This window comes from Lissotriton helveticus, chromosome 7, assembly GCF_964261635.1.
Source record: "Lissotriton helveticus chromosome 7, aLisHel1.1, whole genome shotgun sequence".
In the NCBI taxonomy this organism is placed as follows: domain Eukaryota; kingdom Metazoa; phylum Chordata; class Amphibia; order Caudata; family Salamandridae; genus Lissotriton; species Lissotriton helveticus.
In genome coordinates, this window is record NC_136068.1 from 1719271241 (window position 1) to 1719847956 (window position 576716).

At 46.7% G+C, this 576716-nt stretch overlaps 2 protein-coding genes across 6 annotated transcripts; one reads left to right on the plus strand and one right to left on the minus strand.

Annotated features, from left to right (window-relative positions):
* Positions 1-93601: 93601 nt before the first annotated feature.
* ETV2 (ETS variant transcription factor 2) lies at positions 93602-123451 on the plus strand. 5 transcript variants are annotated; one of them, XM_078655422.1, is made up of 8 exons: positions 93602-93741; positions 95563-95635; positions 99502-99612; positions 101164-101244; positions 101447-101635; positions 118753-118971; positions 120129-120247; positions 121916-123451. In XM_078655422.1, the coding sequence occupies exons 2-8, from the start codon at positions 95563-95565 to the stop codon at positions 122192-122194; spliced, it is 1071 nt and encodes a 356-aa protein (XP_078511548.1). In that variant the 5' UTR covers positions 93602-93741; the 3' UTR covers positions 122195-123451. The 5 variants fall into 5 exon arrangements, with proteins under 5 accessions (XP_078511548.1, XP_078511550.1, XP_078511552.1 ...); XM_078655424.1 differs by having other exon boundaries at positions 99505-99612; positions 121916-122332; XM_078655423.1 differs by having other exon boundaries at positions 93727-93864.
* Positions 123452-192375: 68924 nt separating this feature from the next.
* Positions 192376-457315, minus strand: HAUS5 (HAUS augmin like complex subunit 5). The gene is made up of 19 exons (XM_078655427.1): positions 457186-457315; positions 452862-452946; positions 440996-441058; positions 434241-434273; positions 410856-410989; positions 410020-410179; positions 373231-373321; positions 362752-362831; positions 362608-362668; positions 360928-361055; positions 360716-360794; positions 360067-360224; positions 349116-349278; positions 319930-320010; positions 313687-313832; positions 311814-311928; positions 250611-250746; positions 234880-235012; positions 192376-193492 (listed from the first exon to the last, which is right to left on the minus strand). Exons 2-19 carry the CDS (start codon positions 452906-452908, stop codon positions 193378-193380), a joined length of 1923 nt encoding a protein of 640 aa, XP_078511553.1. The 5' UTR covers positions 452909-452946; positions 457186-457315; the 3' UTR covers positions 192376-193377.
* Between the last annotated feature and the right edge of the window lie 119401 nt (positions 457316-576716).

Below are 576716 nucleotides of genomic sequence, written 5' to 3' on the forward strand. Positions count from 1 at the left end.
CCTTTCAGGAGAAGCAAAACTGAACTTCCCTAAAAAACAATAATCCCAAAAATGTGGTTATCTAAAATTGCAGAGCTTTGAAGTGTGGCCTGTCGCCACTGTGGTACAACGCAAACGCAAGTCCAATCCGCACCGCTAGCCACCAATGTTAGAAACGGGACCTCTGGCTGGCCAAGGCTTGCGCCAAGGTCAGTCAGGGATCACCATTTCCAAGTCAGGGCTAGGGAGTCACACAGCAAGATAACCCCCGCTCACCCTCTAGGTAACGTGGCACGAGCAGCAAGGCTAATCTCAGAGGCGATGTGTAAAGCGTTTGCGCGTGCACCCCAGCGACAACAACCAAAGGCCCACCACAAAGGAAACTCCACACAAGGTTATATCAAAAATAGCCTTTGTATTATAATAATAAAAACACATTAGATAACACACACACTTTACAATGTGCCAACAGGCACGGGCAAGATTTACAAGGGATTATGTACAGGACAGGGCCACCTGGACCACTGTCAGGGGTATGCACTTTTTGAAATAGCACTTGTAGGTATAACACTTTAGCACATAAACATACAATGACTGTAACACAGAAATAGAAAATGTAGCATACAACCAGTAACTACTGGTAAAGGGAAAATACCTCCTACGCCACCCTAAACACTGTAGGGAAATCACGCAGGGAACTAGGACCTTATCATCAGGACCTATGGAAGGAAAACCTATCACCTAAGCAAGTCACATTTAGCAAAGGGAAGGAAACCTAAAATAATCACCTAGGCAAGTAACATTTAGCAAAGGCAATAAAACATCAACATTCCTCTAAGCAGGTAACTTTTAGCAAAGGGAAATAAAAGCACAAGGCATTACCTAAGCAGGTCACTTTTAGCAAAGGTAATGACACAAACAATCCTCTAAGCAGGTCACTTTTAGCAAAGGGGAATAAAAGAACAAAGAATTACCTAAGCAGGTCACTTTTAGCAAAGGTAATAACAAACAAGAATTGCACCTGAAACATTAAAACACATTCAGAGGTGCAGGTAGAACATTTGCGCAGAAATCAAATAAGCAGGAATCATAAATTGCGCAGGGTGCACATGGCACAACATTAGAAATGTCCCTCAGGCCAACTGGCCTCGAAAGGGGCGGAATGCCCTGAGTCTCAAAGTCAGGGAAGGCTGCGCAGGCAGCACAGCACACAAAAGCCTAAACGTAGCAACTTGTCCACTAAGTGCTGGACAGTTGTAAATATGAACTGGCAACGTTGGAGCCAGGAGGGCTCAAGAACAAAGTGGGAAGACACAGTGTGGGAGCCTCGGGGCTACAACCAACTAGCTACCTGTGTCCCCCTAGAGCCTCTGTGGCTCGCAAAGTAAAATAGGCAATGTAGAGCTTCAGTGCTCTAAATTAATAAAATGCCCCCAGAACCTCCTGTGGGCTCTAACTAAATAGGGGCGAGAGCCTCGTGGGCTCAAAGACAATGTGGCCGGGAGCCTCACTGGGCTCGAAGAACAACTAGGGGCAATGAGCCTCGCCGGGCTCGCAATGAATAAATGGCCCCCGGAGCCTCTTGCTCCCACCAGGAAATGCACACACGTTGGAGCGGCCCTCTGCCAACCGGGGCCGCTCTGGAGAGACAAAGAACCCTGTCCCTCACTCACCGGCACATCGCGGGGGCAGGAACACTGCCGGCTCGCCTCGCGCTGCTCCTCTCTCTCGCCGGCGAGGCGGGACTTCCGGTCGGCCTCTGAGGGGCCGCGCTGTGATTGGCCGGTCGGCCAGATACTTCCGGGTCGTCGCGGGCAGCGCAGCGGCTCGTACTAGGCAGGCAGGCGGGCTCTAAGTACCCGAGGAGTGGGCGCCCTCGTGGTAATTTCCAAAATCCAAGTACGGGGCAATGCCGGGTGGCACCGGCCTTAAATAAAATATAAAGCGAGGTAGGCACTCGCGATGCGCCGCAAATCGGCGAAATCAGGCGGGCAGATGCCGGGTGGGCACCGGCTGTACAACGAGCGCTCCCCAGCGCTCGGGGACAAGGTGTTGAAAATTAGTACGGTTTGGTGAACATTATCTGCGCCATCTTGCCTCTTCCCCTGATGCCACACTTTTGTCGTGCGCACCCGCCATTTTAAGATGCCCTGATCAGAACGAACCCTTCCGCATGCCGCTGGCCCCTGACATAGCCCTTCGCCCTCACTAAGCCTGCACGCTGACCAACCCCCCTGCTTGCACCTGCCTTGAATCATAAACCCCTCTTCGGCGCTGCTCTGCCCCAGGCCCTCATCCTGTTCCCAGCGCGACACCTCCCTTCTTCCCTTTCATGATCCCCGGCCCTTAGATGCAAACCCCCTTTTCCCCGTGTGCCCGTTTGTCTTCCCCGTTCCCAGGCCGACACCCAGCTCTGCCGATACTATCCCTTGCCCCTCCCCGTGCAATAGAAAGCTTCCCTCATCAAAGGACCCCCGAGTTGATCAAAGCCCCCACCCCATGAGATCCGATCGAACCCCGCATTCCATGAATTGGCGGAATATCCAGCTGCGCGATAGTCATCACCTGCTGTGACCAGGGTGGGGACTTCTACTGTAGATATGTGTGGGAACGGGCCCGAAGGGGGATTCCGGGAATGTCTTTCCGTACATCAAAGCTTTATCATATGTATGTAAACTGTAATAAAAACCACAAACACTGTATATAAGGGGCCAGGCCTCAAACGTAAGTTAGAGCACCTCAGAACGATACCTGCTGTCCGTTTTGCTGTGTTCTCCTCCGGAGAGAATAAAAACCTTGTTTCCTGCTTTCCAGTCTCCAGCGCCTGCCTCTTCATTGATTAAATAACTAGAGGGTCACAGAGGCAATACCGCCGGGCAAATATCGATTGTCCCCGACCCGACTCAGGTTTTAACAATTGGCGTCCCAAGCGTGGGGCCCATCAGCGACTCGTGGATCCAGTGGGAGAGGTCCCGACGACAGAGTGAACGACTGCAACGATCGGGAGAGCTCTTGCCCAATAGACCCTCGTCTGGCAGCCGATCATCCGAACTTCACTAGCTCCGAACAGACCTCTCTCGAGTGATCTACGGTCCTGACTGGGAACCATTAGGAGTGCCGTGAGAAATACGAGAAAAAGAGGACGAACGGGCGCTGGATTCGGAAGACAAGAAACTGTCCGTACGGTCCGGGTAAGGTCGTGTAAACACGACAAGTGCGAAATAATTGCTTGATTGTTTAAATACTAGTATTGCTCGTTATTTGACTTATTTGGAGATTCACTGTCTGCACACGGAGAAACAGTAGGCTCTTTCCCTTTTGCAAACAGTGAAGGATAGGTAACGCAGCCGTCGTACCTATTTTTCTCCCCCACTGATTCTATTATTTATTAACGGTTTTCAGGAGATTCCCTCTCCCACACTGATTAACTGGGTTCCTTGACCCCGAACTGCGGTTCACAGATTGTCTTCTGGAGATTCTCTGTCTGCAAACAGGGAATAACAGATTCCTCTTTACGGATAGTGAAAGGGTAGAGGACGCAGACTTTTGCGCCCCTGCTTACTCTCCCCATTGATTCTATTCTAGTTCTTTATCATTGATTGTTCTTTATTATTGATTATTCTTTGATATTCGTTCATGAGGTATTCACTGCCTGCAAACAACGTAGAATAGAAATATTCTGTCTAGTCTTTGCACACAGTGATAAGATAGGCAGTGCTGACTTTTTGTCCCTCGTTGCGAGCCGTCATGTCTGTCTTCTCCCCATTGATTGATACTTGGTTCAACCCGGACCGTCTGTTAGAGGTGGATCATCTAGCCCCGCTGGAGGGTACCCCTAATAAGGACATGTTCATAAACTATGGATTAGTTACCATAGCCTATAATAAATTGTGGCACAGGTATACCAAAGAAAGTCAAGACAAACAGTGGCCACTGATAGGATCCTTCGACCTTGATAAAATAGAAACGTTAGAAATAGCCCTTCGTAATAATAAGACGACGCCTATTATGCTCGACAGTCTCGGTATGTGGCGAAGAGAGGCAATGCAACGACAGAAAAAAGACGAGGACAGAGCAGGTAGAGGAACATATCAACAGGACAACCCCTGGACACCACGACCCGAAGGTTATCCCCCGACACTACGCACAGGACGGCCAGACTTAGGGCCAGACCAATGTGCTTTTTGTAGATATGTCGGACACTGGAAAGCCCAATGCCCGACTCTACTGAGCGTGAGTAGGGGCAGAGGGCCGACAGGAGTAACAGGCCAACAGAAAGGGAAAGGGCGCGAGACAAAGAAGAATCAGACTCACATGGACAGACCAGATAGAACCACCACGTTCGATTATGCCCGATGGCACAGATTTCGCCAGAACAATTTCAGCGGCATGTTCGAGTTTTCCTAGGTCGGACAATATAAAAACGGGAACCCAGCCTAGTTCTAAGTTAACAGACGGAAAAAGATAATTTTGGCCAAATAATCACTGTTTTATGTTTGTCTTCGGATCTTGCGTGTCATACTTTTCTACTACCCCCCGTCTGAGTTTGTGTGTACGTAATATATGAATCTGCGTCATCCCCCTGCACGTGCTTCCATGTTACATAAACTATGTTAATAGAAATTTTAGCATGAAACAACCTGGAAAGAAAGAAATGGGAAACGAAATCAGTAAGCCACTGATAAACACAAACTTTTATTTTAACATAACAGGCAAGAGAAAACACAATAACGCTAGAAAAACAAGAACGGTAAACTGTAGAACATGAAAGTCAATAGAACATTCGCCCCCCCCACATTCTGGAACCTTCCAAAGTAGGGCAGGGTTACGGCTACGCCCAACCAGCGGCAACCCATATAAGGCGGGCCCTGCTGCCAACTCTTGGTCAGGAAATCTTAACGTATGGGGGAGCCGGAGGAGAGGCAGGAGCCAGCAGCCTGGGCAGTTGTAGGTAGTCCCGCCACATGTCCAGAGAAGAACGAGGCACCTCTTTCTTTTCCCTTCCGTAACAACCGCAGCAGCTCTGGGCGGCGGGATGCCCTGTCCATACCTCTGCAGGAATGCGTCCAGGTCGGGCTGGGAGGGAGAGGCGACGCGGACGAGCCTCTCCCACCTCCACCGATAGGAGGTCTCCCAGCCCCCGGCCCAACGCCGAACACCCCCAGTCAGGCGATGGTGCCCCAATACTTGCGCAGCACCGAACGTGCAATGGTGCCCATATTTTCGGAACACTGAACCTGCAATGACTGCACCGATACTTGCGGAGCACCGAGTGTGCGCCACAGATGGCCATACTCCCACGGCACGGAGCACACGACTTGAGAAGCACCGGATGGGGAGAGACCTTCGTGCGGGCCGATGAAAAAGAGCAGCATGGGGTGCCCCGGAAGAAGGAGACGGCGCGAACGAGTCTCCCTCGCCCCCAGGTGGGGGCATCACAGCTGCACCCCAGCCGAACGTCCCGCTCTCACAAAACAGAGCCCTCTTCCTTTCACTCCGAAGGGTCTCTTCCACTCTTGCAAACTCGACGAGAGTGGCCCCTGTAGGGCCTCAAAATGGCGTCTGGGTCCGCTGGAAGGCGGGCCCCGGCCGCTAGAGTAACTTTGACCAGCAATATAACTCGGACACTTGCCCACTGGGGCACGAGCCCCCATCTCCGACAGCATCTCCGCAGCCTCGAAGATTCTACAAAGGTCCTCGGCGGAGCCTTCGGCCTCTGCAGGCTTCCGGTAAGGGACGGCTGCCTTGATCGCCAACGAAATAAACGTGACATTGCCACTCCCTCTGTTAGCATGAATTCTAGAACTGCCGAAAAGGACTCTGGTCCAACTGCCAGTAATGGGAAACATTTCCCCCTGATGCTACTTCCGGACTGAGCCGGCCCCGCCCAAAATGGCTCCGGTATCAAGAGGGACTTGCGAACACCTCGTGGTGTTCCTTCGCACTAATACAAACTTGATGTTCTGAGACTTATATGATCCTTCGTACACTTGGCTAGAAAAGACAAGGAGAGTTCACTCGACGAACATTGTGAAGGGGTCCCGTTAAAAATGTCGATTACAAATGTGCGGTGTATTATATTTTCGTTGCTGGTGTATAACCCCATTTATGACGCACACATACGGTATGCATATAGGAAATCTGATTGCGACTATTATGATTATGCTTCTAAATTATGAAATAAATGCCCCGAACCCCCAGCCAATTAATAGACGTTTTAGTTTCTTACAAATGAATGAATAAAACTTTCCAATGTATTTATTGCTGCAAGACGACACCCCCACTGTACGCACTTTAGCCATTGCCACGTCCGGCCAAATACGACCGCACCCTCATAATCCACGTGCTGGAATGATTTTGCCAAATAAAGGTTTTCGAAACTATGGACGGGTATTGCATGCTTTATTTTAAAAATGTGGGATCGGTGGGAAAGTTCTTTTCTGTGCACCCTACTCTGCTCTCTCTTTAAGGTTAAAAAAAAAAAAGAAAGATGGTTGCCCAGCCCTGGAGGTCAGATCGGATCGACAACACGACACTCTGCCTTCAAAGTACGCGACTGAGTCATGAACTCTCGCATGGAGGAAGACCTCGGCTTCCAAGGATGGGTAAAACGAACGGTGTAAATGGGGAATGTAAAAGAAGGGTGAAATGAAATGATGTAAATATTATTAAGTACAACGCTCGAAGGTACTAGGGAACAGAGTTGACCAAAGAACTAATGAACCGCAGAATGTCACAACGTTGAAGGAGATTTAAGGACCCCGATAGCTAGATGCACCTACCAACTGGATACCTCACACTAGGTATCTTTGGTTTTCTTCTTAACGTTTTCCTACACCCGACCTATAAGGGCACACTGCCCCTCTCCCCTCCCGACCCCAGAAACCATACCCCCGGGACTCTGCCCCGAGGAGGAAAGACGAGTAAGAGGTAAGTAAAGGACTTATGAATCCATGTATTTGAATATGCGCGAATGCTGTCTCCCCCACCCCCTTTTTTCCTCCCTCTGCAGGTTACATCAGAGATTACAGCCGAGGTATGGCGAAGACCTGAAGCCTTGCCATGTCTAAATGTACGAAGCAGACTAGCGCTGCAAGGTGGTGCCTAAGCACGCCTACTAACTACTCACGTATCGAACAAACCCGTAAAATTAGTATGACCTGATAAAAAGTGATCACCCTTAAACCAGACCACACGAATGAACCCATGTCACGTATGATGCGAAACTATGAGAGAATGTGTGTGTGTGTGACTGAGGCGTTGACCCAACTGGTCGAAGGACCGAGAATGCGAGAAAGTGCGACAAAATGGTACCTCCTTTCTTCTTTCCTTTTTCTCAAGGCACGTCCCCTCTACCCTGCCTAATGCTCAAACTGCATGATTACAAGATTCTAACGCAGACCCGTGAATGTCCTTTACTGTGTAATGCACTAAATAGCCTTTCTTGAATACACTGCCACCCTCTCTGTTGCACGTGTACTATTTAGCCTGCCGTTGCGCTCTCTCTCTCTCTCTCTCTCTCTCTCTCTCTCTCTCTCTCTCTCTCTCTCTCTCTCTCTCTCTCTCTCTCTCTCCCTCTATTTTTGCACTCCCACTCTTCCGAGTGATTAGCCCCGAAATTGGCAGACTGCCACCCCTAGCACACCACCTAATTGGCTTCAAATACCGTCAGTATTTGCACAAAAACTTGTCTTTAATACAATCACCCTGAGACCGCGTCATTACCTCTCCTTTTCCGCTAGAAGTCAATGAACCGAGGTTGGGCCGTAAGGGAAAGGACAGGTAAGACGACAAAGGTTCCCTAATCTGACCCGTAATAAGGGAATTACATGTCAAACGGCTCCTATGGTATAAAAAAAAGGACCTCAGAATACGCGACCCTCCCCGCCCCGAATTGTCGCAATACCCAAACAGGAAAAATGATCACCCCTGTTACATCCCCTGTATCAGCCGCTCCAAACTGGAGTTATGAAACTACCCCTCACTCCCGGTTGTGAGAGATGGGTCGATTTACGCCCTTACCATAACTTTTCTATGTCCCTAGTTGTTTCCCATAAAACCCCTGTCTTTTCTGATTAAGTAATCAGGCCGTAGGAAGCTACGTAGGAACCAGAATGATGTTTTACAAGGTTAAAAGACTAGACCAAAGTGAAGAAATAGTTGAAATGAACCCTGCCGAAAGTGAAAAATGTTTAGTTGAAAAACAGGACGCATTGATAAAAAGAAATGTTTAGCCTATGTTCGTCCCTCAGCAAAATACCTGTTTAGTACCATGTCGATAGCACACAGTACCCTTGGTAAATATAAAGCCCTAGAGAACGGCATATCTTTGTCAAACCCGTCTTACGAAGGTGGGTCTCCATCAGATAAACTGTCGAAACTGTAATAAATAATTATGAAGGAAAGTCATAGTACATCCAACAGGCCCGTCATCGGTCATTTATATGTTAGTTGTGAACCCTAAAATAACGGACGTTTTCATTTCTGTCTGAAGCTGGGAGAGAAATAGACTTTTGTGATTACCTTCCTCTGCAAATTCTCTAAAGACTGTCTTTTCAAACTCGTTTAAGGGTACGGCTGTCAGGGGAGAGAAGGACCGGATGTGGGATCACGAGGCCTGACTGCAGACTATGGAACACCTGCGACATGGGCCAAGGCGAGACCGCGACAGAACAGAGCTACAGGACGAGGCACTACCTCCAGCAAAGTGAGAAGGAAGGGCTAACCTGATGCCCCCGCTCTATGTCCGAATGTGTGCCGAAAGGTCCCCGCTCTCTAGACTCGGTCACGAGCCCGCCCATCTGAAGTCTCTCGTTCCCCTAGTTTGTTCCTAATTTGGCCTTGCTCCATCCCCCTTTTCCTCCGACCTACCCTATGGACTGTTTTGTACGCTCTTCTTCCATCTGAACTTTCTGACAATCACCTCAAAGGACACAGGGCGAAAAGGACCTTTCCGACCAGGAATACGAGGGAAAGGTCGTGCCCTGCAACGCGAGACCTAGAATAGAGCTGGACCCGTAGCTCCATCGCCGGTGCTCCACAGCGCCAACGAAAAGACAACAAAGAATACTGAGAACTCGTTAACTATGAACACTTTGACGTCCTCAATCACCATTTCTGCTGCGCCTCATTTCTCTCCCAGCCGCCATTGTATTGATCATGCTCCAATCCGAATCTGATATATGTAACAACCTGCCAGTCCACGTTATGAAATGTACTTGCTGCTCTCGCTACAGAATCGTTTTTGTATTGCATTCCTATGACTTTCCTGCTGAACAAGTTTATCAAAGTTTATCAAATAGGTCCACCTCCTAAAAACTAGAAATCTCAAAATGTATTGTTTACAACTCTTTTCATCTAGGGTTCCTACCGTTTTCTTTCTCATGCCCACCACAATAGAACCGAGTAGAAAATGAACCAGCAAGATGTCTTGAATATGTTAAAGGGAGGACTGTTGAAAATTAGTACGGTTTGGTGAACATTATCTGCGCCATCTTGCCTCTTCCCCTGATGCCACACTTTTGTCGTGCGCACCCGCCATTTTAAGATGCCCTGATCAGAACGAACCCTTCCGCATGCCGCTGGCCCCTGACATAGCCCTTCGCCCTCACTAAGCCTGCACGCTGACCAACCCCCCTGCTTGCACCTGCCTTGAATCATAAACCCCTCTTCGGCGCTGCTCTGCCCCAGGCCCTCATCCTGTTCCCAGCGCGACACCTCCCTTCTTCCCTTTCATGATCCCCGGCCCTTAGATGCAAACCCCCTTTTCCCCGTGTGCCCGTTTGTCTTCCCCGTTCCCAGGCCGACACCCAGCTCTGCCGATACTATCCCTTGCCCCTCCCCGTGCAATAGAAAGCTTCCCTCATCAAAGGACCCCCGAGTTGATCAAAGCCCCCACCCCATGAGATCCGATCGAACCCCGCATTCCATGAATTGGCGGAATATCCAGCTGCGCGATAGTCATCACCTGCTGTGACCAGGGTGGGGACTTCTACTGTAGATATGTGTGGGAACGGGCCCGAAGGGGGATTCCGGGAATGTCTTTCCGTACATCAAAGCTTTATCATATGTATGTAAACTGTAATAAAAACCACAAACACTGTATATAAGGGGCCAGGCCTCAAACGTAAGTTAGAGCACCTCAGAACGATACCTGCTGTCCGTTTTGCTGTGTTCTCCTCCGGAGAGAATAAAAACCTTGTTTCCTGCTTTCCAGTCTCCAGTGCCTGCCTCTTCATTGATTAAATAACTAGAGGGTCACAGAGGCAATACCGCCGGGCAAATATCGATTGTCCCCGACCCGACTCATGTTTTAACAAAGGCACAGCGCTCTTAAGCGCTTAGGGGCTAAAGAAAAGCGCTCCTAGCGCTAGAGATATCAGCAAAGCGCTATTGAGCGCTGGGGCACCAGGAAAGCGCTATAAATCAAATAAGAGCGCCTCCAGGCACTCTAAGCAAAAGCAAAAGCTCCAGCAGGGACTGGAGGCAGGCAGAGGGGCAGGGCAGGGCCAGAGCCAGCACACTGGGTCTCCAGGCAGGGAGACAGTCCAAGTGGCGGTCCTCCTGGCCCCAGCAGCAGCAACAGCCCCCTCTGGCAAGGATCCACAAGTAGAACAATTTCTGTGGGGACACAGCCCCATTTTTATACCATGAATTCCTTTGTTAGGAGGTGCAGGGTGGGGGGGAAACCAGTTGCAGCTGGCTTGGGAGTACCCTTGATGGCCCAACCACCCCTGTCATTCACTGGGGAGGCTAGGGTCATTAGACAAACCACAGGGGGGCGGAGCCAGCATTGTGTGGGGAAAACCCAGCCCATCCAGGACACAGATCTACTCCTCCCACACATCACTCATGCTGATCTCACACTCACCACCGGGCAGACCCATCCAGACTTCCTGGAGCCTGGCATGCCAGCCAGCTCCAGCCAATCACGCTCCACCATCCTCACTGCACACATACATCAATGTCCAGAAGTAGCACTTCCCTTCTAGACACATACATGCCGCAGACACCATCTTGCAGCATTCACTCTCACGAGTTCATACATACTAAACTCGAGCCTGCACTCCCCACACATCAGGAACTACCAGGGCACACACATTCCCCATGCATTCCTATGGGAGGGCAGGCCAGCCATACTACACGCACGCACTTTCACTCTGGGACACAGGGAAAAAGTGCGCCAAGACCCAAAAATCACTACACAGGGTCACAAATAAAGGCAAAAAGATTAGGGGTGAACCTGCCCTAAGGCCCAAGTCTAACATACATAAATAAATAAATATATAGATCTAAAAAATTGTAGTTTTTTATTTAAAGATCTTTTTATACAATCGTCATAAATCAGACCCTAAATATATTGAGTTGTGCAATACTGGGTGTACCCTTAATTGAAGATTTGTAATCCATATAAAATTCATGTAAAATTGTATATATAGTTTTTTGACAGTTTTTTATGAACTTCCTTACTCCTGTTAATTGGAACCTTGGTCCCAAGAGTTCATTTGTCCTATATATAAGTTCAACCATTCCCCACATATTACTGCATACTGGGTATGGTTGTTTATGGACCCTGTACTAAGTGTTGTAAGTATTAGATATTCATGGCCCTCTATTCATGCAATAAAAAGATTCTTTACTGAACCACAGAAGCCTCTGTCCTCAGTGATGTGCATTAATGTGAATAGATAAATAATTTTAATGTGTAAAAAAAGTCCCTTAAAAATCTATATAAACAACACACGATAACAAGCCCATAGTATCAAATCAGTTACATAAGATCTTAGCCCATGCAAGAACTATTTTTAAATGTTTGCATCCAGTTTAATTTATATTTTTTGTAATCGCAAAGTCATCACTTGACATATCATTAGTGACCCTGTTATTTTAACCTTTAGTTGTTACAATTTTAGCAAAACTTGTCAATACTCCAATATGAAACTCCTCCTAAATGACTACCAATTCTATCTTGTTTAGATTCAATTAGTGTTTATAAACAAGTATTTAAGTCCTCTGTGATATTGAGGCCATTTGGATGTTTAGAATCCAGTTCTAAAATATATCTGGTTTCTAGATTGCGCAGAATTCCCTCTCTATTTCCACCTCTTTTATTGAAAGGGACACTGTTAATAATATAGGGCCAGATGTAGGTCGGTCGGTAACGGCCAAAAATCGGTATTTTCGGCCGTTACCGACCGGTAAATAAGATTTGGTATGTAGGGCCCAGAATTTTACAGATTCGGTAAATTTACCGATCGGTAAATTTACCGAATCTGTAAAATACCGAATCGGTATTCATACCTATTCGGTATTTTTGCTATGTAGGTGGGACTCTTCTGAGTCCCACAACCCTTACCGATTCGGTATTTTACCATCAAATATATTTGATGGTGAAATACCGATTCAGGTGTGCATGCACATGTGTGCATGCACACCTGTGCCATATGACAGGCAGACCTGCCCTTAGGGCAGGTATGCCTGCCACATGGCCCCCGAATCTTTTTTGGGGGTGCTAGAGGGTGTCAAAGTGACACCCCCTGCACCCTTGTCAAAATCGGTATTTACCGATTCGGTAAATACCGACCGGTAATGCCCCATTCATTCCTATGGGCTTCAAAGCCCATAGGAATGAATGGGGCATTACCGGTCGGTATTTACCGAATCGGTAAATACCGATTTTTACCGATTCGGTAAAAGGAACATCTGGATGTTCCTACATCTCCACCCCTAAGATTTACCGATTTTTAATTACCGAATCGGTATGATTCGGTAATTAAAAATTGGTAAATCTATTTTACCTACATCGGGGCCCTAGTATTTTAAAAACTTGGGATCTGCTTGGTGAGTTTCATTGAAATGGCGGGCAGCAGGGTACACAGAATCACGATTTTTAATTGCTCTAATATGTTGTAGAATCCTCTTGTGCCCCTGCAGTTTGGTACTTCCCACATACCTGAGCCTGCAGGGGCACTCGAGGACATACACAACATATTCTGATTTGCAAGACAGGAGGAAAGATTATAGTCTCTCATCTAAAACCCACTTCCTGGCATCACTGGCTAAATACAAATCAGCAATTCTGGCTGCAAAAACCGACTATTTTTCCACGAAAATAACGTCTGCTGACAACAAACCCAGGGTAATCTTCGGCATTGTGAATGACCTGGCATTCTCTGACCGAACTTCGACCCAAATCCCCCCCTCCCAGCTCCTCTGTGATCAACTCAATCACTACTTCTCGGATAAAATCACAACCATCAAGGCCAATATTCCATTACCCTCGTCTGCTTTTGTTGATCCCCTCCCCCCCACTGTTCAAAACTCCCTCACCCTCATCCCTCCCCTCACTCAGGAATCCTTTCTGGCAATACTCCCCAAAGTGAAGTCAGGGTCTCCGGCGGACGTCTGCCCCGCGCGCATCTTACAGCAAATCTATTCCAGCTGCCCTGACCCCCCTATCGCCTTCCTTAACAGCTCCCTGGCTCAGGGTGTTGTGACCCCTGCACTAAAGGCCGCCACCATAGTGCCTCTGTTGAAGAAACCAGGCGCGGACCCTTCCATCTTGGCTAACTTTCGCCCCATCTCCCTGCTGCCCTTCTTGGGCAAGGTGATGGAACGCCATGTCACCGCAGTTCTGAGCGCTCACATCGAGGCGAATGGGGGGCTGGCCTCTCGCCAGGCAGGATTCCGCCCCAGGCATTCGACCGAATCGGTCGTAGTTTCAGTCCTAGACAACCTCAGAAAGGGTATGGATGACAACAACCGCCAGGCACTGGTCCTCCTTGATCTTTCCGCCGCCTTTGACACGGTGGACCACACCATCTTACTTGCCCGTGTCAAGGCGGCCGGCATCGGGGGATCAGCTCTGGTCTGGCTCTCCTCCTTTCTGAGGGACCGCACTCAGGAGGTCCGACTGGGCGATTTCACCTCCACCCCTCTCCCTGTCACCTGCGGTGTTCCCCAGGGCTCCTCCCTCTCTCCTTTACTCTTTAATCTCTATATCTTTCCTCTTATCTTTGCACTCCAGCAGCTGGAGGTCACTGTTTACAACTACGCGGATGACCTCCAGCTCATCTTTGATCTGTCCCCCTCTCCTCTTTCGGTCTCTAATTTCCAGTCAACTATGACATTTATCAGGGACTGGATGAACCACAACCATCTTAAACTGAACCCCGACAAGACCGAGCTGGTTCTCACTGGTGGTTCATCCAGCCCCTGGAACTCTCTTTTCTGGCCCCCCTCTCTTGGCCCGGCACCATCCCCCTCCACCACGGTCAAAACACTGGGTGTCAAAATGAACAATCAGCTCACTCTTCATTCACAAGTCGGTTCCGTGGTCTCCTCCTGTTTCCTCACTCTCCGAACTATCCGCTCTGTTTCCTGCTTCTTCACTCCCCAGGCACTTAAGATCATCATAGCCGCCTTGGTAATCTCACGATTGGACTACGCCAACGCCCTCTATCATGGCATTCCAGCATACAGCCTGCGTAGACTCCAAACCATCCAGAACCAGGCGGCCAGGCTGATATACGGCCTTCCACGCTATCACCACTCCACTCCCCTTCTAAAAGAGCTTCACTGGCTCCCCGTGAAACAACGCTCCCTTTTTAAGATCGGATGCATGGTTTTTCAGGCCCGCCAGGGCACTGCCCCCGATTTCATCGCTTCACTAATTAAACCCTATGTCCCCGCTAGAAATCTTCGGTCTTCCTCCAAGTTCCTTCTCCAGATCCCCCGCTTCTCACGTAAAAAGTGGGGCGGTTCTAACTTCTCAACCCTGGCCCCTACTTTTTGGAACTCACTCCCAGACAATCTCCGTTCTGCAACTCAGTATCTCTCCTTCCGTAGAGACCTGAAAACTTTCCTTTTCAGCCAGGCTTTCCCCGCCTAATACTTATTCCACCTTTCCATGGTCTTTCCCCCTCAGTTCTGAACCTCCAGCGCCAAGAAACCGCAAGGTGTACGCCGCGCTCTACAAGTGTTTTAAATTAGAAATTAGAAGACAGAGATTTTGTAATCATATGGTCTCCTCCCTCAAATGCTCAAATGCTTTTGGAGTGCTAGTGGTTTTAACTCCACCTGTAAAAGCCCTTCCTTTGACTGAGCCAGTTTGATTTAGGTTGCTCTATCGGATTGTTAACTACCAATTTGTCTCTCATATTGGGGGCCCGTCTGTTCGTGACAGATGGTCTAGGAGGTAAGGTAGGTCCCAAAATTGAATCTGTTTTAACTAGTGGCCAGTTTCCTCACACAGACCCACCTACAAAAAAAGCAACCCACAAAGAGCCACACACAGAGCCCTACACACAGAGCCCAACACACACACAGAGCTCAACACACACACAGAGCCCAAAAGACAGAGCCACACACACACACAGATAGAGCCACACACACACAGACAGAGCCACACACACACACAGACAGAGCCACACACACACACATACAGACAGAGCCACACAGACGCACAGACAGAGCCACACAGACAGAGCCACACACACACAGAGCCACACGCACACCAAGAGCCACACACACACAGAGCCACACACACACAGACAGAGCCACTCACACACACAGACAGAGCCACACACACACAGACAGAGCCACACATATGCACAGACAGAGCCACACAGACAGAGCCACACACACACAGAGCCACACACACACCAAGAGCCACACACACACAGAGCCACACACACACAGACAGAGCCACTCACACACACAGACAGAGCCACACACACACAGACAGAGCCACACATACACACACACAGACAGAGCCACACATACACACACACAGAGCCACACAGACACACAGACAGAGCCACACAGACAGAGCCACACACACACAGAGCCACACACACCCAGAGCCAAACACACACAGAGCCACACACACACAGACAGAGCCACACACACACACACACAGACAGAGCCACACACACACACACACTGACAGAGCCACACACAGACAGAGCCAGACACACACAGAGCCACACACACACACAGAGCCAAACACACACACACAGAGCCACACATACACACAGAGCCGCACACACACACACACACACACAGAGCCACACACACACAGAGCCACACACACACGCACAGAGCCCAACACACACAGAGCCCAACACACACACACACACACACACAGAGCCCAACACACACACACACACACAGAGCCCAACACACACACACACAGAGCCACACACACACACAGACACACACACAGAGAGCCACACACACAATCGAGCACAAGCAGGGAACAGAGTCAAGAAAAACACAAGCAGGGAACAGAGTCAAGAAAAACACGAGCACAACAAGCAGGGAACAGAATCAAGAAAAACACGAGCACAACAAGCAGGGAACAGAGTCAAGAAAAACACGAGCACAGAAAGCAGGGAACAGAGTCAAGAAAAACACGAGCACAAAAAGCAGGGAACAGAGTCAAGCAAAACACGAGCACAACAAGCAGGGAACAGAGTCAAGAAAAACATGAGCACAGCAGGGAACAGAGTCAAGAAAAACACAAGCACAAGCAGGGAACCGAGGCAAGAAAACTTACCGGTTCAGGGGTGGTCTCTCTCTGTTGCGCGGCTGGTCTCCCTTCCTCGGTGGTCGTCTCCCTCTTCAGAAGCGGCGGAGGCAGGCACTGGCAGTGTGCCTCGGGCCCCCTCCACAGCAATAGGCGGCGGGGCTCTCTCTTCTTCCGGGGCTCCCTCCAGCGCATGGGAGCCCCCGGAACACTCATGCTCCTCAGAAGCGGGTACAGGTAAAATTGGACACCACAGGGCCTGCTCCCTGCAGGAGGCCCCTCCCGCCCGCGGGCCGCTGCTCCCAGCCTCAGAGTGCGGGAGTGTACCGGGGAAAAGGGGCCCAGAGCCCGGGATTTCAGGCATGGAGGCGTGTCGGCAGACATGAGCGAGGCGTGCAGGCAGGTGGCGGCCAGCACACGGGCTCAGCTGCAAGGGAACACGTAGGAGGAACCCAAAATGGCGGACGGAAAAAGAACAACTCTATTGGCGAATGCCAAGAGCAGCTGTCTCGTGTATGCAGCTTTTGGACCCGCCCTGATTCTACAAGTTAGACGGGTGCAGAACACACTAGACCCAAATAGATGAAAGATAAAACTAAATATAGTTTTGGTGCAGACGGAGGTGAGATATGAATGGGTCCGGGGTTGGAGCCAGCAGTCGCTGCACCGCCCTCTCCGCTTGCAGGCCAGAAATGGATCTCCAAAACGGCCCGTGATTTTCGGACTGGGGGGGGGCGTGTTTTTTTCTTCCCATTGGCTGGAATGTAAAATTTCAGCCAATGGGAAGAGGAGAGAAAGAAACGAAAAAACACACCCCTCAATCCCAAAAAGACGGGTCTTAAATGGATAGATGCCCCTCTAGTCCAAAGGCTGGCCTCCGTTTAGGAAGCCATCCAATGAAGAAGAGGGGCGGGTTCAAGCCCCACTCTGTAAAACATAAGATCTCGCCAGCGAGACTGCGCAAGCGCAGCCTACGCAGGCCGAGACCTAAACAGATCATCTATATAACGCCACCAGCATTTCACGTGTTGGTTAAGGGTGTTTGTAAAATCTCTATGGAGGACCAGTTCCTCCCACCAGCCCATTTGAAGACAGGCGTAACTGGGGGAGAAACTGGCCCCCATAGAAACACCCCGCAATTGCTGGTATAATACATGTTGAAATAGAAAGACATTGTTATTTAAACAAAAATCAATCAAATACATGATCATTTTGCTGTGGTGTTTATGCACAGTTGGCCTTTGTGCCAAATAATGTTCAATAGCCCTCATACCGTCTTTATGGCTTATACTAGTATACAAAGCGGCTATGCCCATAGTTATCAATAAATAGTCTTTATGCCACTCACAAGTATGCAATTTTGCCAAAAAGTCACTGGTATCTCTTAGGTACGAGGGTAATGTTTGTACAAAGTCCTGTAAATAATGATCGATGTATTGAGATGCATGTTCTGTTAAGCTGTTTTTTTTTAGAAGTAATGGGGCGTCCTGGGGGGTGAATCGGATCTTTGTGCAATTTTGGTATTGTGCAATTTTGGTCAAGTACCAGTGTTGTTGGTGTACTGGGGTGGCTTGATGAGCAAAATAACGATGGATTAAACCCAGATCTGTGACTGGGGGTGAATGATTTGCCATTGTGCAACATTCCTTCCATCATCTTGTGTGTTTTGCTGTTCACCCTATGTGGAAAGGGTATGCCCAGACGTGGGTCCCTTGCTCACTAGGCCACTGGAGTCAAGCTATCCTGGCTGAAGATGGCTGATAGCCAGAAACCAGTCCTAGGATGCTTGATTCCGGTCCAGGGAAGACATGGCTTGGCAGTTCGGGCTGGACTGTTCTCATGAGGCACAGGGTCAAGACTGATTTGCATATGGCCATGTCTGAACTGGGGTGGCTTGGTGAGCAAAATAACGATCTGTGACTGGGGGTGAATGATTTGCCATTGTGCAACATTCCGTCCATCATCTTGTGTGTTTTGCTGTTCACCCTATGTGGGAAGGGTATGCCCAGACGTGGGTCCCTTGCTCACTAGGCCACTGGAGTCAAGCTATCCTGGCTGAAGACGGCTGATAGCCAGAAACCGGTCCTAGGATGCTTGATTCCGATCCAGGGAAGACATGGCTTGGCAGTTCGGGCTGGACTGTTCCCATGAGGCACAGGGTCAAGACTGATTTGTATATGGCCATGTCTGAACTGGGGAGGCTTGGTGAGCAAAATAACGATGGATTAAACCCAGATCTGTATCTGGGGGTGAATGATTTGCCATTGTGCAACATTCCGACCATCATCTTGTGTGTTTTGCTGTTCACCCTATGTGGGAAGGGTATGCCCAGACGTGGGTCCCTTGCTCACTAGGCCACTGGAGTCACGCTATCCTGGCTGAAGATGGCTGATAGCCAGAAACCGGTCCTAGGATGCTTGATTCCGGTCCAGGGAAGACATGGCTTGGCAGTTCGGGCTGGACTGTTCCCATGAGGCACAGGGTCAAGACTGATTTGCATATGTCCATGTCTGAACTGGGGTGGCTTGGTGAGAAAAATAACGATGGATTAAACCCAGATCTGTAACTGGGGGTGAATGATTTGCCATTGTGCAACATTCCGTTCATCATCTTGTGTGTATTGTTTTTCAGAAACAGGTATTCATCTTTGCTCAACAATCCCGATGCTTTCCAAGCCATCAGATTGCTGTAAAAACTTTCATATGTTGCCTTTAACACCATCAATGCTGCAGCAATTTCCCCTGAGCGCTGGCACTCATTTATTCCCATTGTTCATGACGAGCACAGCTCGTCATGAGCACACGAGCAGTGTACTGCATGACGAGCAGAGCTCGTCATGAGCATGGAAGGGGTTAACCTGGACTGATCACATCGGCGATAGCAGTCTTTGACTGAAAGTTGTTTTTGGGCTTCATTGATGTAATCCGTTTTACTCCATATTACAAGGTTTCCCCCTTTGTCTGCATTGCGTATTATAATTTCTTTATTGTCTGAAAGCTTATTCATCAGTTGATGATACTTGATTTCTTGTTTGTTTTTTGATTTGCCCTTCCGTTTAATGGTTCTATAGTTGAGCTGTTTTAATTCTTTGATTATTTGTTCATGGTAGACATCAATGTTATCTCTTGGCATAATTGGGACAAAGGTGGAGCGAGGCTTACATTTCTTGCTTTGCTTAGAATTGTTATTATTCATATTTGTTTGTTCCTCTGCACTTTTATCTGGTGGCTCATTGCGTGCCAATGATTGTAAGTCAGTAAGCAATAGCATGTCTTGACTTGTGAGGTCTTGATGTGTTACTGAATCCTCTAATGACGGTGAGCTTACTGATGCCTGACTGTTAAATAGGTCCGCTGTATTTTTCAGGAGGTGATATTTTTTCTATTTCAGTTTTCTTATACCCCTATAAATATCCATCCTGGTGGCTGCATAGTCAAAGGTACTTTCGGGTGCATATGATAGGCCTAAGGACAATAACTGTAATTCAGCTTGATTTAGAATTACGTTGGACAGATTTGTTACTGTGATGGTTATGTCCTTCTGTTTCTGTGAGTTGTCTTCACTGCTTATTTCCTGTTCCACCTCCGTGTTTGATATCGTCTGGTGGTTTCGCCTTTGCCTTGCCCTTTGCCTTTCTCTACGTTTGCGGGTACTGGTTTTTGTAGTTGTTTCTTTGGTTCTGTTTGCGCTCCTCCACTAAAAAATCCAATTCTTCTACTAAGGAGATTGCTGTTGGTACTCTCCTGTCTCTTGTGTCTTCAGTTTCGCTTTCAACCGCCAAACTCCATTCTGAGGCAGATTATTCCCCTTGGGCTGCCCCTCGATTGCCTCTACCTGCATTTTTGGCTGCTCCGGTAAATTTTGATATTGTCATACTCTCATATATTTTCGCGAAAGTGAAGACTCGCCCACATTCGTAATCAGCCTTGCCTCTGTGATATTTATAGGTCTTGCGTTCTCTGATTCTATCCTCCTCCTTTTTCAAGCGTGAGGTAATTTCTTTCCTTAATTTGTTTTCCTCCTCACTCTGTCCCATTTGTTTGATGTCCTCGTTTAAATTTTCAATTTGCGCTTGTAATTTCAAACGGTCCGATTCCGCATACTTTACAAGTATTGTCATCAGCTTCCTAGATGACTCAAGGTTAGTGTCCGCCTACTCCTTCATCATTTGGGGGTATGGGTTTCATAACTTGGTGCAATGAGTATGCGCAACCCCCTTGGTACACGCCCCACATCTAAATAGCGTTAGAGAGAGCGACCCTCCCACCACTTGCTCTGTTTGCTTTTACTCAGTTTTTCCAGGGTGCGAAATTTATCGTGGAGCGTGTTGGTTGTTGCCCCGCTAGGTGCATTCTTGGCATTATAGTTCACTGGCGGTAAATTTTGATCATCAAACATTTCTGCCGTGGCGGCCTCGCGGTCTCTTAACGTGTCCGCCGATATAGCACAACCCTCTTTCTGGCAATCTTTTACTGAGCTTGACCCGATCAGTGTAATCTGTAAATGTCCTTACACTTGGTCCCGCAGCTCAGTTTTGGCACACCCTTCACCCAACGTAATCGCGCTGCGGTGTATTCCTACCTTCGGCTTCTGACAATTGCTTCTGGGCCCTCCGACACAGATTTGTTGTCCCGCTTACGGTTGTAGGAAATCCACAAATTTGGCGTCGATGGGGGGCTGTTCACAGACTGAATCCTCCTGGATAAAGATGCCGTTTACCGTCCGTTGCCAGACGATATCCTCCTTTGGTGACGTTAGCCCTTGAATGTAGAAGGGGGTCCTTGTGAAACCGGAGAAGACAGAAAAACGGTTTAAATATCTTGGAAAACTCCACTGCCAGCCGGCTGTTGCAATCATACAAAAATTGGAGCACAGACCACCTTTGAGTGCACAGAATCTCCTTTATTCGGGTTGTGCTTTGTCGGCCATAACGCGTTTCAGCACCGAAGTGCCTTGATCACATGACACGTATATATATATATTATTATTATTTATTTTTTTTTCTACTGAAGAGTACACAAAACACAGCACTCATGGGAAACTGCTAACCCAGATTTTATTCGGGTTTACAAAGTACAAAAAGATGTGTTTCGGCGACTGCCTTTGTCAATATCACACGGCAGCCCGAGACAGCTTTACTTAAATAAACATACAACCAGTTAATTGGTGGTTCAAATGAGACCAAAACAAACGAAGGACTATTATGAGGGACACAGAAAACATTTCGGCCATCTTTGAACATGCAAATTATAATCATTAATGCATGTCTGTACAGCTAAATACATATGATGAACTATACATATATACATAAATTCATTAATTCACATTTTGCCCTGGATGGGCTATAGCTGTAAACAAGTCCAAACCACATATTTTGGTCATTGTTAGCAATTGTAAAAATTGAACATAATTCCGCCCTGAATGGGCTTTTAGATCCACTGCCCCATTTATTCAATGCTAAATCCTTGTATTGTGATTGAATATATATTACCAACTTTGTATTAAACCACAGGAACTTGGAAAAGAAAAGAAAGATTGAAAAATTCAAAAATTCAGAACCCTTAATATCAAGGGGGACCCCTCTGTTGGGGGTTCAAGGGGGCCTGGTTCCTTCTGTCTAGTTCCCCGTTAGTGGTTTTTCTTAAAAGTACCAAGTGCATATGCGAATTTATGGACGCTCCCTGGAGCTCTCTTTAAAAGGGGGCTGCCAACAGGAAACAGGTGCTTGGTTTCTTTATTGATCCCTTGCCGTGTGTTTCCTGTTCCTGTGATCTACCTTGTTTCCCTTCCTTCGAGCTCCGTTCCAGCGGTCTTTACTAGTGCTGGGTTTTGATCCCCTTTTTTCCCCTGTCCCCTTGTTTTCCTATTCCCTTGGGCATTTTAGAACCCATTTATTGGGGACCTGTTTTTGATCTTCGTTGACGTTCTGGGATTCGCGGCTGCGTTTCCTTTGAGTTTTAACGTCCCGTTATTATCCCTTTTTTGTATCCAAACCATCTTGTTATACGCTGTGTTTGGGTGGTTTCACGAAGGAGCCGAATAACGGCCGTTTTTGTGCTACCTTCGTGTTCTTTTTTAGATACCAGGGGTTTTTTGGGTGTCTTTCGTATTCCCTTTGATACCATTTTTCCCCTGTCCTTTTTTTTGTCCTAAGAATTGTGAATTCCACCCCCTTTGTCATTCTCGGTGTTTCCCGAGGGGGCGTGGTTGGTCTGGGGTTACGCAATAAACAACCAATACGATTGCAGTGGAAGAATTCCTGTTTCGTATCAAGCCACTCCCGTTTGTTATCTGGGGTAAGCAGGGAGGTTGGTGGTTTGTGTGTGTACTTGGCACTGGTAATAGTAGTAGGGGTGTGTTTAATCTTGTCTCCTTCTTTCATTTTAGCGTTCTCGTCTGTGTCAAGCTGTCAGCTGCCTAGAAGCCAGAGGAGACGAGTTGTGTTCCCCAAGACCTTGGGTTCCCTTGTTTTGTTACCCACCTTCTCCCGGTGTCGTGTTCTCCACCATCCGTTTTTGATTGCGGGTGTTGGGGGTCACGGTGAGGGTAGAGGATTGGGACGTTCTTCACTCCTGCGGTGTTGGGCCGGTCGGCATCGGAACAGAAAACCAAGCCCACGAATTTAACACACCGCTGAGTGAAGAATGGTTGAGGAGGCAACAGGGGGGGTTTCTTCGATGCAGGAAATCATGCAGGCTTTAGCGCACATACAGGGTGAAGTCCAATCCCTGCGTCAGGAGAATCAGGAGTTACGGGTGACACTGAGTGAGGTGAAGGAAAGCACTAAAAGAAGAGGGAGGGATCCCTCCGTTAAGGCTAAGCCCCCATTGATTCAACCAGCCACATTTCAATATGAGAGGAGTGGGGGGCAGAGTGGGTCTCCTTCTCCTTTGTCCGTTACAGTGAAAACTCCTGTGCCGGTGCCTCTAGCAGCTCCAGAGAGGTTTTCCGGGGATAGTAGCAGATATGCTATATTTATGAACCAGTGCCATTTGCACTTCATGTGTCGACCAACCGCTTTTCCTGACGACACTACTAAAGTAGCGTTTGTGATCTCATATCTTTCGGGTACTGCAGCTAGTTGGGCGGTCCCCTTAGTGGAAAACAATGACGCTGTGTTGAATAGTTTCCCGGCCTTCAAGAACCAGATGCATAGTCTGTTTGCTAAGCATGCTTTTATGCAGGCAAGCGATGTTGAATTGTTAAAGCTCCGGCAGGGTAAGCAGGATCTTTTGGGTTATGTGGATACTTTCAATCGCCTAGTAGCAGAGACACAATGGCCCATGGCAAAAAGAACCTCTTTGTTTTATCAGGGCTTGTGCGAGGACTTAAAGGATATAGTCTCTCAGGTTGTAGACCCCCCTGAAGATTGTGTTGAGTTCATCGATTTGGTTGTCAAACTCAATCATCGTATGGTTTCAACCCCCAAGGACAACTGTAACCAAGAGAGAAACATCTGAGAATGCGGGCGTGAAAACAGATCCTGAACCTATGCCTTTGGGTGGGGTGCGGGGTCCCTTATCCAAGGAGGAAAAGGAGCGAAGGCGCTTGTTGCAGTTGTGTTTGTATTGTGGGAGGGGTGGACACTTTGCTCGAGAGTGTCCAGTGAAACCGTCCCGGATCCCGGAGAATAAGGCTGTGGCTTTCGTGGGAAGGGATTGCGAGAGTCCTTTAGTCCATGAAAGAGGTTTTTGTAACCCATATGACGTACAAGGGGCGGTTCAAAGAGTCCCGCATCATTTCACGGTATCGGCTTGTTTCGCTTACTCATCTTGTGGTAGAGCTTCCTTGTCGGTATTATTGGATTGTGGGGCCACAGGGAACTTTATGGACATTGGGTTGGCCGAGTCGTTGATGGTTCCCTGTGTGATGAAGAAACAACCTGAACCCGTGAGGGCTATTGACGGCATGGAGCTAACCTCTGGGTCGATTGTACGACAAACCGAACCTTTGTTGATGACATTTGATAATGGGCATTCTGAGACGGTCTGTTTCGATCTGATTGCCGCACCAGCATTTGGGGTGGTACTCGGGGTACCCTGGTTACAGGCCCATAATCCCAGAATCGATTGGGCGCGGAGGCTGGTTACACTTGATTCGGAGTATTGTCTTCTTCACTGTTATTGTGAGGCGACTGATAGGGTGTCTCCGTTGTCTTGTGCAGCGAGTGGTTGCGATCAGAACGGTTTGCCTCCTTCGTTTGTGGCATATAAGGAGGTGTTTGATAAGGATCAGGCGTGTGTATTGCCACCACACAGGGCTTTTGATTGCCGTATTGATTTGGTTCCGGGGGCTATTTTGCCCTGTAGTAGGGTTTATGCGTTGTCGGAGCCGGAGGAGAAACATCTACGGCAGTATTTGGATGAGATGTTAAAGAATGGGTTTATTCGGCCTTCTTCTTCGCCTGTGTCTTCCTCCATATTTTTATACCGAAGAAGGAGGGTGATCTTCGCGCTTGTGTGGATTACAGAGCGTTGAATAAGGTCACAATAAAGAACAAGTACCCATTACCTCTTATACCGGTGTTGTTAGACCAGCTACGACATGCCAAGGTGTTCACGAAGCTTGATTTAAGAGGCGCTTACCATCTCGTTCGCGTCCGCGAGGGCGACGAATGGAAAACGGCGTTCCGTACTAAGTTTGGTTTGTTTGAATATTGTGTTATGCCTTTTGGTTTGTGTAACGCCCCTGCCGCTTTTCAGTTTTTTATAAATGAGGTTTTGCGTGAGTTTTTGGATGTCAGTGTGATTGTTTACATTGATGATATTTTGGTTTTTTCCCCGTCCTTTGAGGAACACGATGCTCATGTTTCGCAGGTTTTGTCTAAGTTGTTGGAACACCGTTTATTTGTCAAGCTGGATAAATGCACTTTCGGTGCGACACATGTTGAGTTTTTGGGATTCCTGATATCTGCGGATGGTATAAAGATGGATCCCGGAAGATCGAAGCTATAGTTAACTGGCCCATACCCACATGTGTTAGGGATATACAGGTGCTACTTGGTTTCGCCAACTTCTACAGGCGTTTTATCAGTCATTTCTCTGACATTGTTTCGCCTATGACTTCATTGTTGAAGAAGGGAGTGGTGTTTGAGTGGACGCCTGTGGCACAGTTGGCTTTGGAAAGATTGATTGGGCTTTTTACATCTGCTCCTGTGTTGATGCATCCTGATCCTGCTCTTCCGTTTTATGTAGAGGCGGATGCGTCCCAGCTAGCCGTTGGGGGCGTGTTGTCTCAGCGTGACAGTGAATCTGGGTTGATGCATCCAATTGCGTACTTTTCAAAGAAACTACTACCTGCTGAGCAGAATTAAACGATTGCCGAAAGGGAACTATTGGCCATGAAGCTGTCTTTCGAGGAATGGCGCCATTACCTTTGGGGGGCTCGCCACCCCATTACCATCTATACGGATCACAAGAACTTGGAGTTTTTCCGGTCCGCTAGGGCTTTAACTCCCAGACAGATGAGATGGGTGCTATTCTTCAATGAATATGATTTTACAATCACGTATAGGCCAGCTGCTCAACGGGGGAAATCTGACGCATTATCTCGGATTTATGCGGATCCGTCACAAGGAAACAAGACGGAGGAGTCCTGTTTTATTATTCCTGGTGATAAGATAGTTGGTTGTGCTTCCATGGACGATTTCATGGTTAAAGTGCAGGATGAATTGAAGCAGTTAGATCTGGCTCCGTGGCTGTCGGAACCTGGAATTACGTTAAAGGATGGGTTATTGTATCAGGCAAAGAAGTTGTTTGTGCTCCCCGAATTGCGTACGCTGGTTCTTACATATTGTCATTCATCGTCCTTGGTTGGGCATCCGGGGGTTAATAAAACCAAAGAGCTGTGTATGCGTTGGTTTTGGTGGAAGTCTCTGGCCCATGATGTGCAGGTATTTGTGGCCTCATGCCCGGTGTGTGCTGTTAGTAAGTCCTCGCACATGTCTCCGTCTGGGTTGTTGCACCCATTGCCAGTATCTCCTTCCCCCTGCAATACGGTCAGTATGGACTTTGTGACCGATTTGCCGCTTGATTCAGGGTTTAGGGCCATTTTAGTTGTTGTGGATTTATTCACAAAAATGGCTCACTTCGTTCCCTTGCCAGGGTTACCTACATCTAGAGAATTGGCTGATGTGTTTATGGCCCAAGTGATCCGACTGCATGGGGTTCCTACTGCCATCGTTTCAGATAGAGGGGCACAGTTTGTTTCACATTTTTGGACTGCCCTGTGTCGATCATTAAAGATGGAAGTACGTTTGTCAACAGCTTACCATCCACAAAGCGACGGGCAAACAGAACGTACCAATCAAACCATGGAGCAGTATTTGCGCTGTTTGCTAACGTCACTGACGGGCAGTTGGGTACAAGCCCTTCCTGTGACTGAGTTTGCATATATTAACAGCATGCACTCAGCTTTAGGCATGTCACCGTTTTATTGTTCAATGGGGTTCCATCCCAAGACCATTCCTATTCAGCCATCTGAGAGGGTACCAGCAGTGGATTCCCTGAGTAGGGGTTTGATTGAAATCTGGAAGAAAGCCCAAGAGCATTTATTAGAGTCCAAGAAAGCCATGAAAGTACAGGCAGATAGGCATAGACGGCCAGCTCCTCTGTATGCAGTTGGGGATAGGGTTTGGCTATCAACGAAGAATCTGAAGTTGCCAGGACCAAGAAAATTACAGCCTCGGTTTGTAGGTCCTTTTCCTGTCCAGAAGGTGGTGAATCCAGTTGCGATCAGGTTGGCTTTACCGGCTGAGTATGGTATTCATCCTGTATTTCACACCTCTTTTTTGAAGCCATACGTCACCACTTCTCAAGAGTTGCCACCTCCTCCTCCCGTTTTAATAGATGATAACGTGGAGTATGAGGTTAAAACTGTTATGAATTCAAAGCGGATGAAGGGACGGCTGTATTACCTAATTGACTGGAAGGGTTATCCCCCAGAGGACCGTTCTTGGGTTCCGGCAAGTAGGGTTCATGCTGCCCGGTTAGTTCGTCTGTTTCATCGCCTGCACCCTGGGAAGCCAAGGCCTGTAGGGAGGCTTTCGGGAGGGGGTACTGTTGGGGTTCAAGGGGGCCTGGTTCCTTCTGTCTAGTTCCCCGTTAGCGGTTTTTCTTAAAAGTGCCAAGTGCATATGCGAATTTATGGAGCTCGCTTTAAAAGGGGGCTGCCAACAGGAAACAGGTGCTTGGTTTCTTTATTGGTCCCTTGCCGTGTGTTTCCTGTTCCTGTGGTTCTACCTTGTTTCCCTTCCTTCGAGCTCCGTTCCAGCGGTCTTTACTAGTGCTGGATTTTGAGCCCCTTTTTTCCCCTGTCCCCTTGTTTTCCTATTCCCTTGGGCATTTTAGAACCTTTTATTGAGGACCTGTTTTTGATCTTCGGTGACGTTCTGGGATTCACGGCTGAGTTTCCTTTGAGTTTTAACGTCCCGTTATTATCCCTTTTTTGTATCCAAACCATCTTGTTATACGCTGTGTTTGGGTGGTTTCACGAAGGAGCCGAATAACGGCCGTATTTGTGCTACCTTCGTGTTCTTTTTTAGATACCAGGGTTTTTTTGGGTGTCTTTCGTATTCCCTTTGATACCATTTTTCCCGTCCTTTTTTTTGTCCTAAGAATTGTGAATTCCACCCCCTTTGTCATTCTCGGTGTTTCCAGAGGGGGCGTGGTTGGTCTGGGGTTACGCAATAAACAACCAATACGATTGCAGTGGAAGAATTCCTGTTTCGTATCAAGCCACTCCCGTTTTTTATCTGGGGTAAGCAGGGAGGTCGGTGGTTCGTGTGTGTACTTGGCACTGGTAATAGTAGTAGGGGTGTGTTTAATCTTGTCTCCTTCTTTCATTTTAGCGTTCTCGTCTGTGTCAAGCTGTCAGCTGCCTAGAAGCCAGAGGAGACGAGTTGTGTTCCCCAAGACCTTGGGTTCCCTTGTTTTGTTACCCACCTTCTCCCGGTGTCGTGTTCTCCACCATCCGTTTTTGATTGCGGGTGTTGGGGGTCACGGTGAGGGTAGAGGATTGGGACGTTCTTCACTCCTGCGGTGTTGGGCCGGTCTGCATCGGAACACCCTCAAGGCGAAACCAAAGAAGATAACCACGGAGCTACAAGTGACAAAAAGCAAAAAGCCCATTAACTTCATTATAGTGCTATTTACACCATATATATATATATATATATATATATATATATATATATATATATATATATATATACACATGCATATTATCTAGAATCCACTGATAACATTATTTACATTTATTTACAAATGTACAGCCAGTTCCTCTCCACTATTGATTCCCTGGGGTATTTTAGTCCAAATGTCAATAATATACCTGGACTCAAGTCTTTGGAGTTTCAGTTGTTTGTCTCCTCTTATATTTCCTGGCACATGATCTAACCAGAAATAATGTAACAGGTCCCTGTTGCTGCTGTGGTGGCTTTTGAAATGGCGGGCTAGCGGATAGGTTACATCCTTGGTGGCGATGGCTCTCATGTGCTCTAAGATCCTGATTTTGGTAGGATGTATGATACTACCAATGTACCAGAGTCCACACGGGCATACTAAACAGTACACCGTGTGGCTGGTGTTACAATTCATACATTTTTCAATTTTTGGGGGAATCTTTATACCTGGTACATCATATGTCAAGACCTTGTTGCTATTTTTGCAATCCTTGCAAGTCTTGCGAGGATGAAATCCTTTAATCTGGCCAAAGCGTAAATCACTTCTTCCTTGGGAATGGTGACTCTGTACCATTTTATCTTTTAAGGATCTGGCCTTCCTAAATGACAGTTGGGGGGCTCTAGCCAGAACCTCCCAAATGACTGGATCAGATTTTAGGATATGCCAGTTCTGTCGTAGTATTTGTCTTAGATCATTGGCATTGCTAGAACAGTTGGTGATCATCCTACAATCTGTAGTTTGAGATAATCTAGCTTGCTCTTTCCTCTGTTTAGTTCTCAATACGCCACATATCAGTTCTGTTCTTTCCTTCGTGTCTAGCTTGTTTTTGGCACTGAGTAGAACTTCACTGGAAAATCCTCGTGTTTGGAATCTGGCTGTACTTCTGTACTTTCATTTGCTGCTGCTTGAAAATCACACTCTCTGGTGCAACTCCTTTTTATCCTCATCATATATATATATATATATATTCACTGAAAAAACCATAGGTTATAGACCATATATAGTTAGGAATTAGCATTTACAAAACCTTGAAAATTCACTGAAAAAAACATAGGTTATAGACCATATATAGTTAGGAATTAGCATTTACAAAACCTTGAAAATTCACTGAAAAAACCATAGGTTAGAGACCATATATAGTTAGCTGGACATTTTATTGACATAAAACCAATGAAATTCCATATATAGTTAGTTGCACTAACTATATATCGCGCACCCGCAATCCACTGCTGATGATGTCACATATTACATCATTCATGACATGGTCAGTGACATCACTGATGACATCACTGATGACATCTCAAATGACATCACTGATGACATCACTGATAACAACATCCAGTGATTTTTTGTTTCTGTAAAGTTTAAATATGTCTTACATATTGAAGAATGAGTGGATGTGTAAGTGTCTGGACGAAGGATTTAGTAGGTGCATGACTGACTGTATGAGTGAGTGATTAAATGTGTCTCACTGAGTGCATGGGTTAGTGACTAAACTGTCTTAATTTGTGCATCATTATGTCTGTTGTTCTGTAAACTGCAGCATGTGTTGATCAGTAGCTATATGAGTAACTATATGGGTTATTGATTGATTGTCCAAGTATTTGTATGGGAGACTGAGTGTGTGTGTGGCTAGCTGGGAGGTGTGTGACTCTGTGCAGATCAATGTGTACTTGTATCAATGATTGTATAAGAAGGTAAGTATGTGTTAGTATATGTTTGAAAATGTAAGGTGCTCTATGTTTAACTGTATAGACAAGAAAATGGAAGTGTCATTGATTCTTTACAGGACTGACTAGGTGTGTGAGTAACTCCATGGATGAGTGGCAGACTGTGAGTGTCTGTATAGGTGTATGAGTGCATATGATAGTGTTGTAAAGATGAGTGATTGTATGTATGAATGATTGTATGGGTGAATGAGTGAAGGTGTGTGTAGACGTAGCAATCAGTGAGTGCGTACGTAGTAACTAGTATTGGTGTGTCAATGGTTTCAAAAATTATACTCTGTATATAACACTGGGTGAAACAGAGGTTATATTAAAATGTGAGGAGATGCATTGTATTGTCACATGAATGATATCATCAGTGATGTGGTCATTGATGTCAAATGAGATGTCATCAGTGATGTCATCAGTGATGTCATTTGAGATGTCATCAGTGATGTCATCAGTGATGTCACTGACCATGTCATGAATGATGTAATATGTGACATCATCAGCAGTGGATTGCGGGTGCGCGATATATAGTTAGTGCAACTAACTATATATGGAATTTCATTGGTTTTATGTCAATAAAATGTCCAGCTAACTATATATGGTCTCTAACCTATGGTTTTTTCAGTGAATTTTCAAGGTTTTGTAAATGCTAATTCCTAACTATATATGGTCTATAACCTATGGTTTTTTCAGTGAATTTTCAAGGTTTTGTAAATGCTAATTCCTAACTATATATGGTCTATAACCTATGGTTTTTTCAGTGAATTTCAATGTTTTTTTAATAGCAAATATCATAAGCTGTCGAATGTCAAGTACGTGGTAAGTAAAAACATTTTCGTGTTTATGCACACTGATCTGCTTTGAATGCTGCCCCCCACCCCTCATTTCTATTAGGAGTACTCTCTCTTTGCAGATAGTGAAGGGTAGTTAACGCAGGCCTTTGCCCCCGTTGTAATCCGTCGTGCCTGCTTCTCTCTCCATTTGATTGATTGTTCTCTTTGGTTCATTCTCTATTTACAAACAAGCACAGAGTCGCAATACTCTGTTTAGTCTTTGCAGATAGCGAAAAATCGTGTAAAAAAACAAAAGGAATCGAGCAAAATCAGTAGGCCACTAATGGGATCTCTTTTTGACCTCGCTAAAATAGAAACATTAGGAACAACCTGTTGAAAATAGCAATGTGTATGTACATAAGCGGCGTTCATTTGTGTTCACAGTACCCCTTGTTGATTGTTTGAATCGAGCATTGAATTGTTCGAAGTTGGTTCTCTTAGGGATCTTCTCTGCCTGCAAACAAGGAAGAATAGGAATATTCTCTCTCCCTTTGCAGATAGTGAAGGGTAGGTAACGCAAACCTTTAACACGTCGTACCTATTTCATTCCTCATTGATTGATTGATTGTCCGAACATTGACTGTTTGGGAATTAGTTCTTTTTGGAGGTATTCCCTGTTTGCAAATAAACGTAGGAAAATCTTTGCAAGTAGTGAAAGGGTAGGTAATGCGGACCTTTCTCCCCCGTTGTAATCTGTCATGCCTATCTACTCCCCACTGATTGATGCACCTGTTTCACCCGGACCATTTACTAGAGATATCTGGCCCAACAAGAGAGCACCCCTAGTGAAAAGGACATATGCAATAATAACGAAGTGATCACTGTATCCTGTTAACAGAAACTTTAGCATGAAACAACCTGGAAAGAAAAGAATAGGAAAACGAAAATCAGTAGGCCACTGATGAACTTTTTATTAAATAACAAACAAAGAAACGATAACAATACGTAATGATAAAACCTATTATTGTCCTAGAAACAAGAAACGTTAGAAGTAAGCCCGTAATAAGAAACCTGAAAACATCGCCCCTCACTGCCCCAAAACGTGTCTGTCCCACCGCCTGCCACGGCCAAATAACGGCAAACTGGGAAAGATAGAAGTCAGCAGACATCCGCCCCATTCTAGAAACTTCCAAAGGGCAACAGGTTTTCGGCTACGCCCAGCCGGAAGCAACACATATAAGGCGGGTCCTGCTGCCACGCCTCGGAGATCATCACGTAGGGTGTAGCCGGAGGAGAGGCCGAGGCCGAGGCCAGCGGGACCCGGCCAGGGGGATTGACAACGCTGGAGAGTTGCAGGGGGGGGAATGTCCGTGTCCTCGACCCTCCCCTCTCTCTCCCAGTCCGGCCGCGGTGGCCCTTGACAGTTTCAGGTAGTCCCGCCACATTCTCTACCAGTCCGGCCACCAACGGCCGGGGCCGATGGGATCCGGCTGCAGCCGATAAACCAAGGAACCCGTTCATGGGGCCAGAGCAAGGGGCGTCCGGCCGACATCCACCGGAAGCCCGGCCCGAAGACGGACGGGACACTTCTTCTTTCTTGAATAATGGCTGCGACAACACTGGGGGGGGATGTCTTGCACATGCCTCCGACCCCCCCCCCCCCCTCTTGTCCTCATCGCCTGGTCCGGCCATAACAAATCTCAAGCGAGACGCCGTGGGGTGCACTGGGAGGGAGAGACGGTGCGAACAGGCCTCTCCCGCCTCCCCAGTGGAGGCTTCCCACCTGCACCCTCAGCGCTCCAGGCGCCCGGAAAAGGGTTCTTCCACTGTGGCGATGCTGCAACGTCTCGCCCGGCAGGGTGGAGCCCGTCCGCTCATTTGACCCCGCGATCGCCAGTAGCTACCGAACTCTCAAAATGGCGATCGACGTGGCAAGAGCGGGCCCAGCATAAAGAAATGGCCCGGTCACTGGTTGACTCCACCACAGTAGTCCGCCACGACCTTGAAGATTCTAGAGGAGCCACGGGAGTCTCCGACCCCCGCAGACACCCCCGATGGGGAATGACTGCCATGATTGCCCGTGGAGTGACGAAACTGTATCCGCGGGACGTCGGCGCTCCCATGCTGGCGCCAGCCTCACTTTGAATTACTAGAATCCTGCAAACCTCAGTTCCGGTGAAAGCACACTGTGACCCGGTAGGAAAAATTGTTGCACCCCCTCCCCTTTTTGACTGATAGTTCAAACCACCGATCCTTTCCTTTGCCCTTTTACCAGAACTTTGGACTGCCTCCCCCTCTTTTACATTTTCTAGAGAAAACAAAACATTAACCACTACATTAGCATAGCAGTTGACACCAGAACTGTTTTCAAATTGAAAACCAACAACATCTTCAACAGAATCCTTTTTGTTTCTGCTGTGACCCTGCTACAGCACAGGCATTGTCCCCAGCAGTAATTCTGCAATGCCGGTAAGAATACCTGTGGTGTCTACTGGACTCACTCACCCCCGCGGCGCCCCACGCCGTTATTTGCTGGGCGGCAACTTACTAGACATCACCTTTGTGCCATCTAGATTTCAGCGCGTTCTGCTGCCTTGGAACTATTCGCACAACAGACTGCTACTGACGACCCACCCCCAGGCAACATCTTCTGAATTTTCATAATTTGAAAGAACTAGTAACATGTCCTCATCAGGAATTTCCTCATGAAAAGTCTGCAATGATGATTCTTGTAACTCTATGGTCTCCAAACATTCGATAAATTCGCCATCAAGAGATTGATCAAAAAAATCATTCAAGTCATCTCCTCCTTGTGAGAAAATTTCATTATTGGTGCTGTCAATTTCAATAAATGTATTGGATAATTCAAAAGAAATTGCCACGGTCTCTTCGTTGTTTAAATGTTTTTACTGTTTTTGTTTTGTTGTATATATTTATAAGTTATTAAAGTTTTATAATCCTACTACTTTGTTGGAGTGCTATATATTTTTAATGTGACACATAAATGTAAAAACTTTGATGTACAAAGAGTCATCCCTGGAATCTTCCGCTTCAGGCTCGGTCCCCTCCCCAATCACAATACAGGATGGTTTTCAGATAGTAGGAACACGTGTGGTGTGACGGATCTCATCGGGTGTGGGCCTTGATCTACTATAACTCCTTTGAAGAGGGGTGATTCTTTACAGCTGGGGCCATAAACTACATCTGCAGGGCTAGCTGATAGCCTGGACAATCGGACACAGAGGAAGAGGAGTGTCAGAGGGTGCGGTAGTGAATAGGGCGAAAGGGAGGTGTCGGGCGGGCACAGAGTGTGATTCTCAGGGAAGAGCAGCGCAGATGGGGAGAGGTTTATTGCCCATGCATAACACAGAGAGCGGGGGTGACCAGTGCCTGGGGAAGATGCTTGCGAGGGTGGGGAGCCATGCTACGAATCGACAGCGTGCAGAGAGTGGGTCTGGTCAAGGCATCTAAAATGGCTGCCGTGCACGACAAAAGTGTGGCATTTCAAAAAAGGCAAGATGGCGTAAACAATGTTTTTCAACACTTCCTCATTTCCTTCGAATCGAACGTTAACAGACGTTGGTGCATATTACCAAAGTTAAGCGATATTTATCGCTAACGATGCTTACCAACGAATTTTTTACCGCTAAGCATCGTCAGAAATTATCGAAGATAAACCTTGCTATTATCAAGGTTTATCGCAAATGCGATAAAAAACGACCGCAATGCATTAATATCGCTGAAAACTCAGCGATATTCATGCATTACCGAGCTAATGCTCTTAGCCATGTTATCCACCTCCCATTGGATAACATGGCTAAGAACTGCTCAGGGCAGGTGTTAGTTTTTGGAGATGTTCGCGCTTAGCGCGAACATCTCCAAAAGTTGGTAATAGGAGATATATATCTTGCATGTTGTAATGCAAATTATTGTGGTATATGGAACTCATACCATAATCTCTCAGGAAAGCAGAAACTGATCCTTTTGGGACCGCCTGAGAAGGCCTAGGGGGTGAGGGGTACTCTACTTTGCCCCCTTTTCACGTTCCGAACTATTTTATTTTACTCTCTTCTGTAATTACACAAAATAGCAGCGATAAGATGCATCAGAGACACACAGTGAGAGAAAGGAGGCCGGAGATGAAGAAGAGATGTCAAATACACATTGGAGATAATATAGTGGGAGAAGGGAAGTAAATATGAGTAAACTTACCATGTAACATAAAAATGTTGCACTCTATACTATAAGTCTCATTTTATACTACAATCACTTCGCTACAACCTCATAAATTAAAAATAAAAATGAATAATGTCTCAAACAATTTTTGATTTCTAAATATAAATTTATTCTTCTGAATTTTCTAAATTTGAAAGAACTAGTAACATGTCCTCATCAGTAATTTCCTCTTCAATCATCTCATCTGGAATCTCCTCATTAAAAGTCTGCAATGATGATTCTTGTAACTCTATGGTCTCCAAACATTCGATAAATTCGCCATCAACAGATTGATCCAAAAAATCATTCAAGTCATCTCCTCCTTGTGACAATATTTCATTATTGGTGCTGTCAATTTCAATCAATGTAGTGGACAATTCAAAAGAAATTACCACGGTCTCTTCATTGTCAGCCATTTTATTTTGAAATTGCTTGCTGTAAATTGCAGAAAAAAATAATCACTTTCATTTATCGTTTTTAGTAATACATAATATAAAACTAACTTTATCAAGTATTTAGTATAACAGAAGGACTGCAAATAAATAACAGAAAACATTTTTCAAATTATCTTCAAGTGTACAACATAGTTCCCCTTACAAATTAACAACTCACCTTTTTAAAAGTAGGAGAAGTGTTAGTACTGTGTAAATCAAACACCAGAAATTCACCACCAAAAATTCCTCACAAATGTACCTCAGACAGTAGTATCACAAAATGGCTGTGGTTTCCTCTCATTTGAGATATATACATAACCAATTAACTTTCATCACACACAAATACAAAACCAAAGTAACATTTTAATTGGTTCTAAATTTCAACACTTTCAAATGTGTTTTCCCCATGCAATTTTCCATAGGACATTTACATACGTCTACAGCCTGAATGGCTGAACGGAATTACACCAAACTTGGCAAAATGGTACATCAAACCTAAGAGGTCAGGAAGGATCTACTATGCCCCCTTATGGTCATTTGCCCCTTCGCTTTGGCCTCCTCTTGTCTCTCGATCCTACCGAGAGACAAGATGGCGGCCGCTACGGACTGTTTGGAATGTTTACAGACGCCGGAGAACCAATCAGCTTCGCAAAGCTCCGTAACGCGAAAAGTACGCGAAGCGGAGCGCTGTTACAGATATATATCTTTTTTAGAACGTTAATTTCTCAAAATCCACTGGAGCACATATATTGAGACCTAGCAAAGGCACATCGGGCTACCAGTCCCTAATATTTTGCCAAGTTTCGTGCAAATCCATTCAGCCGTTCGATTATTATTATTATTTTTTTTTTTTGCCCCGCGGGGCCCTTTTAAAACCTCCACATCAAACCTAGGGGGTCAGCGAGGATCTACTATGCCCCCTTATGGTCATTTGCCCCTTCGCTTTGGCCTCCTCTTGTCTCTCGATCCTACCGAGAGACAAGATGGCGGCCGCTACGGACTGTTTGGAATGTTCACAGACGCCGGAGAACCAATCAGCTTCGCTTCACAAAGCTCCGTACCGCGAAAAGTCCGCGAACCGGAGCGCTGCCCGGTCCGCTGTTACAGATATATATCTTTTTTTGAACGTTAATTTCTCAAAATCCACTGAAGCACATATATTGAGACCTAGCAAAGGCACATCGGGCTACCAGTCCCTACAATTTTGCCAAGTTTCGTGCAAATCCATTCAGCCGTTCGGGCTAAAAGTGAGGCCAACCGCCCTATGGGAAACTCAATGTTAAAACCACGTTTTGGGACCCCCCTTGTTTCTCGGCCCCCCCTTGACGAAACCCCCCCAAATTTTCAGGGGCTGCTCAGAAACAAAATGTTCCATTTTCCTGAAGATTTCAGCCAATTCCGTCCACAAACGCCAAAGTTATTAGACATAGAATTTTCAAAAATCCCATAGAGAAAAAATCCTAACTATATATACCTACTGGCGACCGCCAGTAGGTAATATATATATATATATATATATATATATATATATATATATATATATGTTTGCTCCTAATACACTTACTCCACGCACTCTTACCTGGCGCAAAAGGCAACATCTCGCCACCAGTAACCCGCAGTCGCAGCAAGAAGTACAACAAACGTCGCTAATGGAGGGAGAATGCCCTGAAGACAATCTCACAATAATTAATCTCACGTCAAAAACCCTTTCGAAGGAAGAGGAGTATGTGCTCAAGTTGGGATTGTCCTTCTGCCCGGATAAAAGACTGGAATATGTGCAAACGAAAATAGATTTGTTCAAATTCTCACGAAAATTAAAATTGCACAAATTTTACAAATTGCGTCCAAAGAAAACAACAAGAAATACGATCACAAGAGCCTCAAACAGGATGGACATTGTACAGGTTAAAGACCTGAACGCTCTCAGAGATCTAAAAAGTCTGGAAATAGAGGGGGCAAGCCAAGACATTCCAGACAGTATAGGAATAGAACAAGAAGGAGGAAACAGTCCATTCAGACCAGCATCCACTTTTATGCCACAAATGCCTCCAGATAACATAGATGTTTTCATAGACGTGGTAAGCAAGGAGTTGCTAAAATGGAGGAAAAAAGATGGATTTGGTATTAACAGAAAGGCTAACAATCTATCATTAAAACATTGGAAAGCAATTGAAGCAATTGAAAAGGATGATAAAATAATTGTGAAACCTTCGGACAAAGGGGGTAACATCGTTTTACAAAGCTATGAGTCATACAACAAGGAAGCGTTGAGACAATTAATGGACAATACGAGCTACAAAAAGATTGGGAAAGACATTTATCTGAGAAGTATCACAGATTGTCATCAACTGCTACGTGAATGGTATGACAAAGGACAATTGGTAACGGAGGAATATTTATATCTGCGGTGCATGAATCCCGTGACACCGAGTTTCTACCACTTACCTAAAGTTCATAAAAACAGCGAGACACCCCCAGGACGTCCAATCGTGAGTGCACAAGGAAGTCTTTTAGAACATTTGTCAGTTTATATTGACTACTTTCTCACTGATTATGTAAAAAGTCTACGTAGCTATATAAAAGACACTAAAGACTTCCTGAGACATATGGAAAATGTAGTGTGGAAGGAGGGAGATTGTATGGTAGTTATGGACATAGCTAGTCTGTACACAAGTATTGCCCACACAGATGGCCTAGTGGCCATAGAAAGTTTCCTAGGAACGAGATCAGCGAAGTTCACAGAACACAATAGTATGCTACTAGAACTGCTATCATTCAGTCTAAAAAATAACATTTTTCTGTATGAAGAACAACATTACCAGCAGATAACCGGAGTAGCCATGGGCACATGTTACTCCCCGAGTTTTGCGAATCTCTTTGTGGGATGGTGGGAGGAGCATGTAGCCTGGGCACAAGGGAATGGAAAATGGACAGAGAAAATCGTAGCCTGGTATAGGTATATTGATGATCTCTTCCTTATTTGGAGGGGATCAATGGACACAGCAACCGACTATGTAGAGAGATTGAATGCAAATGAGTACAATTTAAAATTCACTGCAGAAATCAGTTGCACAAAAGTAAACTATTTGGATTTGGAAGTAATGGTGAGGGATGGTCAAATTGCCACGAGATTGTACCGTAAAAGTACGGCAGGGAACTCAGTTCTACATTTCACAAGTAGTCACCCCCCTAGGTTAATCCACAGTATTCCCTATGGGGAATTACTGAGGATTAAACGGAACTGCTCCAAAGAGGAAGATTTTCTAGTCAGTGCTGAAGTCAGCATAGCCAGATTCAGGGCCAGAGGCTATAGTAAAAAGATTCTTGAAGAAGCCTTAAATAAAGTACAAAAAATTGAGAGACAAGATCTACTAAAAGAGAAGGATGCAGGCACGAAGGAAAATGCTATGGGACTAAGAATGATAACAACTTACTCCAAGGGGGCAGATAGATTACGGGGGATTATGCGAAAGAACTGGAACCTTTTAAAAACGGATCCAGTCATAGGGACAGACCTACCATCTCGACCCATGATAACATACAGAAGGGCCAGGGCATTGAAAGACACACTAACCAGGAGTCATTTTGTAAAACCAGTGATTAAACCTTTTGGAGACCATCCGCCAGGTTTCTTCCCTTGTGGAAGGTGCAAGGCGTGCAGGAACAGCAAAAAGACATTAACATACAAAGTAGGGGATAGGGAAATGAAAATAAGCAAATTCCTTACGTGCACGACGCCATATGTAGTTTATTGTTTAACCTGTCCCTGCGGGCTGAGATACATAGGTAGCACCATTCACCAAGCGAAAATTCGCATCTTAGAGCACTTAAGAGCCATCAATAAGGGGGATGTGAATTATCCAGTAGCACGACACTATCAGAAACATCATGGTAGTAACAATGAATTGATTTCCTATTTTGCACTGGATCAAGTACCCATGAGCGTTAGAGGGGGAGACAGGCTACAGAAACTACGTAGGCTGGAATCCAGATATATAGTAGATCTCTGTACAAAGGCGCCTAACGGGTTGAACAGCCATGAGGAGCTAGCAGTACACCTGGGTTAAAGGGCTCTTTGACCTAGGAATAATATTTTTGCTTCATATGTAAATAGTTGGATGTAGTCAAAGATGTATAATTGCTAAGATCTTAGTTTGCTGTGTAAGATAAATACAATGGAAATTTTTGAAGGATAATGGGTGGAAAATTGTAAAAAAATTGTAATTTTGAATTTATTATTTGGGGAGCACGTTTAGTTGTTGAAACAACGGAGGACTCATGCAACAAAAGGCCCATTCAGGGCAAGATTGTAGTAGGTTTAAGCCCATACAGGGCTAGATCGGAATCAATAGCGAAAAATGCTATGGTGTGGTGTATATGAACTCACACCATTATAAGATGGCGCTGGCACAATATGTGGAAGATAAATGTTGTGTCCTTTGTTTATGTTTATTATTTATGATTGAGCACATGTGTATATAAAAAACTGTAATGGCCGCAATACCCCTGTACCACAGAGGAAGGCGATAGCCGAAACGCGTCTGGTGCGTTTGGAAGTCTGAAAAAAATCCATTGACTTCCCCCCCGTGAGTGCTGTGTCTTCTTGAAAGGGCAGGAGGGCGAGGAGCAGAATATATATATATATATATATATATATATGTGTGTGTGTATATATGTATATATGTATATATATATATATATTACCTACTGGCGGTCGCAAGTAGGTATATATAGTTAGGATTTTTTCTCTATGGGTTTTTTGAAAATTCTATGTCTAATAACTTTGGCGTTTGTGGACGGAATTGGCTGAAATTTTCAGGAAAATGGCACATTTTGTTTCTGAGCAGCCCCTGAAAATTTTGGGGGGGTTCGTCAAGGGGGGGCCGAGAAAAAAGGGGGGTCCCAAAACGCGTTTTTCCCATGTTAATTTCCATAGGGCGGTTGGCCTCACTTTTAGCCCGAACGGCTGAATGGATTTGCACGAAACTTGGCAAAATTGTAGGGACTGGTAGCCCGATGTGCCTTTTGTAGGTCTCAATATATGTGCTCCAGTGGATTTTGAGAAATTAACGTTTAAAAAAAGATATATATCTGTAACAGCGGACCGGTTAGCGCTCTGGTTCGCGGACTTTTCGCGCAACGGAGCTTTGTGAAGCGAAGCTGATTGGTTCTCCGGCGTCTGTCAACATTCCAAACAGTCCGTAGCGGCCGCCATCTTGTCTCTCGGTAGGATCGAGAGACAAGAGGAGGCCAAAGCGAAGGGGCAAATGACCATAAGGGGGCATAGTACATTGTCGCTCACCCCCTAGGTTTGATGTGGAGGTTTTAAAAGGGCCCCGCGGGGCAACAAAAAAATAAAAATAATAATAATCGAACAGCTGAATGGATTTGCACGAAACTTGGCAAAATTGTAGGGACTGGTAGCCCGATGTGCCTTTGCTAGATCTCAATATATGTGCTCCAGTGGATTTTGAGAAATTAACGTTCAAAAAAAGGTATATATCTGTAACAGCGCACCGCTTCGCGTACTTTTCGCGTTACGGAGCTTTGCGAAGCGAAGCTGATTGGCTCTCCGGTGTCTGTAAACATTCCAAACAGTCCGTAGCGGCCGCCATCTTGTCTCTCGGTAGGATCGAACAGCTGAATGGATTTGCACGAAACTTGGAAAAATTGTAGGGACTGGTAGCCCGATGTGCCTTTGCTAGGTCTCAATATATGTGCTTCGGTGCATTTTGAGAAATTAACGTTCAGAAACAAGATATATATCTGTAACAGCGCTCCGCTTCACGGAGATAAAATTATATGTGTATTACCTAGCTGTTGCTTTTGTTGATTATTTTTTATTTTTTTTTATTTTTTAAGGATTGTTTATTGTGTTTCATAATTTATTAAACTTTCTAACGCGGCGCGTCATATGACGCATTACGCGACAACGCAGGTCCAGAATATAGTCAAAATGTCTCCACCAACCAGCGGACGGCACACAACCCCTTTCAGCAGGCTAAATAGTTCTGTTAAATGACAACAGAAGGGACAGGCAACAAGAACCATCAGTCAAAGAGGGGAGGGCAAGTTCTTCTCTACCGGGTCACGTTGGAGCGCTACCGGAACTGATCGAATTGGTAGTCTACAGTGTTTCTGGATGTTTCAGACTGAAGCTGGCGTTAGCATGAGAGCACCACCATTTCGTAGCTCCGTCGTGGCCATTCCACGAGCAATCATGCTAGGCGCTCCCCACCAGAAGCCTGCGGGAGTCGGGGGCCCCCAAGACTTTTGTAGAATCTTCAAGGATGAGGGGACGCTTTCGAGAATGGAGCCCAAGCTCTAGCAGACAAGCGTCCGAGTTCCAAGGTGTCGCAGGCCCATTTAGTGGACCACGCCCAAATCTGAAGAGATGGCCGCCATTTTGAGAGTCCTGTGGCAGCCGCCTATCGCTGCACCGCAAGAGCGGGAGCAACTCAAGTACATGGTGAGCGAGACGCTGTAGTCGAAAGAGCGGGCGGTAAACAGCTGAATAGCGGAAGAGGCACAGTGTAGCAAAAGCGGGCTGAATGGCAAATGAAACGGAAAAGGGGTGCCCCACTACAGCGTGTCTTTAGGTGAAACGGATTGTGGGACAAGGTGAAGAATGGAAGAGTCACCAAAAGGAAAAAAGTTCCGCTTGACCCCGGGAGCCGGCCACCTATGTCGGGGGCGATCTCAGGCCACACCAGGGCAACACGACTTGGGGAGGGGGCCGGAGCCAAGCGCCCCCTCCGAGTCCGCGACATGACACCATCCCTCGGGGGCCTCCGTCAAGCGGTTCAGGGTGGCACCGCATCACAACAGCCCCCACTTACTTTAAGAATAGTGAAGATGAAGCAATTGCAAATAGGCTTCAGACAATGTTACAAGCACTCCTCAAAACTTTGAACTTTCAGAGTGCATGAGTTGGGACAGCGAGGGGTGATTTGGTTTCTCGGATTTGGTTTCTCGGACTGTTTTTCTGGTCTCTCACCACTGGCATACTTTAACGTTTTCTTGTTTCTAGGACATTAATAGGTTTTATCATTACGTTATGTTATCGTTTCTTTGTTTGTTGTTTAATAAAAGTTCATGTTCATCAGTGGCCTACTGATTTTCGTTTTCCTATTTTTTTCTTTCCAGGTTGTTTCATGGTAAAGTTTCTGTTAACAGGATACAGTGATCACTTCGTTATTATTGCATATGTCCTTTTCACTAGGGGTGCTCTCTGGTCGGGCCAGATGACGTATCTCTAGTAAATGGTCCGGGTGAAAAAGGTGCATCAATCAGTGGGGAGTAGATAGGCATGACAGATTACAACGGGGGAGAAAGGTCCGCATTACGTACCCTTTCACTACTTGCAAAGATTTTCCTACGTTTATTTGCAAACAGGGAATACCTCCAAAAAGAACTAATTCCCAAACAGTCAATGTTCGGACAATCAATCAATCAATGAGGAATGAAATAGGTACGACGTGTTAAAGGCTTGCGTTACCTACCCTTCACTATCTGCAAAGGGAGAGAGAATATTCCTATTCTTCCTCGTTTGCAGGTAGAGAAGATCCTTAAGAGAATTAACTTCGAACAATTCAATGCTCGATTGAAAAAATCAACAAGGGGTACTGTGAACACAAATGAACGCCGCTTATGTACATACGCATTGCTATTTTCAACAGGTTGTTCCTAATGTTTCTATTTTAGCGAGGTCAAAAAGAGATCCCATTAGTGGCCTACTGATTTTGCTCGATTCCTTTTGTTTTTTTACACGATTTTTCGCTATCTGCAAAGACTAAACAGAGTATTGCGACTCTGTGCTTGTTTGTAAATAGAGAATGAACCAAAGAGAACAATCAATCAAATGGAGAGAGAAGCAGGCACGACGTATTACAAAGGGGGCAAAGGGCTGCGTTAACTACCCTTCACTATCTGCAAAGAGAGAGTACTCCTAATAGAAATGAGGGGTGGGGGGCAGCATTCAAAGCAGATCAGTGTGCATAAACACAAAAATGTTTTTACTTACCACGTACTTGACATTCGACAGCTTATGATATTTGCTATTAAAAAACCATTGAAATTCACTGAAAAAACCATAGGTTATAGACCATATATAGTTAGGAATTAGCATTTACAAAACCTTGAAAATTCACTGAAAAAACCATAGGTTATAGACCATATATAGTTAGGAATTAGCATTTAAAAAACCTTATTTTACTCACACAAAACCATTGAAATTCCATATATAGTTAGTTGCACTAACTATATATCGCGCACCCGCAATCCACTGCTGATCATGTCACATATTACATCATTCATGACATGGTCAGTGACATCACTGATGACATCACTGATGACATCTCAAATGACATCACTGATGACATCTCATTTGACATCATTCTTGTGCTAATACGATAAACCTCTTCAGACTCTAATATAACCTTAGATACACTCAGTGTAAACAGACACTCACACACTGCCACTTATCCATGGAGTTACTCACACACCCAGTCAGTCATGCAAAGAAACAATCTCACCTCCATTTCTTCAACTATACAGTTAAACACACCTTACTTATTGAAACATATACTAACACATATTTACTCTCTTATACAATCCCTGATACAAGTTCACAATGATCGATACAACCACTCACTCATTCAGTGGCTCTCATGCACAGTTATTTATATATGCCAACTCTCACATGTACTGTGTTTTACATATGTACTTACTATGACATGTAGCATTGAGATATCCATTCACTCATCAATACACTCATGCACACAGTCAACTGCCCATGTAGCTGTTTCCACATGCACTCTTGAACTCATACACCTAGTGAATAAACTGCTCACACATCTATGCATAGAGTCACACACCTTCCAGCCACCCCCACACAAACTCAATCTCCCATAGAAATACTTGGGCAACCAATTAATAACACATATAGCCTCTCGTATAGCTAATGATCAACACATGCAGCAGTTTACAGAACAACAGACATAATGATGCACAAATTAAGACAGTTTAGTCACTAACCCATGCATTCAGTGAGACACATTTAATCACTCACTCATACAGTCAGTCATGCACCTACTAAATCCTTCATCCAGACACTTATACATCCACTCAAGACATATTTTAACTTTACAGAAAAGTACAGTCACTGGATGTTGTCATCAGTGATGTCATCAGTGATGTCATTTGAGATGTCATCAGTGATGTCATCAGTGATGTCACTGACCATGTCATGAATGATGTAATATGTGACATGATCAGCAGTGGATTGCGGGTGCGCGATATATAGTTAGTGCAACTAACTATATATGGAATTTCAATGGTTTTGTGTGAGTAAAATAAGGTTTTTTAAATGCTAATTCCTAACTATATATGGTCTATAACCTATGGTTTTTTCAGTGAATTTTCAAGGTTTTGTAAATGCTAATTCCTAACTATATATGGTCTATAACCTATGGTTTTTTCAGTGAATATATATATATATACATATATATATATATATACATATATACATATATATATATATATATATACACATATATACATATATATATATATATACACATATATACATATATACATATATATATATATATATATATATATTACCTACTGGCGGTCGCCAGTAGGTAGTTATAGTTAGGATTGGCTACCATAGGAAATCCGCAACATTCTATTGGGAATAACTCTGGCGCCGGTTGAGGAATTTGTGTGTAATTTTCCAAAATTTTGGCCTGCTCTGCTGTGCTCCTTTCCTGAAAGTTTCGGGGGGGGGGGGGGGGTTCGTGAAGTGGGGGCCGAGAAAAAAGGGGGGTCCCAAAATGTGTTTTCCCCATGTTAATTTCCATAGGACGGTCTGACAACTCTACAGCCCGAACCGCTGAACGGAATTACGCCAAATTTGGCAAAATTGTAGGGACTGGTACGCAGATGTGCCTTTGCTATGTTTGGTGAAAATTGCTCCAGTGGTTTTTACGAAAATTAACTTCAAAAACACATATATATCTATAGGCGCGCTCCGAGCGCTCACCGGTGCGCGTACCGGGGAGCGCACCCGGCGCGTTACGGGAGTGTGCGAGCGGAAAGCTGATTGGCTGTCGGGTGTCTGTCAACATTCTAAACAGTCCGGAGAGTCCGCCATCTTGTGTCCCGGTAGAATCGAGACACAAGAGGTGAAAAAGAAAGGGGGAAATAATTAAAAGGGGGCAGAGTAGACACCCCCTGACCCCCTAGGTTTTCTGAGGGGGGCCTAGAAGGACCTTGAAGGGCAAAAAAACTTTTTTTGTTGTTGAAATTTTCGCGGGGTAAGCGCTGGCTGCGCTCCCCAGTACGCTTCCCGGTACGCGCACCCTGAGCGCACCACGGGGGAAAAACAGTCTAAAAAAATATAGTAAAAAAATATTGTAGAGTGTTTAGAGGTAAGTTAGCTCTGAAAAGAGCTGTTGTGTTAAGTGGGTGTTTTTTGTACCTACAAGTAGGTACCAATGCAGAGTCTTATATTCAAGAGGAAAACTCTATTCCCCTCATCTGTAAAATGCACACCATCTCTCCTATAGATGTTTTGCATGTTGTAACGCAAGTTGTTGTGGTAAATGGAACCCATACCATAGTCTCTCATGTAAGCAGAAACAGATTTATTTACATGTTTCCTTGCTTTCTCAATCTGTGGACAAAATTGGTTGGACCAGTTCCATTTTTGCCTTTGGCATATATTAGAAAATACCAAGGCAGTTTTTGGAAAAAGTGACATCAATTGCCCAAAGATGTCCTTTAAAAGCATTTCCAGACCTAACCCAGTCAAAGTGCCCAAGTCATTGCCACCACAGTGCACAGTTATAAGGTCAGGGTGTCGGATGCATAAAGCATTTTACCAATGGTATCAATTGGTGACTCCTCAATCCTCTCTGTCCAATCCATAAAATGTCCACATTTGGTAAATCAAGATTGTAAATACCTCTGTTAGCTGCATAATTTTGACTCCAGTGGACATAGCTATGACCCACAAACCAGACTTTTGTCATTTTGAAGGTGGATGTGCTTCTAGTCAGATGAGTTGTGGAAATGAAATGGCAGTTTGATTATGAACAAAAGTGCTTGGGAATCAGTGCAATTGAATAACCAGAAATGATTCGTGCTTTGTTAAAAATCTCCACTTAAAATTAGGGTGCATGCTTTTTTTTTGTAAGAAGTCATTTCAATGGTTGAGAAAAAGTCATTTAAAGAAACATTGCATTTCATTAGCTAGTAGATTGAGAGGTCAAACAGCCTTGAAGGATTGTTTTGCAATTTAGTATGCTGAACTTGTGAACTGTGTGCTGGTTTAAGAGGGAGTTACCATGGTTACTTGGTGAATGAGCACTGGGGGGATGGGTGAATGTTATGTGAGTTTCATAGTCTTGAAATGTACAATCAATTAAAATGTGCAGTTTGGTTTTGAATTTGTGTGGGACCAATTTTTATTGGCTATGTACAAGAATATGGCTCTGAAATGAGAAAGAATCTGTGCCATTATTGAAAGGCTCCAGTGAAGGAAGCATTGTTCAGAGATTCTGGTTAAGAATATCTGTTGACTGTGACTGATACTGTTTGACATCTTCCAAAGCATTTTTAAAGGTGAGTAATGATTCTTTTAAAAAAGATAGAGAGCTTAAAGATTTTTGTCAAGTATCATAGTAAGTGTCTGTGTGAATTAAGGAATGTTAGCTGTGTGTTTATAAGGTAGACTTCTTTTTAAATTGTTTTTTATGCTTGGATTCAATGCTGGTTTAGAAATTGTGTAATGGTTTCATTGGACTTGTAAATATGCTCCTTTTTTTGAAGCGCCTTGTGCAACCTTTAGCATGGGTGGAAGTAGTAAATGTATGGAGAGGGATAGGAATAGCAGATAGAAAACCATATGAAATGGTGTGGGAGATGCATAAAGTATTTCAGTAATGGTATCAATTGAGATGGAATATAAGATAAAGAGGGGTATATTTACAAGACTTTTGCGCAATTTTTGACATGGGTACAAGCAGAAAATGCATGCAGAATAATAAAATATGCACCCAGACAAGAATATGAAATGCCGTGAAAGATGTTTAAAGCTTTTTTTATGGCATGAATTGAGATAGAAAGTACAAAAAAAGAGAAGCATATTTACAAGCTGTGTGTGCAATATTTGACATAGCTGTGTGTTTATAAGGTAGACTTCTTTATAAATTGTTTTTTACGCTTGGATTCAATGCTGGTTTAGAAGTTGTGTAATAGTTTCATTGGACTTGTAAATATGCTATACCTAGATGCGTCACTTTGTAAATATGCATTAACAAGGTGTAGGAAGGTAGATCCCTGACTAGGGTTGCCCCCAACTTTTTGCCTGGTGTTTTGCTGGTTTTCTGACTTAGTTGACCTGGGGCCCTGCTATTCAGGACCCCAGGCCTACTGCTCTCTCTGTAAAATGGATTCCATGTACCTTAGGTACATATCTAATTGGATACTGAGTCACCTTATCAGTCCCTGTACAGTGTACCTTAGGTACCCAGGGCATAGGTGTGCCCAGGGCCTACCAGGGGCTGCAGCATGTATTATGCCACCCCTGGCTGGCCATCCAAATCTGACACAACTGGCTGCACGACAGCTGGGGCAAGGTGGTGTAATCACCCTTTGCTTTAGATATAGTATTCCTATATCTAACCCTAAAATGGACACATATATTCCTATCAGTCACTCCTATGGCAGGCCTTAACAATCCTGAAGGCAGAGTGCTTGGAATAATGTGAAATGGTGCTCTGGCATGAGCTGAGCCCGTTTGCAGCTTGCGGAACCAAGTCCTAATAGCTGTTCCATGATAACGCATACCATATACTCTTAAATGCATTATAATCCTCGCGGTTATATGCCAACTCTGGTATCGCTTTATCAAAACATGTCGAGTAAGGTGTCATACGAATTGGAATACTAACCCCTCGCCAATTCTGGCGACGGGGTTAGCATTCCACCCTTCTAGAGGGACACGACATGTAAGTAACCTGTAACCCCGGTTAAAGTCAGACATAGCCTCAGCTCCACAAGATGGATGCTGCCACCGAGACACAAGTCTGCCCTCCTGCTGCTGGGAGTCCTCCCAGCACAGGAGGCAAGGACAAAGGGTTTCCTGCCAGGGGCGGTGCCAGCACCGTCCCAGACAGGATTTTGTGTATCCTAGGTAGGCAGGGCTTTAGAGGAAGGTGACTGCAAGTGGCACCCCGGTGCTCACTGTGCATAGGCCGGCTTTAACCAGTTCCAGGGGCACTCCAGCCCCTGATCTGGGGAAAGCCCGCCAAAGGAGAGGGGTGTAACCACCCCCCTCCTAGTCCCACCCATAGGGCAGGACTTAGTCGCGTGCCAGCCCCCTTTTGCAGGATAAAGGTAGGAACTGACCCCCTTCCAAATCAGATCAATCTTTGAATCCTGAACCGACTTTCTACGAGAGGAACTCAAGACTCTTCCTAAGATTTCTCCCTTGTGACTAAGGAGTAGTCACCCTGCAGCAGCAGGCACCAACCAAGCATCGCGGTCTGCTGTAAGTCTCTCCTCCGGATCAAGACTGCCCAGCACGACGAGAACCGGCTTCCCTGGCACCTCTGACCTCAACCTGCATCATCAGCCCAGCTGTGATCCGTGGGTGTGACGAGACCTCGAGGGACCGGCCATCTTTGAAGACTGCACGACGCTTGTCCAGCACGACCACCGAGTGACCCTCGACTGAGTGCTTTGGGGTAAGAGAAGCCCCGACCCTGAGCAGCTCCAGCACCGAAGTTCAGCCCCCTTGCATCCACGAGATCTGCGTGGGGCCCTTCTGCTTTTTGCTGCTCACCGCGTTGTCCAGGTCACTTGCCCGTTGGCTAGTGGCCCTCTTACGATGCTTCATGACGACAACCACCGCTGGTCTGGTTGCTCCAGACTAGCCCTTGCTCCCCTCCAAAAGAGGAGCACCCTGGACCCTCCTGGTCCACTCCAGACTCCATTTTAAGTCCACAGCGTGGGCTTGCATTTGCCAAGACTTGTTGCCCCAATCCTGGGTCCAGCGACGTCAGAAGCAGATACCTTCGTGGGACAGCTCGCACCTCCATCCTGGTCGCCGACAACGCCTCCTGGTCCGAGAGACTGCAGAGCCCAGCAGCGCCCACTCACCTGGTCGAGGTGACTTCGTCCGGTGCCACCCTGGTGCCCACCTAAATCACTGGCTAGTGATTCAGAACTTGGTCCCCTCTGCTTTCAGGTCCTCTTCTTCCCTGATCCAGGCTTGGATCACCACGAACTTCTTCACTGGCCGCCTGCCAGCAACTTCTTTCTTCAGGCTCCTGGTTCTTCAACTAGGGTTTCCGACGCAACTTGAACCCTATGCAGCCGCAGCCCCTGGGCTAGGTAAACTGAATACTCCGGTGCTCCAGCATAGTCCAACACCCTAAGTGTTCGGATCCACTCTTGTTTTCGACCCACCTAGTCGGGTTCGCCCGAGAACAGTAACTTTGTGATTGCTAGTATCCATAGACTTGTTCCCGCATTACGCGTGAGAGTTTCCACTCTGCACACTGCGTCCCTAGGCCTCCTGCTTCTAATCCAAGGGTTCAGCATTGTAGGCCTAGCGTTTCTACAGTCTAGAAAAGTATTACTTACCTGCTAGCAACTTCGCATTCCACTTCTTGTGTATATGGTTTTTCGTGCCCCTCGGGCATTTGTGTAAATTGTGCGACTTAAAGTATTTTCTTAAGAGTTTTGTTATGTGCTTAGCTCCCTGACTCATAAAGAGTTCAGGGTAGTCCTGTTATAAATAAATATCTGTTTATTTTCATAACAACTTGTGTGGTGTCCTTTCACTTGGTGTTCAAGGGGTAATGTGATGGTAAAACAGCTGGCTTAACACGCCCTCTAGAGTCTTAGCCTTAGACTGCTCGTATCCATGCTACTAGAATAGCTGGTCTATAAGGTTGACTTAAAACCAATCATCAATAAGGGTTGTTTGGACTGATACAAAGTGTTCACTAGAATAGTGAACATTATATATCAGGCCAACTTCTCACATTGGTGGCAGCGGTGGGATTTGAGCTTGCTGTTGTTTTACCACACATATCCTAAGAATATCATTTGAAAGATCACATAAGTACTAAGGTACATATAACTTAGCTTAGAATACTCTGAGTTCTACTGAACCAGCTGTTGTAGCTCATAGGGCCTAGCACACCCTAAACTACAACTCTAGCAAGGGATCAGTAGGTAAACATATAGTGTAGGTAAGTGCACCACTTACACCTCACTAGAAAAGCATGTCTACCAATGGAGAGTCTACTGAGACTCCCCTTGTGGCTAGTGACCCTCCACAGGTCAAATCAAGATATGCAGCTCTCAGTTTCCAGGAGATGAGACAAGTGTGTACCTCCAGGAAACTGAAACAGGGGTCTAACCCCACCATTCCCTTTCTGATAGGTCTCTTAGAGACATATGATGCGAGAAAAATTTCTCAGTTAGATGGGAATATGCCAGCCCTAGAGGGTACCATTGGAGATCCAGACCTCCTTGACACTGAAGACAGAGTTGAGGAGGAGGATCTAGAGGAACTCTCTGAGGGTGAGGCAAACAAGGGTCCTGAGTTAGTCAGCAGACTCACTAGGGCCAACTTAGACCTACTTGGGCAAGGATCTGGGGGACCCCCAGTACTGACCCTAATGAGGCCTAACCTTGGAGTTAGAAGAGGTAGATCTCCTTCTAGGGACTCCAGTATATCTCTGCACTCTAATGCCTCTTCTCAGAGGAGAAGGATTTCTCCCCAGAGGAGATTGACTTCCCCTCAGAGAAGAGAGCATGAAGCAAGGATGAAGCAGGCTAATCTGAGGATTGAAAGGGAAGAACTTGCCCTGGCCAAAGAAAAGCTTGCCTTTGCTAGAGAGCAGCAGATGAGTGGGACAGTTCCCACTGGTGGCAGCAATCTCCCAAGAGATAAAGAGAAGGGTTTAGATACTAAACACCTGACAAAGATAGTGCCCCCCTTTAAACAAGGGGATGACATCCAGAAATGGATGGCTGCTTTGGAGAGGGCCTGCACTGTCCAGTGCATCCCCCAAAGTCAGTGGGCAGCTATACTGTGGCTCTCCTTTGATGGCAAAGGTAGAGATAAGCTCCTCACTACTAGAGTTGAGGATGCTAATAATTACCAAGTCCTGAAAAATACACTGGTTGATGGGTTTGGCTTAACCACTGAGCAGTACAGGTTGCTGTTCAGGGATACCCAGAAAACTCAGTCTCAGGATTGGGCTGACTTTGTTGATTGTGCCACTAAGGCTTTGGAAGGCTGGCTACTGGGTAGCAAGGTTACTGACTTCACAGGATTGTATAATCTTATTATGAGAGAGCAAGTCTTAAATAATTGTCAGAACCAGTTATTACACCAGCACCTGGTAGACTCTGATCTGACCTCTCCACAAGAATTGGGTAAGAGGGCAGACAAATGGGTCAGAACCAGGATTAGGCCTAAGAACCAAGGTGGTGACCAGAAAAAAGGAATCAACCAAGCCTCAAGAGAAGGGTGGGGATAAATCTACAGAGAAAACTTCCCTAGGGCCCCAAAACTCCAAGAATGGGGGTGGGTCCCAAGACACTTCCTCTACCCAGAAGAAACCATATTGTTATCCCTGTAAACAGGTGGGTCATTTAAAAACTGACAGCAGTTGCCCAAAGAACAACAATAAGGAGAACATACCCCCAAGTAACATTCCCAAACCCCCTGTTACTACTAGTAGTAATCCCCCAGGTGGTGGGAGTGCCACCAAGAATTTGGGTGCATTTACTTTGGGAGTTCCTGGGGACTCTGGCCTAACCAGGTCCCCTGACTTAGATACTCTTGTCTGTGAAAATGGCATGGGGTTTGCCAACTTCACCACTTGTCCCAACACTTTGAGCAAGTACAGACAGGAGCCCCTCATCAATGGTATAAAAGTTGAGGCCTATAGAGATACAGGGGCTAGCATCACCATGGTGACTGAGAGTCTAGTCCCCTCAAGGCAACTTTTACCTGGTGCCACATACCAGGTGACCAATATTGATGGAGTACAGAGAAATCATCCCATGGCAGTGGTAAATCTCAGCTGGGGAGGTGTCACTGGCCACAAGAGAGTGGCAGTGTCACCAAACTTGCCTGTAGATTGCCTACTGGGGAATGATTTAGAGCTCTCAGCCTGGTCTGAGGTAGAGCAAGAAACCCATTTTAAAATGGTGAACCTCCATGGTAAGGTTAGTGGGGCAGTGATAGCCACAGCCCCAGTCCAAGATGTCCTCCCTGAACAGGTCAGGAGGGCTGTGCCAGTCACAGCCCAATCTCAGACAGCTTCCTTCCCAGAAAAGGTTGGCAAGGCTGTGATGGTCACAGCCCATACCCAAACTGAGTCCCTTCCTGAAAGGGTTGGTGGAGTTGTGATGGCTAACAGCTCAAACTCAGACAGATAATAGTGTTGTGAAGCCTGAAACTATGGATCACTCCACTCAGACAGAGAGCATTGAGGAGGAAGAGAAATCTCCCTCCCACCAGACTTTAGGAAAGGATCCGCCTCCTCAGGGAACTGATCTGACCCCTTGTGAAGAAACTGCCCCAGAGGTAGTCAGGCCTAGCCTGGCAGAACCCCTGATGGCAGTGGACCCTTCCAAGGTGGGACCCAGTCTGGAGCAGGTAACCTGCCCCTCTCGACCCTGCCTCAGCCAGCCCAGGGCTGTAGAGGTCAGTGAGGCCAGTGGTGGACCCCAAAGGGCCCCCTGTCCAAAAGAACTTCCCAATCAGCAGATTAAGGGCACTGAAGCTAGTAATCCTAGCCAAGTGAAAATTAAACAAACTCCTGAGGGATCCCCCTTAAACCTAGTTAGGGAACTCCCACGGATGGACACTGTTGGGCACAGCCAAACCTGGGACCTGAGGGCCCCAAACCTGACCTGTCCCCCCAGTAAGCCAAACAGAGGGACTCAGCCTCCAGCTTTAGGTAGCCAGAGGTTGACCCTGAGAGCTCAACACAACTCAGTCTTGGAAAGAAAGGTCTCTATGGTGGATAATGATTGGAGGAAGCTGAGCCCAAAATTAGTGGAGCCTCACTTCAGTACTCCATCTCAGCACCAGCCTTTTGCTTTGCCAAAACACACCACAGGTAGAGATTCCTTATGGTGGAGACCCTCAGACACCCTTAGGGTAAGGGATTGCTTAGTGGACCATGAGATAGGGGGTAACCATGCCAGTGCTGGTACTTCCTTATATGGCCACTTAGGCAATATAGGCTTACCTGTCAAGGATAGCCTTATCTCCTTTCGTTTGGGGGGGGGGGTTATGTAGGAAGGTAGATCCCTGACTATGGTTGCCCCCAACTTTTTGCCTGGTGTTTTGCTGGTTTTCTGACTTAGTTGACCTGGGGCCCTGCTATTCAGGACCCCAGGCCTACTGCTCTCTCTGTAAAATGGATTCCATGTACCTTAGGTACATATCTAATTGGATACTGAGTCACCTTATCAGTCCCTGTACAGTGTACCTTAGGTACCCAGGGCATAGGTGTGCCCAGGGCCTACCAGGGGCTGCAGCATGTATTATGCCACCCCTGGCTGGCCATCCAAATCTGACACAACTGGCTGCACGACAGCTGGGGCAAGGTGGTGTAATCACCCTTTGCTTTAGATATAGTATTCCTATATCTAACCCTAAAATGGACACATATATTCCTATCAGTCACTCCTATGGCAGGCCTTAACAATCCTGAAGGCAGAGTGCTTGGAATAATGTGAAATGGTGCTCTGGCATGAGCTGAGCCCGTTTGCAGCTTGCGGAACCAAGTCCTAATAGCTGTTCCATGATAACGCATACCATATACTCTTAAGTGCATTATAATCCTCGCGGTTATATGCCAACTCTGGTATCGCTTTATCAAAACATGTCGAGTAAGGTGTCATACGAATTGGAATACTAACCCCTCGCCAATTCTGGCGACGGGGTTAGCATTCCACCCTTCTAGAGGGACACGACATGTAAGTAACCTGTAACCCCGGTTAAAGTCAGACATAGCCTCAGCTCCACAAGATGGATGCTGCCACCGAGACACAAGTCTGCCCTCCTGCTGCTGGGAGTCCTCCCAGCACAGGAGGCAAGGACAAAGGGGTTCCTGCCAGGTCCCAGACAGGATTTTGTGTATCTTAGGTAGGCAGGGCTTTAGAGGAAGGTGACTGCAAGTGGCACCCCGGTGCTCACTGTGCATAGGCCGGCTTGAACCAGTTCCAGGGGCACTCTAGCCCCTGATCTGGGGAAAGCCCGCCAAAGGAGAGGGGTGTAACCACCCCCCTCCTAGTCCCACCCATAGGGCAGGACTTAGTCGCGTGCCAGCCCCCTTTTGCAGGATAAAGGTAGGAACTGGCCCCCTTCCAAATCAGATCAATCTTTGAATCCTGAACCGACTTTCTACGAGAGGAACTCAAGACTCTTCCTAAGATTTCTCCCTTGTGACTAAGGAGTAGTCACCCTGCAGCAGCAGGCACCAACCAAGCATCGCGGTCTGCTGTAAGTCTCTCCTCCGGATCAAGACTGCCCAGCACGACGAGAACCGGCTTCCCTGGCACCTCTGACCTCAACCTGCATCATCAGCCCAGCTGTGATCCGTGGGTGTGACGAGACCTCGAGGGACCGGCCATCTTTGAAGACTGCACGACGCTTGTCCAGCACGACCACCGAGTGACCCTCAACTGAGTGCTTTGGGGTAAGAGAAGCCCCGACCCTGAGCAGCTCCAGCACCGAAGTTCAGCCCCCTTGCATCCACGAGATCTGCGTGGGGCCCTTCTGCTTTTTGCTGCTCACTGCGTTGTCCAGGTCACTTGCCCGTTGGCTAGTGGCCCTCTTACGACGCTTCACGACGACAACCACCGCTGGTCTGGTTGTTCCAGACTAGCCCTTGCTCCCCTCCAAAAGAGGAGCACCCTGGACCCTCCTGGTCCACTCCAGACTCCATTTTAAGTCCACCGCGTGGGCTTGCATTTGCCAAGACTTGTTGCCCCAATCCTGGGTCCAGCGACGTCAGAAGCAGATACCTTCGTGGGACAGCTCGCACCTCCATCCTGGTCGCCGACAACGCCTCCTGGTCCGAGAGACTGCAGAGCCCAGCAGCGCCCACTCACCTGGTCAAGGTGACTTCGTCCGGTGCCACCCTGGTGCCCACCTAAATCACTGGCTAGTGTTTCAGAACTTGGTCCCCTCTGCTTTCAGGTCCTCTTCTTCCCTGAGCCAGGCTTGGATCACCACGAACTTCTCCACTGGCCGCCTGCCAGCAACTTCTTTCTTCAGGCTCCTGGTTCTTCAACGAGGGTTTCCGACGCAACTTGAACCCTATGCAGCCGCAGCCCCTGGGCTAGGTAAACTGAGTACTCCGGTGCTCCAGCATAGTCCAACACCCTAAGTGTTCGGATCCACTCTTGTTTTCGACCCACCTAGTCGGGTTCGCCCGAGAACAGTAACGTTGTGATTGCTAGTATCCATAGACTTGTTCCCGCATTACGCGTGAGAGTTTCCACTCTGCACACGGCGTCCCTAGGCCTCCTGCTTCTAATCCAAGGGTTCAGCATTGTAGGCCTAGCGTTTCTACAGTCTAGAAAAGTATTACTTACCTGCTAGCAACTTCGCATTCCACTTCTTGTGTATATGGTTTTTCGTGCCCCTCGGGCATTTGTGTAAATTGTGCGACTTAAAGTATTTTCTTAAGAGTTTTGTTATGTGCTTAGCTCCCTGACTCATAAAGAGTTCAGGGTAGTCCTGTTATAAATAAATATCTGTTTATTTTCATAACAACTTGTGTGGTGTCCTTTCACTTGGTGTTCAAGGGGTAATGTGATGGTAAAACAGCTGGCTTAACACGCCCTCTAGAGTCTTAGCCTTAGACTGCTCGTATCCATGCTACTAGGATAGCTGGTCTATAAGGTTGACTTACAACCAATCATCAATAAGGGTTGTTTGGACTGATACAAAGTGTTCACTAGAATAGTGAACATTATATATCAGGCCAACTTCTCACACAAGGTGCATTTTTTACACCACTGGTGCGTCACAAAAAGGGACGTACCGGCGGCATAAAAGTGACGCATGGCCTCATAAAAGAGGTCTTCTACTCATGCGTCATATTTAATGTATGACACATTATGTCGCAAGGAGTTACAGATACGACAGTATTTCTAACGTATCTGTAAGCGCAAAAGTGATGCATTGCTGGAGTGTGTCACAAAAGTGACGCAACTCTAGCAATGCATCCTTTCACATGGGGCTAGCCCCATGTGAAAGGGCCTGCGTCAGTCTTACGCCTGCTGTGAGGCAGGCGCAAGATTTTGACACAATGGTATCCTAAAATGACGCAGTGAAATCTCATAGATTTCACTGCGTCACTTTTACGACCCTTCCTTGCGTCAATACGCCCCCTTTGCATACATTACATCTGGCGCAGATAAAGATAAAGAGGGGCATATTTACAAGACTTTTGCGCAATGTGTGCCATTAAAGCTGATACAGAGATAGTGTATTGGTTGCATTGGCATATTTACAAGCCGCGTGCGCAATGTTTGACATTAAAGCTGATACAGAGATTGTGTATTGGTTTCATTGGCATATTTACAAGCCGCGTGCGCAATGTTTGACATTAAAGCTGATACAGAGATTGTGTATTGGTTTCATTGGCATATTTACAAGCCGCGTTCGCAATGTTTAACATTAAAGCTGATACAGAGATAGTGTTTTGGTTTGATTGGCATATTTACAAGCCACGTGCGCAATGTTTAATATTAAAGCTGATACAGAGATAGTGTATTGGTTTCATTGGCATATTAGAGTGCTAACATTCTGAATTTATGGCAAATGTGTGACACATCTGAATGCCTTCTTGATGGAACCAAAGTAAACAAGCATTGAAAATGCAATAGATATGGTGTGATGTTAGGCACATGTCCATGATATTACATGTAATCTACCATCTCGGTCTCTGCAAGCAGTGTGTGTGTCTCTGCACAAATTATTTCTGTGTATCTACAGGCCAAAAACAGGCCACCTATATATAAATAACATATAACATTAATTAGTAAATTATATCTAACATTGCGCAAGCGGCTTGTAAATATGCTAATGAAACCTTTACACTATCTCTGGACCAGCATTAATGTCAAACATTCAGAATTTATGGCAAATGTGTGACACATCTGAATGCTTTTTTGATGGAACCAAAGTAAACAAGCATTTAAAATGCAATAGATCTCACCCTTGGTGTCACACATACTGTTGGCAGTGACAGACATGGTCCATTATATTTAAAATCCAATTAATGTGTCAAAGTTTACACTGTGAGTGAAGCTTGAAATAATGAGCAACTAGAGTGCTAACATTCTAAATTTATGGCAAATGTGAGACACATCTGACTGCTTTCTTGATGGTAGCAAGGTAAACAAGCATTGAAAATGCAATAGATTTGGTGTGATCTTAGGCACATGTGCACGATGTTACATGTAATCTACCATCTCTGTCTCTGCAAGCAGTATGTGTGTCTCTGCACAAATTATTTCTCTGTGTTTACAGGCCAAAAACAGGCCACCTATATATAAACAAGATATAACATTAATTAGTAAATCGTTTTTGACACAAAGCAAAGCACATGTAATGTAAATGAGCCTTTTGTTGTATACTAGTGTTTATATTGTTTACTTATTGTAATTGCTATGTAATATGTTTGTAGTGGTCTATAATATGTTATTTTTTGTTTTCCACAGATTATAATCATCTATACAAACAAACAAAAAGATGCCTTCTAAAACAAGGAGAGCAAAAAATTATAAGAGAAAATTAAGGTCTAAGGAAAAAGAAAATCAAGAACCAACCAAAATAAAATCTTCAGAGAAAAAGAAAAATGCTCCTGGTAAGCAAAGTACAAATTTTCTCAGGAAGTTATTGAAATGTCAAGCAAAAAAAAGTTTTTTAACTAAGAAGAATGAAACACGTGTAATTTAAAAAAAGACAGGATGTCCTTCTACAAATGTTAGACGTGTACAAGGAGACAATATTTTGAAAAGCAATAGAAGAAGCAAACAATTTTCTGACATTCATAGACGAATGTTTTACAACAGGATTATATCCAATTTATTAAAAAATGTCGGTATAAAAAAAAGACAGCTTTTTACAAGAAAAAAAACATAGTTAAGATCGTGGATGAAGCATTTAAAGTGAAAAATAAATTGTTTTGTTTAGTAATGAATAGAATTCGTACACTTGATAAGATAATCAATGTGTTTAAATCAAAATGTAAGTGCAGGAGAGTAATTAATCGAACTAATTTCTGTGATGTTTTTTCTGGAGAATGGAAGCATAGTTCAAGTTCTGAGCCATTTTTTAATGAAGAAAGTTACTTTCAGGATAATGATTTGGTGCATGCAGTTGACACCAGTGGTCGAGCATATGAGGTGAAGGACGGTTGTCCGGTTGAAAAAGAAGAGATTGTGCCTAGAAATACAGAAGAGGTGTTAGCTGATGAAGTTTTAGGGAGATGTCCTAAGGCTCCAGTATATACATGGAATTGTAGTAGTATTTGTAGTGTCCGACAGGAATCAATTGATTTGTTTCGCACTTTCTTACGGACATATACTAAGAAAACTGTGAAACAAAAAATGAAAATTTTACAAGAGTTAGATCCTTGTAGAGTGAGAGAAAAAACAGGTTTGCAAGGGCATTCACTGGCTTGTCTTTCAAGAAAAGTATGTCAGAGTGTTTTTCACTATTTTAGGATGTTAGCAGTGCATCATAATAAAGTGAGGAAATTAGTGAGAAGGTTGTACTATGCAAAAAGTCCAGCACTTAAACTAAAACAGTTAAACAGTGCTCTTTTGCATGGAACTGAATTAGATGTCAAAAACATTTGTGATGAAATTGAGTTTTGTTACCTTGGTGAAAAAGAGGTTAGTGCAGAAATTGATACAGTAATGGAAGGTAATGTAGAAGAGAATGTAGAGATTTTAAGTACACAAAATGTGAAAATGACATTATACAGTTTAAGGTCAATTCAAGTGAAAGGCCTAATTTTTCTTGTGTTTGTTGTCGACTGACTCATTATAAGCATCAGACTAGATTAGTTGATTTATATGTAAAAAGCGAAAAGATAAATAATAATGAGTGGAAGGATTTTGCAACTTATTTGTTGGTTGAAAATTGTTTTGATTTGGGCTCTGATCAACGTATTTGTACATATTGCTATAATAAATTAAATGAAAACAAAATACCTGCTAGAGCTGTTCATAATAATCTGGAGTTGGTAGACATTCCTTCTGAATTGATGGATTTAAATACCTATGAGTCTATTCTGATTCAATGTGTGCATCCTTTCCAGGCTATTGTTCGCATGGAGCCTAAGACAGGGAAACTGCCTCCTTCAGATTTACAGAGAGGGTTAAAGGGAAGAGTTGTTTATTTGCCTCTAGATTTTAAGAAAATATTGATACCATTGGTGTTGAAAAAGTAGAAGAGGAACCTCTGGTTATTCTAGTTAATGGTGTTCCGACAAAAAGTAAGAAAATCTGGCAAGAATTAGTGGATGTTAGGAAAGTCAAGAAGGCAACGTTGTATCTGGTAAAAAATAATCAGTACTATAAAATGTGTATGTGGGAGATGAGGAAACAACTGTACAAGACGACACTGATGTCTCTGCTGGACAAATAGAAAAAGTTGATGTCTCTAGAAGTGAAGAAATTTACGAACATTATAGTGTTCATCCATTGCATTCCAAAGAAGTAATGGGGAATGCTATTGACTTGTTTCAGATGAAAAAAGCCGAAGAAAGTCCCATTAATGTATGGGAAGAAAGTTTAGAAGCTCGTTGTTTTCCACAGTTATTTCCAACAGGTGAAGGTGGACGATATGACGACCGACCTGTTCAAATTCCTGCATCTGAATACCGGACTTCAAGATTATATGCAGAAGATCCAAGGTTTCGTCAATGCATTCCATATTTGTTCCATCTACTGTTTGAGAGTGACTTGTCTGGACTTTCCTATGCAGTAAACCATATACTAAAAAGTGGAGCACATCTACAAAATGTTTCGGCAAGGGATTTTATGGATAAAGTGAAACTGCAAGACAGTGTTTTGGAATCTCAGCTAATTAATCTCATGGCATGTCAGCGTGGTACTAACGAGTATTGGTACCGTCGTCATGGGGAATTGAAATGTATGCTAAGAAACTTAGGAACTCCTACATGGTTCCTCACTCTTAGCTGTGCTGAGTATGCTTGGGAAGACTTACTTGAATTTCTACGAGAGGCAAATAAAAACATTGAAAATATTGAATTCAAGACACCTGGAGAACTGTGCTCTTTGGATCCAGTTAATGTATGCAGGTATTTCAATCATAGGTTTGAAGCTATGATGTCTTTCATTACAAACAAAAAAATCCTCCGCTTGGAGAGGTGTTGGATTTCTTTTGGAGAAAGGAGTATCAAGCAAGAGGTGCTCCTCATATACATATGCTGCTATGGATTAAAGATGCACCTAAATGTGGAACAGATTCAGATGAGAAAGTGATGAGTTTCATTGAGCAGTATTCTACATGTGCTGTTCCGAAAAGTACAGAAGAAAACAATTTAAGACATCAAGTTTTACGCTTTCAAACCCATCGATGTGGAAAATACTGTCGTCGAAAATACAAATCCAAGGACAAGTTCTACACGAAATGTCGTTTTGCATTTCCACGTCCAGTAATTTCGAAAGGAAGAGTCAACAATTTTATGTCTTCTCTGCGACATACTGTGACAAGGAAATCACCCAAAAATACATACAACCTAAGAAGAAATGAGGAATCCAAATTTATAAATGACTAGAACCCAGTCATTTTGTCCATGTGGAATGCTAACATGGATATTCAATATGTGGCTGACAACTCTATTGCTGTGGCTCGATATGTGACGTCTTACATCACAAAATCAGAAAAAACGGAACTGAAGGAAATGTGGGAGGAAATTTCACATGAAAAGAGTCTAAGCAAGAAATTATACAGTTACAGTCTAAAGATGTTGTCGCATCGAGAAATTGGAGCGTATGAATGTTCTGATCGGTTGTCATCAGCAAGTCTATATGCCAAATCTAGAACCATTATTTGGGTGAGTCTAGGTCTTGCTGCAACACGAAACCGAGTTTTGAAATCTGTACAAGAAATAGAGTATTTGACGGAGAAAGAACCAGACAGTACAGATATTTTGAAGACAAACATGTTGGATACATACTATCCAAATAGAAGTACTCACCTTGAGAACACTTGTCTCTATGAAGTTCTGCAAACCTACATTTTTAAAAAGAACGTCACAGAAGACATCAATAAAGGAGTATATGCTGTAATTGGATGTGAAGGCTGTCTAGTGAAACAAAGAAAAGGCCATTTGATTAATCATCGAAAATTGAGTTGTGAATCTCCAGACAAAAGGGAATTTTATTACTTAGCTCTTTTGCAACTCTTTAAGCCTTGGCGTAGAGAAGAGGAACTACTCGGAGATTTTCTTACTTATGAAGATTCGTTCAATGCAACCAAGGATACCATAGAATGTCCTGTTTTTTCAAATTATCTGCAAATGTTGAACGAGGAAATACAGCAAGAAGCTACAATTGCAGTAGAGATTGCTAGAGACAGTTCTCAAGACAGTCAGAGTTCTGCTTCATTGAGACAGGATCCACTAGGAGGACCAATTATACAAAATGAAGCTGCCACTGCCATGGATGAAGTTGAGAGAGCGATGGAACAAGCTCAGGAGGATGGAGTTGACTTAGAAGATTTGGAAAAAAGAACTAAATGTTGAGCAGAGACAAATATATGATCAAGTCACACAACAAACTGAGCATGGTTTATCTCATGAGAAAAAAGAGTGCTCATGTACATCATTTGTACCTATCCGACTGTATGTGAGTGGAGAAGCAGGAACTGGGAAAAGTTTCCTGATTAAAGTGATTGCAACATATTTGCAGAAAACAACGGAATCATCGCTCTCTTGTGTTGTTACTGCTCCACCTGAGTTGGCAGCACACAACATTAAAGGGATTACTTTACATCGCTTATTGATGCTGCCAGTGGAGCATGATAACAAATTACAATACCACAAGCTATCTGGAGAAGCTTGTTGTGAAGTTTCAAGACTCCTAAAGAAAATGAAACTTCTTATCATTGATGAAGTAAGCATGGTGTCAAATGTAATGCTTGCTTTTGTGCATTTAAGAAAGCAAAAAACTCTTAAAATAGACTATGATGTGTTATTTGGAGGCAAACACATCATTGTTTTTGGAGATCTACTGCAACTAACTCCAGTGAAAGGGCAGCCAGTGTTTAAAATGCTTACGCATGAAGATACCAGGAAGTGCTTAGGAAGCATTGGAAATGTTAACATATGGCAAAATTTTAAATATGCAGAACTACTTCAAAATATGCGACAGGCAAAGGATGAAGATTATAACAATATTCTACAAGATGTAAGAATTGGGAAACTAACTGAACATGGGAAAGCAGCTTTACATGCACGATTAATTTCAAATTTGGTTCCAAAAGAAAACATTCTCCCAGAGAATATTTTTAAGAACATTTCTGAAAACAAATCTGTCATATGCTTGATGCCAACTCTGCAAGAATGTTCAATCTTCAACACCAAAATGTTAAAGTTGGAAAATCAAGAAATTGTGAAACTGGAAGCTATTGATAAAATAGAACATGAAGGAGCAACTATTATTTTGTCAGAAAAGTTTAAATCAAAATTGGATTCTTTAGAGAAGACAATATCTAAAACTGCTGTTATGGAAAAGACTCTGTATGCATCTTTAAATTGTCGTATAATTAGATGTGGAAAGAGGTTTAGTAAATGGAGCAATGGGTCATGTTGTGGATTTTGTGAATTACCGAAATAGAGATGGAATTGAAATTATAAAAATTAAATTTTATGGTATTGAAGAAGTACAACAAATCTGTCGTTGTTCTGCTCATTTTTTGCTAGGGAAAGATTTATATGTACGCAGAAAACAGTTTCCTGTTTCTTTGGCATATGCAGTAACTATTCATAAATCTCAAGGTTTAAGTGTTGATAGTGCTTTGGTGAATATTGGAAATTCTGTGTTCAAAGAGGGCATGGCATATGTTGCTTTATCTCGAGTCAGAACTTTATCTGGATTGTACTTGATTGATTTTGATGAGACAAAGATTAATGCAGATCTAAATTGTGTAAAAGAATATAATAGGTTAAGAAGAGAGTATGCTCCAAATTTACCTCAATATCCTCTGTTTGAAAAGCGTGTGGTAGGCCGAAAAAGAAGAAATGAGAAAAATTGTTGTGAAGTTGTAGCAAAAAGAAAAAAAGTAGATGAAACAGTAATTGTAAGCAGAAAGGAAATGGATTCAGTTAAAGATGTTGTTGGATTTCAGTTTGAAAATAGTTCTGGTGTCAACTGCTATGCTAATGTAGTGGTTAATGTTGTTTTTTTTCTCCAAAGTGTAAAAGAACAGATTGCTGAAAATCGTGATCAAACACTTTGTGGTTTATTAAATTCTGTATTAGAAAAATGTAGCAGTGATAGAACAAAAATACAAAGTGTTTCTGAAATTCGAAAAGTTTTAGACATATGTTCTGGTCTAAATCAATTTACACTGAATATTCAGCAAGATTGTCAGGAATTTCTAAAGTATATGCTTGTTGTTTTGCAAGGTGAAGGTGTAGATCTAGAAAATCTTTTTGGCCTTTCTTATAAATGGCAACATGACTGTGACAATTGCTCCTTTTCAAGTAGTACTACAGTAGACACTGAAAGATTTATATATTTGACTTTACCAGACTGCAAATCAGTGTCTTTTAATAATGTAGTTAGAGCAGCAAATCAAAACATGGTCCGTAGTCAATGTAAATCTGCAATGCTATCAACTTTATTTTTAAGAAGATATGGACAGTATGTTATTTTAATGTTCTAACGATGTAGACCTGATAGAACTAAATTGACAACATTAATTAAACATTTTGTGGTTTCTCAATTATCAATTTCAGGAAGAACCTTTACAACTGCAGCAATTATTTACCATGATGGTCCTTCAACAACATCAGGACATTACACATGCTACTTAAAGTGTCAAAAAGGGTGGAAGCTGTGTAATGATACTCAATTGAGTTTCAAACAACGTTTGCCTTCTGACTTACTAAATTCTTACCTAGTGTTCTTACAACCGAAGTTTTAGGGAAGGTAATTGGCCTATGAAGATTGCAGCAGTTAATATAACTTAGTTTGCTCTTCAAAATTACTTTCTGAATGAGAGTGATGAAGATAATAAAAAACATGTAGTTTTCATAGAGATAGTATATTTTTATCATATAGTGTGTGCTGTGAGTATTCTTGTTTCATAATGTAAAAGGTGTTGGAGATTTTCTTTCAGAAAGTCGGGTAAATGAGACATTAAGGAAACAGTGGACTAATTTACATAGAAAAGGACTTTCCATATACTATTTGGCCTCGTTGAAAAGTGGATGGATCAAAAGTGAGTTTAGATATGGTTTTTAAAATTTTACATTATTTAAGAAATTATTCAATGGGTTTTTTAAACACAATCATTTTGATTGTGTTTTTTTTCCCGCTGTTATATGATGAGTACTATTGAAGTCACTGTTTTAAGTGAAGTTCAATATATTCTGAGAACAGCAAAAATAAACCATTTAACATGTTGTTGAAATTATTTTGTATTTTATATTATTAAATATATATTATTATCCCATTCTCTTATGCTCACTTATCTATTTCCACCCTCTATCACTCTTCTTAACTCACCCTCACTGGCCTTTTTTGATTCTCCCTCACCTCCCTTCCCTTATTCCATTTTCCTCACGTATTCTCATTAACCACTCCTTCATGGCCCTTTACCTCTCTCCCATCCACCACTTTCCAGCTGTCAGTCACTCTACTTCACTCCCCTTCCCATTGTTTCCTTTCTTTGTTCCCTCAAAAATTCCCCTTCTCTCACTCACCTTATTACACTTCACTCACTGCTTTTCTCACTTCCTCTGTCTTCTCACATCCTCACTCCCTTTCCCTCACAGCCTGTCTCTTAGCTTCAGTCTCTGGATCCTCTCACTGTCTCACTCCTCTTCCGTCATGCTTACTCCCTAAAACTGACCCACACTCCCTTCCTTACCTTTCTTTTCTCTCTTACTCAGTTCCTTTCTGTCACTCTTTCCTTCACTACCTCTATTTTCTCACTCCTTCACTTCCTTTGTCTCAAGCTCACTTGCTTTTATCCTCTCTTTATTTTCCCTTTTGCATCAACCTCCCTGCCCTTCACTGCCCCTCCCTTACCCTTGTTCATCTCCTACTTTGTCGCTTGTATTGTAAAATATATATTAAAAATATTGTAACTTATTTTGTTTTGTCTGTCACAGATATACATTTAAATGAATATATAAAACTAAGTTGACATACTTATAAGGTAAGTTTGATGTACAATATTTATTTTCTCTATACTGTTTTCCATAATCTTATTACTCTGCTTTGATATTCCCATACCTCTGTTCCCTTATTGCGCTTGCCTCACTTATTCTGAATCCCCACATTTACTCTCTTTTTTCATACTCTTCTCTTACTCTCACCTTCTTTCAGGCCTTCTCTTTTACTATCTTTCCTCTCTCTTCTCTTACTTCTTTGTTTTATTTGTTTCCCTTCCTTTACTCTCTTTACTGCACTTCATTAACTCCTTCTCTTACTTCCTCTGTCTTCTTACTTCTACACTCCCCTTCCCTCAATCTCTTTCTGTTAGCTTTATTCTCTCCATCCCCTTAGTCTCTCAATTCTGTTCTGTCACGCTCACTGCCTATAACTCAGCCATACTCCCAAACTCACCTTCTATCAGACCATCTTCTTTAGTTTACTTCCTCAATCTTTCCTTCCTTACCTCCTTCACTCTTTTGTCTTCCCTTATTTTCTTATTCCACTGTACTAACTGCTTCTCTTACTACTTCTGTCCTCTTAATTGTACACTTCCCTTACCTCATTCTCTCTCTGTTAGCATCATTCACTTTGTCTTTTTATCCTCTCACTCCTTTTCTATCATGCTCAGTCCCTATAACTCAGCCATACTCCTACACTCACCTTTTTTCAGATCTTTTCCTTTACTTTCGTTCCTCTGTCTTTCCATCATTCGCTGCTTCACTGTTTTCACTTCCCTTACTCTCCTTACTCCACTTCATTAATTACTTGTCTTACTCCCTCTATCCTCTTCCTTCTACACTCCTCTTACCTCATTCTCTCTCTGTTAGTCTCATTCTCTCCGTCTCTTTAGTCTCTCACTCCTCTTCTGTCAAGCTCACTCCCTATAACTTACTTATACTCACACACTCACCTTTTTTGATACCTTCTTTTTTACTTACCTTCCTCTCTCTTCCCATCCTTTGCTCTTTCATTCTTTTGCTTTCTCTTATTCTTCTTACTCCACTTCAATAACTCCTTCTCTCAAACCCTCTGTCTTCTAATTTATTCACTCCACTTTTCTCACTCTTTCTCTATTACCCTCAAATAATTTCCTGCGATATATCCTTTCACATGGGGCAAGTCCCATGTGAAAGTGTCTGCGTCAGTCTTACACCTGCTGTGAGACAGACGAAAGATTTAGACGCAACGGCGTCCTAAAAGTGACGCAGTGAAATCGCATAGATTTCACTGCGTCACCTCTACGACCCTTTCTTGCGTCAATACGCCCCTTTTGCATACATTACACCTGACGTAGGTATAATGTGGCACAGGGGTTTACAAAGTGACGCATCTACCTAGATGCGTCACTTTGTAAATATGACTCAACAAGGTGCATTTTTTACAGCACTGGTGCGTCACAAAAAGTGACGCACCGGTGGCGTAAAAGTGACGCATGGCCTCATAAATGAGGCCTTTAGTCTTGTACTCATGCGTCATATTTAATTGATCACGCATTATGTCGCAAGGAGTTACAGATACGTCAGTATTTCTGATGTATCTATAAGCGCAAAAGTGATGCATTGCTGGAGTGTGTTATAAAAGAAACGCAACTCCAGCAATGCATCTTTTCACATGGGGCCAGCCCCATGTGAAAGGGCCTGCGTCAGTCTTACGCCTGCTGTAAGGCAGGTGCAAAATTTTGATGCAACGGCGTCCTGAAAGTGACGCAGTGAAATCTCATAGAATACACTACGTCACCTCTACGACCCTTTCTTGCGTCAATATGCTCCCTTTGCATATATTACACCTGACGCAGGTATAATGTGGCGCAAAGGTTTACAAAGTGACGCATCTACGTAGATGTATCACTTTGTAAATATGACTCAACAAGGTGCAATTTTTACACCACTGGTGCGTCACAAAAAGTGTCGCACCGGTGGCGTAAAAGTGAAGCATGGCCTCATAAATGAGGCCTTCAGTCTTCTACTCATGCGTCATATTTAATGTATGACGCATTATGTCGCAAGGAGTTACAGATGCGTCAGTATTTCTGACGTATCTGTAAGCACAAAAGTGATGCATTGCTTGAGTGTGTTACAAAAGTGACGCAACCCCAGCAATGCATCCTTTCACATGGGGCCAGCCCATGTTAAAGGGCCTGCATCAGTGTTACGCCTGCTGTGAGGCAGGTACAAAAATGAGGCCTTCAGTCTTCTACTCTTATTTTTTCTTTCACTTTCTCTGTTTCTTCACTGCCTTACTTACCTGTTCTCACACTCACTTGTTTTTATCCAGTCTGTATCTCCACTCTTTCCAAAACATCACTGCTCTTTTCTTACCCTTCCACACCCCCGTTCCTTTACTACATTTGTTTCGCGTATCCACATTCCCCATGTTCACTCTCCTTCTACTCACTCTCCTTCCCCACACTCACCTTCTTTCAGTCCCCCTACTTCACTTCCCTTCCCCTCTCGTCCTTTTTTTTGCTCCCTCACTCATTTTCCTTTCCTCTCTCACTAAAATTAGGACTGGGGGTGGCAGCGGTGGTTCTCTAATGCTTGAACAATGATCATAATACTTTGTTCCCCGTAACAAAGTAGGGTATCACAATTTTTGCATTTGATGGAGGCCTCATTAAAAACAGGCTGAATATTAGAGATCAGCTGCTCTGGTCGCCCCCTCACCGATGCAGTTGTTCCTCCAGTTGAAGAAGAAGCACCATCTCTTGGAGCCTCTCGTGCCAGAGCCCTGACACTCTTCCGGGCATAGTTCTGGGGGTGCCTCTTCTGCACGTGCCGAATCATAGTTAGATTACCAAAATTGTACTTCATTCTGGGGTCTCCTCTGCAAAATATACTATGGCAGATATTGCACTCCACCTTTGGAACATTACATTTCACTGTCTTCTGAAAATACAAAAAATGGCAGCGATAGTGTACATTAGAGAGAGACAGTGAGAGAAAGAAGGTATGAGATGAAGAAGAGATATGAAGTGCACTTTGGAGAAAATATAGTGGGAGAAGGGAAGTAACTGTGAGTAAACTTACTATGTAACACAGAAATGTTGCACTCTATACTATAAGTTTCAATTTATACCACAATCATTTCACTACTATCTCATAAATTTCAAGTAGAATAATAGAAAAATGTCTCAAACAATTTATAATTTATAAATATAAATTTATTCTTCAAAATTTTCATAATTTAGAAGAACTTCTAACATTAACTGATCAGGAATCTCCTCATCAGAACTCTTCATACATGACTCCTGGAACTCAATATAGTCCAAACATTCCATTAATTCAGCATCCAAAGTCTCATCATTAAAATCCTCCATTCCATCTCCTCTCAAAAGAAGGTCTTCTTCATGGATAGAGTTATCAACAGGATCATTTAAGACCTCAATCAAACTCTCCTCAACAAAGGTCGCAGAAATTTCACAATTAATATTAACGGTGTCCTCATTGAGATCCATATTCTTTTCAAATTTCTTGCTGTAAATTGCAGGGAAAAAAATCACTTTAATTTTTCGTTTTTAGTAATAGATAATATTAAACTAGCTTTATCAAGTATTAAATTCCCCTTACAAATTAACAACTCACCTTTTAGAAAGGAGTAGAAGAGTTAATACTGTGTAAATTTCACACCAGAAATAGAACACCAAAAATTCCTCACAAATGTACCTCAAAGAGTACTATCACAAAATGGCTGTGTTTCCCTCTCATTAGAAAACCATTTCATTAGTAGAAAACCAATGAAACTTCATCACACACAAATTCAAAACCAAAGAAACATTTTAATTGGTTGTAAATTTCAAAAGCTATTTGGCTCTTGGGTGTCTGTAAACATTCTAAATGGTCTGCATAGTCCGCCATCTTGTGAATCTGAAGAACAGAGACACAAGAGGTGAAAAATAAATGGGGAAATAAATAAAAGGGGGCAGAGGAGACACCCCCTGACCCCCTAGGTTTTCTGAGGGGGGCCTAGAAGGACCCTGAAGGGCAAAAAAACTTTTTTATTTTTTTTTATTTTCGCGGGGTAAGCGCTGGGTGCGCTCCCGGGTGCGCTCTCCGGTACGCGCATCCTGAGCGCACCACGGGGAAAACAGTGTAAAAATTTAGAGTAAAAAAAATAATGTAGAGTGTTTAGAGGAAAGTGATGCATTGCTGGAATGTGTCACAAAAATGATGCAACTCCAGCAATGCATCCTTTCACGTGGGGCCAGTCCCATGTGAAAGGGCCTGCGTTAGTGTTACGCCTGCTGTAAGGCAGGCGCAAGATTTGGACACAACAGCGTCATAAAAGTGATGCAGTGATATCTCTTAGATGTCACTGCATCACTTCTACGAGCCTTCCTTATGTCAATACGCCCCCTTTGCATATATTACAGCTGGCGCAGGTATAATGTGGCGCAGGGGTTTACAAAGTGACGCATCTACCTAGATGCGTCACTTTATAAATATGAGTCAACAAGGTGTATTTTTTACAGCACTGGTGTGTCACAAAAAGTGACGCATCTGTGGCGTAAAAGTGTCCCATGGCCTCATACTCATGCGTCATATTTAATGTATGACGCATTATGTCGCAAGTAGTTATAGATACGTCAGTATTTCTGACGTATATGTAAGCGCAAAAGTGATGCATTGCTGGAGTGTGTCACAAAACTGACACAACTCCAGCAATGCATCCTTTCACATGGGGCCAGCCCCATGTGAAAGGGCCTGCATCAGTCTTATGCCTGCTGTGCGGCAGGCGCAAGATTTTGACACAATGGCGTCCTAAAAGTGACGCAGTGAAATCTCTACGACCCTTTCTTGCGTCAATACGCCCCTTTTGCATACATTACACCTGACGTAGGTATAATGTGGCACAGGGGTTTACAAAGTGACGCATCTATCTAGATGCGTCACTTTGTAAATATGACTCAACAAGGTGCATTTTTTACAGCACTGGTGCGTCACAAAAAGTGACGCACCGGTGGCGTAAAAGTGACGCATGGCTTCATAAATGAGGCCTTTATTCTTGTACTCATGCGTCATATTTAATTTATGACGCATTATGTCGCAAGGAGTTACAGATACGTCAGTATTTCTGACGTATCTATAAGCGCAAAAGTGGTGCATTGCTGGAGTGTGTTATAAAAGAAACGCAACTCCAGCAATGCATCTTTACACATGGGGCCAGCCCCATGTGAAAGGGCCTGCGTCAGTCTTACGTCTGCTGTAAGGCAGGTGCAAAATTTTGACGCAACAGCGTCCTGAAGGTGATGCAGTGAAATCTCATAGAATACACTGCGTCACCTCTACGACCCTTTCTTGTGTCAATACGCCCCCTTTGCATATATTACACCTGACGCAGGTATAATGTGGCGCAAAGGTTTACAAAGTGACACATCTACGTAGATGTATCACTTTGTAAATATGACTCAACAAGGTGCAATTTTTACACCACTGGTGCGTCACAAAAAGTGACGCACCGGTGGCGTAAAAGTGACGCATGGCCTCATAAATGAGGCCTTCAGTCTTCTACTGATGCGTCATATTTAATGTATGACGCATTATGTCGCAAGGAGTTACAGATACGTCAGTATTTCTGACGTATCTGTAAGCACAAAAGTGATGCATTGCTTGAGTGTGCATCCTTTCACATGGGGCCAGGCTCATGTTAAAGGGCCTGCGTCAGTATTACGCCTGCTGTGAGGCAGGTGCAAAAATGAGGCCTTCAGTCTTCTACTCTTATTTTTTCTTTCACTTTCTCTGTTTCTTCACTGCCTTACTTACCTGTTCTCACACTCACTTGTCTTTATCCAGTCTGTATCTCCACTCTTTCCAAAACATCACTGCTCTTTTCTTACCCTTCCACACCCCCGTTCCTTTACTACATTTTTTTCGCGTATCCACATTCCCCATGTTCACTCTCCTTCTCCTCACTCTCCTTCCCCACACTCACCTTCTTTCAGTCCCCCTACTTCACTTCCCTTCTACTCTCGTCCCTTTTTTTGCTTTCTCACTCATTTTCCTCTCCTCTCTCAATGCACTCCACTTCACTTACTCTTTTTCATTTTTTTAAGATTACAGCTCTTTGATGAGAATTGGAGGTAGTTCTGAAAATAACTTTTTTTTTCTTCTTTTTTCTTTGAACAAAAACAAAAACAGGGAATGGGAAACTGCTCAACAGGAGCAAAAAAACAAAACAAAATTAGGACTGGGAACGGCAGCGATGGTTATCCAATGCTCGAACCATGAGCAGAACACTTTGTTCCGCATAGTAAAGTAGCTGATCGCAATATCTGCATTTAATAACGCCTTTATTAAAAGCAGGCTGAATGTTAGGAATCAGCTCTTGTGATCGCCTCCTCCCTGATGTAGTTTCTCCTCCGGTTGAAGTAGAGGCCCCATCACTGGGAGCCTCTCGTGCCAGAGCCCTGACACTTTCCTGGGCAAAGTTCTGGGGGTGCCTCCTCTTGACATGTCGAATCATAGTGGAGTTTCCAAATGAATATTTCTTTGTGGGGTCACCCAGTGACAGGACAATGTGACAAATCCTGCACTCCACCTTTGGAGCATTTACTTTTTTCTGATCATTTGGAATGGAAAAAAACTTCCATATGAAGTGTTTTTTTATCTTCGGCTGAGGAACTTCTTCATCAAGAAATCCCTCTGTGTCATCTTCACTGCTGGATGCTCTGGCAGCCATGGTAATCCAAGATAGTAATCCAACAAAGATCCGAGAGCAAAAAGAGAGGTCTTGCAGTCGCAAAAGTGAAAGAAGAAGTGAAGGAAATGGGTTGGGATTTCATTCTTTGTAACAAAAAACTGTTAGCAACCAATGAAAAGTGTTATTTTAAGGTCACATGACTTGACGCGCATACGCTGCGCGCACCGGAGCGCTTCTGGGGGCGCTTACGCGGCGCGAACGTAGGCGCTTCCGGGGGCGCTTACGCGGCGCGCCTGAGTGACGTTTTGATAGCTTTATGCAAATGCAAAATCATTTTCATTTCGTAAATCGAAAATACTGCTTTTATAAGTATGGTACTAAATGTCTTCCATTATTATTTACTTTTCATGCATTTTTTTTTTTAATGAACGCAGAAATAGTGCTCTCGGTGCGCTCTCGGGAGAGCTTACCGGTGCGCACACCCTGAGCGCACCAGGAAAAAATGTTTAAAAAAATAACAAATGATTTTTTTATTAAAAAATATATAATTAATTGTTGTAAAAATCAGCTAACAAAAAAAAATAATCGTAGGTTACAAAATCGATATACAAATGAATTAGGTTTTAAAAAAACTGTGAAATTCACTGAAAAAACATAGGTTTCACAAACGTTATAGTTAGGAATTAGCTTTTAAAAAACCTTTGAAATTCACTAAAAAACCATAGGTTTCAAAATCGTTATAGTTAGGAATTAGCATTTAAAAAACCTTTGAAATTCACTGAAAAAACCATAAGTTCCACACTCGTTATAGTTAGGAATTAGCATTTAAAAAAACCTTTCAAATTCACTGAAAAAACCATAGGTTTCACACCAGTTATAGTTAGCTGAATATTTTACTCATACAAAACCTTTGAAATTCCCACGTTATAGTTAGTTGGACTCACTATAACTCGCGCGCCCGCAATCCACTGCTGATGATGTCACATATTACATCATTCATGACATGGTCAGTGACATCACTGATGACATCACTGATGACATCTCAAATGACATCACTGATGACATCACTGATGACATCTCAAACTCAAGGACCACATCTCCTGAGTGGTATGCCTTCATTGAGTGCTATGACATCTGCTTCTTTCAGGAAAACTGGTCAGTGCCCCCCTCCATTGTTCAGGCTATTTAAACTATTATATTCCAGCTATCAGAGGAGCAAAAGGGCACCCATCTGGGGGATTGAAATTTGGGTCCGACAAGAATTAGGCATTAAAGCTGCTCTCGACTCTCGACTCAGAGTAATGACAAACAGGCCTTAAGACTGAATATGGGTTCACAAGAAAACGTAAACATTTACAACGTTTACGTGAGAGGAACTAGGGGGAAGAAGTTGGAAGTTATAGAGGTTCTCGACGATCTTCTTAACCTAAATTCAGAAGAATCCAACGTCATAATTGGGGCGATTTTAACTCGTTATTTGAGCCCCTTGCCAATGAGGAGTGCTATCTCACAGAAGAGGTAGATGCCCAGCGAGGCATTCCAAAGCTGGAGCTTGCACCCATAAAAAAATGGACGGATGTGGCTATCCATATAAATTCTATCTGCTTTGAAAAAGGTTTGCAGGCGGCAAATAGAAGATCTCGACCAGACAGACTCGGGCGAATACATTTAATAACGGATTCAGTGCTAGTCGAATAGATTACTTATTACTTAGCTTGAAATTATGATACACTTTTAGAGATATGATTGTTAGTCTCACCAAGGACAATGACTGTGCTATAATGGAGCTTGAGGCTAGTTCAGCTAATACAGTGGTTCCTGAGCTTCCCATCTATACTCATAATAAATTATTTTCCCTTTTGCGCACGCACTTCATTAAGCAGGTCAAGCCCAAAAAGGCTACAAACCAGAAAGCCTGTCACTGGTTTAATAAGGAATGTAGAGTGGCACGTGAATCACTAGGTCTAGCTATTAAAGCAGGTGATCCAGTCGCAGTGCGAGCAGCTAGGCAAATATATAGGAATACCCAGAAAAAGGCCAAGAAAATCTGGGATGAAAAAAGATGGCAGGATCTTAAGGAGGCTTGTGCTATGAGTAACACCAAGCACTTCTGGAACATAATAGAATGGGACAGAGGAGGGCAACCGCAGCAGCCACAAAACCATGTAACACAGGAAAGTTGTGTAAATCATTTCAAACCCCAATACTCTTTCAGCCAATCTGGGAAAGATTCGGGTGAGACTACTTATTCGTTTTATCTAGACGAGGTCTTTTGCAGGGCTAACATCAATGCAGCACTTAGATCAGTAACGGGTGGTAGAGCAACTGGCCCAGACGGCATTCAAGCCGATATATTCCTTTATGATGAGGCCAGATGGTTCCGGTACATTCTGCTGCTGGCTAACATTATTGCTCATGGTGCGACAGTCCTCAACTCGTGGAAATTATCTCCATTTTTAAAAAAGGGGATAAATCTCACCCAGAAAAATACAGGCCCATTTGTTTAATAGACTCCTTGCAGAAGATAATGGGGCGGCTAGTTCTCATCAATGTCCAAGAGTGGATAGATGCATATAGTATCCTATCCCCTCTGCAGGTTGGTTTTTGGGCTTACACTAGTATTATCAACCAGGTGTTCTGTTTTATCTTATTATACCGGAAGACGGTGGTTCTGGGTAAGGGTAGCTTGTATGCTGCCTTCGTGGGTGGTTCTGCAAGAAATGGGATGCCTTCTGAACTGCTAACGCTCATTATCAGATTACATAAGGATAATTATGCCAAAACCCGATGGGGTTCGCAGGGTAATGTTACCAGTCCCTTTCCAATTGAGAGAGTCATGGCACCCACGCTATTCTCCTTGTTCATCAACGGAATAGTGAATTGTATGGAATTCACTGCTACTGATCCCCCAACATTAGCAGGTGTAATATTAATGTTCGCAGATGACACATTAATCCTCTCAAAGACCCTGAGTGGTCTTCAACGGGTTCTGTCAATTTTCGAGGAGTTTTGCTTCACGCGGGCCTGGAAGTTTATTTGTCGAAAACTAAATGTATGTCTTTTAATCGACACAGAGCATTCCAAGGTGGTTTAATGAATGACCGTCCTTTGGAGCAAGTCAATGCGTTTACCTACCTGAGGGATCAATATACAGGATGACTTGAAATGAAATCATCAAATTGATCTGGCAACACTGAAGCACTGGCAACTGTCGGGAGTGCTCCATTCTGAGTATAACACCTCACTCACAAAACCAATCAGTCCGGTGTTCCAGATATATAACAAGAAAGTGGTCAGCTCAGCCCTTTATTAGAGCAGAACTATGGGGTTGTGAGAACCTGTCTAAGCTCACCCTACCAAAAAATAGGTTCCTACGCAAGATTACCAACCTCCCACAAAGTACTCCAGTGTGTCCCCTACTCTATTATACTGGCGTAGAATCTGGACTACACCTGAATTGGCATCATACGCTGCAGGCTTCAAAGATATAATAAAGGCAGATCATTTTCATCAAATTAAATTGCTACGTGAGGTTAGAGCAACTTCAACTAGCATTGGCATGGCAGCATTGTGGGATGATCCAATAAGTTCCCTCTTCCCCTCGAAAAAGATTATAAAAGAAAAATACTGGGAAATGGTAACGCACAACACATTGAGAAATAGTGAATCATCTTCACTAACAGGAATCTTCCTGGAAATTAAACTAGCCCCTAGCCTAGAGCAGTATTGGGATATAATAACAAAACTGCACGATCGGAAGTTATACGTTAAATTCATGGTGGGCTCATTGCCATTAAGAGCTTTTACTGCTAAATGAGCGAAATCTGGTGATAACTTGTGTCCCGTATGCCAGGCTAATATAGTCACTGACACACTTATTGTTTGCTCGTCCAGGATATGTTGCCCCACGTTGTGTATGGCTGGTGCCAATTTGCAAACTACTAGGTACCAGAATGAGCAATGAAGCCTAAAGAATATTATGCACCTGTTCCTATTGTTATAGCACCGGGAAAATTATTGGGGTGGTCATGGTCATAAGGTGACATTCCCTTTGTGTAAAATAAGGTTGAATCTGATATTTTGCATCTCCATATGCACTAGGGGAGCTGTTAACTATATACTATACAAAGTAGACATTAGTTCTAACCAAGTGCCTGCATTAACTAATCGTGGCCAAATCTTTGTACCCCTCTGGCAATGAAACCCCAAAAATGCTGCTGTTTTTTATCAATCGAGTCTATAATGTAATTTTAAATGTTTTCATTGATATCAGTTTTTATTATGGCTTAATTTAATTTCCCCAATCAGGCCGTATTTTTGGACGGTGTTTTACGGAATAATTTTGTACCGTGCTTTTATGACTAATATGTTGAATGAAGCTTGTTTGGATTGGATTGGACTAATCTGTGTGAATGTCTGTATCAGTCTGCCAGTTGGTTTGTAGGTGGCTGTATGGTTTGGTGAGGAGTTACATGAGCATCTACATGGGTTCATGATTGGTTGTCTGAGTCCCTATATGGGTGCCTGAGTGTCTGTGTGGGTGGTTGGGGGGTTGTGACTTCCTGCATGGATGTGTGAGTGGGTGAATCACTGGGTGTATGGGTTTATGAGTGCGTCTGCGAGGTGCTCTATGGGTGAGTGAGTGTGCGTATGGCTGTGTTGGTGAGTGAATGGATGTCTCAGTGGTATATGTGTGAGTAACTACAAATGGGAAAGGCAGTAGAAGTGAGTGTTGGAGAATATAAGTGACTATATGTGAGAGTGAGTGATTGTGAGAATAGGCTGTATGGATGAGAGTGTGCTTGTGTCAGTGATTGTATAAGAGAGTAAGTATGTATGAATAAGTGAGGTGGTGTATGTATAACTGTATTGGTGAGTGAATGGCAGTATGATTGACTCTTTGGGTGACTGACTAGCCGTGTGAGTAACTCTATGGGTGAGTGGCGGTATGTGATTGTCTGTATAGGTGTATGAGTGCATCTATCAGTGGCTGTATTGATGAATGACTGCATGTATGAGTGACTGTATGGGTGAGTGAGTGGATGTGTGTAGACCCATGAATCAGTGAGTGGGTATGTACTACCTGGTATTGTGTGTCTATGGTTTCGAGAATGGTAGTCTGTATTTTAGAGTGGGTGTATGAAAGGTTATATTAGGGTGTGAGGAGGTGCATCAGATATTAAGTGGATGATGTCATCAGTGATTTCATTTGAAAAGTCATCAGTGATGTCACTGAACATGTCATGAGTGATGTAATATGTGATGTCATCAGCAGTGCATTGCGTGGGCGCAAGTTATAGAATGCCTACATTTTTCTGGTTTTGTACAACTGAAATATCAGCCTAACTATAACATCCCCTGAAACCTGTGGTTTTTTAAGTGGAAATCTAGGTTTTGTTAAATGTTAATTCCTAACTATAACTTCCCTGAAACCTATGTTTTTTTCAGTGAATTTTTAAGGTTTTTCAAATGCTAATACTAACAATAACGTCCCTAAAACCTATGGTTTTTTCATTGAATTTCAAGGAGTTTTAAATCCTAATTTCTAACTATGCCTACATAGGTAGGATATGTACAGAAAGAGGAAGAAAGGCGCAGAAAGAAGCAGGAGAAGTGCAGAAAGAAGCAAGAGAGGTACAGAAAGAAGCAAGAAAAGTGCAGAAAGAAGCAATGGAGGTGCAGAATGAGCCCTACTTCAACTGTACCTTTCCATAGACGCATAGAAAGTAGCCTAACCACTAATCCTTCTCCCAAGATGTCTTAAACCTCACTTTTCTCTTGAATGTTCACTATTCATTGACTGCTCAGAAAGTTAGGCCTAATAAATGCAAAAGAGCAATCCTAACCATATCACTGTTGTAAGTCTGACCAAGTTTGTGAAGGTAAGCATGTGTGTGTGTCTGCTTTCGCCTAGTGACATGTTACAAAAAATAAACATACAACTACTTGAATACCTGTGTTTCAAACAGCATACTCTGTAAATGTGTGTACAAAAAGATAGAAGCAAGAGAAGTACAGAAGGAAGCAACAGATGTGAAGAAAGAGGGAAGAGGGATGCAGAAATGGGCAAGAGAAGTACAGAAAGAAGCAACAGACCTGCAGAAAGAGGCAAGGGAAGTACAGAAAGAGGCAACAGAGGTGCAGAAACAGGCAGGAGAGGTGCAGAAAGAGGAAAGAGAGGTGCAGAAAGAAGCAAGAGAGGTAAACAAAGAGGCAAGGGAAGTGCACAAAGAGGGAAGAAGGTACAGAAAGAGGCAAGAGTGTGAAAAGCAGCGAGTCTCCTAAGACCCCCAATGCTGCCCGGCGCAGGGTCACCTTTAATTCACTTTGGATTTGCTATCAAAATAATGAGGCTGGAAACTGGAAGGCAAGAAAAAGGTTTATTACTCTGGAGAGGAGACCACGTCAACTGCAGACACCGGGATGTCTCAGAGAGGTGCTCTGCTGGCAACTCCTTGGGCTCTTCCTATTATACAGGTTTGACACAATGCATTTGTTTCATTATCATGGTTACACAAGTCCAACAGTGTTTCATCAACATGGTTACACAAGCCCAACATTGTTTCATCAACATGGTTACACAAGCCCAACATTAATTCTCCTCCCACCCAGGTCAAAACAGACAATCTAATCTTGCAGCTGGACCTTGCTTCAGGGTCTAAAACATGTGAGACCGGCCAGATCTAAGAGTCTGTTTTGTTGATAAAAACAGGTCCCATTGTTGGCAAGAGTCTGTTTGGTATTTGGAACCTGTTTGTGTAAGAGTGTTTGCCTGTAAACAGAGATGAGAGGAAAAGCGAGTTTGTGGCAGCAAGTGGTGTTGATGTTTGTCGTGGTAATAGTTTATAGCCCCCAACTCACATACCAGGTTGGTCAGAGGGATGCTAGTAAGTGCAGGGTAAAACAAAGGTGACCAACAGAGTACAAAATGGCTGTGATGTGTAGAATGGCTGCAGCTTACGTGCACATAGAAATACCCACTAAGCAAGATGGCGCAGGCAATGTTCACGACCATCATTTTACCTTTAACAATAGGCTGTGGTGAACATAAATGAACGCCGCTTATGTACACCTAACGTTTATCGATTCTAACAAGAGGGCTGCAGAAAGAAATGAGAGGTGCAGAAAGAAGCAAAAGAAGTACAGAAAGAAGCAACAGATTTGCAGAAAGAGTGGTGCAGAAAGAGGCAAGAGAAGTGCATAGAGAAGCAACAGAGGTGCAGAAAGAGTCAAGAGAAGTGCAGAAAGAGGCAACAGATGTATAAAAACATGCAGGAGAGGTACAGAAAGAGGGAACATGGGTACAGAAATAACAAGTGAGGTGCAGAAAGAAGCAACAGTGGTGCAGAAAGAGGGAAGAGAGGTGCAGAAAGAGGCAAGAGAAGTGCAGAAAGAAGCAACAGAGGTGCAGAAACAGGCAGGAAAGGTGGAGAAAAAGGGAACCGGGGTACAAAAAGAGGCAAAAGAGCTATTGAAAGAGGCAAGAGTGGTGCAGAAAGAAGCAAGTGAGGTGCAGAAAGAGGCAACAGTGGTGCAGAAACAGACAAGAAAGGGGTCGTAACAGGCAAAAGAAGTACAGAAAGAGACAAGAAAAGTGCAGAAAGAAGCAACAGAGATGCAGAAAGAGGCACGAGAACAGCAGAAAGAGGCAAGAAAGTTGCAGAAAGAGGCAACAGAGGTGCAGAAAGAGAGAACAGGGGTACCAACAGAGGCAAGAGAGGTGCAGAAAGAGGGGAAAAGGGTGCCGAAAGAGAAAAGAGGGGTGCAGAAATTTGCACGAGATGTGCAGTAAGAAGCAAGAGCAATGGAGAAAGAACCAACAGGTGCAGAAATAGGCAAGAGGGGTGCAGAAAGAGGCAACAAAAGTGCAGAAAGAAGCAAAAGCGGTGCTGAAAGAGGAAGAGAACTGCAGAAAGAGGAAAGAGAGGTACAGAAAGAGGCAAGAGGGGTGCACAATGAGGGAGGAAGGGCACAGTAAGAGGCAAGAGGGGTGCAGAAGGAAACAAGAGAGGTACACAAAGAAGCAAGAGAAGTGCTGAAAGAAGCATCAGAGTTGCAGAAAGAGGGATGCAGAAAGAGGCAGGAGAAGTGCAGAAAGAGGCAACAGAAGTGCAGAAACAGGCAAGAGAGGTGCAGAAAAAGGGAACAGGAGGCAACAGTGGTGCAGAAAGAGACAAAACAGGTGCTGAAACATGCTAGAGAATTGCAGAAAAAGAAGAGAGTTGCAGAAAGAAACAAGAGAGGTGCAGAAAAAGCAAGAGAAGTACAGAAAGAGGCAAGTGAGGTACAGAACAAGACAAGAGAAGGGCTGAAAGAGGCAAGATAAGTGCAGAAAGAAGCAACAGAGGTGCAGAAACAGGCAGGAGATGTGCAGAAAGAGACATGTGAGGTACAGAAACTGCCAAGAGGGGTGCAGAAAAAGGCTAGACAAGTGCAGAAAGAAGCAACAGAGGTGCAGAAAGAGGCAAGAGAACTGCAGAAAGAGGAAGAGAGTTGCAGAAAACGGCAAGAGAGGTACAGAAAGAGGAAAGATGGGTGCAGAAGGAGGCAAGAGGGGTACATAAAGAAGCAAGAGAAGTACAGAACGAAGCAACAGAGGTGCAGAAAAGGGCAGGAGAACCGCAGAAAGAGGAAAGAGAGGTACAGAAAGAGGCATAAGAGGTGCACAACGAGGGCAGAATGGTGCATAGAGAGGCAAGAGGGGTGCAGAAAGAAGCAAGAGAGGTACCGAAAGAAGGCAGAGAAGTGCAGAAAGAAGCAACACAGGTGCAGAAAGAGGGAAGAGAGGTGCAGAAAGAGGCAAGAGAAGTGCAGAAAGAAGCAACAGAGGTGCAGAAACAGGCAGGAAAGGTGGATAAAAAGGGAACCGGGGTACAAAAAGAGGCAAAAGAGCTATTGAAAGAGGCAAGAGTGGTGCAGAAAGAAGCAAGTGAGGTGCAGAAAGAGGCAAGACAGGTGCAGAAACAGGCAAGAAAAGTATAGAAAGAGGCAGGAGAAGTGCTGGAAGAAGCAACAGAGGAGCAGAAAGAAGCAAGAGAAGTGATAAAAGAGACAAACTTGTTACAGAAAGAAACAAGATAGGTGCAGAAAAAAGCAAGAGAAGTACAGAAAGAGGCAAGTGAGGTACAGAACGAGACAAGAGAAATGCAGAAAGAGGCAGGAGAAGTGCAGAAAGAGACATGTGAGGTGCAGAAAGAGACATGTGAGGTACAGAAACTGCCAAGAGGGGTGCAGAAAGAGGCTAGAGAAGTACAGAAAGAAGAAACAGAGGTGCAGAAAGAGGCAAGAGAACTGCAGAAAGAGGAAGAGTTGCAGAAAAAGGCAAGAGAGGTACCTAAAGAGGAAATATGGGTGCAGAAAGAGACAAGAGGGGTACAGAAAGAAGCAAGAGACGTACAGAAAGAAGCAACAGAGGTGCAGAAAAGGGCAAGAGAACCGCAAAAAGAGGAAAGAGAGGTGCAGAAAGAGGCATGAGAGGTGCACAACGAGGGGAGAATGGTGCATAAAGAGGCAAGAGGTGTGCAGAAAGAAGCAAGTGAGGTGCAGAAAGAGGCAACAGTGGTGCAGAAAGAGGCAAGACAGGTGCAGAAACGGGCAAGAAAAGAATAGAAAGAGGCAGGAGAAGTGCTGGAAGAAGCAACAAAGGTGCAGAAAGAAGCAAGAGAAGTGATAAAAGAGACAAACGTGTTACAGAAAGAAACAAGGGAGGTACAGAAAAAAGCAAAAGAAGTGCAGAAGGAGGCAAGTGAGATACAGAAAGAGGCAAGAGAAGTACAAAAAGAGACGGGAGGTGCAGAAAGAGGCAAGTGAGGTGCAGAAACAGGTAGTAGGGATGCAAAAAAAAAAAAGACTAGAGAAGTGCAGAAAGAAGCAACAGGGGTGCAGAAGGAGGCAAGAGAACTCCGGAAAGAGGCAAGATTGTTGCAGAAACAGGCAAGAGAGGCGCATAAAGAAGAAAGAGGGGTGAAGAAAGAGGCAAGAGGCCTGCAGAAAGAAGCAGGAGAGATGCAGTAAAAAGCAAAAGAAGTGCAGAAAGAACCAACTGAAGGTGGAGAAAGAGGCAAGAGGAGTACAGAAAGAGGCAAGAGAAGTGCCGAAAGAAGCAACAGTGGTGCAGAAGGGGCAAGAGAACTGCAAAAAGAGGCAAGAGAGTTGCAGAAACAGGTAAGAAAAGTGCAGAAATAAGAAAGAGGGATGCAGAAATAGGCAATAGGGGGCAGAAAGAAACAATAGAGGTGCAGAAAGTGGCAAGGGGAGTGTAGAAAGAGGCAAGAGAAGTGCAGAAAGAAGCAACAGAAATGCAGAAAGAGACAAGAGAAGTGCAGAAAGAGGCAAGAGAAGTGCAGAAAGAGGCATAAGAGGTGCAGAAACAGGTAACAGAGGTGCAAAAAGAGGGAAGAGGGGTGCAGAAAGAGGGAAGAAGGGTGCAGAAAGATACAAGAGAGGTGCAGAAAGAAGCAAGAGAAGTGCAGAAAGAAGCAAGGTACGTGCAGAAAGAAGCAAGTGAGGTGCAGAAAGAGGCAAGAGAGTTGCAGAAAGAGAAGTGCAGAAAGAAGCAACAGAGGTGCAGAAAGAGGCAAGAGAGTTGCAGAAAGAGGAAAGAGATGTGCAGAAAGAAACAAGAGAAATGCAGAAAGAGGCAAGAGAGGCACAGAATAAGCAAGAGTGGTTTGAGCACCATTAGTACCAATTTAACACCCACATTTAGCAGTGAATAATGTGTGACCATTCCAGGTTTGCAAAGAGCCTTCCACCATGCTGTCACACTTGTTGTTGCATTTTTTTAAATGTTTAAGCCGTTTGAGCTAGAAACAAGGTTTTTGGGGGTTCAAATGTGCAGATTATGCAGCAGATGATGATTATCTGGCAAATGCGGAAAATGTCTAACTATGCGGAAATTGGTGCAGCCGAACAGTCACATAAATCCAGTGGCCCTGCTCATACCTCCGACTAGGTCCAGAAGTGCTCCTCGGTAGTTTCTTCTTTTTTTTGTCTCATTGAGTTTATAGTTTAGCTTCTATGGAAATGAGGATGACTAAACCTGAGGTTACCACTCCACAATACAGACTACCATACCACATAATAACTCTCCATAACATATAATCCCACTCTACATAATTCCTATACCCTAAATACCACATACTTTCAATCCACATAATTTCACTGCACAACATACAACATAATTCCACTACACGCAACGTACATCCACTCCACTCCAAAAACATTAATGAAAAAAGTTTACATTTACAACACCAATGGCACTAACTTTGGCAAATGCGAGACCTATTACTTTGCAAATGCTTCTTTAACTAGTAGTCGCATTTGCAGAGTGGTGGAGAAAGGGGGCTGGGCCTCCGACCAGCGCTCAGGAATTCCACTGAATAGCACTTACCATGAGGGCTTCTTGGCCCCCAAAGTCTCTCAGCAGTGAAGGGGACTTCAATCCGCATCCAAGAGCGCCCCAGGGAGCGCGTTTGCAGAGTGGTAGGAAAAGGGGGCATGACCTCCAAAGACCTCTCAGCAATCCCACTGAGTTGAATTTACTGGAGGTAACAGGAGGGGTAGTTGGCCCCCAAGGACATCCTTGGGGATCAACTAACCCTCCTGTTACCTCCAGTAAGTCCCACACAGCAGCATTGCTAAGTTCTCGTAGCTGGCAACGCCCCCTTTTACCACCACACTGCAAACGAGCTCCCTGTCATGCTCTTGGATAGGGATTGAAGTTCCCTTTGCTGCTGGGGGTAATTAGAGGCCTACCTGTTACCTCCAGTAAGCCCCACACAGTGGGATTTCAGGGAGGTGGATACAGGCCGCGCCCCCTTTCTCCACCACTCTGCAAACACACTTCCTGGCATGCTCTTGGTTGGGGGAGGAAGTCCCCTTGCCTCCTGAGGGTCCCTGGGGGCCAACTAGCCCTCTTCGTACCTCTAGTAAGCCCTGCACAGCTGGATTTCTGAGAGTGGTCAGAAGCCATGCCCCCTTTTTACACCACTCTGCAAATGTGCATCTTGGTGCACTGCGTCTTAGGGGATGAAGTTCACTCTAGTCCTGAAGTCTTCAGGATACAAGGGGACCTCATTGCCCCACCAGCAGTGCACCAAGAGGCGCGTTTGCAGAGTGGTGTAAAAGTGGGCGTACCCTCACAACACCTCTCAGAAATCCCACTGTGTGGGCTTACTGGAGGTTCCTGGTGGGCTAGTTGGCCCCTAAGGACCCTCAGGATTCAAGGGGACTTAATCCCCAACCCAGAATGAGCCAGGAGGCGCATTTGCAGAGTGGTGCAGGGAGGGGATGGGGCCTCAGGCGAGATGCCGGCTTCTCTTTTTTGTCTTGTTTTTGGAAAGGGGGCCCCCGGGACATTGCTGGAGCCGGCCCTGGGGTGAGGCGATCTCCAGGGCCATAGAAGGCTCCTGGAGGGGGGCAGCTCGCCCCCCCCCCTCCCAACAGGTTTAAAGCCCTGGAGAGGTGGTGGTCCCTGAGGCCGGGGGCCGCAATGGACCCCATATTTGAATAAAGTGTGCCCCAGGACGGTGGTGGTACCTGTGGCAGTGTGGGGGATCTCGAGCCCTCCCACACTTAGTTTATAAAGGTAACACCGGGAGGTGGCGGTCCCCAGGGCTGCGGGGGTGCAGCGTGGCCCACCCACATTTACAGCATATAGCCCCGGGTAGGTGGTGGTACCCTGGGCAGTGTGGGGGGCAGGAGCCCCCCCCCCCCACACTCAATTTCTCATAAAAAGCCCCGGGGAGGTGGGCCCCCCGCCCAATATTAATTAAAGCCCCAGGGAGGTGGCGGTACCCAGGGCAGCGTGGGGGGGCAGGAGTCCCCCATGCATTTGTAAGAAAAAGCCCAGAGGATGTGGCAGTCCCCGGGGCTGCGGGGCCACATGCCCCCGCACAATATTAACAAAGCCCTGGGGCCCCACTACATAATTGCCCTTGGGACCTGGCTCACCCACAGGCTTAAAACAAACAAAGTGCGGGAGCCCACGCTATGTTTTTTTCTTTTTCTGCCGGATTCGCGGACCCTACGCGAATCCCGCCGAAATGTTTTCTAGGACTAGGGGGTCAGGGTGTTTCTACCCTTCCCCCTTTTCTTATTTGTTATCGTTTTTGTCACCTTTTTTTCTTGTGACTCCGTAAGATGGATGCCAACACTTCTTGGTTGGAAGTATTGGTAGCCAATCAGAATCAAGTTCCTGCTCGGCAGGGTTCGCTGTTCAACAGCGGTCACCAGATATAATATTTATATATATATGAATTTCTCAAGAACTACTGAATGGATCTACACCATTCAAAGCAAAGAGTGCACTCTGGACCAAGAGCTACCTCTCTGCCACATTTGGTGTAATTCCGTTCAGCAGTTCGGGCTGTAGCTGCGACAAAAGTTTCCTATAGAAATTAACATGGAGAAAATGCATTTTGGGACCCCCCTTTTTTCTCGGCCCCCGCTTGACGAATCACCCCGAAACTTTCAACATAGCATCTGACCTGAGCAGGGCATTGGTTTTGAAAAATTTGAGAAGATTCGTCTACCGGCGCCAAGGATATTGTCAAAAGAAAAAACACTTTTTAAATAGAAACAAGGTCCTAACTATAACTACCTACTAGCGACCGCCAGTAAAAGACCAGGGACTCTGTTTAAGACTTACCTGGGTGCTTTGCTACCGAACACGCCGACTTCCTGAGATTTAGCCTCCCTGTATCCCCGGAGGGATTGACCGCCCCTGCCGCTCGGTTACTTCTTGCAGCACCCGCTTCGCGGGTGCCGCTGCGCGGCTTGAGGCGTGGGGTCGAGGCTCTAGGAGGACTGCTCAGCGTGAGTAAGGAGGAGGGAGTTCCGTGAGGCTGAGGCTGAGGCTGAGGAGAGCGCGCGCCGCAGGGACTCAGAAGACCAGGAGTCCCTGCGCTGCACAGGTGTGCACGGCCGCGCCCCCAGCAGGACACACCCCCCGGCCGCAACGCCCCTCTATAACCAACAGCCTGACGCTCAGCGGGACGCCGAGCGAAGCCCGAGCAAAGGGCGGGCAGTCTGTGGCAGTCAGGGGCAGACAGAGGCTGGGCTGGGCCACGTCTCTTACATTCAGCTCTGGGCCCTGGTGGGTCGCGTTACATTGTCTAAAGGCATTCCTTTTATCATGTCAACCCGTTCTGGCAAATTACTTAGGTCTGAGGGCGAAAGGGGTGGTGCTGTTGGGAGCCCAGTGATTGGAACTATGGACCGTTTTATTACGAGAGTGGCGGCGGTCATTGAAAATGAGATCGCCATTTCTGAACGGCGACTCTCCGAGGTCTATCTTCCTGCCAGACGCTCCTCTCTGGGGGCTGTAGCCCAGGTCTTATCACCTGCTAGCGAGAACACTCATTCTGTTCCCCCTGATGTCCCGGATGCTTCTGTAGATCTTCCCCAAATGGTAGAAACTGGGAGCAATATAGATAGGCCGGAACACCCATCTGCGCTTCTATCTAGTGGTGTTGTGGAAGTCTGTGGCGCAGATACAGCACCTCCACCTGCTCCCCTAATCACAAGCTCTACTCAAATAATATTGCCAACCTCACCTGTTCAGAACATAGTAAACCTAGTTGGGGTGCAATCTGTGCTTGACTCGAGTGGGCAAAATAAAAGGGCCAAAAATAAAAGGGCAGCATGCTCTAGTAAGGGTAGGCCGGTGAAACAGGCCGCGCTATATAAGCAACCGAGAAAAACTCTTGAGCAGGGTGTGAGGGACGTAAGGGGGTCGGTCCCAGCAGATAAGGTAGTGGTGGAGGGGAGCTCTGTGGACGCACCCACGGGTAGAAATTACTGCTCGCCCACTATTAGTAGTGCTGCTAATGTTTCCTCAGTTTTTGAACAAAATATGATTGATAGGATTATGGAGAGGGTAAACACTCTCTTTGTGCCGTTGCTGACCCAGGTTAAGGGTTTGGGGACTAGAATAGACAAATTAGAGCAATCAACCCTTGACGGCTTCTTCTCACTTAAATCTATATTTAAACAGCATAAAAGAGTGAGTGAGAACCAGGCCATGGACCTAAATGAGAGTGCGCCCTCAGTAGTCCCCGCGCAAACTCAGGTGGATTCTAATCACCCAATTAGGGCAAAGAAGGCAAATACTGGCAACATACAAGCACCTGTACCTGTAATTCCTCCCCCAACAAAAGTAGGGCTCCAACACAAGGGAATGGAAACATCTTCTGAGGTCGCCAAAAGTATACCTAAATTAACATCCCATCCGCAGCCCTCGGTAAGTGGAGGGATGGTAAAGGTTAGCCAAGCCTCTGGCACACAAGACAAAGGCAAGGGAGTAGCGACAGAGAAGGTCACTAAAACTGCCCCTCATCCTGTAGCCCCGGTTACAACTACAACGGTTACCCGTAAATTTCCACGCCGGACTCCTCCAATAAATTTACCACCAGATTGTCACCCCTTTGTTGGTGTCCTAGTAAACGTTCCCCCACTGAAGGAAGACCAAGTGGAGAATCACCAGTCCCTCAAGAATAAGTGTATTCACTGGCTAAAATCAAATAAGCCAATCCCGAATGGTCTAGATGGGCTAATTTTAAGCGTCCGCAGAGTAGGGTGGATAGGCCAAGGAAAAAAAATACAGGAGGGGGATTGTGTAATTATAAACTTCCAAGATCCCAGAGTGGTGAGTTCCATCTGTGGCCCTATAAAAAATATGGATGAGGTAGGGGTTAAACTAGTGGACCTAACCTTTTTTTATCCCAGGACAATTGTAATGCCATCCCGGGTGGGCCCTAGCACAATTGACTCCGGCCAAAACTGGGACCCATGTGTGGTTGGGGGTCTGGGATACAACGGGTCGAATCCTCTGTGGGGGCCAAGGAGTTGTTGACTGGAGGAGGGTGATACGAGGGTGATTGTAGTGCCTGATCCCAGCATGGTAACTGCCATTAGAATGGGCTTAATGACAGTACTACCACCCCGAATATTCTCTCCTATAAGTACAGGCGACAGTGGATTGGTAGACTCTCTCCCCATTCCCTTGGACAGTAATTTGCCTGTTCCCCCTGCGAGGCCTAAGGACAGGAGTGTTCTCGCGGTCTGCGACGCACCCGCTGTGACGGACCGTAATTGTAAGGTTTTCAGTTGGAATGTCGCAGGGATCGCAAGAAAACTGGCTCTTCCAGACTGGAATGCTTTGGTTGATGACCACGCCATATGCATTTTCCAGGAGACCTGGAGTTAGGACCCATTACACAGGGTGGGATTTTCCTCCTACTATGTGCCCGCACAAATTTCAGAATCGGGGAGAGGACGCCCCTCGGGAGGTTTGCTTATATGGGTGGCAGCTTCCCTAGATTGTAGAATAGAGGACCTTCAGACAGGATGTCCAGATATTCAAAATATTATTTTAAGAGACTCTAGGGGTCGCATAATATTGAATATCTATAACGTATATGCCAGAGGGACTAAGGGTGGGAGGAAGTCGACTGTATTATCTCTCCTGGAAAGCTACCTTAGTACAACTTCACACAAGTCGTGTACCCTGGTAGCGGGCGACATGAACTGTACGTTCGAGCCCTTGGGCTCGGATGTTGCCTTAGAGCAAGATGAGGAGGACGCGAAGATAGGGATCCCAACCTTGGAGATTCCTCCCATTAGGAGATGGTCACAGGTGGCGTTACAGTTATACACCTTGAGCACTGAATTTAATTTAAGGGCAGTGAATGGGAGGACGATTTCAGATAGGGGGGGGGGGCACATACTTATAACAGACCAGGACATACTTCTAGAATTGATTATATTCTATTAGATATATGTCTGTGGAGCCAGGTGAGGGATATGGTTGTGGTACCCACGGTCGAAAGCGATCACAACCCGCTTTCCTTGACCATGGTTCAGTGGTGGTGTCATTCTATGAAGGGGTATAATAACCCCATATTAACTCCCCCAGATGAGTCGGTAGTCTCACTATGTGGAAGGCGCCTAAAATGGGCTAAATTGGTCATGTCGGAGGAAAAAGTTGGAGAAATATCAACCCTTTTAGATCATGCACTGACAAATTTGGGGACCATCCCGGAAGGGGTGGGTAGGGCTTGCGAGGTCTTTGCCTCACTAATAGAGGCGCTGACTAATGTGTTTTCTATCCCCCCGAGTAAGCTAGGGAGGAAAGGAGGTGTAAAGAAAGCTAGCGGGTGGTACACACAACTGTGCAGGCTAAACAAATCAAGACTTGTTGAGGCAGTGAAATCCAAATCCCAACCTGACATATTGGAAGCAAGGAAGGCATATAATAGATCCCTTAAATTTGCTAAAAAGGAGTGGGAAGAGAAATTTTGGGAGGACCTACTTGTCGCTAGTAAAAGCAAAGACCCTAGGAGTTTTTGGAACCTTGTAGGCTCCCGGAATAGGCCTGATGAAGCTATGAGACCCTGTAATATCCCCCCACAAAGCTGGGTCAAACACTTTGGGGCCCTATACCTTCCGGCGGATGGGGCACTAAATGTTAGGATGCTCCCCCCACTAGTATCTGAACCCCATGGCTACAATCTCTTTTCAGCTCTAGAGATTGAAAAGGTGATTGGGCGTGTAGCCCCCCGGAAGGCAGCAGGCCCAGATGGCTTACCGGGGGACCTCATGCGGGCATATCCAGTGGCCTGGGGAGGGGTTATAGCGGCACTCCTTAATGATATTATGAAGGGGGGGCCAGTGCCCGATTCCTGGAAAGGGGCGGTGGTGGTCCCAATCTATAAAAAAGGTTCTAGAGAAATCCCAGGGAACTACCGCCCCATAAGCCTCATTGACTCCACCCAAAAGATAGCAGGTAAAGCTATCCTGGGCAGGATTCTTCATTGGGTGGAGGAAAACAAAATACTAACAGACTTCCAGGCAGGGTTTCGGGCAGGTACAGGGACGATTGAGCAGGTGTTTAGGTTGGCACTCCTTGGTTGGAAGGTGGTGGAACTAGGCAAGGGCAGTCTATACTTGGCATTTATAGATCTAAGGACTGCTTTTGACCTAGTTCCCCGGGAGGAGTTATGGAGGGTGCTCTATGGGTTGGGGTTACCTCCCTACATTTTGTCCCTCCTTATTAGCCTACACGAACATACCTTTGCTCAGGTTCGTTGGGGGAGAAATGGAGAGATAACTGAGAAGATCCCAGTGTCTCGGGGTGTGAGACAGGGATGCGTCCTAGCGCCCACCCTCTTTTCATTATATGTCAATGGGGTGGTGGACTATCTCCAGCAAGAACCAGCCGATGCTCCTTGTCTAGGGGGAGTGCGGATCCCAACTTTACTTTTTGCGGACGATACGCTTTTGATTTCTAAGACTCCGCAAAGCCTCCAGAAGTTGCTCGCCCGCTTCCAGAACTTTTGTGCTTTAAGGGGCTTGGTAATCAATGTAGATAAAACCAAGTTCCTTATTCTAAACCCTCCAAAGAAACTGGGTCGCCCACCCACTCTTAACTCTGTTCCTTTGGAAAAAGTATCCGAATTCGACTATCTCGGAATACGGATTACGGACACCATGAATTGGTCACCCCATATTGCTAAGATGGTCTTGAATCATAAGAGAGTAGGAGGGGCCCTCCTGAGGGAATTTCGGGCTTCACCAAGGAGGTCGCTTGCCCCAGCAATTGACACCTACAAGGCTAAGGGAGTAACATCAGCCCTATATGGAGCAGAGCTGTGGGGGCATTGCTGCCTGGATTCCCTGGTAACATCAGAGAGCAAGCTCTTGAAATCTCCAATCACCCTGCCTCCAAGCACCCCTACAGTGCCTGTGCTGTTGGACACTGGGTGTAAGAATATCAAAGATCAAGCCCGGCTTCGGCCACTCCTTCTATGGGCACGTATTTGGAGGGGTGAAGTGTTAAAATCATATGCTGAAGGGCTGGCAGAGATAATGAGATTGGGTGGTTGGGCAAAGATCAAGTGGTTGAGAGACACGAAAAAACTTTTGGAGGGTATTGGGCTTGGGGACTGCTGGTCATCAAGAACGGCTCCACCAAAAGATGTTTTGAAAAGACTCTACTGGAAATGGGTAGCGGACCAGCTAGTGACAAATTCTAGACATTGTAAATCTACAGCTGCCTTTTTAATAATTAAAGATGTTGTAGTCTACGAACCATATCTGGACTTAATTACCCTGGCAACTGATCGAGCACTGTATTTTAAATTTAGAGTGGGCTCCCTTCCAGTTGGTGCCCTGGTGTCTAAGTGGAAATCGGGTGTCCACACGTCCCCCTTTTGCGCCTGTTGCACCACGAGGACAGAGTCCATACCGCACATATTGTTTGAATGCCCGGACTATGCTAAACCCAGGGGCTTTTGGCTCAAACCCCTTTGTCGCAATATGGGCACGCGTAGCCATCTGGTAGCTCTTCGCATCCTTATGACGGACACTTCACCTCCTATTGTTTGTGGTGTAGCCAAATTTTTTAAACATTTTTGGTTGATTCGCTGCAAGAGATTGTCAATAGCGGTTTAATTCGTTTTTTAGTTAATTTATTCTGACATTTCATGTCTTTTTATCTTTTTTAACTGTACATTCAATACTGCTCTTAAAATGTCTTTTTCCAGTTTTCTTAAAAATGCTGTATTTGTGTACGCTTTCAAGATATCTTGCATATCGAATAAAAGCTTCAACCATATATATGTACACACACACACTTACATATATTCACCAGCAATTTCTGGAGAAGTTATGTGTATATCACTATATTAATAAGCGACATATATAGCATTGGGCATGCACACGTATAGAAACTTGCATATGCTACACATATACAACCACATCGATTCTGACATGCCTTTAACATATGTGCATAATAACACGCATCCATATGGCACGCCTGCCTGCCTGCCTCACATTTCACTGCTCTGCGATCCTCCCCCCATAGTGCAATCCGACTCCCGGCCCTGATGGGCTGCAGATAAGGGCAGTGTCTCAAGGGAGGGGAGAGGGGTGACAGGGTCCGAGTCCAGAGTCGTGATTTACCCCCTGCAGCCCCGGCCTCTGACGTCACGGAAACCCTACCGCGGCAGAGTCACGAAGCAGCATCTCATCATCAGCGGGACAGCCAATCAGAGGGCAGTTCAGGGGTATGAAAGGGGCTCTGCGGGACCCGTGCCAAGAAACTGCTGGGCCCGGAAGAGAGAGAGGGTGGCACGAGAGCGCAGTGACAGAGGGGGAACTGGGGCAGAGACAGCCGTGCAAAGAGACTGCCAGTTGAGACAGTAGTGAAGGAAGCACTCGAAGATGCAACAGCGCTAACTTGGGAGAGTGCTGTATAGAGGAGAGACTCCCGGGGGACACATCAACCAGAGAGGGCGTGGGGTCGAGACAGCCCTGCAGAGGAGGAACGGGACTAAGAGGGAGGGAGAAACAGCAGTGACAGCGAGAGGGTTGGAACGACGTTAACCCAGAGAGCCTATAGTGAGGGCAGAGCGCGCTCAGAGAGGGTCCTCCGTCGGAGAGACGACAGTGATAGCTGCATCTGGTTCCGAGGCTACTGTAACCCCCAGAGACCGATCGCAGGGAGGAGCGATCTTAGAGCAGAGAAGTGAGAACTGCGACAGTGAAGAGACCTCTTGCAAGGAGGACGTCCGTTCGAAAGAGACTGCTCTAAAAGAGAGTATCGAGGCATCGGTTCTGAGACAAAGAGGCTGCCTGTGAGGAGTAAAGTTTCTTTGAAGTTCTGCGGAGCAGCGGAGGCGGAGAGTGGGTGCAGAGACCGGGGCTCCCCTCCCCCTGCAGGAAGGGAGCGCCAAGCGAGCCGGAGACAGAGGACCGGAGGCTGAACAGAGCGCCGGCTTCACTGAGGTGAGTGCGAGGCAAGAGCCGCGGGTGAGACCTCACGGGGGGCATCAAAGAGTCAACGAGACGCCAGGGAGGGGGTCAGATCTGGGAGAGGCGAGTGGAGTTCCAGAGTGAACCCTGAGAGAGGTGAGTGAACTCCGTGGAGTGAGACTGGAGGGGGTGAACTCACTGGGCAGAGTGAAGCCTCCGAGGCAGAGCCTGACCTCAGCGAGTGAGTGACCCGCTCTGAGAGGGCATTGAGACTGTATGGAGTCAGTGAGACGCACAGATGGGCGTTGGTCCAAGGGAGCGAGAGACTTCAGAGGCGAGTGAAACTGCAGGGAATGAGAAGCAGGGGTGTGAGACCTCCGCGAGCGAGTGAAACCCCGGGAGCGAGAATCAAGGCTGTGAGACATCGGAGAGAGGAGTTAGACCAGAGCGAGAGTGAGTCCTCTGCGGGGGTTAAGAGGTCAGGAAGATGGGTGAGATCTCAGACAGGAGGTCGCGATTTCAGTGCGTAAGTGAGACACCAAAAAGGGGTGAGACTTCAGCGCGAGAAGAAAGGGTCTCAGGAATGTTTGAGACCTAAAGTGGGGGGGGAGTGAAAATCCAGGGAATGAGACAACATAATGAGACTCCAGGGGGTGAGAGGCGTGACACCTCCAATAGGCTCGGGAGTGAGCAGTCAGACAAGCGGGAGTGAGTTCCAAGAGAGTGAGACGTCACAGAGGGTACAGAGAATCAGGGGAGTGAGTGAGACCTCTGAGGGAGAGAGGCCGCCGAGAGAGATTGAGGCCTTACTGAGGCAGGCTAAGGGGGAGAGATTCCAAGTGGCTCTGGGGTGAGTGTACCCTTGGATGGCGATGATAAAGGAGTGACTGTACTCTCAAATGTTAAGCTGATGGGGTAACTATCCTCACAGAAGCCTGGGTGAATGTGGGTGCACTGTACCCCCGGGCGCCCAGGTCAATGTGGTAAAGGCGGCAAGGACGTGTTGTGACCTCAGGTACTTGGGTTAATGGAGTGACTTTATTTTCAGATGCTTGGTAGAGGGTTGATGGGGTGAGTGTGCCCTCAGGCGCAGAGGTTGATGGGGTGAGTGTGCCCTCAGGCGCAGAGGTTGATGGGGTGAGTGTGCCCTCAGGCGCAGAGGTTGATGGGGTGAGTGTGCCCTCAGGCGCAGAGGCTGATGGGGTGAGTGTGCCCTCAGACGCAGAGGCTGATGGGGTGAGTGTGCCCTCAGACGCAGAGGCTCATGGGGTGAGTGTGCCCTCAGACGCAGAGGCTCATGGGGTGAGTGTGCCCTCAGACGCAGAGGCTGATGGGGGGAGTGTGCCCTCAGACGCAGAGGCTGATGGGGTGAGTGTGCCCTTAGACGCAGAGGCTCATGGGGTGAGTGTGCCCTCAGACGCAGAGGCTCATGGGGTGAGTGTGCCCTCAGACGCAGAGGCTCATGGGGTGAGTGTGCCCTCAGACGCAGAGGCTGATGGGGTGAGTGTGCCCTCAGGCGCAGAGGCTGATGGAGTGAGTGGAAGGGAAAATGGGACAGTAAGCAATGGGAAGTCCGGTGACGAGACACATAAACAAGTCCAGTTATGTTTCTAAAGCCCTTGCCTTGTTTATGGGCCATTTAGCCGGATGAGGGAACTGGTGCCCTGGCGCGGTGCGCGCCCCCTCTCTTACTATCTTGAACGAAAAAGCAACTTGACCTATTCTAAGCGCTTAGAGAACAGCCGGGTGGGAGGCGCTATAGAAACAGTCAGGCAGGATCACACAGGAGTGAGAGTGTGCTGAGGAGGAGCACGCGGCGTCTAATGCTAATGCTGTCTTCCTGTCCTGCCTCAGATGGAGTCCGGAGGTTACTACTGCGAGGACCTGTCTCTGCAGGAGGTGCCTGGCCCCAAGATGGAAGCCCCAGGTGAGAGAGCAACTCTGCACCGCAGCGTGGTGAAGTGTTCATGCCTCTGTGTGTGATGTGAGGAAGTGTAGGGGCAGCAGTGTGCTGCTGGCTACTGTTTTGGGCAGAGTGCTGTGGTTTGGTGCAGTGTGATGAAGGGGCCTGCAGTGCCCTGGGAAGAAGAGTTCTGCACTGCAAAGAAGTGAAGTGCTGTGTGCTCAGTAATGCAACGGAGTGAGCGGCAGTGGAGTGCAGCGTGGCCTAAGCACTGCCGGGGGTTGACTTCCTGGTCTGTCCATCACGTTGGAGGCTACTAGGCTTTGGTGGGGACATATCTGATATCGCGATAGGCCCACTTGACGTCAAGTGGGTCTATCCAGATATCCGCTATGTCACACCAGCGCCTAGCCTCCAATGTCAGGGGCCGTATCTTCGTTCCCGCCTGCAGAGATGAGAATGCGACCGCGTTTATTAACTGACCTACCGCAAAAATTGTATGTTTATCTTTGAAGTCGGGAACGAAGATACTTACATACCACAGTTTAGACTTAATATACACCAGCCAAGAATGTTCACAATTGCATATACTGAGCAGAAGGCATAGACGAACCGCGCCTCCCCCGACATTAATTCTAGAAAATAATGTGAAATGCATTAAAGATAACTGGGCACTTGGGCAGGCTAAGTTCACGCACACGCCTCCCAAATGCCCACATCTGACGTGACACCGTCAGGAAGTGCTTCCTTTCACTGAACTCGTACTCCATTCCGGGAGTTGTAGTTAGGCTTCTACCGCTAAGCTCAAGACTCAGGGCACGCTAAGCGCTCCTGAAGGTGTCACACATGATGGGGCCGTTGGTATCTTTGCTGCACCCACATACATGGCCCATTCACACACCAGAACACCCCAATCCTGCGACCCAAGAGATCGATAGAACATTCTAATTTCAAAGCCAGACCTAGGAGGGTTCTAGCTCGGAGCCCAGCAAGGCCTGGCACGCATCCTTCTGTGGAAGGTCAAACCTTTACACAGGAGAATCCCTTGCTCAGCTGAGGCGAAGCGCCGTGATTGGGCCCAACACAGGTCTGGCGCTATCCTGCGAGATCAAGCAATAACTAGAAGCAGGGAGCATGAAGGCGAGGATCACACTCGAAAGCAAATTAACACAGATTTACAATTTAAAGCCAAACAACCTGTCTGTCTTCCCTGTTATTTTGACATATGCACTAGTTAATACAATTTTCCAAAACAACTTAAGTGTTCAAACCAATTCGATTGGCAGACTCTCATGTGCGCATGGGAGGCGACCAGCTTCATAATGCGCTAAGCTTCCATCCCTATGGCTGTTGGCGCTATACACATGTGACTACCGGGCACAGCCGTCTCCCCTTTCCGTGCTGGACATCTATTGTCATTTAGTTAAAAAGTAAAGACCTAAAAGGAGCGAGCCCAGTGGCGTAGCTTCTATTGGTGCGGCAGGTGCAGTGGCACCGGGGCTGAGAGGCCCACTGATCGCTGATTATTGCTGCATTTAACAGAGGGCCCATCACACCCTGGCTAAGCCACTGAGCGACTCAACCTAACCACGCCTACCCCTGGATAGTGAATGAATGAGCTGTTTTCTGTACCGTAAATACTGACTTCAGTGGCTGGAATTCATGGCTCGTGCTGGTCTGCAGACATCACATTAGCACGTGCGTCACGGGGTGGGGAGGGCCCGCGACGGAGACAATCCTCGGATGCAGCCTCCTACCCTGGGGCAGGAAGCATGACCAGCCCCAAGCCCTGGGGCAGGAAATACCCAAACAAGCCATGGCCCCTCTGCCCCATGAAACGCTGATGCATCAGCCTTCCGTGGCCATCAACACACGCTCATTCAGCCTCACGAGCAGGGCCATAAGTGTCTGTGATTGTTTGATCTTTCACAGATGACGGTGTGTGTGAGGGGCAAAGACATTTTAAAGTGGCGCTACCTTTAGACAATGGCGGTATTCCCAAAAGGGGTGTGAACGTTGCACAAGTCGTTTCTTGCAACCCTGGTTAAGTTTGTGTTTTGCCACTTCACAAATTTGTACAGTTTGAGATTGTTGCCAAATTTGTTTACAAGTCGTGACACTTACGACAATCCATTCTTTTCAACAATGTATCTCGCAAGAGGTAAACTTGGAGAGAACACTTCCATATAAGGCCAACTTGCTATGAAAAGTATCACGCAATGCACATAAAAACTTGGCATGGAGGAAGGAAAGCTTGAACCCGTAATTTAACACATTTTGAAAAAAAGGTAACTTTGTAAAACTTTGCTAGCGTAAAATAAATGGAGATGCATTCTGACAATTCTCCGCCCCCCACTCCTGCGTTAATTCTGGAATTACTGTCACAGTACGGGGACACTCTGTGATTGGAAACGAACATCGTATCTTTCTTCTACTTACTTCTCACTCACTAAAAGAATAAACTTGTCTTCTGTTCATAACAAGCTTTGGTAAAACCAATAAGTCACAGTGAAAAACAATAACAGTAAAAATACGTTTATTGTTCAGTTAATTGAAACCACAACAATAGCAACATTAAAACAAATATCACTTTTTATGTTGTCTAAAGATAAAACTATTTCTCATAAGTCTTACCTATGTGACTGTTGGTTTTGCCAATGGCTGTTAGCCACGCTGCAATGCACCAGGCACACTAAAATACAAAAAAACAACCGAATACGTAGCCATTGGCGTCACTTTTAGGTGCGCACGTCTACAAAATGATGCGGCTACTTTTGTTTTTAGTTACCGATTAAGTCAGTTAGGTAACTAAAAAAAAACGCACAAAGGGTTTTTTATTTAATTTTTTTAAAGCAGATAGGGGGTGGGAATAAATGGCGGGGGTGAAGCAACAAAGGGGGTTGGGACTTGGGAGCAACGCGGGGAGGGCGGGAGAGACAGAAACATAACAGGGGAAGGGCAGGGGGCACCGAGGCCACACGGGGCAAGATTGGGGTCGACTGCAAAATGGAGAAACACAGACGAGCACAACAGGAAGGGGGCGGGGAGAAGCACGCAGGGACAGACAGCAGTACACGAGGATGACGGTTTAAAGACGCATGCACTCTGAGTGCTTACACAACAAGAAAACATGCAGTTCTGTGACATTGAGCACAGACAAAAACACACATGGTAAAGAGGCAATGCTCCATGGGCGGGCCAGACAAAAGATTAACATGCAAGGACACAAATAAGAATGAGACAAGTGAGTGACCAGGGAAGCCAACCACTGGTAAGGAATGGGTGTCCTTCAAGCCCCTCTGTTCATGGTAAACCACAGTATGCCTCGTAACAGACATTCAACAGATCGTTTGCGATGTCATAGACACAATTGACAAATCGCTGGCAGTTGTGATGTTACAGAATCTTTACAGTCCACCGACTATATCTGATATCGGAAACTTCACAAAAGAGATGATAACAAGAATGTTTACAACCCTTAGACTGTGTGTGATGTCATAGACAGCCTTCACAATTCTTTCACAGTTGTTTACAGTTCACATGTACTGAGGAACTGCCGATGTTGTCTAACTTTACTTCAAAGTCTGGTGCTCGTCAAATGAAGGAGCTTTGCTCTGGGGTTAGGGGCGTGAACGTACCCTCAAAGAACTTGGTTATTGGCTTAATCTAACCATAAGATTCTAAATTTAATGACGTTAGGGATGTGGGTTCCTCTCCCACCCTCAGGCTAGGATTATTTGAGTGATGAGATTGCATGGCTTCGGGGTGTCTTGGTGGGTACAATACCTGATCAGTGTGCTCGTGTCCAGTGGCAAAGAGACGTGACACCTATAAGCTGCCTTTGGGGTTGCGGTGACCTGTAGTCACCCTGCACCTTTTTTTCTGTACAGCAGACTTCGGACTGGACTCCCCCTTCCTCCTGGAGAACACGGGTCAGAGGAATGGGTACTATTCAGATGTGAGCTTTGGAAAGGAGATGGAGAACTTGCAGAGCGCCAAAGGTAACCGACTCGAGACCCTCACTCCTATAATCATCTGTAACCATGACTCGTGCAACCTTGGACCAGTCCATGCCTTCCATCGGTCCCCTGTCACCAACTGTAATGGACCAGTCCACAACTTCCATCTGTCCCCTCTCGCCATCTGTAATGGATCCGTCCACATCTTCCATCGGTCCCCTGTTGCCATCTGTAAAGGACAAGTCCACACCTTCCATCGGTCCCCTGTCACCAACTGTAATGGACCAGTCCACGCCTTCCATTGGTCCCCATCGCCAACTGTAATGGACCAGTCCACGCCTTCCATTGGTCCCCTGTCGCCATCTGTAATGGACCAGTCCACATCTTCCATCGGTCCCCTGTCACCATCTCTAATGGATCAGTCCACGCCTTCCTTTGGTCCCCGTCGCCAATTGTAATGAACCAGTCCACACCGGTATACAGCCTTTACAACAAACTACCATTACAACGCAACTTTTACAACGCAAACCATTACAACGCATAGCGCTGGGTGGCGCTCTAGGATAGGGAATAGGTGTAACCTGGTAGGGGGTAATGAGTTCCTGTTGTATTAAAGGGATAGCTTAAGGGATACGCCCATCCCATGATGCTGGAAAATGTGTGTCATATTTCTTTTTTAAAACTTCTCATAGTAATTGATGTTTTAACATTTTTAAAGCTGTATTTTACTGTGTTTCTTTTATGACATTCATATGTCGAAATAAAGATTTAATAAAAAAAAAAAAATAATAGGTTTAATGTACTATCCAACACCTTCCCTACTATCCACGGGGACTGGAGTTGGAATAGTAAATTAAACTATTCACTATCCAGCGCCCAAAAGCATTATGCGTTGTAATGGTATGCGTTGTAAAACTTGCGATGTAAAGGTAGGCGTTGTAAAAGTATGCGTTATAACATCATACATCCGTCCACACCTTCCATCGGTCCTCAGTCACCAACTGTAATAGACCAGGTCACAGCGGACATCTCACCTCTGTCACCTGTAATGAACCAGGCCAGATATAGTATAGGCTACACTGGATTTTAATTCTGGTTCTGCTGTCTAGCTCAAAATAACAGTGGAAAATGTACATTCGAGGTAACTTAGTCTTCTATAATAGTGGATCAGTCCAAATCCTAAATATCGCCCTTGTTTCCCAACAGAGTGGCCAAATCCATGACTTGCATCTGGCCCCTATCTGTGTTAATGAGCAGACCAAACCTTACATCTGGGCCCGTCACCTATGATAATGGACCTAGCCATACCATACATCTGTCCCCTACAGCCTACGACAATAGACCTGGCCACACCTTACATCTGGCCCCTGTCACCTATGATAATGGACCTATCCACACCTCGCATCTATCCACTGTAGCCAAATTCATGGACCTGGCCATTCCTTACATCTGACCCCATTCGTGTATGATAATGGAGCCGTCCAATGTGACAGATTGTGAAGTCAGTTCCGGGAAAGTAAAGTACTATTTTCATGCATCTCACGTGCTCTGTGTTCAGTGTAGTGACTGACGGCCGCTCTCTCTCTCTCGTAGGACCCCTTACATTCCCCGGATCTGGAGAGTACGGCGTGCCCCCCTACCTGGAGCCCTCCTACTGGACCCCCTGCGAGATGGGTAAGGCCCCGGATGTGGTCCTGGCGGGTTCCTGCTGTGTGTGCCTGTATGGCCGTGGCCCTGGGTTCCTGGTGTTGGCAGCGTGAGGGGGCAGCTGCCTCGCCCTGTGTGCTGCAGCGTGAATCTTGGGGTGCGACTGTGTGGCTCGGGAGGCCTCCCTGTGGTGTCCGTATGTTTGACCCAGGTTCCTTGTCCCCCTCAGGCAGTACCGGAAGTGTTTACATGCAGGCCAGCTCGCTGGTTCCGGATGGGGACGGCTTTGGGCAGTCCTACGAGACCTTGCTGCCGGTGCCGGAGCGGGAGCTCGATCTGATACCCCCACCCGCTGCCCCGCATGGGCCACAGGCCGAGGCCCACGCCGCTGCTGCACAGGGGCACCACGCGCTCAAAGGTAAGTCCTCCCCGCTTACTATGAGTTCATATAGGGGGAGCTCTGTGGGTCTCTCTTGCTAGCCACAGGCTGGCGGCTCTGTGTGGGCTTGCATCTGTCTCTGCACGGCTTTCCTTCTCTGCGATTGCTGTCTGTGTGTTTGCCTCTGCCTGTTTGTCTCGATTTAGATTTGTGTCTGTCAGATCTGTTTGGCTGTAGGCCCACGAACGTCTCTCAGCCACTATACATGTCTGTTCGTATATATCTAGCTGAATCAGTCTGTGTGTCTGTGTTTATCTAGTCTGTTTCACGCCATCTCCATGACCATGTCGGTCTGTGTGTCTGAACATTTCAGAGTCTCTGTACATGTCTGTTCGAATACTGTCCTATGTCTGCCTCTGTGGCTGTGCATGTCTCTGTCCATCATCGTGGCGGTCTGTGTGCCTGTCTGTGCTTCTGGGCATGCCTGCATCTTCCCATGAGGCTTTCTGTCTCTTCTGTGCAGTCATGTGTTTGCAATAGTCTCCGCCTGTCTCTCTTGTGCCTGAATTTTAAGTCTCAGCATAAGCTACGGACTTTACTCGGCACCTGCCTGGATCTATCTGTGCCTATGCGCCAGGATGCCCTTGGTGGTGACAGGCCGCGCTATACAAGAATACCACAATACTATGCGTTTCTATGTAGCCATCTATGGCACGTTTCCGCTTGTCATCCTATCTGACTGCCGTTCTTTGTGCTTGTTTGTATCTGGGTGCGTGCCCTGTTAATTTGCTGTGCTTGGCATTTTATTTAAGGAAGGGTGTGCGCATAATGTGTCATGCTGCATGGAATATCTTCTAGATTCACAAGCTTTGCACAATTCTGCCATCTAGTGGTTGGAGTCCAGAAGCTGCAGAGAAGGTGGGCAAATGAGTGTTAGCCGTTTCGTTGCACCTGGCAGTCTGTTTCGAATGTGTTAGTGCCCCACCCATTCCTGTGGTGACTGAGGTCCTCTCCTGCTCTGTGTACATCTGTGCCTGCGCCCCCACTACCGAGGTCGTCTCTTACCCATGTGTACATGTGTATGCGCCCCACTTCTGAAGTTGTCTCTTACCCATGTGCACATCTGTGCTAAGCTCCATACTCTTTAGGTGTGGCCCTTGTGCACATCTGTGCTAAGCTCCATACTCTTTAGGTGTGGCCCTTGTGCACATCTGTGCTATGCTCCATACTCTTTAGGTGTGGCCCTTGTGTATATCTGTGCTAAGCTCCAAACTCCTGAGGTCGTTTCTTACTCTTGTGTACGTACATATGTGCCTGCTCCCCACTCGTGAAGCCGTCTCTTATCCATGTGTATATCTGTCCCTGTGCCCCACTCCTAAGGTCGTCTCTTACCCTTGTATATCTGTCCCTGTGCCCCACTCCTGAGGTCGTCTCTTACCCTTGTGTATATCTGTGTTAAGCTCCAAACTCCTGAGACCGTCTTTTACCTTTGTGTATATCTATCCCTGTGCCCCACTCCTGAGGTCATCTCTTACCCTTGTGTAGACCAGTGCCTGCACCCTACTCCTAAGGCCGTCTCTTACCCTTGTGTATACCTGTGCCTGCACCCCACTCCTGAGGCCATCTCTACTCATGTGTATATCTGTGCCTGCGCCCCACTCCTGAGGTCGTCTCTTACCCTTGTGTATATCTGTGCCTGCACCCTACTCCTAAGGCCGTCTCTTACCCTTGTGTATATCTGTGCCTGCGCCCCACTCCTGAGGTCGTCTCTTACCCTTGTGTATATCTGTGCCTGCACCCTACTCCTAAGGCCGTCTCTTACCCTTGTGTATATCTGTCCCTGTGCCCCACTCCTGAGGTCGTCTCTTACCCATGTGTATATCTGTGCCTGCACCCTACTCATAAGGCCATCTCTTACCCTTGTGTATATCTGTGCCTGCGCCCCACTCCTGAGGTCGTCTCTTACCCTTGTGTAGACCTGTGCCTGCACCCTACTCCTAAGGCCGTCTCTTACCCTTGTGTATACCTGTGCCTGGACCCCACTCCTGAGGCCATCTCTACCCATGTGTATATCTGTGCCTGCGCCCCACTCGTGAAGCCGTCTCTTACCCTTGTATATCTGTCCCTGTGCCCCACTCCTGAGGTCATCTCTTACCCTTGTGTAGACCAGTGCCTGCACCCTACTCCTAAGGCCGTCTCTTACCCTTGTGTATACCTGTGCCTGCACCCCACTCCTGAGGCCATCTCTACTCATGTGTATATCTGTGCCTGCACCCTACTCCTGAGGTCGTCTCTTACCCTTGTGTATATCTGTGCCTGCACCCTACTCCTAAGGCCGTCTCTTACCCTTGTGTATATCTGTGCCTGCGCCCCACTCCTGAGGTCGTCTCTTACCCTTGTGTATATCTGTGCCTGCACCCTACTCCTAAGGCCGTTTCTTACCCTTGTGTATATCTGTCCCTGTGCCCCACTCCTGAGGTCGTCTCTTACCCATGTGTATATCTGTGCCTGCACCCTACTCATAAGGCCATCTCTTACCCTTGTGTATATCTGTGCCTGCGCCCCACTCCTGAGGTCGTCTCTTACCCTTGTGTAGACCTGTGCCTGCACCCTACTCCTAAGGCCGTCTCTTACCCTTGTGTATACCTGTGCCTGGACCCCACTCCTGAGGCCATCTCTACCCATGTGTATATCTGTGCCTGCGCCCCACTCGTGAAGCCGTCTCTTACCCTTGTATATCTGTCCCTGTGCCCCACTCCTGAGGTCGTCTTACCCTTGTGTATATCTGTGCCTGCACCCTACTCCTAAGGCCGTCTCTTACCCTTGTGTATATCTGTCCCTGTGCCCTACTCCTGAGGTCGTCTCTTACCCTTGTATATATCTGTGCCTGCGCCCCACTCCTGAGGTCGTCTCTTACCCGTGTGTATATCTGTCCCTGTGCCCCACTCCTGAGGTCGTCTCTTACCCATGTGTATATCTGTCCCTGTGCCCCACTCCTGAGGTCGTCTCTTATCCTTGTGTATATCTGTCCCTGTGCCCCACTCCTGAGGTCGTCTCTTACCCTTGTATATATCTGTGCCTGCGCCCCACTCCTGAGGTCGTCTCTTGCCCTTGTGTATATCTGTCCCTGTGCCCCACTCCTGAGGTCGTCTCTTATCCTTGTGTATATCTGTCCCTGCGCCCCACTCGTGAAGCCGTCTCTTACCCTTGTGTATACCTGTGCTAAGCTCCACCCTCCTGAGGCCGTCTCTTACCCTTGTATATATCTGTGCCTGCGCCCCACTCGTGAAGCCGTCTCTTACCCATGTGTATACCTGTGTTAAGCTCCACCCTCCTGAGGTTGTCTCTTACCCATGTGTATATCTGTGTTAAGCCCCAAACTCCTGAGGCCGTCTTTTACCATTGTGTATACCTGTGCTAAGCTCCACCCTCCTGAGGTTGTCTTGTAGAAAAATACAAACTGGGGGGGCACTACCAACCAGAATATAAGATCCTTAATTATTGCCCGGCGATGTCGCCTCTTGAACCCACAAAGAAGTTAAACTATTGAAGAGGCAGGCGCTGGAGACTGGAAGGCAGGAAACAAGGTTTTTTATTCTCTCCGGAGGAGAACACAACGAAACGGACAGAAGGTATCGTTCTGAGGTGCTCTAACTGCATCCCGGAGGCCTGGCCTCTTATACACAAGTTTATCTCTTTATTACATGTAACACATTCTCGTTGATACTTTGATGTACGGAAAGACATCCTCAGAATCCCCCCTTCCCAGCCCGTTCCCATGCAAGGCTACAGTGGAAGTCCCCGCCCCGTTCACAACAGGTGATGATCATTGCGCAGCTGGGTATTCCGCCGATTCACGGAGTGTGCGGGTTTCGATCGGATCTCGTGGGATGGGGGGGGGGCTTTGATCATCTCGGGGGTCCTTTGAGGAGGGAAGCTTCCTATTGTATGGGGAGGGGCAAGAGATTGGTATCGGCAGAGCTAGGTGTCGGCCTGGGAACGGGGAAGACAAACGGGCACACGGGGAAAAGGGGTTTGCATCAAAAGGGCCGGAGGTCATGACGGGGAAGCAGGGAGATGTCGCGCTGGGAACAGGATGAGGGCCTGGGGCAGAGCAGCGCCGAAGAGGGGTTTATGACTCAAGGCAGGTGCAAGCAGGGGGGGGGTTGCCAGCGAAGTTAGGAGAGAGAGAGAGAGACGCGCTGGCTCTCGGCGAGAGCAGGGAAGCCATGGTGTCCAAAATGGCGGCTGTTTTACGCGCACAAAAGGTTTAAGGAGAGCAAGAGGGCGCCGATAATGTTGACGGTTTTCAGCCTAACTTTTAACAGTCCTCCCTTTTCAACATATCTAGCCAACTTGCTTACTCAATGTCAATTTTCATCAAATTCCTAACTTCGGTATCATATAATGCCCTCATATGTTCGCTTCCAATGTCCACAGTTTTGGGAAAAATACAACTCGCACATAAAGAACACATAGGTGGCAAACATTGAATTCCTAAGCATAGGCCACATATTACAACTACGGGAATCAGGATAATGGTGAGCAGTCTCCAGCCCCAGCTTTTGACGGTGTCCCAGAACCAACCACCAAGCGACCATTCTTCTTGCTCTTGGTGAACTTCCGAAGAGAGTCTGTGAAGATGTTCGATGGCTTTGTACACTGAGGGTGAGTTGTCCGGTATGTATGTACAACAGCTGGCCCCAATAATGCGGCATGCTCCTCCACGGTCCGCCAGAACCACATCTAGAACGAGGCGGTTCTGAAGAGCCACCAAACGGACCGCTTGGAGCTCGGCAGTGTTGTTGGCAAAGATGCCCGCTGTGATGTTCATGGTTGTCTCGACTGCCTGAGTCAAATGTCGGATGGCACGGCTGTTTGCCATCGGGCCCCAGAGGGGGACGAGTCCTTTCATAGCATCGAGGAACTGTGCCCCTGTTGAGTCGGCTTGCTCAACGTCTTTGGCTCGTTTTTGTCTGTGGTGATTCGCTGGGGCCACATAAGTTGGAGGAAGGACGAAGGAGATGTAGCAAGTGCCCCCCCAGCCTTTGGGGAGCCAGGTGTAGGCCTTCGTGCCACAGATGAAATACATGTTTGGGGATGACACAAAGGAAGGTGGATCCGTGGAGTCCAAAGTTCTGGTAAAGCGGCAAGCGCTGTGACCCACCAGCTGTGTCCCAAGTCCTTCTACACACATGTGGCCTGTGACGTTGATGACCGTCAGGGCCACAGTCAGAGTGGCAGCCGTTCGTTTCCGCAGATAGGAGAAGGTGGGTCTGGTTGGATTGTTGAACACCTGCATTTCGATTCGTTCTTTGGCCGGAATGTCCATTTGGATTGAGTCGCTGGGGGTCAGCGGGCAGAAGTGTGTCTTTGTCTTGTTTCGCCCGGCCCCATGAGAAGAATGTGCTGCAGCTCTGCTGGAGGTGGCATTTCCCGTATAGCTCTCTTGCAGGAGGATCAGCCAGGCAAGGCAGGAGCCGTGGACGGAGAAGGGTGAAGGGATGAATGGTATTGAATGTCCAGTGGCATGGGGTAGCAACCCACAGATCCAGCAGTTGGTGGCGTTGGTGGCAAGATTGTGCTGGTGAAGTAGCTGCACGAAAGAGTTGTTCCAAAACTCCTTTCGCCTCTCTCTTAGTTGAGGAGAGAGCGAAATTAGATAATGTTCCTTCATGGTGGTAGGCTGAGCAGTGGTTAGGAATGTTTCGTGAGCAGGTGCGTGTTCTTCCATAATCCAGAGCGTAGTCATGAGGAGAAAACAGAGGAGGATTACGATGAAGAGTGCAATTGTCTTTGAGCTATGGAGTCTGTCTGTTCTCGGATTTCTGTAGTGGGTATTTCCTGTTGTCTCAGTCGGCTTCTTGTTTGGCGCTTCCATCATCTTCTTATCTGGCGCTTCCATCATCTTCGTCTTCAAGGTGCTCGGTAGTGGGCAGGACCACAGACTCAGTTTTAGCTTCTCTCCAGGTAACCCTTGGTAGTTTGGGTCACCGTTCTGAGATTCTTTAACCTAGTCCGTGGCCTACTTAGCCGAAGCTCCCTCCTTTCGACGCAGGAAATACCCTTCTCGAGATGGCACAGTGGGGTCAGGATGTTTTGAAAGTTCAAGTGTCTCTGTATCAGGGTAGCAGTTCAACGATGGTCGGTCCCGGTTCAGGAGCTCTTCTTGGGTGTTGACGGTGTCTGTCGTGGCCAGGGCTGGAGAGACCTTTTTGCAGTGATGAGCGTGCAGCCAGTGTTTCTTCCCCTCCACTCGAAGTGCGGTCCGAGTGGTGATCAGCACTTGCCAGGGGCCCGTCCACCGGGGTTCCAAACTCTTTGATCGCTGAAAGTTTCGGATCAGCACGAAGTCCCCCGGCTGGATGGCGTGACCCGGACCCCTGGAAGCATCGGGGATGGCCTGCCGCACCTGCTGATGAAGGACAGACAAAGTTTCAGTCAATTTGTACAGATAATCAGACATTAGGACATCCGGAACGTCATGAATGGACGTTGGTTTCGGGGCAGACCAGACGCTCATGGGTCGACCGAAGACAACTTCATAAGGGGTTAAGTGATGTCGGGTGGGGGTAGAGCGCATCGATAGCAATGCCAATGGGAGGGCGTCTGGCCATTTCAGGCCCGTCGTAGCCACTATTTTGGCCAGTTTAAGCTTTAGTGTGGCGTTGTGTCGTTCGACAAGCCCAGCAGATTGAGGGTGGAAGACTGCGTGGAATTTCTGTTTGATACCCAGCCCATTTAGGATGAGCTGGATAACGTTGGCTACGAAGTGGGGGCCATTATCACTCCATAAAACACGACAGAGGCCATAACGGGGGAAAAACTCTTTTAACAGGACCTTTGCAGTGGCCATAGCGGTGTTGTCACGGGTTGGATATGCTTCCACCCATTTGCTAAATGCGCACACCACGACAAGTACATATTTCAGGCCTTGGCATCTGTCTAGCTGGATGTAGTCCATCTGCAGGACTTCAAATGGGTGGTTTGGGACCCCAAATCCCCCCCGGGGTACTACAGTTCCCTTCCCGGGGTTGTGTTGCAGGCATATTAAGCATTGTTGGACCAGGCGTTTGGCGGAATCTGGGATCTTGTCATTGTGCCAAACCCTGGAGACAAGTTCGATCATGGGGGCTGATCCTATGTGGGCTGGGGAGTGTGCCATGGTTAATATGGGAATCAAGTATGAATCAGGTAGCAACCATCTGTTCGTGTCTTTTGTCCGCCAGCAGCCTTCATCGTCTTTCAATCCCACCCGTGCCCATTCAGTCAATTCGTGTTGTGTGCTAGCCGTTTGTATGTCTCTAATTGTGTCCTTGGCGTCAGTCCAGTTTTCTGCTTGTGACCTGGTCACGTACATCCGTGTTGTCGTTCTATTTTCAGCTGTCGTTCGGGCGGTGATGTCGGCTAGTGCATTTCCCTGTCCAATAATGTCTGTCACCTTCTTGTGTGCCTGGCATTTGATAACGGCAAGTTTGTTGGGGAGGAGGACAGCTTCGATTAAGGCGGAGACTAAATCCCCGTGCAGGATGGGCGTGCCGTGTGAGGTCAAGTATCCTCTCTCCCTCCAGAGGAGCCCAAAATGGTGAACCACCCCGAAGGCATACTGGCTGTCGGTGTAAATGTTCGCCGTGGTTCCTGTTGCCAGGATGCAGGCTCTCGTCAAAGCAATCAGTTCCGCTGCCTGGGCAGATCGCTGGGTGATGCGGGCTGTTTCTACTACAGTTCGAGCCGTGGTGACTGCATAGGCAGCGGAAGTGGTACCATCGGAGAGTTTGATGCAAGAACCGTCCACCCACAACTCCCCGTCGGGGTCAGGGAAAGCTGTGTCTCTGAGATCGACCCTACTCCTGGTCTGTTCGTCCGTAAGAGTCACGCAGTCATGTACGGGGTGCACATTGGGGTCGTTCTCTGGCAAGGGTAACAGAGTTGCTGGGTTCAGTGTGGTGCATCTTTTCAGGGTGATATGGGGGGCAAGCAAGGTTAGTTCGTATCCAGTCAGTCGTGCACTCGTCAGATGTTGCGTCTTGGTTTGGTTCAGGAGGGTGTCGACTGCATGGGGTACCAGTACCGTGAGGGAATTCGAGAGTACAATCCCCTCACTCTGTCGGATAGAGACTGCAGCAGCAGCTACAGCTCGAAGGCAGGCAGGCAAGGCTCTGGCGACAGGGTCAAGAGTGGCAGAGAAGTAAGCGCACGGTCGTTGCTTAGGACCGATGGCCTGGGTCAGGACAGATAAAGCGCACCCCTCCCTTTCGTGAGTGTAAAGGGAGAAGGGCTTTCTGTAATCAGGGGTACCCAGGACAGGGGCTGAGCAAAGGGCATCTCGTAGTTCTGTGAAGGAGGTTTGACACTCAGGAGTCCAAGGGAGTGGGAAAGGGACGTCTTTGTTTAGGAGAGAGAGCAGTGGTTTTACAACGAGGCTGAAGTTTGGCAACCATTGTCGGCAGAAGGAGGTGAGGCCTAATAGGGAGCGAACCTGCTTCTGGGTTTTAGGGACAGGGGTGTCTAGAATGGTCTGGATTCGATCAGGGGTGAGTTTCCTTCCATCTTTGGACAGAAGGTGGCCTAGGTAAGTGACCTGGGGTAGGCAGAATTGCAACTTCTTCTTGGAGACCTTGTGGCCATTTTCCGCAAGGAAGTGCAAGAGTTGAATGGTGGCGGTAACCGCTAGAGGGGTGGTGTCGGCTGCCAAAAGGATGTCATCGACATATTGTACCAACACCACCCCGTCGGGTAACCGGACTTGGTCTAGTTGCCTTTTGAGGGCCTGGCTGTAGATGCTAGGGCTCTCCGTGTAGCCTTGAGGGGCTCGGCAAAACCTATATGAGCGGGATTTTAGGGTAAAGCCGAAGAGATATCGGCTGTCTGGGTGGATGGGGATGGAGAAGAAAGCGTTCTTGAGGTCGATGACGGAAAAGGTGGTGGCAGTGGATGGAATCAAGGTCAGGATGGTGGTGATGTCTGAGACCACAGGGTACTGGGGTACCACCACTTTGTTGATCTCTCGGAGGTCGATGATGAAACGGTATGCTTTCTCATCTCCCTCTCCCTGCTTCTTGATAATGGGCAAGATAGGGCTGTTGCAAACGTTGCTAACCACTTCCTCTACCACTCCTGCGTCTATCAGTGACTGGATAATCATTACCAATGCCTTCTCGCCCTCTGGCGATATCCGATATTGTGGGAGTTTTGGGAGTGTTGCGTCTGGTCGGACAGTAATGTGCACTGGGTCAATTAACATACGCCCTACGTCCGAATCCGCTTTGGCCCACAGATACGGAGGTAGGGTGTCAAGCAGGGACGCGTCGACGTCGGTGATGGAAAACATGTGTCGGGGGGAACAATGTTTAAGCAGAACGGGGTTGTCGTAAAGAAACACTCGAACTCCATCTTGAGAACACCTAATCGTCGCTCGGAAGTGTTTCAGTAAGTCAAGTCCCATAATGGCGTCAGGGCTATTGGAGGAAAGCAGGAACGTGGTGTCGGTGGTGTTGTTTTCTACGTCAAAGAGAATCGGGGCAGACAAAGGGTTGGTGGAGGGCGTTCCATCGAAACCTGTCGATGTTATGAGTGAGCCAGACAAGGGTGCCCTTGGAATCAGTCGTTTAGATAACGCACTACGTGTTGCGCCAGTGTCTACCAGAAATGGAGACTTGGTACCCAGGACCTTAGCAGTGACATAAGGGCCCTGCTGGTCAACATAGAGCTCGACTGGATCCCTCCCTCGCCCTTGGCTGTCCTATGCAAAGGTGTGAGTGTCGTCATAGTCAGATTGTTGATATTGGTTCTGTCTGGGTCGATCGAACGTATTCGGTCTGCTGGATCTGTCATTAGTCGCGTCATTTGGGGGCCCTCGTTGTGGTCCCTTAGGTCTCGGTCCGTTTGCTACATCCCTGGGGTCTCTGTTCCTGATCATTTCCAGGAGAACTGGGCACTGGGATTTCCAATGGCCAGTCCCTTTGCAGAAAGCGCACTGGTCATCTCTAAGGTCTGTGCGTCCACTGTAGGGAGTCAGAGTGCGGTCCTGGGGAAATGCAGTCTTAGGGACGTTTGTCTGGTAGTTTCCCCGGTATTGGTCTCGTCCTATAGTCACCCCTTGCAGTTTGGCAATCATCACCCTCTCTTTTAAGTCTTTCTTCTTTTTCTCTGTCGCCCTATCGTTTTCATTTTTCTGATGCTCATAATATTGGGCCATTTGGAGAATCGCTGTAGGTTTGGAGGCTGCCCAACTACTCTCGCTGGCCTGTAGTTTCTGGGAGATGTCCAATGATAGGCCCTTAACATAATTCTGGACAAACAGATGGTGTCTGGTTGCAGTGGTCATGTCCTGGCCGCTGTAATCGGAGAACACCGTTTCAAACCGGGAGAAGTATTCCGATACATCCTCCTGGGGTTTTTGGCGACAGGCTGTTACTATCGACCAGTCCACTTTCTTTTCTGGGATTAGGGTTTTTAATTTCTCTACAATTTTATCTGGGAGGTCTAGAATGGATTTCAACGGCTTTTGTCCTGGTCCCCGTTGTTTGTCCAAGTCATCGAGTTGTGACCAGGTATGTCCGAACAGCTCAAGGTGGTCGACTTTCCGGATTTGCTTCCACACATCAGCTGGTAGACATAACCCGAAGAACAAGTCGATGTCAGCCAGGGTCATGATAGTTGAACCCAGGGCTGTACCCAATTCAGTATAGAAGGCAGTGGGGTTTTTACGTAGGTCGGGTAGAGATTTCCGGAATGTCAGTATCTCTTGCCGGTCCCATGGCTGGTAGACCCAGTTGTATACTACCCTTCCCTTCGCATCTTGGTTGTTTGCATCATCGTGAGTCCCTGTACCCCGAGGAGGAACCCAGTAAGGGGCAGCCTCACGTATCGGCATCATGGTGTTAGATTGCTCGGTTGGTGGTTCGGTCACTACGGGGGCCGCGGATTTAGCTCCCGGCTTTCGTTCAGTGATGTGGCGGAAAACCTCAAGCGTACGCGTAAGGAGGTCCGACACATCACACTCGCCCTCATCCCCGATATCGACCTTCCGGTACAGAGTCCTTAGGCTCTCGGGACCTTTGTCTCGATATCGGTCCTCGTATGTATTCAAGACATGATAACACAGTCGTACGGTAAAATGTCGTCTGTGACTCCCTGTATACGAGCTGAACATATCTGTGATGTACTCTTCATCATCCTTCCTTTCTACCAGTGTCCTTGCTATTTTGTCGATCCCCGCTCGCTCATCTTTGTCTAGCCTGTTTGTTCTTGCAAGGCCAGCCCCTCGAGTCTCATGCTCGTCTAACGTTGTCGTTGATGCGGGTTTTAATACAAGGGGTTCGGCTGGCACAGAGGCCATTGGGGCCGACGCTGCGGCGGTACCTTCGTTTGTACCTGGGTGTGGCGCGTGCTGCGCCAAGGGTCGAGAAGGGGCGTATGGAGGGGGCATGTAGATGATAGGAGGACCTAACAGCAGGTCCTCATTGGCTTGTCGTTTCGAGGGTAAATCAGGGTAGAGCATGGAGGGGGTTCTAACCGGACACTGGCTTGGCGTTTCCCTTTCTAGTTTCTGTTTAGCTTTCTCTCTTTCCTCTATCTCCTTTTTTAGTTTCTGAGCAGCTAGGTGGGCTGCTTTTTGCAGCTCTTTTTCCAACCTACTCTCAGTTTTCTTTTTACGCTGTTCAGTTTCTTTTCGCCACATGCCGAAGCTATCAAGCATAGTGGGTGTTGTCTTGTTTTTACCTAGGGCAGTTTCTAGCATTTTTATTTTATCATCATCGAAGGATCCTGTCAGGGGCCATTGACTTTCTTGACCCTGTTTTGTATATTTATGCCATAGTTTACTATAGGCAATAGCGGTCAATCCATGCTTCATGAACATGTCCTTATTAGGGGTGCCTTCCAGTGGGGCTGGATGGTCCATCTCTAATAAGCGGTCCGGGCTAAACAGGCTACTAATCAGTGGGGAGAAGACAGACATGACGGCTCGTAACGAGGGACTAAAAAGTCAGCACTGCCTATCTTATCACTAGGTGCAAAGACTAGACAGAATATTTCTATTCTACGTTGTTTGCAGGCAGTGAATACCTCATGGATCACAATAACCAAAGACCAATAAATAACAATGGGGAGAATGAGTAGGTCCGCAAGGATCTGCGTTACCTACCTTTTTCACTATCTGCAAAAAGGGTGGTCTCTTCCCTGTTTGCAGACAGGGAATCTCCAGGAAACAATAATTTTGCGAACAACAGTTCAGTTTCAAGCAATTATAGGGTGGGGGAGAAAAAAATAAGCACGGCTGCTACCCTACCTATCCTCCACTGCTTGCAAAGAGAGAGACCTTTGTTTCTCCGTTTGCAGACAGTGAATCCCTCATAGATCAAGATAACAAAAGACCGATAAATAACAATGGGGAGAATGAGTAGGTCCGCAAAGGTCTGCGTTACCTACCCTTTTCACTATCTGCAAAAAGGGTGGTCTCTTCCCTGTTTGCAGACAGGGAATCTCCAGGAAACAATAGTTTGTGAACAACAGCTCAGTTTCAGGTGATTATTGAGTGGGGGAGAAAAATAAGCACGGTTGTCTGCCCTACCTATCCTCCACTGCTTGCAAAGAGAGAGCCTGTTGTTTCTCCGTTTGCAGACAGTGAATCTCCAAATAAACAAAAAGAGCAATACTAGTATTTAACAAACAAGCAATCAAGCAATTTCTTCGCAATTTGTCGTGGTAACACGACCTTACCCGGACCGCATGGACAGTTTCCTGACTTCCGAATCCAGCGCCCGATCGTCCTCTCTTCTTCGTTATCCTCGCGGCACTCCTGATGGTTCCCAGTCAGGACCGTAGATCACTCGAGAGAGGTCTGTTCGGAACCAGTGAAGTTCGGATGATCGGCTGTCAGACGAGGGTCTATCGGACAGACGCGTTCCCGATCGTTGCAGTCGTTCACTTTGTCGTCAGGACCTCTCCCACTGGATCCATGGGTCGCTGATGGGCCCCACGCTTGGGACGCCAATTGTAGAAAAATACAAACTGGGGGGGCACTACCAACCAGAATATAAGATCCTTAATTATTGCCTGGCGATGTCGCCTCTTGAACCCACAAAGAAGTTAAACTATTGAAGAGGCAGGCGCTGGAGACTGGAAGGCAGGAAACAAGGTTTTTTATTCTCTCCGGAGGAGAACACAACGAAACGGACAGAAGGTATCGTTCTGAGGTGCTCTAACTGCATCCCGGAGGCCTGGCCTCTTATACACAAGTTTATCTCTTTATTACATGTAACACATTCTCGTTGATACTTTGATGTACGGAAAGACATCCTCAGAATCCCCCCTTCCCAGCCCGTTCCCATGCAAGGCTACAGTGGAAGTCCCCGCCCCGTTCACAACAGGTGATGATCATTGCGCAGCTGGGTATTCCGCCGATTCACGGAGTGTGCGGGTTTCGATCGGATCTCGTGGGATGGGGGGGGGGCTTTGATCATCTCGGGGGTCCTTTGAGGAGGGAAGCTTCCTATTGTATGGGGAGGGGCAAGAGATTGGTATCGGCAGAGCTAGGTGTCGGCCTGGGAACGGGGAAGACAAACGGGCACACGGGGAAAAGGGGTTTGCATCAAAAGGGCCGGAGGTCATGACGGGGAAGCAGGGAGATGTCGCGCTGGGAACAGGATGAGGGCCTGGGGCAGAGCAGCGCCGAAGAGGGGTTTATGACTCAAGGCAGGTGCAAGCAGGGGGGGGGGTTGCCAGCGAAGTTAGGAGAGAGAGAGAGAGACGCGCTGGCTCTCGGCGAGAGCAGGGAAGCCATGGTGTCCAAAATGGCGGCTGTTTTACGCGCACAAAAGGTTTAAGGAGAGCAAGAGGGCGCCGATAATGTTGACGGTTTTCAGCCTAACTTTTAACAGTCTCTTATCCTTGTGTATACCTGTGCTAAGCTCCACCCTCCTGAGGTTGTCTCTTACCCTTGTGTATACCTGTGCTTAGCTCCACCCTCCTGAGGTTGTCTCTTGTCCATGTGTATACCTGTGCTAAGCTCCACCCTCCTGAGGTTGTCTCTTGTCCATGTGTATACCTGTGCTTAGCTCCACCCTCCTGAGGTTGTCTCTTGTCCATGTGTATACCTGTGCTTAGCTCCACCCTCCTGAGGTTGTCTCTTACCCTTGTGTATACCTGTGCTTAGCTCCACCCTCCTGAGGTTGTCTCTTGTCCATGTGTATACCTGTTCTAAGCTCCACCCCCTGAGGCAGTCTCTTACCCTTGTGTATATCTGTGCCTGCACCCCACTCCTGAAGTTGTCTCTTATCCTTGTGTATACCTGTGCTAAGCTCCACCCTCCTGAGGTTGTCTCTTACCCTTGTGTATACCTGTGCTAAGCTCCACCCTCCTGAGGTTGTCTCTTATCCTTGTGTATACCTGTTCTAAGCTCCACCCCCTGAGGCAGTCTCTTACCCTTGTGTATATCTGTGCCTGCACCCCACTCCTGAAGTTGTCTCTTATCCTTGTGTATACCTGTGCTAAGCTCCACCCTCCTGAGGTTGTCTCTTACCCTTGTGTATACCTGTGCTAAGCTCCACCCTCCTGAGGTTGTCTCTTATCCTTGTGTATACCTGTTCTAAGCTCCACCCCCTGAGGCAGTCTCTTACCCTTGTGTATATCTGTGCCTGCACCCTACTCCTAAGGCCGTCTCTTACCCTTGTGTATATCTGTCCCTGTGCCCCACTCCTGAGGTCGTCTCTTACCCATGTGTATATCTGTGCCTGCACCCTACTCATAAGGCCATCTCTTACCCTTGTGTATATCTGTGCCTGCACCCTACTCCTAAGGCCGTCTCTTACCCTTGTGTAGACCTGTGCCTGCACCCTACTCCTAAGGCCGTCTCTTACCCTTGTGTATACCTGTGCCTGGACCCCACTCCTGAGGCCATCTCTACCCATGTGTATATCTGTGCCTGCGCCCCACTCGTGAAGCCGTCTCTTACCCTTGTATATCTGTCCCTGTGCCCCACTCCTGAGGTCGTCTTACCCTTGTGTATATCTGTGCCTGCACCCTACTCCTAAGGCCGTCTCTTACCCTTGTGTATATCTGTCCCTGTGCCCTACTCCTGAGGTCGTCTCTTACCCTTGTATATATCTGTGCCTGCGCCCCACTCCTGAGGTCGTCTCTTACCCTTGTGTATATCTGTCCCTGTGCCCCACTCCTGAGGTCGTCTCTTACCCATGTGTATATCTGTCCCTGCGCCCCACTCGTGAAGCCGTCTCTTACCCTTGTGTATACCTGTGCTAAGCTCCACCCTCCTGAGGCCGTCTCTTACCCTTGTATATATCTGTGCCTGCGCCCCACTCGTGAAGCCGTCTCTTACCCATGTGTATACCTGTGTTAAGCTCCACCCTCCTGAGGTTGTCTCTTACCCATGTGTATATCTGTGTTAAGCCCCAAACTCCTGAGGCCGTCTTTTACCATTGTGTATACCTGTGCTAAGCTCCACCCTCCTGAGGTTGTCTCTTATCCTTGTGTATACCTGTGCTAAGCTCCACCCTCCTGAGGTTGTCTCTTACCCTTGTGTATACCTGTGCTTAGCTCCACCCTCCTGAGGTTGTCTCTTGTCCATGTGTATACCTGTGCTAAGCTCCACCCTCCTGAGGTTGTCTCTTGTCCATGTGTATACCTGTGCTTAGCTCCACCCTCCTGAGGTTGTCTCTTGTCCATGTGTATACCTGTGCTTAGCTCCACCCTCCTGAGGTTGTCTCTTACCCTTGTGTATACCTGTGCTTAGCTCCACCCTCCTGAGGTTGTCTCTTACCCTTGTGTATACCTGTGCTTAGCTCCACCCTCCTGAGGTTGTCTCTTGTCCATGTGTATACCTGTGCTAAGCTCCACCCTCCTGAGGTTGTCTCTTGTCCATGTGTATACCTGTGCTTAGCTCCACCCTCCTGAGGTTGTCTCTTGTCCATGTGTATACCTGTGCTAAGCTCCACCCTCCTGAGGTTGTCTCTTGTCCATGTGTATACCTGTGCTTAGCTCCACCCTCCTGAGGTTGTCTCTTGTCCATGTGTATACCTGTGCTTAGCTCCACCCTCCTGAGGTTGTCTCTTGTCCATGTGTATACCTGTGCTTAGCTCCACCCTCCTGAGGTTGTCTCTTACCCTTGTGTATACCTGTGCTTAGCTCCACCCTCCTGAGGTTGTCTCTTACGCTTGTGTATACCTGTGCTTAGCTCCACCCTCCTGAGGTTGTCTCTTGTCCATGTGTATACCTGTGCTAAGCTCCACCCTCCTGAGGTTGTCTCTTGTCCATGTGTATACCTGTGCTTAGCTCCACCCTCCTGAGGTTGTCTCTTGTCCATGTGTATACCTGTGCTTAGCTCCACCCTTCTGAGGTTGTCTTTTACCATTGTGTATACCTGTGCTAAGCTCCACCCTCCTGAGGTTGTCTCTTATCCTTGTGTATACCTGTGCTAAGCTCCACTCTCCTGAGGTTGTCTCTTATCCTTGTGTATACCTGTGCTAAGCTCCACCCTCCTGAGGTTGTCTCTTATCCTTGTGTATACCTGTGCTAAGCTCCACCCTCCTGAGGTTGTCTCTTATCCTTTTGTATACCTGTGCTAAGCTCCACCCTCCTGAGGTTGTCTCTTATCCTTGTGTATACCTGTTCTAAGCTCCACCCCCTGAGGCAGTCTCTTACCCTTGTGTATATCTGTGCCTGCACCCCACTCCTGAAGTTGTCTCTTATCCTTGTGTATACCTGTGCTAAGCTCCACCCTCCTGAGGTTGTCTCTTACCCTTGTGTATACCTGTGCTAAGCTCCACCCTCCTGAGGTTGTCTCTTATCCTTGTGTATACCTGTTCTAAGCTCCACCCCCTGAGGCAGTCTCTTACCCTTGTGTATATCTGTGCCTGCACCCCCTCCTGAAGTTGTCTCTTATCCTTGTGTATACCTGTGCTAAGCTCCACCCTCCTGAGGTTGTCTCTTACCCTTGTGTATACCTGTGCTAAGCTCCACCCTCCTGAGGTTGTCTCTTATCCTTGTGTATACCTGTTCTAAGCTCCACCCCCTGAGGCAGTCTCTTACCCTTGTGTATATCTGTGCCTGCACCCCACTCCTGAGGCCGTCTCTTATCCTTGTGTATACCTGTGCTAAGCTCCACCCCCCTGAGGTTGTCTCTTACCCTCTCTCCTCAGAGGAAGCCTCGCTGGGCGAGCAGAGCTTCTCGTGGGCCTCGGTGGACTGGAGCGGCTGGAACGAATCTCCCTGGGACAGTACCTACTCTCAGAGGGGCACCTCAGACTGTGGATATTACCAGACCTACAGTGTACCCCACCCGAAGCCCCCCAAGCAGCACCCGGAGCCCAGCGCAAGGACCCCACCGCAGCCGGGGGCTGCCAGAGTCCTGCACAGCGGTACGTGGGGTGGTTTTTGTGGGACCTGAGGATGGATGGAGGAGACCAGGGAAGGGTGGAGTGAAGGTGACCCATGGAAGGGTGAGATCAAGGTGACTCAGGGGAGGGACAGACCAGGGAAGGGTGAGGTGAAGGTGACCCAGGGGAGGGACAGACCATGGAAGGGTGAGGTGAAGGCGACCCAAGGGAAGGTTGGAGTGAAGGTGACCCAGGGGAGGGACAGACCAGGGAAGGGTGAGGTCAAGGTGACCCAGGGGAGGGACAGACCAGGGAAGGGTGAGGTCAAGGTGACCCAGGGGAGGGACAGACCAGGGAAGGGTCAGGTCAAGGTGACCCAAGGGAGGGACAGACCATGGAAGGGTGAGGTCAAGGTGACCCAAGGGAGGGACAGACCATGGAAGGGTGAGGTCAAGGTGACCCAGGGGAGGGACAGACCAGGGAAGGGTCAGGTCAAGGTGACCCAAGGGAGGGACAGACCATGGAAGGGTGAGGTCAAGGTGACCCAAGGGAGGGACAGACCATGGAAGGGTGAGGTCAAGGTGACCCAAGGGAGGGACAGACCATGGAAGGGTGAGGTCAAGGTGACTCAGGGGAGGGACAGACCACGGAAGGGTGAGGTCAAGGTGACTCAGGGGAGGGACAGACCACGGAAGGGTGAGGTCAAGGTGACTCAGGGGAGGGACAGACCACGGAAGGGTGAGGTCAAGGCGACCCAAGGGAAGGTTGGAGTGAAGGAGACCCGGGGAGGGTCAGGTCCGGGAAAGGTGTTAACCGCATGCGCGCTACGGCAATTTTCGCGCTACGCGGCTTTTTTCAAAAAGCCGCGTTACATGACTAGCTCAGCTCGTCATCAGCGTGCGGACGGCGCAACTGATGACGAGCTGAGCTCGTCATCAGCGCCGAAGGTGTTAAAGAGACCTAAGGTAAGGACAGAGGAGGGTCAAGGGGTCCCAAAGGAGGTCTTTTTTTGCATGTCCTCAGTTCAAACTTACCTGCTCGCGTTATGGTTCCCAAACACCAGGTCCCGGCAAAGCCTCTGTACACTGGTACAAAGGTGGGATGCTGTGGACTCACTAGAGGGGATTCCAGAAAGGGTTTCTCAGCATGTCCTGGTCATCTTCTCGTACTAACGCATCCCATTCTGGTCTCTCTTGCAGGCTCAGGTCCCATCCAGCTGTGGCAGTTCCTGCTGGAGCTTCTTCAAGACCGGTCCTGCCAGACGTTCATCAGCTGGACAGGGAATGGCTGGGAGTTCAAACTCTCAGACCCTTCAGAGGTAAATACAGGAAGGGAGATGTGTGCTTCACCCCTAGAATCTTCTCTGCCACCCATAGTTTCTGGACTCAACACAGATCCAGGCTCTTGTAAACATTGGGGAGGGGTCACTTCTCAAGCTCCAGAGTCCTTTAACTTCCCCATGGGACCCCAAGGTCAGAATACTAGGGCAAACCATTCACTGCACATTACCCAATGGAACCCAGTCCAAGTGTACCTCCCATCTTCCTCTCAAGGTGACGTGTCCCCCACACTGATGGTTGCTAGAACTGTCTAATACCTCTCTGTTTATTTACTGCACCAAGCAGCATCCACCATCTTGGATCAGTAGGCACACACATAAGTGGTGATGCATGTGTGCTTGTACATCCTCACGCATATGCATGCCATCTGAATGACGTGGGCACAATATCATTCTCCCTGGATTCTATTTTACCCACTTTCCTACTTCACAAGGCGAACCTCCTCACTGCATACCAGCCTCACCGGGGCAGAGCCACAAAGTTCCCTGCAAGAACATATTTCTTCCTGTGCCTTGTCCTCCCACTACCTATGGTGTTCTCATCCCGACCCCTCACCAGGCAATGATCTACCATTTCTTCATCATTTTGGATCCTCGCCTCCTTACCAATTATTCCATCTCCAACACCAACTCACCAAGCTGCAGCCTCTACCTCCTCACCATGCTGTCATCTTCATTCTCTTCCTTGCCTTGCAGCCATCTCCACCCACCTTCTCGCCTTGCAGCCATCTCCACCCACCTTCTCGCCTTGTAGCCATCTCCACCCACCTTTTAGCCGTGCAGCCATCTCCACCCACCTTTTAGCCGTGCAGCCATCTCTCCCCCACCATCTCGCCATGCAGCCATCTCCCCCCACCTTCTCGCCGTGCAGCCATCTCCCCCCCACCTTCTCGCCGTGCAGCCATCTCCCCCCACCTTCTCGCCGTGCAGCCATCTCCCCCACCTTCTCGCCGTGCAGCCATCTCCCCCCACCTTCTCGCCATGCAGCCATCTCCCCCCCACCTTCTCGCCATGCAGCCATCTCCCCCCCACCTTCTCGCCATGCAGCCATCTCCCCCCCACCTTCTCGCCATGCAGCCATCTCCCCCCACCTTCTCGCCATGCAGCCATCTCCCCCCACCTTCTCGCCATGCAGCCATCTCCCCCCCACCTTCTCGCCATGCAGCCATCTCCCCCCACCTTCTCGCCATGCAGCCATCTCCACACCTTAATCCTCAGATTGCTACCCTCAAGCACCTTCTTCCCCATGCTGCCACCAAATTGCATTCGCCATCCTGCCACTCCTCCCTATTTCTCAAACTGCTACAATTTCCTCCCAACTTCACCCTCTTTCTACAGTGCCACCCCTCCCTCGCTTTTCTGAATCTTCGCCCTGTTCCTCACCAGGCTGCAGATCAAAACATCTCATTCACAATGCGGTTATTTCCACCATCTGCACCTTCACTCACCACTTTGCCATCTCTAGGGTCTCACTGATCATGTTGCCATCTCAATTCCTTCATCACAATGCTGCCCTTTCCACCATCTTGGTTCCTCACTAGTTTAATTGCCTGACTTATTTTGCCTGGTCCCTTCCCAATTCCTGTTCGCCTCATTAAGCTCACACCCTCCAAAGACATGGCTGCTTATGTGTGGTGTTTTCTCCAGGTGGCCAGGCGCTGGGGCAAGAGGAAGAACAAGCCTCGGATGACCTACGAGAAACTGAGCCGTGGCCTGCGCTACTACTACCACAAGGACATCATCCACAAGACCGGGGGCCAGCGATACGTCTACCGCTTTGTATGCAACGTACAACACCTCCTGGGGAAGACGTCACACGAGATACTGCAAGAGATGGACGTCCCGGCTCTGGATGGCCAAAGCAGGAGGCCAGAGCCAAATCTGAGAAGCCATAAAACCCAGTGCCAGGATCTCGAGAACCTCTGAACCTTTGTGACGGGCCATGCCCTGGACAAATACTGGCTTCTGAACCTGGTGCCCTCAGCAGAAACTGATTACTTGTGATCCCAGGAACCAGGGAACTTACCCATGGATTCTAAGACAATCACCAGATCTAGAGCACTAATGGACCATTGGTTCACCAGTAGGTCCTGACTGACGCTTTACGGTGGGGTGAGCAATGCATGCTGGGCCTTGGCGCTCTGGGGTCCCAAAACTCAATGCACTGGACCGTGTCTGAACAAAGCTCTATGTCTTACAAAGTCACTGTGGAGCTCCACTATAGCGGCTGAAACCAGGACAATCGGAGCAAAACTCTGTGGCTATGGTGTCTAACTAGTACAAGCAGCTAAGAATTTAGTGCCTTAAAAAATACTGACAAATAAACTATAAAAGCCGGATTAAGGACTATCGCAGCATAACCCTGTGCCCAATTACTAGATGCACTGAGCCATTGCTACAAGCCACTGGCAAGTTATTGCCTTAAAGAAGTCATGTCATGGAGTGGCACCTTAGGCATTGTGATTTGGACTGCAAGGCTGCGGTGCTCCTGGAGCCCCGAAACAAGTGCACTGAAACATGGCGAACCGTCTCAGGGAATAGCAGCCAGAAGACATTCCGTATAGAACCCCAAAAACCCTACTTGGGCCTTGAAAATCACTGTAAAGTAACGCTATGCAATATCACTCCTGGTGCTTGGTAATGGAGGCTGCAGATCAGCGCTAAGAATGGGAGTCCCTACAAGGTGCTATAGCTTCCTGCTTGCCCAGTACAGGGCACATGCTTTGACAATCTCTACTGTTGGCCCCAAAAGCCAGTCACTGCCTAGGGAAGCTGCCAATGGGGTATGTCCTGCTACAGTAGCTTTGACCAAATGAAGTTTAGCACCTGGTCCGAGTACCTGATAGTTATTGTTGCCCCCCCCTGAATAATGGCCATTAAGAGGCAGCCCTTCCCCTCTAAGGATGCTAGCTTTAGTGCCTGGTTATGGTAGGCAGATCCTGCCTCCTGCCTTGCATCAACCATGTGGGGCCTTTAAACCAGGGCCCTATGAGTATTGCGCTCACGCTTCTCGTAGTCCTGCCAAGTCGCAAGCGACTTCATTACTGAAAAGGGGACTGCTACCTCATTTACAATGTTATGTTATTAAAATTATTATATATGTTAACTATATTATTACATTTTGTTATTCTCATAACCTATGATGCTCAGAATGTTTGTACAATAAAGAGAACATATTTTAAATTGGGTTCTGTCTGTTTTAGGGGCCACTAATTGTATTCAGTCAATGGAAAAGCAGTCATTTTTCAGAACCTCCTCTTTTAAAGAACACAACCTCAAAACAATTATAACCTACAACGCAAATTGTCTACACAAACAGATAATGACAATGCTACTGTAATGATAAAGATTCTCCAGAAGTTTTCATATGTTTATTCGGGATACCACATCCCCAGCTGAGCAAAATGCTTCCCACTTTCCAGCTGTTCAAATTCCTAACCAAATTCTTTAATAGGTCAGCAATGACCTCACAACACTCCATGCTGCCAGTATTACACATCATTACATATCTTCCTCCTTATAATATTTAAACAGAACAGTAAACAACATACAAAAATTCAGGTTACAAAGCGTTTAAAAAACGATACATTACGATCAATAAACTGATAATGTGAAGTGTATAACACATAAGCATCTCTAAACTCTACATATGTCACCCATACTCCTTGTAGTTTTGGAGAATGGAGCTGTTTGACCTCTCCCACCCTGCATGGAACCGAATATTTACTTTCTCCTTTGCAAACAAACACTTTTTTTTTCACGACCACCCAATCTCCTAGTGTTACAATACAAGGTTTTACACCTCTCCTTTCATTATAATACATTACATTTTTTGTGTGAATTTAAAGCATTTCTTTTGATTTCCTCGCCATCCACCTCAATTTTCATCGCTCCTCCTCTCAACCACACAGGACACACTTTTACACCAGGCTATTTTTCTTTTAAGGGCACAAATGGAGAGACTCTTGTCCCAGAATGGGGAGTTGTCCTGTGCACCCACATCATCCTTCTCAATTCACTCTACCACAGAACATGATTAGCAAGTGATAGTTGTATATTGTCAAGTACCAATCAGTTTACTCTTTCGACCAAGCCATTAGCTTGTGGCCAAGAAGAGCTACCCTCTGATGCACAATTCCCATGCCAGAGAGATAATTCACCATTTCTCTGGATACAAATTGAGCACCATTATCTGACACAATACTTTAAGAAATCCCTTCTTCCATAAAAACTCCCTACAAAAATTCAATAACATTTTAAGTATGTACTTCTCCAATAGCCTTAAATAGAAATCAATTAGTATGGTACTCTACTAAGATTAAGATGAATTTGTTTCTTAACCCAAACCTAGATATAGGTCCCAAAATATCGATAGCTAACTTCTCCAAAGGTCTTTCCGGAAAATCCATGATTCCCAAAGGAGATTCTCTAGTCACTTTCGTTTGGCACTATTTGCACATGCTGCACAATTCTTCACTTTTTCCTCGACATCCCGATCCATTCCAGACCACCACAATGATTCCCTCACTTTTCTTTTTACAATTCCAAGGCCCAGGTATCCCTCATGAACAATATCAAGAATTCTCGTCGAAATCCCTGAGGAGGAACAAACTGACCTCTTCTCATTAGTTTGTCACCAACCACGCTCAACTCTTTAACTTTAAAATACTCATGCATATCACCACTCATTCTAACAGTCTCTTGCCAACCAAACACAACTTTAACCTCAACTTCCTTCATTACAACATCTCCTTCCCTCGCAGCCGCCCATTCTTCTGCAACTATAGCTAATACTCCATCACTGGGTTCTACCTCAGCAACGGTGTCTTCAGACTCCACCTCTACCGGTATCCTTGAAAGATAATCTGCTACAACATTCTTGCTGCCTTTCACAAATTCAATCTCATAATTATAATCCATCACTGATAAGGGCCACCTAGTAATGCGTGGTGTAACATTTCCTTCCAGACCTCTCCCACCCTTGAAAATGTATGTTAAAGGCTTGTGGTCAGTTCTGAGCCTAAAGGGGATTCCCCATACGTAAAAATTTAAAAAATGTATCCCCAGCAACAAGCCAAAGCTTCTCTTTTAATTACGGAATATGTAGTTTCCGCCCCCTACAACCTTCTTGACGCTAAGCCAATTATGCTTTCTATTCCACCTCTAACTTGCCTCAACACCGCACCAATTCCAACCATGCTAGCTTCCTTTGTAATATACGTCTTTGCCGTAACATCAAAGTGTCTTAGAGTAGGAGCGTGAATAATACTCGTTTTTTGTAAAATGCAGTCTCACTCCTCATTCCATTCAAACTCAACTCCTTTCTTCAATATTCTTCTCAAAGGTTAAACAAACTCTGTAAACTCTTTTACAAATTTGGCGCAATATTCCGCCAACCCTAAGAATGATTTCAATTCCTCCTTATGTGGGCTTTGCGCTTTCTTTATTGCAGACTCAATGCTCTTTTGGACTGATACATTTAGCGTTGATAGTATGTCTCAAATAGGTTACCGCATTCCTTCTAATTTGACATTTCTCTCTTTTTACAGTCAAACCATGTTTCTGTAATCTCATCATTACTTCCTCAAATAATTTGTCATGATCACAGATATTTTTTCCCACAATGAGTGTCATCTTGAAAACATAGTGAATGGTGATAATCACCAAATATACTTTTGATTATTCTCGGAAATACAGCAGAGGCTGAGGCGAACCCAAACTGCATTCTTTTGTAACGAAACGCACCCAAAGGAGTAACGAACAATGTAAAATGTCTAGATTGTGCATGTAAATTCACCTGGTGATATACTGATGACATATCTAAAACACCGAACACAACACCACCACCTTCCATCATTAACATTTCTGAGCTGTTAGGGAGTGGTTGTCTGTCCACCCAAATGCTTTTGTTTAAATCACGCAGGTCTACGCACATCTAATTTTCCCTTCTCGCTTGGGTTCCACCACAATCGGTGCCAACCATTCGAAAGCTTTGATGCGTTCAATAATTTGCTGTTCCAACAACTTATCAAGTTCTTCTTTCAGGAGCTCTCTCATGGCATTAGGAAAATTTCTTACTTTATGCATTACAGGTTTCACACCTTCTTGTAATATGATCTTGTGTGAGAATACTTTTAATAAACCCAACTTGTCAGAAAAGTCTTTTGGATATTTCTTCATTAGATCATCATTACTCATCACAGACCTCTTTCACTTCATCATGGTCAGCCAACATAGCTGGTGCAACGGCATTGGGATTATGATAATGCCCAAATCCCGCTGATGGCACCGACCTAACAAATCTGAACCATAGTCTGTAACATACACTCTTCCATGCACTTCACTTCCTTTAAAATTAATATTCAACCATATAATTCCCAAGAACTCTATTTTCCTTCCAGCATATCATACAGCTTTTATATCTGGTTTACTTAATTGATACTTATTAATACATTTCCAGTTGCTTTCAAATGTTTGCTTAGAGTTTAAGGTGAATAAACTACCCGAATCTACTAAAAATCGTACAGTCACCCTTTCCAAGAGCACATGACAAGGAGGTTTCTCCAATTTGTCAACAAGCTCCAACTTCACACAACACATATAAAAAATTCTTCTGTTATCCCCAACCTGTGCCTCACCATCCACGGCAGAAATGATTTCAACAGTTGAAATCAATTCTTTAACATTATTGCAATGGTTATCCAATTATTGATCAACTTTTTGAACTCTCTTTGCATGTCTAAACCCTGCTCTGGTCCTGCACATTTTTGCAAGGTGACCCCTTTTTCCACATTTTCTACAAGTCGCACTTCTGGCGGCACATCGTGCACTAGATGCAATGTGTCCAGGAGCACAACACTAAAAGCATTTTATCTCTCTCCTATCTCCTTTCTTTTGTTTCATTTCTATTTCTCCTTTGCAAACACACCCTTTTTTTTCACAACCACCCAATCTCCTGGTGTTAAAATACAAGTCTGTCTCCTGCACAGCACCAACTCGACGCCAGTGTAATGATAAAGATTCTCCAGTAGTTTTCTTATGCTTATTCAGGATACAGCATCCCCAGCTGAGCAAAATGCTTCCCAGCTTCCAACTGTTCACATTCCTAACCACAGTCTCTACTAGGTCAGCAATGACCTCACAACATTCTATGCTGCCAGCATTGCACATCATTACAGCTACACACCAATAGAAGCAAGCAATCCAACATCACAATCTATAGATACAAATTAGATACCTTGCACCACCATCCCACACCAGCACTAACCCGTGACAGTTAATTTTTTTCATTACTTATCATTGGTTGGCTTCTCTGTCATTTATTTCCTTGATCCTCATTGGTCAGTGCATGCAGACGTCACTTTGATGGAGTAGGGACCAAGTACTGATTGATGTCTTTATTGGTGTCTCTTTCTTTGCTCAGATGTAACTTTTTTTTTTGTTCTCCCAATCTACCCATCCCCATTGTCGATGCTCCATCTTTGATGTTTCACGTATCAGCTTACTCCTTTCTTACTTAACCGTGCCTCGTGGTTTGAATGGTTGAAGAAAGATTCTTGATAGAAGTCACACTTGCTAATGGAGTGTGCTTCCTCCTTCAGTTTATTAGTTTCAAGGCTTCAAACGGGGCAGCTTTTTAGGCAGGAGTGTCATTATAGTATCCTATGCTGCATTAAAAATTCACCAGAACAGCCCTTTTCCATGTCCTTTTTTTTTTTTTTTTTTTTTTGTCCAATGTACTGTGCAAAGCATTTTCTGACTGTTTCCAGAATATTTCCATGGAGTGGCAAATCCATGCAAAAGAAGATCATTACATTTGCCATATCCCAGTGTGTCTTTTCTTTCCCTTTATGGTTTATTTAGGCCCAAAACAATGTTGACAACTTTTAAATCTAGTGTCTTGTCCTGGTTTTTAATTGCACCCCTGCCTAAGAGAAGCACTGTATTTTTCTTTAAATATGATCCATAACTGAATAGTATGTTTAACTTCTATAACACAGCACTAACAAAATACATTATTCAACTGGGACCTATTATTAAATGGTTGCAGCCTTTGGAACTTGTGTCATTTGTGCACCTTCACACCTTAGTGAGGGAGTGCCCTGGGTGTTCTTAATGGTTTGATCTGTTTGTGTTTTGTCAGCACAAACAGCAGTTTACTGTGAGTTAGACTGACACCCCCAGTAGATATGTACAGACACTAGCTCTTAATTTGCCCTCACCAAGACCCAAGTTTAAAAGTTGGGTAATAGCTCCAGTATGGTTACCTCCACGTGTGCAGATTTCCAAAGGCCAGAACCGATTTCTAACCTTTAAGGTATATTTGAATAATCCCAGGAGTACTAGGTTGCGTAGATTTAGGTGCAGGATTTTTCCCTTTTGCTAAAACCGGATGTTCTCTGAAGTTGTAGCCAAATTAGAGGGCAAATGGTCAGACTCAGAAGCTCTGGCTACAACCATGCTCTCCTAGCTCAGACTAAGGCAATCAAGATGACTTGGTCCTGGTCCTTTCTGATCTTCAATAACCAACGCAGGAGAAGTCGCAGTGGGAATATGTACAAGAGCCCATCACTCCATCCCAGCCAGACTGTCTCTCCCACTGAGTGCCTTGGAGAAAACTCCATCCTGCAAAACTGTTGCACTGCGCATTCTTGCCAGTGGCGATTGGATCTAGCCAGGACTCTCCCACTGATGAAACATGCCCAGGATCACCTGCAGGTGGAGATGCCACTCCTGGTACAATACTCAGCGGCTCAGTTTGTCACTCTGACATTTAGGCACCTCACTGGGAGGTGAAACACCATAAAGATGGCCAAGGGACATACTCAACCCCTACTTGTTGCAGTACCACATCGCAGTAGTGTGGCTTGTGAGACCTGTACCAGCCAAGGAAGGATTGCAGGGCCACGCAAATCCATTTCTGCACGAGATCAGAAGCTTCTAGTCTCCCACTTTCCCTAAGTGGCCTCACAACCAAGCAGCAACAAATTTGTTATCACCATGAGCTCTTGGTGTAGAAGGGAGATGCCCTATTGCAGGTAAGGTTGTCATCGGTCAGCCACCACTGCAGGTTGTGAGTTGTTCCCTATTAGATCAATATGGTGTTGACAAGTTGGCCCTGATGTTGAGCCCACTGGTACCTGAGGTTCTACTGAAGGACTTCGCGTGTCATTTGGCGGACAGGATAAGAAGAATGCAGTAGGCTAGGGGAACAAGAAGCCTTAGCCATCCTCACTATGACACAGGGCTGACTCCAAAACATCTGGATCATACCCTGAATATCCCAGACTCGCTGTAGTAGGTGTTGGGGGTTGGGCAATGCCGCTGTGTGAAGCACTGCTCCATTTAGCAGAGTTCACTGGAAGTGATTCAGATGTGACTTTCGCATGTTGATGGAGAACCCAAACGATGTCATGAGGTGGGCAGTTGTCTGGATGTGGTCCACGACTGTCTGGTGAGCCCACCTTCAGCCAGTCATTGATACAGGACTACCCGTACCCCAAACATGAGCTGAGTCCACTGACATTCGATGAGGCATAGCTAGTCCAATGGGGAGCATGGCAAAGTGCTCTTGTACCCCTCTTGAAATACAGGTAACACCTGTGACTGCAGAAGAGGCATATGGAAATACACATGCTCCATGTCCAAAGATACTATCCAGTCTTCCGGGTCTGCATCAGATAGTCTGAGCCAGCGTGAGCATCTTAAATTTTTCCGTCCGTAGGAAAATCCTTTTTCAGGATGAGGAGGTAATGGGAGTAGCATAATCTGCCTTTCTTGACCCTGGTACCCTTGGAAAGTAACAGATCCACCTCCTGCATTACGTTTGTCGGGGGCTCCTCCGAAATTTGTTCTGGTATGGGAGAAAGATGGGGGGAATAAAGGGTAGGGCATAGTCCCTTTGAATGATCTGTAAGACCCATTTCTCTGATGTAATGAATCTCCAGCCTGGGAGCAAATGTTGAATCCTGCCTGGTATGACCTGCTACGGTTAAACTAAAGCAGCTTGGTATCTTTTGTAGCAGGGGCGAAAGGACTGCAGGATTGCATCCGTGTTGCGCTGTGCAGTATTTGCCACATCTACAAAAAATGGACTGTCTGCTGTGCCACCACTTGGGAAGCCAGGTGTTGCCAATAGGAAAATCTTCTTGAATAGATTTTTTAGAATGTTTTGAACTAATGAGGAAATTGTGACACCTTTTGTCAATGACCCCCCTACAGTAAATCTTTCCAGTGACAAGTCCCCTCACCCTCTTCCCCCTCTTACCCCCCAGGGCTACTCCCATCAAAGAACATGTTTATTAAGGATGCTTGACTATCTCTGGAAAATCCAACCAACCTCATCCATGCGTGCCTTTGCAGCAAGACATTCACTGCCAGTCCAATCTGTAGTATCTAGGCCTCTGTATGTTACGTACTTCGCTGCATCCTGCCCATCATGCTTGATGCTTGACAACGGAGAAACAGCAGCCCTCATCCTCCTAGACCTCTCCGCGGCCTTCGACACTGTCTGCCACCGTACACTAGTACAGCGACTCAGCAACGTCGGAATCCAGGAGAAGGCACTGGAGTGGATCATCTCCTTCCTCGCCGGAAGGACACAGAGAGTCCACCTCCCCCCGTTCAGATCTGAAGCCACCGAAGTCATCTGCGGCGTTCCTCAGGGCTCCTCGCTCAGTCCAACCCTCTTCAACATCTACATGAGCCCCCTCGCAGACATCGCACGCCAGCACAACCTCAACATCATCTCCTACGCCGACGACACCCAGCTGATCCTCTCCCTCACCAACGACCCCGCCACCGCCAGAGCCAACCTTCACGAAGGGATGAAAGAGGTAGCCGAATGGATGAAGAACAGCCGCCTGAAACTGAACTCGGACAAAACAGAAGACCTCATCCTGGGATCCTCACCCTCCGCCTGGGACGACTCCTGGTGGCCCCCCGCCCTAGGCAACGCACCCAAACCAACAGACCACGCATGCAACCTGGGCTTCATCCTGGACTCCTCCCTCTCCATGACCAGACAAGTCAACGCCGTCTCCTCGTCGTGCTTCAACATCCTGCGCATGCTACGTAAGATCTTCCGGTGGATCCCCACCGAGGCCAGGAAGACGGTCACCCAGGCCCTCGTCACCAGCCGTCTGGACTACGGCAACTCCCTCTACGCCAGAACCACCGCCAAACTCCAGAAGAGACTCCAGCGGATCCAGAACGCCTCAGCACGACTCATCCTGGACATCCCCCGTCGCAGCCACATCTCCGGACACCTGAGAGACCATCACTGGCTCCCGGTCAACAAGAGAATCACCTTCCGTCTCCTCACCCACGCACACAAAGCCCTACACAACCAAGGCCCAGGATACCTCAACAGCCGCCTCAACTTCTACGCCCCCAAACGCCAGCTTCGATCGACCGGCCACGCCCTCGCCGCCGTCCCCCGCATCCGAAGAGCCACCACAGGGGGACAGCCTTCTCCTACCTCGCCGCCAAAACATGGAACTCCCTCCCGACCAACCTCCGCCTGACCCAGGACCACCTCGCCTTCAGGAAGCAACTCAAGACTTGGCTGTTCGAGCAGTAGCAGACCCCCCTCCCCTAGCGCCTTGAGACCCTTTGGGTGAGTAGTGCGCTATATAAATGCCTTGATTGATTGATTGATCATGGATCGTCTGCGCAAGGGATAACTGAGGCCTTCCTGGACCACGGTGAGACCTTGCTGGTGAGATCCCACAGAGCTCGCATGCACCTGCTCAGAAAACAAACCATATGTATACACCCAAGGGCCAAGCTTGCAGATGGACATTGGGGCATATTATCAAGCATGGCGCTATAATTATCGCCTCTTTAGTGGCAGAAAACTGCAGCTAAAGCGGCGATAAAGGGCTTGATAATATGCGGTAGAGAATTCCCATAGAAGCCCATGTTCACACCAGAACATGGGCTTCTATGGGAATTCACAAGGGCATATTATCAAACCCAATGTTTTGCCAAATGTGTTAAGAATATTTGAATTCCTATCTGGAGGACTGTTTGGAAGGGAATTCGGAATGCCATATATATTGCTGCTAGAGGCTCTCAGGTGTAGGATGCTTGTTGTGGAAGTATGAGTCACTGGGTGCAAGTCTGTCGTAGGGCTACTGACCAGCAGGCAACTAACAAGGCTTGGACCATGTAGCCATCATGAAGAACATGTCTCCACCCACATACCTGAACTGAACTTTGTCCTCACTGACATCTCCTACTAGATGAACCGATAACTATGTGATAGCAGAAACTATATTACCTCTTCTTATTTATCTGTATAGATAGGGATATAAGCTATGTCTTATCCACCTTTTACTGTTAATTGCACATGCGTTTGGAATATATATATTTATGCACCCCCCCTTAGCCATAAGTTCTTCTACCTCTTATGGGTTTTGTTCTATAATTCTATAATTGTTATTGTACTGCCAATGTGTAACCATTCTTGATGTTAAGCGCTCTGATACCCACGGGTCTTGTTCGCGCTATAGAAAACACTATAATAAATAAAATAAATAAATAAACATCAATTTCACACGATTTGTTACTGCAAACAATACTTTGCGTTCTTCACAAAGCTTTGCAGGAGTTGAAAAAACTTCACTAGCAGCCTGATTCATCATTCTCCCGTTTTGCGAGCCCCTAGTAGCGATTCATAACGAATCGCTATTAAGGACTTGCAAAACGGTATTCATGTAGGAATTGCAATAAATATTGCGATTCCTACATGTTCCTTATTTGCGATTAGCTAATTGCTAAATCGCTAATAAGGAATAACTCCCCATGCATTCCTATGGGCCTACAGGCCCATAGGAATGCATGGGGAGTTATTCCTTATTTGCGATTAGCAATTAGCTAATCGCAAATAAGGATGCGATTTCAAGGGTGCAGGGGTGTCCAAAGGACTCACTGTAGCACCCCTGAAATGTAATCTACATTGGTGTTGCGCACACACATGTCCAAAGGACATGTGTGTGTGTAACATGCAGGTGGAGAAGCATGTGTAACATGCACGTGGAGAAGCGTGGCTCAGTGGTTAGAGGCGGCAGACCAGGAAGCTGAGATCAGCCGTGGACCATGGTTCGATTCCCCGCCTCGGCGGGTCTCGGGCTCAAAAATTCCACGGACTCGACAATTCTCGCTCCGGTGCCTACTCGACTCACGGGGTCACACTCTGCGACTCTGGGCAATAGCTTGCTTAATCTCCACTACGGCCCCTCGCGGCGGGATGCCTGGCTTTCACCTTGTGGATACCCTGCCGGGGTATCTCACAGGGGAATACCAGGACGGGTTCCCTAAGCAAGCGCCTTGAGACCCCTGGGTGATTTGTGCGCTATATAAGTCGAAATACATTTACATTTACATGCAACTTAGAAAAATGCATTTAAATGCATTTTTCTAAGTTTTTGCTATTTACCGAGAGGTCTGACCTCTCGGTAAATAGCGGCCCAAAATTGCAATTTCGCAATTTTAAAATGCTTCATGAATTGCATTTAAGGAATCTCAAATAGAGATTCCTTAAATTCAATTCTTCGCAAATGTGCGAATTCTTAAATAGCGAATTTTGCATTTGGGATGATGAATCCCAAATGCAAAAATTGCACTCGCAAAAGGCAAGATTCTGAGAATCTTGCCCTTTGCGAGTGCAATTTAGCTTGATGAATCAGGCGGTAGGTTCTAGGGAAAGAAATCTTCTCAAGATCAGCCGCCACTGGTCTCATAAGACTCAATGGGATATACGGAGGGCCACCTGTGATGCATCTTTTAAAGGCCTCACGTCATGAACCAGAACTTGTAGTAATGGTGGAGGCCACATTTCTGGATCTGGGTTGCACAAAAACCGTAAGTAGATCAGGGGAAAAAAACGTGAAGACATCTAAATGACTGTTAGGTCCACAATGAAACCGCTGTGGTCAGTGTCGTCTTACCAGCTCTAATAGTATTTTTTTCTTTCTTTCACTTGTTAAGTTTGTATACACAATTACTCGTGTGCAATTTTCGAATAAAGGCTAAACAACAACGCAGTGAAGCCAACTGTGGATAGAATCCACCTTGCATCCCCGGTAGTAGCCAAAAAAGTACATGTCTGAATTTCATATTGGTTTATGCGTTTTGTGTTGGTGTAATTCCCAAAAATTGTGTTGGGCTTCTTTTTGTAACTGAAATTGTAGTTTTTTTCGCTACTCGCTTTATCTGTGATCTCAATTAGCCTAGCAGCATATAATTATAAATGATGAATAACCAATCCCTTTGTAAGCAACGAAGCGTCACTCAGTCCTGAACTGGGGGTTATCTAGGAAGATTCTGGGCTTATTCATTTGTACGTTCTATTAAAGCTCAGTCGGTCACGGGCTGTCAGTGCACTGCAGAGGCGCAACTAGAGCCAAATTTCGGGGTGGTCTAAATAAAAATTTCGGGGAGGTGGGGGGTAATTCTTCCAGCAATAGGCAGAGTGGAGATGCAGGGGCTCTAAGAAGGGGTGAAAAAAACAACAAAGCCTCGTTAACAAGCAAATGGTCTTTTAAAGACCTGCAAAATATTCAGGTGTGGCTGTGTGTGTGCGCCCGGGAAGCTGTCTCACACAATAGGGGTGGGTGGGGAGTGGTGGAGCTGAAGCCCTTTGAGCCCAACGGGCATTGCGCGCCTCGTGACCTGTACATAGAACTAGTGGAAGTCAAAGCAGCAATGTAGATATATGGGGTGAGATAAAAAAAAAGGCCCAGGAGTCGAGCATCATCCCAACCTAAGAGAACAAGGGGCGATCAGCAAGAACGGTGGCCTCGGTCGCCACTGGAGCTGCAACCAAGGTTGAGAATGTTGTGTCTAGAAGAGGTTGAAGGAGAGAAAGAAGGGACAGGAAGCTGGAGGGGCTGGAAAAACAAGGGCAAAAAAGAGCAGAGCATACATGAGTAGGGAAATGACCAGATCAGATGGTAGAAGAAGCCCAAAAAAGGAAATTTGTCATCGTTTTTTTTTTTCTCGAAAGGACATTAAAGATACTGCCAGTTGGGTGCGCCCTGGAAACAGCTTTGAAGAAGGCTTCAATGACAGCTTTCCAGGTCTTAAATATTCTGGTTTCTAAGCCGAGGTGTGGTGAGCTTCGAAGACTGTGGATGACTCCAGAGCTCATAAAGGGAGATAGCTTGACAATGATTTGTCCTGCGTTATTCAAATTAGACAGGTGTCCTCCTCTTGCTTTGGAAAACTCCAAATGCTTCACAAATTCCTCCACTTTCTCCCTTTGGAATCCCGCCGCACCATAATCCACGCCTTAATCACCTTACACCTAGACTACGCGAATAGCCTCTATCTCTTGGCACCAGCATATTAGACCAGATGCCTACAGATTATTCAAAACGCAGCGGCCAGAGTGATATGCAATATTCCTTAACAACACTCGATCATCCGCCATCTGAGGAAGCTCCATTGGCTCCCAGTGATCAAGAGGATAAAATTCAAGGCTCTTGTTCTGGCATTTAGAGCGTACCAAGGCTGTGGCCCCGCTTATTTGAGAGCTCGACTCAAGCACTATCAACATAGCCGGACCCTCAGATCCAACCAGCTACGTCTTCTGGCTACCCCCTGCTTCCGCAGGTCTCGAATGGGTGGCAGAGCGTTTGCAGTAATCACAGCCAAGACTTGGAACGCCCTGCCACTCTCTCTGCGTTCTGTCTAGTCAGGAGCCATCTTTCGACGTGCTTTAAAGACCTGGATGTTTACCAACCTCTAGTCCCTTCTGTCGCCTTCCTTCTGTCGTGTGCTCTAGTGCCGTGACACCCCCGTTGGGAGTAGCTGTGCGCTCTATAAATGCCAAAATAATTAAATAATAAAATAGCTGGTAGCCTGGTTTTATTGAGATGTTACGCCCTAAGGAACTCCATCATTATGGCTGGATGAAAGGTCTTTTAGATACATTTGAAGGAACATAATTTAGATCACTTATCCTGATATATTTTCTTTTTTTTGTTGTCAAAGTCCCATTCGCCTGATGGCATGGAGAAGCAATAACAATCTGCCACCAAGTCATCCTCAAAAATATCTTGCACTTGTAAATCCTTTTATTCTTGCCCTACACTCCTGTCATGTTTTTGCAGAAGAGTAAATCGCAAGCAAGTGATGTTTCAAGGGCTGGACTCCATCCCTTTCCAAGGTGGGACGGGGAACAGAACACCCCAAACTTCAGGATGTGATGGGAGAATGTTTTCTCCAGAGGAGAACATTTTCATAAGGGAGAAAAAAACCTTTGATAAAATATACATTTGGACAGAGGCAAATGCAAAAAGAACAATTGATGGACAGAATGTTGCACAATGTCAAACATTCAACACAGTACAGAGATCTGGGCCTAACCCCATCGTTTTTTTTTGCTCCCCATGCCATTCAAGTTCAGACCCAGTCATATGCCAATCAGTCTTGACCCTACTACCCATGGGAACAGAGCAGCCCGAACTGCCAGGTCAGGTCCTCCCTGCATCCTAGGACTGGATTCGGGGTTTCACCCCTCATCAGCCAAGCTAGCTTGACTCCAGTAGCATGGAGAGCAGAGGCGCCAGATTCCCGAATTCTGGAATTATACCATGTGCACAATTCCACGCTGGAGAAATACGAATGTGAAAAAAAGCCACACGACGTTGCGTTTCTGTAAAGTGTTGTGAATAGGAAAAAGTCGCAAACCGTGCTTTGAATATGCCGGTACGGAGTAGTGGCACTTTTCATTTTTGAGAGGGGGATTATTCGTACTTCTTAAGAGTGGGGTAATAATTGGAGAGTACCGGTACTTCTCAGAAACAAGTAGGTACTTTGGTACACCGTACATCGTACCTGCACTTCTATTTTTCAATTTCAAGCACCGGTAGCAAATAGACACCCTCGCACAGAATCTCTGCCAGTGCTTAGTGAAGACTAGTTTTGTGAATCGGACCCATTACTGGAGTCGACTGACTTTTCCCCGTTGGCAGTTCCACATTACCGCCACACGAGTGCAGCATTGCATAGATTATGGTATAATTCCTCTCTGGGCGGTTTCTTGAGCTTTGTATAACCCTGGTAATTTGGGGCCCGATGTAGGTAATTCTTATTTACCACTTCTTAAATACCGAATTTTACCGATTCAGTATTTAAGAAGTGGTAAATATGAAGGGGGGAGATGTAGGTATTTCCAGATGTGTAAATACCGAATCTTTAAGATTCGGTATTTACCGAATCTGGAAATACCGAATCGGTATTTCCTATTGATTCCTATGGGCTGTGAAGCCCATAGGAATCAATGGGCAATACCGATTCTGTAATTACAGAATCGGTAATTACCGATTTTAGCAAGGGTGCGGGGGTGTCACTTTGACACCCTCTGGCACCCCAAAAATAGGCTCGGGTGCCATGTGGCAGGCATACATGCCCCAAGGGCAGGTCTGCCTGTCATATGGCAGAGGTGTGCATGCACACATGTGCATGCACACCGTAATCGGTATTTTACCATCAAATTGGATTTGATGGTAAAATACCGATTCTGTAAGGCTTGTGGGACTCAGAAGAGTCCCACCTACATCTCACATTTACAGAATCGGTAAAAATACCGATCGATTCTGTAAAGTTCAGAGCCCTACATACCATTTCTGAATTACCGGTCGGTAACGGCCGAAAATACCGAAATACCTGAACAGCTTAAAGAAGCACCGCGCTTTTCCTCTGTGGATTGCCTTGTTCACCGACCTGCCATTTGACTGAACTAGCTGACCGCGGACCACAGCACTTCAGCGGGGGTTTCCAGTGCCTGCTGCTGCCGCCGCTACATCTCGCCGGACCCGCTACGCGGGTCCCGCTTCGCGGTCAGCAGCGGCTAGTCAAGTCCTGCGTGGGGCGTTACTGTTGCCCTAAGAACTTTACCGGCAGGGCTGCGAGCTCGTGGCGGGGGACTCCAAGGACCAGGAGCCCCCGCGTGCCCGTCACCACCTGGGCTGCTCTCCCTGCCGGCCCCACCCCCACCTGAACAGCTTAAAGAAGCACCGCGCTTTTCCTCTGTGGATTGCCTTGTTCACCGACCTGCCATTTGACTGAACTAGCTGACCGCGGACCACAGCACTTCAGCGGGGGTTTCCAGTGCCTGCTGCTGCCGCCGCTACATCTCGCCGGACCCGCTACGCGGGTCCCGCTTCGCGGTCAGCAGCGGCTAGTCAAGTCCTGCGTGGGGCGTTACTGTTGCCCTAAGAACTTTACCGGCAGGGCTGCGAGCTCGTGGCGGGGGACTCCAAGGACCAGGAGCCCCCGCGTGCCCGTCACCACCTGGGCTGCTCTCCCTGCCGGCCCCACCCCCACCTGAACAGCTTAAAGAAGCACCGCGCTTTTCCTCTGTGGATTGCCTTGTTCACCGACCTGCCATTTGACTGAACTAGCTGACCGCGGACCACAGCACTTCAGCGGGGGTTTCCAGTGCCTGCTGCTGCCGCCGCTACATCTCGCCGGACCCGCTACGCGGGTCCCGCTTCGCGGTCAGCAGCGGCTAGTCAAGTCCTGCGTGGGGCGTTACTGTTGCCCTAAGAACTTTACCGGCAGGGCTGCGAGCTCGTGGCGGGGGACTCCAAGGACCAGGAGCCCCCGCGTGCCCGTCACCACCTGGGCTGCTCTCGCTGCCGGCCCCACCCCCACCTGAACAGCTTAAAGAAGCACCGCGCTTTTCCTCTGTGGATTGCCTTGTTCACCGACCTGCCATTTGACTGAACTAGCTGACCGCGGACCACAGCACTTCAGCGGGGGTTTCCAGTGCCTGCTGCTGCCGCCGCTACATCTCGCCGGACCCGCTACGCGGGTCCCGCTTCGCGGTCAGCAGCGGCTAGTCAAGTCCTGCGTGGGGCGTTACTGTTGCCCTAAGAACTTTACCGGCAGGGCTGCGAGCTCGTGGCGGGGGACTCCAAGGACCAGGAGCCCCCGCGTGCCCGTCACCACCTGGGCTGCTCTCCCTGCCGGCTCCACCCCCTCAGTCTCCAATCATATACCTATTAAGGGAAGCTTACATCCCCGCTGCGCGGGAGCGCGCGGGAGGGCGCCGGGAGAAGGGCGGGACCGTCTGTGGCCGTCCGGGGCCGTAGGAGGCCGGGCAGGGCCCACTCCCTAACATTCTATATCCTACATCCTACGCCACGGTACAGCCAAGGTTCTGTCATTTATGAAAAGACACAATTGTTAAGGCTTTTTTCTGTGCCCCTGAACACTGTTGCCTTTTAGAATACACGGTTTTTACTGATTTTAGAGCATTTACTTGTGCATCTTTGTGATCTTTGACCTGACAATAATGTCTAAAAAAACGGCCACAGTTACCCCTGCAGCACTTAAAACCCTTGACTCCTTTCTTGTACACGTGGTTAAAAAAATTAATAATGATAGAAGGGAATCCTTGGGCCTAAGTCAATCGCCAATTTTGCCCCCATTGAGCCCTGACCGAAGTACACATATCTCTGATACCCCATTGCCTGACCCTTCTACCGTTATTTCTGATGTTAATTTAATCAACCTGGAAGTAGATGATGGAAACTCTGATTTATTAGCCGATCAGTCAATAAATATCGTGTCAGAGCAGCAGCAAAACACTGTCGCGGAGATCCCCTCATCTTCTTCCCCTGTTACACGCCCTGTGAGAAATTGTAGAAAAGCTCAGGCCAAAAGGGGGGGAAAACAGTCAGGAAAGAAGAGGGTTAACTTACCCCCTGGACAGAAAGGGATAAATGTGGAGTGTGATGACGTTGATGAGCGTAGACAAATTATTGATGATGACCTATTTAATAGATTTGCAGATATGATAGATATAAAAATCAAAACCATCATCAAACCACTTGTTGGGAAGATCGATAAACTAACTTCTGAAATAAAAAAGATGGGAGGGTTGCAAAGTAAGTTGGCGGACGATTTAGAGAACTTTGTCAATGAAATTTGTAAACCCATAGTAGCCATAGAGGAAGATCTGGGTGCCGCCTCAGGCACTATGGATTTACAACAACAGCCCATCTTGGATGGCCAATCGTTACCACCTGTGCCTACCAATGATGTAATAAGTGAGGCTCCTATGTCTCAATCTACGGCACCTGTCCCTTTGCACTTAGGGGATGATTCACCACAATTCATTTTGGAAGCCTCCCCATTAGTCCTGGTTTTGGCGAATGTGCCCGTTTTATCACAGGAGCAAAGGGAATCCGCCCAAGGCCTTAAGGACAAAGCTTTATATTGGCTTTCTAGCAATATGCGTATGGCAGAACAGGGGGCTGATCAGCTAGCCGGTGATATTGTTATGGCAAGGAGGGTATCATGGATTGGGAGCAAGATTAAGAAATTTAATGGGGACTGCGTTATATTAAATTTTGCTAGCGCTGATGTACTCCCTAACATTCTTGCTAATATCCTCCCACCGCAACGCAGAACTGGATCCATAATTCCCCTTACCCTGAAATTCTTCTACACTGAGACTCAGATGGTGACCTCCTCTAATATTTCCAGGCCTAGAAGAAATGATAGAATTGCTCACTGGGACGGGGAAACTAGGCCCAGATTTAAGAACAACCACTCTCGCCCCCTGAGTAGCCGTGGGTTAGGGCAAAACAACTTTTTGCAAGGGCCAATGGCCAGAACACCAGGGCCACTTTGGCCCAATTTAAATAGGTGGGGCCCACATACCCCAGGTTATGTTAACAGACGCCAGGACATTGGGTTTATGTCTAGGCAAGCGAATGATCATCTGTCAATACGACCCAATACCCCCCAGCCTACGTGGAATCCGGCAGCAAATGGATGGGGTCAGGTGCCCACTCCTTTTGACTGGGGATTGGCAATGGGAAATAGATATGGGGTTTTGTCAGGTCTAAACGACTGCGATTGACATACAGAGGTTACAAATCAGGGTATAGATGACACAGCTCAACAATTGGTTGCGGCACCAGCTCCAGGCCTAGTATCTGAGATTCCTAGGGATTCCTGCAGGCTAGTGAGTTGGAATATTGCGGGGTTAAATGGCAAACGTGAGGATAAATCCTGGTCAAGTTTTGTCTTAGGCCATCATATTATAGGCCTCCAAGAAACGTGGGACACTTCAGATAATCTGTGGTGGGATGGGTTTACCAGTTTTACCAAAGCCGCTGTCCATAGTCGTATGGGGAGGGCCAAGGGAGGCCTCTTATTTTTGTTTTCATTAGACTTAAAGGGTAGTTGGAGGCAGATCGACACTGATTCTCCTAACATCCTGCTGGTCGAAAGAGTGATCAAAAGCACTAGTAGGACTATTTTTATAAATTTTTATAACTCAGGTAACAGTGAGCACAGAGGCCGTAATATTATGGATTTGGATATGATTTTAAACACGGTCAGTCAGAATAAAACGCTTGACACAGATTACATTTTATTAGGTGATTTTAACATCCATCCGTGCAACTTAAATTGCAGGAGAAGCAGCCCTGATGGGGACGATGGGCCCGAGGAACCCCATTTTGAACATTCTATCGAGGGAGAGGAATTAGAGGATTTTCTTGCCAATTTTGACCTGTATGAACCAGATGGTGGCATTAGACAGCCAACCTTCACTGGTATCCCGCATGGTACCATTATTGACTACATATTTGTATCCCTAAGCACTCTTACACGGGTCAACGCTTATTGTACCACACAATCACATTTCAGTGACCATAACCCTGTAGAGTTAGAAGTGGCTTGGGGTGGCAATTTTGGACCATCCCCACTGGAAATTACGTCTCATCCATTAAGGACAACCAGACAAGGTAGACGACTGAAATGGGCTAAGGTGGTTCCAGAAAAATTTTATGCTGAAAATTTCCCAAAGATTAAGGGAAAGGTTGAGGTCTGCAAAAATCCTTGCGCACAGGGCCAAGAAATTGTAGAGGCCTTTGAGGCCATATGTGTGCAGGTGTCACAGGATCTCTTGGTAAAGACCAAAAACGTAATTCCAGGCAATAAGCGCTGGTTCGACTCAGCCTGCTCAAAAGCACATAGATTATTAATGATAGCTTTAAAAAGTATCCCCAGGGCAAATGATGAGGTTACTAGACTCAGGAAAATCTATAAATTAGCATTAAAAAAACGAAAGGACATCATTAAACATGAAGCTTGGGAAGATCTCCTTTCGGCGGCAGTCCTGAAAAATAGTAAAAAGTTCTGGGAGATTATTAAACAGCCTTTTTTCTCGGATGACGATAATGATATCATGGATTGCGTTATTCCTGATGAAAAATGGTTATCCCATTTTAAAAATGTTTATGGGGACACTGCTGATGTAACTACAGACGCTCTGCCGATAAGATCAGCCACCTGCTCCATTATTTTTAATCAAGACGAGGTGGAGAAAGCCATCATGTCCACCACAAAGCATAAGGCACCTGGCCCTGATGGCGTGCCCGCTGATTTTTTCATGTATTCCCCAAAATTGTGGGCTGAAGTCTTGACAAATGTGTTTAATGCAGTGAATGTAAATCTTGTACCTGCATCATGGAACATTTCCACCATTGTTCCCATTTTTAAAAAAGGCCAACGAGATAACCCAGGCTGTTATAGGCCTATATCCCTCTTAGCTTCATCGGTAAAAATCTTAGGCAGAATCCTCCTATCTAGGTTAAGGGAGAATGTCGAGGGCTGTGGTGGATTGTCCGAAATCCAATATGGATTCAGGGAAAAAAAGGGTACCATCGAACAGTGCATTAATTTACACCTGCTCATTTCTAAATACACCATAGCCAAGGAGGGGTCATTGTATCTTGCATTCATGGACCTCTCCTCGGCTTTTGACTTGGTCAATAGGACTAAGTTGTGGTCCATCTTGTTGGAGATTGGCATAGATGAAGCATTGGTCACATTTATGTCCTCCCTGCACCAAGAACTTTTCTCGAGTGTACGAGTGACCAATGAGGGCAGGTGCACTGCTCTCTTCAGATCCTTAAGGGGTGTGAGGCAGGGCTGCATTTTGGCCCCCTTACTGTTTACCATCTACATTAATGGCTTGGGGGCACATCTGGAGGGGCAGGAAGCCGACGTCCCGCGTGTAGGAGCTGCCAAGATCCCGGCACTCCTATACGCGGATGACGCAGTGCTGATCGCGCGTACGGGAGTTGGTCTCCAGCGCCTATTAAATGCTTTTGGCACGTTTATGGACCAACTAGACCTTAAAACAAATGTAACCAAGTCACACACTATGGTGGTGGGTTCAGAGTGTCGCAGGAAGAGAACTAAAACATTCACTTGTAGGGGGGACCTGGTCACCAGGGTATCTACATTTCCCTATTTAGGCATTTTGTTTGACCAGAAAGGGACCTGGGGACCACAGGTTAGAGCTAAGAGGTTGGCCGTCACCCGATCATCTTCAGCAATTCTGAGCTTTGCTGCTAGGCTAGGAGCTAGGCCTATGGAAGCCATAATAAAAATCTACAATAGTAAATCCGTGGCTATTGCACTATATGGCTCCGCATTGTGGGGGTACGTAAACGTAGAGCCAATACAGAGAGCAGAGAATGGATTCATTAGAGCCCTGCTCTCTGTACCTCAGTCTACCCCGACGTACTCTATACATAAAGAAGTTGGCCTTCAGTTCCTCTCGGATAAATTGCGTATGGCCCCTCTGATTCTATGGTTAAAATTATGGATGAATGAAGAACTTCCATTAAATCATAAGATCCTGACCGATGTCCTGTCCCTTGATAGATCTAATAAAATTCCCTGGCTGGCCTATCTTGCAAAAGCTTTTGCCGACATAGGTCGCCCGGAGCTTTTCACCTCTCCGGAGTCCATTAGGATTCAAGATCTTGATTCGGTTAAAAAGTCTTTTTTAGGAAGGATGGAGATGTGCCGTGAAGAGAGTGAACTAGCAAAGCCAGCAGTGAGGGATCATTGTTTGTTGCTTACTACACCCTCACTTGAACCTTATCTTGGCTATGTCACACGTCCTTTTCACAGGTTTCTTTTAACAAAATTTAGATTTAATTTGTTGCATTATTATTTAGGTTCTTTTCAAAATTGGCAGAAACCAGAATCAGCCCCGCCCTGCAGCTGTGACCAACTCTCAGTGCAGGACACAATGCATTTTGTCATGTTTTGCGGTTTATATATAGAGTCTAGGAAGAAATTCCTGATACCAATCCTCAAGGAGGCCGGCTTCACACAGGTGAGGCCGGCTTTACTCTATCTACAGCTATTACCTAACCCTCACATTACTTATTGCGTTGCTAAATTTTTGGTAGCTGCCTCAGGGGCAAAAGCCGCCTGCCAAGATTAATTATAAAAGCTAAAGTATATTTTTCTTTTTAAAACTGTTTACTACAAATTTTAAATTGTCGTTAGATATCTGTATCATGTATTTTATGATAAATCTTTTATGAAATGTATCTTACCGTTTACCTCTTTGTATGGTTTTTAAAAAAAGCTGAATAAAGATAATTTGACTGACTGATTTTCGGCCGTTACCGATCGACCTACATCTGGCCCCTGGTGTATTTGCGCATTCTCTGACATGGTAGATATAGAGAAACACTTCAGACACAAACGCAGGGCCTGCATCCAATTAGTGGATGTCTCACTCAAGGGGGAGAGCGGCTGCTGTTTGACTCTGGGCCTGTGGTGGAACGAAGCAAGGTTGCAATGGTTCCTAAAGCAGGCACGGAATACGGCTACCAAGTCTTCTTTCTGCTCGGTAGGAGGCCTCGGGGTTGAGCCCCTCACATCCTGGACGCCAGTGACGCAGCACTAGTGATAGCTTCGCCCATTCTGTACTGTGAAGAGTGATTGCGGCTCCACGCAAAACTGCGAAAGTGGCGTAGCCCAGGGCTTTAAGTGGGGTGAAAATACGGGGGAGGAGAGGGGTTTTCTCAAAGGGGCGTGGCTAATGTAATTAAGGGCGGGGCTTAAACACAGGTAAGCTAAAAACATGCGCTTAGTATAGTGTGCCGCCCGACTTGTATTTTGCTGTTTCTGTCTTTGAATCAAAATTTATGATACAACAAGTAAGATCATACCTACAACAAGTCAGGGCTATTGGCTTTGTCAATGGTTGTTATTTGCATAAGATAAATAAGCAGCAACTATGGCTTGTATATAATATTGAAAAAGCTTCCACTTAAAGCCCACCAGGACAGTGTTGCTGCTCCTAAGTTTCAAAAAGAGAAGGGGGGCTTGGGGTAGTTGGGGGGGGGGGGGGGGGGGGCTGTGTAGGCGGACCACCATTTTAGGTTTGGACTTATTTTTGGTTGGAGCCCAAGCATAAATGCTTTGGGCTCCTGCTCCCAGCCACCATTTTAGGTTTGGTGACCTGGTGGCTGGGAGCTTAGGTAGAATTTTTTTGTAGGGATATTAGAGGAGTATATTTAGCGCTAGTTTAATTTAGTGTTAGGTGTATTTTACTAATTTCATTTTACGGTAGCTATGGAGGACCATCGTGTTCTGGAGGCGCTTCGTCTTTTGTCGGAAGCTGGCAGGATGGACTTAGTGATTGGAGGAGGGCTGGCGCGTCCCTCGCGCCAGGCCTCTGCGGGCGTTGTGGCGGCTGTGGCGGCTTGCTCTTCCCCTCGGAAGCGTCGCGCTCAGGGGGTAAGTGAACGGGGCTGTTCCCGTACTCGAAAATCGGCCCCGTCAGACAAGGCGCGTGTGGGGGCTGGTGACGCTGCTGTCGCGTTGCGCGACCCTCCGGGTGCATTGGCGGAGGTCACGGTTGTGTCCCCTTCAGCTGGGCGCGTGTCTGAAGGTGCTCGCTTGTTGGAGCTCTCAGGCGTTTTTGAGGCTTCCCCTGCGGCCGCTATGGATCGCGGAGGCCGGAAGAGGAGTAAGAAGCGCTCCACTTCTCTCATGGCACTCGAGCGTCGCGCAGGGCCGGGAGCAAGCGCTCCTTCGCGTGTGATGCGTAGAGGCTCGATTGCATTGGGAGAGGGGAGGGGCGGCTGGGAAGCGGGCGGGGAGGTTCAACCCTTTTTTCCTGATGCGCCGGGACAGTTCAATTCAAAGTGTCAGGCTGGGGGTGTGATATCTGAGAGTATGCTGGAACCAGGGCGAATGTGTGAAGCTGCATTTTCAGATGGTCAATATGTACAGGGTGGTGCTAATATTGATTTAGTGGAGGGTCCATATGTGGATGAAGGATTTTTGGGTAGTCCTTTATTGTTTTCTGCGCCAGCATCTGAACAAGGGGAGTGGGCTCAAGTGGGTGAGGGGGATGCCTGCAAAGGGGGATTTCTGGTGTGGGTGAGGAGCGGATAGGGGGTAGGGAGACCAGTTGTAGGTCCGTCAGCTGATGCATTGTCATTTTCAGCGGATGGTGGTGTGGGACATTTTGTTCCTTGTGCTTTTCCACAGTATAGTAGGGATTTGGAGCCTGCAAGTAGTCTTAAAGCGTGGGGGGGTTTGGATAATTTTCCTTCTTGGTCAGAGGGTGTGCGTGGTCGAGGTGTGGATGATCGGTGTCCTGGTTGGGGGCGCTTGGGGAGCTTGAATGTGGATAGGGGTAGGGTACAGAGGGAGGTTGAGGAGTGGGGTGTGGCAGAGAAGGTTTTGGGTAGGGGTACTTCCTCGGCAGTGGCGGCAGCCAGGTTGGATTGGAGTGATAATGAAGAGGTAGTGGGTGATTCACCTGTGAGGGGTGCACCTGTGAGGAGTACAGGCAGGGTTTTGTCGCTGGATAGGTTGCATAGGCAGTCAGCTGGTTCAGTTGTTTCTCAGTGGCCAATGACTGAGGCGGATGTTTGTATTAGGGATCCCAGCACACCAGTCCAAACTTTTTTTTCCCAGCCATCGGAGCGGCGCGGCGATCCGGACTCGGTAGGGCGTAGTTCAGCCCAGTTTCGCAGAGGTGAAGTGAGGGTAGAGCCTAACGCGGCACTTTCCGTACCACCGAGGGAGCCCGTCGCGGTCAGCACACGAAGGTCTGGCCCCAACGAAAAGCAGGTCTAGGTGGTCCACCTTACCGTCGGCTATGGAGCTACAGAGTCAGCGCTCGGGGGGGTACCGGCGGGTACAGTCGGCTCCCCCAACAGGAGGACATTCAAATCAGTTAAAGTGTAGTGTTGCTACTAAAGGGTTGGGTAAGACCCGAGGTGTTGATTTTGATACTGCTGGGCTTCAGGTGATGGAGCCGGTGCTGTTGGATTATGATGATGATAGCCCTGAAGAAGGGGAATTGCGAGATGTTGAGGGGGGGGCTCTCATTTGTCACATAGTGTTTTTCAGGTTCCCACAGTGGCACAGCCGTTAAGGGAGAGACGAGAGCGCGGCCCAACAGTAAGGGCTCCTCGAGGAAGGAATTTGTTGGATTCTTCAGCTCCACGGGCGGAATCGGCGAGAGCAGTTTCTCTAGAGCCAGGTGAGAATACAGTTACACAGGCCAAACCTAAAATGGTGTCTGTGGGGACGGCGGTGGAGGGGGTTGGAGGGGTGGGTGAGCGGAGATTGCTTAAAGGAAGGTACGTTAAAGACACAGGTGTAGGCACGGATGACAGTATTGGGTCAGCGGGAGTAAAGTGGGAAGTGCCATGAACACTAATGCTACGGGGGTGTTAAGGAGCCGCTGGACAGCAAAGAATTGAAAATCAAGAAGCTGCCTTATATGGGAGTAACTAAGACGCTGGGCGCTCATTTAATGCTGTCCACAAAGGAGCGCATTTGGAAGGGTGAGTATGTGGAAATATTGAAACTCCTTCACCGGGAGGTTAGGTCAAAAGAAGGTTCTAAGGAGGAAGAGTATGAATTGGCGAAGCGCCCTAAGGTACCCTTGACTATTGAAAACTGGACGGCAGCGTTTCTAATATATGCAAGTGTTTATTGTGAGAGGTTTCCGGAGCGCAGCGTATCTATTTTTAAATATATGGATGTGATTCGGAAAGCTCAGCTTACGGGGGGAGGTTATGCATGGGTCCAATATGATGAGGAGTTTTAGGGCCCGGATGGCGTGGGATCCCAAGGCAAAGTGGGGGGAGTTGGATACGGATCTTTGGCAGCATACGATGGGAGCAGCTGCAGGCGGCAAAACTATTTTTACGGCTAGTGGTTTGCCGTTAATTTATCGGCCCTTTCAGGGAAAGCCCACCCGGGGTGGGGTGGGAAGCGGATCAGCTACACAAGCAGGAACTGGAGTGTGCTGGGATTTTAACAAGGGGCTATGTACTAGGGAGTATTGCAAGTACAGACACGAATGCTCCAACTGCGGTAGGCGCCACCCCATTGTTAAATGTTGGGGGCCAAAGCCACCAGGTAGTCAGCAAGGGATTCATTCAGGGGCAGGTACATCTGGCACCATGCAGCAGTTCCAAGGGGGTAGGGGAGATAGAGGGGCGCAAGGACCTGGGCCAAAGGGCTCCTACGCCAGTTAGATGGGAGAAACTAGAACAGGCTCTTCAAGGTTATGTGGATGTGGGGCTAAAAAAAAAAAATTTGATGGTTTTCAGCAGGGTTTTCATTTGGATTATCAGGGACCTAGGCAAAGACGGTGGGCTGATAATTTGAAGTCAGCGTCTGAACACAGAGAGGTGGTGCGGGAAAAACTGAGCAAAGAGGTGCGTGAAGGAAGGATGGCAGGCCCTTTTGATGACTGGCCGATCCAAAATCTGATCATATCACCTATTAGAGTGGTGCCCAAAAAAGAGCAATGGCAATACAGACTAATTCGGCACTTGTCATGGCCTGAGGGGTCTTCAGTGAATGATTTTATTGATGAAGAGGCTGCCTCGGTATCATATTCCTCAGTTGACGTGGCCATGTCACTTGTAGTGACCGCGGGCGTAACTGCAGAGATGGCTAAGTGTGATATTAAGTCTGCATTCAGGCTGCTGCCAGTCCATCAGGATGATTGGGAGCTTTTGGGCATTCAATTTGAGGGTCATTGGTATGTGGACAAAGCCTTGCCAATGGGTTGTTCCATGTCATGTGCTTTATTCGAATGTTTCAGCACCTTTTTGCAGTGGCATTTCACGCAACACTCAGGACATATGTTAGTGACACATTATCTAGATGACTTCTTCTTTGTTGGTTCTCCGGGCTCCGTGGAGTGCCAGACAGCTCTGGACACTTTTCATGAGCTTATGGAAGATTTGGGGGTGCCTTTGGCTCCTGAGAAAACAATGGGCCCTGCTACAGTCTTATCCTTTTTGGGTGTGGAGATTGATTCAGTGGCAATGCGGGCTCGCTTGCCTGATGACAAGAAACTGAAAATGTTGGAATTGCTGGCCACAATGCTGTCAAAACAAAAGGTGAAGGTGAAGGAGATTCAGATCTTGCTGGGCCATCTTAATTTTGCCTGTAGGGTGGTTAGAGCAGGGAGGCCTTTTTGTAGGAGATTGGGAAGAGCTTTGGCTGGACAACATTTTCCTCACCATCGTGTGCGCTTGTCAGCCGGAGTTAAAGAGGATTTGCGTATGTGGACCTTTTTTCTGGAATCATTTAATGGTGTGCCACTGGTCAGGGAGGAGGATGTGCAGATGTTTTCCGATGCAGCAGGCAGTGATGGTTTTGGTCTCTACTGGAACGGCAGGTGGTGTGCGGAACGGTGGCCACAGGAATGGAGGGATGGGGGGAGAAGCATTGCCTTTCTTTAGCTATTTCCCTTGTTGGTGGCTTCGACCCTTTGGGGGGAGGAATTGGCACACAAGAAGGTACTTTTCAGAGTAGACAATATGGCTATGGTTGAAATCGTCAATAGGCAGTCAGCCAGGGATGAACAGGTGTTAAAGCTGATGAGGGTTTTTGTGCTAGGCTGCCTTAAGCATGCCATTGCATTTCGTGCGTTGCACATACCTGGTGTGGACAATGACATTGCTGACGCTTTTTCTCGTTCGCAGTGGGGGAGATTCCGTGGGCTGGCCAAGGAGGCGGACAGGACACCGACCCCAATGCCGGAACATCTTTGGTATGTAGGCAAAGCAGGGTATTACAACTGGTTAGGTTCCTTGTCTTCATCTACGCGTGCAGCATATTCTCTGGCATGGAAAGAATTTTTGGCATTTGGGGCTTGTAGACGAGATGAAGATTGGCGTCGCTCTGAAGATGTGGTACAGTTCATTTTGGACCTTATAGGGAGAGGCCTTTCTCGAGTGACAATTGCAGGGAAGTTAGCAGGTATTTCTTTCATGGGGAAACTGTTTTGGGGTTATTCCCCCTCGGCGGGCGAGATTGGGAGGAGAATGCTGGAAGGTTGGGCTAGAGAAAGGGGTGGTTTGCAGTTGTCCCGGGCTCCTTTATCATGGCAGACTTTGGCCCGTTTGTTGGAAGTTTTACCTTTAATTTGCAAGGATGATGTTGAAGCTTGTTTGTTCTCTGCTTTGATGGCGTTTATGTTTTTTGGAGCTTTTAGAGTCTCAGAGCTTTTGGGTTCCAAATCCAAAAAGGGCTTGGTTTGGCAGGACGTTTTTCTCTCTGATGAAGGTGTGAATGTTTGGCTGTCTAGTTCTAAGACGGATCAGAGGAAGAAGGGTAGGGGAGTCTGGTTGGTAGCGAGGATTCCTAAGGTGACTTGTCCTTTGCGTTTGGCTCGCCGCTGGAGGAACTTGTCTGGGGGGGGTTGGACAGTGAGCTCGTGTTTCAGCATATCAATGGGGCGCCTGTTACTGCATATCAACTGCGCATAGTGTTGCGTAAGGCGTTGCGGCAGATTGGGTTGGATGGGGAGCAATATGGAACGCACTCGTTCAGGATTGGTGCAGCGACTGAAGCGCATAATAGAGGGTGGTCATCTGGCCAAATCATGCAGTTGGGGGCGCTGGTCATCAGATTGCTTTCGGCGATATGTGAGGGTCAACGCGGGGGAGGCGCATGCGTCATCCTCTTTGCCTTAAGTTTCATCTTATTTTTCTCTTTTCAGGTTCTGTTGCTGGGCCCCTCCACAAAGAGTTGACGGTTTGGATAGTGGGGCATTCATTCATCAAATGGGGGGGGAGGGGGGCAAATATACTTTCCCGCCTTTCTGGGTGGCGGGGTCTATTTAGTTTTTGGGCAGTTTGGGCAGATTTTTGTTGATTGCCGTAGCGTCATCGCCGAGGCAGTGCGGTGGTTGGTTGCCAAGGACGCGTCATCGCAGGCCTGCCCCGGGAGCCGCACTGCCATTGGCTGAGTCCCGGGTGAGTGTGGAGGCTTGCCCAGAACGCCGCGACCTGATTGGCCCACGGCGTCATCCTCATCGAAGCGCCGTGACCAGCGAGGGATCCAGCATAGAGTCCTCTCCGGGACCCGACCTCGCCAAGGGAGCCGCGTGTGAGTTCCCAGCCCCTGGCCTGTTGTCCCGGCAATAGAGTGTTGCTGAATCTCCCCGCCGCTCATTGGATTGCCGAGAGCGGGCGGGAGAGCAACCGGGACCGGCCGGGGCTGACATCAGAGGTTTACTGACATCGAGGCTTCTGGGGTGAGCGCGTCATTACAAGGAGCGGGATATTAACCCGCTAGTGTCCGTGAAGGTACTGGTACAATTATCCGTGAGGCGTTCACCTTGTTGGGGCTCAGTAGTTTGAAGAGCCAGTGTATTAAGTGATTTACCTGCTGGCATTGCTTTTACTGCTCGTCATTTTTAAGAGCTGATTGGAGATAATTCAGTAGCGTTATTTTTACTACTGATTTTAAGAGACTTGAGACTGATTTTTATATAAGAACTTCCTGAACACAAGTGCAACCATTTAAGATTAAGTGCAACATTTTCCTGAAGAAGCAACTATTGTGTACTGTTGATTTTTACTGCTGCAACTAGATAAAGTTATATTTTTTATATATACTTACCTGTGTGGTCTCAGTTTGTGGTGGATTGGGGATCATTGTTGTGTTAAGTGCATTTATTATACACATTACCTTAGGGGTAAGCCTGTCTGCTCGTGCCAAGCTACCTAGAGGGTGAGCAGGGATTATCTACTGTGTGTAATTCTTCACCCTGACTAGAAGCAAGGGTCCCCACTTGGTACTTACCTCTGCCAATTAGAGACCCCCAGATCTAACAATGATGTAATTTTTGGTATTGTTGATAATGTTGTATTGTATGGGTGGGGTCGGGTCACAAAAAATTTAGGGGAGGGTGCGGGGCGGGGTTAGGGATTTTACGTATTTAGTGAGGCTTAGTTTTGGAAGGCTTTTACCAAGGCGTTTTAATATGTGATGCGCACCTGTTCCAATAAAGCGGCCTTTTCCACACATTTATGTCTCGGTCTGGTTTGCCCCCCCCACCCCGCCCTCCCAAGGAGGGCTAGGGGGGGGGGGGCAGCTGACCGAAGGGAGGTCCCCCACCCCCGGGCGATTTGGGAGGGGTAGTTGGGGGGGGGGCTGTGTGGGCGGGCCGCCATTTTAGGTTTGGGCTTATTTTTGGTTGTAGCCCAAAGGGAGCCCAAGCATAAATGCTTTGGGCTCCTGCTCCCAGCCACCATTTTAGGTTTGGTGACCTGGTGGCTGGGAGCTTAGGTAGAAATTTTTTCCCTCCCTCAAGTTTTTTCCTTTTTTGCGGGTCCCCCAATTTTTTCCGTTTATGCCTTTTTAGTGATTTTAGTTTTAGCCATATATTCTGGGTTTGCATTTTTTGGAACAGGGGAGCAGGGGTTTTGTTCTGGTCGTAATTGTCGCTTGGAGCAGGTGCCCTGCGGGGTTTATTTGGTTTTTGGGCAGTTTGGGCAGATTTTTGTTGATTGATGGGCAATTGGTGTTATCGACAGGAATAGGATAGGATGGTCATTTTTGGTTAGGTTATACGTTTTGGGGGACTGACAGATGTTACGGGGCAGGCATGGGAGTTGGTTAACGGAGGGCTTGCTTTGATAGGTTTTAATGGTTGATATGATGATGTAATGTTTTTGTAATGTTGATAATGTTGTATTGTATGGGTGGGGGCGGGGTCACAAAAAATGTGGGGGCGGGGTTAGGGATGTTACGTATTTAGTGAGGCTTAGTTTTGGAAGGCTTTTGCCAAGGCGTTTTAATATGTGATGCACACCTGTTACAATAAAGCGGCCTTTTCCACACATTCATGTCTCTGTCTGCTTTGCCCCCCCTCACCTCTCCCTCCCAAGGGAAATCCAGAGAGAAAATGACTCTCTTTAAAGGATTTTCCTATCCCTACAACGCTCACCTGGCATGACGTCATGCAGTAACTTCTCCACTAGTGAGAAGTGAGCAGTGTGACATAATGCGCCTGCTGTCACTGCAGTCCGGAAAAAAAACTGACCACCTGTGCCAGGGCACACAATAGAGCTCAACAGAGACCCGTTTCGAGCCCCACTTTAAAAAACTGCCAGTGCTCGGCACCGGTGAGACGCGGAACACTTAAAGCCCTGGCGTTACACTAGGGTCTGGCACTTGCCTGGAGGGATGGCCAGACTTTCTTACGTGAGCACCGTCGCATCACAAGGCTGCAGCCTGTGCCTGCCTTGTTTGGTAAGGTTGCTCGCCCTGGGCGGACATTTGGTGCCCTTGCTGATGCTAGCGAATTTCATGAGGCAGCAGGGGCCCCTTTCACGGGTAGGGCAGGCTGCCCCCTGAACACGAACAACTACGGACTGCGCCCCCGGCTCACCTAAATCACAGATAGCTGAGCTGCCAAAGGCCAATGGTGGTTTTGCTAGTGTATGTCAGCAGGGGTGAAGGAAGGGCAACGGAGGGGAGGGAGGGGGAGAAAAGGGTGTTTACAACAGTGCCCACCGTGTGAAAATGAAGGATGGCACTACTCATCCCAATGCAGGGTGTCAGAGCGCTTAACTCCACACTTACACAAATAACAATTTAAATATCACTATTGAGTTCTATTTCTTTTGTAGCACTTTATAATAATATAATAAAACCAAAAAGTGGTACTTAAATTATTTGTGTAAATACTGGGCCCACCAACACATCTGACATTCTTACAGTGTATGCATATCTCTTATAGTTAAGCAAAAAGGTGGTTCTGTTGGGTAAGAGGTTATTTGAACAATGCTTAATCACTAAAAAGTCACAATATTGCACTTTTTATGACGGTCGTATCATGCATTGTATGTTATCCTTGAATGAAGTAATTCGGATACAAATGGAATACATTTTGTTAGAATTTGCACAATATAACCCTTTGATCCTACGACTCTGTATTTTGAGCATTTATTTCTCTAATTTGATGTGTATCAGAGAGCCTTTGTGTTAGATTGCCTTAATAAGCATTGTTCAAATAACCTTTCTTACCCAACAGAACCACCTTTTTGCTTAACTATTAAATACCCAGGCTCTGAGGGACACAGGATCACCCCTTTTTCTTTAATCATGCATATCTCTTATATACAGGAACTGAATAAAGTCAAAAGCATTTCTCTCTTAATTACCTGTGAAGTCATAAGATGTGAGACTTAGTTTCCCCTCCATTGCTCCCGATAGCTCCCAGCCAGGATCTCCAACAAAAAGAGGCCTAATGGCCCCTTTACTTCAGCTTTTGTTATGGGCACAGATGGAATCTGAAGAGTCCCTTCCCTGCCTCCACCTTGCTGCTCGGACAAAAGCAGACAATGTGCAGGCACTGCTGAAAGTGTCCCGGTGTCAGAAAATTACACCAGAACGAGTTCAGCATATCAGGAGAAGTAGGAAAGGATAGTGGCTCTCGGCTGAAAGTGGCCAGCTTTGCAGAAGGGTCGACGGTGTCTCTTCTCTGAAAATAGTGGGTTGACTGCACCCTCGACTAGACCCCTGGTGTTGCTATTGGCATTACCTTAATGCACACAACTCTGTGTGCTCCTCAAAATATTGGCGGCCTTAGCCCAGCTCGCCTATGCTAAGTGACTACTGTGTGTGTTTTAAGATCTGTTTTAGTGTGTTTAATGAAGTGTACTTTTAGATGTATTTTCAACAATATATGTATTGTTTAGGGACCAATGGCTCAAATAAACGTGAATTAAATGTGTGTGTGACTACTGTGTCACTTAGGTTATGGGCTGTGCCGGTTAAAACAATATTCAACAAGTATTGGCAAAGCCAAGAGATCTCCCCTTTGGGCTATGCTGTATAGCATCGGAAAAAAGCATTGAAGTTTGTAACAGCATTTAAGATGTTATTTTTTACTGCGAGTTAATACAAGATTTTCTAAGCCCCCTGAAATATTCGGCTTACTTGCAAGCAGTGGTTTAAATTTCACATTTAGTTTACGTTTCTTTGGAAATAAACTTACAACAAACTAGAGCTTTTCACCGTTCTATACTGTGTGATTTGACATTATTTCTGTCTGTGGAGTGCAGCCATCCCCAAGGTCTCTGAAATAAATTCAAAAGGCAGGTGTTGCAGGAGTATAAATTTACCTTGAAAAAAAACAATAGATAAGAGGCGTTTGGCAAAACAGGAAAAGTTGGTTTAATTAAACACGTCGGTCTGAAAACAACCACAGAAACTGGTCTGAGGAGTGTCTCAACATACATTCGTTCTGAGTGCCATTATGTATAGTCTTTGAAGCATTGTAAAACAATTTAGATCTTATTTTAGAGAAAGGAAATCAGGCCGAGTCATGGGGCTGTAATTCAGGCCACCTGATGATGAATGCAGGTGGGTCTTGACCTTGCGTGGACACAATGAGCACCACTGGGTGAAATGTCCAGCTGTCTGGTCAGGGTGGCACGTGATTGCAGCATGTGCTGTGCATGCTGTGCTCGCTATGTGTACTGTACTCTACTAGGCTGAGTAATCCTAACTTCATGGGGCATCTAACTTTATGGGCTTTTGGGAACACGAGCACCCCTCCAGCCACGTGCATTGCCGGGGGCCAATTTCCTGGGAACATTGTGGCGTTGCTGCCTATCTGTGGGACTTATCTGGGTTTTTCCTGTTTGCGTGTTTATCCTGCTGGTTGCATGCTACCTGTGATCTGTCAATCAGTAGCCTCAGGCCTAGGTTGCAAGGCCTGCCTGACCACGTATTTCTTACTCGGGTTTGATGGAGAGGTCATCTCGGGAGATTTTGACAACAGTGACTTGATTTTGTTTTTGAATATACATGTATCATTGCATATGTTATCATCAATATTAACACAGGGGACAGCACATGAAGTTCTATATTAGTCGAGGGCATTAAGGGAGGGAGCAGCCAGCCAAGTGATGGAAAACAAAGATACTCCCTGACAAATGCTTCTAAATGGATCTTATAACACAGGGAGATCCACCCAGGTAAACAGTGGTCCTATATAATAGGATGTTATACCCTTTTTCTTAAATAAAATAAACACATTGGGGGGGGAGGTGGGAAGTGGGCATGAAGTCCGTACAAGGAAATATTCAAGGTTCATAATATGTACAATGTTTACAACTTCAACACTCAATTTAAATGAAGTATGCAATATTTTCTCTGTAAGGGGAAAAAAAGTAAACCAAACAGATGTACAGGTCAACCCTTCATCCTAACACAATCTCCCCCATCCACAGTGGTATTTAATGCACCCTGGCAGGGGTCCTTTTTATGGTAGCACTATCTACTATTGCCCACTTTTCTCATCATCTTCGATGTACCTGAACGAAACACTCTGGGTACTTGGCAATCTTCTTTTGGTTGAACTATTACTCAATATTAGCGCATACTTATCCATATTCACAACGTACATCTTTTTTTAAGGAGTATTTTATTGGTTTCAACAAATACAAACCGGCACCATGAGGTACCAAACTACTCACAACGGTCCATCATGTCACAATAAAGGTTAACGTCTCGCAGTTAAATCAATTTAACTTCACAGAGATAAGTCCAGCATACATCTACATAGGCCCACCAAAAGTATTATCCCACCCAAAACAAAAAATTGTAATCCATAATAGGATCATTTTATGCCTTAGTAGAGTTCAAGGACCCTTCAGAATCCGGACGTGGAGGAAGAACAGACGGTTTCTGGATGAATAAATCTACCCAATAGTCCCACCCAATCCTCAAGGTCCTCCTGAGCCCTCTCATCATGTCTACACCTCCTTAAACAAACCTCCTCAGATGCAGCCCATTCAACCACATTTGCCACCCACTGTTCTTCACTCTGTCCAACAAGAGCCATCCATGTAATCGCAACCGGTCTCTTTGCCAATAACAATATTAAATGCAAGAATTTAAAGGCTATTTTGTGGCTCTTCAGACAATGGACATCCCTAACAAGCAAACAAGAGGGTCCATAGCCATACACTTCACGATATGGCCATGCTAAGTGCAGGAAGGAAACCATCTGTGCACGACATCTGTGACACTACTCAATCCTACCAGGATCTATACTAGGCATGCACACTGGTGTGAAATATGTACAATGAAGGAAATGGAAATTCAGGAGTTTGAATTGTGCATTACTCAACACGGTCTTCACCAACGCACACATAAGGTGCCAAGAAACATTATCGATCGGAACCCCCAGCTCCCCCACCCAGGACGGGAATGTGTCCCTCCTATGGGCCACCGTCAATGCCTTTTAAAGGTGCGATATCAAGTGATGGCTCCTGCCCAATTCCAACAGGCATCTAAAAGTATGGGAGGTATTTTGAGCCCTGGGAAACATGGGCCATATATCCTGCAAAATAGCTGCAATGCTTGCGTGTTGCTAAAATTGACCTCGCCTTACAATGAAGCACTCCTGTGCTGCCTCAATCTATAAACTTATTAACACACAGGTCTCTCATCACTTCACAACCAACTGTCTTCCAGGCAGGAAAGTCCACAAAAGCCCCCAACAATTTAAGGGCAGGGAGATCCCTAGAGACTAAGGGCCTTATTTATGAAGGCCTTGCACGGCCGGTGCGTCACTTTTTCCCATTTTAAAAGTGGCGCACCGGCGGCCCAAGGACTTCATAAATAAGGCCCTAAGTCACCAGGAAAGGGGGCTCTACCCAGAACACTTAACAGCATGTTCCCAGTGAAGCAGTGTGTCTGACTAACTAAGAGATGTTATCTACATCCCTGCACCCGCCATCAAGAGCTGAGCGAGGGTCGACTGTCCTCCGACATCTCCCAACAGTGACTTCTCTCAGTTGCCCTCTTCGACCAACCAAAGTGGCGCGTGTTGTATTTGGGCAGCCAAGAAGTATCTAGATTAGGTATCGCCAGACCTCTCTCCTACAATGACATTGTCATATGGACCCTAGCCACTCTACTCCATCCTTATCGCCCAGATCAGAGACTTCAGAAACGAGCTCAGCCTATGAAAGACCGCCCCCAGGGCAGCACATCAAAGGAATGCTGGATAACGTTAAGGCACTGGGGCAGAAACACCATCTTTGCCACTGTCAGGTGACCCATGAGAGACAGCGGAAGGGAAGTCCAGAATAGTACCGATGAGTGCTGTCCCTCAATTACCCTCTCTATGTTGCATTGCTTGCGCCTTAGTGGGGTATGGACAATAACCATCTTTAGATAACAGAAAGAGTTGAGGTCCCATCAAAGGGGCACCGCCAGCAATTTCATCAAACCGCCAAATACGCCAATGGGTACACTAGGGACTTTCCATGATTACGGTGGTGGCCTGATATTTCCCCGAAGGCAGTTAAATATGACAACAAGATGGGCAGAGACCGCAGAGGAGATGAGGTTAAAAAAACAGTATAGTCCACATATAAGGACACCAATTGGGTGGCCCACCCAACTCAACACAAATCTCCCACTCTGCCAAATGTTGCCGGATCTGACCTGCAAGAGTCACTATTGCAGTAGCAAAGAGGAGGGGGGACAACAGACACCCTTGCCGCGTGCCCCTCTCCACCTCCCAGAGAACCTCTGCCCCACCCTTATCCAAGCAGTGGGCTTTGTATACAATAGACCATTCCTGCATGAGATATTGCCACCTAACCATATCAAAAGCTTTAGCTATGTCTATTGACACCACAGCTAGTTCTTCATCAGGACCCTCCACCTCATATAACAGATGCACCAGTCACCGCAGGTTCATAGAGAAACATGACGTGGTACTTCGACAAATATGGCGTCTCAGATACTGCAAGTCCAAAAAACTTTTCATCATGAATTATACATCAGCGACTCTTGCTCCTTAACAATTGTAGCACGAAGAATAAATAGTGCAATCAGAGAAGACAAAATACGCTGGAGCGTGTCTCATACAACCTGCTTTAAAAACAAGGAGCATAGTCAGATAATGAATGCAGAACTTATGTGCCTATATTTTTACCGCACAGCATGCCTCTATGGGTTATAGTTTATGTTAATCGATTTTACATAGAGCGTGTTTGTGTTCACCAGCGTTTCTTGGCGCTCTGGCGACGATCAGACAAGAAGAAGAGGACAGAGTCAATAATAGTTGTTTTTTTTAAGTGAACACATTCCGGTATTATTCACATACTTTAAATCCATGTAGATTACTCTGCATGATTCCTAATATAATTAAGGTTTCTGAATTGCTAGACTAAAACATATATTAAAGATGTGATGAGCGTGTGATTAGGACCCAAAGCCGCACAGTTGTTTTATTTGAAATGGCATGCATGCCTTACTCACCTAAATGAAGAGCCATAGTGTCCAATGCTACACTGCTTTGTGCGGTAATGTCACATTAAGCTTAATTGAAAGGCATAGTGGGGTGTGTCCCTGCTCTGCAGTTGAAGGGACTTCCGACTTACAATACGCATCCGAGTCTGATCAGCGCTTGAGATAGGACCCCCGTGGTACCTGGGCCAGGCCCTCGGGGTTACTTATGACAATATCAAACAAGTCCCATTATTCCAATTTACAACACACGCTGCTGATATCGGCGCCTCTGCCCCGGGTGCATCACAAAGAGAAACGCATGCACGTGTGATCCTCTGCACCCGAACCTGTGGCTCCGCGGCATGTCTTCCAGGAATCCAGGCTCCTGCTTTACTCAGTTGCAGCTCGCAATACGCGCAGGGGGACGCGCGAGGTTGGGTCCGAAAGGGTGGGGGGGTTAAAAATAAAGTAAAAAAAATTAACTGACCGCAGTGACCGGGTCCACGCCGCCTCTGCTGTCTTCAATGGCGCCTTCGCCTTCTGTTCTGCTAGTGGCTGGTGATTGGCCATACAGTGCGGCCCGACAGCAGAGCAGCCAACACCCACGCGCCGCATCATCCTGCTGCAGCAGCCAATCCTGGCGCAGCGTTAACAGCGCCACTGCGCCAGGATTGGCTACGAGCAGGTACTATTCTGCCCATATTGAGGCCGAGGCCCCGGGTCCCTGCCACAGTCTCTCTGAGTGCTATTAGGGGTGTGGGAGGGGGGAGGTCTACCAGTCTACGCATGCGCGGGCCAGTCGAATGATTTAGTACTCCTGGATTTCACATGTGCAGGCCGCTCGCTGCTTCTACGCTATTCTGCTTTGGTTGCCTGTCACTCTCTGCCGCAGCCCCGCCCCCAATGGCCCACTTCTGTGTGCGATGCCCGATTCTCTTGGGCTTGTCCCGGGGCGGTAGCGCGCAGTGCGGGAGCCTGAGTCATTGCATGCCGCTCAGATTTAATTATTTCAAATCCTTTTTAGGTCTCGCTCTCGAGACCTATTGTCGTCGAGATGCCTCTCAAGGGAGACACACACACACACACACCCCCCCCTCTCTCTCTCTCTCTTAGTCAGAATGGTGTAATAAAGCAATGAAGGCGTTCCTAATGTCTGCAAAGGATACTCTGCGGTCCATAAGCCCCACAGGAAAGTACAAGGTGAGGGCTATGATAAGCCTATATCATCTGTTTGTTCCACGGTTCAGGCATGTATAGCACCCTACACTTGAGCCTCATAACACGAGGATAAATGCTGAATCACCACCACCCCGCCCCCGTCGGAGGTGCATTGTGGGACTTGACACCCATGGTGTTCCGGGGCAGAGTCCTGGTCATCACTTACCTGCTTGTCCCTTTAGATCGCCCTCAGTACTCAGAGTGGCACCGAGAGGGGCTGGCGCCCTGTCGTGTTTACTGCAAGAAGCTGCTTCTTCTACGACACTTCCGTTCTGCCACGCCCACTTCCGGTTTGGGATAGCTGTGCTTCTCCTGAGAGTACAGGTAGCAGAACAGCCTCGAATAAATCGAAAACAACCCCCAATCCAACATGGCGGTGCGCTTACCTCGAGTCCTCGGCTCTGAATGTTGTTCATAGCGTCTAGCTCTGATGTACAGAATGCAGGTAGCTAACTGACAAATTTGAAGAAAAACTTCGAGCTGCAGAGGAAGAATTGAAGATCGATTTGAAGGATCGGATCCCAGTCTCATACAAACGCACAGGTTTCTTCGGAAAGTAAGTTATCTATTTATATATTTTGATAGACCCTTTTAACTGTAGATCCCTCACATTTCCTCAGGTGCCAGGCTTGATGTGGAACTATTCAATCAATTGCTGCAGCACACCGAAAAGTGGTGCCATTGGATCCTAAGCTACATCGCACCACCTCCAAATGGCATGTGAAGTTTATAGAGAGTGGGCTGGAGACGCACAAGCTCTTCTGCACGTGAACTACATGTGTGCCCGGGGGTTCTTTGCTTTAACACCGCGCAGTAGAAGCAGTGCATTGTGTAGTGCCAGCTGTGACACTGCACGATGTGCAGCGCCAATCGTGACACTGCGAAGCACCAGGAGTGGCAATGTGAACTGCTAGCTGTGACACTGCAAAGCGTTACAACTAGCAAGGTGACACTGTAGCGCTAGCCTGACCCAGCGCAGCTCTACCAGCAGTGAAACTGTGATCCTGCGCAGCGCTGGCAGTGACAGGTGAAGTACCAGCATCTGGCACATTGGGGTACAGTTGTGAGTTGGTGGCAATGTTCAGCCCCAGCAGGGGTACTCTCCGCTGCATAACGCCAACAGTGACAGGGCGCCACTGCATATCACCAGCACTAGCGCCGTGCAGGGTCAGCGGTGATATCGTGGTGTGTGCAGTGCTAGTCTCTCAAGATGAAGCGTTACCAATAGTACTGTGGCACTGCAGCGCTGGCAGTGACCCAGTCCAGTGCAGCTCCAGCAGTGATACTATGCAATGCAACACCGAGCCAGTAGTGCCATATGAAGCACCAGCATTAATCACATGCATGCCAGCTGTAGGTTTTGGAAGTGTGCAGCACCAGCAGCCAGAAAAGTGGATGTGCAGCGTCAACTATGAATCTGACCGTATGTAGCGCCAACAGTAACATTATGCCACTGCCTAGTGTCAGCAGTAGCACACTTGCAGCGCAACTACTGTGATTGAAGCGCTGTTAGGCCAGCGATAGGTGGACACTCCGTTCCTTTCCGCGGAAACCCCCTCCTCAGAGCTCTGCAGATGTGCAGCGCACTGCAGGGGCCACCGGGAGCCCGTCATCCCTGACGCCTTGACGCGAAGACTGGCGATGGGCGATGCTGCCATTTCTCAGGGAGGGATTTTTCGCTCCTTCGATTCTGCGCCTTCCTGTTTCCAGTCAATGCCCAACATATATCAGGGGAACAGGACGAGGCTCGGGAGGAACGTCGCATGGCACTGCCAGTGACATGGGGAAAACAAACCGGAATTTAGACGTTTACAAAAAATACACCAGCACAAACGGGCCATCATCCCTGCTATTATTATTGTCATCATTACCCTTATTATCGAACATCAACAAAAGAACGATATGGAAGAGTGTTAATAATGGCAAGATTATTATTATTAATACACTTACTATTAATAATAATATTATTATTTGCATAAAATACAAGTGTTATTAACAGTAAGGATGTGATTGTTGTTATTCCTATTATAATAATCAATATGATCACTTTCTCGTTAATAGTAATAACGAAAATATTAATAATAATTTCTGTATTATTACTATTACTCTTAATAATATTATTATAATTATGCGCCCAGTTGCAGTACTTAAAACAAAGGTGATTTTTTTAATCACATACTGTGCCACATTTCACAGCTGTCATTTCATTTACTAGTATTCGTTAATCATTGCTTCGTTACTATTGATATCATTATCGGTAGGGGTTTTATCATGCTCGTTGTTTTTGCTTGTATCCATGCGCCGTGTTGTCACTTCCATGCCAGGGCGATGCTCGTCTGAGTTGAGAAGGATGAAAGGCTGAATGAACCCACTACTGTTCAAAGATTTGACCTCCTGATTAGAGACCTCTACAATGAATGCATTAGTCCACTGAGCTGTCTTACCGGATAAGTAACCGAGGAGAGTTTCTTTTTTAGGTCTCGCCTGTCGATGCGCATGCGCATCGAGCAAGCGAGACTATAGGGGCTCATCGACTCTTTATCTAACTTGCAAGGAATCGTGGCGATTCCTTGCAGTGCCCGTGACTTTTAAGCTCAATGCGCATGTGCATTGAGCTTAAAAGCGCGTGCACAGCCGCCCGCATTCCTCCGACACCTTTGAAGTGAAGCTTAGCTTCACTTCAAAGGCCCGGCTTCTTCACACCCACATGCCGCTCTGCCCCGCTCCGCCCCCTCCCCTGAGTCATCCTGCCTGCCCAGACTTCTCCTCCCCCCTACTTACATCCCGCTTTCACTTGTTTTTTGTTCCGACTCGACGTTCCCCCCGCCACGCAATGCCGAGAGCTTGTTTGTTTTAACCAAGAGCACCGAGCAGTGTCCCTTTTTTGTTTGTAAATACCTGATCTACGGCCTAACGATTTTCATGCCTACTTTTCACAAATGCTATATTTCTTTGTAGTCTTCCCGAATATAAATATATGAAAAAAGAAAAAGAATCTCATCCCTCCAATGCATGTGAACGGTGGTAGGGATCGCAGCGATGTTTCTTTCAATGTTTCCCTCGTTGGTGTTTTCAAAAGCTCGTCAGCGGTGCCTTTGTCTGATAAGCAGCTGTTAATGATCACAGAGAAAACCCAGCGATCACGTGACTGTGGCAGATCATTAAGCGGCGTTGCCTTTAGCTCCGCAGTTTAGCCTCTCATCAGTGATGCTCCGAAAACATCTTCGTACTCCACAAAACACACAGTGGGGCTTGAAGTACCACCCGTACTGTAAATAACATAAAACGTGCAAGTGTCTTTCAAGCGACGAGAACCGAAGTTAGCATTGCCACAAAGACAGCCTTCCTTAAAATGATCCAAGCCAGTCCACTACAATGCTGCCGGGTCATAGGTCACCACTATTCAAAGCCCGGTATGTATGCTAGTTTAGTACGCAGATTAAAGCTTGCGATTTGCTCGGTTGGCTGGCCCTCGGCTCCCGTTTCCCACCAGTACCGCTAACCAAAAGGCTCCCCACTGAGTCGCTCTCCTTTTTCGAGGGTCATTGTTTCTGTTACACATACCGTGAATACGTTGAAACACACAAACATGGTAGATATGTTTACTGACCACGAGCAGTTAGAAATAATTTTGCAGAGACCAAGCCTAACGCATTGTGCATGAGAATCACGTAAACTGGGCTAAGAATCAGCTGTCACGCCGAGAAAGTCATTGCAACACACAAAGAACCCTTGAAATACAGTCGCAATGAAACTGAATACAGCATGTTGGCAGGCAGAAGGGCTCATTACTCAGTGTAAAGGCTAATATTACAACCAATCAGAGTGGGCTATGACTTTTGGTAAACGTGCTCTTTCGGGACGTTTCCAGGCTCGACGTCATGGGCAGCTGTCGCTCAGGACAAGGGGCTTGAGTTGTCGGAACTGATGCAGCTCGACCGAGGGTGGCGGGGAAGGGAGGACAGTATAACTTCTCTGCCGCGGCCCCTGCACACTGCAACCAGTCCGCTCCCGGTGAGAGAGACTCGGCCTAACACGTGGCTCCAGCAATGCCCTGGATCATATCTGTTACTTCTGAATGCTTTGTTTCACTTTAAGATAACACAATTTGCCTCTACATGGACATCTGAGAAAATGTTTTTAAACATGAACTTTGGCGACCTTCAATAACAACTGCCATAAGTGAATCATATGCAGTGACATGCACCAGAGTCCAGGCGGCACCTCGGCGGCAGTAGTGTGGCGAGGATGCCATGCCCCCTGATACAAGACAGGCAAACAACACCCCTTTGACTGCTGTTCGTGTTGTAAAACAGCAATTATCTGGGTTTGGGTTAGCTACTCAGGGCTCTGGACCCTGGTGCCACTGCCCCAGCTGTACCAATGGTAGTTACGTCCCTGATGAGCAGCACCCTTGCCCAGGCCAACATTTACTCAGGTTATGTTTCTCCACTATTTTTGTAAGCAGTAAGTTTACTTTTATTACATCTTTGACGGTATTTTAAACTTGCCTTGATTTAATCATTTCATTGATGCCCCTCCTTCTCTTGCCATTAATGTAAAATTTTGTGTGCCATCGCCCCCTGTGACATAATCATATTATGCTAATCAATTCTCGCTCCTACATATTCTCCAAGCTTGTTTTAAGAGCTTCCATTTGCTCCCAGAGACTTTGTGCGCGCGCGCCGCGCTCTCCCTCTGTTGCCACGGGCATTAAACTCACCAGGCATCCCACCCCCTCCCTCTCCATATGGCCGCTCGAGTTCACTTCGGAGTGCTCTCCCCGATAGGCTCTTCCCCACTGCCCCATTTGTCTGTGCCTCGCATCAGACTTCAAAGGCTGCCGCTCCTCCGCCTGACTTCCACTGTACCCTCCCTCTTGCTTCAGGCTCCCTGACCCCACCTTGCTTCCCCCACATGCGGTTCTTGTCTTGATTCTGCCCCACCCATTGACCCCCGATAAAAGCTCCTTAATAACTACCGCACGCCCAGATATCTTTATCTGAGACAGTCCTTCTCCTGGACGACCTCATCCCCCCAACCCAGTCCCCTCCCTCCTTTACCCTGTAATCAGACCCTTTGCTATCTCTACCTCAGCTACGTAAATTGCTGCCCCTGGCGCGCTTTTTCCACCTTCTAACCCTAGTCAGCGTGTAAGTGTTTGCTATTTTGATTTACCAGCCTATCCCAGAAGGCTCGTCCCCTCCACTGAGACCCTGCCCACTGTTACCTGCTTCTTCCACCCCTACGTGCTCCCCGACAACCCCCCCCCCCCCAGCCAGCATTCCTATACCGCCATTCAACCTCCCGCTGTCCGGGACACAATCACCTTACAGGTCCCCCCCCCTTGCTCCCGAGCATTGCGACACTCCCTCACTCATCCAAATTGGAGCCCCACACCCCTCCGCCCCGTGAAACCGCACACCCTCTGCCCGGTTAACCCAGGTCACTCCATCCATGCCACCTCTGAAGGTGACAATCTGCTCGGCAATACCTGCACCCATCACCCTCAGCCCTCCCCACATCCTCCCTTGCAATACCCCCTTCACCCCTCCCAGACAGCGCCTGCATGTCTCTCGAGTGCCCGGAGACACTGTACCCAACTGGCCTCTGAAGGATAAAGGCATTGGCATGATGACTACCCCCTCCCCCCCCTGCCGCAACGGTCCCCTCTGTCTACAGCATCGCCTCCCCATCCGTCCTGCCGCCAGACCCCTTGCTATCTCCTCCCCAGCTGTCCAACTTATTGCCCCTCCCCCACCGCACACCCAGGTGCGCCTCCGTCCCAACCCCCAATCCGTCTCCTCCATCCTAACCACGAACCTCCAGTGGCAAAACAGCAGAAATGCAGCGCTCCCCCTAACTCAGCAATGAAAACTCCTCGCTGCCTCCTCCCCAGGCTGCCTAAACATGGTGTCGTCCCCCCTTGCACCCTTCCACATGAGCCCCAGGACGATAAACCACACCTAGACCCAAACCCAACCCCACCCCCCCCAAAGACGGCAGCTCCGAACCTAAGCCTCACATCCCCCCAAACCCCACCATCCCCCCACTGTCCTGTTACACCACACCCTATGCTCCTGAACCCCATCTCAGCAGCTGCAACACCGTCCTCCTGTCCGTCTGTACTTTTTTCAAGCCCACAAAAAGATGTTAATATTTCACTTCTGTTCTTGGGTTTTCGTCTCAATAAAATACACTGAACATAATCTTCACAAAAGTTAATTACAAAAACTTACGCTAGTGCCATTATAAAATACAATAACTTTTTTTTAAGTATTAATTATAAAAAAAATAAAAGCCATTGTTATGTGTATTAACAATACATCTAAGTCATGTAAATACAACACATATTGCATTACAAATGCTATAGGTGTCACATTTGCGAAAGTTATAACTATTGGCATTGTAAATGACAAAGCTATTCATTTCGCTATTTTCAAAACCAACACATAAATAAAAAATGTGTCATTTACAATACCAATAGCTCAAACTTTCCTAATGCGAGACCTATTGCATTGCAAATGCTTGTCCTTTTGGGGAGCACTAGACCTGCCTATATTAATTCCCTCTGCTCCCTTCAGTCTTCAGGTCACGGGTTCATACTTTTCTTCTCAACCATTTGCCCTTTCCACAAAGACGTGGACACCATCGCGAGCCCTCAGTGGCGTTAACCTCCTGCTGAAAGACCACCCACACTCCGTACCAGTGGCTTACAAACCCCCACCCTCCTCCTTGGCTTCATGCTCTTCTAAGACACTGGCCCATTCCTCTCTCATCACCAGCTCATCCCTCTCACCCAGATAAAATACACCTGTCCACCCTTATCGCCCCATCCACACCCACCCAATGACTCCAATCGCTTGAAAGAAGCATGCACCAACCCTCACCCTTACTCCTGCTACTTACATGGACAGTCCGTGAATTAAACCTTACAACCGGGATTGGTTTCTTTAACAACAAGCATTTGCAATGCAATAGGTCTCGCATTTACGCGACTTTAAGCTATTGGCATTGTAAATGACTATGCCTTTTATTTAGGATTTAAAAACGAAAATAAAATTAAAAGGCTTTATCATTTGCAAAGTCAATAGCTCAAACTCGTTTTCATTTATTTTTCTTTAATCCTACCTTTTTCTACGCAACTTTTTAATAATTGAAATAAGAAAACTTCCTTTGATATCGTAACATTTTGACGGTTTACAAATCTGCAGCAGATCCGTGGAATATTAAACACATTTTTCAAAAAACGATGTGTGCATTGTGTCTTTTGTGTTCTTTTTACTCTGCTCCACACTTACTCAATTCACTAAAATGTGCGGTAGTGGACAGATCACTACATTTCCTTGTACCTCGTGTCCACTACCTGTGAAAAATAGATGCGGTTCGAAGCACTCCTACTCCACTGTTAAGCGCCATATCAATTATCTGTCGGACAGGACTTGTTTATTTTGGTGTTTCTTTTTTTGTTTAAAAGTTACATGGCAATTACTTTACCTAACAAGCACTTCATGTTTAAATGGTACTCTCCGAAGACCGAAGTTGGGGTAGAGTGTATTTATTAGGCGCAAGAGGTAAGTTTTTTCTGCTCTGGTTTGAGTCTCTTTGTAGCAGAGTTATGTGTACAGCGTTGACAAGCTCAGTGGTAGGTTACATGAAAAGCGCATTAATCTGCAGAGCTGCCAGTGTTATGATCCCAGGTGTTCATTCCCGCTGTGGCCTCAATTTAGAGACTGTGACCAGGTAATAATATATGACAGGATGGCTTCAATAACATAGTGTGGCATCACCTAACCTAAAGGGAGGTTATAGCATGAAATAAATAACACAACATCATACCACTACACGCAACATTATTCAACTGCACATAATTATACTCTACTCAATACCACATAAATACAGCCCACATAAACCACTGTCACGTAGCAACAATCACATAGATACTACAGACTATGCCACACAATTCAACTCCACACCTTTCCATTTAACACCACATAATTGGACACCACATCATTCAACTCAACAACACAATTACACAACACACCACATATCTCCAATCCATAGCACAAAATTCCACATCATGCCACAAAAATCAACACACCAAATAATTAAACTCCACGACATACCACACCACAAAATACCATTACACATATTCACACTTCATAACTCACAATCCCATTCCATATAATTCCAGTATGCTCAATACCACATAATTAATATCCACACAATCCCACTGCACACTATGCCACTGAATTCCACTACACAAATCCACTCCACACCACACAATTCCACAACTAACAATACCAATTCAACCCACATAATTTCCCTTCACACCACATGGATTCATCCACTCCAAACAAAACCATATGGCTAAAACACATTGTCATTTACAAGGCAAATAGCTCTAACTCTCACAAATGCGAGACCGTTGCATTGCAAATGCTTGTTAATTCTTGGCAGTGCATAGTGGGGCAACGCCCCCAATGGACGCACGCCACTGGCCACAATGCTCCAGCAGGCTGCTCCTCACCTGCAGCCCACTCAGTCATCGATCTCGTTGGGGGGCCCACAACACCACCAACAGCTCTGATGTAGGGCCCCTTCACCAGCCCCCAGACCTGCAGGATCACAGGCCGCCCCATGCCTGCGGCACTCTTTGGCTCCAATCCCCTTGGGTGGCCAGTCTCGCCCTCCCAGGCAGGAATATGGGCTCACCCCGGGCCAAGCTGTCCCACAGGATGCACTCTACCTGGGGCCCTTTCTGGCTTCATCTCTTTGCGGCAAGCAGCACCGCCCCACAGTCCATTAAATACTTAAGCAGAATAAAAAAAAGAAGATATTTGGACAGTTGGTGTTCAGATATGCTTTGATTGGCTGCGGTAAAGGGGAATACTGAACCCTTATTGGTTAGTCACAACCTGAATAATATCTTGTGGCAGCCATTACAGGAAATTGAGACATAGGTCCTGTGTCCTGCAAATGAGTTAGGAAAATATGTATAAGGGAGCAGGGTGCGCATACCTTATATCAAAGGGCATGAGGGAGAAGGGAGTTCCCAAAGAACCCCCCCCCCAGCTAATTGACCACCCACAATATTAACATGGCGAAGCAGCCATTTCAGGACTCTGGGACACTGAAATGCAATAAACACTTGTTTTTGAGGGTCACAAAAGAGCATGATTAAAAGGTGATAACAGATTTTAGTCATAATATAAACCATTTGTTGGTGGCACCATACTAATTTAAGGCTTTGTGGTGTACATAAAGGTGGTTCTACCCTGTGTAACATGCTGATCCACTGCTTGGTTTTGATGATCCATGTTTGAGAGAAAACTGGATTCTCTCATGATTTTCTCATTGAGGTTACGGAAGGTGCTCCAGAAACTAAAATGAGAGCGTATTTTTATGTAAATTCAGTGTCCTCCTCAGCCATGTGTGAATAAAGTCTGAGTAAAAGATGTACTTCCGACAGCTGCAGCCTGTTGGTTGATAACAAAAAAATCTCCCAAGATGGCATAAGGAGAAAAAAACCTCAAATGTAGCCTAAATATCACCCAAATGTAGCCCAGATATTTAAAAATATATATCAGTAATGTGTGCAAAATGCTTAAGTCGCTCATACAACTAATAATCAAGTGATCAATTAGATAAAAAGACAAAACAGTAACTAGTTTAAAATGTTGTCACCTCTTCTGAGTTGTCCAATAGTGACCTCATTTTAGTTTCCTAGACCACTAACCACTTTCTTTGGGAAAAAAACCCTCATTTTGTTAATTTCTAAAGGAAATGCTTTAGGTTGTACTGTTTGATTCCATCAAGATGGCTTCAGGTGTGTCGCACTTTTGTCATAAATCCGGAACATTACTACTCGAGTTCATTATAGCATGGTGGTGACAGAGGTGGCAGGGGCACGGGGGTAAGGAGTGATACAGGGACAGCAAGCTACCTTGTTGGACCCGGCATCGTGGCGTGGTCCTACCCCTCCCGCATGGCGGCCCCTGGACGACATCGGCCCTCCATCGACCCGCTGTCGCCCCTCCGGACACCACCCTCAACGAACTCTCGACGAGAGTCGCCCTTGGCAAACCACGGCTCTCCCACTCTGGAACCCGGCGAACCCGGCTCGCCCCAACTCTGCAGGTCCGGTCACCACCCCGGGCCACCCTCTCAGGCCCGACTCCATCTTGGGCCCATCACCTCCCGAGCACGTGTCCTCCGCCCGACCCCGGCCGCGGCCCCAGCGAAGCCCCGACATCGTGGCACCAAGATCAACCCAGGTGGTAAAGTGGCCACTTGACAGATCCCGGAGGAGAGGATTTTCGATGGCCCTCCAGCCGTCCCCGGGCGCCTGGTATCGATCGCCCTCCGGCCTCCCTGGGCGCTGGCTCCACCCCCCTGCTGGGTGTCTGGACACCTTCATCCCGGCCCCTCTGACCCCCAGGCTCGAGGGTCCGGACATCAAAGGACTCCAGTCCTATATCTGGGCCCGCCCTGGATCAGGAGTTCAGTTGTATCTGGGAGTCGAAGCCCTGCTGACCTCGTCGCGGCTGATCCTGATAAGAACTCTGGAACCTGGAAGCTCTGAGCCCTGCTGTCGCGGCTCTACCAAGCTGAACCATCCGCCGAGCCCTGCTGTCGCAGCTCTACCAAGCTGAACCATCCGCCGAGCCCTGCTGACGCTGTCGTGGCTCTACCAAGCTGAACCATCCGCCGAGCCCTGCTGACGCTGTCGCGGCTCTACCAAGCTGAACCTTCCGCCGAGCCCTGCTGACGCTGTCGCGGCTCTACCAAGCTGAACCATCCGCCGAGCCCTGCTGACGCTGTCGTGGCTCTACCAAGCTGAACCATCCGCCGAGCCCTGCTGACGCTGTCGCGGCTCTACCAAGCTGAACCTTCCGCCGAGCCCTGCTGACGCTGTCGCGGCTCTACCAAGCTGAATCCTCCGCCGAGCCCTGCTGACGCTGTCGCGACTCTATCAAGCTGAACCATCTTCGGAGCCCTGCTGATGCTGTCGCGGCTCTACCAAGCCTGAACCTTCCGCCGAGCCCTGCTGACGCTGTCGCGGCTCTACCAAGCTGAATCCTCCGCCGAGACCTGCTGACGCTGTCGCGGCTCTATCAAGCTGAACCATCTTCGGAGCCCTGCTGACGCTGTCGCGGCTCCCGGCACCCCCCAGCTCGAGGATTGAGAGCTGTGCGCAGGGTCTCCTAGTACCCCGCTAGTACCAAGACTGTCCCGCTACCCCCTTCCCTGGACTTTAAGACGTTGTTGGGATCCCACGATCCCCCTGTATATATATTACTGCAGAACCTTGCCTTTATTCCTTATATAAAGACTCCTAAATCTACTCTTGTGTGGTATCTCTCTGTGGTGGTGTGATTGCTCGGCTGTTACGATAGTAGGAGAGGAGCCTCGCCAAAGAGGCCTCTCGACCGCGCTCGGCCAATTCCATACGGAAAGGTGGGTTTCGGGGCGGCAGTCCGACATCTTCTGTCTCCCCTGGAATCGCCTTTCTAACATTGGTGGCAGGCGACGGGATCCGAGCCGACGCATATCGTACAGCGAGTAACTCGCCCACTACTAACAGAGACCACAGCAACCATGAGCGATAAAGAAGCCGGAACAACCGCAGAGTTCCAGAAGGAACTACTAGAGGAGTACACACATAAAGAACTCAAACAGTTCTGAGAAAACGTAGGTATCGCTACCACCGGACTAAGTACAAAGGAAGATTTTAAAGAAGCGCTGCAAACATGGGTGGAGGCCCGAGAGACACCACCCCCGACCGGAGGTGAACCGGTCCCAGACGTGCACTAGGGGACCTCAGCAGCCCCCGTAGAGGAAAGAAACACCAACAGAGATCCGGGCCTCTCCCACGAAGATGCCCGAGAACGAGAGAGAAGCCGGCTCCACGAGTTGGAGCTCACCCGACTCCTGGTTGGACGGAGAACTCCAGCTAGCGGAAAAGAAAATCGCCCTCGAGCAACTACGGCTGCAGGGGGGCCTGGAGGAAAGACGGAGACAGAGCGAACTAGAAAAAAAGAAACTCACGTTCGAACACGAGCGTGGCCTCAAAGAGCTGGAGATCAAGGCCAAGAGCGAAGAAGCTGGCGCCGCGGTGCTCCGCAACCCCCCGCCTCCTGCCGAGCCGAAGGTCCACATTCCCAAGGATGTCGTCAAAGAGTACTACAAAAACGACGACATCCAGCAGTGGTTTAAGGCCTACGAAGTCGCCATGGCCGCGCACCACATACCCCGAAAAGATTGGGGGAGCCGGCCTATGGGGGAGATTCGTCAGCGAAGGAAGAGAAACCCTGCTGGACCTGGCCGACGACGTGATGTCCTCCTATGATCACATGAAGGACGCCCTGCTCACCCGGTATGGACTCACCCCTGAAATGTACCGGCAAAGATTCAGAGACTGTAAAAAGATCCCCGGTACTACATGGGTGGAGTACGAGAAATTTTATAGCAGAGCGCTAGAAGGGTGGATAAAGGGCAGCAACGTGACCACCTACGAGCAGCTGTTCGACCTCATCGTATGGGAGCACCTCTCCAACAACTGCTTTGTCGAGCTCAGACAGCATCTACTCGACAGCAAGCTGACCGAGCCATGGAAACTCGCCGTCGAGGCCGATCGATGGGTGAGCACCCGGGTCCCCCGGACCCCGATAGGAGAATCCGGCTGGAACACGCAAGGGCACCCCCGCCAGCGAGGCGGCAGAGGAGGCCAGAACCGGAGCCGAGACTTCCCGCCTGCGCCGCGCCGGAGTCCCCCCGGGGGTCGCCCCAGAACAACACTTCACCGTCCCTGACCCGAAGAGGGCCCCCCCCCCCCAGGCACGACCGGGGCCCCGCCCGAACTTTACCTGCCACAGATGCCAGCGGCCAGGTCACTTCGCCAGTGACCCCCGTGCCCAATGAACCAGCGCACCGGCGTCGCCGGACCTCCAACCCGCCAGATCACTGCCGCAGCCCTGGGGGAAGGAGGCGAGGAAGAAGAAGAGGTCTACAACGAGGACCAGACCGAGTGGGAGCCAGCCGCCATGGCCCTAGTCTGTCTGGGCGAGAGAGACATGATTCCCCGGGCTCCACTCCCGAGCAACACCCAAAAGTACCGTCAGTGGGTCAACATTAATGGGCGCCGGACCGAAGCACTCCGGGACACCGGAGCCAGTGTGACAGCCGTCCGCTGCCACCTGGTGACCCCCGAACAGATCCTACCGAATGTGCTGTGCCCCGTGCTGGCCACCGACAATTCCGAGACCCTGTGCCAGATGGCCCGCATCCCCTTCGAGTGGGGTGGGGTGTCGGGCATGCTAAAGGTGACCGTCCGGGACGACGCCCCCGTGGACTGCCTCCTCGGAAACGATCTCGAGAGTTCTCCCTGGGCCCAAGTTGAGCGGAGAGAGCATCTGGGGATGCTGGGGCTGCCCGAGTGGGTTTGTGTGACAACCCGATCCATGGCAGCTCGGGCCCCGGCGCCGGCGGAGGCCGCCCCGACCGAGGAACAGGAATGGCCCGCGCCTCCGCCACCCGCCACCGTTGACGAAACTGGGCCACCAGGCCCCCCCGCGAAGACATCGCCGAACTCGGCGACATCCCTGAACTAGGCCAATGGCGCCAGGAAGGTGGTCCCACCCGAGAACAATTCCGGCAGGAACAGAAGACCTGTCCCTCCCTCGAGGGGACCCGGCAGCAAGCCGCAGCTCAAGCCGCCGGGGACACGTTGGGGTCCCACTGGGTCTACTGGGACCACGACCTCCTATACAGTGAACAGAAATTTGCTGAACTGGGGGCCAGCCGAGTGTTGGTGGTCCCCCTACGATTCAGAGACTTCCTCCTAAACCTGGCACACGACATGCCCCTCGCCGGGCACCTGGGGCAGGACAAAACTTACAGCCGCTTGGTGACCCACTTCTACTGGCCCAAGATGCGCAGCGATGTGAGCAAGGACTGCAGGACCTGTCCGACCTGTCAAGCCAGCGGGAAGAGCGGGGGAAAAGCCAAGGCCCCGCTCCAACCCTTTCCCGTGGTGACAACCCCCTTCGAGCGAGTGGGGATCGATATCGTGGGGCCCCTGGACCCCGCACCTCACAAGGACACCGCTTCATCCTCGTCCTGGTGGACCACGCCACCCGCTACCCAGAAGCCATCCCCCTCCGGACCATAACGGCCCGCGTGGTGGGCCGAGCACTAATGGGGATCTTCTCCCGAGTGGGATTCCCCCGAGAGGTCGTGAGTGATCGGGGCACAAACTTTATATCGAAATATATGCGGTCCCTGTGGCAACAATGCGGGGTCACATATAAGTTCACCACCCCGTATCACCCCCAAGGAAATGGACTTGTGGAGCGGTTTAACAGAACACTCAAGGGGATGATCAAGGGCCTAGAAGAACCCCTCCACCGCAAATGGGACGTCCTACTACCCTGCCTCCTGTTTACCTATCGGTAGGTACCGCAGAAGTCCCTGGGATTCAGCCCCTTTGAACTATTGTATGGACACCCTGTCCGAGGTCCCCTCAGCCTGGTCAAAGAAGGCTGGGAGAATACAGCCCGAGATGCACCACCGGATGTCTACCGGTACCTCCTGACCCTCCGAAACCAGACTCGGAAGTTCAGGGAACTTGCCGAGGCCAACCTGGAGGCCAGTCAGGAGGAGATGAAACGCTGGTATGACCAGAGCGCCTCGTCCATCGAGTTCGAGCCGGGCCAACAAGTCTGGGTCATGTCCCCGGTCGAACCTTGTGCCCTCCAGGACAAATGGATGGGGCCCTTCAAAGTGGTGGAGCGCAAGAGCCCCGTCACCTATCTGGTGGACATGGAGTCCCCCAGGAACCCCCTCCGGGTCCTGCACGCCAACCGGCTCAAGCCTCACTTTGCCCGCACAGAGCGGAGCCTGCTGCTAGCTACGGATGACGGGGCCGAAGACGACTCCGAGCCCCTGCCCGACCTCCTGAAGTACTCTGAAAAAGATGGCTCCGTCGAGGGAGTTCCCCTCTCCTCCGCCCTGACCCCCGAACAGCGACAGGACTGCCAAGAGCTGTTGGGGCAGTTTGCGGACCTGTTTTTGCTCACTCCCGGGGTCACACAGTGGTGTGTCCACGATGTCGACACCGGGGACAACCCGCCCGTGTGGCACCGGGCCTACCGAGTTCCTGGCCGAGTCCGGGCCTGCATCCAGTCCGAGGTTGCCAAGATGCTAGCCCTGGGAGTGGTCGAGCCCTCAGACAGTCCCTGGGCCAGTCCAGTTGTCCTGGTCCCTAAAGCCGCCGCCCCCGGCGCCCCTCCAGAGCTCCGGTTTTGTGTCGACTACCGGGGACTGAATGCCGTTACCAGGACCGACGCCCACCCCATCCCCCGGGCGGAAGAACTGATCGATCGCCTGGGGACCGCCAGATACCTCAGCACCTTCGACCTCACGGCCGGATATTGGCATTTCGGCCTCACCCACGGGGCCCAGGAACGATCCGCCTTCTCGACCCCCGATGGCCACTTCCAATTCAAGGTGATGCCCTTTGGCATGAAAAACGCCCCCGCTACCTTCCAGAGACTAGTGAACAGAGTGCTGGCGGGGCTAGAAAAGTTCAGTGCCGCATACCTGGACGATATTGCGGTGTACAGCCTCCACTGGAACGACCACTTGAGACACCTCTGGGAAGTCCTGGCGGGCCGGACTAACAGTGAAAGCAAGCAAGTGACAGATAGGCCAAGGGTCCGTGACCTATCTGGGGCACCAAGTGGGGAGCGGCCAGGTGGCTCCCCTCCAACCCAAAGTCGACGCCATCGTGGCCTGGGAGCCCCCGGTCACCCAGACAGCAGTCCGAGCCTTCCTGGGGCTCACTGGATATTATCGGCGCTTCATAAAGGACTACGGGAGCATTGTGGGGCCCCTCACTGAACTGACCTCCAAAAGGTTACCACCGAAGGTACACTGGACCCCCGAGTGCCAAGCAGCTTTCGAGACTCTAAAGACTGCCATGTGCACCGCCCCTGTGCTCCAGGTCCCCGACTACAGCCGAGAGTTTGTGGTCCAAACCGACGCCTCGGAGCACGGCATCGGGCGGTCCTGTCACAAGACAACCTCGAGGGGGTTGACCAACCTGTGGCCTTCATCAGCCGGCGGCTGCTGGCGCGAGAACAACGGTGGAGCACCATCGAAAGAGAAGCCTTCGCCGTGGTGTGGGCCTTAAAGAAACTCCGGCCCTACCTCTTCGGCACCCACTTCAGGGTACAGACTGACCACCGGCCCCTGCGGTGGCCAATGCAGATGCGTGGCGAGAACCCGAAGCTGCTGCGATGGTCCATCTCCCTGCAGGGGATGGACTTCTCTGTGGAACATTGCCCTGGCAACGACCACGCCAACGGCATGTCCCGCTTCTTCCGCATCGACGAGGAGAATCCCCAAGAAGATGGGTGACTCTCCCCGCCTTCAGCTGGAGGGAACGTGTGTTGGACCCGGCCTCGTGGCGTGGTCCTACCCCTCCCGCATGGCGGACCCTGGACAACATCGGCCCTCCATCGACCCGCTGTCGCCCCTCCGGACACCACCCTCAACGAACTCTCGACGAGAGCCGCCCTTGGCAAACCCCGGCTCTCCCACTCTGGAACCCGGCTCGCCCCAACTCTGCAGGTCCGGTCACCACCCCGGGCCACCCTCTCAGGCCCGACTCCATCTTGGGCCCATCACGTCCCGAGCACGTGGCCTCGGCCCGACCCCAGCCCCAGCGAAGCCCCGACATCGTGGCACGAAGATCAACCCAGGTGGTAAAGTGGCCACTTGACAGATCCCGGAGGAGAGGAGTTTCGATGGCCCTCCAGCCGTCCCCGGGCACCTGGTATCGATCGCCCTCCGGCCTCCCTGGGCGCTGGCTCCACCCCCCTGCTGGGTGTCTGGACACCTTCATCCCGGCCCCTCTGACACCCAGGCGCGAGGGTCCGGAAATCAAAGGACTCCAGTCCTATATCTGGGCCCGCCCTGGATCAGGAGTTCAGTTGTATCTGGGAGTCGAAGCCCTGCTGACCTCGTCGCGGCTGATCCTGATAAGAACTCTGGAACTCTGGAACCTCTGAGCCCTGCTGACGCTGTCGCCGCTCTACCAAGCTGAACCATCCGCCGAGCCCTGCTGACGCTGTCGCGGCTCTACCAAGCTGAACCTTCCGCCGAGCCCTGCTGACGCTGACGCGGCTCTACCAAGCTGAATCCTCCGCCGAGCCCTGCTGACGCTGTCGCGGCTCTATCAAGCTGAACCATCTTCGGAGCCCTGCTGACGCTGTCGCGGCTCTACCAAGCCTGAACCTTCCGCCGAGCCCTGCTGACGCTGTCGCGGCTCTACCAAGCTGAATCCTCCGCCGAGCCCTGCTGACGCTGTCGCGGCTCTATCAAGCTGAACCATCTTCGGAGCCCTGCTGACGCTGTCGCGGCTCCCGGCTCCCCCCAGCTCGAGGATTGAGAGCTGTGCGCAGGGTCTCTTAGTACCCGCTGGTACCAAGACTGTCCCGCTACCCCCTTCCCTGGACATTAAGACGTTGTTGGGATCCCACGATCCCCCTGTATATATATTACTGCATAACCTTGCCTTTATTCCTTATATAAAGACTCCTAAATCTACTCGTGTGGTATCTCTCTGTGGTGGTGTGATTGCTCGGCTGTTACGATAGTAGGAGAGGAGCCTCGCCAAAGAGGCCTCTCGACGGCGCTCGGCCAATTCCATACGGAAAGGTGGGTTTCAGGGGCGGCAGTCAGACATCTTCTGTCTCCCCTGGAATCGCCTTTCTAACATACCTACACTGGGCAGGTAGGAGGGGCAGTGACAGAACAGACCAATGGGTAGGAAGGGGATCTAGCGGGATGCACTATTACAGCTGGTTGTGTGGGGTCATACAACACGTTCCAGAAGCCCGTACTGTAGGAGGCAGGAGAATCATTCTACAACACCACTGTGTGCATAAAACCAGGCCCTTGAGTCCCGCAGCGCAGGACATGCCCAGGTGAAGACCGGGCCAAGAGTAGGCCATCATCTTTAGGATGAGGGTGGGCCACCCCTTTTGCACCATCAGAAGCACCGGGCAGGTGCGATACCCTAAGGTACTGATCCAGCAAAAGGGTCAGGGCGAATATTTCACAATCAACAAATCTTCAAAAATGGGCCCATGTATACACTCATATTTTCCCTGGCCGATTTTTCCGCTGGGTGGTCAAGTTTTATATTTACGTAGATCTTGATTAGTCACTGTCTAACTAATCTTCACAGATCAACACTCTTCCTTTGGTCAATGGACCATTAGTTGAGTAGTTGATGGTGATCTCAATAAAATAATCCCAGACTCCGGTAAGATTCAATGAATTTTATCTAATGACTCAGTCAAAATGAACGCTCCTTTGTACAGATTCACAGTGCAAACTCCATCAACTTTCATGGGAGGGAAAAACTAATTTATCAAGTACATTCAGTTCACAGACCCATTCAACAATTCAATGCATTTGGAGTGGATAGAGGGAGAGACAAAAGACATAATAAATCATACATTTGCAAAAGATATGCAAAATTAAGACAGATATATATTTACCCAATGGTGAAAGGGGAAACCCAACCCTCTAGCATAAGGACTGGAGGAGGAGGTCACCTGATTAAGAGTCAGGAGACAAAGAGTATAGGACAGAATCAGGACAGGGAAATACTTACTACACTTCTCTCGAACCCGGATGCACCGGAACACATCCCTCTCTTTCACTCTCTCCTTCCTCGATATTCTTCCACATTCTTCAATCTAATCGGGTTGTCTTTCAGAAATGAATCTTCCCAGTCTTATCTTCTTTCCAGCAGCAGCTCTCGCCTCTCTCTCAGCATTGATCGATCACTCTCATGATGAACACACCCTACTAAAACTTTTGTCCCTCTAGTTATACTCTTTATTGCTGCATTCCCACCCTCAAAAGTTGCAAATATCCGTGGATCATGGACTGTGATTGTGCAGGGGCAGGGGAGTTGTCATCACGTCATGCTGCGTTATTATATTTTTCAGCTTACCCATTGACTTGAATTGAGCACTCAGATGTGTTCCCACTCTGCACACTGCCTCCATGGGTTTTCTGGATCCTTACCTCAGGTGGTTCCTTGGGTCCCCAGCACTTCTGCGTATAGTCTCGACTTAGGTCGTGCTTTGCATTCCACTATTTTAGTATATGGTTTGGTCTCCCCTGGCTACCACTGTGTATTTGTGCTACTTACCTTTTTCTATTGCAAAGTATTTTGTGTTATATCTCCGGGTAGGAGATATTATGTGTTAGTGTATTTAGAAAAATAGGTATTTATTATAAGACACTCACTGTGTGGTTCTTTTTCAATTAACCTATACCAATAGGATCTGGTAAAACAAGCTGCTTTACAATCCTTCTGGACTGAGCCTGAAGGCTGCTCTCCACAGCAACCACTAAGAGGTCCAGGACCACTAAAATCACCATAAGGGTTGTCTGGATTAGTGCAGGGTGCTACACTTAAATAAGTGAACACCATATACTAAGCAAGCCACTTACACTGGTCTATGTTAAAAAAAAATCATTGTATGACCTGGATTGAGGCAATATTTGGCTAGTGTCTTCTTCCATCAAGTCTCCTGCAATTATTGCTGTCAAATCAAGATGTTGGGAGGGAGTTGCGGCCCAGAATGAGTTGTCTATTTCCACTGGCTGCTCTACTAAGTAATTTACACTGCATAAAAGGGCAGAGGAAATTTAAAATTCCTTACGCCCAGCACATGCAAGTCCTGTTTTCTGCAGTTGCTGTGTTTACATCAACATGGGTCTCCTCACAGGCAAGGCCTGCCTTGTGACAGTCATGCATGCTTTCTGATGAGACCTAGGAAAATGTGCTATTCTTTTGCCCAAAATATTTCAGACCAAGAGCTAGGTGGATTGTGCCTCTGTTTTGTCTCCTGAGATTGACACATTGCACAAATGCTCTTAGAAGTTGTAAAAGCGATTTTACAAGCATGATAAAGTCTGTGATATCTAAATTTCTCTACACTGCTTGGTCCATTAGACACAAAGATTGTCCGACCCACTAATGATTATCCCTATTTAAGGGCTCTGATTAGCCCTATTAAAGGGCTTGCGTTTTTTTTGGGGACAAAATAAACAAATTCAGCAGTCTACGCCAATTGTATGTCCACGAACAATATCAGTGCTGCTCTTTTCGTATTCATAACAATCTTTTTTTAATTTTATTTTAAAATTTCATTGAACATGATCATAAGAAAACATTACAGAAATGCAATAAAAATAGGTACGAGAAGTAAAAAGCACTGTGGTATGTCGTGTGATAAATGAGAAGCCAATAAAAGACAGTTGTAGATCAAATACAGAATGTGGCGGCACTGAACAGCAAATAACTGAAACTAATTGGTTAATCTAGCTGCCATGGTTAGCTTCCATGTTTTGGTGGTGATGTACTTACCATGAGAAAGAAGAATAGAATGGATTTTAAAGTGTAAGTTAGAAACAGGGATAGCAAAAGAGGATAGGAGTGAGGGGGCGTGTATCCCAAGATCCTTGTTATGGGGATTAGGTACTTAAATTGCATTCATCTTGTGTTTGATCATAGGAATTGTGTATCCACTTAAGCTTTCCAGTTTAACACCAGAAGGTAGTATTTGTTCACCTAACACCCTGAGAAAATTTTCTCCCCATGTCTCCTCATCAATATGGTGCAAGGACATTCTGAATCAGCTACAATCTGTATCTGCAACCCCGAACTTAACTTCAAAGCAGACCTAAGCAGTTGTTTAGCAACGCCTAATCCACCATAATCATATCCGCAAAAAAAACTGCTCACATCAACTGGAAGGAGCAGAACCACCATCTGTGCCATCTCGCTAAGAGCATTGGGGTAGTGGGCCAAAAGGTATATAGCATTACCAAACAAAGGGCCAGATTACATTGTGAGACAACTTCTCCCAATCTACATCCAGCGGATTGGATGAAGATAGAGGAGGGAGAGGGGGGCGCTGTGTACAATACTGAGATGGAGTGATATCTGCCTTACTGACTGTCAGACTCAGTATTAGAAGAACGACAACCCAGGTCACCATGATCCAAACAGTAACACTGTGCAACTCTACTCCAGAAAACTGGAGCAGATCGGTCTATCTAAAATATACTTAATGGGTCCCATCAGTGCCTGACCAGAGTAATTTACATCATCAAAGTAGTTTTTCCTGTGTGATGGGTAACTAAAAAATCAAGACCTCTTCAGCTTTGCTCAGTATCTGAAGAGGAAATGTTCTCCAAGTGATGATTTGGTAGCATCCAAGCTCAACGGGGGACTGTTGCCGTGTTTTAAGCCCTGCCTGCTGGAGTAACAAGGACTTACCTGTTGGGGGCACAGTCAGCTTACTCCCTTTCCCCCCCCCCGCCTGCCACGAGGACGGCGAGGACTACGTGTCCCATCAGCCCAGCGCCTGGACCACCCGAGGCTAATCAGACCCGCACGTACTTAACCTCTCGCAGCAAAGGATTGTCAGAGGGGGACTGTTGCTGTGTTTTAAGCCATGCCTGCTGGAGTACCAAGGACTTACCTGTTGGGGGCATAGCCGAGGGAGACCGTCAGCTTACTCCCTGCCCCTCCGCCTGACGCGAGGACTACGTGTCCCATCAGCCCAGCACCTGGACCACCCGAGGCTTATCAGCCCCGCACGTACTTAACCTCTCGCAGCAGAGGATTGTCAGAGGGGGACTGTTGCTGTGTTTTAAGCCATGCCTGCTAGAGTACCAAGGACTTACCTGTTGGGGGCATAGCCGAGGGAGACCGTCAGCTTACTCCCTGCCCCCCCGCCTGCCGCGAGGACGACGAGGACTATGTGTCCCATCAGCCCAGCGCCTGCACCACCTGAGGCTTATCAGGCTCCTCCTTCTGCCTGCACTTAACAGTTCCACATCACCCGCTATGCGGCCGCGTGCTGGGCGAAGCCTGGGCCAAGGGCGGGCCCGTCTGAGCCCGTCCAAGACTGTGTGAGGCTGGGCTGGGCCAACTCCCTTGGTTCTGCAATTAGAGACTGATAAGGAACTCGTGAGTAACCGGTTAAGCCTGTGTTTTGCTAACGTTTATGTAACCGGTCCTTTGGACATACTCCGCATCCCCCGTAGTTTTATTAAATGTTTTTTGTGGAATTTAGATGATCAATAAGCTTTTAATATTGTTACAACTTTAAGGGTGTTCAGGTGATTAGGATTTCCAATTGGCCACTCATCTTTCTGTACTACTTTTTTCGAGGTTTGGTTCTATTAGAGTACTAGGTTTGGCCTTTGGGACATCTAGTATATAGGGGTATTTGTGTACCCTTTGGTCCCTATTATTATCAAGTATAATATAAATTTAACAGTGGCCTTCTGCTTCCTGTAATCCTTGGTCCTTACTAAATACGACATCAACATGTTGAAACGTAAATTACAAAAAGGAATTAATAATGAAGCTGAGACCCCAGGCTCCACTATTGACTGCTATCTCGTGAAGGCGGTTAGTGCCATTAGCGTTGAGATAGACAAGGGAGAACGCCGGCTCTCGCTAGGATTTGGGAGTGCACCCGACCCTGTAAATGCGATCGATTCACAAGTGGAGTCTAATACTGAGTCTAACACATGTAAAGGTCTACATACTGCCCCTCATTTGAATTCTTTAAGTTCGGATCTTGCCCCAGACCCTTCTGAACATGGAGAAGTTAACAGTTTACCGGAATGTAATGGATCACCTACCCCTTAAAGGAAAAGGAGCTGTAGGAAAATCCAGCAAAAACAGGGGGCAGCAAATAAAGGCATAAAGGTTCCACCTCCTAATCCTATAGCAGAAGATCCATCTAATGTGGGGATCATGTGCGATGCGCAGGTTAATAAGATCATAGCAGCTCTAACCCTTACATTAGAAACATACCTTAAACCATTGGAAGATAGAATAGATAAACTCACTGGCGAGGTAGTTAGACTCAATGGGATATTTAACAATTTTTTAAAGTTGCATAGAGATAATATAAATAGGCAGCAGGAAGGTTTACAAGGTACAGGAATAACACCTGCCCCAGGGAATGTATTTGATACCTCAAGGAATGGAAGGGCTGGATCATCGGTAAGCTCTAATCATGGAGTACTAAATACAGTAGATGACTTGGCCCCTTTAGGACAGAGAAAGGTTTTTATTGAGGAATAGCTTTCCCTGTGAGACAGGAAGCCAAGGTACTAGGAATAAGGAGGCTTTGCAGGTACCCATAAATCGGACAGAGAAAGATCCAGAGGTGGAAAAAAGGCCTAGATCCATTAATTTGCCTTCGGATTGTTGTCCGTATGTGGTAGTATTAGTGAACATCCCTCCCCTTAGCCAGAACATAACAGAAACACATGCATCTCTTAAAAACAAAGTGGTGGATTGCTTAAATTGTAATTGTGGATACCCTGTTAGCCAAGCAGACCAGATCCTTAAGACAAGAAGAGTAAATTAGATCAGCCTTCTAGGAAATCAAAGAAGGGGGACTGTGTTATTGTTAATTTTAAGAACCCATATTATGCTAGGATCACTTTGGAAAGAGCTTCTGCCCGGACAGATAATGATGGAAGTATTTTACTGCTTCCACTTGGTTTTTTCTATAGTCATTTAAAACAATATACATTCATAAGGAGGCTGTGATGACTGTGACTTCAGTTCGCTCGACCTTCTGGCAGATGCCATTGCCATTAAAAAGGCTGTTTTGATGGTGAGCAGCCATAGAGGGCAATTGTGCAGAGGATCAAACAGTGCGCACATAATAAAATTGAGAACCAAATTAAGGTCCCACCATGGCATAATAAAGAGTGAAGGGGGAAACAAGTGCGTTAACCCCTTCAAGAATCTCTGTACCAGAGGTGATTTGAAAAGAGAAGGCTGATCAGGAAGAAAAGAGGAAAAGGCTGAAATATAGCTCTTCAAGGTGCCCAGAGCAGAGCCCTGCCAGGCCGAGAAAGTATAAAAAGGAGGATATCAGATAGAGATGCAGATAGATGGTCACTAAAGGATCAATAGAACGGTCTGTACAATATTTACAAAATCTGTTCAATTGGTAGGTGTGTACATATTTAATAGAGGGATGCCTGGTAGCCAAAATAACCGCACAGACTTTGGGAGGGAGGTCATAAGCTGTCAACTGTCGCTGCTCAATCTCCACGCAAGGAGTCGGAGAGTGGACAGGTTCAGGTGGAGGACCCTCCCCTGCTGCGACAGAAGAACCTCCTGAAGGGGCAACCACACCAGAGTATCGATTCTCATGTCTAGAAGATTGGGATACCAAACTCTCCATGCCCAGTCCGGAGCCACAAGAATAACTTGTGCCCAGTCGCTATTGATCTTCTTGAGCACTATGGGCAGGTGCGGTATGGGCGGAAAGGAGGCCTGAGCTCCATTCCTAGCGAAAAGCGTTGCATTGGAAACTCCAACGTGCAAAACTGCTGACATTCAACATTCTCTTCGGAGGCTAACAGACTTAATCAAGACTCTCCCCACCGCTGAAAGAGATCTTGTGCCACCTCCGAATGGAGACGCCCCTAGTGATCCGCTAGGCACCTTCAGCTGAGCCCATCCGCCACGGCATTCAGAGAACCTGCCAGGTGTTGAACCCCCAGGGAAATGCCCTATTGTTCAAGCATAGTCCAAAGATGCAGGGCCTCTTGACAAAGATTCCACAACCCCACTCTGCCCTGTTTGTTGCAGGACCACATGGCGGTAGTGTTGTATGTGAAACAACTGTATAAACCGTCCCTTTATCGACAGATTGATATGAAGCTTGGCTTCTGCCAGAGACTAGAGTCCTCTGATCTCCACCTCCCATAGATAGCCACCCCATCTCAGAAGGGACACATCCGTCACTACTGTGAGATCTGGGTGGGGAAGGGAGAGGGGTCTGCCCTTGAACCAATCGCTCTCTGTTAGCCACCACTGAAAGGTCTCTCGCAGTGCCCTCTGAAATCTGAACCAGGTCAGTGATTTTTCCTTAATGCTATGCCCATTGAAACTTCAGGTCCCACTGCAGAGCCTGCATGTGCCACTGTGCATGGGTCACTAGCAGGATGCAGGAGGCCATGAGGGTCAACAGCCTCAGAGTAATTCTCACCAAAATCCAGGATAGAGGCCGAAACATCGGTATCATAGCCTGAATATCTTGGACTCGCTGTTTGGGAGGATAGGCCTGAACCTTCAACCATGTCCAGAACTGCTCCAATGAAAGGGAGGGATCAGGTGTGATTTTGGCACATTGATAGCGAACCCCAGCCAGTGCAGGAGGTTCGCCGTAGTCGAACCCCTTATTTCCGCAGATGAGCTGCGACCACCACCATCACCCATGTGAACACCTGAGAGGCAACGGTGAGGCCTAAAAAGAAGCACCACAAATTTAAAGTTCTCATGGCCCATTGAGATCCGCAGGTAGCGCTGATGGGCAGGCAGGACAGGAATATGAAAGTAGGCATCCTGCAAGTCCGACGCTACCATCCAGTCTCTCGGGCAGACGGGCCTGAGCTAGAGTGAGCATCTTGAACTTCTCCTTTTAGAGGAAGTAGTTGAAGGCTCCGAGGTCTAGGATAGGACAAAGGCCTCTGTCCTTTGGGACCAGAAAATAGTGAGAACAACCACCACGGCCTATTTCTGGCCCGGGGACCCTCTCTATAGCTCCCTTGGCCAAGAGAGTCTTGACTTCCTCACAGAGCAGAGCAAGGCGATCCTCCGTCAGCCGATCGCACACTGGAGGCATAGATGGAGGGGTAGTCTTGAAGGGAAGGGAATAGCCCCTCTGGACTATGTGCAAAACCCACTTGTCCAATGTGATGTTCCGCCAGTGATGGAGATGATGGAGCACTCTGCCGCCGACTGGCAGAAAATGTTCCGGAGGGAAATCAGACTAGGAAGGTTTATCAAATGGAGGAGCGGATCATGGCTGTACTCAAATTCTGGCCTCCCGACTCATGGAGTTCAGGTTAACTGTGTCCACAGCCCTGCAGAGGCTACTGAACTTGGGGGCCCACTGGCCAGAATAGGGTTGGCACGGTTGATAGCCCCTTTTGTAGCCACGAAAGGAGCGAAAAGCAGATGCGACCTGGGGAGTTGTAGTGAAGCCCAAGGACTTAGCTGTGGCCCACCAGTCCTTGAAGAGCTCAAAGGCAGTGTCTGCTTTGTCTTCAAAGAGATGGGAGCCATCAAAGGGCATGTCCATGAGGTTAACTTGCACATCACCCGAAAAACCAGATGTCCTCAGCCAGGCGTGGCGACATGCGGCCACCGTTGTGGAAATCACTCTGCACAGTGAGTCTGTTGTGTCCAAGCCACATCTGATGGCAAACTATGCAGCATTTCTCCTGTTGAAATAGTTTGGGAGAGTAGAGCCTGGTCCTCCGCCTAGACTCTGGGCAGCACCTGCGCAACCATGTCCCATATCGAATGGGAATAACAACTCAAAAGGCATGCAATGTTTACCGACCGCAAAGCTAGACTGGTGAAAGAAAAACATTTCTTCTCAAAACTCTTCAGTCTCTTGGATTCCCTGTCCAGGGATGCTGAAGGGAACGCGCCACTGGAAGAGGAAGCCTGGACCATCAAGCTTTGTGGGGCGGGGTGAGCGGTGAGGAAAATTAGGTCACCCGGTGCAGGGCAGTGAGGCAGGCAATCATCCTAGTCATAGGAGCCCCTGTGTTGGGTTTGGGCCAGGTTCCCCGAAGGACGTCTGTTATGGCCTCATTAAAAGGCAGTAAGGGTTCCAAGCGGGAGACCCTAGGCTGCAGGACTTCTTTCAAGAAATTAGACTTGACCTACTGTAGGGAGCTGCAGGCCCAGAACCTCCGCAGCACTATGCACCAGCATAGAAAATGGTGCTCCCTTCTCCATAGCCTTGTTAGGAGGATATAGCATACCAGAATCTGGGGGGGTGTCCAAACCACTGGCATCACAAAGTTCCTCGTACCAGTCCATATCTTGTGGGTGCGCGATTTCTAAGGGATCCTGCCCCCCCTCCCAATCCTCTGCCTCCATCCCCAACCTTTCAAAATAAGGAAGGTTCAATGGCATGGAGCCGTATGGCTCAGTCGGCACTGGTCTCAAAGGACGCCCGAATGGCTCTGTGTCGTCAGGAATGAGGAACTGAGAGGTTCAGCTGGTGTGCGCTGTGGATCTGCGACCGCTGTCTGTCCGGACCCGGGAACGGGTCCAATTGGGGGCCGGACCTGCAGGCGTGGGAACCACTGGGGCCCCTCCATCCTCAGAGCCTGCGGGACCACAAATTCAGATGTTTCTCCGCCGTATCACAAGACTGTTGGGGTGAAGTGGAAGCACGCTTGTGTTTTTTTTTGTGTCTCTTAACTGACTTGGACGAAGAGTACTTCTACTCACCGGAGCCGTGCTTGGAATTTCCTCTCGACCGAGACCGGGATCGAGACCGACAAGGCGACCTTCGCGGTGCCGGATGCTGAAATTCGAGCAGGTTTAAGGACTGCTCCCTCAAAGACTTCGGCGCCATGGCCCAGCAGTCGGAGCATGACTTAGAGTCATGATTGAGCTCCAGAGACACATTACGTGGGGGTCAGTGACCGACATGGCCCGGTGACAGACACCACACGGCTTGACCCCCGAAGTTTTTTTTTACTTGACATGTCCTAAACACCAAAAGTAGTCTACAAAAGTTCGACAAAAGTCTGTAAAAAAATTGACAGGGTGTAGCTCTCTGGGTGGCGCAGAAAGAAAAGAACTGACGTCAGCGCACAAGAGTGGCAGTTAAATTGATGCCACAGACATCATGACGACGAACACAATGCTGTCACGTGGATTTGACCAATGCCACCTACCAGTGCACAGGTGTATTGCTAAGAAAAATCTTCTAGATCCGGCCCGACGCCTGGCAGTTCAAAGGTAAGGATTCTGCAGCTTTCTCTATCAGATACAATGAATCAGCATTTGTAGAGAGCAGCAATGTCACCCCTATGGGTATCTGGACACGCCGTCTCCATCAAAGAGCCAGGTCTTGAATCTCTTTCTGAAGTCTTACAGCAAGGGGGCTGTACGGAACGGGGGAAGAAAGGTCGCCTCAGGTCTTGGCAGCGATGTAGGAGGAGGAGCAGCAGCCACCACTAATGCCAGGGGGGTGCGAGTCAAGAGGAGCGCAGGTGTCTAGCGGGTTGGTGAAAGTTCAGTCAATGGTTGAGGTAGGCCGGTCCAAGGTCATGGAGGGCTTTGTAGGCACACATGAGGAACAATAGCAAGTGTATTGGTTTTGCCTGTTTGTTCTTATAATTGAAGGTGGGAAAAACAATGTAGTCTTCTGCATTCTATGCCTATGAAAGTTTTGAATGGTCAATGTATGTAAAGTTTAAAGGTGGAGAACAGCTGCAGATTGTGAAATATTCTAGTATTGGTTGGTTTATGGGTCAGTTTTCGGCATAAAAAATATTCCCTTATCCTAAACAGTTAACGAAGCCTTGGGTACTCATCCAAGTACTCCATCCTGAAAATTAGGCTGAAAATCCAAGAAGGAAATTGACCTTATCAAACAGGATAAGGAGTAATGTAGTCTGATACAATTTGGGTGATTGAAACCTCATCTTCTTCTATACAAAGTCACACAATGTTTTACTGTTATTTATTTTACGTTCTTATTTACGTCTATTGTTTGGTCCTGCCCTTTTCCCCTTGAGTCCAACCAATCACCACAGGTTATTCAACATTATGGAAGAGGTTCCATGGGTATGAGGGATTGCATGGTCCATGCTGCCTCTGCAATCCCAGCAGAAGAATGTGTAGTTTGAAGTTTGCATATAGTAAGGTCCTTCTCCTTTCACAGGACAAGACAAAAAAGTTACTTACCTTTGGTGATGCCTTATCTGGTGGAGACTATCTAGCCACAAGTTTCCTTAACCGTAGAATTATAGCCAGGCATCAGACTGGACCTGGAACTTTATTGTGAGCAGTACCCCGGGGCACTGGTAGGTGGTGGTGTTAGGTTCTGCATGGCGTCCGTGCCGGAAGTGACGTGTGCAGTGCCTATATAGGCACCACTCCAGTGCACTGACATCAGTTTCTTTTTGCGGCTTTCCATGCCAGGAATATGGAGCCACAAAAACAAGGGACAACTGGTGTGGAAGACTAGGACCCTGAAACGGGTACAGCACTGTCCCTAGAAATCCATTTGCAAAGCAGGGAGGATGGGTGGGCCAGAAGGGAATCTGCGGCTAGCTACAGTCTACCAGATAAGGCGCTACAGAAGGTAAGTAACTTGTTCATCTGATCGAGACTTCTGGTTGCAGATTCATTACCTTAGAATAGATACCCAAGCAATACCACCCCAGAGGTGGGTCTGCGGAACAAAGTCTCACTAGAAAGTCCCGCAGGACCAAACAGGCAAAGTGCCCATCCAGACAGACCTGACTTTCCAGGCAGTAGTGCTTGGTGAACATGTGCAGAAAAGTCCATGTTGTTGCCTGGCAGATGTCCAGGACAAGTAGCCTTGGCTCTGGTGGAATGAGCACGCAAACCCTCAGGGGATTGCCTTTTAGCCAGTGTGTTGCAGATTTTAATGCAGTGAATGTAGAGGTGAAACATTAGCCCTCATGGCGCAGGGCCCTCTCCCTCACCACCCCGAGCTCCAGGGTGCCCCCTCTGGAATTGTACATGGAGAGCGGGCCCCTGGTCTTAGAGGTCATGGGGCCGGTATTCCTCAGGGTCTAGTGGCCCCTCCCAATCCTCCCCAAGTCCCAGTACGTAGGAATGAGGTCCACTTGGCGCTGGAGATGGCGTCAGACGATGCTCCTCTGGCTCTGTGTTGGAGTTGAAGATGAGAACAGGGACGGCGCCGTAGGGAGCGTCGACGTCTGTGAAGGTCAACGTGGTATGACAGGCACCAGTCTGGATCCATCTGTGGATCCAAGGGCCCAGACTGGAGTCAGGGGTGGGCACGCTGGCGGGGAACCACTAGGGGTCCCTCTTGAATCAGCAGGGTGCAAAGGTGTGCCAGTGGGAATGGGCCGCCCAAATATGAGGTGCATGGCCTCATAAAATTTACGAAGTTGGGCAGGAGTCGCTCTGTAAACTCAGGGAGGAGCAGAGCCGGTTTAGGTTCATGCTCAACCGCAGGGCCAGGCCTTGAATGGGGAGGCTCAATTACCTTGTCAGAAGACTTTTTTGTCAAAGGTCTCATCAACTTCTTACTCTTTCTTCTTGTGGGACTTACCCAAATGCCTGAACAACTGCGACAATGACTTCGCAACCCATCCCAGTACCTTCCTCTCGATCAAGATCAAGACCGCTGTGGCGTGGAGCAGTAAGGAGTTTGAGGGACCAATCCCTCAAGGCTTTGGGGTGCATGGCGCTGCAGTCGACGCAGGTCTTCACTTCATGGTCTCACTCAAGGCATCAGAGGCAAACAAGGTGAGGGTCAGTCACAGACATCTTTCAGTAACAGGTGCCCCAGGGTTTGAAGCCAGCTTTCTTAGTGGACAGCCCTGCCACACCAGAAGAAAGATAAAAAATAAATTGACAAAAAGTCTAAAAAGGTTAGTCAAAATATGACTGGGGGTAGCTCTCGCTGGATCTGCGCTGACTGGCTTGAAAAGTTAAGAACTGGTATCAGCGTGATGGAGTGGCAATTATATAGGCACTGTGGTCATCTGATCATAACCTATGGCGCTAACGCCACCAGGCGGAGCCAAACGATACTACATACCGGCGCGCAGGAGTAATGTTCGTGAAAAATATCTGTATCCAGTCTGATGTCAGGGGATACTTTCAAGGTAAAGAATCAGCGTCTAGATGTCTCGGATGTAAAAGTGGACTGTCAATCCATGTCTTTACACTGTACAACCAGTGTGCGGTTTCTGCACACGCCAACTGAGGATTAACTACCTTGTTACCTGTAGTCAAGTATCAGCAGATGAGTTCAGTGAGCCAAGGCTTTTCTTAAAAGCTTGCGTTGAGATCACATGTTCCACAATCCCAGGTACATACTCTGGGACACTACACCAAAGACCTCACTTTCAAGCCAACTCTCCAGTCCTTATAGTGGCAAACCAGAAGCCATGCTTGCATGTTACTGCTCTGTTCCTGAAAGGCGAGCCTGTAACCTCAGCGCATGCTGTGCCATGCCACATTTCCACTCCACATATTAACAAGTCCCTGCACCCGGTCCACAAATGCAGAATCCCATACTGCTTTATCTGTGCGGTGAAGTCGGTGCACCCATACTTCTGATCTTGAACCAGTGCTCCAATCCTGGTCCGAGACCTTCATCTCCCAAACCTGCGGCAGAGACATGCGTAGCACCAGGCGGTCCATTTGACTCCGTTTCACCAGAGTTTTCATCTGTGAAAGTCAGAGAGGCTGCAGTCGGGTGAAATTTAAGCCTAAATCACAGAGATCCTAGAATGGTGTAAATAAAGGATTTTATTGAGTTGAAACTATGTAACTACCCACTGCTGCTGCTTGCACGTGTATCAAATGACTCATCCAATCACAATTTCCATTTCATGTTTCCATTTATTTACAAAAACAGAGATAGTTCTCCAGTTACTGTAATTTTCAGCTCGACGGTTTGAAAGCATCATGACTGACCCACTGCCCAGATAAAAACTTCTTAGACTCCGGACAACTGTGCACAAGGATTTGATGAGTAGGACATCAAAACCTGAAGTCTATCTACTTCCAGAACCCACAGGCTCTTAAAGAAGGAAGTGTCAAAATCATGAGTTCCACCCTTCAAACTGAAATTTATTTTTTAGTATGGGAAGGCTGTGACCAGGCCCCTGCGCCAAACCCCCCCCGCATACGAAGGCTGTGGAGAAGAGCGCAGAGAATGCGGTACACCCCTGGCCACGTGGTCACGCCCTGGTTTCCCTATCACCGTTAGAAGTGGTTTTCTTTCTCACTTTACCTACTATTATCTCTGCCCCCCTCCCCACCACAATGCACTGAGAACACAGGCTGCAAAGGCTGGAACAGAAGGCCCTGGAGCTGTTGGGAAGGCACACGATTGGGAGTCAAGCTAAAAGGCCCTAGCAGCTTGCCTAGTCCCTGAGAATAAATGGTTCAACTCCTTCTTCGAAGAAAAATGTAGAATATAAGAACTAATTATACTTAACATTTACCACAGAAACTGCAGTTCACATAGGGGCAGGCGTGGGGTTGTAATTTCTACTCATTCAAAGGGGAGTCGTTGTCCATACAACTCAGAAGGGACAATACAGTTGCTAACTTGGCCTGATAATATGGACTAAATACCTCCCCTATGATGGAGGTGCCCACCACAGCAGACTCTGCGGTCCTTCAAGGGTAGTGTATACACGCAAACCACATCAGCCCCAATCAATAGAATATTTCAATGTTAGTTTATGGAGTTTCGAGTCCACCCAGTAACCCTTTCCAAATGTCCGGCACACTAATACTGTTCCTCTGCAACCCAAGGGTCACACTACAAGCAGAACGATAAGGTGGAAGAGCAGATAGTAGTAATGCATCTGGACTAGCTCCTCAGGCCCGTGTTCTTCATCGCAACGAGCCATCGGTCATACCAGTCTCTCATGTTAAGGCCAAAGCGCTTCTCATCAGGAAGCGCAAACTGAGCCGGCTGCACCCACCTGGGGAGAAAAATAAAAACACAGTGACTGAATGGAAGCCAGATATAGAAGAGACAGGTGATAGTAGAAAACAGAAACACAGGAAGTCAAAGCGAGCCAGCAAGCAAGTACCAATGAGAGCCGTGATGAAACAAGCATTGGCAAAGGCAATAGTCTCGCCTTTGGGACCTATTAGCTTTACAAATGGTTTTAGGGAAACTGTGCATCAATGGTACTTGTAAACATTTCCCGGTGGCCAAAAAGGGTAGTTTATGGTGTGGTGGGGGGTCACATTGATAACAGCAGGGTGGGGTTTAGGTGAGAGTTAGATGTATAGTGCGCGTAGGTGGAGCAAACAACGTACATGGTGTGGACTGTGATTCATGGAGTTATCTTGATCGTTTCATTCCATACTGCCCTCTAAATTATGCCCGTAGTCTCCAAAAGAGACACAACTTTGACAATACTGTGGTATTGTGTAGGTTAGTCGCTGTTGATCTACCGTGCACCCTGGAGTAAGCCTTCTGAGCTTGCTATTGCTACCTTTAGTGAGTCAAGTGTGCAAAGGAAGTAACTTGTTTATTGAATTGGAATGAAATAGAATCTTATGCCTCAAAATATCCCTATTTCTTTAGTCCCTTATCTGTAAACTTTAAGAATGCAGAGAAAGAGGCTCAGGTAAGGTACCAGGTGCTCTAAATCCTTGTTGACAAAGAACCTTCACTTTGTCGAGACTTGCATTATGTGTGTGGCTGGTAAAGAGTATATTGGGTGGTTCTTCAAACTGTTGTTTGCAATGTCCGTAAACGCTCTTTCTTTACTGCTTCTGATAATATTACTGTGTATTTTTAGAATTTTGTGAAACATTCTCTGCACGGTTTTATACGGGTTCTATTAACATCCATTAAAATGTTTTGAAGAGATGTGAATTACAGATGGTTATACAGCAATGCTTCACTGATGACGACTAGTCTTTTTCGGCACGTGCGTGTTAACATTTAATTCAGAAGTATAAAAGCTGAGAAGTACACACCAGATAATTGAGCAAATGCTACTGAAATTACAGATACTGCTTCCTTCAAGACCTGAATGGAAACTGGATCATTGAAAAGTGTACCAACATGGACTCATGTACTAATAACATTTTACAGCTGGCATGCACTACTGGTGCTGGAACAATTTTCAGAGTGGGGGTGCTGCAACATCAAAGAACTCCTAGGGATTGTGAAAAATCCATGCTTCACACAAACAATAAGCGCCGCACAAGTATTCAGTAGGAGAGTGGCAAGGGTGTAGTATATAGCTGGGGTACATTTTAGAGCAAACCATATGTGGAAATTCGGTCTCAGCCAATATTTAATTTGGGCATCACCAAGTGTATTAATTAATTTTGTCCCTATTAAAATCCTTGATTCCACCACACTAAAGAATTACACTGTTTCATTTTTTACTTTCCTACTGCTAATATATTATGAAAAATGTGTACAGTTCATTTACTAGTATTTATATGTAATGTGTTTGACAAAAATTACATCCTGCAGCCTTTCCTTTCGCACTCCCTGTAACCTGCAAGTTTGTTGCGTAGTTCACTTTACAAAATCCACTCGCTTTGCATTCAGAGAACGAAAAGTAAACACCAACCTCCCTTTTAAAGAAATTACAGCAATTTGACAGAAAGCATAGACTGACATTTGACCTCAGTCTTCGAATGCACAGCAAATGTGCCAAAAAGTACACAATTTAAAGGACTTTATTCCTCATTTGCCTTCTGAACTTCACCATGGTCACAGGCATGAGCGATTGATTAACTCGTAGTGCCAGAAATAAGTAGAATCAGTCATGTGGAAAGATAATGCTCCTAGGAAAAGAGAACTGCTAGGCACATAGGATGTAGGAAGCATTTTCAAAGTGAGACAGTACAGTTATTGCTACCCACCAAGCTGTAGAAGCTGGTCCGTGAACTATCACAGAAAGAAGAAAGCCAGCAGAACACAAACAAGCACTCTCAAGGAGTAGCTCACGCAAAAGAAAACAAAAAAGAGTTCCCAGAAAATATGCATTGATTGAAGAATACAAGGAGCAAGTACGAGAGGTGGTAAAAAGGCTATGTTCCACAGGAGGAACAAAGACACATTGGATGGTTTACAACAAATAAAGGCAGCATACAGAACACAAGCAAACATGAGTTACAAAAGCCAATGCCAAGCGATGGACAGAAGGAATTCCTAGTTAAACTTTCAGCATGTTCCCATTATGTCTTATTATAGAAAATACGAGGGCAAAAACTAAAAAAGCACAAAGAAAGGAAACGGACTTTAAAAAAGGAGAAGGCAAAGAAAAAGTAAAAGAGCCATGTGAAAAAAGGATCCCAAAAAGATCTCAGAGAAAGCAGAAGGAAAGTAAAAAGATGAAAATTAAAGGAGAAAGTCTCAGACAAAGGGCAAGGGCAAAAACAAAGAGAAGGGCCTGAGAAAAGCAAAAGACTCAGAAAAGATAAAAGAACTTGAAAAATTAGAATTAAATAAGGTCTCAGAGAAAGAAAGGCAAAGACAAATAAAAACAAAATAAAGAAAACAAAGAAAGAAGGAAAGCAAAAAGAAAGGAGTAAGGTAAAGAGAAAGGAGACTGGCAACGAGATAAGGAGAAAGTCAGATAAGGAGACGGCCAAAGAGATAAGAGATGGGCAAATAGATGAGACATGCGAACAGAACAAAAGTAGACAAATTAGGAAAGGATAATGTCTAAGAGAAAAGACATGGATAAATTAAAAAAAAGGTCAGAAATGAGGAAAGCGAAAGAAGAGGGGAAAACAAAGATCGGAAAGAGAATGAGGGGATGTAAATAAGAAAAGAAGAAAAAAAAATAGAGAAAAGAAATGTGGCAGAGGTGGGCAACAAAAATAGAGCCAGCACAAAGTCGAAGGTGGAGCTATAATCTGAAGGAGGAGACCTTGGAAAGCTACAGTTGGAGAGTGGGGACCAAGGAGAGAATATTTGGGAAAGGAGAAGCAAATATGAGCAGCCATGAAGGAGTAGACAGATGGAATGGAAGAGGAGAAAGCCTTAGAGTGGCAATAATGATAAATAAGGCAAAAAGGGGAAGGGACAAGAAAGACGGGGATAAAGGATGACAGCTATGAGAGAGAAGATAAAGATTTGCCCAACACTAACTATGGAAGCCCACTATAATAATAAACCAGTCTTTGCATGCTACTTTGACTACTCAGCTGCCTTTGATGGGGTGCCCTGACATAAGCTCTAGGCTAAATTGAGTAACTGGTATATCCCAGTAGGTCTCCTCAATGCCATTATTTCATTATACAGTAACACCTGGATCAAAGTGAAGTTAGCAGATAACACCACAACGAAGAAGTGCTTGACAAATCGCGGACTAAAACAGGGATGTGTACTTGCCCCCACATTGTTTACCCTATACACCGCTGACCTGGGGAAGAAGCTTCATAATTCCAGTCTTGCAACCCCGAAAATTGGGACCAATAAACTGCAAATATTACAATATGCAGACGACTTAGTGGAAATTAACCACACAAAAATCGGGCTACAAAGGGGTCTACACACCCTCAATAAGTATAATGAAAGAAATTAGCTTATAATAAACGCTCAAAAAACGAAAGTAGTTATTTTCTGTCATTTTCCAAAACAAGCTTTACTCTAATGGTTTGTGGGCATAGAAATCATCACTACCGCAAGATCGTACAACTACCTCGGGTGCTGGCTAAGTAAAACGGGTAAAACAGCATTACATCTGCACAAAATGAAGGCCTGAGCACAGTCAACAACTTTTCCCCTATGCAAACAAAATGAGTTAATGCATACTCCAACAACAGCCCCAATCAGAAAAATAATACAAGCAAAAATTAGGGCAACTGCAGGTTATGTACAGTAGGTATTTCCAGTCAAAATGGAAGCAATGTTGGACTAAGCACAATGCCTGGCCTATAAACGCATTTTCAAACTCCCTCAATACACTCGCAACAGCCTAATTCGTTTGGAATTCGGACTGAAGCAACAAAGTAAAGAATGCCTGGGAATGCACGCAAAGTACTACTATCAAGTTTCAACAGCCCCATCCGGAAGCTTAAAGAGCATGCTGAAGCCAATCTATGGAGGGTCAATCAACCCGTCGCAAAGTTACATGGAAAAAGCAGTGGAAATATTGGGGTTGGCACTTGAAAACTGGCATGAAGGGTCGATAAATTATCTGGCCATTAAAAAATCAATTAATAAACAATGTTTCCAATTGTCGCATATAAATGACCTAGCGGAACATGTAACAGGAAGAGGTCCACCACGGCTGTTATCATATGCAGGGCATAAAATCCAACTCTATTTTAGTCCTAGGAAGGAAAGCACTCAAAAACATTATATGGCCCAGATTAGTGCCCCTCCCAATTAAAGAATTAAACCCTGGGTGGGAGTCCCTTGAACACAAAATCAGATGTAGAATCTGCAACTTTAAACATGAATCTCTGCTACACTTGATTTGTTGCGGTCCCGGTATGCTTCAGCCCCGTCAGAACCTTTTAAAACAAATATGGGTGCGTAACAGCATTCGGACAGTATAAGAAGTCGTCTCAGTACTCTTTTCCTGTACTCCACCTTCAGACTTGGCCAGGTTTGGGAGATACATGGCCGAGCTCCGACTCAGGCTTATAGAAGAATGAGGGGCCAGGCAATATGAAAGTCAATCTGGTTTAGTAAATAATTTGTCTCCAGTAACGAGCTTGTGAAGACGTCATTTTATCTATTAAGTTTTACAACTCTCATGAAATTTTGCAAAAATGTTGACCTGGCAATGTCTTGTCGTTTTACTAATGTACACATTTATCCTTTTATTATTTTTTGATAGTGCTGTATGCAAACGATTTTTTCCCCTCTTTTTTCTATGAATACTTTTTTAAAGAATGGTTGTTCTAATTTTCCTTTTAATTGTATGTAAGCTGTATTGCATGGTTTTAAGTAACTGTGCAATATAAATAAAAACAAATTCATGGAAGCCCACTCTTGGGGTTTTTCTAACTGTCAGTCCTGAAGGATTCTAGGCCGCAACAAGAAGCATCCTCAATTTCGTTAATGTCCTACAGATCATGTTGTGCTGCTGGGAGTTAGCCATACCAAGCTCCAGTCTAGGCCAAACCACCCTTAACAAGCCAGCAAACCCCACCCTGCTCTTCTCAGCTGCTACAAACAACTCCCAGGACAGCCTGCTGCCACATAACTACAATGCCCTTACTTTACTCACCTTCCAAATGACAGATACATGAAAAAGCATACAGCTAACTTGTCACCATTCACAATTCACACTCACTGCTTACTGGTGTGGTGATCTGCAAGCCATGAGTTCGAATGCCAGCAAGCCCAGCTCAGCCATCCATCCTTTTGAGGACAGTAAACCGAGTACCAAAAATTTGGTTGTAGTAACTCCTCTTCCTACAACCTTAGGAACCACAGATGTCTGCAATAAAATGCTACGTAAAAACAAACAAACATTATTTCTTATTAAAATCCATCTGTGCCCTGCGACTCCCAGGACCAGAGCGACGAGAGAGAGCCAACAGCCACCTCAAAAAGCACTAGCGCCAAACCCATACTTCTGACCACCTTATAAATTATGCAATGGGAATTTTGTAAAGAGCACTATCGTCCTAATGTCTCCTGGTCACATTTATAGAACAAACACAAAAATAGTAAAAGCTAATCTATTTAATGCAGTTTCCCCTATGCATCCACACCCTTTCACATTCCCTAATCCTACACTCAGGGCTTTAAGTGGGATGAAAAAACTAGAGGGGTGGGGGGGTCTCTCAAAGAGGCATCGCCAATGTAATTAAGGGCGGGGCTTAAAAACACGTAAGCTAAAAATCTGTGCATAGCATAGTGTGCCGTCCGACTTGTATTTTGCTGTTTCTGTCATTACTTCCAGATATATGATACAAGTAACAGCATACCTACAACAAATCAGGACTATTGGCTTTGTCAATGGTTGTTAGTTGCATAAGATAAATAAGCAGCAACTATGGCTCGTATAGAATATTGAAAAAGCTTCCACTTAAAGAACTGATGACACCAGGACAATGTTGCTGCTCCTGAATTTCAAAAAGAAAAGGGAAATCCAGACAGAAAATGACTCTCTTTAAAGGATTTCCCTTCCCCTACAACGCTCACCTGCCATGCAGTCATGGCGTAACTTCTCCACTAGTGAGAAGTGAGCAGTGAGAGCATGCCTGCTGTGGCTGCAGTTCGGAAAAAACTGACCGCCTGTGCCATGGCACAAAATAGAGACTTGTTTCGAGGACCCCTTTAAAAAACTGCTGGTGCTCAGCACCGGCCCACTTAAAGCCCTGCCTACACTACATCTAGACTTAAAATCAAAGTGAAATCACACCTATCGGTATCACTGCTGGTCTGTTGCCTACTGATCTCAGGTCATTTTACCGCAGGTGTCCAGGGCCTGCCTTTAGCATGAATGAGCTGGGCCCAGGGCGCCAATACTCAGAGGGGCACATAGATCAAGTAGGCAGCAGAGTCCCTGTAACCTTGCGCCAGCCTTGTCCCTGCCTGTTCATTTTTGTCTGATTTGCCAATTTAAAGCGGGTTTAGTCCTTCATTATCATATGGCGAGCGATATTTTTAACACCCCTTTAGCCATTTTTCCTGCTCTCCCTTCACCCTGTGACCCCTGCTGGAACACAGCAACAAAACCATCCTCTGCGCGAGGCATCTCAGCTATCGGGGGGGGATTAAGGTGAGCTGGGTGGTGGTCCGGGGATGTTTGTGTTCAGGGGCCTGTTCCTGCTCATCCAGGTACTGACCAATAAACACAAAAGGGACCCCCTGCTGCCTCATTTAATTTACTGCTATCAACAAGGGCGTCATATTTCTCTCCACCCAGGGAGCTATCTTAACAGAAGCCTATTGCTTCTTGCTAGCAACGGTAAAGATGAAGAACATGTTCTTAATGCTGCATGTGGCCCATCTTTTGTGATGTGTGATGTAAACTAAAACTGGCCCCTTAAAGCATTACTACAAATCCAAAGGTTGGAACCGTGATATAAGACTGCATTGGAATTTCGCTCCTGTGAATTATATTATTCTGACACTAGAGGTCACTGTAGTCTTACAAATAGGCTCGTCCATGTCAGAATGGATAGAGCGGCTTCGCTCTCCTAAAACAGGAAAGGGGTCCATGCTGGCCCTGCCCTATGCATCTAGTTAGGACTAGGGCTTTTTATGCTTTTAGTTATATATGAGGTCCACTGCTTTTTAGAAAATTAACCAGTGATCACTGTTTTGTGTGTGTGAAGTTGATTATTTTCTCTGTTTTTCTTTTTAAATTACGTCATCTATAGCGTTACTGTATAACTTGTATTTGTCTGAAAGGCAGCTGTGTTCGGCATGTGGGTAGAAAACTGCAAAAAAAATGAGAAATTCTCCTAAAACAGGTAAGTGGTGAGCGACTATATGCGTAAACAAAAGACCGTCAACAGAAAGCTATGGTCAGACACACACCATGTCCATGCAAGCTGCTGGGGAGTCAAGTTCAATAAGTCTTTATTTCGAAATAAAATTCATAAAAGACAGATAAACAATACATGAAATGTTAATAAAATCATCATATCAGAAGCACATTTAAAAAATTATTAAAGAATTGATAGAGACTTTACAATAGAAATACCTTCAGACATTATCATTTACATTTATATACCAGCATCAGTATATAAAACCATCATAAAATGTTCAGATTCCTGCTACGAATCAGCCACGCCCCTCCTAGGAACTTAGCCACACCAACCACAACAAACTCAGACCGGTTAGTACGAAAAATCCTCAGGGCTTCAAGATACCCCTTACTATCCAGTCTACAACATAAGGGTTTGAGCCATTTTAGGCGTGGGGCTCGATAGGCTGGGCAGGCAAAAAAAAAAAAGACCAATACTCTCTAAATGATCGGGACACCAAGGACATCTGTTATTTAAATTCACCGCCCACTTAACAGTAAAGGAATTAATGGGGAGCGTCCCGACACGGAATTGATGATATAATTTCCGGTCAAGGGTTTTACAAATCACATCCCAATATGGCTCAAGGGAAGGTGTCAGTTTGTAAGTCAGAAAAAGACCTGTTAAATTAGTAACTTCCCGATTGGGTAACTGCAGTTGACTTAACAGATGCCCAATACAGGTCTTTGAAATCTTGTTTAGAGGGGAAGATGGATCCCCCCGGATTGGTCCAGAGCTGGTGAAGACCCATTTCTAACAAAACCTGTTTGACTTCCCTAAGCCATGGGATTCTAGAGGCTCCCCACAATGATTTGACCTCCTCTAATTCTTTGGCAAAAAGGCTAAGTTCCGGAGTCGTCCAGAGCCGTCGCCATAATGCCACCAAACGAAACCGGGCCATCTCATTTAGGGGTTTACAACCTAGGTCTAGCAACAATGGTTTGGTAGGTGTGGACTGGGGAAGGCCTACCAAATTTCGCAAAAAATTATTCTGTGCTTTGACCAAGGAGGATAGGTCCTTATAACCCCAAATATCCGCACCGTACAAAGTGGCTGCATTTATCTTAGCTTCATAAATTTTCAGTACGGGGGCAATTCGTTTAGTCAGGGATTTCTTCTGTTCCTGAAGCAAGCAACCCGTGAGATGGACAAATTTGAGATATAATGCCTCAATCTGGGGTTTCCAGCTTAGATGGTAATCCAGGGTCACACCCAGATAAGTCATTACCTTCACCTGTTCGATCAAAATACCATTCAAACTGACAGAGCTTGTAATCAGATTTTTATTACTGAAGACCATAAATTTGGTTTTATCTATATTAATCTGTAGGTCGTTTACCCTGCAAAACTCTGCAAACCTATTCAGGGCTATTTGCAACCCACTACGAGTTTTAGAGAGAAGCAGGGTGTCGTCAGCAAAAATTAGCATCGGGTACTTGGACCCGCCCAAAGATGGTGCATCTGTCTGGGATTTGGAACATTTTTTTACTACCTGGTTGATGAACAGGAGAAAAAGAGTGGGGGCCAACACACATCCCTGGCGCACCCCACGTTTTACCGGGAAGCTGTCAGTCACCTGTCCTTGTTTGCCCCATCTCACTCGGGCAAAGTTATCCTCGTGTAATCTCATAACTATGTCCAGAAGTTCCACGGGTAGGCCCATTAGTCTCAGTGAGGTCCCATAGTTTTGCTCTTGGAACCAAGTCGAAAGCCGACTTAAGGTCCACAAAGGCGGCATAGATAACCCCTCCACCCAGTAGTACCACCTTCCAATATAACATAGTGAGTCTGAAGACCTGGTCTATGGTACTAGTGCCCAGTCTGAACCCAGCTTGCATGGGGACAGTATATTTTCCTGCTCTATCCACCCCTGAATTCTTGCAAGTACCATCCTAGTGACTATTTTTTGAAGTGAGTCTATCAGACTTATAGGGCGGTAATTTCCTGGGAGTGAGCGGTCCCCTTTTTTAAAAACAGGTAAAATCTCTGCCCCTTTCCAGGAATCAGGGATCCTAGACCCTGCTGCAATGGCATTGGCCAGCATAGTTATGTACGGAACCCATACATCAAGATTCGATTTGAAAAGATCTGCAGGGATTGCCTCCAATCCCGGTGCTTTCCCTGACTGTACAGCACCAAGGGCACGCTCTGTGTCAGTAGATGAGAAGGTAAGTACGGCCCCATCAGTAAAGGACAGGCCCGCTGCAGGCTCCTGCTGGGTAACATATGCTGCACTCATATCTTCGAATTGAACGGAGTAGAAAACCACCCAGTCCAATGCGGAGACATGGTTCACAGGTGTTTGAGAATCCGGGTTCCTACCCCACTTGACGGTCTCCCAAAACTTCGTTTGGTTTGATGATTGACACGCCAAGAGGAGTTCTGACCAATAATGGTCATCCCATTCCCTCTTTGCTGCCCACAATAATGTCCGGGCGATTTTAATGTCATTAATGTCCCTAGATTTGACTGCTGAGATTAATTTACTGTGTGCTGCCCTACAACTCTTATTATACCACCTTTTGAGAGCATTGTCTTTCTTAGGCCTCAGTGGCTTTGTCAGCAGAATTTTTAATTCCATAAAGCACTGCTCATGTAGATCGATTATTTGAGAATTAACCCCAGGGGAAGATGGAAAATCCGCCATGAGACCCATTGTTTTCATTACTACCTCCTCTATGTCTTTGATAAGCAAAGGGTTTGCTATGACCCTAGGCCATTTTACCCGTCTTCTGTCATTGCACAGAATGACATCAGACGTTGGGCATGCTGTTGCAGAAGGTCCATCCCCCACACCGGGTACCCTAAGGCCGAATGAAAGAGGATTATGATCACTCTCTGACCGTACCTCAACCTCCATGTCAACCACAAAAGACCAAAAATCTACTTTAACTAGTATATAGTCGATTCGACTCATACTGATCCCATTATTAAAGGTTGGTTGACCAGACTTATCAGAGAGTGTACGCCCGTTTACTGCCCGCAACCCCCACTCCAAACAAAATCCCATCCAAAGCAGGGCCTCCTCAGTTCCCCTAACACCCTTGCTTATGGACAATGGCGGGATGTTCCAAACAGTATCCTCATCAACTCCCACATCCTCATCTAAACTAAGAATAGGTTCAAATGAACAATTTAAATCCCCTGCCACTAGGATAAAATTGTCACTGCCTAATTTCCTCAAAAGCAGATCAAGGTCATTCAAAACTGGTTGCTTACGACCTCCTTGGCAGCCCCGGGCATAGATATTTATTAGTACAATGCTCTGATCATTACCCCTACTGAGTTTAATACATAAGACGTCTGGGTTGTCTACCAAAATTTCAGAGGGTCGGTACCCCAAAGAGTCTCTAATCCACACCACCAATCCTCCAGAGGCTCTTCCCTTTGGGCCCTGGATAGCAGGCTTATAGTAGTTTAAGTACCCTGCTCTGAATAACGGGACTGTTGCCCAGCTCTCCTGGAGCACAACAATGTCAAAGGTGTCGATGAATTCTGCCCAATCTACGTTATCCAAACGACCCCTTAACCCTGCTATGTTCCAGGAGACCACTTTGAGCAACCCCACTTGGCTACAGCTAGGATTAGCCTCTGGTAAACTAACATCCTCCACCCTAGTCTCAATAATCCTAAGTACAGGACTCAAACTCAGGCTGGGTCCTTCTGGCAAAAGAGCACTGTCTTCACATTGTTCAAGTGGGATAAGGTCGGTACTCACAGAAAGGGGAATGTGTTCAGGGTCATAAGCGGAAGCCTTTATCCTCGAGAGTCAATCTACCTCGTCTAAGCATCCGAACTGATTAAAAGTTGGGGCCCCCTCCCACCGACCATTGCGGCCTTGCCATCCATCCCTTCGCCCACCCCGCACAGAGTTTCGGGCTAATGACCAGTTCCCCTCTGGGTTTGGACTTGGCCGAGGGGGATAGAAGAAGGTAAGTGGCCTAACAACAATTGTTGAATTTTCGCCTCGTGCATCCCATAAGCATAGATGTTGTGCCGTAAGTGGATCTGCAAAGGAGACCACAATGCAGTCCCCTGGGATGGATTTAGATGTAGGGCCTACCCAAGGGACCCTTCGTACCATTAGGATGTTACTTCTTAAATGATTAGGTAATTGCCTGTTTGCATTAAGCCAGTAAGTAACCTTATGTTTTAATGACCAGAAGTTCTCTTGGGATTGTGTCTCCAATGCAGGCACTCCAGCTAGCACCACAACATAAGGTCTAGCATCTGGGGGTAGATCTATAAAGCCCCCACGAAAGTTATGTGCATTTCTAGGTCGTTGTGGATATGTACGTTGAGTCACGGTGTTGTTTTATCTCGGGGCAACGACCTGCTTTGTCAGTGGTATGCCTTGTGCAGGGCGGTGAGTTGGGGCATTAATTTGGGGAGTGGTAGCTATGGGGTTGTAAGCCTTTGTACGTGGTTTGGGTATAGGTTTAGGCGTGGACTGGACAGGTGGAGCTGCTACTAGTGCCTGTGCAGTGTTCTCTACTCCCTGTAAAATTTTTGGTTCCATTTGCTTTAGGCTAAGGCTAGCTAGTGTAACAATAGTCTTGTCCATCTCTAGCAGATGATTTTCTATACGTGAGAGTCTGAGTTCGAGGGGTGATAAAAGTTTTTTCAGGGTCTCCCATACTGTTTTTAGAAAATCTTCGTCACTCCCCTGTAATTCGCTCGCCGGGCCCCCATTAACCCCCGCGACGAGATGTGAGCGAGTTTCCCCCACTGATGTGTCTAATTCAACATTGTCTGCGCTTGTGCAAATCTCCTCGTCACTTAAACATGAATCGGCTTGGGGTACATCTACACCGACCCTGCTTAGTACAGGGAGTCTTCTATTATTAAAGAATTGTGCCCTAGCGATGTTGGCCTTCTTTCTGGCGTAGGCTGATCTTGCAAGGCGTTTTCTTTTTTGAACAGCATCCCTATGGTTAACACTCACAATCGGCTTATTCATCTCAGAGTTTTTGGAAATGTTTAAATCTAATACAGGGGAATTTGTCAAAAGGTTCTGATTAGACTTAGGAGAGGCCGACATTGGGATAATGGCTTGCACAAATGGTGGAGTGGTTGTAGAGTGATGAATGACCACCTTTGTTATTAGTGGCCGGGGACCAGACAGGCGCTCGGGAGTTTTGGCAGAGGCAATGTTGCCTAAGGATGACTTTTTTGACATAGCTAGGTCCTGGGATAGTCTTCTGGCCCCGTCTAACTCTATGGACACTCTATGTTGCATTTTGGTGATTTCAATATCAATAGCCGTATTGGTTTTAGTTATGAAATCGTCAAGGGTCCCGTTAAGCATTTTCCCTCCCTTTGCGGTTTTACTGCGACTTCCCCGTGAACACATGGTCTCTCTCTAGCCAAGGTGCAAGATAAGGTATAATGGGGCAACAGGGATAATAACAAGGGGGATGGCCCAGTCCAGTCCTTTCCGTCCTCGAACGGCCTCAAACGGCCCGCTCTTTGCCCGGTCTTCGTCCCGCGCTGCGGGACTCAAGTCCCAAGATACAGGGCTGGTTACGGGCTGTGGGCGGAGCAACAGGGAGAGCGGACCGGAAGATGGCTATCGGTCAGGCAGGGACTCCTGGGAAATGGAGTCCCTGCAACGCTCGCAGACCCGTTGCCTGCCTCTATCCGGGACCAACAGTTCACGGCTCCCTCGATGTATGTCCGGCAGCCCCTGTCTCCACAAGGCGATGCGGCACCCGCGGAGCGGGTGCGGCGAGGTCCGTTGCACAGGTGAGCAAATTCTCCTCCCTTCGGCGATAGCTCCCCACAGGCAGAGTCTTCAAAGGTGCGCCCGCAAGAAAAGAGCAGACTGGGAGTTTAAAACTCCTCAGGTGGGCAGCGGGCGGAGCAACAGGGAGAGCGGACTGGAAGATGGCTATCGGTCAGGCAGGGACTCCTGGGAAATGGAGTCCCTGCAACGCTCGCAGCCTCGTTGCCTGCCTCTACCCGGGACCAACAGTTCACGGCTCCCTCGATGTATGTCCGGCAGCCCCTGTCTCCACAAGGCGATACGGCACCCGCGGAGCGGGTGCGGCGAGGTCCGTTGCACAGGTGAGCAAATTCTCCTCCCTTCGGCGATAGCTCCCCACAGGCAGAGTCTTCAAAGGTGATACATCAAAAATTTTCAAGAAAGGTATTTATCGGCGTTCACAAATGAGTGGTGATCCATCATTGATGTTCATCAGATATTTTTATTGCAAGCTTCATAAAGTATCTTGAAATCAATACAGCCAACGCGTTTCGCCCAGATCGGGCTTCCTCAGGGCAGATAATTATAAGCGACGAAAGCACGAAGGTAGGGCACTTTATGGATGGCACAAGTGGATCTCTGTTTCAAGGTTTAAAACTGTCTACAAATTAGGGTATCCAAGAGCTTCTTGTTTTCACTAATAACAGCAGTGTACGCTGAGCAAATATGTAGGCCTTTCACGGAAGTGGAGCTTTCATCGGTACAGTCCTTTCAACTTGGTATAAATTTTCAGTGAACTACTGCTGGCAAACACTATGATATGTGTTCCTGGATATTAAGAGATAGAGTAGGTGTGCTTCTCCTACGTCAGTCTCGTCCATTTCTCACCGGCGTATGGGTCGGAAAAAAAACGTGCTGGGGAGTCCCTCCTTTACCAGGGGTCAGCCCTGCGCTTGATTCTCCGCCCCCTCCACTATCCGAGGCCAGTGTTCATCCACAGAGGACCCCCGCCTCTAAAACTTCCTACAAGTCTCTGGGCACGGAGGGGAAGGGGTGGTGGTTGTAATGTTGTCCCCGTTGGACTGGAATGGAATGGAATTGGATTTATAGAGCGCATGGCTGCCCTTGAGCGTCCCAGCGCTAAAGCAGTTAATAAGACTGGCCCATATCATCCCAGTGAGAGGGGTGCAGTCCCCTCTGACCAGGGCTCGAGTCGGGGTACCACGCGGGTGGACGGCGTCCCCCCAATTATTTTACCAGGGTGATGCCGTCCCCCCTGCCAAACAGCTGGACTTCACTTTTTGGCCTCTCTGGGAGGAGAAGCACGGCACCTTCCGGTGACAGCGTCCCCCCACTTCTTTTTTTACGACTTGTGCCCTGCCTCTGACCCGGCTACGTAATAGTAGTAGGCTGGCCCAGCGTACGCTCAGCGACCACATGTATAACTGAATAAATAGCCCAGTGTCCCTGGGCGTGGCCAGTTAGTTGCTGGCCACTACAGTAAGCAAGTTGTGTGCCTGACGCTCACACTGGCTGTGTGAAGCCGCCCCTGCCGCGCCTTCCGCACCGCCTGCCTGCCTCCTCGAGCGCCCGGTCGCGTTCCTGCCGCCACCTCCACAGAGCCCGACACCGGCGGCCAGAGGTCTCTCTCTCCAGGCTCCTGCATCCCTGCAGGCCGTGCACGCATCCTTGGCATCGCGGACCTCAGACGTCTCTCGAGCCCGGTGAGAGCATCAGCGCACGCTCCCTGTCCGCCTCTTCACAGCGCTATCCTGGCCACAGGCTTCTGGGGCACACCACGTGTTTGGTTCAGCCCACCCCACCGCCCTGAGGAAACCTGCCTGCCTGCTTTTGCCTGCAAAGCCCACCTGCCAGCCTTTGCCTGCAAACTTGCCACAATCAAGGAGCACATCAAGAGTGCATGAGGGACATCTGCCTGGCACAGCTAAACAGTTCCTGAACTAAGCCTGCCTGACCCACTCTACAGCGCCACCCAGTGTCGGTGTGTGCTCACCGGCCGCACCTCGCCCACGCTGCGGCTTTCAGAGGGACGACACAGCCACACGGCGCCACACTCCACTCCACCTCGGGCCACATGCTCTGCCCACCTAAGCCTCACAACAAGGACCCTGCCAACCCTATCACGCACACTGCTGTGTCCATATGGCGACTGTTCCTCGTATTGATCCGTTTACCATCACTGGCATGGCCCCCCCTCCCAGGCTGCTCGCTGGAAGGCATGGGTTGAGTGCTTGGAAAACTACTTCTAAGCTGCAGACATCCCGGCGCCACAGCAGAGGCCCATGCTCCTTCACATTGGAGGGGCGGAAATCCACAAAATCTTTAAACACTGCGAGAGGCGGGACCCCCAAGAAACTACGCCTCAATGCGCGACGCCATCACGGCCTACTTCGAGCGATTTGCCAACCCCGACTACGAGCGGTTTCTGCTCCGCCAGGCCTGCCAACTACTTGAAGAGTCCGTAGATGTCTTCTATGAAAGACTAAAGGAACTGGCAAGCACCCGCACCCTCCCCGACGAGATCCGGGTCCAGTTCATTTAAGGCTGCGCATTGTCCAAGTTGCGAGAACGGGTCTTGCAAGAACATAACATGTCAATGAGGGACATCTTGAAGCTGGGCTGCTCCAAAGAATTGTCTAAAGCCAGAGTTGCACATATGGACCCCAAGGCGGCCGCCACTGTCAAGGAAGAACCGGTGTGCGCCATCCACACAAAGCCCAAGAATACGCTGCCCCAGCAAAGCCCGCATAGTTGCCTGTGCGGGTGGTGTGGAGATCCATCACCTCACGACGGAGCATGCCCGGCGCAGGGCAAGACTTGCAGCGCCTGCGGAATGGTAAATCACTTCTCCAAAGTACGAGTTTGCGCAATTGAACCACCCCCCGATGGTCCAGCTAGCAGCGGCATGGATGATGATGAAGCTGATGCTGCCACCTTCCACGTGGTCAGAATGCTGAACATTCTATCGGTCACTCAACAGGCTACCTCATGTGCAATGTCAAAGTACAGGAACATGCAGTAGATGCCCTCACTGACACAGGAGCTACTATCAAACTCATGGCTGCCAGCGTCTACGAAGGTTTGCCGAACCCTCCAACACTGCGCTCCACCAGGGTACAGGTCTATGCCTACGGCACCAAGTCTCCACTCAAGCTATGCGGAGTATTCCAAGCCAACCTCTCTCACGAATCGACACACCAACGTGCCAAAGTCTGTGTGTCACAAGACTCAGGATTTCTGCTGGGCTGCCAGGCTGCACAAGATCTCAACCTGATCCACTTTGCATTTACCGTACATGCCAACGGCCTAGAACACCTGCTGCAAGACTTCGAATCTCGCTATTTGAAGCAATCGGATGCCTGAAAGTTCTAGCGGTCCGACTACACATTGACAAGTCTGTTGCCCCAGTTGCCCTCCGGCACAGGAGGATCGCCTTTCACCTCCGTCCCAAAGTGGAAGCAGAGCTGCGCCTGCTGGAAAAGGCGGGAATCATCAAACGGGTGTGTGGCCCCACCCCCTGGGTATCGCCCATTGTCATCGCAAAGAAACCAAAGCAGCCAGAAGCGGTCCGCATCTGTGTAGATATGAGGATTCCAATCCTCACCATCAAACTCGAGCACCACCTAACCCCGACTGTCGACGATATCATTGGAGAGCTAGCTGGCTCTAAATGGTTCTACCACCAGAGCCCACTCCACCCGGACTCCCGCCCCACCACTATGTTTTCCACCCATGCAGGCCGTTGGCGCTACACTCGCCTCAACTTCGGAATCTCCAGCGCTGCTGAAGTGTTCCAAAATATAATCAAGAGCGTTCTCCAGGGACTGGAAGGCATACTGAACATAAGCGGCAACATTCTGGTGCACACACCCACCCTGGAGAAACATGTCCAGCGCCTCCACGCAGTGTTCTCCCATATCCGAGACAGTGGACTCACCCTCCACCATGAGAAGTGCGAATTTTTGAGAAAATACATCAGCTTCTTTGGCTATCGCTTCTCCGACAAGGCCATTGGTACGGACCCAGACAAAGTAAAGGACGTGCAAAATGCCCCTGCACCGACGTCAGTGTCCGGCGTCCGCAGTTTCCTGGGCATGGTCACTTACTGTGGCCGTTTCATCAAAAATCTATCTGATCTGACCAGACCTCTCCGAGACCTCACCAAAGCCACCAGCCACTGGGTATGGGAAGCTGAGCAGGAAGAAGCGTTCTGCCTCACGAAAGTCGCCCTATCCGCAGACAACGCCGGTGTACTTTGACCCCCGAAGGGAGTCCCAGCTGGTGGTGGATGCCAGCCCCACAGGCCTAGGAGCTGTTCTGGCCCAACAACAGACTTGCGGAGAATGGGCCCCTGTCACATACGCTAGCAGGACCCTCACACCCAAGGCACTATTCTCAAATCGAGAAGGAGGCTATCGCGATTCTGTGTGGTTGCCGCCACTTCCATATTTACCTGTATGGACACCCGTTCACAAACCCCTCATTCCGCTCTTTCAAGGGTCTTCGTCGCATCCTCCCCCACGGATAGAGATGTGGGTGTTGCAGCTCCAAGAGTTCCAGTTCACCGTGGAATACAGGCCAGGCACCCGCAACCCAGCAGACTTCCTGTCCAGGCACGCCAGGCCAGTGACTGAGCCAAAAGCTACTGAAGCAGCAGCCACCGAAGAATATGTGCAGATGATCATTGAACGATCCAGACCGCTCCTATATTTCAGGTGGCAAAATAAGAAACGCTAAAAATAGCGAATGGAACCTACACTAATGGTGTGAGTACCTCATGTATTTTTTTTGTTTATTTATTATTTTTTTGTCCTGACGAAAGCTCTATAGACCCGGCTGGGCCCAAAGAGCTGAAACATGTTGACGCACCCATATATACATAGATATATGGTAATCTAGTTACTCGATTACTTTTATATCGACTTATTTTTAATTGACAGTGTTATCCCCTTTTTCATTAAATATTTTTTGGAGATACACTGCTTTTATAATTATTTCACCCTCCCTAGTATTTCTGGACACTTCTACCTGGACCAGAGGTAGCCTCGGGTGAGGCAGGCATACTACACCCTTTTGACTTCCCTATGAATATGCCATGACACCTGACGGGGCGGAAAAAAGATATACCGCATCGCACTAATCAGGCTGCCTATGAGGGTTGTCAATTTTGAACTAATGGTTCAGTAGATACTAGTGTCCATTCCCTTTTTTTGATTAACTCCCGATCCAGACCGCTCCCCATCTCGCTAGAGGAAGTAATACAAGCCACACGAGAGGACGATTGCCTTCATATCGCCATCCAGGCGGTCACCTCAGGAGACTGGAGACCGTTGCAAAACCCAACCCCATTTCGCACGACTGAAGCCCAAGCCACGCTGAGAGCTCTACACCAAGTGCGCCACAAGATGTCCATATCCATCAATGTCTGCCTCCTGAGAGGTCTCCGCCTCGTCCTGGCGGAGCGCCTGACTCATCAGACCGCCCTCTTTGCACATGGAGCACACCAGGGGATAGTGAAGTCGAAGAACCGCCTCAGGAGCAAGGTCTGGTTCCCTGGCCTAAAAGTCGAGTCAACAAGTCGAGTCAATTATCCAGCGCTGTCCAGTTTGTCTTGCAACCAGCCTGCCCTGCAGACCGGCGCCGGTCATCACAGAAGCGGGCCCCAATAGCCCATGGGAAAAAGCCAGTGCAGATTTTGGCAGCCTCCCGGGAGGGAAATATATGTTGGTGGTAGTGGACGACTTCTCCCGCTATCCGGAGATCGAAATTGTCTCCTCCACAGCAGCTGGAGAAGTCATCCCCAAACTAGAAAAAAACATGACAACCCATGGTTTAATTGGAGAACTTCGGACAGACAACCGCCCGCCATTCACCGCTGAACTACTTGAGTACCTATAGTCCCACCGGATCAAGCCCCGCCGGGTGACCCCCAGGTGGCCCCAGGTGAATGGGGAAGTGGAACGGCTGATGCGGGCTCTAAACAAGATGATCCAAATAGCCTGAGCTGATGGCCACATCCTAGAACAAGCGTTGTACCAGTTCCTCCGAGAGTATCGCCTTACGCCCCACTGCACCGTTGGTATCTCTCCGAGCCGCCTGTGTTTTGGTCGAGTGGTGACCGATGACCAACCCGCAAAATCCATCGTGGGCAGAAGCTCAGAATCCCCCGAACCAATCACTGACATGGAGGACAAATACCAACCAGGAAACGATCCAGGAGGAGGCATGCAACGGAAAGCCCAATCGTCATTGGTGATAGAGTGCTAGTGCGGGACCGCCACCCCGGCGGAAAGTTCAGGATGCCGTTCGAACTGGACCCTTGGACTGTAACCCACATCAAAGGCACTCTGATGACAGCATCCCTAGGGTCCGATAAGGCAACCCGCAATGTATCGTTCTTCAGAAAGATCCCTAATGATGATGCAGAGGAGTTTCCACTACCTGACGAACCAGCAACAGGAGAACCGAGCAACCATCACCGGCCCGGAGGGAGTGACAACGGCCCTGCAGCCATCAATGCGACGGCTGGTCGAAATGCTCCCGCTCCTCATCAAGCCCACGAGCAGGACCTGTAGAGTAATCAGCCAACACGAGAAAACGACCAGCAAGCCGAAGCAGGCCCGTCGCCCCCAGTCAGGAGCAGCCAGAGTCGATACAGCCTGCGGCCTCACCCGAAGCAGTCTCAGAAGTACCAAGACTTTGTTGCCTGATACGACCTCCCGACGGGAGACGCAGGGGTACCAGCAGATCAAGTAAGACTGTTCCACGAACATTGTTTTGTCATGAACTCATGGGGACAATTGATGTTTTGTTTTTCAATGTCATGTGTTGATTTTTTGTTCTTTGGGTATAGGAGGAATGTAATGTTGTCCCCGTTGGACTGGCCCATATCACCCAAGTGAGAGGGGTGCCGTCCACTCTGACCAGGTTACGTAATAGTAGTAGGCTGGCCCAGCATACGCTCGGCCAACACGTGTATAACTGAATAAATAGCCCGGGGTCCCTTGGCGTGGCCAGTTAGTTGCCGGCCACTACAGTAAGCGAGTTGTGTGCCTCCTTGTGTTTGCTGGGCTAGGCCTCACACCAGGATTCTACAGGGGTGTCAACATGACCTTACAACTGCTGCAGCAACTGGCATCGGAACTTCGATTGGAAAGGCATGTTTTTTAAATCTTTGGCAGTTTGATGAATCTGTACGAAACTTCCACTGATCAGACAGGGAGCAAGCAAAGAAGGGGGCCACAACTTGCGATTTTCCATGGGAAACTTTGTTCTCTGATACAGAGAAACGGCTCAATGGAATCATACTAAATTTGGCAAAAAATAAAAGTTTTTTTGCCGGGATTTGGTATGAATCTGTTCAGTGGTTTGAGAAAATAATGGACATGAAGGGGTTAACCCTCTGAAACAGTTAGAGATATATGGCTGTTTGCGCTTGCAGTTCTCCCGCAGTACCAAAAAAAAAAAATAAGTTCTCGCATTACTGAAAGTTTGACCTATAAGGCGTTGCAAATAATAATGCAACGCCAACAGCTTAAACTTTCAGTAATGTGAGACCTATTACATTGCAAATGCTTGTTGAATTAGGGGACGGCAAGATTTCTGCAGGCAGCAGACAAGAGCGCTCTTGAGAGGTAGAGAGAGGGAGGTAGAGAGAGGGAGGGGGAGAGAGAGGGGGAGATAGGGAGGGGGAGAGAGAGAGAGAGAGAGAGAGGGGGAGAGAGAGAGAGAGAGAGAGAGAGGGGGAGGGGGAGAGAGAGAGAGAGAGAGAGGGGAGAGAGAGAGAGAGAGAGAGAGAGAGAGAGGAGAGAGAGAGAGAGAGGGAGCACTCCTGTGTGGGAGAGGAGGGATACAAAGCAAGAAAGAGAGACAGAAGGAGAGGAAGTATCTTTGTGAGATATGTGGAGAGTAGGAAACAGCTGCAGAGAGAAAGTATGTATTTAACCGCATGCGTGCGGGCGGAATTCCGCCCGTACGCTGGGTTTTTCGTAATCGCACTTTACGTGACGAGCTGGGCTCATCATGAGCGTGCGAAGAGGCTACGCCATGACGAGCCCAGCTCGTCATGAGCGTCGAAGGGGTTAAGAGAGAGAAAACGGTATTGGGAAGTAGAGGGCAGCAGTGAGTGTGTGGTGAGTGCGTATGCGTGAGAGAACTTCACTGACAGACAGGCGCGTGCATTTCTACGTCATGAGCTGGAGCCGCGCGTGCATTTCTACGTCATGAGCTGGAGCCGCGCGTTCATGAGGAGGTGCAGAATCAAATCATGTTGCAGAGCTGGTTGATTTCAGCTGCCTTGGAAAGCTAATTATGTAACATGTTATGCAAGCACATGCTCTGTTGTGGAACATTCTGTGGATTATTTTGTAGCTACCAATCACATATTCACACACGTATATATTGATGTCTAACATATCTCAGACCTTAAAAATGCAGAATATTCTTCTTTTCAGTAAGACATCTACACCCTCATCAGAGAGCACACGAAATGCTTTTCAGCATAATGCAAAAAATCGGTTTTCCAAACAATATACAACTCTTATGATTAAGATGTCAACTATACTTCAAACCCCGCCCCCTCGTTTTGTGTTGACCTGGCAGAAGGATTTTGTAAAGACGCCTTGTGACTGCTAACGTAAGGGTGCGGCAGACAGCTGTCAGAAGACATTCTCTTTACAGAATAGAAGGGAGATGAAAGAGAAAAGAGAAAACATAAGAGCGTTTTTGTAAATGAAACAAAAGAATAAATACAAAATGGAAAGTCAGTTTGGGACACTGTGTAGTGCAGCTGGTGTGGCCTGGGACCCAGGGCCGGTTCTAGGATTTGCGAGGCCCTGGGCTAAAAGGGAATGTGTGAGGCCCCTCTAATGTAGATAAGTGGCCCCTTGCAAGGAGACCATTCACAGACACTGTGGGAGGCCTATTGTCCGGCATTTTGTCGCCCCCCACAGTTTTAACTTTGAGCCCACAAGCATTTCTCACACCTTCAGTCTGATAGGTGTGAGAATTGCTTGTGGGCTAAAAGTTAAAACTATGGGGGCGCCAAAATGCTGGACACTGGGCCTCCCAGAGTGTCTGTGAATGGTCTCCTTGCAATTGAAGGGAGCGTCTCCCTCCCTTATGTATCCAGACACCATCCCTGAGAGGCCCGGGGAGGGGGGCCCCTCCATTTCAAAGAAAGGTGACACCTTTCTTTTGAAATGGATTGCCAGGGAACCGACAGGACGCATCACCAGTGCGTGGCCCCATGCTGGTGAGCTGAGTGCGAGGCCCTGGGCAGCTGCCCACGCTGCCCATTCCTAGCGCCGGCCCTGCTGGAACCTGTCACAACGGGCTGTAGAAACCAAAGGGTACCACCGTTTCCAGGAGAGGCGCTGGACATCATCTCTTCTAATTTTTGAAGGCCATCCGGCGCCAGTCCCGGGAATGCAGATCCATTAAAGAAAATATAGCTTACAGACTAAAGAAGACGACCGTGCAACAACCGAAGTAAAAGGGCCAGTCCTCATGGAAGGTTACAAATCAAGACAAGGAGGTAATAAGGAGGGAATAACAAGCCTATATACGAATCAGAAGCAAACATTTACGAAGGGCAATTACACAAGCCAATTACAAATATGGGCGGAGAGTGGGTGGGGCTTCAAGTACATACTCGAACACAGCATGCCTCGCAGAGCCGCGCATGCGCTGCCCAGGCTGGACCTGAAGCACAGGGCAGGGTGAACACAGGCGGACCATCCAGCCCAAGGGAAATTTGGTGGGGAGGGAGGCTGAGGGGGATTGCGGGTGGGAATAGGGACACCCCACCATGTTTCAGTAATAAAAAAAAAAAAAAGCAAATGGTAGTCAGAAAAAACTCAACAAGTTCAAACGTCCTGTAGCAGGTGCTGCAGAGGCCTTGGTGAGACAAGGGAATTTAATGCATGTTTGGGAGGCAGATGCACCAATACAGATTGTAAAGCCATTGTGAAAACACGACCTGCCTCTCATTCCAAGGGCTAAGTGAGATCTGCAATCATTGCATCCCGTTCAATAAGGTTTGGCGTCAGTGTCTGCATAGAAGGCGGTCAGACAGAATGTGCAAGTATTTATCAGTCTTGGGGGATATATATATATGAAACCCAAGAGAATTTATCTTTAAGTGATATGTTACAAACATACCATTCAACATTTGAAACAAGAGGTGTATGCAGCCTCGGATTGGTAACGCGGGCACTCGGGCAATGCCCGAGAGGCCGGTGTCTGAGTTCCTGCTGTGGGCTGCTTTTTTGAGCAGTCTGGGGCCGATTTGGGCGGTGTCTCTTTTCCGAATCCAGCCAGCGGCCCAGTGGGTGGCTGAGTGGCCTTTCTGCAGGCAGATGGGCACTCATTACCACTCCCCGCCACCAACACCGCCGGTCCCCCACCCCCGGTTTAGCAACAGGCAGAGGTATCACTCCCTTTGTCTCGCTGGCCGACCCATTAATGTGTGCACATACTGAGCGGGGCAAGGGGCCTCAGTGGCATTATGCAAATGGGGGCCGATTTTTTTTTGTGTGCCCGGCCCGATTTTCAATTCTAATCCGACCCTGGGTGTATGTGTAAAATCATGGAATATCACATGTATTTTGATGCCTTACTGTTGTGCTGTGGCTGCATTGATGCGTCTACACGTTTCAGGTGTGTGTGCATGTTTGCGCACATATGAACACAACGATGAATGCATAACAATGGCGTCACACTTGTGCCTGTGCTCTCTGTGAGCTCTGGTATCACTCCACAGTTGCACAAAGATGTGTTTAGGATTGCTTTTTCAGCTGGTGCATCTGTGGACGTGTGTTGTATGAGTGTACGAATATGTGGACATATGAACAAGGATGGGGGACAGCAACGAAATTACAATCCTTATCCACGACTGCAATATCGTGATGTAGTACTTACCTTTCCACATTTGAAATCTCAAGTGCACAAGGACACAAGTGTGACCCCCTCATTTTGGGTGCCTGTAGTCCACTAATGACTCATTGGGTGTCCCTGTATTCCACTAATGACTCATTGGGTGTCCCTGTATTCCAACAATGATTCAGTGGGGGTCCCTGTACTCCAATATTGATTTAGTGGGGGCACCTGTATTTCAATCATGATTCAGTGGGGGTCCCTGTATTTCAATCATGTGTCAGTGAGAGTCCCCAGCTTACAGTAATGATTACGTGGGGGTCCTCAGAAGTCAAAAGGTTAAGAACCACTGCTATACTTCATCGTCAAAAGATTTTGGCAAAGCCAACAGGGCCCAAATGCAAGACCTATTGGCTGTGCGAATGCTGGTCTGTTTTTAATGTCAAGGTACTTTTTTTGTTTCACTTTGATGCGAGGTAGCACGTACCATGAACCAAACATGTTTGTTTAACTTTTCCCCTCTGCCCTTTTATGTAACGTTTGAACAGTCAGTCACTTGCACAGCATGGGAAAGACAATTTAGGGTGCTGGCTTAGGAAGACAGTAAGCGGACGTCCTACATAGTCCAATCTTTTCATAATGCAATTCTGGGTCTATCAGGCAAAAGGTTCATATTATGCTCGTTCAAATAAAGCCTCTCAGAAGCTACTGCCAGCTAGTGCTGGTACTGAGTTATTACAACTATAGCAGCCCTTTGGGATATGCGATATAGCATTTCAGCCAAGAAAAAAAAGCTGTTCTGGGAAATAAGGTGGCTGCCTCTACTGAAAAGTATAGGGAATGTTCCTTTGGAAGTGCAGCATTCGTGCTCAGAAGTCTGGGTTCTACCAAATTAAAGATATAACAGGACTACTGTGAAGTTCTAATCATGTGACTTTAGCATGTAAGGAACCCTGCTGAGGGGTGCTATTCGCTTCCCCCACGGCTCACCAGTGAGCTATCACTGTAAAGGATGTGGCGGGTAGGAGCATCGTCCCCATACAATTATAGGCCTCACTAGCTGAGATTGCAATCAGGGGATGGAAACGCTCCATTATGTATATGCCGCTTAATAACAGCCCTAGACAATGCCTTTCTGAACCCACGGTCTTCAGATATACGAGGGGGTGCGACATCACTTGCACATGCTTTCTGCACAGAATCATCCGGGTGATCAGCAGGTCTTGCTTTACTTTTTAGGTCTGTCCTAGAGAGAGCTTTAGTTGTCGTGCCAGACTATTGTATTACGAAGAAAAAAAATCATACATTCATTATATATGCAAAAATTGGTTTTGGGATCGTTGTCTTCATCCATTGGTTTGTTAACCTGATAGTCACATTTTGATGGCACCCACTACAACAGGCAGCAAAGACTAATGGATCAACCCGCTGCAGTCACTGGCTCTGACCCGTACCCATGGGTACACCCACAAACATACAGTGCTCTCCAGCGCCAGGAAGGGCAGCCTCGTGGCGCTCTGTTAAATGAGACTTTTTTTGTTAGGTTTCGCCCTGGGCGTTGCAACTGCGTAGCAGTTGTTCCGCCCACGGCGAAATCTCATGATCCTACATATGGGCTTTGGTTCCGCCTCTGTCTCCCATTGGCTAGCTCCATAAATGGAGGCTAGCCATTGGGAGACAGAGGCTGTCAATCACGCTTTCTCGTGAAAACGCGATTCGGGGGCGTTTCTCGGTCTTTTTTTAAGTCCCGCCCCTTTGTCCTGGGCCGCGCTTTCATTGGCTGCCGGCCCGGGACACCCCCGTGACGTCATTCCCCGGGCCGCGCTGTGATTGGCTGGCCGGCCCGGGACCCGACTTGTTTACTCTTTGCTTTCTCCTCAGTCTCTGTTCAGCATCTGTCTGTCTCGGCGCTCCTTCTCCTCTGCAGTTTCAGCTCTTTCCCAATTTTCCCTGTACGTCCTCTGTTTCTTAAAAGTGCATGTTATCTGCTTTGCTGTGTCCCTATTTTACTGCTTTATTTAAATCTCTCCCTCCATTTCCCTATCTAGCTTCCTTAAAGCCGGCATCCTTTGCTCTTCCTAATTCTTTAGGACACCCCTCACTTTTTCCCCTCAGCCGTTTTTTTGCGCTCCGAATTTTCACCCCACCGCCGCCCCGGTAGGCTCCGCTCTTCATCATTTCTACCTTCTGCCCCTGTCTCATCAGCAGTCTGATTTCCCTCGCTGCTCCCTTGTTTCTCGTACTATTCCGTTGTTTCCACGGTCGCCATTTTCCTCAGCCGTTCCTGCAACTCTTGCTTTTCCTCTGCCTTTCCTCTGTTTACACCAGTTTGACTCAGCCCTCCCGTGTGCGGGTCTCCTTTCTCCTCGACAGAGCCTTCTTTTTCCTTATCAGCTCCACCCTTCTCTTAGCTCTTCACGCTTTCCGTGTACTCTCTCCTCATCCGCCGCTGCCACCGCAGTGATTCTCATTCACCCCCTTCACTCTTGTGCAAAAAGAGAAGGATCGTCGTCGTTTTTCAAGCTAGATGTAATGCTGAAGTTCAGGGTACCAGAATTCCGCGAACAACCACGTTAGAAAATCAGGTGTTATGCCTTCGTTGTGGAAAAATACGACCATTGCCTCTTTGCTAAGCTCTGGCGCCATCTAGAGGCACTATAATTCACCGTCTGAAGTATGCTCCCTGCCCTTTCCTTCTTAGGGAATGTTGCATTAAGGAAAACCGGAGTGTCTAGTTAAGGCCTGGCTTAGCAACCTCGGGGCAATTGTGTACATCAGTGGTTCTTAACCTTTGACTTATGTGAACACCCATTTAATCATCACTGGAACCCGAGGAACCCCTCCCCCACTGAGTTATTCCGGGGACCCAGCCCTCGGCATTTTTGAAGATTTGTGCTGCAAAACAAAAAACACAGTAATAAGCATTAATTAATTAATTAATTAAAACAAGATTTGAATTGTAACGGGAAGGATGGAGCTTCTCTAAATTCATTTGAGGTCACTCATCTCCCATACAAATCAATCCGAGGATACTAACTTAATTTTTAGCCTGCAATTTCGAAATGCTTCAAATATACAGAACTTTTTAAAATTTTCAATTTTACATTATGCTTCTTCACTTATATATAATTTATTAAACTGTAAATGTTATTTCATTTTCTGAGCAGTCGCAGACCCCCTTAGTAGGCTTCGCGGAGGCCCAGGGGTCCCCAGACTACAGGTTAAAAAACACTGGTGCACATCATGCAAAAGCTGCTTTTTACACAAGTCTTAACACTAAAAACCATCTTGTTCTTTAGTGATCTCAAATTGTCAGCATCAATGGAAATAGAGGCACACAGCAGCAAGCGAAACCGTTGCATTGTAAATGCTTGTTTCTATATGAAAAAAGTGGCTGTGATCACCACGTTTACAGAAATTGTAGCTTAATCGTGTTGCGTCCACTACAATAATTTTTCTGACTTTATATGGCTTGCTGCTTGCCTGACGTTTGTGGAGTGTCTACAGGCGTTGTTTAACTGCTCTGTTAACCGCATGCGTGCGGGCGGAATTCCGCCCGTACGCTGGGTTTTGCGAAACCGCACTTTACGTGACGAGCTGGGCTCGTCATGAGCGTGCGAGGAGGCTACGCCATGACGAGCCCAGCTCGTCATGAGCGTCGAAGGGGTTAACAGATGATGATTTTGTTTTAATGTTGGGTTTGCTTTTTTGCATGACCATTGCCAATGCTTTGATTTCCGTTTAAGCAGCTTGTAATGTGCGAGCGGCGTGGCAATGACTTCCAACTCAACAGGGCAACTACAGCTTCCCTCAATGAGCCATACGTTTACAATGCATGGCGTCTCCGGGTTTTAGACTACAACTGCACGTTTATGTTTTACACACCAATCGAAAAGTACATATGTAATTCAATGTTGCGCTTTGCCGTGGCGCCTTTCATGAGTGATTGCTTGGCTTCATGATGCATTTTAAGGCTGGTTTTTTTATGTTAAAGTTGCGGTCTTTCAGAAATTCATTTTGATTTCTGCGATTAAGTCAAATTATTCCTTTGTATTTTCCATCCTCAGCGCTAGTGCCAGATGTTTACGTGCACAACTTTGGGTTTTGCCATCTTGAACAATATTTTATTGTGCACGTGGCCTCCGCAGGCTTTGGATTTAAATTGATGTCTTTGTTTTCTGTGCTGGCTACAAATGTTCTTATTTTGCAGGTTTCGGTGTACTCGCTTCCTTTGTCTTTTTGTTTAAGCAACTTTCATTGCACATGAGCGTCCCAACACTTTGGACTTCCATAATGGTTTTGTGTTAAATACATAAATAAATACATAGATAAAATTGCTAAACTGTGCATTCCTATTGGAGGTGTTTTAAGGGTGGCAAGCAAAAAGATGCATTATACGGTTTATCTGCAAGTGAGAGAGAAATATTTGTTAAGCGCTTTGATAATATTTGTTACTGGCCTTTTCACGAGGTCTTTTGCAAAGGGTTCTTGTGGGTATGAGCCTCCCCTTGATGGATGGTAGGAAGGCCTTTAATGCTTTACATATGTCACGCAACTCCATCAGACTGACACAGACCTGGGTTTCCAACAGAGACCAGAGCCCAGAGCCCTCTGATTTCCACATCTCCCTGGTGACCTTTCCAAAGCAGCAGCGACTTATCCGTCACCACTGTCAGCTCTGGGTGGAGAAGGGAGAGGGGTCTGCAGCTGGTCATGGCGAAATGGACAAGCAGGATGCATGAGGCTTGCAGGTAAAGAAGTCTCAGAACTGCTGTCACCAAGATCCAGGACAGAGGCTAAGACAGAGAGATCATAGCCCGAATGCCTGGAGTAAAGGCCTAAACCGCAGTGTCCAAGACAGCGCGTATAAAAGGAAGTCTCTGTGAAGGAGTCAGGTGTGACTGACTCGATCGAGAACCACAACAATGTTGGGTGGCTCGCAATCACCTGAAGGTCGTCTACAACGGACTGTGGCTGGCTCGCCTCCAGTGCCTAGTCACCAAGGTAAGGGAACACTGGTATCCTCAACCTCCGAAGATGGGGAACCAATGATACACTTTTGTGAGCACTCGAGGGGTGCTGTAAAGGCTGAAGGGGGTACAAAAAGGCAAAAAGGGGTGGTAATGGACGGAGCATCTGAACCAATCAAACACTCGCACCCAGTCAAAAGATCTGGGTTTAATCCATCACCGTTCTTTAGCCCACTCTGCCACCCCAGTTCAGACATGGCCATATGCAGATCAGTCTGACCCTGTGCCTCATGGGAACAGCCCAGCCCGAACTGCCAAGCCATGCCTTCCCTGGACCGGAAAAAAGCTTCAGAGGACCGGTTTCTGGCATTACAGCCATCTTCAGCCCGGCTTGCTTGAATCCAGTGGCAAAGTGAGCAAGGGACTCACGTCTGAGCATACCCTGCCACACTTATGGCGGCCAAAAGCGGTACAAAAGGGGGTGGTAATGGACGGAGCATCTGAACCAATCAAACACTCACACCCACTCAAAAGATCTGGGTTTAATCCATCACCGTTCTTTAGCCCACTCTGCCACCCCAGTTTATACATGGCTATATGCAAATCAGTCTGACCCTGTGCCTCATGGGAACAGTCCAGCCCGAACTGCCAAGCCATGCCTTCCCTGGACCGGAAACAAGCTTCCGAGGACCGGTTTCTGGCATTACAGCCGTCTTCAGCCCGGCTTGCTTGAATCCAGTGGCAAAGTGAGCAAGGGACTCACGTCTGAGCATACCCTGCCACACTTGGAACTGGGGTGGCAGAGTGGGCTAAAGAACGGTGATGGATTAAACCCAGATCTTTTGACTGGGTGTGAGTGTTTGATTGGTTCAGATGCTCCGTCCATTACCACCCCCTTTTGTACCGCTTTTGCTCACTTTGCCACTGGATTCAAGCAAGCCGGGCTGAAGACGGCTGTAATGCCAGAAACCGGTCCTCGGAAGCTTGTTTCCGGTCCAGGGAAGGCATGGCTTGGCATTTCGGGCTGGACTGTTCCCATGAGGCACAGGGTCAGACTGATTTGCATATAGCCAGGTCAGAACTGGGGTGGCAGAGTGGGCTAAAGAACGGTGATGGATTAAACCCAGATCTTTTGACTGGGTGTGAGTGTTTGATTGGTTCAGATGCTCCGTCCATGATCACCCCCTTTTGTACCGCTTTTGGCCGCCATAAGTGTGGCAGGGTATGCTCAGACGTGAGTCCCTTGCTCACTTTGCCACTGGATTCAAGCAAGCCGGGCTGAAGACGGCTGGAATGCCAGAAACCGGTCCTCGGAAGCTTGTTTCCGGTCCAGGGAAGGCATGGCTTGGCAGTTCGGGCTGGACTGTTCCCATGAGGCACAGGGTCAGACTTATTTGCATATAGCCATGTGTGAACTGGGGTGGCAGAGTGGGCTAAAGAACGGTGATGGATTAAACCCAGATCTTTTGACTGGGTGTGAGTGTTTGATTGGTTCAGATGCTCCGTCCATTACCACCTCCTTTTGTACCGTAAAGGCTGAAGGGGGCACAGTAAACTTAAAATGTTCTAGGCCAAACTTGAACATCAGGTGATGTCTGTAGGACTGCAAAACAGGACCAAGCAGGCCCTAAGCTACCATCCAGTCACCCAGATTCAGGGCAAACAAGACTTGGACCAGTGAGTATTTTTGATTTTATTGTTACGCTTGAAAGAATTTAATGGGAGAAGACGTAAAATAAGACAAAGGCCTCAATCCACTTTCAGCATGAGAAAACAGAAGGAGTAACAACCCGCCCCTACTCCCAAGTCCCGAAACCCTCCTGACTGCCCCTTTGGACAGTAAAGCTCATACCTCTTGCAGTATGATGGGCAGGTGCTCCTCAAAGCCACTCTCATGTGGAAGGGAGCTGTGGCAGGTCAGAAAGAATCAAAAGGGGGTTGCCAAGCTGAACGATTTGGACTGGTCTGTCCCATGTGATGGTCTGCCACCCTGGGAGAGTGTGTTGGATCCTGCCTTCCACAGGCTTCTTGTGCACTGCTAAGGGTGAACTAAAGTGGCTTGGAGGCTGGCCCTACAGGGGACTGGGGAGCTCAATGCCCCTGGTGACCTGCACAGTGCCTGCAAGATCGTCGCCCCAACCATGAAAGGACAGGGTGACAACACTGGGGGCAGAGGGACCAGGCGTGGTCTGTAGGCTAAGCCTTTGAGGTAGTCTCTATAGGGCTGCAAATTATAGGGGAAACTGCCTGGCAGAGATGGACAGGCCCAAAGAACACACCATGGCCAAGCTTTCCTGAAAGTGTTCTAAAGCAGAGACCGCTTTCTCGCCGAAGAGGCAGAATCCATCGTAGGACACATCCACAAGGGATGCCCATACACGCATGTCAACGAAGCACCACATTAGTGCATACTGCTCATCCTAAGCAATCAGTAGTGTCCAAGCCAGCACACTTATTTTGCCAGATCCTGACCATCTTGGATGGTTTGAGCCAGGGAGGCCCTAAATTCTTCTTGGACTGCAAGCAAGATTTAGCTGACCATATCCCAGAGGGTGTGCATACATCAGCCTCAAAGGCAAGCCCGTTGACTGATCTCAAGGTCAGGTTAGTCAAAGAGAACATTAGTTTTCTGAACACCTTAATCCTTTTCAAATCCCTGGGGGGGGGGGGGGGCGGGGGGGGGAGTAAGGTGCATATGTTCTACTGTTATGAGTAAGATGCCAGGTAAGAAAATCTGAGTTGTCAGACACTGGTCTGTGGGGTATGGACACCTGCCTGTTCACTGGTGGGCAAGAGCAAGTGTTTGACCAAATGCCCATCAGTGGTCAGTCAAGAAATTGTTGAATGGTGGTAATAGCTCAGAGAAAGCAGGCCCATGTTTTAGGACTTCGGTAAGAATGTTTGTCTTAGTTACAGCAGACTAAGTTGCAGTTCCAGGACCTCAGCACCACATCATATTACCACAGCAACGGAAGCACTCTTCCGTTTGCGGTCCAATGAAGACAATCAATCCTGCATCAGGGGGCAGAGTATGGCCGACTGGCCTCCTGTAAGTTAATGCATAAACTGTCATCACCATAATATGAGGTTAAATCATCCCCATAATCTTAATTGTCATCTCAAGGTAGAGGTAAACTGTGGTTAGAATTGTAATCAAAAAGATGATGGAGTCTCTGAGCAGTTTGTGGTATAGAATCAGGCTTTGCTAGAAAAGGCTGCCCTGAAGTGGAGTTGGAGAACAACCTTGGCTGGGGTTGAGACTAATTTCACTCGGAGGGTCGGACAATGAAGTAGACACCCCTCTTAGCGCAGTAAGGACCAGCACCGATAAAAGAGGCACCAGCACTTCTTGGCACTGGAAAGGGAGTTGGCACTGAGGCAGTTCAAAAGCAGAGGAGGGCTCTAGGAGTGCGGAAGGTGCAAGGGATAGATCTGCAGCTGACCGTAACCCAACTGGAGGCCCCTGGGCTGCAGGGGGCTGAAAGCGAGCCAGAGGGAGGCAGGAATGCACCAAAAATATGCAGCTTAGCCTCCTTAAAGGCCTTAACCTGCTGCAGCTTTGGTGATTGCCCAAGGAACTAGGGGTGCATCAGGATCAATTGTTGAATCCGCTCCTCAAATGAGGATCGGAGGCAGGATAGATTGGCCTCTAAGCACCCTTGGAACTTCTCTTTAGATAGCGAGTGGCAGGGTGGGGAGGAGTCCTGCTTCGGCTCCTCTTTGATTTGAACTTTTGAATTACCAGAGGACTGATTGCGAAGACGACCTGTCATGGGAAGGGCCTTGAGAGCGGGTTCTATCAACTTGGAGTGGGACTTGTGATGTCTGTTCGGCTATGCACAGCTTCAGTTTATGGTCCCGGATCGCCTTCGGGTGCATGAAGGCTCACTCATTGTCCGTCTTCGAGTTTTGTCTTGAGCTTAAACACCAAAGGTACATGTCTTGCTGGTCCATTACTGGCATCTATTTTCAACAGTCCCGGCATGGTGTTAACCCTGTGGTTTTAGGGTGGGGACATTGTTCCCTTGCACACTGGATTTAGATTTGAAAAAGGGAGCGGTGCTTCTTATTTATGGGTAAAGGCACAGAATGAACTAACATCGGCGCTCAGGGGTGTCACATATATGTCTCTTACATGTGCAGCCACCTTGTTTACGGGGCGGTAACAAGCCAAAGCAGTGCCACATGGAGCCACATGGTAGGGCACAGGAGTATTGCTTTGTATAATTTTCGGATTCAGTCTGCCAACTGGGCGTATTCTAAAGGTGAGGAATCTGCATTTAGAAGTATCCATCAGAGAATTGTGCATATTATATATTGTTCTGGGCAGGAGCAGAACCGCACCTACAAAGTCCATGGTGCATAATAAAGTAATACAACGATCCACACCAGGAAAGAAGTTCTAAGTAAGGGTGCTGTCATTTTACGTCAATCAAATGGCAATGATGGCACAGTGCGGCTTGCAGATGCAGGAGATGCTAAAATTCTTAAGAAGATCTAATAAGCCAATCAAAGAGCTTACCAAATGAGTTATATCACATGAACTGTGCTACTGACAGTAGGCGGTTACTACTAAAAGACAAACTCACACTCTCTCTCCTAAACAATGAGGAACAAGACACTTCTTCTGCATAGGCCACTTCAAATTCCTTCATATCGAGAAGTATCACCCAACGCCAGAGGGGATCCTCTACACCAATGACTCAAAGTATTTATGGACTAAGTTGAAAACTGTTTCATCCACTGCCACTAACCCTCACCAAATATTCTCAAATCCCTGTGCTTGTTCAGACCCTTTTGCCAGAGGCCCAGGGAGCCTACTAAGGTTTTTAGACACTTGGTCAGCTCTAGTGTCAATTAGCCGGGCAGATCTTCCTTCCACAGTTGGAAAGTTCCTTGAAAAGAGATGCACTGTCAGAAGACAGAAAGAGACAGAAGGAACACTTCAGAAAGAAACACACAAGGGCAACAGAGCAGTTTAATGTCAGAAAAATAAAGCCCAAAGATCAGCCAATGTTCAGGGATTCTAGTGAAAACGTCAAACTACAACTCAAAAAGTATTGTGCAGAGTCCTTTGGATACGGAGGGCTTTGACCGTAAACACGACCACCTACTACCCTGTGTACGAGTCCTGGGATCTCGCTGGTTCAGCAACAATAGCCTATCAATTATGAAGGTTTAATAAAAGGTATTTGGCCAAAATATCGAGCTGTACATTTTGGGAGACAGAATTATCAGAAAAAAAATATTGTGATACAAAAATATCATGATGCAGAAATATCGTTGTCAAGAATATCGTTTTGTCAGGTAAGTAATATCATTGTTAAGAATATCGTAAATATAGTTTTCCATAATATAGCTGTGAAGAACATAGTTTTCATATAAATTTGTGTTTTAGTGTCCACATCAATATTAGGTTAGCATTGTTCGCATAGTTGTTATTCATTTTTAAATATAGGTTTAAATTTTAGGTGATGTAGGCTTTTAAATGTAATTTGTAATAGTAATTTATAGTGTTGTGTCAGGTTGCTGGGTTTGTAGGAGGATTGGGTGGGAAGTTTATTAAGTAATAATTATTAATAAGTCTTAAGTATCTGATTAATATTAATTATTTATATTACGCAATATCGCTTTACTATACTTAAGGTTAAGGTGCAGGGTGCTACTGGGATTGTAGGGGTTAAGAGTGGGAAGTTACTTAAGTAAAAATTAACTATCAATGATAAATACTAATTATTAAGTTGATCAATTATGTACATTATGCAATGCACATTTTTATATTAAGCAATAATTTTTATATTTAGAGTTTTCTATTTTTCTAAATTACTAGGGCCATTCAAATATGTAATGTGTCTGAAGTGAAGTAGTTTACGTACTGTTGCTTAGACTAGAGTTGGGATAGTAAATTTAACCCTTCCGAACTCCAAAACGTCCCCTACTGTTGCACTGTTTGGAGTGGTAATATTTTTATCCCATTTGAAGTTCTAAAATGTCTCTACTGTTGCATAAACTGGAGTAGGAATAGTAGATCTATTATTCCTATACATTTCCTAATATTGGCTAAATACATCTTTTATTAATATTTGTATATAATTATAATTTTGAAGTATTTGTTTGTATTTACATTTTTTTAATATATTTTGTAAATATGTTTATTTTATTTGTTTGGTAATTTATGATTTGGAATTGAATGGTTAATACTATTTCTGATGAATATAGAGATATATATCTATCAGAAAAAGTGTGCTGCTAATTATAGTTGTGCATGAAAAGTTTCAGGGCAATCTGTCAAGTTGAGATCGCTAAAAAGGGAGAGTCCGAAAAAATGGATTTTGAACATGGCAACAGCCCAAACTGCTGGACCGATTTACAGCACATTTTGCAGAAAACTAGCTCTTGATCCTGAAAAAGTGCTTTTTGTTATTTGGTGTAAATGCGTTCAGTAGTTTTGGAGTTATTAAAAGAAATACAAATTAGTCTAAATAGGGAAGTGGATCCTCCGAGGATCCGACAGTCCCCATGCTGATATCCGATTTGCTGCCAACCCCCCATCAAGGCAAAGGGCATTAATAAAAAAAAACAATTCTGTGAAATCGTGACATCTGTGATGACATCAGTGATGTCACTGACCATGTCATGAGTGATGTAATGTGTGAGGTCATATGCAGTGCATCGCAGGGGAATACGTTATAGTTATCTCAGGTTAACTATAACTGCTGAATTTCAATGGTTTTGTACAAGTGAAATCTGAGCCTAACTATAACGTCCCTGTAACCTTTGTTTTTTTTCAGTAAAAAATATAAATAATGTGCCTTTTTTAGTAAACTTAAAGAATTAAACAAAAAACAAAATAATGTAAAATCATTATTTTTAATTATATATGTGTGTTTATATAAACATATGTAGTCGTGTGTTCGTACACACACACACATATATATATATATATATATATATATATATATATATATATATATATATATATAACTTGAAGTAGTGGTGCTATGTTTTATTGCCTTTTAAAGTGTTGATGCTGTCTTTAGGACTCGCATAGGCAGTGCTTGTGCTCTCTCTTTCAGACATGCTGTATTCAGGTATGGACTTGAAGCTCCTCCCATATTTCCAATTTGTGAATAGGCTTAGTAGTCCCTCCTTAGTACCGCCTTTTCGACTTTTGTAACCTCCCATGAGTACAGGCCCTAGTGTTGTAAGTCCGTAGGATTTATTACCAGTCTGAGGGCACTATTTTCTTATCCCCTAGCGTGCTTTGGATGCCCCACCCATCCGAACCACATAGGGGGGGCATGTGCTGACGACGGCCAGGGGCCGTCCGAATTCCATCCACTCAAGAAAACCCCCACACAGCGCAAAAATTCACTCAGCGCGGAACGGGTTAAAGGACTATTGCCTACTGACTGTTGCAGGCAGGATACTTTCTGGTGCAACCGCTTGTTTCTATTTTGCCATCTGTTCAGTAACTTTTTAGGTCGAGCCTAGCGGCAGCTTGCACGGGCTTCTCGCTCTGTGAGACTGCTGTAGTAGAGAAAGAGAGAGAAGCTGCACCCACTCTCCTCCCATATTTTTCATTGTCTTGTGTTATTGTCTTTCGTAAATGCTGCCTTCTGATTCGTTACTAGGCTTGTCAGTCTTTCCATAGTACGTCTTTGTCTTCATTTGTATCCTCCCATAGTGACTGGCCCCTTTACTTCGGTTGTTTCAGGGGACCTGTTATTTAGTCAGTAAGCACTATTTATTTATGGAGTTCTGTTACTGCAGGCCGGACATGCGCTGCTTCAGCTGAAACCGCTTGTGTTTTTTTAAGCAGTATGGCCGCCCCCATAACACGGGTACCTGCTTTCAATCACTTTAACAAGGCATTATCTCAAGTCTGTTTCAAATCCCCCACCCCAAGTAAAATGGATTTAGAAATGCTTAGCAAATGAAGTCATGTGAATTCCAGGTAGCACATAATCCTCTGCTAATGGGCTGAAGATAACAAAAGCACATCTGCTTTATATGTCATCTGTAATAAAACCACCTGACGAGTTGTTTTCAAAAGCCTGTTTTATTAACACCACCACCAATACTACCACCACCACCACCAATACCAATACTATCACTACCATCAATACCACCACCTCCACCAACACCACCACCACCAATGACACTACCAACACCACAAATACCACCACCAGCAATACCACCAACAAAATCAACACCACCACCAATACAACCACCACCACCAATATTACCACCACCACCAACAATACCCCACCACCAATATCACCACAAGCCGCACCATCATCACCAATACCACCACCAATACAACCAATACCAGCATCACCACCAATACCAGCATCACCACTAATACCACCCCCACCACATCCATTAATACCACCACCTCCACCAATACCACCACCTCCACCAATACCACCAACACTACCAATAACAATAACACAACCAATACCACCACCAATACCAGTACCACCACTAATACCCCCACTACCAATACCAATACCACCAATACCATTACCAGTACCACCACCAATACCAATACCACCACCAATACCAATACCAATACCAGTACCACCACCAATACCGCCACCACCAATACCCCTAATACCACCACAACAGCACCTCTCGCTCACTAGTAATAGCAGGGGCACTGTACGAGGCCGGAGCTGCAGCCGAGACCATCCCTGACAAAGCACAGCCCGCCCTACACCAGGAGGTGAAGCCAGGGCCCTACTACAGCTGGAGTGATTTTTAGGCCAAAGATAGTAACAACATTAGGCAATGCCACACTGCACACACAAAATACGGAGAGGGCGGGAAATATCTCCCCACTCCCACTCTTCCACCTGAGCCACGACAGTGCAATCACAGAGCGAAAGGTGTTGGAGCGCTTTGTTAGGTTTTATAGCTCGGATCATATGCAACTCTCACTTCACATTTTGTGTCTGTGTAATAAAGGCCACAGGCTTTTGAAAACAACCAGTCAGGTGGCTTTAGTACAGATGGCATGTAACACAGGTGTGCTGTTGTCAGCTTCAGCCCATTAGCACAGGTTTATGTGCTATCTGGAATTCACATGACTTAATTTGCTAATAATTTCAAAATCCATTTTACTAGGGAGGTTGTAACAGACAAGAGATAATGGCGGGTTAAAGTGATTGAAAGCAGGCGCCCGTGTTATGGGGCGGCTGTGCTGCTTAAAAAACCATAAGCGGTTTCAGCTGAAGCAGCGCATGCCCGGCCTGCAGTAAGGGAAACTCAATAAAGTATATAGTGCTTACAGACTAAAAAACAGGTACTGTGTAACAACGGAAATAAAAGGGCCAGTCGCCATGGGAGGGTACAAATGAAGGCAAGGCTGTACTAAGGAGGGACTAACAGGCCTATTAACGAATCCGAAGGCAGCATTTACGAAAGACAATGACATAAGCCAAAAGCAAAATATGGGAGGAGAGTGGGCGCAGCTTCTCTCCCATACTCTACTACAGCAGTCTCACACAGCGGTAAATGTCTTTAGCAGAGCCTATAAATAATGAAATTGTTAAGCCAGGTCGCTACACAACAAGGCTACTTCGGAGAATACTTAAATTAGGGATTCCGTGAAAGACAGACTATTTGTTCTGTTGGTTGCCAGCTGAGAAGCTGTTTGTGAGTGCTGCAAGATTTGTGTCGGGAGCAGTGTAGGCTTGAAGGTGCCATTTGTGGTTTCCTTTATTTTATTGCCATGTACACCACTCTAGGGAATATTGTTTCATAGCTGAAAAGCAAGTGGGATGCTTACATCAGAGAACACTTGCCCATGTCGACTCCTTTGCAAGTGCTCTCTAGTAGTTTCAGAAGACTTTCACAAAGGGGGAGGAAACCGCTCTACGCGTCTCTTAAGAAAACAACATCCTTTTACTGTTCATTTACAATTAAAAGGCCAAAAACATACAATGCACACGTTGTATCCAAAAGTTGTAGTGTGTACCTCATGCACGTTTCTCATAAAATGGGAACAAACTCTTGCGCTAACCACAAACATACAAAGAAACTGTTTCAGGTGAATCTTTCTGGGAACAATTATACGGTTTAGGCTTGCATTTTAGTTGTTCGAAACAAGTCCTCTTCCAACAAATGGACAACTTGATACCCCATGACATTAAAGCCATAGAGTGCAAGCCTTTTCCAAAAACACACCAAATAATTCTAGCACACACAGCACCTTTGAACATCTCATAATTTCATGCCACACAATTCAACAATAATTAATTCCACTCCACAACATTTCATACCACATAAGTACAAACCTAAAAATTAAAAACCACATTTCTATTTCACTCCATTCTACATAATTATGCTTCCATAATAGCACTCCACACAACATGATACCACTCAAAACCACATAGTTACAATCCACTCAACACAAATCCAAAAACTCAACTATACATTTCACTTCAATGCCCTTGGCTCGTACTACGCTCTGGGATATCATATTAGAGTTTCACATCTTCAGCAGCTCCTAAATTAGCCTTGACCGCTGGACCATTATATCAAATGAAGATTCAAAAATATAAAATGAATAGCTACCATCCAATGAGCAGTTCAACGGTACCCAAAGGCCTTGGGACTCTAGTGGTAATAACTTGCTTTTATATAGTGCGTCAGATTGCACGGCTGCTGTTTCTAAGATTTGTAAATAACAGATCTTACTATTACCCAATTATGGCACTCAAGTGCAGTTCACAACATTGATGTTTCATATAATCACATTGTTAATTGACCCCAGTCATGAAGCTAGGGAATGTCAAAGGAAAATGTTAAATCCGCAGTGTCCGAATACTTAATGCAGCCCTTTACAGCCGCATCTACACCTCTGTTTGATCTGTTAGGCAGCCACAGAGAAGGTAAGGTTCCTAACTTAACTCGCCCTAGAGGCCACCAGAGCTGAGCACTAGAGCTTGACTTTGGCCTGGTGGTATTAAATGTATTTCGGATTTATTCATCCCAGCAAATTCACTGCACGGTTTCAAGGCATGCGAGGAGCCCGGACACCAGAGAGACTTAGCGAGTATCCGTCACTGACATCTGTGTGTAGCTTAAAAGCTATAGCTTTAGGGGGAAATGTGTACCTTGGACACTGTGAACATTTAGGTAGAAAAGCTTCTATTAAACAACACGATCGAGGGAGCGTTGGTCAGTGCGTAAAGAAAAAAACTGAAGTCGACACACATGGGTTGAGATTATATGTGGCCCAATCATACCTCCAGGTTGGTATGGACCTGACGTGGAGCCGCACAAAGCCAACTGGCACACACGAGAAATGCTCCGGATGCAGTCTGATGCTTAGGGGTATGCACAGGGTGCGGAATCTAGGGTTAATAATAGCCATTTGAAACACTCAACTGTCAGCCCTCTTGTAAAAGTACAACTATGCCTTGGACAAACAGTCTACCGTGTATGTGGAATGGATTCTGAATCAGTCCGGTGCCACGGGCCTCTATTTCCTTTCCCTCCCATCCTATTCAGGACAGAGCATAGTAACATGAAGATAGAAGGGGAGAAAGAGCAAGGGCAGAGAACAGAGGAAATCATTGAGGCGGTGAGCTGTAGAAAGAATTGGGTAATGAACAAAAGAAGAGGAAAGAGAGAACAAGAACAGGAGAAAAGAAAGCAGTAGGGGAGATGAGAGAAAGGAATGAGAACAAGGACACCAGAGACACGTATGAGCAGCAACCTGAAAAGAAGAGACAAGTGGGGACCAGGCACGAAGCAAAGAAAGAAAAGGGAAAGACAGAGAAAAGCACTAACAGGGAAAACAAGAAGAAACTTATCAATAAGAGATGTGACAAACAATAAAGAGGAACAACTAGATAAAGAGAGAGTCAAAGCACAGCAGCAATGAGTAAAGAGGAGAACTGCAGTAAGAGAGAGGGAGGAGGACATCCATGCAAAACATCAAGGAGAGGGAAGAGGCAAAGAAGAACATGAAAACAGGAATGAAGAGAAAGGAGACAAACAAAATATAATGGAACAATAACATGTCGATGAAAGGTAAATGGGAAACTGCTAGCGAGAGTGAGACAAAGAAGAGGTTCAAAGACCGACGCGGGGGCAAATGACAGCAATGTCAGATGAGGAGACAAAAAAAGCGAGGGCAACAACTAGAACGTTGGGGAGATGCATGTGAGAGCATTAAGGAAAAAAGCAATTGACAAAAGCAAGGAGAGAGATAGTGAGAGAAGGAAGGAGTGTGGAAAAAGTAGTGATTTGAAACCGGTTTATAAATCCTTCAGCACTCTGAACCAGAGGGGCCAGCTGTACTCACCAGTCATAAATGGCTCTCTCTACCTCGCGTGCTTGCTCCAGGTTCCCTCTGTACTCTTCTGTTATGCGCTGCACCTGAGGCACCAGCTCGCGGATTTGCTCATCATTCTGTTCTTTAATCCTCTGGATCAGAACTACAATGGGAAAGGGAAAATGGTCAGGGAGGAGGCGACATCTACGAGAAACTCCCCTGACAGTGGCCCACTGCTAAGCAGAGAATGGACTCCGACTGTGCTTGTACCATGCGGTCCTAAAACCACGACATGACTCACCAAGCCAAGGGTCAATAGTCTCGGGCTTTTACCCCACATGCCATTACAACGCAGTTTTTACAACGCAAGTCGTTACAACGACTTGCGTTGGGGGGCGCTGGATAGTGGAATAGTTTAATTTTCTATTCCAACACCAGCCCACGTTGACAGTAGGGAAGGTGTTGGAGAGAAAATTAAACTATTCCCTATCCTACAGCGCCCTCCAGCGCAAGTCGTTGTAACGACTTGCGTTGTAATAGCAGCGTTGTAATAGCAGTACGGGGTAATGCCCGCGTTGTTATGGATGTTTCCCTCTGTCTGCTGGTCTGTAGGTTCGCTGCTTTCTGTCTCTATGGCGATGGGCAGCGGGAGAGACGCACTACTTCTTTTTAATGTCTCTAGTCTTGATGTTCTCCTACTTGCTTGCGAATCTATGGCCCAGGGCTAGTCATCCCTCAATGGATGTTGGCGCATTTCTCCCCCGACACTGTTGTGGTGCGAAGTTTTTGGTCACACATGGTAAATCCCACTTGGCCCCCAGGCAGTGAAGGTATATCTACCATCCTTGGACAGAGAAGGAAGCGGACAGGAGTCCCATGATCCCTTCCTCATACCTCACTTGAAGAAGGGCCCGTTTTGGGACAGACGGACATTCATTCCTGCCAGAGAATGGACATGTTTTTGAGAGTTCCCTATGCTTACTCACTATTTCATTACACATACAGAGACATGCAGACTGATACACACAACAAAGGCTTTTCTGTACCACATTCTGGAACAAACAAGCATTTGCAATGCAATCGGTCTCGCCTTTGGGATCTTATAAGTATTTAGCTATACACCATATTATCCATGGGACCACCTGCACTCACTTTTTAGTTAAAGCCCATTGCTATCAAACATCCCATCTTGTAGAGCATGAACTCTGGCCGTCAGGCCAACCTATCGCCCACTTTTGCTATTATTGTCCACCCCACCACTGCTGAAGTCACTTCCCTACCACCATCACCATTTACTAATCCTACACTAAATACTTTGTCAACAGTCTCCCCTGTTCAAATCACACTCCTGCCGCATCCCTGCACTAGGCCAACAGCCTCTCATGCGGACGCCACTCCCCTGTCATCAATATTCCTCAACACGCTAAACCCATAGCAATAGCAACTTTGCTCATGTTACTTCCTTGACATCACTAATGCCCAAGCTACTTCATGCCAACAATCTATTCTGCTGTCACTCCCTGCCATGGCCACTGCCACCCTCTGCATGCTACTACACCTTCTAGCCACTTCCCTTACTTCCCTCATTGCCCTCCGTACTGTGCGGGCTTGTATCATTAAACCCCATGAAGGCAGCATAAGGACCCCAGCCCTCCCATTTTATGCCCCAGTTCACGTTAATAAAGAACTGCTGTTCCTGGTATGGGCTGATACCCGATATCACAATATTACCCGATATCACAATGATGGAGAAAGCTTGCAATCCTGGGGGAATTTCACACTGCTAGGGGAGCTCAGGCTATGGGAGGAAGCGAACACTGCTGGAAAAAGCTTGCAATGCTAAGGGAATCTCACACTGCTCTACTGGAGCAAGTTCAGAATGCCTTGGAAAGCTCATATTTCCAAGAGAATTTTACACTCATGGGGGAATTTTACACTCATGGGGGAATCGTACAATAATGGAGAAAATCTCAAGCAACTGGAGGAAGTTTACACTGCCCAAGGAAGCGTGCACTGCTGGAGAAGCTTGCACTGCTGGGGGAAGGTCACAATGCTGGGAGAATCTCATACGTTGCTGGAGGAAGCTTGCAATGCTTATGGAATCTCACACTGCTCTGCTAGAGGACGTTCATTCTGCTGGGGAAGCTTATACTGCTAGGAGAAGCTTGCAGCGCTCACAGTTCCTCAGGAAAAGGACCATGCTGGAGAAACTCCCATTGTGGGAGTCCAAGAGTAATGACAGAGGGAACTCGTGCTGCTGGGGGAAGCTTGCGCTGCTGGATGAAGCTGGCGCTGCTGGATGATGCGCACGCTGCTGGTGGAAGCTCGCATTACTTGAGTCCAAGAGCAATGGCAGATCAAACTCGAACTGCTCAAGGAATCTCGCACTGATAGAGAAAGCTTGCAATGCTGGGGGAATCTCGCACATTCCTATGGACGCTCAGGCTACCGGAGGAAGCTGGCACTGCTGGAGAAAGCTTACAATGCGGGAGGAATCTACTATTGTGCAGAAGAAAGTTCAAACTGCCTTGGGAATATCGCACAGTGCCGAAGAAAGCTTGCAATGCTTGGGGGTGCTCACACTGCTCTGCTAGAGAGTTCAGATGGCTGTGGGAACCTTATGCTGCCGGGGTCTCACACTGTTCGGGGATTCACACACTATTGAGGGATTCACAACCTGTTGAATCTCTTTAGCACTAATTGTAAACTTTTAGATGAATCATACATAGCTACAGAAAGCTGCCATCTTTTAAGTCTTGTCCAGCCATATTATATTGGCATAAATATGTGGGTGACGCACTCCCCGTGGCACACACCACCCTTTTCGACAGCTCTGGAGTCCACAGGCCCACCTCGAACCCTTCTCTTGGCACCTGGTCTCTAGCGCTGCTGATAGCTTCTGTGCGCCTCAAAAGCCGGCCCCTTCACCGAACCCCCCCACCTGGTCCTGTAAGATGTATGATACCGCCACGCTTCAAAAGTGGATTCCTCTTGGGTTGGACAAACCGCGCCGAGGTCCAGAAATAAGAAGCCAGCACTGTTTAATAAAAATGTATTGAGTTACAAGTGATCATAAGACCATTAATAGTGGCAGCCGCTAACGAGGGGTGCGCGAGAGTGATCGGAAATCCATGGCGGCTGTTGGTCGCAGGCGTAAGATAGCAGTCTGTAGTGGGTATGTGTTCTGGACAGGTCAGGCAAAATAGAGTGCAAATTCACCCAGCCAATCCCAGGACAAACAAGCATTTAAAATGCAATAGGACTCATATTTACACAAGACCTATTGCATTCGAACAGAAGTGCGGGCATCGAGGTAGGCACGAACGGGAGGGGGGGATGTGGTGGTGGGCAGAGAAGTCATGGACTGCGGGAGGGAACGGGGAACAAAACAGTTTTTAAAGTAAAGGGGCCGATAGACATGAAAGGATAAAAATTACGACATGGCCCTCAGGAGGCGGGACTAACTTGCTGAAAACCAATCAGAATGCAGCATTTAGGATTTCGGCCAATCAAAAAGATAGGTGGAAAGTGGGTGGAGCTTTCCCCGCTATACTGTATACTGCATACCTCGCAAAGCGAGCAGCGCATGTGCTGCAATGCTAGGCGAGACCGTATAATATATAGAACAAGTGTAATGACCTTCACTCCCTGCTCGCGGTTGCTAGCTGGCGCCAAAATGCGGGTGGCACTCGGGAATGGCATCACCGCTAAGTGCCTACATAAAACCACTGACTCCTTTTAATCCAAAAGAGACCCAGCACTCCCTCATTGGACACAGTTCTTTAATAAAATATCACCACCATACAAACAATAGAGACGTGTTTCGGCACTTGCTGCTTCTTTCAATCTTTGTTCAGGTCTTGTTCAGGTTACGCCCTTTATGCAAATTTTGTAATCCACTCGCATGGAAGAAAAACTCTCCCTGATATCTCTTAGCCAAGCCGTCAAAATAAACGTAATGCTGTTTTGTATTTCCATCGTTGCAGTGAAGAGTTTCCAATAATATTGTGTAGCACAACCCAAACAGTTAATACTAAGTGGTAAGTGGCTTAGTTTCCAATTCTCACCGCTACATACGTGGTGCCCAGCTCCGATTACTTAAATTCCATCAGTCCAGATAGGCTTCGTGCAGGAGCAGATATGTCCTCACCGTAAGTGTACCTTAAGGTGTACGACCTCTGCTCCAACCTCATCCCTTCACCATCTCTGGTTCTTCCTAGGTCCCGGGGGCAAGCTGGCCTCTAATCTTCGATTCCTGCTGGCGCCAAAATGCAGGTGGTGCTTGGGAATGGCGCTACCGCTAAGCGCCTACACAAAACCATTGACTCCTTTTAATTCAAAAGAGACCCGGCACTAGGTCATCAGACACAGTTCTCTAATAACATATCGCCACCATACAAACAGACGCATTTCGGCACTTGCTGCCCTTTTAGGTCGAGACTAGCGGCAGCGCGCATGCATTGCTCGCTCTGCGAGTCATGCTTTATTAGGGTATGCACTAGCAGCCTCGCCCACTCTCCGCCCACATTTGTCATTGGCTTTGTGTCATTGTCCTTCTTAAATAGTGCCTTCTGACACGTAAATAGGCTGGTTAGTCCCACCTTGTCTGCATTTGTTACCGCCCATAACAGGACCTTTCACATGCCTTCTTACACAGTTGGCTTTATCTAGGGGGTGAGCACTATTTTGTTTTAGGACACTGATGGGGACACCGGCGGCTGCTATTTTTGTTGTTGTTTTAGTACTAATCTGCTGAGCGCAGCGCCCGCTTTAGAGACACTATGCTCTGTTTATTATTATTTTTTATTTAATACCGAAGGTTGGCTCCAGCTTCAGGGACATCACACTCTGTTTATTTATTTTTCTTTTGTAATTTAATACAGAGCGTGGAGCCCGCTTCAGGGACACCGCGCTCTCTTTTTGTTTTTACTTTAATGAGCGTGGCACCCGCTTCACGGACACCGCACTCTGCAATGCAATAGGTGTTGCTTTTGGTATTATAAATCACAATGCCTTTTCATTTTTTATAAAAGGCAATTTCATTTACAATGCCAATAGCTCGAAAACTCGCAATTGCCAGACCTATTGCATTGTAAACGCTTGTTCAATATTTGTTCAGTTCTTGTTCTGGTTATGCCCTTTAGGCAAATTTGTAATCCACTCGCACAGACTAAATACTCCCCCTGATCTCTCAGCCATGCCGAAATAATATAAGCAATGTTGTTTTCTATATCCATGGCTGCAGTGAAGAGTTTCTAGTGATCCAACAATATTGTGCTTTACAACTCACAGTTAATACCATGTGGTAAGTGGCTTATTTTCCAATTCTCACCGCTACATAGTGTTATTACCACCACAAATATATAGGAAAACAAGAAACCCAAAGAATGTATACAGAATGAAGAAAGAGTGTGTTCGATTTGTTGATATATAATTCTGTCTATATTTTTACATAAAGGCACACAGATGATGGATGGAATGCGGAACAAATCAAACATTCACATCAGTAAAGTGATCTGGATTAAATGCATTGTTCTTTTGCTCACCCTGCCACCCCAGTTTAGACCCAGTCATATGGAAATCAGTCTTGACCCTGCTCCTATTGGGAACAGTCTAGCCCGCACTGCCAAGGCGGGTCCTCTCTGGCCCGGAAACAAGCATCCTGGAACTGGTTTCGGGGTAACCTCCCTCATCAGCCAGGCTAGTTTGAATCCAGTGGCACAGCGAGCAAGGAACCCACATCTGGGCATACCCATCCCACTTAGGGCGAATAGTGCTATGCAAAAAAAAGATGGACGGAATGCTGAATGAATAAAACATTCACCCACAGTCAAGAGAAGGGATTTGGGTTAAATTCATTGTTCTTTTGCTCATCACACCACCCCAGTATAGAACCAGTCACATGGAAATCAGTCTTGACCCTGTTCCTCATGGGAACAGTCCAGCCCAAATTGCCAAGTCAGGTCATATCTGGACCAGAAAAAAAGCATCCTTCGTCCATCATTTTATTTTGTGATGTTGGCTTTTGTTAACAGTAACATACAGAACCAGCATACCCGAGAGCCAATGCTTCACGACCGAAGTTTTGCTTTTGCCCCAGACACAGTTTGCTACAATGTGCTATTTCCAAACACAGAGTGCAATTTTCTTACAGATCCCCTCACACTGGGGTCCGCGATAAAGATGCTCTTTGATTATGGCATGTGGAGTGAAATGTAGTGTATGAAAAATTAGAAATACATTTGTAGACGGTCACCTTTTTGTAACAGGCTGCACACCTTGGTCTTGTTTAACAATGGCCAACATTTGTATGCATAATGTGACTAAAAGATTTAACCGAAATATGACACAGCCTTGATGAAGCCCACGGACATTTGAAGAATGTTGGCTCTAAGTGGTTACCCACAGTACCTGTGCACTTATGTCATTTGAAAATGTAAAGAATAAAGTGAATAATAAAGGAAATCTTTATCTTAATTCCTCCTGCTCAAGTCTGACCTCTTGGGTTGACAAGAACGGCAAGGTTTGAAGGCACTATTGACTTGTTCCATTTTCTTACTTTTGATGCCTGTACTTGTAGCAGGTTCACCTGCTTATGACTCGAGAGTACTGCCACCTGGGAAATCACATTCCTTGCTGACATTCAAAAAACATGGTTTGCTGTATCTGATCTGCGATGGTTGCTCAGCAGGTTGGACAGTTGCTTTCAATCAATCAATCAATCAAAGCATTTATAAAGCGCGCTACTCACCCAGAGGGTCTCAAGGCGCTGGGGGGAGGGGGTCTGCTACTGCTCGAACAGCCAGGTCTTGAGCTGCTTCCTGAAGGCGAGGTGGTCCTGGGTCAGGCGGAGGTGGGTCGGAAGGGAGTTCCAAGTCTTCGCGGCCAGGTGGGAGAAGGACCTTCCTCCTGTGGTGGCTCTTCGGATGCGGGGGACGGCGGCGAGGGCGTGGTTGGTCGATCGAAGCTGGCGTTTGGGAACGTAGAAGTTGAGGCGGCTGTTGAGGTATCCTGGGCCTTGGTTGTGTAGGGCTTTGTGTGCGTGGGTGAGGAGCCGGAAGGTGATTCTCTTGTTGACCGGGAGCAAGTGCAGGTCTCTCAGGTGTCCGGAGATGTGGCTGCGTCGGGGGATGTCCAGGATGAGTCGTGCTGAGGTGTTCTGGATCCGCTGGAGTCTCTTCTGGAGTTTGGCGGTGGTTCCGGCGTAAAGGGAGTTGCCGTAGTCCAGACGGCTGGTGACGAGGGCCTGGGTGACCGTCTTCCTGGTCTCGGTGGGGATCCATCGGAAGATCTTACGTAGCATGCGCAGGATGTTGAAGCACGACGAGGAGACGGCGTTGACTTGTCTGGTCATGGAGAGGGAGGAGTCAAGGATGAAGCCCAGGTTGCGTGCGTGGTCTGTGGGTTTGGGTGCGCTGCCCAGGGCGGGGGGCCACCAGGAGTCTTCCCAGGCGGAGGGTGAAGATCCAAGGATGAGGACTTCCGTCTTGTCCGAGTTCAGTTTCAGGCGGCTGTTCATCATCCACTTGGCAACGTCCGTCATCCCTTAGTGAAGGTTGGCTCTGGCGGTGACGGGGTCGTTGGTGAGGGAGAGGATCAGCTGGGTGTCGTCGGCGTAGGAGATGATGTTGAGGTTGTGCTGGCGTGCGATGGCTGCGAGGGGGCTCATGTAGACGTTGAAGAGTGTTGGGCTGAGCGAGGAGCCTTGAGGGACGCCGCAGATGACTTCGGTGGCCTCCGATGTGAACGGGGGGAGGCGGACTCTCTGTGTCCTTCCGGCGAGGAAGGAGATGATCCACTCCAGTGCCTTCTCCTGGATTCCGACGTTGCTGAGGCGCTGTACTAGGGTACGGTGGCAGACCGTGTCGAAGGCCGCGGATAGGTCCAGGAGGATGAGGGCCGCTGTCTCTCCGTTGTCGAGCAGGGCTCGGATGTCATCGGTAGCTGCGATCAGGGCGGACTCGGTGCTGTGGTTGGCCCGGAAGCCAGACTGCGAGAGGTCGAGGGAGCCGTTCGTCTCGAGGAAGGCGGCCAGTTGCTTGCTGACGGTCTTCTCGATGACTTTTGCCGGAAACGGGAGCAGCGAGATGGGGCGGTAGTTCTTGAGGTCGGTGGGGTCGGCTGATGGCTTCTTAAGTAGGGCGCTGAGTTCGGCGTGCTTCCAGCTCTCCGGGAAGGTCGCGGTGTTGAAGGAGGTGTTGATGATGTCCCGCAGGTGGGGTGCGATGACAGCGTCGGCCTTGTTGAAGACGTGGTGAGGGCAGGGTCTGTCGGAGATCCGGAGTGGATGGAGTTCATCGTGTGGACGGTGTCTTCGGTGCTGATCGTGGTCCAGGCGCGGAGGGTGGTTGTGGGGGGCGGTGGTTCGGTCGTGGCGTGCGCCGGTTGAGTGCTGAAGCTGTTGTGTATGTCCGCGATCTTGTTGTGGAAGTAGGAGGCGAGGGAGTTGCAGAGGTCTTGCGAAGGGGTGATGTCGTTGTTTCCGGCGTTGGGGTTGGAGAGCTCTTTCACGATGTTGAAGAGTTCCTTGCTGTTGTGTGCGTTGTTGTCCAGTCGTTCCTTGAATGCGGTTTTCTTGGTGGTGTGGATCAGTTGGTGGTGTTTTCGGGTGGCGAACTTGAGGGCAGTCATGTTGTCCGGTGTTGGGTCTCTGCGCCAGGTTTTCTCGAGTGCTCTGCAGTTCTTCTTGGAGCTCTTGAGTTCATCGTTAAACCATGCTGCTTTCTTGCTGCCGGGTCGGCTCGGCGGGGTCTTCAGAGGGGCGAGGTCGTCTGCGCAATCGCTGATCCATTTCGTGAGGTTGGTGGCCGCTTGGCTGGGGTTCGTTGTGCTGGTGGGAGGGTTCTTGCTCAGGGAATCGGCGAGCTGGTCTGCAGTGATCTTGTTCCAGCTTCTGCGGGGAACCTGTTGCTGGTGATGGTGGAACGTGGTCCTTCTGAAGCTGAAGTGGACGCAGCTGTGGTCCGTCCAGTGGAGTCCCGTGGCATGGCTGAAGGCGATGTCCTTGCTGGAAGAGAAGACCGGGTCGAGTGTGTGTCCGGCGTAGTGGGTGGGGGTGGTAACCAGTTGCTTGAGTCCGAGGTTGGAGAGGTTGTCCAGCAGGGTGGTGGTGTTGCGGTCGTTGTTGTTCTCCAGGTGGAAGTTGAGGTCCCCGAGGAGGATGTAGTCAGCGGAGAGGAGGGCGTGTGGGCTGATTAAGTCGGCGATGTCCTCGCTGAATTGTGTGCGTGGTCCCGGGGGTCTGTAGATGAGGGTGCCTCTGAGGGTGGTCTTGGGGTTGATGTGGACCTGGAAGTGCAGGTGTTCGGCGGGTGCGAGGGAGTCGTCGGTGTTGGTCGTGATGCGGATCGTGTTCTTGTGGATGATGGCGATGCCTCCTCCTGTCTGGTTGACGCGGTCCCTCCGAATGATCTTGTAGTCCTCCGGGATGGCGATGGCGAGGTCGGGCGCTGAGGAGGCATTCATCCAGGTTTCCGTGAGGAAGGCGACGTCTCGGGCTGTGTTGTCGAGCAGGTTCCAGAGCTCAACGGCGTGTCTGTGGACGGAGCGGGTGTTGAGCAGGATGCACTTCAGGTGGGTGCTGCTGGAGTTCGGCTTGGTGGGTGCTGGTGTGGCGTGGGTCCGGTTGCAGGTGAACTTGCAGGAGTGGCAGCTGAAGGGTCCGTGGGTGCGTCTCGGTGTGGCACGGTAGCAGCCTGGGGTTCGGCCGGTGTTGAGTGCGATGAGTTCAGTGGCGTCGTAGGTCCGTCTGGTCGGCTTCCGTCGGTGGGGGCCAGGGGTCCTGGCACTGGGCGCGGTCCAGGCGCGGACGGGCGCAGACGGGCTTACCTTTGGCGCACCTTCGGCGCTCAATCGGTGCTCCCGCTGCGCGGTCGCTGAGGGGGCGTCATAAGAAGGGAGCCGGGAGGGAGGGTCCGCTGGGAGGCGGGAGCTGCTGACCAATCGGCAGGGGAGGGGGCGGGGCCGCAGGCAGGCAGCGGCGGGAAAGCGGGAGCAGGCAGGCTGGGCGGGCGGCCCTGTGGCGGCTGGGGCTCGGCTCGGCGGCAGAGGAGACAGGCAGCAGGATGCTCAGGAGGCAGCAGGAGAGGTAAGGAGCGTGGGGGCGACCAGGCCGAGGGCGCAGTGGTCGCTCCCGAGTGGCAGGCTAGGTCCCCTTTAAGAAGGGAGCTGGGAGGGAGGGTCCGCAGGGAGGCGGGAGCTGCTGACCAATCGGCAGGCGAGGGGGCGGGGCCGCAGGCAGGCAGCGGCGGGAAAGCGGGAGCAGGCAGGCTGGGCGGGCGTCCCTGTGGCGGCTGGCGCGCTGCTCGGCGTCGGCGGCAGAGGAGACAGGCAGCAGGATGCTCAGGAGGCAGCAGGAGAGGTAAGGAGCGTGGGGGCGACCAGGCCGAGGGCGCAGTGGTCGCTCCCGAGTGGCAGGCTAGGTCCCCTTTAAGAAGGGAGCCGGGAGGGAGGGTCCGCTGGGAGGCGGGAGCTGCTGACCAATCGGCAGGCGAGGGGGCGGGGCCGCAGGCAGACAGCGGCAGGAAAGCGGGAGCAGGCAGGCTGGGCGGGCGGCCCTGTGGCGGCTGGGGCGCGGCTCGGCGTCGGCGGCAGAGGAGACAGGCAGCAGGATTATGATTATTGTCCACTAAGTGAACATCCTGCCTTGAACCCAGGTCTCCACAACTGACATAACACTTTCCATGTAGCATGGGTGGAAGGAATATAATTATAATTTCATCACTGCCTATTGGGTCGCTTGACCGTCATGACGTGCAAGTGCGAAAGTTTAAGGAACCACAAGGAGGTAGATATACCAGATGGAGGTAACTGGCTCAGGCTTGGGGTTTTTGAAACCGAGGATTCTGGAGAATGACAAATTCCTGCTTCCCTCCTCTGGAAACTGGCGGTCTCCTTATTTAGGGCTTGTGGGATGTAAAAAGTAGGGGGTATCTCTAAAGGGGCGTGACCTATGTAATTCAGGGTGTGGTTTAAACAGAAACGTATTCTCTTTTGCGATTTCCCCACAGTATCACCCGACTTGCATTTGGATAGGTCTCCAAACGTTTTGTTATTGTAGCCAGATATACAACACAAAAGCTATAATATATTTAAGACCAATGAGGGCTATTTGCTCTGTCAATGGTTGTTAGCTCTTTAAGAAAAATGAGAAACAATAATGATTTTGGTTTGATTATTATTTGAAATGTTTTCTATTCTCAAATTGAGACTGTGAATTAAACATTAGTGGGGCCTGTGGAAGGGGTAGTGGTCTCTAGTGTCTTAATCACTCCTGTAGGACAGGGTTACACACATCCACAGACCACTATATAGTGAGAAAGGCCACACTTTAATAGGACAGGTCTGCAGTCAAGCCGACATTCCAATGCAATAAAGTGTACCAAAGCCTTACTATTAGATCCTGAACAACCAGGATATCACTCCTCCCTTACAGTCCCACTCTACCAAAATGCCAAACCTATCCCAAAGACATCAGTGAAGCCCCACGCACATTTTTCCTATCTAATCTCACAACCCTTCTATCCACAGCCACCTCACTCAAACAAGTCAGCCAAAGCTCCCCCCAGCTTAACCCGCTCCAACGGTACCCTACTTGTACACAGAGACCCGATCTGTGCTTTCCTCCTCCCTCCAGAGGGGTTAATACGTCTGCTCATGATTCACCGTCTCCCCCACCACCACATCTACTGCCACTAGAGCTCAGAAAAAATGGTGCTTGTCCTACAGCAATGCATTCTTTCTGAAATCTTCAACACTTGAGCTGGATCCTGTGGCAAAACAGCAAAAACATATCCCCCACCCACCTTCTCTACACAGTTTGTTAAACCGTACTGTTCGACTAGCTGGGTGGGCGGACCAATAGGAAATCACAACTCTAATCACCCACGGATCAGCCACAGAGGCTGCACCCTGGACTATATACACGCGCATATATATATATATACATATACACCCACACACATTTATATACATACACACACACACATATACACACACACACACACACATATACACACACACACACACACACATATATATATATATATATATATATATATATACACACATATATATATATATATATATATATATACACACACACATATATATATATATACATACATATATACACACATACACACACACACTGTCCAACAAATGCAAAGTTGTATTTCCCACCACTGACGTACCAATGTAGGAAGCTGGCTCTGTATATACAATACCAAAGTGAGGTATAATGTGCACAGAGTCCAGTGGAACCCCAAAGGTAGGCAGAGGTAAAAGTAGATAGCACCTTTCTCTCTATTTCTGGTAGTGTGGGCGGGCAGTAAGGCTTTATCAGAGGGTAGTGTTAAGCATTTGTATAAAACTTCTTCAATCAGCAAATGATGTCAAACTCTAAGACTGAACTCAGACCAATTTGTTTGTATAAAAATATTATTTAGTTGTATTTATTTCAATGCACAGGTAAGTTTATTTGATAATTTTCAAGGCAGGTTGAACAATACAAGCAAGCTGAATGAATGTTACAGGTTTGTAAATACTTTCAATGCAGTGGAAATTACGGCTAGATCACTCTGAAATACTTTTTAGATTAACTTCTGGATTACCTTTTTTACTGCGATACACCTAGATATCACACTGGGACATTTCCTAGGGAAAAGGTAAGTAAACAATTTTATGTTCTTTGCAGTTTTTCAAAGTTCAATACAAAACCAACTCCACAAGAATATTTTTGAAGGAAAAAAAGTCAATGTATTCCTAAGGAGAGAAATGAAGTTATTGGTTAACACTTAAGTACTTAGTTGTGGGAGTTGGTATTCTGAGGTTAGAACCAGGGTTCCCCCAGAGTCGAGGATGCACTCTCAAAACACCCTCAGTGGCTTAGGGCAGCCGGGTGCAGAGTGCTGAAGCCCAATGTTATCCAATGGCGGATAGGGGGCCTCTTGTTGGTGGCTGCTCACAAGCCGGCCACTAGGTTGTGGGAGCAAAGTCCTGGTGTTAAACTCAGGGCAAAGGTGGATCCGGTTTTTGCACACAAAGTGCACCCGCGGCTGGGTGCAGGGTGCAGTTTTGGCATCGGGTGCCCTGTTTCAAACGGTTTTAGATTTTGGCTGCAGGCTCGGTCCAGGAAGACTTCGGGAGCAATAAACAGCTAGGCAGGTAAGTTGGAGGGCTCGGGGACGTAGGTGCACCTCAGGTTCTTTTCTCTAGGGCTTAGGGTGGCTGGATGCAGGGGTGTCTTGAGGTCGGATTTCACCCTATCGGGCCAATCGTGGTTGGCGGGGTCCCCGCACAGAGGCTGCAGGCGACGCCAGGGAGCCCCGGAGGAGTCAACCCATGGCGGACTCGGACTCTGGAGTGCTGGGGGATCTCGCGGGGACCGGTGGGCCACTCGAACTCAGGCTATAGCAACAGGTGCAGTGGTGGTTCCAGGCGTCGGGTTTCTTTGTGCAGTCAGTCCTCCCAGGGGTTCTAGAGGTCGCTGGCTGCAGGACAAGGAGACTTTTGGCACAGGATCTCTGGAAAACTGCAGACCGGCCAGTAGGGCTGGGGCCAAGTACGTTCTTCTCTGCAGTCTCCTCTGCTGGGTGTCTTCTTTCGTCCTCGTTCTTCGTAGGTTGCCGGAATCTGCATCTTAGTTCAGGGCTGCCCCCTGAATACTTTGTTTAGGGGTCATTTTAGGGGTCTCGAGGTCAGTAGCCAATGGGCTACTGACCTTAGGGTGACTAGACCCTTTGTGTGCTCACCCCACGTGGTGGAGTGAGCACAATCCCTAATCCTGATTGGAGAGTGCCTGCCATCTGCAAGATGGAGGGCACTGACGAGTGGGCTACACTTCACCTCCCCCCATCTGAGGGGAATTTAAATACTTAGGCATATGGATCAAGAAGTCGACAGAAGACTTCCTAACATTAAATATCCACTGTCAGCTGACGAGACTGCAGAGAGATGTGGCACACTGGTGGCAGCTACCGATATTCCTTATGGGCAGGGTAGTCTTGTTTACAATGATGGCCCTACCGCGATTACTTTATATACTGCAGAACACCCCCCCACAAGATCTGGGATACCTTTTTCCGGGCAATCGAGGGGTAACAGCGCAGCCTCCTGTGGGAGGGAGGCAAGTCATGTGTGGCCTTACGTAAACTTCAACAGGGGGTCTATGAGGGTGGATTGGCGGTCCGAGACACTCGTAGCTACTACCTGGCGGGCCACTTAATTAACGTGAATGGTTGGGCTTTCGCACCTCATGCTGAAATGGCATACACAAACGGTCGTTGAAACATGGCATATAGCCACTAAGCTAGTGGGGTGGGACTCTAAATTGACACAACAAACGCCACTATGGTAAGTGATGCACTGGGCGAGGTGGGGTGCTTACAGGGATTCCGTGGATGGAGTCTTATTGGCATTGACACCCGGGGGGCTATATGGCGTAACGGGACCATGGTCATGTTTGCGGATCTCCAGACAGAATATCAAATGGCTAACGGAGAGCAATTAAGCCGTGCCCTACGATGCCACGTCCATGAGGGGGTGAGAGGGGGGGGGGTGTCAATGCATGACTAATCCCCACTGGAAGATCAGTTACTACTAGACCCCATGACTGACAGACGTTTTCCCTCACATACCGGAAGTTAATGAACAATCTCCCAGACCCCCTGGGCAAACTAAGAGAAGCCTTGGAATCAGACATGGGACTGCTGGAAGAGGATGATTGGCAGGAAGCAATCCAGAGTCCTATGGAGGTAGCCATATGGGCAAGATTCAGGATAATTTAACTCCCGAGTCCTTCACAGGTAATACACTCCCAGAACACTCCAACATAGGATAGGCAGATCTGACGCAGACCTTTGGGCCAGGGGGTGTGGGGAGACAGGCACCTTCTTTCACATAATCTGGGCATGTCCGAAGATTCAACGATATTTCACAGGAGTTGCTGGGGTGATGGCCAGGGTGGTGGGCATGCGGTTTACCTGGATGCGCGTTGGCACTTCGTGGGAGTCACAGGAGAGACCAGGTGGCACGCACGCACGAAGACCTGGCCTTGGGGTGGCAAAACAAAATATTGCAAGTTTTTTTTGGGATAAAATACAAGTTGAATATAGAGGAATGGGTTACTCAATTCTTTGCTGTAAATAAGAGTTTGTGGTCTCATACAAGCAGTTTAGTTTGCTTTTGAAAATAGAGTAATTCAACATTTTTGGTTGATTTTATGTTTTTCTTCCTTATTGTATAAGTGTGAAAGAGTCATACAAGTGTGTTTGCCTCGATCGTATCACTCATTATTTAACATGGAATTTACTTTCATAAAAGTCTTTTGAGCACTAGAGTGCGATTTAATCTGTTTTTGATTTCAGTTGTGCTAGTGTGTCTAAAGAGCTTATTTTCACACCAAAACAAATAATTTCGAGACTCTTTTCTTCTTAAGGTTAAGAATTCGGATCTAAAAGTGCTAGCAAGAGACTGCTAGTATCTTGCTCACTCGCCTTTATATCTGCTTGACTGTGTGTTAGGGGAAGGCAGTCTCATGTTGTAATTATATGGCAGTTTGTGTTAGTGGAAGGGCTTCTGTTGGTTTTAGACTGATGGAAATTGTAAGTTAAAGAGCATCCTTAGCTTGCAAACCCAATACAATGCATGCTGGGGAGAATGGGAACACATGCTCGTGAGTGCACTATACATAACGCACTTGACTCCATCACAGCTCCTGGAAAAACCTCTGTTTGCACAGTTGTTAGTCATAGGGTCCTTACCCTGTGCCTCTGGCTGCTGGGCCAATATCTGCTGCTTTAGATTGTCCACTTTCTCAGTACAGTACATAACTTGCTGCTGCAACCTCATCTGCTCTGCCTTCAGATCAGATAAATGCATAAACATCTTGTCTGCCGCCTGGAAAGAAAAAGAAAAAAAGATTAATCAAAGATTACTGAATGAGTAATAGTATAACTCTGACGATCAAGAAGACTATCTAGTATTTGAGCTACATCTAAGGATAGGTTTTGTTTTGTGGTATTAGTACAACATTTAGACTCCAGAAGCGCGAGGACGTGGACCTTTTTTTGGGGGGGGGGAAGGGGAGCTGGTTATATAGCGCAAACTCAACCTAAAGGTATCAGAGCACTTTAAATGAGCACCAGTTATGTTACAGACTGACACATTCATTTTTCTGGTAGGCAAGGGGAGATTAAGTGATTTGTTCAGAATCACAGGATGTTGCGCGTCCCTGCCGAGATTCGAACCCAGATCCCCAGCTTCGTGGGCGACCGCTCTAGCCGTTAGGACACATCCTCACTTTGCTTCCTCTTGGAATATTTTGAAGACTGGTGTACTGAAGAAGCTTTTCCCCATATGGCCCCTAGTGTATGCCCACTGTGGCTGGGAGGAGCACTTTATGGGAAGTGAAGACAAGTTATTATCTAGAAGGTAAGTGAGATACTGGGCAATAGTAGAATTCCTTGTCCTGCGGTCCATAAGTCGTTCCCAGTTACAGGAGTAGATAAACCTCTTCCACTTTGTGGTGTAGTATTTGCGTGTAGCTAGTCTTCTACCCTCTATAAGGAAAAGTTCCAGGTTTCTAAATTCTAAGTCTTTAGGAGCCACACTGCTAAGCTGAGACTCAGTGGCACACCGGTCCCTTCTGCATTGATGGCAAGTCCTGATAGGCTGGTAACCTCATCACTCCGCCTCATGCCATCTGCCATTATACCACCTTTTTTTCCAGACAAACATGGGTTACAAGCAGTGTTCCTAACAAGGGTGTTGATGCCTTTTCACATCAGGAAAGCCATCACTCTTCTGATCTTCTTTGCACCACCTCAACCATCCAAAGAGGATGAAAGACATCAAGGGTGAATTCAGATTTTACATCGATCTCACTAAGGAACATGGGGCAATCAGTTCTTTGTGGGGTTCTCTGGGGAAAAGAGCATCTAACCAGTGCAGAAGTGGACCATCTCACTTTGGACAGTCCTCTGTATGAAGATCTACTATGCAGTGGCTATGAAGCAGCCTCCAGAAAATCTGGGGGCTCATTCTCCTAGAGCTAAGGCTGCATTCCTTTCTTTCCATACATTCAGATGCGGATCTGGAGCTCTGCTCCTCTCTCTTGATTCTGTGAAGTAACATTTTCCTTTAATTTTTTTCCTAGCGTTCAGGGGGATATGTCGCCAGGAAGATTAAAATTCACAGAGTGAAGAAAAAGAGAAGTGATTCTCAGAATCCATGTTTGAAGGCATGGGAAGACAGAAACTGACATCAGTTCACATGGTTAGCGCTTATATGCAGTTCCGATCATCACTTCCAGGAACAGAGTGAGGTCGAAGCAAAGTTGCACTGTGGCATCTATTGCCATGCACAAGAATTGCTCTTATGTTTACTGGATCCAGGGCAGTGTAAGACGCTGGCTCTCTATATAGTGCACTAAAATGACGTACATTGTGCAGAGAGAGGCCCCAAGTAGATAATACTAACGCTCTAATTGTGGTAGTGTGGGAGAGCAGCTAGGCTTATCAGAGGGTAGTGCTAAGCATTTGTTGTACTCACAGAGACAATAAATGGTACACACGCACACGAGAATAAATCAGAGACCAATGTATAAAAATAACACTGATTTTTATATATATGCAGAGCAGATAGGTCAGCCGGGTGGCGCACACCAAGATGCCCTCGCGGTCAGGAGCAGGCAACTTGGAGAGGAGATTCCAGGACAGCTGGGCCACTCACTAAGTGGGTCTTCAGGTTCTAGACATCCTTCGACGGGTGCTTGCTTCTTGGGCAGTTGGAGTCCGGATTGGACTCTTCGTATCAGTGAATGCTGCCATTACCTGGGATACTGGTGTGGCATGGCTCTGGTAGATCCTGGAATCTTTTCACTTGGAGGGGAGACATTTGATCCTCTGGGGCTTATGTCCCAATTTTGGTTCGATGGCTGCATCAGTGAACTGGATTCTGCGGTTCGGTGCCTATGGTTGCAGGAGGAGCAGTACCTACACTCCAAGGGAGTTCCTTTGCGATTTATAGAAGGCTGGAGGAGCTAGGGGATTCTTGGAGGCCTCACACTAGTAATGACAAGTATCCATTACTCTCTATGGCTTCCCTGTGCACTTACAAAATCTAAGAATGGCTCCGATATTGCAGGGTCATATCTGCACATGCAGATATGTCCACACAAGGGCTATAGAGCACCCTGCCTTAGTAATGTAATGCCTGCAGTAGGGGTGACTCACCTATACCTCATGCAGTGTAGGGGGACATGGCAAATTGGGCAATGTATTAATAAATAAGCATACACTCGCACACACTGTTGTTTGTTATCTTGATTCTGTTGCGTGCTCCTGGGTGTGCACTCCGTAGTGCACGTGGAAATACTGAAGCAAAGCGTGCCCCTGCCTTAGGGAACGTCCCCAGGTCACCGCTGTGTTCCCCGTGGGGGTTGTAAGGTATCAATCCTTGGTTGTATTAAATAACTCGCTTCATCCGTTTATTTGTTAGTTTGTTTCTTTAATCATTTATTCATTCAATTGGTTTTGTGGAGTTGTAAATCACTCATAAGAGGACATCTGTGCACTCTCTGTCCAACAGTCCCAGGATGCAAGCTATAGGAAGGCCCCTTTAAGGAGATCCAGCATAAATGCTCTAATATCATTGCCTTCAACTCCCTCTTTTATCCAGGAGGAATTGTTCTGGACAATCCTCAAAGTCTTCGATCTTCCACAGAATATCAGATCTGTCTTTCCAGAGATTCAATCTGTCCCATAAGGAACACCACATCAGTTTCTACCATCATTGCTCTTTCCTCTATGGCGTAGAGTTTTCCCCAATCCCTGCACAAGATTTAGACACAAACTTTAGCGCACCTTGCAGTTGTTTAGTAGCAAGCTGGGCTCTCCGGCCCTCGGCAAGGGTTCCTCTTTTGCTGTTTCCAATGTTTCATTGTGGCTCCCCCGGTGCCATGGAGAAGCTGCTTTCACTAGAATCAAACAGGGAGGCACCATCTTCATCCTTGCTCGATCTTGGGCTGAGGCGGTAGACTCTGACTCAAAAGTGAAGGAGTAAAACGTATCCCCTCCCTCCAGAGAAAGGTCCAGGGTCTGGTTATTTCTGGAATTGTAAATTCCAACAATTGGGTAGTAAGGTATTCCTGCGCAATGTCTGATGGTTTAGGTGTTTCTATTGCAAATTATTTACACTCTGCTACTAAGGGAGTCCGGATAGCCACCACCCTGTACTGCCTGATTGCAATTTGTTACAATTCTGGAATTGTACCCTCTGGGGTCGTTATCCCCTTAACTCTGCAGTCCTGAAAGATTTGTGCCCTACTCCCTGCGGGCGAACAAGTCTCCCTTGTTAGTGGAAGGGCTCCATTGTCCAGCTTATCCTGAGTTAGCGCAATAGGCCCAGTACCATCACTAGTAAATGGAGCTTAATCCTCTTTCCTTTAAAGACTAAGGGCGCTATGAAACGCCTGAATGTGGACCACATTACTCGCACAGAGAGCAGCCCTATCAGTTAGATACACAGTCTGGATCTCCAGTACGAGTCATGCAGTGTGAATAATCTTGATGCCGGAGAGCAAGCCGGAGCTCCCTCGCATGACCCCAACAATACAGGAGAGCCACAGTCCCACCTCTCAGCCTACCATCCGTACGGAGCTCATGGAGGAGAAGGCCTGCAGCGTTACTTGTTCGCCATCTTGCCCGAAAGATAGGTTTGGGTTTAAACCGTGAGCACTGGGGGGAGGGTGGGCTGCAGAGGTGAAAAACGGGCTATCACCTAGGCTATGGCTTGCCAGATTGACCATTGTGGTAGTTGGCGGATGGGTTGGGTGAGTGACAAGGGATGGGTCACGGGGGTCTGGGTAGGTCATAGGAGGTGAAATGGCAGAGAAGGGGGGTAGGGGGATAGTAACGGTGAAAACAAAGGAGAGAACAAACAAGCATAACAGAGAAGATGAATTGACATACAGAAAATTCTTGAGAAAGGTAGCTCGATGGTATATGCTACTTACTAGGGCATATGAGGCAGGATCGAGATTACTATGGGGCAGTTTTCAGCGCTAGGCTGTTCTGGAACTAGCATGTTCATTTTAAGTATTGCTACTGTAAACACCTGTTGCCTTAACGATGGGGGTAAAAGAAGAAGGGTAATTGAGGAGTTGAAAGTCCTGAGGGCAGATATTTATTGTCTCCAGGAAACACACATTGATACAGCTAACAAGAGACAGCTAGAAAGGATAAGTTACTTACCTGCAATCCTAGTTCTCTTCGAGGGGTATCCTCAAAGTCATAAGCACTGAACATTCCCGGCCCATGCGCGGGGACCCCAGAATATATTTAAAATATATATATATATATATACACATATACATATACACTATATACACACACACTATATATATATATATACACACAATATAAAATAAAATATATTATAAACAATGCAGCGTAAAGATAAAAAAATCAAAAGCTAACCAATGCACTTGAATTCACTTTTGCACCAAAGATAGAAAGAAAAGAGGACAAGGATAAATCCGACAACTCTTTAATGAACAGTAGAGAGCTGTCCTGCAAAACAGAAAGCATTATTAGCTGATAGGCTGCATTGAAAATTTAGCAGCATAGAAAATAAAAGCAATTGCAAGCATACAGAAGGCACTGTGCCTTTAAGGCAGCCATGACCCCCATCTTCCCATCATGCCTCTGGGGTGAAAGTTAGGTCAGTTGTTCTTTGTGGCGACCCGAAGTTCAGGGCACAAAGAGATGACATAATAATAGTAATATTAGCTCATTTGCCGCGGAGGAGGGTGGGTTGCTTAGGACTTTGATGAGGATACCAGGTAAGTAAATTATCCTTCTCTTCCAGGGGATCTTCATCAATAGTCACAAGCACTGAATCGAATAGCAAGCCAATTCTATACTCCTGCGGGCAAATGTCAATCGCAAATGACATTAGCATTGAAAAGAACATCAAATGGCTTTAGCATTGAAATAAACTCAAGGAGGCCTGACCTACTTGAGTGTCTGCTCTAGTATCAGAGTTGAGACAATGTCTCGTGAACGTATGTACCGACTTCCAAGTGGCCGCTTTGCAGATCTCTACAATAGGTACATTCTGCAAGAAAGCAGACGTAGCTGCCTTTGCCGTAGTGGAATGAGCCTTGGGAGAAGACAAAGGGGATTTGCCAATTGGTTAGTCAGTTTGATACATGGCACTATCCATCTGGAGATGAAACGCTTTGAGGCTGGGAACCCTGTTCTGATGGAACCATAGTTTATAAACAAGTAATCAGACTGTCTAATAGCCTTGGACCTGTCTAAATAGAATCTTATAACTCTTTTTGGATCTAAGGAATGGAAGACCTCTCAACTGGTGTAGAGGGATTGGGAAAGAAAGTAGGCAGTGAGATGGTTTGATTAACATGAAAATACAACATCACATTCGGAAGGAAGGAGGGAGGGATGGAGTGAGGAAGAGGTGGGTTCTCAGGACCGCTCTGTTGTGAAAAAACAGTGTAAAGTTCCTTAGAACAGGGCGCCTGAATCTCGCTCATCCTACGAGCTGAAATGATTGCCACTAAAAATCGGCTTTCCATGTAAGGTGTGGAAGGGTCGCTTTGTGAATTGGTTCAAAGGCGGGGGACCCATGAGCTTGGAAAGGGCCCAGTTTAGCTCCCAGGGAGGCGAAGGAGGACAGACGGGGGGGGGGGGGTGGGGGGGGTGGGGGGCGTCAGGTAACTTTCTTTAACCCCTGTAGGAAATCCTGAACCATCTGAACCTGAAAGAAAGAAGTTTGAGCAGGAGACTTTCTGTAGGCCGTAATGGTGGCAAGGTGTACCTTTATGGAAGCTAATTTAAAATCCAACCTGTCCAAGTGTAGGAAGAAGGTAAAATTACCTCTTCTTGCTCTTAGGTAGGTTGGAAACCATTTTGTACACATCAAACATGGAACCTTTTACATTTAAAAGCATACGAGTGCCTTCTAGACTCTCTCAAGATGTTTATGCTGTCTTGAGAAAGACCTAGGTGTCCATACTGGAGGACCTCAGGAGCCATGCTGCTAAGCTCAGCAAGGGACGGTTGGGGTAGTGGATGTTCTCGTTTATCTTAGACAGCAGGTCTGGTCTGCACAGAAGCCTCCTGTATGGACACTCCGAGAGATGTACAAGGTCCGGGTACGACCACTATGGTGGCCTGTCTGGTGCTATCTGTATCATCCTCGCTCTGGAGTGGGAGAGCTTAGTTATGGCTTTCTGGATGAGAGGAAGAGGAGGAAAAGCGTACACAAAGTCTCCTGGCCAGTTGATCAAAAGGGCATTCCCTTTCAACCCTGGCCGGTTAAACCTTGATGCAAAGTTGTGGCATTTTTTGTTTGTGTTGCCTGCAAAGAGATCAATGCTTGGCTGACCCCATTGTTGGAAAATGTCTGCCACCATTTCGTTATGCAGAACCCAGTCTTGCTGATCTTCGAAGTGACAACTTAGATCACTTGAGTGTTTTGCTCTCCTGGCAGATGGACTGCCTGGCCAGGAGCCAAAGTCAGATCGCTTGAGACCTAATTGTCACTCCTGAGGCAAGATGGGAAGCTGGGGGTCATGGCTGCCTTAAAGGCACAGTGCCAGTTTATGCTTGCAATTGCTTTCATTTTCTATGATGTAAAGTTCTCAATGCAGCCTATGGGCTAACAATGCTTTCTGTTTTGCAGCACATCTCTCTACTGTTCATTAAAGAGTTGTCGGGTTTATCCTGGTCATCTTTTCTTTCTATCTTCGGTGCAAAAGTGGAAATCAAGTGTATTGATTAGGTTTTGATTTTTTATTATTAGGCTGCATTTCTTATAATATTATATATATTGAAGTACATATATATGTTTTCATATATATTTTTTAACATGTTCCGGGGTCCTTGGCTATTGACGAGGATTCCTGGTAGAAAACACTAGGTTTAATGTTGGTAGCAAGCACCGCACAGGACACGAAAACTAGGGAGTATTGCTATCCCCATACGAAGTATGTGATTTCAGACACAATTTAAACAGACACAGAAGATGGGTGATATCAGAATGCAAATATAATATGGGGTTTATCACCTTATGTTCATTGTATGACCCTACAGTTCCAGACAACCCAGGTATCCTGGATTTTTTAGAGGTGGAATTAGCATTATGGCCTGTTCCGCATATTTTATGTGGAGATATGAACTTTGGTGGATTTGAGGGCACCGCTGGAGATGAAAACCGGTACCTCTGCAGGTCGAAAACTGTGTGTCTTTAGAACCAACTGCTGTTTAGAATAAGATTTAGGCCTGGTAGATGTGTGACTGAAAGTCAGAACGCCAGATCCAGGTTTTACGTATTATCTGTCCCTCATGGCTCTTTAGCGTTAAATAGAAGTAATCCAACTGATCAAGACTAATTTAAGGGGCTCATGCAGAGATACATCCTGGCTAATGTCTGATCATAGCCCACTGGTAGTGGAACTCACCCTGGAAGATCTTATTAGAAGCACCCTGAACTGGTTCTTTGATAGAAGCCTTCGGTTGGATCCGACGTCTATCGATCAAATGAATGCATGGATTCGTGAGTTCATAAGTTTGAATAGAGGCAGTGTTCCACCTGGGGTAGTCTGGGATGCCTTTAGGGCAACGGTAGGGGAATAAAGCCTTAGATTTAGTCTGAATCGACAGAAGCCGGGTCAGCTGCTTATCAAAGAACTCTAGCAGAACCGTATCAATGTGGAGGCTCTGCATGTCACAGCAGTAACGGAGGGGACTGACCCTACTATGGCCCAACAGCAAATGGCAGTCTCAAGACTGTGATTATTGAAATCACTGTTAAACAGACTGCGTACAAGAGGGTGGCTGCAGGTTATATCAGGGAAATTAGAGATATAGGCAGCAGTCGATTATCGTATTATGATGGTATCTAGGAAATGTTTTTGGGATACTATGTAAAGTCTTCAGGTGGCCTGGAGAATATTGAACAATTTTTGGCTCCGACAACCTAGGCGTTTATTTTTCCACTGAGGATATTCAAACAGCTTTACAACAACTACTCTCGGAGAAGACCCTGGGGACTGATCAAATCCCATAAGAATTCTATAAGGTCTTATGTGCTGCTTTAATTCCAGATCTCTTTCTCCAAGTACAGAAGGGACAAAGGGCCTGTAGTCTTGGTCTCCCACTAACTAAAGAAAGGAAAGGCCCTCCTGTGATCTAGGATCATACCAACGAATACACCTAATAAATAGCAATGCAAAGGTATACTCTAAAATCTTAGCCGCTCGGCTTGGCCACATCATCACTAAAATGGTTTCTACCAACCAGCATGGCTTTATCCCCAGGAAGGATACCACTGACCATATCCATTGGGTGGTAATAATGACGCAGTTGGTTTTTCAAAAAAGCCCATGGCAGTGGCCCTGTTGGATGCTACAAAAGCAATCAACAGGGTCACTTGGGACTATCTATGGAAACTCAAGGGCTTGTTTGGATTAGGAATGCGCTATATTAAGGCAGTGCAGGCAATCTACTAGGCAAATCAATATTTGGAGAGGAACAAGGCTGGGGCGCTCCTGCTCTCCCCTGCTTTTTGAGCTATATATTGATCCCTTCATCTGCAGGCTAGGGGCCAATGCAGCCATATCGCCAGTAGGACGTTATGGCTGAGAGATGAAAATCTTAGCCTACGCTGATATTGCAGTTGTGACTGCAAATCCGGGTGCAGCCATGTTGGTAGTGGAGGAGGAAGTCGCCAAGTTCGGCTAGGTTTCTGGTTACTCGCTTAATACTTATAATATGCAATTGGTGGTGAGCGGCTAATTACCATTCACGATTCGCGGGTGGTTGAGCAGGCGGTATATCTAGGTATTAGTATCAATGCAAAATATGACCAGTTGGTTAAGACTAATATTGCTCCGATAACTGGGAAAGCAAAGCAGGACTTTGGGAGATGGAATAACCTAACACTACCCATAGTGGGTTGGTGCAATATTGTGAAAACGATATTACTGCCGAAGGTGTTATATTTACTCCATGCTATTCTGTCAAGAGTTTGAAAACTCGTGGTTTAAAGCAATAGATGTTTTGGTCTCAAAAAATGTATATGGTCATACTGTAAAACAAGGAGGTCAATCGGGTATCTGATTTTACCTAGTTTGGTGGCGCGGGGTGGGGAGGGTCCAGTATATGAGACCCCTCATAGGGAGGAATGATAGGGGGCAAGGCCCATAGAGGGTGTACCTTCAATCTAGAAGTTGCAAATCGGTTCGGATGCAAAGGGGTGCTTGCGAAGGTTGATGGAACCCAGTTACAATAGAAAAAATGTAAAAATTGGTTCAAGGTGCTAAGGGGTTGCTTTTAAGAATTGGGCTGCCTTCCGGAAGAAGGCAGGACTACGGAGATTGAATTGGTATAGTCCAGTACAGAGGAATCAGCTACTGACAGACTTATTTCAGGATCCCTACTTGCGGAGGAGGGAGGAGCATTTAAAATTGGGGGATTTCCTCCAAGGACCGAGCCTAGCATCATTCAAGGGGTTCTGGGTTAGTTTGACCAGAGTCGCAGGGATTTAAAAAAATATTTGCAAATTCATGATTTTATGCAAAAGAAAACCAGGAGTCTTGTTGGATTTTGTAAGGTATCGCTCCAGAATAGTTTGTTAGGGTCTAAGTAATGGATGATCAGTTTGATTTACATAATCTTGTGCACTCCTATATTGGATGACCTTGATAAACATAACAGCAAGAGGCAGCAGAGACTGGACTCCAATGACATCAGTTTTTACCAGTCCCTGGAGCTCATCCGCACAGTACTCTGCCTTTCAGAACTACAGGCTCAGCACTACAAAACAATTTTTGATCTATACTTTAGTCCTGTGAAGATTGTTAAATGGGATGACAGATTGGATACATGGCCACGCTGTCGAGCCCGTGAAGCGGATTTGATCTACATGTTTTGTATATGCCCACAGCTAGACTCACTTAGGTAGAGTTGTCCAAATTTTTGGAAGATCTTCTAAACATGAATTTGGTATTGACCCCTCAAATAATGCTTTTGGGGTTGCAAGGTTAAGCTGACTCTTTTGGAAGGGGGAGGGTAAGAGTCTTTACTATTCATTGCTATGGCAGTATATTGTCTCTGCATCCCCCTCTGCCTGGCTCAACCATCAACCCCCCTCTCAGAAAGGGCGTTTCCTTTCATTTTTTTATTTGGAGACAGCGCTCGGTGAGCGTAAAGAAGGAAGGTCAGGCGGAAGGGTAAGACAATCTGGGGGGCCCTTTCAGATTGGATAAATTACTGTACAGTCTGTCTAATAGCTGATGAAGTCCCCTTATGTTATGGCTGGAAGGCTTATGCAATCAGATAGCTGCATACTTAAAGCACTTTACATCTTAAGCTACCAAATGTTTTATAGTAGTTTGAGGCATTTTTTAGACCTGGATATTGGTTGTTGATAATATGGGTATTGCACGTTTTTGCACAGAATGTATTTGGTGCCGTAGTTATGTAAATAGTTCATAGCTTGGTAGACATATCTTCTTTATTTTATCTAATACGTTTGTCGTGGTTGCAGGCACAGGATTTGTTTTCTATGAACTGTTTAAGATTTATTACTTGCTGCATTTCCTCCTAAGCACTTTAGAAGTTAGTTAAATGCTAGCACTTTGCACTTTAAGGTTGGTGGGATTTGGATGCCAGGTAATGGTTCTGTGTGACATAATCCCTGCGTGCTACACTTGTGCATAAGCAGGTCAAATATCCTGCATACATTAATTATGTATACCTGTGCCTTTTTCTTGCATTACATGTAATGCAACCCTGAGTTTAGCTGTGTGGCCTGCATGGGAACTACATGTGCACTTCTTTTCTTAATGAAACTACCATCATTTTACTAGGATGTGTGGAACGGACACGGAAGCAACACATTATAGTGAAAGCATAGCCCTTTTCACATGTCACCTGGCAGGGAGATTTGCCTACTAGCTACTCCAGTTTTCAACTGGTCTGGCAGTCCACTGCAACCAAGTCCATTGGTCAATCCATGTAGCACATGGATGGCGTTGCTATAGTTACTGTTATGTGCAACAGGAAATGTGTGTAGGATATGACTGCGGGAGCCCAAGAATGCATTTTGAGTTTGAGCAAACCCGTGGAATCTAAGATGGATGATGGCGCATGCCTGCCAGAGAGTCATGAGAACAGAAAACTTCACCAAATCATTTCCGAGGTACTTTGTAGTGACTACACTTTAGGGTGTGGTGGATAAATGACAGAGGGTCCCTTTGAAATGCACAGACAGTCCTTACCCAGTTCTTCGTTCATTCTTCTGTAGAAGTGTTAGCTCCAAAAGATTGAGAGGATTTAAATGAGGAAGCTGCCTGAACTTGTGTGAGGAGGCCACAGTTCAAGCAGGGACTCACCCATGGTGGGTAGGGCAATTTGTCAATTGAATTCTGGGGTCTGTCCTATTATGGCACTGCAAACTGGATCAAGTATGCCCCTACTGCGTTCGACTCTCAAGGTAGCAAGGGCAAGTAGTCCAAGGTGTGTCTGGGAGGTAATGTGGGAAGTAGAGACTCAGAGCTCAACCTATCAAACAATAGGTGTAATAAACAGATTGTCTAGCACAGTGCTTTTCTTTTATGAGAAGCACTTTCATCACACTAAAATGTAATACGATACATAAAAATAGTAATCACACTACTGAGATGCAGACTATGGGGTTCACTACGCAGAGAAAGAAAGCCTTAAATTAAAGAATAGGTGGAGGCTATATGAAAGTGGAATTTTGTTACACTTGTCCCACCACATTTTATATGTTCCGGGTACATATTCGTCCCTCAGAGAGATCTTGTGAGATGGTAGCCAGCTCCAAAGCTCTTGGGCTTCTTGGGAGAGCATTAGTGATATTGATTGTTTGTTTACTTGTTTACATTGTGCATGCTGGTCGCATTGTTTGTATGCACCAGCACCGAAGATCCTGCTATCCTTGGTAGGAATGCTTGTAGGGTGAGAAAGATGGCTTTGAGCTCCAGGCGGTTGATATACATGGCCTTCAAAAGCACAGAACACTTCCCTTAAATTTTCAAGTCCTGCAGATGACTGCCGCAGCACCCTAGGGACTAGAGAGACGTCCATAGTTATGACGAAGTCGAGTATTAGCGGGGAAAAACGTGAGACCCTTTGAAAGATGGGAGATCCGAGACCACCACGCTGGTGTTTCCACCATCCTTGGGGTGATGCTCATCAGGTCCTTGAATGACCCTTGAATGAATGAATAAATTAGGGATTTATAAAGCGCGAACTAAGCCCATGGGCATCAAGGCGCTAAGACCCTTCTGTCTGACTCCACCATCTTTGTAGATCCTCTTGTAATGATCTCATTTTCAGGCGTGAGAGAGGGACTAGATTGATTGCAGAGGACATTATGCCCAGCATTGACTTGCACAGTTGAACTGAAAATAACTTTTTTCTGAAGAGTTTGATAGCTAGATTTTTAGCCTTTGTTGTCTGTCCTGGGAGAGAAAGGCTTTGATTTGGATTGTATCCAGGTTGGAAACTAGAAACATTATCCTCTGCGCTGGAATAGTTGATGACTTCTGATGAATCATGGTGAGACCCAGTTTGCGAAACAATGCGAGGAAAGCCTTTGTAGCTTTGGGTGCTTACAATGGTGTTGGGGTATTTAGCATCCAGTTATCCAGGTATGGGAATACCTAATGCCTTCCTTCCTGAAAGTGGCTGCTCCTGGGGCAAGACATTTGCTGAAGTACGAGTTACTTACCTTCGGTAACGATGTATCTGGTAGAGACGATTCTAGCCGCAGATTCCTTAACGTAGAATTATCCCCAGGGGTGAGACTGGATCCAGAAAACTTTGCCACAGCATTCCTGCACGCCGGGGGACGGCACCACATGACTCCACCCTGACATCATCCGCGTCTGATGTCAGCGAGGATACATAAGTCCCACCCTGGCACGCCTACGCCAGTTTTCTCCGGAGAACTTTTCCACGCCACAACGAGGAGCCATCACTAACAAAACTGTGAGAATACTGGAACAGTGTGCGAAAAACCCCACTAAACAGAAGGGAAGGAAACAAAATGGTGAGGAACAACACCATCCAGAATAGAGCCAGGTACTGAGGAACCAAGATCTGGAATGAAAGAACAGGGCACCGCTACTGGAAAGCAATCCTGCAAACAAATAAAACAGCCTCCACGGGGCAGAAGCATGTGAAAAATACACAGCAGACCAAGAAGTCTGCAGCCACCGCTCAGAACAGAAAGGGACACCAAGGTCAGAACGGAGAGCAACGACCATTCAACCTCAGACAATACCAGCAGGGAGAAAGTCTCCCGAAAGCCAAAGTCGAAACCAGCCAAGGCACCTCAACCCCAAGGACTGCCAAAGACAAAAGTGCAAGTAACAAAGGGAAGAAGAAGCACAAGCAATCCCCACGCTGGAGACCAGGGTGCAGAGGTGCAGAAGTGCCTATAAAAGTCCAGAATGGAGCAACCACATGGCGAGCATCCCCCAAAGGAGGGAGTAAGAAAAGGCACTCGCAAAAGACAACCTCCCGGAGGTAGGTGAGTGAAGACGACCAAGAAGGCCCTCGCAGAACGGGGAGGAAGGGTGGGTCGTAAAGGAATCTGCGGCTAGAATCGTCTCTACCAGATACATCGTTACCGAAGGTAAGTAACTCGTAAATCTGATAGAGACTACTAGCCGCAGTTTCATTAACGTAGAATAGATACCCTAGCCATACCCAAGCGGAAGGAGGGTCTGCGAGAGGACCTCCCCAGCTCAGGCATACCCAGGGAACAAATCGTCGGGACAGGGAAAAAAGCCAGTCCTCCCCAACAGGGTTGAGCCACAGGGACAGGGAAGGCCGACCCCCCCTCCCCCAAACAGACTAGAACCTCAGTGTCGCGGAGAACACTGCCCCACAGGGGATGTGTCACAGCGACAAGCGGCAGCCCCGCCCTCACCAAACAGGAGAAGGAAGGGCAATACGAAAGGAGGCCATCAGCCAATGTACCAGTGACCTCCATCGGAAGCCCCAGGTACAGGCAATAGAAAAGGAGGTCAGCAGCCAATGTACCAGGGACCTCCGACGGAAGCCCCAGGCACAGGCAATGCGAAAGGAGGCCAGCAGCCAATGTACCAGGGACCTCCACCGAAAGCCCCCGGTACAGGCAGGGGAGTACCGAGGAAGACTCCAAGGAGAAGAGCAGAAACGAGGGCAAGAGCCCTCCACCTGGAACACACCCAGTGAAGAGGGCGGCCAAACTCATCACAGCTGGACATGAAAAGGCCAGACAGAACAGCGCCTCAGTGATAAGGCGGGTGGAAGAGAAAAAACATAGTCCCATAAGGCTCCTGAAAAACCAGAAGCAGGGGCGCCATATGCCTCACTCCAAGGTCCCTGGTGTGGACCAGAAGAACCGGCGTGCGCAGCTGGACGCCGACAAGCGCCACTAAACTAAACGTCCAGACCACAACGTCCAGGCTGGCACAGCTGGGTGCCAACAAGCAAACAGCCGGAAAACAAGAGGAGAAACAAGTAGGACGGAACAAGTCATCAACACAAGAAATACCCCCTCTGGAGACCAGGCCAAACAGCAGACAAAGGGCAAAAACACCATAGCACCATAGCACAACGCCGCAGCTGCCCAAGAAAACGCACCAGCGGCATACAGCAACACCAGGAAGGGCAAAGAACCCGCAAAAGGGAGTCCACACCTTCCCAGTGTAAGACAGGGCTAGCCAATAGCTATAAATACCCCACATCGGGTAGGACACGGCCCAAGAAGTATGGGAACCACTCTTTGGGAAGAAAATACTGTATCAGAGAACACATTTGAAAATCTGCGGCAGAAACCACAGATGGCTTAGTAAGCAGCCAAAAAGAACACTCTTGCCAAAAGGGGGCTGAACCAGCAGCCAACTGAAGAGGTAGGCCAACCCAGGACCTCGAGGGCACAGTATCCCTCACAGAAAGTGTAACGTTAACCCCAACACCAGATTCCAGGAGCAGTGGAATAACACCTCCCACTAAGACCCGGAGGATCAACAAAACCACTACTGAGGAGGAAGATAGAGCCCCGCAAGAAGACGCTGAATGGCGAAGTCTGCATGAGTGTTAAACAAAAGGACTCCGTCAAAGGATAGATCAACCAAGCGTTCCCTGATATTTTCAGGAAAAACAGCATCACGTAGCCAGGCATGGCGACGGAGAAATTGCCATAGCACGGCCGAGAACATGGGCAACATCCAAGGGCGCATGAAGAATAAATGCGGCCAACTCCCTGCCATCCATCAAATGGCTCCGTAGGTCAGCATGGGCACCCTCAAAAGAGACATGAGAAAGAAGGGACTCCACAGAGTCCCACAGACTGGAAGTAGCCCTGGTCAATACACACAAAGTATTAAGCGCCCGCAAGGCAGCGCTAGAAGATGCAAAGGCAGTACGCCCCCATGCGTCCAACCACCGGGCCTCCAGAGACGGAGGAAACAAAACCACAGGCGAACACGGAAAGGCATTCCGCAGAAGAGCGCCTTGAGTACAGGGGTGGAAAGAATACAGACAGGGTCCTGGGGAGCAGGGCGGAGACAAAGCAGGAGTGCCTGAGGCACCAGATCAACCGTGGCAGGGCGCCCTCAAGCCCCCATAAGAGAATTGTGGAGTGACGCTTCAAAGGGAAGGAACAACTCCCGTCCACCAGAGCCCTTGTGGAGAACTTCCAAAAGGTTGTACGCAGGAAACTGAGTAACAGGTTCACCCATCCGTAGAATACCAGCGGCTGTGGAAATGGCCCGAACAAAGGCAACGGAGGAGAAAGTAGTCCCTCCGTGGTCGACGGCCGCAGGCTGAGCCGCCTGTCCCCAAGTTAGGGGGAAGCGGCCAGCCCTGGAATAGTGGGGGGTCCACAGGTGAATGGGTAACTTGAGGAGCCCCAGGAGGCGGAGAGGCCGGGAGAAAACCCATCCGCGAGCCACAGAAAGAAGGGTTCGAGGATTTAGGCCGTGGGGACAGCGAAGAACCCTCCCTGGAAGATGCCGGTGAAAAAGCAACAATATGGCGCCCTGTCTCCAGGGAGGAACACACCAACAGAGGGCCGACCTCTGGAGAAGAAGGGACCTCAGGGGATGGCTCCAGAACCTGACGCCGGCGCGGCTTCCTGGAGTCCGCCACCGGTGCCAAATCAACGTCAATCGGCGCTGGAGTGGGCACTCGTGGCACCGGGCCAACTCCTGCCACCACGTGCTGTCCACGAGGGTGAGACGGGGTCGGTGCCAGAACGGCGATGGAGGGGTGCCGAAAAGGCACCGGCTCGGCCTCAGGTGGGGCAGCCACCCGTCCTGAGGATCGAGGGGGACTTGGGAAAGCACCCCAGGTCCCTGCCTCCACTCATGACTCCACCGGAGCCGGGGAGGAAGGCTCCTGGACTGAAATGGCGCTGGCTCGGCCTCTGGTGAGGCAGTTGCCTGCTCAGAGGACCGGGTAGGACTCGGGGGCAATCCCAGAGTCATGACGGTCTCCTGCGAAGCCACAGGGAGACCCGTAGGGATTTGCGGCGAGGCAAGAACGCCAGGCGGCGAAGAGGGGAGCCCCGAAGGACCGCATCTCGACAGCACGACTCTCCTACGACCTGGAGCCGGAAAGTCCGGCACTGGAGCCACCGTTGACTCTGCGGAAGGCCCCACGCGAGGCAAGGGTTCCGCGGACGTCTCAGGAGGTGGAGGAAGGGCCAAAGAAGCCTGCAGCGCAGCCACATAGGCTGTCATTTGGGCCCTAGTTGCCTCTGCGCTGGGAAACTGCGGGTAGGAATGCGACAGGCGGGGGCGCATGTCCCGAAGGAAGCAGGCGGCCACCGCAAAAAGAGAACAAGGCCTCCGAGACAAACTAAAGGACCTACCAGCCGGCGAGCCACGCTGCGGCGAAAGACTTGCCGCAGACGAAACCAAAGGTTCCTTGCTTCCGAGGTAGGGGACAGACGCTGGGACGACACTGATCTGGACAAGCATGCCGACAGCAACTTCATCCGGCGCTCCCGCCGTGACTTAGGCTTAAGTTGCTGGCAGGCGTTGCAGCTCTCCGAGTCGTAGTACTCACCCAGGCACCACATGAAGTTGGGTGCGGGTCCGTCGCCGACATGGGACGTGCACAGGAGGTACACGTCGAGAAGCATGAAGGCATTCGCACACTGTTCCACTTAACGCCAAAGCGTGTAAAAGAATAGAAGGCCCGAATACAGGCCAGGACACAATCTGGATCTGCGTTGCACGCGGAAAAATGAAAAAACTGGAGTAGGAGTGCCGGGGTGGGACTTATGTATCCGCGCTGACGTCACAGCAGAGTCACGTGGTGCTGTCCCCCCAGCGCGCAGGGATGCTGTGGCAAAAAGTTCTCCGGATCCAGTCTCACACCTGGGGATAATTCTACGTTAAGGAATCTGAAGCTAGTAGTCTCTATCAGATGATGCAGGCAGCTGACTGGAGGCCGAATTAGAGGCCTGTGAACTAATCGGTGCCGGCTACAGTGAAGAGAAGATTTGTAGTGTTTGGGATGTGGATGTGGAAATGTGCATCCTGTAAGTCCAAACTTGTCATGTAGTCTCTATGGTGTTCGAATTGCCATATGTCGGCAAGAGTGACCATGTGTAAGAATAGCTTAGGCAAAAATGTGTTTAACTTCCTGAGGTCTAGGATTGTTCTCCATTCCCCTGGTTTCTTTTTGCTGAGGAAAAAACAGGAGTAGAAAGCCATGCCCTTCTGGGAAAAAAAGGAACTTTTTCGATTGCTCCCTTGGCAAGAATGAGGAGGCCTTCTTTTTTGAGTAAGTGAAAATGAGGGGGTGCGCGTCCCTTGGTAGATTGGCGGTCTCTTGATAAACTCCTGGGTATGGCCATAGGTGACTAGTTCCAATGCCCATCTTTCTGAAGTTATTTACCACCATTGATGGAGGTAGTTGGTAATGTTCGCACCCACAGGATGAGAAGAAGTGGAGATAGCCAGCACCTGAGTGAAGTCCCTGTTTGTGACTGGTGTCTCGTCTCTGGGTGGGTCCTTCTGTCGAGGGCCTTGCTTTGTAGAGGGTCCAGAACTACGCATTTTCTATCTTCATCTGATGACGATGGGTCTTCTCTTGGGGGCGCTGCTTTGTTGGAAGCACTAGATGATTTAAATAGAGGGATAAGCATTGGAGTTGTAGAACAGGTAGGCTGAGGTGAAAACACTGGCTGCTCCTGTGGAGGTTCCGGAAACCTTTTACAATAGTCTTGTAGCATGGCCTGCATATCTCGAAAATGTGACATAGGCACTTGAATGTCACCCTGTCTGGAAGGTGGGTCAGTATAGTACTGATAATGTTGATCAAAATGCGTCTGTTTTGCATGGTGATTATAGTAATGTCCATACTGATTTTCTTCCTCATTGTCCCGATATATACCTTGGAGCTCTGAAGAGCTGTGAGCTGCTCCAAAAGAGCCCTCACAGTCTGACTCCTCTAGGTCGGGCAGATGACATAGGGTAAGAGAAGAGACCTTGCAGGGGGGAAGTTAGTTCAGGCAGTAACAACATTTTTGCAATTTTAATTGTCGACTTTGTAGAGGTGATGGCCGTAGGCATGAAAGTCTGTGGTTGCCTTGAGGTTTTTAGTATTGTTACATCCCTCATCGGTGAGGTAGTCGTGGTCTTCAACAGAGTCTTCATTGACAATGACATTCTCGTCGAGGGAGTTATTGCAGTGAAGGTCGAAGATGTTATCGTCTAGATGATAATAACCATTGTTATTGTCGACGATAATTCTGTTGACCGCGACGGTGCTCTAAGATCAGTGTTGTGCCATCCCCAGCCCTGTTAGCTGCTGTGCTGGGCTCAGATGAAGCAGCATCTAAGGAGATTGGTCTTTTTTTTCTTCCTTTTACAAAGCTTCCTTGGCCAACCTATGGTGGGAAGTTTTAAGCGCCTTACTCGGAGGTCCCTTGGTCATGGAACCTTTCTCTTTTGTGAGACCTAGCAGAGTTATCACAGTCTTCCTCCAAAGATGGAGGTTTCTATGTCTTGGCTTTTTTTGAAGCCACAGAAGAAGCCTCCCCCTCCCTGTTTCAAGCTTTTTGATGAAAAAGTGAGGCAAACTTTACATTCCTTTAACTTGTGCTGAGAGTAGAGGCAGTAGAGACAGTCCTTATGTGGGTCATGCACATGAAGCCTTTTTTGCTAATCATTTCTACTGGCAAATATATCTTTTCACATTTAATTCGGAAGAATACCAAAGCAGTACTAGTTTGTCAGACAATTGTATTAGATGATGAACACGTGAGCCCAATTCCTGAAAGAAGTGTGTCCAATAACCTCTATATTCACAATTTACCGGCTTCTGGTTTAGATATTGAAAACACTTTGAATCAACTTGGACATTCCAAGAACGTAATCTTTGTGGCGTAAACAAACTATTATCTTACAATGTTGTGTGTTTTTTTTTATAATGAAACAATAGGTGCACAAACGTTTAATGAAATGGTCTTGATAATAATTTGATAATCTTTTCTAACCATCTTGCCAAATGAGGTAGATTATCCAGTAGAATATTCACAAATCATTTGAAGGTCTGACCAATACTTCCCATTTTGATTTGGGTGACTAAAAGTTCTATATATAAGACTGACTAAGCTCTATCAAAGATTTCAAACCCGTTCATTGTTTTATAATCGTATAAAACCAAAGAAAAACAAGCATTTACAATGCAATGGTCTCGGCATCATTAAAGGTAGAGCTATTGGCATTGCTCATGACATTTATTTTCTTTAAATCATAAATAAATGGCATTGTCATTTACATTGTCAATACACACCACTCTGCACTCAACTGCACTCACCTGCACTGCACTCAACTGCACTCACCAGCACTGCACTGCACTCACCTGCACTGCACTCAAATGCACTCACCTGCACTGCACTCAACTGCACTCACCTGCACTGCACTGCACTCACCTGCACTGCACTCACCTGCACTACACTCACCTGCACTGCACTGCACTGCACTCACCTGCACTGCACTGCACTCACCTGCACTGCACTGCACTGCACTCACCTGCACTGCACTGCACTCACCTGCACTCACCTGCACTGCACTCACCTGCACTGCACTCACCTGCACTGCACTCACCTGCACTGCACTCACCTGCACTGCACTCACCTGCACTGCACTGCACTCACCTGCACTGCACTGCACTCACCTGCACTGCACTCACCTGCACTGCACTCACCTGCACTGCACTGCACTCACCTGCACTGCACTCACCTGCACTGCACTCACCTGCACTGCACTGCACTGCACTCACCTGCACTGCACTCACCTGCACTGCACTGCACTCACCTGCACTGACCTGCACTGCACTGCACTCACCTGCACTGCACTGCACTGCACTCGCCTGCACTGCACGCACTGCACTCGCCTGCACTGCACTGCACTCACCTGCACTGCACTCACCTGCACTGTACTCACCTGCACTACACTCACCTGCACTGCACTACACTCACCTGCACTGCACTGCACACACCTGCACTGCACTCACCTGCACTGCACTGCACACACCTGCACTGCACACACCTGCACTGCACACACCTGCACTGCACTCCCCTGCACTGCACTCCCCTGCACTGCACTGCACTCACCTGCACTGCACTCACCTGCACTGCACTCACCTGCACTCACCTGCACTGCACTGCACTCACCTGCACTGCACTCACCTGCACTCCACTGCACTCACCTGCACTGCACTCGCCTGCACTGCACTCACCTGCACTGCACTGCACTCACCTACACTCACCTGCACTGCACTCACCTACACTGCACTCACCTGCACTGCACTCACCTGCACTCCAATGCACTGGCATGCACTCCACTGCACTGCACTCACCTGCACTGCACTCGCCTGCACTCACCTGCACTGCACTCACCTGCACTGCACTGCACTCACCTGCACTGCACTGTACTCACCTGCACTACACTCACCTGCACTGCACTGTACTCACCTGCACTACACTCACCTGCACTGCACTACACTCACCTGCACTGCACTGCACTGCACTCACCTGCACTGCACTCACCTGCACTGCACTGCACACACCTGCACTGCACACACCTGCACTGCACTCACCTGCACTGCACTCACCTGCACTGCACTCACCTGCACTGCAGTCACCTGCACTGCACTGCACTCACCTGCACTGCACTGCACTCACCTGCACTGCACTCACCTGCACTGCACTCACCTGCACTGCACTCACCTGCACTCACCTGCACTCCACTGCACTCGCCTGCACTGCACTCGCCCGCACTGCACTCACCTGCACTGCACTCACCTGCACTCCAATGCACTGGCATGCACTCAACTGCACTGGCATGCACTCCACTGCACTGCACTCGCCTGCACTGCACTGCACTCACCTGCACTGCACTGCACTCACCTGCACTGCACTGCACACACCTGCACTGCACTGCACACCTGCACTGCACTGCACACACCTGCACTGCACTGCACACACCTGCACTGCACACACCTGCACTGCACTGCACACACCTGCACTGCACTGCACACACCTGCACTGCACACACCTGCACTGCACTCGCCTGCACTGCACTCGCCTGCACTGCACTGCAGTCACCTGCACTGCACTGCACTCACCTGCACTGCACTCACCTGCACTGCACTCACCTGCACTGCACTCACCTGCACTGCACTGCACTCACCTGCACTGCACTCACCTGCACTGCACTCACCTGCACTGCACTGCACTGCACTCACCTGCACTGCACTCACCTGCACTGCACTCACCTGCACTGCACTCACCTGCACTGCACTCACCTGCACTGCACTCACCTGCACTGCACTCACCTGCACTGCACTGCACTGCACTCACCTGCACTGCACTGCACTCACCTGCACTGCACTCACCTGCACTGCACTCACCTGCACTGCACTCACCTGCACTCACCTGCACTCCACTGCACTGCACTCGCCCGCACTGCACTCACCTGCACTGCACTCACCTGCACTCCAATGCACTGGCATGCACTCAACTGCACTGGCATGCACTCCACTGCACTGCACTCACCTGCACTCGCCTGCACTGCACTCACCTGCACTGCACTCACCTGCACTGCACTGCACTCACCTGCACTGCACTCACCTGCACTGCACTCACCTGCATTGCACTCACCTGCACTGCACTCACCTGCACTGCACTGCACTCACCTGCACTGCACTCCCCTGCACTGCACTGCACTCACCTGCACTGCACTCACCTGCACTGCACTCACCTGCACTGCACTCGCCTGCACTGCACTGCACTCACCTGCACTGCACTGCACTCGCCTGCACTGCACGCACTGCACTCGCCTGCACTGCACTCGCCTGCACTGCACTGCAGTCACCTGCACTGCACTGCACTCACCTGCACTGCACTCACCTGCACTGCACTCACCTGCACTGCACTGCACTCACCTGCACTGCACTCACCTGCACTGCACTGCACTCACCTGCACTGCACTGCACTCACCTGCACTGCACTCACCTGCACTGCACTGCACTCACCTGCACTCCACTGCACTCACCTGCACTGCACTCACCTGCACTGCACTCACCTGCACTGCACTGCACTCACCTACACTCACCTGCACTGCACTCACCTACACTGCACTCACCTGCACTGCACTCACCTGCACTGCACTCACCTGCACTGCACTCACCTGCACTCCAATGCACTGGCATGCACTCCACTGCACTGCACTCACCTGCACTGCACTCGCCTGCACTCCACTGCACTGCACTGCACTCACCTGCACTGCACTCACCTGCACTGCACTGCACTCACCTGCACTGCACTCACCTGCACTGCACTGTACTCACCTGCACTACACTCACCTGCACTGCACTGTACTCACCTGCACTACACTCACCTGCACTGCACTACACTCACCTGCACTGCACTGCACTGCACTCACCTGCACTGCACTCACCTGCACTGCACTGCACACACCTGCACTGCACTGCACACACCTGCACTGCACACACCTGCACTGCACTCACCTGCACTGCACTCACCTGCACTGCACTCACCTGCACTGCACTCACCTGCACTGCACTGCACTGCACTCACCTGCACTGCACTGCACTCACCTGCACTGCACTGCACTCACCTGCACTGCACTCACCTGCACTGCACTCACCTGCACTCACCTGCACTCCACTGCACTCACCTGCACTGCACTCACCTGCACTGCACTCACCTGCACTGCACTGCACTCACCTGCACTGCACTCACCTGCACTGCACTGCACTCCCCTGCACTGCACTGCACTCCCCTGCACTGCACTCACCTGCACTGCACTCACCTGCACTGCACTGCACTCACCTGCACTGCACTCGCCTGCACTGCACTCGCCTGCACTGCAGTCACCTGCACTGCAGTCACCTGCACTGCACTGCACTCACCTGCACTGCACTGCACTCACCTGCACTGCACTGCACTCACCTGCACTCCACTGCACTCACCTGCACTGCACTCGCCTGCACTCCACTGCACTGCACTCACCTGCACTGCACTCACCTGCACTCACCTGGACTGCACTGCACATACCTGCACTGCACACACCTGCACTGCACTGCACACACCTGCACTGCACTGCACACACCTGCACTGCACTGCACACACCTGCACTGCACTGCACACACCTGCACTGCACACACCTGCACTGCACTCACCTGCACTGCACTCACCTGCACTGCACTCACCTGCACTGCACTGCACTCGCCTGCACTGCACTCACCTGCACTGCACTCACCTGCACTCCACTGCACTCGCCTGCACTGCACTTGCCCGCACTGCACTCACCTGCACTGCACTCACCTGCACTCCAATGCACTGGCATGCACTCAACTGCACTGGCATGCACTCCACTGCACTGCACTCACCTGCACTGCACTCACCTGCACTGCACTGCACTCACCTGCACTGCACTCACCTGCACTGCACTGCACTCACCTGCACTGCACTCACCTGCACTGCACTGCACTCACCTGCACTGCACTCCCCTGCACTGCACTGCACTCACCTGCACTGCACTCGCCTGCACTGCACTGCACTCGCCTGCACTGCACGCACTGCACTCGCCTGCACTGCACTCGCCTGCACTGCACTGCAGTCACCTGCACTGCACTGCACTGCACTCACCTGCACTGCACTGCACTCACCTGCACTGCACTGCACTCACCTGCACTGCACTCACCTGCACTCCACTGCACTCGCCTGCACTCCACTGCACTCGCCTGCACTGCACTCGCCTGCACTCACCTGGACTGCACTGCACATACCTGCACTGCACATACCTGCACTGCACTGCACATACCTGCACTGCACTGCACATACCTGCACTGCACTGCACATACCTGCACTGCACTGCACATACCTGCACTCACTACTCTGCACTCACTACTCTGCACTCACTACTCTGCACTCACTACTCTGCACTCACTACTCTGCACTCACTACTCTGCACTCACTACTCTGCACTCACTACTCTGCACTCACTACTCTGCACTCACTACTCTGCACTCTGCACTCTGCACTCACTACTCTGCACTCACTACTCTGCACTCACTACTCTGCACTCACTACTCTGCACTCTGCACTCACTACTCTGCACTCTGCACTCACTACTCTGCACTCTGCACTCACTACTCTGCACTCTGCACTCACTACTCTGCACTCACTACTCACTACTCTGCACTCACTACTCACTACTCTGCACTCACTACTCACTACTCTGCACTCACTACTCTGCGCACTCACTACTCTGCACTCACTACTCTGCACTCACTACTCACTACTCTGCACTCACTACTCACTACTCTGCACTCACTACTCTGCACTCACTACTCACTACTCTGCACTCACTACTCACTACTCTGCACTCACTACTCTGCACTTTGCACTCACTACTCTGCACTCACTACTCACTACTCTGCACTCACTACTCACTACTCACTACTCTGCACTCACTACTCTGCACTCACTACTCACTACTCTGCACTCACTACTCACTACTCTGCACTCACTACTCTGCACTCACTACTCTGCACTCACTACTCACTACTCACTACTCTGTACTCACTACTCTGTACTCACTACTCTGTACTCACTACTCTGTGCACTCACTACTCTGTGCACTCACTACTCTGTGCACTCACTACTCTGCACTCTGCACTCACTACTCTGCACTCTGCACTCACTACTCTGCACTCACTCTGCACTCACTACTCTGCACTCTGCACTCACTACTCTGCACTCACTACTCTGCACTCACTACTCTGCACTCACTACTCTGCACTCACTACTCTGCACTCACTACTCTGCACTCACTACTCTGCACTCACTACTCTGCACTCACTACTCTGCACTCACTACTCACTACTCTGCACTCACTACTCACTACTCTGCACTCACTACTCTGCACTCACTACTCTGCACTCACTACTCTGCACTCACTACTCTGCACTCACTACTCTGCACTCACTACTCTGCACTCACTACTCTGCACTCACTACTCTGCACTCACTACTCACTACTCTGCACTCACTTTTCACTACTCACTACTCTGCGCACTCACTACTCTGCGCACTCACTCCTCTGCACTCACTCCTCTGCACTCACTCCTCTGCACTCACTCCTCTGCACTCACTCCTCTGCACTCACTCCTCTGCACTCACTCCTCTGCACTCACTCCTCTGCACTCACTCCTCTGCACTCACTCCTCTTCACTCACTCCTCTGCACTCACTCACTACTCTGCACTCACTCACTACTCTGCACTCACTCACTACTCTGCACTCACTCACTACTCTGCACTCACTCACTACTCTGCACTCACTCACTACTCTGCACTCACTCACTACTCTGCACTCACTCACTACTCTGCACTCACTCACTACTCTGCACTCACTCACTACTCTGCACTCACTACTCTGCACTCTGCACACTCACTCTGCACTGTGCACAGCACTGATATCATGGAATCTTCCACCACACTTTCTAAAACTCTATAGTCCGAAGCATAATAGGCACAGAACCAAAAGAAGGGTAGACATTGCTTAAAATAATCTTATTGTATTTATGAGAAGCAAAAGCGAGACTGTGAAATGAGCTGAATATCAGTTTGTTACGAATCAACAGAGTGGAGTTAGAGAACCAAGAAATAGTAATTTAGAATCCGGGTTAGAAGGAGTAGTAATCACAAGCTGAGGATCAACGGGCGCGAAACAGCGTGGTGGGCGCGCAGGAGACGCAGCGTGAGCGTGCACATCAGCTGAAGATCGCCGGAGAAGACACCGAGTCTGCCTGCTGCCGTGACTGACCCGCTGCAGAGGGAAAGAGCCCGGTGAGTGGGGGTAGAGAGGGGGGGGCGGCAGAGAGGGAGTGGGCAGAGAGGGAGGGTGTGTGTGTGTGCGTGCGTGCGTGCGTGTGTCTGTCTGTGTGTGTCTGGTGTGTGCCTGCCTGCCTGCCTTTGTGTGTGCGCGTCCACAGACCCTGGTCGGCTCGTGCACCGCTCTGTACTCCCTTGCGCGCTTACTAGGTGACAATAGTTCTCGTTGCCGAGACCTAAAAAGCAGAATAGAAAAGAGCCAGTACAAACAGACTGATTATCAAGCAAATAACCCTGTAGTGCAGATACGGAATGTAATGATACAGCATTGAGTATAGTTTCAACTTTTTAATATCTTTATTGTAGAAAAGTGCCCTGTTTTGTGATGGTCACTCCTACATTTTGATCACCAATACTGATGTTTTCGACTGGAAGTGCACTGGAAGCCTGCTAACCAGGTACCAGTGGCAATTATCTTTCCTTGAAACAAGGTAAAATATATACTTGTGAATCAATTGGCATGCACTGTAGCACCCCCTAGGCCCCTAGTAAATGGTACCTTGGCCATGGGTCCCTAAGGGCTGCAGCATGTCTTATGCCACAGTAAGGGACCCCTGTACTAACTGCATGCAGACTGCCATTGTAGACTGCGTGACATGATGCAAACCATGGTGAAAACATGACACTGCGCACACCCCTGTGTGCCACGCCCAAGTCACCGCATAAGATATATGCAAGTCACCCTTACAGTATACCTTACAGCATTATATTTTTTGCCCTGTGATGTCTAGTCCAGATTACTAGATATTGTAAGTGAACAGAGAAGCCATGTTAAGTTATGTAATGTGCACTGGTCATTAGATGTTATAAAGCTACATGATGGCTTTACTGAAACCTATGATGTTTGGTATCAAACACCTTTTCTTAATAAATCCATACTGATTGCAGTATTGGATTTATTATGACATGCACCCAAGGGGCACCTTATAGCCTCTTGCGTGCTGGCTGACTGGTGTAGTCCAGCCTGCCACCACAGACTGGTTTCTGACCCCTGAAGGTGAGAGCCCACGCCCTGTGAAGGCCAGAAACAATGCTTACTCCGGAGAAAGGTGTTCACACCTCCTCCAGCATGATGGCTAGTGATTTAGCATATCAGGGCCAGGGACTTCAAAGTCCCTGCAGTCTTTGATATGCGATACCTGCTTCCCGAGACTTGGGAGATGCCACTTCCTGCCCTGAGGCACATTTGGCACCAGGACAAGGCGGGAAATTAGATATGAAGAAAGGCTTGGTGCACTACCAGGCCAGTAACACCCCTAAGGTGGTCTGCCTGATGTGACCCATGAAAGAAGGATTCCATCATCTTGATTTTGGTGGAATCATGAACTCTGGGATAGGGTTCTACCCACTCCTCACAGGAAGTGGTCATATAGGGGATTTAGTGACTCCCAAGGGTAATTAGCCCATTGGCTACTATCCTTTACTCCCATCAACGCTGCTAAATCTACTATTTAGGGGAGCCCCTGGCGCCAGGAAATTAGAATTGACTCACTCAAGGAGAAAAAGGACAGCGAAGAGCGGCAAGAAGCAAGTACTGAGGAGCAGCAATTGACTTGGCACAAACCCGGCCAGCTTGGCTGTTGGTTCTGACAATTGCGACAAAGATGACGCACACTACAGCTGTTTAACCTCCAAAAGCCTGGGAGGGCTGTCAGCACTTCGCAAAAAAGACAACATCTCTTGTGGAGTAGTAGAGGTACTTCACTGCATCCTGCAGGCACCGAAACACAAGCTCTGGTTTACAGAACTGCAGACCCCGGCCACTGAGGGGGGAGGTGTTCCGTTGTCTCCATCTCCCCAGCGAGTCCCAGTGGAAAAGTATCTCAAGTACACAAACAAAATCCGCTTTAAAACACAATATTAACAAATTACAAACAATTGATTCAACACACTGTTGTTTATTCACAATGTGCTTGTTTCACGTTTCTTATGACAAATTCCTAACAATATTGTTGCAGTGCCCCAGGGAAAAGGGAGGGTGAGGGACGGTGTTTGTGTGGGAAAAGGATGTGAAAGGTAGGTCATTGTGACATTGATATCAGTATATGATTATTCAACAATCAATAAAACTGGCTTCAAGCCTCTGAGCCAGCACAATAGATGAGTAATACTCAAAATCGAAAGGAAACCATGATAACGATGCTCCTATTTAATAAATGAAAATGGTGGTTGCATCGACTGGTGAATGATACTAGCTGTCGACGTTTCGACCCCAAGTTGATACTGCTAGGTATACGTCACACCTTAGAGTGGGGTCTTCATCAGGACCAAATAGCCCTGGGGAACACTGGCTTCATGAAAAGTTGGGCTGAATGCTCACAACTGGAACGGGAGAACGGGGAATGTAGTACTTAAAATTCTGGACCCGTGTTATAAACATAATCGTATCATGAAGATTTTTAGATCAGAAGACCGAGAATGACTAGTACACCATGTACAAGCGTTTTTCGTCATATTCAAGTGACGATTTCACCTTGAAATCGTAGTTTTTGTCCTGAACCCTTGGGTTCCATTTTGTGTACGGCAGCCATTTTGTGAGTTGCCCTCACATAGGCCAATGAACTAAGGCCAAACACTGTTCCTGAAGGACACGTACACCTTCTTTGACTTTTCTTTGACCTGGGCAAGCTGACTCCACTGCCCAAGGCCAAACCTGTTCAGTCAGTTCCTCTCCCAGTGGCCGAACGAGATAAGATGAGAAAGATAGAGCAGACAAGAAAACGAAAGAATTAAAAACGAAGGTTCTTCTACATCAAGCGTATCCGCCTCGTGGTGGTCAGAGTAACTATCAGCAGCCTCAGCAGTTTCAGAGAAACATGCAAAGGACCGAATACCCTCAACAACGCTTTCCTGTAGGCCCTAATCAGTGTGCATATTGTAAAGAAGAGGGCTATTTTAAAAGTAGCTTCCCTGCTCTGCTACAGCGTATGAATTGTGTTTCCAGCGCACCAGGTCGAGGTACTTCACAAGCGCCTAGAGGTAGAGGACGTGGAAATTTCCCCCAGAACGCGTGTTCATTTCTGCCTCAAAAATCAATGAATAGGTTTGATCAGCAGAATAACGCGTCTAGTAGGACAGCTCAGTACTATACTAATGACTACTATGCAGAAGATGAGAATATGGAAGGTAATGATTGCTAGGACAGCCATAGACAAAGAGAGGGAGTTGTTTCAGTTCCAGTAGATCAGAGTGGACCTTATGTTGAGGTGCTTACATCAGGTGTGTCAGAACCTTTTCTGTTGGATACTGGTGCTACAAACAGTTCTATTATGCACTCTAAACTCCCTGGCGCACCTTTGTCTGGCGAAATGAATGTCTCAGTAGGTTTTTCTGGCGCCCCGGTTAGGAACCCGATTTCTAGTCCTATGTCCCTTTCTGTTGGACCTTGTGAATTTGAAGCACCCCTTATTCTGACGACAGGTTGTGGTGAAAACTTGTTAGGATTGGACTTGTTGAAAAGATTATATGCGACGTTATATTGTTCTCCTTCAGGAGTACAACTTACACTGGGTAAGAAAGTGATTTCTTCAATGTATTTGTCAAAGGACAAACTTCCAACAGAATTGTCATCTCTCCCTAATGTTCTTTGGGCTACTGGTCCTAATGATGTAGGTCTTTTGGAAATACCGCCATATGTTGTAACATTGAAAGCCAATGTTAAAATGCCACGTATTCCACAATACAAGGTGAGAAAGCGTTGCTAGCGATCATTTACGATTTGATAGAAAAAGATGTAATTGAAGAGACAAGAGGCAACGTTTGCAATAGTCCTGTTCTGCCTGTCGAAGCGTACTGATCCTTCCCAGCCACCTGTTTACAGATTCGTGATTGATCTTAGAGAGGTCAATAAAATAGTTGTGCCACAATTTCCAGTTGTTCCTGATATCACTGCCCTATTGACTATGATTCCAGCTTCTGCGACATGGTTTTCGGTGATTGACTTGAAGAATGCTTTCTTCAGCATCCCGATTGCCGAGGAGAGTAGGGATATTTTCGGCTTCAGTTTAGGAGGTCGAAGCTTCCGCTTTAAACGCGCTCCCCAGGGCTACTGTGAAAGTCCATCGATATATAGTCAAGCCTTAAAAACACAGCTTGATACAATTGTTTTACCTGATGGTGCTACCCTTGTCCAGTACGTCGACGATTTACTTGTCGCTGCAGATACTGAGGAAATCTGTAAAGAAGCCACGTTGTCAGTTACGTCATTTGTGTGATTTGCAGCACAAAGTGTCTCTCTCAAATTGCAATATTGTCGACAAGAAGTGACCTACTTAGGTCATCTCTTATCGAAGGAGGGAAGGAAACTGACCCCAGAAAGAATTCAGGCAATAGCGAAGTTGAGTGTGCCAAGAACACAGAGAGAAGTGCGTGCTTTCCTAGGCATTAAATCACATTGCAGGCAATGGATACCAACATTTTCCTTGCTGGCCAAACCTTTGGTGGCATTAACTTGTAAAGATACACCGAATCCCGTCCCATGGTCTGAAGAGTGTCAGAAAAGTTTTTCCGAATTGCGTGATGCATTATGTTCGGCTCCTGTGTTGGGTACCCCCGACTACAGTAAGCCCTTTACATTGTATGTCCATGAGAAAGAAGGTTGTGCATTGTCAGTGTTGACACAGTTGTTCGGAGACAAGCAGCGTCCATGTGCGTATTTTTCGTCGACTTTGGACCCGGTAGCTAAAGCATTGCCAAGTTGTTTAAGAGCCGCAGCAGCAGCTGTTTCTATTCGACAGTCTGCTGGTTTAGTGATGAATAATACATTGATTGTGATGGTTCCACATGCAGTGGACACATTGTTAAACAGGACCAAGACACAGCACTTAACTAGTGCTCGATTGTCAGGTTACGAGTTGACACTGTTAGCGAGTCATGTACACATAAAAAGATGCAACACGCTTAATCCAGCTACGTTGTTGCCAATTGTAGCAGAGCTAGATGCTTCTGAAAAGCATGATTGTTTTTTCAGAACAGAAGAAGAAACGAAAGGGAGAATAGACCTCCAAGATACTCCTCTTGTAAAGTGTGATGGTACATTATGGGTGGATGGTTTGTGCTTCAAACGTCCGAATGGAGATACGACTGCGGCATATGCTGTCACGACTTTGCATACGATTGTTGAAGCTGCACGTATCCCACATAATTCAGCTCAAGCAGCAGAGTGGATTGCACTTACACGAGCGTGTGTGTTGTCGAAAGGAATGAAAGTGACCATATATACCGACAGCCAGTATGCATTTGGTGTGGCTCACAGTTTTGGACGATTATGGAAAGAACGTGGGTTCCTGACTTCGCATGGAGCTAAGATTCAGCATGGTCAGTTGGTGAATGAGCTTCTTGAATCACTTACTTTGCCCTAGCAAGTTGCGATTGTGAAATGTAGCGCACACAAAAAGGTGACTGATGATGTTGGTCGTGGAAATGCATTTGCTGACGAAATCGCAAAAGAAACTGCAAGGGATGTGATGAGTCGAATGTATGTTGTGGGCCCTGCAAGATGGATTGGTGACGTTGGAATCTGTGAAGACACAATAGAGAGTGTGAAGTCTATTCAAGCTGAAGCTACAGAGAAAGAGTTAAGTGTGTGGAGAGAAAGTACGGGTAAATGGGATGCAAATGGTTGTTGGGTTGAATTGTCAGAGCATCAGAGATGGTTGTTACCCGATGCGTATGTGCTTGCAGTGGTTACAATTGCCCATGGAATGGCTCACATCAGCGTGAAAGGGATTTGTAAGTTGTTGGCTCCAGTATGGAAAAAATGCTGGAATTCCTAAGTGTGCAGAGAATGTGGTCAAGAATTGCATGGTGTGTCTGAAATACAATCCTGGTAGGGGAACCCCAACTCCAGCTGGTCATTTTGTGCCTCCAACGTATCCGTTCGAGGTTTTGCAGCTAGATTTCATCCACATGGAGAGGTGCAACAATCTGAAATACGTACTCGTTGTTGTTTTTGCCTTTTCAAGATGGGTAGAAGCGTACCCCCTAAAAGACAACACTGCCCTATCTACAGCTAAAGCCCTCGTGAAAGAGTTCTTTTTTTTTTTTTAGTTTTTTTTAAACTTTATTTTTGAAAGTTTTTACATCAAAACTATTTCGGCAAGGTGCATTATTGTTACACATCAAGAGCCCATGCATAGTACAAGCGTTTGACGAGTCAGCGGTACACATTTTACAACATGGTAACCATGCATCAACAGGTGACAATAAAATATGACATTCCAGTGTAGAAGGTGACATAGTAAGGCAGTGAGTTGTCCAAATGACCTTGAGGAGTGGTGTGACCGTTCTTGAAGTAGACACTGGAGGATAGGGGTCGGCTGCATTGAGGGTCAGAGCAGACGTGTTTTGTCATGAGAGGTCGGCCATACTGGCAATTCCGCTCTGTTGTCTAGTATATTAAGCAAATTAAGGGCCATGACACGTTAAAACATAAGTTAGTAAGCATAGATACATCGAAGGAGTTGGGTATCAAGAGGGGCCAGTGAGGGGCGGGCCAGGGGCTGGCGTGGTCTCGCCAGGGCTAGCAGTATTTCGGGAAAGGTAACCTCTCAGGGGGTCCCATATATCGCGTGGGCGTGAAGCAGTTGGTAATAGTTCAGAATATGTAGTTAGCTGTTTCTGACAATAAGTGAGATCGTGCAACCAGTCCTTGAATTTAGGGGCCCTGCCCCAGCCCCATCGACACGCCACCCTCCGTTTTGCAACTAGTAGAGCCAGTGCAATAAATTTACGATGCGTAGCCTGTATGGGTTCCACGTAGCCCAACAGCGCCAGTACTGGGGAAGGAGGTATATCAGTGTGGATCATGACGGAGAGTGCAGTTATTACCTGGATCCAGTAAAGCCTAACCGTGTCACATGTCCAGGCTAAATGTAAGAAGTCAGCCCCGGGGGTATGGCATCTATCACAATTGTCTGTGGTGCGGAGTTTAAGTCTATACATTCGGGCAGGAGTAAAATACAGACGATGTAAGAATTTATAGTGGATGATTCTATGTCTGCTGCTGGCAGATATGCGGTCTGTCAGTTGGAGGCAAAATGCCCACTGTTTGTCAGTGAGGGGTCTGTCCAGCTCCTGGTCCCACTTTAGTTTGGCTGCCAAGGATGGGTAATTGATTTGTGTGTGCACTGTCTTATAAATTAACGATACCAATTTGCGAGGGACATCAGTGTCGAGTACAAGCTGTAAAGGGGTGAGGGTGTCAGGTTCATGTGGAAAGTCAGGTGTAAGTGCTCGTATTCCCTGGCGAAGCCTAATGTAGAGGAATACGTCGCGTGGTGTGGGCTGTATCCCTTCATATAGGTGTGCCATAGAGCGAAAAGTGCCATCCTGGTAGAGGTCCCCCCAGGTTGTCACATGTAACCTGTGTAGCAATTTACGGAATCCCGGTTCTTGCAGTAAGGGCATAGCAGGATGATATACTAGCGGCAATGCCGGGGCATACAGCATCGACACTTCAAGCTTGGCAGCTAGTCGGGCCCACGCGGTGATTGTGCTGAACACTGTCGTGGATGTTTTGTCTCTGCCGTCCACCACCGCATAGAGAGCACCATCTATAGGGAGAGGGTGAGCCAGCCAGTGCTCAGCAGCCAGCTGGGGCATGTATCTAGGTTGGTGGAACCAGAAATAAGCATAGTGGTCCTGAGCCGCTTGGTAATATAATTCGAAATTCGGTATCCCGAAACCACCTTGGGAGCTGGGTCTAATCAGGACATCCCATTTTAAACGAGGAGATTTACCGCCCCAGACAAGTTTAATGAGTTCAGATCGGAGCTGATGGAAAAAGGACGTGCCTGGATAGAACGGAATGTTCAAAAAGAGGTATAGTAGTTGCGGGAGGATCACCATTTTGATCAGAGATGCTCTGCCCGCCATAGAAAGGGGTAGTGTAATCCAACGGGCAACATTATCAATGATGCGATTCATAGTAGTGCCCTAGTTGGCGCGCATAAGCTCATCTCTATCTCTCTCTATGTGTATACCCAGGTATTTAAAATCACCGTCGCTCCAGGCAATGGGGTAGTCCAATTCAAAACGCCATGTGGAGGGGGTAAGTGGAAAGATGCAGGATTTACTCCAGTTAATTTGGACACCCGAAAGCCTTCCAAATTGTATGAATTCCCGTAGAATAGGGTTCAAATTGTCACAAGGGTTGCGTATATACAAAGTTATATCATCGGCATACAGTGATATCAATATCTGCCTTTGAAAGCAGCGAAGTGCGCTGTCGTTATGACGTTTGCTAGAAGAGGACAACCCAATACTCCCCAAGGAACTGGGTAATTAACATTCATAGAAAAATTGCGCCTTGAGGTATTATTTTATCTCATTGAGTCTTTTTATCACATGTCATATATATGTACACTTACTCCAAAGAACATCAGAAAACGTGGTATTTCAATTCAGAACTTTTATATCATATCTGAAATCAATATATTTATTTAAGTTTTTTATAAATAAGGCAACACAAAAACACTACTACATTCAGTAAATTCCTAGTAGTGTGTTACACCATTGGTATAATATGTACAAACCATATATACACATAGAATGCTACTGAAAATACAGTCAGCTCAGTCCATCACTCTCTTTTTTACAAATCCTGTTGTTGGTGATTCCTAACCCAAAACGGTGCCTGGGCGTCGACGTTTCGGTCTCTACTGTATAAATCACACCAAGACCATCATCAGGACTACTGTTGCACAAAATATCTACAAAGAAATATATACAATATGTACAATCAGTCTCTTTATATCCACATTCCAATGTCCAATATATTTAATCGTCTGCTGACATTAAACCATCACCTCACCCGGTGTGACAGAATATATAAAAACCACTACCTGGCTTAATACTCACTGAAAAAATATATCCTCTCAAAAATATTCCCTCTGCAGTATCCAGATCCCGCTGTGGTTTTTCCACTATTGTAAATTTAGTACAACTATCGCCCTAAAACCGGTGCAGAAAAACATGAAACAACCAATCAATAGAACCACAGGCCACATCTATTCCACTTATAAGGCATCCACCTCGGCTCCCTGCTTACCTTGATTTAAATCTAAGAGCGTACTTGAAAACGCGAGTCCACAATTCGACTCCGTGTGCATAAAGTATTACCTAAAAGACACAAGCAAGGAGGGCTACCGTCACACTCCTATCTCGTTTATTCCGGGCATCTTCTGTTAACTAAAAGACAGCTGAAAGACAGCGTTTCTACTCACTCGTATGCACCGCCATTGACGGGACCCATCCTCGTCACTTTCACTTCGCGTCTGATCACAAACGCGCAAGCTAGGATAACAATCTTTCCGTGAAGTGCGCGCATGCGCATACGCTCAAAAAATGCTAGAAACTGCAGTGGCCATTTTAGAAAGGGCAATGTTGCCTACTGATTCGTACAACTTTCTATGTACCAAGTGTTCCATCACCACACCAGGACTAAAACAACAATTATTAAAAACATACAGGAATTCTCTCATCTTAATTTCATAAACCTGCTGTCAACATGCTAATAGGCAAGCGTTCCTCACCTAGAGGGACCACTGTTAAAGACTATATACAAAACACATTTCCTATGTTACATCACGCACGTAAGCAACACAACTGAGACTTAAAGGGTTGCAAGATTGTGCCATTCCACAAATTGATTCAATCCGTGTTCCACTGTTCTACTCGTCCATATCCATTTGTTCTCTTTTAATGTCAGCAGACGATCCACATTGGTCCTTCTTTTTGAACCCTTTACCACTTCCAGCACAAACCACTTCATGTCTTTGGGACCATGTGACTTCTGAATGTAATGCTCTACTAATGGTGCCGTCAGTACCTTACACCTAATTCGTGATTGGTGTTGTGATATTCTCTTTCTAATTTCCTGTGTGGTCTTTCCAATATACATCAGGCCACACGGGCATTCGATACAGTAAATGACATTCCTTGTCATACAATTTGAATGATGTTGCAGCATTACTTGTTTGCCATTCAGAATGCAGGATTTTGTCCTGGCAGTGGTATCACATACAGCACATTGTCCACAAGGGTAATGTCCCACAATAGGGGCCAAACCCCATTGGTTCTGGATAGTGTTCACACATGGTTCCCTGTATGTTTTAACCAAATGATCCCGTAAATTCCTGCCTCTCTTAAAAGCAAAACGGGGAAAGCTCAGTTGTGGTTCCAATTTCTGTATTAGATGCCAGTTCTTAGATATAATTCTTTTGATTTGGCTAGACTCTGTACCAAAGGTAGTGACACATGCTATTGTGTTTTCAGCCTTCTCTTTGGCTATATTCTCAGTCAATAGTGCTCCACGGTCATAATACCAAGCCCGCTTAAGGGCCCGTTTCACCATTCTGTATGGATATTCTCTGGCGCCTAATTTCAATTGGAGGATTTTAGCTTCTCTGAAATAATCCTCTTTTCGTGTACAGTTACGTTTAATTCTTAAAAATTGGCCAAAGGGGAGATTGTCCCTTAAATTCCTGGGGTGATGACTAGAGTATTTCAACAGAGTGTTGCGAGATGTAGGCTTCGTGTACAGATTAACCACTAGACTACCGTTGTCATTGATTACTTGTAAATCTAGGAAATTTATCCGCTCATTGCTATACTCAATCGTAAATTGTAAGTTATTATTTTGTTCATTGAGCCAAGCATGAAATGATAATAGGTGATCCTCAGAGCCTTCCCAAATCAAACACACATCGTCAATATACCTTAGGTATCGTTTGATATGAGTCTCGAAGGGATTATTATTGTGGATAATTTTATCCTCAAAATCTGCCACGTATAGGTCCGCTATGTCCGGGGCAAAAATTGCCCCCATTGCCACTCCTTTACGTTGGCCAAAGAAGTCTTCCTTAAATAAGAAGTAATTACGCTCAAGGGCTATTTTGGCACATTTAATGACAAATTCCACTGGTACCTGTGTGGGACGTGTCTGGGTTTCTAACACTTTCTCAAGAACTTTTAAAGCCTCATTCTGAGGGATATTAGAGTATAAACTCTCAATATCCATGGTAACTAGGATATTCTTGTCCGGATCAAATGGCATCCCTTCCAGGGCATTTATTACACTGATACTATCTTTAGTGTAAGATTTAGTCAGTGGCACAAAGGGTTTTATAAAATGGTCTACATACTCCGCCAAAGGTTGCAAAATCGACCCACACCCCGCCACAATGGGTCTTCCTGGGGGGTGTGTAGAGTTCTTATGAATTTTGGGGAGTATGTAGAATGCCGGAATAGTGAACTCATTCTTGTTTAGATATTCAAATTCTTTCTGGCTTAGCCACATTCCCTCCAGGCCCTCTTTACTTGTTGCAAGTATTTCTTTCCTTATCATTTCTGTGGGATCTCCTCTCAGTCTGGTATAATGTAGGTCATTGTTTAGTTGGCGTAAAGCCTCCCTCTCATAATCTGCCTTATCCTGTACTATTATGCTGCCCCCTTTATCAGCGGGTTTAATATAAATGTCATCACGTTTAGACAATGCCTGTAGTATCTCATGTTGTTCCCTACTGAAGTTATACTTTACAAACCTCCTCTTATTATTGAAAAGTTGGTCCAGCTCAACCAGAACTGTATTTTCAAACGTTAGTAGCTCTTTAGGCATTAGGTTGTTCGAGGGGTAAAACGTTGAAGGACACCGTAGACCCGTCACATTATGGGACTCATTAATAGTCAAAGTTTTGCTGAAGAAATGTTTCAAGCGTAACGTACGGAAAAACCTGTGTATTTCCATCTGTGTTGTAAAATGGTCATTCCTATTGGTGGGCACATATGACAAACCATGGCTCAAGAGTTCTAATTCTTGTCTCGTAAGTTCATGACTAGAGAGATTAAAAATAGGCACCACCTCCAGCATAGGATTCTCAACCTCATCTGCTACAGTTGTCTCCATCTCTCTCACCACTCGTAATAATTGTTCCTGGTTTGTCGGAACCCCGGGGTATATGGATTCCTGTATTGACCCCTGCATCCTCCCCGTGCTCGTCCCCGTGGTGGTGTCTGGCCCCTCCCTAAAAAACGGCCTCGACCTTGTCCTCTATTGTAGCCTTGGTTAGAACCCCCTGTTCGGTTAGTGCTGTCGTCTGAATTTGACGAAGCTGTATCCGAAAATGTTAATTGTTTAGGAGCCCAATGTGTCTGACCTTGTTGAAAAAACTCTTTCTTGAGGTAGGGATAGGTGCGTTCCTTTGAATAATACTTTAAATCTTTTTGTAATTTCTCTGTTTTTTTTTAGAATGTTATTTTTTAAGAAATCAGCTATCTGCAACTCTAATTTCTTTAGGAACTCCTCAGCATCAGTAACAGTTTGGTCTTCCCTAACTTGTTTTTCCAAATCTGTTATTTCTTGTTTGAGTTTATCAATGTGCTTTAGCGCAGTTTCAATTCCCAGCACCATCCAACTGCGCGAGCACTTGTTGGATACAAAACTAAAGCCATGATCACCTATTATCATTTCATGCTTGGCTCAATGAACAAAATAATAACTTACAATTTACGATTGAGTAAAGCAATGAGCGGATAAATTTCCTAGATTTACAAGTAATCAATGACAACGGTAGTCTAGTGGTTAATCTGTACACGAAGCCTACATCTCGCAACACTCTGTTGAAATACTCTAGTCATCACCCCAGGAATTTAAGGGACAATCTCTCCTTTGGCCAATTTTTAAGAATTAAACGTAACTGTACACGAAAAGAGGATTATTTCAGAGAAGCTAAAATCCTCCAATTGAAATTAGGCGCCAGAGAATATCCATACAGAATGGTGAAACGGGCCCTTAAGCGGGCTTGGTATTATGACCGTGGAGCACTATTGACTGAGAATATAGCCAAAGAGAAGGCTGAAAACACAATAGCATGTGTCACTACCTTTGGTACAGAGTCTAGCCAAATCAAAAGAATTATATCTAAGAACTGGCATCTAATACAGAAATTGGAACCACAACTGAGCTTTCCCCGTTTTGCTTTTAAGAGAGGCAGGAATTTACGGGATCATTTGGTTAAAACATACAGGGAACCATGTGTGAACACTATCCAGAACCAATGGGGTTTGGCCCCTATTGTGGGACATTACCCTTGTGGACAATGTGCTGTATGTGATACCACTGCCAGGACAAAATCCTGCATTCTGAATGGCAAACAAGTAATGCTGCAACATCATTCAAATTGTATGACAAGGAATGTCATTTACTGTATCGAATGCCCGTGTGGCCTGATGTATATTGGAAAGACCACACAGGAAATTAGAAAGAGAATATCACAACACCAATCACGAATTAGGTGTAAGGTACTGACGGCACCATTAGTAGAGCATTACATTCAGAAGTCACATGGTCCCAAAGACATGAAGTGGTTTGTGCTGGAAGTGGTAAAGGGTTCAAAAAGAAGGACCAATGTGGATCGTCTGCTGACATTAAAAGAGAACAAATGGATATGGACGAGTAGAACAGTGGAACACGGATTGAATCAATTTGTGGAATGGCACAATCTTGCAACCCTTTAAGTCTCAGTTGTGTTGCTTACGTGCGTGATGTAACATAGGAAATGTGTTTTGTATATAGTCTTTAACAGTGGTCCCTCTAGGTGAGGAACGCTTGCCTATTAGCATGTTAACAGCAGGTTTATGAAATTAAGATGAGAGAATTCCTGTATGTTTTTAATAATTGTTGTTTTAGTCCTGGTGTGGTGATGGAACACTTGGTACATAGAAAGTTGTACGAATCAGTAGGCAACATTGCCCTTTCTAAAATGGCCACTGCAGTTTCTAGCATTTTTTGAGCGTATGCGCATGCGCGCACTTCACGGAAAGATTGTTATCCTAGCTTGCGCGTTTGTGATCAGACGCGAAGTGAAAGTGACGAGGATGGGTCCCGTCAATGGCGGTGCATACGAGTGAGTAGAAACGCTGTCTTTCAGCTGTCTTTTAGTTAACAGAAGATGCCCGGAATAAACGAGATAGGAGTGTGACGGTAGCCCTCCTTGCTTGTGTCTTTTAGGTAATACTTTATGCACACGGAGTCGAATTGTGGACTCGCGTTTTGAAGTACGCTCTTAGATTTAAATCAAGGTAAGCAGTATAAGCAGTTATAAGTGGAATAGATGTGGCCTGTGGTTCTATTGATTGGTTGTTTCATGTTTTTCTGCACCGGTTTTAGGGCGATAGTTGTACTAAATTTACAATAGTGGAAAAACCACAGCGGGATCTGGATACTGCAGAGGGAATATTTTTGAGAGGATATATTTTTTCAGTGAGTATTAAGCCAGGTAGTGGTTTTTATATATTCTGTCACACCGGGTGAGGTGATGGTTTAATGTCAGCAGACGATTAAATATATTGGACATTGGAATGTGGATATAAAGAGACTGATTGTACATATTGTATATATTTCTTTGTAGATATTTTGTGCAACAGTAGTCCTGATGATGGTCTTGGTGTGATTTATACAGTAGAGACCGAAACGTCGACGCCCAGGCACCGTTTTGGGTTAGGAATCACCAACAACAGGATTTGTAAAAAAGAGAGTGATGGACTGAGCTGACTGTATTTTCAGTAGCATTCTATGTGTATATATGGTTTGTACATATTATACCAACGGTGTAACACACTACTAGGAATTTACTGAATGTAGTAGTGTTTTTGTGTTGCCTTATTTATAAAAAACTTAAATAAATATATTGATTTCAGATATGATATAAAAGTTCTGAATTGAAATACCACGTTTTCTGATGTTCTTTGGAGTAAGTGTACATATATATGACATGTGATAAAAAGACTCAATGAGATAAAATAATACCTCAAGGCGCAATTTTTCTATGAATGTCGTTATGACGTTGTCGCAGCTTTGCGACTAGAGGCTCCGTGGCTATCGCGAAGAGGAGAGGTGAAAGGGGACATCCCTGTCTGGTCCCCCTGGTGATGGGGAATGCCTCAGACAGTCTACCATTTATAAGGAGTTTGGCAACAGGGCGATCATAAAGGAGCCGAATCCAGGAAATGAAGATCACTGGAAAGCCCATCCTCTCCAAGATGCTAAACACATAGTCCCATTCCAGGGAATCGAATGCTTTAGTAGCATCGAGAAATATAGCAGCCATGGGTAGGTCCTCATGCACTGAGTTGAGGATTGTAAAAAAGGTACGCAAATTATGAGACGTGGCCCTACCTGGCACAAATCCAGATTGATCAGGGAGTATCAGAGTGGGAAGCAGAAGGCTGATACGATTAGCAATCAGTTTGGCTACTACCTTGACATCACAATTTAGCAAGGAGAGTGGGCGGTATGAGTCACATTTATTCGCTGGTTTACCAGGCTTAAGCAGTGAAGTAATGAGTGCAACTCTCATAGAGGGCGGTAGACGGCCCACCTCAAGGGCATCCTCATACACCTCGCGCAACACCGGAGCCATGAAATCAATATAGGTTTTGTAAAATTCTATCGGAATCCTGTCAAGGCCAGTGGCTTTTCCGGATTGCATACCCATTATTGCGTCCCTCACTTCATCTAGCTCAAAAGGCGCACTAAGGAAAGCCCGTTGGGCATCGCTAAGCCAGCCTAAAGAAATATCAGCCAAGTAGTCCTGCAGCTGCAATCCTCCTACTCTGGAGGAGGTGTACAGTGTACCGTAGTGGGATACAAAGGAATTGAGGATTTGTGCAGTGTCCCGCACCACCACACCGTCCAGGCCCTCAAGTTCTATTATCATGTTTGGCGTTCGCATCAGTTTAACCGTGGCCGCTAAAGCTTTCCCCGGCCTTTCGCCGGGGAAAAATAGTTTCCACATCGTTAACCGAGTCTTTGTTTCTCCTGAAGAAGTCTAAGCATTCATCTCTAAGTTCCTCCTGAAAGGTGGTGTCAAGCAATAGTGAGGGTTGCATCCGCCAAGAAGTGGAGGGGGGGCCTAGGTCCGCTGAGCGGAAAGTGATTTTGACAGGGGAGTGGTCCGAGTAAGTCCTCGGTAGGTGTTGTGCACGAGTAAGTGAGGTAAAGAGGTGGGACGTCAGTAATATAAAGTCAAGTCTGGCCCATGAGCGCGCATGTGCAGTAAAGTGTGTGCCTTCTTTCGTGTTAACGTGGATGCGTCTCCAAGCGTCAATAAGACTATAGTCCGTGATCACCGCGCGTAATTCCGCACGCGCTTCAGTGTAGTGTTGCGGGGCAGGGTGTGACCTATCCAGGGTAGGGTCTAGTGTCGTTTAAAATCTCCTCCCCAAAGTATGTGTTGAGGTCCCGTCCCCACTATAGCCGCCCATTGCCCAGCAAAGAACCCCGGGTCGTCTATGTTAGGTCCGTAGCAGCAAATCAATGTGACCGCAATGTGACCCAGTCTCCCCCATAGCAGGCAGTAGCGCCCCTGAGAGTCTATTGTGGAGCCTGCCATAACAAAGGGCGTGCCTTTCCGCACCAGAATCGCCGCACCTCGAGCATACGTTGAGTAAGACGAGAATACGGTATGGGCTGCCCATCTACTAGCAAACGTATTAATAGCCTGTGGTCTGAAGTGTGTTTCCTGTAGAAGGGCTATATGTATCGAATGGCGATCAAGGTAAGATAGAACTTGCCGCCTTTTCCTGGGATCCCCTAGCCCCCTAACATTTCACGTCAAGACATTTAGGTCAGTGTCACCCATGAGTAGCGTGGAGTCCTATCACCTGACGAATCCATTGCCAATAGCCCTTGTGTAGGCACCATGAGGGAAAGCATGACCCGCAGAGCAGCGTCTATGAGTTATATGTCGCATGTATGTGTAATTTGCACCGCGAGAATAACATCTCGCACACAACGCCCGAATCTAACCGTATCTATTGTAAGTGAGTTATCAGTAGATTTCGCAAGTGATGCTTGAACGAAACAACTCAACCAAACAGTCCCCCCCTCCCCACCCTCATCTCACCCAAACCCCAATAACGTGGCTTCAAGAGCCTTCAAAACATCAAAGACATACAGTGTAGTTTGTGCTAGTACTCTTCGTGCGCCCAGCCGCCACTCTACCATCTTGCCCTGCAGAGTTTTGGACAGTAATAACCAAATCATTGCAAAAAGTGTGACATCGGAATGCGCAATGCGCCATCTCTCAACTGCCCAGCAGAGTCCAGTCGCATTGATCATACAGAAAAGTGGCATATTGTTGGACATATAGGCATACATGGTAAAAAGAAAGCAAGTAGCTACTGTAACATCTTGAGCGCACCCGGACATACACTGCCATTGGAGAGTTGTAAACATTGCGACCAATAGGTCTAGACAGTTAAGGAGGCTCGCACCAAGTTTCCACTGCACTGCCATACAAGTGCACCCACCCGCCACCCACTGAAGCAACCCAAACTCGCCAGAAATCCCATCCCCCCCCCTCCCTTGAACTACATCTAAACTTCCCAACATTTGGATTATTGTAGAAAAGAAACACCATGGGGTATACCCTTCGGGGTGCAGTCTAGTAGCGCACTCAGCCACTCCCCACTCCTCGTGCCTCTTCCTGCCCAGCCACCCAAAGCACATCAGAGGTAGTGGGGAGGGGGTGCCTGGAATACCTTACCACCATAGTCCAGCGCTCTTCCAGCGACCTCAGTAACACGTGAAGTGTCCAACATAACCAGGGCCCAACAGGGGAATCCGGAATGGGCATTTAAAGAACAGTACAGCAGTCAAGTATTCATTATCCAGTGTCATTCATCTTCATTGGCCGAATGAAAGTCGTCTTGTCTGTCATCACCACAATGTTTATTCTCCGCTCGTTCCCGTTTAAGTTTCTTAATAAAATCTTTCACTTGCTGAGGGTTAGTAAAGAAATGCTGACGTGCTTGATGTGTTATTCTCAATTTGGCGGGGTAGAGCAACGCATAGTCAATTTGTAGTGCCCTTAGTTTTTTCTTTACGTCCAAGAATTTACGCCGTTGCTCCTGCACCATCGGGGTGAAGTCCGGATAGATGGAGAACTGTACCCCATCACAGGATAAAGTACGGTTGGTGCGAGCTGCCCGCAGTGCAGCATCACGGTCCCGATAATTCAGAAGGCGGGCAATAATGGGTCGCGGTGGTGTCCCGGTAGCAGGCCAAGGGCCAAGTGATCGGTGAGCCCGTTCAACAATAAATTGCTTGGAGAAGGCCTCAGGGCCAACCGCCGCGACCAGTATTTTCTCCACATAATCCTCCATGAGTCCTGTGTTGGTAGTCTCTGGAACTCCAATTACGCGGATATTATTGCGACGACTTCTGGCTTTCAACTCCTCATTTTTAGCGGCTATGAGCCGCAGCACGTTGTCCATTCTTGCAAGTTGTGTCGTGTGGGTGGCCGTCGTGTCATCATGGTCGGATATGCGCTGCTCAGTTGCCGTGATGCGCTCCTCATGCGCATCCAATTTGTGTACCATGGCGTCCATTCTTGATGACATCCTGTCAACCTTGTCAACTATAGTAGCGAACCCCTGCCGCATTTCGTGCATCATCTGCTGAAAGTCGGGGGCGACAGGGTTGGTGTCCGAGTCCATCCCAGCAACGGTGTTGGAGCTCCCCGCTTCCTGCGTGTTGCGCAGTCCTTTTTTGGTCAGAGCTGGATCGAACGACAGTTTGGGCTGCCTATTGTCCGGTTTGCCCATGGTCAGTCGTTTGCAGGTATGCGAAGCAGAGGATAGGAAATGTCCTTCGCAATGGGCAAGTATCGGGTCGAAAACGGCGCAAAGCGAGCCGGCCCAGCTCCCTAGTAAACACTTTCACGTGAAGTGGCAGTGAGTGGCCGGGCAGTGGGAGGGCAGCCCTATGCCAATACCAGGTATATCGATATCGGGTCAGCTCAGTGATGGATCCTCAGTGCAGGAAGAGGGCGAAGCAGGCACGATCAGCAGCCGCCCGCCGAAGCCAAGGCCCACCAGGCAATTTGGGAGGAAATTAGCGTCGCGGGCCGTAGTCCGGGTCTAAGCTGCGAAGGTACACCTCACGCCGACAGGCATTTCTCAATGCACGTAGAGGGGTTAGCAATTAGGAAGAGTACTAGCACCAGCAAGTAGGCGCCGACAAGCAGCAGATCTAGCCGAACCGGGAAGGTCGTGGCAAACTGGCGACTCTCCAGGTCCTAGTAGGGCAGGCCGGCATTTAGAGCAGTCCGCGCTGCAGTCGCAGTGGGGCAAGGTCCCAGTGGCCCCAGAAATGCAGGCACATTCAGCTTCACAGCTCCTGTCACCAAGGCTGAGGGTGCAGGATGAGTCCGCTGTCTGAGGTCAACGGCTCCACTCTGATCCCCCGGCGACCCCCGCTTATCTCAATTCGGGCGCAAAAGGCAAATGGGATCGCATGCAACGCACAGAACTCACTAGGAGTTACCAGTCGCTCCGTTTGCAATCTGTGAATGCTAGTATCCAGGGAACATAGTCAGCAGGGGATGGTTCCGCAGCGGCGTCTATCAGCTCCCCCTGCACGAAATGGCCGCCAGTCCCTTCAGCCGTTGTCAAGCTGCGCAGCGTCTCCAGCAGAAGCAGCGTGTCGGGATATTTCGGCGCTCAATTCCCAGGGGCAAATACACCACCAGTCTTTTTGCTTTGTTTTTAGGGGCACCTTATGGTCCTGTATGCAAGCAGGGCCGATCGAGGATGCCGCGCGGACCAGCAGTCTGTGGGGCCTACCTGCCTCGTGGTAAGCCGCGGTCTCTCGTAGGTCGCCAGCCCCGCCAGCGGTCAAAACAGGTCCACAGCTCCGCACCGGCCGAAACTTCCTGATAGCGCAATACCGGAGAGGAGGGTGGAGGAGCCCTGAAATCTTCACCGAAGCCTCAGCGAGGTATCTTTCATGGGGCAGCGTGGCCAGGTCGAGCACGGGTGGCGGAATTTCAGGATAAATATCGGATTTTTAATCCAGGCAGCAGGAGCCTCACATCGGTGCGGCCATACTGCTAGTGCGCCCTCTAGTGCCCCCCCCTCGTGAAAGAGTTCTTCCCTAGATTTGGAATGCCGAGAATGGTCTGGAGTGACAATGGGAGTGAATTTGTGGGTCGAGTGATGAAGAAAGTATGTGAAGGGCTAGGCATCCAACAGAAATTCCACGCTGCAAATCACCCCCAATCAGCTGGACTAGTAGAATGCTACAATGGCACATTAAAACTAAAATTGGCCAAGATTCAAGCAACCTCTGGTCTTAAATGGCCTGACGCTCTGCCTTTGGCCCTCCTATCAACAAGAATGACTGTGCATTCGCGAGTGGGACTTAGTCCATATGAGATAGTTTTCGGCCGCCCGGCCAACATATGGGGAGTGCCAAGGCCCACAAAGTTTAGTGAAATCGAACACCCTGTTTTGCTTGACTATTTGTACGAATTGACGGCTAAATTGCGTGTTTTACACCAACAGGTTCACGAAACTCTGCCTCAAGCCTCTGAAGCTCCAGGTCATCACATCGATCCTGGATGCTGGTGAAAAATTTTCAGCGCACAAAGAATGACCAGCCCAGGTGGACCGGCCCTCACCTAGTACTTCTCTCAACAAGATCAGCCGTTCGAGTAGAAGGGAAGAAGCACTGGATCCACGGTGTACATTGCAAGAGGGTGCCTTTGCCTCTGCCGTACGACCGGTGGGTCCAGGAGGGTGTCGCTGACTCAGAGACTGAAACTGTGCCTCGTTTTCTGCCTTTTAGCGATGCACGTATAAAAGGAACAATTTCCGAACAAGAAAGTGACAATCTCTTGCAAAAAGCTGTGCCGCCGTCAATTCGATTGGACACTGCAGAGCCTGAACTCCTGTTTCAAGATCAAACAGTAACCGGGAAGAAAAGATATAATCTGAGGCCGAGAACTATGGACAAATAAAGATATTCCTTTTCTTTGCTATTTTTGAAAGTGCAGCTCTCCCATCTGAGAAACTTTTTTATTTTTGTTCTTCGAACCACCATCCGGGTTCCGCTGTAGGGTCGCGGTTGCCCAAAGTCTTTGGGGTGCAGCTGGAGACGTTAGGTCGACAGTTCTGGTCGGTCTAAGGGAGTTGCCCTGGACTGACAGAAGCATTCCTTAGCATAGAACACCCAACCATCGCGAGCAGCATATTAGAGAGGATGGAGTTTTTCGAGATGGAGAGACCTGCCAAAGAAATGAATTTTAAAAGCAGAATATGTAAAATGATGACCAAGAAAAGCTTTTTGATATTGTGCATTTTCATGTTATTCAGTGTAATTATGTTTTTCATAGGATATGTTTTATTCTCTTTTCGAGTTACACTTACACCCACTTCATCGCCCATACCTCCTCCTACTACTATTTCCTCACATTCTTTTCAACCTCTTCCTGAACATGAATCCGCTAGGAGATTAGAGTTTATTAATAACTCCTTCGTTCAGCTTTTGCACCAACACCAACTAGTAATGAACACTACTAACTGTTGGGTGTGTGGTCTTATGCCTCACACAACGGATAAGGGTATCCCTTATCTGGTCCTGCCTTTCAGCCACAATGGTTCTGTGTGGGCACACAGAACAATGTTCATCTATGCACATGAGACCTACCCCCTACGTTCTGTGGAAGATAATCCTAAGAATAGTGCTCTAGTTAAGGGTATAGTAGACATGGTTAAGGAAGATATCTCCTATGAGACTATCCCGAGGGAAGAGACACTAGTATATATAATAGAACGTGACCGGATATGGAGTTACTCTGAGTGAGAAACAGCAAGCTAAGAGATCTTCCCCGATTTGGATAGTACCCCATCAGGGTCACTTATGTCTGCAAGGTATTGGCAAGAATCCCAGAGCTCAGTTAGGGAAAAGTATCTGTACTGAGACGTATGTTTTTGCGTCTCAGACTTCCCCTTCGTTTTTAGCAACTAAGGGTACCTATTTCATCTGCCATGATAGAGCCTATACATGGTTGCCCCCTGACTTTTCAGGCACATGCTTTGTTTCGTTCCTGTTGCCTCCCACCTACACAGCTGCGGCAGATTACCATAAGACAAGGATAGTTAGAGGTGTCTTCAGCAAAGAGGACACTGCAGAACAAGAATTTGGAGACTTCGTGAGGGGTTTTCTAGCGTTCTGGGGACCCATGGTTAACAGCAGGAACCTTAGGCAATTGACAAGGGTGGTTGAATCCACCGTAGTTGAAACTGCCGGTGCCCTTAGTAACTTGACTGCTGAGCTCCAGTCGGATCGTCTTATGACCCTTCAGAACAGGGTCGTGTTAGACGTCATACTTGCAGACCGAGGTGGGGTATGTAAATTGATCCAATCGAGTTGCTGTGTTTTCATTCCAGATAAAGCTCCAACAGTGTACCAGGCCATCTCCAAACTGCATAAGATTTCCGAATCTATTCATGTGGATAAAGGAGATTGGTCATTTATGGGATGGTTCTGGGAACTGATATCCGCCTGGGGATGGAAAATTCTTATGGTCGTTGGGATGATTTTAGCCATTCTTTTCCTGTTCTGTCTGTGCGTGCAGTGTGCTCCTGCAATATGTGGCCTATGTGCTACATCATGTGTAAGGAAACCTGTATCAAGGGACGAGCTAAGTAATAGGATGATGCTACAGCAACATCTCAATGACTTTAGGAATATAGACCTGGACTCAGATTAGCATGAGTATAGGTTATTGCCTACGTAAGGGCAAAAGGAGGGTTTGTAGTACTTAAAATTCTGGACCCGTGTTATAAACATAATCGTATCATGACGATTTTTAGATCAGAAGACCGAGAATGACTAGTAAACAATGTACAAGCGTTTTTCGTCATATTCAAGTGACTATTTCACCTTGAAATCGTAGTTTTCGTCCTGAACCCTTGGGTTCCATTTTGTGTACGGCAGCCATTTTGTGAGTTGCCCTCACATAGGCCAATGAATTAAGGCCAAACACTGTTCCTGAAGGACACGTACACCTTCTTTGACTTTTCTTTGACCTGGGCAAGCTGACTCCACTGCCCAAGGCCAAACCTGTTCGGGCAGTTCCTCTCCCAGTGGCCGAACGAGATAGCATCAAGGCACAACATGCCATAAACCTTTCATCACACACAAACCACGCCTAATCTTGCACACACCTGTCCCTGTTTCCTACTTTATGACTTGCTTTACGAGGAGGAGGTGCCCATTTTTATTGGGGGTCCACCGATATCTGATGAAAATGTTGGGCCTTGCCAGGTAATTTGTTGTGGACTGGACAAACTGAAATGTGGGCTTGTCATCATGACTCTGCTTTTTCTTTGTAGTGAAAATATGTGAATGGTCAACTGTAAACCTAAGAATGTTTGCCTGAAGCATAATATTTTGTATAAAAAGAGAAGACTGGCTTTGTAAGATTGAGCAGTCTCCTGAGAATATTCACCGTGTTGTACTTCTAGGATACCTGTTACTTGGTTGCAGCCAATAAATTCGATCTTTGACTTCACCTAGAAGACTCTGAGTTTCTGTGGTCTAATCAGGAAGAATCCGAAGTCTTAGGGTCTTAGGGTGTACCCTGACACCGCTGGGTTACCGGTTCAGTACCGGTTCTGAAAAACCCAGTACTTCAGGAATGTCACTTAATCCAAATGAATATTGCCAGGATCGATAATCACTTATCTGCTTCGGTCTACTAATCATTGCAGCACACGTATTTTATACAAGAATAACGCTGGTTCAATAAATATATTGAAAACGTCCCACTGTATATTCTCTGTATACCTCTCTGAGAATAAGTGAACACAAGTGACTAAGCGAAAGGTTCTGTACCGTTTCCACGATCCCTGAGGGGTCAGGGTTGTCCTGTTCAGTCGATGCCAGAAACCATTCGCTCCCTGGTAAGGTTAGGGGGGCTTACGGTGGCACTGTGAGCTGGCTGATCTCTAGGCCAAAATAACCTGCAGGGGTGTCTGGAATCAGTCTAGGCACCAAGCCCCTAGTTTATGTTGTCCAACAAATGTGCAGTTCCTACAAGTTAGTAGGAACTATACCACAGTGGAAGCCACGCTCCAGGTCAGTGTTCAGAAGACATGGCTAGAAAGGAACTGATATCAGCGAGCAGAGGCGGTGCTTATATGGGGCTCAGCTCTGTCACTTCTTGGGTGGTATCAAGTCAGCACAAGAACGTTCAACGCTACCGAGCTGCGCAAGGGAGCACTGCAACTTAACTCTCTGGATCCAGATATGGCACCTGGTAGATGTTCTCAGGTGAAGAACCTCCAGGTAGAGGTATCCATTAGAAACTATACACTCCAATAAGGCTGAAATATCAGAGTTACAGGACTTCAAAGTGGACTTCACCGCCTCCAGACACTCTCCCCACTCTTTCATTTATCTCAGGGTTTATGAGCTGAAGTTTGCAGTATGGACGCAGCACTCTCCCTTCACTTCTCTCAGCACACAGGGATCTAGGCTCATTTAAATTTCACACATCAGTGGTGGTACTGCTTGGGGGATCGCCTTGAACCTTGCAGCAGGTGGAGGAGCAGCGGTGGTGGGCAGGGTCTTTTTGCACAGGACAGTCCCGTTGGAGGTGAGAAGCTGGGCTCCAAAGATCATTCAGTCCAGGCGGGCCACAAGGAGCCTTTAGGTTCGGTCATTCCAGTGAATCTTTGGTTAGTCACGTGGAGTCCTCACTGAATGGAGGCAATTGGCAGTTCTCTTCACATGGCAACACACATCCTGGCAGAGTCCTGGGTCATAGCAACAGTAGCCCAATAGGGCGTGGACGTCTACAGCGTCATGGTTGGCAGGAGCTACCTTCAGCACACACTGACACAAGGCAACAGCCTCTGATGTTCGGAAAAGGGCTTGCTCCGAGGCACATCTGAGGCAGTGCTAGGTTCTCTAGTCAGAGGGGTAGCACCTCTGGATTGCAGTCTACTTCCTTCGGGTGGTCAGGACTGGCGTAATACGGTCACACCGCCCACTGTTACACCGCCCACTGTCACAGTCATACAACAGGTGCCACAGGCTGATACCTATTCCTGAATTTGTCATGCCAGACAATTGGACACACAAGCGCCATTACCTTAACGGGGAGCTCACACGGAGACCGCCTGACACACTTTGGCAGTAATGTGATTCCATAGACAAAGCTGCACATGTTAATCAGTACTTTTAATCGTGTCGATTCCTCAAGTTATAAGACTCTGTTGGATAGACTTCTGCAACAGGGTAAACTGCTACATTCCCTTTACACAGTCTATCCTTAACGCTGGGTTGGTGCTTTGCTGCCCACTCACTGAGGCATGGCTCCTTAAATCTCAATACAATTGAGCAATTGTTACTTAAGATTGGATTACGGGTGGTGCCCCCTCACCTCTGGGGAAGTGCCTGTCTGGCACACATCCAGCCCTTGGTTATGCAATTTCCTCCGACTAATCGGAGGAGTCCCCCTTCTTGGTTGAAGAGAACTTCAATCTGAAACAACAAGGCCACTTTTACACAGAGGACAGGTGATGTGGATTCCCTGACTGCCTTTTCAGAACCAAGCGAGTTGGGACTTTTTCATGTGTCCTTCATAGGCTGCCTTCAAGACTCATTCTTTGCCTTGAGTGATGCTGAACACAGCAGAGTTGTGACCGAGCTGGAGCACCCACAAAAAAGGCTTAAAGAGGGAGGAGCCTTTACCTTAACTATCAACAGCCACCTCTAACAGTGATCAGGGTCTAAGGACCCTTCACACCATGACAACAATCCCATCCTATAATCATCCAAATGGAATTTCCAGGAAGACTAATTGGCAGCCTTACGTACCAGGAAGGCTCAAATCCAATTTCCATGGGGACGCCTGTTTTCTCTTTCCTCACTTCAGTGTCTGGGTTCTCCCTCTCCAGTTTTAGGAGTGTCAGCAATACACTTTCATTGCCTGGGAAAGTAACTACACCTTTATCTTGTGCCAGTGAACAGGCCAATGGCTTCCAAAATTTAACCCACTGGTCTGTGTCACTACGGCTCTCTCATACACCCATGTGCCACACACTACTCCACTAGCACATGCTTAAGCACACTGGATCTTGGCTCTAGGATTCAGGGTTTACGGTTGTAGGAAGCTGGATCTTTATATAGGGGACCAAAATGAGTCCAATCACACACCAGCTCGTTAACAGAGGCACAAATGACACCCCAAATGCTCTCTTTTGAGGGAGTGTGGGCAAGCAGTTTGGCATATCCGGGAAACACAAAGCAGTTGGGCATATTCAAGAGACGCACAGTTAAAGAAATCCGGCCCCAAGTTATAAAAATAACACACACTTTTATATAAATTTAGATACCAAGATAATCTGAATCAGTAAGTACTTTCCAAATTTTTACAGTTTTTATAAGTTAGCAGTTCAATTTTTTGAAGCGGTTATGTCATCCTATGGGGGGAAAACATGTACTGCATTCAGTCACTTAACAGTGACTTACTGGACTGTTCTTTTGGACTTAAGGTGAGTATGGGGCAAGGTACAAGCCCACACCAACAGGTCACCTCGGAGCCTTTTGGGCGTCCAGGTGCAGAGGTGTGGTACATCATCGGGGTTCCCATTCACTTCAATGGGGAACACTCAGGTCGGAAAGAAGTTGCAAGCTGGGACTGGGGGACCAGTCCAGGGGAACCCACAGGGGGGGAAGGGGGAGGGCGGGGGAGGGGTTGACCCCGAAGATGGTCGGGCACATAGAGACAAAACACACAAGGTGATGGATGGAATGTTGCACAATGGCAAAACATTCAGCCCCAGTCACAGATCTGGGTTTAATCCATCGTTATTTTGCTAACCATGCCACCCCAGTTCAGACATGGCCATATGCAAATCAGTCATGACCATGTGCCTCATGGGAACAGTCCAGACTGAACTGCCAAGACCTGTCTTCCCTGGAGCGGAATCAAGCATCCTAGGACCGGTTTCTGGCTATCAGCCGTCTTCAGCCAGGATAGCTTGACTCCAGTGGCGTAGTGAACGCGGGACTCATGTCTGGGCATACCCTTCCCACATAGGGTGAACAGCAAAACACACAAGGTGATGGACGGAATGTTGCACAATGGCAAAACATTCACCCCCAGTCACAGATCTGGGTTTAATCCATCGTTATTTTGCTCACCACACCACACCAGTTCAGACATGGCCATATGCAAATCAGTCATGACCATGTGCCTCATGGAAGAGTCCAGACCGAACTGCGAAGCCATGCCTTCCCTGGACCAGAATCATGCATCCTAGGACCGGTTTCTGGCTATCAGCCGTCTTCAGCCAGGATAGCTAGAGACAGCAGTAGTCCACTTCTCCTCATGCTGTAGGGATCAGGTGCAGTGGTGTGTTTTGGCGTATGGTTCGGTGCTGGAGTCTCACAGTTGGAGGTGACCTGCAGAAAAAGGTTGCAAACAGCGACTGCGTCTCTTGTGGGTCTCAGGACCCCGTGCGTCACCTCCCTCGGACTCGGATACAGAGGTACTTTGAGGTGGCGACTGGCAGCGGTTGGAGGCTCACTTCTTTGTTTTTGGTTCTGCAGGAGGAGGCAAACAGGACAGCTGGCCCACTCTTTGTGTTGGTCTCACTGTCCTTGAAGTCCCTTGACATGCAGGTTGGTTTTCCCCAGAGTTGGTGTCCGGACTGGACATGGCTAGCTTTGATTGCTGCAAAGAGTCTGGGACTTCAGGTGTTGGTACTATGCAGCTCTGGTCGGTCCTGGCGTCTCCACATTTGGGAGAGGACACAAATCTGATCTCTAGAAGCCTGGTGACCTCTTCCTGGGCAGCTGCGTCTATCGGTAGTCCTGTTAGGTGGGAGGACGGTAAGCCAGACCTTGCTTCTTTGGTGACTGCTGCTGCAGGGGAGCAGCTACTCTACTCAAAGGGAGTTTCTTTGGTGATTGGCGAAGCACTGGCAGCTCTCTGGGTTCTTGGAGTCTGCACAGCAGCAGGACGAGTCGGTTTCTCCATGAGGGTCGGGTGTAGCAGGCAGGGTTGGCATCAAGTCAGTTGTACTCCTCTGTTCTCAGGTCAGCAAATGATTCAGTCCACTTCTTTTGGTCCATGAAATCAGAAGCTCTGGTGTAAAGACTCAATTTAGGGGTGTTAACGTGAGTGAGGGATATTAGTCAATGGCTACTTACCCCTGGGGTTACTACACCCCCTAGATGACCACTTACTTTGGGGAGTGGGCATCACCATGTCTCAGAATTCCTAATTCAACCACACACAAGATGGTGGAATTTCTAACGTCCTGTTCACTTCAGGCTGCTCAACCCAATGGTGTGTCCAGCCTGGCAGTGCAATACGCCTCCTGTTTAGCTACATTTCCCACCTCTCCTGGTGCCAGATGGACCAAGGGCAGGTGGAGGCATTTCCCCATCTGGGGAAGGCTTAGGCCAAATATCAAAGGCAGCAGAGCCCTTTGAAGCCTCTTGCCTTGATATGTTATGTTATGTTATGTTAATAACTTTTATTCGGCGCACAGCTGCCCCAGCGAAGGGGCGTCCTGGCGCCTGATCAGATACCACAACACAACAGGTCAAAGCTGAAAAGAAGAAAAATCAAGAAACAGAAGCGAAAAGGTGAGTCTTAATGGCGCGTCTGAAAAAAGTTAGGCTATCCAAGGCACGGATGTGCACAGGGAGAGAGTTCCATAGATCCGCCGCCAAGACACGAAAAGAGCGTCCACCCATCCTACTCAGTCTGAACCTAGGTTTAATCGCCAGATGGTGAGATTCAGACCTGAGAGACCGGGTGGGAACATACGGCGAGATAAGGCCAGCAAGAGCAGGGGGAGAGGAAAGCTTCAGAATCTTAAATGTCAGACAGAGGGCCTTAAATTTAATTCTCTGTCTGACCGGAAGCCAATGAAGGGAGGTCAGGACAGGGGAGACAGAACAACGTCTCGGAAGGCCTACAATGGCCCGTGCAGCAGCATTCTGCACAATCTGAAGCCTAGTGGCCTCAGCCTGATTCACTCCAAGCAGCAGAGCACTCCCGTAGTCCAGCCGAGAAAGGATATGCAGATCACCAGTCATCCTGCTTGGAGGAGGTGTAAACACCCCCTGCCAGAGCAGGCATTGTGGGGCTCTCACCTCCTTGGGGGGGGGGGAAGGGGGAAGCGGGGTCAGAAACTAGTCTGTGGTGGCAGGCTGGACTGGACCAGTCGGTGAGCACACTAGAGGACTAGCTGGGTTCAGGGGGTACCTCTAAGGTACCCTCTGGGTGTATGTATGAATAAATCCATAATTGGAATCAATATGGGTTTATTAATAAGGGGTGTTTGATAGCAAACACAATAGGTTTCAGTGAAGCCATTATGCAGCGGGGTAACTCATTTTGACCAGTGCAGACCTGCTCACTTACAGTATCTAGTAATAGAACTAGAAATCACAGGGGGCATATCTGCTCATGCAGATATGTAATCACATAAAATATAATGCACCTCGCTTTAGGGCTCAAAGGCCTGTTGTAGGAGTGGCTTGCATAAATTAGATGCAGTGACTTTGGCATGACAGACAGGAGTGTCTTATGTCATGTTTTCCCTAATGGTTTCACCATGTCACGCAGACTGCAACGGCAGTCTGTGTGGAATTTGTATGGGGTCCCTTAAGGTGGCATAAGATATGCTGCAGCCCTTAGGGATCCTCTTTAAAACCCACACCCTAGGTACCATTTATTAGGGACCTACAGGGGGGGCTAAAGCCTTTAGCCAATTGTAGCACTATTAGACATTACCTTGTTTTAAAGGAGTGCTGCCACGGAGGTCTGGTTAGCAAGCCTTAGTGCATGGTCAGTCGAAAAAAACATCTAGTAGCTAAAAAAAGGTTCAAAAAGTGGGAGCACAACTGCAACAAAAGCCCAGTTTCCTACAACCATGAGCAGCGGAACTTTGGGTAAGCTGGCCTGTAGACTTACAGAAAACAGGTGTCCTCTGTCATTCCTTTCTATAGAATGTCTCTCTTCTTAGCCTCCACCCTCTGCATGCCTTACTGCTCCAATCAGAGTGTAGTTTACTATACACTGAATACCAATTTGCATTATGCTCTATCAATGTATTCCATCAAATTGCCCTCAACTCATACATCCTAAATTCTCCTTTGAAACTATATCCCTGAAACCTAACAATAAATAATCTCACCTATTCATCACACCAATCATGTGCATGAACTCACACTAATGATCACATCTGGGTCCTATTAATTTAATCTATCACAAGGAAACTGGAGTAAATGCATGAAATAGTTCCTTGAGAGCATATAACTAATTCCAATAACCAACAATAACTAATAGAAATTAATAACCACGGAATGAATCACTCAACTTTAATTTAGAGAAAATCCCAGTTTGTGAAATGGGCTCAGACTGGTGTTGGTGGATTTCACAGACGTCAAATAAGAGTTGCCTTTAATCAACCAGTTTTTCAGTTACAGAAATACCTGAAGCCGATGTCACTATAAGGCGGCTGCACCTGGATTCATGCACTAGATGAAAATTAATGGTGCTACTTTTAGCCTGGATAGTGGCATCCAGCTCCTTGAACTGAAGGTGATTTGCGGCACTTGGGCTAGAACAAGATGTGGAGATCTGCACCTTGGAGAGCTGTGGACACCAGAAATTCTCCTGCCTTAATCAGAAACAGAATTGCCTGCAACATGCTTACCCAAAATAACTGCTTGGGAAGGGACTTGTTCAGTTGCCTGAAAAGGCATTCATTATCCTAATTTCTTGCTGAACAGGTAAAAAAGTGAGGTAGAATTATTTTATTGCATTGGGATCTGGGTGAGACTCTAGGACCTACTTTTTCTCCACAGGTAGTATTTCTGACAGTAAGAGGCAAAGAAGCTGATGCACCATACTTTTTGGCGAGCACTGTGGAGGTTTTTAGATACATTCTAATGAGTGGCCAACAAAACACATCCACGATACAACTAGCGACTGCCACAATGGAAAACAGTGAATACTGCTGTCGCTAAATGGACCATGTGAGATGGAGAATTTGTTTGAGGTGCTCAGGTCTTCAAGCTGTTAACATCTTGTGATGTTGCTCACTCTGAAAGGCTACCTTTTTTAACCTTATTGCATGTATTCCTGTCCAGAAGAATGCACACCTTAACCATCCACGACACCCGAGGACTCCTGGCAGAAGCTTGTAGTTGCAATGTCCATGGTGGCATCTACCACAGTTGAAGTGGCTCTCTGCCCCTTGATCAGAATTGCCTTCGCCTCTTCCCTCTTCTCACCCGGATTAAGATCAATATTCGGTAAGTTGTGCGACCCGGTCTGTCTGTCATAGAAACTGATATAGGCAAATGTATTTGCTGCTTTAATGGACATAGCTACCAGAGAGCATACACATTAGCCAAAAATTACCCATTTTCCCCGAGTTGCTGTCCAGTGACGCAGCATATAGAGATGTTGGGTTGGTTAGGTAATCTTCCCTGGGCCACTTGAATTACCAAGTCTGCTCTGGTGTGTGGCCTATAACACAAGCCGGCTTTTGTCAGCTGTCTTATACTTCTCAAATCTTGGTGCTAGAGCTGGGACTAATGACAGTGCCTGTATAGTTTTTAGCCCTTATTCCCAAATAGGGTCTTTGATTGGAATGGATTTTACAGCAATTCTTGCCATCTCCCAAAAGTCAAAGGAAGCAATAGGTCTCTGTGACAACGACAAAACTAAAAACGTTTGCAAGCAACAGCGTGAAAACATGCAATATCGTGTTGTGGGTGCAGAGGCAAAGGTGGGATATCAATCTGTATGCATGTAGAATGATCCCTCGAACGATTCTTTTTAAATGTCAGTACTCATGAGTTCTATCTGAAATTAAGCATGTTATTTAGTTTTGCTGTGAATCCAAGGGTGAACCACTCTGGTCGTGTAGTCCCAAACCTCAATACCAACAGCACATCCCAATTGCTGGTTAGTTTCCCCTTTTGGTGAACTGCACTCCATGTTCATGTAACATGTATTCTTGCTCCATACCATGTTCATATCTCCACAAACCTTCAACTACATATTTATTTCTTTGGATGCCATATTTCTTTTTCACATATGAATTTGTTAAAAATGTACTCATTCAATAAGGCTTCTAAACAATTGTGTGCCTTTAACACATGAATTTCTGTTCCCCAAATGCATTTTGGGGGCAGAAAGAGCCCTTCGTCAGGGGGTTTAAAGTAAATCGCCTGACACTAAAATAAATGTATACTACAAATCTCATCGCGTACTCCCTTAATTTGCAAACAAAATTGTAACGGAAATGAAAAATAAACTATTATTAGGACAGTGGGTTAACTGAAAGCTTCAAATATTAAATGTTAATCTAAACAAAAACAACTCCAGATATATTAATAAAAAAAATCATATTTATAATTATTATCTTAGAAATAGTTCATGTGCCACTAGGTGCTGTGTGAATGCTACAAAGTCTGTGTGCAATGGTAATCCTCAAACCATAAACTGATATCACCTAATCATAAACATGTAGTAAGTCATCAAAAACATGTGGTTAAAATGCATGCTGTGACTTTAATGACCACGTACTTGTTAAAATAAGATGTCGCAAGGGCAATGCTAGAATAGCATAAGAAATCCAATGCAGCCAAAAGAGTCTGACCGTACCGCATAGGACATTCGAGAATAAAATGTTGAATGCCCTTGTGTATCATGCTTTATTTTAGCGCTTACCTACTATAGATGAATACACTGCTAATCTCAACACCTGCATGGCCTCTCAGCTTTGTGTTTGCTATAAAACACCAGGAATAACAGGTTCTGAATGTATTGCTCTTTCCTGTTCTGGACTTCGGATGTATCCAAGTATCATCTTGGAGAGGTAAATATCCTGTGATTTTCTAATCGCAGGAAAAAGTAAAACACTAGTTGTACATGTGGTCAGAGAGCTTATACACCTCTCATAGTACCAGAATAGACTAGGAAACCTACCCAATGCACCCGCAAAAGTGGCCTATACTTTAGGAACGCCATAAGTGTTAATTCCGAATATCGACACTTATCTTGTTGCAGAGATTTGATCACATTAAGCGCCATGCTGGAACCATTTAATGTCCTGTGATATTCAAATCTCACAAGAGGTCTACGGCCTTTAAAATCAAAGTTCTACACCACGCCCACCTTTCGTAGGAACAACACAGCATATTGTGCATAATCTACAAACTGGAAGTTATAACTACAAGTCCTTTCTGTTAAAAACATTATTTAAACTTAAACCGATTATTATGGAGCAATTCAAGTATGAAAACATCTAATGACTGGTTTTCACAGAGGGTTAAAGCAAGTAATCTTGCAGGATACAAGGAGTGATCCAAATAAATCATTGGAAGGGATTTAAATGGAAAACCTCTTGGAGACAAATATGCTTGTGATGAAAGCACCCAGTTGTCTAGTTTATATTCATGGGACAACACAAAATACCAAAGGGTAGAGGATGCACTAATAGGAGATTGAGCAGCCCTGTGAAATCAACTCAAACCACAGAGTGGGTCCTAACAAAAAGCAATAAAAGGGACCACATGACTGACGATATGTTGTGACTGCAACATTTCATATGGAGCCCTTGCAGAAAAGGAGGGCTGCCAAAACAGACAGCCCCTAAAGCAGACAAATCCAGACAATGTATCGCTACATGCAGAGTGCCATCACCACCTGATGCCCTGAAATACTAATCAAATGAAGGGAACTAAGGGGCATATGTAGTTAATTTCCATTTTGCGATTCCCAGATAGCGATTTTTAAGGAATCGCTATTTGAGAATAGCAAATTGGAATGTAGGTAAAAAGTCGCAATTTTTTGCGAATCTTAAACATTCCTTATTTGCGATTAGCAAATTGCGAATCGCAATTAAGGAATGAGTATCCCATTCATTCCTATGGGCCAAAAGGCCCATAGGAATGAATGGGGATACATTCTCAAATTGCGATTTTCTGTGTGAAAATAGTAATTTGAGAATCGGAATTCCAAGGGTGCCAGGGTGTCCAAAGGACACCTGTTGCACCCCTGGAATGTGCCTGTAAGTACATGTGGCACACAGACATGCCCTAAGGGCATGTCTGTGCGCCACATGGCACTTTGAATTTTTTAAAAAAATGCATTTTTGAAGGAAATCGCAAAATACCATCTACTTGAAGTAGGTGGTATTTTACGATTCCTTATGCAAAAATCGCAATTTTTAAAGCACCCCTACATAGCATTTAAGGAATCGCAAAATTGCGATTCCTTAAATGCTTTAAGCAAAATAAGGAATCACAATTTTTGCGATTCCTTATTTTGCTAAGTGGCACCTACATATCAAAATGTGTTTTGCGATTCGCAAACGCCGAAGTTCGCCGAATTTCGGCATTTGCGAATCGCAAACGGCTACCTACATATGCCCCTAATTGTATAAGAATCGACCTAGGACTAAGCTGACAAATGGGGAGAGAATTACATTCTTAGAGATTAACTTTGGTAAGGAGCCTATGAAATGTTCTGACGTTCTCGTAATGCATTCTCCCTAATATGTAAACACTGATGTGAAACATTTGATAGGACTTAAATACCAAGTAAAAGGGCAATACTCGCCGCTGGATCTCCCATACTAACCTTATATGGAGGAAATCGAACTATCTGACAGACCTCCCGTAGGTTATAGACTCCTGGGGCTTGTGGGCTGTCCAATCTGTAAATGGACAGCTCTCGTATTGGGACACGATGCAGCCTGCACAAAAAAACATAAGCAATAGAAAACGCAGTAACAACAACCAAGAAACTGCAACATGGATCACCAGCATCAGTTAGGAAATCCAAGAAGTCTGTGATGCAACTAACCTTCTCTTAAATCTCACTGATTCTTCTCACACATATCAGTAATTATCAATCCAACAAACCTTAATACTCTGCAGAAAAAGTGGAATGTTTTGATCTCTTATAACCAAATATATCAAAGCATTGGCTGTCTCCAAAAGCAGATGCTTTAATGCATAGTAAAGATTGCATGTAGGTGGTAGTGAGTGAAATGACTCAGTCAGCTTTGGCAGGTCAATTACAAGATAACTGCACAATGGGCAATGTCAGTAATTCGGGTCAGATGGCCACAGGGCAATCAGAAGTTAGTGGGCCCTAAATCTAACCACTGGGGTCTTTCGCTTCGGGTGTCCTGTTGGTCTGCGGAACCCCACACTCTATGGTATTGGAGACTGAAGGTGTAGCTAGCATGACTGAGATTGAGCTGTATTCTCCCTGCGGCCCATAAATCTGCTCACTGAGCTACTATAGAGGAACAAACGGCTGGTGCATGTTTCAGCTCTGAGTCCTATCGTAAGTTAGGCGTTGGCAAGCATTATCCCTTAAACTATGACTCTTGCTTTTTTGTTGTTTTTTAAAATTCGGTTTAGAGTGAAAGATATTTGTAAAATAAAGCAGGCCATTTATAAAGACTGAAAACATTGAATTCAATGTACAGTTTTGAAAAACCTTAAGATGCGTATATTTTGTTTCAACAATGCAATCATTGGCAAAGCAGGAAATGTTGCCACTTGCATTAAAAGGGTTAAACCTACTGACTGCCAATGCTTCTTTCTGTAAAGCATTCGACAGCCTTTAGGACATAATCGTGAAAATGAAATCTGCATTAATATATCATTTCCAAGACTCAATGTGTTGCCAATTCTCTTTTTTGGTATAGATTGCCAAGGTCTGGCCCACTCTCCGGATCTGAAAAACTCCAGGTTACCTTTAATACATGAGAGCTATAGTAATGGTTCCTGTCCTGCTTTCCCCTTGACATAGGACCAATAGCATGCCACAACTACCAACCAGAGGCTTGCCAGGTTCAGCATACAAATCTTAGAAGAATCACAGCTTTGTGGCACACTGAAAAATAGGAAGGGAACAAAGAAAGTATTGCTACCCAAGGACATCTGGATTGAGATAGGTACTATTAAAGGGCACTTTAATATCTCTTACACTCCTCTAAGATTATAAGTGCACAGGGTCAGCATCATGGTGACAAGACCAGTATCTGATAACCCAAGGAGTGCTCATCACCTAACGATTCCCACAATGGTCACACACAGACTATGCCCACACACCCCAGCTAGAAACACATCAGACAGGTCACAAGGCATTTCAGATGGACACAAGTCTATGCAACATACTGTGCGAATGCCACCTCCAATAAAATGCAATCCGCTCCTGCATACAGGAAAAGATACAGTAATTTATAGCATAGACATCAGCAGGTCTGGCACCTAAGAACACAGAACAAGAATAGCACACGCAAGACAAATGTCACACATTCCACAGAGCATGGGCAGCAGTAGTGCAAGCTTCATTCACACACACAACTATTACATCACCTGAAGCAGTGACCTGCCAACCAAGGAAACACTGGAACACTGTGACATCAATGCAATGGATTCAGCATGCAAACTCAAGCAGCTCTCAGACAGCAGGAACAGGATAAAAGGGAACTTACTCATCCAGCGTCACGCGTTGGAGAGAGGAAAGATTTATATTTCTAAATTGCTGTACTTCTTGATCCACGGCTCCATACAGGACAGAAACCTCAGGCTTCATTTCATTCACTGGCAGCACCACCTTCATCTGTAAAAATTGTTGGACCTGACGTTTGGAAGTGGATAAGAGGATATGAGTGATATTAAAGCAGAAGTGAAGGAAATCACTAAAAGGAAATGCTTTTCAGAAACAGAAGATGGATTCACTTTTTGTAAACCCGCACCGACCACACCTCCTTTGCGCCCCAGTCAACAGTCTACACACCCACCTAATGACTTGTCATTCCTACCCACCAACTAAGAAGAATCTTCCCCAACATCTATCTTAAATCAGCACAGAACTCCACCCGGCCTAATGAGAGCACATCTCATCATAGTACCCATCGACACCCTCAACTCCACCAACTGTAGGTATTACCTGCCTCATAATTCCATTAAAAGGTGTCTCCCTACAAGCGTGGCCCTTACTTTTATCAGGATTTTATATATTTACAAGTGTGCCATTTTCCCTCAGCAGTCAATCCACTACCCTTGTATCGTCTTAAGTGATAACAAATAATGCCATGCACGTTGTAGGAGGGTGGCTTAGTATATGGTGCTCACTTATGTAAGTGTAGCACCCTGCACTTATACAGACAACCCTTATGGTGACTTTAGAAGTCTTAGACAACCTTAGAAAGCTCTCTAAGTGGTAGCTGTGGAGAGCAGCTGCCAGGCTTAGTCCAGAAGGAGTGTAAAGCAGCTCGTTTTTACCAGAACTTAATCTTATTGGCATAGGTTAAGTGAAAAAGAACCACAGACTATTTATAAAAAATATGCATTTATTTTAAGACACTCACTAACACATACCAATATCTCCTACACTGAGATATAACACAATGCATGATGATACTTAGCAAATAAAACAGATAAGCAGCCTAAATACACAATGGTTTCCACGGGGAGACCAAACTATATATGACAATAGTGGAATGCAAACCACGACTCAAGACCAGAGTTGACCCAGAAGGTGTAGAAGAGCCGGGGACCCAAGGAACCACCGAAGGTGAGTACCTAGGAACCCCACGGAGGTCGTGTGCAGAGTGAGAACACGACCGCTTACTCAATTTAAGTCGATGGGTAAGTCGCAGTTGCAATTTTAAAGAAGGAGCCTTCCCAGTAGACACGGAGGAAAAAAAACCCTGTGGAAGATAAAAGGTTGGAGGATCACCCCACCCGTGGATACCCTAGGAAGCAGGATACCTACACCAAGGAAGCCAGGTGCATAGGTGCGAAGCAACATCGAAACTGCCATCGAACCCTATGGAGGACTTCATGAAGAAGCCGCTGACGAAGAAGGTGGAAGTGTCCGGTGGAACCCCAAGGGGGATTCAAGATGAGAAGTACCTGCAAGCAGAGGGGACAGAGTCTATACCACTCAGGAGTGACCAGGAGGCACGGAAGACGAATTACCACAGATGTCAGGAGCGGAAGCTGTGTGGACCAGGCGATGCCGAGGAAGACCAGGACCCATTCACAAGCTGTTCCACATCAGATGTTGAGAGCCAGGAGGTCGGTGTCCAGCAGAGGCACCAATGCACCTTAGCAACGGCAACAGGCGTAGAAATCTAAGAAGGTGCAGTGTCAGGACCAGCAAGGTCCAAGTGACTCACCACTACTAGGTAAGTCAGAGCAGGCCCAAGTAAGCAGGGGAGCCCACTGGAATCAAATAAGTCCCTTGAAAGGACCCAAAGATCTCTGGAGACAAGAGTCACCCAGTCTCAGCAACGGCCGACCGACGCAGTGCACAGGGGCTCGGTTTCAGGGGTGCCAACGAGGGATACTGGCCTCAGACTCCGTCTAAATACAGTGCAGGCCTCAAGGGAGCTGTAGAGCCGCCATCTGTGTTACTGAACCTGTTGTAGTCCATAGGATCAGCAAACCGGTCAGCTAAGTTGCGGTGCCTGCAGATGCAGGGAAGTGACTCCTTCACTCCAAGTGAGATTAATTCGGGTGTCTTGGATGTCAACAGGCCCGGAGAGGAACCTGTATGGAGAACGGTCAAGGACGGTGCAGTGGACCTGCAGGACCATGAGACCTCGTGCAGTCTGAGTCTTCCCGGTTGCAGTCTCGGTTCCTAAAGCGAAGTTTGATGCGGTCAGTCTGACACAGTCAGAGTGTGGAAGTTGATGCAGAGTTGAATCAGAATCAAATTCCACAATGAATCTAGGGAACCACCTTCTGGTAAGCCCTTAAGTACCCTTAAGAAAGGGTTGGGATTGATTCAGGGGTCCCTCCCAGAGGAGGGGCTAGAGAGTGGAGAAGATACTCCCATGCCCTTTGCCAAGTTTCGCACCAGAGCTGGAGTCAACGTCTCCCATATCTGGTTTGAACTTGAGTATGCAAGGAGGGCAGCAAATGTGCCTCTCAAGCAGTCTCATTGGTGCTGGCACGCGCCCCACCCTGTCCCAATACTATAAATCCTGTCTGGGAGGTGGTCACTCCTCTCTGTGACAGGATACCTATTCTTCTGCCTTCCCCTGCCCGAGTTAGGCTCAGCAGCAGCAGGGCAGAATCGGGTATCTGGTCGGCAGCAGCCCTAGCTTGCCAGGAGCATTAAGGTTCTCCCAGAGGAGCTTTACAGTGCATGGAATCATACCTCCCACACCGTTTACGGTGTAAGGGTATGATTCCAACATCTTTGATACCAAACATGACAGGGTTCGTTACAGCCAGTTTTGAGATGGTCATCGCGTAATGACCCATGACCACTCTATATGTCGTGATGGCTGATGCACTTACAACCTGGGAGAATGGACTCCGAAGGCTGCAGGGGTGCCACACTCATGCAGGGGCACCCTCACACTTAAAACCGAGAACCCTGCCTTCAGGATTGAAAGGTCTGCCTTAGGGGTGACATGGGTTTTAAGTGCAGTGACCTCAGATATAAGGATACCTATATCTGTTGTAAGTGGTGCTAGCAACAGCTCACACAGGCTGCAATGGCAGGCCTGTAGTCATAATTTGTAAGTGGCCTCTCATGGCTGGTATAATACATGATTCAGCACATGGGAGACCCCTGGTGTACCTATGCCCTGGAACCTGGGAACCATATACTAGGGACTTAGAAGGTGTTGGACTTGACCCTTTTTGCAGGGTCATCCCTAAACGTTTTGCCTTTCTCCTAGCCTTTTTTCTGACATGGTGTTGGTGGTTCTAGGACTCTGGGCACTTTAGCACTGCTGTTCAGTGTAAAGTGCATGTGCTCTCTGTGTTACTTATGGTAAGATTGGACTACACCCGTTTGGCCTATTTAATTTACCTGTCAGTCCCTTGTAAAGTGGTATCTCATATACCCAGGGCTGGTGAATGAAATGCTACTGTTGGGCTTGCAGCGCTGATTGCGCCACCCACCAAAGTAGCCTTTCAAACCTATCCCAGGCCTCTGCCATTGCAGGGTCTGTGCACGCAGGGTTACTGCCGCTGTCACGTGGCACCTAAAGTGTGTGCAATGTCTGTGACCCCCCCTTTTACTACCCGTCAGTCACCCTTAAGGTAGGCCCTTGCTAGCCCTATGGGCAAGGTGCATTGTAAGTAAAAGGTAAGACATGTACCTTAAGTGTGTGACATGTCCTGGTAGTGACAATCCACCATTTTGGTTTCTCACTACTGTGAGGCTGCCCTCCCATAGGAATGAATTGGGGATTCCCGGATAAGAGTTTCAGTGGTAATTCCTGATATGAGAGGAGCAGCGTGGTCACGTTTGGTATATTTGGAATAGTGATAATAAATGCTAAACAATGGTGGCGCAGATTTATTATAACTATTTTAGAAATGCCACTTTTAGAAGTTAGCATTTCTGTGTGCTATGTGTCTGCCTGCTTGATGTGGAGTGCATGTCTGGCTTTTGAGTGACAGGGGCTAGTGAGGTGTGTGTGTGGCTCCAGGAGGGTTAGGGAGAGTCAGCACAAGGCTGAATAGGGCATCTGCATTTGTGGAGTAGTAGCCCCCTGACCATGAATAGGATTGTGCCTGCCCTAGTGAATGCTGGCTCCGCCCCCCTTTGGTGAGTCGGATGACAAGCCCCCACCTGACAAAGGGAAAGAGGAGCCTTGTAAACAAAGTGCTCCAATTCCCCCCCTGATCCAGTTTTGGCTGGTTCCCCCAAGCCCTGTGCCAGGGCAGACAAAGTAAATATGTAGTATAAATGTAGGGGCTGTGACCCCATGTTTTTTAGTGCTGTTCCTTTGCTTACCGGGGCTTGCTGCTGCTGGGGGCCCAGGAGGAACCGCCTCGAGGGCTGGACTCCCTGCACGAGGACCCTGTTTGCTGGCCTCCCTGAGCCCAGCTGGCCCCTTGGACCTTTTGGAAATCCAGCGCCTCGTGGGCACTCTGACCTTATTGGCCAGGTCGAGAGGAGCATGTTTGTCTGGATTTGCAGGGCTGTGCCGCAACAAATATAAAAGGATTCCCCACAATTTCTGAGGGCAGCAGGCGCCCACACCACTTTTATGTGTATTTTATCAGTGGGAGCCCATCCCGCATTGTGGTGTCCATGACGGGTGCCCACCCCGCACTTGTGAGGAGGAATCACCGCCGCGGCGCAACACAACAAGAAGAAGCGCGACAAGGAAGCCAGGCAAATTGCCTTACGTTGGGCGGGGTCGACGGGAGGAGGTTGCCAATAGTAGCGCAGCCGGCCGGAAGAGCAGGCCAAGTGATGGCCTGCTGCAGGGCAGGGCTGAGCTGAGAGGAGCGCCATGTTCCCGCTTGAGAGTGTCGGTTCCTGAAGACGGGCGGTGAAGTTTAAGAGGTCCCAGCAGTGGGACCTCACGGAGCAGCTTGTCGGTGCCCGGGGATTGGCCAGTGAAGACCTGCAGAGTCCCCTCAGAGAGCCCGGTGATTGGAGCCAAGTTGCAAGCCTGTTGGGTGGGGGGGTGGGGTGTCGAGGCAGATGGTCTGTGCCTTCTCCCGTAGTCGCTCCCGGGGCACAGAAGTGCCAGTGCCTCTTTGTTTTGCCCACAGCTGTACCGCCGTGGCGGACAGCTGCAACGTGGGATTTGAGTCTCAGTGGGGCCCACAGGGCACAGTGAATGCCCGGGCCTGCATTCATTTTCACAGCTGCACCACCAGTTAGCGGCAGCTGCAACGACTGGCACATTTGTTTTGAAGAGTCCCAGTGGGGACCCAGGAGGCAGAGTAGTGCCAGCGCCATTCTTTCCTTTGGGGGCATTTCATTTTAGTTCGTGAAGTAAAGGAGTGAGATACCCTCCTCTGCCCTGGCGCTTTGCGCATTTTGCTTGGCTGCAGCTACACCCTGACATTTTGGACATAGGGCATTTGAGCCCCAGTGAAAGGCCAGTTGGCCTGGGGTCAGTTTTCAGTGTGTTAGGTCCCATGATTAGGGCATACTGTGTTTATGCTGGTGATGCTTACTGCCTAGTGTGATTTATTCTTATGAGGTTGGCGCATAATGTGTTTTATGCCGAATGTGAAGCTTATTGCATAATTTGAGTTATGTTGCATAATATAATACTACGTACAGTATTTTGCCAGTAGTAACTGGTTGTGTGTTCTGAGGTCATTTTTATACCAGTAGTTACTGGTTGTGCATTATTTACTACTTGTTACCAGTGCTTTATAAAAGGTTCTGACAGTGGCCCGATTGGCCCTGCCAGTGTATATAATCCCCTGTAAATATTGCCTAATGCCAGTTGGCACAGTGTATATTGTGTGATCAGTATTCTAATGTGTTTTGGATAATACAAAGACTATTTTTATATAACCTTGTGTGGAGTTTCTTTTGTGGTGTGCCTAGTGTGTTGCTGCTGTGTGCGTTGCACAAACGCATTACACATTGCCTCTGGGATAAGCCTGACTGCTCGTGCCAAGCTACCAAGGGGGTGAGCAGGGGTTATCTCTAGTGTGTAACTCCCTTGCACTGACTAGAGTGGTGGTTTCTGCTTGGCTTAGGTGCATGCCCTAGCCAACCAGAAATCTAATTTTTAACAGAAGGGTATACCAGAATCCAATCTGGAGTGCACCCAAGTACTAACCTTGTCCACTTTAGGGGAGAAAGCATAAAGGCTGGGGTCCTGGTTAGGAGGATCCCAGCCTGACTAGTGAGAAACAGCATAACACCAGGCAAAAGGTGGGGGTAACGATAAAAGCAGTTCCTACTTTCCTACACACATCAATTACATTGTGAAATAAAACAAACTCACCTCTACTTGGCTCTTCTTGAGTTCCGCTTTGCTGCAAGAGTTTCCTGCAATAAGGATCTGAATCTGCTCCTGTTTTCTAGCCTGGGACATAAAAGCAAATAATTAAACTAGTTTAAAGCAAGAACAATCCCTGCCACTGATTATTGTAAACACCCACTACAAATCAACCTTCCAAACTTCCAACCCCAATACAATCCAACAACACTATGTGCCAAACCCACAACAGAAGAACCAGATTCACTTCGATTTATTTTCTGCTACCGTAACTAATCTAACACGACTCACTGCAAGAGGTATTTAAAAATGAACTAGTTACATACTTTCAGTAATACTTTCTTTCTTGGATACTCTATCTTACAGCAGACTTCACCTTTTGAATCACTCAGACCTACACTAGATCTTGACATTTTTCATTCAACAGCTGAGTGTTTGAAGGAGGTGTAGTCCCACCTCCAGGAGTGGTTATGCAGAGTCACATTAAGGTTCAATTATGTCAGTTTCACAAGCAATAGCTGGGCTCTCACTTGCTGATAGATGGACAAATAGAGTACCAGACAGGGTATATTCACCATAAATACTCTACCTGTTCAGATGTATACTCCTAACAATGGATTCCTTTTGAATCAGTAAAACGACACTACCCACACCAAGATGTGAGTCTGGGGAGTGGGCTTTCAGCAGGACCCAACGCCCAAACGACCCTCCTTTCAAACTTGAGAATCCAGACAGTACCTGGTGAAAGTATGGGCAGATGCAGATTGATGACTTTGTATATGAACAACTCAGGAAGGTGCCTAGGCAAGACAGCTTTTTCCTGGCCAAGGTGTAGTGCAGTGTGACACACAGAAAAATACCTTCCTGGCGCCAGCGAGTCCAACAAGAGTTGGTAATCCATGTGGCGCTTGTGCTCATATCAATGTAGAAACTAAGGGCTGGAATAGAATCTAACTAGTGAGGCCTCTACTAATCGTTAGAGGGAATGTGGAGAGAAAATAAAAGGTACAAGTTACAAAATCTCCAACATACCCCTCCCCCACCCGTTAAATCATCAGTCAATTCCCTTCGCATCATACACCTGTCCACACCTTTCTCGACAATCACACAGCCATTGTGCCAACAACCCACTCCGTGGGGCAGGCGGCGTTCTGAGTAAGAATGCATGCCAATTAACATCCTTATGGAAGTCCCAGTTAACCCCAGCAGCAACATTCACCGTTTCCAGCGCCGAAATCAAAAGCGCACCCACCCATCTAGAGTCGGTAAACTAGCAGTTCGCGTAAAAAAAAAAACCCTATGACTCCGCCTCAGCTGCTCTGCCCTCCCGCTCCCCAGGTAGGTGTGGCATAGCCCCCAGAAGTTCTTGGGTCTACTGGTGGGGGGGGGAAGTAGTTCGCTATAATTTTCGGATTGCGTACAGCAGTACATCATGTCATGTGCCCATCTCTGGGTGTTGGTTTGGGTCCCCGCATCCAACAGCAAGCCACTACTCTGCGCACTATTAGAAACCCCATGTCAGCTAGTCTACGAATTGCCCTCGGCAGTCGCTTAGTGTATCCCAACAACGCTATCATGGGGTCTGGAGAGATGACCACTTCTGTGACAACGCTGATTTCCTCAAAGATCTTGGACCAGAAATCATTGATTCCCGGGCATAGCCACGCTAGGTGTAAAAAGTCTGCGTCTGGTGCATGACACCTCTCACAGTCCGCCGTGGCGCGGAGTCCGCATCTGAAAAGCCTAGCTGGCGTATAATATATCCTATTCAGGAATTTAAAGTGTATCAGTCTGTGTCGACCATTCAGTGAAATTTTCTTGGTGGACGTGCAGCAATATGTCCAAGTGTCATCGTCCAATACAGTCTGTTAGTCTGACTGCCAGGCTAATCTAGCTTTAGTGTACGTCTGTTCCCTATTCGATTGTGATATGTTGTACAGGTGAGATATCAGCTTCTGTGGTGAGCTCGTTTTTACTATATGAGTGAGTTCTTTTACCTCAGGCGGTTCCGCCATGTCGCTTCCTAGGAGGTCCACAAGAGCATGTCGAACTCTGAAGTACTGGAAGCGCGTCAAGAGCGACGGCGGTTCGAGACCAGACGTCACCTGTTCCCAAGTTTTAGCCACTCCGTCCTGAAACAGGTCTCCAGCCGTCGCTAAGTTGAGTTTCAGCAGTTCGCCACCACACCCTTCTCGCACAGTGGAGGCAGCCATCTCGTCCAGTCAATGGGCATGATGGGGGAGTATAGCAGTGCTCCATTCTGCCTCTGGAAAAGGTCATGCCACGCATGATTCGTGGCTGTCAGTGAGTCCAGGTTCCCCGTCCTGCGGCCTGGAGGCTCAAAAATTGTGTACGGCAGGGATAGAGGACTGGCAAATAGGGTCTCCATTTTAACGTGTGGAATGTCTCAGGCTCCATGTACCCAGGAGTGTAAATGCGCGGCCTGCGCCACTCGATAGTACAATTCTAGGTCCGGCGCACCGAGTCCCCCCATCTTGTACGGTAGGGTGAGTAGTGACCACCGCGCACGAGGTTTGCCGCCCGCCCATGAGAATTTCGTCATCACTTGCTGCAGGCGTGTGAAAAATCTCTTAGGTAGAACCATCGGTATATTCATAAACAAAAACAAAAATCTGGGGAGTACAACCATTTTCATAATGGCAATCCGTCCTAAAAGCGAAAGCGGGAGCCTGCACCAGGCAGTAACATCATCCTCCAGTCTACTGAAGGCTGTACCATAATTTGCTCTGAATATGGTCTCTGCGTCAGTGTGCAGATGGACTCCCAGGTATCTAATTGGTTCGGTGGTCCAAGTGAGCGGGTATTCCATGTCAATGGGCTGTGTGACAGAGGTCAGGGGGAACAGGAAGCATAATTGACATAGAAGGGAAACACTAGCTTTAGGAAGAAGAATATCTTAGCCCTAAGCACCACTTTGCAGTTCTCGGACGCAAGTGCCTAAGTGATTACAAAAAAGAAGGCAGTTTTAAGATCATTTATTTCATGGTAAAACTATGTATGTGCTGTAGCATGTACATCAAAAAGGTATGAATCAAATGAAGGTCACATTGAAGCCCAATGAAAAGTATAGGCAAAAATATACGCTTGAGCACTGAAAATAAAATAGAGAAAAAAAACACGCATTTGACTTGAATACAGATGGCTGAAGGCAAATGTAGAAATGTCAACAGGGCAGACAGGTAACCTTTAATAGCGCCCACAGCAAAACCTTACTGTGATAAGGGCAAAACAAAAAGCACATCAGAAAACAAAGTCGAAATTGAGGCAATGCGTCTTGTAACCACACCAGGGCACAAACTTAGCCGAACAGCTAGAATAAATGGGCCCAGTAGTCAGTCACATCTACCATTTCTGACCGCAGGCCAAACCAAATCATGTTGGTTCTGCTCAATCCTGACGCATCGAGGAATAGTGTGTGGAGGTTCCAATGCCTACCCCTTCTATATTGCTAGGACAGCAGATCCTCTGATGGGTAAACAATGTTATAGGGATTAGATTATGCCTCCATTTTAGTTTTCCCTTCTAACTTAGCACCCTTTTGAAAGGGTGGCTTGAATATGTTTTTCAATAACACAACAACATGCCATGCACAAATGTATTAACACCTTGGCTGCCAAGGCTTTCCCCCCCCCTGCGCTGAAGACCTTCATTTCCCATTGTTCATGACAAGGTCAGCTCGTCATAAGCACAGCTCCAGTGTACTGCATGACGAGCTGACCTTGTCATTAGCATGGAAGTGGTTAAAGTTAGACACGGTTATTCTGTTGTATGCACTGTTAGTTTTAGGGACACATCTTAAAACGCAATGTCCTTGCTTTATTTTGTGAAAGTAGAGGACTCTTTTCTTCAGACTAAGTATAGCTGTTGTTTTGTGTCTCTTGCACAATGCGAGAAGGCTGGTATTTTATTACTTAAACACCATCCGTTTCGAATTCAGGCGAGAGGCACTTCACACCGGAGTTAGCATGGATGTTGCAGAGAGCTGTAAATGAGATGAAGATCCCCAAGCCCCAACATACATTATGAGAAAGGAAGATAGCTGGGTGGGCAGCGGTGTGTGGGCTCTGTCAAGGCACTGAGACATTACACCAAGGTATGGGGGTTAGCTCATTCCAACTGGGTCTGGATGGCAGGTACTCCCACTACACTCTCACTAGTGTAGGGGTATTAGTGATAGACAGTAGTAGTTTTAGGAATAATCAACGTGGTTGAATTATTTGTATTTTTCACCATTTTAATAATGCTTATAACCATGATGTGCCTCTTCTGTTTAATAATCGCAGTTCGTATTTTAATTACAAGGATTAGATCTTTTCAATAAACATTTAAAAATTTGCTATTGTTTCTTCTCTTTGTGAAACCCTGGGAATGCAAACGTGACATACAAAAGGGTTAGATATGTTTCCACACATTCCTTGGGAAAAAGGATGGTCAGGTTTCATGCTGCCAATAGCATTTATAACTTTGGAGGTTTAGGAGTTTAGATGTGGAACTGTGAGCTAGCCGGGCCAACATTTACTGATAAGAGAAGAAACAGGCCCTGTATTATGAAATGTTGTTGATCCAAACCACAGACCTAGTAAATTCGTAGGAACAGTGTGACAAGATGTGTTGAACCACTTCAAGGTGCAGACGCCGATTGCGGTCAGCAAGAGGACGCAAGCTGAGCTCATTTGCTCTAATACTGAGAGAGCCAACCAAGTGATTGACAGTCAAGGCTATCCCATGAAGTTCTAGCTACTGCCAGAGTCTCAAGGCCTTCAGACACAATACATGAGTCTTAATGCTACCCTGTTTGTTACAGAACTGCATGGTGGTTGGTTTGTCTTTCAGAACTTGAACAGGCCTGCCCACAATGGAAGGTAGGCAGGCTTTGAGGGCCAGCAGAATGGCATGAAGCTCCAGAAGAGGGATGTATTGTTTCAGCTGCAACCAGAGGTCTCAGATTGCCTCCTCTTCCAATTTTCCTCCCCAAGCCCAGAGTTGTAGCCCCGGACTAGCACCTCTGGATGGAGCAAGGAAATCGATCTGTCGCAAGTCAAATTGGTATATGTCATTCACCTCTGAAAGTCCTGGCAGTCTTCTCAGAGATGTTGTCCAAGAGGCACCCCCAGTGTTCAACCCGCTAAAGGCGCAGTGTGCACAGCAGAACCAGCATGTGACCATAGCAGGATCACAGACAGACTATCCAGGACTCATTGAAAGGGGAAGAAAGGTTTTCATACCACTGTGTTGAGGACAGTCCAAAAAATGGAATCCTAAATGGGCCGAAGTTGGGATTTCAGTTGGTTGATTAAGTACCACAGGGTTGACAGCACCAAAGCAGCCATCTGTAGATGGTCTGCGACTAACCGAGGTGAATCTGCTTTCAGCAGCGAGTCGTTGAGGTGCGAGAACACATGCATCTCTGACCTGAAGCCTGTTGAGGAGGCTGGGAGGGATAGCTCTGTCAGTAGGCAGTAAGCCCTGAGAATAACTCTGGACAATACAATACTGGTAGTGAAATTGGCGGGCAGATGTAGGCTCTGGCCCAGCTGTCCTTAAAGCACACACAACGAGATGATGGACGGAGCGCTGAAACTTTTCGGCCACTCACCCCCAGTCACAGATCTGGGTTGAATCCATCATCATTCTTTAGCTCACTTCGCCACCTCGGTTCAGACCCACCTATATGCAAGTCTTGACCCTGTGCCTCATGGGAACAGTCCAGCCCGAACTGCGAAGCCAGGTCTTCCCTAAACCGGAAACAAGCATCCTGGGACCGGTTTCTGGGTAACACCCTTCATCAGCCAAGCTAGCTTGAATCCAGTGGCAAAGTGAGCAAGGGACCCACGTCTGGGCCTACCCTGCCAACTTAGGGCAAACAAAGCAAACACAAGGAGATGATGCACGGAGCACTCCAGGATTGAGTCTGCTTTCTGTCGAATGAGCCCTTCGAACGGCAGGTCCATCAAGGACGCGTGAAAGTCTTGAAAAAGCCAGTGGCACGCATCCAAGCATGGCAGGCAACAATACTGGTGTCCTCGGCACAGCCAATGCAGTCAGCAATGAAGAGAAAGGCTAGTAAGATGTATCTGGCCGCACTCTGACCATCTTGCATCACCTGTGCCAAAGTGTTATGAAACTCCTCAGGAAGGGTGGGCAGGATCTTGCTCGCCACGTGCCAGGGTATGTGTGGAAAGGTCAAAAACACACACATCTTTCAAGCACCCAAGGGAATAGAGCAATATCAGATGGAGCTGGTGTTTCTGGAACCGAAGCCGGCAAGAACCAGTGTGGCCTGCCACAAAGGAATGGAGGATCAGACCATTATTGACGGGGGTGGGCAATGAAAGTCTGATTCGAAGTCAAGACTGATCCGTGGCGCTCAAACACATGGCTGAGGGCTGCAGCGTAGCCTCTTTAAAGGCCACAACCTGCTGTGGAATTGATGACAGCCCAAGGAAGACCATCTTTAACCTCAGAATAGGCTCAGAGTCTGACAACACTGCTGAAGTTAGGTCTTGGAAAGCCAATTGCACAGCTTCTCCCAGGAATCAGAGCGGTGGAAAGGAGGGGGATCCCTCCCGGACTTCTGGTGCTTAACCTGCGACTTGTCGTTCAGCCTTGCCCTGGCCTCAGCCAAGGAAAGTGACATGGGCTGGGACAGACCCTTGGGCTTCGACAGAGACCAATCATGGTTCTTGGGTTTAGCGACCTACAGCTCTGTGCTCCCAGATGGCTTTCAGATGCATCAGGGAGATTTACCACAGAACATCGAGTCACACTTGGTGCCCAAGAAATGTGTGGGGCTGGGGCTGTATGTGAATTCACTAGAAAACGTTTTCCTTGAATTACAATTTAATGGAAACAGTTTCATCGAATTATGGTTTTAACACGGACTTGTTTTATCAAAAACGTTTAGAGTAATACATTTTTCTCGAAAAAAGGCACATTTTATTCCGTTTCTACTCGTGCATGTGAAGCAGCAGTTTAGAATGTTGATCTTTCGTCAGATCAACTGTTATTCTAACTAGAAGGCAGCAGAGGGCGCAGTACGACAAGACTTCTGTTAGCTCTGTCAGTCACACGAAAGGTAAAGTTAACCATGTGCTGACACTAATCTGCTTTAAATATAGTGTTACTTTTCCTCGCAATAAACAAAATAGACCCTATATATATTTTGTGTTCCAAAACCCAGAAAAGAAATAAAAATTAAATATTAACTCCCAGGGTGCTAGACTGTTGTTAACTACAGGAGGGTGGGTACATCTACAGCAGCGAGAAAAGTTGCAAAGAGAAAGTTTTCTGGACATGCACTCAATATTTAAATTGCAAACTGTCAGGGGCGTGCCTGCACAAATTGCGGTTGCTGCATATGAACTTTAAACCTTTGTGCCAGTTTTATAAAAAAAAAAACACCTAAGTTCTAGATCTAGCACCATTATTTAAAAATAAACATTCTACAACGGTTGCTTTATTGTTTAAGATATATAATTGCACTTTATTTTCGATTAAACTGTTTTCATTTAAATGCATCTTTAAACTTTCGATTCAATTGCATTTCCATTAAAATGTTCCCACTAATGCTTGATGTTTTGTTATACATGACTTAAAAGATTTTCCATGTCTTCGTTTCCTCCAATATGCTTTCTATGTTTTCGTATTCATATGAATTCACCTACTACCGGTGTGCGAATGCTTCCTGCAGACTAGGCCCCAGTCTTAAAGCCGATCCATTTGCTTGTGAGCGTGGTTGCGCCCCATCCCAATCGCACAGCATTATTCCAGAAATATTCACCAAAACACGATTCTCAATTTTCTGCAATTTTATTCCATTTTATTAAATGTTTTTTGACTTTATCCATTTGACACATAAGGTTTCGTACTCTCCCATTTCTTCGAATGCTCAAGAAGGGCTATTGAGCCCGAAATGCATTGGGTTGATGCGACCAGGCGTACCTAAGAGGAACACATGCTTTTGAAAAAGGCCCAGATGGGCATATCTTGAGTATTAGAAGAAATGGCAGAGTGTGTTCCCTTCAAGCCTCTTCATTACTGTCCCCTCAGGTTGCTGACTCTCTAAACTGCTTTCATTATTGCCATCACCTCTGCTCGCAGGGCGAGGCAGCTGCAGGCTTATCTTATAAGCCCCCTTTTCTGTCTGTCTATCCGTATAGACTGGGGCATTAAGAAAGGACCTGGGGGGAACAGATGTGTAAGGCCCTTGAAGAATATGTTAACAGTAGGAGATTTATTTCTTTATTTGAGGTTTTATAGAGCGCAAACGTGACCCGTTAGGGTAGCAGAGCGCATTACAGGGATACCATATTACTTACAGGTTAGGCACAGGCAAAACACAAGGATGGGGATTAGGGAATCGACTGCTTTCGGACAAAAGTCAGAGTTACATACAGTTCAGTTCAAAAGTCTTTATTAGTCTTCATTAAGAGACATTAGGGTTTCTAGTTCAAATAATCCAGGCCCATCCTAGATACTTGGCCACACTGATCACCACCATCTCTGATGTGTTAGAGCGAAATATCCTCATGGCTTCTACAAACCCTTTGATTTCAAGATTATTACATATTGGTTTGAGCCATTTCAACCGCGGAATATGGTAGGCTGGGCATGCAAAGAAAAAGTGGCCCAGACTTTCCGGGTGGTCAGGGCACCAAGGACAGATGTGATTTGTATTCCCAGACCATTTCCCAGAAAAGGAATTAACTGGGAGTGAGCCGACACGGAACTGGTGGTATAGTTTCCGGTCAAGGGTTTTAGTGATCACATCCCAGTAGGATTCTAGAGAGGGGGTCAGTTTGTGTACCAAAAAATGCCCAGTTAGATTAGAAACATCCGACTCGGCCACTGCAAGATGTTTTACTGCGGCCCAGTATAAATCCTTAAAGTCCTGTTTAGAGGGAAAAAGGGAATCCCCTGGGCTGGACCAGCGGTGATTAAGACCCATCTCATCCAGCACGGATTTTACTTCCCTTAGCCAAGGGATTTGGGAAGCCCCCCACAATGACCTAACTTCATCCAATTCCTTGGCAAAAAGGCTAAGCTCTGGAGTAGTCCAGAGCCGTCGCCATAGAGCCACCAGACGGAAGCGAGCCATGTCACTGAGGGGTTTGCAGCCCAAATCCAACAACAATGGTTTGGTGGGTGTAGATTGTGGGAGACCCACCAAATTGCGCAAAAATGTATTGTGTGCTTTAACAAGGAGAGACAGATCTTTATACCCCCACACATCAGCGCCATATAATATAGCTGTGTTGATTTTCGCTTCATATATTTTTATCACCGGGGCAATACGTTTGGTCAGGGATTTCTTTTGCTCCTGTAATAAGCAGCCCGAAAGGCGGGCAAACTTAAGATATAGAGCCTCAATCTGAGGTTTCCAGCTAAAACGGTAGTCTAGGGTCACACCCAAATACATCATTGTATCCACTTGTTTAATCAGGGTACCATTCAAAGTAATAGAGCTTTTAATGGGACTTTTATTGCTGAAAACCATACATTTTGTTTTGTCAGTGTTGATCTGCAGATCGTTGACCCTGCAAAACTCAGCAAACCTGCTGAGGGCTGTTTGCAACCCCCTACGGGTTTTTGAGAGAAGCAGGGTGTCATCTGCAAAAATCAACATCGGGTATTTAAACCCGCCCAAAGATGGAGCATCGGTCGGGGTATCAGAAAAGAATTTTACAACCTGATTAAGAAACAAAAGGAATAAAGTGGGTGCCAACACGCATCCCTGCCGCACACCGCGTGTAACTGGAAAACTATCGGTCACCTGACCTTGTTTACCCCATCTCACTTTGGCGAAATTTTCATCATGAAGTCTAATCACTAAATCAAGAAGTTCAGAAGGCAGACCCATAAGTCTCAGGGATTTCCACATTTTCTCTCTTGGCACTAAATCGAAAGCCGATTTAAGGTCCACAAATGCGGCATAGATGACACCACCACCCAGCTTAACAACCTTCCAAAACAACATGTTAAGTCTAAAAACCTGATCTAGGGTGCTTGTGCCCGCTCTAAACCCGGCTTGCATGGGAGATAAGATATTTTCTTGCTCCATCCACCCTTGGATTCTCACTAGTACCATCCTGGCAACTATTTTTTGGATAGAATCTATCAGGCTTATGGGGCGATAATTCCCCGGAACTGAGCCGTCTCCTTTTTTAAATACTGGTAGGATCTCCGCTCCTTTCCAGGATTCCGGAATCCTTGCCCCTGCAGCGATTGCATTCGCAAGCATGGTTATATAGGGAACCCAAATGTCAAAATTCATTTTAAAAAGATCAGAGGGTATTGCGTCCATCCCCGGCGCTCTACCTGAGTGGACTGTACCCAAGGCATGTTTCGTATCAGAAATATTAAAAACAAGTGAACAATCAGGGTCAGAAGGCAAGACTACGTCCAACTCTTGATGAGAATCCAGTTCTACATACAATAATCAATACAATACCATAATCAGCAGAGCGACATGTCCGGGATAAAAAAGAGAAAACCAGCAATTGTATAAGAGGGGAGAGATTTGAATAAAGAAGGCAGATCTGGCAGTCGAAGAAGAGAAGAGATGGCTGCAAGATATCCTCGAAGAGGCCTAAAGCAGATCCCTGCCAGGCCAAAGAAAGCATGTACAAAAAAACCTCAGAAAGAGTTAAAAGCTGTGCACCATGCCACAAATTTGTTCCATCTCCAGCTGTATATCGTTTTAGTGGATAGACGCCCGGCTACTAAGATAACATCACAGACTTCCGTGGAAGGTCAAAAGTTGTCAACACTTCATCTCCACGCAAGCAGGTTGAGACTGGGCAGGTTTGGGTGAAGAACCCTCCCTTGCTGCTGTGACAGGAGATCCTCCCGAAGCAGCAGTCTGCTTGGAGATAAAGAGAGGGAGTAGACCATTCAGGCTATTTGCAGGAACCCATCTGTCCGATGTAATGGCGGATTCTGCCTTAGACTGGCTAGTGAAGGGCCTGGAACGTCGCACTAGGAAGGTTTTGAGGCAGTTGCAGGAGGGGGGGAAGGGTGGACTGCCCCGCCCTGACCCACAAGGAAGCTGGGTCCCATGTCCGCAGCATCTCAAAGGCTGGACATTTTGCGTGACTCAGTGACTAGGCTGGACAGGATGTGATTGGGTGACCCTTCCGTAGCCTCAAAAGGGCCGAAAGGCAGACTCAGACGGACATGAGGGAGCTGCAGGGCCCACGGATCTGGCTGTAGCTCGAGAATCCTTTAAGCACTTAAGCAGTGAGTCTGCCTTATTGCCAAAAAGATGAGTGTCATCAAATGGCATGTCCATCAGGTAAGACTGGGCATCCCCCGAGCGGCCGGAAGTCCTCAAACAGTGAGTTGGTGGTATCCAGTCAACATCGTATGGTGAGTTTGGCTGCGTCTCTCCCATCTGCCACTGCTTGAGAAGGAATGGCCCAGGCCTCCTCCGGGCACTGAGGCAGCACTTGTGTGACTGTATCCCAGATAGTATGGGAGTATCAGCCCAAGAGGCATGAGGTATTCACAGACTGCAATGACAAGCTGGAGGAAGAGAACATCTTCTTTCAAGGTGGTACAGCTTCTTGGATTCCCTCTCTGGGGGAGCAGAAAGGAATGCGCCTTTTGATGAGGCTTAGACTACCAAGCTCTCCTGGGAGGGGTGTTGGGTCAGGAATGCCAGGTCCCCTGAAGGGGCGATGGTTACGGCGTTCAATAGTCCTGTCCACAGGAACCCCTGTGCTGGGCTTGGACAAATTACCCAGAAGGACGCCTGTGAGGGCTTTATTGAACAGCAAAAGAGGTTCAGAAGAGGAAGCTGCAGGCTGAAGCACCTATGTCAGGAGGTTAGTCCCGACTGCCACCGTAGGGAGCTCGTGGATCTCAGCTGCCCTCCCCACCGCCTCCACCACAGCATAGGAAGCTCCTTCCTCCCTAGCCACTGTAGGAGTAGAAAGCAAGCCAGTGTCAGGGGATGTGTCAAGACCATTGGCCTCACTCAGGTCCATTTGCCAGTCCGGTTCCTCAAGCTGGTCAGTTAAAGGGTCCAGCGGCCCCTCCTTACTTTTTGGCCCAAAGAAGCACCAGGAATAAACACAGGAACTAAAGCCCCTTCCGGCATCAGAATAGACGTTGGTCCGGCTCGGCATCCACTTCGGTGATGAAGATTGGGTCGGCGCCGACCAGGGGCACAGTCGATGCCGGGAACGTAGACGTCAGGATCGACTTCTGGGTGGTCGAGTGAGACCAACCATCAAGACCTGAGGGGCTGTTTACTTTATAGGCCCCCTGGGAGTAAGACCCCATTTTTAGCGACATTAGGCAGTCTGCTAGAGGAGGCCATATGTCCCAAGACGTTCACAGTCTTAGGGGATATTATTTTTCATCTGGACTGCGGCTCTGACCCCGAGACTTGTGAGCTCTTGGAGTTGATGGAGGGGGTGGAGCTGAGACAGTTGGTGAAGGGCGCGACACATAAGGCAGGCCACACCCTTGATGGTGTTTTCTCCAACCATCCGAACGTAGGAGTTACTACAATTTCCCCGGTCCCCTGGTCAGACCATGCCGCAGTCTGTTTTAAAAACTCCATGGCGATACCCCCTAGATTAAGACAGGTGAGGAAACCTGCTAGGACATCCAGGAAGTGGAATAATATTGTAGGAACGTCACTCGAAGACCTATTGATGTCCTCGACGGTGCCTGTTCCAGTTGATGTGGACGAGGCTGCTGCTACCTACACCAACTGGGTGGACAAGGCTTGTATACGATTAGCACCGCCCAAACTCTGCCTCTCCACTCGTATGTTTCCATCGGCCCCGTGGTTCTCTGAGGAGATCAGGGAACATAAAATCACCTGCAAGAAACTAGAGCGGGTGTGGCGGAAAAACTATCTTGAGGCGACAAAAGGAGACTTAAATCAGAAATGGCAGTGTACAAAGATTTGATAGGGAAAGCAAAATGCACCTTTTTCACTAACCGCATTAAGGAGGCGAAGAACTCACCCAAGGAGCTCTTCCAGACAGTCTCGACATTGGCAGCCCCAAAACCTGCTGTGGTGCCACCCAGTCAGGAATTATGTGAAGATCTAGCAACATTTTTCCAAAATAAAGTGGAGACGATTTTTAATTCTCTGGATGGGCAAGCAAGGACTGACCTGCCAGAGTTTAGCCCAATGGCAGGGGAGGCTAATATACAGGAAAGCTTGCTCCGGAGCTTCTCCCTGGTTAGCGAGGAGGAGGTAAGGAAACGACTCCTGAAGACAAAATCAGGCTCTCCTCGTGACCCCTGCCCGGCTGCCATAGCAAAAATAGCAGCAGCCCCAATAGCCTTCATGCTTACATCATTATTTAACAACATGCTGGAAAGCGGGGAATTTCCTTCCTGCTGGAAACAGGCATCAATTTTGCCCCTCCTAAATAAGCCCAATCTGGACATTTCCGATCTGAATAACTACCGTCCCATTGCCAGACTCCCACTTCCGGCCAAGCTCATAGAGGGTATTATGAATGCTCAGCTGAGCCTATTTCTGGGGGCTGGGCAAGCTCTGGATACATCGTAACATGGATTTAGGGCGGGACAGCACGGAATCTGCCCTTATTAATTCAGTAGAAGACATTAGGAAAGTGATGGACGCTGGAGGCAAGGCCGCCCTGATCCTGTTGGACTTGTCTGCGGCCTTTGATACGGTACACCATACGATACTGGTGGACCGTTTGAGGGCCGGCGGGATATGGGGCAAAGCACTTAAAATATTGAAAGCCTTCCTCTCCAACAGGAGTCAGGTGGTGGCCCTGGGTGATCTAGAGTCTAAACCGTTCCCCAGGGCTCATCCCTGAGCACTACCCTGTTTAATGCGTATGTTTCCACCTTGGCGCCAGTCATTCGATCTTATGGTTTCAATTTAACATCGTATGCAGACGACACGCAGATTGTGGTGTTGCTGCTACCGGGGAGAGAGCAGGTTTAGGCATTGCATGCTGGCAGTCAGTAAATGGATGGCAGGAAACGGTCTAAAACTGAATTCGGCTAAGACCGAAGTGCTCCTCTTCGGGGCCAGAGAGAATTTCTGGTCCCCATGATGGTGGCCGGAGGAGTTATGCGTCCCTCCCTCCCCAGTCAGTAAGGTTAAGAACCTGGGGATTCTGATGGACGATAAACTGACCTTTAGGCCTCAAGTCAATGCACTGTTCTCAGCCACCCATTTTGTACTGAAGATGATACGCAACATCCTGCCCTTTTTACCGGACGAGCACAGGAAAACAGTGGTGACGGCACTGATCCTGTCCCATCTGCATTATTGTAATGGCTTACTGCTCAATGCCCAACAAGGGCTGCTCAATAAATTACAAGTCGTGCAAAATGCAGCGGCCCGCCTGATTACGGGCACACCCAAATTCACTTCCGACACCCAAGAGTTGGTGAAATTGCACTGGTTACCTGTGCGCAAACGGATTGCTTTCAAAGCACTATGTACAGTATTTAAGGCACTTAAAGGGTTGGGTCCTCAGTGTATGACCTAGCACTTTCAATGGTACAAACCAGGCAGACCACTCAGGTCAGTCGATCAGGGGCTGATTGTCATCCCAAGAACTAAGAAAGTTCGATGGGGGGTGGGGGGGGCAGAAGCTTTTCTCTGGGAGCAGCGAAGGCTTGGAATGCTCTACCAATGGATCTCAGACAGGCTCCGGATCTGATTTCCTTTCGGAAAGTCTTGAAGATATGGCTTTTCAGGTAATAAGCTTAGACTAGTCTTGGGAGCGGTCATTTCAGCGCCAGGACACCGGCTGGTAACAGTGCGCTTTATAAATGTCACAAATAAATAATTAAACCAGTGTCAATCCGGACCAAGGCCTGGATCCACGGGGACCCTCCGTAGCAGGGGCCGAAACCGCAGTGCGTCAAAGTCCCAGAGCCCCCGACCGACCCCAGGGTGGCTAGAAGAGCCAGGCTTCCCAAAGATGAGGTACAAGGCCTCATAGAACTTCTGAATCTGGGTAGGAGATGCTCTGGCTCCCAGAAAGGGAGAAAGGTGCAGAGCAGTCTCAGAAGTAGGGTCCAGAGATGGAGCCATAGATCGACGAAGCTCAGGATCTTGCGTTGCATCACGTCAGCCAACAGATGGAAGAAGTTCAAAAACGTCTGTGCTTCGACTTCTTGTGCTTCCCTGCCTTGACTTACTCAAAGATCTCCCTAGGAACTTCGAGTGCGAGGAGTGTGGGCTCCGCGACCAATCAAGACCTTCCCCTAGTACGAGAGCGACGCAGAGGCAAGCGGCGGGCCTCCACCAGCTTTCAGAACGTGCCTGCAAAGCCTTTGGGTTCATGGCCCGGCACTCAGAGCACGACTTCGGTTTGTGGTTGCGCTCCAGACACCAGGGGCACACGAGGTGAGGATCTGTCACAGACCATCATCCAGTGGCAGGAACTGTAGGGCTTGAAGCCGGTCCTTCGCTGGGACATCTAACGCACATGGAGTCTATGAAAAGGTTACCCAAAAAGTGCGCTCCCTGCAGCCCCTAAACCATTTTTTTTTTCAAAGCTTAATTGCACCACTGCCCCTTGTAGGAGCACCATGAAGACCCAAAAATATCAATTATTTAGCCCAGTGGTTCCCAATCTGTGCGCCGCGGCGCCCCGGTGTGCCATGAAAACTAGCCAAGGGCGCCACGAATAGATGTTCACAGTTTGGGAATCACTAATAAATAGTATGTTTCACTTATGTGCATCTAAATTCAACACTGCTCCGTGTGGTCAGGCCTGCACTGGTTACCCTGGGCCATGAGAGGGCAGTGTAACCTCACTTTCAAGGCATCTACTATCAGAACAGGAGGGAGGCGAGGATGTTTCAATGTATTTGCTTTCATGCTGTCCGGTCAGGTGAAGTCCGGTGTCTGACCTGACCAGCAGAGACTACATGAGACAGCCTGTGGGTCTTTTTGCACTCAGTAATGCATGTACATACAGTGGGCGTCAGCTGTCTTCATTGAGCTGCAGTCGACAGTAAACAAGAAGTTCACGCTCGCTTTACCAAAATGGTAGTGGTAAAAACGGAAGTGCTTGTCCACATTCCAAGAGTTCCACCGAGTCAAAATGACCACAAATTCGGTCTTGCACTGGTTTTCTGCTGAGTTCACAGCTGGTAGCAAAGGCGGCTGACTTTCTCTCCCTTTTACATAATGGCATGCGGTTTGTCTCCTTTTTCTGTTCTACTCTAGAGGGTCTTTGCCCGGAATTGCAGTATAGCTCAACCCAGACTCTACTAAGGTCTTTCAAAATTTTAAAGCTGCTGCTGAGGCCTTAGTCAGAGATAGGTGGTAAGAGAAAGTATCTCTTTGCAAGGAGGGACATGTATTATTTATACACTTATTCGGAAAAAGGTAGGGGTGGGGAGCAGGGGATTTGAAACAGTGCGACTTACAGTATACAAAAAACATGCTCCGATGTCATTAACATAATTCAGAGGGTTGGGAATCTGCTGCAGTCATATGCGATACCAAAGGGGATGATAGACGGAGCATTAGAGCTAATCAAACGCTCACCCCAAGTCAACTGATCTGGGTTTAATCTATCATCATTCTCTAGCTCACTCCACCACCCCAGTTCAAACATGGTCATATGCAAATCAGTCTGACCCTGTGCCTCATGGGAACAGTCCAGCCCAAACTGCCAAACCAAGTCTTCCCTGGACCGGAAACAAGCATCCTGGGACCGGTTTCGGGTTCATAACCCTCATCAGCCAGGCGATCTTGTGTCTAGATCATGTTTGTTTTAATTCTTTTTTTCCATGGTCCTCGTTTTACACATTTTATTTAAAAGAAAATTGGAAAACAGCCAGAGAACAGTGGTCACTTTTAATAGTATAATCCAATGTATATTTGTTTGCAAAAGTGAACATTTAGTTCCGCTAGCTATGGCTTATTTTGTTTCTCACAACGTGTTGCTAATTCGTTTGTGAATCCCTCACCCGATGTCTTTTTCAGAATTTGTAAATGGCTACGAAACATGGCATGATTTGAAGTGAATAAACCTTCTCGGGGTTTCGTCTGATGAAGCTTACAGTGTGTAAAACAGTCTGCAGTGCACACGCCAATGTGTTTCAGGCATGCACACTGACGTGCATTTACAATTCACTTCTCTGAGAACACTATGTCCCACCAATTAGTCCAATCAGTTGTTGATATAGTAGAGGTAAACACTCCGGTTCCTGTTACTCGTCTTAGGTTTGATGGGCTTTACTAGAGGAGACAAACGGTCCCTTAACAATCCATTTTACGAGTCAGGATCCATGTAGCTTTATATTTTGTAAAGTCAAAGTACTTTACGAATGGGATCTGTAAGTATACCGACCCACTACATACACAACGCGCTTTAGGGTGCGCGTTGATACAAACGACACACAGCTGGGGCCACCCCTTTTTTGGCCACCGCACACTTTTCGGTCCTGAAGAAAGCCTCACGATTACCGAAGAAGGCTGAAACTAGTAGACCTGTACACACTTTTATTGTGATATAGAGGGGCATCACCACCTCATATATATCCAATCATTGTTTTTATCCATGCCATAGGACCCTTCTATTAAAACTTTTACAAGGGCATTTCCTATAGGCATTTTTAACATATACCTCACTTCACCTAGCACTGTCCACTTATACACAAAATCCCGCTCCGCTGTAAACAGGCGATGTAGCACAGCTGGATCGCATTCGGTGATCCAGCTGGGCCCCGATGATGAAGCATGCCACCTACTAGGTAGGTGGGTGAGGGGTTTTCAAACAACAATAATGTGTTGTTGACTCTCAAGGGCTATGCTCTGACCAGTACCTGCCTGAGGTTTTGTCTCTGTTGTTGCATCGCATATATCTGGGGAAAAGGACAAGCACCGCTGTTTATTCCTCACTCTCTTGTTGCTATTACCGAGGTAAACACTCCACACAGACGCACAGTGGCAGCCATTTCCTGCACTGGATGGCGCAAACACCCCCGCCCCCCCTCCCCGGCGCAGGTAAAGCATCCCTAGGACTTCATCCTCCTCTGGGAGGGTGTAGATGTTAGGGTTTGAGGTAACAGGGGCTGTGCTGATATGGCTATGCTCACAGGAAGGCTTTACATTGTATTATGTAATGCCTAGTAAGCAGCCACGTATTAGTGCATAATTTGGTTGCACATTTTTATGGCTCTGTCTGTGTACATTATAATATCATAGGCGACCCTGTATTCTATATGTTTTTGATCTTAGTTTTGCTTATGAGGTAAGTGCTCCGAAGCCTCCGGTGGCGCTGTACTGATCTGTATTTCGTCTACACTTGTAAGTCCAGCTCGACCTAGTGACAGCGGGGCCCGGCAGTGACTTACAGCTTTCACTCTTCTGCTGTCAACATGTTCTTGGCGATAAGGGTCTCAAAGGGGGTAGTACTGTTTGTGGAAAAGCTTCAGGGTGAGATTTCAAGTAGTTGGGAGCAGCTCAAAGAAGCATAAAAGTGCTCCTGAAGTCACCATGCGTTCTTTATCCGAGTGGCACCAACATGTCCTTGTCACACTCTGGTGCAGCCTCTGTTTGTTGGGTGTTTCACTACTGCGGCCCGGGAGCCGTCAATACTGCTTGCGGACTTCACCACTGCGGCCCGGGGGTCTGCACAATCCCTTTTGCCAAAAAATACCCCAAATCATCGCTACCGCAATCACCGCTGCAGCCCGGAGTCCGCCGACGTAACCGCAGGGATTGGCACAAGCGCTCAAGCGTCGCCCAGCAACAAAAGGGAGCGTCCAGGAGGAACTGCGCTGGGATTGGCCCTAGCACTGACACGTCACTTGGCCACCGAGGGATTCCAGGAAGTGCAAGGCATCCCTAGCAACCAGACAAGCAGCTGTCGCCTACCCGGAGAGACGCGAGAGACCGCCTTGCTCCAGGTACGCTCGCTCGGAATTTCCACGTGTGGGCCTGTTGGGGGACTGTTTCTGTTCACATCCGGGAGGGAGCGGCCCGTGCCAGCACAGTGAAGAGCTGCAGTACCAGGGCCGCCCTCCGAAAGCAGTCAACATTTTTTTTATTAAGGGTCCTCTGCCAATGGACTTTCTGTCTAGTTCCTTGTTTTTCCTTCCCTCTATCTGTACGCTCTGTGTTGCTTTACTCCGATCCTCGTGTTGCTTCTCTGGTCTTCCTGTCCTTCCTCATGCTGCTTTCGCCTATCTTATCTACCTTCACCTGTGTTGCTTTCGCCTCTCTCCAGCCCTCCTGTGTTGCATCTGTGTTTTTTTCATCCTCCCCCTCCCTGTTAGTTCTGCTCCACCCATTTGCTTCTGTTCCTCACTTTACCGGCTGACTAAAATATAAGGAGTAGTTTCTGTCCTGCAACTCCAGTTCTGTAGTAGGGGTATCTCCGTTATAGTCATAATCTAGTGAATAGTCCCGCCCATGTGCGTGGACCCCGGAGCAATCAAAAATAATCTCTTAAGTTGTCAAAACATGCAGAACTGCACAGGCACTTAAGAGAGAATTTAAAGACAGATAATGCAGCCTATATCCACAGGCTACACTGTCCAGTACTTCAACTAGAAATTCCACCAATCAACCACAAACAGCACAGCCTGCCCAGGTTTCTCCACAGAGAAAACCCTTACCTTTAACAGCAAAACCCTCTGGAATGACAGAGAGGAAGAAGTGGACAGACAAGCCCAATAGGCTGCCATCATGTGGCTCAGAACAGGATACTGTGCCTTCAAGAGAACTTTCCAGACGTCTCGCAGTATCCCAGAATGCACTGTAGGTCCCTTTTACTTTCAGTTCTTTTGAAGGCGTAACACGCCAGACCTGTAACATTCCTTACATGAATCTCTCTCTCCACCGGGGAGGAGGGCGGGCGCTTATGACTATAACAGAGATACCCCTACTACAGAACTGGAGTTACAGGACAGAAACTACTCCTTTTGTAGTAGGGGATCTCTGTGTATAGTCATAATCTAGTGAATAGAATGGCAAGCCCATCCCACACCAAAGCGGCGGTGGAGAAAAAAGAAATAACACCACTACTGTGCGAACAGATTTCGCAGCGAAGCCTGCCCAACCTGAGCATCTGCCTTGGCATCAGTGTCCAGACAGTAATGCTTAGCAAAGGTATGGACTGACTTCCAAGTGGCCGCCTTGCAGATTTCTGCAATTGGAACATTACGCAGCAAAGCAGTCGTGGCAGCTTTGCCCCTGGTGGAATGAGCCTTAGGTTTACCCCCTAAGGTCTTATTAGCCTTTAGGTAACACAATTGTATACAGGACACAATCCACCTCGAGATGGACTGCTTTGAGGTAGCGAGACCGGTCCTGACTGATCCATAATTGATAAACAATTGGTCTGACCTACGAATATCCTTGGTTTTATCCAGATAAAATTTCAACACCCTCCTAACATCCAGGGAATGCAGGGACCTTTCCGCTGGAGATGAGGGATTCTGAAAAAACGTAGGTAAAGTTATGGCTGGTTAACATGGAAATCAGATATAACCTTTGGAAGAAATTTAGGGTGAGTACGCATTACAACCTTAGCAGCATGAAATACAGTATAAGGTTCTTGGCAACACAACGCCTGAATTTCACTCACCCGGCGGGCCGATGTAATGGCCACGAGGAACGCAGCCTTCCAGGATAGGTGCTGCAACGAAGCCTTATGAATAGGTTCAAAAGGCTCCTTCATCAATCTGGACAGCACCAAGTTCAATTCCCATGAAGGCGAAGGAAGCCGGACAGGAGGGAACACTTTCTTCAAGCCTTCCAAAAAATCTTTGATCACAGGGATCTGGAAGAAGGAAGTCTGTGAAGGGCATTTCCTGTAGGCAGTCAGGCAACGAGATGAACCTTAATGGAATGGACATTAAGGCCAGACTGCGCCAAATGTAGAAGATACGGAAGGATGACATCTTCCTTACACGTCGTTGGGTCATAGTTCTTGGACTTGCACCAGATGCAAAATCTCTTCCACTTGTAAGCATAGGAAGTCCTATTGGAAGGTCGCTTAGCCTCCTTCAGTATGTCCATACAATCTACTGGTAGATTCAAATGGCCATATTGCACTATCTCAGGAGCCATGCCGCCAAACTCAAAGACGAGAGGTTGGGGTGCACCATCTGCCCCCCGAACTTCGTGAGAAGGTCCGGCCTGCACGGCAGCCGTATGTGAGGAAGGAGAGACCGGTGAAGCAGGTCCGTGAACCACCACTGCCTGGGCCATTCCGGGGCAATCAGGATCATCCGCGCCCTGGACTGGGACAGCTTGATGAGCACCGCCGGAATCAGGGGAATGGGTGGAAAAGCGTACAGAAAGCTGTTCGACCAGTTGATCCATAACGCATTCCCCAGCGTCCCCTGCTGGTAGTACCTGGAGGCGAAGTCTCAGCATTTGCTGTTTTCGGCAGTGGCAAACTGATCTACGTCTGGAGTCCCCCACCTTGCGAAGACTTCTCCTAGTACTTCGTCGTTTATGACCCATTCGTGGTTTTCCTGAATCAGTCTGCTCAGTGCGCCGGCCTGAACATTCTGCACACCTGGCAGATGGGTAGCCGTTATCGTCAGTCCTCTGGCTAGAAGCCAGTGCCAGATCGCCTGCGCCTCCTGCGACAGAGTGCGCGATCTCGAGCCCCCCTGCTTGTTGAGGTAATACATCGTGGTCGTATTGTCCGTCTGTACAAGCAGAGAGTTGGTCTGGGTAAATTGGCAATACCTGTCGGAGGCCTTGTTGGGGTTCAACGTGGGAATTAAATTTCGTAGAGCAGTAAAACTGTTGTATGGAAACCCCTCAGCTTCTATTTTGATTAATGGAGGTTTGTCCGAATCATTCAGGGTAACGAGGGGAACGAGGCAGGGTTGTCCCTTGTCACCTTTACTATTTGACTTATATATAGAGCCGTTCGCACAAAAACTGAGAGAGAACCAACAAATTATACCATTTGTCTTCTGCGATTGGACCAAAAAAGTGGCTCTCTATGCAGATGACATTATGATTTTCACTCCAGATATAAATACAGCGTTTCCGGTGATTATAGATCTTGCCTTGGAGTTTGGAAAAGTGTCGGGATACGAGGTGAATGCCCCGAAAACAGAGTCAATGTCTTGGAATATTGACCCAAACACACATAGTGCGACATCAAGAGTTAACTTAAGATATCTGGGGGTAGTCATAGATAATAATATAGACACAATAGCAGCCCTAAATTTTGCAAAAGTAGCAGCACAGTGCCGAAAATTGATGAGAGCATGGGCTCATCTCCCTCTTACTATCTTGGGGAAGGTAAATTTGGTTAAGATGTCCATACTGCCTAAGATCACATTTTTATTTAACTCAATACCATTGTACTTTGATCCTAAATTAATCACAAAACTGCAGAGTGAGATATCTTCCTTTATATGGAATAATAAGAATCCAAGAATAGCGTGGAAAAAGATAAGGCGTCGGAGGGAGAAGGGCGGGCTGGCAGGCCCAGACCTTCAGGCTTATGCATGGGCATTTCAGCTGACGCATTGACGCATGCACGCATGCTCTTCAAAACACCAGCTGATTCAGGCTTGGGCCTTATGTTTTCTACTTTACTGAGATGTGAGGGAGTTGGGCAAGCTAGTTTCCTTTTTAAGTTTGGAGATCCCAAATACTTTAAAAAGATAAAGCTGAAGATACTACGGGGGATGGCCAATACATGGTACAGAGTGAGATACTCGATAAATCTAGGATACTTTTCAAGCAAAGCTCCTATATGGGACCTACCTGCACCCCCCCTTGGACAGAAGATGTTTTAGCAATACCACTCAAAGAGGCAGGGATCACATCTTGGGGAGACTTATTTTTTGATGGATCTTTGCTTCCATGGAACTACTTCACCAACAAAGTCGGTCCGAGATTTTCCAGATTCAAATACCTACAGATGTCAAGTTGGGCTCAGGCGCAGAATACACTGCCCTCACGCAGCAGCAAATTCCCCTTAGGTGGAGTGAGCGAACTAGAAATATGCCTGCTTGACAGACCACCTATAAAAAAAGAGATCTCTCTCTGGTATAATATGATCATAGAGGAATCCGATGGCAAATTCTGCCTTTCGTCGAAACTGTGGGCGGAGTCTATGCCAGGAGTAGATGTGGAAGAACTTTGGCTAACTTCATGCAGAGTACTGTGGGATCTGGTTAAGCCTGCTTGGCTCCGAAGGAACCAAATATTTTCAATACATAGAGCTTATTACTCCCCGCAGAGACTGTCAAAATTTTCACAAATAGGGCCTGTCTCTTGCCCAAGATGCGGATTGGTGGCGGCATCAGACATCCACATGTTTTTGAATGCTCACAAATCACTCCGTTTTGGGATTCTATAAGTAGTGAATTGTCTTTGATTTTGGGTTATCAGTTCACCATCGACTTGGGCTTAGTCATCTTTGGCTTAAGTGGAAACACTCGCAACGCCGCTTCCAACATAGTGTTCTATTCTATTCTGGCGGCCCGCAGGGAAATTTGTAGACACTGGAAGGACGCTTTGCCACCTACCTTCTATGAATGGCGTTCTTCAATTCTCCAGATCTCGAAACTCTATTTGGCAAGGGGAGGAAATCAGGCGAAAAGAGCCTTCTGGAAGTTGTTGGAGAGGCCATGGTGATACCTGGTTTTTTTTTTCCCCCAGGTCCGATGATTAATGCTGACAAGGCTCACCTTCCGGCTCCGCCACAGTTGTGTCGTTGCTTAAAAGGGCCTCGATGTTTCGGGCACTATGGTCTAACAGAGTTGCCCGCATGTTAGAATCTCAAGGCCAGCCAGCTGATACTGAAGGGGTTTTTGTCCATCATTCCTCCAACGCTATCCCCGCCAGCTGAAGCTGAGTTAGTACAGAGGCACGGCCTGATTTTCTGCTTTGTGGCAGTTTTCTGTCTTGACAGTTTGGAGCCAATGAAAGCAAATGAGGATAAAAAAAAAAAAAAAAAGCAGAGAGTTGGTCTGGAAGGACGGATGAAAGGCCTTCAGTGCCAAGTGAACAGCTCTGAGTTCCAGGAAATTGATGTGATACGTGGACTCAGTCGGGGACCACGTTCCTTGTATCTGTAAGTCTCCGGAGTGCACCCCCCAGCCATGGAGAGACGCATCCGTCATGATAGTCTGTGTGGGAATGTCCTTGTGGAAGGGAACCCCTCTGAGGAGATTCTCCGCTGAAGAGCATGCAGAGACAGTCGTATCTTGTTGTCCCAAGATCCTTTCCTCTGATCCCACTGATCCTCCAAGCACTCCTGCAATGGTCTCATGCGCAGCCGTGCGTGTGGCGTGAGGAAGATACAAGAGGCCATTGACCCCAGTAGAGAAGACACCGTCCTCACTGTTGTAGATGGAGCGGTCATAAGAGCCTGAACCTTCCGAAGGAGTGATTATCGTCTCTCCTCCGAAGGAGACACGCTTGCTGACAGCGTATTGATGGAGGCTCCCAAGTACTGTATGCACTGGACCTGAGTCGGGACAGACTTGGACATGTTGATGTGCAACCCCAGCTTGTTCAAGAGAACGCACGTCTTCTGGAAGTGCGCTTGAGCTTCCGAGAAGGAGGAGGCCTTGATCAACCAATCGTCCAGGTACGGGTAAACAAACACCTTGTTCTTCCTCAGCTGTGCAGCTACCACTGCCATGCACTTCGAGAATGTTCTGGGCGCAGACTTCAGCCCGAATGGCAGTACTGTGTACTGATAATGATTGGCGCCGACTTGGAATCGCAGGAACTTCCTGTGTTTGTGTGCAATGGGCACATGGAAGTACGCATCCTGTAGGTCTATAGCACAGAGCCAGTCTCCCTGTTGCAGCCGAGGATAAATCTGATGCAACGACAGCATGCAAAACTTCTCTCTGCGAATCGACTTGTTTGCTTGTCGCAAATCCATAATGGGCCTGAACTCGTTCTTGTCCTCCTTGCGAACTAGAAAGATCCGGGGGTACGTCTTCTATCGCCCTTTTCCTTAACAGGATATCGGCCTCCGCCTGGAGCTCGCGCAGCTGAAACCGCGAGCTGACCGCAGGAATTGCTGGAGGCAGGCTGGTGAACCGAAGACTGTATCCATTGCAAACAGTATTCAGCACCCACTTGTCCTGAGTAATTTTTCTCCACTCTGCCAGAAAAAATTTAACGCTTCCCCCCACCGGAGCGGGTAACGGATGTAGGGGGAAGTAACCGCTCAGGGTCGAGACCCAGCAGGGCCTTTGTTCGCTGCTGCGGACTGCTGGCCGCCCCTGCCCTTCTGGCGCTTCTGGAAGGGCCTTCGGAACTGCTGCTGCTGTTGTTGCTGCTGTCCTGAAGACTGCTTTCGCCCTCTGCCCTGCACCCAAAACCGTCTCTGGAATGGGCGGTAGGTCTTCTTCTCCTTGGGCTTCTCCAACCCGACAGCCGCCAGGGTCTCGGCCTCCGCCTTCATGCGGGCCATCTAGTCATCTGCATGCTTGCCAAACAGGGTTTCCCCTGAGAAAGGCAGATTGGCCACCCGGCTGCTGAGCCTCTGGCTTGAGCGATGTAAGGCGAAGCCAAGCGTGGCGTCTTTGGTTGACACCATGACAGTACCCATGTGCCGCCAGAAGAGACATCAGCCGCTGCGCTGATGAGTTGGTTCGACACCAGCATACCCTCCTTTAGAATCTCCTGAAAATCCTCTTTCTTCTCTCGAGGAAGCTCAGCGAATTGCTGGAGGGATTCCCATAGGGCTCGATCTTATCGCCCTAGCAAAGCTGTGGCACTAGCCGCATTCATCGCAGTAGATGCCGTCCCACAGACCTTTCTGCCTGCTGAGTCCATCCAGCGGCTCTCCTTATCAGGAGGTACTGTAGATGACGGAGTGCTGGCATGCTGCTACCTAGCCGCCGTCACTATGACAGAGTCCGGTGTCGGATCCATCCGAAGGAAAGCCGGGTCAGAATCCGGGGCCCGGTACTTCTTAAGGAGCCTTGAGGGAGCAGCCTTCGTCACCGCGGGAGTGAGAAACAACTCCTCGGCGGGCTCTACCAATCCTGGTACTAGAGGCAGCAATGGCCGAGACAGGTGCTTTTTGTGGAGCGTCTCGAAGATTACGGACGTCGTGGGCGTAGGCACCGTCACCGTGATGCCCAACTTAGCTGCACCCCTCAGCAGAACGTCTTGGAATGTGACGATGTCGTCTACGGGCGACACCCTCGTCCCCGGGGATTCCGACAAAGTCGGTGAGTAGTCCCTGGTCCCAGGAGAGTCCGTGTGGGACCGTGATCTGCGCCTCCTGTGGCGTCGTCTTGATCTCGTGGACGACCTGTGACAACTCCGCGATCTCCCCCTCCGACCGGAGCGAGAGCGCGATCTCCTTGGCTTCGGACGCTCCACAGGCCTCACAGGAGTTTGACCTTGGCCTGACTGGGGGCCTCGGCTGAGGGGTCCCCTTAGGTGGAGTCGGGTACCGTGGCAGTGAAGATGTCCTCGGAGGAACCAGAGGCGGTCCTCCAGGTGGAAGCTGAGGAAGAGGCTGAGGTTGAGTCTGAGGATGAGGCTGAGGTGGAAGCGGAGGCGGAGTCCGCGGCGGAAGTTCCTTGGGCAAGGGAGGAGGAGGTGGGGTCGACCTCGGCTTAGGAGGCGTATACACCTAGAGTACACCTAGTCCGGTGACTTTCACTTCTTCCTAGGCGATGGAGTCCCCTATCGGTACATGCTGCTGGCTAGAATGACTCCTGGCGCCAGAACTCCTTCTGCGCCTCTTGGGCGTCGAAGAACGTCGCCCCGACGGCGACCGTCAGTCCCTCGACGGCGAGCGCCTCCTTTTCGACGGCGAGCGCCTCCTTTTCGGCGGCGAACGCCTCCTTCTCGACGGCGACCGTCTGCGCCTAGACGAAGAGCGTCTCCTCGACGCTGAATGCCTGCGAGACTTCGACGTCATCCTCGACGTCAAGGATCCCCTTGACGACGACCTCCTCCTCTTTGCCGACGGCGAACAGCGGTGTCGCCTTGACGGCGAGCGCCGACGCCGGGCCACCTCTCGACATCGATCACTCGACGACGACGACGATGAAATCGTCACCGGAGATCTCGACGGCGGTCTATTCAGTTCCCTCGACGCCGAGCGCCGACGCCGCTTTGACCCAGAGCCCTGGGGAGACGGGGAAAAGACTGCAGTCATACCTCTCGACGCCGTCGTCGGTGCAATCGATGCCGACGCAGAATAGGGACGTTTGCTGGTCTTCTTACCCCTGGGGAGCCCCCCAGAGGCCTCAGCATGGGCAGAGGAAGTCTGCCCAGACCCACCTTGTGCCTTCCGTCTTCTATCTTCCAGGCTTTGGAGCCTGATCTTCATCCTATCTCTCAGGGTCCTGCTGGAGAAGCCCTGGCAAATGTCACACTCCTCTGGGACATGAGATGATGGAAGGCAGATGATGCACACCTCGTGTGGGTCCGACTTGGCCTTCTTCCTCGAACACTCTGGGCATTTGTCAAACAAAGCAGGCATTTTGACAAATAAAAGGGTGTTCAGAAACACACACAAGCGAGAGAGCACCAAGTACTTCAAATGAAAACACTCAAACACTTGAAAAAGTGAGAAAAAACACCAAATATACCCTTAGAAAGGGAGAGCTCAATGCTCCAGGGTCCTGCAAGCAGGAGCCGGAAAAAAGAACTGAAAGTAAAAGGGACCTGCAGTGCATTCTGGGATACTGTGAGACTTCTGGAAAGTTCTCTTAAAGGCACAGTATCCTGTTCTGAGCCACATAATGGCAGCCTATGAGGCTTGTCTGTCCACTTCTTCCTCTCTATCATTCCAGAGGGTTTTGCTGTTAAAGGCAAGGTTTTTCTCTGTGGAGAAACCTGGGCAGGCTATGCTGTTTGTGGTTGATTGGTGGAATTTCTAGTTGAAGTACTGGACAGTGTAGCCTGTGAATATAGGCTGCATTATCTGTCTTTAAATTCTCTCTTCAGGGTCTGTGCAGTTCTGCATGTTTTGACAACTTAAGAGATTATTTTTGATTGCTCCGGGGTCCACGCACATGGGCGCGGACTAATCACTAGATTATGACTATACACAGAGATCCCCTACTACAGAAAAACATTTGCATGTTTTGTTTTGTAGTTACAAATTCAACTGTTTTGTAAATAAAAAGCACAAAAAGCGCAATCATTAGTTTGCCGGTGCGCATGTGTTGTATGAGGGCCTACAAACTAACAGGCAGCCACATCACAGGCTTTTTTTTGGTAACATATCCCCACTGTGCATACCATTGCTGAAAATCAATGGCATAGACAATAGATAAAGGTGATAACTATTTTCTGTGCCAATGCTTAATTGTCAATGTCTATGCTTTCATGTACTCCTAGTGAGCGAAAAACGAACAAGCATTAAAAATGCAATAGGTCTCGCCTTTTATAAAGTTAAAGCCATTTGCTTTGCTATACAATAGCATTAGCAAAGCAAATGGCTTTAACTCAACCAAAGGAGAGACCGGTTGTATTTTCAATGCCTTTTCTTTTTATTGTAGTGCAGAACTATTGTAGTAACGTATTTTCTCCATTTTTGACCTAGGGGGACAGGGTATCCCATGTCTTCCCCCAAATAATCTTTTTCTCTTGTCTTCCTATGACACAGGGACGTAAGCCCAGAGTCCTAAAATGGGTGCCAAGCAACTATGCAGATACTGACGGTAGCCAATCAGATCTTATTTTTAATCTGTCGGTCACACAGTAATAACGTGGACTGAAATAGCTATACATTTTGAACCTTAAAAACTACTGAAAAGATTTACATCAAATCACAAAAAGTAGGCTTTCTGGATAGAGGTCTAGCTTTGTGACACATTTTATGTAACTCCATTCAGATGTTTTGGTTGTAGCGGTGTCTAAAATTTTCATTGCTGCACAAGAAATGCAGAACTGGAACTAGAACATACCACCAGTTAGAATTATGAATGAACGTGCAAATACACAAAATAATATGCAACTATTCATCACATCACAGTGAAATCTCAGTATCAAAGTCTCCAAAAACACACACTTCAAATGCACGTAGTACTGGGTTGTTAATGCAGCAAAGCACACTTTCTGCTAAGGACTAACAAAATTGTGACTCTGGAAGAGGTACAACTGCAATCAACCTATAAGCTGTGAACAACAATGCCCCTTTCCAAAACCTGCATTCTGGCATGAAGAACAACACGTTCAACGGGTTCCAACAACATTATTCAACATAAAATGGACTTGCCACCAGCTTCCGGAACTGCTTGATCTGGAGCTGCTTCTCTTTCAATGCACATTTCTGCTTGGTCTTCTTGGAGTTTTCATCTTCCAAAGCACGGCACTGCTTCAGCAGGGTATCTAGAAAGGCCTTCAGAAGCACATGTTTCAGCTCCAGGTCAAATGCCTCCCTGTTCAGAAGAAACAGCACACTGATGATTCTAGCTAATGGCAAAGTAAACATCAAAGAGTGGACACTGACAGCCAGCCACATGTGGATTCCAACTACTAGATAACTAAACACCCAACAATAGGAAAGTGCTTTCCTTGACAGGAATCTATCATTTGGTAAATCCAGAGAAAAAAGGACTTTCTGAACAGAGGGGATTAAGATTTGCTGATCTCTAACATCAACCCAAAGCCTTTGTCCACTAAACGTGAACAGTCAATTAGAGGTTTCAAAGCAGAAATTGTTTGGACTTTCATGGATAAGGACATTTTAAGCTCTGAATAGCCACTCCTCTAATTAGATAACACTTCATGCAACTTTCTATTTTTCCCAGGGGGTCAAACATTCTCATTTCACTGCAGCAAGGGGCTTTCTTACCTCTGGACCCAGCTTCATTGTTCTTGGCCTCCTCTTCCCCCTATACTCATCTTTGATGGTGCTTTGGCCATTTAACACTAAGAGTGCAGCCAGAATGCTGATGAACACATACATGGTGGTAGCCCCTTCCTCCAATGAGCATTTATTGCAAACTGAATTATTATTTTTTCTTTGTCCAGGTCTATGCAGTTTACAATACCAGCCAACAGCTAAACTATGTAACCTCATTGTTGACATGTGAGCCAAAGATACCAATTGCTTTCTGTTAGTCTCAGACACGAGGATCTGTGCACTGAAATTATGGCCAGGATCACAGATGATAATTTTTTACATCCTCTGTGGCTCGGTGGACTCATGGACACCAATAGGACTTTGTGCACTACCTCCATGAAGTCCTGCCTCGTAGCCCTAACATGAAGACCCCTAATTTCGCTTTGACAGAGACTGCTCATAGCAATCCAGCAAGGCAATAAAGCTTACCATCTTTATTCTTCTGGCACATGCTTCACATATCTTCCTTCCAAACATATAGCTTCTTGATTTCCTTGGCAGATGGCTATAGCAACATTGAGACTGGGAGCTCTTCACCCCTGGCTGCTGGCCTGGCGTTTGAGCTACACTTCTTGAGGATCTAGGAAGTTGCAGTCTTAGTCCTAGTTAGAGTCAAAAATCTCTTTAATGTGCTTGAGGGAGTCAAGTACAGAAGGCATGAGGGAGCTCTGTTCTGTAAAGATTCCCATGCTATAGAAGCAGTGCAATTATATGACAACTGCCACTTGTGGTTGTATGAAGTCTATAATATAATGGACACAAACTGACCCAACATTACACCACAGACCTAGGATCTTCTGAAGTCTAAATGGAGAAAAATCCAAATCCATATTACAAACCAGAATTCCACATATGAACTTGTTCACAGTGCCTGAGATCCAGTGGATAGTTAGCGAGGAACTGTGCAGATCACCAATTTGCAATGCTATTGATGGCAGCTTATTAGGATCTCTGTGTTAGTGCTGCTTCTTAGTGCCCCAGTGCCCTCTAGCACCTATGATATGGTCATATAAACTATAGGTCATCTTAATTTTTTGTACAGACTACATTTTGTGCACTTCTGCCCAGTCATAGGCCTGTGTAGAAAATGACAGCCCCTGTCATCCTAGGGACCTATTAATGTGTAATTTCGTCTTGACACTGACATATGAAGGTGTCACATCCTCCCATCAATGACCTAGACAAAAACATGTAGTGCGACATCAGTCTGGTGCAGGTGCCATTTTTCAAAGTCAAAATAACAACTATAACCCAAGCAATATAGTCTGTATTGACACATTAGTGCATTTTAGGACTAATATCTGATGTATACGATTATGTCAAGACATTCCTTGAGAGAGAGAGATATGATGGGTAGAAAATACTATAAAAACCTAGTAAAATCACTATCAAATTTAAGTGATCTTCACAATGGATACCACCTCATAACCTCCCATCATCCCTCCGCCTCACAAGATCCTGACCGAAGACTGCCAGACCAGCGTACTGCTGCAGCCTCCAGTCCCAAACTGAACACTGATAATGAGACGATCCAGAGAGGAGAGGAGCTGAGCCCAGCTCGGGTGTGTGTTCTGTCTAAAGAACACACTTTCCTGTCCCTCCTGATTACTACAGTGTTTACTGTAAATAGGTATGCTGTCCGCATACCCCAAGAAACTCCTGATGCAATTTAACCTAATCCATATTCTCAAAGTAAAGTGCAAAGAAGGAGTAGTTTCTTACCTGTAACTCCAGTTCTGTAGTAGGGGTATCTCTGTGATAGTCATAATCTTGTGACTAGTCCCGCCCATGTGCGTGGACCCCGGAGCAATCAAAATAGTCTCTTAAGTTGTCTTCTCTGCAGTCCTGCATAGACACTTAAGAGAAAATCAAAGACAAATAATGCAACCTAAAACTACAAGGCCACATTGGCCAGCACTTCATCTTGAAGTGAACAAGGATAGCCAAATAATACTAAAAATTTACACATTTTACTAAGTTTCACACATAGAGAAACTCCCCTTCACAAACATTTTTGTCATGAAAGAGGAAATGTTGGACAGACAAGCCCCCACAGGCTGCCATTATGTGTCTGGAAAAGGGATACTGTGCCTTTAAGGAACTCTCCAGAGACCCTCGGTATCCCAGGATGCACAGCCAAAGGCCTTTTACTTTCAGTTCTTTTTGAAGGTGTATAAAGCCAGGCCTGTAGCATTCAGTATATTATTGTTTCGTCAACCTGGGAGGAGGGCGGGTCACTTATGACTAGAACAGAGACACCCCTACTACAGAACTGGAGTTACAGGTTAGAAACTACTCCTTCTGTAGTAGGGGATCTCTGTGTATAGTCATCATCTTGTGAATAGAATGGCAAGCCCTTCCAAACAAACCAACCAGCGGTGGAGGAAACAGACAAAACCACTACTGTGCAAACAGATTTCTAAATGAAGCCTGCCCAACCTAAGCGTCTGCCCTGGCATCAGAATCCAGGCAGTAGTGTTTGGCAAAGGTATGGACAGACTTCCAAGTGACAGCCCTACAGATATCTGCAATGGGAACATTACGGAGCCAAGCTGTTGTAGCCGCTTTGCCCCCGGTGGAATGAGCCTTAGGCTTACCCTCTAAGGTCTTGTTAGCCTTCTGGTAACATAGCTGGATACAGGACACAATCCTGCTAGAAATGGACTGTTTAGAGGTGGCAAGACCAGTCCTGACCGAACCGTAAATGACAAACAATTGGTCTGACCTACGAATGTCCTTGGTCTTATCCAAGTAGAATTTCAACACCCTTCTTACATCCAGGGAAAGAAGAGACCTCTCCGCCGGAGAGGAAGGATGTTGGAAAAACGTAGGTAAAGTTATCGTCTGATTAATATGGAAATCAGAAATTACTGTCGGAAGGAACTTAGGGTGAGTCCTCATGACAACCTTAGATGCATGAAATACAGTATACGGCTCTTGGCAACACAAAGCCTGGATCTCACTCACCCTGCGGGCCGATGTTATAGCCACAAGGAAGGTCGCCTTCCAGGATAAATGCTGTAGAGAAGCCTTATGAATAGGCTCAAAAGGCTCCTTCATCAACTTTGACAGCACCACATTCAGCTCCCATGAAGGCAAAGGACGTCTAACAGGGGGAAATACCTTCTTCAATCCCTCCAAAAAGTCTTTAATTACAGGAATCTGGAAAAAGGATGTCTGTGAAGGGCATTTCCTATACACAGTTAATGCTGCGAGGTGAACCTTAATAGAATGGAAATTAAGGCCAGATTGAGCCAAATGCAAGAGGTATGGAAGGATGACATCTTCCTTACAGGAGGTAGGATCAGCCTTCTTGGATGCGCACCAGATGCAGAACCTTTTCCACTTGTAGGCATAAGAAGTCCTGATGGATGGCCTTTTAGCCTCCTTAAGTATTTCCATGCAGTTGTCAGGTAGGTTCAAGTGTCCATACTGTAGTATTTCAGGAGCCATGCTGCCAAACTCAACGATGAGAGGTTGGGGTGCACCATCTACCCCCCGAACTTCGTTAGAAGGTCCGGCCGACATGGAAGTCGCAGATGGGGGTGGAGAGACCGGTGGAGCAGGTCTGTGAACCACCACTGTCGAGGTCACTCCGGAGTAATGAGGATCATTCACACTCTGGATTGAGACAGCTTGATGAGCACTGACAGAATCAGGGGAATGGGTGGAAAAGCGTACAGAAAGCTGTCCGACCAGCTGATCCATAGCGCATTCTCCGGAGTCCCCGGCTGGTAAAACCTGGAGGCGAAGTCTCAGCATTTTCTGTTTTCGGCGGTGGCGAACAGATATATTTCTGGAGTGCCCCATCTTTCGAAGATGTTTTCTAGCATCTCGCCGTTTAGGACCCACTCGTGGTTTTCCTGGACGAGCCTGCTGAGTGCGTCCGCTTGAGCATTCTGCACACCTGGTAGATGAGTAGCCATAATCGTCAGTCCTCTGGCTAGCAGCCAGTGCCAGATTGCTTGTGCTTCCTGAGAGAGTGTGCGCGATCTCGAGCCCCCCCTGCTTGTTGAGGTAATACATTGTAGTCGTATTGTTCGTCTGTACAAGCAGGGAGTCGGTCTGGAAGGACGGATGAAAGACTTTTAGCGCCAAATGAACAGATCTGAGTTTCAGAAAATTGATGTGATACGTGGATTCCGCCTGGAACCATGTTCCTTGGATCTGTAGATGGTCTGAATGCACTCCCCCGCCCTGGAGAGAAGCATCCGTCACAATGGCATGTATGGGAATGTCCTTGTGGAACGGAACAGGTGGCTGCTGACGAGAAGGAGGCTGAGCCGGAACCAAAGGCCTTGGTTGTGGAGGCGGAGGCGGTGGTGGAGGAGAAGGATGCGGAGGAGGACGAGGAGGCGGTAGAGGTAGTTGCGGAAGGGCAGGAGGCGTAGGCGTCCTAGGTCTTGAAGGCGAGTAGGTCCAGGAATATTCAGAGTCCGGAGACCTAACAACTCTCTTCTTCTTACGAGCATGCCTCGGAGAGGCTGCTCTAGAGGTAGGACGAGCGCCGGCGCGACCGGGGACTCGCTGATGATGAGGAGACGCAAACCAGAGGCACCAGACACCGTTCTGCGCCTCTACTTCCTCTTCGACATCGACTTTTCCCTCCTCAACGTCTACTTCCTCTTTGACGGCGATCTCCTCAACGTCGACGAACTCCTTGACGTCGAGCGTCTTCTACTTCTCGACCATCGCGTCGACGTTGATGGTTCACGGCGGTGTCGCCTCGACGGCGAGCGCCTGCCTCTTCAGGACTCAGCATGACGTCAATGGTGTGTTGACGCCAGTGAAGTCCTCGACATCGACCTCGCCCGAGGTCTCGACGTCCTGCCCCTGGACGCCGAACATAGACGTCGCTTTGACCCAGAGCCCTGGGTCTACGGGGAACATAGGGTGGTCATACCTCTCGATGCCGAAGCCATCGACGTCAACCGGGACCGGTGCCGTTTCTGGGCCTGTTCTTGACTGGGGAGCCCCCCAGTGCCGATGCAGAGGATGATGAAAGAGTCCCTCCATGCCCAGAAGTCCCACCTTGTTCTTGATGTCTCCTATGCTCCAGGCCTTGGAGACAAATTTTCTCCCTGTCACGCCGGGTCCTCCTGGAGATAGAGTGGTAAATCTCACAGTAGTGAGGGACATGGGTAGAAGGAAGACAGAGTATGCACACTCTGTGGGGGTCAGACTTACACTTCTTCCTACCACACTCAGGGCACTAGTCGAATAAAGCTGGTATTTCGACAATATAGAGGTGGCAAAATTGGACAAAAAGGGCAGCAACTGGAAGAGGAAGACCCCAGACGTCGAGTGAAACTCTAAAATCACTGGAAAAGCTCCAAAAATTGAAGAAATACCCAAAAAGGTAGAGCTCAATGTTCCAGGGTCCTGCTAGCAGGAGCCGGAAAAAAGAACTGAAAGTAAAAGGCCTTTTGCTGTGCATCCTGGGATGCCGAGGGTCTCTGGAAAGTTCCTTAAATGGCACGGTATTCCTTTTATCATGACAAGGATTTTTGTGAAGGGGAGTTTCTCTATGTGTGAAACTTAGCAAAATGTGTAAATTTTTAGTATTATTTGGCTATCCTTGTTCACTTCAAGATGAAGTGCTGGCTAATGTAGCCTTGTAGTTTTAGACTGCATTATTTGTCTTTGATTTTCTCTTACGTGTCTATACAGGACTGCAGAAGAAGACAACTTAAGAGACTACGCACATCAGTTTTTCAAGTTTAGTGTCACTGAACTCAAATTTAAAAATCACAACTTATGGTTACGTTGGATTACAAATTCGAGTTCAGCAAATAGACTTTTAGAAAGTTGCCATTTGCTTTAGCCATTTGGTGCCTTCTGCTGGTCTCTGGAATACACGCCTGGGGTGGGTAACAGCTGTATTTCTGCATTCCCTTCAGACAGTCACACACAAAGGAAGGATAGGTGTGAATGAGTGGTCATTTGCATGCAGAAGGCCCATCTCAAGCAGAATGGGAAAAAAGAGCTGACACTTACACCTGAAAGGGCTGTGTCCTGTCCACACACAAAGCATTGATTACCCCCCTGCAGTGTGTCTGGAGCCAGGGCGGGAAAGGAGAGCCTGTGTGCATTTCAAAGCCTTCGCTGAAGTCTCCCCCACTTCAAAGGCATCAGTGGATACAAGTACAGGACCTATGACACTATCAAATCAGTACACTTCTGGACCTGTGACCACTCTGCCAGGAAGAAGAGGAACTGCTGTGCTGTTCAGGGCTGCCCCTCTGCTGAAACTGCTGTTTGCTGAACTCTTGCCTTGCTGTGTTGCCATGCTTTTTTCTTTCTCTCTTCCTCTTCCTCTCCCTCTTCCCCCCCTCCCTCCCCTCTCCCTCCCCTCTCCCTCCCCTCTCCTCTCCTCTCCTCTCCTCTCCTCTCCACCTCTCCCGCTCCCCCCCCCCCGGTGAGAAGGACTGGACCTGCATCGCTTGAGCCCAGAGTGACTCCAAAGTCTTGCCTCCTGTTGCCTTAGTTTTAGGGACACAAGACTTCAAACCCTCCTGTTCCAACAATTGGGCTCAGCTGCTTGTGAGGTAGCCCTGCCAAGGGTTGCCACCCCTATCTCAGGCCCTCGGAAGTAGACCTAGGGGTTTGCTCCAGTCGAACCAATGCATTCTCTACTGCAAAAACAGAATTCACACGACACCGCTGCTGGGGGTACAGAAACGTCCATAACACTCAGAACCGCCACTCTCCACTCTGAACCGCCGCACTGCACTCAGAAACATTGTTTCGGAACAGACGCACCACTGCCACTGAACAGAGAACATAGAACAATTGCATCAACAGCGTGGAGAAACTTGGCGCTTCGACTTCAGAACCGCCGCACTTCGAAACTGACGATACGCTCACCGCAGTTGCTTGGAGAAATTCAGTGCAACACCTCACTTGAGTGGAGATCACCTACGCATTTAACTGTTGTGACCAGGATCAAGGTCGTTTTGCTCCGGGGACTGCTGTGGTCATATATTCAGAAAAGGGGGTGGTGATTAACAGAGTGCCTGAATTAAGCAGACCACTCTTACCCAGTCCAAAGATCAGGGCTTGATCCATCACCGTTTTTTAGCTCACTGCACCATCCCAGCTCAGAACTTGGCTATATGCAAATTAGTCTGTTCCTGTCCCAGTGCATGATGGGAACAGGGCAAACCAAACTACCAAGCCAATTCTTATACTGGGAAGGAAACAAGCTACCGGGGACCGGTTTCTGGCATTTCAGCCTCGTCGGCCCGGCTTGCTTGAATCCTGATGGTGCAATGAGCAAGGGACTCACATCTGAGTATACCCTTCCACGCTTATGGTGGACAAAATGATTCAGAAAAGGGGGTGGTGATGAACAGAGTGTCTGAATTAAGCAGACCACTCTTACCCAGTCTAAAGATCAGGGCTTGATCCATCACCGTTTTTTAGCTCACTGCACCATCCCAGCTCAGAACTTGGCTATATGCAAATTAGTCTGTTCCTGTCCCAGTGCATGATGGGAACAGGGCAAACCAAACTACTAAGCCAATTCTTATACTGGGAAGGAAACAAGCTACCGGGGACCGGTTTCTGGCATTTCAGCCTCGTCGGCCCGGCTTGCTTGAATCCTGATGGTGCAATGAGCAAGGGACTCACATCACCACCCCCTTTTCTGAATCGTTTTTGGCCACTATAGGTGTGGCAGGGTATACTCAGACATGAGTCCCTTGCTCACTGCTCCATCAGGATTCAAGCAAGCTGGGCCGATGAGGCTGAAATGCCAGAAACCGGTCCCCGGTAGCTTGTATCCTTTCTGGTGAAGAATTGGCTTGGTAGTTTGGTCAGCCCTGTTCCCATGATGCACTGGGCCAGGGACAGACTAATTTGCATATAGCCAGGTTCTGAGCTGGGATGGGGCAGTGAGCTAAATAACGGTGATGGATCAAGCCCTGATCTTTGGACTGGGTAAGAGTGGTCTGCTTAATTCAGACACTCTGTTCATCACCACCCCCTTTTCTGAATCGTGGTCATATATTCGGCCCGTGCTCCATCATGATCAGCCTGAACTCTTGACTTTGTCCTGGTCCAGCGTAACCAATTAACTCTTTAGGGACTAGTGGCTTCTAAGCACTATATTTTGCATTTAATGTTTAAAAATTAATCTCTCGACTTCTACTGGATGGATTTTTGACATTTTGGTCTGGTTTTATTTATGAAATCATTATCTATTTTTCGAACCTGATTTGAGTCTTTGTGGTGTTTTCACTGTGTTGTTGTAAGAAGAGTTGCACAAACACTTTACACCTTGCCTCTTAAGTTAATCCTGACTGCTAGGTGCCAAGCTACCAGAGAGTGAGCACAGGATAATTCAGATTGTGTTGTGACATACCGCGACTAGGATTGTGGTTCCTGCTTGGACAGCCAGCCAACCAGAAATTCAATTTTTAACATTGGCGATCAGCCGCGAAAATAGGACTTGTTTTTGTGCAGTGTCATACAATAGCTAGGTGTCCACTACCCATTGACATCCAAGACCATTGTGGTTTTTTCATTTTTTCTAGGCCAAGATTAAAACTGTAGGAAGCTGGCTTTTTATGTAGTGTAGCAAAATGAGGTACACTATGTAGAAAGTCCAGACAACGGTGAAGGGTTTAAATTAATATTCTCTGATTCTCTTTTATGGTAGTGTGGGTGAGCAGTTTAGGCTCATCAGAGGGTAGCTTTAAGCATTTGTTGTACATATAGGCATACATAAATGAGACATACAATCAAGAAGAAACAGAAGACCAATTTAGAAAAATAAATTTTTTATAGAATTTTAAACACCAAGATCTTCATATTTGGGTAAGTACTTTAGACATTATCAAATTTTACAGTAGAAACAGTAGAAAATGACAGCTGTCAGATTGGAGGCATGAGCTTCTAACATAGTAATGTTACCCTATGGGAGAAACATTCCCTGCATAGGGTAACTTACAAGCAACGTATAGGACTGTTCTTCTGGACTTAAGGGAAGTAGGGGCCAAGGTCCAAGAAACTATAAGTAGTACAATGCGGTCTGCCCCGTGGTGTCTGGGTGCAGAGGTGCTAGTCGCGAAGGTAGCCTCTACCCGTTAAAGGCGCGCCGGCAGAGTTGGGATGCCCAAAGATGGAGTGGAGAGCTTCGTAAAATACAGGAAGCTAGGCAGGGGGCGCTCCGGCTCTCGGGAAGGTCAGAGCCGTCCCAGCGGGCGGAGCCGAAGGATGACGACCTTCCGCGTCATACATTGCGTCAGCCGACGGACGGGGCAAAGGCGAAGAGCAACGGTGCTTCTTCGCCTTCTTCTTGTGCTTTGATTACACGAAGATGAAGACTTCGACGATGAGTGGTGGTGGGGACTCGGCGACCCGTCCCGCGACCTCCCTCTCGACAAGGATCTCGAGTAGTGGGGAGCTGACTGCCAGGCCTCTAGAAGCTTTCGGGACCGCTCCCGCAAAGACTTCGGGTTCATGGCTAGACATGCGGAGCACGACTTCGTGTTGTGGTCGTGCTCCAGACACCAGAGGCACATGAGGTGTGAGTCCGTCACTGACATCAATTTGTGACAGGAGTCACAAGGTTTGAAGTCGGTATGTCGATGGGACATCCCTACATGCACCAGGAGTCAAACTACTCGAAAAAGAGGTTGACAAAAGTAAAAAAACTTTTGTCAAAAAGTGACCGCTCTCTCGGGATCTGTGCTGGCTGGTGCAGAAAAAGAAAGAACTGATGTCAGCGCGTAGAGGCGACGTCTAAATAGATACCGAAATGCCATTCTAGTGATCACGACGCCAACGACGAACGCGAAGTAGACCGACGCCACCTACCAACGCGCAGGTGTACTGCTGAAGAAAATTCTCCGAATCCAGTCTGACACCTGGGGGTAATTCTAAGGTAAGAAATCTATAACTAATAAAGACAACAAATGCTTTAGAATTGCCAGATCAAAGACAAATAAAGAGATTTTAAGTAGGAAAACATTATGATAGACTGCCCACTAATTTTCAACAAAAGCCATGTCTAGAAGGACTTGTTTTATATCGGTAAAGAATCTAAAATGGCTTAAGTCAAATACTAATACTGCAATTTCAAAAAGTGGGAAGTTTTCACCTTGATTGCAATTTAAAAAAAAAAATTCAACATATGAAACTTGGGGAAAAGGATGCATACAACTGAGGCCTAAAGGTATTAAATATTAAATCTCAGAAGTTACCTAAGAACTCAAGTAGCAGGAAGTTATCGCTCAGCCAAGATCACAGGAGAAATTCATAATTTCAAAACTTCTGGATTAGTCTCACTTTAGTGTGAAAAAATTGATGACTGTACCTGTCAAGCTGACATTTTTCTTCAGACAAATCACTGTTTTCGGAGAGCCGCTGGAAAAACTCCTTCACAAATGCTGTTAGACGATCAAAGCGATGTTTCACTCGTGTACGCAAGGGAATCTGCTGCACCCACAGCTCCTCACACTCTCCCCAACCTTCCTGTCAAAGTACCACAGAGTTCAGTTTAAATTGCATAGTATGAAGATGGCTAGACAGGCAGGAATATTGTTAAATAAGATATGTATGAAGGAGAAAGAGAGGAGGAGGTGGAGCAAGAGCATGAGGAACAACAGGTTAATAGAGTGAGTCAGAATGAAGTAGAAGGTAACAGAGAGCAAGGGAAAGGGGACAAAAAAATAGGGAGATGAAAAAAGCCAGGACAACAGTTGTAGAGTGGAATGAAAATAAAGCGAGAAAAAGCAACAGGAGGGAACAGAAAAGTGAAAGGGAGAAGAGAAGAAACAGGAAAAGGGGATAACTGGAGTTGGAGGAAACAGTTGAGTCAAATAAAGATTTTGGGAAACAGTGAGAAAAAGCTTCAAGACAGTGGGAAAGATGGGGAGGAAAATGAACAAAATAGAGGAAAATAGTGAATGTGAATGACAGCAAGAGTCAGACAAAGGAGAGAGATATGCATCTATTAAACAGACCTGCATCAGAACCTGGACAGAGGGAAGCATGTTTCTTGCCTCAGACACATCTTCCAGGTGTGACTTCCCAAAACGAAACCTTATTAAAAGAGATAATGGGTACAACAGACTCCTTATAGGCACCTAAACTATCAGTGAATACTCAAAATCGAACCCTTCCCGTCCAGAGCACCCTATACACCCCGCCTATTGCAGCCTGTGTCGGCACCTACTTGAGGCCTTCAATCTCACTGTGGATGTCTGTGCTGGCAGTAAGTTGTTTCAGGTTCTGGGAATTCTGCTGGGCCAGATGTTCAAGGGCAGACAAGATGTGATTGGCAGGGTGGGAGGTCAGCACATTCTACATGAAAAACACAAAGAGCACCATGAAAAAACCTGCTAGGGCTCATTTATAAATCTAAAACCAATTAGAAGATGCATTTCTGTCAAAAGGTAAAATCTCACACATTCCATATCACACAAACTGAGTTCAAGAATGTATTTATGTATTCAGGTGTAATTTCAAATACACAAACCTAGCCAAACGGCAGAAGAATGCGGTACAAACTAAAAAGCCAAGTTTCACTCAACAAGTAATTTGAGGTGTAGCTGGGTTCTAAGAATCCAAGTTGCCCATCACTAAGCCAGTTTCTACTTCATGACTAGCTGCTCCCTTTCCGAACCAAAAGGGCCTCAGTGGTCATCACTTCACTCCTCATACACACAAACACAGCTACACCAAAAGACCCAAAAACAGTGTGATCGGTGTCCGATAGGTAAATTGTGCCAACGCCCCCATGCAACTGAATGAATTCACAGCATCAGGAGCCATGTTAGGGTGCAAGGGTGAGAAATATGCCCACAAACTTTGGTATATATATCTCCAGGAACAATGAAGACATCCCTGCTCATGCTCTCCCACTGTACACATTACATAAGTGTCAAGAGACAAGAAAGTATTAAGTAACAAGTACACTTATACTGCATGCCAGTCTGTTTCGAGGAGGCCCTCATAAAAATCAAGTGAGGGCCAGTCGTGTTTCACTGGACCACACTACAAAGACCTTCAGAAGGCATGAAGGTGAGAGACATACATACTGGACCTCACTCTCCAACATCACATTGACCTTGGGAGGGGCTGGACAGGACAGATTAGTCACACTTCAGTGGTCTGCACTACACCAACCTTAGGAGTGTCACACACTCCACTGTCTCACTATGCAGCACCTCACAGAACATGAAACTTAAGGTCGTAAGCAGCTTCATTAGCTCACATCACATATATTCTTATAGGCAGAGAGTGGAACAAGAGAGGGAGACCAACAATCATAATACGCAAGCTGTAGGAGAAGACATATCAGCACGAACACATAAGGTAAAACACTATCACTCTGCAATTCTCTTCGGAGATCCAACGGAGAAAGTTTGAAGGATCTAGTTACCCCAAAAACGGTTGCCTACATTCTACTTAAAAAATTATGGATGCAGGAATAAGAGATTTGTGGACCCCAGAATTCAGATTTCTTTCTGATTTTGCTCCACTCAGGACAAATGATTGAGAGGACAAATTATCCCAACTCTCACTCAATCCTCTTGCTTCCAAACTTGTCCATATCAGTGAAGTTGTACAAGAGGACAGGGTCGACGGCAGGCTTAAAAGCACCAAATAGGCCAATGCTAGTGCAGGCACATTGCGTTTCTATACCCCTTCATCGATATGCACAAAGTATCACATACCACCACTAAGGGGTTAACGCCAGAGCGGTAAGTTTGTGTTGCTTCTTCATAATATATTTTTTTAATTCTCACACAGTGCCACGTTACGCTAAACACGTAAGGATTACAAGATCAAGCTAAATCCTTTCAAGCGGATATTCCCAATAGAGACAGACAAGATTCCAAGAGAATTTTACCTCCACCATACTCAACCACTGCTGGTGCGACGCTTGACGCTGCTCCTCTTTGTCTGCAGCTCTGTAACAATTAAAGCAGATGTGTTAAGACCATAGAAGGAGTCTCCAAAAGGCTGGCAAAAAGGGGGAAATTTACACACTAACCTGACCGAGTCAGAGATGCTATCATGGGCAAGGGATTTCAGGAACTCGTAGCGCATGAGAGTGGCTTTTTTCACATCCCGCTAGGTAGAAAACAAAAATGGAAAAGACAGGCGATGAGATTGAAATGTTATACTGAATGTGAAGAGAGTGTAAAGGAGAGAAGGGAAGCAAAAGCAGTAAGAGGAATACAATGGGACAGGCAACAGGAAGGAGAACTAAGACTTTATGGGAGGGGAAACTGAAGTACAGAAGAGATTTGGGTGAGAGTACATGATGTAGGAGAACAAGCTAAGCAGGCCCTATGGCTTACTGCTCTCAGTCTGGTGGTAAACCCTAGAAATAGTTTCTCAGGAACAAGTTACCTACCGTCTAGAACGCTTTCTCGTGGATGCTCTAACCCCAGATTTCTCACTTTTAGAATGTCCCGACTCCAGACTGGATCTAGAAAATGTAACCGCATTGCTAACGAGAGCTTGTAGGTGTTGCCATGAAGCTCCGCACTTTTTTCCACCACTGATCTGATGATGGCGCCGCATTTAAGTGCCACCCTTGCGCATAAACATCTGGTTCTTTCTGAACTTTGCCTGCGCCTTAGGGTGCAGAGCCCAATAATAATCAGAGGTACCAATATGCAGATCTCTAATTTGGGACCTTTTTAGGGGAGAAAATTCCACAGAACGGAAAGGAGGGACACAGTAAGCAGGCTGTGGTTAGATAGCGTATTCGCCAGAAAGAACCGAAGCTAAGTAACTTATTTTTCTAGCCATAGATTACTCACATTTAGAACATAGCAGTACCTCCCACAGCGGTGGATATGTAGAATGGCTCATACAAAAAAGTGCTGCAGGATCTAACAGGCAAATCTCCATTCCCTTCAGACTCTGCAGTTAAGGCAGTGGTGCTGTGTGAACATGTGTATTTACTCCCCCATTGCAGCACAATGTCAGAAGTCTTGGGCCTGGTGGAATAGGCCTTCCTGGGGAGTGCATTGCAGATCTTGATGAAGAGGGTTATCCACATCGACAAACTCATTTTCTGCACTGACTTACGTTTTCTTGCCCCAGATACTCACAAAAAGTGCTGATCTTCCACTCGATCTTTTGTGCAATTGATGAAAATGCTTAAAGTTATTTTTAGGGTACAGACGATGAAGCCTATCCTCTTCTATCAAGGGGCGAGACGGGGAGATGGGACACTGTTGCCCTCATCCTCCTGGACCTCTCAGTAGCCTTCTACACCATACACCACCCAATCCTCAAATGACTACACAAAACCAGCATCCATGGACCCACTCTCCAGTTGGCATGCTCCTTCCTGACTGGTCAAACCCAGTCAGTAAGCGTGGTACACATTTGCTCAGATGCCCGCAACCATATCTGAGTACAGCAAAGCTCATCACTTGGCCTGTCTCTCTTCAATGCCTACTTGATCCCGCTTTCCAATATCATCCATGCACAGATAATCAACGTCTTATATTATGCTGACGACACACAGCTAATACTCTGTCTCAGTAAAAATACCTCACATCTGGACCAAATTCTCCACTTGAATAGAAACCAAATGTCTCAAACTGAACACCGACATGACCCAAGTTATGATCATCAGAGGAAACTCGAAGAGGTTGGTCATGCCCCACCAAAGGAAAACTAAAGCAGTTTGAAAATTGCTGCCGTAGGGGGTAGGGAGGAAGTTTGTTGACATGGGTGGCCTAGAAGTAGCCTGCTAGGTCCCAAACCCTGAAGGGGCTGAGGTGCATGTTGTATGGTCAGTGGGCCTTAAAATGTTGGTGGCACGTCAATCCCCTGAAATAGACCCAAAGAGGACAACACTGTTTACAATACTGTCTTGAAGTGGTAGAAAAGCCAAAGGATCATGCTGAAACTGAGATTTCTTTATAGCTTTCCAATGATGTATCATTGTTCTAGATAAGTAAAATCAACTGAATTGCATGTTCATTAAATATTGATTGCCATCCTCGGAGAAGCACAGGGATCTTATCCAAGTTTGCCACAGAAGTACCACGCTAGTGCCAACTGCTTTGTCTAGTGCAGTCCAGGGCGGGTGATCTACTTTGCCACCTGAAAGTCCACAAATATATTGCCCTCATCATAGGGGAAAATAACACGCCTCATCTTGGTCGTCATTCTCAAAAGCTGGGTGGCTTAGTTCAGAGCCTGAAATTAAGTTGTTGAATCGCTTGGGGTGTGGCTCCTTGACAAAGATTTTTTTTTATTCAGGTCGGAATGAACTGCGACCAAGATTATTGGTAAGGCGTCAAGATGTGACCACGGTCATGGTTGAGATGGATTCAGTTTGAAGTTAGAGGGGGCTATAGGGACGGAATTCTGCTCCAAAACCGGAGCGTTGGGTTGAAGTCGCAGGGACCAACATGGATTTTGGTGCCAGAATCAAAGTCAGCTCTGGCAAAGGAGAGGAACCAGAGGTAGGTTCTAGAGGCTACTGTAGGAAGCTGGCTCTCTATATAATGCACCAAAACAAGGTACACTGTTGAGAGAGAGTCCAGGAAACCCCTATTGGTTTACAGAGGCACAAGTAATAATACTAATTGTTATCTTTTGTGGTAGAGTGAGCAAGTAGTTTAGGCTTATCAGAGGGAAGTGGTAAGCATCACAGAGGTGACACATGAGACACACTCCAGAATAAAACCAAGATCAATTTAGAAAAATAACACTTTTTTTTAAATAAATTTCAACACCAAGAAATTTATGATCAAGATAGTACTTTTTCAATTGTTGATTTTTACAGGTAAGTAAAATGTTCACTGTTTAGGTTTGCTGGCTTATGCATCACGGGGACTCATGGTTGTCGGTCAAAGGGACAAAATTAGGGCAGCCGGGCCACTCTCGAATTGGGTCTCTGCAGTGCCGATATCCCTCAAAAGCTGCTAGGTCTTGGAGTCTGGATTGGACTAAAAAAGGCTTTGGTTGCTGCAAGGGATCTGGAATCCCAGGTATTGGTGCTGTGCAGCTCCGGTTGGTCCTGGTGTCTACTCACTCAGTGGGGAGAGGGATCTGATCTTCTGGAGCACGGAGAGTTTTTTCTGGGTGACTGATGTATTAGTGGTTCTGGTGGGGCGGCAGAACGGTGGACCGGACTTTTCTGTTTTGGTGCCTGCAAGAGAGTAGCTCCCCTATTCCAAGAGAGATTGCTGGCAATATGCAAAGTGCTGGCAGTCTACAGGGATTCTTGGATCTGCCAAGAACCCCTGTAGACTGCCAGCAGCAGGACGAGTAGGTTTGTCACGACTGTAGGGATAGGTGCAGGCAGGGTTTGGCACAAAAAGTCCACAGCAGGTCCTCAGTTCTCGCTTCTTTGCTCTTTGTCCTCTTCTTCTTGAGTCAGTCAAAACTGAGTTCCTGGTATCAGGGGTGTCACCTAAATACTCAAATTTGAGGGGCAAAGGGGAGTGTAAGGTAGTAGCCAATGGGCTATTTGCCTTTGGGGTACCTACACCCCTTTATGACCACTTCATGTGGGGAGTGGGCATAACCCTGACCCAGGGAATCTAATTTCACCAAAAACCAAAATGCTGGAATTCTACTTTTAGTGTTAACTTCAGGTAGCCCACCTAAGGCGAGTAACTAGCCTGATATTGAACACGCCTCCCAACTACCTAATTTTCCCACTTGTACTAGTACCAAATGGGCACTGGGTGGGGGTGGCAGATCCCCTGTTTGTGGGAAGACGGGTTGCATATCAAGAGCGGCAGAGGCCTTCAAAGCCTCCTTCCTTGATACGCTGATTACTAGCCATCCCGCTTGGAGGAGTAGACAGCCTCTCCGGCCAGAGCAGGCATTGTTTCTGTCCTCAGAGAGTGCGGGCTCTACCACCATGGAGTCAGAAAAGCGTCTGTGGTGGCGGGCTGGTCAACACCAGTCAGCCAGCACACTAGGGATTGGTAGGTTTTCAGGGGGCACCTCTGAGTGATAAATCTAGTACAGGCATCAGTACAGATTTATTAAGACATGGTGTTTGATACCAAACACCATACGTTTCAGTAAAGCCATCATGTACCTGGGAAAGTTGCAATGACCAGAGCCCAGTACATGTACTCAAGATGGCTTCCCTGTTTACTTGTACTATCTAGCAATTGGGCTACACAGCACAGGGGCATATCTGATCAAGCAGATATGTCCTCACATGTAATATAATGAATCCTGCCATAGAGCTATAATGCCTGCTGTATGGGTGGCTAACAAATATTGCATGCAGTGTCAGTAGGCATGGTACCATGTGTGCCATGTCATGTTTTAACTTTCATGTAGGCTGCTATAAGAGTTACCTAGATTTTGGGGAAGAACACTGACACTGGGTACCTAGTAAGAAGGTACTCAGTGCACTTCAGTCAAAGTTGCATCAAATACCAGACAAAAAATGGGGGGTAACCATGTCAAAAAGGGGAACTTTCCATGTCAAAAAGGGGAACTTTCCTACACAGCCTCCCTCCGCTCCCCAACAAAAGAGGATGAGACTAACCTTTCCCAAAAGAATCCTCACTGTCTAAGTGGAAAAACTTGGAAAGGACCTCTGCACTGGCATGGTCAGTCCCAGGTCTGTGGCCCATTGTGAAGTGCATTCTGTTGGACCCGTCTGCTTCTCTGAGTCCCCTCACCAATATGATTTCTTTTGTTCCCCTGAACCTCCCAAAATTTGCCGCTTTTTATTTGTCTACCAGGACCTTTTTGTGTGTTGTTTCATGGGGCTAGGTGTTCCTTGACACCCAGTTGCTCACACGGTTTCTGGCACCTATGTACAAGGCGCCTGGCGAAACCTGTGGACATGAAAACTGAGGTTGGCAACCTGTGTGTGTTTAACCTTAAAATGGTGGACACATATTTCCCTCATGTGAGTGACTCCCATTGGAGCCTCCTTGAACCCTGACCTTTTGAGGTTTTGGCGCGCTTTCCTGGCAGGAATTTCATAACTTTCTTCAGGTACACAAAATGGCTGCTCCAGAGCCCCAGTACGGTGGCTCTGAGTGACCAAAAGACACCTCAAAAGTGCCATGCCATTGACACAGCCAGGGAAGGTTCTAGAACCTTCTGGCTCGTGCCAGTACCTCAGGGCACTGGCTATATAAAGCCCAGTCCCTGGCGGCCATTTTAGATGTAATTCAGATTCCAGACTTGACGCCAGAGTGACACCTGCCCTGCTGACGCCTGAGGTGGCTGAGAGCACAGGCAGTAGAGTGGCAAGGGTTAATAGCCTGATTCCTGACTGGCGTTCCAGTCAGGCGTGTTCCAGTAACCTTGCGCCTACATCGCCTGCCCAGCTAGTGCCTCATTGCCCCAAAAGACTGTGGCCAAGTTTATGTGCCTTCCCCCCCCCCCCGGTGGCGAAATCGTGAAGAAAAGGCGAGTCGCGACCTTCCACAGTGCCCCCTTCGTGAATAGCGCCTATCGCGGGGGACTCGGACGTCTCCGAGCCCCACCGGCGTTGCGCGCTTCCTGGTTGTGCAGTGATCGAAGGTGAGGTGGTGCGCCGGGGCGGGGAGGGATTAGCATCCCCGCCCTTTCCCAGAGACCCGGGAAACTGTTGCCGTGGGCGGGACCAGGCCCCGTATGAGGAAGTCGGAGGGAGGTCCGTGAAGCCCCTGAGAACCCTGATGCTGGCGTAGGAAGTGCTGTGCCCCGACAGAATCGCTATTCGATTGCAGCCGTAGTGAGGTGGGTCGTTTCCCCTGGAGGGGTGCCGCGTTATCAAGGAACTGTGCAGCGGCGTTGATTTGAGCGAGCGCTGAGACTGAGTGACCCCGCTGGCAGCCGTTCGTTCGTCTACTGACTTCGAACTGTGCTACCCTGGTGCCTGCAATTTTGCCGTAGGCTCAAGTAAACCACACCGGCAAGCGGACATCCTTCCCCGGTGGCGGCGGAGGGCCAAATGTCATTTATCGTGTTTCCTTGTCTTTAGGTACACGCGCATGGGCCCCGCGTGAACATAAAAAAGTCCCCAAGTGCACCGTGAATCCAGAAAAGCCCGCATGCATTCCCCATGATTCCACAAGTACTGTTATTCTTTTCAAAGTGGGTTTATCTTGCAAATGTAAACTTCCTGATTTATTTAATTGGTGGCAGCGATACCATAATGAAAATGTGGTTATGCATTTAAATGAACCAGGCTTTATTATTCCATGTATTGGTGATATATAAACCTGATTCATTTTATTTATTGATAGAGCTATTCCTAATATTTATGTAACACCAGTGTTCCTGAAGTCCTATTTACTGTATTTATTCTCAACCTGAATCCCAGAGTGCTGTAACAAATGAAATGTGAATGTGCTTCCCCAAATTGATCCCTATTTACAGCAGAGAACTTTTATATAAAGGAATCATATTTTTCTACAGCAGTGGTGTGGTGTCCTTCTTTTTGGTGTGACTGTGCAGGGGGTTATTATTGGGTCAGAGCCGGCTTAGCCCTACAGCCTTCACTGCCTTGACACTTGAGCCAAGCTACCCCCTTTGTGCTGGGCTTGCCCATCGCAGGTCCAACACATTCCCTCTAGGGAGATGGAGCACCTCAACAGTTTGGCGGTTTCACCTTACATTTGCATCAGTATCGGAGAGACCTGTGGTCAGTTTGCACAAGGAAGTGAGTACCAAACAAGTATGATCTCCGCTTCTTCAGGGACCAAACCACAGCAAAGGCTTCTTTCTCAATGGCGCTCCAACGCTGTCCCTGGGTGGTAACCTACTGCTACTGAAAGCAACAGGCTGGTCATGGCCATCATCGTTGGTATGGGATAGGAACGCTCCTATCCCATGTTCAGAGGCATCAGTCTGCACTATGAACCGCTTGGAGTCACCTGGAGGTTTGAGAATAGGTGCTGAGCACATTGCCTCCTTCAGGGAGTCAAAAGCCTTTTGACAGCTCACTGTCCAGTTTACCTTCTTTGGTTGCTGCTTGGAGGTAAGTTCCATAACAGTAACATACATCTTCTCAAACCTCCTGTATTGTAACGCCGAGTCAAGCCAAGAAATGCCCTGATAGGAGTCTGGATTGCTGAAGCTTCCCAGTCCAGAATGGTCTGGACCTTGGGCTGTAAAGGTTGAACTTGGTCTCCATCTAACAAGGTAGCCCGAGTATACAACTGTGCCCTGCCCGATCTGGCACTTCTTGCCTTAACAGCAAGGCCTGCAGCTTGCAAAGCCTCCAGGACCTTTTCAAAGTAGATTAGGCGATCCTGCCAAGTACAACTATAGACAACAATATCATCCATTTCCAACCCAGAAAGGAATTTATTCACTAACCTTTGGAAGGTAGCAGGGCATTCTTTAACCCAAATGGCATTAACAGTGAATAAGAAATGTCCTTCTGGGGTCGAGAAGGCGGTCTTTTCTTTTGCCCTGGGATCAGAACAATCTGCCAGGAATCTGATCCAAAATCAAAGGCACTGAGAAATTTAGCTGCCCCCAGTCAATCAACTCATCAGCTCTAGGTATAGGGTGTGCATCTGTCTTGGTGACAGCATTGAGACCTCAATAGTCCACAAGGACTGTCAGATGGCTCAATCATCCCTAACTCCAGCACCTTCCTGACTTTAGCCCTGATTTTCTAAACTTGGTCAGACTGTCTGTAGATTTTGTTCTTGACAGGAGAGATGTATTCAGTGTCCATATCATGGGTACACTAGTGTCTAACCAGGGGTTATGGAAAAGAGGCCAGCAGAGAGGGTGTCTGAAGAAAACTCCTTCCACCGACCCATCTTTTGGGCTTAGGAGAGGTGGTCAGGGAGAGGTTCGCCCTCTTCTTCTTGATCCTTATCAGTGACCATCGGCATGGCCACATCAGCTCTGTCATAAGAAGGATACAGGCGGCTTAAATGGATGACGCTGAGGGCTCCTGCAAGTGCCTAGGTTAACCAGGTAGGTGACCCCGCCTTTCGTCTCAAGAAAAGGGTAGGGATCACTTCACTTGTCCTGGAGGGCCCTAGGTGCTACACCAGTGCAACTTGCCTCGAGGTTTTTGGTTGATTTACCAAAGTATTCAGCAATCCTCAAACATAGACCAAGCATATAGTCCATAATGTGTTGCTTAGGTTCTTTGAGAGGTCTCTCCTAGCCTTCCTTCGCTGGGCATAGTGGTACCCTTACAGGATGACCAAACAGAAGTTCAAAGGTACTAAAGCCCACTGCCTTCTGTGGCACTTCTTTGTAGGTGAAAAGCAGGCATGGCAAAAGGACAACCCATCTCTTTGAGTTTTTCAGGAAGTCCCATAATCATACCTTTCATTGTGCTGTTGAATCTCTCAACCAGGCCAATGGCTTGTGGGCAATATGGTGTAGTAAACTTGTAGGTCACCTCACATTCAGCCCACCTCGTTAGAAAAGCTTGCTCTAGTAAAGATAATGATCAGGGCCTTGGCAAAGTCTGGGCATACCCTTCAAACATAGGGAGAACAAAGCAAACACAAGGAGGTTATGGACGGAGCGCTGAAACTTTTCAGACACTCACCCCCAGTCACAGATCTGGGTCGAATCCATCATTGTTCTTTAGCCAAGCCAGGTTTCCTTGGACCGGAACAAGCATCATTGTGTTTCCTTTGTTCACCCTTAGATGGCAGGGAATGCCCAGACGTGGGTCCCTTGCTCACTTTGCCACTGGATTCAAGCTAGCCTGGATGATGAGGGGGGTCTTAACCAGAAATCAGTCCCAGGATGCAGGAACAGCGACAGTCCTTAGAGAAATTGCCTCAGTATACCTGGTGCAATAAACCACTACAACCAGCATAAATCGGTTTCCTGAAGCTGTTGGAGGGTAAAGGGTACCAGACCGACTATGTCAATCCCTACCCTTTCAAAGGGAACCTTCAAACACTGGAAGTGGAATTAAGAGAGCCTTGATTACCTGTCTTGCCAGTGGCAGGTAACACAGGAGTTGCAAAACTCCTTTACTGTCTGGGACATACCAGACCAGTAGAAGAAGGAGACCAACCTACCTCAGGTCTTTATCTGCTAGAGAGAGTAAGAAATCTCTACTGCTGAGGCACTAGCACTCTCCTAGTGGCACCAGGTTTGGGATATCAGGCTTCAGTATACAGGAGCCCTTCCTCCCAATAGATCCTGTGGGAGCCACGGATATCTTTCTTTTCCTGTGCAGCAGCTTGCTGTCTCAGGCTCTCAAGAGTGGGGCAGGTCCTCTGTCCTTGGCATAGCTCTTCCCTAAGGGGGTCCTGCTGGACCTAAGAGCTCTGTCGTGTAAGGTCCAAGTTCCTGGGACTCAGTTCCCTCTGGGGCGGACAGGTCTTTTGCCTGAGGAGAGGGGACCTGAGCTTGTGGCTGTTTAGAAGTTGGTTTCCCATACGACTTGCCTTTTCTGTTGGAGGGATGGGCCATTATTCTAGGCTCTAAACATCTTTTTCACCCTGTGCTTTGCGCTCTGATTTTTACAAGCACTAATTCAGGCACTCCCAGTATGGCTGTATGGAAGGTGAGCTCTACCTCAGCCCATGCTGAGGACTCCAGATCATTCCCTAGTAGACATTCTACGGGAATTGCAGGCGACATACCCATCTTCTTTTGGCCAGTAACCACTCCTCATGCTAATGATGCCATGGGATGAGCCTTAGTCTGGTTATCAGTATTGAAGACTGGATAGGTTTTGCCAGTCATACACAGCTCCAGGATATTCATTGTTCAGTTACCATAATGAAACTTGCACCTGTATCCCTCAGCGCCTCCACTCTAACCCCACTAATATGTGGCGATTGTCTGTATTTTTCCAATTGACAGGGCCAGACAACCAGGGCAGGTACATCCACCCCACCATCCGAGATCAACGTAGATTTAGTGTGCTCTCCTGGTCAGGGCACACCAAGAATGCCATCTGAAGACTTTCCACCCAAGTAGTAACTGGAGTGCACTAGAAGAAGCCTTGTTGGGACAGGAGGAGTCCCCAGTTCAGTGTCCATTGGCTTTACAATTGAAACATCAAGCCTGTGTGCGATCCCAATTCTTACCATGGTCACACCCTTGCACTGTGAAGTGTCTCGGGGCCCACCCTCCTAAACAGGCGTTTAGGGACCGTTAGAAGACTCTAACTTTTTCGTTAGACTGCCCCACATTTTTCCTTGGGGGGGGGGTTTGGCGAAATAACAGAATGAGCCGAAAAGGAAGGATAGTAGAGTAAAAGAAGTGGTTGGACAAAGCACAGAGGAGGGGAATGTGATGAAGGACTCGTGCATGGAAAGACAGCAAGAGTGTGCTGAGGAGCAGTTGAGCTGAAAGATCAAAAGAAAACAGCAGCCTGGTGTAAGAGGAGCGATTGACACAAATTGAAAACGATGTGGTAATTAAAACTAGTCAAGAGGAGACAAGTCAAATAGGTTATCAGAATTAAACAAAACAATGAACTCCCCAACCAACCATGCACCAAGTAAGTTATAGCAAGATTAGAATGAGGTAACACTTGTTCCTTTAAACCTGTGGAGAGTGGATAGGAGGAAGAACCATTACGTACCAGCACTGTAGGCTCGAGGGCAGGCAAGGATGCGCCAGTTAGAATGGATTCAGACTGGGCCAAATCTAAATTGATTTTCACATTAGATTTCCTACAAAAAAAAAGATCATATGAGAGAAGAAAGCAAAATGACAAGGAACAGAACAATCAGTCAGAGATGTGCACTGGACATTGCATATTGCAGAACCATTTAGCGAAAGACATGATACAGTTATGACTGAAGTGTTATCTGCCATATATGAAAAGAACCTCACATAATTATAGCTATGAGTCATGTATATTCTGAATCAACAAAAAAAGTAGACTGCTGCTGAGCATCTGTAGGATTCCAAACATTTTAAAACTACTATTAAAAATGTTTAATTTAGTATAAAGAAAACATGTTCTAGCTTCTGTGTTAAAATAAAGCCAATTAAACTAGTGACAGTGGAGTACATCTGACTACTCAAGAATAGCATTTTAAACAGGGAAGGAAATAATGACCTTCAAACCTAAATTATAACTAGAGAGAAAAAGGACAATGCCACTTTAAGATTTCAAGCGCTGCACGGTCCCATCCTTTCCTGCAAGGCAAGTAGGAAGAAGGATTTCTAGAGACTCAAGTGGCAACTTTCTTTCTGGTCTGTTCTCAGGCAGATAGAATGTTAAAAACAGGCCAAATGAATATCTAGATTTACTTACAGACAAGTGACTTTTCCTACTCTCTCCACCAGAGGAGGAGGGGGACTACAGACACAGTTTTAGACTAGTATTGAAAGTTTAATGTCGAGGGAATATTAATTGCACTTTGACGTATCATCTTTTAAAAAAAAATAATTTTTTTAAATCTTCCAACTATTTTTCTATGGGCACATTGTGTTCACCAAATTATCATTTATTACGGTCTCCCTTTTTATACCTGCACTTGCACTTCTGATGCCCCTTTTGTTCTCAGGGCTGGTATCCTCTTTTGCTTGGTAGGCAACCATCATTTGAGGTCTTCGCCCAATGTTGTGGTGGTAACTCTACAAAGGTGAACCTGCATGTCCTCGCTGTAAATTAGTACTGGAAATGTACTGTTGTGGATGTTTTTAATCATACAATGCAATCTGTTTCATGACTCAGCCCACACAGCGCTGTCCGTAACTTCAGACTTTTCCTCCAGTAGCACAAAAATGGCACTGCAGCGGGCATTTGCGGCAGATGCTACAATGAAGCTTTTAGCCATTTCAACAGTGGAATAAACAAGCAAGAAACTGCCACTGCTTGTAAATTTCGAAGCTGCTGGTCCGAGTGCGATACCTGAATTTGGCACTTCTCCTCCAATGAATTCAGTAGAACTAGGAGAACGTCACTATTTTAGTGAGTGGCTATTATTCAGTGTTCTGGGTGAGACAGTGAGTGCCAAAGGACATTGAGTGGTGGAAGATCTGTGTCTCTCCCTCTAAGCAGCCTGGAACAGAATTATCATAAAGGTCAGCAGAGTGGAGAAAACTCAGAAATGTAGTTTTTGTTCTACATATTAAAATGATCTTTCAATATATAGCTCGTTCTCAATGCTAGACCTAATTTTTCGATCATAATCCGTTGAATAAAAAACATGGACCGACATGGAATGTGTCAGGGAAGTCAGCTACAAACTATCCCTACTAAAACATTGAAATTAATAAAATCACTAAAGTTAACAGGCTTAGCAAAAGGCCTTGACATGGGCTGTATGAGAACTGATAATGGCAGCAAAAATGGTAAAAGGGACAAGTATCAGGAATGATATAGTAAAAAGAGACTAGAGTTCTTTTACCTACTCTCAACCATTGCTCAAATGTGAATCCACCTTAAAAAAAAAGCAGACAAGAGGCATATGGAAAACAGAAAAGTTGGTTTAATTAAACACTATGGCCAGAAGCACAGTATAGAAGCAGGTATGAGGACTGTCTCTAAGCCAAACCGGTTTGAGCACCATTATGTAAATTTCTTGGAGCACCATAAAACAATTCATAGATCCTTTATAGGAAGAGGAATGTAGGCCTGACGTGATAAATTACTTTCATCTGATAACAAATGCAGGGGAGTCTCGACCTTGTGTGGACACAATGAGGGCCAGTGAGTAACGTGTCCAGATGTCCGGCATGAGGAACGTGTGATCACTGTGTGTGCTGTGTCCCGATTGGCTGAGTGTTCCTAACTTCATGTGGCATCTGTGTTTTGTGAAGGTGCGCCCCTCTGGCAATGTGCGCTTTATTGGGGTCAATATCCCTGGACCACTGTGGTGTCGCTGCTCATCTGTGGGATTAATCTGGATTTTTCCGGGGCGTGTGTGTTTTGTGCTGGTTAGATGCCACCCCCCTGTGATCTGTCAATTAGTTGCCTCAGGTCTAGGTCGCAGGTCCTGCCTGCCTGACCACGTATTTCTGACTCGGGTGTGATGGATGGGTCAAATCAGGTGACTACAACAGTGATTCGATGTCGTTTTTATGCACACGTGTGTCATTGATTACCTCGATATCTATAATAACATTCCCCCAATTGATTTTTCAACTACATCATTTACCCCATTCTTTATGACAATCACATTATTGGGACGTTGTTGTGCTTCAGTTTTTACTATTACTACTTCCCTAGTTACTTGCAATCTACCCAACTTGAGGACTGGGTTGTTGCAGCAGGATACCCCCAACCTTCAGGAAGCCACACAAAAACAAGAACGGTTCAGTGCAATTATTAGTGATATGAGAAAGGGCCCTACGCACGCGCTGTGTAAATGTAGGTGTGGACTTAATTTGACTAGGCAGATCTTTTGCAACATATGGATGCAGCAACATCCACAGTAAACAGAGGTTATACAATTCTACAACATACAAAACTTATTGAACTGTAGTCCTCTGGTGATCAGAGCTTTCTTCACTTTTGGAGGAGCTAAAAACAAATAGTGAAAAAAGTTTGTCTTTGACTTCCACACTTGGGTCTTGTAGGGATTATGGAAGTGGTTGTCAAAGAGGTTCTGGGGTGGGGCACATTGGTGGCTTGATTGCAGACCTGTTGGATAAGAGCTGTTTAAAGGTTAAAGTCAGAAAACATTTGCACCCTTACTTATGTCATCATCATCATCATCATCATCATCATCATCAATCATTCTGGGGGATTCCTACGCCTTTCTTTTTTAGGAGTGTTCTTTTACATTCATTCATGCTATTTTAGTGGGGCACTAGAAGGTGGCCCCCATTGGGATGTTTACTTTTTAAAACATTGGGTGTTATTCATAGGACGCCTTAATTCCTACGTATGGGTCATCGGTTCACCCCCCTCACCATGGCAGAAAAGGATGTTCATTAAGGGGTGGTCTAAATGAGAAGTTGAATATTCTCAGCTACTTAACTAATATTTTATGGGTGTTGCTAGACTTCTAATATCCTATGTGAAAAAGTGCCATCTTTCTTACCTTGGCATGCCCCCACTTTTTTCTGAACTGCTGATGTGCTTTGACTGAGTGTGCCCTGGGTTCCTGCCAACCAGGTACCCAGGGGCCTGTGTTTCTTCCCTAAAACTGTGCTGAAACTAAAAACCCAATTGGCATCTCTGGCCACCTGTCAGCCCCTAGTAAATGGGACTCTAGGTACCCAGGGCATGGTGACCAGAGAAGACCCTTGAGGGCTGCAGCACTTATTGTGCCACTCCCAGGGGCCCTGTACCCTGGCACCCACACACTGCCTTTGCAGGCTGAGTGCCTAAGTACAGAACTAAACCAAGAGTCGACATGGCACACATCCCTGTGCCATGCCCACAGAACCCACTGCCCTATCATACTTCAGTCACCCCTCTAGATGGGTGCCCTATGCCAGAGGTGTGGGCACAGGTGCATGAGCCCTGTGCCCCGACAGTGCCCAGGGCCATTCAGAGTATATGGTGCTGGGAGGTTGTCATTACGAACTCCACAGCACCATAATGGCTACACTGAAGACTGACAAGTTTGGCATCAAACTTCTCAGCACATTAAACCCGCACGGATGCCAGTATGGGATTTAATGTAACATGCACGAGAGGGCATCTCAGAGATGCCCTCCAAAACCCGAACCTACAATCCACGTCTGGGCTGAGTGGCTGCAGAGGCTGCCACACAGCAGACATGTTGCTGGGCCCCTGGGTGGAGAGCCCCCGCTCTCCTGGGCCTGCAACAATGCACATCCTGGGCGAGGTGCTAGGTCTCCTCCCCCAGGATGGGCAGGGGGGAAGCCTCTGTGAGCTTCTCCAGACCATTTGCTGTACCCAGAAACTGGCCCACACCAGTTCTAACCCCCACTCTGGCGGGAAGACTGGCGGGGAAAAACTACATCAGGAAGGGAGGGTGCCAGCCTGTGTCAACCCCACCCCTCAGGTGGGGGAGACGAGGTGAAGTACGACCCCGGGCTCTGGCCATCTTGTAGATGGGGAGCCCTGCCCAATCCCAGCTAGGCTCCTACCCCCCTCCCACAGGAGAGGAGTAGACCAGGGGGGTGTACTCACCCCAGGACAGGGACCCATTGGTCCCTGTCCTTGCCCTACCTGTAACGCCCCTAAATTCAGTATTTAGGGGCTCCCTGAACCTTCCTTCCTCAGATCCCGATACGAAAAGAAGAAAGAACAGACCCTCCAGCTTATCGCGATTTCGCGATTTGCAAAAAAATCGCGAAATCGCGCGATCTCTGGAAATGCCGCGATATTTGGCATAAAGCCCGCGAAATTTGCCGGTTCCGCCGAAGAGGAGCGAGGCACCCATTATTTTCCATTTGATTTGCGGCGAGAAGAGAAGGAGCCAGGAGGTCGAGGACGCGCGGCCGAGAGAGGGAGAAGACCACGGCGGCCGAGAGAGGGAGAAGACCACGGCGGCCGAGAGAGGGAGAAGACCAGCACCACACCAGCAAGAGGGGGAGAGAGCACGAAGTGGCAGCGACACACACGAAGACTCTTCCTCATTCCTCAGAGACTCGGACTCGTCGGAGCAGGAGGAAAGCCAGCCGGCGGCGAACAGAACACTGACAGGTACCGTCCGTAGGCAACTTTAAAATGAGCTTCGTTAAGAAGCGCTGCCCGGGTGGGAGGGGGGCAGTGGAGATGTGGAATAGGAGAGAGGGAAAAGCTGTTATTGCAGGCCTCGCCCGGCCTTGGGTAAAGTTTTTATTATTTATTTATTTATGCATTTTTATATAACGCGGACTTTACCTGAAGGCGTCAGAGCGCTTCACATTAGGAACAGAGATGAAACATAATGAGAAACATTACAAAAGAACAGATTGCAAAAACATACGTTACTTACATAAGGTAATAGTGACAATTGTGAGCAAACAAAATACATGAGGTAGTAAAAACTGTGAGCAACCAAAAATACATGAGGTGGTAAAGGTAATAGTGACAATCGTGAGCAAACAAAATACATGAGTAAAACTTGTGAGCAACCAAAAATGCATGAGGTAGTCAAAAGTGCACAAGAGGAGATGAAAGTGACAAGTGTGCAGTTATAAGAGAAAACAGAGTATAATTTGAGGTATAGTACTGCAATAAGTGCTAGACACTCAGGCACAGGAACAAGCGTTACGTGGGCAAGGTGGCACTTGTGCAAGTATCAAAGGTAAAAACATGTGAGAGGTAGCAGCCGTGTGTTGCAAGGGCAGAGTGGTGTGTGCATGTTACAAAAGGCACACCCTCCAATCACAGGCATACACTGATCTACTCTGTGTGCTCAAGAGTTCTGCAAGGGCTGTTGGACGATTCATACAACACATCCATTTCCTTGGTTTCTGTATATTTTAAAACCCGGTAACTGTGCGGTCCTGACGTGTCCCACCACTTGTCTCTCCTTTTACAATTATTTATAGTTTTGCATGAAGGAAAACATAAACCCAGGCTTACGAAAAAGTATGTGTCCAGGACTAAAGGATTTTTGTAAATGTGGATATTAATGTTGCTTTCTCCCTACTTGCAAGCTAGTCACCTGCAAAAGAAACAAAAATTAGTGACATCGTTTTGTTATATATATTTTTTTTAATTAATATATGCTCAGCAATTAGTACAGTCCTAGTTTCTTTACTCTACAAAGTTAGGCTGTTCGATGGGTTCAGGGGGGGTTTCAACGTGAGAGGGAGAGCATGGAGCGGGGGTGGATGTAGGAATAAAGAATGGAGGGCAGTAAGTCGGGGGGGTAGAGCAGAGGGAGATTTGGAGTGCTTGGAAGAACTGAACGTACGTGGCCAAGATTAACATGCCTTTTAACTAAAACAAATGGGCTGAATTGTAAATAAACAAAATGTACATAGCTCCATGTTGTCAAATAACTCAAACAGTAAGATATCTGTGTTTGGTGTTGCAAAAAACCCAAAATAAAATGCCGCTAAATTTCCATTTTTGTGCCGCTAAATTTTCATTTTTGTGCCGCTAAATTTGCCAATCCATGCCGCTATATCCTGGGGGGTCTGAAAGAAGATCAAGAAGAGGAAGACCCGCCGTGCAGCTGCTAACAACTGACTTGGCCCCAGCCCTACCGGCCTGTTGATCCTGGAACCTGCTCCTGCCTAATCAGCGGACAGCAACCTTGGGACACCCAGAGGACCTGCCTGCCTTGACCCTCTTAAAGACTGGGACTCCCATCAGCAGAGGCTCTGCTGCAACAACCCACCTGGTGCCAACCAGGAAGCTCCGGACCAGCCCACTCTGCACCTGCCGAGCCCGGGTCGGGCCCAACCGAACGAAGACCAAGAGGACGTCCCCCGAAGTCCAGTGCCCAAAGACCCTCCTCGACGAACCAGCCGACACCTGCAGACCCAGAACCAGGGGACACACCAACCGTGACCAGCTGAGGGTAAGCTTTTCCGACACCCAAAGACACCCCTGCACCCGGCGCCCTACAGCCCCCTGTTCCTCCCTTTGGGGTACCTACCTGTGCTCCTCGATCTCAACTTACCTCTCGAGGTGCTGGCGCCCCTAGAGAGTCTCCATCCCCGAGCCTGCAGCCTTTGTTCCTTTTTGACCTTTCCCATTGGATAACATTGAGCGCCCGACGGCCGAAGAGCACCCTGCACCCAGCCGCCCGAGTGCCGCTGGCTGTGCCACCTTTGTCCTACCCTACTTCCCCCCCCTTGCCCTGAGCAAGTGACCAGGAACCCAGTTCCCACAGCCGCGTGGCCTGCTAGCCAGCAGCCACCAACTGAAGGCTCCTTAACTTCACCAGCCAAGTACTCACCTGGAAACCGGTAACTCACTTACCTGCCATTGGATAACATTGACCCATTCAGACTCGAAAATTTTCTAAGTGTGAAGTTTTGAAAACTGCAAATATTCATATAAAATCAGCCGAAGTCTGAATTCCGAAGTGCTCACCTGCAAGCAAGCGAGAAGACAGTACTATACCTTGCAACCCAGTACTGAACCGCAAAAGTAATCCTTACCGGGTTTGCTAGTAATCTATATTTTCTCTATAGGAACCCACTGTATGCTTTGCTATGAAATTTCTTCTAAGTGCATACTTTTGAAAACTTGAAATATTCTTTAAAAATCATACAAAATATTGAAACGCAATTACCTACCTGTTTTGAGTTCAGACCCCAGTGCTGGCCCGAGAAACCCAGTACTGGATTACAAAAGTAACGCGATCATACTTTACCTGCAACCTGAATTTTCTCCCATTGAATAACATTGCCAGATTGTCATTGAAAAATTTGTGAACTTTTAATACATCTTTATATTCATGAAAATTCACCACAGTAACTAAAACGTTTTTGCTAATCTGGTTTCAGCTTAGACCCCAGGACTGAATCTAGGATCTAGTCCTGGAACTACTAAAGTAATCTACACTGTAATCAACTGTACTGTTATGGTAACAATCTATCGAGCACAATGCTAAAGTGTGTCTAGACTGGAGTTGTCTTCAGCAACTCCTGTACCTATTGTGTTCACCAGCTTTATTGCTTCCTGGAAAAGTAATTACCTGAGAGTTCACATATCTAGCAAAGTATATTTTTATGCCTGCTGGTTCTAAAAATAAAACAACCATAGCTTTGGATATACAAACCATTGGCCTTGAGTTCAGTCCTTGAGTGTGTGAAATCCTTTGCTGACTGAGTGTGTACAACAAATGCTTTGCACTGCCCTCTGGTACTGCCTTACTGCTCGACCAAGCTACCACTTTTGAGAGTAAGGTCAGTCCTGACTTTAACCTCTGTTATACCTTTGGGGTTTGTGGACTCTATACACACTGTGCTTCATTATTGTCCAGTATACATAGAGCCACTTTCTCACATCCTATCTTCCCTAGTGTGTGTGAGTGGAGCCTTTTGACCTACACCTGCGCTAGGCGATGTGAAAAGAGGGGGCGTGCTGCAATTAGGTGTTGTTGGCGATTGCAACATGATTTGAGGTCACATTTATATCCCCCCAGTCCTGGCACAGAGTGGCAGTGGGACACTCCCCAACGGGGCCACGGGTCTTTACTATACCCTTTTTCTAGAAGTTTCTTTTTGGGCTTCTTTTTACTTGTTTTCAGTGTCTTTCTCTACATTTCTATGTGATTTGCTGGTTTCTATTGCCGTGAACCCAGGAGGGGAGGGGAGGGGCGGGGGTTGGGGTTAGAGAGCTGTCCTGCAGCCCCCATATGTTTTTGATGTGGCGGTGTCCGAGATTGGACTTTTCACTCCTGAGATGGTGTGCGTAAGGCCTTGTGTGTGTCAGCGGATGGCTAAGCTGGATACGGAGGAGAGCATATTTCTAAGTACCTTGCTTGGAGCTGAGATGGAATTCTGCAGACTCTCTCTCATTCCCGGCTCCCCCTTTTCCTCAGACTATGTCCTATTCAGGATATTTGGGCCTACTGTCTCTGGCTGTGGCCAGGGACTTTTAGCCGGCGACATGCTCCTTTCATTTGTTTTGGAGGGACATGACCTGACGAGGGTAGGCCCTCAGGGGGGCTGGGCATCTGGATCAAATCCGCAGTTCGGTGCAGAATTATCATATTGCCTTGTGATTCCAAAAATATTCTAGCACTTAGGTTGCTGTTACCTTCTGGCCTATCCCTAAAAATATACAAAGTATACAACAGAGTAGAGGCTAGAAATTAATAAACAACTACCGTTAACCAACTAAAGCAAATGCTATTGAAACATGGGTGGGAAGGATCTCACCTTGGTGGAAGGAGATCTTAATTCAACCTATGATCTAACCTGCGAGATAGATAATCAGAGGGGCATACCGTATTTAGAACTCCCAAAACTTAGATGGACTCCAAAAGCAGGCCAGCTGCTGTCATTAACACAAAAGTTTGATCTTAGAGCAACAAAATGGTAGCTGTTCCTCGGATCGCCACGTTAGAACCACTTTTAACCCCATTGCTGCTAGACCTTCCCCACCCCTGGGCTAAGCCTCTTTTTTTGGCTATTTGGGTTAGTTCGTGCTTAGGCCCCTGTAACTTTTTGGCCACATAAGGTATCCATACCAAATTTGCGCCCTTTTCTTAAAACTTGGGGATTCTAAATGTACCCAGGGTTTGTGGATTCCCCTGGAGGGGACCGAGAATTTAGACAAATGTTATTAACAAAGGGTGTGGCTGAAATCACCATTTTCCCAGCTTTTAGGGACGGATAGACTTTTGTCAGATAACCAACTTTTTTTTTTTACACAGTTTGGGTATTTTACCGGGACATAGCCTATTTTTTATGCTTTCAACCTTTTTCCAGTTAATGGTAAAAATGGGTATGAAAGCAATAATAGGTGCTGGAAAGCTATACATTTTAGAAAAGCAGACAAAATTCTGAATTCAGCAAGGGGTCATTTGTGTAGATCCTTCAAGGTTTCTTTATAGAAACTAACAGTTGAATATAGCAAAAATTGAAAATTAGTTGAAAACAGCCATTTGTGCCAACGTTTTCACCTGTAACTTCTTCTAATTAGGACAGTTGTTTGAAAGCAATATACCGTTACATCCACTGGACCTTTCTGGTTGTGGGGATATTTAGGACTTTTAGGTTCACCAAGAACCCGATGAACCAAGATCCAATAACTGAGCAGCGTCTTGCAATGTGTGCTGTAATCATATGTAATCGCCACAAGAAAGATCTGAATGGCGTCTGTTGATAGGGTTGAACGTGTGATTTTAAGGAGTTCTGCCTACAAAAGGTTTTCCCTGTTCTGGTTTCCAAACATCCTCTCTTCATTCTTCCCTGGTTTATCTCACCCTTCCATGTTCCGTTCCTTCTTACATGTTCGCTCCCTTGCTTTCTAACACTCTCCTCGGTCACCACCGCATTTCTTAAGCCTGTCGATCCCCTTTCGCATTTTCTCTCCTGCTCTCTCAGTCATCATGTCACTTCCCCTTAGACCTACCATCCTCTCTTCTCTGTTTCATCCCTTTCTTTATCGGGGTATCTCTTCTTTTTCTTTGATGCTCTCGCGAACTATTTTCTGTCCCTGTCGACCCAATCTACCTCTCTTTCATACACTCGCATGAAGCGCCTTTTCTCACCCTCTCCTGCTTCCTTGTCATCTCTTTCTCTCCCCTATTAGACCCCTTGTTCTCGCTGGTCTTTTTCATTCCAGACTCTCTTCCCTTGCTCAACGGCTCTCCCCACTTTTCCTCCCCTCACTCTCTCAGAATCTCTGCTCCATACGTGAACGAGCCAGGACAACATACTTTGTCTCACTAGCTCATCCTTTTCTCATTGCTTTCCCCATCTTCTCAACCTCTGCTCTCTTCATACTTGGCCCCGTCTCCACCTTTTGTCTTTTTCATTCCAGTTTCCCGACACTCTGTCCCCCTTTACATCTCCTGCACATCACTCTTCTGAACCCTTCTTCTCCAAGGCCCTGTTTCTACTTTGTGCCTTCTTCGCCCCCTTTTCTCCCTCACTTCATCTTCACGGACCCTCATCTTCTCCTCTTTCCCTTTCCTATTTTTATATCTGCATTGTCCTTTTCCATCACTCACTCCCTTATGTTATCGCCTACCTCTCTCACACTTTATATGTCTACCCTCTAACCACTCCTTTCGTCACACCTTTCTTCCCCTTTGTAGCCCATCTTTTTATCCCACCCGTCTTTTATATTCTGACATTTTTCCTTTTTTACATTACCTTCCCGTGCTCCCATCATTCTCCCTTCATAAATTCCTTATTGTCTTGCACACTCTCCAGCCCCCTCTGTCCTTACCAATCCCACCTCTTTCATCTCTCTTCGCACCTCGCCATGTCACTTCTCTCCCACCTACTCCATCTTCAATGACGTCACTTCATTTCAAGAACTTTTGATGTTCCTAAACACACCTTGACCTCAGCCCACTCCCTCACCCAACCCCACTCGCTCTCTCGCTACACACTCTTACTTCACTTCCTGTCACTCTCTCCCTCTTGATCCTTCTCGCCTTCCTCTGACTCTCCATCTGTCTTGTTCTCTGCCTGCCCGCCCTCTCTAGCCTCTCTTTAACAGTCAAAGCCTTTTCTTTCTCCCCCCTCTCTCGCTCTTGAACCCCCACCACCCCAGCCCTTCTCACTCACACAGATATCTAAGCCTCAAAAATCCATTTCTGGGGAACCTTGGTAGATTGTAATTGTAACTGCATTAATATAACACGTACTACCCCTGACGAGGTGCTGAAGCGCATTACCCTGGGAGCATGCTGCTACCTAACCCAAGGTTAGTGGCTAGTCATGTTATTGGTTATTGGGGTTAGTTTAGTGACTCAAGCAACTGTTCCATGCATTCACTAGAATTTCCTAGGAGTAGATGAAAAAAATAGCATTTGGGTGTTAACATTAGTGGGGTGGGGGAGTGGTTGAGGTATGTGAGTTGATGCAGTTTATTGGGATTCTTCATGCTGACGTTTGGTGGGATTGATAAAATACAGATGAATGCAGATATTCTGAACCCTTTCCAGGTTACAAGCAACAGGCAGTTCTCTGGCACAGCCTCCTTGTCCTAGCCTCATCGCAGCCCTGGGCCCTTTGTGCAGCAAACCACTCACTGGTGTTGTTTGTAGACCTAAACCTTTCCATCAAATAGAAAACAAGCATTGGCATAGCCAATAGGTCTCGCCTTTGAGACCTTATAAGTGTTTAGCCATGCAACAGTTGATGTTGTTGCACCAAGGATATTGTGCTGCATAACTAAATACTTATAAGGTCCCAAAAGCGAGACCTATTGGCTATGCCAATGTTTGTTTTCTTTAGAGGCCACAGTGCTGAACGGTAGGCTGATCTATTTGTGTGAGTTTCTACTTTCTTGTAGGGGTCTAAAATCCCTACGTCATTCTGATAAACTCTTTTGTTTACATTTACACATGGTTCTAATAGTAACAATATTGGCTATTCTTTTAAATATGCATTGGTTAACATTTGGTCTTTGCCAAAATGTGCAATTGAGAATCATGATCCAATAATTAGTCTGAAATTACACACTGTTATTGGATCTTGGCCTATTCCAGCATTTGGTCCTTGTTTAGTTCTTGGTTTGGCATGACCAATACATCACAAAAGTATTCATATGTCTTGATTTAATCAAAAATATGAAGGCTTTGATATTTCTTCTAAATATTCGAGCAAGCTCAAGTTTTTAGAGCTGTATTCTTTTCCCTATGAGGAATGGGCTTCTCAATAAATCGGACTGTATTACAAAAGGAGCTGCTAGTTACTGCCTCCCAGGAGCCTGCCTAAACTTCGGTCGTGCATTTGCAAACTTTCTGGTCCCATCGTCTCCAACTCCATTTTAATTGTTTGGTGTGACTAATGTTTGGGCAGATAAAATGAAAAATGCTCCAGCATCTCTTTATTGAGTTATTAATCCCCTCCCCCGCCACCCTACCCTTTCAGGCAGCAGACTCTTGTAAACGCGCCCCAGTTTGTTAGGCTTTATTGGGGAGTCTGGTCTGAAACTCCTCCTTTAATTTGCTAAATATGGCTGAGCAGACTCCTTTTATTATTCTTCTGGGTCCCTTTATATCCCCATCTGTAGGAAAGGGCCCCTTTTTGACATGGTTACCCTCACGTTTTGCCTGGTATTCAATGCAATTTTGACAGAAGTGCACTGGGGTCTGACTATCCAGGTCCCTAGTTCCAGATCTCTTTCCCTACAACTGTACACTTGTTCCCCCAATTGGCAATACCTTTAGCACCCTCTGAATGTCTATAGTAAATGGTACTCCTGGTACCTATGGCAAGGAGGCTAAAGAGGGTCCCTAAGGGCTGCAGCAGGTACTGTGCCACCCCAAGGGACCCCTCAGCACCAACATGCAAACTGCCATTGAAGGCTGTGTGCCAAGGTGCGGATGTGCTATGCCTGCAGACACTGTATGCAGTATAGGCAAATCACAACTACAGCCGGCCTTCCAAACCTATGGGCAGAGTGAACTATACCACATGTGGGACATATCTGCTTGAGCAGATATGCCCCTGCGAGGTCTACATCGCTCCTTAGATATTTGGGTAAATGCAACATATGCGTGGAGATTCTGTGCTTCCCCCTTTTTTTTAGGTCTCGTGACCTATCAATGCGCATGCGCATTGAGAGAAGCGAGACTATAGGGCTTTAAACAAAGTTTACCTAACTGTGGCGATTTGGTGCTGTGCCCGTGGCTTTTAGGTCAATGCGCAAGCGCATTGACCTAAAATGCGCGTGCACATCACCAAATCGCCGTCTGTTCCCTCAGCCGCACTCCTCCCACACCTTTGAAGTGAAGCTTAGCTTCACTTCAAAGGCCCCGGCTGCTTCACACCCTCATGCCGCTCTCCCCGCTCCGCCCCCTCCCCTGCCCGCCGTGTGCATTTCTCCCCCCCCCCCCCCCCTCCCCACAGCAATGCCCTCCGTCTTGTTTTTCTTTCAGGTGAGATATCTTTTCCATCATTTGCGATAATACAGTTCTCATATGCATTTTTTAATTATTAGCAGCATATACACAGGCGCCCCTACGGCGCTTTTGCTCTCAACCCTACTATCCTGTCAGCCGCATCTCTATAAGTTACTCGAAGCATGGCCTGACATGTACACAGCTTCCTGCCAGACGCTTCTGCTTTGTTCGCCCACCGCATGGCCCTATTTGTGCACATTTTACTTTCGTGCATACCCTTACCCGCAGCCTCTCCTTCCCCACTTCTGCCTTTTCGGGTCTCGCGCTCACCGCAGACCCCTTCACATGGCTCACACCCACCTTTTTTTCAGGTTACCATGCCATTCCCCACCTATCCCCCAGTCATTTCCGGGTAGGACGCGTGCACCCAGTGGACTCTCGGCCCGCTTATTCTGCCAGCCGCTTCTGCTTTGGTCGCCCACCGCATGGCCCCATTTGTGCACATTCACTTTCGTGCACACCCTTACCCGCAGCCTCTCCTTCCCGACTTCTGCCTTTTCGGGTCTCACACTCACCGCAGACCCCTTCACATGGCTCACACCCACATTTTTTTCAGGTTACCATGCCAGGTTACCTCACTCACCCTCAACCCCTCACCCTCACTCACCCTCTACCCCTCACCCTCACTCACCCTCACCCTCAACCCCTCACCCACCCTCAACCCCTCACCCTCACTCACCCTCACCCTCACTCACCCTCACCCTCACTCACCCTCACCCTCACTCACCCTCACCCTCACTCACCCTCACTCACCCCCCTCACCCCCCCTCACCCCCCCTCACCCTCACCCACCCTCAACCCCTCACCCTCACTCACCCTCAACCCCTCACCCTCACTCACCCTCACTCACCCTCACCCTCTCACCCTCACCCTCACTCACCCTCACCCTCACTCACCCTCATCCCCTCACCCTCATCCCCTCACCCTCACCCTCCCTCACCCTCAACCCCTCACCCTCACTCACCCTCAACCCCTCACTCACCCTCAACCCCTCACCCTCAACCCCTCACTCACCCTCACTCACCCTCACCCTCACTCACCCTCACTCACCCTCAACCCCTCACCCTCACTCACCCTCAACCCCTCACCCTCACTCCCTCACCCACCCTCACCCTCAACCCCTCACCCTCACTCACCCTCAACCCCTCACCCTCAACCCCTCACTCACCCTCACTCTCACTCACCCTCTCTCACTCACCCTCTCTCACTCACCCTCACCCTCACTCACCCTCAACCCCTCACCCTCAACCCCTCACTCACCCTCACTCCCCCTCAACCCCTCACTCACCCTCAACCCCTCACCCTCACTCACCCTCAACCCCTCACCCTCACTCACCCTCAACCCCTCACCCTCTCACCCTCAACCCCTCACCCTCACTCACCCTCACTCACCCTCACTCACCCTCACCCTCTCACCCTCACCCTCACCCTCACTCACCCTCATCCCCTCACTCACCCTCACTCACCCTCAACCCCTCACCCTCACCCACCCTCACTCACCCTCAACCCCTCACCCTCAACCCCTCACCCTCACTCACCCTCACCCTCAACCCCTCACCCTCACTCACCCTCAACCCCTCACCCTCACTCACCCTCAACCCCTCACCCTCACTCACCCTCAACCCCTCACCCTCAACCCCTCACCCCCTCACCCTCAACCCCTCACCCTCAACCCCTCACCCTCACCCACACTCACCCTCACCCACCCTCAACCCCTCACCCTCAACCCCTCACTCACCCTCACTCTCACTCACCCTCACTCTCCCTCAACCCCTCACCCTCACTCACCCTCAATCCCTCACTCTCCCTCAACCCCTCACCCTCACTCACCCTCAACCCCTCACCCTCACTCACCCTCAAACCCTCACTCACCCTCAACCCCTCACCCTCCCTCACCCTCAACCCCTCACCCTCACTCGCCCTCAACCCCTCACCCTCACTCACCCTCAACCCCTCACCCTCACTCACCCTCAACCCCTCACCCTCAACCCCTCACTCACCCTCACTCACTCACCCTCAACCACTCACCCTCACTCAATCAATCAATCAATCAGGTCATTTGTAGAGCGCACTACTCACCCGTAGGGTCTCAAGGCGCTGGGAGGGGGGGGGGGGGGTGCCGCTACTGCTCGAACAGCCAGGTCTTGAGCTTCTTCCTGAAGGAGAGGTGGTCTTGGGTCAGGCGCAGATCGGTCGGAAGTGAGTTCCAGGTCTTGGCGGCCAGGTAGGAGAAGGATCTTCCTCCTGTTGTCGCTCTTCGGATGCGGGGGACGGTGGCGAGGGCGTGGTTGGTTGATCTGAGGAGGCGCTTGGGAGTGTAGAAGTTGATCCGGTTGTTGAGGTAGCTCGGGCCTTGGTCGTGTAGGGCTTTGTGCGCGTGGGTGAGGAGCCGGAAGGTGATTCTCTTGTTGACCGGGAGCCAGTGTAGATCTCTCAGGTGTCCGGAGATGTGGCTGCGTCGGGGGATGTCGAGGATGAGTCTCGCCGAGGCGTTCTGGATCCGCTGGAGTCTCTTCTGGAGTTTGGCGGTGGTTCCGGCGTAGAGGGCGTTGCCGTAGTCCAGTCGGCTGGTGACGAGGGCCTGGGTGACCGTCTTCCTCGTCTCGGTGGGGATCCACCGGAAGATCTTACGTAGCATGCGCAGGATGTTGAAGCATGACGAGGAGATGGCGTTGACTTGTCTGGTCATGGAGAGGGAGGAGTCCAGTATGAAGCCCAGGTTGCGTGCGTGGTCCGTCGGTTTGGGTGCGGTGCCCAGGGCGGGGGGCCACCAGGAGTCGTCCCAGGCGGAGGGCGTGGAGCCCAGGATGAGGACCTCCGTCTTGTCTGAGTTCAGTTTCAGGCGGCTGGTCGTCATCCATTCGGCTACGTCTCTCATCCCTTCGTGCAGGTTGGCTCTGGCGGTGTCGGGGTCGTTGGTCAGGGAGAGGATCAGCTGGGTGTCGTCGGCGTAGGAGATGATGTTCAGGTTGTGTTTGCGTACGATGGCCGCGAGGGGGCTCATGTAGACGTTGAAGAGGGTGGGGCTCAGTGAGGATCCTTGAGGGACGCCGCAGATGACTTCGGTGGCCTCTGACTTGTACGGTGGTAGGCGGACTCTTTGTGTTCTTCCGTCGAGGAAGGAGGTGATCCATTCCAGTGCCTTCTCCTGGATTCCGATGTTGCTGAGGCGCTGTACTAGGGTGCGGTGGCAGACCGTGTCGAAAGCCGCGGAGAGGTCCAGGAGGATGAGGGCCGCTGTTTCGCCGTTGTCCATCAGGGTTCGAAGGTCGTCGGTGGCGGCGATGAGGGCGGTCTCGGTGCTGTGGTTCGCTCGGAAGCCGGACTGTGAGGGGTCGAGGGATCCATTCGTCTCGAGGAAGGCGGCCAGCTGTTTGTTGACGGTCTTCTCGATGACTTTGGCCGGGAACGGGAGGAGCGAGATGGGACGGTAGTTCTTGAGGTCGGTGGGGTTTGCTGTAGGTTTCTTGAGGAGAGCGCTGAGTTCGGCGTGCTTCCAGCTCTCAGGGAAGGTGGCGGTGTCGAAGGAGGTGTTGATGATGTCCCGCAGGTGGGGTGCGAGGACAGCGTCGGCCTTGTTGAAGATGTGGTGAGGGCAGGGGTCAGTCGGAGATCCGGAATGGATGGAGTTCATGGTGCGGATGGTGTCTTCGGTGCTGATCGGGGTCCAGGTGCGGAGGGTGGTGGTGGGTGGCGTCGTTGTGGTTGTGGCTGGCGTTGGTTGGTTGTTGAAGCTGTTGTGTATGTCCGTGATCTTGTTGTGGAAGTAGGACGCGAGGGAGTTGCAGAGGTCTTGCGATGGGGTGATGTCGTTGTTTCCGGCGCTGGGGTTGGAGAGCTCTTTCACGATGTTGAAGAGTTCCTTGCAGTTGTGTGCGTTGTTGTCCAGCCGGTCCTTGTATGCATTTTTCTTGGTGGCGCGGATCAGTTGGTGGTGTTTCCGGGTGGCGAGCTTGAGGGTGGTCATGTTGTCCGTGGTTGGCTCCCTTCTCCAGACTTTCTCGAGGGCTCGACAGTTCTTCTTGGAGCTCTTGAGTTCGTCGGTGAACCATGGTGTTTTTCTGCTGCAGGATCTGCTGGGTGGGGTTCTCAGAGGGGCGAGTTCGTCCGCGCAGTCGTTGATCCATTTCGTGAGGTTGTCGGCGGCCTGGCTGGGGTTCGCAGAGTTGGCGGGCGGGTGCTGGCTCAAGGAGGCGGTGAGCTGGTCGGCTGTGATCTTGTTCCAGCTTCTTCGAGCAACCTGTTGCTGGAGGTGGTGGATCGTCGTTCTTCTGAAGGTGAAGTGGACGCAGCTGTGGTCCGTCCAGTGGAGTCCTGTTGCGTGGCTGAAGGTGACGTCTTTGCTGGATGAGAAGACGGCGTCGAGTGTGTGTCCGGCGAGGTGGGTGGGGGTGGTCACCAGTTGCTTGAGTCCGAGGTTGTCGAGGTTGTCGAGCAGGCTGTTGGTGTTGCGGTCGTTGTTGTTCTCCAGGTGGAAGTTGAGGTCCCCCAGGAGGATGTAGTCGGCGGAGGGGAGAGCGTGCGGGCTGACGAAGTCGGCGATGTCCTCGCTGAATCGTGTGCGTGGTCCCGGGGGTCGGTAGATCAGGGTGCCTCTGAGGGTGGTCTTCGGGTTGGTGTGGATCTGGAAGTGCAGGTGTTCGGCGGTGGTGAGGGTGTCATCGGTGTTGGTGGTGATGCGGATGGTGTCTCTGTGGATGATGGCGATGCCTCCTCCGGTCTGGTTGTCTCGGTCCCTCCGGACGATCTTGTAGCCTTCTGGGATGGCGATGGCGATGTCTGGGGCTGAGGAGGCGTTCATCCAGGTCTCGGTGATGAAGGCAACGTCGGGGGCGGTGGTGTCGAGCAGGTTCCAGAGTTCTACGGCGTGTCTGTGGATGGAGCGGGTGTTGAGCAGGATACACTTGAGGTGGGTGCTGCTGGAGTTCGGCTTGGTGGGTGCAGGGAAGGTCCGGATGCAGGAGAACTTGCAGGCGTTGCAGCTGACTCACCCTCAACCTCACCCTCACTCACCCTCAACCCCTCACCCTCACTCATCCTCACCCTCACTCACCCTCACTCAACCCCTCTCACCCTCACTCACCCTCACCCACCCTCACCCTCAACCCCTCACCCTCACTCACCCTCAACCCCTCACCCTCACTCACCCTCAACCCCTGTACCTCACTCACCCTCAACCCCTCACTCACCCTCAACCCCTCACCCTCACTCTCACTCACCCTCAACCCCTCACCCTCACTCACCCTCACTCACCCTCAACCCCTCACTCACCCTCACTCACCTTCAACCCCTCCCCTCACTCACCCTCACCCTCACTCACCCTCAACCCCTCACCCTCACCCACACCCACCCCTCACTCACCCTCAACCCCTCACCCTCACCCTCACTCACCCTCACCCCTCAACCCCTCACCCTCAACCCCTCACCCTCAACCCCTCACCCTCCCTCAACCCCTCACCCTCACCCTCACAACACATATTGTGTTACAATAGGTGTCACATTTGCGAAAGATAAAACTATTGGCATTTTAAATAACAAAGCTATTAATTTCGCTATTTTCAAAACAAGCACATAAATAAAAAATGTGTCCTTTACAATACCAATAGCTCAAACTTTCCTAATGCGAGACCTATTGCATTGCTGTGCTTCTCTCCCCTGCTGCACTCTCCTGCTCTCTAGAGATGTGGCCTAACGACCAGAGCTGCCATCTAAGTGACGTAAATACAAAACATGTTGCATTCCAAATGCTATAGGTGTCACATTAGCGAAAGTTATAACTATTGGCATTGTAAATGACAAAGCCATCAATTTAGCAATTTTAAAAACCAACAAATAAATAAAATATGTCATTTACAAGACCAATAACTCCAACTTTTCTAATGCGAGACCTATTGCATTTCCAATGCTTGTTTTACTTGGGCTCCTTTTTGTCCGATTCCAATGTAATCCAGTCCTGGGTTGAGATAATCTTTTTGACTAATCTACAAGTTCCTCTCGAAAGTTTCTATTGCATTGCTTAATCACTGGACTATACGATACTTCCACCAGTGTTACCTTACAAATTTAGATCTTCCCATATAGTCCAAAATGTATTTGCCTTTCCCTTCTGTCTAATTTATTGACTCTCTGTACAGACACCACCCACTCTTTATGTGTTGTAGATGATTCCTTTAACCAGTTAATACACATCTCCCTTCTTGCCATCAGTATTAACATGAACATGATTTTTTCCTGATCTTTGCTAAGCGTTGTGTTCTGGCTTCTCCCAAAGATTACCAAAGCCATACTCACCTCTATCTGCCGTTTCAGTGCGCTGGACAAGGTTTTACCCATTTCTTCCCAAAATTCCTTGAGGTGGGAGCACTGCCAAACATGTGTAGATCATTCGCACCTGTCTCTCCACACTTGGGGCAGCTTCTCTCCTCTTAACCTCTGATCTTTGATAGTCTTCTCGGGGTCCAGTATGCTCTGTGGATAGTGAATAGATGGTTCCTTCTCAATGGTGCAGATCTCACAACTTTCCAACAAGTAGCCATAGACACTTGCCATTCTTCTAGAATATTCAGCTCCGGCAGTGTTTCTCCCCAGATCTTATTTAGAATTTCGTAGCTATCCTCTCCTTCTTTGGTAAGTGCCCAGTACCAATAGGCTATTGCTTTTTTGCTGATGATCTTCTTTTCCAGTACTTCCTCGATTATCCCACTACCTTCTTTGCTATCTTTCTAATTCTTGGCACAGCTGCATTTTTGGTAGTACTTAAATCTGGCGATCGTGCCCTTTGTTCTTTCACTCAACACCTGCCATTCTGTGACACAGCCTTGTCTTATTAGCTCGCCCCATTTTATGATATTGTTTTCTTTTAAGGCATTTGCCAGTTTGTCTTTTAAGCAGTACGGGGTACCTGGGAGTCCCATATGGGCACGTATCTACTATAGTATGGTATTTTAAGTATTCTTCTCATTTGGTGCCAGAGTGTTGCCGCTGCTTTTAAAGTCTTTAGTTTTATCTTCTTGAAGTATTTAGGGTGGCCGTATTTATATAGGAAATGACTTCCTTCCTACTTGCTTATGTCTTTCATGTGGTCCGGATACTGATCGTAGTTTTCTAGGAGTACCCTAGTATTTTTTAATTGAAAGGCTCTCCAATAATTTAGGATATCAGGACAAGCTGTGCCTCCTTGTTCCTTTTTTCTTATTTTTTTCCATGCCATCCTTGCCCCTTTTGCACCCCAGATAAAGTTGCCCAGTTCTCCTTGTAATTTTCTTATTTGGTTTAGGCTAAAATCCAGGGGAATAGTGTTGAACAGATAGGTCAATTTAGAGAGTATGGACATTTTAATTATGTTCGATCTTCCCAAAATAGATAACGACAGACCCCCCCATACTTTCAATAGTTTCCTTGTTTCTTTAAGTTCTCTATCCAAGTTTCTATTTGCAATTTCATTAATGTTTGTTGTGAGGTCTATGCCCAAGTATTTTATTTTTTCTTTAACTCTGGGGTCTTGGTAGTTATTATTCCATTGTAGAACTTCTGCCTTAACTTGGATTGCTAAATAGCCAGATGCTGCTCCATATGCTTCTAAAATTCCTTCTATTCTAAAGAGGGAGGCCTCTTTATTGCCTTTAAATACAATTGGGTCGTCCACAAATAGTGCTACTTTCATCTCCCATCTCGGGTATTTGAATGGTGCTATTCCTTCATCCTTTCTTATTATCTCTGCCAGTGGTTCAATATACATGTCGAATAATAGCGGGGATAGAGGGCATTCCTGTCTTGTTCCTCTTTTTATCAATATCTTTTCTGTTAAAACATTCACAAGCACCTTTGCTGATGGGTTTTTGTATATTTGCTTAATTGCATTCTGAAAGGTCTCTCCTATATTGAATTTCAACAAGGTTGCGTTTAAGAAGGGCTAATTTACCCTGTTGAATGCTTTAGCAGCATCCAGGGTTAGTATCGATAGTGGAGTTCCGTAATTTGTTGCAATATCTATTGCTGTGATAAGTTCATGCGTTAATTCATGTATGTGTCTCCCACCAATGAAGCCTTTTTGATTTGTGTGAATTACTGAGCCTGCAATGTTTCCAAGTCTTTTTGTTAAAATCTGTGTGTATACCTTGCAGTCTGCATTTAGGAGGGATATTGGTCTATAGGACTCACTTCTCGTGGGATCTTTCCCTGGTTTGAGGTTGATGGTGGCGTCATTCCAGGTGGATGCAAATATTTCATTAAGTAGTTCTGTCATGGGAACAGCCAATGCCTCTCTCAAATAAATGTACAACTTATTTGGGAGCGCATCTGACCCTGCCGCCTTGTTTTATTTAGCCTCTTTAAAGTTTCTAGAAGCTCTTCTTTGGATATTCCTTGATTAACCACTGCTCTTTGTTGCTGAGAGAATTTAGGGAGGGTTATTTTTTTCTAGTACTTTTCCTTTTTACCCCAATTTGCACCCCACCTTGTATAGTTTTTTGTTTTTAAAGATTCTTTCTTTGTGCCCGCCCCCCTCCTCCTCCTCCTCCTCCTCCTCCTCCGCCTCTCCCAGGGAAAGCCTCCCCTATCTCTTCTTGGGGCTTCATTGGCCCTTTTTTGAGCTCCTCGATCCTCACTATTTTAATCCATTTTCTTGCTCCGTTTTTTTTTTAAATTGTTCTTTATTTGCACCTACATTTGTGCTTTGATTTGTTCTATGAAACTTTCTACCTATTTGGGGTCTCTGATGTTATGCATTTTGTTTTGCCACATTATCCTTAGTGCTGCCGGGAATCTCATTTGGACTGTTGCACCCAGTGTTTTCAGCTGCTGTATGTATTGACCGAGCTGCCATTGCCTATTCTGCGTCACCTTTGAAATGTCCGATCTGATTCTACATGACCAGATGCTTTAAGCAAATGAGCCTGCTCTCAATCCTTCGCTTAGTATTCTTTCCTTGAGTGTGTATGTCTTGAAATGTAGGAGGATCTTCCTTGGGTTCTTCCTAATCTTGTTTCTCCCAAATGGGTCCCGATGTATTCTTTGTAGGTCTTATGCGATGTCAACAGTCTTTGTCCAGGGTATAATTTTCCCAAGTAGTTTGATAATGTAAGCCTTGATGTCCTCGCCTTCCGAACCTTCCGGGGCATTTAGGACTCTAAGATTGTTCCTCCTTGCCTGATTTTCCATCGATTCTAATCTGCCGCATAGAATTTTATCGGACGTTTTAAGCTGGTCTATTTCCCTTCTATTCTCCTCCACCTTTTTGCTTAGTGTTTTCATTTCCTGTTCCACTAAGGTGACTCTCTCGATAAGCGTATTTGTTTTCTGGTCCATTACTTCACATAATTCCTGTATTTTTATTTGGATTTTCTCTGATGTCGCGAAGTTGGATCTCATCTCCCTGGTTGTCATCATGGTTTCCATAGCTTCTGTATCCAAGGAAGAAGGGGACGATTTAATTTGTGTGTACAATTTTTCTATCTCAGGAGGGTGCTCTGGGTATTTCAGCTCTGGTTCTAGCTCTCCTTTTTCTACTGGGGAGTCCTTGCTCCTTAGCGATTATACTGTGACTTCCCCTTGTTGCTTTACTATCAGTTGTGTTTTTTTGCATTTAGCCCATATGGGGCTACTGGTGTTTTAGTTTCCGTATTCCTTTTTGTGGTTGCCACTTTATTTCCTTCGTCTTCCCCTGCTCTTTCTCCCACTGATCCCACTTTGCTTCCCGTCCTAGTTCAATCTCCACAGCCTCAATTTGATGTGGTAGAATTGGGTAAGTTATGCCTTTCAATGTGGGGTTACACCTACTCTTTTAGCTAAATGCACAGGCTAAGAAGCATGAAATTTGGTGATGAATAACCGCCCACTGCGTACCTTCCTCTCCGGGTATACCACAGTCCCTGCCCCCAGTCTCTTCACTTATCCGTGGTATATGGAGCTTTTGGCTACTTCCTTCCTTTTATGGCACAGACAGCTTAACCACTCTCCCTCTATATAGTACTCGCGCTGCAGCTTTTCGGCAAGCTTGGTGTGCTGTACCCACACCAAGATCACACAGCAGCCTCGGAGGGCCTCAGTCGCCTCCACTCTAAGAGCGTTACACACCGCTCTTCGTAATCTTTAATTCCGCAACTTCTGCCTCACTTGCCCGGTTACTCGCTCGTTCCGGCTTCCCTGATGTTCGATCGCCAGCTCCTGCTTCTGTCACCGCCTGCGCTGCCCCGGAAGTGCTCGCTTCTCTTCCCCCTTCCGTGTTCGCGAGCTTGCTCTCCCCTGTGCTCCGCTCCGTTCTGCCGCTCTACCCCGCCGCTGCTTCGTCTCCTTACCGCTGTTCCACTCCAGGTAAGTTTTGCTTTCAGACTGCTTTGTGTTTCATTCTCTTGATTAGTTTTCTGGGTTACTTCATCGTTGCGTAGACCGTCATGCTCGGTCGTGCTTTTTTTACTGTGTAGTGATGAGGATAGCGAGGAGCTCACGACCGAGCTCTCTCAGTCGGCCGCCATCTTTCCCATGTTTTCTACTTTGCTCCTCGATCGATCCTTAGATATTACAAGTGACCAGGGAAGCCATTTTGAGTACATGTGCCGGACACTGGTAGTTATGGGTTCCCCAGCTACATGGTGGCTTCACTGAAACTAGAGATGTTTAGTATCAAGCATCTTGTATTAATAAAACCACGCTGATTACAGTGGTTAATTTATTAATACATGCACCTGCAGGGCACCTTAGAAGTTCCCCCTTAAAACCTACCAACTACTAGTATGCTGGCTGATTGGTGTAAACCAGCCTGCCACCACAGACAAGTGTCCGACACCCTACAGGTGAGAGCCTGTGCTCTCGTAGGGCAGAAACAATGCATTTTTCTTGCCGGAGGTGTTCTCACCTCCTCCAAGCAGGATGGCTAAGTGATCAGCATATCAAGGTAGAGGCCTTAAAGGACTCTTCCACCTACTGCCCGGGCCCATTTTTCACCAGGATAGGTGGGACAATTAGCTAGTCAGGAGGAGTATTCCCTTCCCAGGCTAGTACTACCCCTAAAGTGGGCTACCTGAAGGTCACCATTTTAGTTTTGGTGAAAATAGGCCCTCTGGGTCTGGGTTATGCCCACTTCCCACGGGAAGTGGTCCCATAGAGGGCGTAGACACCCTACAGTTAAGTAACCCATTGGATACCACCTGTCACTCCCCTTAGCGCCCCCAAATTGAGTATTTAGGTGGCACCTCTGACACCAGGGTCCAGAAGAAGAGGACAAAGAAGATCTGTGGAAAAAACGAGAACTGAAGACTGTAGTAGCCTTATAGCGCCAGACCCTGCCTGCACCAGTCTTGACAATCGTGACCATCGCCTTGTCCTGCAGCTGAACATCTTCCAAGAACCTAGGGAGACAGCTAGCCCATCGCAAATTGCCAACAATCTCCCGTGGAGTGGAGGAGCTACTCCACTGCAGTACGCATGCAGTGAAGAGTAAAGTCTGGTTCATAGAATTTCCGGTCCCTGGCTAGCCCGACGCAGCAGCTCTACAGGAAGAGAGAGGTACCTGTACTCCTGAACGTCAGATCTGTGCCCCCAACTAATGAAAGCACACCAGGACCAACCAGAGCTACACAGGACCCATATCCAGGGTACATGACCCCCTGCAGCAAACAAAGATCATAAAAGTCCAATCTGTCTCCAACAACACCGAGACGGAGCAGCTATTGTGAGACATCAGCAAGGCAAAGACCTACCTCTAGAGTGGCCCAGCTGTCCCTTTGCCCACTCAACTGGCGAGACAGACAACCACAAGGCTCTAGGACACAGAGCCCAATTGACTTTTCCACCCTGCACCCAAGCACCCCAGCCTGGGTATCGACGAACAGGACGTGGCCCCTTGTTACCAAGGGCCATATGTATGGAAATAGAGTTTTGCGATTCTCAAATTGCGATATTCAGCAAATCACAATTTGAGAATCGCAAAATGCAATGTATGTGGGATTGACTAATAATTTTGCGAATCTCACATATTCCTTATTTGAGATTATCCAAATTGAGATTCGCAAATAAGGAATACCTTCCCATTTATTCCTATGGGCTAAGAGGCCCATAGGAATGAATTGGAAGGCATTCTCAATTGAGATTAGCAAATAGAGAATCGTAAATTGAGAATGCAATTTCAAGGGTGCCAGGATGTCAAAAGGACACCCTATTGCACCCCTGAAATGTGCATGTGTGCACATGTTCAAAAAGTGGGGGTGGTGATGGACAGAGTATCTGAATTAAACAGAACACTCGTACCCAGTCAAAAGATCAGAGCTTGATCCATCACCGTTTTTTAGCTCACTGCACCATCCCAGCTCAGAACCTGGCTATATGCAAATTAGTCTGTCCCTGGCCCAGTGCATCATGGGAACAGGGCAGACCAAACTACCAAGCCAATTCTTTACTGGAAAGGAAACAAGCTTCCGGGGACCGGTTTCTGGCATTGCAGCCGTCTTCGGCCAGGTTTGCTTGAATCCTGATGGTGCAATGAGCAAGGGACTCACATCTGAGTATTCCCTGCCACACTTGTGGTGGCTAAAACGATTCAAAAAGTGGGGGTGGTGATGGACAGAGTATCTGAATTAAACAGAACACTCGTACCCAGTCAAAAGATCAGAGCTTGATCCATCACCGTTTTTTAGCTCACTGCACCATCCCAGCTCAGAACCTGGCTATATGCAAATTAGTCTGTCCCTGGCCCAGTGCATCATGGGAACAGGGCAGACCAAACTACCAAGCCAATTCTTTACTGGAAAGGAAACAAGCTTCCGGGGACCGGTTTCTGGCATTGCAGCCGTCTTCGGCCCGGCTTGCTTGAATCCTGATGGTGCAATGAGCAAGGGACTCACATCTGAGTATTCCCTGCCACACTTGTGGTGGCTAAAACGATTCAAAAAGTGGGGGTGGTGATGGACAGAGTATCTGAATTAAACAGAACACTCGTACCCAGTCAAAAGATCAGAGCTTGATCCATCACCGTTTTTTAGCTCACTGCACCATCCCAGCTCAGAACCTGGCTATATGCAAATTAGTCTGTCCCTGGCCCAGTGCATCATGGGAACAGGGCAGACCAAACTACCAAGCCAATTCTTTACTGGAAAGGAAACAAGCTTCCGGGGACCGGTTTCTGGCATTGCAGCCGTCTTCGGCCCGGCTTGCTTGAATCCTGATGGTGCAATGAGCAAGGGACTCACATCTGAGTATTCCCTGCCACACTTGTGGTGGCTAAAACGATTCAAAAAGTGGGGGTGGTGATGGACAGAGTATCTGAATTAAACAGAACACTCGTACCCAGTGAAAAGATCAGAGCCTGATCCATCACCGTTTTTTAGCTCACTGCACCATCCCAGCTCAGAACCTGGCTATATGCAAATCAGTCTGTCCCTGGCCCAGTGCATCATGGGAACACCATGATGCACTGGGCCAGGGTCAGACTAATTTGCATATAGCATATAGCCAGGTTCTGAACTGGGATGGTGTAGTGAGCTAAAAAACGGTGATGGATCAAGCCCTGATCTTTGGACTGGGTATGAGTGTTCTGTTTAATTCAGATGCTCTGTCCATCGCCACCCCCCCTTTTCTGAATCGTGTTGGCCACTATAGGAGTGGCAGGGTATGCTCAGACATGAGTCCCTTGCTCACTGCACCATCAGGATTCAAGCAAGCCGGGCTGAAGACGGCTACAATGCCAGAAACCGGTCCTCGGAAGCTTATTTCCTTTCCAATAAAGAATTGGCTTGGTAGTTTGGTCTGCCCTGTTCCCATGATGCACTGGGCCAGGGTCAGACTAATTTGCATATAGCCAGTTTCTGAACTGGGATGGTGTAGTGAGCTAAAAAACAGTGATGGATCAAGCCCTGATCTTTTGACTGGGTATGAGTGTTCTGTTTTATTAAGATGCTCTGTCCATCGCCGCCACCCCTTTTCTGAATCGTTTTGGCCACTATAGGAGTGGCAGGGTATGCTCAGACAGGAGTCCCTTGCTCACTGCACCATCAGGATTCAAGCAAGCCGGGCCGAAGACGGCTGCAATGTCAGAAACCGGTCCCCGGAAGCTTGTTTCCTTTCCAGTAAAGAATTGGCTTGGTAGTTTGGTCTGCCCTGTTCCCATGATGCACTGGGCCAGGGTCAGACTAATTTGCATATAGCCAGATTCTGAACTGGGATGGTGTAGTGAGCTAAAAAACGGTGATGGATCAAGCCCTGATCTTTTGACTGGATATGAGTGTTCTGTTTAATTCAGATGTTCTGTCCATCTCCACCCCCCCCTTTTCTGAATCGTTTTGGCCACTATAGGAGTGGCAGGGTATGCTCAGACATGAGTCCCTTGCTCACTGCACCATCAGGATTCAAGCAAGCCGGGGCGAAGACGGCTGCAATGCCAGAAACCGGTCCCCGGAAGCTTGTTTCCTTTCCAGTAAAGAATTGGCCTGGTAGTTTGGTCTGCCCTGTTCCCATGATACACTGGGCCAGGGTCAGACTAATTTGCATATAGCCAGGTTCTGAACTGGGATGGTGTAGTGAGCTAAAAAACGGTGATGGATCAAGCCCTGATCTTTTGACTGGGTATGAGTGTTCTGTTTAATTCAGATGCTCTGTCCATCGCCACCCCCCCTTTTCTGAATTGTGTGCACATGTGGCACACAGACATGCCCTATGGGCATGTATGTGCGCCACATGGCACTTTAAAAAATGCAAAATAGTGCATTTTTAGTTTAAATGTTTTTATTGAATTTGAACATTTCAGAAAATACACAAATTAGAGTGATACAAGTCATGTATATCGATGTAAACACGCAATAATATTACATCTTACAATGCACTGTTAAGCATTCAGAGGCCTTGCGGATTAGGCACAGTGTATACTACACCATTTGTGATATGCATCGTACTGGTCCGATGTCCCATCTGTAGTGGCTCTCATATTGGGGCGTGACCTGATAGATGGCTACTACACGGGAGTTGCTACGTCGCTCCCACATCAGCATCGGTGTATAATGACGTGTAATGTAAGGTGCCTGTGTTTTCATGTGTTGGTGTTGGTTCTTAAACTACTAGTGTACTTTTGGTGGTCTGAACATGTGAGGGTAAAACTGGGAAAGCGGGTGAGGTGTGGCTACACTGGGCTCCGGCATGTCCCGTGGCATGTCCCGTAGCATGCCAGCTATACTGTCATTACATGGTGTGTTGATGTATACAGGCTGGTGAGGGGGCTAGAGGGAGTTGGTTCTTGGCATCTTCCTTCGATGTAGTTTGGTGTTCGGGGCTTCTAGGTAGTACCTTCCCGTAGTGGCAGCGTTGCATGCTTACGTTTGATCCAGCGAGTAGTCCATTTGATCCCAGGTGAGGCGAGCGTAGGGATTATGCCTGGGAGGTCCTGGGCGAATTCGCTTGTGCCGTCTCGTGGGTATATTGGTGCAGCAGTTGTTCCCATTCCAATGATATGGGATGTTTTTGTGTTCCTTTGACCTCCTCCTCCCTCAGTACCTCTTCTTCTGCCATGCCCCACTTTTTAACTGCCCCTACCCAGGCTGCCTCGGGTGGCACTGACGGAGCTTGCCAATACATTGCCAATCCCCGCTTCGCTATAAGGAGGGATAATGATGCAAATCGGCACTGTACCTTCTCAGTTTTCCGCCTGCGGAATAAACCGAGGGCACACGCTTCCCAAGTGGACATGCCCGTAAGATTTGTTGTTGCTCGAAGTGCTCTGTGAATTGTATTCCAGTAATGTTGTATCGTGGGGCAATCCCAAAACATGTGTCTAAAATCTGCCTCTGGGGTTTGACAGCAGGGACATGCAAAGTGCGTGTCGGGATAAAAACGATAGGGATGTTGCGGTGTGAGGTATGCTCTATGGAGAATATTAAATTGAATGTTCTTGAACCGGGCGTTCCTGGACACCTTTTTCGTGTATTCAATTGCCCTCTCCTCGTCGTGAAATACCCGTCCCACGTCCTCTTCCCATGTTTGACGTAATGTGTGCAGCGGTTGCAGAAGTAGTGTCCTGACAGCTTTGTAGAGCCAGGTGACTAAATGCCTACCTGCTCCCATGAGTAGAATTGCATGCAGTACTGAGTGAGTCGGGGGTTCTCCTTCGTCTAGGGCCCAGTATTGGTGGCCACTATCTAACAGTTGTCGGTGTAACAGGAACTGTCCTGGTGGGAGGTCAAACTCGTCTGTTAATTGGTCTTATGTTTTAAGTTGCCCATCTATGAATAGGGATTCCATCTCTAAATTGAGTGTTCCGTCCATACCTGCAAGGTGTGGGAAGTGAAATATTTTTCTTGTCTGGGTAATCCCACCAACAGTAAGAGGGGAGAGTACATTGGTGTACCTCCGGATGTGCAGTGGATTTTTTGCATACACTGTCGGGCAATAGTTACCTGTAACGGATAGGTTTGCACGTGCTTGGTACCTGGCATTAGTAATTGCTAAATAGTCGGGAGGGGTATTCGTTCGTTACATGGTATTGTCTCCCCCACGTGACGCTCCGCTGTCCAGTGTGATAACCACTGAAGCTGGGCCGCTAGGAAATACACTTTGAAAGCCGGGGCTCCCAGTCCCCCTTGGTCTGTCAGTAAGTACAGGGTGGTCAGCGCGACCCTATGTCTCCCTCCGCCCCATATCAGGGAGGTGAGGAGTGTGTTCAGTTCCCAAAAGAAAGGGCGCAGTGGTATTACTGGGAGGTTGACAAAGTGGTAGAGTAGTCTGGGGACCATGATCATTTTTGCAAGCGCTACCCAGCCTATGGGGGCTAGGGGCAATGTTCTCCAGAAGCTTACCACTGCTCTTAACCCCGCTAGTGTTCTGTGGTGGTTCCCCTCGTATATATCCTCCGCAGTGTGATATAGTCTTACCCCCAGATATCTGGGTGCCGCAGTGCTCCAGGTGAGCTGCTGATCTCCAATGGAGATATTCAGTGGGGCCAAGTGGGGACTCAGTGGGTAAATCGTCGACTTGTCCCAGTTGACAAGCAGTCGGGAAACCCTCGCAAAGTCCTGCAGTGTTGTCCAGATCGGGGTTAAGTCACTAGTGATGTCCCGGACATAGACCAAGAGATCATCTGCGTACAGGGAGACACAATGTATAGTGTCTGCTTTCGGAATCCCCCAAGCTCCGCCTCATAATTTGTGATTCCTTAATGCCAAATCGCACTTTATGTTCTTCATACATTGCATTTAAGGAATCGCAATTTGAGATTCCTTAAATGCAATAGCAAAATAGGGATTCGCAAAATTTGCGATTCCTTATTTTGCGAGGGGGTTATTGTGTGCTACATTGCACACTGCTAATTTGCGATTGCAAACACTGAAATTCTGCGAATTTCAGCATATGCCATCACAAATTGGATTCATACATATGGTCCCAAGACTCTTGTGACCCAAGCTCCCTTTTGGGAGCTTCCGGGCTTATCCTCAAATCTCCCTCAGCATGTACAGCTACCAACCCAATCCAGCACCTCTGCTACCGGACTCCCGAGGGCAGGTAATGAGTAACTGCTGGTGGTACTTTGGACCTTGGCCCCAAACAACCCTAAGTCCCAAAGGAGACCCCCAAAAATCGACTGCAAATATCTGTATGCAACATATGCCTTTTTTCTCTGGTAGGGAAGCATTGCTGTATAAAGATGAATTTAAGTGAACTATTTACTTACCTGTAAAAATTAATATTTACAAAGTACGTAATTGATAACAAAAGGTGGTTTATTTTTCTAAATTGGTCTCAAGTGTATTCTTGAATCTGTGTCTCATTTATTGCCTCAGTGAACACAACAGATGCTTAGCACTACCCTTTGATAAGACTACACTGCTCACCCACACTACCACAAGAGACAGCATTTAGTGTTATAATTTTTGCCTGGACTCTTTACACAGCGTACCTCATTTTGATTCACTATATAAAGAGGCAGCCTCTTACACTACCCTCCTCCGATCATTCAGGAGAAATCCAGACTGCTTCACCAGACTTTTTGGAGTTCCGCAACTGATCACTATAGAAAATAACAGCTTTTGTTTGGAAGCAAGTGTTACACTTGCTTTGTTTAAAAAAACAGGAAATTATCAACTTCATACCTTTTTCCCTCAAGTATAAGAGGCTGAGAGAAGACTGTGGAGGGCGAGGCATTAGCTTGGTCGTGGACTATCTATCCCAGAGGGCTCAAGCAGTTTAGATGGCCTCCTCTCAATCGTCACTTAAGGAAGTGCCACAGGCTCTTCCCAAGGGCTCTGCATTAAGTCGAACACAAACAAAATAGACAAAACTGAAAGCCTAATAAATTATTACTGATACAAATTCTCCAAGGACCTTATTTCTCCGAGCTCTGACCAGAACAACTGAGCCCTCCCATCTCCAGTCTCAGATGTTCTGGATTTGGGCTTTAAAAGTGATTAAGACCGACTTTGCCATGCCAGGTCAATACACTATCCTCAAATTGTTTTAACCCAATGAGTGTGCTGCAGAAGATTCTGCCATGTTTTGCCAGTCTACACAGGCCCATTGGTAGTTCGAGCAAACATTTTGAGTCATCTCAGCTACTGTAATTCTTTGTTCTTGGCTTCCCCTGATTTTCCGATTCACCGGCTTCAGCAGATTCAAAATGCAAAGGCCTGTTTGTCATTGAAATTACCCATCAATCCTCTGCCTGGCAAGCTTCCAAGGGCTCTACTTTGGATTCCAATATCCAGGTGCATTTCATTTAAATGTGTTAGTACTTCTAAGACAAGTTCCACCACTATCTTCCATATTCTTACTTGAGATTAGTTGAAGCTTGGCTTCTGGTGGTTGCTAGGATCGGCCGGCCATGGACAGGCGGTCATCCTTTTTCATGGCCACTTAAACATTGATTTCTATGCCTTTTTACCTCAGGATACAGGATTCTCAGCTGACTTTTGAGAAGGCTTTGAAGACCTGGCTGCTTCCTAACTGTGCACCTTCCTTTCTAGTCTAAGTTGTGCCTGTACAACCACAGTATTACAGCTTTATAAGTGGTCACTACATTACATTACACTGGGCAATATATGGGAGATGACACTGCAATCAGGTTATGCAGGGAGGATGACCCACAGGGCTCTTTACCGTACGTTATGCTCTCTTCCCTAGTAATACAGGAAAGAACAAAAAATATATATAATAAAAATAGGGCCAAAATTCAAACATTAATTTACTTCAAGGCGGTTGATATAAATGACCGACTGGAGCTCCAAAAGGTCTGAAATTTTAGATAATTTTTAGTAGTCCGAAAGGATCCCCCTTCCCAGTGGACACCTCCAGTGAGTGTAATGTGTTACAATATTTTAATCAGACAATACTTTTGATCTGCATATAGTTAATTTGGCATCGGATTTGAAAGAATGGCTGAGCAGGTGAGGATTCATTTTCCTTTTGTCCACTTGTCTACCATATTTATACCAGATTTAACTTATTCCTAATTAGTACATATTTCCTTATTGTAAGATACCCAAATGCGGAATCTTGGGGTACTGTACCCGTCAGTTCTCACGCTCATCCTCCCCCTCCACCTCCCCGGCACTGCGCTCTGTCTCGTCTAGTGTGCAAAAAAAAAACAAATCCTGATAATATAGTAGATTACTTTGAAGAAAAAAAAAGGTTCAGTTGTTAATACCAGCTTTTAATGTCGTAAGCGATGAAATGAGTATAATAATAGTTTGCAAAGTAAAAGCACTACTGACAAAGGGGTTGTTAATGCATGAGAATGCCCTACGGGACATCAATAAGAAATAGATTTAAAGTTACGTCCTGGTGACAGAGCTTAGAAAAAACATGCAATACTCCTAGAAAAAAATGAAATGATTGGACTATTGTGAAAACTCTGTTAAAGCACATGAAGAGTGAGGCAGACCAGGTTGCATGTTGGCTCATTTCATAAGAGCAGAGTCTAATACCCAGGGTCTGGAGGTGGTGATGGTGATGGTGATGGGGAGGTATATTAATCGAGACCAAAGTGTGTGGGGGGGGGGGGGGGAGCTGAATGTAGGTCCAGTGGCTTATGCTCCTGAATAGTAGATAGGTCACTAAGGAGAGTCACTGTTCCTGAGAGCAGAGTTAGAGAGAAGTCATTTTAGAGAAAGACAGTAGAAAGTCTGTGAGACTTTTGCCCGATGCCCTCACACACCTCGAAGGATGTCATGCTTCATCATGGGGTGGTGCTCCTCATCGGGCCGGCGTTACAATGCCCTACGGGTCCCCCGAAGGGTCACTTTATCAGAGTTCTTTTGGTGATCTAGCAGTCTGGTATGTGCGGGTCAGTGCTCAGTGAATAGTGAAATTTAAAAATGACTAGAGGGTATCTGGAGTAGATTAATTTAATAAGAAAGATCCCTCTGTCAATCTAAAAAAACAAAAGGTTGGGTGCTGCTCAAGGGTAGTTATGACCCTCAGTAGATGAACAAGTACAGTTTTTGTGTATGTAGGTGAAATGTGTAAGGTCGATATGTTTGATGCTTCGATGCAGTCTCAGGAGGAGATCCTTTGCAGCTTCTTCAGGACCATAGGAGAGTGATCAGGTTAATAGAGAATAGTGTAGAGGTAATGGTATCATCAGTTGAAGTAGTATTACTGGGAGGACCCAAGGATTGGTCAATTCTATTCTGTATAGGTAGAGTGCTCCTTAAGTCAAGCAAGAGCGTGCTGGCCATCACAATAGTTATGTTGAAAGGCACTGTCACTTGCACCAACCCGACCTCTTGTTTGCTCGAAGGTGGGGCACTCTTCTCTATTAACTTGATCACTCTCCAATGATCCTGAATAAGCGTGAAGATCTCCTCCTGAGACCGCTTTTGAAGCACGAAACAGGTCAACCCTACACATTTCACCTGCATAAACAAATACTGTACTTGTTTAGCTACTGACTGAATTAACTACCCTCGAGCAGCACGCAACCTTTTGGTTTTTTTTTAGATTAAGACAGAGGGATTTCTCTTATTAAATTAATCTCCCCCAGATACCCCCTAGTCGTTTTTTAATTTCACTATTCACTGACCACTGTGCAATGACCAACCTACCAGGCGGCTTGATCATCAAAAGGTCTCAGATAAAGTGACCCTTCGGGGGACCCAAAGGGCACTGCAGCACCGGACCAACAAGGAGCACCGCCCCATGATGAAGCAGGACATCCTTCGAGGTTCATGAGGGGATCAAGAAAAAGTCTCTCCAACTTTCTCCTGTCATTCTCTAAAACGACTTCTCTCTAACTCTGCTCTCAGGAACAGTGACTCTCCTTAGTGAACGATGGGGCGATCGACACAAAGAGACAAACTTCTTCCTCAAATAATATTCCTTCTTGGATTCTAGTTCTACAGCAACAAGCCATGTGAGTCTTAAAATGTCTCTTGGGAGAAGCTAGACAACCAGTGCTTGCCCCATATAATAGAGACTAATTGGATGCGGTGATTATCGAGGAAGAAATTTCTAACGTGATCAAACTATGCCTTGTGTGAAGATACCGTGAACAAAAGATTGCCTATATTAGCTTATTATTGCACGCTTGAATAGTTGCTGGTACACCAATTGCTAGGCACAAGCACTTTCTTGCTGGAGAGTGGCAAACTGTGTCCCACAGCTAGAGAAGCTGTGTTGCTTCTCAAGTCTGTTGGCGTTCAGCTTGTTTAGTCATCATACCGCTACTTACTGATACTGAACAAAGATCACAAAACACTGGCAAAAACAATAGCAAGAATCCTCCCACCGATAGCCCACCTAGATCAGAGTGGATTATTCTTGTGCAGCCTAAGAATATTGTTTCATGTTATTGATGTCAGACAAGAAGAGCTTGTGATGGCCTTGGTGTCTTTGTAAGATCAAGAAAGAGTTTTAAGACACCCTGGAATGGGGTACCTCTATGATATGATGAAGACTATGAAATTTGAACCACACAGTGGATACAATTACATTACTCTGCACAGGGCGACAGATATCCAACAGATGACAGGAACGTGGTACCTGCCGCTGATGCCCGCAGTTCTCTTCCATTGGTCGTACTTCCATGCAGTTTAATGCCAGTCAGGTACAATGTGAAAATAAACAGATGAATGTGCAAGTACACTGAGCATCATACATAAAGTCCCTAAATGCAGATGAGATCTTCAACCATTAGCATATTCGGAGTACTTGCAGGCTATCTGACCTCAAGGCCATATGCAACCAGTTGTGCTCTTTATCTTAATCAATGATACGCCTGAATGCTGTTATTTGCCTGTGGAAGCATTTTAAGTGAAGGCTTATGTGGAGGCACCTTCAAAGATTCCTTTGGAAGACCCCTGAAAGGTAGATGAAACCCAACTGTAAATCTCCTGGAAGCATTACCAGAGAAGGCAAATTATTAAACACCCCATGAACCACATCTAGAGGGTGTCTGGAATCATATGTAAAGAAGGCTCTAAACTCTTCCTCACATTTTCTGTAAGCAATTCTTGAAAAGGCTGATCCTGAAGGGCCCATAAACCTTAGCATGAAGGCACCGTGAAGCAACTCTTGTGAAAGCTGTTACACTCCATGACCCACACCTGGAGGGCTTGCGGAAGCTTTCCTTCATAAGTCTGATCCTTAAACACACCATGACACCTACCTAAAGGACTCCTGGAATCAGATGAAGTAAAGCCTGATCCTAAAACATCCTTAGAGACTCATCTGTAGCAATTCAGGTGAAGGACGATCTTAAAGAGCCCCATGAATATTAGATGGAAGCATACCATTTGAAAGCTAATCTTGAAAACCCCATACAACGTCAACAGCACACCTTGTGCAAGTCAAGCCCGATCTGGAAACACCCTCAGACTCATGGAAGCAATCTATGTGCATGATGAGAATGAAGGCCCCATTAACCTCAACAGTATATCTCCTGAAGGATCAGTGCGACACCAGAGACATATATTCCCCATAAACCTCCCCAAGAATATCTCTAAGCAGTAGAACAAGAAACTGCTGAAACTATAACCTCTTTTGAAACTCACCTCTCGATCTCTTCAAAAGCACAGATATGACGTTCTATACGACTATTTGTCTCTTCCACTTTGGCCCGCTCCCGCTCTTTCTTCCGCAGGTATGCTGTAAGCAGCAGACTTCTGCGCTGGACATCTCTCAACTTCTCATAACTGGATTCCATTGTGGACACTACTTATCAGGAAAGAGATGTTAGTTAATTATATGCATAGTTCTTAGTACCACACTTTAGCCATTTCTAAGCTTTCTAAATAATATCTGATTATAACTCAATTAAATGGCACTGAATCCATCTCAGAATGGAGAAAGGCTGTGTGTGTCCAGCCAAGATTTGCACTTGTGACCTTAAGATCACAAATACATGCCACCAAAACGCGTTTAATTTGTTGAACCAACATATTCTTCCTCCAGGATGAGTGGCAAAGTCTTAGATAAAAACTCACTTTCTGCCTATGCCCATTCTTTACCAATTTACAAAGAATAATAGTTCAAACTGCAGTACTACATGAGGTATACTCGGTTAAATTGCATTTTTGTGTCTCCAATTTACTACAAAAGTCTCTGTCCTTACCAATACTGTGCTTTGTGCATGGTTCCAGCACATAAAAATGTGGTTTCTTCCACTGCTTATACTGAACCGTATTAAACTGTATGGTAACATTTATATATGACCCTATACTGCCCGCCTTTACTATTCTGCCTGTAAATGAATGCAAAAACACTTATAACCAAGGACACTCATGTTTAACCATGTTTTATCCTTGCCTTTACTTTACATGTTGCATCCCTAAAGTAAATTAGGGTTATTGTGTCCTTGGGAGTACTGCATGTGGTCACATGTACTTACAGCTTGCGGTCAACTCTGGCAACTGCCGCTTTAGTTTCATGTCATCATGCTGCAGCTTAGACTTTAATTCAGAAATCTCTTTCAAAATTGTGTACTTCTCTTTATGGCTGTCAGCAGATTCCTGCAGTGCAAAACTTAAAGTAAAAACTCAAGTATAGGGCGGATAGCGGCAATCGGTAATGGTGACCAACAGAAACCATACAGAACGCAGGGAGAGGTATCCCAGTAGAAAGAAATAGGTTTTTACCATTGCACACATTTCTGATTCAAGCCAGACCTTCAGAAGATAAACGTATATACACAGTTAGCCTTTACTTTAACAGTGTGGAATGACCTCTCCTCCTAGGCACATTTCTGAACAGGACACATAGTAACATTCAATTAACAAAATACATGGGTAAAACGCTGCAAACTTCAGGATGTAAAGACTGGATAATTGGGGACACTCGGCATTTGATGGACCCATGTAAGCTTCAGAAGCAAAATACAGCACAGAACGCAAGATCTTTAATGAGAATAGTATTCCTAGGACCAGAACACAACATATTAGGTGCCCAAGATTGACGATCAACCTGGTACAACATTTCCAAAGGATGCCTCATTTACCAGATGATTTGACTTGGACAAAATGCAAAAGGAACCTCAGCATTGATACATTCCAAGGAACAGAACTGGATATCCTGACCATGCATTTGAAGGGCCTTAATGACTTGATTGGATGGATGTATTAAGCATCAACAAACCAAAGAGCAGCAGTTGAAGTTGTACACACCTATGGTTTAAGTACTTTAAGTATGCAATATGATCAAATAATAGAGGTGTGTATAAGAACCCAGTCATAAGCAATATATTTACAGTACTCTCAACCATGGTTTACACACCCAGATGTTGTACATCACAAGTAAATCCACACTGCACCACATGTCCACTCTGTCTCAAACCAGCATAGCCAGCACATGGATTGTTGCAACCAGCAGTAGTTCACATTGTTGTTACCCTAGGCTAATATCTGGAAACCACTTTCCCCATTCCGTTTGTACACACCAATTCAGTTTTGCCACTTAGAGCCCAATTTAGAGCATGACAGACAGAGTACTCTTCCACAAATGTGGCACAGTACACTATCCATCAAACCCATGGTCGGCACGCTCATTTATGAGTCGAGCTGACCATCTTTCCAATGGTGATGCCTTCACTGATTACGCCATGGGAATGCTTACTCCAATGTTGTAGCGAATGTTGGAATAGGGACATCAGGCTGACCACCCTATTTAGAGAAGACTGACTGATGCATTCGTTTTCTGTCTGAAACCACCCCACGTGTAGGGGTCAGTTATTTGTTTTTCAACAACAAAAAAAACCTGGAGCATCATTTATTCTGGACTTACATCAGCAACATACTTTTATTGTTCTCAGCTACAGGCAGGCACTTTAAAATAATTACACAAGCCACTTACTTCCATAGGTCCATTTGATCTACAGACTAGTAGAAATATAAAATAATACCTTTATAGTATACAATATAAATGTTAGAGTAAAACTAGGACTAAAAGAACCTGGCTCAATCCAGGGAGTGTCAACTGACGATATCAAGAGACCAGATTTAAAAGAAAAATGAATAATCTAACATCTAATGTCTTAGAAAGAACATAACCCTTCCAGTACAATACCTCACAGTCTACAAGCAACCTTCCTCCTGGTACGCCAGTCTGGCAATATGAAAGATGCTACAGAGTAAAATTAAGGAACAATCAATTGTGTAACAAAGTTAAAGTTGAGTATACGTAAAGTGAAATGTTACACCTGATAGCAAGGGCAATTTACTAAGCTTACCGCAAAAACGACATAAGATGCAAAACTTTACCTTTGCCTCAAGACTACAGTCATAAATATCATTACTCGGTAAGGCCTTAATCCAATTTGCTCTATAAAATATTTTGAAGAGTATCCAACCCGATTTTAAATACAAGGTGTAGCATACCGCTGGAAAAAAATAATAGAAGTATGGCTCTAACCAATGTGATTATTATTAAGAAAATTTAAAAACTGTGAGCCAAAACATGCCTAGTTTACTGTTTTCCTATGCTTCTGGGCTGAAATTCGTCCTGAATTAAATTTACAGTTTTGGAACTAAAAGCAGCAGGATTATTCCGCAGCTGCCGGAGATCCATGTCTGCAAGAGTAGTCGAGACATGCGATACTGCTCTCTCGATATCAGAAATGGGCTTTATACCTAGGCTCCAAATACAGAGCAGCCAGCCGGGTGTCCGGGTCAGTCGAAACAAAATCTCAAAACATTTTCAATACTTTGTTCTTTTTTGGTAATGCCACAAGCCCTAATAAATGGGACCAAAAGTAATTTCTCAGTAGTCACCTGGTTTACAATGGGGCACAATTTAGACTGGGTGGCCAGGTCAATACTGACTTAAGATACACAGCATATACACTGAGCTGTGGTTATTGAAATAAAACATCTGGCAAGAAAATTTAACAAGCTAAGTTTCTGTAGTGGGCTGGCCCCACGTGTGTAGGAGGCACAGGTAGACGCTGTAGACGTGGCCAGTTAAAAGTAGATGAAGTTTATTAAGTTCTTAGAAGTAGTTACAGCAAGCCCCACCAGGAGCAGTCTGCTAGCTGCTCAGCCCATCTCCCAACTGACAACACTCACACCAGGAACCCAAGCATTCCACTAAGATTAACATTCTAACCGGAATACTCACACTGGCTGAGCAGTTAGGTACAGAGAACATAATGACGTGACCTGAGGATACTACAGTTTCCTATCTTTAATCTACGTTCATATGATGTAGACACACTCTCTTTAGCCTTCAGACAACTGTTGCATGTCACACACCCTTACGTGATATTGCATACGCCGTACAAGCACATGTGATGTCATGCGCCTGGGAAACCACAAGGTAACATAACGAATTCATAAACATGCGTCTATATGGAACTTGCAGAGTTCAGGACGCATATCGATATCGCGGACATATGTCTTGTGGCTGGCAACCAGCCCTATCCAGCTATTTTAATGGAGAAAAAAAACAGGCATAACTGAAAACTTTCAGTACTGTTACTTTTATGTATTGTATGAATGCTTTTGACTGCTATACAGTGACATGCTGACTGCAAGCATAATCTGCAGTTGCATTTCCCCCAACCCAGTGTCTAAATTAGAAGTGGAAGACTGGTGAATTTAGAATATTCCTACACTGCATGTTGTTCTTTGAGCTTGCTAATGTGCCAGGTGACGGAGTGAGTCAAGGGGAAGGATAGGCCGTTTACCTCCCAGATACGGCACTCCGTCGTGTTTGATATTGTCTTATGTCTTTGGGTTATAAATTCAAAAAATCACTTGTATACATAATTCGAGCAGAAATTTCACACGCTAAAGCCTGTTCTCCAATTATGCTAATTCTTTAAAAATAATGCCCCCCTCCGGTTAGAATGAATGAACTTGTTTTTTTAATGACACTACCATAATTTAAAGAGATTACTATTTGTTGTTCATTTCATGTGTACTTTTTCTTTGACAGAAGATCGACTTTGCTAAGCTGACCGCGGGCTTATAGCCCTTATGAATACCAGGGTCCTCTTCGATAAAAGGACTGAAAAGAACTCCAGAGACACACAGGACTTTGGAGCACATTTAGACGAGGCTCAATAACCAGAACTTTTTTCGTGAGCGAGGAGTGGCCCAATGATGAAGCATGCCACCTTGTGTTTTTAAAGATGGAAGTGACATGCCCTCAAATACCGAAGTGGTTTTCATAAAATGTCAAAATTTTGAGAAGCTGAGGTCCCTGTATTACGGCTATATGTAATTTGGGGAGTCGACTCCTTACTCGAAGTTAATAAATCATCCTTATTTTCTCCCATACAATGAGGATATAATATAGGAGAGGATGCCATGCAGTAACAGGCAAACATTTTGGACAAAGACATCACGCAGCAGTGTCTGCACAGCAAGAGTAGAAGGGTAAACAGGCAAACTGGACTCACATCCAACTCCTAAACCATATAGCCAGATGATGTAATGTTTTAGGCAAGGCTGAAACAAAATCAAAACATGTTGAAAGCAAGGAAAGAAACTTGAGATAACACCACAATTACACCAATAATCCCCAAGCAGCAAGAAAAACAAAAAGAAACTGAACGTAAGACATATTTGTAGCCACCTGCAGCGGGTTCAGTTGCTTTTAACACTTACTTGATAACTACTTTACAGGATGGCCATGACTCTTCAAATTGTCATACATTTTGCATTGAACCCACAACACGTGCAATCTGAAGATCAGCTACCCAACTTAGTCATGTGACCTTAAGAAGAAATTATGCAAGCAGCACTGAACCAGAGCCAAATGTTTATTCTGCGGTTTTGGCATTCGGGAGCAGCAAGTTTCCTTTGTAATATTTTTTACGCTTAAAGGTCCAATGACATCTTGTGTGTTCGTAGGCCGAGTGTAGGATGGTGAATCTTCTGTCCCACCGAGGCGATGCCTGTTTTCATGCCTATGATGTAATGCCTTCTGTAAGAATATGTCTTCTGCATGAACGGTGTGGTTTGGTTTCAACCAAGTGTTGAAGGGATTGTGGCTCGACGCTCTGGAGAATGCTACTAACAATGTTGCCTTCTGGTATACTGCGTTTAGTATAAAAGTGATTGTAGATTGTGACTAGAGCAGGACCAGATAATGTGAGGTGGAAGGTAGGGCTTGGACTTGTGACTACAGATAAGAGCTTGTATTTCCATTCAGGATTATTTATCCTGACACCCGATTCAACTTAATTCACTGTCAAAGTTCAAGATTTTATTCAGACAAATGAAATGACACACACATATATATATATATATATATATATATATATATATATATATATATATATATATATATATATATACACACACACACATACACACACACACATACTCAAATGTCTCGCACTGCTTAGGCGCAAGGAAAGTCGCACACAGGATTTCTTGTTTGCAGGAATGTATTTATTGACTTGACGCGTTTCGACAGCACGGTCTTTGTCAAAAAGTCATACAAAGACCAAAGGGAGGCCATGTCTTTTAAAAGCATTTTCAGTATATAATCAATCAAGAAATTTGTATAGCGTGCTACTCACCCGGAGGGTCTCAAGGCGCTTGGGGGAGAGGGGTCCGCTACTGCTCGAACAGCCAGGTCTAGAGTTGCTTCCTGAAGGAGAGGTGGTCTTGGGTAAGACGGAGGTGGATGGGGAAGGAGTTCCAAGTCTTGGCTGCCAGGTAGGAGAAGGATCTTCCTCCCATGGTGGCTCTTCGAATGCGTGGAACGGCGGCGAGGGCATGGCTGGTCGATCATAGCTGGCGGGTGGGAGTGTAGAAGGTCAGGCGGTTGTTGAGGTACCTGGGGCCCAGGTCGTGGAGGGCCTTGTGTGCATGGGTGAGGAGTCGGAACGTGATTCTCCTGCTGACGAGGAGCCAGTGCAGGTCTCTCAGGTGTCCGGAGATGTGGCTGTGTCGGAGGATGTCCAGGATGAGTCGTGCGGAGGCGTTCTAGATGCGTTGGAGTCTTTTCTGCAGTTTGGCTGTGGTTCCGGTGTAGAGGGTGTTTCCGTAGTCCAGTCGGCTGGTGACGAGTGCCTGGGTGACCGTCTTCCTGGTTTCGGTGGGGATCCATCGGAAGATCTTTCGGAGCATGTGTAAGATGTTGAAACACAATGATGAGACGGCGTGGACTTGTCTGGTCATCGAGAGGGAGGAGTCCAGGATGAAGCCCAGGTTGCGTGCGTGGTCCGTTGGTTTGGGTGCGCTGCCCAGGGCAGGGGGCCACCAGGAGTCGTCCCAGGCATAGGGTGATGATCCAAGGATGAGGACTTCCGTCTTGTCTGAGTTCAGTTTCAGGCGGCTGTTCATCATCCACTCGGCGTCTTTCATCCCTTCGTGTAGGTTGGTTCTGGCGGTGGCTGGGTCGTTGGTGAGGGAGAGATTCAGCTGGGTGTCGTCGGCGTAGGAGATGATGTTGAGGTTGCGTTGGCGTGCGATGGCTGCGAGGGGGCTCATGTAGACGTTGAAGAGGGTGGGGCCGAGTGATGATCCTTGTGGTACGCCGCAGATGACTTCGGTGGCCTTGGATCTGAACGGGGGGAGGCGGCTCTCTGGGTTCTTCCGGCGAGGAACGAGATGATCCACTCCAGTGCCTTCTCTTGGATTCCGATGTTGTTGAGGCGTTGTACTAGGGTGCGGTGGCAGACAGTATCGAACGCTGCGGAGAGGTCCAGGAGGATGAGGGCCGCTGTTTCCCCGCTGTCGAGAAGGGCTCGGATGTCGTCAGTGGCTGCGATGAGGGCGGTCTCGGTGCTATGGTTGGCTCGGAAGCCGGACTGCGAGTGGTCGAGGGATCCGTATATACAGTGGACATATGCATTTACTGTTTGCTTGTTCTGTGTGGTCTGTAGGAAAAAAAGACTCGCCCAAATCTTTATCAATTCATTCTTGATAAATCTGGTGAGCAATTTAAAAAGCATGTCATGGTAACAACACTTAAAAATAATGGTTATTTAAACAATAACATATAGAAAGTACATCATGATAGCTTTACGGTTGGTGAAAATCAAAGCGCGCCCTATTCAAAGCTTGAGATGGTTGCAGCCCAGTGGCAGGCAACCATCGGGGATACAAACACTAGCTCGCTGCAGAGCAAGAGGGGCGCGGTGGAGTGGCAGTGCACAATTGCGGTAGTGCTTAATAGCCCATTGTGTCCTGTACAACACAGAGTGGTGTGGGGAGGGTATATATATATATATATATATATATATATATATATATATATATATATATACACACATACATACATACATACATACATTTACACCATGCTTAGAAAACATTGTAAAAACCAAACTTTGTCATACAATTGCAATCGTGATCAAATTGCGATGTTTATTTAACTGACCAACATATAAAACATTTGGACTACAATGACTTTCATCTTACTGCATAAAAAACAGAACCAAACATTACAGCAGAACTGGCTTATTGAAATACTAGCCCTTGTGCCCAAGTAACTAGCAGCACGTGGGGTTTGGTAACTTGCCTTCCATGGGGACTATACAGCAGCATCAGATACTAGGGATGAGCAAGCAGAAGAATTGTAAGTCACCTGCACAACTTTGAGAAGCAGGGACAACAAACAGCACACAGAGGGGGCCCTGCGTTTTACTTCTACCACAAAGACCGACATCTAAGATGCCAAAGTGGCAGACAGCTGTCACCCAGAGCAAGCTTTCAAGGATAAGCGCTGAATTAGCCTGGACTTTGTTATTAATACCACGTTCGTGAGATTTCCAGGTAATCTAATTTCCCAACTTAACTTTAGTAAAACAGAAAAGTCCATATAAACTGTCAAACATGCAGAAAACGAAACTAAAATACAAACAATTTACAGTAATTTACCACCAGCGTTATCATGTTAGCGAATCAAGGATCACTTGCCAAGGTAAATAATGAAGGGCTCAGTTTGCGAAGACGGGCGGCAATTTGGCTCTCAAAGCAGCAAAGTATTTCTGACAAATCGGTCCTAAGAAAACTTAAGAACACGCGCTCATTTCCCCTCACTCTTGAGCAGAGTCAAGCAGCTTACGCTTAAAATTACCATCAAACAAAGGGAGACATTTCCCCCCCGACCCACCCCCAAAAAAATGTATCGGTATCGCTTCCCTGGATATCCAAGCAAGGAAGAGTGACATCGGCGACGCTTGTTAAGTCTCCAATGTCTGCCACCATCGAAGTTGTAGTTTACACACATTTCTGCTGTAGTTTCTCCAGTAACCACTAGGTGGCACTGAAAGGCAGCAAACGTGGCTCTCTGAGACGCAGTGCAACACAACGAATGACGGCTCTAGGAATCGCGAAATAAACAAGCAATGGCAAAGCCAATAGATCTCGCCTATGCGGGATATACTGGCTTTGAGAGTTTTTTTGTGGTGTGCTGTGTTGTGGCAGGCAATGGCCAGTCATTCCATAGTGTTGTATGGTGTGCCCGGTTATTCTATAGTATAGTATGGTATGGCCTGTCATTCTGTAGTATGGTACAGTATAGCCTGTTATTAAATGGTATGGTATGACATGGTATGGCTTCTCATTGCACAGTTTGGTATGGCCTGTCATTTTATGGCATGCTAAGGTATGGATGGGTGTTGTATAGTATGATATGGCCGGTCATCTTATTGTCTGGCATGGAATGGTGTGCCCCGTTACTGTAAAGTCAGGTATCAATCAATCAACATATTTGTAGAGCGCGCTACTCACCCGCTAGGGTCTCAAGGTGCTGGGAGGGGGCGCTACTGCTCGAATAGCCAGGTCTTGAGTTGTTTCCTGAAGGAGAGATGGTCCTGGGTCAGCCGTAGGTGGGTGGGGAGGGAGTTCCAGGTCTTGGCCGCCAGGTAGGAGAAGGATCTTCCTCCGGCGGTGGCTCTGCGAATTCGTGGGGCGGTGGCGAGGGCGAAGCTGGCGGAACGGAGCTGGCGGGTGGGTGCGTAGAATGTGAGGGGGCTGTTGAGGTATTTGGGGCCCATGTCGTGGAGAGCCTTGTGTGCGTGGGTGAGGAGTCTGAACGTGATCCTCTTGTTGACGGGGAGCCAGTGCAGGTCTCTCAGATGGGCAGAGATGTGGCTGTGATGGGGGTTGTCCAGGATGAGTCGTGCAGAAGCGTTCTGTATGCACTGGAGTCTTTTCTGTAGTTTGGCTGTGGTTCCAGCGTAGAGGGTGTTCTCGTAGTCCAGTCGGATGGTGACGAGGGCCTGAGTGACCGTCTTCCTGGTTTCGGTGAGGATCCACCGGAAGATCTTTCGGAGCATGCGCAGGGTGTTGAAACAATATGACGAGACGGCGTTGACTTGTTTGGTTATCGTGAGGGAGGAGTCCAGGATGAAGCCCAGGTTGCGTGCATGGTCTGTGGGCTTGGGGGTGGTGACCAGTGCAGGGGGCCCCCAGGAGTCGTCCCAGGCAGAGGGGGATGGTCCCAGGATGAGGACTTCAGTCTTGTCTGAGTTCAGTTTCAGACGGCGGAGCTTCATCCATTCCGCGATGTCTTTCATTCCATCCTGGAGGCTGGCTCTGGCGGTGTCGTTGGTGAGGGAGAGGATCAGCTGGGTGTCGTCAGCGTAGGAGATGATGTTTAGGTTGTGTTGGCGTGCGATGGCTGCGAGGGGGCTCATGTAGACGTTGAAGAGGGTGGGGCTGAGCGAGGATCCTTGAGGAACGCCGCAGATGACTTTGGTGGCCGCGGATATTCCGGAGAGATGATCCACTCCAGGGCCTTCCCTTGGATTCCGGTGTTGCGGAGGCGCTGTATTAGTGTGTGGTGGCATACGGTGTCGAAGGCTGCTGAGAGGTCCAGGAGGATGAGGGCAGCTGTTTCCCCGTTGTCGAGCAGGGACCCGATGCCGTCGGTAGCTGCGATGAGGGCGGTCTCGGTGCTGTGGTTTGCTCGGGAACCGGACTGCGAGGGGTCGAGGGATCCGTTTGTCTCGAGGAAGGCGGAGAGTTGTTTGTTGACGGTCTTCTCGATGACTTTGGCAGGAAAAGGGAGCTAGATGGGGCGGAAGTTCTTGAGGTCCGTGGGGTCCGCGATGGGTTTCTTCAGGAGGGCGCTGAGCTCAGCATGTTTCCAGCTCTCCGGGAAGGTGGCAGATGCGAAGGAGCTGTTAATGATGTCCCGGAGTTGGGGTGCGATGATGGAGTCGGCTTTGTTAAAGATGTGGTGTGGACAGGGGTCGGTTTGGGAGCCGGAGTGGATGGTGTTCATCATGCAGGTGGGGTCTTCGGTGCTGACCGAGACCCAGGTGCAGAGGGTGGTGGTGGGGGGCGCTGGTTCGGTGGTTGGGTGCATGGTCTGTGTGCCGAAGCGGTAGTGTATGTCGGCGATCTTGCGGTGAAAGAACGAGGCGAGTGAGTCGCAGAGGTCTTGCGAGGGTTCGAGATCGTTGTTGCAGGTGCTGGGGTTGGAGAGGTATGACCTGATATTATATAGTAAGGTATGGCTTGTCGTTGAATTGGATGTTATCGTATAGCCTGTTGTACAGTATGGTATGTCATTGTATATATAGTTTTGCATGGTGTGGTATGGCCAGTCATTGTATAGTATGGTATGGTATGGCCTGTCGTAGAGTTTATTATGGTATATTATGGCCTGTCATTGTATTGTATAGTATAGTATGGCATGGTCGGTCATTGTAAAGGTGCAGTATGGCATGTCTTTGTATGGTATGGTACAGGCTGTCATTGTATGGTATGGCCTGTTATTGTATAGTATGGTATGGCCCATCACTGTATGATATGGCTTGTCATTGTATAGTTTAGACCAGTATGGCCTTTCATTGTAAAATATAGCATGGTATGGTATTGCCTATCATTGTATAGTATAGCATGGTATGGCCGGTCATGATATGGCCTTTCATTGTAGTGGTTAGTGTGAGATGGTAAGGCCTGTCAATATATTTATTTATGTAAGAGTCTTATATAGCGCTGCCAGACCCAAAGGTATCAGAGCACTTCACATTTATCATGATTCAAACGGACACATATGTTTCAACAAACAGCATTGTCTCGTGTCAAATCTGGTTGAGGCCTGGAGGGGATCATAGAAGCAAATCAAAAGGCAGGCAATGAAGATGCCTTCTTGTTAAGGTGGCTAGATTATCCTCTGGACGAAATTCCTATATCAGAGATACTCGGTTTTGCTGGGTGGTTGCTATCCAGTTGGATGAGTTTGGTTGAGGAAGAGGTCTTTGAGCTGTCTTTTGAATTTTATGAAGGACGGGTTAGTCCTGAAATGGACTGGGATGGAATTCCAAATTTTAGGAGCGTTTCCAGAGAAGGAGCGTGATAAGGTTTTTTGTTTGAGAGTTTTAGAAGGAATGAGTAATGTGTTTGCGCTCTAGAGATTCCTCGTCTGGCCTACCTATTTGAGTCTGGATGCCAGGTTGGCAGGTTTACCAGTGTGAAGAGCTTTGCGAGTGAGACATGCATTTCTGAAGTTGGAGCGCACTTCAATCGGGAGCCATTTTAGTTCTCTTAGAGAGGGAGAGATGTGGTTGTATTTCTTTACTCCGGTGACCATCCTAGCAGCTGCATTTACAGTTGTTCGGAGGGTGGCTAAGTGAGTTTTAGCTGTGCCTGTGAGGGTTGCATTCCCATAGTCCAAACTGGACAGAACCAAAGATTGTGTAGCCTGTTTAAGGTCATTGGGAGGTGTTGGAAATGGCCCTTTTTGCAGGGTTATCCCCAAACTTTTTGCTTCTTCCTCCCTTGTTTTTCCTGACCTGTGGTTGTTGGCAATAGGACTCTAGGCACTTTACCACTGCTGATCGGTGCTAAAGTGCATATGCTCTCTGTGTAAATTGTGATTGTAATTGGTTATCCATGATTGGCATATTTGTATCCCCCAGAAGTCCCTAGTAAAGTGCACTGAGTGTGCCAGGTCTGGTGATACAAATGCTACTAGTGGGCCTGCAGCACTGATTGTGCCACCTACATGAGTAGCCCTAAAATGGTGTCTCAGGCCTGCCACTGCAGTGCCTGTGTGCAGTCTGTGAACTGCCATGTCCTCCTGGTCAGTGTCCCCACTGACCAGGCCTAACCCTTCCCTTTCTGTGCACATTGGTCACTCCTATGGAAGGTACCCCCTTCGGCAGGGTGCAGTGTATGTGAGAGGTAGAGCATGTACTGGTGCAGGTGACATGCTCTGGTAATGAATTACAGCAATTTTCGTTTTTCACTATTGTAAGGATATCTTGCCCATAGGCTATCATGGGGAATGCTGGCTACAGTGGCTACCAGCATATCTTCCCATAGGAGCAAGATAGGACATAAAAGTCTGGTATCCCTGAACTCAGAATTTATTAACACATCTTTTAGGAAAGGTGGTTTTTAAATCCTGTGTTTGAGAACAGTACTTTTAGAAAGTAGCTGTTCTTTTGTCTGACCTTTCTGTGTGCTTTGGCTGTTTGTGAATTGACTGTCTGGTTTGTGAGTGACAGGGCTGGGGGATTCCAGGAGACAGAATGAGTCCGCCCAGTGGTGAATAGAGAGATCTGCATCTAGATGGGAGGGAGGAGTTGCACCTGGGACCTGAATAGGACTGTGCCCGCCCCCCACAGTGCTGGCTCCACCCCCTAGATGTGATGGCTCTACCCTGCACTGTGAAAGGAGAGAAGGAATCATGTCAACAAAGTGCTCCAGGGCTGTGCTTTCCCTCCACAATGCTGGCTCCACCTCCTGCTGGGCGGCTGACGACCCTGTCCCTCTCTCTGAAAGGAGAGGCCAGGAAAACAAAGTGCTGAAGGAACACCCAGAACTGGTTCAGACCAGGCTCAGAGCCCTCCTTCACAAAGGGAACAAAGACTTTTGGGGGTATAATTACAGGACCCCAGACCATTGAACTTTAGATCATCCTGGAATCAAGAAGAAACCTCTGCCAAGGAGAAAGCTGGAAGACTGAAGAAGGAAGACTGTCCTGCTGTTGCTTTGCTGGACTGACCTGCAGTTGCTTTGCTGCCAAGGAGAGGGGAAGGACTGTGCTGTGTTCCCTTGCTTGAAGGAATCTCCAAGGGCCTGAAGAAGAGCTGGCTCCCTGTTAAGAAGTCCCAGGAACAAAAAGACTTCACCCCCAGCTTCCCTGAACTCTGCTGAGATAGTTCCGTCCTTCCTAGAGTGCTTGGGCCAGTTGTAGTGCCTCTAGAAGTTGTACCTGTGTTGGGAAGCTGGAAACCAAGATTTTAAAGACTTTCTGCAAGTTTTAACGCATCGCTCGCTTGCGGAGCGCATCCCCGTCAGTGCGAGAGTCGTCGCATCCTTCCGCTTGCGGGACGCACCAGTCCGGTGCGGGAAGATTACATCACTGCGAGTATCGTCGCAGAGCCTATTGTCACTGGGTGAGATCGTCGCACCACTTGCTTGCGGACCGCATCACATCGCTGCGAGAGTCGTCGCAGAGCCATCGCATCGAGGGGTCGCGAGAGGAGAAGATCGACGCTGAGCCGCGCATCGTCACCGCACCGGAGATCGTCGCCGCCCCGAAGATCGTCGCACCGTACCTTTTGCGAGCCGCTTCCACTGAAACCTGTGCGCCGGAATCCACGCAAGGTATCGCATCCCTCCCCATACAGACCGGAGTCACCGCAACACGCCCGCTGCGTCCAGCGGGGTTGTCGCATCGCCTCCCCAGGGTCTCAGGAGTGAAATTGCTTTTAAACACTGCAGCTTTCACTTGGAACTTTTGTCGCATCTAAAGGTACTGTTGGCTAAAACGTGACGCAACTGTGGATTATTTTAACGCAACCTTAAGAACTCTTTTGAAACCATATTCTTGAACTGTGTATGTTGGATTTTTGTCGTTTTGGTCTTGTGTAGTTTAGATTAAATACCTTTATTTTTCTAAACTGTTGTGGAGTCAGTTTGTGGTGTTTTCACTGTGTTACTGTGAGTGTTGGTACAAATACTTTACACATTGCCTTCAATAAGCCTGGACTGCTCGTGCCAAGCTACTTAGAGGGTGAGCAGAGGTTATCAAAGAGTGTATCCTCCTTACCCTGACTAGAAGCAAGGGTACCTATTTGGACAGTGGTACCTACCTCTGCCAACTAGAGGCCCCCAGTTCTAACAGGAGGGATGAAGGGTTTGATTTTGTTGAGTAGTTTTAGGTTGTAGAATGCGCTCTTCGCAGTGCTCTTAATATGTTTGCTCATGTTTAAACGTGGGTCCAGAGTGATTCCCAGGGATTTTACAGAGTCAGCCAGGGTAAGATTGCAATTAAGGTCATCAATGGATTTTAGCCATTCTGAGACTTGGGGGGTCTGCTCATTGTTGGATATGAGAAGGATTTATGTCTTATCTTGGTTGAGTTTTAGGTGGTTGTGTGATAACCAGTGCTGGACTTCTCTTAGAGTGGCATTTAGTCTCTGTATGTCTCCAATTGAGGATGTTTCTAGGTAGATCTGGGTATCGTCCACATAGAGGCCGAAGGGGATGTTGGCTTTTTTTGAGTATGGTGGTGAGGGGCTCCATTTAGATGTTGAACAGTAATGGGGAGAGAACTGACCCTTGTGGGACACCCCGGGTTATGGGGCTTGGTCAGAAGTGGAATTGTTCATTTTTATTATTTGTTGAGAGCAGTTTTGTAGGAAGGAGGTGAACAATTGTAGGACTACCTCGTCTGCTCCGATCCTTTCTCAGAGTGGTCAACTGTGTCAAAGGTTGCCAATAGGTCATGGAGTATGAGTAGGCAGCATCGGTCTACATCGAGTGATTTGTATACATCTATAACATTCAGATCGCTGTGTCAGTGCTGCACCCTTTTCTGAAGCCAGATTGATGAGTGTCCTGAAGGCTGTTGCTGTCAATGGGTTGGTTGAGTTGGAGGAGATCACACCTTTAAGTATTTTAGCTAAGAAGGGATGGTTGGAGACGGGCCGACAGTTGTTGGGGTTGTTTGGGTCTGCGCCAGTTTTATTTTAGTAATGGCGTTACTCGGCCGATTTCAAGACAGTCTGGCATGACTCCCGTTCTCAGGGAGCTATTTATAATCTTGGCCCAGAGAGGGGCTAGGGCGTGGTTCAGCTTTTTTGCCAGGTGAGCGGGAATAGGGTCAGCTATATGGAAGGAGGGTTTGGACCTGTTAATCATTTAAGTGATGTCTGCTTCGTAGATGGGGTTTAATGTCTTCTAGCACCTGGGGGGAGTGTGTGTGTGGGGGGCGGGGGGTTCCTTCCTTACATGAGGGCAGGCTTTCAACGAGTGGCAGGATGTGGTCGTCAAGGGAGCGCTCAATCTTGGTGATTTTCTCATTAAAGAAATTGGCTAAGTTGTCACATAGTTCTTAGGAAGCCTGCAGGGGTATTGTGGGTGACTTGGATGTTTGTTGTTTAATGATATTGAAAAGTGTTTTGGGATGGTTTTTAGCATTGTCTAATGAGCTGCGGAAGTAGGTAGCTTTTTCATTCCGGATGTGTTTTTTAGGTTTCTTGAGTTCTGGTTTGAGCTGTTAAGCTGGGTCACGGAAGGGTTATTCCGCCAAAGTCTTTCAGCAGCTCTGAGTTGTCTTATTTCAGAGTGTAGGTCTGTATTGAACCAGGATTTCGACTGGGAGTTCCTTACTCTTTTTTGTTTCAAAGGGGCTACTTGATCTAGTATGGTTGTCTTCGTTGCATTGTAGTGTGTATTAAGTTCGGTTGTAGAGAGGCCATTCGCAGTTGGGGGGCGAGGGAGGAGTAGTGTCCTCACCCTTTCCTCCAGGTCGGCAAGGGGAATCGGTCTTAAATTTCTCGCCCAATGAAGGGATTCCTGTGTACGAGGTAGATGAGGAGGAGTTTGGTTAATGTGAAATAGAATGATGTGGTGATCTGGCCAGTCGACAGGAAGGATGTGGTCGATAGGAACTGTATCTTCATGAGCTATAACGGCATCAAGAATTGCGCCTCTGTTATGAGCTTACTCTTTGCAGCGGTGGATAAGATTATTATTGAGTAAAAGATTGTTTAAGGATTGGATCAGAGTATTGTTTTCGTCTTTCCAATGAAGGTTGAGGTCACCTAGTATTATGTTGTTGAAGTCCAAGAGTGAGCAGTGTGTTATCAGGTCGGATAGGTGTTCTCCGAATCAGAGTGTGTTGCCTGGCGGATGGTAGAGGAGATGACAGTATAGCTTTTTGTTGTCTTTCGTCTAATGGTGGACGTTAGATATTCAAATGAGTTATAGGTGAAGGTGTCCGTTTCAGTTATGGTAATGCTGTTCTTGTGGAGGATTGCAATGCCCCCACCATGATGATTCTTTCGGTCTTTCTTGATGATTGAGAACCCCGGGGGCAATAGCATGTCAATGATTCGGTAGGAGGATTCATTCAGCCAAGTTTTTGTGATGAACGTGATATCAATGCCATGGTTCAGAATGGTTTCTGCCAGCTCTGTTGAATGTTTGGTTGCAGATCTGCAGTTTATAAGCATTCAGTTGCTCGTTCCCTTGTTGTTGAATAAAGTTATGGTATGGACTTTCAATGTATGATGTGGCCTGTCTTTGTAAGGTATGTTACAGCAGTCATTGAATGGGATGGTATAGTATGACCTGCCATTGCATAGCATGGTATCATAAGTCATTGTATAGTATAGTATAGTATGGTATAGTATGGCCTGTCAGAGTTTAGTATGTTATGAAATGATTTGGCCTGTCATTCTATAGAATGGTATGGTATGTTCTTTAACAGCTTAGTATGATATGGCCGGTCATTGCATAGTATAGTATGGCACGTTATGGTATTGCATGTCATTGTATAGTATGGTATGGTGTGTGATTGTAGAGTTTAATATGGTATGGCCTGTCATAAGAGGTATGTATGGTATGGCCGGTCACTGTATACTATGGTATGGTATGGCCGGTCATTGTATAGTATGGTCAGGTCTGTCATTGTAGAGTTTAGTTTGGTATTGTATGGCCAGCCACTGTATAGCATAGTATAGCATGTCAATGTATGGTATGTATGTTATGTCTGGTCACGGTAGAGTTTAGTAAGGTATGGCATAACCTGTCATTGTATAGTATGGTATAGTCTGCCATTGTAGAGATAAGTATAATATGGCCTGTTATTGTATAGTACAATATTGCATGGTATGGTATGGCCGGTCTTTGTACGGTATAGGCTGTCATTGCATGGTATGTTACAGGCTGTCATTGTATGGTATGGCTGGTCATTGTAGAGTATATCTCAAGCGAAACCTTAAAAAAAAAGTCAAAATGATGTCTGAAAGAGGTCCGGTTCTGTATTACACAATTCACTGAATGATCAGGATTCACACAAACATACAAGAAATTAAAAAGATAAAAGCTTCAATTGACTTCAGATGATATTTACTGCTATATGGATTTATAAGCAGCCCCAATACAGTCAAACTGCATTGAATTATTAGCCTCTCTATTTAGCTGTGTATCTGTCAGAGATCGAGTGCCCATTTAAGCGTAGGTGGGCTGGAGCTGGGCCAGGGCTTTCTGTGGCTGTGGGAACAGATGAGGGGGGGAGTGAATGGTGAACTGCTTGAATAACAGCAAGCTCAGTGTGAGGAAAACAAAATCGAGCCACGCTCACTAATAAATGTTCATACCGCAAAAAATATAACACGGCGGATGTCCTGTGTATTTATTGTTATTGGTTTTTTCCATGGCTTTTAATAAAAATGTGCTGCAATTGGCTTTGTGGAACTTCCTTTTAGGCGATTTTCTCTCTTTGCTTTTCACTGGGAGGTTCTGAGGAAAGCCATTACAGTAAGTTTATAGCCTTTCGTTGTTTTATCAGCTGGGTTTCTGCATCACAATTTTTTTGTGTGCAGTTTAAACAGTGCAAACTGAACTCAAAAGTACTAATAAGAAGTAATTAGGATATTAAGTGATTATCCCAGAATCTCAGGATGTTGAGGCGACGTTGAGACTTAAACCTGGTTCCCCGGCACCATGGTGGCAACTTGGCCATAACGCCATATCTTTCCCTAATGAAATACAATTACCAAAGAGAATCTTTGCAAGAGAGCATGTGATTTCAGAATAGTGGCACACAGCAGGTGTGATTACATGTTCATTGTAGAGCTTTGATGTGCTGTGGATGATCAGCTGAAAAACATAATCTAACCGACAATGTGCCCGAATAAATCCACTGCAGAGTGTTAAGAGATTAAAGGATTTAAACAAGATAGAATGAAATAGCCCGGTTTGAATAAGGCACAGGCAGGCAGCCCACTGTCGATGACTGCAATTAAATGCCATTGTTGAAATGTTACATTCCTGTCCAGGTGGGAATCCTGCCACAGACAAGACAAGCTGCTGGAAACTGGGAAGTGAGAAGTGGCCACAGGGATGGCAGAGGGAGACTGAGGACGGTGGGCAGCCCCTGAAGTACAGTACCTTGGGCCACTCATTTTCATCCCAATTCACGCACATTGAGTGATATTTATGTGCATTGCACTGCCTGATTCTTCTGTCCAAACACACCCTCTTAAACGGACACACTGCAATCAGTTTATAACAGCAGCTGGGAAAGAAGGTGGGGGGGGAAGAGATAGGGGTGGTGTGGGAAGGGTGTTGGAGAAATAGCACCTCAATCATTTCGGGAGCAGCAGTCAGTCACTTATTAAGTTTGATTAATCTGTGCTTGGTCCCTGCTCCATCAAGGCAAAGAACAGACGTTTGGGTTGCGCTTGTTAAGTTAGGAGGCAGCAAAGGAGACTGACGCTGGAACCAATAAAAGGTAAGCAAGGGAGGGCTGCAAGTCCTTTACAGAACACAACAGTGTTGCAAATGAGCGCCTGTGCTCGCAGGAGCGACCATAAAAAAACATGTAGGTGGGTCAAACACAGAAAGGGAGGAAAGCAGGTGCAAGGGAACGGAGATGAATCCAAAGCAATCCAACCTTGAGTAAGATTTGGCTTTGTGGAGGACTGTATGCAAAGCTGTCTCCCAACAAATAGCTGGAATGGTCTCTAGCGAGATCCCAAAAAGGCAAGCCCTAATTCAATAGCTTGGATATTATCAGAAAGTGGAATATGCTGTATTTTTCAGACTTTTACATTGAAGTATTTTAAGAGCTAAAGATTTTTCGACTACTACCGGCACTACTACGTAAAGGGCACTTGGAGCATTCACTTGGCCACAAGCCTTTGATAATGGTTAACCAGAAATACCTATAAAACCTAAAGTTAAATTGAGTCAAGCCATTCATGGCTGTAAGAGTATTAGTTCTGGCATCAAGGTCAAGCACAGGACAATTAAAATTCTCCTAAAAACTCCAATATTTATAATAGACATGCACAGAAGTTTTCAAAACCTCGAGCCTCCATTCATACATTTTTCCAAAAAAATACAATTGGTGCTTCAATAGTGTTAATGGTAATCTTATTTCTGCTACAATATAAGTTAAGTGCAGACAACCGACAATGCAGTCCAATCAACGTTACTAAATTGTCAGGGGATAGAAGTACATTAATATGTAACCAAATTAGGAGGAAAAACTGTGAGCCAAGATAGAGTTTAAATGTTAAGTGAGCAAGAACAAAAGCAAAAACGTATTCCCCAAACTGCACCTTCGTTCGAGAAGGAAGTAATTTAAATCAACAATAGGACGAAAGATAGATAACCAGTGCATGAATTTGCTTCACAAAGTACACCAACCACCCAGATCAAACACCACACAGAAGTCCACAAAAAATGCAGCAGTAACCTTCTAAAGTCGACTTCTGCGCAATTGATCATAACAAGAAGATATGATGCATTGTACTTCAGTTGGGTCTAAACTCAACATACGTTTTGGAATAAGGTGTAAAGGCGGTGCACATTCTTCAGGATTCAGCAAGAATACACACCTAAATATCTTAGGCAATGCATCTAATAAAGAAATGAGATACAAAAATAGCGGTCTATCACCGCTTCCTTAAAAAGGCAAGCACTGGCAAAGCAAATAGCTCTCACTTTTCTTAAACATGCAAGAGCGAAGCAATAGAGAAAATATTTGGTTGTGATTTCGTGTGCTATTCCAAGTTGTCATAAAAAGAAGATTGCATAATGAAGCAACTACTTGGGCACCAACAATATGAAAGGTGCGAGTAGAGCTCCTTTGCTGAACAGACGGCACTAGCAGAGTTAAGCTGTACCCTCTAAGAAGAGTTTTACTAAGAAGTCAGTTGCATTGTAAGTGGTGATCTTAAAAGGCACAAACCGCAAAATCCTTCATAGTACATTTGAAAAAAGGTTAGTATTTTCTGCACAGCTGTAAGTAAGCTTATGTGAGAAAGCTGTAAGCCCAACAACAACAAGGTTGCAGAATACTTTCAAGAGTGATTAGTAAACTGCTTTCGCATGACATGAAGACAAACAGGAGGCACTTCATAAACAACAATGGTAAATCAACAATTAAAAAGATCTTCATGTCAGTAAGGTAAATTCATTAGAGAGCACACAGGGGATAAGGACGTCGGCGGGGACCGCCACAGACAAGCAGTCAATGGCGTTCCCACCACCATCCCGCTGAGCGGTCCGACCAATGTGATGCAGTCAGTCAGACCGCCTTGGTAGGAGAGACTGTCTGACGCTTCCAGTTGGACGGATCACAGTCCCTACAATAGGGGCAGTGCCAGCTCATGCACCGGTGTAGGGATTATGATGTCCATTTCCAACAGCCTTTCAAAGGCGGTCCGATCGCGGTAGAGAGGCCGTCAAAAATGGACTTTGGGGCCCCTAGCAGGACTACCAGTAACTTAAGAACTTAAACAGATTACCTCGAATGCTTATGAAAGAAAGCAATTTGAAAATATTTAGGAAACAACCGATTGGGAAATGGAGGCTCTCCGAGGGACATGGCATAGAAGGTTGAGCAGAATGCGGCTGCACGGCTTCTATGCCATGTCCCTCGGAGAGCCTCCATTTCCCAAGCACTCTATGATCTTCACTGGTTTAGGATTGCCAGTCGAATTAAGTTCAAGGCTCTTTGCTACATTTTCAAGATTAAACAAGGTTTAGCCCCTGCGTATCTACATGACCTCATCCAAGCCTATCTTCCTAGTCGCTCCCTGTGATCTTCTGGGAAAGGTGATTTTGTGATCCCGAGATTCAGGTTGGTAAAGATGGGCGGTCGCTTATTCTCCCACCTGGGTCCGAAGTTCTGGAATGCTTTGCCCGCTGTCTTAAAAACTGAAACCAATCTTTTTCGTTTCCGCAAGGGACTTAAAACGTGGCTCTTTCAGTAATGACTTATGGTGGCTCACTTCAGTAATGATTTATGGTTGATCTTTTTCCCTCTTTTAATCTGTCCCTTGGCGCCAGGAAACCCACTGCGGGTAGCTGCGCTCCTTATAAGCTAGCTAAATAAATAAATAAATATAGCATTGCTTTGCAGTCAATAAATGTAGTGCATTAATAAATTACATTACTTCAAAGCAACAATACAGTAAAAATCCCCGCCTAAATTTGACCAATGTTATTGGACTAGATTTACACATACACACACGTGTAAATTAGGAACATCTGAAATGGAAAGTTGCTTTTACAACATTCTGACAATTTGATAGATCAAATGTTAGTAGTGATTCTGTTTGAAATTGTTTTATCAAAGAGAGCATGAGAGGGAAACTACAAGGAGATGGGAGAGGAAGAAGGTGAGGGAGGAAGAACAGTGGCACAAGGGAGAGAGAGGCTAAGAAAGAGAGGGAGGGATGGAAAGAAAGACAGGAGAGCGCAGAGGTGAAGAAAGAGGATGCAAGAAAACACAAAATAGAGAGTAAGCTTACCTTTCTACTGCCATACCTGAGAGCGTATCTGTTAAGGATAATCAACTGAACAACAGCAGAATGAAGCGGACGCAGTAAGAATAAACCCACCACTGCACCTCAAACAACCGAGCGACACCATAAGCACATGCACAAGCAACTACAACATCCATTCCAAGAAAACAGGTATGCAGTACACTTTGTAGAGCATAAATGCAAATGCCTGCTATCAAAGTGCACTCACACAAATACACAACCATCTTCACCTCTAGAGCAGTGCAGCAACAGCCATCTTGATGCCCGCGTTTACAGGCAACCTGCAGAAGCTACTCACTGCAACACATACAATGAAGAGGCACAAGACAGCAACACTATTATTGCATCAATGGTTTTTCAATGAGACACCTGCAAAGCAAGAGTGCAGAACTTAATCTTCTCCCCTCCCCTTCTTATCTTCATGTGAGCAGGCCTCTTCCGAATCATGGTTAGGCAGTCAAACTAATTGGCACCAAGCGGGATATACTGCAACTGGATATTTTGCATATGTAAGCAGAGCAAGAGCTCACCTCCCACACACTAGTGTGCACGCTCAACCAAATGATGCCCATCTCCAAAGGTGACTGGTCTACATCCCAACAGAAGAGTAATTGTCCACAAAAAAGAGTTGCCAGTTGCGGATGAAAATTCCAATGTACATGCACAAAGCTTCACAATGACAACAGCTCCACATGCGGCCCCTAAACTGATGGAAGGCAGCATGGGAGGGATGAAGGGATGTGTGCATTGAAAGCTGTGCAGTGATAGGACATGTGTTCTCAGTAACAGCCGGAAAACGGAGCACTCTGGATAGCCTATAAAGTCTAACATGAGTTTAATGCAAAATGGTCAATAAGCAAGCAACACATACAGACAATTGCAGCTTCAAGGACTATAGCTTAATTAGTTTGAACATATAGTTGTAAAAGTCATAAGATTTCTTTTCAATCATATACATTTCTCTGACCAACTCAAATGGGTGAGTCTGGTTCCCTAAGGCTCACTTGAATATTACACTTATAAGTACACATTGGTCAATAATGCGGTTCACAACAAGGGGGGGGGAGGGGGGGGGGGTCAACCCAACATCCATAAACAGAACCCAAAGGAAGGTTCTATATAGACATCTATACAGCCTTATGGCGCACGCAATCACAGTGTTCAGTCTTGCTCTTTACAAGTGCCTTATTCCAGTTTCCTTATGCATTTAGCCAACATGTGTTTAGTCGTAATCATTACTTCAAAAGCTCTCAATATTAGCGAAATCTGCACAGTTGCGGTATGAACTTTTCCTTAAAGTACAGATTACAACTGCGTAACATTCCCATGCACAAAAAGTGGTCTCCCGCGGCGTGTACGCGACGGTTTCACAGACAGGTATATACCCCACTGGGACAGTGCCTAAACAGACCGACTGAATATTGTGTTATGGGAGTTTCCATCTGCAATACTATCGACATATGCAGACTGCTCCGATATTGAACCCTGATGAATTCGTGATTACGACAAAACATGTGTTGGCTAAACGCGAAATGGAATAAAGCACTCATAAAGAGCAAGACTGAACATGACAATTGAAGACAATTTTTATAAAATTGCGTTTGCCATAAGACTGTATAGATACATTTTCTCTCCGTACAAGTTAATAGGAAGCACATGACAAAACAAGAGTTTAGATATGATGGCTAATGAAAAAGTGTAGGGATCATCTCGTGGAAAGAAATCTGAAGTCCTTGACATTATGCAAAAAATAACACTAACAGTAGCTGACCCCACTACTTTCTAGAAATTCTTGCTTTGTTGTGCCAACCTCAGAATAAGGCTATGCCCTATTGATCCAGTTCAGTATAGCTTGCAGTCGTAAAAAATGAAGGTAAATGGGTGCAGTACATTTAAAATAATGAGTAACTGAGCATAAACATCAAGGTTCAAGTGCTCTTTGTGCGGTTATAAATAGGGAATGGTGATTCAATAACAAAACGTAGCGGTACACATTAAGGCACATATGAGAATTTACATTTATTTCGTACAGCTTCGCAATTACAGTGCAAAAAACAAAAAGGATACCAAAGCACGTTGCCTTTTATTATTTTTGCATTCCTGAAAAATAAAACGAGACCAAGAAAGTGAATCAGCACCTGGAGAACTAGCAAAGGGAGACACAATTTAATGATTTAATGTCATCTGTCCTCCACCTGCAGGCTACCCTCTAAAAAAAAAAAAAAAAAAAAAAGTGTGCTTCCTCTTCCTCTCCATACACTTCTGCAGAGTTTGAATAAGGGTGTATACACAATCACTTCCAATTCTATACTATTTCGCAGGCCTTAAAACTATAGCACTAATCCAACTCTCCCACAAAATCATCTTCCACTCTAGCTCTTGCCCAATCTTGTCCTCACTGACCAGGTCGCTTCATGTATTAGACCAGATTATTGTGCCCCTGCCTCTCGCCCTGCCCAATCCAGCCCAGAAACGAGATCGCTTTTGTTTACCACAACACTAATCTTACATGCTGCAGGATCCCTCGGTGCCCTCCCTAACACAAAGAGCTCGTACTTCCTATTCTTTCACCCTTCCTGAACAAACAAACGTATTTTTAAGAGGCTACACCCTGCCCCCAACAAAACCATTCCAACCACCTTTACTAAAAGCTGAGGTGCCACCTTTTGTACTTCAGGATATCAACCGCCCGTTTCCAAGACAATCCTTCCTCACAAACTTAAATACAACCAAAAAAAACCCTGGCAGCCCTCAATCCAGCGAATTACTTCGCTGGTCTTTAGAGTCCAGCAACAATAACGAAGAAGAAAGTGGGGACAACTATAGTGTTCGAGACAAACAATTTGACCTGTACCAATCCAGTTTCCTTCCTACGCAGTGAGCCCACATTGGTCAGCTTCTGGAAAGAGCTGCGAGTTCAAACTGACAGCAAGATATTAAACTCTATCCTGGACCTCTGAGCAGACAATCAACACTGGTCCTTACGAAGTAAAAAGTGAGGGAATAATGTCAGATACCAGTGGTACTCACCTCACTCTACACTGCACTACAAGCGCGCTCAATCTACATCTCAAATAGGGGGTCTTCCAAGCCAGTCGAGCAGAATTCATTCATTCCCCTCAGTCATCCATTAGAATACTTTCAAGTACACATGACAAGCCGAACAGGCCACAGGCCCATATTCCACTCCTGCCTGGATGGCATCAGTCTATAGATTCAGCTACTACTTTTCTGACAACCCCATTAACCTCAATACCACTGAGGATCTGATGAACAGAATCAAAACTCAATAAGCCAATAGAGCAGTCAATTGCACACCTACTACCACAACCCCCTTCTCTGAATGACCCATCCAATATGTGCTTCCACAAAAGGCTTTTTCCCACATCTACTCAAACTGGAGCAGAAAAACTCGATGCTTTCGAGCATCTTCTCTACCTTGGACAAAATATGCATGGAAACGTCCTTGGCACATTTGGAAAGTCCAAGCCAGACTAAGTTTTGGCTTGTACTTTGGCTCAACAGAATAGCAAATAAACATGCTGTACAAAGACCAAAAAGTCACGGCTGAAAAAACCACTGGATTGAACAAATGAAGCTGATCAAATCTTGACCAATCTATATTGGTTTCCCAATTTTTGCAGTCACTCGCGGTCACCCCAACAAAACCTAAGTTCACTTCAAAATACTATGGCTCATATGTAAGAGTATTAATGCAACTGCCCCTTCACGTACACAGATGAAATCACACCTTACAACCAACATTAAACATTTACTTCCCATTTAGTAAACAAGCGACTAGCTAGACAAAACCCACAGGAAGGGAAGCAGAGACCATGTTTCCAACTCATGCCAAGCCCAGCTCCACCAGACTGTCACTAAGAAATGGCCTTAAAGCTGTCCTACTCCTTACTGGTCAACAAATTAAATGATGAACGACATTCAGTGAACTCCTACATCAAGAACGGTCATAACCAGTGGTGCCATGACATCGTTTCCATAGTATCCACCAAGTCATTTATATGGAAACCTATCAGACTTCTGCAGTTCTAAGTACTTGGGAAGATTGAATTCCTAGAATGTGATCCATGACTGCTGAGGCCTAATTAGGAAAGTAATTATGTAAAGATAAACAAAAGTAATTAAAGCAAATGTAAAGAGTAAGAAAAAAAAAGAATGAAAAGCAAACTAGGAGTAAAGGCACTAGGTGCTACGAAGGAAGATATCAAAACAGGGGAAGGGATAAGAAAGAAGTAAACAGATGATAAAAGGCAAGAGAGAGGAAAAGAAATCAGGGGGATAACAAACATTTGGAGAAAAGAAAAACATGAAAAAAGAGAAGGATAAAGTCAAAGTAACAGTAGCTGATGCCACTACTTTCTAATTTCCTTGCTTCGTTGTGCCAATCTCCGAACAAGTAAGGCTTTGCTTTACACAAGACAGAAAAAAAGGATGGATGACGTTGAAACTGTTAAAAGCTGGATAAAACATGAGAAATGGTGGACAAGGAGAGAAAGAAAAGCGGTGAAAGATTAAGAACGAGGAAGATGATAAATGAAGAAATATTAATGGAGAAACAAGATTTGAAAAGAGGAGTGTGATGGGTCCAGTTATCAGACTGATGCCTTAAATATTGCTGAAGGATGCTTAAGTCATAGGTATTTTGCATATGAACAAGTTTCTTACCTTCGGTAACACTTCGACTGATGGATGCTCTATCTAACCGCAGATGCCTCACTTTTAGAGTATGCCCAGGCTCCAGACTGGATCGGTAGGATTTAAAAACATTGTTCGCCCGAGCAAGTAGGTAGGAGGAGGTAGGCGGTGAGGAATCGGAGGTTAGAAAAAGTATCCACGAGATAGAGTTACCAAAGGCTCACCTTTAGAATCAATAGCAGAACAAAGTTGTGGGTCTGTGGTTGGCTCAGATCAAAATGTCTTGCAGAACTGAGCAGGAGAAAAGTCCTTCCTGCCAGACGGAGCTGTCAAGGTACTAGTGTTTCATGCAGGTTTGGACCGACACCCAGGATGCAGCTTGACATATTTCACGTACAGGCACTCTGTGGGCTAGCACATTTAGCTCTGGCAGAATGGGCCCTCAACCCGCAAATAGCTGCTTCCTGTCCAGCACGTAGCAGATCTTGATACAGAGGACTATCCACATTGCCAAAGTCAAGTTTCTACACCGCCTTTCCCATCTTTGCTACAAAGATCTGATCGTCCATGTGATATTCTTTCACACAATCAAGATAGAAGCTCCTTTAGGATTCCGCCAGTAGAGTATCTCCTCCTCTTTCAAGGAGTGAGGGAATGCAAAGAGCATTGGAAGAGTGATGGACTGTACAATGTGGAAAGCTGTGATCACTTTAGGCAAGAAGGTCCCTCTGGACGCAGTATCCCTTTGACCGGAGAGAAGGTGGTATAATGAAACTGTATAGAGAGACCTCAGAGTTCGCTCATGTGATGAGCCAAGGTTACCGGGACTAGAAACAAGGTCTTCAAAGTCAGAAGACGGAATAGGCACAAGTGCATGGGTTCAGACTGCGTGCACATGAGGTAAGTGAAAACCAAATTAAGATGGCACTGTGGCATCACGGGTTTGGGGGAAGTTTTGGGGCAAATAAGGGATTTTAACCTTTCAAAAACCGTATCAGTGGGTGATTTGAACAAGGAGGGCTGGGGTGGTAAACGAAGAAAGGCCAAAATTGACAAAAGGTAACCATTAATTGTGCCCAACGCTGGGCCACATCTGGCAGTTGACCTACAATGGATCAGTAATTCGGTTCCACACCAGTCGACAAACTTGTTCCAGTGTCCAGAGTACGCAAACTTAGAAGGAGGAAGCAGTCAGACATGATAACAACCACGACTTCAGGAACATCAAATGCAGGCAACTACTACAGCTAAATCTCTACACACGGAGGTGAAGATTGTGCAGGTTTGGGTGCAGGACCCTGCCCTGCTGGTGCGTCAGGAGCTCCTCCTGAAGTGGTAGCCTGATCAGAGGACAGATGCTCATGACCAGGAGTTTGGGGCAGCAGGCTACTTGCCCAATCCAGAGCCTTTAGGATGACATGGGCTCAGTCATTCCGGATCGTCTTCACAACTCTGGGCTGGACTAGTGTACAGAAAAGTGTCAAACCAAGTGGTATCTTGTAAGTCCAGATAAAAATGCTCATCCCATAGTGTTGGGGAAAATAACTTCTCATCACCAGCCCTAAAAGAAGGTTGGTTTTGATCAGAGTTCGAACCGAGAGGTTGGTGGAGTGATGGGCTACGGCTCGGAGATAAAGGCATGGTTCTGTCTGAATGGGATGGGGCCAAGTGAATCAGTATGGCATTAAGAAGTGACACTGGAAGAGGCAGAGAAGGATTCAGCTCAGAGAGGACGATAGGAACAGAGCATCCTCTGGTGCCAGTAGCATCGTTGTCGGCTGGATCCACCTACAAAGGTGCAGAAAGAAAGGTACCAATGTCAGCGTGCAGAGGTGGTGCTTATATGTGCCTCTGTTTGTCACTACCTGGGTAGAAAGGCATCAGCATCTCAGAGTATTGTAAGGGAGCTGCTTTTAGACATATCCATCAGAAAATAATGGCAACACATACAACCTAGACATTTCACCACGCCCAGGGATCGTCCATATTGTCCCAGGATATCACACAATATAATATAAAGATCCAAGACTTTCAAGTTTGAGAGCAATAATAAAGGCTGTTTCAGCCAAAAGATAAGGTATATTGGTCCATCTTTCTAAGAAGAGTTGCGATGAGCCAACTGTTTCAAAATGTTCTTTTTCCCTGATCTGATCTGTTGTTGGAGTCTTATTTTCTGGGTCGGAAATAAAGAGTCCGCTCAAGGACAAAAGAAATAGTGGATGTCAGTGAGCCATCCTGACTGCCTCCTTAGTTTACTTTTCGATTCCCAGGAAAGCATTTATACAGCATTAGGAAACAGATGGATCCACCTATTTCAGGATCCTAAGCTACAGGATTGGCCCATTATCGGCTCCCCCACTTCCTCAAAAAGAGAAAATCACTTTAGAGAAAACTCACCCTGCTTCCGATGACATCCTAATAACCCTATTCTGATCCGGTATGTCTGGCACCATCACCAGTTCCATTTTCACATAAAAAAAAACATCTGCATGAATCCACAGAGCTAGCTGTGGTAGAGCAACACAGAGTATAAAACCTGCTCTGCTGCAATTCTCACATATCTGCGTTTTTCGCGGTATTCATACATCAGGGAGAGGAGGGAGGTGCAGAGAAAGAGACTGTGATTAGAGACATAAGGAGGTGGACGAGAAAAATATTGTGAATCAGAAGGATGGCAAAGGATGAGAGAGGTCAACTTGGAAGATGAAGTGAAATGTATTAGAAATGAAGAAAGAGGTTATGATGATGGCTAATTCAGACTGAGAGGAAGCTGAAAGTATGTGAAGAGGTAAGATGAAAACACATGAGAAGAAGACGTGAAAGAGAAAAGAATACATGGGGAAGTGGAAGACATAGGGAGAGAAGTGTGAGGGAACAAAAGGAGAAGGGGAGAGGAAAAATAAAGACCTTTGGATGTGAAATTGGGAGAGGTAGAGGTAGAAATGAGGGCAGGAACCAGAGATACAATGTAGCATGTGACGAGAGGGATAGAAAAATAATGAGATAGAGGGTAGTAGAGAAAGTGGTTAAAAGAAGACAGGTAGACTAAGGAGGAACAATAAAGGCAGAGGTGAGTTTGCTATGAGCCAAAAATGTAAAATAATCCAAATGGAATAAGTAAAATAGGTAAGAAGTCAAGCAAGGAAAGTTAAAGAGTTAGACACAAGAACGTAGTAAGGAAAATAAAAATATCTTGAGAAAATGAGAGGATAGACATGCAAGAAAAAACAGGAAAGGAAAAAGTGAGACTGATGCAAAATGGAAACTAGGAAAGAAGGGCGATGCAGAAAGGAAGGTGGGGTGAGAAGAACAATGGAACAGATGACAGAGTGAAGGTCAGATGAAAATTAGGAAAGATGAGGTCAAATAATGATACCAAGAGCAGCAAAATGACGGTGCGAGTTGAGCCAAAATGATGCCGCTGATCTGAAAGGGACACCACGGAGGATGAGATAAGAAGAGGGCAAAGGTGTGTGGGAAACAAGTGAAGAAAAATCTAGGACTTGTGTAGAAGCAATGGTAAGATGCAGCCGCTGGAAGATGGAGGTTCAGGGGAAGAGCAAAGATTAGCTCCATGCATGCATTCTTGAGTACCAAACATTTCTAGGAGGACGTCTTCTTCACCGAGTTTCTGTATGCATCTCAATGCTTTTCACCAAGAAGACTTTTCAGTCCATTAACACTATGAAATGAGGAGGATTTTTTAATCGTTTGATTAACAGGAATTAGTGATACGCATGCTGGGACTCGGACATGTATTTATAAAAAGTAAAAAGCATGAAGGAGTATCTGGCAGACCCCTTCATTACATGGAGCTAGTTGCCACCTCTGAGAATAGAGAGATTGGCTCTCCTACTGCCTGTTCAAACCTGCACCCTGCGAAGCTAAAAGATGACCTCTGTGTAACTACCAGAGCTAATACTAGAACCCATTGTATGAACTGCGACAAGAGGATCTCTAAGACATGATCTCCTTGGGCGAGTCACATGTCAGGGTCTTTAGTCTTCTCAGCAAAGCCACCAGGCAGGCGCCATCATTCCCTTAAGGGGGAAATCTAAGAAAGTCAATCTCAACTTTGTAAACACAATGACAGGACTCACAAATTAACACGTAAAAGTAGACAAGATGACCATTCGGATACCCTTCTCAGAAGAGAAAATTCTTACTTGTGGCTGCGGACATGGCTTATGACAAATCTCCAGATATCAGCACATTGGCGGACACAAAGTCTAAGAAAAAGAACAAAAAACAAACATTATCATCCTCAACTAAAGGTGCCCACATATCAGCTGAAGAGAATCTCACCCAAATAGGCAACAAAACATCATGCACTCACAGCTATCCCATCAGCAGCGAAATTATTGAATACCGAGTGCACTGCAGCGCTGTAGGCCTAGCAAATAGTCTACATCAGTGTCTTTCAAACGATTGATCGAGACCAACGGATGGGTCACCAGCATATTTCTGATGCGCGAAAGAACAATACATATAGATGCCTTTCCATTTTTTATTTACCTTGTCACATTTGCTGTGCTTTAAAGACATAGTTAAAATGTCAGGCTAAATCTGACAAACTGCTGCTTAACCTTTTAACATGGGGACTGGCGTTTACTTTTCTTGGACTGAAAAGTAAACTGAGTTTTTAAAGTGAACTTCATGACAATCTTGCTGGGGTATATGGGAGTGTGAAATGAAAGGTTGTAGAATCTCAGTTGTTTTTTTTAACACTGCAAAATGTAAATACATGTAAATGAGCTGTGCACATGTATCAGAATCTACCAGCAGCTAGAAATTCTGAAGTGCGATGGAAACTAAGATGCTAATAGGATCAAAACAAATCAAAGAACTTTTACTTGGGGATGTGCAAATGATATTCACAGCAACCCGATTCGATGTCAGGACCGGAGGCAAGGGTTATGCTCATATTTCTTCCATTATTTTTCAACTCCAGCAGTCTTCAACACTTGACAGAAAACTTCCTTTCCCAATAACCAATTGGACAGGGAAAACACAACTACAACTATTGAGAACAAAGAGTGCCCCATAATAAGCTATGTCCTTCCTTTCAGCTCCCTCTTGCTTTCCTGCTCCAGCAGCCAACAAATGAGTTTTTTTCTACTTCATTTCGAAAGTAGATGGATATTGCATGCTTAATTTTTAATGGATATGGTTTTGCTTAGCTACAGCAATGAGAACGCGTCTCAGCACTCCTTTCGCGGAGTGGCTGCTTTGACTGGGCCGCGCAAGTGAGTTGGGGCTCTCCACCCATGAGCGGGCGTTCCAGGTCGATATTAGACGAGTGCGCCTTTTGCTGCTCCACAGTAGGCGTACTATTTCGAAGGGATTAGTAAATCCGCTTGCCACAGCGGAGTCGGTGCCTCTCCCATCTACCTGGAAGCCTCAAGGCCCCAGCAGGGGGTCTCTATTAATTTTAAAACAGCAGAGCCGATGCCCAACAAGATCGGTTCCAACTCCTCATTCTCCCACAAACCTTACAGCTGTAACTAGTGCAGGGCAAGGCCCAGGGCACAATAAACCCTCTTAGTGTTCAAGGGTGTATTGTCCTGGGTTTGACCCATGGAGGAGGAGTCAGTCTCCATCCACCCCCTAGATGACAGATTCTGTGGGGCCATGGACACCTCAATACACCAAGCAGTGGCCTAAGCCATTGAACCCCTCGACCGGAGTGCTTTGGAAAGATAGAAGAAAGCTTTATTGTTATTCTCAGGCCCCATTTTGGAGGACGGGGAACCAATAGACCCTGGGTCTCCCCATCCTTTAAGCCAGAAGGGGACGATGATGACTCCCACTGAGACTCGAATGAACAAGCGGGCCCTTCTAGGCCCTGATGCCCTTCTCCAGATGCACTTCCCATGACACCACAATCTAACTCTCAGGAAGCAGGGGCTCCTGCCTCAGATATGCTGGACACTGAAGACCTTGTGCACCCTCTTTACCCCGAGTGGTTGCCATCAGACAAGGTAGCTAGCTACGTGGCCAACTGCTTACGTAAGCCTCTGGAGAAAGAGGTGAAAGCTTGTCTTGAAACGGAGTGCCCACGCCCCTCTTTGGCAGGAAGGGTGGCCCTCACCACGGACATAGATAAGAGAATGGCCACGTTCTTGGGGAAATAGGTCTGTGACCCTAAGAAGGACATAGACCGTTCCTTGCGATCTTGTTAGGATAAGCTTTGGCAATCTTGGCAGGATAAACTCCGACGTCATGGGCCCCCTCACAAAGATTCTAGATGTGGCTGAGGAGGCAAAGCAATCTGGTGCCCCCATTCCTCCAGATATCCTTTCATGGTTGGCCCAGTGGGCCGTAATTTTCCAAGACAATGAGAACTGTGGCATGTTGACTGAGAGGCGCTGCTCTCTCCTTATCAAAGTGGGCCCAGAACTAGGGGACTTCGCTTTTACGGAAGCGGGTGCAAGGGGGGCTGCTCCGTGAGCCTTTTATTAAGGAATTGGGACATTTGTCTCCCCGTTCACGTGGCCAAGGGACAGGCTTCCATGAAAAGGATCGTCCACCAAAAAATGTTGGCGGGCCGGTTGTTGCAGGGGACGCTCTACCAAGGTCCTCTCTGAGGACGGGCTACCATCATGGACACTGGCAGGATCATTCCAGGTTCAGGCGCTTCTTCCCATTCAAAGGAGTCCATAAGACTTGTGGTGCACGAGGCGCCTCCCGAGGACAGTTCCATAGAACGAATCCAGGTGAGCGTTCATCTTTCTTCCCAACAAGTCCTGGAGGGTCATTTAGCACTACTCCTATGCAACTAGAGGTCCCCGACCTTGGACGCTTTGGTTCTGCAGACTGTGCAGGGTTTCCACATCAAGTTTTATGGTTCTCCAATGCAGCACTGCTGCCTGCATCCTCTTGTCCTTTCAAAGGTTCACCGTATCCCCATAGATCAACGAGTAGCGGATCTGCTACAAAAAGACGCAATATCCATGACTTGTCTCCACCCATCTGGATTGCTAAGCAACATTTTCCTCATGAAAGAATGGGACGGAGGCCAAAGGCCAGTCATAAACCTTCGGGAGTTCAATGAGTTGTTGGTTTACCGCCACTTCAAGATGGAAGGTATCCATCTTTTGAGGGACCTTCTGAGGCCAGACGACTGGATGGGACTGGAACTCAAGGACGTATACCTCACAGTCCCTATCTAAGCGCCCCGCCACACCCCATTGCAGGATACTACAGTTTCTATGGAAGGGACAGATGTTCAAGTTAAAGACCCTGACATTCAGTCTCTCGTTGGTATTGTGGTTTTTCACCAAGGTGGTGCTCACGGCTTCCGTATGATTGTATACCTGGACAATCTCCTGTTATTGGATAAATGTCCCAAGAGACTGATAGAACATCTCCAAATTATTCAGCTGCTCGAGAGCCTGGGGTTTGTCATCAATGAGAAAAAATCTCTCGAATGACCAAGCAGACAACATTTCTAGGCTTTGCCTCAACTGATTGGAAAATACACTAAACCGTCTCTCGGCGAGAGTTGAAGAAAATTCTGTCAAAACAAATAGACATCTCTGCGTCAAATTGCCAGAGTCGTGTTTCTCTTGTACTCCTCCATACAGGCAATATTCCTGAGTCTGCTACAGTACACAGCACTTCAGAGACTCAAGGCATTTCATCTTCGCAGGGCCCTGAAGTACCCGAAAGTGGTTCCCCTGTCGGAAGAAGAGGAAATATAATGTTGGCTCACTCATATGAGAGGTATGGAACGGGATGGCCATCTTCGGCTTTGATAGAAGAAGATGCCAGCAAGTCAGGCTTGGAAGCACAATGCAGGGATTTGTTTACAAGAGGAAATTTTTCTTCACAAGAGCAACGGGCTCCACATAAATTGCCTGGAATTAATGGCTGGATCTATCGCTATCCAATGTTGGACCAAGGAGAAGGTAAAATGCTGTGTCCTCCTAAAGATGGACAACATCTCGCAGTCTCATACATCAATCACCAGGGAGGCTACAGGTCGAAGGTTCGAGTGGATCTATCCAAGAGGTTCGGGGCAGTTTGTATAACCAACAATGTATCAGTCATAGGGGAATATCTCCCAGGCATATCCAAGAGGGTAGCCGACTGTTGCTCCAGAAAATGGTGGGATATGAGCCTGTGGAGATAGAGAACAGATGGGGTCCATTTACAGTGAACCTCTTTGCATCACGATTGGACCATCAGCTGATGCAATATTTCTGCTGGAGACAGAATCCGCACGGTGGCAATAGATACATTCCTCCAAGATTAGACCCAGGAAGTGAGTTATGCGCCCCTGTGATGATTATGAGGCTGTGAGCCCACATAAGGAGGCAACGGGTGAACATAGTGCTGAACATACTGATTTGGAAATCGCAAGTCTGGATCCCAGTTCTTTTAGAACTTGCTTGGGATTTTCCAATCAGTCTACTCTACTCTCAGTTTCTCCTCCAGGACCCTCTTAATAATCTTCACCAGTTAATCCAGTAGGGAAAGATGTTCTTAACAGTGTTGAGGATTACAGGGAGAGAGGGAGAGTCCCTGGACTTTTACAGGAAGCTGAACAATTATTGGCTAAAGTGTGAACTGACAGCACTGTCAAATGCTACAAGTCCATATGGTCAGGATGAGTTGGTTGTTGTCTGCAAAAAAAAAAAAAAAAAAAAAAAAAAAAAAAAGATTCCATGGGGTCCGATATTGTCCAAGACATGAACTGCCCATCTTCGCTGGCTTCGGAGGACAGTCAATACCTTCAGGTCGGCTATTTCGGCAGGACATATCCCTTTGCAGGGATGCCCAGTAGGAGAACACCCTCTGGTAAGTAAGTTAATGAGGGACATCCAACTATCGATTCCAGTGGAAATAAGATACTCCTCCTTTTGGGACATTAACAGAGTCTTAAATCTGTTCCTGTCATGGAAGAGTAATGAATATCTATCCCGCAAGGAGCTCTTCGGCAAAATGGTGATGTTGCTGTCTTGTCTATTGCAGCAGTCTCAGCCATTCAAACTTTAGATAGCTCAGGTAAAGTATTTATGGGGTCAGACTCCACATCTCCAGGATGCCTTAAGGATTATGAAAATATGACGGAGGAGCTTTGGCCTCATGGGGAACAGCAAATCCTTATATCGCTAGATGGGTATGATGAACTTTGCAAGAGGCAGGGATTGACGGGTCACAATTTGAAGCCCACTGAGTTCGAGGGGCCATTGCCTTTAATGCTTTTTCTCTGGATGCAAGGGCAGAAGACATCAGCAAAGCAGTAGACTGGTCTTGGGACTCCAGGTTTAAAAAGATTCTACTTCAAACCATCTTAGGTGGTGGAGAAGCATAATTCTCGCCTCTGGTCCTGACATAGAATGTAAAATTTCCTGGCTTTGTTACGGAAAGTTTCAATTCTATTAAGTACACGGAGGATAGTATTATTCCCAGCCAAGGTTTCAGAGACCGTTCCCTACACTGGATTGTTACAGGGTCTATTTAAATCTTATATTTCTGGTTACGCATTCAGGTTCCCTCTGTAAGGTATACGTAGTGAAAATATGTTACTACAGTTAGAGTTTTATTTAAGATTATTCTTAAAGTTGAGTTTGACTTTATGATGAGGAGATCTTGGTTTTAAGACTGGGTTACAGATGTACGTTTTTTGTTCCAGGCTTGACAATTCCAAAAGGGAATAACAAAACCAGATTTTTGGGCTGCTGTCGGATAAAGAAAGTGGGAGCTTAAATAAAGACATGGCTTATTATGAAATACTCTTTAATCTGATAGGTTGAAGTTATTTATTTCCTATGCCGGTGGTTATTCGGAAAAGGTGGTTTTCTATCAAGTGTTTAATGCTGCAGGAGTTAAAAATAAGGAAGAATAATTGGCAAAATCCTCACCTCCATGACCTTAATAGAACTGAAACTTTCTGTAACAAAAGCTAGGAAATTTAACATTTCCACACATCGTAATTTATGTTCTAGATAGTGTAATCAGTAAAACTGTATGTCTGTGCAACTTTAGTGGTCATTTCAAACGTAAATGTGCTATATGGAAATGACAGTGCGCTGTGGCAAAATGCTTTAGTAATATATTTGCAACAGTGTGCTCCAGAGTGGCAAGAGTGTAGTATGTAATTGGTGGTTACATACCGGTTACATACTACACTCTTGCCACTCTCTCGCTGAATACATTTGCCACACTGTGTGAAGCTAGAATATATTTCACAATCCTTAGGACTTCAGTGATGTAACACGGATGTCAGTACCCTCACTCTGAAAATTGTTCCAGCATCACTAGTGCAAAGGTGATGAACTATGTCGCTAAATCCAGTTTTAAAACAAACCCTTGCAAGTATTCCCAAGCAAGATTCCGAGGTAACCTTTTAGTATTTTTTGTTACTGTGTTTTTTACTTTGAAATCCATGTCAAGAGAGAATGTGTTCCCTATATGTAATCATACACAACCATCCCACTTCCATATGACTTCCAAACATAAATTGATATGGATGTAACCTAACGGCCAGAGCAGACAACTTTGGATCTGAGGAACCAGGTTCGAGTCCTGGCATTGGCCAAATCACAATCTCCCGTGCTTGGGGGGGAAAAACGAGCCTGACCATATGTAATGTAAACTGGTTCTCATGTACAACGTTCCAATGAGCTTGGCCAGTGTGATAGTTTTCATACTACATAAAACTGTAATATATATATATATATATATTGTCCACCAAACGCCTTTGCTTTTAGGGGCGCATCCGCAGCAAGGACGGATCCATCTGGCTGACTCTCTCACAGGTTTCGCCATCCGGCCGTAATACCCAGGACAAAGAACATGCGGAGCCGCTCCTTGGTAATTAATTTGCGACCTGACCGGTTTCGAAGCACTCGCTTCTTTTTCAAAGGTCTATATTGTAGAGGCAGTCTCAGGAAGCTCCGTTCATTGGGTTATTAGTTAACCTTGCAAGCCCCGCCCCTCATGGGCCGCGCTGGAATTCTGGAATTCGTAGTTCCTGAGCGGAGATATCATAACAACCTATAGTAGGTCCTGAGGCTGTCATAATTAAACATTTAAAATACCCTTAGTGGGCCCTGGAACAGCTTCCATGTTCGCATTACGGCCGGATGGCGAAACCTGTGAGAGAGTCAGCCAGATGGATCCGTCCTTGCTGCGGATGCGCCCCTAAAAGCAAAGGCGTTTGGTGGACAATATAAAGCGCGGCAGCCTTGTCGCGAGGGGCAGCAACATCCTTACACCGAAAGGAGGCCGTTGGTCGGAACTATTCCAGGCCGTGTAAGCGGCACAGCAAGGGGACATTATGCGAACATGGAAGCTGTTCCAGGGCCCACTAAGGGTATTTTAAATGTTTAATTATGACAGCCTCAGGACCTACTATAGGTTGTTATGATATCTCCGCTCAGGAACTACGAATTCCAGAATGCAAGACGTGTCATTACAGCGCGGCCCATGAGGGGCGGGGCTTGCAAGGTTAACTAATAACCCAATGAACGGAGCTTCCTGAGACTGCCTCTACAATATAGACCTTTGAAAAAGAAGCGAGTGCTTCGAAACCGGTCAGGTCGCAAATTAATTACCAAGGAGCGGCTCCGCATGTTCTTTGTCCTGGGTATTACGGCCGGATGGCGAAACCTGTGAGAGTCAGCCAGATGGATCCGTCCTTGCTGCGGATGCGCCCCTAAAAGCAAAGGCGTTTGGTGGACAATATAAAGCGCGGCAGCCTTGTCGCGAGGGGCAGCAACATCCTTACACCGAAAGGAGGCCGTTGGTCGGAACTATTCCAGGCCGTGTAAGCGGCACAGCAAGGGGACATTATGCGAACATGGAAGCTGTTCCAGGGCCCACTAAGGGTATTTTAAATGTTTAATTATGACAGCCTCAGGACCTACTATAGGTTGTTATGATATCTCCGCTCAGGAACTACGAATTCCAGAATGCAAGACGTGTCATTACAGCGCGGCCCATGAGGGGCGGGGCTTGCAAGGTTAACTAATAACCCAATGAACGGAGCTTCCTGAGACTGCCTCTACAATATAGACCTTTGAAAAAGAAGCGAGTGCTTCGAAACCGGTCAGGTCGCAAATTAATTACCAAGGAGCGGCTCCGCATGTTCTTTGTCCTGGGTATTACGGCCGGATGGCGAAACCTGTGAGAGAGTCAGCCAGATGGATCCGTCCTTGCTGCGGATGCGCCCCTAAAAGCAAAGGCGTTTGGTGGACAATATAAAGCGCGGCAGCCTTGTCGCGAGGGGCAGCAACATCCTTACACCGAAAGGAGGCCGTTGGTCGGAACTATTCCAGGCCGTGTAAGCGGCACAGCAAGGGGACATTATGCGAACATGGAAGCTGTTCCAGGGCCCACTAAGGGTATTTTAAATGTTTAATTATGACAGCCTCAGGACCTACTATAGGTTGTTATGATATCTCCGCTCAGGAACTACGAATTCCAGAATGCAAGACGTGTCATTACAGCGCGGCCCATGAGGGGCGGGGCTTGCAAGGTTAACTAATAACCCAATGAACGGAGCTTCCTGAGACTGCCTCTACAATATAGACCTTTGAAAAAGAAGCGAGTGCTTCGAAACCGGTCAGGTCGCAAATTAATTACCAAGGAGCGGCTCCGCATGTTCTTTGTCCTGGGTATTACGGCCGGATGGCGAAACCTGTGAGAGAGTCAGCCAGATGGATCCGTCCTTGCTGCGGATGCGCCCCTAAAAGCAAAGGCGTTTGGTGGACAATATAAAGCGCGGCAGCCTTGTCGCGAGGGGCAGCAACATCCTTACACCGAAAGGAGGCCGTTGGTCGGAACTATTCCAGGCCGTGTAAGCGGCACAGCAAGGGGACATTATGCGAACATGGAAGCTGTTCCAGGGCCCACTAAGGGTATTTTAAATGTTTAATTATGACAGCCTCAGGACCTACTATAGGTTGTTATGATATCTCCGCTCAGGAACTACGAATTCCAGAATGCAAGACGTGTCATTACAGCGCGGCCCATGAGGGGCGGGGCTTGCAAGGTTAACTAATAACCCAATGAACGGAGCTTCCTGAGACTGCCTCTACAATATAGACCTTTGAAAAAGAAGCGAGTGCTTCGAAACCGGTCAGGTCGCAAATTAATTACCAAGGAGCGGCTCCGCATGTTCTTTGTCCTGGGTATTACGGCCGGATGGCGAAACCTGTGAGAGAGTCAGCCAGATGGATCCGTCCTTGCTGCGGATGCGCCCCTAAAAGCAAAGGCGTTTGGTGGACAATATAAAGCGCGGCAGCCTTGTCGCGAGGGGCAGCAACATCCTTACACCGAAAGGAGGCCGTTGGTCGGAACTATTCCAGGCCGTGTAAGCGGCACAGCAAGGGGACATTATGCGAACATGGAAGCTGTTCCAGGGCCCACTAAGGGTATTTTAAATGTTTAATTATGACAGCCTCAGGACCTACTATAGGTTGTTATGATATCTCCGCTCAGGAACTACGAATTCCAGAATGCAAGACGTGTCATTACAGCGCGGCCCATGAGGGGCGGGGCTTGCAAGGTTAACTAATAACCCAATGAACGGAGCTTCCTGAGACTGCCTCTACAATATAGACCTTTGAAAAAGAAGCGAGTGCTTCGAAACCGGTCAGGTCGCAAATTAATTACCAAGGAGCGGCTCCGCATGTTCTTTGTCCTGGGTATTACGGCCGGATGGCGAAACCTGTGAGAGAGTCAGCCAGATGGATCCGTCCTTGCTGCGGATGCGCCCCTAAAAGCAAAGGCGTTTGGTGGACAATATAAAGCGCGGCAGCCTTGTCGCGAGGGGCAGCAACATCCTTACACCGAAAGGAGGCCGTTGGTCGGAACTATTCCAGGCCGTGTAAGCGGCACAGCAAGGGGACATTATGCGAACATGGAAGCTGTTCCAGGGCCCACTAAGGGTATTTTAAATGTTTAATTATGACAGCCTCAGGACCTACTATAGGTTGTTATGATATCTCCGCTCAGGAACTACGAATTCCAGAATGCAAGACGTGTCATTACAGCGCGGCCCATGAGGGGCGGGGCTTGCAAGGTTAACTAATAACCCAATGAACGGAGCTTCCTGAGACTGCCTCTACAATATAGACCTTTGAAAAAGAAGCGAGTGCTTCGAAACCGGTCAGGTCGCAAATTAATTACCAAGGAGCGGCTCCGCATGTTCTTTGTCCTGGGTATTACGGCCGGATGGCGAAACCTGTGAGAGAGTCAGCCAGATGGATCCGTCCTTGCTGCGGATGCGCCCCTAAAAGCAAAGGCGTTTGGTGGACAATATATATATCTGCAACCAATCGTTTCCTATATTTCCCAGAATTTTTTTTATTGAGAATGATTGTTTCACCATCCTCTTTATCACTTTTTTCACACAGGTCCTTTGGTGAACCTAGAAAGGAGAGTGAAATGCAAGACTTAAGCACTTTTTAATTCAGTGGTGTATGAATCAAGCACGTAAATCATTCTACGAATGTGGAAAAAATAAATCAAGGGCAGACAGGTAGGCCCCACCTTTGAGACAGATTTGGCTGGACTTGTTCTTATAGACTTTGGCTTTGCCCACATGGGCCATACCCCTGCTAGATGTCTCCATAGTATGAAATGTGGAGACACTGTTTTTTGGAAACCATAAAAGTAAAACAGTTTTTGTGCCACGGTGCACTCAAGCCGAAATCAATCATGGTCATTTTGTTTGGGCCCACTGGGGCGATTTATTAACATTTTTGTTTCGAAATGTAGAGTGCCTGCTTAAAGATAATATGAGCGTAAAAGTGTTTGAATATACTTTCACACACTCCAGCTTGATTTACGCTGTGCGCCTAATCGCAATGTTTATGAAATGCATTTATTATTGCTGTTGCTCCCATGGGGGTGTTCATACGAGCACGCGACCAGTGACTGATCGGACACTCCGGAATTGAAATGTATTATTGTTCATGGAACGGATTGCAAGTCAATACAGGCTGCTGCCAAACGTATTTATTTTTTTTTTTTTTTAAAACGATAGGCGAAGCACACAATGTACTCTGTGATGTATTGCCTTCCAGGTCCTATGTATCGCGCAAGGAGTCTGTTTTCACTTTTCACGATGACGAGGTGTCACATGTTTGTGTATAAACTAGGTAATTTCCATGCACTCTTTCTCGTGATCAAGGAGGTCTGCCTCTGAAATGTGTAGAGTGATCAGGCTGTGAAAATAAACACGTTGGAAAGGAGTTGTGGCTCAGATATCGTTTTTACTGGGAAATATACGAAACGATTTGGTTGGAGATTTCGGGCTCGCGACCCCGTCTGAGCCTTCCACCCCGAGTGGCTGGGGTTTCCGCCCGGCAAAACTATTGTGGAGTATATGTATATATATATATATATATATATATATATATATATATATATATATATATATATATATATATATATATACACACACATATATATACACACATACATATACACATACATACATATACATATACACATACACACATATACATGCACACACACATGCACACACACATATGTACATACTCTGCTGCAGAAGCTTTTTTTTCAAATGTACTAAAAATCACTGGTATCAACTCAAAGATTTTCCAAAAGCCTTGTGAATGTAGTGAACATATGCTGCAGGCCAGCATTCCACTCTGAAAAGCGTTCCAGCTCCAGTGCTGTTCACCATCTGCCACTTTTATGTGCAGACCAATACCCTGGCCACAGTCCAAGAAAGACATCAAAGCGAGTAGTCAACGTTGTGACATTTAGGAATAATTGCTGTTCGAGGAACAGCAAACATTGTAAAGAGTAAGTTATTTTGGTAATTCACAGCATTTTGAAAGCCTGTCTACTACTACTACATTAAAACAAATTGTCCCTACATCAAGTCGGTTAAAGCTAGTTGGGTCACAAACGTTTGTTGTTCTAAAAATTGGACTGTGGTTCTACAACATTTAGGAAGCACTGGTCTACAAGGTCATGTTCTAAAGCGTAGGCAAGGCACAAATTCAAGATGTGGGTTAAAGCATACAATCATACATATTTACATACTTCTTGGATGCAGAAACAGATGGAACATGCTGCGGTGAGAGGCCCATCTCATTCCCCTGAGCTCATTGTGCAAGCCCTCCATAATCTGAAAACAAGAAAAAACAAAAGAATATTATTTCTATTTTATTGACAATATAATGCGCTTTTACTAAGGCACTGAACATACAAATAGGGAAGAATAATCATAATCAAAAGAAAAAAACATGACAAAATAGGTGCAATGGTACAGGGTGAGGACATTTTACGTTAGAAGGATATGGGACAAAATTCCAAGGTTAATTTACTAACCAGAAACAACAAGCATTTGCAATGCAATAGGTCTCGCATTTGCGAGAGTTAGAGCTATTGGTGTTGTAAATTAAAATATTTTTTCTGCATGTGTTTTGGTTTGGAGTGAGGTGGATGTATGTGGAATTATGTGGGTTGTACTGGAATTGTTAGTTGTGGAATTGTGTGGGGTGAAATTGTTATGGTGTGTAGTGTACTTGTGTAGTGGAATTATGTAACATGGTGAACAGTTGGGGTGAGATGGACAGAATGGATAGAAAGGAAGAAAGAGAGGGCTAGGTAGTTTGTGCACGAAATGGTGTATGAAGTCCAGACAGAAGAGCAGAGTGTGTGAGAAGGTGAGAAAGAAGGAGAGAACAGGCACATACTGTGTGGGTTTGAGGGACGCAAATATTGAAAAGGCACAGGATAGAAACTGTGCTTGAAGACCTGAAGTGAACCAATATGAGAGACGCGGGAAGAGTGTGCGAGAGGTGTGAGAGAGCACAAGAGAGAGTGGGAGAGGGACGAGTAGGAGGGACATTGAGAAGGGGGAGGCGAAAAGTACGCAAAGAGGTACTGGAAGGTAGTATGTGTGAGCTGGGGGTATAAAGAGGAGAGAGGGAGTGTGAGGGAGAGATGAGTGGAGGCAGTGTAATTGTGAGAAGAGATGGGGTAGTGGGACAGTGAGGGAGAGATCAGAAGTGCAGTGGGAGTGTGGGGAGAGATAGGTTTGGTGGAAGTGTGAGGTAGAGATGGGTTATATAGGAATGGTTTGTTGTGGAATTTTGTGTTGTAGAATTGTGTGGTGTTGAGATGTGTAGTGGAAATATGTGTTATGACGTGTATTTAAATTATGTGAATAGTAATTAAACTGCATTAACTGTTGAAAATATGTGGAGCATGATTGTGTGGTATGGAGTTATGTGTAATGGTGTTGTGGAGTGGCATGTTGTGGATTTGAATTATGTGGTGTGCTGTTTAATTTCCACAATATGCCACAAAGTTTGTGTTGTGTTTGAGGCTTATTACATATTCTGAATGATGCATAAGGCATGAGTCAACCTGCAATCCAAATACCTTATTGAATTTAGGGGGCAACAGAAAAGGCAAATAAGCAACTCAGAAACTCACAGATGTTTCAATGACAAAACTCAACCAACCAGACTTTGAGGTGGGCCACTGTTAATGTATTAGGACGGGGCGTAATGGATACGCCTACAGCCCCAATGGTGGAAGAGGGCCATTTGCTTCCTATTCCCAAGGGGGCCTCTTTTGCTCTCAACTTGTTTTCGCTGTATGCAGTGTGACGAACAGACACTGTACCTGTGTAGTGTGCAGAGCACTGACTTGCAGAACTTCTCAATGGTTGAAAGCTTAATAAACAATAGTTAGAGACATTTGCCTTGTATATTACAATGTATTTTACCCATGTGTTTTGCTTTGGAGTGATGAGGATATATTTGGTTTGGAAGAGAATTATGTGGGTTGGATTGGAATTCTTAGGTGTGGAATTGTGTGGGGTGAAATGGTCTGGTGTGGAGTGGATTTGTGTAGTGGAATTAAGTGGCACAGTGGGTAGATAGGGCTTGGGCTGTAAAGAATAATTAAGAAGACAAACGCAGGAGCTGTAGCAGCAACCAGGAGTTAGGGGACCAACCGAGGAGCTGTGTGGTATGTGGGTTGCCTCGGTCATTAACAACGCCAATGTTGACTTTTAGGCAATGTCTTTTACCCATGTGTTACGGATTGGAGAAGATGTATGTGGTGTTGAATATTGCGAGTTGGATTGGAACTGTTAGTTGTGGAATTGTGTGGTGTGGAATAGTGATGTGTGGAGTGGATTTGTGGAGTGTAATTATGTGGCATGGTGTGCAGTGTAATTATGTGCATAGTAATTATGTGGTATTGAGTGCAGAGTGTAATTATGTGGATGGTAATTATGTGGATTGGTGTTGTGGAGTGGTATGTAGTGGAGTTTAATTATGTGATGTGCTAATCAATTTTGTGGCATGATGTGGAATCCTGTGGTGTGGTTTGGATATATGTGGTGTGCTGTGTTGTTGAGATGAATTATGAGGTTTGTTGAATTATGTTGGTGTGGAATGGAAATGTGTGGAGTTGTATTGTGTGGCATGGAACTGTGTGGCGTTTAGCACAATTATGCTGATTGGAATTACGCTGAATGGTGTGGAGTGTATTTATGTGGACTGTTGCTATGTGACAGAGTGGTTTTACGTGGGGTGCATTTATGTGGTCCTGATTAGAATGAAATTATTTTACATTGAGTAGTAGAATGTTAAGTGTAATTATGTTGGTTGGTGTTGAATTGTGTGGCGGTGAATTGGGTGTTGAGGAATTATGTGGTGTTGTCTAAACATCCAGGTATGACACAAAGTACCCAGGTGAGTGGAGCGATTCTGTTTATTTGCGTCTTCTTCTGACAGGATTCGTATTATTGAAGATTACCGATTTACCCAAGAATTAAATAATGTAGTCAAGTTAGAGGTTCAGGATTAAACCCAGAGTCTACTGGCTCCATAGTCAACAATTTAAGCCCCACATCTTTAAGAAAATCGATGGTATACATGGCTTATGTGTGCCTTTGTGTGAACCTATAGTGTTAAGTAGTGGCTGCTATTTTAGCATATTATTTGAAAAGTTTTATTCATATTTCCAAGATGGCTGATTGGTACTTAACAACAAAACATTTTTTTTTTTTTTAAGTTTGCAAATTGCCACATAATGTGCTTGTGTAAGAAGCCTCCGAAAAGCTTGTAGAGGAATACAGAGCTAAAGAAAAAACAAAGAGTTAGAATTATTGGCACTGTAAAGGACAATGTCTTTTACCCAGGAGTTATGGAGTGGGAGTATGTAGTGTGGAGTGGAATTATGTGGGTTGTATTGGAATTGTTATTTGTGGAATTGGTGGGTGCGCCCTAGTTCACTATTCTTTACTCTAGCACAGTGGGCATACAATGTCTGCACCCTTTGCCCTGCTGCGAGCTTTGACAGACAACACTGGTTAGAATAAAAAAGTTTTAAAAAGATGGACACTGCAGAATCTTTTGGCAATCTTTCTTGAACATATTCTAATCAGGATGACCGTGCTTTGCCTGCGCTCTTAACCTACCGTGGAAAAAAAAATATGAGAACGTGTGTAACTTAAGGCCTGTGCCACAACCGAACCGGTGGGTATTGAATCTTGACTGCAAAGCAGAGCAGGTGGATGAATGCAGAAAAACTGCAACTACTCTATTTCTTATATAACGTTTGCTGCGAAACGAGCTATGGCAAGTGATAAATAGTGCATTAAACTTATGAGTTATGCGTAGCTTGTTGAGACATTACTGGTGGTTAATGCGCCTGTTGCCGAAACAAATGTGTCATATGCTTGACTCTCATCAGAATTGGATGGCTGGGCATCTCATTCTTCTGATCAATAGATGGAGTACCCTTCACTTAGTTACCCTGCAACTAACCAGCCTTGAGACTACAGAATGAAATGCAAACCGAGAATAATTATTATGTAAATGTGCACCCTGCAAACATCTGGGTCTCCCAAACGTAAGTCACAACAGAACTACAGTGAAACGGTCAATAAATTAGATGTGAGCCAATAACCGTAGTAGTAAGTTTACACGAAGTACAAGAAGCACAAAATTAACAAAATAAAACAAAAACAAGTGAAGAAAATGTACATGGCTTCACATCTGCCCGAGTTTCACACCCATTTCATAATCAATGTAGGTCTAACTGCCAGAGACAGGCAATATGGAACTTCCGACACCTAACGTTCCTTGATGTCATCTGAGAAGAAAGGCAAGTTACCGCAGTATAGAATGGCATGTTAGAGTAAAAAAACAAAAAAAAGAAGAGTATATGCAACCCCTTTTATAAATTCTTCAAACTACAAGGCGAAATCAGTGTCTAACACCAGCAGCTCAACCGTTCGTGACCACAGACCGGGTCCTGACTGGCAGCTGACTTCGCTCGAGACAGGAGGCCGTCTCGCAGCAGCCTGATAACGACTACTGTACGGTTAATCTTCACTTACTTTCCGTGCCGGGCTCCCGCCACCTCCGCTCAAACACTGGGCTGGCGCGTTTTCTACGTCACACGAGCAGAGTAATCTGGGAAAGGAAGTCCTTAAACCTTCAAGAGCAGGCGGAGTATTCTGACCCGTACGTCAAAACATGCACGCCATGCGTGAAGCTGCGGCCACGATTAGCTCGTGGCTATGATTGGAGGAATTAAACGTCACGAGGCGTTAGTAACGTAAATCGGTTCGACTTGAGTGTGAAAGTTGTAAGTGCGCTGTTAGAAAGTGGTTCGAAAAGAAAAAGAAGCAGGAAGTTACTTGTACGTCTAGTTGAGCAAGGAATATATGGGTGCTGGTGTTGGATTCGTGCTGGAGAAACGGGTGAATGTCATAACAGCATTTTGTGGGTGTTACCTGCCTCCTTACAGCAGTCAGCTGTAGAAGCGTAGTCCCCAATTTATTTATTTATTTAATGCGCCCGAAGGTGTCAGAGCGCTTTACATAAGATTAGAACCAATTGGAATGTGATTCCGCACTCTTGTTTTATTTGAACGGTGTATTTTGAATGTTCAATTAATTTCAATTATTTTGGTGGTGCGTAGGTAGGTTACCCTACTGAGCAATAGGATAGTTGCAATATGAATGTCCCATGTGGTTCCTGTCACTCAAGAATCACTCCTGCCTCGCACTCCTTTATATTTTCCTTAAAAAGTAACTCCAATCAGGTAAGTGTGTTCATCATATTTTATTTTCAATCATTATCATTATTTTCAGTATTCATGATTTCTTCCTTGTGTATTGTTATCATACCACATCTTAATCATTTTATAATTCCCAATGCATTTCAAGCAATAATGCCCTTCCTCAGGGGATTCTTTCTCTGAAACAGTTAATGTAAGAAATTTTAAGCATCTGGAAATTGTGATTGTTATAATCTTGTATACTCTTTTACATCAAATACATAGATGTTCTTAAAACCATCCACGACCCATGTAGTGAATTGTGTTTATACTGAACGTGAACATTTTGAAGTGTGTAACCTTATAACCCATTCGTGAACGCGGCCATCCAAAATATATGAGGGGCGAACTAACCTTTGTACAACCGTCGGTAACTTTCGAAATGGAATTATGTTTCAAAATCACGATCTGTAAAGTAAATGTCCGACCGTCAAATTTTACATGTACATTCCTGACATGGTTTGTATAAATCAAAGTTACGCCGGGCGGCGTTTTACCTGCACAACTCAATGTCTTCTCGTCTCGTTGTTCGGTCTGCGACTTTTTTCAGATTCCGATCATGTGACCAGGAGTCGCTTCGTATTAAGCGTGGAAAGCGAAAACAGTGAAAACGGACAGGATGTTGCCATTCGTGTGTACTAAACATAAGTATAGGACTCCGTGTGAAAGTGTTCCATTCAAGTCGTGGGTGATCTCAAATTTAAACGCTCAATTGTCCACGTGTGAACGGCCGTGGATGTGCGTGTTTTTACGTATGGATGAAGTGTATGTACAAGTCATATCTAAACTTTTAGGCAATCAAAATTACAAGTTAAAAAAAATTAATGACGGTAGTGAAATAAACTGACATATTAGAAATGGATACATTATATACAATTGATTTCATCACAATTCGGAGTGCTATTTACAATACGGTATTTGCGGTTGAAGAACTGGTTTATAAAAAACATTTAAAGTCCAATTTCTCATTGAGCCCAGATGGATTCATGGTGTTCAAATGATTGATCCAAAAGGTTTCTCTCCTTAACAGGTGACTGGAGTTGTCTCTTCCTGGCAAGATTGGCACCATTTCTAAGATACAAAACCGGATTTGGCTTACGTTATGATTTGCCTCATTGAAATGTACCGAGATTGGTGATTTTTTATTTTTTAATCGAATGTTACTTTTATGTTCGATTATTCGAGTTTTCAGTTTTCGTTGTGTTTTGCCAACATATGATTTCCCACATGGGCATCTCAACATGTAGATGAGATTCGTTGAATCACATGTACCTGTAACTTTCAATTTGACGGGTGTTCCTTTTGTAGGATGGTTGATGGTGTTGCTTTTTATTATTGCTGAGCAATTTCCACAATTGTGGCATGGTAAGGTTCCTTTATACGTTTGTGTGACTTCATTGGAAGTCTGTTTGATCAGTTCTTTGACGTTTTTTGTTCTTTCATAAGCAAAGATGGTTTTTTTTTTGAAGATGCCTTTAAAGTCTTCTTCCACCACCGAAATAATTGAAACTAATTGAACATTCAAAATACACCATTCAAATAAAACAAGAGTGCGGAATCACATTCCAATTGGTTCTAATCACACGTCTGGGCAAAACGATTCACGCACCACAAACAATCCTAAATATAAACATGCAATTCGCGGATATTGCACACACCACGGAACAAAGAGCAGAAACATTGGTATTCACAGAGGAGGACACTAATCGCATTTATTCCTTAATTGAAGAAACAGAAGAAATAAGTGCTGGAACAGGCTCAAAAGAATCTACAATTAAACAATTGCTATACATATCTAAACGAATAGTCAATCAAAAATTACACGCCAGTACATTGATAAAGTACCACAAAACACAAAGGATCCCAAGAGGATTAAGGATATCTTTAAAATCAACTCTATGCAAAAACAATGCAAGGTTTACTGAACGCTGGCATGCAATACTAAACAAGTGCTCACTTGACTTAATCTTACTAATAATAGAAGAGTTGGCCAAACTAATAGAGGACCTCACAAAGGAAATAATTCAAACCAAAGAAGAATTGTCAAAATTAACAACTAAAGATGAATGGAATCAAGTACTCGCAGACATCAACATAAAAATAGATGAATACACAAAAGAAATAAATGATAGGAAAGTGCGCAAATTCAAAAGGGACACCACTGACTACCGCCTTGGAGAAGTTTACTCATGGGCAGAAATCTACGCAAAAAGACGTCAACAAAAACCCAACGCTTCAACGAGTGAAACCTCGTCAGACAGTTCTGAATATAAAAGACCAGCCTTTGAAAGAAGACCCTGAACAGATACAACAATCCAAAAACAATCAGGCAAAGGGAATAGGCCTGAATCATCCAACGTGGAAGTACCCACAACTTCACAAGTCCCGGTCTCTTTTTTAGAGCCAGGCCCAGGACCCTCAATAGAACCAGGAGGAGCAAAAAAACAAACAAACGTAGAAACAGTGGCTCAAAATACCAGGAGTCAGAAACGTTAGTAATAAACTTCTCCAAATACTCACTGAACGACACAGAATCAAAGACATTGCAAAAAGGATCATCGTATGTTCCAACATATCATTCAAACTTGTTAGAAACAAAAATTTGCTTGTACAAATTTTTAAGATCACTACGATTAAGACATTTTTTCAACAATGTTGTTGATTCAGGAGTTTCGACAGGGAAAGAGAACACATTGATGGGACTGAGATCTAAAAGTAAATTCATGGCTCCAGTAAGCCATAAAGTTTTAGATGCATTTGAAAAAGTGGTAACAACGGAACTGGAAGGAATTTTCAAACGGCCCAGACCTAAACACACCAACTTATCCCCGAAAGAAAGGAACACACTACGAAATTTAGCCAACAATTCCCAAATCACAATCAGACAAGCGGATAAAGGAGGTGCTTTAGTCGTGATGGACACGACATTTTACGAACAAAGCGTAGACACCCATGTGAATGACACCAATACATATACCGTGATTACTTCTGACCCAACTACAGAATTTGTCAAAATACTAAAGAACATAATTGAAAACGCCATAGACACAGGAACCATCGGTCCAAAAGAAAAAGAATACCTAATGAAGACCAACCCGAGCACACCATATATATACATGATCCCAAAAATTCATAAGAACGCGACCACACCACCATTGCGCCCAATTGTATCAACTATTGGATCAATCCACGAACATGGGCAAATACATCGATAGACATTTGCAGAACATCGTTCAGAACAGCAGTACATACATAAAAGACACAACTCACTTCTTAAACATACTGGAGGAAGAAAAAGACAAATTCACCAGAGAGATGCTCATGGCAAGTATAGATGTTAAATCATTATACACTTCCATACCTCACGATTTAGGTATATCAGCAGTAGAAAGTTTTCTAGTGAAGGAGGACAAACCAGAAACATTGAAAGTGTTTATAATGGAACTATTACACTTCACGCTGTATCACAGCTACTTCAAGTGGAAAGAAAAATTCTATATACAGGCCTCAGGTACATCCATGGGCAATTGCGCAGCTCCGTGCTACGCAAATACCTTCATGCACAGATTTGAGATTGATCATATACTCAATAATGAAGAATGGCAAGAGAATCTCATCGTTTACAGGAGATATATTGACGATATTTTCGTCTTATGGAAAGGTAACCAAGACAGTTTGGAACAAGCTCTAAAGAATTTGAACGAAGTAAATGACAGGATTCAGTTCACCTTTGTTATTCACAAAAAAGAACTATCATTCTTGGATGTACTAATCAACAACGAAGAGGGCATAATTACCACCAGTGTATTTTCAAAAACAACTGACAGAAACAACTTATTACATTATAAAAGTTTTCATCAAAACTCACTCAAAAATCATCTACCGTTTTCTCAACTGCTGAGAATAAAAAGAATAGCATCCACAGAAGAGTTGTATCAGAAACACAAAAAAGAAACATTGGATAAATTCAAGAAAAGAGGATATCCGAACACCATCTTGGAATCCGCTGCGGAAAGGGCGGACAAATTACAAAGGAGACATTTACTCACACAAAAAATGAAGGAGGATGACCAGAGAATGGTATTTGTGTCAAAATACTCCACCAGAAGTGGAGAAATAAAAAGAAGCATCAAAAAACATTGGCCACTCTTAAGCCTGGAAGAAGACTTTAAAGGCATCTTCAAAAAAAAAACCATCTTTGCTTATGAAAGAACAAAAAACGTCAAAGAACTGATCAAACAGACTTCCAATGAAGTCACACAAACGTATAAAGGAACCTTACCATGCCACAATTGTGGAAATTGCTCAGCAATAATAAAAAGCGACACCATCAACCATCCTACAAAAGGAACACCCGTCAAATTGAAAGTTACAGGTACATGTGATTCAACGAATCTCATCTACATGTTGAGATGCCCATGTGGGAAATCATATGTTGGCAAAACACAACGAAAACTGAAAACTCGAATAATCGAACATAAAAGTAACATTCGATTAAAAAATCACAAATCACCAATCTCGGTACATTTCAATGAGGCAAATCATAACGTAAGCCAACTCCGGTTTTGTATCTTAGAAATGGTGCCAATCTTGCCAGGAAGAGACAACTCCAGTCACCTGTTAAGGAGAGAAACCTTTTGGATCAATTATTTGAACACCATGAATCCATCTGGGCTCAATGAGAAATTGGACTTTAATTGTTTTTTATAAACCAGTTCTTCAACCGCAAATACCGTATTGTAAATAGCACTCCGAATTGTGATGAAATCAATTGTATATAATGTATCCATTTCTAATATGTCAGTTTATTTCACTACCGTCGTTTTTTAAAATTGTGAATTGCTTTTAAAACTCACTTGTAATCCGTCTCCCCAGCACTTACTGGACTCCCCAAACAGTCGACTTAAACGCTGTTCAGGGGCAGAAAACGAGCACCAGACGCCATCACTTGCCTCGAGGAGCCACGGGACACGCCCACTCCTGTTGGCCACGCCCCCCTCCACCAAGTATAAATACGAGCGCTGACAACAAGCGCCGCATTGAGATCTGAACCTCCTGAGGCAAAATAGCCGGGAGCCACCTAGTGAAATTGTTTTTAAAATTGTGAATTGCTTTTAAAACTCACTTGTAATCCGTCTCCCCAGCACTTACTGGACTCCCCAAACAGTCGACTTAAACGCTGTTCAGGGGCAGAAAACAAGCACCAGACGCCATCACTTGCCTCGAGGAGCCACGGGACACGCCCACTCTTGTTGGCCACGCCCACCCTCCCAACACCACCTATAAAATATGTGTCAGGCCAGGCAGCGCAGCGGACGAGCGCAGCGGGCGCGACGATGGCGCGCCGAAGGCGCGCTTAAGGCAAGCCCGTCTGCGCTCGTCCGCGCTAGGCAGAGCGCGGAGCCAAGCCACACTACCAAAGCCAGCACCCTTACTCGGAGATACAATAAAGACGACCTACTACGCCTTAACAAAAAGGTACATAGCTCATGCCTACACGGCATTTCCGCTGACCACCCTCCCACTCGATGCACCTACTGTTCATACAGCTGTAACCCCTTTGTACCCATATCGCCTCCCCTTATCCCGATACGTATGGCCCTCATCAACTGCAGATCTCTCCCTAAACACTCGACAGAAATCCACCTTCTATTGGAAAACCGTAGCTTAGAAGTGCTTTTCCTAACGGAAACTTGGCTGGGACCGGACTCAGATCCCGACATTGTCAACTCCCTTCCCCAGGGCTTCCTCATTCAGCGCATTGACCGACCTAAAGGAAAAGGCGGTGGCATTGCCATAATTCATAAAGAACAGCTGCCATGCCGTATCCAAGGCAGCCCCCTTGCTGACTGCGAAAATGTCATGTATACTATCCAGGTCTCCCCCTGCCAATCCATTTCAGGCTTCCTTAATTACCGCCCCCCAGGACCATTAGGTCAGTTTTGCGAATCCCTAACGGAACACTCGTACACTCTGACCGCAACCAACTCTTCATGCCTGATCCTGGGTGATTTAAACATCCATTTCGATAAAAAGGAAATCAAACAGACCGCCGACTTGGTAACAGACCTTGAGACCCTTCAATTGAAATTACTGGGCCATTTACCCACTCACATCCTGGGACATCTGTTAGACCCAGTATTTACCAACATTCACGACTTGACTATACGTGATCCCATCCCAGTCCCGTGGTCTGACCATCACCTCGTTCCTTTATTCTGGCAGATCACCCGCGTTCCCCGTACTACCGCTCCCCCCAGTAAACCGTCAAGATCTTGGTCTAAACTGAATGTAGAAACCTGGACTTATCATCTAGAGAGCTCCCCACCCGCATCCAACGACAACCCCATCAGCGCTGATGCAGAATTCTCAGAATGGATTGCCAACTCCCTAGACAAAATTCTCCCCCGAAAAATCTCCTGTAATCCACGGAATAAACCCACCTCTCCCTGGTTCACTGATGAATTGCGACTGCTAAAAAAAAAGCCTGCAAAAGATCTGAAAGAGATTGGAGAAAAAATTTCGACCATACAACTAAAACTAAATACAAAACTACTCTTCTCAATTACAAAAAAGCAATCAAAGCTGCACAAATTAACTACTTTGAGGAGAAAATTAAAGTGTCCCACAACTCTGCCCGGGAAACCTACCAAATAGCGAAGAAATTGCTCAAAACACCAGACCCCCCCCTCTGGTGGAACCCTCAGTCACCCGCTGCAACGAATTTGCAGAATTTTTTAACTCCAAAATCACTATTCTCATCAATTTACTCCCCTCCACCCCCTTCAATGCCCTCAGTCCCCCCTCTGACGTCAACCCTCACAGCTATCAGCTGTCAGTATTTACTCCTCTCACAACCGACATCACTTCTCGCATACTCAGCTCTATTAAAAGTGGCAGCCCCTCTGACCCTGCCCCATTGAATATCCTGAAACTAGTCGGACCCACTATTCTACCAAAACTGACAAAACTCATTAATGACTCACTCTCTCTAGGGATTGTCCCCCCCACCTGGAAAAAAGCTATGGTGAGAGCACTGCTCAAAAAACCCCATCTCGACCCACTAGAACTTGGCAACTACAGGCCAATTTCCTTACTTCCAGGTGTCAGCAAAATAGCTGAGAAACATGTCAACCTAAATCTCTCCCAATACCTTGAGTCCAATAAACTACTGGAACCCTCCCAAACAGGATTCAGGCCAGGCCAGAGCACCGAGACAGCTATATTGGCGGTAGTCGAGGAGGCAAGGAAGATCATAGACTCAGGAGGATCAGTGGCAGTGATCCTCCTGGATCTTAGTGCCGCTTTCGACACCGTCAATCACCTTACCCTTATCCAAAGACTCAAACACCTTGGAGTCACAGGAATGGCCTTGGCGTGGTTAGAATCCTTCCTCAAAAACCGATTTTTTCAGGTGACAGAGGGCACCTTTACGTCCAGACCGACACCCATCAACTGTGGGGTTCCTCAGGGCTCGTCTTTGAGCCCAACCCTTTTTAATGTTTATATGTCCCCCCTCGAGAAGGTCGTCGTCCCATACGGCATTAAACTCCTGACATATGCCGACGACACTCAACTTGTGGTCTCTCTCAGCCAGCAAGACCTCTCCATTCCCAACCTTCACTCCTGCTTGACCGAAATCACAAAATGGATGAGTAACTCCCACCTTAAGCTAAATAACGAAAAAACGGAGATTATGTTTTTAGGTAATCAATCTTTATACAGCTCTATCTCCATATGGCCGTCAGCTATGGGCCCCCCCCCTGCGTCTAAACCAGAAATAAAAAGCTTGGGCATCTGGTTGGATGAAGAACTTAATTTTTCAGCCCAAGCACGGAAAGTTGTTGGAACCTGTCACGGTCTATTAAGATCGGCAAGAAAAATACTACCCCTGCTTCCGACTCAATCGCGCAAACTCCTCATCCATGGCCTTGTACTTTCCCGTTTGGACTATGGCAATGCCCTCTATCTAGGGGCCCCCAAAAAAGTTCTAGCCAAACTCCAGACGGCCCAGAATGCGGCAGCCCGCGTGCTCACAGGCACCCATCGTCACTGCTCTGCCAAACCATCACTGAAGGCCCTCCATTGGCTTCCCATCCAAGAGAGAATTCAATTCAAAGCTCTCTGCACGACACACAAGATCATGCATGGCAAAGCCCCTCCCATACTCCAAAATCTCATCTCACCTTACATCACTTCCAGACCTCTTCGCTCCTCCAACTGCTTCCTAGCCTCAATCCCTAGGATCAGAAAGGCCCGCTCAGGCGACCGACTGTTCTCCCTCAACGCCGGCAAACTTTGGAACTCGCTCCCCTTTAGCCTCAGAGCCCAACCTAATCTTCTCACATTCCGTAGAGCTCTCAAAACATGGCTGTTCCCATAAAATATCCCTCTCCAGGTTTTGTCTCTCAGCGCTGGGATGCCTATGGGCAGCCATGCGCTCTATAAATCTGTAAAATAAAATAAATAAATAAATAATTAATTTTATTTAACTTGTAATTTTGATTGCCTAAAAGTTTAGATATGACTTGTACATACACTTCATCCATACGTAAAAACACGCACATCCACGGCCGTTCACACGTGGACAATTGAGCGTTTAAATTTGAGATCACCCACGACTTGAATGGAACACTTTCACACGGAGTCCTATACTTATGTTTAGTACACACGAACGGCAACATCCTGTCCGTTTTCACTGTTTGCGCGTTCCACGCTTAATATGAAGCGACTCCTGGTCACATGATCGGAATCTGAAAAAAGTCGCAGACCGAACAACGAGACGAGAAGACATTGAGTTGTGCAGGTAAAACGCCGCCCGGCGTAACTTTGATTTATACAAACCATGTCAGGAATGTACATGTAAAATTTGACGGTCGGACATTTACTTTACAGATCGTGATTTCGAAACATAATTCCATTTCGAAAGTTACCGACGGTTGTACAAAGGTTAGTTCGCCCCTCATATATTTTGAATGGCCGCGTTCACGAATGGGTTATAAGGTTAAACACTTCAAAATTTTCACGTTCAGTATAAACACAATTCACTACATGGGTCGTGGATGGTTTTAAGAACATCTATGTATTTGATGTAAAAGAGTATACAAGATTATAACAATCACAATTGTATTCCAGACGCTTAAAATTTCTTACATTAACTGTTTCAGAGAAAGAATCCCCTGAGGAAGGGCATTATTGCTTGAAATGCATTGGGAATTATAAAATGATTAAGATGTGGTATGATAACAATACACAAGGAAGAAATCATGAATACTGAAAATAATGATAAAGATTGAAAATAAAATATGATGAACACACTTACCTGATTGGAGTTACTTTTTAAGGAAAATATAAAGGAGTGCGAGGCAGGAATGATTCTTGAGTGACAGGAACCACATGGGACATTCGCTTTACATAAGAACCAGTTGCAAAACATGGACTAAGGATTACATGCGTTATTTAAAAGATACAAACAGAAAAAATTGCAAATGTACAAGATGTAAAGCCACACAAAGAAGAGACTAGTGATTAGAGTTATCTCTACATACATAGGGAAGGGATACGAATGGATATACTGTAAGAGTCATATAGGAATGGTAGAGAGTACAAAGGTCTGTATATACTAGTGATTAGCATACTCCTCAACGCCTGCTCCGCACGCAAAAACGCCATTGAGCTGTGGGACCTTCTGGACACAACGGAACCAGACGTAGCATTCCTGACCGAGACCTGGTGGAACGACTCCTCGGCACCTGACATCGCCATAGCCATCCCAGACGGATACAAGACATCCCGCAGAGATCGCACCCAAGAAATCAGAGGAGGAATAGCCATCGTATACAAGTCCACACTCCAGGTCCACACACTCGCAGACAACTCTCTCAACTCCGCCGAACACCTCCACTTCCGGATCCACACCGACCCCAACACCACTCTCAGAGGAACACTCGTCTACAGACCTCCCGGACCCCGGGCCCTGTTCAGCGACTCCATCGCCAACCTCGCCAGCACCCATGCACTCTCCTCCACGGACTACATCCTCCTCGGTCCTATACTTGGAACACGGCGACCCGGGAGCACACGAAACTGACGTTCCACTATTCCAAACTAAAATTCGGAACCACCAGGGGCAACCTACTGACCTCCTGGGCCAACGTCAACGACGAGGAAACATGCAAGATCATGAACTCCATCCACTCAGGATCACCAGCAGACCCCTGCCCACACCACGTGTACAACAAAGCAGGCGCTATCATCGCACACCAACTGCGAAAGGTCATCAACATCTCCTTCGACTCAGCGACGTTCCCAGAAAGCTGGAAGCACGCCGAAATCAATGCCTTCCTCAAAAAGCCCAAGGCGGACCCCAAGGACCTCAAGAACTTCCGGCCCATCTCCCTGCTCCCTTTCCCGGCGAAGGTCATCGAAAAAATCACCAACGTACAACTGACCCGTCACCTCGAGGAGAACAACATCCTAGACCCGTCACAATCCGGATTCAGACGGAACCACAGCACCGAGACAGCCCTTATCGCCGCCACAGACGACATCCAACGCCAACTAGACAACGGCAAAACCTCTGCCCTCATCCTCCTGGACCTGTCGACCGCCTTCGACACGGTCTGCCACCGCACACTAAGAACGCGCCTCCCAGATCCACGATGGGTTGGGAGGGGTATTGGGGGTGGAGGTGAGGCCAGAAGCCCGGAGATGTTTGTTAAATGTTTGGGAGCCATCCGATCTAAGTGTGTATCAGAAACAGTGGGTTACGTTAACGTATATGGTGGCCAAGAGCAATATCGCTCAACTTTGGGGTGCCAGCCAGCCGCCCCAAGTCAACAAATGGGCGGAAGACCTTGATTGGTGTATGTTCAGAGAAAAATCGGTGTATGTGGCCCGGGGTTGCCCGCAGAAGTGGGGTAAGATTTGGGGGGGCGTGGAATAGCCATCGTGGGGGAATCTGTGAATCGCCCATGTCAGGCCTTGATTTGGAAGCGCAAGAATTCACTAGACCCTAGTATTGACTGTTGGGTATTTAATTCTGTAATGTGCCGTATCAACCCGTGCGTTGAAATTGAAGGCATTCACCTGAGAGTTATTTTATGTATTCATTTTTTTTTTCTTCTTCTTGTTTAATAAAAAGATTTTTTTTAAAAAGAACACGCCTCCAAGAAGCCGGAATTCGGGACAAAGCCTTGGACTGGACCACCTCCTTCCTCTCTGGCAGAACTCAGAGAGTCCGCCTTCCACCTTACCAAGCCGAAGCAACCGACCTCATCTGCGGCGTACCCCAGGGCTCATCCCTCAGCCCGACGCTGTTCAATATCTACATGGCCCCCCTCGCACAAGTGGCCCGCCAACACGACCTGAACATCATCTACGCCGACAATATCCAGCTCATCCTCTCCCTTACCAAGGACCCGCACACCGCCAAAACCAACCTCCACGAGGGTATGAAGGCCGTCGCAGAGTGGATGAGGAACAGCCGCCTGAAGCTGAATTCGGACAAGACGGAAGTCCTCATCTTCGCCCTACCCCGTCTGCCTGGGACGACTCCTGGTGGCCGAAATCACTGGGAACAGCACCCACACCCACAGACACGCACGCAACTTGGGATTCATCCTCGACTCCTCCCTCTCCATGTCCAAACAGGTCAACGCCGTCTCCTCCTCCTGCTTCAACACCCTCCGCATGCTTCGCAAGATCTACAAGTGGATACCAGTCGAAACCAGGAGAACGGTGACCCAAGCCCTCGTCAGCAGCCGGCTTGACTACGGCAACGCAGTCTACACTGCAATTCCAACCAAACACCTACAGCGACTACAGCGCATCTAGAACGCCTCGGTCCGACTGATCCTCAACCTCCCACATCGCAGCCACATCACCACCCACCTAAGAGACCTGCACTGGCTCCCCGTCAACAAGAGGATCACCTTCAAGCTCCTCACCCACGCACACAAAGCACTCCACAACTCCAGACCAGCCTACCTGAACAGCAGACTCAACTTCTACACCCCCGCCCGCCAGCTCGGCTCAGCCAATCTCGCACTCGCCGCCGTCCCTCGAATCCAACGACCACTTCCGGAGGCAGATCCTTCTCCTTCCTCGCTGCCAAGACCTGGAACACCCTCCCAACCCGACTACGGCAGACCCCGGACCTGCTCACCTTCAGGAGGCTCCTCAAGCCCTGGCTCTTCGAGCAGTATAAATAGCCCCCTCCCCCCCAGCGCCTTGAGTGCACTTTATAAATACTGTGATTGATTGATTGATTGATTAGAGTTATCTCTATATACATAGGGAAGGGATACGAATGGATATACTCTAAGAGTCGCATAGGAATGATAGATAGTACATAGGTCTACTGCATATACTAGTGATTAGAGTTATCTCTTTGTACATAGGGAAGGGATACGAATGGATATACTCTAAGAGTCACATAGGAATGATAGATAGTACATAGGTCTACTGCATATACTAGTGATTAGAGTTATCTCTTTGTACATAGGGAAGGGATACGAATGGATATACTCTAAGAGTCACATAGGAATGGTAGAGAGTACAAAGGTCTACTGCATATACTAGTGATTAGGGTTATCTCTATATACATAGATATACAAATAGATTTTCTCAGGTCAAGACCCAAAAAAACAGGAGAGCAGAGTTCCATTAAGTGGGGATGGAGGGGGGACGCAGTCACAACACCAAGGGAGGGTGGGAGTGTGGGAGGGATACAAGGGTATGGAGAAAAGGCAAATCAGAAAAAGGAAGAACATTTAAGGATTGTCAAGGGGGACATGAGGGAAAATGGGAAAGGACGAGGGAATGGACAAGATGGCAGGTCAGGGTCCAGAAAAAAGTGGCCGTGAACAGCAGCAAAATGGTGGCCAGGACAAAAAAAAAAACGTAAAGACCATAGTTTCATTTACCTTTATTTAAAGGACACTTAAACGAACAAGAAGAATTTCATGTTGCAAATAACGTGCTACTGTTATATAATTAAGTAATACATGTGGTCTCCCCATTAGCTAAATCAAAGGCTAAGTCTGCCCTCTTTTTCCTCTGTACCATAACTCTCAAAATACCATTTTACCTTGTGAATCAATCAATCAATCAATCAATGACACTTATAGAGCGCGCTACCTACCCGAAGGGTCTCAAGGCGCTGGGGGGGGGGGGGGGGGGGGGGGTGCCGCTACTGCTCGAATAGCCAGGTCTTCAGCTTCTTCCTGAAGGAGAGGTGGTCTTGGGTCAGGCGCAGGTCGGTCAGGAGGGAGTTCCAGGTCTTGGCGGCCAGGTAGGAGAAGGACCTTCCTCCTGATGTCGCTCTTCGGATGCGGGGGACAGCGGCGAGGGCGAGGCTGGCTGATCGGAGGTGGCGTTTGGGAGCGTGGAAGTTGATTCGGCTGTTGAGGTAGCTCGGGCCTTGGTTGTGTAGGGCTTTGTGTGCGTGGGTGAGGAGGCGGAACGTGATTCTTTTGTTGACGGGGAGCCAGTGCAGGTCTCTCAGATGTCCGGAGATGTGGCTGGTTCGTGGGATGTCGAGGATGAGTCTGGCTGAGGCGTTCTGGATCCGCTGGAGTCTCTTCTGGAGTTTGGCGGTGGTCCCGGCGTAGAGGGCGTTGCCGTAGTCCAGCCGGCTGGTGACGAGGGCCTGGGTGACGGTCTTCCTGGTCTCGGTGGGGATCCACCAGAAGATCTTCCGTAGCATGCGCAGGATGTTGAAGCACGCCGAGGAGACGTTGTTGACTTGCCTGGTCATGGAGAGGGAGGAGTCCAGGATGAAGCCCAGGTTGCGTGCGTGGTCCGTCGGTTTGGGTGCGGTACCCAGGGCGGGGGGCCACCAGGAGTCGTCCCAGGCGGAGGGCGAGGAGCCCAGGATGAGGACCTCCGTCTTGTCCGAGTTTAGTTTCAGGCGGCTGGTCGTCATCCACTCGGCTACCTCTTTCATCCCTTCGTGCAGGTTGGCTCTGGCGGCGGCGGGGTTGTTGGTCAGGGAGAGGATCAGCTGGGTGTCGTCGGCGTAGGAGATAATGCTGAGGTTGTGTTTGCGTACGATGGCCGCGAGGGGGCTCATGTAGACGTTGAAGAGGGTTGGGCTCAGAGAGGATCCTTGGGGGACGCCGCAGATGACTTCGGTGGCCTCTGACTTGTACGGTGGTAGGCGGACTCTCTGTGTTCTTCCGTCGAGGAAGGAGATGATCCATTCCAGTGCCTTCCCCTGGACTCCGGCGTTGTCGAGGCGCTGCACTAGGGTGCGGTGGCAGACCGTGTCGAAGGCCGCGGAGAGGTCAAGGAGGATGAGGGCCGCTGTTTCTCCATTGTCCATCAGGGCTCGGATGTCATCGGTGGTGGCGGCGATGAGGGCGGTCTCGGTGCTGTGATTGGCGCGCACAATCGGCGCGCCCGCTGCGCGTGACCGCTGCGCGTTCGCACGGTCGCCATTTAAGGCGAAGTGCGCGGGTGGGCGGAGCAGCTGGGAGGCGGGAGCGGGGAGGGATACAGAAGAGAAGAAAGGGGCGGGGACAAGCGGCGGTGGCGGGAAGGGAGGGTGGAGGGCGGCGGACAACACGAAGGATGAACAAAACAGGCACAAATCTGCAACAAAACAAGGGGTATGAGGGGGAAAGATACCAAGATACACGGAGAATACTACACAAGCACAACTGTTGGACAAAACAGGCAAAATAAGGAAAGAAAAAAGGAGATGCACGGAGTTAAGGAGAGAAAACAGGCACAAATGTTTGTCAAAACAACCCTACTGCGGGGGCAGCCGGCAGCCGGCAAAACGAGGCAGTAGCGAGGCAGAGGGCGGGCAGGGGCACACACAGCAGCTGGTGGCCGTGCGGCGCGGGGGTGTCCCACAAGTGGGTCACACTCACCTGCGTCGCACGGTCGCCATTTAAGGCCAAGTGCGCGGGTGGGCGGAGCAGCTGGGAGGCGGGAGCGGGGAGGGATACAGAAGAGAAGAAAGGGGCGGGGACAAGCGGCGGTGGCGGGAAGGGAGGGTGGAGGGCGGCGGACAACACGAAGGATGAACAAAACAGGCACAAATCTGCAACAAAACAAGGGGTATGAGGGGGAAAGATACCAAGATACACGGAGAATACTACACAAGCACAACTGTTGGACAAAACAGGCAAAATAAGGAAAGAAAAAAGGAGATGCACGGAGTTAAGGAGAGAAAACAGGCACAAATGTTTGTCAAAACAACCCTACTGCGGGGGCAGCCGGCAGCCGGCAAAACGAGGCAGTAGCGAGGCAGAGGGCGGGCAGGGGCACACACAGCAGCTGGTGGCCGTGCGGCGCGGGGGTGTCCCACAAGTGGGTCACTTACTGTCTAGTGCCATACATACACTCACGGAGCAGGAAAAAGTTTGCCCTCTCTTTCCAGGGGGGAGGGTGGGGTGGGACTAGCTAACCAACCGCCACACAAAGAATGTTGAACGGGATTCCTCTGTTGACATTCTAGCTTCTTTCAGCAGTTGACAGAATCATTAAACGCACCTATGTTACTCACCATGAATATATGTAGTCTGACATTTTTTTTTGTAGTACCAGCTTTTAAGTTTTTTTTGGGCACTTATATTCAGGGCGCAAGTCCTAAAAAAAGAAGTGGGGGGACTAACCAGGTTAGGCAGTATGCATGTGAAATCATTACGTGTGCCATCACTGTGCATGATGTCCCAACGCGTAACTTTGCACGTGACATCACTAGAAGTGACATCAGATATTAAGACCTCTGTTGCAATGTAGTAAAGGTATTTTGTAAGGTAATAAGATCCAGAAGTCGTAGGTATTCTTGAAAGGGTGTTTATTGGTTAAATTCTGGTAATTAAGTAAATAGGAGGGAGTAGGGAAGGAGGCCCCACCGGGAGCAGCATTCAGCTGCTCAGCCCACTCAACCTAACTGACCTTACATTCAAACCATGCACACAGTAACATTCCAATGACATCACACATACAGGCTGAGCAGCAGGGAAGAGATGAACAGGATATAACACATCTCCCTCTTTTAAAATAATGAAAATAAAAGAGAGAGGATGAAATTAAATACAATAAGTCCTGATGATGATAAGTTCAGGATTTCAATTAAACAGTCAATATAGTAAATGAATAACTGTAAATATTATCATGAAATGAACAGTCAACATAAAATTGAATAACTGTAAATAATATCATGAAATATCAATATTTCAATATGAAAGATACTTAGAGAGGAAAAATATCTTTTTGTACAAATCATGAAATATCAATATATCAATATGAAAGATACTTAGAGAGGAAAAATATCTTTTTGTATTAAACTAGGAATAATATCTTCTTGCACAAACGGAGAGAGTAATCACATATAACCATCCCTTTTCTCAAGGAAAAACCCAAAATATTACCAATCATGGCAGTTGGCCAGACTGTCACGAAAAGCAATACTAGGGATTCAAACTAAACTAAATAGTGTCCCAATAGAATAACAAATTTAGGACGTAGGAGTTACCACGCTGTTCAAAACCATTTAAATAAAGTATAAAGAACAGAGTGCATAACACCTAGTGCTAGGGTACATGGCTACTTAACAACTCTCTGTAACTGAACACCTCTAATTGAATAGAGCACTTGCGTGGTTCAGTTGAATAAAAACATGAATAAACAGAACTGAGGACTTTGCAATTTCATACAATTTGATCATAAGTAAATGGAGCACCTCAAACAATGAGCACTTGTGGCTCCGCATCATAAAATTCTTAACTGGAGAACTAAACTTCAGAAAATACAGGAGCGCCTCAATTCATGAGCACTTATGTGGCTCCGCAGAATATGTAAACTACAAATCAATTAAAAAAAACATACTGGCATTGAACTCTTCAAAGTTCAAGAAAATACATACTAACGTTGAACTCCTCAAAGTTCAAGCAATAATTGTAGATTGTAGACTCTTCGTTGTAAAATGTGAACTCCTCAAAGTTCAAGCAATAAATGTAGACTCTTTGCAATGCAACGTGAACTCCTCTATCTAAAATAGAGCACTATTAAATTAGTGGTTCATCAAAATCAGTATAATAAATCTCAACACTTAATGAACACCTCAAATTAATTGAGCACTAATGTGGTTCATTAATATTAATAAATCCAAACTTTGTCAGAACTTAGCATAGTGAACCTGACTTTTAAAATCAACTTTTAAAGAAAACAGTAAAATTAAAATAATTTATCTATTTTATCACATATCAGTTCCAAGTAGTATAAGTAAATAAGTAAATCACTCAGAACATTTATAAACCAATACTTTAACTTCAGTACATTACAGTTCTATAAATCACTTAAAACAAATCATGTGCATCAATTTATATATAAATAGTGACTGATGGAAAATAAGAAACTAAAATAATAAAAGTAGTCACCGTTGTCATGTTGAACAGCTCCACTTCTTTAGTAAGGCAGGTAAATGACATTCACAAAATCGAATCCAAAGTGTCTAACTCGAGTGGATGATATTTTCCTGTATTTGTGCCATAATGAAAATAGACACTAGGTGGCGCATTTTGAATAGAATTATTGTATGCTGTGCGCAATGTAGGAGGAAAACAACTCCGGTTAGAAACTTGTGGTAGTTTCGAAATTAATCTCAGTTAAATTGTTCAATAACATTACCTTTCTCATGAAAAACAGCCCGAAAATGCGCCCAATGTTATTGTGGAGACAGTAGAACAACAAAAGAATTCAGGCAGTCAGTTCTTCGTAACCTCGATGCTCTTCGAACTTGTTATGACAGCTTTTCCAATGATGTACGCACGCGCACACAGACCCTGCGTGAGTTTGACCCTTCAAGACGCAGATGCACGTTATAGATGACGGCGTGTTCTACAGAATCACCAATACTGTGGTGGCATTCTGTTGCGTCATCATTTAGCATCCAGACGGCATAGAAACAGCTCCCCAGCCGATGAAAACGACCGTTGGAAATACGGTGAACAAATTACAGTCAGGGTCAAAATTTTCACTAAGTAAGTAATCGGTACACTGGGGCTCGATGTTAACCCCCGATATGTAGTTTTTGCCGCTTCACAAAATTGGTGAAAGGTTCCCAACTTTTAATTTAATATAGTTTTTTTTTTTTTTTTTGATCTTTGCCCTTGAATTAGAAATAGTCATTTTAACTTGGGCTCTGAACATCGCAGCATGAAAGATGTATAATTTTTCCACTGTTTTAATCTGACAGCAGTTCTAACTTGAAATTTTGACTCTCTTGTAAATAAGTCTGTAATTATAAAATTCAAATAAGCTAGACAAAGTCCAACGCTTGAAACATACCTCTTTATAAATGTTTCCTGTAGGCTGTCGGATGTGACGTGACACCGGTGGGGCATCAAAAGCGTTGTTTGTCTTCTTTTAAATTTTTCATTTTCCATTTCTTCAATTCCATGTTTCAAAAGTAATTTCTGCACACGTAGTTCTTTCTCGCTTGTCCTCGTCGCCATTGTTGCAATGTAGTAAAGGTATTTTGTAAGGTAATAAGATCCAGAAGTCGTAGGTATTCTTGAAAGGGTGTTTATTGGTTAAATTCTGGTAATTAAGTAAATAGGAGGGAGTAGGGAAGGAGGCCCCACCGGGAGCAGCATTCAGCTGCTCAGCCCACTCAACCTAACTGACCTTACATTCAAACCATGCACACAGTAACATTCCAATGACATCACACATACAGGCTGAGCAGCAGGGAAGAGATGAACAGGATATAACAACCTCACACATGTTTATCAGGTATATCATGAGTACATTTAAGCGCATTATGAGATTTAACAAATTAGACTTTGGGTTGCGCCAAAAAAGTGGCGCAGTCCCGATGTAAAATCTGTGCTTCAACTAATACATGAATTTTTTTAAACACTGCCACAAAGAAGTTGGCAACAAGAGATCTTTCATGCTTAATTGGTTGCAAAATCTACATTTTAAAATATTTGATTGGGTTAAAGCATCTGCTGTGAAGGTGCCTAGTAAATCTCAGGGAATAGTAATAAGGGTGAGGTAACTGGTGGTTAATGCACTTGCTGGAGAGATCTGTGTTTTGTAAAGTCCCAGATTTTAATCCAAGTAATAGAGAAGGTAAATGTGTCTCCTGAGAAGCACATCATCTAAAACGCAGATGACAGATTTTTATTTTATGTAGGTAGTAAAGTGGGTTACAGCTTTTAACACCAAGATCCTTTTGTTACCTGCAATTCATAAATTGTAATCCTTCCAAAAACCATAGTGAGGTATGAAGGACATGTGACTCCTACACCTTGTAACCCTCACTGTCTTATGAACTCATCTTGTACATTGATTTACACATGAACATGATTTATTGTCAATGTATAATGTGTATGTTAGGTAAAGAGCTCTCACAACCTGCATTGGGTTGCATAACGCTATAAAATAAATTAAGTAGTGCTATTGAAATTGTTATTTGTGTAAATACTGGGACAGACCAACACACCTGACATTCTTACAGTGAATGCTTGCATTATATATAGGGACTGAACAAAGGCAAAAGCTGGCTATCTTAAGTACATGTGAAGAGGTAACAAGCTGTGTGCCTTTGTTTCCCCTCCGCTGCATTTACATTTAAGTGTGAGGTTCAAGGCCGCCTCCAGTCAGTCTAGTCAAACAAAAGGAAGCCTTATGGCCCCTTAACTCCATCGCTGTCTGCACGTTGCTGCTGGGAATCGAAAGCAGACAACGTGCAGGAGCTGATGAATGTGTCCCGGTGTCTGACAAGGACACCAGGACAAGTTCAGTATATTTCTGTGGGGCCCTACTTGTTGGCAGGGGGGACGGCACCACCCTGTGAAAAGAGTGGGTGGACGCCATGTACCTGTGTGTACCCCCGACTTGTGCCATGCTTATATTGCAGGAATTACACTCATTTAATCGCATGTCTAGCTTGCTGTCAACACAAGCCCTAATTCATGCAGGGCATTTGGAGCTGAGTTTAACCCGTACTAGTGTCAGGCATGTTGCTGTATGAAGTAAGAGAACTGAGAGAAACATTCATAGGTTGTTTGCACACAACTCACACTCACCAAATACATTGCACTGTTGTTCTATTCATACGTTTGACAAGGCCATTGGCCAAAAGAGAGCAAAGTGAGAATTTTATGTTTAAATTCACATTCCTGCAAGAACTGTACCATCATAGATTTGATAATTCAGAGGAAAATCCATTCCTTGAGGAAAGACCTTTCAAAAGATCAGTAACTGTTTCAAAGTCATCCTGGGCACTCCCCAACTTTTTGCTGAATGGTACTGCTGGTAACTGACTCTGATTGACCCTGGCCTCTGCCTAAACAGGCCCAGGGCCAGTGCTATGCTGAAATGAACACATTTAGAATACAGTGGTGCTGATACCTAAACCTAATCCTCAGGGGGACCCAAGGAGTTAAGGTTCTGTGTGGACTCCAGAGGATTGAATGCAGTCACAAAGACAGACGCTCACCCTATACCTAGAGCTGATGAGCTCATTGATAGGTTAGGGGCTGCTAAGTACCTGAGTACTTTTGATTTGACATCAGGTTACTGGCAGATTGCCCTCACTGATGGAGCAAAGGATAGGTCAGCATTCTCCACACCAGAGGGACATTATCAGATCAAGGTAATGCCCTTTGGCTTAAAGAATGCACCTGCCACCTTCCAAAGGTTGGTGAACAGGGTCTTGTCTGGGTTGGAACAGTTCAGTGCAGCTTACCTAGATGATATAGCTGTATACAGTTCTACCTGGGGGGATCACTTAAGCCACCTAACGGACGTGTTTCAGGACATGCAGCAGGCAGGCCTGACTATTAAGGAACGTAAGTGCCAAAATAGGGCAGAGTTCTGTGGTGTGCCTGGGCCACCTGGTAGGTGGGGGCCATGTACAGCCTAATCCAAGCTAAAATCCAAACTATTTTGGATTAGACAGCTCCTGTTACCCAGACTCAGGTCAGGGCATTCCTTGGACTGACAGGGTATTATATAAGGTTTATTCAAAATTATGGGACCATCGTGGGGCCCCTAACAGAATTCACTTCTAAAAAGAGGCTCAAGAAGGTGGATTGGACCCCAGGGTGTCAGAAGGCTTTTGACACTCTGAAAGCTGCTATGTGTTCAGCACCAGTGCTACTGGTCCCTGACTACACAAAATAATTTGTGGTTCGGACAGATGCTTCAGCGTAAAGGATTAGGGCAGTGTTGTCACAGCTAAATGAACAGGGGCTTGATCAGCCAGTTGCCTTTATTAGCAGGAGGCTTCTTCCCAGAAAGCAGAGGTGGAGTGCCATTGAGAGAGAGGCTTTTGCTGTGGTTTGGACCCTGAAAAGGTTGAGACCATATTTGTTTGTGACTCACTTTCATGTTCAAACTGACCACAGGCCTCTCAGATGGCTCATGCAGATGGGGGGGGGGGGGGTCCCAAGCTGTTAAAGTGGTCCATTTCCCTACAGGGAATGGACTTTACAGTGGAACACAGACCTGGGGTTGCCCATGCAAATCCAGATAGACTTTCCAGGTTTGTCCACTTAGGTGATGAGGACTACCAGGGTCTAGGTTTGTAACCCATCACCTTTTGTTTGTGGGGGCGGGGGCTATGTTGCAAAGCCATCCTGTGCCCTGTGTTTTGTAATTTAGCAGCGATTAGGTTAAGCATTAGCAGAAGACATCTTGTATTTAGAGACTACCTTGTCCATTGTGTGGAATCAATTTTGTATTTCTGGCAGCCATTTTGTTGGCCATGTGCTCTGTCCTACCTTCCTGTCAACTGCTCTTGAAATCTGCCTAGAGACGAGATATATTTAGCCTCTTCCGCTTTGCATGTGCTCAGTTGAGCTTACAGCTGTCCCCAACTTGTAACCGTCAGGATGTGTCCACCAGAATTAGCTAACTGTCAGCTCCTCCCACTTGTTGCCTCTGTATGACCTTATATGTATTTAAAGCCAGCATTCTGTACTTGTACCGTCTTCATTTGAGCCCCTGTGTGCGTATAAAAGGACCAAGCTCCTTCCAGTCAGTGTGCTACTTCATACATTACCGAAAGGTGCTGTGTGAATGTAGTTCCACCTCATGAGGTTTAATAAACTCTGTATTTTCTATTCCAGCTTCTGTGCCAACTTCTTTCTATTGGTCAGAGGACTCTGTGCAGAGAAGGGAGAACCCCTAGCACTGGTAGGCTTTGCTGAGGCTCACCACCACAAATTGGCGCTTCCAACGCGGGGCTCATCGGCGACTCGGATGCCCGAAGGACTGGTCGCGACGAAGGATTGGAATCTCGCTTTGGACGCGATCGCTGCCTGAGGGGACCTGAGTCTTGGCACCCACGGCGTTTTTCCTTTCTTTCTGATCTGACCATCCAGGTGGCGCCGGTCCTCTACTGAGATCTCTTCTGTTGATTTGCCATGCAGTGACCATTTGGTCGATTTGAGAAAATGGCAGTTGGAACACCATTTGATTGGTAAGAGCCGTTCTACGGCACTTGCTGTTGTTTTGTCGCCTTTGATTGGTAAGGTAGTTTAGTAACACCTACTGCGGCTTTGTTTGTATGATTGGCCAATATTGAAATCTGTTTGACAATTATATATGTATTGCAACTCATATAGGCAGGTAATGAGGAGATTTTTCTCTATTTAACTTTGTTTGAACGGTGCAACGTACAAAGAGTACCTTAAGCGCTACTTTGATTATAATACTGCATATTTTGCACTATTTTTGGCATGCCTGTTTCCAGCACACTTCGTAGGACGTGTTTCTTTGGTAGTGGTACCAATTTGAGACTTGGCGAAGCACAACCGGCCCTCCCGGAGGGCACGCCTAATAGGGACATGTATGTTATAATAAATACACTTGTAAAGATCCTGAGTTGCGTTGGCCTATTGATGGGTCATTTGATTTGCGAAAGATTCAGTGTGTGGAGCAATGAATGTTTAAGCGAAAGGCTAGGCAAGATATGTTTGACTGTGTGCGAATGTGGGAAAAAGAAATGCTTGAGCGAATGAAGCGTGAGCAAGCCTTGATTGAAAAAGAACAACGTAAGAGTATTCATACGAAAGCATTGGAAATGAAAAATAGGGAAATTAAAGAAATTAAAGAGAGGGAAGATAGGGAGCGTCATTTACAGGTAAATGGCCAATACGCTGTTCGTAGACCTCTTTAACCTATTCTTAATAAACACCAAGATGATTCTCTCTTATTAGACCGTTGTCCACCGCAGTATACTCTTCCTTCTGCTCCTTATGAGTCAGATGAGGACTCTTCTACAGACCAGGACAAAGCTAGACAAACTCGCTCAATGTTATCTGCTGAACGTGCGTCTCAGATTAGGTCTGCTATGCGTAAAGCCGTTCGCAGTACTGCCACTGCTTCTGAACTTTTAGATAGTATAAAAGGTTGGCAGGAAAGGGAGCAAATGTATTTTACCGATACATTTGCCGCAGAGATTATTGAACGAGTTAGGAGACATTCGGTAGAAATGGAGCCCGATGATGTAGCAGCTGATTGTCAACAATTACGTGACGGTCTTTTTGTCTTCTCCCAGGTGCCTGACACGATCAGACGCTTGGTTAAAGTGCGTATTGATGCAGCCCGTTTGCGAGGGGAGAAAAAGGCAGCAGATGCAGCTGCACAAACATCCCACGTCAGCATGGCACGAACTTCTACTCTTGAAACAGATAAGAATGTTGTAATTAATGTGAAACCCATGCGGGAAACCGTGCCTTTATATGTTCCTTCTAAAGGAACGGGTACAAATGATGATAAGACTTCTACAGATGCTAAAGGTTATTTTATTTATAATTGGGTTTACACTCCTTGGAACAGAGCAGATATTATGGCCCTTAAAAATGCATTGCCTGATCCGCGAAAGAATCCAGCAGCCTTTCATGAGGAAGTTGAGGGTGCAATTAGTTCTTGTACTATGACTTTGCCTGATATTGATTTGTTTTTTGGATTAATATTACCGCCTGATATGTGGAGAACTGTGCGTAAAGTTGATGATCGTGCGACATTTGGAGCATTATGGAAAGATTTAGAGCAGTTAGATGAAGATAGAGAACCTGCACAGAAACCGTGTCAGTAAATTTTAAATCTTCCGGCAGCTATATTAGTTAAGTTAAAGACGATTATTCCCCCTAAAAAGATAGATTGGACTGTATTAGCGTTGTGTAAGCAAAAGGCAGATGAATCGGTTTCAGATTTCTTTACAAGCTTTGAAGAGGCATTCCACGATTTTAGTGTCCAGTCATTAACAAATGACACGGGTAGGCATCTGTTTGCCGATAAATATGTCGCAAACCTTTTGCCAGGAATAGCTAGTCGCCTAAAGGCCAGTGAGAGTTCATGGACTACCTCTTCTCCGGTTTCTTTCCTAACCATGGTTCAGTATTATGAGCGACAAGAATTAGAAGCTAAAGGTAATGAGGATAAAAAGTCTAAAGAGTTTAAAGCAAAGGTTATGTTTGCTCAAACATATGGACCGCCTTCTAGAGGTAATAATAGAGACGGACGTGGATCTTATGGTTCGTCTTTTCCTTCTTAAACCCGTTCGAATTTGTCTGTTGACCAGTGTGCGTACTGCAAGAAATTTGGACATTGGCTTTCTGATTGTCCAGTACTGCGTGCTCAGCAGTGTCTACGTGGTCGGGGACAAATGAGAAATCGCTCAGGATATTCAGGGCCTAGAGGAAGCACGAATGATCGCGCTGGGTTTGATGTAAATACACGTGGGCAGGATGGGTTTAACACTTTTGATAGAAGGAACCAATATCAAATGTCCAACTATGTGCCCTCTGATTTTCAAGATTCTGCTTATGCATAGGATTGCCTAGGATGGGGGAAAGGAATCAGTTGAAGTTCCAGTAGATCAGAGGGGTCCCTATGTTACAGCACATGATTTGGGTTCTACTGATCAGTTTCTGGTTGATACAGGAGCTACTCGTAGCACCTTGTCTAAACAATTGGTCCCAAGGGCTCCCCTGTCTGGCTTAACCATTACATCGATAGGTTTCGATGGAACACCTTACCTTAGCCCATTGTCACAACCACTCGCATTCCATGTTGATAAATGTACTGCTCCATGTCCGTTTTTGCTTTCTCCAAACACACCAGACAATATTGTGGATCTTGATATGCTTAAATATTTCAGGGCCACGATACGATGTTCTCTGGAAGGAGTACAGGTTATTTTGAATGACAACTACCCTGTGAATGAGAGATCTTGTATTGTTAAAGAGGACATTGCACTAGCCTCACTCCCTAGTACTTGTGGGCTACTTCAGACACCGATGTAGGGCAAATGGTTATTCCGCCAGTGCATATTAGTGTCAAAGAGGGTGCTTCTTTGCCAAGACTGCCTCAGTATAACATTTCTAAAGAAGGAGAAGAAGCACTTACACACATTGTTCATGATTTGATTAAAGTGGGGGTTGTGGAAGAAGTTCCTTACAATGTTTGCAATAGTCCGATTCTTCCCATTTTGAAAAAAGATACTGACACCAGGATTTATAGATTCATCATTGATTTAAGAGCAGTCCACAAGATTGTAGTACCGCAGTACTCTGTGGTTTCTGACGTAACAACATTACTTACCCTGGTCCCTCCGACAGCAACTACATTTTCTGTAATTGATTTGAAGAATGCTTTCTTCTCGATTCCTATTCATCCTGATAGCTAATATTTGTTCGGTTGCACTCTGAATAATCGACCATACAGATTTTGTAGAGTTCCTCAAGGGTACACTGAGAGTCCGAGTATTTATAGTCAAGCCTTAAAACTACAACTCGATTCCTTTACTTTGTCTGAAGGAGTGGCTCTCATACAATATGTCGATGATATCTTGTTGGCAGCTGATACGGCTGAGCAGTGTGAAAAATTTACTTTGTCTTTGCTTTCTTTTCTTGCTACACACCATCATGAAGTATCACAAAAGAAATTGCAATATTGTACACCGAAGGTAACCTACTTAAGTCGCCTTCTGTCTAAGGAGGGCCGTGCATTGACACCATATCGCATTCAAGCAATTTTAGCGCCTCATATTACCTTGAAGAGGTGCGCGACACTGAACCCAGCCACTTTGTTGCCATATCCTGCGACTCAGTCCCAGTCAAAGGAACCTCACGATTGTATATTCCTTACTGAGGAACAGACAAAGGGTCGCATCGATTTACAAGATACGCCCCTTCCAGATGTAGATGGGGAACTGTGGGTTGATGGGTCCTGTCTGAAGTTACCAGATGGCACGACTTCAGCTGCTTTTGCAATCACCACGCTTGAGACAGTAGTGGAAACAGCTCGCATACCTCAGAAGTCGGCTCAAGCAGCTGAACTAATAGCTTTGACACGAGTGTGTGAAGTTAGCACTGACTTGTGTGTGAACATTTACACGGATAGCCGCTATGCTTTTGGAGTGGTTCATGATTTTGGCCTACTCTGGCAGGAAAGAGGCTTTCTTACATCCCACGGGATACAGATAATGCACGGAGAATTAGTACATAATCTCTTGACTGCACTTACATACCCAAAGAAAGTTGCTATTATGAAGTGTAGCGCACACAAGAAAATCATTGACAAAATAGGACAAAGCAATGTCTTTGCAGATCACGTAGCGAAACACTACTTCCATGTACGTAGTGAAGTCTCAAGCTGAGCGATGGCATGACGCTAGAGAGGAAGTATTGGATATACAGAGATCTGCCTCTGTGGAAGAGCTTGAGCAATGGTCTAAAGAAGGAATGTTAGACGATGAGGGTTGTTGGTGTAATAAAGAAATGAATAAGTGGAAATTGCCTGCAGCCTATTTACAACCTTTGGTTCAAATGGCACATGGGCTGGCACATTTTGGAGCTCTAGCAATAACTAAATTGCTTACGCAAGTTTGGAAGCATCCTGAAATTGCCAGCACAGCTAAAAGAGTGGTTTGATCTGTTGGCAGTATAATCTTGGAAAAGGGACACGGACTCCTACAGGAGGGTTTGCTACACAAACCGCACCTTTTGAAGTCTTGCAGATGGATTACATCCAACTTGAACGCTGCAATATTCTAAAATATGTCTTAGTGGTGGTATGTGCCTTCAGTAAATTGATAGAGACATACCCTACAAAGGATAATACTACTCTCACTACAGCAAAGGTGCTTCTAAAGGAGTTTTTCCCTAGAGATGGTGTTTGTAAATTTTTGTGGAGTGACAACGGACCTCATTTTATTGGGCAAGTTGTTGAGCATGTCCTGAAAGGGTTAGGGATCAAACAGAAATTCCATACAGTCTTCCACCCACAATCAGCAGGATTAGTGGAAAGATACAATGCTACTTTAAAATTGAAGTTGGCGAAAATACTGGCTTCCACGTCTTTAAAGTGGCCAGATGCATTTCCCTTGGCATTGTTATCCATAAGATCTGTGCCACACTCACGATCTGGTCTCACCCCGTATGAAGTCGTCTTTGGGAGACCGATTAATATTTGGGTAGTTCCTAAGCCACGCCCCATTCATGATGTTCCTTGTGTTCTGATGAATGATTATTTGGCACTTCATCAACAGGTTCGAGAAGCCCTTCCTGACAGATCTTACAGGTGAGGCCCACAAACTCCGTCCTGGCGACTATGTGATGGTCAAGGTCTTCGACAGATCGAACAGCTTGGAACTGAGGTGGCGAGGTCTGGAGCAGGTGCTCCTGACTACAAGGACAGCAGTTCGAGTGACGAACAAGAAGAACTGGGTCCACAGCACACACTGTAAGTGTGTGTCGCCTGCCTTGGTGGAACCTGCTGTGTTGACCGACCATTGAGAGATTCCGGAGACGGAGAAAGGTCAAGCTATCTCACCTGACGAATCTGCGGAAGTCTTCCCGGACCACACGATTCCTGGAGCATCGCGATACCACTTGAGACTAAGGAAAGAATCTGCAGTGTTGAAAAAGACTGGTTGAGCTACCGCCCTGGGTTAGTGAAACGGAGAGTCAATGTGGTAAGGGGGGGATCAGCCCTGTGTTAGTGTAGTGACACCCGTCTTGGCCCGTGGTGAAGAAATCAGCGGCTGCCCAAGGGATAAGAGATCCAACGATTGTTTTCAACAAGTTTTTAGAAAGATCAATTATCGCTGTTGCCGAAATGAATAACAAAAGAATAATTTCTGCTGTAGGGTTTGTTGTTGTTCTGGTGGTTATGGCAATAATCACCTGGTTTGCTGAGAAAGTGGCTCCTGCTCGACAGCTTCTTGTTGCCACTACTCCAGCTTCAGTGGAACATCACTATTTTACACTTCCCTATCAAGAGCAGAAGCATCAACAATTCTACCTAAATAACACATTCATCCAGATGTTGCATCATACACTCAATGCCACGAATGCTACCTACTGTTGGGTGTGTGGAATGATACCTGCACACCAAAAGAAAGGAGGAACACCTTTTATTCCTCTACCGTTTTCCCATAATGGTTCATGTCAAGCTTGGTATGCTCATTTGTTTGCTTTTGGAAAGCCTTCAGTAGGAGGAATTATCTTTCGGTTGAATAAAGTATGTTATCAAGATAAAGATGGTTATCCTCAAGCTAAAGGGACTAAATGGGAATGGGAATGGGAAGAGTACCACCCGGACAATATTTCGACACCATATGTCTTCACGAATATGAGGACTATCAAAGACAATCGACCTTTTGTAATTTCTGTGAACAGAGCTAAAGCAGAACTGTGTATAAGTAGTGTTGGGAGAATTCCAGTAGGACGGAGTGAATGTATTTTGTCATTGATTATTGAAGGAGCTAACAACAGTAGTTTTACGTCTTCACATAATTCGTATTTTGTATGTGGTAATAAAGGATACTATCAATTGCCTGTCGGGTGGTCCGGGGAATGGTACATATCATTTTTGTTACCACCTGTGTTCTTGGCCCCTCCATCGTATCACCTGAATTTAAAGTTGTATAATGACATTTCCAAGAATAGATATAAACGAATAATAAGTGCAGATACCACTTTGCAACAATATGTCGATTTCAATTTGGGTTTGTTTTTCTTTGTGCATGCTGCATTGAATAGCAGAAAGATAAGGCGATTAACTCATGTTGTGGAAGCTGTCACCAATCAAACAGCTATGGCACTTGGGAACATTACAGAGGAACTATAAATTGCGAGTATTGTAGCACTCCAAAATAGGATGGTGCTTGACGTGATTTTGGCTGATCGAGGTGGTGCATGTCGCATCATCCGTAGCAGTTGTTGCGTATTTATACCGGATCACTCACCTTCAGTATATGATGCAATCTCAAAACTGCATAAGATTGCTGCAGAGACTGGTACATGGACATTTTCAAACTGGATATGGACACTTTTTGCTACTTGCGTCTGGAAGCTACTGACTATTCTATACTACTGGTGATACTACTTACATGCTGTACTCGTATACAATGTGGTCCTATGCTTTGCTCCATGTGCATCACTGCTTGTACACCTGCCAAAGTAAATACTGGAAACATAAAAGGACAACAAATGTTAAATAATTAAATTACTGGGATGATGAACATCAATGTACAGGATGCATATCTAGATTACCCCAGATAAACGAATGTCTTCAACTAATGCTGAAAGGGTCATCTGTTGTAATTTAGCAGCGATTAGGTTAAGCATTAGCAGAAGACATCTTGTATTTAGAGACTATCTTGTCTGCCAGCCATTTTGTTTGCCATGTTCTCACCATGTGCTCTGTCCTACCTTCCTGTCAACTGCTCTTTAAATCTGCCTTGATACGAGATATATTTAGCCTCTTCCGCTTCGCACATGCTCAGTTGAGCTTACAGCTGTCCCCAACTTGTAACTGTCAGGATGTGTCCACCAGAATTAGCTAACTGTCAGCCCCTCCCACTTGTTGCCAGCACACTCTCTGTATGACCTTATATGTATTTAACGCCAGCATTCTGTACGTGTACCGCCTTCATTTGAGCCCCTATGTGGGTATAATAGGACCAAGCTCTTTCCAGTCAGTGTGCTACTTCATACATTACCGAAGGGTGCTGTGTGAAAGTAGTTCCACCTCATGAGGTTTAATAAACTCTGTATTTTCTATTCCAGCTTCTGTGCCAACTTCTTTCTATTGGTCTGAGGACTCTGTGCAGAGAAGGGAGATCCCCTAGCACTGGTAGGCTTTGCTGAGGCTCACAATCACATGGGCACCCCCACAAGTTTTGCTGAATGGTACTGGTGGAAAACTGACTCTGACGGACCCTGGGCACTGCCTAACCAGGCTCAGGGCCAGTGCTATGCTGAAAGACACACATTTAGAATACAGTGACAACACCTACATACACTAGGGTACACTATGGTATGGGGTAACCTTATGATTGGCATGACCTACCCTGTCAAACCCCATTAAATAATAGGGCAGGGCGATTAAAACTGCCTAGAAGTCCCTAGTCCACAATAGGGAATGGCAGTTTAGAGGCCAGCAGCTTTTTCTGCACGTGCATGTGTGCACTGCTGAAGGCTGAGGTCAGTTTAAAAGTAGCCTTGGGTGGCAGGGCTGTTTTTAAAAAGTATTATGCTCGACTTTGGTGTTTGGGGCACTTAAAAAGGGATAACCTACAATATTTTGGTATATTAGGAACCCCCAGGGTCTCCCCTAGGTGTCCCAGGGGTGGGGAGTCAGGTATTTATAAGGTGGACCCTTATAAAATGAGTTTTATATGCCATGGGTTAAGTGAAATTTCACATTTCACTCCCCACATTATGATACAGTGCTGCCCAAATTCGACTTTGATGCTAGGAGCACTATGGAGAGAGGAACTGCAATATTTATACAGATTCAGAGCCCCTAAAGTCTCCCCTAGTCGTCCCATGGGGTGGGGGTCCTGTCAATATAAGAAAAGTATTATAACATATGTTTTTATAAGCCCTAGTGCTGGAAAAATGGCCCAGGTCATATTTCCCATTGCAAATCCCATGCCACATTGGTTAACATGGCAATAAGCTATTCACTAATAACTCCTGATAGGAGAATGATAGAACTTCCATTCAAAGACTTCCCATAATTGTAGTGATAAATCCAACAATATGATATTGTTGAATTTCTCCTAAAGTGTACAGACAAGAAGTTATAAGATTTTCTTGTTTGTAAGTCCAGATTCAACCTTCCAGGGGTCTGTCCTGATTGGTCGGAGTTAAACTGGATTAGCCAGGCTGCTTTGAAGAGGTGATAAGGAGCCCCTGGGGTTAACCAGCTCTGCTGGGAGGGCAGTGTGCTGCTCCACAGGAATGCCAGAGCAGGGGAGGAGTCGTAAACCATGGTCTTCAAATGGAAGGGGAGGCCTAAGTGTCAGTTACAACTTCACTATATTGACCCAAAGCCAGAGCTAGGCTTATGGAAGGAATGCACAGATACAAGGGAGAGAGTCTATGGAAAGTATTCATCCTAGGGGTGTGTTTAGCCAGCTCTTACCTCCCTGCTGGAAAATCAGTCATTATGAATTTGGAGGATTTGGTGCACTCTGGGACAAAATGATGCCACACGCTACAGGATGTGTTCATACCATTGGGGAGTTTCCCTGCTCCCATTGGTCAGGAGTGACCTCCTGGTTATTATTTCTGGTTATTATTTCTAAGCTGCACTGTTTGATGATTTCATTTTCAGTAGTGCTGTGCATTGTTTGTGAGATCCCCCGGCGCCCTGCTCTGCCCTCCCCTCCATTTTGAGCTTCTAGTTGTTGTTGTTGTGCTCCGTCCCTTGAGCCCGCCACGCCTCCCAGCTGAGCCGCCCTCGCCCCTCCCCCTCCACTCTCCTTATATGACAGTAGTTCCCGCGCGCAGCGTTCACGCGCAGCGATCGCGCCCAATCCGCGCCGAAGGTGCGCCAAAGGTAAGCCCGTCTACGCCCGTCCGCGCCTGGACCGCGCCCAGCGCCAGTCCCCCTGCCCCCCGCGATGCGCTGCCCTCCCGCATCACCTACGATGCCGCCACCCCCCTAGCTCTCAACCCCGGTCGCGCCCCCAACTGCGTCCAAGCCGCTCCCGGACACACCCATGGACCTTTCTCCTGCTACTCCTGCAAATTCAGCGGCACCGTCAACATCTCCGCTCCGACCACACCACAGACTCCCGACCCCAACCACCTACAATGCATCCTCCTCAACACCCGCTCGGTTCACAGGCACGCCATTGACCTATGGAACCTACTAGACACCATCTCCCCAGACGTCGCATTCCTAACAGAAACATGGATGAACGCTTCCTCCGCCCCAGACATCACCATTGCCATCCCTGAAGAATATAAGATCACACGCAAGGACCGTACCAGCCACACAGGAGGAGGCATCGCTATCGTCCATAAGAAATCTATCCGCATCTCAACCAGTTCTGACGCCAACCTCGCCAACTCCGAACACCTTCACTTCCAGATCCACATCGACCCCAAGACCACACTCAGAGGCACCCTCCTCTACAGACCACCAGGACCCCGCGCAAAATTCAGTGAGGACATCACGGACTTCATCACTCCACACGCACTCCCCTCCAAAGATTACATCCTTCTAGGAGACCTCAACTTTCACCTTGAAAAGAACAACGACCGCAACTCCACCACCCTGCTGGACAACCTCGCCAACCTCGGACTTAAACAACTAGTCACTTCCCCCACCCACATCGCAGGGCACACACTCGACCCCATCTTCACCTCCAGCAACCATGTCTCCTTCAGCCACACTACGGATCTCCTCTGGACTGACCACAGCTGCGTTCACTTCACCTACAACAAGCCAAAACCCACCAACCACCTCCAACCAACTCTGCAAAGAAACTGGAACAAGATCACCACCGACCAGATCTCCGCGTCGCTCCTTCTAAACACCCCAGCCCACTCTTCTAACCCAAACCAAGCCGCCGCCAACCTCACCCTATGGCTATCCAACACCGCCGACACCCTTGCGCCACTGAAAAAACGTCAATGCAAACCTGGCAGCAAGAAGGCCTCTTGGTTCAACGATGATCTTAAGAAGTCCAAGAAACTCTGCCGCTCCCTTGAAAAGGTCTGGAAAAAAGACCCATCCACTAGCACCAAGGACGCCTTCAAAAACGCCACCCGCACTCACCACCAACTAATCCGAAAGGCCAAGAAAACAGCATTCAAGGATCGACTTGACAACAACGCCCACAACAGCAAGGAACTTTTCAACATCGTCAAAGAATTCTCCAACCCCTCGGCCAACTCCAACGACATCACCCCCTCTCAAGCCCTCTGCGACTCCGTAGCCTCATTCTTCCACAACAAGATTGCAGACATTCACAACAGCTTCGACAACCAACCCGGAGACCAACCCACCCAACCATTTGCCGAACATTCTCCCCCCGTGAACACCCTCAACGACTGGAACCCAATCTCCACTGAGGACACAATCCGCCTGATGAATTCCATCCACTCAGGATCCCCCACAGACCCATGTCCTCACCACATCTTCAACAAAGCAGACTCCGTCATAGCACCGCACCTCGGAGACGTTATCAACTGCTCCTTCAACTCCGCCACCTTCCCGGATAACTGGAAACACGCTGAACTCACCGCCCTTCTGAAAAAACCCACAGCGGACCCCACCGAACTCAAAAATTACCGCCCCATTTCGCTCCTTCCATTCCCGGCCAAAGTCATTGAGAAAGCCGTCAACAACCAGCTCGCCGCCTTCCTCGAAGCCAACAAATCCCTCGACTCCTCACAATCTGGCTTCCGAGCAAAACACAGCACTGAGACCGCCCTCATCGCAGCAACAGACGACATTCGAACTCTATTGGACAATGGAGACACAGTCGCCCTCATCCTCCTCGACCTCTCTGCAGCATTCGACACAGTCTGCCACAGCACCCTGCTACAACGCCTCAACGACATCGGAATACAAGGAAAAGCACTTGAATGGATCACCTCATTCCTCTCCGGAAGAACCCAGAGAGTCCGCCTCCCACCATTCAAGTCCGAGGCCACTGAAGTCATCTGTGGCGTACCTCAAGGATCCTCACTCAGCCCCACCCTCTTCAACGTTTACATGAGCCCCCTCGCGGCCATCGCCCGCCAACACAACCTCAACATCATCTCTTACGCGGATGACACTCAACTAATCCTTTCTCTCACCAATGACCCCAGCACCGCCAAAACTAACCTACACGAAGGAATGAAAGAAGTTGCCGAATGGATGAAACAAAGCCGTCTGAAACTGAACTCTGACAAAACAGAAGTCCTCATCTTAGGTACATCCCCCTCTGCATGGGACGACTCCTGGTGGCCGGAAGCCCTTGGAAAAGCACCCATCCCGACAGACCACGCACGGAACCTAGGCGTCATCCTGGATTCTTCACTCTCAATGAACAGACAAGTCAGCGCCGTATCCTCATCCTGCTTCAACATTCTTCGCATGCTCAGAAAAACATTTCGCTGGATCCCCACCGAAACCAGAAGAACAGTCACCCATGCTCTGGTCACGAGCCGACTGGACTACGGAAACACCCTCTACGCAGGCACTACCGCTAAACTCCAGAAGAAACTCCAACGAATCCAAAACGCCTCAGCCAGGATCATATTAGACATCCCGCGTAACGAACACATCTCTGGTCACCTGAAAGACCTCCACTGGCTACCCGTCAATAAGAGAATCACTTTCCGACTGCTAACCCACGCACACAAATCACTCTACGACATCGGACCAGAATGCCTCAACTCACGACTATCCTTCTACACCCCCTCCCGCCAACTACGTTCTTCCAGCCAAGCCCTCGCCACTGTACCTCGCATCAACAAGACCACCATGGGAGGCAGATCCTTCTCATACCTGGCTGCTAAAACATGGAACTCACTCCCCGCTTACCTTCGCCTCACCCAGAACCACCTAGCATTCAGAAAGCAACTTAAAACGTGGATATTTGACAAGTAATCCTCCCCCCATTTCTAAGCGCCTTGAGACCCTCTGGGTAGGTAGTGCGCTATATAAATTCTCTGACTTGACTTGACTTTACTTGACCTCCTGCTTGACCCACAGAGCTTGGAATAAGTATCTGAAAGGAGCAGAGTCTCTCAGATCTGTTGCTTGAAACTTAAGAAAGCAAGATGTTGCCATGCTGAGAAGTTGGGCTGCAAATTCTAAGGCCTCCCCTCTGAAGACAGCACCAGCTGAAAATACAACCCTGTGGATTACCTTGCTGTAAAAGGAACTAGAAAGTGGACTCCCTGCAAGCTACAGGTTAACAACGCTCACCTGGAACATCACCACCAAGGATCCTCAACTTGGAGAACTACCAGTGGATTTGTAAGGGTTTTGTCCAAGTGGATTGTGAAACTGAAGTCCTCAACTTTCAAGGATCATCTTGGAGCTTCCAGACCCTTGGAGTGAGTTTGAGACACTTTGGGACACCTTGGGGAACTTCAGGAAGAAGTTCCAGGAGTTTGGAAAACTTTGGAGCAACTTTGGAAAAAAGCTCCATAGGGGGACCGACTCAACCTGGTCAGCCAAGCGGCCTGCCTTCAACTGCGAGCCGGCCAAGCCATCCAGATTTGTCTCGCTGAAAGCTCCCTAGGTCTGACTTCCAGAGTTTGACCGGGAGTAGAAGAAATCCAAAGCCGGCAAACCCTCACCGAGTCCGAAGGTAAAAACTGTGACTGGGACCTACAGCGAGGGGTAGCAGCTCAGGCTCCATTGCGGTCGGCCTGAAACTTTGACTTTGAGCCGGTCTATCATGACCAGATGTCCCAATATGGTGCTATATATTTCTAAGTGCTATATAATGCTAAATCTGAAAATTCATATCTCCGGTTCCCTACATTGGATTTTTGTCGTTTTGGTATCATTTTGAAGATACAAATATGTTCTATTTTTATAAATTGGTGCTGGATTTTTATTATGTGTTGTTTCTTAATTATTTACTGAATTAGTGTTTTAAATGCTTTACATACCTCTCTTTGAAGTTAAGCCTGACTGCTTGCAGCCACATTACCAAGGGTTGAGCATAGGAATAATTTTCTAAGACCTATTCTGAGCCCTATACTGTGTTAGTGGCCTTATTGCCAGTGGCAGACCTACATTTGCCCCTACCAAAAATCCACTTTTAAACAATAACACTATGGCTGTTGGTCTCAGGGACATTTATTTTCCGGCCATTTGATAAAATGGTCAATGAGGAAGATGATATACTTCACCTTATCTGGTGTGTGTGTATAATACGGACCAAGGTACTCAATATGTAGCTTAAACCAGGTTAATATAAATAGTGGAAGTGTCCTCTCAACTACTCTCACAACTACCCTTTGTCACACATAGAGCAACCAGCACAATAACATTATGCAGCAGGGTGGACTAAATTGTGTGTCAAGAAAAGGCAAATTATGTGGCATAATGTGGCACCTCTTGTGACAGTATGACTTCACTATTCTGTCACGTTATCACAGTCTGGGCAAAGGTTTAATTTCATTAGTACCTGTTTACCACACAAATACAGCAATAAGCAACTGAACGTGACCTGTAGACATTTGAGAAGGCATTCCATTATGTGTTGACATGCATCGCCAAGTTTTTAGTAACTTATGAACCATTTGATGTAGAAACACATTTTTTTCTTAAAATCTGTGAATTATGCAGCAGATGATGGATTTTGTGGCAAATGTTGCAAATCCATAAATATGCAGGAAACACCATAACTGCAAAGTTGCATAATTCCAATGGCCCTGCTAGTAACTACTGGATTAACCACTGACTCTGGGTTCCTGTACAGCGTGCAACCCAGCAAAAAGCATTCAATGCCACGTCAGTGGTAAAAACACTATATAAATCCAAATGTTATACAATACAATCAATGGCATGATCCCTATTAGACTACTAGTAGTTCTCTCTTAATTTCCTCTTGCTTAAAATAGTGCCTACTAATTTAATTAAAAGTTTATTGCATAGTTTATGAAAACTCTTGCAAAACTAGAATATCAGGTTGGATTATAATATTCATGGTTGTATAAAAACATAATATGTTGTACGTATGGCCACTAGAATTATGCTTAGTGCGGGACCATGTTATGCAGCAGGAATGAAAAATGATGCGTCAAGAAAAAGACAAGTTATGTGGTGTAATGCAATACAGTTCACTGACATAATATTGACACTACTAATAGTGAGCTACAAAATGATCGTCACACTAATATCAACAACAAAAATATTGACAACCTATATTTAATTTAAAAAACACAAACGCCCAATTACATCAGCTCATCTCCAGGAATCTGGCGGCTAGGACTCTTCGCCCCAGGCTGCACCGCGCTCACCGCGCACAGCACAGCGTCACCTAGAGCGCCAGGAGATGCGAAATAAGAACCAGCGTGGTCTCCCGCAACACAGGACACCCGATTACACCAGCTCATCTCCAGGACTCAGGGGGCTAGGACTTTTCACCCCAGGCCGCGCCGCGCTCACAGCGCACATCACAGCGTCACCTAGAGCACCAGGAGGCGCAAGATAAGAACCAGCGCGGGCTCCAGCAGCGAGGGACGTGCTCGGGCAGCGCCCGGGCCAAGATCAGGCCCGTCATTGCCAGGAAGAGGCAGGGCAGGGCCACCCCTTTATATTTGCATCCAGGATTGTGTCAACCATCAAATGATGCTTTGCTAGGTACTGAACATCAACAACAATGGGGAACCCAATGTACCCTTGATGGCTTGGGCAAGTAATATTAGCGGGTAAGAGTGCCTACAAGGGATATATTTAAATCAAAAGATTTTTGATTGAATTCATATAATCGACAAGCTCTCTCGATTTGCTTGTAAATTAATATTTTTCAAGGTAATTAGAGTTATTCACACATGAATTAATCTCTTATAGGAAGAAATCTTAAAAACATATTAGATACACAGGTGTATATGTTTAAAAGAGAGCTTTATAGTAGTACAAAAAGTTTTATAAAGGTACAAAATCTTTAAATAACACAATGAAACCAGAAGTTTTTGTAATAAACACATAAATGTACTTCCTAGTAACAGTTGTGGGCACCTTTCCTTTAGTTATGTACAAAGCAATCAAGAAAAAGGTGCAATTGTCGACGTTTCGGTCTATCGTGGCATTTGTCTGTTAGACCATCTTCAGGACTATAATGAATAATGGTTGACCCTTCAACATAAGAAGAACTATGATGTCCTGATAAATTTAGACTTAAAAAAAAAAAAGTTCTACCAAAAATGTCGTACAATAAGAGTTTTTAAGGCCAGTCCGGTTATCCTTTAGACGAAATTAAAGATCCTTGCACACAAGAGTGCATAGGCGTATCGCGCCCGAATTAGCGCTGACTCCACACAATTATGTCTTAATGGAGACGACTGATAGATACAGCCAATAGGTGTTTTCAACTAGGGTGCCCGGCAAGGTAACTAAAAAGCGTGTCTGGATGGTGGAAGACCGGCACCGATATTAACAATTTCCGTTTTATGCGAGAATACCAAGATAAGGCTGTATAAATACTGTGCCAGAAAAGTTACGCACGCTCAGGGAGTCGACGTGGGAACAAAAAAAAATGCCCGTTATTGCCAGGAAGAGGCAGGGCAGGGCCACCCTCTATATTTGCATCCAGGATTGTGTCAACCATCTAAGACTGCTTTGTGAGGTACTGTGCCTCTTGCACTATTTTTTCCTCTGCTGTCAATATTCAACCATCACGTAGGATTGCTCGGTTGACTTTTCTGGTTCTTTTGTCTCCTGGTTCCCAGGGAACATTTACTTACTTAGACTGCTTATACTGTTCGTGATTGCTTTAGAGCGCATAGGCTCTTTTACTGCAAGTATATTGGTTGTCTTTGGCATTGGTGGCCTCTTGAGTGTGTAATATGGGGAAGAAGAAAACCATGGAAGGCACTGGAGGAGGTGGGGGAAATCGAGTAGCGAAATGGAAAAGGGCCAGGAAGATACTTAAACATCCGGGCAGCAATTGTGTCCTCGACCGGATAGATACCTTGATGAATAAGTGCGAGGACATTCTTGTGGATAACAAGACTGTGCCCCCAATTTCAGGCGGCCCAGCCAGTAGATCTTTTTTAAGCCCAAGCCCAAATTGCTCCGCTGTCATTCCAACAATATTCCAAAACAACCCCCCAAGATGGCATCAACAGAACCAAAAAAGTTAACACTGATCGCTCAGGATAAATCCCAATTCCCTACTACCCCAACGCATGTACCGACATTAGTACCCCGCAGTTTCACCCCGTAATTCACTGCACAAACAGTTCTTACCTCTTCAGGATCTCACTGATGAACGCAATGACATCTTCTCCATCTTTTGCTACAGCTATGACCAGCACAGAAAACAAAATAGAGCCCTTGGACACCCACCTTATTAGCACTTACAGCAGAGATAGGTGTTATGAAAACCAAGCTAGAAGGCCTCACCACCCTAGTCAAAACATTATTAAATGCAGACCGATCTTGCACATAGTCGTCCTTTGAAATTTTCCCACAATGGTCTGGTGCCACAAGAGTCAGCTTTATCTAGAAAAGGCTGTATTCCTTACTGCCCCACTCCACATAAACCGATCATCCCCGCCACTCCCATTTGCAGACAAGCTCCTATAGATCCTTCCGCAGGGAGAATAAGCAATTCAGACTTCACCATCCAAGACAAGCTTAAGAGGCTAGCTGCCCTACAAGACCCCCAACAACCAAAGGGCCGCACATTCACGGTATGCCCAACCCCTCGTCTATGGAAGCCGAGATCACCTGCCTACCCCAGCTACTTCAGTCATTACAAATTTGTTGTAAAATAGAAAAATCTATATGACCAATGTTCCCAAAATTAACATCAAGAATGGCTATGAGAACGAAGACTCCTTGAACAGTAAGGTGACCCACTAGATCGGCCATGTCAGGGGTTGCCGATAAGTGATCAGAGACGACATTCTTAGGGCACGGAGGTGTACCTCTCCAACCCATCCAATGGATAACATCAAGAGTACTTTAAAGGGAACTGAGATGGCGGAAAACCTCCTTGCCCTAGAATTTCGCACTTGCCCCCCTGATGGGTCCTCCATTCAATTTAGGCACATCCCAATATACGAGCAAGACAGGACACCTGCTTTTCAGCCATTTTCACATCTGGCAGGCACCTCCTTGCTTGAAGTTAATGACTGACTACAGGCTCCTCATCATTTTGACCTATCGACCATACCACCCAGCCCTAACCATACAGCGAGCCCCTTTACAACTCTGACTCCTCATAACATCCCAAACTGTAACAAGGGTAGTTCCCAGCATAGGGCTAACATAAGCAGACCCCCATCCCTGTAGAAAAAGAGTCAGCCTTTGGCACTTTCACACGCCCAGCCTCGCAAACACCAATCTATCTGCCAACAAATACCCATATTCCTACACAAAGTGTCGCTTTTGGTCCCACACCTCATCAACAGGGAAGATAGTGTCATAAAATGTGGCGGGTTTAAGTAACAAAATCCCACTCCCTCATTGGAACCAACTAGTGGAAGGCTTTGAAGTTTGTAATTTTCAGGAGATGAGGAGTCTAGTCCCACCATATGAAGCTGGTTACACCTGCTTTCACTCACCCACAACTTCCATAGGGAGAGGGCGTCTGTCCGGGGGCTTGATTGTCTGGATAAATATTGCCCTTGACTGCAGAATCGCTCTCCAAATAAGCTCAAGGCCAGACATCCTATGGTTAGGCATCAGGGGGCCAAGGGGTGGACCCACAATTGAACTTTTTAATGTCTATGCAAGAGGGACAAAAGGAGGCAGGCCATCACCCATCATCTCAGCACTGGATGAATGTCTTGCTAACTGCTCGCCCCATGCAAGAGTGGTGGTTGCAGGAGACTTTAACTGCACCTTTGAACCCTTGGCCATAGAAGACCTAACAGGTGTAGAAGAACAAGATAATAGGTGGGCAGTCTCTCAACTCAATCTCCCCGTAGTCAAGATATGGACCCAACTTAATGCCATCACTGTGGAGTATGGGCTGAGGGCAGTTAATGGCAGATCGCCTTCAGATAAGCAAGGTGCTAACACCTACAACAGAGCCAGCTGCCCATCCCGGATAGATTACATCCTCCTTGATGTGAGATTGTAGGGGAATCTGGTCGACAATACAGTGGGCTCAACCAGAGAGAGCGACCGCAATCTCTTATGCTTAACTCTGAAGCCCTTGTGGGAGGCATCTTATTATCAGCTGAGTAATGTACCCCAGAAAGTCACTAGGGATATAGTTCCATCAAACTGCAAAAAGTTTTTGAAATGGAAGAAGGTAGCTTTTAATGACGCAAAGATTGCTGGCATTAAACACAACCTAATTGTAGTTACATTATAGCTCCAAGCTGCGGCTCACAGCGCAATAAGCCTAGTGGACGTTTCCAGGGTCCATACATATATTGTTACCCAAATCAACGCATACTTTCAAGTTCCCAATCCTGGCAAAAAACGTAGTGATAATACCAAGGATCCATACTCATGGTACACCAAAGAGTGCAGGCAAAAAAGATCGATCCTGGTTGCAGCTATTAAAGAGAAAAACCAGCTGCTCATAAAAACCGCTAGAAATTCCTACAAAGCAGCCCAGCGGGAGGCAAAGATAGAATGGGATGAACCCCTCTGGCTGAAACTCAAGGAGGCATGCTCATCTAAAGACACTAATCTGTTTTGGAAATTGGTCACCTGGGGAAGCAAATCAGGTGCATGCTCACCCCCAAATTACACCACTGGACAGGCTTGGCATGACCACTCAGCCTGTTTGCAGGAGGTCTTCGGGCGGGTGCTTCTGCATAGGATACAGTCATGGATGGAGGAGGAAGCCATCCTTTCCCAGTTTCAGGCCAGATTTAGGCCAAAGACTCAGACAATGGATCAAGTGTTTAGACTCCTCCTCATTTATTGGAAGGTAGTGGTGCTGGGCAAGGGCAGTCTTTACCTCCTGTTCATCGACCTGAAGACTGCCTCTGACCTGGTCCCCAGCCCCAAGCTGTGGATGGCGCTTGACGGGATGGGCATCCCCCCTTCATCCTTAAACTACTGATCCGGCTCCATGAGGGAAATTTTGCCCAGGTCAGGTGGGGGGAGCAGGGTCAATTAACAGAACGCACCCCTGTCAATAGAGGAGTCCGACAGGGCTGTGTTCTGGACCCAACCTTGTTCTCCTTGTATGTGAATGGGGTAGTTGGTTTCCTCCAGGAGGTGCCTGCAGACTCACCCATTCTGTAGGGCACTAAGATACCAACCTTGTTGTTTGCAGACTACACCCTGCTGATATCCAAGACCCCAGTGGGGTTGCAAATCTCAACTCTTCTATGATGATCGGGGATTGGTCATAAACAGCTCAAAAACTAAATATATGGCTCTCAATTTCCATAAGTCATTTAGGAATGGCCCTTTGCTGGGTTGGATACCTCTTGAAAGGGTAGATACTTCTGATTACCTAGGCGTAAGACTTTCCAACAAAATGTCCTGGAGACCCCACTTGGCCTAGATGCTGTTGGGATACAAGCGAGTGGCTGGAGAAATAGGAAAAGAACACCGCCTTTCACACACCAGGCCGGTAGCTCCCGCCCTCCAAGTTTATGATGCAAAAGCAGTCAGCTCCGCGCTCTACAGAGAAGAAGTTTGGGGCATTGATAAGCTAGATGAGCTCTGTAGATCGGAGCATAAATTCTTAAGAGGTATGCTTATGGTACGCAAAAATGTTCCCTTATCCCTCTACTGTTGTACATGGGCAGGCGGTCAATTGGCGATGTAGCCAGGTTACGCCCACTAATCTTTTGGGCTCACTTTAGGTGAACCCCTGAGCTTCTTTCCTATGCTGAAGCCCTCACTGAGATTATGGGACTAGACACTGGCTGCAAAATAGGCTGGATTTCCAATATTAAAAAAAGGCTGATAGCCATTGGACTCCGAGTCTGCTAGGATAGCCAGGAACCTCCAAGGAGAAAAGAGCTTAAACGCCTATATTGGGAATGGGTGGAACAATGGGAGAATTGCAAACCTAATGTGGGCAAACTAACAACAGAATTCTATTCTCACAAACAAATCAGACATCTTGAGCCCTTCCTCAACATAATTTAGGTACCTAGGGACAGAATGTTGTAGCTACATTTTAGGTTTGGCACTCTCCCTATTTGCGAGAAGACAGCAAAATGGTGTACAAGCAATGGAAAAGTCTGCCCATGCAGTAAAGCCCCTACAGAAAGTATTGCCCATGTAATGTTCGCCTGCCTGGCATATAATTCATCACGGGCTAAATGGCTAAAACCGATTTACCAGCAATTGGGCACACGGGACCACCACACAGCACTGCGTATCCTTCGATCCGATCCCAGGTCCCTTTTCACATGTTGCATAGCGAAGTTTTTGGGACAAGCATGGCTTATAAGGTGGAAATCTCTGTCAAGAATGGCATAGTTTTAATTTGAATAGGGTAGCAACAAATACACGTCATAATACTAAATTTGCTTTAACTATTATGCACAAGCACTTTACCTGCTAAACCTTTGCTGCTATGTCAGCGAAAACTCTACATTTTTCAGTATATTATTGATCCATTATTTTGATGAAGCACTGCCTGTTTTTACCTTTGTTTTAACGCAGATTTGCATTCAACTTATTACTTGTGTATTTGTCATTGTTATATTGCATTTTAACCATCTGAATATGATATATGTATTATCTGTAACGATTGAAAGCAGCGCAATAATACGCATGCGCCACTAACCTGACTCCAGCGCCCAGCAGAGACGACGGGATGACAGTCCTCACAACCTCCCTCTGCACAACACCCAATAATGGGAAGATCACCGCTATTGGAGTGAGCACAGCCGGAGGCCGCAAGGTGAAATGGCGGCAGAAGATGGGTGTTATGTTATCTTCAGCTCGAGATCTGGGCTCGGTGGATCGTCGATAAGACCTCCCTGGAGGCGGGTGAGAAGACAGAGGGAATAATGCAGATCCGTAATGCCGGGAACAGTCCCCCTTCCCCTGTGTTCCGAGACTTACCACATTCGCATAGATAGACTTCGTGAAGGTAAAGTCTGCCCAAGGTGTCGAAAAGTCGACTCACTTCTCGAACTTGATCTGGCAAGGAAAAACAGGTAAGTGGTACACTCCACAGTAAGTTTTCCAAACAAGGTAAAGTTTCTAGATAGATCCAAAATACTCCTTCTGGATATAAATAGCCGTAGTCCCTCTGTAGGCTACAACAGGAATGTTGTAAGAGACTTCCAGTAGAAAAACAAATAAGGGAAGGTGCGACCTGCACAATGTATTGAACGTTGTTCCAAACAAACAAAAAAGTAAAATGCAACAGAAGAGAGCGAGCCCGCTCTCCTCGAGGATTTCGATCCAACGTGGTTCTGTATCACTCACAGGACCTCTGACCACGCAGGCACTTCGTCGTCACGGCGGTTCTGTTTGAATCACAGGAACTCTGACCACGCAGGCACTGCGTCGTCGCGGCGGTTCTGTTTCACTCACAGGAACTCTGACCACGCAGGCACTTCGTCGTCGCGGCGATTCTGTAACGCTGATAAAGCAGGCTAGTCACGGATTCTCCAAGGCAGGACTCCAAACGAACAAACATACGGAGGACGAACCAGGAACAGGATTGACAAGCCCCGTTTTGTTCCAGGGGTGGAGCTTAAGTAAGATCCTCCCATTGTGCCAGATCCAAGCGCCGCTTGGCCTTCTGGGACTGGTAGTTTTTCCTTATGTGACAGGAAACCTGATATCTCCTGCGACCGGCTGCCCTGCCAAGGGTGATCGCTACAGAACCCCCTCTCGAGGACCGCCATCCCGGCGGTCGTCCGGGCTTACCAGGATTGCGTTCATGGAAAAGGACAATCAAATCAGGACAATGTAAATGATCAACAGGTTCCCATGTGCGGTCTTCGGGGCCGTAGCCCTTCCATTCGATCAAATACTGGACCCTGCCCCGCACTATACGGGAATCCAAGACGGATCCTACTTCATACTCTTCCTGGCCTTCCACTTCCACAGGGCCAGGGCGCACTGGCAACCGAACACCAGGTAGGCATGGACGCAGAAGCGACACATGAAACACCGGATGTATAGACCATGATACGGGCAAGGAGAGTTTCATGGCCACATTGTTTATCACTTCACAGATACCATAAGGACCTATATATTTAGGTTTCAATCTGTTCATTCCTTTCAGGTGTAAGTTGCGTGTGGAAAGCCAGACTTTATCTCCTACCTTATATTCGGGTTCCTGGGACCTTCTTTTGTCAGCGAATGTTTTCTGGGCGTCTTGAGCCTTTTTCAAATTGTTCCGAGCCTCAATCAGGATTGCCCGGAGATGAGCGTGGTGTTCATGGATGGCGGGAACTAGGGAGTTAGCAGGCCATTCAAAGGGAAGCATGTTTGGGTGGAATCCGTACAGACAGAAGAAAGGAGAACATCCCAGAGTGGTGTGTACCGCGTTATTGTACGCAAGTTCTGCCAACCACAAAAGGGTGGTCCAGTCAGTGGCATTTTGTAAGGTGAAACAGCGAAGGTATTGTTCTAGGGTTTGGTTCAACCGTTCTGTCTTACCATCCGTCTGCGGATGGTAACTGGACGATAAGCGAGCGTCGATCTGTAAGATGGTACATAGAGCCTTCCAGAACCGTGAAGTAAATTGCGTACCCCGATCTGTTATCACCACACTTGGTAGCCCATGCAGACGCACAATATTTTGTACGAATACTTTCGCTAATTCTCCAGAGGTAGGCAAACCCGGTAGAGATATAAAGTGTCCCATCTTGGTGAGATGATCTACCACCACCAAGATGACTGTTTGTTTCTCACAGGGAGGCATTTCCACGATAAAATCCATGGACAAAGTATGCCAGGGTTTAGACGGAATCGGTAAAGGGCGTAACAATCCCGCTGGTTTGGCATGAACAGATTTCCCTTGCGCACAAATCGCACAGTTCTTGATGTACTCTTTCACATCAGTCCGGACACTGGGCCACCAAAAGGACCGTTCCACAGTAGCGATGGTTTTGTGAATACCCATGTGTCCTCCCAGTACAGAGTCATGGGCCCATTCCAACACCTTGTTTTGCAACTCGACTCGGGGGATGTGTAGAGCATGGTAATGATACGCTAATTGATCTTTTTCACAGCGATGATCGGGCTCTTCCAGAACCCATGCGGGTATATCTAAGTCAGTGAGGGCAATTTTGACGTCCTCAAGAAAATCGTCCGAGGTGATCAAAGCGATAGAGGTCTCGGAGTTCTCGATGCCCTGAAGAATAGAAGGGGTTTCAACAGGCTCCAATGTGTCATCCTCCCCCAACCGAGAGAGAGCATCTGCCTTCCCATTCCGAGTTCCAGGCCTATATTTGATAACAAAGTCAAAGTCGGAGAAGAAAAGGGTCCACCTCAACTGACGAGGCGTCAAGGCCTTCGCTGTTTTCAGAAACAATAGATTGCGATGATCCGTAATGATCTCCACAGTATGCACGGCCCCGAGGAGGTAATGTCTCCACTCTTCACATGCTCTTTTTATTGCCAGGAGTTCCTTGTCCGTAATGGTGTAATTGATTTCACAAGGAGTGAGCTTTTTTCAGTAAAATGCCACTGGATGGAGTTGCCCAGTAGAAGGGTGACGCTGTGACAGAATCCCACCAAGAGCATATTGGGAGGCATCCGTTTCAAGAACGAAAGGCAACTGTGGGTCTGGATGCCGAAGAATAGGGGCTTGAGTGAACCTCTCCTTGAGGGTTTGAAATGCCTTTTCTGCTTCTGCCCCCATTTGAACAAAACGTTTTTTCTCAAGAGTGACGTGATGGAATGTATTATCTTGGAGAAATCCCGAACAAAGCGCCGATAGTAATTGGCAAAGCCAAGAAAGCTCTGAACGGATCTGCGGTGTTTTCCAAGTAAGAATGGCCTCGACCTTTCTCATGTCCATCCTGAATCCTTGGGCATCGATCACATAGCCCAGAAAAGCCACCTGTTGGACGTGAAAAAGGCATTTCTCGAGTTTGGCATACAAAGAGTTTTGTTGAAGCCTCTCCAATACTTTCTTCACATGTATGATGTGTTCTGGGAGAGTCGCTGAATAAATCAGAATGTCGTCAATGTAGACGATGCAAAAGGACTCCAAACACCCCCGCAACACCTCATCCATGAAATACTGAAAGGCGGCAGGGGCGTTACACAGGCCAAACGGCATCACTCGATATTCATAGAGGCCGAATTTTGTTCTAAAAGCTGTTTTCCACTCATCCCCGGTCTTTACTCTCACAAGATGGTATGCCCCTCGAAGGTCGAGTTTGGTGAAGTAATGTGCCCCCTTGAGCTGGTCCATTAAAACGGGAATCAATGGCAGGGGATAACGATTTTTAATAGTTACTCTGTTGATGGCTCTGTAGTCTATGCATGGTCGCAACTCCTCGCAATCCTTCTTGGGAATGAAAAACATAGGTGAGGACACAGGGGATGTGGAATGTCTTATAAATCCGGTGGCCAAATTGTCGTCGATATAGGTTTTTAGATACTGTGTCTCCTTCTCAGTCAAGGCGTACACTCTGCTGCAGGGAAGATCTGCACCCGGAACAAGGTCCACACGGCAATCATATGCCCTATGTGGAGGCAGATGAGTAGCTTTTCTCTTATCAAACAAGGAAGCGTATTTGTGATACTCAGCCGGTAAGACCGTGGCACAGCAGAACCTGTCGACGTCGCAGGACCCTGCCAAGTAAGAGGCGGGTGAAGGTTCAGGAGGACTGTGGAGAACAACCTCGTTCTGACAGTGTTCTTGGCAATATTTGGAAGTCATCCTTACCGTGCGTGTTGACCAGCATACTGAGGGGTCATGCAAGGTAAGCCAAGGCATACCTAGAATTAGACGGAATTGAGGGGCGTCTATGAGATCAAACTGGATGTATTCAGAATGATTTGCTCCATATTCCATTAACAACGCAAGGGTATGCTGTACCACAGGCCCTGACGACAGGACTGTGCCATCCACTGCCTTGACTGTTTCGGGCGTCTTTTTCTTATCGCAGGGGATACCCATTTTGAATGCATAAGCCTGATCGATATAGTTCCCTGTAGCCCCCGAATCCAATAGGGCGTCGACTTGAAAGGGTTTCTGATTCTTCACTTGTAGAGACACGTAAATGTTCATGTGCGCAACTGCAGGGTGCAGGGTGTTAGCTACAGAAGGGGAGACCGGAGTTAACGGGAGTCTTGAATCAGAGGTCTCTTGCTGATCCAAGACCTTCAGTTTTCCGACGGCTCCTCCATTCTCACGATGGCCTGCACTCTGGGAAAGGTGCTTTTTCCGGAAGTAGAAGCCCGAGCTCTACATTCATTAATAAAATGTCAGTTTTTTCCACAATACATGCATAATTTGAGTCTTCGTCTCCGGTCCCTTTCTTCCTTGGTAAGGGGGCCCCGAATACCTCCAATCTGCATGGGTTCTGGCCCTTCCTGGGCCTTGGTTTTCTCTTCACCCGTTTGCCGGGGTCTGACCAGGGGATAGGAGTACCTAGCGTCCCCTCTGCTTCTATCCCCTCTCCGTTCCAACAACCTGTGGTCCAACTGTACAGTTAAGTCGATAAGTTCTTCACAGGTAGAAGGCAGTTGCACCACCTGTGCTAACACGTCCTTCAGTTCTCCCCGAAGGCCCTGATAGAACAGAGAGATCCGTTTCTAAGCCGGCCAGTCCGTTTCTACTATGAGTCGATTGAAGGTTGTTATATATGATAACAGATCCTGTGATCCTTGGCGTAAAGTCATCAACTTCCGGTCTAAGGATAACATGTGGGTCTTTCTGTCGAATAGTTTTCGTAATTCAAGACAAAAGTCGGAAAAATTGTGTAGCGCGGGATCGTTCCGTTCCAACAAGGGAATGGTCCAACTGGATGCGTTTCCTCCCATATAGGACATGACGAAGGCTGTCTTGGATGATTCATCCTGAAAGGTTTGAGGCTTACATAGGAAGTGAAGGCGACATTGATTAAGGAATGTCTCAAACTTTCTGGGGTCTCCGAAAAACCTTTCGGGAGGGGCTAGTGGTATGCCATGGGTTTGCAGTATGTGTACCGTGGGAGCGGCGTCCGTTGACGTGGAAGGGGCTGCAAACGCACCACCAAGCTGAAACGAAGGAGGCGGGGGCAAGGTAGCAGGCCTAATCAATGGTTTGACGCTCGGTTCCTTCTGGGCTAGATCGGATATCTCTCTACGCAAATCCGACACCTCCTTGTACAAGGCTTGATTCTCGGCACGAGATGTCTGGACCTCGTTTTGCAATTCCGTGAAACTGTCCAACAAGGAGGTGAGTATGGTATTGGTATCCATCGTCCGGGCTGGGTAATTTTCTTGGGCTTGTCAATCTGTAACGATTGAAAGCAGCGCAATAATACGCATGCGCCACTAACCTGACTCCAGCGCCCAGCAGAGACGACGGGATGACAGTCCTCACAACCTCCCTCTGCACAACACCCAATAATGGGAAGATCACCGCTATTGGAGTGAGCACAGCCGGAGGCCGCAAGGTGAAATGGCGGCAGAAGATGGGTGTTATGTTATCTTCAGCTCGAGATCTGGGCTCGGTGGATCGTCGATAAGACCTCCCTGGAGGCGGGTGAGAAGACAGAGGGAATAATGCAGATCCGTAATGCCGGGAACAGTCCCCCTTCCCCTGTGTTCCGAGACTTACCACATTCGCATAGATAGACTTCGTGAAGGTAAAGTCTGCCCAAGGTGTCGAAAAGTCGACTCACTTCTCGAACTTGATCCGGCAAGGAAAAACAGGTAAGTGGTACACTCCACAGTAAGTTTTCCAAACAAGGTAAAGTTTCTAGATAGATCCAAAATACTCCTTCTGGATATAAATAGCCGTAGTCCCTCTGTAGGCTACAACAGGAATGTTGTAAGAGACTTCCAGTAGAAAAACAAATAAGGGAAGGTGCGACCTGCACAATGTATTGAACGTTGTTCCAAACAAACAAAAAAGTAAAATGCATCAGAAGAGAGCGATCCCGCTCTCCTCGAGGATTTCGATCCAACGCGGTTCTGTATCACTCACAGGACCTCTGACCACGCAGGCACTTCGTCGTCGCGGCGGTTCTGTTTGAATCACAGGAACTCTGACCACGCAGGCACTTCGTCGTCGCGGCGGTTCTGTTTCACTCACAGGAACTCTGACCACGCAGGCACTTCGTCGTCGCGGCGATTCTGTAACGCTGATAAAGCAGGCTAGTCACGGATTCTCCAAGGCAGGACTCCAAACGAACAAACATACGGAGGACGAACCAGGAACAGGATTGACAAGCCCCGTTTTGTTCCAGGGGTGGAGCTTAAGTAAGATCCTCCCATTGTGCCAGATCCAAGCGCCGCTTGGCCTTCTGGGACTGGTAGTTTTTCCTTATGTGACAGGAAACCTGATATCTCCTGCGACCGGCTGCCCTGCCAAGGGTGATCGCTACATTATCCCATCAAGGACTTAATTGACCATTCCGTCGTACTGCCTGTTTATGTAAGCCCAAGATGGTCCATTGTGGAGAAGTGTGGCTCAGGGGTTAGAGGCAGCAGACCCGGAAGCTCCTGCACCAGGGTTCAATTCCCCGCCTCGGCAGGTCTTGGGCTAAAAATTCCACGGACTCGATAATTCTCGCCTCGGTGCCTCCTCGACTCACGGGTTCACACTCTGCGACTCTGGGCAATAGCTTGCTTAATCTCCACAACGGCCCCTCGCGGCGGGATGCCTGACTTTCACCTTGTGGATACCCTGCTATCTCACAGGGGAATACCAGGAAGGGTTCCCTAAGCAAGCGCCGGGAAACCCACTGCAGGTAGCTGTGCGCTATATAAGCTCAACTACATTTACATTTACATTTACATTTACATGTTTGTATTTCCTTTTTTAAGAACATAATGTATTTTTCATCTATAGCTTTTATGACAATTTGTGTCGAATAAAGCTTAAATAAACAAACAAAAACAAATATCGATGTCAAAATTTCTTCATAAAATACATCGAAACACCCAATATCAGAAACAAATATATAGAAAACAAAAATATTGTAAACATTAAGTAAACATAAAACATAAAAATATCAAAGCTAAAAATATCAACTATATTACTATTGTACAAACACAAATATAGTAGCCATTTAAAAAATGAACAAATCTCTTAATAACACCAATATAAAATTATTAAACACACAAACATAATTATAATCGCTATTTTTTTTTTAAACAAACTTTATTGAGTGCCACATGGTAGATGTCAACATTTACATGCATTTCACTTAGGCATTTCTCGTTTTTATACATCTGATTTGGTTTACAAAAGGTATAGCATGATGCGCATGCAAGTGAATTATAGTCGCTATATAAACTAAATTTATACTTATATAAAACACCGCTCTACATTTTTTTAAATTACTTTCTTCACCAAAAATTACATATCATACAAAAATGCACTTAAATAAATACATATTTTTCACATATAATAAATTCATTTCTTAATAAAAGTAATACTTATACATCACTAAATTAATGTTTATATCCAAATATACCTTTATTTAAAATAATTATCATTTTCCAAATAAGTATATAACTGTCAAAAGAATTAAAACGGATGCTTTTAAATCCGACGAAATAAACTATCAAAACCAGCTACCAATTAAAATCTACCAACAATTAAATAAACACTATATAAGACAAAAAAATAGATATAATCTACCTTTTTAACTGTAACTACCAGACCAGGCTGAATCTCTGATTTCTACCTGAACACCAGACCTTTAAATATACACTTTCAACAACAACTTTTCAAAGCAAGTATATTATCTACTTTATTTCAAAAGTAAACAAAATACAAATAAATGCAATTAGAAATAAATTAAATTACTTATATGTTCTTTCAATATGTTGTCTCCCCTCTACAGATCTTCCCAACTAAGATCAAAGTAACTAAAAACAAACCCAAAGTCAAACCACTAAATAATGTATATATACTTTAAATAAAAACTAACCCACTGGCTTAAAATACAAATCAATCCCATTGCAAACTATCCATCGCATAAAAAAGTAGTATTTTACAACAAAACAATGTTTTTTTCTTCATCAGAACAACCCAACCACCAACACCAAAGAACAGAATATTTTACAAAACCGAAAAATATCAAAACACCCAAATATGTAAGTGTTATGTTTAAAAATTGTACATAATATGTAACATTTCCAACATGTATATTTAATTACAGTCCAAATATTAAAATGACTGAGAGAGTGCAAAATGAATTACTTCACAGAAAAGAAAAACTCTACTATGCACCAAATACTATTCCGATGAATGTTATGGGAGGGCAACAACAAGGTAAACTACTATAATAAATGTTAAAGAGCATTACCACTTTCCTAACGTAACAGAAGCAGAAGTCAGAGATGTTTTGGAAATAATTAAGCAAGCTAGTACCAGTTCTCAGAAACCCACAACAAAAATTCTATACCTGCCCTCCCAACTTTAAAAAGATTAATTAGCAGAACCAACAAAGCTTCAAACCATACCCACCTACCCCTAAAACGTTCAGTGAAGTCCAAATTCCACCCAAACTTTCAATAACTTCTAAATAAGAACAATTCCTACTTTATGACAATTAATGTGATGAAAAAAGAATTATTGTCTTTGCAACACCCACAAACTTATTTAAACCTCAACAATGTGAAACATGGATGATGGATGGGACATATTTTAATGTCCCAAACCATTCTACCAATTATATACAATCGACGGACAATACCACAACAGTAACGTCCCCTTTATTTATGTACTTTTTCTCCCAAACAAACACCTACTCGGGAACGTAAAGGAAGATGCCGGGTTGAACCCATCACTGAGCGTCTGCACCAGCCGTTCTACCATGATCGAGGAACTCTGATCACGAGAAGAATCGACCGCGGAGACGAGCTGCCGGCCCCTGCTGCTCCCGCTGCTGTGATGGAACATGTGGAGTCCCTGCAGAGTTGGCCCCACGAACGTTGTTGCCTACACGTGGATGATTGCTGCTTTGCTGGCCGTGAGTGAATGAAGCAGGACACCTGAGGGAGCTGTGACTCTGTCTGGCCGCCTGCAGTTGGGTGTTTGCCATCTGTGTGCCTGCATACTGTTGATTAATAGTGAATTAAAAATAGGTAATAGTATTGTGCTAAAAAACACTTCATGGTCTCTCATGCATTCACACTGGAAATACATACGTTTTTACCGAATTTCGATGTTAGTATTGTGCTAAAAAACACTTCATGGTCTCTCAGGGGGATCAATTCCACCTATTGGACTCACTGTTCCAGAATGGTGAAAGTGCTCAGTAATACCTAATCGTAGCCTCCCCGGGACCGCATCTAGCTATCCCCGAGCCCCGGCTGCCTACATCATAGAACCCCATTTTTTTCTCTTTACCGATAAATGCATGAGTAGTTCATAATTTACTACTGCTCCTGCTTCCTGCATATTAAGACTGCTGCTTTGCGACCCTATCATCCTCAATAACATTGGCCTATCAGGCTGTGTTGAATTTGCTTCTTTTCTCAGTTGCTCGGTGTTCGTATGCTGCAGCTGTGTTGTAGGCGAGCATTTGGCCGCTGTGGACTAGCAGGCTGGCCATTGTATGCTGTGCCTCAGTGGCTGCAACCTCATGCCCCCTGTCATAGATTAAAATCTATACATATGGCTCCACACGCACACCAAGGAGCTTGCCACATGTATTTATGACCACACAGCACTTCAGAGAGTGCCTGCCAGGACCGAGATGTCTGAGGACAAGGCCACATGGAGAGGAATGAGGGGCCCCTGCTGGAAATCCCCATGCCTCTGGCGTCTGGCGATAGAAATCCTGCATCCCTGGCCACACCTGCCTGTGGCTGCTCCTGGAACACACATGTTGGCCCCCAGAAACAACACTTCTACATGTCAATCTTATTGTAGCGATTGCCATCCTTACTTTTGATAATGGGCCCCACCTCTTTAATCAAATTTCTCTTCCTTAATGTGAGGGGTCTCAATGCTGCTAACAAAAGGCGATAGGCCTGGCACTACTTACTCATTCAAGATCCTGATATTGTCTTTCTACAGATCCAACACACAATGCATGGGTCATCCTAAATACCCGGCACAATTTTGGGCATCTTCCCAACCAAGACTGCAGGAGTCGAAATTCTATGCAAAGCGGGACTTCACCTCGGGGGTTCACGGGTGGTAATGGACAGGAAGGCAGTTTTTTAAAATCATGATCCAACATAATACACTGCTCCTCACATTGCTCAATGTTTATGCCCCTAACCAAATGCAGGACCTCTCTCTTAAAAATGTACTAAAAGACTAGCTCCAAGGACAAGTGAGGGGGATTCGCACAAACAAGGCAAAGCAGACACTGTTGGCACTGAGGCAGAGATACTATGAGGGACGAGATAAAGTGGAGTCATTCCTTGCCTGTCGACTACACTGGCGGGTAGTGAAAGCACACATCTCAAAGGTCCAAAGTGTAGAGGGCACCAGGACCATATCGAAGAGTGACAAACAACAAGTGTTCTAAACTTTTTATAAAGCTCTAAATGAAAAAGAACCCCCCTGCCATGGTGAAATTCTATCTCTTTTCTCGGCCTGTGGACATATATCTGGTGGTCCTGCCCATCGCTGACTCTCTACTGGAAAGAATTTCAGTGCCACATCAAAGATACCATTGGCTTCCCCATACGGAATACATACCCTGTGGTTATATTGGGAGTCCGGCCCTTAGTGTTCACCGCCATGACCCACTCTGATTGACATCTTAGCTCACATTTGCTTGGCACCGCTAAACAGTTACTAGCCCTCCATTGGAAGAAGCCCGCTGCACCCTATATCGGCCTATGGTTCACTTGCCTCTAGCATGTTATGGTGATGGAATTCCTTTTGTGCCGGGTGACTCATGCAGAACCTAAATTCACACGTATTTGGCAGCCACTGATAGACCAGTTTTCCAAATTGGAACACACGTTTCCCCCCTCCTAGACTCCGTGCTCTTCAACTTTTTGAAGACCTGTCACTCGCCCAGGGTGTTGAAACCTCACGGGAAAGTCTCCAGACTTATGCTATGAAGGGCTTGATACCCACCCCTTAACTCCCTACAGGGATCATTGCTGATCCTCTCTCAGTATGGCATCCCTCCCCCTGCCTCCCCCTTCTCCTCTTGGCTCTCTCCTCCCCTTGTTTTCCCTTCTCTTTTATTGTTCTTTTCCACCTCTCTATTACCACAGCTAGCGGCCTCTAGCAAGCCACGGTAACGCTTCTAGCCGAAATGATATCAGAAATGTGATGCATAATGTTACGTTGCCATCATACTTATGTAGCCTTCAATGCAAAAATGTACACTAGTGTAAGGCCTGTTCTATGTCCTTTTGCTGTGGTTTACAAATTCAACCTTTCAATAAACAGCATGAAAAGAAGAGACTTGACAAAGCAACCTATACGGTTTCAATGGTCTCCGGCATGAGACAGAGGTTTCAGAGACATTAAATATGCGACTGAGAATGCAACTTAAATGGCCTACTGTGACCCAAAGTTACATACCAAAATACCAGTTTATGCTAGCCAGCTAGGGCTAGGGGGTAATCTTTGCTTAACATAATAGCCATCTAAATGCTCAGAGATACATTGTAGCCAATGCCAGTCGGAGCCAGTCTGAACAGAATGTGCCTACTCTCAGCCAGAGAAGGAGAGTCTGGCTGTGGTGTGGGCCTGCGAACATTTTCATGCATTCCACTACGGAAAATGATTTACTGTTGTCACAGACCACCAGATGTTTCTCACAAGTTTTGGAAACCCCAAGGCCAAGATGCCCCCTCGAACTGAGAGGGGAGGGTTAAGACTTCAAAAGTATGACTATGAGATTGTACACAAAACAGCGAAAGATCAAAACCGAGCAAATTACTTTTCACAAGTGCCGCTACAGCGTCACAGTTCAACATCCAAGACAGCTGAAGCATATCTCAACTTTATCTTGAGATCCAGCACACCAGCGGCTCTCTCATTAGAGCAAATCATTGCTGCCATCAATACCGATTAAGATATGTGCGTCATCAAAGAAATTATTGCTAGGTAATCATGGAGAATAAGTACCCGACTCCTTGCTGATGATGTTGAATTCCAAGATTTCAAAAACATACAGGATGAGTTAGCAGTCATCCAAGAAGGTGTAACACTGAGAGGCTCAAGAATCATCACATCTGAAAGCCTAATACAGGAGGTCATCGAGATGCCCATAAAGGACACTGTGGTATCATAGCCACCACAGAGTAATACGAGATCTAGTGTGGTTCCCTCGGCTAGATGAGTGAGTCGAGAAGGAGCTGAAGCCTGCCATATTTGCAATTTTCTGTCCTCTAAGGTGACGCAGCACCCAGTGACAATAACTGACCTTCCTGCCCAAGCCTGAGAGAGGGTTGCAGTTGAGTTATTTGGGCCTTTAGGAAATGGAACCCATCTGATGGTAGTCATTGATGAATATTTTGGCTTTCCTTTGGTGGATGACCCTCTTTAACAACCCATGACAAGGTCATAGAATGACTGGATGACAATTTTGTAATGAGGGGTATACCCGAAATCCTCAAATTTGATAATGGCCTGCCGTTTAATAGCAAATAGTTCAAATAATGTCTTGTCCGACTCAACGTCAAACACCAAAAGAGTACACCCCTCTGGCCTCAAGCCAATGGTATGGTTGAACAATTCATGGGCAACCTCAAGAGATCCATACAAAGAGCTTCCATGGAAGGAATTGACCAGAACCAAGCCTTTTAGAATGTCAACTCTTGACTCTCAAGAGACCCACCAATAAAGCGCCATCTCCTCCCACCTGGCACCGTCAATGGCATAAAATTTCCTTAAATAATCTACAGGAAATTTGGGTACAACCTACTATACTAACAGCAGATACAGTAGACATGGCATTGGCCAAACTCACTGACTCAATCAAGCGAGCCATTGATATTTTGGCCCCTTTAAAATTATATAAAGAGCATCCCTCCTCTAAGCAAGAAAGCTGGTACACACAGGAGCTAAGGGAGGAAAAACAGAAATGTAGGCGAGCAGAGAAAAAGTGGAGGAAAAATAAGACTGAGGAGACTCGAGCGGTTTTTTTTCACGCTCAACTAATATACTATAAAAACATTAAGCAGGCTAGGAAAAACCGCCTACTGCAACAGCTAGTAGAAGCGGGCAACTGTCCCAAGGAGTTCTTTAAAATCCTGAAAAATTTTGTTAAACCCGCCGCATGTGAGAGCTCAGATGAGTTCTCACAGACTTTATGCGACGAAATATCATCTTTCTTCGAGAACAAAATAAACACTATTTATGAAAAAATAGTGGCGGCCAGCAATAGTAACAGTATGAGTGACACTAATAAGTTTATACTCCCAACTCTGCGAAAGGATAACGTACATCCACTATCATCCTTTCCTCTAATTGATAGTACAGAGCTCCCACCTCTTATCACTCATATCAAATCTGGATCTCCAAATGACCTCCTCCCTGCCAAAATGGTTCCTCCTCTGATGTCTCTCCTGGGGCCCTCCATACAGAGTGTTATTAACATCTCCCTCATCAAAGGACAGGTCCCAGCAGATGGGAAAAGAGCGGTGGTAAACCCAATACGAAAAAAAGCGGCTTCCCCATGGACCAACCTCTCCAACCTGCGTCCTATTTCACTCCTGCCATACATCGGCAAAATAGCTGAGAAGCACGTAAACACCTATCTATCACAACATCTTGAAGCGACGGAGGGCCTGGACTATTCACAATCTGGTTTCAGGCCGAACCACAGCACCGAATCAGCCCTTCAAACAGTGACCAATAACATGAAAATGGCACTGGATGAGGGCAGCTCCATGATTCTGGTGTTGTTGGACCTCTCCGCCGCTTTTGATACGGTGTCTCACAAGGTGCTTCTTGAGCGACTAAAGGACGTAGGTTTGGAATGAGCGGCTCTGTCATGGATGGAAAGCTTTCTATCTGGTCGCTCCCAAGAAGTTAGGCTGGGCTCCCACAAATCCATCTATAGGGAGCTCCTGCCTGAGCCCAACACTATTTAACGTGTATGTAGCTCCCTTAGCCAACTTAGCAAGATCATTTGGGTTTACCCCGGTGTCGTACGCCGACGACACCCAACTTCTCTTTCCTTTCAAAGATCTGACACCTGCAATAAAAAGATCTTTTGCAGATGGCATGAGAGCAATATCTGCATGGATGTCATCAAACTGTCTCCAATGTAATGTAGGGAAAACTGAGGTCATGCTGTTTGGACAAGCAGCAACCCACTGGTCACCAGAATGGTGGCCTTTAGAGTTAGGCCCTGCCCCCAGCCCTAAAAGCACTGTTAAAAATCTTGGCGTGTTACTAGACCAGGCACTCACCTTTAAGGACCACGTAAATCAGGTGGCTAGCACCTGCTTTCGGGCAATTGGGATGCTAAGGAGAGTGTTCCCCTATCTGCCAGACTGTCACAGGAAAACACTTGTGCAGGCATTAGTCATCAGCAGAGTGGATTACTGTAACGGCTTTCTACTAGGAGCAAATGAAGGGCAGTTCAAGAAGTTACAGGTGATCCAAAACACGGCAGCAAGGGTAGTCCTTAATGCCCCCCCCAGGACTCCCTCTCTCCCGCTGCTGACCAGACTCCACTGGTTACCAGTGAAGAAACGAGTGCAGTTTAAGACCTTGTGCACTATTCATAAAAGTGCGATAGGAGAAGGTCCAAAATATCTGGCCAAAATCTTCCAGCCATATGCCCCTGGGCGAATCCTGCGCTCTGGCAACCTGCAGCTTCTATAGGTGCCTAGAATAAAAAAGTCCAGACAAGGAGGCCGAGCACTAGCCCATATGGGACCAAAGCTCTGGAATTCTTTACCCCTCGAGATGAGATCTCTCACCAGTCATCTGACATTTCGAAAGATCCTAAAAACGCACCTATTCTCCAGTAATTGATCTCTCCCTGTTAAACTATACCATCTTATCTGACCACAGACCATCTGAAGTTACGTTCTTTCTGGCAAAGCGCGGAGATACCCCTTCGGGGGTCTATTCAGGCGCTATAGAAGAATATAAAATAAAAATAAATAAATGTGCTAAGCCCTCAGGACCTATCGATCAACTCCTCACTCCACAGCTGGTGAAATTCCAGCCATCTTGCTGTTTAAGACATCCATCATAAAAAAACTGCCTCAATGAACCCTGGATCAATCAGTAAATACTGACCAAGTGCAAGCCACCAACGCAACTCGGAAAAGGAAAATGAAAACATAATGCAAATGAGCGTTTTCATGCCCAGGAGACAGTCTTTGACTAAGGAGACTGGGTACTGGTTAAACAGAGATGAAACGGAAAACTACACTCCTTTTGCTACTGATCCTCTACAGGTTGTGGCATGCAAGGAACATATGGTGACAGCACATCGTCCTGGACAGACCATCACTCATGACACATCGCATTTTAAACACCTACCATGACATTTGTCAAGTCCTGAAATCATGTGTGAGGCAACACCATCAGCAGGTCTGACTCAAGTGCTTGGTCATGGTGGACCTCGGTCACCTCGGTCCACCCGAGCTGGCAGACAAGTGCGAGCGCCTCGCCGACTAATTGAAGAGATGTGAATTCTAATGATGTCGGCCATTTTTTATTTAACAAAGGGGGAGATGTAAAATATTAATATTAAACGCACTGGGACCTTGTGATTCTGGGGTGGACTGTAGACAGGAACTACGTAATATGCAGGGAGGTGTTAGGGTGTGGTCAATGAGAAGTATGATGTAATGTGCAGTGTGTGAGTGTATGCTGAAGAATAAAGTACGGTTCAAACGCAGGTCCTGTGTGGCGTATTTCATGCTCCTGGGCTGGGAAAGACGCTACACACGGTTTGGACAGCACTGTGTTGTGGCCAATATGGACCCAGAGAATCAGTCTCTCTGACCTATACACATAGCGATCCAGCCCTCTGAATACAGTGTTTTGGGTAGGACTGTCTGTTTGTCAGCTTAAAGTTTGTAGAGTTCAATGGGGGAGCCATGAAAGGGGAGACAAAAATATTCCTCTAGATACAGCCAAAGCCCACTCTGTCAGTTTTAAAGAATTTGTAACAATAGTTCTGGTAGAAAGCTGTGCAATCAAGCCATATCTAAAAACAATAAGTAGTGTTAAGCCATTGCCAAACAAAAAGAATTACGAAGGTTAGAAAATGGAATGGGTAGCAACTGGATAGGTCGAACAAATGAAGAACTGTGATGTTAGACCTGCCACCGTTAGGTGGTAGCCCCCCAGACCTCTTGCGTTCACCCTTCCGGTTTATTGAATAGTTTTTGTTGGGTTTGGAACTCTCTGTACTTTACCACTGCTAACCTGTGCTAAAATTCTTGCACTCTCTCCTTAAGACATGATGAAATTAGTCTGCACCTAATTGGCACCTTGAATTAAATGCTACTAGTGGGCTTGCACGTGATACAACAAATACCAACTCAATATATGCCCACAACGACCTGGGAATATATTCTTACTTGACAGTGGTCCCGTGGCACATATTTACAGAAACCTGAGACCGTTTTGTATATATTGGTGGTCTCCTGAATTAATCAAACCATTCAATAAGTGTACACAATGCACAATTTGGCCTTCTTTATAAAGCGGTTGTTGTCTATATTCATATATTATTTCTATCATCATGTAGGCGCAGAACATAATAGTTTTAAAGTGGGGGCATAAACCATCAATGATAAGATTCACACATGGGCGGTGACCTGGCATATTTCAACAAGCTTGCATTCTAAAAAAATGGAATATTGAAAAATACACTGGGTGCAATGATATATCGTTAAAAAAATATATTATGCCATTAAATTCAGCAATAATAATATATATTTTGACCATCGTGTCCAAAGCATTTTTGGGTTTACTCTGGAGACACCTTTTCTACCTCAAAAAAAATATAAAACCTTTTTTCACATATTTGTGTACAGATTATTTCTACATTTTACTGTATAACTCGTTGAAGCAGCTGTTGGTGTACGGGCAGGTTACACATACATGAAGTGGAGAAGAAGGATTGGCATGAAGGCGTGGTCAATTCTGTCATGGAGCAGTAAAATGTACTCCCTTCCACTACCACCCGCTCAGGGTCCGATGGGGGAATCGGAAGAGCAAACGTTTAGACTTTTCACGAATAAAAAAGCAAAACTCTTCGCATGAGTTGCAAAATGTTTTTTACTTGAGTTCACTTCAAGACGTAAATAAAGTCATTAGTAATTCACCTCTGAAGTTTGAGTGGTTTAAGCTTTTCTGTTATGGGACTGCTCTGCCATCTAGTGGCTAGTTCCGGCATTGGTTTATCTTTGGCTTTCAGTATTCCTCCCTCGCTATTACCAATGCATGCATTAGGCGAGCAACTGCAAGCTCGAGCCGTTGCCTGGCTCTAGCTCAGGTGGAGAACCATGAGGCTCTCGAGCCGGTAACGAGCCGAGCCTTCCCCCCGATCCGAGGCTACAGAGGAGGTTATGTGTGTAATAGGTATGTGTGTTTGTTTGTGAGTGTGTTTTGTCTGCGTCGAGCCCTCAAAATAAACCAACATGCATGCAGCAGAATCAGATGCGTGATACTTGGCAGAGCTGAGCATGTTTGCTGAGCAGTATCGATTCGCAGCGCTTCAGACCCCTCCGTCATCCAGTTGCACAATGCCCATTCATGCCTCTCCCTGGGATAATTTTGACAATCTTTATATATCCCTTAATTAATTATGTTTAAATAGGACTCGTCCATAGATACTCGAAACGAATACCATACATTGTCAACATTTCACGACAAGCTGTAAACAGGAGCGCACGTCATTGCCTGCAGGCCCTGTATGCTGTGCTGCTTTGTTTTCAGGTATTTAAATGCATCCTGCCGTATCTTTTGCGAGGTACTGTTCAGCTACGTCACAAACTACGCGAAATGTCCACAACAGAGCTCCAGCAAACAGCACAAAATAAAAAATAATAAAAGCACAAGCATCAAGCACGGGTGTTCTGGATTTTGTTTTTCTGCATTTTCAGGAGTACTGGGGTATTCCTCGGAGAATCCGTCTGCGGGAACGGAGTTAAAATACCTCGCATAAAATACCTCGCAGCCTTTCTTTCAACGAAGACAGCTTTTTTTGTGCTTTATGAAATGATGATTCGCAGGCCGAGCTGCTATGCCTGCGCTTTTCTAGCTCCTTGGCTTGTCTGTTAGGAAGGACAACTTTAGATTGTGGCTTTGAAAAACACTGCCTTTGCGGACACGCGTGTGCACTGAGCCAATACCAGACATTTAGTTAAAGGGGTAGACTTGCCACTGAGTGCACTTTTGGGGTTCACTTCCACGCGGCCCTCTTCTGAATGAGTAAAACGGCAACATTTCACGATCCATCTAGATGTAATGGATATTGTGGTGGCTTGGAGCCTGGCCCTTGTGTAGCTAGAAGGACGACATAGAGATAGAGTGAAAGTATCTGGAAGTGTCCCAGGGCATGTAGAACGTGTTCCACAGGACACTACATCTCTCCCAAACATTACTGAAAAGAAACAAACAAAATCCAAACTGTGTGAGTGGAAAACCAACTAAACAACACTGAGTTCCTTCAGGCTGTGCGCAGGACAATACAGGATCAGCCAATAGGTGCAGCTGGGAGCACCTGGCATCATGGTTCGCACCCTTGGTTTCACCAGATTACTCTGCACAAATGCAACATGGACGAAGAAGTCTGGCCTTCTCTCAATCCCGGGTACTAGGGGTCACAGTCAGGGTCGGATTGGGATCACAATTTGGCCCGGGCACTGACGAAAAAAGTGGCCCACGTTCAAGGGGCGTGGCCTACAGTTAAGGGGCGTGGTCTACAGTTAAGGGGCGTGGCCCACATTCAAGGGGCATGCCCTTTCATGAAACACTATTTGGTTACTCTTTGAGGTCTAATTCGTAGAGAAATATTTAGTAAATTAAGCCTTTTAAAGCTTACAGAGCAAGTAATATTGGTAAAGACTAGGAGCACTGCAGGTCTGATAACTGAATACTTACATGCAGTCTTAACGCCCTGCACAAGGTCGTTAGATACTCTTTCCCAACCAGCTAATCATCACATAAATCAGAAATCTAGTACAAAGTCAAGGAGAAAGGGTAAGACTGGAATCTCTGGGAACAGAACATGTAATAACAAAAGTAAGAATTCACAAATGAGGAAAAGGCAGTCTGGGGTGTAAAGAATGCTGAAAAAATGTATCTGTACAATCTAGTCATACATTTATTTCACAGCCAGCAAGTGATGTCTACATACAAAAAACACAGTTTTATTCACATCTGTTGCTGCCTTCAAGTCTGGGCCACGAGGAGACTGAGGATTACTCAATTAACCATGAAAATGATATAAAATCTGCAAAAAGGAATTCTAACCTGAACATGCTAGAAAAGTTAATTCTTCTGCACAGAGAAAGAAGTGCCAAGTTTGCAAATTTTGCTTAGGCCTCGAACAAGGCCTAGCATAGAATGAGGCTAAACAGCTCTCTTTTGAGAAATCACATTACACAAAGTCTTAGACATGTCCTGAAATCAACACACAAGCATGTTGCCACATTCTGGCCTAGGACCTAAAATAGAGTGCAGTCAGACCTACACACTACAAACAAAAACTAAACAAAACTTACTAATTAATATTTTTGGCATATAGAGAAATATGCCCCTTGTCTGCATTTTGGATGAGGCCTTTAAAATAAAGTTACATTATTAACTGGCACACAAATGAATCAGTAAATTGTGCAAAGAAATGGTAAACTAAATGGTTCCTACCGGTTCCTTCTTGCTTCAGAGGAAGGGATCGGGTAGCAACACATTGCATTTCTGGGTGATGGATGTGGCAAGTCAAGTAAACCTTTGAGGAAGACCTACTGCACTGAGTCTAGTGCAGTATTTTCTGGATTCGGTGGGATGACAATTGAGGCACACTCGATGTAGCTTTGAGTACTGCTTTACTCAGCCTACTTTGGTCAGTCCTGTGGAGAGTGGGATGCCAAGGGGATTAGATGGCCCCTCTTGAGTTAGAGCTTGGCAGTGTGGTGCATCTGGTTACAAGAGTAACCAAATAGAAAAGGCAGGATGAACACTCTGTAGTTCTGTATGGGAGTGTCAGGACTAGGGTGACCAACTGGCATGGGTGCAAATTCAGGATGGGGAGTGTAAAAATTCAGGACAAAGGGTTAAAATTCAGAACAAACCTTCTGGACAAAAGGTATGTTTTACAGACCCATCAGAGGAGGTTGCGCATTATTATGTAAGTAAGTAAATAGACAACCATTTAAGCACTAGTCAAAATAAGTTTATATCAGGTTGAACCAATCGTGTACTTCACGGTTTTTCAGTATGCACGCAGCTTTGATCAACTGTGCAGGTCTTTTTGTGATATTTCATATGATAATAATCTATATAAATGGTTACAGCACTGGGTTGTCCAGTCTGATATTTTGTTTACACTTCATGGTTCTGAGCAGGCATGTTTGGTGAGAGAAATGGTCGGGAAGATCTGCTTGGATAGTCATTGTGAGATGTAAAGTGGCAAACATAAGATGCCGCTAATCCAGCTCCAAACATATTCAACCATTTGCAAACTTATCCATCATGTATTCTTCCATCCATCATTTCACTCATCTATCCCTCCATCCACCCTTTTACTCATCCACCCATTATCCACCCATTCATCCACTCTTCCACCCATCCATCCATTCACTCATCCATCCATTTACCCTTTCACCCATCCAGCCACCCTTTCACTTACTCATCCATCCACCCAGTCACTCACCCTTAGACACATTCACCGGTTCAGTCATCCACACATCCATCCTCACTTTTTCTCTCCATCCACCCTTTCACCCAATCCATCTCTTCACTCATCCATCTAGCCATTTGCCCTCTCACCCATCCTTTCACTTTCTTATCGATCCACCCAGTCACTCATCCTTCCACCTATTCACCCTTTCAGCCATCCATTCTCCCTTTCTCTCTCCATCGACCCTTTCACTCAGCCATCCATCCTTCCTTCCATCCACCCAACTATCCATCTACTCATCCACTCATGCATCCATCCATTGACTCTATCACTCATCCATCCTTTCAATCATCCATCCATCTTTTCTCTCATCCATCCTTTCACTCCTTCACTCATCTATCCAATCTTTTGCCCATGTACCCTCCCTTTCACTCACTCATCCATCCTTACGGCCACCCTTTCACACATCTGTTCATCCATTCACACTTTCACTTATCAATTAATCAATCCATCCATCATTTCACTCATCCATCCACCCATTCTCTCTCATCATCCATCCATTCACCCTTTCATTCATCCATTCACCCTTTCACTGATCCATCCAGCCATCCCTTCACTTACTCTCTCATCTACCTTTTCACAATAATTGTGAGCTGAGCCTTTGTACGCAGAGTTGCAGACAGAAGAGACTCATCAGGAACTCACCCCTTGCTGTAGTTCCTAAAGCAAAGGGAGGCGTTCAAGATGCCCCTGCACATAGTCAATCTGAAACCTTGGAAGTCATGAGTCATGCATGATGCACAGTGCCAGGCCCTGAGGTGTCTGTGACATGGTGTTGTTTCCAGGGCTTTAAGTGGGATGACAAAACTGAGGGGTCTCTCCAAAGGGGTGTTCAATGTAATTATGGGCGTAGCTTAAAACACCTAAGCTACAAATCTGTGCTTAGCATAGTGTGCCGCCCGACTGGTATTTTGCTGCTTCTGTCATTGCGTTCAGATATATAATACAGCAAGTAATGTTACACCTACAACAAGCCAGAACTATAGGTTTTGTCAATGGTTGTTAGTTGCATAAAATAGAAAAGCTGCAAACATGACTTCCTTGAATGTAATATTGAAAATGCATCAGTTCTAAAATGATGACACAGAGAAAGAACTATAACCCTTTTTTTTTAAACTTCTTGCGGGGGGGGGGGCCTAAGGTGAAGATTGTGCGCTTTCAAAACATCACCTGGCCCCCACAGCCAGACCCATTCTTCCTCACCCACTGTGCCCTGAATGTGAGGGGCTGTGGGCGAGGTGTTAAGACTATCACTGTTTCCGTGGCATGGGACCCAGGGGGGCCATGGTGAAAATGGCTCAAAAGGCCTGAGAAACACCTGGCCCCCAGGGAGGCCGATTCTTGTGAACAATCACCCCCTCCCCAGCCACCCTCAGCGTGATTGCTTTGCAGGGCAGGGGGTGCAGTAGAGGCCACAGCTGATAATCGCTGTATGGCCTGCACAGTGAAGCGCTTTCATTTATGTCTCTGTCTCCGTGCTGTGGGCCGTTTTTTTTCTCCCCTTTCCCAGTCCACAGAGAGCAGAGAGCACTCTCTGTGGACTGGGAAAGGGGAGAAAAAAAACGGCCCACAGAGGGCACTGAAACAGCGGCCCTTCGGCCGATTCCCGAATGCCCGCAGTGCCAATCCGCCCCTGGTCACAGTCCCTCTATGCGGCGTTGTTTGAATCCAACTGCACTCACGGTGTTGGAGTGATTCGAACAGTTCAAACTGGGGAGTGCATCAGGAGTGACCGTGAAGTCCACTTCAGGGATTTCTTGAAGGCCCCCGGTCTCTGTGGGTAGCAAACCCTCAAAGACTTAGTACAACTTTACGATGTGTGGGAGTCTTCCTCAGATGCCTTGGTGCTTCCCGATACCCATTGGTGAAACAGCTTCAGACTTCCAGCTTCAGACTTCTCTCTCATGCCAGGACTCCCTCACCTGGAAACTTTCTTGAGGCCCTTTGGCTGGGCTGTGGGACTGTCTGGGATATGTGTGGCCTCACATAGGCCATGCAAAGGGGTCGCTGGGGAACCGCCAACATGATCATATCCCAGTTGCTCATTCAGCCACTAACAGTTGTCTTGTGGTTTGTACGCTCTTGCCATCAGGACTCAGTTCCACGGGCATCCACCAAATAGTCCTTGGATGACCAGTTTCTCTCTGCAATCTCAATCCATCCAGGTGCCTGTCATGGAGTGACTACAGATGCATTTCTCATGCTGGGATTATCTCACACCGGAATTCCCTTGAGGCCCTTGCCCTGGGATTGCCACAGTACTGCACCTGTGCCTGTACGGTGCCTCACTCAGACCGTGCAACGGGGTAGCTGCAGAACTCCCAACAGGGCCACGTCCAAGTCGCTCATGCAACCACAAGGATTTATGGTACAATGGTTGCGTATGCTCTCTTCAGCAGGTCTCAGGTTCACTAGGTCTCACATATGTTTTCTGGGTGGCCATCCTCCCACCGTGCAAGGGATGCCTTGTTACTCTGTGGGTGTTTTGCTGGCATGGTGCTCCACTCTGAATGTATGGTGCTCTCGAGGTGTTTCTAGTGATGTACTTAACAACGATGACAATCACAGAAGTCTGTCCATGCTCTTCCGTGTGATGGGTCTATCACACATCTTTCTCTCCTTTCATCTTCTTTGCGATGTGGTAATGGTACATCTTGCCACACTGCTCTTCTTGACCCTTCAATGACATTGCCCAGTGTCACTCTCATCTGGTCTTCTGAACTGGCCTCTCGCTGTGGTTCTAGGGGCGTAACACAGGCCCCCGCATCCCACGCGGAGCGGGGGGGGGGGCCCTAGCTCCAAGGGGCCCCCTCGGCACTGCACTCTGGCCGGAGAGCTCCTGATTGAGCCTGGTGGGGGCCCCCCTAAGTACCGTGCAGGGAGGCCCCCTCACTTTTCGTTACGCCAGTGTGTGGTACTCTCTTCACAAGGTCCCCCTGGTCAAGTACTGTTCGTAGGACTGTTTCTCTTCCTTCATTGTGGCCTCTCACCGGCCCGGTCTTGTTGATAGGACTTTGCTCTTTCACGTCCCAAATGGACCTCTTACAGGTACTGTCCCTCTCTCAGGGATCTTCTTGGCACGTTAAACCCTGGATTGAGAGTCATCTTTCTTCTTTCACCTCGTCTTCTCCTTCACTATGGGTCTACAGTGAGCGCCTCTAGGCTACGCCGTTGCGGCACTTGGTCCTGCCTAAGTGCGGGCATGCTTGACAGAGTCAGTCGCTCCGTGTGACATGAGCAATGTCGGGTCAACAGTGGCCAGTCGATGCTGGGGCAGCTGGCTGGCATGGCCTCTTCTCTCTGGAGACTTTCTGGTGCAGTTTTGCAGTGTCTCTGTGCCCCTTGAGATAGTGAAATCAGCTGGCTCCTTGCGTTCCTGGTTTTCTCTTATGGTGGCGTCAGGCAGCCACTGTGGGGTGCGTGCTGCCCATGATGCTTCTCACCTGTGGTGGAAGCAGACAGCTGCTATGGGGTGGGAAATGCTTCCTTCTCCCCTTATCAGGAAATGTAAGTCTTCTCCTATTTTTCCTCTGCCCCCCTGTCCCATATGCCTGCAGCTTTCTGTTATCTGTGAATCAAATATTCTGAGTGGTGCTTGAGGCAACTTTGGGCTTCTTAGGGCATTTGCCCAGCAGGGGTTCGCAGTCTCTCCTCTCTAAATACTAGGCAGCCACCAGGAGCGTGAGGGGCACCCTTGGCTAATCTCTACTTTCTACGCCAATGAAAAGTCAGTTCTTTCCTCTTATAGGCAGCAGCTCGCAGCTAGGGGCATGCCCTACTGTTCTGGGCCCACCTTCGGCCTTGCCATTCTTGGTGGGGTACTAGTGCCACGCTTTTTGTGCAGCCCGCATATCGTCTCTCCCATACTGAGGGACAGGGCACTGTCACTGTGGTTGTCAGGACTGTCAGATAGAGACACCACTTATCTTGGAAACTGTCCATCGGGGATGATGATGAGAAGTGAGTTCTACTATTCCCTTCTACTTTCCCACCCAAAAAGGGTTTACAATCACTACTTCATCAGAGAACGTACCAGGAAAAAGGGGAATGGGAAAAAATAATAAAGGCTGCAGAGGGCTTCTAGATTTCGCCTTTCTCGAACCCCTCCTGTATAAGCAGGAGTCTAGGGTTTCAGGGAACCATCAACCTTGAGGGACAGGTCCTGTGTGAAAGAGAGTAAACAGAGATGTAGACGGAATACAAACATAAATACTACTCTCTATACCGCATACCACATCTTTCAATTGTACTTACATCCAGAATTCAAACAGCAGACAATGAAGGGTTAATGATCACCCAGTAGTTCAGTCCCTCTAGAAAGCTGGGGTGCAAAGACAAGAAGCACCTAAGTGTGAAATAGTCCAGGATGAACAATGGTCACTCTCCTCCAAGAGAATCAGAATAATAGTGAATGCCAAACACAACAGTACCACACAGGTGAGGAAATGTTAAGAAAAAAGAAATCAGCGATGAAGGCCTCCACCACTTATCTGAATACTTGTCGCTGGACCAAGCAGGGGCGGCCTTAGGCATGTGCAAGCTGTGCACCTGCACAGGGCCACCAAACCCCAGGGGCCACCAAGCCAATATATATCTTTAATATAATAATCCTCGGAGGATGGATACATAGAGCCGCTCCGGACCAAGGTCACTGTTCCGTCATTGGAGCACGCAGAATTCCATAGGTCAATGATTTACAAGGGACGCTTGCCTCAGCGCCCTCGTATTACTTACCATAACCGTCTAGCAGCGGGATCCGGAAATTATGTGGCCGGTAATGAGAATCTGGTAACCACACGTTGCCGGATGGGATAAGAAAGGAGCAAGGGGGGTTTGCGGCTGTAGTAATCTCCAGCGAAATCATGCAGCGGAAATGCGGCAAGCGAGGCAAACGCAGCAACAATGGTGGTGCTGACTAGCTCAGCACGGAACACGCTCAAAGAGAGCATTGCAGTATCGTCTAGGAAAATCCAAGGTTCCAGATGATTAGGAGGCACTAGGCAAACAGGGAACCCAGCGCACCAGAACAAACACAAAACTCTCAAGGATAAGGCTTTATTAGCAGATAGGTTAAACAGGCGAGAGCCAGGCAGCACAGCTTCCACTCCAAGATATAGTAACTGATGCCCTGGACTGGAACCCGTAGTAGAACACAGCATGTATTCCATGCCACTCTCTATGCCAAGCTCCACAACATGATTCAATACACAACACATCTCCTCCCCTTACAACACAATAAATGAACAACAACAAATAGTGAAATATAAATAACAAAATGGATAGGATATAAAGAACATGAGATAATTAGAAATCACATTACATATTCTTTCAGCCATCCCCAGAAGAACTTTTTTCCTTTTTTCATAGTCACAAACCTCCACATCTCCCCCAAACTGGTTCAGCTATTCCCGACTGCTCCTCCTCACTCTTTCCAAAACACGCCCCTCCTGAGCAACAGTGCCATCTACAGATTCCTATGAGTTGTAAGAAGTCTCCTGGCTCCCAATCACACCTCCTTCAATCATTCCATTATCATAAGCAATGTCTGTAGCCAACCTAGATTGAATGGCATTCCGATCAAAGTAATCTTCCACCATGGGAGTCCGCAGGGGGGGCAAGGGGGTGCACTTGCCCCCCCACCCCCGATCGCCAGTGTGTCTGGTGTGGGCCCAGTCAGGACCGGCCCTAGTCCATCATGCTTTTGAAATGGTGCCATTGTTCCAGGTGGCAGCCCCCTCTATTAGGTGGGAAGGGTGCAAGGGAGTGGCCGAGAAGAGTGCAAGGCAGTGGGCGATAAGGCTGCAAGGTAGTGGGCGAGAAGGATGAGAGGCAGAGGGGAGAAGGGTGCAAGGCAGAGGGGAGAAGGGGGCAAGGGAGAAGGGTGCAAGGGGGGGAGGAGAAGGGTGCAAGGCAGAGGGGAGAATGGTGCAAGGCAGAGAGGAGAAGGGTGCAAGGCAAAGGGGAGAAGGGTGCAAGGCAGAAGGGTGCAAGGCAGAGGACGATAAGGGTGCAAGGCAGTGGGCGAGAAGGGTGAAAGGCAGAGGGCGATAAGGGTGCACGGCAGATGGGAGAAGGGTTTAAGGCAGAGGGGGAGAAGGGTGCAAGGCGGAGGGGGAGAAGGGTGCAAGGCGGAGGGGGAGAAGGGTGCAAGGCTGAGGGGAAACGAAACTTTTACAACGCACTACCATTACGACGCAACTTTTACAACGCAAACTATTACAACGCATAGCGCTTGGGGGCGCTCTAGGATAGGGAATAGGTTAATTTACTATCCAATAACCTTCCCTAGTGTCCACGGGGACTGGAGTTGGAATAGTAAATTAAACTATTCACTATCCAGCGCCCAAAAGCATTATGCGTTGTAATGATATGCGTTGTAAAACTTGCGATGTAAAGGTAGGCGTTGTAAAAGTATGCGTTGTAACGTCATACATCCAAGGCTGAGAGGAAAAGGATGCAAGGCAGAGGAGAGAAGGATGCAAGGCAGAGGGGAGAAGGGTGCAAGGCAGAGGGGAGAATGGTGCAAGGTAGAAAAGGGTGCAAGGCGGAGGTGAGAAGGGTGCAATGGGAGAGGGTGCAAGGTGGTGGGCGATAAGGGTGCAAGGCAGAGGGGAGAAGGGTGCAGGGCACAGGGAAGAAGGGGGCAAGGCAGAGGGCGATAAGGGTTTAAGGCAGAAGGGGAGAAGGGTTTAAGGCAGAAGGGGAGAAGGGTGCAAGGCGGAGGGGGAGAAGGGTGCAAGGCAGAGGGGAGAAGGGTGCAAGGCAGAAGGGAGAAGGGCACAAGGCAGAGGGGAGAAGGGCACAAGGCAGAGGGTAGAAGTGTGCAAGGCAGAGTGGAGAATGGTGCATGGCAGAGGGGAGAATGGTGCATGGCAGAGGGGAGAATGGTGCAAGGTAGAAAAGGGTGCAAGGCGGAGGTGAGAAGGGTACAGGTGGGAGAAGGGTGCAAGGCGGAGGGGGAGAAGGGTGCAAGGGGGAGGGGAGGAGCGTGCAAGGAGGAGGGCGAGAAGGGTGCAAGGCAGAGGGGAGAAGGGTGCAAGGCAGAGGGGAGAAGGGTGCAAGGCACAGGGGAGAAGGGTGCAAGGCCGAAAGGAGAATGGTGAAAGGCAGAGGGGAGAATGGTGCAAGGTAGAAACGGGTGCAAGGTGGAGAAGGGTACAAGGAGGAGAGGGAGAAGGTGAGAAGGGTGCAAGGGGGAGGGCAAGAAGAGTGCAAGGCAGAGGGGAGAAGGGTGCAAGGGGGAGGGTGAGAAGGGTGCAAGGCAGAGGGCGAGAAGGGTGCAAGGCGGAGGGGAGAAGGTTGCAAGGTGGAGGGGGAGAAGGGTGCAAGGCGGAGGGGGAGAAGGGTTTAAGGCAGAGGGGGAGAAGCGTTTAAGGTGGAGGGGGAGAAGGGTGCAAGGCAGAGGGGGAGAAAGGTGCAAGGCGAAGGGGGAGAAGGGTGCAAGGCAGAGAGGAGAAGGGTGCAAGGCAGAGGGGAGAAGGGTGCAAGGCAGAGGGGAGAAGGGTGCAAGGCAGAGGGGAGAAGGGTGCAAGGTAGAAGGGGAGAAGGGTGCAAGGCAGAGGGGGAGAAGGGTGCAAGGTGGAGGGGGAGAAGGGTGCAAGGCAGAGGGGAGAAGGGTGAGGGAAGAAGGGTGCAATGCAGAGGGGAGAAGGGTGAAAGGCAGAGAGGAGAATGGTGCAAGGCAAAGGGGAGAATGGTGCAAGGTAGAAAAGGGTGCAAGGCGGAGGTGGAGTAGGGTACAAGGGGGAGGGGGAGAAGGGTGCAAGAGGGAGGGGGAGCAGGGTACAAGAGGGAGGGCGAGAAGGGTTCAAGGCAGAGGGTAAAAGGGTGCAAGGGGGATGGTGAAGTTAAAAATGTGCCCCCACCCTGGAAACATTTCTGTGGACGCCCATGATCCAGGAGGCACTCACAGGATGTAACTGCAGGAGAGCTTTTTTGGAGCTCATATGTACAGGAGACCCACTCAGAGTGTCATTGTAGGAGACCCCTCATAGAGTGTGACTACAGGAGACCCTCTCTTTGAGTGTGAATACAGGATACCCAGTTGTAGAGTGCGCTTGAGGGAGAGCCACATGCGCAGAGAGACTGCAGGACAATCTTTTCTCTGAGTGTGACTGGAGGAGACCCTTTCACATGGGATGTATCCAGGAGATGCTTTCATAAGATGTGATTGCAAGAGACTGTTTATGGAGCCCATAATAATAGGTGACTCCCTCTAGGAGTCTCATTGATGGAGACCCTCTCATAGAGTGTGACTGCAGTGCACAAGACCATCTGACTGTGCAAATCACTCTTTGAGTAACTAGGTCGATTTCGTTCAGGAAGTGTGACCTCACAAGACCTCTTTGAGTGAGTGCAGGGATCCTCCCATAGAGCGTTGCTGAAGGGGTGCTTCTCATAGAGGAGACTGAAGATGAGACTGACTGCAGGAGAATCCATGTGTCTGGCCACAAAGAACTGACCCTTAGAGTGACTGCGGGAGACCCTTTCATGGAGTGTGACAGCACAGCACCTTCCATCAGAGTGACTGCGGGAGACCCTTTCATGGAGTGTGACAGCACAGCACCTTCCATCAGAGTGACTGCGGGAGACCCTTTCATGGAGTGTGACAGCACAGCACCTTCCATCAGAGTGACTGCAGGAGACATTTTTATATTGTGATGGCAGAAACCTTCCATTAGAGTAAATGTGGAGACCCTTTACTAGAGTGTGATTGCAGAGCACCTTCAATTAGAGTGACTGCGGGAGGCCCTATTAATAGAGTGTGATGGCAGAGCACCTTCCATCAGAGTGACTGCAGGAGACCCTTTCATTGAGTGTGATGGCAGAGCACCTTCCATCAGAGGGACTGTGAGAGACCCTGTCATGGAGTGTGACAGCACAGCACCTTCCATCAGAGTGACTGCGGGAGACCCTTTCATGAAGTGTGACAGCACAGCACCTTCCATCAGAGTGACTGCAGGAGACCCTTTCATTGAGTGTGATGGCAGAGCACCTTCCATCAGATGGACTGCGGGAGACCCTTTCATGGAGTGTGACAGCACATCACCTTCCATCAGAGTGACTGCGGGAGACCCTTTCATGGAGTGTGACAGCACAGCACCTTCCATCAGAGTGACTGCGGGAGACCCTTTCATGGAGTGTGATAGCACAGCACCTTCCATCAGAGTGACTGCAGGAGACCCTTTCATTGAGTGTGACAGCACAGCACCTTCCATCAGAGTGACTGCAGGAGGCATTTTTATATTGTGATGGCAGAAACCTTCCATTAGAGTAAATGCGGAGACCCTTTACTAGAGTGTGATGGCAGAGCACCTTCAATTAGAGTGACTGCGGGAGACCCTATTAATAGAGTGTGATGGCAGAGCACCTTCCATCAGAGTGACTGCAGGAGACCCTTTCATTGAGTGTGATGGCAGAGCACCTTCCATCAGAGGGACTGTGAGAGACCCTTTCATGGAGTGTGACAGCACAGGACCATCCATCAGAGTGACTGCGGGAGACCCTTTCATGGAGTGTGACAGCACAGCACCTTCCATCAGAGTGACTGCAGGAGACCCTTTCATTGAGTGTGATGGCCGAGCACCTTCCATCAGACGGACTGTGAGAGACCCTTTCATGGAGTGTAACAGCACATCACCTTCCATCAGAGTGACTGCGGGAGACCCTTTCATGGAGTGTGACAGCACAGCACCTTCCATCAGAGTGACTGCGGGAGACCCTTTCATGAAGTGTGACAGCACAGCACCTTCCATCAGAGTGACTGCAGGAGACCCTTTCATTGAGTGTGATGGCAGAGCGCCTTCCACTAGAGTGACTGCGGGAGACCCTTTCATTGAGTGTGATGGCAGAGCACCTTCCATCAGATGGACTGCGGGAGACCCTTTCATGGAGTGTGACAGCACATCACCTTTCATCAGAGTGACTGCGGGAGACCCTTTCAAGGAGTGTGACAGCACAGCACCTTCCATCAGAGTGACTGCGGGAGACCCTTTCATGGAGTGTGATAGCACAGCACCTTCCATCAGAGTGACTGCAGGAGACCCTTTCATTGAGTGTGACAGCACAGCACCTTCCATCAGAGTGACTACGGGAGACCCTTTCATGGAGTGTGACAGCACAGCACCTTCCATCAGAGTGACTGCGGGAGACCCTTTCATGGAGTGTGATAGCACAGCACCTTCCATCAGAGTGACTGCAGGAGCCATTTTTATATTGTGATGGCAGAACACCTTCCATTAGAGTAAATACGGAGACCCTTTACTAGAGTGTGATGGCAGAGCACCTTCAATTAGAGTGACTGCGGGAGACCCTATTAATAGAGTGTGATGGCAGAGCACCTTCCACTGGAGTGACTGTGGGCGACCCTTTCATCGAGTGTGATGGCAGAGCGCCTCCCATTAGAGTGACTGAGGGAGACCCTTTCATTCAGTGTGATGGCAGAGCACCCTCCATTAGAGTGACTGCGGGAGACCCTTTCATGGAGTGTGATGGCAGAGCACCTTCCATCAGAGTGACTGTGGGAGACCCTTTCATGGAGTGTGATGGCAGAGCACCTTCCACTAGAGTGACTATAGGAGACCCCTTAATAGAGTGTGATGGCAGAGCGCCTTCCACTAGAGTGACCGCTGGAGACCCTTTCTTAGAGTGTGACGGCAGAGCACCTTCCACTAGAGTGACCGCTGGAGACCCTTTCATAGAGTGTGACGGCAGAGCACCTTCCACCAGAGTGACCGCTGGAGACCCTGTCATAGAGTGGGACGGCAGAGCACCTTCCACTAGAGTGACCGCTGGAGACCCTTTCATAGAGTGTGACGGCAGAGCACCTTCCACCAGAGTGACCACGGGAGACCCTTTCATAGAGTGTGATGGTAGAGCACCTTCCATCAGAGGGACTGTGAGAGACCCTGTCATGGAGTGTGACAGCACAGCACCTTCCATCAGAGTGACTGCGGGAGACCCTTTCATGAAGTGTGACAGCACAGCACCTTCCATCAGAGTGACTGCAGGAGACCCTTTCATTGAGTGTGATGGCAGAGCACCTTCCATCAGATGGACTGCGGGAGACCCTTTCATGGAGTGTGACAGCACATCACCTTCCATCAGAGTGACTGCGGGAGACCCTTTCATGGAGTGTGACAGCACAGCACCTTCCATCAGAGTGACTGCGGGAGACCCTTTCATGGAGTGTGATAGCACAGCACCTTCCATCAGAGTGACTGCAGGAGACCCTTTCATTGAGTGTGACAGCACAGCACCTTCCATCAGAGTGACTGCAGGAGGCATTTTTATATTGTGATGGCAGAAACCTTCCATTAGAGTAAATGCGGAGACCCTTTACTAGAGTGTGATGGCAGAGCACCTTCAATTAGAGTGACTGCGGGAGACCCTATTAATAGAGTGTGATGGCAGAGCACCTTCCATCAGAGTGACTGCAGGAGACCCTTTCATTGAGTGTGATGGCAGAGCACCTTCCATCAGAGGGACTGTGAGAGACCCTTTCATGGAGTGTGACAGCACAGGACCATCCATCAGAGTGACTGCGGGAGACCCTTTCATGGAGTGTGACAGCACAGCACCTTCCATCAGAGTGACTGCAGGAGACCCTTTCATTGAGTGTGATGGCCGAGCACCTTCCATCAGACGGACTGTGAGAGACCCTTTCATGGAGTGTAACAGCACATCACCTTCCATCAGAGTGACTGCGGGAGACCCTTTCATGGAGTGTGACAGCACAGCACCTTCCATCAGAGTGACTGCGGGAGACCCTTTCATGAAGTGTGACAGCACAGCACCTTCCATCAGAGTGACTGCAGGAGACCCTTTCATTGAGTGTGATGGCAGAGCGCCTTCCACTAGAGTGACTGCGGGAGACCCTTTCATTGAGTGTGATGGCAGAGCACCTTCCATCAGATGGACTGCGGGAGACCCTTTCATGGAGTGTGACAGCACATCACCTTTCATCAGAGTGACTGCGGGAGACCCTTTCAAGGAGTGTGACAGCACAGCACCTTCCATCAGAGTGACTGCGGGAGACCCTTTCATGGAGTGTGATAGCACAGCACCTTCCATCAGAGTGACTGCAGGAGACCCTTTCATTGAGTGTGACAGCACAGCACCTTCCATCAGAGTGACTACGGGAGACCCTTTCATGGAGTGTGACAGCACAGCACCTTCCATCAGAGTGACTGCGGGAGACCCTTTCATGGAGTGTGATAGCACAGCACCTTCCATCAGAGTGACTGCAGGAGCCATTTTTATATTGTGATGGCAGAACACCTTCCATTAGAGTAAATACGGAGACCCTTTACTAGAGTGTGATGGCAGAGCACCTTCAATTAGAGTGACTGCGGGAGACCCTATTAATAGAGTGTGATGGCAGAGCACCTTCCACTGGAGTGACTGTGGGCGACCCTTTCATCGAGTGTGATGGCAGAGCGCCTCCCATTAGAGTGACTGAGGGAGACCCTTTCATTCAGTGTGATGGCAGAGCACCCTCCATTAGAGTGACTGCGGGAGACCCTTTCATGGAGTGTGATGGCAGAGCACCTTCCATCAGAGTGACTGTGGGAGACCCTTTCATGGAGTGTGATGGCAGAGCACCTTCCACTAGAGTGACTATAGGAGACCCCTTAATAGAGTGTGATGGCAGAGCGCCTTCCACTAGAGTGACCGCTGGAGACCCTTTCTTAGAGTGTGACGGCAGAGCACCTTCCACTAGAGTGACCGCTGGAGACCCTTTCATAGAGTGTGACGGCAGAGCACCTTCCACCAGAGTGACCGCTGGAGACCCTGTCATAGAGTGGGACGGCAGAGCACCTTCCACTAGAGTGACCGCTGGAGACCCTTTCATAGAGTGTGACGGCAGAGCACCTTCCACCAGAGTGACCACGGGAGACCCTTTCATAGAGTGTGATGGTAGAGCACCTTCCATTAGAGTGACTGCGGGAGACCCTTTCATAGAGTGTGACGGCACAGCACCTTCCACTAGAGTGACAGCTGGAGACCCTTTCATAGAGTGTGATGGCAGAGCACCTTCCACTAGAGTGACCGCTGGAGACCCTTTCATAGAGTGTGATGGTAGAGCACCTTCCACTAGAGTGACCACGGGAGACCCTTTCATAGAGTGTGATGGTAGAGCACCTTCCATTAGAGTGACTGCGGGAGACCCTTTCATAGAGTGCGACGGCAGAGCACCTTCCATCAGAGTGACTGCGGGAGACTCTTTCATGGAGTGCGATGGCAGAGCACCTTACATTAGAGTGACTGCTGGAGACCCTTTACTAGAGTGTGACGGCAGAGCACCTTCCACTAGAGTGACAGCTGGAGACCCTTTCATAGAGTGTGATGGCAGAGCACCTTCCATTAGAGTGACCGCTGGAGACCCTTTCATAGAGTGTGATGGCAGAGCACCTTCCAGTAGAGTGACCGCTGGAGACCCTTTCCTAGAGTGTGACGGCAGAGCACCTTCTACTAGAATGACCGCGGGAGACCCTTTCATAGAGTGTGACGGCAGAGCATCTTACACTAGAGTGACCGCTGGAGACCCTTTCATAGAGTGCGATGGCAGAGCACCTCCCACTAGAGTGATTGCGGGAGACCCTTTCATAGAGTGTGATGGTAGAGCACCTTCCACTAGAGTGACCACGGGAGACCCTTTCATAGAGTGTGATGGTAGAGCACCTTCCATTAGAGTGACTGCGGGAGACCCGTTCATAGAGTGCGACGGCACAGCACCTTCCACTAGAGTGACAGCTGGAGACCCTTTCATAGAGTGTGATGGCAGAGCACCTTCCATTAGAGTGACCGCTGGAGACCCTTTCATAGAGTGTGATGGCAGAGCACCTTCCAGTAGAGTGACCGCTGGAGACCCTTTCCTAGAGTGTGACGGCAGAGCACCTTCCACTAGAATGACCGCGGGAGACCCTTTCATAGAGTGTGACGGCAGAGCACCTTCCACTAGAGTGACCGCGGGAGACCCTTTCATAGAGTGTGATGGCAGAGCACCTTCCACTAGAGTGACCGCTGGAGACCCTTTCATAGAGTGTGATGGCAGAGCACGTTCCATTAGAGTGACCGCTGGAGACTCTTTCATGGAGTGTGATGGCAGAGCACCTTCCACTAGAGTGACCGCTGGAGACCCTTTCATAGAGTGTGATGGTAGAGCACCTACTACTAGAGTGACCACGGGAGACCCTTTCATAGAGTGTGATGGTAGAGCACCTTCCATTAGAGTGACTGCGGGAGACCCTTTCATAGAGTGCGACGGCAGAGCACCTTCCATCAGAGTGACTGCGGGAGACTCTTTCATGGAGTGCGATGGCAGAGCGCCTTCCATTAGAGTGACTGCTGGAGACCCTTTCCTAGAGTGTGACGGCAGAGCACCTTCCACTAGAGTGACAGCTGGAGACCCTTTCATAGAGTGTGATGGCAGAGCACCTTCCATTAGAGTGACCGCTGGAGACCCTTTCATAGAGTGTGATGGCAGAGCACCTTCCATTAGAGTGACTGCGGGAGACCCTTTCATAGAGTGCGACGGCAGAGCACCTTCCATCAGAGTGACTGCGGGAGACTCTTTCATGGAGTGCGATGGCAGAGCACCTTACATTAGAGTGACTGCTGGAGACCCTTTCCTAGAGTGTGACGGCAGAGCACCTTCCACTAGAGTGACAGCTGGAGACCCTTTCATAGAGTGTGATGGCAGAGCACCTTCCATTAGAGTGACCGCTGGAGACCCTTTCATAGAGTGTGATGGCAGAGCACCTTCCAGTAGAGTGACCGCTGGAGACCCTTTCCTAGAGTGTGACGGCAGAGCACCTTCTACTAGAATGACCGCGGGAGACCCTTTCATAGAGTGTGACGGCAGAGCATCTTACACTAGAGTGACCGCTGGAGACCCTTTCATAGAGTGCGATGGCAGAGCACCTCCCACTAGAGTGATTGCGGGAGACCCTTTCGTAGAGTGTGATGGTAGAGCACCTTCCACTAGAGTGACCACGGGAGACCCTTTCATAGAGTGTGATGGTAGAGCACCTTCCATTAGAGTGACTGCGGGAGACCCGTTCATAGAGTGCGACGGCACAGCACCTTCCACTAGAGTGACAGCTGGAGACCCTTTCATAGAGTGTGATGGCAGAGCACCTTCCATTAGAGTGACCGCTGGAGACCCTTTCATAGAGTGTGACGGCAGAGCACCTTCCAGTAGAGTGACCGCTGGAGACCCTTTCCTAGAGTGTGACGGCAGAGCACCTTCCACTAGAATGACCGCGGGAGACCCTTTCATAGAGTGTGACGGCAGAGCACCTTCCACTAGAGTGACCGCGGGAGACCCTTTCATAGAGTGTGATGGCAGAGCACCTTCCACTAGAGTGACCGCTGGAGACCCTTTCATAGAGTGTGATGGCAGAGCACGTTCCATTAGAGTGACCGCTGGAGACTCTTTCATGGAGTGTGATGGCAGAGCACCTTCCACTAGAGTGACCGCTGGAGACCCTTTCATAGAGTGTGATGGTAGAGCACCTACTACTAGAGTGACCACGGGAGACCCTTTCATAGAGTGTGATGGTAGAGCACCTTCCATTAGAGTGACTGCGGGAGACCCTTTCATAGAGTGCGACGGCAGAGCACCTTCCATCAGAGTGACTGCGGGAGACTCTTTCATGGAGTGCGATGGCAGAGCGCCTTCCATTAGAGTGACTGCTGGAGACCCTTTCCTAGAGTGTGACGGCAGAGCACCTTCCACTAGAGTGACAGCTGGAGACCCTTTCATAGAGTGTGATGGCAGAGCACCTTCCATTAGAGTGACCGCTGGAGACCCTTTCATAGAGTGTGATGGCAGAGCACCTTCCATTAGAGTGACCGCTGGAGACCCTTTCATAGAGTGTGACGGCAGAGCACCTTCCAGTAGAGTGACTGCTGAAGACCCTTTCCTAGAGTGTGACGGCAGAGCACCTTCCACTAGAATGACCGCAGGAGACCCTTTCATAGAGTGTGACGGCAGAGCATCTTCCACTAGAGTGACCGCTGGAGACCCTTTCATAGAGTGTGATGGCAGAGCACCTCCCACTAGAGTGATCGCGGGAGACCCTTTCACAGAGTGTGATGGTAGAGCACCTTCCACTAGAGTGACCACGAGAGACCCTTTCATAGAGTGTGATGGCAGAGCACGTTCCATTAGAGTGACTGCTGGAGACCCTTTCATAGAGTGTGATGGTAGAGCACCTTCCACTAGAGTGACCACGGGAGACCCTTTCATAGAGTGTGATAGAAGAGCACCTTCCATTAGAGTGACTGCGGGAGACCCTTTCATAGAGTGCGACGGCACAGCACCTTCCACTAGAGTGACCGCTGGAGACCCTTTCATAGAGTGTGATGGCAGAGCACCTTCCATTAGAGTGACCGCTGGAGACCCTTTCATAGAGTGTGACGGCAGAGCACCTTCCAATAGAGTGACCACGGGAGACCCTTTCATAGAGTGTGACGGCAGAGCACCTTCCACTAGATTGACCGCGGGAGACCCTTTCATAGAGTGTGACGGCAGAGCATCTTCCACTAGAGTGACCGCTGGAGACCCTTTCATAGAGTGTGATGGCAGAGCACCTCCCACTAGAGTGACCGCTGGAGACCCTTTCATAGAGTGTGATGGCAGAGCACCTTCCATTAGAGTGACCGCTGGAGACCCTTTCATAGAGTGTGACGGCAGAGCACCTTCCAGTAGAGTGACCGCTGGAGACCCTTTCCTAGAGTGTGACGGCAGAGCACCTTCCACTAGAGTGACCGCTGGAGACCCTTTCATAGAGTTTGACGGCAGAGCACCTCCCACTAGAGTGACCGCTGGAGACCCTTTCATAGAGTGTGATGGCAGAGCACCTTCCACTAGATTGACCGCGGGAGACCCTTTCATAGAGTGTGACGGCAGAGCATCTTCCACTAGAGTGACCGCTGGAGACCCTTTCATAGAGTGTGATGGCAGAGCACCTCCCACTAGAGTGACCGCTGGAGACCCTTTCTTAGAGTTTGACGGCAGAGCACCTCCCACTAGAGTGACCGCTGGAGACACTTTAATAGAGTGTGACGGAAGAGCACCTTCCACTAGAGTGACCGCTGGAGACCCTTTCATAGAGTGTGACGGAAGAGCACCTTCCACTAGAGTGACCGCTGGAGACCCTTTCATAGAGTGTGACGGCAGAGCACTTTCCACTAGAGTGACCGCTGGAGACCCTTACATGGAGTGTTATGGCAGAGCACCTTCCATGAGAGGGTTATCAGAGGCGTCTTATATTGTTGTAAGTGTTGAGGGGTGTGACTTCAGAGAGACTCTTATGGGTGCTGCTATCAATAATGCTTTTAATATCAAACAATGGTTCTGTCGGGTATGAGAAACGATTACTTCCAAATATGCATTTATCTCATCATTATTCCCAAGAGTCCATCCATTACAGTGGAGTAGTGTGGCTCACTGGTTAGAGGCGGCAGACCCGAGAGCAGAAGTCAGCCCGGGACCAGGGTTCGATTCCCGACGCGGCAGGATCGTGGACCTTGGTCAGCGGACTCGATAATTCTTGCTTCGGTGCTTACTCTAATCAGAGATCACACTCGGCAACTCTGGGCATTAGCTTGCCTAATCTCCACAACGGCCCCACCAATTCCGGGGATGCCTGGCTCCACCTTGGGGACTCCCAGCAGGGACCATCCCACAGGGAAAGCCAGGACGGGTTCCCCAGAGTTATACAGCGCCGGGACGCCCCGTTGCTGGGGCAGCTGTGCGCTTTACAAGTATACTACATTTACATTTACTTAGGACTGTGCTCCAAGTACAGAGCTTGCTCCCAACTTAAATCCAATACCAACAAAAGTCAGGGTGATCAATTACTTTTAATCCATGAATTTCATTTTTCATTCATTCTTACCCTGTATGCACATATTTTATTCACAATTTATAACAAACGGCGCATATTAAAATTGGGTGAGGTGTGACATCATGTGAAATTAGTGACATTAGAACGTGCTTATGTACAAGTGAGTGAAAAAAGGAAGGAGGGGTAGAATTGTCTTATTTGGCCAGTTTAGTGTTGGTAATCGTAATTTAGCCCAGTAATCCATTCAATAGGTCAAGCATCACAACTGGGTATTCAACTGATCCAATGTTATGATTATCGTCGACGTTTCGACCCTGTGAGACGCCTTAATTGAGGGTCTAGCGCGGGTCTTCTTCAGGACAAGGGGAAGGGGTGAGAGCGCCTGTTGATTAAAGGAAGGATTTTTTAGAAAGGATTTGTGGGAGCAATGTGGACAGTGAGTGACAATCATATTATTTATTCACTCACCTCGGGGTTTCCATATACTTGACCCCAAAGGATTGCAGAAACTGAATTTCAGGTGCTACTGATATCTGTTGGATTAATAAAGGACATTAGTCCATGTTAAAAGTGTTACAATTTTCTTGTACATGAGGCAAACACCCTTCATAGAAATTAATCCATGCTCACCTAGTAGCTGAACAAAGTTATCCTTGTAACTGATCAAAATTCTCACTGGGGTATTCTTTTAGGCTTTTAAATGATTCCTTCAAGTCAAGTTCGCCTTATCATTGAGACGATCTGTAATAAAGCGGTGTATTCGATCAGCATCGCGATAAAACAGCTATCGTCTATGTGGGGTTTGTACGTTTTTTTAAAATGCATTTTATTGCCTCTTACCTATTTCTAAGTTCTGATTGTCTCCTTTGGCAGGACAGAACGCGCAGTTTGCTTCTGTGGTTTCTCAGCGTCCCAGAACCGAGCGCCGGCTCATTCCAGTTGCCTAGATCTCGAGGACGTCTGATCACGTCAGCGTGGAAGGGTTGCTACCCGACCGACCCGTTCATGTAGGAACAGATGCAGGCGGCAATGGTGCGTTTCACGGACGCCTTGTTCCGTTGCTCGGCAACCGCTCGCGCTCCTAGCCTCGTTTTGGTGTTCGTATAGCGGAGCTAGCAAGTGTATTTCATTCTGTCCATATTAGTGCATCGGGCTAGTGCATGTCGGCTCAAAACATGTAAATCTGTTCATATGCTATCATTGGTCAATTAAGTAATAAGCAACCCTGCAAGATAATGGCCTCTGGCTTGGCGCCTGTGTAATGATCATGGCAGATAGTGCAAGTGTGTTACATGTGTCCATAGCATAACATTGTGCATATATATTGTAATTCATTCTGTCATATATTATCATTATGAAATAACTCTACAGGTTATACTTATGTCTCACAATAGCCATTTCTACATATTTAACCCTCGATTACCGCCAAACACATAACAATACAAGCAGTGATTTTTATGTTAAGCTTAAAACATCATCTTATTACAGAGATTCCTCAATATGTATCAAAATTCTGACATTGGCAAAATTCATTGAAATCAGTTCTCAGGATTTTTAGGACATTGTGTAATCCCTGGATACTCGTACATGTATGCTGAGAACGCGAGGAACTATGAATTACTAAAGTTGACCCATTTGTCTGGCTGTCTCCTCCCGTTCATTCAGTCCCTCCTGTACAGTATTAAGAGCGTGAATCCACCTACACTCCTTGTAATTAAGTGACTTGGTAACAGAACCCCCTCTTGGGCTGGGAATTAACTTCTCTAGGACCCTCCACCTGATGTCTTCCGGTTTATGTCCGTTCATTTGGAAGTGTTCTACCAATGGCGCCCCCACAGTATGACATCTAATTCTACTCATGTGCTGCATGATTCTGGTTTTCACCTTCTGTTTTGTCTGTCCTACATAGGTCAAAGCACAAGGACATACAATTGCATAAATAACTAACGTGCTGTTACAGTTAGTAAATGGTGTGAGTGTAAACGTTCTCATATTATGGACAAAGTTCGTACCCTCCAGACAATAGTCACAGGCCTTGCAATTGCCGCACTTGTGGTGGCCAGTCACAGGAGGTAGATTAAGCATCTCTCTCAGATCTGGTTGTTTGGGGGGGTTCAAGAAGGCTTTGACAACGGTATCTTTGATGTTCCTGCCCCTTTTGAAAGCAAACAAAGGTTGTTGCGAAGTTTGTAACTCTCCTTGGACCAAATTCCAATACTTTTTAATGATCTTCTGTATTTCTGTACTTTTTGTGTTGTACGTGGTGACACATACAATGCCACCAGTTTCTTTGGTCTTGTCTCTTGTTTCCAGCAATGCTTCCCTTGGCTGATACCATGCGCGCTTCTTCGCACGCTTCAACAATCCTGCGGGGTACCCCCGACCTCTTAGCCTTTTGGTTAGATCATCTGCTTCTTGAAAGTAATCCTTTCTTTTGGAACAATTCCTCCTAAGCCTCATGTACTGTCCATAGGGCAGATTGTCCCTTAAATTCCTTGAGTGATGAGAACTGTACATCAGTAAAGTATTTCTCTCCATCGGCTTTCGATATAGATTACTGTATATCAAACCATCCTCTGCCTGGAATGTCAGGTCCAGGAAATCTATTGATTCCCTACTCTTGGTCATTGTGAATTGTATATCGATGTTCCTGTCATTTAGCCAAGTCCAAAATTCTTCCAGCTCCTCTTCGTTCCCCGACCAAATCATCAGAACATCATCGATGTAGCGTTTCCATACATCGATTTTATTCAAAAAAGGATTCGATAGATCGTATAGATGTTCCTCTTCGTATTTATTCATGAAGAGATTTGCCAGGCTCGGTGCATAAGTCGCGCCCATGGCCACGCCCTTGCATTGGTAGTAAAACTGTCCCTTAAATGTAAAATAGTTTTTTCTCATTGCTATATCAAGTAATTTGGTCAGGAATTCCGTCGGAATCCAGTGTGGTCTTTCTCTTTGGTCCAGTGTCATTCTTATCACCTCCATAGCATTGTCCTGAGGGATTGAGGTGTACAATGATGATACATCCAGGGAGACCAGTATCTGCTTTTCACCATCAAATGACTGACCCTCAAGTAACTGTATAATGTGCATACTATCACGCACATATGACTTAGTGGCTGGTACCCATGGCTGCAAGAAATGATCAATGAATTGATTCAAAGGTTCCAATATCGAGCCACAGCCTGAGACTATAGGTCTTCCAGGAGGGTTCTCTAGTCTTTTGTGTACCTTCGGGAGTGTATATATGGTTGGTATCCTCGGTTCCTGTTGATTAAGGAAGTCTCTCTCATGTTGGCTCAGGAATCCCTCTTCCAATCCAGCTCTCGTTGTTGCTTCTATCAATGCTTTTATTTCACTTGTAGGATCTTTCCGGACCTTGAGATAACTCTCCTGTACTTGTAGCTGTTGTTCGATCTCAGAGATGTAGTCGACAGTGTCCTGGACCACGATAGCTCCCCCCTTCTCTGCAGCCTTTATTACTATTTCGGTGTTGTTAGCAAGATCAGATAAGGCCACTTTCTCCTCCTTACTTATATTGTATCTTATATATTTTCTTTCTCCCATCAACTGCATCGTCTCCTCAAGGACCACCTTCTCGAACGCTAGTATCCTGTCGCTCATCATAAAAGATGCTGGTGTGAATGTTGATGCTGGTCTAAAACTAGTGGCTGCTTGCTTTGGCGTACTGTTATTTTTGGTGAAAAAATACTTCAGCCTAATTTTGCGAAAGAATTTTTGTAGTTCCAGTTTAATCTGGAATGAGTTTGGTGCAGTTATGGGGACATATGATAAGCCTTTCGCCAGAATACTCATTTCTGCATCCGTCATTTCATAACCTGACAGGTTTATAATAGGGTCCAATCGTGCCGCCTCTATTCCAATCCGTGGTAGTTCTGAACTTTCCACCAGTATGGCTGTCTCTTCCGTGGTCATGAGGTTATCCGTTGTCTGTACTGCCATTACATCCAACTCCTGGGTATTTGCTGCATGTAATAGGACTATATCAATCTCCGTGTCAGTAATTATATTGGCGTCTTCCATTGTTAGATCATTATCGTTTGGTTGCATACCGCCTATGGCTTCATGTGGTAGGGCTATATCACTGATTAAATTTGTGTCTTCCATAGCTAGATCGTTTTCATTTGGCTGCATCTCACTTGTAGCTTCAGCCTGGATAAACGTAATATGGGGTACAGCAGTTGTGGTATCAATAGCTACCACCTGTATGTTTGCCTCCTGGTTGAGATTTCGCCGTGAGTCTCTGGCTGGAAAAATCTCACCCTGGAGTTCCGGGGGGTTCCGTGTGTGTATCTTCCACGTCCCCATCTCCTGGGAGGTTCCCAATTCTGCTGTCTTCCCCCACCCCTGTTGCCAGTGGGGTGGCCTGAGCCTTGATATTCTGTGTTACTTGTAGAGGGTCCTTCTGCTTCAGAACCTGAGTTGCTACCCACTGAGGAGTCTGAGAAGGTATTAAACCTACGTGGACCCTGTCTACCTCTGACTGAGTAGAAGCCCTGGTTATCTTGCTGATAGTAATCGTCTGCGATATATGGATATGTCACTTTCTTATCGTAGTTCTTTATGTCTTTACTTAGTTTATCCAATTTCCTACTAAGTGTGACAGTATTAAATTCGGACAGTGTTTTTTCTGCACGCTCTAAGGCCTCCTTAGCATTGGTGACAGCTGAATCTCCCAGTATCTCGTTCTTGAGATCCAAGATTTCTTGCATCAACTTTTTAACGTAATCAATAGCTGTCTCCACTCCATGCACCATCCAGTGCCTGGAGCAGTTGTTTGCCACGTAACTAAAACCTTCACGAAATTTCTGTACGTCTATGAAGATGGCTGGCTCATTACGTACTTGGAGGCCCTTTGGTATTATATTTGCCTCCAAATATTTGGTTAGTACATGGCCTTGCAGGCGTGATCTTATCAATTTTTTCTCAAGCCTTTCTAGTTTAACTAGTTTAGCGTTCAGGCCCACATCCGTTGATGATGTATCACCTCCTAACAAGAAGCTGGATGCGCCCTGATCCTGGATAAGTTTAGCTATATATTCCTCTGTATAAGACAGGGTTTCCTTATCAGACATATTCAAATACACATCAAAAACAATTTTAACAACACAACACTGAATGAGAGCAAAGCACCCTCGCAGGTATTCACCTGCACTTTACAATATAAATCACCATGGGGTGACCCAGTATCCCTCAGAACCTGGGCAATACAATTAATATCAAACAATGGTTCTGTCGGGTATGAGAAACGATTACTTCCAAAAATGCATTTATCTCATCATTATTCACAAGAGTCCATCAATTACTTAGGATTGTGCTCCAAGTACAGAGCTTGCTCCCAACTTAAATCCAATACCAACAAAAGTCAGGGTGATCAATTACTTTTAATCCATGAATTTCATTTTTCATTCATTCTTACCCTGTATGCACATATTTTATTCACAATTTATAACAAACGGCGCACATTAAAATTGGGTGAGGTGTGACATCATGTGAAATTAGTGACATTAGAACGTGCTTATGTACAAGTGAGTGAAAAAAGGAAGGAGGGGTAGAATTGTCTTATTTGGCCAGTTTAGAGTTGGTAATCGTAATTTAGCCCAGTAATCCATTCAATGGGTCAAGCATCACAACTGGGTATTCAACTGATCCAATGTTATGATTATCGTCGACGTTTCGACCCTGTGAGACGCCTTAATTGAGGGTCTAGCGCGGGTCTTCTTCAGGACAAGGGGAAGTGGTGAGAGCGCCTGTTGATTAAAGGAAGGATTTTTTAGAAAGGATTTGTGGGAGCAATGTGGACAGTGAGTGACAATCATATTATTTATTCATTCACCTCGGGGTTTCAAAATACTTGACCCCAAAGGATTGCAGAAACTGAATTTCAGGTGCTACTGATATCTGTTGGATTAATAAAGGACATTAGTCCATGTTAAAAGTGTTACAATGTTCTTGTACATGAGGCAAACACCCTTCATAGAAATTAATCCATGCTCACCTAGTAGCTGAACAAAGTTATCCTTGTAACTGATCAAAATTCTCACTGGGGTATTCTTTTAGGCTTTTAAATGATTCCTTCAAGTCAAGTTCGCCTTATCATTGAGACGATCTGTAATAAAGCGGTGTATTCGATCAGCATCGCGATAAAACAGCTATCGTCTATGTGGGGTTTGTACGTTTTTTTAAAATGCATTTTATTGCCTCTTACCTATTTCTAAGTTCTGATTGTCTCCTTTGGCAGGACAGAACGCGCAGTTTGCTTCTGTGGTTTCTCAGCGTCCCAGAACCGAGCGCCGGCTCATTCCAGTTGCCTAGATCTCGAGGACGTCTGATCACGTCAGCGTGGAAGGGTTGCTACGCGACCGACCCATTCACGTAGGAACAGATGCAGGCGGCAATGGTGCGTTTCACGGACGCCTTGTTCCGTTGCTCGGCAACCGCTCGCGCTCCTAGCCTTGTTTTGGTGTTCGTATAGCGGAGCTAGCAAGTGTATTTCATTCTGTCCATATTAGTGCATCGGGCTAGTGCATGTCGGCTCAAAACATGTAAATCTGTTCATATGCTATCATTGGTCAATTAAGTAATAAGCAACCCTGCAAGATAATGGCCTCTGGCTGGGCGCCTGTGTAATGATCATGGCAGATAGTGCAAGTGTGTTACATGTGTCCATAGCATAACATTGTGCATATATATTGTAATTCATTCTGTCATATATTATCATTATGAAATAACTCTACAGGTTATACTTATGTCTCACAATAGCCATTTCTACATATTTAACACTCGATTACCGCCAAACACATAACAATACAAACAGTGATTTTTATGTTAAGCTTAAAACATCATCTTATTACAGAGATTCCTCAATATGTATCAAAATTCTGACAATGGCAAAATTCATTGAAATCAGTTCTCAGGATTTTTAGGACATTGTGTAATCCCTGGATACTCGTACATGTATGCTGAGAACGCGAGGAACTATGAATTACTAAAGTTGACCCATTTGTCTGGCTGTCTCCTCCCGTTCATTCAGTCCCTCCTGTACAGTTTTAAGAGCGTGAATCCACCTACACTCCTTGTAATTAAGTGACTTGGTAACAGAACCCCCTCTTGGGCTGGGAATTAACTTCTCTAGGACCCTCCACCTGATGTCTTCCGGTTTATGTCCGTGCATTTGGAAGTGTTCTACCAATGGCGCCCCCATAGTATGGCATCTAATTCTACTCATGTGCTGCATGATTCTGGTTTTCACCTTCTGTTTTGTCTGTCCTACATAGGTCAAAGCACAAGGACATACAATTGCATAAATAACTAACGTGCTGTTACAGTTAGTAAATGGTGTGAGTGTAAACGTTCTCATATTATGGACAAAGTTCGTACCCTCCAGACAATAGTCACAGGCCTTGCAATTGCCACACTTGTGGTGGCCAGTCACAGGAGGTAGGTTAAGCATCTCTCTCAGATCTGGTTGTTTGGGGGGGTTCAAGAAGGCTTTGACAACGGTATCTTTGATGTTCCTGCCCCTTTTGAAAGCAAACAAAGGTTGTTGCGAAGTTTGTAACTCTCCTTGGACCAAATTCCAATACTTTTTAATGATCTTCTGTATTTCTGTACTTTTTGTGTTGTACGTGGTGACACATACAATGCCACCAGTTTCTTTGGTCTTGTCTCTTGTTTCCAGCAATGCTTCCCTTGGCTGATACCATGCGCGCTTCTTCGCACGCTTCAACAATCCTGCGGGGTACCCCCGACCTCTTAGCCTTTTGGTTAGATCATCTGCTTCTTGAAAGTAATCCTTTCTTTTGGAACAATTCCTCCTAAGCCTCAGGTACTGTCCATAGGGCAGATTGTCCCTTAAATTCCTTGGGTGATGAGAACTGTACATCAGTAAAGTATTTCTCTCCATCGGCTTTCGATATAGATTACTGTATATCAAACCATCCTCTGCCTGGAATGTCAGGTCCAGGAAATCTATTGATTCCCTACTCTTGGTCATTGTGAATTGTATATCGATGTTCCTGTCATTTAGCCAAGTCCCAAATTCTTCCAGCTCCTCTTCGTTCCCCGACCAAATCATCAGAACATCATCGATGTAGCGTTTCCATACATCGATTTTATTCAAAAAAGGATTTGATAGATCGTATAGATGTTCCTCTTCGTATTTATTCATGAAGAGATTTGCCAGGCTCGGTGCATAAGTCGCGCCCATGGCCACGCCCTTGCATTGGTAGTAAAACTGTCCCTTAAATGTAAAATAGTTTTTTCTCATTGCTATATCAAGTAATTTGGTCAGGAATTCCGTCGGAATCCAGTGTGGTCTTTCTCTTTGGTCCAGTGTCATTCTTATCACCTCCATAGCATTGTCCTGAGGGATTGAGGTGTACAATGATGATACATCCAGGGTGACCAGTATCTGCTTTTCACCATCAAATGACTGACCCTCAAGTAACTGTATAATGTGCATACTATCACGCACATATGACTTAGTGGCTGGTACCCATGGCTGCAAGAAATGATCAATGAATTGATTCAAAGGTTCCAATATCGAGCCACAGCCTGAGACTATAGGTCTTCCAGGAGGGTTCTCTAGTCTTTTGTGTACCTTCGGGAGTGTATATATGGTTGGTATCCTCGGTTCCTGTTGATTAAGGAAGTCTCTCTCATGTTGGCTCAGGAATCCTTCTTCCAATCCAGCTCTCGTTGTTGCTTCTATCAATGCTTTTATTTCACTTGTAGGATCTTTCCGGACCTTGAGATAACTCTCCTGTACTTGTAGCTGTTGTTCGATCTCAGAGATGTAGTCGACAGTGTCCTGGACCACGATAGCTCCCCCCTTGTCTGCAGCCTTTATTACTATTTCGGTGTTGTTAGCAAGATCAGATAAGGCCACTTTCTCCTCCTTACTTATATTGTATCTTATATATTTTCTTTCTTCCATCAACTGCATCGTCTCCTCAAGGACCACCTTCTCGAACGCTAGTATCCTGTCGCTCATCATAAAAGATGCTGGTGTGAATGTTAATGCTGGTCTAAAACTAGTGGCTGCTTGCTTTGGCGTACTGTTATTTTTGGTGAAAAAATACTTCAGCCTAATTTTGCGAAATAATTTTTGTAGTTCCAAACATACAGGTGGTAGCTATTGATACCACAACTGCTGTACCCCATATTACGTTTATCCAGGCTGAAGCTACAAGTGAGATGCAGCCAAATGAAAACGATCTAGCTATGGAAGACACAAATTTAATCAGTGATATAGCCCTACCACATGAAGCCGTAGGCGGTATGCAACCAAACGATAATGATCTAACAATGGAAGACGCCAATATAATTACTGACATGGAGATTGATATAGTCCTATTACATGCAGCAAATACCCAGGAGTTGGATGTAATGGCAGTACAGACAACGGATAACCTCATGACCACGGAAGAGACAGCCATACTGGTGGAAAGTTCAGAACTACCACGGATTGGAATAGAGGCGGCACGATTGGACCCTATTATAAACCTGTCAGGTTATGAAATGACGGATGCAGAAATGAGTATTCTGGCGAAAGGCTTATCATACGTCCCCATAACTGCACCAAACTCATTCCAGATTAAACTGGAACTACAAAAATTCTTTCGCAAACTTAGGCTGAAGTATTTTTTCACCAAAAATAACAGTACGCCAAAGCAAGCAGCCACTAGTTTTAGACCAGCATCAACATTCACACCAGCATCTTTTATGATGAGCGACAGGATACTAGCGTTCGAGAAGGTGGTCCTTGAGGAGACGATGCAGTTGATGGGAGAAAGAAAATATATAAGATACAATATAAGTAAGGAGGAGACAGTGGCCTTATCTGATCTTGCTAACAACACCGAAATAGTAATAAAGGCTGCAGACAAGGGGGGAGCTATCGTGGTCCAGGACACTGTCGACTACATCTCTGAGATCGAACAACAGCTACAAGTACAGGAGAGTTATCTCAAGGTCCGGAAAGATCCTACAAGTGAAATAAAAGCATTGATAGAAGCAACAACGAGAGCTGGATTGGAAGAGGGATTCCTGAGCCAACATGAGAGAGACTTCCTTAATCAACAGGAACCGAGGATACCAACCATATATACACTCCCGAAGGTACACAAAAGACTAGAGAACCCTCCTGGAAGACCTATAGTCTCAGGCTGTGGCTCGATATTGGAACCTTTGAATCAATTCATTGATCATTTCTTGCAGCCATGGGTACCAGCCACTAAGTCATATGTGCGTGATAGTATGCACATTATACAGTTACTTGAGGGTCAGTCATTTGATGGTGAAAAGCAGATACTGGTCACCCTGGATGTATCATCATTGTACACCTCAATCCCTCAGGACAATGCTATGGAGGTGATAAGAATGACACTGGACCAAAGAGAAAGACCACACTGGATTCCGACGGAATTCCTGATCAAATTACTTGATATAGCAATGAGAAAAAACTATTTTACATTTAAGGGACAGTTTTACTACCAATGCAAGGGCGTGGCCATGGGCGCGACTTATGCACCGAGCCTGGCAAATCTCTTCATAAATAAATACGAAGAGGAACATCTATACGATCTATCGAATCCTTTTTTGAATAAAATCGATGTATGGAAACGCTACATCGATGATGTTCTGATGATTTGGTCGGGGAACGAAGAGGAGCTGGAAGAATTTTGGACTTGGCTAAATGACAGGAACATCGATATACAATTCACAATGACCAAGAGTAGGGAATCAATAGATTTCCTGGACCTGACATTCCAGGCAGAGGATGGTTTGATATACAGTAATCTATATCGAAAGCCGATGGAGAGAAATACTTTACTGATGTACAGTTCTCATCACCCAAGGAATTTAAGGGACAATCTGCCCTATGGACAGTACCTGAGGCTTAGGAGGAATTGTTCCAAAAGAAAGGATTACTTTCAAGAAGCAGATGATCTAACCAAAAGGCTAAGAGGTCGGAGGTACCCCGCAGGATTGTTGAAGCGTGCGAAGAAGCGTGCATGGTATCAGCCAAGGGAAGCATTGCTGGAAACAAGAGACAAGACCAAAGAAACTGGTGGCATTGTATGTGTCACCACGTACAACACAAAAAGTACAGAAATACAGAAGATCATTAAAAAGTATTGGAATTTGGTCCAAGGAGAGTTACAAACTTCGCAACAACCTTTGTTTGCTTTCAAAAGGGGCAGGAACATCAAAGATACCGTTGTCAAAGCCTTCTTGAACCCCCCCAAACAACCAGATCTGAGAGAGATGCTTAACCTACCTCCTGTGACTGGCCACCACAAGTGTGGCAATTGCAAGGCCTGTGACTATTGTCTGGAGGGTACGAACTTTGTCCATAATATGAGAACGTTTACACTCACACCATTTACTAACTGTAACAGCACGTTAGTTATTTATGCAATTGTATGTCCTTGTGCTTTGACCTATGTAGGACAGACAAAACAGAAGGTGAAAACCAGAATCATGCAGCACATGAGTAGAATTAGATGTCATACTGTGGGGGCGCCATTGGTAGAACACTTCCAAATGCACGGACATAAACCGGAAGACATCAGGTGGAGGGTCCTAGAGAAGTTAATTCCCAGCCCAAGAGGGGGTTCTGTTACCAAGTCACTTAATTACAAGGAGTGTAGGTGGATTCACGCTCTTAATACTGTACAGGAGGGACTGAATGAACGGGAGGAGACAGCCAGACAAATGGGTCAACTTTAGTAATTCATAGTTCCTCGCGTTCTCAGCATACATGTACGAGTATCCAGGGATTACACAATGTCCTAAAAATCCTGAGAACTGATTTCAATGAATTTTGCCATTGTCAGAATTTTGATACATATTGAGGAATCTCTGTAATAAGATGATGTTTTAAGCTTAACATAAAAATCACTGCTTGTATTGTTATGTGTTTGGCGGTAATCGAGTGTTAAATATGTAGAAATGGCTATTGTGAGACATAAGTATAACCTGTAGAGTTATTTCATAATGATAATATATGACAGAATGAATTACAATATATATGCACAATGTTATGCTATGGACACATGTAACACACTTGCACTATCTGCCATGATCATTACACAGGCGCCAAGCCAGAGGCCATTATCTTGCAGGGTTGCTTATTACTTAATTGACCAATGATAGCATATGAACAGATTTACATGTTTTGAGCCGACATGCACTAGCCCGATGCACTAATATGGACAGAATGAAATACACTTGCTAGCTCCGCTATACGAACACCAAAACGAGGCTAGGAGCGCGAGCGGTTGCTGAGCAACGGAACAAGGCGTCCGTGAAACGCACCATTGCCGCCTGCATCTGTTCCTACGTGAACGGGTCGGTCGCGTAGCAACCCTTCCACGCTGACGTGATCAGACGTCCTCGAGATCTAGGCAACTGGAATGAGCCGGCGCTCGGTTCTGGGATGCTGAAAAACCACAGAAGCAAACTGCGCGTTCTGTCCTGCCAAAGGAGACAATCAGAACTTAGAAATAGGTAAGAGGCAATAAAATGCATTTTAAAAAAACGCACAAACCCCACATAGACGATAGCTGTTTTATCGCGATGCTGATCGAATACACCGCTTTATTACAGATCGTCTCAATGATAAGGTGAACTTGACTTGAAGGAATCATTTAAAAGCCTAAAAGAATACCCCAGTGAGAATTTTGATCAGTTACAAGGATAACTTTGTTCAGCTACTAGGTGAGCATGGATTAATTTCTATGAAGGGTGTTTGCCTCATGTACAAGAAAATTGTAACACTTTTAACATGGACTAATGTCCTTATTAATCCAACAGATATCAGTAGCACCTGAAATTCAGTTTCTGCAATCCTTTGGGGTCAAGTATATGGAAACCCCGAGGTGAGTGAATAAATAATATGATTGTCACTCACTGTCCACATTGGTCCCACAAATCCTTTCTAAAAAATCCTTCCTTTAATCAACAGGCGCTCTCACCACTTCCTCTTGTCCTGAAGAAGACCCGCACTAGACCCTCAATTAAGGCATCTCACAGGGTCGAAACGTCGACGATAATCATTACATTGGATCAGTTGAATACCCAGTTGTGATGCTTGACCCATTGAATGGATTACTGGGCTAAATTACGATTACCAACTCTAAACTGGCCAAATAAGACAATTCTACCCCTCCTTCCTTTTTTCACTCACTTGTACATAAGCATGTTCTAATGTCACTAATTTCACATGATGTCACACCTCACCCAATTTTAATGTGCGCCGTTTGTTATAAATTGTGAATAAAATATGTGCATACAGGGTAAGAATGAATGAAAAATGAAATTCATGGATTAAAAGTAATTGATCACCCTGACTTTTGTTGGTATTGGATTTAAGTTGGGAGCAAGTTCTGTACTTGGAGCACAGTCCTAAGTAATTGATGGACTCTTGTGAATAATGATGAGATAAATGCATTTTTGGAAGTAATCGTTTCTCATACCCGACAGAACCATTGTTTGATATTAATTGTATTGTCCATGGTTCTGAGGGATACTGGGTCACCCCATGGTGATTTATATTGTAAAGTGCAGGTGAATACCTGCGAGGGTGCTTTGCTCTCATTCAGTGTTGTGTTGTTAAAATTGTTTTTGATGTGTATTTGAATATGTCTGATAAGGAAACCCTGTCTTATACAGAGGAATATATAGCTAAACTTATCCAGGATCAGGGCGCATCCAGCTTCTTGTTAGGAGGTGATACATCATCAACGGATGTGGGCCTGAACGCTAAACTAGTTAAACTAGAAAGGCTTGAGAAAAAATTGATAAGATCACGCCTGCACGGCCATGTATTAACCAAATATTTGGAGGCAAATATAATACCAAAGGGCCTCCAAGTACGTAATGAGCCAGCCATCTTCATAGACGTACCGAAATTTCGTGAAGGTTTTAGTTACGTGGCAAACAACTGCTCCAGGCACTGGATGGTGCTTGGAGTGGAGACAGCTATTGATTACGTTAAAAAGTTGATGCAAGAAATCTTGGATCTCAAGAACGAGATACTGGGAGATTCAGCTGTCACCAATGCTAAGGAGGCCTTAGAGCGTGCAGAAAAAACACTGTCCAAATTTAATACTGTCACACTTAGTAGGAAATTGGATAAACTAAGTAAAGACATAAAGAACTACGATAAGAAAGTGACATATCCATATATCGCAGACGATTACTATCAGCAAGATAAGCAGGGCTTCTACTCAGTCAGAGGTAGACAGGGTCCACGTAGGTTTAATACCTCTCAGACTCCTCAGTGGGTAGCAACTCAGGTTCTGAAGCAGAAGGACCCTCTACAAGTAACACAGAATATCAAGGCTCAGGTCCTTTTTTAGGGGAGGGCCACCCCACTGGCAACAGGGGTGGGGGAAGACAGCAGAATTGGGAACGTCCCAGGAGATGGGGACGTGGAAGATACACACAAGGAACCCCCCGGAACTCCAGGGTGAGATTTTTCCAGCCAGAGACTCACGGCGAAATCTCAACCAGGAGGCAAACATACAGGTGGTAGCTATTGATACCACAACTGCTGTACCCCATATTACGTTTATCCAGGCTGAAGCTACAAGTGAGATGCAGCCAAATGAAAACGATCTAGCTATGGAAGACACAAATTTAATCAGTGATATAGCCCTACCACATGAAGCCGTAGGCGGTATGCAACCAAACGATAATGATCTAACAATGGAAGACGCCAATATAATTACTGACACGGAGATTGATATAGTCCTATTACATGCAGCAAATACCCAGGAGTTGGATGAAATGGCAGTACAGACAACGGATAACCTCATGACCACGGAAGAGACAGCCATACTGGTGGAAAGTTCAGAACTACCACGGATTGGAATAGAGGCGGCACGATTGGACCCTATTATAAACCTGTCAGGTTATGAAATGACGGATGCAGAAATGAGTATTCTGGCGAAAGGCTTATCATACGTCCCCATAACTGCACCAAACTCATTCCAGATTAAACTGGAACTACAAAAATTCTTTCGCAAAATTAGGCTGAAGTATTTTTTCACCAAAAATAACAGTACGCCAAAGCAAGCAGCCACTAGTTTTAGACCAGCATCAACATTCACACCAGCATCTTTTATGATGAGCGACAGGATACTAGCGTTCGAGAAGGTGGTCCTTGAGGAGACGATGCAGTTGATGGGAGAAAGAAAATATATAAGATACAATATAAGTAAGGAGGAGACAGTGGCCTTATCTGATCTTGCTAACAACACCGAAATAGTAATAAAGGCTGCAGACAAGGGGGGAGCTATCGTGGTCCAGGACACTGTCGACTACATCTCTGAGATCGAACAACAGCTACAAGTACAGGAGAGTTATCTCAAGGTCCGGAAAGATCCTACAAGTGAAATAAAAGCATTGATAGAAGCAACAACGAGAGCTGGATTGGAAGAGGGATTCCTGAGCCAACATGAGAGAGACTTCCTTAATCAACAGGAACCGAGGATACCAACCATATATACACTCCTGAAGGTACACAAAAGACTAGAGAACCCTCCTGGAAGACCTATAGTCTCAGGCTGTGGCTCGATATTGGAACCTTTGAATCAATTCATTGATCATTTCTTGCAGCCATGGGTACCAGCCACTAAGTCATATGTGCGTGATAGTATGCACATTATACAGTTACTTGAGGGTCAGTCATTTGATGGTGAAAAGCAGATACTTTTCACCCTGGATGTATCATCATTGTACACCTCAATCCCTCAGGACAATGCTATGGAGGTGATAAGAATGACACTGCACCAAAGAGAAAGACCACACTGGATTCCGACGGAATTCCTGACCAAATTACTTGATATAGCAATGAGAAAAAACTATTTTACATTTAAGGGACAGTTTTACTACCAATGCAAGGGCGTGGCCATGGGCGCGACTTATGCACCGAGCCTGGCAAATCTCTTCATAAATAAATACGAAGAGGAACATCTATACGATCTATCGAATCCTTTTTTGAATAAAATCGATGTATGGAAACGCTACATCGATGATGTTCTGATGATTTGGTCGGGGAACGAAGAGGAGCTGGAAGAATTTTGGACTTGGCTAAATGACAGGAACATCGATATACAATTCACAATGACCAAGAGTAGGGAATCAATAGATTTCCTGGACCTGACATTCCAGGCAGAGGATGGTTTGATATACAGTAATCTATATCGAAAGCCGATGGAGAGAAATACTTTACTGATGTACAGTTCTCATCACCCAAGGAATTTAAGGGACAATCTGCCCTATGGACAGTACCTGAGGCTTAGGAGGAATTGTTCCAAAAGAAAGGATTACTTTCAAGAAGCAGATGATCTAACCAAAAGGCTAAGAGGTCGGAGGTACCCCGCAGGATTGTTGAAGCGTGCGAAGAAGCGTGCATGGTATCAGCCAAGGGAAGCATTGCTGGAAACAAGAGACAAGACCAAAGAAACTGGTGGTATTGTATGTGTCACCACGTACAACACAAAAAGTACAGAAATACAGAAGATCATTAAAAAGTATTGGAATTTGGTCCAAGGAGAGTTACAAACTTCGCAACAACCTTTGTTTGCTTTCAAAAGGGGCAGGAACATCAAAGATACCGTTGTCAAAGCCTTCTTGAACCCCCCCAAACAACCAGATCTGAGAGAGATGCTTAACCTACCTCCTGTGACTGGCCACCACAAGTGTGGCAATTGCAAGGCCTGTGACTATTGTCTGGAGGGTACGAACTTTGTCCATAATATGAGAACGTTTACACTCACACCATTTACTAACTGTTACAGCACGTTAGTTATTTATGCAATTGTATGTCCTTGTGCTTTGACCTATGTAGGACAGACAAAACAGAAGGTGAAAACCAGAATCATGCAGCACATGAGTAGAATTAGATGTCATACTGTGGGGGCGCCATTGGTAGAACACTTCCAAATGCACGGACATAAACCGGAAGACATCAGGTGGAGGGTCCTAGAGAAGTTAATTCCCAGCCCAAGAGGGGGTTCTGTTACCAAGTCACTTAATTACAAGGAGTGTAGGTGGATTCACGCTCTTAATACTGTACAGGAGGGACTGAATGAACGGGAGGAGACAGCCAGACAAATGGGTCAACTTTAGTAATTCATAGTTCCTCGCGTTCTCAGCATACATGTACGAGTATCCAGGGATTACACAATGTCCTAAAAATCCTGAGAACTGATTTCAATGAATTTTGCCATTGTCAGAATTTTGATACATATTGAGGAATCTCTGTAATAAGATGATGTTTTAAGCTTAACATAAAAATCACTGCTTGTATTGTTATGTGTTTGGCGGTAATCGAGTGTTAAATATGTAGAAATGGCTATTGTGAGACATAAGTATAACCTGTAGAGTTATTTCATAATGATAATATATGACAGAATGAATTACAATATATATGCACAATGTTATGCTATGGACACATGTAACACACTTGCACTATCTGCCATGATCATTACACAGGCGCCAAGCCAGAGGCCATTATCTTGCAGGGTTGCTTATTACTTAATTGACCAATGATAGCATATGAACAGATTTACATGTTTTGAGCCGACATGCACTAGCCCGATGCACTAATATGGACAGAATGAAATACACTTGCTAGCTCCGCTATACGAACACCAAAACGAGGCTAGGAGCGCGAGCGGTTGCTGAGCAACGGTACAAGGCGTCCGTGAAACGCACCATTGCCGCCTGCATCTGTTCCTACGTGAACGGGTCGGTCGCGTAGCAACCCTTCCACGCTGACGTGATCAGACGTCCTCGAGATCTAGGCAACTGGAATGAGCCGGCGCTCGGTTCTGGGATGCTGAGAAACCACAGAAGCAAACTGCGCGTTCTGTCCTGCCAAAGGAGACAATCAGAACTTAGAAATAGGTAAGAGGCAATAAAATGCATTTTAAAAAAACGCACAAACCCCACATAGACGATAGCTGTTTTATCGCGATGCTGATCGAATACACCGCTTTATTACAGATCGTCTCAATGATAAGGTGAACTTGACTTGAAGGAATCATTTAAAAGCCTAAAAGAATACCCCAGTGAGAATTTTGATCAGTTACAAGGATAACTTTGTTCAGCTACTAGGTGAGCATGGATTAATTTCTATGAAGGGTGTTTGCCTCATGTACAAGAAAATTGTAACACTTTTAACATGGACTAATGTCCTTATTAATCCAACAGATATCAGTAGCACCTGAAATTCAGTTTCTGCAATCCTTTGGGGTCAAGTATATGGAAACCCCGAGGTGAGTGAATAAATAATATGATTGTCACTCACTGTCCACATTGGTCCCACAAATCCTTTCTAAAAAATCCTTCCTTTAATCAACAGGCGCTCTCACCACTTCCTCTTGTCCTGAAGAAGACCCGCACTAGACCCTCAATTAAGGCGTCTCACAGGGTCGAAACGTCGACGATATTCATAACATTGGATCAGTTGAATACCCAGTTGTGATGCTTGACCCATTGAATGGATTACTGGGCTAAATTACGATTACCAACTCTAAACTGGCCAAATAAGACAATTCTACCCCTCCTTCCTTTTTTCACTCACTTGTACATAAGCATGTTCTAATGTCACTAATTTCACATGATGTCACACCTCACCCAATTTTAATGTGCGCCGTTTGTTATAAATTGTGAATAAAATATGTGCATACAGGGTAAGAATGAATGAAAAATGAAATTCATGGATTAAAAGTAATTGATCACCCTGACTTTTGTTGGTATTGGATTTAAGTTGGGAGCAAGCTCTGTACTTGGAGCACAGTCCTAAGTAATTGATGGACTCTTGTGAATAATGATGAGATAAATGCATTTTTGGAAGTAATCGTTTCTCATACCCGACAAAACCATTGTTTGATATTAATTGTATTGTCCATGGTTCTGAGGGATACTGGGTTACCCCATGGTGATTTATATTGTAAAGTGCAGGTGAATACCTGCGAGGGTGCTTTGCTCTCATTCAGTGTTGTGTTGTTAAAATTGTTTTTGATGTGTATTTGAATATGTCTGATAAGGAAACCCTGTCTTATACAGAGGAATATATAGCTAAACTTATCCAGGATCAGGGCGCATCCAGCTTCTTGTTAGGAGGTGATACATCATCAACGGATGTGGGCCTGAACGCTAAACTAGTTAAACTAGAAAGGCTTGAGAAAAAATTGATAAGATCACGCCTGCACGGCCATGTATTAACCAAATATTTGGAGGCAAATATAATACCAAAGGGGCTCCAAGTACGTAATGAGCCAGCCATCTTCATAGACGTACCGAAATTTCGTGAAGGTTTTAGTTACGTGGCAAACAACTGCTCCAGGCACTGGATGGTGCTTGGAGTGGAGACAGCTATTGATTACGTTAAAAAGTTGATGCAAGAAATCTTGGATCTCAAGAACGAGATACTGGGAGATTCAGCTGTCACCAATGCTAAGGAGGCCTTAGAGCGTGCAGAAAAAACACTGTCCGAATTTAATACTGTCACACTTAGTAGGAAATTGGATAAACTAAGTAAAGACATAAAGAACTACGATAAGAAAGTGACATATCCATATATCGCAGACGATTACTATCAGCAAGATAAGCAGGGCTTCTACTCAGTCAGAGGTAGACAGGGTCCACGTAGGTTTAATACCTTCTCAGACTCCTCAGTGGGTAGCAACTCAGGTTCTGAAGCAGAAGGACCCTCTACAAGTAACACAGAATATCAAGGCTCAGGTCCTTTTTTAGGGGAGGGCCACCCCACTGGCAACAGGGGTGGGGGAAGACAGCAGAATTGGGAACGTCCCAGGAGATGGGGACGTGGAAGATACACACAAGGAACCCCCCGGAACTCCAGGGTGAGATTTTTCCAGCCAGAGACTCACGGCGAAATCTCAACCAGGAGGCAAACATACAGGTGGTAGCTATTGATACCACAACTGCTGTACCCCATATTACGTTTATCCAGGCTGAAGCTACAAGTGAGATGCAGCCAAATGAAAACGATCTAGCTATGGAAGACACAAATTTAATCAGTGATATAGCCCTACCACATGAAGCCGTAGGCGGTATGCAACCAAACGATAATGATCTAACAAAGGAAGACGCCAATATAATTACTGACACGGAGATTGATATAGTCCTATTACATGCAGCAAATACCCAGGAGTTGGATGTAATGGCAGTACAGACAACGGATAACCTCATGACCACGGAAGAGACAGACATACTGGTGGAAAGTTCAGAACTACCACGGATTGGAATAGAGGCGGCACGATTGGACCCTATTATAAACCTGTCAGGTTATGAAATGACGGATGCAGAAATGAGTATTCTGGCGAAAGGCTTATCATACGTCCCCATAACTGCACCAAACTCATTCCAGATTAAACTGGAACTACAAAAATTCTTTCGCAAAATTAGGCTGAAGTATTTTTTCACCAAAAATAACAGTACGCCAAAGCAAGCAGCCACTAGTTTTAGACCAGCATCAACATTCACACCAGCATCTTTTATGATGAGCGACAGGATACTAGCGTTCGAGAAGGTGGTCCTTGAGGAGACGAAGCAGTTGATGGGAGAAAGAAAATATATAAGATACAATATAAGTAAGGAGGAGACAGTGGCCTTATCTGATCTTGCTAACAACACCGAAATAGTAATAAAGGCTGCAGACAAGGGGGGAGCTATCGTGGTCCAGGACACTGTCGACTACATCGCTGAGATCGAACAACAGCTACAAGTACAGGAGAGTTATCTCAAGGTCCGGAAAGATCCTACAAGTGAAATAAAAGCATTGATAGAAGCAACAACGAGAGCTGGATTGGAAGAGGGATTCCTGAGCCAACATGAGAGAGACTTCCTTAATCAACAGGAACCGAGGATACCAACCATATATACACTCCCGAAGGTACACAAAAGACTAGAGAACCCTCCTGGAAGACCTATAGTCTCAGGCTGTGGCTCGATATTGGAACCTTTGAATCAATTCATTGATCATTTCTTGCAGCCATGGGTACCAGCCACTAAGTCATATGTGCGTGATAGTATGCACATTATACAGTTACTTGAGGGTCAGTCATTTGATGGTGAAAAGCAGATACTGGTCACCCTTGATGTATCATCATTGTACACCTCAATCCCTCAGGACAATGCTATGGAGGTGATAAGAATGACACTGGACCAAAGAGAAAGACCACACTGGATTCCGACGGAATTCCTGACCAAATTACTTGATATAGCAATGAGAAAAAACTATTTTACATTTAAGGGACAGTTTTACTACCAATGCAAGGGCGTGGCCATGGGCGCGACTTATGCACCGAGCCTGGCAAATCTCTTCATAAATAAATACGAAGAGGAACATCTATACGATCTATCGAATCCTTTTTTTGAATAAAATCGATGTATGGAAACGCTACATCGATGATGTTCTGATGATTTGGTCGGGGAACGAAGAGGAGCTGGAAGAATTTTGGACTTGGCTAAATGACAGGAACATCGATATACAATTCACAATGACCAAGAGTAGGGAATCAATAGATTTCCTGGACCTGACATTCCAGGCAGAGGATGGTTTGATATACAGTAATCTATATCGAAAGCCGATGGAGAGAAATACTTTACTGATGTACAGTTCTCATCACCCAAGGAATTTAAGGGACAATCTGCCCTATGGACAGTACCTGAGGCTTAGGAGGAATTGTTCCAAAAGAAAGGATTACTTTCAAGAAGCAGATGATCTAACCAAAAGGCTAAGAGGTCGGAGGTACCCCGCAGGATTGTTGAAGCGTGCGAAGAAGCGTGCATGGTATCAGCCAAGGGAAGCATTGCTGGAAACAAGAGACAAGACCAAAGAAACTGGTGGCATTGTATGTGTCACCACGTACAACACAAAAAGTACAGAAATACAGAAGATCATTAAAAAGTATTGGAATTTGGTCCAAGGAGAGTTACAAACTTCGCAACAACCTTTGTTTGCTTTCAAAAGGGGCAGGAACATCAAAGATACCATTGTCAAAGCCTTCTTGAACCCCCCCAAACAACCAGATCTGAGAGAGATGCTTAACCTACCTCCTGTGACTGGCCACCACAAGTGTGGCAATTGCAAGGCCTGTGACTATTGTCTGGAGGGTACGAACTTTGTCCATAATATGAGAACGTTTACACTCACACCATTTACTAACTGTAACAGCACGTTAGTTATTTATGCAATTTTATGTCCTTGTGCTTTGACCTATGTAGGACAGACAAAACAGAAGGTGAAAACCAGAATCATGCAGCACATGAGTAGAATTAGATGTCATACTGTGGGGGCGCCATTGGTAGAACACTTCCAAATGCACGGACATAAACCGGAAGACATCAGGTGGAGGGTCCTAGAGAAGTTAATTCCCAGCCCAAGAGGGGGTTCTGTTACCAAGTCACTTAATTACAAGGAGTGTAGGTGGATTCACGCTCTTAATACTGTACAGGAGGGACTGAATGAACGGGAGGAGACAGCCAGACAAATGGGTCAACTTTAGTAATTCATAGTTCCTCGCGTTCTCAGCATACATGTACGAGTATCCAGGGATTACACAATGTCCTAAAAATCCTGAGAACTGATTTCAATGAATTTTGCCATTGTCAGAATTTTGATACATATTGAGGAATCTCTGTAATAAGATGATGTTTTAAGCTTAACATAAAAATCACTGCTTGTATTGTTATGTGTTTGGCGGTAATCGAGTGTTAAATATGTAGAAATGGCTATTGTGAGACATAAGTATAACCTGTAGAGTTATTTCATAATGATAATATATGACAGAATGAATTACAATATATATGCACAATGTTATGCTATGGACACATGTAACACACTTGCACTATCTGCCATGATCATTACACAGGCGCCAAGCCAGAGGCCATTATCTTGCAGGGTTGCTTATTACTTAATTGACCAATGATAGCATATGAACAGATTTACATGTTTTGAGCCGACATGCACTAGCCCGATGCACTAATATGGACAGAATGAAATACACTTGCTAGCTCCGCTATACGAACACCAAAACGAGGCTAGGAGCGCGAGCGGTTGCTGAGCAACGGAACAAGGCGTCCGTGAAACGCACCATTGCCGCCTGCATCTGTTCCTACGTGAACGGGTCGGTCGCGTAGCAACCCTTCCACACTGACGTGATCAGACGTCCTCGAGATCTAGGCAACTGGAATGAGCCGGCGCTCGGTTCTGGGATGCTGAGAAACCACAGAAGCAAACTGCGCGTTCTGTCCTGCCAAAGGAGACAATCAGAACTTAGAAATAGGTAAGAGGCAATAAAATGCATTTTAAAAAAACGCACAAACCCCACATAGACGATAGCTGTTTTATCGCGATGCTGATCGAATACACCGCTTTATTACAGATCGTCTCAATGATAAGGTGAACTTGACTTGAAGGAATCATTTAAAAGCCTAAAAGAATACCCCAGTGAGAATTTTGATCAGTTACAAGGATAACTTTGTTCAGCTACTAGGTGAGCATGGATTAATTTCTATGAAGGGTGTTTGCCTCATGTACAAGAAAATTGTAACACTTTTAACATGGACTAATGTCCTTATTAATCCAACATATATCAGTAGCACCTGAAATTCAGTTTCTGCAATCCTTTGGGGTCAAGTATATGGAAACCCCGAGGTGAGTGAATAAATAATATGATTGTCACTCACTGTCCACATTGGTCCCACAAATCCTTTCTAAAAAATCCTTCCTTTAATCAACAGGCGCTCTCACCACTTCCTCTTGTCCTGAAGAAGACCCGCACTAGACCCTCAATTAAGGCGTCTCACAGGGTCGAAACGTCGACGATAATCATAACATTGGATCAGTTGAATACCCCGTTGTGATGCTTGACCCATTGAATGGATTACTGGGCTAAATTACGATTACCAACTCTAAACTGGCCAAATAAGACAATTCTACCCCTCCTTCCTTTTTTCACTCACTTGTACATAAGCATGTTCTAATGTCACTAATTTCACATGATGTCACACCTCACCCAATTTTAATGTGCGCCGTTTGTTATAAATTGTGAATAAAATATGTGCATACAGGGTAAGAATGAATGAAAAATGAAATTCATGGATTAAAAGTAATTGATCACCCTGACTTTTGTTGGTATTGGATTTAAGTTGGGAGCAAGCTCTGTACTTGGAGCACAGTCCTAAGTAATTGATGGACTCTTGTGAATAATGATGAGATAAATGCATTTTTGGAAGTAATCGTTTCTCATACCCGACAGAACCATTGTTTGATATTAATTGTATTGTCCATGGTTCTGAGGGATACTGGGTCACCCCATGGTGATTTATATTGTAAAGTGCAGGTGAATACCTGCGAGGGTGCTTTGCTCTCATTCAGTGTTGTGTTGTTAAAATTGTTTTTGATGTGTATTTGAATATGTCTGATAAGGAAACCCTGTCTTATACAGAGGAATATATAGCTAAACTTATCCAGGATCAGGGCGCATCCAGCTTCTTGTTAGGAGGTGATACATCATCAACGGATGTGGGCCTGAACGCTAAACTAGTTAAACTAGAAAGGCTTGAGAAAAAATTGATAAGATCACACCTGCACGGCCATGTATTAACCAAATATTTGGAGGCAAATATAATACCAAAGGGCCTCCAAGTACGTAATGAGCCAGCCATCTTCATAGACGTACCGAAATTTCGTGAAGGTTTTAGTTACGTGGCAAACAACTGCTCCAGGCACTGGATGGTGCTTGGAGTGGAGACAGCTATTGATTACGTTAAAAAGTTGATGCAAGAAATGTTGGATCTCAAGAACGAGATACTGGGAGATTCAGCTGTCACCAATGCTAAGGAGGCCTTAGAGCGTGCAGAAAAAACACTGTCCGAATTTAATACTGTCACACTTAGTAGGAAATTGGATAAACTAAGTAAAGACATAAAGAACTACGATAAGAAAGTGACATATCCATATATCGCAGACGATTACTATCAGCAAGATAAGCAGGGCTTCTACTCAGTCAGAGGTAGACAGGGTCCACGTAGGTTTAATAACTTCTCAGACTCCTCAGTGGGTAGCAACTCAGGTTCTGAAGCAGAAGGACCCTCTACAAGTAACACAGAATATCAAGGCTCAGGTCCTTTTTTAGGGGAGGGCCACCCCACTGGCAACAGGGGTGGGGGAAGACAGCAGAATTGGGAACGTCCCAGGAGATGGGGACGTGGAAGATACACACAAGGAACCCCCCGGAACTCCAGGGTGAGATTTTTCCAGCCAGAGACTCACGGCGAAATCTCAACCAGGAGGCAAACATACAGGTGGTAGCTATTGATACCACAACTGCTGTACCCCATATTACGTTTATCCAGGCTGAAGCTACAAGTGAGATGCAGCCAAATGAAAACGATCTAGCTATGGAAGACACAAATTTAATCAGTGATATAGCCCTACCACATGAAGCCGTAGGCGGTATGCAACCAAACGATAATGATCTAACAATGGAAGACGCCAATATAATTACTGACACGGAGATTGATATAGTCCTATTACATGCAGCAAATACCCAGGAGTTGGATGTAATGGCAGTACAGACAACGGATAACCTCATGACCACGGAAGAGACAGCCATACTGGTGGAAAGTTCAGAACTACCACGGATTGGAATAGAGGCGGCACGATTGGACCCTATTATAAACCTGTCAGGTTATGAAATGACGGATGCAGAAATGAGTATTCTGGCGAAAGGCTTATCATACGTCCCCATAATTGCACCAAACTCATTCCAGATTAAACTGGAACTACAAAAATTCTTTCGCAAAATTAGGCAGAAGTATTTTTTCACCAAAAATAACAGTACGCCAAAGCAAGCAGCCACTAGTTTTAGACCAGCATCAACATTCACACCAGCATCTTTTATGATGAGCGACAGGATACTAGCGTTCGAGAAGGTGGTCCTTGAGGAGACGATGCAGTTGATGGGAGAAAGAAAATATATAAGATACAATATAAGTAAGGAGGAGAAAGTGGCCTTATCTGATCTTGCTAACAACACCGAAATAGTAATAAAGGCTGCAGACAAGGGGGAAGCTATTGTGGTCCAGGACACTGTCGACTACATCTCTGAGATCGAACAACAGCTACAAGTACAGGAGAGTTATCTCAAGGTCCGGAAAGATCCTACAAGTGAAATAAAAGCATTGATAGAAGCAACAACGAGAGCTGGATTGGAAGAGGGATTCCTGAGCCAACATGAGAGAGACTTCCTTAATCAACAGGAACCGAGGATACCAACCATATATACACTCCCGAAGGTACACAAAAGACTAGAGAACCCTCCTGGAAGACCTATAGTCTCAGGCTGTGGCTCGATATTGGAACCTTTGAATCAATTCATTGATCATTTCTTGCAGCCATGGGTACCAGCCACTAAGTCATATGTGCGTGATAGTATGCACATTATACAGTTACTTGAGGGTCAGTCATTTGATGGTGAAAAGCAGATACTGGTCACCCTGGATGTATCATCATTGTACACCTCAATCCCTCAGGACAATGCTATGGAGGTGATAAGAATGACACTGGACCAAAGAGAAAGACCACACTGGATTCCGACGGAATTCCTGACCAAATTACTTGATATAGCAATGAGAAAAAACTATTTTACATTTAAGGGACAGTTTTACTACCAATGCAAGGGTGTGGCCATGGGCGCGACTTATGCACCGAGCCTGGCAAATCTCTTCATGAATAAATACGAAGAGGAACATCTATACGATCTATCGAATCCTTTTTTGAATAAAATCGATGTATGGAAACGCTACATCGATGATGTTCTGATGATTTGGTCGGGGAACGAAGAGGAGCTGGAAGAATTTTGGACTTGGCTAAATGACAGGAACATCGATATACAATTCACAATGACCAAGAGTAGGGAATCAATAGATTTCCTGGACCTGACATTCCAGGCAGAGGATGGTTTGATATACAGTAATCTATATCGAAAGCCGATGGAGAGAAATACTTTACTGATGTACAGTTCTCATCACCCAAGGAATTTAAGGGACAATCTGCCCTATGGACAGTACCTGAGGCTTAGGAGGAATTGTTCCAAAAGAAAGGATTACTTTCAAGAAGCAGATGATCTAACCAAAAGGCTAAGAGGTCGGGGGTACCCCGCAGGATTGTTGAAGCGTGCGAAGAAGCGCGCATGGTATCAGCCAAGGGAAGCATTGCTGGAAACAAGAGACAAGACCAAAGAAACTGGTGGCATTGTATGTGTCACCACGTACAACACAAAAAGTACAGAAATACAGAAGATCATTAAAAAGTATTGGAATTTGGTCCAAGGAGAGTTATAAACTTCGCAACAACCTTTGTTTGCTTTCAAAAGGGGCAGGAACATCAAAGATACCGTTGTCTAAGCCTTCTTGAACCCCCCAAACAACCAGATCTGAGAGAGATGCTTAACCTACCTCCTGTGACTGGCCACCACAAGTGTGGCAATTGCAAGGCCTGTGACTATTGTCTGGAGGGTACGAACTTTGTCCATAATATGAGAACGTTTACACTCACACCATTTACTAACTGTAACAGCACGTTAGTTATTTATGCAATTGTATGTCCCTGTGCTTTGACCTATGTAGGACAGACAAAACAGAAGGTGAAAACCAGAATCATGCAGCACATGAGTAGAATTAGATGTTATACTGTGGGGGCGCCATTGGTAGAACACTTCCAAATGCACGGACATAAACCGGAAGACATCAGGTGGAGGGTCCTAGAGAAGTTAATTCCCAGCCCAAGAGGGGGTTCTGTTACCAAGTCACTTAATTACAAGGAGTGTAGGTGGATTCACGCTCTTAATACTGTACAGGAGGGACTGAATGAACGGGAGGAGACAGCCAGACAAATGGGTCAACTTTAGTAATTCATAGTTCCTCGCGTTCTCAGCATACATGTACGAGTATCCAGGGATTACACAATGTCCTAAAAATCCTGAGAACTGATTTCAATGAATTTTGCCATTGTCAGAATTTTGATACATATTGAGGAATCTCTGTAATAAGATGATGTTTTAAGCTTAACATAAAAATCACTGCTTGTATTGTTATGTGTTTGGTGGTAATCGAGTGTTAAATATGTAGAAATGGCTATTGTGAGACATAAGTATAACCTGTAGAGTTATTTCATAATGATAATATATGACAGAATGAATTACAATATATATGCACAATGTTATGCTATGGACACATGTAACACACTTGCACTATCTGCCATGATCATTACACAGGCGCCAAGCCAGAGGCCATTATCTTGCAGGGTTGCTTATTACTTAATTGACCAATGATAGCATATGAACAGATTTACATGTTTTGAGCCGACATGCACTAGCCCGATGCACTAATATGGACAGAATGAAATACACTTGCTAGCTCCGCTATACGAACACCAAAACGAGGCTAGGAGCGCGAGCGGTTGCCGAGCAACGGAACAAGGCGTCCGTGAAACGCACCATTGCCGCCTGCATCTGTTCCTACGTGAACGGGTCGGTCGCGTAGCAACCCTTCCACGCTGACGTGATCAGACGTCCTCGAGATCTAGGCAACTGGAATGAGCCGGCGCTCGGTTCTGGGACGCTGAGAAACCACAGAAGCAAACTGCGCGTTCTGTCCTGCCAAAGGAGACAATCAGAACTTAGAAATAGGTAAGAGGCAATAAAATGCATTTTAAAAAAACGTACAAACCCCACATAGACGATAGCTGTTTTATTGCGATGCTGATCGAATGCACCGCTTTATTACAGATCGTCTCAATGATAAGGCGAACTTGACTTGAAGGAATCATTTAACAGCCTAAAAGAATACCCCAGTGAGAATTTTGATCAGTTACAAGGATAACTTTGTTCAGCTACTAGGTGAGCATGGATTAATTTCTATGAAGGGTGTTTGCCTCATGTACAAGAAAATTGTAACACTTTTAACATGGACTAATGTCCTTTATTAATCCAACAGATATCAGTAGCACCTGAAATTCAGTTTCTGCAATCCTTTGGGGTCAAGTATATGGAAACCCCGAGGTGAGTGAATAAATAATATGATTGTCACTCACTGTCCACATTGCTCCCACAAATCCTTTCTAAAAAATCCTTCCTTTAATCAACAGGCGCTCTCACCACTTCCCCTTGTCCTGAAGAAGACCCGCGCTAGACCCTCAATTAAGGCGTCTCACAGGGTTGGAACGTCGACGATAATCATAACATTGGATCAGTTGAATACCCAGTTGTGATGCTTGACCCATTGAATGGATTACTGGGCTAAATTACGATTACCAACTCTAAACTGGCCAAATAAGACAATTCTACCCCTCCTTCCTTTTTTCACTCACTTGTACATAAGCATGTTCTAATGTCACTAATTTCACATGATGTCACACCTCACCCAATTTTAATGTGCGCCGTTTGTTATAAATTGTGAATAAAATATGTGCATACAGGGTAAGAATGAATGAAAAATGAAATTCATGGATTAAAAGTAATTGATCACCCTGACTTTTGTTGGTTTTGGATTTAAGTTGGGAGCAAGCTCTGTACTTGGAGCACAATCCTAAGTAATTGATGGACTCTTGTGAATAATGATGAGATAAATGCATTTTTGGAAGTAATCGTTTCTCATACCCGACAGAACCATTGTTTGATATTAATTGTATTGCCCAGGTTCTGAGGGATACTGGGTCACCCCATGGTGATTTATATTATATGCTATCAATAATGCAGCAGGTGCAGTTACACAGAGGTGCAGCAGGGGCTGACGGACCCACTGCCCCCCGATTATAGCTGTTTTTTTTCCCCCTACCAAACCAGAGCCAGATGGTCCATTTTCCTGCCGGCACACATTAGGGCCTTTGGCACCCTAGCTTCTCCACTGGCCTCCTACATTGATTTGTTGCATCTGAAGCCTGCTCATCCTTGCTAGTTGATCCGGGTGGTTTCCTATCTTTAATCAGGGGGTGCTTCAGCCGTCGCATGTCCCTCATCTTACTTCCCAACCCTCTGATCTTTATTCACTTCGCCTTAATGGAGCCGGGCACCTCGCCTCGCTGGTGCCCGCCGGGCCGCCCCTTACCCTGGCCCCTGGCAGACCCGGCCTTGGCCCTTCCGGCCCCACTCTGGGATTTTGCAATTGATCAAAGGAAGGGACCTGTGCCACTGCTCTTCCGGGATGTGCCGTGCCCTCGGACCCTGGTGGCAGTGGCACAGCCTGGCGCCCCCGCCCTCCTCTGCATTTGTAGGGCCCAGTTCTTCCGCCTGCGAGGGGGCGGCGTGTGTCTTTAATCAGTTAATGAGCTTCCTTAAGTGTATGATGGCAAAATCTCAGCTTCTAAAATAAGGGAGCGGATCAGCGAACCCCTCCCAGATCACCGCATAACTAATATTAGCAAAGCGGATGCGGCTTTGTGAACTATTATCGTCTGAATGCAGTGGTAATTTGGGAGAAATAAGTCTGTTGTTTGTCACAAACAGGTGCCTGGAGACGGAAGGAAGAGTGCCAGCTTCTGGTCTCGCCAAACACTCAGTCTCGGGACAACGTCTCATCAGTAACTTTTGAGAACAAAGGGAGAGACTGAAATCACAAGAACAATAACATGACCTTACCGTAGCCTCACCTCAGCCTCCAGTACTCTGGCCCAGTCCAAGGAGTTTTGTTCGGGTCCGACTGGGAGAGAAAATAGGTCGGAACACCAACACAAAAGTGACACCCATTAGGGATTCAGATTATATAGCAAAAAAGTAGCCCGTAGGGTGTGCAGCAAACCCTGTGCATTTTTTGCGAGATATAGAATGCATTTGTGCTTGCTTCAGGCAACGTGTGGTAATATCAGGAAAATCAACAATAAAAACCGTCCCACCAGACCAGTAAACAGGCCCACAAACGGCCAACAATATGGCCCATACACTGACCTTTCAGACCAGCCCTTCTGGCCCTGCCAGTCTGCCGTATAGGTTCCCTGGTTTTGTGTCCTTAAGTGGAGTCATTTTCACCCATTTCTCTATTGAATCTTGGACAAGAGTAGCCCAGGCAGCAGCTGCCTTTCAGCAGGCGATCGACTGAAAAAAGTGGCTGAACGTGAGGTGCACGAAGTGAAAACAGCAACCAGTGTGAGGCTGTAACCAGTATCTGACTCAAATCTGCGTACCTTTTTATTTAGTAACAAGTTATTTTATTCTCCACCTTATGAATAAAATAGTTTTAGGTCTACCTTTAAGCAGCGTCAGTTGTTGAGAAGATTTCATGTCATCAGTTCTCCAAACAAGCAGTAGCAATGGCAATAGATCTTGCTTTCTGTTAGGGGAAGGGACATTAATATCTAGGCAAAATTGTATGCATCACTGTCAGCTGTTTGCAGGGAGTAGGCCACTTTGCTGAATAGACTGCATTAGGAGAGCTAGTTTGTTCACTGAGAGAAAAGCGTTCTGAAAAGGAGCACGAAGATGACATTTCTGAATTAAGTGGTGGACTTAAAAGGCTTACACAGCAAAAATAGAACACACTTTTTACACTTAAAAGGCATACATGGCAAACGCAGAAAACACTTTTGACAAAGGTCCAGTATTGTTGTTGCAGTTTTAAGAAAGCCACTATTACTTTACCCACAAACAATTAAGTCCAACAATATATTGCCACTACAGCAAAGTAAATTAAATGACACAATTAGTGACAAGAAATATGAATTTATGAAACGAATGCATCCAAACAGCACAAACCTCCAAAACACAAAAGCCATGATCAGAAATTAGAATGTCTTTGTGTCTGTACATTTCTGTATTTTATTGCTTTTATTGTCTTATATGTAATAAATACTAATAAACAATTTCAAGACAAAATAAATACATCAGAACATATAGTGGCTCTCCGCTAAAGGCTGTCATGTTGCACTTGCAGTCTGACAAATGGAAGACTTGATGGCCAAAGATGAAACAAATGGAACAAAGTAGCCATCCTTGAAATGTCATAGCTTTAATGGAGAGTAATGCCAAACGATGAAAAATTATGAAATCCAATGGCTGAAGGGGTCACCCCCAAGGCTCATAACGAGTCAAGACAGGGTGCTACCAGACCTCCATGGTTGCTCCTAGGGATCAAAGTAAACCATCAGATAAGGGACATGTTATGAGGGCCAATGAAGGGCATAGAAAATAAAACAAGAAATACACCAATGATTTGCTCTGTCAGACAACCCACCCAAGACACAGTCCTCCTCCTATGAAGCACATAGCCGGTAGGAATAACTGGCAGAGATGGCTGAAGCACAAAAACACTCAGAAACATAGGGTCCTAGGGAAATTTTGAGACCAGCCCGAGTTCACATCCCCAAATATCACTTATAAAACAGCACAACAAACCAGGGGTCTAAAAGCCTAATCTAGATGAAAAGACCAAACACATCTCCCAATGGTAGAGTGTATCTATATGTACTACGAGAAATGCTAAATTTAAGGAAACTCCCATCAGGAACCAACAACTTATTAGTGATAACGTGGTTGGGATTATTATTATTATTATTATTAAATTACACTTGTATAGCGCTATCTACCCGGAGGCCTCGTAGCGCTCATGACTGACACTTTTTAGCGTGGGATCAAGGCAGATCAGCGTGCTTTCGCATATAGGTGTGTTTTAAGGGTTTTCCTAAAGGAGAAAAGGTTGGTAGTTTCCCGGAGGGATAGGGGGAGAGCGTTCCAGAGCCTGGCTGCGGTATGTGAAAAGGAGCGGCCGCCGCATCGAGCCTTCTTGACTCTGACGGAGGTGGCCAGCTGGAGGGAACCAGAGCGAAGGGAACGCGAAGGAACATAGGGGGTAACCAGGGTATGCAGAATTGCGGGGCCGGTGTGATGGAAGGCCTTGTGTAGAATACACATAGCCTTGAACTGTATTCTCGCTGCAATGGGGAGCCAATGGAGTTCTCTTAGGGCATTTCTGGCTGACTGCCAGCGAGGTAGATTGTAGAGGAGGCGGGCCGCACTGTTTTGAGTGACTTGCAGTTTTTGAATGACAAAGGAGGGGGCTCCCAAAAGAAGGGCGTTCCCATAGTCCAGGCGCGATAATATCAGAGCCTGGACCAGGATCCTCCTAGCCTGAAAAGGAAGCAGGGGGAGCACCTTCCGCAGCATCCTCATCAACCCAAAGCAGGTGGCTGCAGTCTTTGTGGCTTGAACCGAGAAGTTCAGGGCTGGGTCGAGCCAGATCCCCAGGCTCTTTATCTGGGGCTTGGGAGTGGGGGGCTCACCCAGACATGTTGGCCAGATGGAGGCAAAGATGGAGGGGGAAGAGTTCCCCAACAGAATGACGTCCGTTTTCTCCCCATTTAATTTTAAACAGGAGGACTGCATCCATCTGGCGACCGCCTCCAGACAGGGGCCTAAGGTGTGGGACGAACCCTCCGCGTGGTCTAAGGAGACCACCAGTTGGGTATCGTCCGCGTAGGTGACAATACGCACACCGAAGGGTTGGACTATCCTGTCTAGAGGCTCCATATAAACATTAAACAGGGTGGGGCTCAGGGAGGAGCCCTGAGGAACCCCACACCTGAGAGAATGTTTGGGGGACATTGCCTCGCCCTCAAAGACCTGGAAAAACCGGTCGGTCAGGAAGGACGTGAGCCATTCCAGGGCCGAGCCCGACACGCCCATGTCCGTCAGTCGTTGCAACAACGTGACATGGTTAACCGTGTCGAACGCGGCACTCAGGTCTAGTAAGATGATGGCGACTTTCCCACCCTGATCCAGCACTGCTCTTGCTTCTTCCGTGACCGCAAGGAGAGCAGTTTCCGTCCCATGTTGCGGACGGAACCCTGTCTGAGAGGCACGCAGGAGGCTATTTGACTCCAGATGGTTCGTTAAGATGTTATTTACGTGCCTCTCCAGCAGTTTGCTCAACCAGGGGAGCAGGGAAATAGGGCGATAGTTTGCAAGGTTACTTTGGTCAAGGCCGGGCTTTTTCAGCAGCGCTCTTACCATTGCACACTTCCATGGCGGGGGAACAGATTTGGAGGAGATAAAGGTGTTAAGAACATCCAAAATGATGGGGCGGATCGTATCCATAGCCATTTTGAGGGTTTGTGGGGGTGCTAGGTCATTAGGCGATCCAGAGGTGACTTTAGCAGTCAGTTTATCTAGTGCCGGAGCATCCAGGAGAGGAATTATGTCTAGCCTACGAAAAGCTGGGGCATCGGGGGTTGAGGGGGTGCAAGGTTCCACCTCATTATTGGCATCCTCAAATGAGGAATAGATGGTAAGAATCTTTTGAGAAAAAAAGTTAGCCAAATCATTACAGCGGTTTTGAGCACCCTCAATGTCGGGGCATTCGGCCGGGGGGGAGACGAGGGATTTCACAATCTTAAAAATTTCCCTGGGGGCATTGGCGGCTGCTTGAATTCTGCTGTCGTAGAAGGAGGTTTGTGCTAATTTTATCTCCTGTTTATAGAGCCTAATATTAGCTCTATACTCATCCTTCTTAGTTTGGGAGTAGTCCTGTCTCCAGGCTCTCTCCCGCTTACGACAGGCTAATTTCATGATCTTAAGTGCGGGGGTATACCAAGGAGCAGTTTTTGATTTTTTTGTAGAGTTATTGTTTTGGACGGGAAGGACCATATCCAGTGTGGAGGTGATCCAGCCGTCGAAATTGTTGGCTGCTATGTTGGCATGCATCACCTTCCCAGGGGGATCTCTAGCCAAGGCAGCTTCCCATGCAGGGAGGGAGAGAGAAGACCATTTCCTAGCCTGGTGTTTGGTGTGACAGTGGGCAGAGGAGAGAGTATTTGTGCGCCAGATAAAAGGTATCGCAAAATGATCCGTCCAAGGTAAAGGGATGGGGGGCTCCACTGTAATGTTGTTAATATTACTAAAGATAGTATCGAGAAGATGACCTCTATTGTGCGTTACATGAAATCCTTTTTGGTGGAGGTCCAGCGCTTGAAGATTGGCACGAAGCAAGTTAGCAGCAGTGTCGAGGGGATCGTCGAGATGCAGGTTGAGGTCCCCCAACAGGGTGAAATTAGGTAAAGATAGAACGCCACCGGCCGCCAACTCAGTGATCTTAGTAATAAAATCCCTGAGGGTGCCAGGAGGGCGGTAGATCAAAACGCCGGAAAAGGTAATGGTGGGGGAGAGTTCTAGCGAAAACTGAAGACCTTCGCAGGTCGATGAGGTAATGGGGGTGATTCGGCACTTGTAACTGTCTCGATAGACAATAGCCAGTCCACCGCCTCTCCCCGTTTGGCGGTCCAATCTCTTGAGAGTGAATCCTAGTGGGATAGCTCCGACAACGGCCGGGTCGTTGTCTGCCTGCAGCCATGTTTCTGTAAGGAAAAGGGCGTGGGGATTGAGCTCCTCAATCAGTAAGCGCAGTTCGGTATGGTGTTTATTGAAAGACCTGCAGTTTAGTAGAAACATTCTCCACTCCTGCACAGAGAGTGGACGTCGATTGACGCGGATTGAAGGGCTCCACTTACAGTTATTACAGGTAAAATCAGAGAGTATGGGCAGGACCAGGTGATCACAAGCCGGACTAGTGGCGAGACGAAGGGCATGGAGTGTAGAACAGTCATAAGCCAGCGTGGGTGCAGCTACAGCCATGATAAGCAGGTCTTACCAAGGGTAGCGGGAAGCGTCTGGACGCGGACTGGCGCAGACTGGCTTCTCTCTGGCGCCTCTCCGGCGCGTCTACGGCGCTACCGCTGCGCGTCACCGCTGCGCGGGCGGGCGAGGGGCTAAGTAGGTTAGGCGGAGTGGGAGACTAGCGCGTCAACCCACCAAGTATGGCCGCCTCCAATGGAGCAACCAGGAAGTAGTGCTGCTTGCCTCCCTCCACAACAAACAGCACAGGTAGCTGCGGTGGACCGGGGAGTGAGCGAGCACACAGTAAGAATTAATAACACAATGCACAAAGTATTTAAAAGGGTCTAAAAACAGTTATGAGCAGGAATACAAGAACACGCTTGTAGCAGTCCTACTTGCTACCAAGCGCCAGCGCGGTAAATTTGTGAGTCAATT

What these genes read in the sequence shown, in the direction of transcription:
- ETV2 (XM_078655422.1), top strand. Translation starts at nt 95,563, where the DNA reads ATGGAGTCCGGAGGTTACTACTGCGAGGACCTGTCTCTGCAGGAGGTG. An exon ending in GGGGCACCACGCGCTCAAAG is followed by an intron (nt 101,636 to 118,752) that starts GTAAGTCCTCCC and finishes CTCTCTCCTCAG; the next exon opens with AGGAAGCCTCGCTGGGCGAG. An exon ending in AACTCTCAGACCCTTCAGAG is followed by an intron (nt 120,248 to 121,915) that starts GTAAATACAGGA and finishes TGTTTTCTCCAG; the next exon opens with GTGGCCAGGCGCTGGGGCAA.
- HAUS5 (XM_078655427.1), bottom strand. Translation starts at nt 452,908, where the DNA reads ATGGGCCTCTCACCGCAGCATGTTCCATCTGTTTCTGCATCCAAGAA. An exon ending in ATAAAAGGCAACGTGCTTTG is followed by an intron (nt 410,990 to 434,240) that starts GTATCCTTTTTG and finishes TTTTACTTTAAG; the next exon opens with TTTTGCACTGCAGGAATCTG. An exon ending in CCAGCAGCCAGAGGCACAGG is followed by an intron (nt 235,013 to 250,610) that starts GTAAGGACCCTA and finishes TTCCCATTGTAG; the next exon opens with TTCTGATCCAGAGGATTAAA.